General features: G+C 32.5%; 2 protein-coding genes across 2 annotated transcripts; one reads left to right on the forward strand and one right to left on the reverse strand.

Moving 5' to 3' along the window:
* Window positions 1-13,906: 13,906 nt before the first annotated feature.
* Window positions 13,907-367,296, reverse strand: LOC129964002 (netrin receptor UNC5C-like). Its single transcript, XM_056078651.1, has 16 exons — window positions 366,653-367,296; window positions 261,982-262,121; window positions 260,493-260,712; window positions 160,137-160,301; window positions 128,764-128,817; window positions 65,888-66,037; window positions 34,025-34,273; window positions 30,690-30,839; window positions 29,751-29,852; window positions 27,438-27,607; window positions 26,135-26,374; window positions 24,196-24,342; window positions 23,943-24,113; window positions 19,910-20,028; window positions 18,064-18,165; window positions 13,907-15,258 (listed from the first exon to the last, which is right to left on the reverse strand). Exons 1-16 carry the CDS (start codon window positions 366,735-366,737, stop codon window positions 15,087-15,089), a joined length of 2,436 nt encoding a protein of 811 aa, XP_055934626.1. The 5' UTR covers window positions 366,738-367,296; the 3' UTR covers window positions 13,907-15,086.
* Window positions 367,297-503,731: 136,435 nt separating this feature from the next.
* On the forward strand, window positions 503,732-505,009 carry LOC129964244 (uncharacterized). Its single transcript, XM_056078978.1, has one exon. It carries the CDS (start codon window positions 503,732-503,734, stop codon window positions 505,007-505,009), a length of 1,278 nt encoding a protein of 425 aa, XP_055934953.1.
* Window positions 505,010-542,245: the final 37,236 nt, after the last annotated feature.

A 542,245-nucleotide genomic window follows, 5' to 3' on the forward strand; every position in this document is an offset into this window, starting at 1 on the left:
ATTGAATCCAATTCTGTACTTGAAAGTGAGTCTGCCACAACATTTTTGGATCCTTGCACATGTCTGATATCAGTGAAATATTGGAATATTATATCAAGATGACGTAATTGTCTCGGAGAACATTTATCTGTATTTTGTTTAAAGGCATAAATTAATGGGTTTTGATCAGTATAAATTTGGAATTCCCTACTTTCTAATATATGTTTAAATTTTTTAATTGCCGAATAAATGGAAAAAAGTTCTCTGTCATAAATCGGCCATTTTCTTTGGCTTTTATTAAGTTTCATTGAGATCCATTAGTTCTCATTTCCCATCTGATGATTGTGATAAGATGCCACCTACAGCAACATTTGAGGCATCCACCCAAAGGCTTATTTGAGCCTTAGGAATGGGATGTTTTAAAAGAGCGGCTTCAGCAATCGCGGTTTTCGCGGCAAAAAAATCTTGTTGCACTTTTTAATTCCAATTGAGCTGTTCAAATGTTAAACGAACATTGGAATGAGTTTACTAATACGCCCCTCTAGTAATTATATTATTGTAGCAAGTATATTTGCTGCTTTTGGAAAAAACGTCGATAAAAGTTAAAATATTTCTAAAATCCTACGCAATTGCGTCAAAGTACTTGATTGGGGAAAATCTAAAATACATTTTACCTTAACAGGAAGGGGTTCTATTCCATTTTCGGAAAATTTAAAGCCTAAAAAATTTAGAGAATTTTTACCAAAAGTACATTTTTCAACATTAATACAAAGACCATATTGTTGTAATTTTGAAAACAAAATTTTGATATATTCCAAATATTCATTATGATCTTTTGAAGCAATTAATATGTCATCTACAAAGACATAAACACCAGGTCAATCCCTAGTTACCTCATCTATGAATCTCTGGAATGTAGATGATGCATTGCATAATCCAAATTGCATGCGGGTACTTTCAAATAACCCAAAGGGTGTACAGATCGCTGTTTTAGGAATATCATCAGGGTTTATAGGTATTTGATGGTAAGCTTTTATTAAATCAATATGGCTAAATACTTTTGCCCCATGCAATTCGGATGGGAAGTTGTATATACATGGAATAGGGTATTTTTATTGTTAGCAAAAATAGGATGCCCGTTTCATATTTTCTTTCCATCCGAATGCGTACACACAAACTGTTGATGATTCGAACCTCGTTCGAATCGATTTATCAAATGAAGTGAAATGATGCTTCCAATTATTTATGCAAATGTTATTCACTATATTTATAATAGCGGAAGCACTCGTACGGTAGATACTTAGATCATGCTTAGACGTAGATTCAGATTTTCTTTTGTGTTCGTAGTCTGTGTGATATTTTATAATGTATTAAATGTTTGTTTATTTGTCTCAAGAAATAAAAGTCTGTTTTTAAGAAGTCTTCTCGACCTGCAACATTTTATAAGAACCAGTCCCATGCATTTTTCACTGCTATTATTGGAACATTTTACTCTGCTGACCTTACAGACGATTGATCTTGACAAATACAGGGTTTGAACCCAAATATCGTCTGACATTTATTTTACAGTCTGAGCAGTTAAAGCACGATAATCTCCAACTGGCCTCCACTCCAACGTTCCCTTTTTGGGTACCATATGAAGCGGGGGAAAATAATTCCTTCTTGAGGGTCTTAAATGACCCAATCGGATCATATTTTGAAACTCCGCTTTTGCTATTTTTAATCTATCTGGTGCTAATCTGCGCCTCGACTGGAGGACTTATTGTTATTATAAAATGAAGAGTATTACGTTTCACTGGTTGATTAGTCTGTTAATTTAATAAGTGAGGAAAATTCGGATAATAGTGTATGATAGACAGAATCCCCGGAAACTGTTTTAACAGAATGCACTGATGCTTCTTTTACTTGACCCATTGATTGAAATTTTGTTTTTAAATCTCTTAGACATTTGTTGTGCAGATAGGGTATTAATTCATGAAAATATGAAAAAGTCTGCACCTAAAATAGGCGTAGTGATATCGGTTATGAGAAATATCCAAGAATATAGTCTTCTTAATTTAAAATCTAAGAAAACGGTTGGTGTTGTTTTTTTTTTGTCGGTAAACATTAATTGGGAACGAATTAGCTGCAAAAATTGTTTGCTGGGAAGGATTTCTTTTTTGATGTTAGCCGGAATGACAGACACGTCGGAGCCTGTGTCGACTAGAAAGGAAATATTTGATATCTGGTCTCTAATGAACAAGCGACGTGATGTCAGCGACAAAGAATACGCCGCATTTATTCATCGCTCTTTTGGTTTCTCTGAAAATTGCATGGCGAAACGCATTTTTCGAGTTTGCAGTTTTTTCCGAAACGACGGTGATACCAGCAAAAGGATGAATTTTGATTTTGACTGTTATTTCCCGTTCTGTGGTTAGATCTGTTTTTACGGAAAGGATAACGGCTACGAGAAAATTCAAGTTTTTCGACTCGGGCATTTAATTTTTCTATTTCGCGAAGTAATTTTTCTTCCATGGAATTCGAGTTGTTTTTATTAACAGCATGAATTTCCATGGAAACAAGTGTAACTTCTATCAGAAATTTCAGCTGCTTTATCTAATGTTAAGTCTGTAACGGCAGCTAAGATTGTTTGTACCGATGTTGGTAGACGCTGTAAAAATAATTCTAGCAGGAATTTTCTGGAACGTTTAATGTTTCTGCCTGACGTGTCATATTCCTCAATAATTCGGAGGGTTTCCTGCCATTTCGGAGGGTTTCCTGCCATTCTTCGCCCGAGAGTAGCTGACGAATCTCCTGTTGCGAAGATCTATTTGCGAGTTCCGTTTTTAAATGAGAGTACGGATCTTCGGTATCGGGCGTCATTAAAATATCCCGTACAACCTCAGGCGGGAAATGGGAAACAACGTAGTTATTTTTCGTCACAGATTCTGTAATAGGTTTGGGAACAGCTAATTGAAATGTGCTTTCGCATATAATAAACCAAAAAGTAGGATTCGATCTATTATAGACCGGTATTTGCACTGCACTTACCTCAGACATAATGCAAGAAATCCTTTAGTCCCAAGCAAGTAGACAACTGCGATGAATTCGCAAGGAGAAATGTTTAAGAACCGAAACTAAAAATCCGCCAAACGAAAGTAGATCCAAAAGATATGCAAACGCTTAGATGAGCATATTTTCCTGATGATCAAGAGTCCAAATGCGATTCATTCTACTCATAAGCAGTCCAAAAGACTCCACTGAAGTGGTTTGAGTAATTATTTAAGTAAATAATTCCATAATCAGAAGGTAAACACTACAACGTTTCATTCACCGCTCACTTCGTTCCATCTGTTGCCAGATGAAACTCACATTGGGGTTGTGAGATGCTACAGCATGTTAAAACTTTATTTGCACCCATGAAATCCAAGGTTTTCCACTCGATGGCGCTGTGTGCCTCTCATGGGTTTTGTTTATATTGAGTCAGTCTCTCTGTATCATGTGATGTCTAGTTATATTGCTTTCATCTTTGTGAGCTTTATTCCTGTGTAAATATGCCAGCTGCTTCTGAAATAAAATGTGGAAAATTCACTCGTTGCTTCCAAATCCTTTCTGACAGGTAAGGGCTTTTTTCATGATATATTCTCTAGCTGAAATATGAGTGCGAATTTGAATTGAAGTCTAATCATGGCACCCATCAAGACAGTCCATACTGACAGATTTTGTTATTTGTATAATCCAAAGAAGACAATTTATTTAAATTTGGCCTGAAGATTTATTTTAATCAATTGTAAATCTTTGGATCATTGGCGTGGGAAAAAGAGATATATATGCCCCTAGCGCCAAGAAGACAAAACTTCAGTGCTCTAACATATTTAAAAATATGTACAATGAAAAAAGTAGTAAATAAATAATAATAATGCCATGTAACTGGCGTCGCTTGCGCTTGAAAAATATTGTGGACGACTAGGGGTAAAAAATATATATTGGCCAGTGTGTTACTCTCGCCACTGGTTTGAATAAGTGAAATTCTAAGAATTGCGCTACATTTGAAAACAATTGTTAGAATTTTAGTATTTTTTTTATAATTTTATGTTTAAATGCACTATTATTTTTTACAAGTGAATTAAAAAAAAGAGAGAGAAATACAGGGTGTCCGTAAAAGAACCCAGGGATTTTGATGCAATTTCTTTAAATTCAATCATAAAATTAGGTTAATGTTATATATATTAAAGATTAATTTTTCAAGTATTTTAGCATTTAGTAGATTTTTTTTTCAATGTGTGCCCCATTTGTGGCACGACACACATCCAAACGGTATTCAATCTCTTCTCATCTCCTGGCCAGCATGTCTGGAATGATATTTGCTACAGAAGTGATTATCTTTTGCCTGACATGGTTTACATCCTGAATTTCTTCAGAGTAAGCAAGATTCTTGACATGTCCCCAGAGGAAAAAATCTAATGGAGTCATATCCGGGAACCGTGGTAGCCAAGAAATACGCCCTGCTCTTCCAATCCACTTGTCGCCGAATTGAGTATCCAGTGCTTCCCGTACAAGAAAATTGAAGTGAGGTGATGTTCCATCTTGCTGAAAGTAAATGGGATCCTTCTCCGCCTCAATATCAATCAACTGAGGGAAAACACACTCCTCTAAAATTTCACAGTAGACATAACCCTTTTATGGAATTCTCTACAAAAATGAAAAGACCTATTACTTGGTTATGCATAAGGCCGCACCATACATTCACTTTCGGTGAGTCATATTGATATTCCATGAGGCAGCTGTGAGCCCCAAATTCTACAACTGTGTCGGTCCACAGTTCCGCTACGTAAAAGGTGGCGTCATCAATAAAAATCACTGATGAATACACCACTTAAAAAGATCACTCATTTAAAAAAATTGTTAATAGTATCGACCATGTGTAGCATAGTAACAGCAAACTCTAATCTCTTGTTCCTGTTTGTTAGTTTGATTTCGTATACATGTAGTATCTTGAGCGCAGTTAAGCGGAGCCTTTTGTGAACCAACTTATGAACAGTTGATTTGGATATGCCCAACTGAGAATCGACAATTTTTTCGGACATGACAAACATGACTTCGCTTTTCGGACATGACTTCGTTGACATGAAGTACGGATTCTGTTGACATTCTCTTCAGACACTCTTGCCCTACCAAACGGCCTTTGTTACATCACACTTCTCGTTTCTTGAAATGCACGTAGCCATTGACGAATGCTTTTGTTAAAAGGCGCGTTACCACCATACTCGCACCGAAGTGGTAGCAGATCCGGTTTCTATAAACCAGATAACAACTCCGCGCCTTTTTGTCGTGGTGCCGCTATCGCATTGTTTGAGCCTCTGAATGAGATGCTTTGGAATCAGCCTCTGCTGCGTTACTTCAAGCTCAATGACAAGGACCTCTACTTGGTGTTGATAAAACAGTCGGAAACTGGTGTGAAATAGAATTTGATGAGATCTTTAAAATTAACTATTCTGACCAAACTCATTTCGTTAACTTGATATGATTTTTTAAAACTCCGGAGTTCTTTTATGGGCACCTTGTACGTATTGTAGTTTAAGAATTATGTATAATTAGCGGCAGCATTCTCCCTTCCACAATATATATATAATCTTAATTAATTTCTTTTTTAATCTCAAATTATCCATACTACTTTATTCTAAACACTTTTTTGTTTCCTGATCCCACTTTTTTATTTCATTATTCTTGCAAGCGCTCTTTAAAACTGATGACCACTGCAATTCTCGCTCTCTGAGCAGATAAAAATCCATAAAGCTCACGCGTTCCTTCCAAGGAAACCTAAGATTCCCTGTCCTAAATCGACATGTGGCAAAGAAATACCTAAAAGAAACTTTTAGTAAAAGCACGAAGAGAAGCATTTCTTGCACTTTGCTTTTATGTTCTGTTTGGCGTGAACAGACGCGTTCTGTCTTTGATACGCGCATGTACAAACAATATTCTCCCGTGGAAAAATAAACTAAAATTAAATTCCTAGTTTGTCTTCTTTTAAGACGCAAATCTGCAAAATTTAGTTACATATTTATAGCTTCTATATAGATACAAAAAAGAATGCACAACTTTTGATTCGTCCAACTCTTTGTGTTATAGTTTTCACATACATACGAATACACAGTCAACTCTTTAACAGATTCGGTTAAGAACGTTGCATTAATCTCGAAATTAAAAAATAAAACAATATTCTAGATTTCAGCCATTTACGTCATTGAATTATAGTGTTCAAATGCCCATAAACAGATAAGATTCCACTTGGATGGATTTAGTCTATTTTAGAAAATTTCTGTCCAAATTTTAACAGATCTTTAAATCTAAATTAAATCCTAATTAATTAATTAATTGTCAAATTTGATCTTAATTTAACACGTATTAACTTCATTCTAAAGTGTTCTCTTATTTCATGATCTAATTGCACCTTTTTTCATTGCTACACGAGCTCTGTAAAAATGCTTAAATCAAGGGATGGAATAAAGCAAAGTTCTAAAAATTCTAAAGTGTCTTCTCTTTTCGGCCACGGAACTGCTACAAAAAATTTTTTAACACACACACACACACACACACACACACACACACACACACACACACACACACACACACACACACACACACACACACACACACACACACACACACACACACACACACACACACACACACACACACATGTAGATTGTGATGAATGTGCAGATGTATTCTGTGTGCATTCATAAACAAGAAAGGAGCACATCACAATATTTGCTATAATTTTATATTCTAACAACAGCACTGTACAACAATGTACAAAACATTTATTTCTTGGTTGACATGCATGTAACAGACTGTTTTAAATGTTTACACTGAAAGGTACATAGTTTGCAGCAAAAAAGACGAACTCACGTTTGGCACAGTATCTGTAGCTAATGAGAAAATGTCTACACTTTCAGAGTGAAGTCATCAGCTTTTGCCATCGTTTCCTTTTTTTTTTTCGCTTATTATCATTCTCCAATTATTTGGAAGAAACGATTGCCAACAGATATCGGGAATTTCCATACATCTTTTTGGAAAATATCTCAATAATAATAATAATAAAAACTGAAATAAGAAATACTTTCTTGAAAATCATAAATCATTTAATATGGTCATTTTACGCATTGTTCTCATATCATTTTTGAATGATTGTCAATTAAAATAAAAAACTTTATGAAAACTGATTTTTACCTGCGATTTCGTTTTGTATGCAATATTAGTTAGTGAATAATATAATTAAAAAATTCAAATTTCAGTGAGCGAAAATTGACTTATTCTCTTTGGAATTCATATCTGATGGTGAAAGAAAATAAGAAATTTCGTCGATTTTTATTCAATTGCCGAAATTCTTAATATTTTTTAAAAATTATTTTGCATGTTCGTTATGATACTAACGTTGCTGAACAATAACCATACCCTTTTACGAAAAAAAATATTCATTACATTTATATCCTGTCGAAACTTTTGTTTCTGGAATCGAAAGAGTCATTTTTATTCTTTCATTTTTTTAGAATGCAGGCTATAAAGCATATATCTTCAGCATACACAAAAGCGTCAGCCATAGCTATAAAGACCGATTTCATTTCAAGTTCGCCTGGAAGAAATGAGATTCGCACCTACGTCAGTAGCGAAGCCAAATTTGAATTTCTTTTAGTTTCTTCAAAACAGTAAACCAGAAAATTTATTAAAATCATTTGTACGTTTACTGCATTCAAAACAAATCTACACCATTGGAACTCTTTAATATTATTTCGTAGTTTGTACTGCGGATTCTATATGTAAACAGGATTCCTTCAAAAGAATGTGCAAACGTTTCTTCCAAACATGTGAAATATAGGTACATACTTATTGAATAGATGAAGGGTCTATTTTATAGAGCTAAACATCGTCAAAAATACTCTACTTTTTGCATGAACATCTAAGGCACTGGCTGATGACGAATAATGCTTATTTGTTGGAATAATTGGATAAAAAAAATGGAAGCATTCAGAAAGCAACATCAACATACAGAAAGGGGATTGACGTGCATTTCAAACAAATGATGGTGTCAATGCAAATGTTGGTTAATTTCTAAAAAGTGGCAAAGAATTATATACAAATTTTACTAAAAGGAATATGTGATATACAAATGTGTACAGAAAACTTCATGTAAATGTTATGCAATCAATAAATCACATTTTTAAAGTAGATTCACAATTTCATTTGTTTGGTTTCTGGAGAATATAATATACGACAACTTAATTCTTTTTTTAGAGCGATAAAATGTGGCTTAGAATGTGTTTTCTAAACAATAACAACAAAAAGTAAATAAAAATTAAATTTTAAAAAGACACATAAAATTTTTATGTGTTTTTATATTTACTTTTGGTAAAAAAATTTTCTAACATTTAAATGCACGTTAATACATATAGTTAAAATAATTATTTTTTATAACATCATCCATATTTTTTTAAGAATAAAGCAATTCGTCATGTCATCAATAACGAGTCCTTTAGTAAACTGAAAGATCAACAATGGAATGAATTATTAATAATATTTCAGAATGATTATTAATGAATATGAATTATTAATATGATTTTTGAAAATGAAAGAAATCGTTAAAACGTTTATCATTTAATTATTTCACAAAATATGCACACAAATATTATTGTAAAGAGTAAAATTTCTAAACAATATTTTGGATACAAATTTTTAATATGATCCAACATTTGTAATTATCACCTGCGTATTTTACTGCTTTTTTTAGAAGTACAATATCAACGTAATCTTGAGATTTATATTCTAGAAATTTGCACATAAATAAGGTATAAAGCTATGACAAATGTAAAAAAGGAAAAAGAAGAACCTTTGGATAAGTAATATAGATTATTTTATTCGTGATTTTTTTAGATAATCAAATTATTAAAATAAGTATTAACCCTCTGCACTCGGATGGTGCCTCTCACTCACCATTCAAAACAGTGCATCATTTTGACGTTTTATTTATTTATTTTTTTTAATTTTGATTTTTAAAAAATATCTAAATAATGGTAAATAGATATAGATTAACTTTTCGGTCAAATTCAATTTAAAACTAGAATAAATAGTTTTGTCACAGCAATAAGCAAGTCCTTGTGTTAGCTGAATAATTTTGCATCGAATGACCTTTCCGAGAGCAAAAGGTTAATAATTGTATGCATTTGTATGTAATGGTAGTATTCATTTCTAATTACTATTTTAAAATTCTACCTCGAAGATCATAAAACGCAAAAGAGATATTTTGATTATATAAAACAAACACGTCGTTTTTATTCCCATTGCCAAAAAATTCATTTGACTATTGCGAAAATTATTTTCTGATTTAAAATATCACGATTCAACAGAAAGAGATGCTTTCAGTAAACAACCAAATCTTAACTTATTATAAAATTTCGAATTTTAAATCTGTTCATGCAAACGGAGTAGAGACAACAAATGAAATTTGCAATGATAACATGCATATATTTTCGAAAAAATTATAAAACAACTAAAGAAACGAATAATCTATCAGACATTAACTTAAGATAGACAATTTCCAAAAACCGATATCTTTTTATTGATTTCTAATACTTTGTTTCCGCTTAAAATACTTTAAAAAAATCTTATTTAAATTAATTGTTTTACAAAATTTAAATGTTAGCCATGTTAAATGTAATGCCAACAAAATGATCCATTCATTAGTTCATTGCGATCTTAACTCATTGCTTAAGATCTTAGTCATATAAATTAAAAAGGTGTCAACTATAAAATTACCGAGAATGAAAAGTAATTCTGTTGATATACAGAAATCTCTAAATTGCAATAAATATTCTATTTGTAATTTTTAAAATTTTTTCTTAAATACTTTCTAATATAATTATGTACAAAATGTATCATTGCTCTTTTTATTTCTATTTTTATAGATATTATATAAGAAAAACTGTTTCTAGAGATAGTACGAAATATATATGCAAAACATGCTATCATCTATAACTCTGCCTTAAAGGTTGTACTTTGACATATCAGCTAACAACGTGGACATGATTTAGTAGTCTTCATAGCAGCACACGAAGAATCAGCGCTATTCCTTTTTTTGTATTACAATTAATCCATTGGTTTCTGTCATCACATGGTTGGAGTGGTTGCAGAAAGAAAAAAAAAATTTTTTTAACAAAAATAATTCTTAATTTTGGTCAGATGATTATTTGATGGAATGAAATTATTTACCATTTCAAAAATTTTCTATTAACATATCATTAAATATCTAATAAAGAAATGCTTGAAATAAATTCTGAGAAATAGTTTTATTTTTAGATCAACCTTAAATGGCGCAGTCATTAATATTTACTTGGGTACTCATTTTTCTTTTTAGCAGTTAATTGCGAATGATTTAAAAATTATTAATGAAATTATTTACTTAAACATTTCAATCTGAATAAAAAATTAATCAAACATGTAATTAAACCTTAAATATTTTCAATTTTAAAATTTTTTTCAATATTTCAATTTTTAAATTTAAATAATGAAAAATTGTTTTTCATCGTAATAATTTATATCGATTGATGCAACTTTTGTCGGAAAAAAAATGATTCAGTGTGAGATCAAAAGTCTCGTTTCCTTTCCGACAAATGGAAATAGATATTTTTAGAATTTTCGTATTGGAAACATAGTTTATTTTAGTTTTGCGATTTTAAAAACTTTTGAAATTGAAATTTGCATTAATGCAAGAATTGTCTTGGAAATTTACCGTGAATACATTGGATACAAAAAAAAAGTTAAGTCAATAAAAAAAAAAATAGATAAATACAGTTGAAGAATTTTTAAAATTAGGAAAATATGCTTAGTTAAGAAAATTTTCCAACAAAAAGAAATCCACTTGTAAACGTAAAATTGAAATAGCAATCCTAAATATAGTGAGTAATGATAATTTCCTTCTTAACGAATGTCTCTTCTCACAATGACTAGGTTAATAAAACTCGTCATTATTCACAGCGAGTTTCGGAATATATGAACAAAAAGAGTTCTACAGAAAAGTCTTTTTGATCCACTAAACATTTTTTTTTTGTTCATTTTTTAAATAATCAGACAGTTTTTATTTTCAAATAATACATTTAAAATGGATGTATATCTTTTCAAATCGATAATCGTTCTATGAAAAATATTTGACTTTGAAAGGCTTTTCAATAAATATTAGTTAAGACATACAAAATGGAAAAAATCTGTGATTCCACTACATTGAGAAATACACGACAATTCTTACATAATTCCGCATCCAAGGGAATTTGATTTGATTCCAATTTATGTATAATTCCTACAAATATTTTGGATTATACACTTGATCTAATTCGGTAACCATAGCTATGATTGTAAATAATTTCTGACCATAATATAATTTCTTTTATCGTCGTTTTTCAATATTTAAAACATATCTTTGGAAAAATGGACAAAAAGAAAGTTTCTTTCCACCACTCCACCTTTGTATCACATACGTGAGGTTCCGAAAGCTCATAAGCGGTACACGAGAAGCGATTGCGGAGAGCATAAGCATTACAGCTTCGCGGTAAATCATTTCTGAATCATTTTTCTAACTCCATAGTTATTATATAATTTCTAGCTACAAATATATTATCGTGGAAGTTAGTTTACAAAAATATAAGACAATTGAAATTTAATTGTTATATTTTTAGATGAGATAATATCATGCTAAATTTATTTTGCAGCGACAGGTCATTTAGTTAAACGGCAGTGGTCCTGAAAAAATTTTGTCCCCTCGGTACCACCTTCCCCCCAAGACTGGTCTCAGATTAGCTTACCACTGAATCCACATTTTGCTAAGCCATGGCAGTTGTGTAGCAATGGAGTTATAATTTGTTTCAAATATAAAAAAACAAACATCTCAACTCCATTTCTTCGGGAATTTTCTATTCCTTAACACTGGTGTCAGGATGTTAATGTACATTGTGCTACTGAACTTGGGTTCCATCCGTAATGAATTGTTTTTTAATGTAAAGCATTAACTATTCCAAAATATTCCATGGTGGCAAAAAAAAAAAAAAAATCCGACGTCATTTGAAGAATTTGAACGGAAAATTCCTTTTTTACTTCAAAATCATCAAATTTTAATCTTTTTTATTAAAAATAACAAACAGATTTTTAAAAATATGAATCTATATATATATTTTTTAAATTTTAAAACATTTTCTTGTAAGAAGATTTGGGTTTCTCTTTTTTACCGCCTATGAGCATCATCTGCTAAAAATACTAATTGCTAGTTGATGAAATATGTATATAAAACGCTTCTCTTTTTTCCATAGAAAAAAAATCTCGTATCTAAAAATGCATATAGCTGGAAGTACAAGATTTCTAAGATAGAATCTATTCCCTTGTTTGTTATGCATAGAAATCCATGATTAGAGATGTTAGTCTGTTTTTACTCTCCATATTAAAAAAGAGTGATGTTATTCAGTTCAACTTATTTGCTCACTGCAAAAAGGTGAAGTTAAGGAATATTACGTATTTTTCAATGAATATTTAAAATTATTTAACGATGGGTCACCATCCTAGTTGGGTCACATTGGTTTTAGTTGCGTTCAAAATTGCAAAAATTTCAAATTTGGTGTATTCTATCGAATTCTGTAACACTAGTAAGCACATTAAAAGAACCAATTTTGATATGAATAATTTCACAAACATTTTCAGGTAATCCAATTGAACTTTCACATTACATATTACTATTTGTGAAGGCTGCTTTTTGCAATGCTTTGTTTAGAGTGCTTAAAGATTTTCAAAAAAAGATTTCCAGCAGAAATTTTTTTTGCAGTGAATGGAGTCTCAGAAGCTTTTTCTGATGTAAAGGAAGGGATCTAAAGAAAATGTGTTGAAGCTGTTTTAAGAAGAAAATTTATCATGGTTCTATTTGAAAATGCTAAGATTTGTTGCTATCTAAACAATTTGAAATAAATATGAAAATAGAACACTACAGATTACTATTAATACATTTGATTTGAAATGTTTTTAATCAGATTTCATAGAAGTGCCTCCGATTAAAATGATTTATTAAATTATTTCTATAGATATTGAAAAGTCATACTGAAAAAGCCAACATGAAAGCTTTTTTTAGATCCCATTCAGAGATGGCAACACCAAAACAATTTTGGTCTGCAGAACTTTGCAGTATTACAAGAAACAAAGAAATATCGGAAGTAAGTTCTATTAAAAAAAAAAAAACCTGATTGTCCAATTGCTAATTTTTGAGATTACATAACAAAAATACTTTTAGGAAACGTGATACTATTTTATTTCCTATGCCAATCATTTAAAATGCCTATTATTAATTCTTTACATTAATTGAATGACGAGGAAACGACAAAAGGAAGTTTTAGCTGACATATAATAAGTTCAAAAAGAAAAATATCAAAAACATCTAGAAATAAATAATTTTTGCTTAGCATTTATAAAAATATCTGCAGAAAATTGCAAAACAATCATTTCATTATTTATGCTTAAACAAGTATTTAACTATCAACATTTATCTTCAGATCATATTTACATACTAAATTTGTGGTTAAAAAAGCTAATATTTATAGAAGTTTAAAAATACATTGAACATGCTCTTTTTCATGCAAAAACAGCAAAATGTCAGAAATAGAAGAATAGTGGAAAATTCAGATCTAACGCATTTAATTAATATAAACGTGACTGATAAAGGTTAAGTTTAAATATGATAAAACCAAAAAGCAAAATATAAAAATTTCGAATGAATAAACTCTTAAATACAAGAAGAATAGACAAATAAAATAGCTTATTTTACAAATTACCTATGTACAAAACAATAAAACATGGAGAAACATAATTTAACAAAATATCATCCATAAATTTATTTCTGAAACACAGAAAGTACAACATTGTGTATTGAACTTTAAAGATTTTTAGTAATTATAATATTTCAACATGACTGCGAATTTGTGAAACAGTTTACTTGTGAATCAGAATCTGAAATACAGTGCAGAGGAAAATTTAATTTCTTCTTTATTATCAAAAATTAAATATAATTTCTTCTTTATTAAACTTTTTCACGCTGGTAGAAATAAAAAGCAAAATTTTATTTTAAATAACATTAAAACAATTTTTCTTATTTTCTTTTTATGAATCCTTTTATCACATTACATTTTATTTGCACCTATGTAATTACCAGATATATGTATATTAAGACCTCTAAGATATGCAAAATTCGATTTGCAATAACTAAACATGTTTTATAAGGTATTTCCGAAAGATTTTTTTTTGGGTGGGGAGAATGTTTTTTCGAATTCTCTAAGGAAATCTATTTATAAGACCAATACTATGTACTTGGCTGAATTTCATTTTCATCTATTTCAAATAACGAGAAAAGTATATTTAAATATGTATTGAGAAGAATTTGAAAAGCAGAAGTCGTTTGGCACATCTGAACTTGGCACCAAACTCATACAAAAGACATACTGGATTCTATGATAGCTATTAAGGCATTAGTTTTCGCGCTTTATACAAAAGTGAGCGCAATTTTCCTCTATGAAAAATTATCGATACAAGATAAAATAATAAACAAATTTCAATCTCAGTTCTGTGATTGAAGAAAACAATAACTGTGGAAATAAAGCATAAAGTACAAAAAGAATTGTCCCATAACTAACGCGTAGTGAAGAAAAATTTACAGTAGCACAAACATAAATAAAACATGTCTAGTTTGTATAAAATAAGTCAACACGCTCTCATCTGATAAGAAAAACTCTGTTCAATTTTCATTCGAAAATTTCCAAAAAGTGATATAAATATCATCCATTCTTGAAAAAAGTGAACTAACAAAAGAAAGTCACAGCTATATGTAAACTATCAATAGCTTTGCCGAACAGAACATTCATTTTGTCCAGCTGCAAGGAATCCAGAAACTTCTTCAATCTTGAAAACAGTCCGAGTTTCATGGATTTATTGATATAATCTCGATCTTCAACCACTGGAAGTCGTACTTTGTGCAACGATTCGGAAAAGCCAGATGAACATCGCAGCAGTTGGCCGCTGACAGCAGTTTCTACAAGACATTCTCAGATTAGTCACAGCCAGGAGCCAGCTTCTTTCTCCAAGACCATGGCAGCATCCTCACGACCCATCATTCGAAGGATGTTAAGCAGGTCTGTAATTGCGCTGGAATCTCGGTGCCTCGCCTCCCACAGATCTAAAATGTGCTCAGTAGGGCTGGGCTTGGTTGCAAAATAATTGATGTACCTGATGCAGATAAAGAAAGGGGATTTAGGATGATGATTTTGCTACGACCAATTAGTAAATTTTGATTCGTTTCAAAAATAATAACAGCAACTTGCTACAAATAATTTCAAGAAATGTTTTAGATAGCATTAAAGACTCGATATTTTGATTGGTGCTCCATAATAATTGTTTTATAGTTTGTAAGGAAGTCAGATTCAATTAGATGCAATTTTTTAGAAGGGAAATGCTATGCACGACGATTGTAGGCGTCAATGCCATGAAGCATTCTCTTCTCAAATATTCTATCTTTAAAAAACATATTTGAGCAAAACGGAAATACTAGATTAAAAGAGGTTTCTAAAAGTATTTTAAAAGTTTATAAATGTTTTTAATTATCTATAGCTTAATTCTCAGTTTCATGGATATTTCATAAAACTTTCAGTGAATTTTTTCAGGGAATTACCATTTATAAGTCACTCTCAATGAAAAAAATTCTATATTTATTCTCTATCTTATATTTGTTGGGAATAAATCAAAGTTTTTCTTCCAGTTTTATAGGCAGAATCTGTTGAATGAAAAATTTTCGAATCCATCTAATTCGATGCAGTTTTACAAGAGTTAATATCTAGTATGATATGCTAATAAGATGACTCTAATTAGCATATCACTGAAGAAGATGCAGTTTCTTGTTTATCGCCGCATATAGAGTGTTGGCCAAAATTGTGGACACTTTTGAAAATCGTTATGTTTTCTAAATTTGTTTGCTTATAGGAAATGTAACGTTTCACAAAATGCAAACTCTTACAGATCATTTTAAAGAGAATTTAATGCTGAATTCAATATGAAAAGTAAAATTCAAATATTTGCAATACAAAAAAAAGTTTAGTGGCAATAATTATCGAGCTACATTAGGTGCTGATGCTGCAGCTTTTATTACAGCTTCACACTGATGTTTCATTGAGCTGACGAGAGTTCTAAGCTCTTTTATTGCATGATGCCAATAAACAATTATAGTCCTAATTAATTCTTTTTTATTTGATGAATGCTTCATATGTTCAAGAGTTTTCAAATTGTGCCATAAGTTCTCAATAATTTTGAGGCCAGGACTGTTTGCTGGCCACGAAAACAATTCAATGCTTTTTGAACTAAACCACTCATTCGATATTTTTGCTGTGTGGCAAGGAGCTGAATCATGCTAACACATAAATGAAGCGTTGTTGGAAAAGAAATCACTAAAGGAAGGTGTAAATTTTGACTTTAGAATAGCGTCAATGTATTTTCTAGCATTTAATGTCCCATAGATAACATGAAGGGGACTAATACCGTCTGCTGATATGCATGACCAAATCATAACATTAATTGAGTTCTTCATAGTTGCCTGAATGCAGACAGAATGTAGCTCTTCGCTTATTCTATATCTTGTATATTTTCGCTATCACTCCCGAATAACAATATCTGTTTCATCACTCCGTAACTTGTAACCACCAATTAGTGCGTTCCCTTACCCACATCTTTTCATACGCTGCTGTAAATTGAGATAAGGATTTTTTCGTTGAATTGTACCTCTTAGTCCAACATCTAATAATCTTCTCCTGATTGTTCTTCAACTGACATAGATACCAGCATCATTCAATTGACTTCTGATGGCCGTTGATGACATTTTTCGATTTTGGAGACATAGTCTTTTTATTTTTCTGTCATCAACAGATGTGGTGTAACGTTTTAAGCCATTTCCTGTTTTATTTTTTATTGAATTTGTCTCCTGATATCGTAAACAAAACTTTTGGACTCCAAGTGTTGTCACTGAACCACCCACCTGTCTTACAATTTCAGCATAGGAAAGACCACATTCATGTAACACAATAATCTTAGTTCCCATTTTAGGTGTCCAATATATTCTTTTATTTGATGTTGCTTCTTGACTAAATATTAAAAATATTTACAAAAATTCCTACTATAAATTAAAAACAAAATTTCGAACTTGCAATTTGATTACATTAAAAAAAAACAGTCTTCCTTTTATAGAAAATAGCACACTAATGACTTGTTCCAACGGTAAGCAGGATGTCAGCGTTAACTTGCAGTTATTAATGTTTGATTGGTTCCCAGAACAAGAACAATGACTTGCCAGGAAAGTTAGAAATTATAATCACTTCATTACAGTGTTTGTTGTTCAGATTAAAGTAAGAATAACTCTTTTTGTGTTGCAAATATTTGAATTTTGCTTTTTGTGTTGAAATCAACACTTAATTTTCTTTAAAATGACATGTAAGAGTTTGCATTTTGTTAAATGTAACATATTTTTATAAGCATACAAAGTTAGAAAACATAGCGATTTTCAAAAGTGTCCACAATTTTGACCACCACTGTATACAAGATGGTAATATCGGAGTTGCCGGAAGTTGTGAGAGTGCAAAGTTGACTTGCGTCCTTCGATAAGTATATTTTTCTTTTTCTTTTCTTACATTCTGGTTACGTGATGTTAACTGCGTTTTAATAAATTTTCAAGTTATCCTGTAAACGTCTTTATGTGGATCTCTTTCTTGATAGAGAGATGCAATTTATTAATTTAGGCAATTTTATCTGAAGAATATCTAAAGTGACATCGTGTTTGCATCTGATAAAGAACAGACAAGGAATGCAAGCTAAGTTAATAGCTAAATCCGTGGCTTTCGCGGGATATTACTTTTCTCTATTCACCAGAAATTACAATGCACTTTTTTTCCTAATACCCATTAATCTACTGTTAAAGTAACGTATTTTGACAATACAAGCGTCGCTTTTAATACTTCATGGTACATAAATGGGGAAAAAGAGCCAGTATACCTATCCACTTGGAGTTCTTGAGCTAACCTTCTCCAGTCATTTCCGTTGAGATTGGGAGGATCTAGAAACGTCCTAAGCTGTTTCCTTGCCTGTTGGGTCAACCTGTAGAGTAAGAAAATTAATTGCAAACTAAGCATTTGATTTTATGATATATCGCTTATTATTACTTTTTTGGCATTTAATCTTATCCAAGTTGATGCACTAATACTCTGTCCATTCCGTAATATACGAGGAACTTTTGAAAAGTAATATACCATATGTATAGCTGGGAAGATAATATTTTGACATGCTCGTTGGCATCTATAGCTTTGAACGTGATCTGTTTGTTTTTCTTATTGTTCTTGTTTACTATTATTCTACTAAATTTAGCTAATGTAGAAAGGGTTTACAAATGACTGCGACAGTTCGTCAAATGTAAAACGTTTTTTTATTTGAAACGTTAATTGCATATTCCCAAAACAATTGTGCTTATTTTGGGGAAACATTATGAATTGACAACATGCAATGAAATAATGTCGTCAAGTCTATGGAGGCAGAACATATGTTCATGATAAATACATAAAACAGTAAATTATTTGTATTTTCTAAAGAGTTTTTCCAAAGAATTTAGTAACGATTCGAGCAAATATTAGGCTCAGCACGATAGAATTGGATGAAAAAATATCGAGGAATTTAAGACAACGGACCAGGAAATAAAATTGGCAAGTGGTTTCGAAACAGGCCACGAAATTTTTTAACTACGAGTTGTAGAAGCTTGTACCAAAACTTAATTAATGTCTGAACGACTATGTAGAAAAATAAATATTTGAAAGAGAATAATAAGTAGTGTTGTTTCGTCAAACAAAAGTGTCATTTTATCCAAATCAACGATTACAAATGGTTATAATTTACTCGTAGGCAATCCACAGAACACACTACGCAAGGATACTTGGTTTTCACTTCATCTCATGGGAAAAATCTGTGCGGTCACTACCTTTGAAGTATTCTTTATTAGCACTTTCAATCCCTTTCCAATAGCACGCAAAGCAGATAATGACGGTTTAGGGAATTTCCGAACAGGCAAGTGCCTAAAGCAGTTGGACGAGAAGGAAGCAGGTACATCTATTAAGGAATTCGTGCAGGCTTAGTACCTAAATAAATAAATTTGTTGAAAACACGTATGAATTATAAAATATTAGGATAATTATAGGACTTTATCAAGAATTATTATTCAGATTCTCATCTGTTTCATACAGTTATTATAGTACTGACAACGTAGAAAGTCTGTTTGAATGATAATATTACAAATGTAAATAAGAAGCAGTGACGATTCTAATAAATAAATAACAACATATATATCCTCGCAATAAATAATTACAAAGTTATTAAGATTCAGTTTAAAATAAAACACTCATAACTCTAAGATAAAAATGTGTTGAAATAGAATTCGCCAGTTTATTAAAAAAAAGGACCTCCTACGTAAACTGTCAAATGAAGTGCTGAAAAAAGCACTGTAAAGAAGCGCTCGAGCAGAGTCTACGGTACATTCAATGAAATGAAGTTGAATGCGCATCTATCTACGGCTGGAAACACCTTCATAGTAACTGATCTAAAATGAACTGCAATGGAAATGTTACCCGCGAGACCAAAAGAAATCACATAGGGTAATGAATATGCATCAGAATAAAACTATGAATTTCCTTCTGTATCGTGCTCAAAAATTTTCTTCCAGTCTTTCTTTATAAGAAATTTATAATATCGCATCACCAGCACATGTATTTCGAATTCTCTGTATTATTCTGAATGGAATGTCGCGAATTTTTCGAACAATCCTCTTACAAAAAGAAAGCGTAGAAATGCGTGTTACCTGAATCCTGCGATAGGCTGGTCAAGCGCGACCAACGGACTCCCGTTATCGTTGGCTGTTACCGTAGAACCCAGAGGTTGACCGCTCCAGGTGAGAGTAGGACTTGGAACATTGTTTTTCTGCAAGACAAACAACAAACATTTCTCAAGAGTTTCTTATACTGAAGAGAATATAAAATTGAGTGATATACATTATTCGACTGCCACTCGAAACTTTCACTAAAGTTATTTTTGCACGCTTCAATGTGCATGATTATATATTCTTGACGCTTTATAATTCTTCTTATCACTTCGAAACGTTTTTGAAATAATTAAATTTAAAACTGACCATTACATTCTACCGTAATTGAAATCATAGAATTTATTTATTTCGCATACTTGTTCAAAAATGGTCTCCGAAGAGAAATGGTGAAGGCATATTTTCTAATTTTTAGCGTAATGCAGCCCATATCAAAGTCATTCTAAAATATTCTCTTATTTCCTGATCTCAGTCCATTTTTTTTTACTTAATTAATTCAACTGAAGCTTCCTAAAATTGCTTTCGTCAGCGGTTCCTACTCTCCGAGTGAAGGGATTAAATACTGCTGATATAAACACATTAAACTAAAAAATCCCTGTGTTTCCTTTGCTTGTGATTGACATGCATTAGAAATCCCTATTAAAATCTAACAGCATATATTCACAGGGATAAAATTTTCATGACCTTTCCCTCATTTCGCTCTGTGCCGTGTGTGTGCTCGTCGCTTCTGTTTGTATGTAATGCGTGCCTCCCCGAGATGAAATAAAACGACGTCAAAACATCGAAAGTCTCTTCACTGTCTTCGAAATTGCCTTCTCTTCAAAAATTATGCCTCATTTTATATATTTATATATATGTTCGTAACAAAATATTTTTAAAAAATTGGCAATGTCTATACATATTTGCTGATCAATTAAAGGACAGTTTTTTAAACGGTACAAAAAGCAGTTATATGCAATAATATTTACGTATATTATTGCGGAAAAATTCCAAACTTCCGTTTAATTTTTAACTAATTTGTTAAAAATTAAAGTATTATGACGCGCGTATTTTTGATCTCCAAATTATAACTGAATTATATTTAGCTAGTCTATGTGAAACAATCTATCCAGAAGAGGGCACACAGACACGCACGCACGCACGCACACACACACACACACAAATTATGAGTAGAAGGGTCACAAGCTATTCAATAAATTACCCGTAATATTTTTTTTTACATAGATTGTTTTAAAAACGACTTTTTTTTTTTATCGTGAAGAATAAATTTATACAATTCTAGTTATACCCGTAAAGAATTCTAGTAATGCAATCAACTCTGATAATTCAGTCATACAGATTTACACTTATCCATAAGCAGGATCATTCGCACAAAACGACTTTCAATCACCGCCGGCGGCAGAATGACGTGCTAACTTGCTGAGGCTCTTGCACGGATAATGCAAAACTGCAACAACCCAATTTTCTTCAATTTAAAAACATAATCAAAAATTTGTTTCATTTTGATTATGAAATATAAATGCGTTAACATTGTAGCAGTATTCCCTATATAGCTTTGAATTGTCAAGAGAATTGAAGACAAAAATAATTGTGCGTCTGTCCAAAAAGAGAAAACTTCATATTTACGGTTTCGAATGGTACCGATTTCTGCTGTTGCGCTCACGCATTAACATAGCGCACCTTTTCAGTTGCATGGTTTGTGAAAAGTAGAAGGAAAGTGGGTGCAGCTGAAAATATAGCATTTTCTTACCTCCCAGAGACATAAAATGCAGAAGTCTTAAATGTTATTTTACTACAAAAATTTTGTTTTCCTGTGCATGATCTGAAAATTATATATAAATAAAAAAGGATGATAATTAATGAAAAATAAAATATTAATTAAAAATAATGCACTACAATTTTTTTCGAAAAGAAATATGAATATAACATTACTACATACGCATTTCTTTCATCTTATACATTTATGACTTTTTGTATTGCTTTGCTGTACTTGAATCAATGTTTATAAAAGTTAGGAATTCAAATAAAATAAAACCATTTATTTGGAAGTTTATTTTTTAATTAAATTAATAATCGCTTACTTTCCCAATTTTACCAACATTAACGAAAAATAAAAATTGATTATTTTTATTATTTACTAATTAGGAAATGAATGAATTTGGAAAGACAAAATTTAAAGTTAACATTCCTAGCAAAGAAGGATATATTATACACTGCGTAAAAAAAGTAGAAGGACAGGGTCTTTTTGCCAATTAATATCTCTTATTTTCTCCTAACTACCAGCTATTTATGCAGATTTAGTTTAATGACCCTTGTTTTCATTTTAGGCAAAAATTAAACATCTACCACTAATATTATTAAGAAAATTAGTATATATAATTTCCGATGCGTAAAAAAAAATTAGAAGGACACTTGCTAATATATTTAATTTTGTGAGTTGTTCTTTATTTAAATAGTGATTCTGTACTTTGTTTATCCTTTTCTGTCAAAAAATTCTAATTTGTTTAAAAGTTACGTTGTTTCTCCGTTCTCAGAAATGCCTAAAGGAATACCTTTGAAAGATTTGCAAAAAAGGCAAATTTCCGCATATCAAAATGATGGTAAAGGTGTCAGAGAGATTGCTCGATTGTTGCAGGTGAGCCCCAATACAGTTTCAAACTTCATCAGAAATCCTTATAAAAATGGAAATAAAAAGAAGACTGGTAGACCGAAGAAGTTAACACCACGTGATGAAAGAAAACTTGCTCGTGTGCTGAAGAAGAACAAACGAAGTGTTTCAAAGGCAAGAAATCAAGCAGGACTTAATCATGTGACGAAACAAACAGTTTTATAACTATATTAAGAGATCTAAAAAATTCATTTTCAAAAAACGGAAACATCATCCTAAGTGGAAACAAGCTCACATTGATAACCGTTTAGGGTTATCAATGTGAGCTTGTCACATTGATGGTTATCACATTGATAACCGTGATAACCTTGGTTATCACATTGATAACCGTGGGCTAAGGAGCACATGTCCTGGACTGCAGAACGGACTTCTGTGATATTTTTCGATGAAAAGAAATTTAACTTAGACGGTCCAGACGGATATCAGCACTACTGGCATTGTCTGGGGACTGAAGGCGAATACTATTCAACACGACAAATGGGAGGAGGGAGTTTAATGGTTTGGTTGGCTGTTGGATACGAAGGAAGGACAAGTCTGGTTTTCTTAAATGGTAGGCAAAAACATACAGACTACATTCAAGTGCTGAATTTCGAGCTTCTTCCTTATGCCTCTGATATGGGGGGTGAAGAGTGGAAGTTTCAGCAAGACGGAGCTTCCATTCACACCGCGACTGGAGTCAAAAATTGGTTCCTAACAAATAATGTGGATGTTTTACCATGGCTAGCCAAAAGTCCTGACCTTAATATAGTGGAAAACATCTCGGCAATGCTAGTTCGTCGAGTTTATGCTGATGGAAGGCAATTTGATTCGCAAACTCAGCTTCGAGAAGCATTGAATGACTCGTGGGACAATTTTTGTCAAAATGAAATTCAAACTCTATACAATTCACTTCCAAACAGAATATTTGAAGTTATAAAGGCCAATGGGAAGACCATTCCTAATTAAAGTCACTATTTTTTCATTCATTATAATGATGTCCTTCTACTTTTTTTACAAAGTTTCAAAAAAGAGAAATTATTTTTGTTGCCATTAATATTTTATGTTTGAACATCATAATTCAGATGTTAAAATTGTATTTTTGAAATATTTGTAAAATGTTTCTAATAAAAATTTTTAGTAAAAATAAAATATTTTTCGGTTATTGTTACAAAATCAAGTGTCCTTCTACTTTTTTTACGCAGTGTATCAACTACAATGCAATGCCACTACTTATCCGTTGCTTCTTATTCTGTCACCAGCATCATCATCCAATTGCTTAAAATGTCTTTTTACGATTATCTCTCCACATGAACGACATCCGCATTTGTTAAAGATACTATGACAATGAATGCGGAGAGGACCTCATACCTCCCTGATATCCTGGGGATTGACCTTCAGCATCTGCCTGTGAGCCTGGATTCCTCTCTGGTAGACGAGGATGTGGCAGCGAACCTTCTGCGATCGGTCCACGTTCTCCAGAGTGAAAGAGCAGTGCAGGTTGTTTTGGCGCCCGTTCCACACGTGCTGGAATGGTATCTCCTGAAATAAAAGCGAAAGAATGTAACATCCCGCTTTTTCTGCACCGACTGTTTTCCTGAAGAAACGAGTTTCCGGCGCTCACCTGATAGTTGGCCCCGGGCTTGCACCTCCATCCTTGCGCCACGTCCTCCAGACAGAGGCAGAGGTTCGCTCCTCCATCCTGGAAAGGTATGGATTTCGGACGGTCTAATAGCTTGCCACCCAGTCTCTGCTCCACCTGCATCACACCCTAATGAAAACAAATAGGATAAAATTAGATTTCAAAATATCACCAAATCCCATCACATTCGTGAAAACATTTCTTCGACTGCTTGAAGCTGCTTTCTCTCACCCAGATATGAATAATGAACAAAGAGAAATCGAGTGGTCTCCCCGACACTTTCTCGCATATCCCAGAGAACACCTTGCATGGCACTGACATACGGCAGTAGCGAAATATTAATTTTTGGAGCGAATGGAGCATTTTTACTGAATCCTTGACCAATCTTTTGACATTTAATCCCTGGCAAGTGGTTAATAGTAACCGAAAATGAAACTTGTGTTTTAGACTCATTTGATTGAAATAAAAATTTGACACAGAACTAACAAAATCAAATAGGATATATTTAAATCATTACGTTTTTTTAGTTATCGCATTTACATGGTTCTGAAAATACAGACAGAGTGATGGTCCAACTCTTGTTGGATTTGGTTCGAAATGTGACAGATTTCTGGACTGTGCGCACCGAATTTTATCCATTCGGTTCTTCTGCAGTTGTAGTTAACTTCTATTCAAACAGACGAGTGGACAGGCTTCATTTGAAGGGGGTTTGCACAAAATTTGATAGAAATTTACAAATTGGATAGAAATTTACAAATTGGATGAAAAGACAGTATACCAAATTCCATCTGTCTAGCTCAAAATGTTTTTGAGTTACCTTTCTGAGAGGCGGGCAGAGATACATTTTCTAAAAATGTGTTTTTCGAGTTCCAGGAAGTCACACCAGCAATCTTTTGGCACAGAACTTGCAGAAAAATAATATTAAATCAACATTTATTTTCCTTCAAAATATAGAAAAGAATCTATAGTGAAACAAATAAAGATTGGCTGAATACTAAACGGCGAATTCTACTAATGTGAAGTTTTTAATATTGAATTTAAAATCCATAAACTAAAGATTGGTTTCAATTTGCTTGGTTGTTTACAATTTCAAAATGTTTTAAAGATTCATTTTATAATAAAAAACTTAAACCTTTCTTAAAATTATAAAAACTTATTGGTCATCAATACAGAATTTAAAAAAAATGATAAATAAAAATATAAAAAAATGTTGTAAAACTTTCGTTCATAAAAACATTGAAAAGTATACCATACTTTTTTTTTTATGAAATATGAAGACTCTTTCATCAAGAGAGGCATTCATTGATCAAAGTGTTCTAAAAGAATGAAATACATTTATAATATAACTTTAATCTTCAGTGAATTTTCTTCTTAAACCTTACAGTTTTCAAGGCCCCACTTTCTAATGATTTTGCTGTGGGCACCATATTCAAGACAGAAAAGATTACTGTATAATTAAGAAAGTCATTTTTTAATGTTTTTATTTTTACTTTATAAAATTATTATATTTTAGAATTCATTATTTTAAAAATATTATGAAATCTCAGAATCCATTTTTTCTTATATTTACTTACAAAAGGCGTCTCTCATAAAAAAAAATCACTTGATTGCAAGATTCATTAAAAATTAATTTCTGAAACTATTAGAATATTGTACTGTCATCAAGAATTCATATCTCCTCTGAAATTTTGAACATATGAACTGAGAACAGCTGAGAAAAAGGGTGAAAAATTGTTTATAAAAACTCATCTCTACGAATATGAGTGAGGTAAAGCTAAACACAAAAGTATGTAATAACTTTTCGCTAAATGCCCTGTTTTTCGTTTATTCATAACGTAAAGGTTTACCACTGATGCTACGATAAAAACGAGCATTTCTTCCTCATGTCAATAAGTAATGCCACATATAAGAACCGAATTACCTGGAGAGCCGCTTTCGTATCTTCTACGCAGTACACTCTGATGTTATAGTCGACGGCCGAGTAGAGTGCAGGGGCAAAGGCCGCCAGAGCCAGCGATTTGACAGCCCAGCCGCCACCCTCTTCTGTCTCTCCGACCAGGGCGTACCGGCACAGGTGGTCGGTGACAACGTGACACTGCCGGCCGTCCAGCTGGCAGTAGAGGGGAGTGTTGATGGTCTCGTTGCCCAGGGTCACGACACTCTGCAATGGAAGGAGCGCGCTCTCAGAGAAGGGGTGCATAAGTTATTCAATGAGTCAGATAATAGAAAAGGAAGCTTCATAATGGATGATAAAACGTTATAGAAATGATCTCCTTTATATAAGATACGTTTTGTATAAGATACTTATTGGAAAACAGGATTTTTTTTACGGCATTCATATAATGAAGTCCGAGTTATTAAACTCATATAGCTGTCAAAATATTACGGTAGCTAGTGCAGGAGACAGTTGTCTATTTAATAAAATATCTAAGCCAGCAATAGTAGTTTTTAAATAAAATAACAATAGAGCTATCAGAAACGTGTCTATTTAATAATATTAAAAAAAAAAAAGGTTTCTTTTGAAAGTGATGACAGCAACTGAATAGCCTTTTTAGAAATTAGATTTTGTTAAAAAATATCTGGATTGTTCTCTCCTTCATTTTCTTCATTTAGGAACGTTTTGTTTATGTTCAGAGGGGAATCGAATATGCAGTTAGAACTTTTCATCTCTGAACTGCCTGGTTTAAAATTTGATAGACATATATATTTTTTGTAGAAATGGCACATTTTCTTCGTCTATTTTGTTCCACTTTTGCGTTACAATATTTAAAGATAATTCCAAATTTTGTTACCCTTTACACGCAGAAAGATGATGTTTAATCTAAACTTTGAATTCCATTTTTTTAAACTTAAAAAAAAATTTTACGTATAATTGAACAACATTGTTAGAAATCTTTGTCTCTGAAAAAAATTTAGGGATAAACAATTTCTCTTTTCAGAAGAGCATTTTTTCAATGTTAAGTTGAAATTTCGTTCAACTGGTTCACATTGGTTCAAGAAAATGAAAAAAACGCACATAAGTTTAAAAAAATTCAACAAACTTTTGAAATTTTATTTTAATTCCTAGAAAACTGGCTACCGATTATTAAGAGAAAATATGTCCATTCTGCAATATTCGCATTTTGTTCTTTCGAAAATACTACCAATAAAAATTATATTTTCTTAACTCTTTCTAGAAAAAGAATTTGATTTTTAATTATTTGCAGATCGTTTCATGCCAGTACCTTCCACTCGGGATTTTCTTCCTCCGTACCACTCTCGCTGGCCTGGACGCTGATCTTCCAGTTCCCTGAGTTGAGCAAGGCACAGTGCTGGAAGGTGATGATGGCGGACTTCTTGAGCAACACACCGAACGGACCGCACAGCACCACGGGGCTCAGGATCGTCTCTTTGTCTGGAGAAAGAGAAAAGAGTTACAGCTTCTAACGGGGAAAGCTATAGATGAAGCAAAACTTCCTGCTTTCCTCTTAAAGCATAAATGGTCGCATCTGATATTAACTGAGAGAATAATGTTTCAACTTTCACTAACCCAAAGAGATGTATTTGTCTGCATTGGATGGGATTCTCTCTCACGACTTGAAATAAGACTGATCAAAATTTGAATCATATGGCTCAGATTTTCCATTTGATGTTTATCAATAAAAAATGGATGTGAAGAAAATTAATTAGATTTAATTTTATAAAAGATAATCGATTACTTCTGCTCAACTTACACTACGCACAGGAAAGGATTTCTCAACAATAACGGATCTAGAAGAATCAACTTGAAAGAAAAGAAACAAAATATACTAGAAAAACATATTATTTGTGTTTATTTCCTATGTCTTGATTTATTTACTATCTATTAAGTGTCTTTCTTTGCATATAAAGTGATCCAGCCCATCCCCTACCCCCATGCTTAGCAATCTCTAAATAGCTTTGCATGATGCACTCGGGATACTAGAGATCCCGGATTGAAGAAAATTCCAACACTATCATTTTAAGAAACTTCTAACAAAGCGTTTTATTTTGTTACGCTGACATCAATTAGATAATATATGACCTTGACGAAGATCTTTTATTAGGCTTGGTGATTGTTATGCACATAAAATCTTCACACGAATCATGATTCATTTGATATATTTCCAACAGTATGCTGATTCAATGAGAGATATTACACTCAATAGAAATAATACTATATATAGATTGACGGAATTAGCAGGTTTAACCTGAATTAAATCATCGAAATTTCCACAAAAGTAAATATATTAAACACTCTTTGAATTATTATTTTCCGAGAGGTTGAGGTTTACATTTTTATGGCACAAGAGTCAGAAGTGGCTATGCTGCGCCAAGACACATGGTATGAATATATTACCATACGATTAAAAATTATGTTTCCTCTAGGTTAAAAACTGATAAAAACATTTTGTTAAAAGTATTTATAAAAAGGTACGAAGCCTTAAATAAAAAAAGTCTATGGCTAAAACAAATGTTTTTTTTTTTTTTTAATAAACAATGACATTTAAATAAAATGAATAAAGTTAGTAGCTCTTAAAAAGTGAAAAATATTACGGTGAGGCTTTTCTCCAACCAGTTCACGCAAATCCAATGATGATGAATGAAAGAAATGCATATGATAAAAATTAAATTTGGGACATTCCATTAAAATATGTCAAACTGTAAGAATGAACGTTACAATCCGAGCACATTGGTATCCTCTCGCCAAACAAAAGATGTTTGTGAGTTAGGCGGGTGTGACCCATTCCTAGTCTAGTTCATTTTACATCAGTCCATCGAACGGAAGCAGCAGGCCATATTCCAATTGTTTTCTCGTATCAGTAGTAAGTTTATATTCTTTTAAACGACATTTCTTTTGTATATAATAGAGAAGAAATTTTCAAATTCTAACGAATCACGCCTCTAGATATTTATTCTTCTGAAGTTATATTAAGTATACAGAATGAAAGGGCAGAGTGAATGGAAATATTTAATCACTTTACACAATGTCAATGAATTTTAGAAATAACAAAGGGATTCCGAATTAATAACTGCAATAATTACTACAAGTATACAAGATTCTGAAGATTAACAGCCAAAGATCAAATACAACACAAATCAAACAGCTCAAAGATTGAACAAAATAAAAATAATTTAATCAGTTAAAAATATTCTGCGAATGAACCGAATATGAAATGTTAAACAGCGTTACTTTAAGATGCACATTTTTAACGCAACCTTATAAATTTTGCTCGTGCTGCCATCTATTGATTAAATATTACAATTAAGGTTTAGTTCACTGAAGTAGCCAAAGTATCGCATGAAATTAATTTAAAGGGGAAGAAGTAACAAAGCACATTGGAAAGGATTTGTACGTACTAGAAAATGTGGCTGAAATAATTTAAGTCTGGTATTTGCGTTTAAAACTGATTTTTTTTTCTTTCAAGTACCTTTATTATGTTCAGTATAGTAAATTAGCTTACAATTACATTACCACATTAAATGAAAGAAATCTAGAAAAAAGATGTAAAAAGACGCTAATAGAAAAAAATTATCACCAGAAAGCCTTGGTCGATCTTTGTCTTCTCTTAAAACGGCAATATAAACTTCCACATTCGCTCCTTTCTTAATAGCGCCAGGGGGAATCGTCAGAGTTATGCCTGGAATAAAAATGAAGTCAAATTAGAATATGAAATGAATCAGAAGTCGATTAGATTACGGAATAAGAATGCAAATACGTTTGGTTAGAATGGGTAACAGTGCACTAATACGCAGAATTTTTTTTTTTTACTTTAGCAATTAACCTCATACAATGTTTCATATCTGTTTCTTGGGAAGTCTAATCTTACTGGGAAAATTGTGAAACGAAACGGAGTTTGATAAGTTTCCTTTACTTTTAAAGCTTAATTCTCGGATTATGAACTAATACAAACGATAAATAAAAGCAGAATCAAACTAAAAAGCTTCAATAATATGCAACACTTTAACATTTGACGTGCCGTTAGTGACGAAAGTGTCAGAATCAGCGAATGCTTTACTTTATAAAAGGCCACGTTAAACAGCAACCATTTTTTTAAAATTTTGAAAAAGATACGCCTGAGGAAAAAATGAATGAAAATAATTGATTAAGGCGGAAATAAAAAAAAGATAGCGAAATATATTAGATATTTTATTTTCAACAGAAGCAATGATGTACTTTTGAATCTATCTTAATATATAATGCGTGCTTTTATGGAATATTTTGGAGCATTTCAAAATGATTGCTTTCATTTTTAAAATTTATTCTTTAATGGATTTTAATTGCAATTTGTAGTTTTTTATCCTTGCTATGCCACTACACCTAATATCTAAACACACACTATCTTTTGCTGCGCAGTAATGTCCTCTTTTACAAATGCGCAACACTTTCTAAAGCTAGTCGTCTGTCAGAAATGTGACGAATGTCACAGCGAGCAAGGTTTGTTTCCATTCAATGAAAAAGGGTAAATAACACTTGCCAGATCCAGGTATGCTAATTCTGCCGCCAGTTTTAGTCACAGTTCCCCAGGCAACGCATTCGATGTCCAGATTTGGCGGAAGAGCAGCTGAAGTCACAGAATGTCGTCCGGAGGGAGTTTCGGTGTCTGATAGAGTGGAAGGGTGGGATACTGGAAAGATATTCAGAATTAATTGTTCATTTCGTAACTAAACCATTTATTGAAATAATAATTTTCATTCCTGAATTTGACGTGATCCTATTATGCTGGCCTGAAGACACATCACAAACATTGCAAGATTTCTTAATAACACTGATAAATGCATTTAATATTAATAATAATTTAAGTAAAATATTCAGATATCAATAATAAGCATATAATAAGATCATGTTATTCTGGCAACATACAGCACTGATTTTGCTAAATGAAATGCGAAGCTCTTCTTGTATTCCTGCCGAATTTGAATGGCACTTTTTCCTGTAGAAAGACACATAACAGCAATTTTATTGGTTTAACTTATTAAAGTGGCTATACAAACGGACCTGTATGGTTCGCTTTACAACTGTTGCTGGATAAGGAGCGGAAGGGTGGCGATGGAAGTTTTAACACCTTCTTCTCGTGTTTAAATAAAGAGATTTTAATTAGAGAGGAAAAACGTAAATGATGGTTGTTTCTGAACAGCTGTAGATAATATAAAAACCTATAAAACATAATGATAAACGAATTACAGCAGGAGTAAATTTAACATGTGCGATTTTGGGAAAGTATTTTTACTATTTTTTTTCATTCGAGTAAAATTTTTGAAATTTCATTTAGTTATATTAAAGTCCAGTTTTTAAAGCCACACTAGGGCTTACGGACCTCTTCATTTTGAACCGAGGTTAAATGGCGAGGACGGCACTTGAGCTGGCACCCACCTCTCCAAACTTCCACACCACGCCGGTGGGAGAACGTTTGGCACAGAAGATTTAATGTGCATTAGGCCCACTTACAAGACAGTTCTTCGGTGGAATCGGATCTCGAACCTGAAACCCTCCGATTCCGAAGCCAAGACCTTGCCACTGGCCGAAAATCCATTTAAGCAGTGTTATATAGAAGGGAATAGCTGATAAAATTTGCAAATCAATACCTGCATTATTATTATTATTTTGGAAAATTTCAGCCTTTTTGGGTAAAATACAAAATCCTCAGAAAATGCATGCAAGTTGTTTTTTTTTTTTTTTACTAGACAGAATTCAAGGGGAAAAAATTTATTCTAAAAGGAGTAGTTCTACAGTTTCAAATGGTATAACGGGCGATTTAAAAAAAAAGCGGTGAAAATGAAATTTGGAGTTAATATCCTGTCTCAATTACCAAAACTGAATTCATTTTCCTTAGACTCCTCTGCTTGCTGTTTCCGCACATTCATGTTTCTCGAGAATCAATCGACACACATTAAGACTTATTTTTTTTAAAATTTAAGGTTTATATTTAAACGTTAAAAAAATGGCGTTTAAACATCGACCCCATATCCAATAATATCAGTGGGTACAAACTCAGAAGCCAGTATTGAGCAGTCAGCTTAGCCATTGAATCCAAACAAATTACTGTTAAGTATTTTTTCCACATTTCTCCATTTTTCATAGCAATTCCATTGGACTGTTCTTTATATTTGATATTTGTATTACGCCTTGCTTGAAGATGCAACTGTGCTTGAAGTTGTCCCGACCGTTCATGTTTTTTGTGCCACTCAATTCTTTCATTTTCTTATGAAAAGATATGTATTGGGAAAGGTGGAAATTGAACAAATATGTGATAAAATAAGTAGATCACCTATTTCTTAAATAATAATAATAATAACGTAGTGACACGAGCGCATTCTTAAAGAAAACACGTATCTCAAATAAAACGCAGCACTCAGACTTGTCTTAAAATTATCCAATCAAAACCAAAGCAAAAGCATCACCATCCTTCTTCCTTCGTCACACAGGCTCTTCGAATCAAATCATATATATATATATAAAAAACAATAATCCTCAACGGCGGCGGCGAATCTCGCCAATCGTTTCCGCAGACGTCGTCAATGGCGGCCAAACATCACAATACAAAATGTCAATTTCGCAATTTTATTTTTTAAAATTCAATACAAATTCTGTCAAAGAATGTTATTCTCAAGAACATAAATACGACACTTTACTGAAAACTAAGAATTTCATGACATTTTCTGAAATCAGGAATTATATCAAATTATTTAAAAAGGGACAAAGAGAAAATTTTGAATTTTAAATAATTTTGATTTATAAATTTGGGTTAAAAAACTAGTGTATAACTCAACATTTAATTCTACAAATACCACGATGGGCATCATTTATCAATCGAAAATTTCATTTAAATACCATTCAAATCTTTAGTGCAAATTAAGATTTCTTATAAAAAGGGTCCGTTTTTCAGGAAGATTGTCTTATTTGTGTGGGTAACTGAGAAAAAGTAATTTTAAAAAAGGGTTAAGATAAACTTTAAAATTTCTTTTTTATTTCGATAGGAATAAGCCCATTCTAATAAAAAAAAGAATGCATGTGTGTTGACATTCTAAAAACTAGATCATCTGACCTATAGATACCAAATTTGGCACATATATACCTTGGAGGAAGGAAATGTACACTTCGGAGCGATCTTTTGAATTTTTATTAAAAAATAAACCATTTTTGGCGTTCTTCCGAGAAAACTTGCAAAAATATTTCTTTATTAATATTAGTGCAATATATTATTTCAAATTCAATAATTCAAATTCAAATTTAATAATATTGACAGTTTTTTTTGAATTTTGGATATTTTTTAAAAATATATTTTGCTGGATTTCCAACAAAAGATTACATTGTTGCCTTGACATTCAAACCGTTTTCATTGCTTCATCACAATTTAATTGCTTGACTTTTCAATAAAACGAAGGAAGAAGGAGTTAGTTTAATATCTTTGCAGTCTACAGAACGTATAAAATTATGAAGCTACAATACAGCGAAATTCAGAAGATGGATGAACCGAATATTTACGTTTTCACCAGTGCTATGATGTTATAGAACTGTCGTCATTAGAAAGTCATGCACACATGCACAGAATAAGTAAGACAGTTGACGGGAGATAAAAAACACGACTTTCATGTCAAAGTAATCATGGGCATAAAGTTTTATCTAAACGATTTATTTGACAACAAATATAACTAATATTCATGGTGAATCAACTGGTTGCCTGAGGCGACTAGTAAGGAGGAGGAATTTCGGAAAACTACATTTTTACATACATATATATGTCAACAAAAAGTACGAATGGTAAATAGAGAGCTACACCGCAAAATTCCATTATTTCTAAAGTTGTCGTACCTGTCGAAGCAGAAGAAACCACTGAGGGACAGGATCCAGAATGAGGAGGCTTTCCAGTTGAGCTGGGTGTCAGGGATCGTTGCTGGTGTTGCTGGTCCAGAAGGGGTGCTCTGCTCTGTGCTGGGCTGGGAGGTATAGGAAAGTGATGGGACAGCAAGGGTGTCACCAGTTTTTCACCAAATCCACCATTCATTTGAACACCGTTGCCCAGAGCGGTTTGAGTCAAGTCCGGCTGAACAGGGATCACTTCTAGAAGAAAAAGATTCATCATGATGCAAAAATTTTCTGAATCCTCGAGCAAAATTTTAATACTGAAAATAAGTATTGAATATTAAAGAATATAATGGAAATAATTCATTATTTTCAGACGTTTCTCATAAAGTGAACAGAAGAATTAAAAAAATATGAGCATTTTTTTTTTTTTTTTGAATTTCAAAATTCATTTAAGTAGGTAGCAAAATACGCTTTCCCCCATTATTTGTCTCTAGAAAACATTTGCAGGAAACTATTGCACACTTCTGGGTATCCGACCTAATGTGGCGGAAGGGCAGGGCGGATAACAAGAAAGCCAGATGAACTCATTTCTTTGCCCACTAATACCAAAAGACGGAGATTTTATACTAGTACTCACTATTGTAAAACGTATTTTCTCACTCACTCATACCAGTTTAAATAATCCATTTATCACGCAGAATGTGAACGCGGCCTCGGCCTGGTGATTTGATATTCTTGATATAATAAAAATTCACAGTTTCCAGCAAATATAGTATTTTTTTAAAAAAATATTTGCAACAGATGGATGAAGTTTCAGCTATCGGTGATGCCCAAACAAAGATTTTTGTTAATAACTTACAAATCGTAATATGTATTTAATATAAAAACACATCTCATTTATGCAAATTATTTTACGGAAACAACCAACTCACACCATTCAAAAATGAGCAAACAAAAAGAAATTTTCGGAAAGATAAATGCCACCAGACAGAAAGGTATTAGAAAATTCAAAAGCATTTTCTGCCATGGTTAGGTAATATGAATTAGAAGAATTTGGAGAAATTAGAAACCCGTAAGTCAAATTTTGGAAGACAAATATGCTGTGCACGTATTTCTGTCAATACAATTATTGCAGATAATAATAAAATTCCAATCGGAGTCATTTAAATCATGTCTTATCATGGTGAAATAATCATGATAGTGCAGTTATAAAAATAAAATGATTTCAATTACAAATGCTGAGTTAACGAAATGCTGTGTTTCCCTTTTTTTCATTATCAATTATTCCTTATATCTTTCGGAAGTCTTACAGTCAGACAGAATTTCAAATGTATAAGAATGTTGATTGATTGGTTTATAAGTTTTTTTTTCTTTAGTAATGTCATTTTTTTTAAATCTTTCCTGGCTTCTTGAACTTCTATTAGTGATCAGATAATTATCAGAATATTGCCCATAATAACGATAGGCATCAATATCGAAAATGCCACTCAAAGCAAAAGACTGAAAGGGAGACAAGCAATACATTAGTTTTGACACTATTGTTTCAAACTGGAGCATCGCTGAAATGAGAGGGAGGATTTTCCCGAAGAAAATAGGGCTTGCCTTTTAAAATGGTTCCTCTTTTTTTTTTTTTTTAATTTTGATTTACTGAGTTCTAAATTTGACACTCATCTATAATTTTAGTGTAAACATAAATTCACACACGAAAATAGTGTTTTGAGTTACGGCATTCTTCCACACTTGCATACCCAATCCAACAGACAGTCGATCAAGCGAAAGTTTACATTATAATTTGATACAAGCCTACCAATAATCGAAATAAAAGCACGGGCCGAATTTCGTTCATTAAAATGATTTTTTCTTGGAGTTATTGAGTGCATAGAAAGGCAAGCTATTATTTCAACAAGGCCTCTATGAAACTTTCTTTCTTTAACGAAAATGTTAAATCTAAAGCATTTCTTTCAAACCTTTTAGTGAATGTGTTATACCCCCTTTTTTTACATAAAAACTGTAGATTTGGGCAATGCTAAGAGTTTTATTTTCAGAGTCAAACGCATAAGTGTTTCGTAGTATTGAGCCTAAAATCGAGATAACGTAGTAAAGAAAACCCAGCTCGCATTTAGACGCTTTTTTTCGACTGATTGAAACATTAGTTTGAAACAAAACTATTTTCATTTATTTATCTAAATCATTGTGTTTTTGAGCTACCGCGTTTACATGTATGCGAATGTATAGAGCAGCACACAGTCAACTCCTTGACAGAGTTGGTTAAAAATTTATACGAGTTTATACTTTGGATGCTAAAAATTTGCACCAGATTTCATCTATCTCAATTAAATATGCTATCTTAACATTTTGTAGGTTTTTTGGATGAGTTCTACATTTTATAGTTTTCATGATGATTTTTTTTTTTTTTTTGCATTCCATAGTTATCGGATTCACTTGCATTCGAAAAAAGAAAATTCTTCGGAATGCATTTCGTTCTAGAATTAAAAAATCTGGAGTAAAAATGACACATTCAATGTCACCCGTCTAGTGCAAAGCTTTTTTTAGTGATGTTCATAGATAGAGTGAGTCATATTGGTATCATTCCAAGATGAGTTTATAAGCATTCGAGTCAAAACCTCGACTATTTACACTATTACAATACTCTTTCTTTTCATGTATTGCGCTTATGAGAGAGTAAAAAGAACATATTCTTCGTTTTCCTTTTTCGCCTTATTCACATCATTTCATTCCAAAAAGATTCTTAATATTGACAGACAACGGGTCATCGGGTCTCCAATCCTGCCATTTCATTTTCTCGGACTACCCTATCGGATGTCTCCTTGAACTGCCCCTCTCTCGACCCGAATAACTCAATTACCGAAGAGGACCCTCTACAGTTTCGCTTCCTTGTGTTTAACCAATGAATGGAAAGGGACAGTTTTCTGTTACTGTGTCAGTTCTCTACAAATTCCTGATACAGTTTTGATGGGAGGGAACTCATTTAGTGAATTGCTTCCCAGAGTGAGAAGGAGGGGGGGGGAAAGATGGTAAGTGGAACACTCTCGTATTCTGCTCTATAAAAGTTGCGGGCTGAAGGGGAAGCGTTTTTTTTATTTCTCAGGGTGTTTGTAATTTTATCTTCGAGGAAATTTATCGGTTTGTCTTAATAGAAACTAAACGAAATGGAGGGACAGTGCAAAGAAGTCCATTCCGGGGAAGTGGAAGGAAAGCATTACGGGATATGAAGTCAAATAAATTGAAAAGAACAATATATAGAGAGACCATAAAAATATAACTTTCTGTTTTACGTCTTAAAAGCTCTCGAAGTTCGGATTACTTTCAGAATATCCTTGGAAAGAGTTTATTTGTTTCAGTCACAATGAAGTAATCTGCTAGAAATAACTGTGATCTCGCTAAAAATTCCCATAAAAGAAGGAATAATCTACGTTCACGGTACTAGGAAGTTTAGTTTCATCGAAATTACAATCCATTTTGAAGCAACACAAGGCAGATTTGAGGTCGAATCTTCTAATTTTGAACCACAGCCTGAAATGAATGATCAGAAAACACTTAAACAACAAAGCACGCTTTCTACTAACTTCCGAACTACATCCGCGGGAGAATGATTTGACTCCCATCAGCACGAAATACATATTCACGTCAGGTGGTCTTTAAAACTGGTCTCGAAAATGTGGTTGTCCCACAAAGAAAAGGGGATTCTGCCCGAAATAACCGCCTCAGAATTACAAAAAAGATTGTACAATCGGGCCCAGTTTAGTGCTTTAAAACGAGATCTTAACATAAACTTGAATATAAACAGTGAGGGATATAGCGACAAAGGCTTATATAGGAGCAAAGGTATATTATAGGAGGCCTTATAGGAGCAAATAATTTGCAGTTAATGGATATCAAAATATTTGAGGGCTTGAATAACGATGCTTAGATGATGTTTGCTTGCGAGAGCTTGAGACAAAAGAAACACAAAAGAAATGTTCGGCTGTTCGATGTTGAGTTTTTTATAAAGCGCTTCTCTGTAGACTATATATTTTGAACATTTTAACAAGATGTGGGAAATGACGTTATCTTCGGTGCATTTGATGCACAAAGGGTTGTCTGAGAGATTGAAGACTTGGAGAAATAATCATTTTACAAATCAACCGTGCAATAAGTTTATCTTGAACCCTCTTCTAGTTCAATTGGTGATTGTGCCGATGTCTGAGAAATTCCCGATCAAAGCTAAATATTTGCTCCTGTGATAAGTATTTGAAACTATTTGGGTAGTGTTCTTTTTCAGATTGGAGATCATATCTTAACGTATTTAAGAGTGGTAGATATATTTAAGCAGAATATGGTTTTAGTCATGCTTTCACGAGGCTCTTCAAGCCTTAAGATACTCAGGAATATGTTCTACGTATTAGAATCTACTACAAGCATTAGGTAAAAATCTATGAAAAAAATTAATTATTTTATCTCTAATAAATGAATCATACAAGAGAACGCCACACACGGCATTGGTATACGATTTTTACGAAATATTCACTTTTGGCGTGAATTTAACAACTTCATTGAATCTATCTTGTCATCCCTGGCGAATGATATGGCGATTCATCCCTGGCATGCGTTAATGGCATCCATATACTGAATTTGTATTTTAAACAAATTTATTCTCAACAGATAGAAAAAAATTTGACAGAAAACTGCACTTGTAGTCACAAAAATTCCATACCCAATTCGATATATTTAAGCAAGTGCGTTTTTGAATGATCGCGTTTGCATGCTTCTGAAAGCATAGACCGACACGACAGACAGTCAATCCGTAGTTGGATTGGGCTCACAATTTGACAGGTGTCTATACTATAGATGTTAAATCTGTGTACTAAATTTTATCAATCTAGCTCTCTTCCTTTTATTAACGTTTTAATTTATATTCGAACAGCTGGAGAGACTCTGAACAGATTTTACTTAAAATTTGATAGAAATATGCGTAATGGGTGTAAAGCTTATATACCAAATGTCAACCATCTAGCTCAAAGCATGTTTGAGTTATCTTTGTCACAGACAGACAGACATTTTTCAGAAATGTATTTTTCGAACTCAGGGAGGTCCAAAAGCGGAGATTCGTCAAAATCTCGAGTCCGAAAATTTTGACGAGGACAGAGCTTCCTCTCTACTAGGTACACAAGAAAGTAAAAATCGAGGTATTAAAAAGGCTTATAAAATGAGTTATAGAATGTAATCAATGTATTACATTCTATAATTGATCAATATAAATTTTTAAAAGGCAAATTTGGAATTTTTTCTTTTTTATCTGAGCGAAATTTTTAGAATTCTCCTTAAGTATGTGCTATATAAAAGGAAATAACTAACAAAATTTTCTTTTTGCTGTCTGTATTACTTTTTGAAAAACTCCACTTTGTTATTAAAAAAAAAAAGTCGTCTATAATGCTTATCAGAATTTTTTTTAACAGTCAGAATTCGAGAATCGAAAGATTTTTTATTCTGAAAGTGTTATTCTTCGTTTTCAAATGGTATAATAATAACCCCTTGAACTGAGAATTTTTTTGAACTATTCGTGAAACGCCACATCGTATTTTGGGCATTTATTATTTTGTTTTTCCATACATAAAGCGGACATGGGGAATCAAAAGGAATGCAGTGTTTTGATTCATTGTTACGATTTTAAAAATACGATGAATGACTCGGATATGTTACGGTACGTAAAGAAGGACATTTCTCAAAACAAATTACAAATCATTCAATACAAAGAATAATATGATTTAACGGACTGATTCCCAAATTAGGAGATGTCGACAGAAAAAACTGAACATTCAAAGGGTTGATGAGGATGATTTGAAATTTGAAAGGAATATGCAGTGAAGTTGCTCAAAAACAAATGAACATTCAACTTATAATAAGAATATTACCTTTTGTTTAACTTTTGTAATGAAATATACAATACATTTAATTACATTATAATAGAATTTCTCCGTTCTTTATTTTAGCCCTGCAGATAAGATGAAAAGAAATCTAAGTGAGAAAGTGTTAAGAACATAAAACGATTCTGGAGAACTGAATCACAGAAGAAGAAAGAAGGAGATTTGTTTCGAGAAGGCCGTCACTTGTTACTGGGAGAGTTCATTAGAAGCGGCGCACAGCATTTAGCGGACAACTTCCCCCCGGCGAGTCCGAAGACGGGAGAATGGAATGGGATTGTCTTGTTCCTCCCAGAAGGACATGCCCTGACATTTTCAAATCTTGTCACTTCTCGTGGAGGAGGAAATACTGAATAGCTGCCTCCCTCAAATCCCATTCAAGGCGAAAGGAGAACTTCAACGTTTGCTCACACCTCTTCCTCATATCCAAAGAACAGAGGAAGTATTGTTATGGCCAGACACTCGAGTTCGAAATTTTGACGAATCGCCCCGTTACAGAATTTTCCGAGTCCGAAAAATGTGTTTATGCTATAATAATTGTCTGTGCTCTCCGTCTGCTTATATCATAAAGATAACTCGGAAATGTTTTAATGAAATTCGGTGTAGGGCCTTTTGTAAATGTCGAATTTTCCAGAAACTCTATTTAGAGGAACTCCGTCTGTTCGAATATAAGTTCATGTGATAATTATAAAACGAAGAGAGTCAAGTGGATAAAATTTGGCACCCAGATTCGACACCTCTAACGTAGTTGTCTATCCGTCGTCTGTCAGACAGAAGCACGTAAAGGCGACCATTCAATGACGCACTTACTTAAATACATCAAATCTGGCATGGAATTTCGTGACTACAAGTGCAGTTTGTGTCGGACGCGAAAAGCGCACCTTCTCTTTCCGGATACTATCATCGCCAAGCATCATACGAAGCATTTTGTAAAAATGCTAAATCCACGCTGAAGATTAATATTTCCTCATTCACTTTAAAATGTGTGTTCCAATCGGTTGAGAAAAACGTATCTGAAACGAATTCAGTTTTTTCAATAATATTAACGGGATTCATCATCGTATCATTCGCCAAGGTTGACACGCTCAATGAAGGAAAGATGCTATTTCCCGCTAAAAGTGAATACATCGTAGGTATTGTACGCCTGTGCCATGTAAGGCGTCTTCTGGTATGATACATTTATTCGAGAGTACGTGAGAAAATGTGGGGGAGACCCCTAAAGCTGGTTCTACACGATCGACTGCCTTTCTACGTGATTTGAGCTTTGCGATGCCATATGATTTATTATAAGTTGTAATTTTTTACTAAGCAGTTTCATAAAATAAAATGTTGAGGTTGGCAAACCACCTGCAAACTGAACACGAAGCGCAAACTGCATCATTCTATTGGATACTGAGATACCAAATTTAGTAAGAAATAATGAAAGGTAATCGAAATTTTAATGTTTCTTCTCAATAGCGAAGTATATTATCGCACAAAAAGCTTTTTTACATTATTTTCAAAATCACGTAAATGAGCGGTATCATCCCAGGTCGATATTTAGGAATAGAAGTTAAAATTTAAAGAATGTTTGAATCTTTTGAAACATGGAATTATTTTGCCTGTTCATTAAATTATATGTTTTCCTTGGAACAGATTCTTTTTTAAATCCTTAAAACTGCGACTCCAAGACATTTATGTCTTTTAAATGAACCGTTGCTTTGCTTTAATGACAGATTGAATATCAAAAATTCGGTCATTTTATGTGCAAGTCATACATTTCCTTATGCGGGAAGATATGAAGGCATTATTGAAGCATTGAGTCAAAGATTCCGACTGAGTTTTCACCAGGACCATAAAAACAACAACAGAAAGTTTGTATATATTATAAGAAGTATTTTTCTTAATTGAACGCTGAAAAAATATTCTATTTAAAAATTTGATACTTCGTACCAAAACAATGACAGTTTTAATATTTAAACAATCCTTTTATTCTTAAAGTATGCAGTAATCCCCCCCCCTCATTTTGATGAATGTATACGACATTTGAATGATAATCTTACGTTCGAATTTAATTTACGTTTTAATTTAGGCAAAAAAGTCAGATACAAAGTTTCTGATCTCTCTTATAATGAAGCATATCTGTGGCGGCAGATACAATAATCGTGAGCGCCTTCTACTAAGAGATCCCTGCGCATGCCTGTGAAGCATTGTGTGCCTTATATAAAGTAAGTCATAGATTATTGTGGTTTTCGTCCTCTGCTCCTTTTCAGGAACTGTTGTCAAGTTTTCTAGAATTTGAATTTTAGTTTCAACTAAATAACTAAACTGTTTAACTAAAATAATATTAAATAAATTATTTTCGTTAGCTTGTATCTTTGAGTTCATCGGCAATGATTGAAAGATAGGCTGGTACAGTCATTCAATATCAGGACTACATATCTTTATACTACAGATATGCAAATAGATTTGTAATTCTTAAAAGTACAGAAGAAAAAAAAATCCGTATTTCTAGTAGAAGGAGGAATTTATTCATGGTGTATTTTTGTAATAAGTGACTCTATAATACTTTTTATATTCATCCTCATTCGGAAGAATATCAGAATTTGTTTCAAAGATTCAAATTTTACACTTGAGTCAGTGCTTTTAAAAAAGTGATCCTTCGATAATTTTCAAAATGTTCCATCAGTCCGAAATATTGAAATGTGACTAAAAGTAGATTTTGCGGGATTACAGTAGAAAAGGTGCTTTCAACTTTGTATTGTACTGCATTCTTTTACAATTCTAAGATACTTTGTTTTCTTCTTTTTCGAATACAGAAGATATTCTATTAGGCTCATTGGAAAAGAAGGCACTACTCAAATACGAAGTCGGGTTCCAAATCAATATTCAACCGAGCAGGACTGCTTTAGTTGAGTTTTTGCAAACGATAACTAGGTATGTTGAGAATTGTTATAGGAGATGTAAAAGAATAATGTTTGTTTTTAAGAAATTCACTTGTGAAACAATACAAACGTTATTCATAGTTTTCAAAAGTAAGCCTTATTAAAATCTAAATAATAAATCAATTTTTAATAATAATTTTCATTAATTAAAAATGAATGTAAATAAAATTTTTAATCAATATTAGTACATTTCCATGACTTAGTTTCATCCATAACTGGAGACGGGAGTCAAAATGACTCCGCGTTGTTCATCAGCTGCGATTATCACGTGATACTTTTACTTTGAATACAATCATCTCCTCAGTACCTTCAAGTTGTTATTTTAGCAGTACGTTGGCAAAAGTCTAAATATTAACACGTGCTTATAACCGAGTTATTCCTTTTCAAAGTTTTTGTTGCTATTTAATGAGTTATTGACTCCATGTCTCTGAAATTTGTTTTTAATTTAAATAATACAAAAAAAGTATTCTTTAAAAATTATATTAAAATATTGCATTCTTCTTTTTTGTTTGTTAAATTCTGAAAGTTATTAACATTAGTGTCATTCCGCAATATCTACCTGAAGTAAATACTCATTAAAAGATTGTTTAGGTTTTCCTTATAACATCTTTACAAAATTTAATATTACAACATTTAACATTTTTGATATTTTTGGTGATTTCCAGATTGTATTGTGTTTCCAAAATAAATACCAATGCTGTTTACAAAAGACAAAAGTGAAAAATAACAACAGAATCATTTTGAGCCCATGTCTGTGGCCGGGCGAGGCAATTCATATCGCCAGTTACGGGTTGAATTCAATAGTCTTCTAATTTATGCATAAATACAGAGCATTTTATCTTTTAAACTCCTTTCATTAACTTATTTATTACATATCAACCCTTTTAGCTCGGTTTGCTTTGTGTGAATCATTTCTAATTCAAATATAGCGGAAAGTTAATGTTTTTAAATCAAAATATCCCCTTTTTGGCCCTTTCTCGCCATTTTAGTTTTTTTAATATTAAATACTAAAACGTTAAGGAACCGCTAATATAAGACATTTCTTTCAAATACATTTCGAAACCAAATGAAGCGAAAGAGCACAAAATTTATTTAAAGATATTTTAGGAATAAACTTTTATTTCATCATATTTTCAAGTGAAATACTTCACCAAATGCGCTTGTAACTAGGAAACTTTCTGAAAACAACTTCAACGAAAGTAACGGATGATTAGAAAACCCGAACAAAAATGAAATCAAATCTTCCAAAATTCCACAAACGCATCTCCAGATTCTTTTAGTGCGAAATCACAAAGACAGAGGCCAAAGTGCGCGTGTGTATCACAAGAGGCCGTTCCTTTTGTGCCGTTTGGCGAAGCCTCGTTACCGTCCGACACAGAAAATAAACTCACTTGAAGAATTAGCGTAGCGTTTTTAATAAATCTAATGACGGTGCATTAACTCCAGAGGAACAATTGTATTCTTACAAAAGGGGGGGGGGTGACTGAAGAATTCATGGAAAGGAATCTTTTCTCTTAGAACAGAGCAAATAAGAACGAGGAGGAATATTTTCTCTTAACCGAATAGTTCCAGAATGTTCTTAAAAGAATCCTCATTGAAAGAACGTAGGACTGTTTCTCCTACAACTGCAAAAGGGAGCTTTCTCCAAGACATTAACTTTCATTCAGCAAAATTTTTTCGTTTTTCTCTTTTAACTTTGAAAATCAATTACTTCGCGATATGATGCTTTTAAATGAAGAAGGGCTTTTTGGAAATCATTGTTACAATTCATTCTTTCGAATGAGGATTTATTTACGTTATGAGTAAAAAGTTTGTTAGCAACGTCTTTGAAATGCATTTTAATGGATAATTAATAATGCAGTGCACGAATCTGTGGAATAAGATGAGGGAGAAATGCAAAATGGAATATTAAAGAAAGGAAAAAATGGCACAATAAGAAATGCGAAATCTATGAAGATAGTTTTCTGAAGAAAACTTCATGACCAAGAGAAAAATGTAACATTTCAAAATTTACTTCAAATAATTTTGAAAAAATAAATTGTGCCTCATAAATTAATTTGTTTATACAACAACATGAATTTTAATTTTAACAAAAGAATATTAACCAAATCGAATAAAAGTTTAAGTCAAAAACACATTTTCAAACAGCTAAGCAAAAATCAAAACCATGTTTTAAATACAAATTTGCATAACAAAAGTAATGAAATACTTCGAAAGACGCTAAACGGATCTTATTCAAACATGCTGAGTATTTATAAGGAATTTCTCAAGCAAAAGCTGAAGGATAATGAATAACGAGCTTAATTTTTATTTCAAGAACTCTAAAGGATGTTATTAGACATTCACAGAAGTCAAATGTCTTGTCTTATCTCTTAAATTATCTTATATATATATATATATATATATATATATATATATATATATATATATATATATATATATATGTGGGAAAAGGCAACGACCAGCATTAATATTTGAAATATATTTATTAAGATTAAAGTACAAAGGACAAAACATTACTACATAGAACATAAATGATACATGAGCGTGAGCTGCACGTCTTGCAGTCTCACTGCCTAACTCTCGTCTGCCAATAATGGCGGGAAAGCATCACGTGATTAATGACGTGACGCAACATGGCCGGCATGGCGCCATACAGGATACGGGATCTGTCAGCGCTTCCCACATCGGCCATCATGACAGGATAGGCGCGTCACGTCATTAATCACGTGATGCTTTCCCGCCATTATTGGCAGACGAGAGTTAGGCAGTGAGACTGCAAGACGTGCAGCTCACGCTCATGTATCACTTATGTTCTATGTAGTAATGTTTTGTCCTTTGTACTTTAATCTTAATAAATATATTTCAAATATTAATGCTGGTCGTTGCCTTTTCCCACATTTTTGGGGGCTCGGCCTTTCTCGTGAATACCCCTAGCAAATCCCGGCCGAGCCCCCAAAAATGTGGGAAAAGGCAACGACCAGCATTAATATTTGAAATATATTTATTAAGATTAAAGTACAAAGGACAAAACATTACTACATAGAACATAAATGATACATGAGCGTGAGCTGCACGTCTTGCAGTCTCACTGCCTAACTCTCGTCTGCCAATAATGGCGGGAAAGCATCACGTGATTAATGACGTGACGCAACATGGCCAGCATGGCGCCATACAGGATACGGGATCTGTCAGCGCTTCCCACACACACACACACACACACATATATATATATATATATATATATATATATATATATATATATATATATATATATATATATATATATATATATATATAGCATTAACTCTTCATGCTTAACAGTTTATGGAATGCAAAAGTTTGCTATATCTTGAATACATTTTTTTATGAAGGTATGTGCCAGATTTTATGAATATTCTTTCTAATATATTATTTAGGTGGTCTGGATACAATGAAATAAGTCATTATTAAAAAAAAGCAATTAATTATGAAAGATATTAGATAACAATAAGAATGTAACATTTTAGACACTCAAAAAGTAGTTTGCCTTGCGAATTTTATCACATTTTAATAAGATGTTTAATCTTTTGCATGTAATAACATGGTTGACTTATGCATTCAATTACACACTTAAATTTTTAAACCGATAATGAAGCAAAAGTAGTCATTACCTTAAAGGGCAAAAATCGATTGAACATGTTTAAGACGTTTTTTTTTTCCGTTTGATACAAAATGGAATAAAAAATATACAAATACTATATAATATCCTATAAGGAGTTTAAATAAATCTGTATGTTAAAAAATTTCATCAAATATTTGAATTTAAAAAAAAATAGGAAATCATGAATCAAACAAAATAAAAATTTGAAAATCTCTACACGAAATACCGATTTTTGCTTATTATATTAAATATTTTCATCTAAGGTATGAGTAGGAAAATCAAAAATTCCACTTAATTAATGATACCTGAAGATACAAATTGGATTTAAGCGCTAACTATATAAACCAGGATTCTTTTAACATTGTATAAAACTATCTTTTCTGCGACAGCATCCACCAAACCTATCAGAACTCTTCAACTGATTGCAACAAAGGTAGAAGCAGCGTCTTTCTCACAGTCATAAGCAGTTTTTCGCTTAAGGTTTCAATATGATGTTCCATAACCCTATTCAGTCCTGCTACTGCCAGGCGTTAACCGACCGAAAATCTCCAAGATAGAAAAAAAAAAAGTATCCACCAGAAGCGCAAGCCGCTAATCTCGAGGTCCGCTTAAAGCCTGCAGTAGTTTCCAGGTGAAATACAGCTGGGAACCGAAAACAAGGCCTCCGTCCATTACGATCCAGGCTCTAAATTATCGTTATCTCTGGCATTATCGGGGCTTTGCGGTAACTGTTATGGCTGTACTTCGCTTCGACTTTCAGCTGCTGCGTCAATTTTATAGAGACCAAGTTTACACTTTTTTTGCCTTCTTCTTCTCCCCCTTGTCATTTCGTCAGAGGTCGTTTTCTTGCAAACCGTGACCATAAAGGTCTTAGATGCGTCATTAAGTCCCCGAGGGTATATGACCAGCCAGCGTATGGAACGCGATGGCGAGGAGTAATCGGCTTTCATTTTCTTTTGGCCAAAAAGTAGACGACGAGGTTTGTGGCCCAACATTTTCATCGCCCTTCCCCTGGGACATGAATCCTCTTAACTTGTTGGTCTCGAAATGGTCATGTCTGAAAAAGTAAAGAAACTATCGACATTGTAGAACCACTTGTAGTTTGGTATCCACCTAAAAACTGTCGCAATTTGATAAGAAGGCTCACACAATTTATAGACATATGCACACATAGTTGCATTTTTCTATATTTATATCACTTCTGCCGCTTAAATTTCCTTTTCGATCAAATAAAAATAATGATTTCGAAACTATCAGACAAGATTCCAAAATTGCATTTCCGTAGAATTCGAAAGGCTTTAATTAGACTAGCATAAAAGGTCAATACTCTAGTTAAATAAGAAAAAAATGATTGAAAATCAAAGTTAATCAAAAAAAGTTATTTTTTTCATAACCTCCGAATACAGAAAATCAAAGTGGGTTAATATTTAAAATTTGCCGTTTCTGCATTTCTAAAATTATGTCAATTAACGTCTTTTTTTTTTGTTTTTTTTTTTTTTTGTTCAAGAAATGATTTCGCAACATCCAGAATAGTTTTTGAGATCCCAGAAGTGAAAAATCAAGGGAACATATAATAAGCAATTTGCACTTAAATTTCCCCCATGTAAAATTGCAATTTAACATATACTTTTGAAGAATTTTAGTTAATAATTATTATTTACCAAAATAAGAAATCCTTTCACTATTCTATCAATACTCTCTTCTTGACAGCTAAATAATTTGCAAGCATGGGAATTCACAGACCAAGAAATAAAATTTAAAAAATGACATATTAATTAAAGTTTCACGAAAAGAAATTTAATATACTTGATAAAGAAGCAAATGAAGATGCCTTAATGAAAAGGTTTTTATTACTGGTATTAAATAAAGACTGTCAGGATTTTGTTGGTACAAAAATTGCGTTATGTAATCTCAAACAGAGAAAAAATGCGTTGATTTTCTTGTTTCAAATAAAGATGGTATTCATCCTTGATGACAAGTGTTGAGGGCTGTCAAATTTTTCAAGAGACATTTGAAATCTTGACCCTCTTTTTGCCTTGACCTATCGCAAGAGAAGGATTGATTCATACTTAAACTTTAACCTCTTTTCTTGGCAGAATGTCGAACTTGTAGTGCCAAACTAAGATTCAAAACTCATCGATATAAGCTATCAGTAGTCATTTCATTTAGAATTAAATGTGATTTTTCTAATAAAACAAACAACAAGGAAAAAAAAGAAAGAAAATTATTTTCAATGCCCCAATGAAGAACCACCCATTAAGTTATTATATCATTATCAAACATCTTCGTATTAGAAGATAATTAAGTATAATTCTTTGGAATCCATACAAATAAAGAAGACATTTCATTTCAAGACTCTTTTCAGACAAACAATCAGAGTTTTATGCTTTATTTATTCAACGGCGTAACTTTCATTATCAGTACTCACTTCACTAAGCAGCAAACCGCATCTTTAAATACTCAGATGATTTTCCAGTATTATATACAAATTTGAAATAATTTAGGTTTGTTGCATTTATGTTTCGATATGAATGAACATAAAGCTGGATTCATAATTTTAAGCTGTAATTAGATGGAAAGGTTGTCATTTGAGCTTATATCGATTCTCCGTATTTCCACAAGTCAACCGAAAGCAGTTTTATTGATTTAACATTCACTAGATCTTTAGAGAAACTGAGTTCCGAAACTCGAATTCTCTGATCGCTACCTTAATATCAGGTCGCAGATTGAATGCTAACTTTTATGACAGAAAATTTACGCAATTTGCAAATCAACAAAACAAATTTTACAACATCTAACTTGCAACTTTATAATTTTTTGTTAATTAGATAGAAACATTAAACTTATAGACAACAGTTATGATTTTTCTAGATGTCATAGTGATACATAACACATTAGTTTCAAAACAACCGCTGTCATGCAAAGTTTCATTTGATTTCAATTCAGAATTTTCTTTTCGGTTACCATTCTAGAGAATATAATTTAATGAAGAAATTTCCAAGTTCCTTCATTTTCACCAAATATTTTTCACAAAGTCGAAAACAATAGCAATCAATCCATAGTTTTAAAAAAATGATATCTAGTTATTTTTAAAAATTAAAATGCATGGAAACTGCTCTGTTATAAAACAAATTTCTAATCAAGATCTTATCTAATTATAAATTAATAATTGTAATTCAAATAATTTAAATTTTTTTTACTTGGAAAAAAAACAGTTGTTTTCCTTTACATGGCTTCACAGAAAATAATCAATTCATTCCTGTAACTACAGGAATTGTTAAGAAAGGCGGAATTCTGAGAAATATCAAGGCTGAAAAAAGGAAATACTCGAATAATTCTCACACACAAATGAATATCATCCCTAGGAGAGTTATGAAAATAACTTTACACCCAGAAAAGTGGGGAAAAATCCCAATTCCCCTAAAACAATTTGAAAGACTTAAATTTTTTTTTATTTTTTTGTTTTTGTAAGAGAAACCGCATTATTTTTCATTTCACTATTGGGAAAAGAAAAAAAAAACCCCAACTCAGTGGGCTTTTTCACCCCTCAACATTTTCATGTACCTATAAAACGCGTTTTGTGTTCAGTTTTTAAGTGTAGTGAAAAAGACCAAACATGCATTTTGGAGTTATTTTCTTTGATAAATTGCATTCAAAACTTTATGCAGATGCAGGAGAATACATCATATATCATTTATCTAATCTAATAAGTTTTTCAACAATTAAGCTAGCTCACAGACAGTCAACCCACCTCATCCAAAACCTAACAGTGATCTACGATTATGGTGATAACAAATTTCATTCAGTTGGGTTGGGTGGTTTTCTGTCACGATGCTCATGAGCAGAAAATAACTTCCAAATGGGACGCATTTAATGCAACATTTGCTGCAGATCCACACTTTGATGAGCCTATCAGTTACAAACTCAGTAGTTCATCGGATTTATCAATAACCAATTGTTTTTAAGTCATCAAGTTCAGAAACCGACAACCAACCCAAAACTCATTTTTTGGGATTCACGGAAGTTTACGACGTGGAGATTTCTCAAAGTTTAACTTTTTCAACAATTTGAATATATTTTTTTCTATATAAGAGAATGCAAATTAATAAAATATACAATTACTAATGCACTAACGAGGGGGAATTGTTGTAAAAGTTTATCATTTTTTACTTTGATACTTTGGTTAAGAATTCGTTATTTAAAACATTAGGGATCCTTGAAATAAGTTCTTTTTTTAAATTCACTGTAACGTATTATTACTAGTATAAAATCAAAATTTAATCGAATCGATCATTAAATCTTGAAAATATCAAAATAATTTCATCGATAACCCATAAATGTATAAAATTGCAAAACTCGAGCGCAAAAGGAATTGCGTGAATATGAATTTCTTAGTAAAAATTAAAAAAAAAAAAAAAAAACGCTTAAAGAGGACAAATCAGTGTAGATATGCGCAAATAAAAAAAAAATCGATACAATGTTTGTATAGCAGCCATTCGTTCTGATCGCTAAGCACTACTAAAATATACGGACCAAATTCTAATGCAGAGAAGTCCGAGGGAAATTTTTGCAAGCTCCACTTCCCTACAAGATCGGACATCTTCTATCAAACTGTCATCCACGGGAGGCATCATTTGTGGGTTGGAAACAGCAGTCCGTTCATGTCTTCGTCGGAATGAAAAGCGAACGGAAAGAGCGACTCGGCCATCAAGGGAAGGCGGAAGACGGCTTTCTAGAACACTGTCTCGTTCTCTTACAAAAGAAAATTCGATTACATTATCGTAAACCGGAGACGTTCCATTGAACATCCAGGCCGACTGATGCAGCGTGTCTTTCTTACAAAGCAGTGCAATGCCATCTTCATCCAGCAGACACTGAATGCAGGCCTGAAGAAAGATGCACGGCATCAGCATTCAGTGCACTTCAGGGGACACCGGGCATGACTCAGAGGGAAATGACTAGAGATTTATTATAAAATTATAACTGATCTAGTATTTTTCATAGGTTAAAATAATCCTTGATTGAATTGCAGATTTGGTATTTTACTTTGAAAGTGCGCAAGTGGAAATCGTCAAAAAAAAAAAAAAAAAAAAAAAAAACGGAGTGTCGTATGAATTAGCCATATAACTAATAATACGATACATTTGCCCATGACTAGCAAGTTTATTAAAGGAAAAGCATTTCTCTAGTCTTTGCCCAATTACAACACTCGTAAGAGATCCGGATATAGTTTTAATGCATTAAAAAGCAATTGATTTATTTGAGCAAATGAATATGGTTTATTATACGTGAATAGAAATTTTTTAAAACAGTAATTGTTGATAAAAACACATTCCAGCAAAATAGATATTTTTTATAGTTTGCACGTGTTATTTTTTTACAGCTCGGCAGTAACGGCAAGTACTTTTAATCAGGATTTTAAAAAACAAAAGCCATTCTTTTAAAATGAAATGACCGAGCGTTCTTAATATTTCTTCATAAATAAGTTCAAATAAATCTTTATCTCTTCAACTGTACGAAGAGCACGCCATTCTTAAAACAAAGTTTCATCTAGATAAAAGAATTTTGTTTGCGGAACTACACACTATTTTGTTAAAGTTTCAATCGACAAGAGAGAACACATTTTAATTGCGCACACACAACGGAAAAACTGATATTCGTGATGGGAAATATTTCACTCACAGATGTTCCGCTGAAATTTTATATTTATTAAAAAATAAATAACTCGAAAACTCAAAATTGCCTTCAATAATAAGAGAGAAATAAAATGAACTTTCTTACTTTACTGCAGTTAAAAAACCTTATTTTTTTCTCTTTCTGAAAAAAAAAAAAAAAAAAAAGTCGCATAGTGCATGGCCTGATTCCAATCGTGCGCTTTTTTTTTTTTTTCATTCGAACTTTTTAAAATCCAGCCTCTGAATTACGCATAGAAATGGAGCTGATTCGTCTTGCTGTCCAAATCATCGTCCCTTCGGCCCCACCCCCTTTCGGAACTTTATATACAGTGAAAGCGATATTCCTGTCCCCAGCAATTCCACAAATCGAGCAGAATCTGAATTGCAGATGAACGTCTATTTTGTTCCCCTCCATCTTACATCCTCGGAGGATGGTGAATTTCTTTCTTCAAAATTTAATTCAGTAGTCACTCTCGGAACATCCGGCGAATATATATTCTCATGTGACTTCTTTCCCAGAGTTCGAGAGGACGGCTGGAAATTAAAGTTTCGAGGAGTTCTTCCGTCCAAGCGCTAAAGGTTCAGAAATGATATGAAGGGGTTTTTTTTATATTGATAAAATTTTGATTTTCCGTGTTTGTTTCCAACTCGTTTCACGAGCATTTCATGGTGGACATGCTTGAGAACTGTTTGAAGTAATTGGCATTGAAGATAAAACAAATAAAGGGACGTTCTTGGTATGGCAGCGAGTGATCTCGTGCATGTTAGCATGACCTGGTGGAGGAACATGAAACCCTGAAAGAAAGATACAGGCTCTATATTTTGAATGCATTGAAATCTGACAACGACCCTAAGAATTCATCCAGTTAACTGCTTTCATCTATTGTCTCAGCAAATGGATGGAATGAATGATGAATCAAAGACTCGCATATTATTTGGAGGTCATACATTTTTACACCCATTCCAGAATGATTTTCGAAAAGGACGGGGCAATACTGACAATCTGCTGGCTCTTGAAAGAGACATTAGACCGTATTTCTATGATCACTTTCGGTCCAAGTCAAAGTGCTCAACACATCCGAGTGACCAGTATAACCGAAATGCCATAAAAATAATTCAATTTCGCAAGAACTAAAAAAAGCTAAGAAAAAACAAACAATAAGACGTAATTCGTATTATTCATCCATTTTAACTAGCAAATTCGATACTATGTACAAAACTTAAAACATTAATATTTCACTTTTTAAGTTTTTTTAAAAAAAGTTATTGATACTAAAAATGTTTTTGGTTATCAAACATTCGTTGGATAAATAATTCATTTGAATAGTTCACCAGATTATAGGAATGATCTTCCTGCTTTCTTCAGTCTTCTGGTAAAGTAATGGTGCACTCGTCAGCCATTTTCTCGCTCATGGAAAAATCACTTCTCCAACGCTTGCTTTAAGTCTTCATCCTTCCCACATTCCTTTGTTTACATGTATAATGTTATTATTCAGGACTACAAATTGAGTATCACTCTTATATTTCGGCATCAATATTTGGGGAATTTTCAACATACTCGCAACCTGTTTCTGATTTAGTCCGAGTCGTTGATCGTACTCTTTCGCACTTTGCTTCCATGCTGAACACGCAAAATATGCTCATTGGAATATTGACATTGTTCTTTGGTCACTGAATGGAACACTCAGAAGGTAGAGGGAGAAGACTAGTTTAGTAAAGATAACGATTGAGAGAAAATCTAGATTATTTTTAAACCTTTGATCTGACGTGTAGACGAAAGATTCTGTTGCATCCACAGCGCGATCAGTCACGATAAGTTCTGGGTTGGCAGATTCGTTGGAGTGGATGAAGGCTTGAGTGGGAACTTGGTTCGATGTTGGAGTGTAGGTAGTCTTGGACCTTTGGTCGGATGCAGACCCAATCCGGGTGGATCTTTCACAGGAGGAGAGAGGCTTCTAAGATGTGGTGTTTTTTTCCCCTCCGGAGATGCTTCCTGCCTTGGTGTGGGGAGGTGTGCAAGGCTTGGGGTATTGTCTTTATGTTTTTGACCATTGAAAGATAATGGTATGGCTCATGAGGAACTTTGATTGCGCTATTGCGATAGATGAGGGGAATTTTAGGATTGACCTTTTAATTTAATATTTATTTAAAAATTAATGAGGTCGAGAGGAGAAGGTGGATTTGAGAGTATTAGCATTAGGTAAAATTACATTTCATTAGAGAAGGATCTACAGCCGGTTTACATTTTTCTGTTCGAACATCGAAATGAATCAGTACAAGCAAAATGCTGATCATTAGAACCTGTGGATCTTGCATGTATTTAAGTGTGGGACATCCGTTTTAAGTTATTTCCATTGATCGATTAATAATGATATCGATTACAATCGATATAATTATATCTGAGATCCTTAGAGACGACAGCTGCCATATAATTATTGTACAGTGATGACAGAACTTATTGATTGCTTAGCTATACTTCAAATAGGCAAAATTGTCATGTTGGCGAAAATCGTCCAGGCTCAGGGTTTTGTCAAAATGCGATTTTGCAATATCTCTCCAAACGGAGAATAGAAAAGTTGAGAATCATTGACGATTCATCGAAGAGTCACGAGGTTCATAAGAAACAAAAACTTTCAAAATTAGTCCGGTGATGCTCTCTATCGTGACTTTGTTTTCGGATTTTTTTAGAAAATGAGCTGATAGAAGGCAGGCGGCCCTAGATAATATGTCTAGAGGCCATGAGCTTTCATGTGAATTAAAACTTTTTGAAATAGCTGCATTGGCTGGGATTGAATGAGCCAGAAACTTTCCTCCATACTCTCCATAGAAATTTAAAAGTTCTATAGCTAACATTTTAAGCACATTTTCCAAATTTTTATGTCACATATAAAAATAAAATCTAATCTGCACGAGCACGTGTGCTAGCTTTCATCAATATGTTTCCATGACGTTGACAAAAGCTCAAATGAAAAAAAAAAAAAAATCACTTAACTTTCACCGAAAACTAAACATAGAAAAGTGTTATTTTCAGCAGGTGTCTGTAGGAAACAAAATAGATATGAAACATGATCTTTTCTGAAAAAGTAGATGTAAGGAAAGAGTTTTTGTGGTTTTTAAGTGTGGTTTTGTAGTTTGTGGTTATTATTTATTCAATCATTTCGTGTTATTTTAGGCGGTCGTGGACACACACACATTCACACAGGATGTTTACTCTAATCGAGTCCAAACATCTAACTTCTACGAAGTTAGTAGTATTAGGTATATACGTCTAATTGGAAAAATGAAGTAAAAATACAATTTTATGAACTGAATAAAAAATAAATGAATACTATTGTATGCTGTTTGAATCAATAAATGTTTTAATGAATTACGGATTTTATATTTTTATACAGACTATCAGTCCTATGAATCATATTTAGTAAAAATTCTTGAAATACTAGCATATTAATAACATTAATAATTGCGACTAAAATTGAGTTAGTTATAAAAATTTAATTACAAAAAAACCCCGTCATTTAAACCACTGCATTCACCGTTTCAAAGAAAGTTGTCCATTCAGCGACCTTAGTTTTCTCAATACTGATTAGCCTAAAATTACGAAATGGTTGATTGTTCTATAATAATGATCTTCGAAATTTCAGATTTAATTGCGGAAAACAGAAGCGTTTTTTTTTTTTTTTTTTTTTTTGTTGTTGTTAATTTAAAAGTTGGAGTATCAAGAAAATTTCATTGAATCTGACTCTTTACGATCAAAGGACTATAAAAAAATAGGATAAAGATGGATATAAAAAAGAACTTTAAAACTTCATCATTTTTTCAGAAGTGCATTTATTGATTGAAAAAAACATATTATTGCCGTTATTTAAATTCTTTCGAAAGTAAAACTAAAAACTGAATCTTATGAAGAATAAGAGACATTTTTATGCATGATACTTTTTGACATTAATAAATTATATATATATATATATATATATATATATATATATATATATATAAATATTTTCTAGGGTATATAATACTTTAATGCTGAACGATTCAGTCTCCTTTATTCTTATTTTTACTTTATAGCATATGAAGTATAAGAAACTAATATCATCGTCAGGAATTTCGAACCCAACATTTTTAGAAATGTCTGTGTTTTAGACCTTCTTGAGTTCGGAAAACATACTTTTTTTCGGCCTTTTGTCTGTTTGTCTAACTCTTCGCCTGTCTCTATCTATCTGTAACAAAGATAACTCAAAAACGCTTTGAGCTAGATGGATAAAATTTTGTATACGATCTTTCCACCAAATGGGTAGATATCTTTCGAACTGTGAGCCACTCTATTGACAGGAAGTCTGTTTGCTCGGCTGTTTGAATATCATTTAACACGATTAACTAAAAAAGCGAAAAGATGCACACGGATACATTTCGTTACGCAGATTTAACATCTGTCGCGTAGATCTTTGTCACATTTGGAAATAAATAAGTCAAAAAGTGGATCATCTATTAGTGGTGCTTTCAAAAACGTATAAAGGCGATCACTAAAAAACCCAATGACAGGATTCTGAGATTTTGTGAACTCAAAATGCAGCTTTGTGCCAAATTTTTGTTTCAATCGATTGTGAAATAGATATTATCAACCGGATGTCAGGAATCCCCCCAAAAGTAGCCAAAAATCATGAAATAGATTCAGGCAAATTCCGGCCAAATGATAATAGTGCATAACTAATGTGAGCCAAAACCATGCCAAACGTCCTCTGGGTTAATACCTTTGATGTGAAAAAGTTTTGGGGTAGCCACTCCGATTGGCCCAAAAAAATATATTTGTGTTCAGCAAAAGAAGTTGAATCAGTCTCACTTCCACCGAAAGTTGAAAATTTACGGAAGAAAAGAAAGAAAATAAGATATATAGTACAATGAACAGAACGGCGTAAGGCTGCTCTAAAAAATATGAGTTATATGACTATCAGCATTTCCTTAAAAATATTTTGCTCTCAGTGTTATTAAGAGACTAAAATAGAAAAAATATCTCATTGAAAAGGAATCCCTATGAAATAGGTTGAAGGTCAAAGACGGCAAGTCAATGTTAAATTAAAATTTGATAGCTGAATGATAAGAATAAATTATTCTGGTTTCCTTTTCTTACATGTTTTACAGCCCATTGGACGATCCTATTATTATAATTTAGTTTTTTCTTTTGTCTAATTCGGATCCTATAGATAAAATGTCTAAGAAATCAAATCGTTTTTGATGAACGCTGGACCTCAATGAATGACAATTTTGTAGTGAGATTCAAAAGGAATGACTTGGATGGGTGGACGTCCAATGCCTTCACATTTCGTGATAAAATGCAAATGCATGCCTATTCAAACTAAAACAATTTGCGAATGACGGCATTTTCCTTTTGCAAAATGAGTTAGTAGTGGTGGTGATGGGGGAGGGGCTGTCAGAACGCTCCCACTTTTAGCAATCACCTTTCGCCAGTCCTCTTCACTATTTTCATAAGTGACTTACTGTTCTTGCCAGATATCATTGGGATTAAACCGTAACAATAAATTTTGTTGAATTTCGATTTCTTAGTTATCTCGTTTTTATTTTTTCGACCAGTGAAAATGATGAGGTCGTTTTCAAGAGAACTATTTTGTGGTGTTCCTCGCCCTTTTTCCCCATCACAAATGTGGACGGCCCTTCAGCCAACATCATTTTTTCCAAATGTTTATGCCAGCGTGTTCTGGCCCAATCGGAATTTTGATGGAATTGAGTTTCGAATCTGGACCTTCTGGTTTCGAAGCTGACATCTTATTACAAAGATCTGAGGCTCTAAAGTTGAATTGGTAAATAAAGGATTTTGAGATGGAAAAATAGCGGAGATATTGCTTAAAACAACTACAACAAGGGACTCCAATTCGCGGTTCCCTGTATTACAATAAATATCATTGCAATTCAGCAAACATAAAAGAATGTAACAAAATTTTGAATAAATATTTCATAGCTTACTTTTTGATGTTCTTGATTTTGTATAATCATTAATAACGGAGCATAGCATTAGCCAATGACTAACTTGGTTGCATTCATACATTATCCAATAGAACGCAGAATATTTCGGAAGTCATTTATTCCAAAATGTAAACGAAGGGGATTGAGATCCGATCAGAGATGAAGACAAATTTCAGTGAATTATTTATTTAATTATTTATTAATCTAGGTCTACAGCTAGAATTTAGAACGACGAATTTACTCTTTGTCGATCGTTAATTGTTGAATTAGAGAAGAGATGAATGAAAAACTTCTGAAATATGACCAAAATGTGTTGGCGCCATACAAGTCAGATCTTTGGACATACAGCGACTCACTCGGTACTCATATACTTAGGCGGATAGGAATGAGCACCTGGGAGCGAGTTTTTTCAAGCTTTAATTCATTAAAAATGACACTGAATTTTGGTGTTCTTTCGCGATATCTTCCAGAAATATTACTGCACAAAAATACATTTTACACCGTTTCTAAATTAAAAAAAAAAAAAAAAAAATATACACTACCTAAGATAATGTGCCGTTAACTTTGTCAAGTTACTGATAAGTGAATGTACTCAGTATGGAAAACTTAGATTTGCTTCATTCTAAAACATAAATTGTTTTTTATCTATAAAGATCTTGAAGTTAAAAAAGAGCTCTAGAAAGCCTTAAAATAGCATAACAGACATGTTTTAAAAGTGCAGAATGACCTATTTTCCACCATCGAATTTTGTGAACACGAAAATTCTGTAAAAAAAAATATTGTTCTCATTAAATTCATCAAAAGAGAAAGGCGTAAGTGTAGGCGTAGTGCAAGCTGCTGCTTTTCTCAAAACGAGTGAAATGAGTCACCCTTCATCTAAGTTCTCAACGAGGAACAATATTTAGCGAAAATATAAGTTTCTCTGCCATGTGCTCTTTTCACATTTTCAAGAAAATACGTCGAAGAAAAAAGAGAAAACTGTTGCAACAATTTTAAAATGTAAAATACAACCATTCTTGAATTCTTTGAATTTCAGCGTATTGTGGAATGCCATTCATTTTCTCACCATGCGTCATTCGAAACATTGCAGCGTCTCAACTAAGTAGAATGAAATGAGAGAAAGAGGAAAGGGATCACGATTTTTATTCATTTTCACTCACAAGAGCCGCGTGTTTATTTTATTCAGAATAGGTAATATTGATAGCCCAGAAAAAAAAGACATTTTTCTTTCGTCTGGTGGATGTCTAGACAAGAGTTCCCGAGCGTGGGGATTTTCATTACATTATGTTGAGCGAAAGTAAATGCAACCCAATATTAGTTGACTTCAAACGAGTCATCAGTTTGTAGTCATCGCCCCATTACTTTTATAAATGGAAAACATATGATAAGAAATGGGAATCACTTTTCGTATTCATGTTCACTATTCGTAGCAGATGCAGAAGTGCAGTAGTAAGTGTTCAGCATCGTTTAATATGGATAACATAATTCGTTTTTCAAAGAAATGCTTTTTTGTTTGTTCATTTCTAGGAAATGTTATTCTTAAGGGAAAGAAAATTTCTTTTTATCACATTCGAGATATTTGGTTTCATGAGGGAGAAAATCCTTCAAAATAAGAAATCAGACAATAACTTTTGCGAACTTTAATGATCTTTTTGGTAAAGCATGAATTTTCATCAACACTAACAAGAACAATTCCCAAATAACTAAGAAACATTCAACGAGAGATGTATGCAAAAGTTCTGAGAAGTTCGTGGCGAAAATTTAAAACAGGATTGAAATGAAGTATTGCCGGTATTTTCAATGAGTTACCAAAAAGCTAAAATATAAAATTCAAAGTGGTAAACAAAAGAGGTAAAAAAAAAAAAAAATGAAACATCGTTTTTCAAGTTAAAAATTCAAATGATCCATTGTTTGTATGTAGGAAACACGATAAACACCTGGTAGACATCCAAATAAGTGAAAAAAAAGTCGCTCGTATTAACAGATTTTTTTTATTTGTAATTTCTCAATGATTTCACTTTTGTCTCACTGTTTACTACCTTTAATCTAAATTCGCGAGACAGAATACGTATTTAGCCACATCCACCTGTAGCAACACCGAAAAAAATATAATGAATCATCTCAGAAAATGTCCATTTTTTCATGACTTTATTCGTATCTCATTTTTCATCTGCGTTTTTGGATGGATACACATGCTGCGTTGCTAATCAAGTAGCAATTTTCGCCACTCTTTGTCATAAAATAAAAGTCTCACATAAAGTCATAAAATGTATCATATGTCATTTAACTAGGGCAAGAACACAGACTCACATGACCAAGAAATGGCATGTCTCTGGACATCGAAGAACTCATAAAATCGTCATTAAATCTTCTATTAGGGACATTTTGTCAAATCTTTTGTATTTAGCTCTCTCCTAATGTAAAAAGCTAACACTCATTTAATATATTTTATGCATTTTTAACGTTTCACAACTTTATATGTAATATAAAATGTAATGTGTCTTTTTCATCTTTCTATTCTTTTCTATAATATGCGTTTCCTCTAGAGGGTTCTTTATCGTTGCAAGGGTCGTTGTTGGTATGGTATCGTTGCTGGTATGGTTTGTTTCTTCGGGCTAGGCGGGTTTGCTCTTCAGCGGCTCCATCCAATCCCTTGCCTGGCCCCTGGATTGGTCGGGGTTTTGCACAGTATATGCTATTTAATTTGCATGACATGGTATGTAATGCCTTTTCTTTATTTTCCCTTCAAACTGATTTATCTACAATGGCTGGTTCAGGCTGCAATTTTGGAACTGGCACAGTTTAGGAAGTCTATGAATCAACGACACCGGGGAAACAGGATACCGGAAAAGTGTTGAAACTTTTCAAAGTACCTCGGAGCACCGAAGGGAACGCGCGGAAGTTTATTCTAGCCCCTATATATCGAGTAGGTGCCCCAGGAGGACATTCCCAGAAATGAATACACGCTTCCGTTGAGCTCGGAGGCAAACCACCAACAGTCAACCGATTTCATTGTTAAACATATCGGTTTACCGTTTGTGAGAAGATAAAGCTCAAAATCTTCTTTCTTCGGCATAGGATTATCAGCCATGTTTGAATTCAATGGGCTGTTGGTGGGTGGTTTAGCTTTGTTATATTGTCTATTTATTTAGTTATATTACATTTGAAGCAACCTCTAAGGCTATTTTGAGACGGACCTCGTCATTCTGAATCGTATTCAGATGATGAGGACGGCAACTGAGCCATTTACATGTCCGTTTTTAAGCCGATTTGGATTTCGAATCTGGTATCATTTGGCCCTGAAACCGAAATCTTATCGCTATGTTATCGTGGTCTCAACTGACGGGCGGAATAAAGACTGCTAATCGTAGAACAATTATCATTATTATTAATTCAAAAAGATATAAAACCACTAGAGCGCACACAGGGCATTTGTCTTTATTTCTGAGTAACGTGTAAACGTATTTCATTAAAAAAAACGAAATGTGTTATTAAAGTAACTTCTTTGTGTGATAAAAATACACAAAAGATTTATTTGCTTGCCAAACAAAAAACAAAAAACAAAAAAACCTAATTTGACTAGTTACTATTTTTTTTAACATTACTAATATAAAAGAGTTATTTATCTTTTTAAATGTATGACAGCACACATATAACACAGAATCAGCAACTCCCCCACCCCCTTTCCAACATTTTTTTTTTTTTTTTCATTTTCAACATTCTGTGATAGATCAGCTCTCGAAAGTTCTCACCGTAAAAAACAAATCTACAAAACTGCCGAGTGAAAGGGAAGGGGGGGGATAAAATAAAAAAGACCGAAACAATAAAAGAAAGAAATGTTTTAATTTGTTTACACCGCTGACATTTCGGGCGGGTCGATTTTTCAAAAGCGGATTTAAAGAGTCACAAATAAGATCACAAAAACTTCAAAAACCAATTAAACGGAAGCGTTTCCCCTCCCAGTGGATAAGCGACTAGCGATACACAACGCAGAGCCATTCTGTTCTAAATTCCATTCATGAAAGCAGAAGAAGGGGAGAAAAAGAGCCGGGCGGAGAAAAAGAATCAACAAGAAAAACATAAAAAGTCAATTCTTCCCCTCAAATATCGGTTTTGTCCTTCGATAGATTTATCGAATTTTGGAAACCCAGTCTTTCTCTTGATAAATGTACCCTCTTATCCTTTCTCCTTTGATTTAAAAAAGAAAAACGTTACATTATACGTTGCTCCCCCCTCGCATCTCTTAAAGATGTATATATCGTCGTCGATGCACGCATGTGTATATGTAGTACTGGGTTATCTTTAAAGGGAGGAAAAGCTCATTGTTTGTCAAGTCAAACATATTTCATAATAAAATTTTTTTGGTCTTTTTTTTTTTTTTTTTTTTTTTTTGTTCCTTTCGTTCCAAATTTATTTTTCTGCAGCATGCGCCATCTCGTTGGACCTGTTGTGAGGACGGTGGAGCGATAGCAACAGCGCTCACAAAGTGGAGCAGTACTGCCGGGTGTTTGCATTTGAAGAAAGGCCCCTTCTACTGAATAATGGGGCGAAAGACTTAATCAAGGAAGGCACCTCTCAGCGAACGGAAGTTAAATATTGCTTAATAAACGGCACAATAAAAAGAGAGCAATTTTTCTTTGTCTTTTTTCACCCTCTTGAGCAATTTTTGCGCAAGAAATGGTTCGAGGAGATTCTTGCATTCAGTGGTGAAGCATTAAGATTCTCTCTTTTGAGAACGACTTTAAAAGTTAATTACATTTTTTTTTTTTTTTGATTTTCGAAGAGCTCATTTATAAAGGAAAATGAAGTGTTAATAGATGAACACATTGTTAAAATGACTTTAGAAACAAAATACATTAGCATACTTTGAATTGAACAATACAGCGTGCTTTACTTATAATAATAAATTCATTTTTAATGTAGAAAAATGAATTGATTTCCAATATTTATGAAGATTAAAGAAAAATATATTTTAAGAAATCTTATTTAGATGGGTGGTTCTTATTCAGTTTGATCGAGCCTGGCGAGAATTTTCCATCGCTCAAGGATTTATGAAAATCAGATCTTCTATCAATCAAGGAGATCTAAGTACAAATTCGATTCAGCTTCAAAACATGAGAGTAAATTGATTTGCTAGAGGGAGAACGATGTGAAATTGGCCCACTTTTGCGCTTGGAGGAAAACTTGGCTAAAAGAGTCACCATTAAAGAATGACTCATTGCTAAAGGTTCATTGGTCTACTAGCTTTAGAAAACCATTCGTTAAGAGCTCTGCCAGAGGACTATGAACTTCTTCACAAGAGTAATGATCCTCAGCCATGACATACATTATTCCATTAATCCATTGATGAACTGCACTTAAAATAGCTTACAATTTATTTTAAATTTAAATGTTTCGCTAAAATTGAATAATGAAAAACTAACTCATGAATCAAGAATCTTTCTTTCTTCAAATCCAAAATAATTCAAGTAATAAATTTTCTTAATCCATTGTTGAATTCATTTAATAACGATGAATAAGCAGATGTACAATGACGCAAAATGAATGCAGGCGCAGGGGGAAAATAATAATTATATCGTTATTAAACACCTTTATTATATTTTTTCCCTACAAGAAGAACTTATGAGGTAGTACAGAAGTCCATTGTAAGACCGCACATTCAAGTACACAAATAAAATGACGAGATTAAAATAATATTTTAACTTTTCCTACAACAGTAGAGCGTCGCTTACTCATCTTTCAACGAACTGAAGTAGAATGATGTATAAATGAAAAGATTTATTCTCGAATACACAGCAACTTTGACTTTTACAAATATAATGCTACAAATGCGAAATCATTTAAAATGATTCCTTTGAAAGAATAATATTAGTATATTCTAGTGTATATTGCAAATATTAAAGACAATCATTAAATTTCAAAACTAAACGTTTATCATATAAGTGAAAAACATTTTACATTTATGGAATAACTTGAATGCAAACAATACATTTCTTATTTTATGTGAGCAGGCCTTTATTCTTTTTACTCCAATTCTATATATAGAAAAAAATTTTTTCACAGTCGTGTGATTGTTTGTGAGTCTTAAGTGCATGGAATGAAGTTCACCGAATGGCTTTTCACTGATGTTTTGGCATAAAGAAGATAAGCTCGCAGCTTTTCGACGGAGTCTCTAAAGGATGATGGAACAACGTCTTCACATTCCCCCTCATCATTTAAATCAGCTGCACACAGTTTGTCTTGTATTCATTCATCAGTTGCCAATAATTTCGAAGTTCACACGGATTCACACTCTTAGAAAATAATACTGGTCTCCAACGATTCTAACCTGCTTGGACGTTTAGCTGAAATTTTGATTCTTTTGCGTTGTACAAACGAAATACTTATTCATTTCTTTCTTCTAATATGGCAATTTCAGAAGTATTTCATTTTTTTTTTACGTAAATCTTTCTTCAGACATAAAATATAACGAGCAAAGCACTCTTGGAACTCTTTTCTCAGAAGTGAAAATATTCTCCAACGTATTATTAGAAACTGCAAGCTTCTCTCGGAACGCAGAGTTCTTTTCTTCCTCCCTTGTTCGGATGCGGATTGCGCGTGTAAAATGGATGTGGAATGCGACAGAACCGAATTTTGCACCTTGGGTGAGGGGCGAGGCAAATTGAAATTTCTTTTTAAGTAAGGATTATTGAAAATTCAGCATTGATATTGCCTAATGAAAGAAAAAAAAAAATCAGAAGAAATACTACCCAATGAATGACTATTTAAAGTTCAAGGTGTTGATTTAACGCAAACTGTTAAACAAGGCCATTTCGTAACAATGAGTTTTCAAGTAACATGGCAAAAAAATGCCTTTTCTTTTTTCAATTCGAATCTGAGATTTATCCCATTGCAGATTCGAGTGATCGGAACATTTTCAAAATGAATCGCGTCCCCCTGAGATATTTTTGACCGTGAATACATGGATTACAAAATTCGCTTTTGTTCAAATAAGAAAATGGTTGTTTGATTATAATAATAAAATGTTTCACTGATGTTCACATAAATGTTAATGCCGAGTTGATGGAAAAAAAAATGCATTTGTAGTAAATCCTTGTAGACATTTAAAAACCTTTAAGTTAGCTTTCGCTTAAATTGTGTAAAATCAATTGCATTAAAGGAGATAGAAGATATTCGTAGCATCACCAAAAATGGGATGGATTTCTGAAGGTTATTTCAGAGATCTCTAGCTGTTTCTGACGGGGGAAATAATTAAAAAGTTGTGCACCAGCGAACTCAGAAGCACCAAATCCATAACTCTAAATAACCGATTTCTAAATGATATCATCCACGAGCATAGGATGTCTGGAATGTGTAGATCCTTCCTTCAAGTTCACAGGGACGAGTCCAATGAGAAATGACGCCTATTTAGCTCCAAGGACTCTTGGAAATATTTTTACAATCAACAGCTCAGTACTAGTAGAACATTAAACAACTGCGTTGTGTAGTAACAACAACGGAATCTCCATGAGACAGAAGTAGATTTTCTGTCGCATATAACCTAAATGAAAGTTAAAAATATTAATGAATAAATAGTAATATTAATAAAAACTATGAGGCATTCGAATATCTCAGAAGTGATTTTCAGGTTGTAAGACTGTTGTTGATTAGGTTGTAAAGACTAAGTGAACTTAAAAGGAGTGGAAAACGTAATGGCCGTTATACGATATGCACAACTTTGTCCCTACCTGTTCCCGCTCCTCTGTACATGCAGGGATCCCGCCCTTTGATGCGCCGCACCAACATCACCATCGCGATGACGACCACAATGAAGACGGCGACGGCAACGAACACACCGACGTACAGGGCAACGTCCGCTTCCGTTTCTGCTGGGGTGGCTGGAATGAGAAAAAGATAAAATTTTACAAATACGAGAAAATGGAAACTAAACTGAAACGTGAGCGCATTTTGTGAAAACGTGGTGTCCTAAATAGGGAAGGAACTCCGACAAAGAGCCAAACCAGAGACTGTTTCGACTTATTTGGGAGCCCAATAATTTTAGAAATGCTCAATTTAAAAATGAAATCTCGTTCATTTTAGGAAACTTTATATTCGAACTATCTACTTATAAGTCAAAATCGGAATCATCGCCCATTTTCAATTTAAATCCATCAAGAATTCGAATCAGTCAAAAAGTGGGACTGGCTCGACTTCATTCGACATCTAGTTCTTTGTACTGAATTTGTTTAAGCAAATAGTCGACGACGAAAATAATCAGGACGGTTAATTATTTGAATAAGCATCATTACAATATTCAGAATTTATTTAATAATTAATGAAAGATTGTCATATATGCAATTATTAATAGGAAGCTACTCATTTTGTGCTATGAATATGCTGCAATTCTTGGACTGGTCTTTTATAATTACAAATTCGATTACTCAATTTGTTCAGATATGTGCAAAACATAAAATCTATTTCATTTATTGCATTTGCAAAAATATTTTATTTTATTCATAAAGCCTTCATTCATTTGATGAAATAGATTTATAAGTGATATATATGTAAAATAAGACAGGTAAAGATTTCACTAACTCTAGTATAAAGAAGTGAAAGGAAGTTTTTGAAGAAAAAATTCAAATCTGAGCAGCCCAAAGAAACCCCAAAGAAACTGAATTAAAATGTTTCTTCTATATAAACCAACAGAAAATTTAAAGATGTTTCATAAAAATCTAGCATGATACAAGTTAATTTTTTTTTTCAGTTCCAAGAAGAAAAAAGAGAAGAGAAGGGGAGGGGGGCGGGATCAACAGCATCATTTCTTATTCTCCTCACTATAGTAAATGAAATCCGGCCAAAGAAACAAACAAATTCACTCGATTACAACAAAAGCCGGACTCCGGGAGCGTCAAAAAGCAATCATTTTCTGACGTTTTCTCGCCAGATAAGCTAGTCCGGCCACCGACAGGGGTCGCGGCGACCCAATTGGAACTGTCACTCTAGAAAATACCGCGATTGGCGGCTCTCTGGTCAGTACCTGTCTGCACTTCTATTTCTGTCCTATCATCTAGTCCGATTTTTCATTCCCCCTTTTCTACCTCCCCCCTCTAACCACCCGACATTCGCTCGCAGACACAAATAGATCCAGAAATCCGTTTCGTATTTTTGGTTCTTTTTCGAAATGCGAAGCAATGGAACGGTGGAAGTTCTTTGCCATCGGCTTTTTTTTTCTTTTTAAAGTTTCGTATAGAAGAAGGATCAGAAGGGGGGAGGGGGGAGAATTCTATCCACCAAGTCCTATGTGAAGGAGGGAAGGAAAGGAGAGTGTTTTGTTTTACACGTTTTCACCGAATCTGAAGACACGGTTCAACTAAAAGCATCCGCAGTCGACTTAGCAGAAGAAAATAGTTTCTAACTTCGAGGAGAAAATTTTGTCCCGATAGAAAAAAAAAAAAAAAAAAGAGGACTGAGGGCCATTTTTTCTTTAAAACAACCGTTTCAAATAAAACCTGAGCTGGCTCCTGTACAGCGTAGGGATATGAGAAATGCAGCATCAGATGCATTCATAGAAGCTCAAATAGGGACCTGATTTCCAATGGCGCATATCACTAGTAAGAATTTAATTACTTTTTATTTTCTCATATAGGAAGTATACAAAATACTGTCATCATTAAAAAATTTGAAGAGATCTTAAACAACCTCCACATTTCGGATTTTCCCTCATCCGAAAAATACATTTTTGGAATTATATCTGCCTGCTTGCCTATGAACAAGAGAACACAAAAACGTTTTCAGCTAGACGAATGAAGGTTGATTCTGTTTACATGAAATTTCACGATTTCTAACACATTTTTAACGAAATTCATTCAGAGGAAGTTTTCTGTCCAGTTGCTCGAATATAAAATGCTAAATGGATAAAATTTCGTACACACATTTAACATCTAAAGTGTCGAACGAAATAAGAGAAGAGGTTGATCGTCTGTCAATATGCACTTACGCATGCATATAAACGTGCTAAATAAAAAACATAGCATCTTAAATAAATAAAATTTTACCCACAGTTTCAGCATATAAAATGCAGAGACTTATTAAATTAAGAACCCTATTTCCCAAAGGGCCGACAGTCTGTGGGTCTCCGCTTTCACGTGCATACAAAAGGGCAACGCTTATAAAACGAATGACTTAAATAAATGAAATTTGGCATGTGATCTTGTGACTGCAATGGCTTGCAGTTCTACGTCCATTCTTTTTCTTCAGTCGGTCGGAAAAAAAAAGGGGGGGGGGTTATAAAAGCTATGAAAATATTAAATGGAACTAAATGCATTATGGAATTGTCTATATCATTCTAAAAAATGAGAAAAAAAGTTACATTTCTTTCTTCGCTTTACAGGAATTCCCTTTCACAGAAGCGCGTTATATGAGATTCCGCTCGTTTTGGGTCATTTTTGGAGCTAAATACTATAAGATGAAGTTGGTTCGAGGAGATTTTACGCTTCAAGCAGTAGTCCAAATTCGAGTCTTCATTTCACTGGTGTAAATAGTAGACGTCCCAAATGCGGAATTCTGATGAGGTAGCTGCCTAGCTTCCGAGAGTTGAGGAAGAGCATAGACAGGTCATTTAAGAAAGTATTAATAACCTAACTGCCAAATGAATAAGTTTGTAAAAAATATAAATGAATTCAATTATTAAATATCTGCATAATATTGACACTCTGTCCCGTATTATTAAGAAGTTGATTTTTATCTGTTTCCACAGGGTGTCTTTTATGACTGCACTTATACGTACCAAACAACTGTTTAAAACGCGTCCAAACATGGATGGCGCGCCATTTTCAGATATAATCTCTACTTCTAATTTTACTAATTATAAAGATGAATGTGTGTGCATGTCTGTGTTTATGTATGTTGGGGTTCTACAGGACAAGATTACCAAAATGGACGCAAGTATATTTTGGATGTTGGAAATGTTCACTTACGAAAATATATTTTTGAAATTTCAATTAGAATTTCGAATGATTCAATTCAGTGAAATTTTGTCATTTTACTACGATAAATCCCGAAATACAACAGCACAAAAGAAATTTTTAGGTTATCTTAGAATTCAAAAAGTTATTCTATCAATAATACATTTTATATTTTAAATTTTTAAAAATATTTTTATCGTATTTCACAACATTATATTTGATTATTGAAGTGATACTCAAATCCTTTTCATTATTACTGCCAATATTTCATCTTGACTTTTTCACCTATCGTTGATGTCTCGGTTTATTTTTCATTTTGAGTAGAATTCAACAGAAAAAAATTCTTTTAATTTAAAAAAAAATATTTAACATTTTGTTTTATTTACATTAAAAAATCAAGCATTGAAGAAATGTTTTTAAATGTGTAAAATGTTTTTAAATTTTTAAGCATTGCTGCTCTTTTCTGTGACATAATTGATACATAAGTATAAAAACTGAAAATGAGGAAAATGAAAATGACAATGTATAGAATTATAAGTTTCCTTAATACAGTATGAGTTCATTTGAAATATTTTGCCAAGGAAGCCATTCAAACAATATTACAAAAATATTTCATTACTCATTTTTAACAGCCATTCATCCCGACAGATCAATGAGTAGCCAAAATCGTCTAGTATGTAAAGAAAGGAAAAAATTCTGAAATTCAATTTTCTCCATCTTTTTTTTAAAAATAAATTTTAATAATTCCTTCAACTAAGCACGAAATCTAAAAATTTAGATTATTCACTCAAAACTGGTACATATTTTGTTCAAGGTTGCTCTCATCCAGACAATCTTTTCATTCTACATTCGGTCGCTTTAAAAAGAACTATCACACATTGAAAAAATAATGTACAGACTATGCAATCGGTAAAAGTAATCAGGTTCAAATTTGGATGTTCAAAGAAAGTTTGCTTTCATTGCTAATGAGCACAGCCTCTGACAAGACAAAAGGCTGCTTGCAAAAGGAGAATCAGTGCCATCTTCGGTGCGAACCATCGGAATTTTGAACTTGTTCTCCTCACGAGAAGCGAATCAAGAGAGAGTACGCTTCGTTGTCTTCTTACTTAATAAAAAAATATTCACCATAAAAGAACATCTTGTTTAATAAAGCACAAAAAACATTTAATGCATATTTTATTGTTATCATTATTCATTTTTCACCAGAGAAACAATTGCAATGAACAACGTTTATTTTACAAGCATCAACACTCATCTATCATTCAAGTACATGAATATACAAAGAAATGAGGTGTTTCTAATCTTATCTTTAAACACTCCCAATTTAAAATACTTATGTATAATAAATAGACTTAAAATACTGGCTTCCGATATTTTTGCAAATTATTGATTAAAGTGAGCGAAGTTTTATAATCAATACCCATAGGGACCATCACTGATCAAGGGGGAACACTTATTGATTATTTAAAAAGATATGTCTTTAAAAAAAGAAAATAGAAAACAGTTTCAAACGCATAGATGACAGTGCTTGAAAATAAAAAATTATACTCAAAAATAGCGCAAGGTCAAACATTTAAGCCTTTGACATCACAAACATAAATCCATCATTTCGATTTTAAAGAATTAAAAAAAAGGGGGGGGACGGAGGTAATATAAAAGAATTCATAACTCTTTTGAACTCTTTTATATACACCCAAAATATTTTTTTTTATCTAATCCGACAACGAAATTTGTAAATGTTGACACACGCTGGATGTGAAGTAAATCAAATCTCGAAGGAGATTATAGAGACGACTTGACATTTAAAGCCGACAAGATATGACCTTGTAATACATTACATCGAATGCACATGGAATTATGATGAAAAAAGAAAAGACTGAAGGGGAAAAAAAGAAAACAAGAACCGAGTGCAAAACAGTTCTTTATCGGATATTTATGGATAGCCGAAAGAGGAGCGAAGCATCATTGAAAAACGATAATCAGTCTTCTATTCATACCCTGTCAGCGCAATGCTAATCGGAATTTTCGGACAAAACACCCTTTAGCCGTTTGTGTGCGGAGGAAAGAAATAAATCTTGCTGGAAATCAATTAACTGGCATGGATTCGAGATGGGCATGCCTTCTGAGATAAGATAAAATGACTGGAAGGATTTACTGCAGTGGCGGTTCTCCAACCAGCCTGCCTAGGGCCGCTAAGCTGAAGGATGAGGGTGGGAACCACAAGAAAGTTACTTAAAAAAATAATTTCTTTAATTGCAAAATAAATTTGTAAAAAACACAAATTCTGTGAATGATTAAATGCTAGGAGAATATCAATACTTAATCAAAAATATTTACCCAAGTTCCTACTATAGGTTCCCATACATTCACTTAGTCATTAGAATATTTATAAACATCGAGCATCTGTTCAATAACATTATATAGAAGCATGGATGCCATTCGATCTGGAGTCTTAATAAATAAGTAAAAGAATGTATTTTTCACAAAGTTAATAAAACATAAAATAAGAATAAATTCAAATAAATACTTAACATGTAAAAATGCGCTGAACTAAATGCTTAAACAATGCGTAAAACTAAACTGTACATCTTAATAAGAAATTTGACATGGAGCTACAATTGCAGTCCCAAAATCACTTCCAAAATTTGATATATTCAAGGCACTGCGTTTTTGAGTTACCGCATTTACATACTTCTGGCAGTACAATCAGACGATGTTCAACCCTTTATTAGATATGGTTCAATATGCCAGCGTCCCAGCATAGGGGTAGCGCGTCTTCCCCGTGATCTGGGCGTCCCGGGTTCGAGTCCCGGTTTGGGCATGGTAGTTCTTCCGTTGTTCTATCAGCGAGATGGGTTGTGCAACCGACTGAGTGAGGCGTGAGTAGCAAAGTCGTACTCTTGGCCCTAGTTGGCGCTACTAAAAAAACAAAAGACGCTCCCCCACCGGCTTAAATCGCTGTCTTCGTAACAGCGGGCTTGTCCGTGGCAAGTGCCATAAGAAACAACAACAGATTTGGTTCAAAATTTGATAGATGTTAAATCTAAGGAATTTTATTCGTCTCATTTTGTAGCTATAGTGTTATATACGAACATCCGGTCAAACAGACTTCTTCTGAATATAGCTTGCACAAAATTTGATAGAAATCTACAAATTTGGTGTAAAGATTACATATAAAATTTCATTAATCTAGTTCAAAACGTTTTGAATTATGCTTGAAGAAACACGAGAATATCTTCTGAGACGGTATTCATAGTTTTAAATCGTGTTCAGATGAGGAGCATAGTACCGACAAGTATGACTCATTTCATATGGAATCAGTGTCGAATCAGAAGCCCTGCGGTCTCGAACCGAGACTGTTTCCACAATATCCGCAAGGGTGTAATAGCATAGAGAATAAAATCACCTGATGAATGATAAAAATCTGAAAGTGCTATCCTGATTTCTGAGAATACCCATTTCTCTCGCCCAGTTACAAATTTTTTTCTTTTTTCGAAGTTGTAGTGAAACCTGGTTTGAATGATTTCAATGAAATTCCATATGCGTCCACTAACCTATCACTTATCTCAACATCAGGTTGACGAGAATATAACACTTTACCCCGCTTCTATGAAAAGGCACTATAAGCTCCAGGGGGAAAGAGTTCACAGAAAATAAATGACCCTTCATTTTATGATAGTACATATTTTTATAAATGAGAAAAGAAAGCCCACAACCAGAAAAGAAGGGAAAAGAAAATTTTCTCCAATTGTTAGCAGACCATTATTTCAGCACCCAGAGCAGAGAGCAACACCTTCTTTTTAACAACCCGGTAGCACGGGCAAAAATCAATGCGTAGAAGTCAAGGCGATTGTCGAGAAGACCGCATTAACTGCTATCAAGCTCATTAGGGGGCAAGGACGGGGAGGGGAAGATATATTGTGCAACCACTTTCAGAAGAAAAGAGCCTATTTGCATAGTCTTTTGTTTGCCTGTTCCACAAGACTCGGGAGTTTTTTGTTTTTCCTTTCTTTCCTCTCGTTCATTAAGGTTAAAGAGGCCTCTGGCGCTTTATCATCGCCATCGCAGCTGCTACGCCGGAAAGACCCACGGGTGCAAACACAACTGTTTAATCACGGGATCGGTTTTGTTTTGGGGAATCATCTGCAGACAATCACGGCAAGAGAGGACACGATTTAAACAAGGTGGTAAAAAATGTCACATATCGTTCAGGAAAAGGATAGAATATTCAAACAAATATAAAGAAAAGTTCTGCATGAAATGACGATACGGAATAGTAAAACTGCAAGTTATTAAACAGTTATGATGACAATTTTGTTTAAAAGTATGTGCAAGCCATGGAAATCATAACCATGTCCAATTAATAGTCAATAAGTACGATATGTTAAAATTAATATATATGGAATTTGGTTTGAAACGGCAGTCATTGGTATTTTGTATTTATTAAATTATATTTAATATGAAAGTTGTTTAAGTTCACGAAATCTCCGAATTGTTAAATAAAGTCGTGATAGTCTAGATGGAGGTCTCAGCTACGGGATACGGAAATTCCAGGTTTGAAACGTCAACCGTTACATATGGACCTCGGAATGAGATACTGAGAATGAAACGATTTCTGGATGGCGTTGCCTTGAAACTTGGAGAGGGGATTACAGTTCAGATGTAATCTTCGTCATTTAACTGCGGTTTAAGGTCACAAAGTACGTCTCAATATTGTCTCAGTGAAATTTAGAAACGTCATTCGATACAACTGTAGAAAATCATGTAGAGTGATTTAGTACATCCATTAAAAAAATTTCTCAGAGAGATCTCAAACTTACACCTTCTTAGTGACAATAATAATCAACAATAACTTTTAAGAACAAAAGAGTGATGATGGGAATATCGTAAGCCTAACCCTATTAGGAAAACAAAATCCTTCTGTGTGGAAGGAGGGGGGGGGATACATACTATTGCTGATGGAATTATCATCAAGAAGCACACTTCTGTCGATTTCAAAAGTTGAATTTTTAAACTGAATTTCTTTTGAGTACGCTTTTTCATAGGATCCTTTAAGATAACTCAAAAAAAAAAAAAAAAAAAAAAAAATGTGATGACACATTTAATACAAGGAGGAAATTAGGTAAATAATATATTGATATCTTATAACTCATGGAAACACATTCAACGACGTAAACTAGTATTCATTTAACTAGTAAACGTCCTAAGAGAATTTTACAAATTTCAAAACATATTTTTGCTTTATCGTTAATATTTCATCTGCCTTTATCACATTAAAGTGAACTGAGGATTTTGAACTTCTCTTATTTAAATTTTCTAACCTTACAGAAAGCATCTGAAGAGACACAATTTCTCACGAAAAACAACATCAAAGACTTCAGAATCCGTCAATCATAAAAAAAATATTGGAATCATCAATCTGAAATCATCAACGAAACTGAAACCAGCGCACTCTATCATTCCCCGACGTACATTCATTCCTCATTAGAAATCCAGGAATTCCGGGGACCTCTATTTCCGGAGAATCTTTGGTTCGATAGTGCATATCGCTCGCAAACCGAGAACAGCAAAGGGGCTGTCCGCAAAAGAATTCCGCAGACGAGAGAATGGGGTGCTCGAAAAAAAATAAGAGACAAAAGCATCTCTCTCCCTCTGGCATGCATCCAAAATGATGATCTGAAAAGAGAGAGAGAAAAAAAATTCTGCTCCCCCCCACCCTTCTTCAGCCTGACACCTTCATTGGATTTGTTGGAGGATGGGGGGAGGGGGAGGGGGCTGAGCAGTATCATCGAAACAAGACGTTCGATGATGTCGAGTTTTTCCAGCACCTCCGACCATGTGTGAAGACGATAACACCGCTGAAAAGTTACGACGGACGTCGACGGAGCGAAACGGGACGACACTCTTTAGTGGGATTTATCGTTTGTCCCCCCCCCGAGCACCCTCTTCCTATTCCGACCTGGATTTAAATGACAATGCAGATGCTCGTTCATGGCTTTATTGAAGAGTCCAGCATCTCGTCGGTAATACATTGTAAGGAACGTACAATGGTGCTAAGCCTGCATTAATAGCTTCAAGTTGCTAATTAGAAAATCAACAAAATTTCAACTAAATCTGCAGAAGAATTTTAGAACCAGAGATTCTTAACTTAAGGTGACCAGATATCCAGGAATATCTGGGGTAGATCTGCTTTTTGTCATTTTGTCCTGGATTGAAAAAATGGCTTTGCATTTGCGTTAAAAGTTTTGGTTTGTTCCGAATTTTACTTATCAATAAATAGTTCATATAAATTGAATTATTTAAAAGTAATTTTGAAAAAAAAAAGTTAAGTTTTAGAAACATTCTCCTTTTCAACTTTTACTAAGAATGAATAGGGTTACATTTATTTGGTCCATTTGAAAAAATGAATCAAAGAACAATACATCATATGCCTTTATTTTTTCCCCGCTTTGAAACTGTCAAGTCATTTGAACTCGAGATTTGGACGAACTTCCATGCTTGAGATTTATCCAAATCCTAAAATGACTTGGGACTTTTTGGATTTTTAAATTTTGGGCTTGTCTCGTTCTGGCTTTGAGCTAGATATTCAAAAATTATTTCAGCTAGAAGGGTGAAATTCAGTACACAGACTTAACATTAAATTTACAGTTTTCTATTTAATTTTGAACGAATTCCATTAATAGGAAGTCCAACTATCCGAAAATAAAATAACATGCTAATTATGAATCGAAAACAGCTGGATAGATAAAATTTAACGGACTGAGTTAGGAATTAAAGTTTAAGTCCTAATCAAAATTGGAAATAAATCCCTCAAGGGTCTTGCTTGTCTGTCGGTCTGTAATTTCTCAAATATTGAACACTATCATTAAAAACCATAACAATTTAGTTTGCATTTCAGTTTCAGAAACTGTGTAAATTCAAAGCATTAGTCAAAGAATTGCATGTGTATGCATGTGTGCATGCATGTGCATACTTTCACGTGCACGTGAACACGATAACTGAAAAACGCAGAGATTTAAATAAATAAATGATATTTCTTTCTTGTGACTGCAGTTGTGAAATTTTAGTTTCAATCCATCGAAAAAAATACACACATTCGGTTTCCTGGTGTATGTGCATTAACAGCAACCCAGCAATAAATCGCCAAAGATCGCCTGCCAATAGGTTCTTTTCGCCAATGGTTAATAATTGTCAAGTATTGGCGTTCTTTACTGTATTCTAAAGCGGGCAGCTCTCACATCGAAAATAAGTAACTAAGCACTAAAGACGTTCCCAGTCTGAGAAGGTCCATCATTTTATGCGGAGGAGGGATAACACCTTTATGACGAGTTGGAGTTAAGATCTTGTGTTTTTGTCAGAAAAATAGCGTCATATTATGGAGATATCAGCATCTCTTAAAGGGTCATTTTAAGTATCACCGGGATATAAAGAGTTAAAGGGGATTATAATTACTATATATTGACATGCCTCAAGGCAAAGCAAAACCTGAAATATATATATTGTTTTTACTTTCTCATCTCGAGATTTTGAAGTATCAACCACGTTTTAGATCTCCTTGAGTTCGAAATATACATTTTTGGAATTATGTCTATCTGTCTGACTGCGACAAAGATAATTCAAAAACGTTTTGAGCTAGACGGAAGAATTTTGACATACGATTTCTCTATTCAATTTATATATTTCTATCACATTTTGAGCCAAATTCGTAGAGGGGAAATCTGTTTATTTGAATATGTGGTGAGCTAGATGGATAAAATTCAGTGCATATATTTTACATCTATAATATAGATGCTTATAAAAAGAGTCGAAACCAAACAAGATGCTGACCGTCTATCCGTCTGTACTTAGGTAAACGCGATGATTCAAAAGCGCAATGACTTAAATATATCAAATCTGATGCGCAAATTTGTGACTACAACCGTTGACGAAAAACGCATTGAGAGCAAAAACTCGATTTCGACCGCACGCCAAGGATTAATCGCCAAAAAACTCACCAACGACAGCAGGGTAATAAAGAGGCTAAATTCACGCCAAAGCGTTCTCTGGGATAATATCTCTATTAGAGGAAGTTTTGGGGAAACCACCCCCATCAGCTTAATTTATGGAGTGTTTAAGTTGCGAAATATAAACAGTTTTCAGTAATATTTATTCTATTTTAAGCATCATTAATGAAATAGTTATTTAAATACACGTTGCAATCCCTTATCTATTATGAGTGGTAGAAAACGCCGAAAGAGTTTCGTTTGATGGTCAAGCGCCCTATAGTTGTGTTGACCCTAGGCAATCATCTAAGTCGATGAATGGTAAAACGGGCCTTGGCAAACTGCATGATAATTTGAAGATCTGAAATAAAATGCCCCTCATCTAATAGGAATAAATAAAAGCGAATGACAAGTCAGAAACTTTTGATAGGACATTCAAAATAGCAAAAATGGAAGTATGAAAACATTCTCTGCGATAAAATCTGCAAATCCAGGAACAAATAGAGTGGCTTCGGTGATAAAGGAGACCTTCTGACAACAAAGCCATTCTAGTGGAACGAGGACATCGGTTGAGCGATTCGAGAATCCCCTTGCAGACGACATCTTCCTCTTCCACTTGGGGTCGTCAAAATATGGGGAGGAACTGTCACCGCGTTCTCCCAAACATCTCCTCAGAGATTCGATATTGGGGACACTTGTATCGCGAGAGAGATATTGCAGACGACTGAAGGGTAGTCGAGGTTTCGGAAACGAGGATGAGGACGATACCGCTGTGCCCGCGTCGCGTGAGGGTTGATGGCCAGGAAGCGAGTGCCTGCCTCGAGGTTTTATTGGTTGGCTTGTTCAGATTTCCACACAGAAGAAGTGAATGGAATATATATGGGGAAGAGGGCATAAATTGTTTTTCTTCGAGGGAATATTTCATTTGAAAGCTCACCAAAGGGAAATACAAATGAAAATATTGTTATTTTTAGTGCAAGATCATGAAGTATATATTTATTTTTCATATGGGGGATTCATTTTATAATTTCACGCTGCAACGAAGTGCATTAAATAGAAACAGGCTTGAAATCTTAGAAGACTAACCAGTAATTCTAGTGGCATAATGTTATAAAATATTTTTATGCGATATTGTTAATATATCGTAATAATGTTTAACAATTATGTATATTTTACAATATAATTTGAAAGCATTATAAAGTAGCTTACATTAGAGAATTAATTTACTCTATGTTTTAAATATAAGCTTTGAAGTTCTCAAAATTTATATCGAATGTAAAATATGAAATGTCTGATATTATTGATAAAAAAATTTTGAAAGAAAACAATAAATCTTTAACAGAATTTTAAACTGAAAGCTGAAAAATAATTTTACGACCTTATTTTAAAATTAACAAATACTTTGTCTCCGTCTACTGTAAGGCGATTGATTAAGTACAACAAAATTATTTTGAGATGGAGTACAACAAAATTATTTTCTACTACCCAAACAACATTTTATCTAAGCATTTTTCGAGTCCTTATTTGAGAATAATGACTCGAGAATAAAATATCAGAGCATCAGATGCAATACGAAAATTTCTGACCGCCACGATGATTTGCTCTATGATAGTTGTTGCTAACGGCAAATGCTACTATTTTACAACAGTTGGCAGTGCCTATTATGAGTTTTCTTTTTCGATAACAAGTCAATTTAGTTTCACATTTTCACACATTTTTTACTTATTTAACATTTTAAAAGAGTTTAATTTTTAAGAATTTAAATTATTTTATTTTAGTAATTTTAATTAAATATAAATATTATTTCATGCACTTATCATAGAAAAAAACTAAAATAATACAATTATTGAAAAATTAATTATAATTATTTGTTAATGATTTTCCACTTACTATTATTAATTGTAGATTATAGGAAAATAATAAACTTTAAACAAATGTAAACTGAAAATTGTTATTTTATAGGACCTACCAAGTAGTTCTGTCAGTTATAGTAAATGATAGTCAATTAAAAGAACAATAAACATTCTAATATATTAAGAATAAATAATCAATTGTATTCTAATTTATGTGATAATAATTTAAATAATTCGATGTAGACATAGATTGTTCATTGAATATTCGATCATTCATTGAATTTCTATTTTCCATCCATTTATTATTCAGCAATTAGCCTTTTTTTAATTGACCTATCTGTGGCACATACGATCCTCAACCCCATGGCGCAAGCAACTGTACAGTCAGAAATCTGCAGTTGACTGTTGACATAATTTTGAAGATTTCGAAAAGTAGTATCCAGCATCTTGATAGAATTGTCTGTGGTGGGAAAGAGTCTACTAGGTAGTTGCGGTCCATCGCACATCTACCGAAAAAGTGCGTTCCGTATAAAATATGAAAATGCAGGCAGATTCTAGCGCTGTCATGCCTCGGAAACTGAACATCGTAGTATCGTCTTTGGCATTGCTTTCGCTACATAAATTCTATTCAGAAATGGTCCGAGCTGAAAATGGTATGATCTCATTATCTAGTTAAAAAAGATGCGCTAAACTAACCAATCAAATGTGAGATCTGCAACAATGCAGAATGGTCATAGATTAATTACAAAGTACATTTTAAAACCGAATAAAAGCAGCACAGAGTAATGAAATAATTATTGTTTTGATTTAAATGCTAGAATAACCTCACAGTTTTCTGCCATTGATTTGGGCTCCTTTCGCCTGTAGAGAAAGGTCATGGCTGAGAAGGACCGCTCTTCAACACTGCTCTTCTGAAATTCTTTCATTGCGGATTTTCAAAAATGACGTGTATGCAATAAAATGGATCGATCTAATACGAAGAGCACTGAGATTTTTGGAGGAATTCAAAGTGAAAAGCCACGCAGCATTTCATGCGATATTTTATTCATATCACATTTATCCGACTGGATAATTTGTGCATCATCCGTGAGGTTCAGGTCAAAGGTACGGAAAAAATAATCATTGAATGAACCTTTCTGAATTTTACACAGTTCTTCTTTTATTCAATTACGAAATGCGCTTATTCGTTTAAGACCTACTCTATATTTCGGTAAGTTTTAACAGTATCAGATTCATTTTATATATGAAAATGGAATCCTTTCAGAAAGATGGATGTTACTTTCGTGTGTATTCAAAATCACCAGCAGTTCATTACGGTTTTTTTTTGTTTGTCATCCTTTTAAGGACGTTTACAAAAACTTTAACAGTATCCCAGCGTGTTTATAATGAACTCCGCTCTATGTTCCAATACACAAATCGCTCATTTCGAGTTAACATCATCCAGATAGAACTCTCTAGCAAGTTAACTTTTATCACAGTTTAATTACACACAGAGTCATTGCAAATTTGCTCTAATAATGAGAAATAATACAGAGTTTTCCTATATTTATGTTTTCTATTTAGAGGAGTGCGACGTATGGTTGTTTGGAGATAACATGTCTCTTATAATGAAAACAAATTAAAGCAAGGTCAGAGGAATACATTTCAGCAGCGCAGCAGAAGCGAGCGCATGAGGCGTGCTGATGCTAATTAAACTTTCACGGGGATTACTGATAGTGAGTTAAAAAAAAAAAAACTGCGGATGGCAGCCACTATCGCTGTTTCATGGGCTGGTCTAAATTATGCACCATGTTTGCAGTTGTCGTTAATGACTTGCGAAACAGCTTACTGCGGATAGGAGGAAAAGTGGATCAAATCGTATGTCTGGAATTGGCCACACATAACTTTAAATGTCTGCACGCTACCGACATTCTATCGAGAGCAAACTTGAGCACTGTACAGAGTAGGTAATCTATTTACAAATCTATATACTGCAGAATGAGTAAATATATCATGGAATGCCTATACATTCAAGTATAGATATTATAAAGAATAACAATGAAATATCAAAATATTAAGATATAAATACTTTCATACATACTTTTTACACAATACTTTTACTGAGGTATCATGCAAAAAATCCAGATGAAGACCGAATATCTAAATAACAACCAAAATAGCGATTCAAATTTACTGTTTAAAATGTCATAAAACGCCTAAATATTATACAGGATATAATGGTAATATGCTAAAAGACAATCAAGGTTTGTAAGCAGTAAAGTTCCTTGAACTACGAATGAGCGTCCGAAACAGGTCTCAAAAACATAAAACATAAACAATCGGGTGCGTTTCTGTCAGATTCATAGACGCTGGTAATCATTACTCGACCATTCCGATCCATCCTGACTAAAAAAGCTGAAGGACTAGATGCTGTGATTGCACTGCCGTAAATAAAGTTTGAGTCCTAAGGGCTATAACCTGTCAGAGTACAACCTCTCCCGTAGGAGGCACATCCCGTCATCGGTAGAAGATTATCACCGTACACCATTTCTGTACTACCAGGATGGTGAGAACCAATCACAATTTCGGAAGTTTCTCATTCCCATATCTGAGGTGCTCACTAGAGTGCGTTGATAAGGAAAAATAATTAAAAAACAATTTTAATTTGAAAAATTTCATGAAAATTTTGAATCAATAACGTAATTAAAATTCCATGAGCACACTATTTTTTAAATTATCAAAGTTATGTTTCCTATTCTACTTGATTCATGAACAAACGAAAGCGCAAAAGTCTTTAAAGTCTTAACTAGTGCTTTAAAAGTATGCAGAAAACCATATTTTTCGATATTGTTGTCTGCCATTTGTATGAAATTACCAGAAGTTTAGTTTCAATGCAAAAGCAATTACTATTTTTTTCAGCTCTATTTTTTGATATGTAAGTAAATTTCTTTCAATGATTATTTTGGAAATAATTTCATGCGGTGATGAATTAACAACACAGTGTTTAAAAAAAGTATACATTAGTACTTTTATACGCGGTAAATTAAGTCTTATATATGCGATAATCAATTGTTTACTAAAGAAATAAACAGATCATTTCTGTATTTGCAGAAGTAATCGAATAGTAAAATAGACAGCATATGAGCAAAACTTATGGATTATGAGACTGGTTAACAAAGATCGCCGCAACTTTCTCCCCAATGAGCTGTAATGGATTAGGAACTATGAACTATTTTCATTAAAATGCTTATCTTACTATTTTCATTAATATGGCAGTCAGTTCACTAGAAACTAAATTATTAAACAAAAATTTTGGCCCAACTAACTTAACTGGCTTCTAAGCAACAATACATTTCAACAATAAAATCTATTCTTTGCCATGGTTCTTTATAGCATTAACGTCAACTGAGACGGACATACATTTGAACAATCCATATATTTCTTTTCATATTATATAATTAGAAAACTGAAAATTCTATAAATTCGTCATAAAATTTTCCAATATAGAGTGGAACTTTAATGTATTTAAGACAGATAAAAAAGAAACATAATTTTTTTGTTATTTATCTATAATGTTGCGAAATGTGTTTTTTTATATGATGCTTTATTTTAAGCGGTCTAATGATGCCGAACTTTGAGCAAGCTTCAATATATAATTTAATAAACGAAATCATGCAATCTTCATTCTAAAGGGTTGAACTTTTAGATTGTTTATATCAAGTTTATAACATCCGATCCCACCAAAATTTTTTTACAGAACAAGAATTTATAATCGGTAAGTGTCTTTTGATACTCATTGCAACTTCTTAAGCAATGCGTTTGGCTTGAATCGAGTCAACTTTTGCAGATAAAAAAAAAGATAAATACATCACAGATTGCTATTAAAAGAGCGAAGTAACAGTAGTTACAAGTCTACTCCCAGCTACATAAATCTGGTATGGTGTGGAAGAGGGAGTGCCAGCTCAGATGTCGTCCTTGTCATCTGATCGCGGTTCAAAATGACTAGTTCCGTACCAAAATAGCCTAAGTGTTGCTTCAAAACGGGATGTTAATATAACTAAACTAAACTAAACCCAGCTGAATAAAAAAGATGAACTTTGAAAATGATGATATACTTTTTTAAAACTAAAAAGTAGAGAAAAGACTATGTAACTGAATAATGAATATATTTTAAAAGAAATGAATATATTTTTAAAAAGTATGGAGACATTATATAACTTCTAAACTATAAAAGCTTGGTTGTAATCAAAACTAATTATTATTATTATTATTATTATTATTATTTTGTGCGTGTGTGTTTAAAAGTCATTTTCTCATTTATGTTTGTGTTCATAATATGGCAACCACACAAGTTATACCATTCACCACCCTGTAAGTTGCTATGGGCGTAAATAAACTTTTTGGAAAATAAATTTTTTTCAGAATTTCTTTCGATAAGTGTTAAACCATTATCCCTTTTGAAAAGAATTTTAAACTTTTAAGAACGAATGCCAAAATTACAAAAATACGACACACAAATTACATATTGTAATAAAAAGGTTCGATTATTAAATTGAATGATTCTTAAAGGTGGAAAATTATTTCCATAATTATATAAAATAATTATTATTCTTATTATTACATAAATTTTAATTATTTCTATAATTATATCCGTTTTCAAATTATTATCCCGTGTCTAGTTATGAGTAGTCAGATCGATGAAAAGAATTGTAGCTATTGATAATATAATAGTACCTATAGACTGTAATGCATGAATAAAATGAAAAAAAAGAATCAGTTTTAACTTTCCCTCTATTGGTAAGATTTTAATTTTAACATTAAAATTAATATTTATTTAAAGCAATTAATAATATATTCATTTTAATTTGTTTCGCTCATAGAACAAGACTTTCCAATTTGTTGCTTTTAAGCTCCACGATTCAAGTTCAGATGGAAGTTAAACAAAACTTTCAAAACTGTTGAAAATTTCTATGCAGAAAAGAACCAAACTTCACCCAAAATTTTTCACTGTAAATATTTTATAATGCACGAAGTAGCAAATTTTGTTGATGTATAGACTGTAATTTTATCGTTACTTTTAAAGTGTCACAGAAATAAAAATAAAAATTATTATTACCGACAACCAGAAAATATGTAAATCTTTCATGTCTAAATTTAGAAACAGGGTGTTTCCATAGGAAATTTCGAAGTTTGTGCAATTTAATATATAGAGACATTCCCTTGCGAGCATCATCTTTTATCATAAGTCACTAGCTTTAAAATGGTATTTTTAGTTTTCATTTCTGATTATCGGCTGCAGAATAAAGTTGTAGACTCCTTTCACAATTTTCCCGCAATTTACTTAGCTTCTTTAAGTCAAAAAATAATAAATTACAATTAAAATTGGTAGAAAATGCTCGAGGCCAGGATTGCCTGGTTAGTAGGGCGTTGGATTCACGTCCCTTGGGTTGTGAGTTCGAACCCCGCCAACCGAAGACTCTTCGCGTGCGTGGTGGCTGGTGCACGTATAAATCTGTCGTGGTTGCACAGCCCTCCATGTCGAGAGTAATACCACTGGGGGTACTGGATCAAGGGTGATCGTTCTCTGATTCAGGTCTAAATTACGATCTGTTTAGGAATAAATGAAATGCATGAATGAAGTCCCTCCCGTAAAAAGGCTTGTGACGTGTGTGTAGCTAAGTCGTACTCTTGGGCCTAGATGGCGTTACTGAAACCTTGGCTTAAAATCACTGACTTCAAAAGCCAGTACGCTTGTCTTTGACAAGTGCTGTTAGAAACAACAGAAAATGCTCAGTGAGCATAGCATTTTCAGAGAACAAATGCATCACAATTTCAATTTGACTAAGTGTGCATAGCAGTCATTTCAAATCATGATCTACTAATTTACATTCATCATTTTTTTTTTCAATATACATCACCCTTATCAAGATTCCTTAAGTGTTTGTTGTAACAAATATGTCAGTAGGATGAAGAGAATGCATTATAATCAAATTGCTCATTACTCCTCAGTTTTTTCTTAATAATATCATCGCTCAAATCGGATGCACATCAGGAATGGAGATGGGAACTTCTGTTATGTTAGTAAGGTTCTTATAGGGTTTATGTATTAAGGCTGTGAAGTCGAGTTACCTGAACTTTTATAATGGGGCGTATTTCTTGTAGTACTATAAATGGCTGCTGATTAGCATTAGGACAACTTCTTCCTTCCCAGTGCTAATGCGAAGATGTTAAAGACAACAAACCCGAAGCCAAACGGCAGATTCATGTGCGATTAATGATGCAATGTGAAAATCTGAAAAATTATATCTCACAAAAATTTCATAGAGACATGCATTTTCAAAAAAGTAAGGAAAAACCTTTGAAATATAATTGCAGTATATGAAACCGGTCTCTAGTAGATCTCTCGTTATAGTACAATTGATAATACCTATAATACCGCTAATACCTATAATACAATTACGAAAATAAGTATTTTCATTGTGCACAATCAAAAAGTACGTGTTCAGTGCATTATTATAATTTATTTCCAAATTTTGCTCATTAGCGAATAATTTATATTATGATTAACCACATAGTACTCGGGCCACAGCATTTTTTTCGAACCTCTAATCTTCAAATTTACTATGTTCTTTTAAGTTTTAATTGGAAGCCCCAACATACTATTTTGATGTACTCATGGTTCTAAATTTTGAACCATGATCCTATGACAAATGCGATACCCGGGCGACAACTGCCTCCTTCAAATCTCCTAGCAAAGAGGGAAAATCTTTGCCCTTCAGCGGAATCGGATCTTGGCCCCACGAATCACGAGAGCCCCTTTTTGACTGTATAAAATGGAATAAGAAACTCCCAAGACTGGTGCTTGGGGCATCTATATCCCCTTGCCGTGTTCATCTGGCATTATTGCTTGGCATAATGTTTATTATAACACAGTGGCATGTTATGTAAGTGGTATAATCATCCTATGATTTTTTTTGCAATATTCTCCATCAAATTAGATGTTATCAAGATGTTAGATAATGACAAGATGTTAGACAATGATGAATTGCATGAGATTTTAGTTGAAATATGTCCATCCCTGATTTATGAAACAGATTCACCCAGTAATATAAGTATACATTTCTAGCAATGTTCTTTTCCCATCTGTGATGGGAAAAGCATTCGAACTTGCAACATTCCCATTCAGCACACTTTCACTCCGCTCATGATGTATGGGCCTTTCATTCGCAGATAGAGAGAAACAGTTGTAAACAGGCTTAAAAAGCCGAGCGGGGCGATAGGGACGCCTGTTAATAAGGGTGTCGTACGAGGCTGCGATAATTAGTGTCAATTAGCAGCCCTGACGCTGAGCGGAGGCCTCCGCCAATGATAAGCTGACAGCCGGATTAAGGATGACCGCCGTATCGAGACAAGGGTTGCTCTGGGCAGAAGCTCTAGCTTGGCGGAGATCTATTGAGCAGCTGAAACTGCTGCTGAATTCGGTTGAAATGGGTGAAAGGTGGATACATGGTAGGCTGTCTTCTTAATCTCTGGTTCATGATTTCAAGTGAGTTTGATTAGAAATATAATGGAGTCACGAAATCTTCAGAGATCTCCCTTTATCAGTATTTATAAATTAAAAGTCACAAATCATCTTGAGTAGGAGAATTTCCTTTAAATTCATTTAACGGCTACAGTTAATAAAATTTTTCATTTAGTTACAATTGATTAATATTCCATTATCACATATTATCAGCAATTTTTGTTCATGGACATCGAGTTCAAAGAAGAAAAAAAATGATTTTACTGAAATAAGTGATATAGCAACATGAAGTCTGGATGTTATAAATATCAGGCTTATAAAAATTTACAAAGAGAACGCAGTAACTCATTTATTTTTGTCAAAATTGACTTCGATTCAGTATTTAAGGTCAAATATGTACAGAAAAAATAATTTTAATCGTAAGTCACTCACTACTTTGGTAGGTCACTGAGTGAAACATTCTACATCAAGATATTTCTAACGAGTACATTTAATTAAAAAACTAAATAATTATAACTATAATAATTAATAGGAATAATTTAAATATAATATTAATAGAAATAATTATAAGATCATAAATAACAATTAAACGAAAAACATCTCAGATGTTCTTTTAGGTTCCCGCTTCAGAATGGTTCATTTTTAGACGAGCATTCCACTCTTACAATAATGAGAATCACGTTTGAAAATTCAGACTGAATGCTGGTTGATTTTAATGATTCGAATTCTCAACTGCATAATGATACTATAATCTTTAACTTCTAAGCTTGGTAATAAAAAAAAAAAATATCCATGAAATAAAAGGATTGGTTTTGTAATATTTACGTCTGGTTTTGAAGCAGCTTGAAGACTATTTTCATAAGGATTTCATATTTTTAAACAATTGTCAGATGACGAGGGCGACACATGAACTTGTATTATTATTTCTTCGCTTTTTTCACGTTCACTAATGTTTAAAATATATTCTATAAATATAAAAACATTAGTATTTCACTTATGTTAAAGAAATATTACATTTCTATTATTCAATAAAAGTGCGACAAGATACGAAACAACAATCTTTCTTTTTCGATACGATCACGGCTGTCACTTAAAATGGATGGCGTGGTGCGGAAGTTTGGAGAAGGGGTACCAGCTCAAGTGTTGCCTTCTTCCTGACCTCTGTTCATGTCCGTCCCAAAATATTGTCGTCGCTTCAAGAAGGGATGTAATAAAACGAGGTTCACCAATCCTGAGCTAACTGAAGTCGACTTAGAATTAATTCCGAATAAGGAATAAAACAATAAAGATTTTCTCAACCCGATAATGGATACTTTCAGTAAATTATGTGATAAGCCCGAGGTCAAAATGCGAGACTATTCGACTTAGAAATTGCAATATGTAACTAGTATGAGTTTTGGGGTAAGAGAAGGAGGGTTTCTTCTTCAATGATAAAGAAGAAGTTCACTAGGAAATAGTTTTTTAAAAAAAAATTTAATTAGATTTTTAAGTAAAAAAAAATCCAGCTTTTAATACTTTCTGTTAATAATCTCGAAGTATTTCATCACATAAAAACATTCTTGCTTCACTTTAGTAATCAAAAATTTAGATTTTCATTAACATCAATTTTATTTTGTACAAATTTTCTCTATTTTTAACAAATGGGAAAAAATATAACTAGTGTGCGTGTTTGTGTAACTTCCACTATAATTAAAAAGTAATTTTAATATATATATATATATATAGAAATAAATAGATGATTCAATTTCAAGACTTTAATACAAAATCTCCTTTCATTCACTAATTTTTTTTCAAATTCCTATTATATTTGAGTGCGAACAGTGTTTTCTAGGCTTGACAAAAGACGCATAAATGAGTTCATTCGTGCACATTGCAAAGAGGGGAGTAGAGCAACTCTTCTCTCCGCTCACTTAGCCAAAGCGGAGTGCAGGAGGGTTGAGATAATCCAGCTCTCCTTGTATAAAATCACGCTCACTGACCCCACATCACACGGATTAGTCATCACTTTCTCAAGTCTTCACACCCAGCGGGCAAAGCATGGCATAAATGCCCCGAAACCACTGAGGCAGTATTCCTCCACATTTCTAAGATACAGACACTCTAAGTATGTAGAGGAAGCTGTTGGCGTTACGTTGGCAACCCTCTCCGCCCTTGTTCGGGGGCCGCTCCTGTTCGGTGTCAGCCCCTAATCCAAGCGATGCGCCCCTTAATGCTCGACTGATGATGCCTCAACTTGTAATCGGCGTTATCTGGCTCGCTCGTTACGTGGCTGTGGCATAATTACCGGATTACAAGCGTCCGGGACGCCGCGAGAGGAATGGCCGGTTAAAAAGCAGAAACACGTCGCGGAAAGATATTAAAAAAAAGAGACAATCCAATGCCTACTTGCTTTGTCACATGGTTTCGGTCGATTTTAATTAAAGCTTCCATTCCTCCCTCGAGGAAAGTGTGAAAGTTGAATCAAAACCGCCATTCCTCTGAAAGGAAAACGGCTTGTGGCTATGCAGAAGATGCGCCAATATATATCGCACTTGAAGTATCCTTCGTCAGCTTCACTTAAGAATAAGAAGTTTAACAAATATTTCTAATAGGAATCAGAAGAAAAACGTAGAGAAATTATGGAGCAGTTTTACAGGATGATTTTTGTTCAAATAGCCTGGACCTGAGAAGTTTAGGAAGCTGTTGTTGTTGCCTATGGCACTTGTCATAGACAAGCCCGCTGACGAAGTCAGCGACTTTAAGCCGAGTTTTAGCGTCTCTTGTTGCAATAGCGCCATCTAGGGCCAAGAGTACGTCTTAGCTACTCATGCTTCACAGCCCTTCTCGCGGGACTCCATTCACACATTTCATTCACAGATCGCAATTTAGACCTGAATCAGAGAACGTTCACCTCTGATCTATTACCTCCAGTGTATTGTCTCGACTTGGAGGACTTTGTGGCTACGGCAGATTTATACATGTACCAGCCACCTTGTACACAGAGAGTCTTGGGCCGGCGGGATTCGAACTCCCAACCCAAGGGACGAGAATCCAACGCCCTACCAACCAGACTATCCCGACCCTGTTTAGGAAGTAAACTAAGATGCGCGCTTAGGTGTGTAACAGACTTTTCTGAGAGAAAATTTGTTTTTTATCCACAACAAGGATTTTTTTCAGCTTAAAAAATGTCTAAGGACATGAACGGCAATATAAGGTTAGCTGATTCGTTTTATAATGTGTTTAAATGATGATATGATTTTTTCTAAATCAAGAATTTAGTATCTGAGAAAGGAAAATTAAAATCCTGAGTACTACTGTTTAGTTATATGCTATATTAAAACTGTTGGTTATATTAGTTTCGAAGTATTCAATTTATTTATTAATGAGCTACATCACACCATAAATGCAAAGAGATATTAGGATCAGAATTTGTCACGGATAAAAGACATGAATATAATATTAGAGGATGTCGCCTTTCCCATAAATTCTGCTAAATATATATTAGTTTTGTTAGCAAATTCGAAAGTGATTTTTCTATCAAAAACTGGATGAGCTATAAAAAATTCTATGGCGAAGCTTAGATTCAAGATAATATATTTAATACTAACCATCTGTGGCGACCAACTAGTCACCCGGGATAAAATTTTCAATCAAATATTTTGTGGAACTTAATAACTTCTTCAAGTTTCAAATTTTGATACTGTTATAGAATCTTTACGACGTTCTGTTCGTTGCACTATGTAGTTTTCGAATTTTCGGCCAGCTCCCATGAAATTTGATCTTTAAATTAAAGCGGAAGTAATTAAACAACAAAAACATTTTTTGCTGAAATCAAACACGTTTTTTTTCTTCTTCAAAGTATGAATATAGAAAAAAGAATGTGTAAAGTACATGGTTAAAATCTAACATTAATTTTTCCATTAGATGTAAATATATTAGCTTTAGAAATGATTTGCTGAAACTTGATTAGAGCGGGCATCTTATATTATATAACTTTGTTCGCCTTAAATACTACAGAATGACAAAATTAATAATGTAGATAATTTTAAAACATCACAAACTTTTCCCTTACATCCGCACAAAGTACAGCTTTTTAGATTTCAAAGTTTTGAAATAAGAGACGGCTTAATCTTTTAATTTGAACTTTTGCCAACATTTTACAAAATGCAATTTTTTTTTCAGGGACGCCTAACGAGTTCATGTCATTTAAATTTTATTAAGATAAATCATTGAAAATATGCTTAAAATATTTTTTTAAAAATTGGCTAAATATAGAAATTTAACTTATATGTTAAGAGATTGGTATGATAGAAAAGATAAATTTTTTTGAATTTTAAGGTACTGTAAAAAATCATTTTTGTCCTTCAATATCTTCGAATGTTATGATAAAAATAGGCCAAAATTCGAATCATTTTTAATTAATTAATATTCTTATTAAAACTTCAAAAAAATTGATCCAAGGTTATCCTTTATTATAAGAAAAGATAATAAAAAAATCAGAGTATATACACCATTAATATAGCGAAGAATAGTTTTATTTGCTTTTTTAAAAGGAATGATATCCCTTTATTTTTGTTACGCTTCGATAATTTTAGAGTTCTCAATAATATTATGAGCCCCGTGTCTGAAGCAAAAAGAATGCCTTTGGGTTTCTGAGTTCATTCAGGAAAAAAAATCTGACATTACTTTATTTGCTTTAGTATTTTTCAGATATATGATAAATATGGCTGCTGTTTAGATGCCAACAAAAGTAATAAAACTCTCTGATGTTCTGACTTCAATGAACTCTGAGTACAAAATGGAGTCTGATGTTATTCAGTGCTCTGCTTATTTCAAAGCCAAGAGTTTTGGAAATATTAACTAAATGATTTTAAATATATACCCGAACACACACACACAAAATGTAACTTCCGTATTACATACATTAAACACTCTTATGTACTCTTATCTTTTGTTAGTATACTTTTATATAATTCAAAATTAATAATATACTGAAAGCAATCATAGTGAAATTCTTGACTTATGTATTAAAACTATTTCTCTAAATCACTTATTTACTAAAACACATATAAATCCATTTCATTTTAAGAAACAATATAGCCGAACAATACATTAAAAATATTTAAGTATATTTACATAAAATAATAATATGCATTTTTTATTTATAATTCAATGTAATTTTTGCAGAATTTACTTTGAAATCTCTATATATGTTTATAAACTTTAAATTACAAACCAAAATATTTTAAAAGTTTATTATAATTTTGATCAAAAAATGAGTAAAAATTTGATACAATAATTAATTAATACATCAGATGTATAAAGAAATAACACCCGAACAGTGGTTGAACCCTAAATTATTTTTTAATCATTATTTTCCATTTTTTTATACAAATATAGCAAATTTGATCTTTTATTTCATTTTTCAATAAATAAAGCACGCAGCGATCCTTCTCTACGGAGAATTAATATTTAAATTAGATTTCCTAAGCGACTAGTAATTAAATGAAGGGCAATTATTTACAGATGAAACAAAATGCAGTCATGCTGAACAACACAAACGTTAATAATAGGATCCCCCCTCCCCCAACTGTTTTCGTCACTGATAACTGCATTTACCTTCAAGTACATTAACATCTTTCTTTTAAAAAACATTCTTCTTCTTAGTTCTAAATTCCGAGAGTGCAGTATTGCAGACAATAAAACAAGATAAATCGATGTCATAAGACAGACAGACATGTTTCGACAAAGAGAGTCGCAGCAAAAAAGAAAGCGCACATATTCAGGTGCTTCTAAAAGGGTGAAAAGATGGCTAAGCCGGTCTGTTCTTTGTTTGCCAATTTGATTAAGACTTTAGAAATTTCGTTTGCTTCGTTTATTAAGTTTTCTCGCCTTTTCATGTTCTTTACTTTTCCGTCTCTTTTTCGAATGGAAAAGTCAAGAACTTCTCTTCATAGCGAACAACAGGATTTAGTGCGAAATCCATTAAGACACTTTTAGCTTAAATAGTTTCAAAAGTTATTGGAAGAATTAAGAAGCGTGTGCGTTTTTTATCAATGCATTTGTAAGGTAAAGAAGATCTCAGCACTAAGTAAGCAGTTTTTCGCAAAATATTGAATAAAATGAAAAATGGTGTATTTTAAACACGTCCGCACAATTTTTATCAATGCATTTGTTCCCATGGCGATTTTCATAAATAATTTTAGAGACAATTACTTGCGAATGTATTCTCTAATCAGATCTAAATATTGATACAATTAGTAATTATCAGTTACTTAGATAAGTTATAAATGGAAGACTTAACTTAATAAATAAGTCTTCCATTAATAACATAGAATGAAAGACTTATCAAGTTTTCCATGATTCATACAAAGATAACTCTATTAATAGTAAAAATTAACGCTCCTTAAAATGCATTCTTATTAAATTAACTACAAAACCGAAATGCAAATTTGTAAAAGAGCGTGAATCAGGTAGAAATAGTTTTAGTGGGAATTTTAATAAAAATTATATTACATTTTTGTTGTTAATTTTTAAATACTGTTTGGTAATTTTTTTCGCTTTCGTATTCATCGAGGTTTAATTTATTTATTGCATTTTCATGTTTTTACAGTTTTATTTCGACCTCTATATTTTCGATTAAAAATATTTTCCATTGTTCAATTCATTATGATAAAATCGTACTTAGATTTTTTTAAATTATTTTATTAACTTTATTCTTTAATTCTTCTTTTATTCTCGTCACTTTTTATCTATTTTATCCCTTTATTATTTCATTCTTTAATATAATGTATAATTATTATAAATATTAAGTTTTTTACTTCTTCTAAAATCCCTTACCAAATGGCGCCTCAGACTATTTAATTAATACTTCATCAAAATTAATAGATTAACTTCGAAAATATTAAAATATTATTTCGTAAACACACAACGGCACAAAGCACATAAGAAAGTAAGTGAAAAATAGATTATAAAATTACTTCATAAAAATATGAAACAAACATCGTCACATTAAATAAAAGTATTTCAAAATATTAATGATTAGCTGTCTTTGACGGTCAGCTGAATCATCAGGATTAATAGTCACTAAATTTTTCTATGAAATAGTTTATGTTGTTTAGCTTTAATGAATAACAAAATGAATCAACAAAATATTTTTAATATTCAAGTTTAAAAGGTCATATAAGTAGCCTGGTAAACATAAATGCTATTTTAATAGTTTTACGTCCTTCCAATCATTGCACTACGCATTCCCGTCATTTTCTGTCATCTTCCCTAAAATTTGAAATGAAAATGATTGAATTTCAATGAACGCCCAAAAGCTATTTTCCCTGCAACCAAATATGTTTTTCTTTTTTTAAAGTATGAGTACAGGAAAACGAACTATTCAATATTGACGTCTTATGTGTGGTAATGCAGAATATTTTCTATAATTTATACATTATATCAAAAGATAATTCCATAAATTTTTCTCCTTTAACATAAAATTCAGCATTTAGTTTTAATTTCGAAATGATAAAATATTCAAATTTATTTCGGTCAATAAATGTGCCTTTGTAAAAATTATGTCGTCAAAATATATACAATATTTTGATCCTATGAATAATATTCAGTAAGATATTCTTGGCAATTCAACTTCGAGTTCGATGTGTCTCAAGAATATTTTTATATCATAAAAAAGATGAATGTGTGTGTGTGTGTTGGCGCTCTACAGCCAGACCGTTTGACTTAAAGATACCAAATTTGACACATGCATAAGTTAGAAGTCGAAAATGGGCGATTTTTAAAAAAATTTATTAATTAAAAATTAAGCGAAATTTCGTCGTTTTTTCCCGATAACTTCCCAATATATTAATTCAATAAATCAGTTTTATTTAAGGTAAATGTGGTTTAATATATCCATTCTAATCAGGACACAACAGCTATTCTGTAAACCTATAATAACAGACATAATCTGCTAACAAAATGGTATAAATGAAGTAAATAACTATATTTAACAAAATATTCTTGAGACACTAATATTTTAAATAAAAAGAATTGCACTCTAATCAAGTAAATCAATCATTTAAATTGACAGATTTATAAAAATTTGGTTATCACTATTCTATAAAAACGCACGATTTTAGATTTTCCCATCCACTGTCTTAAAGAAAATACGCCAATGAATGCCCGGAGTTTCACCAAGGTGGATTATTAGTGTGTGAATGTGTTGGCATGATACGACGCAGACTTATCACATCTGGCCCATATATACTTTGGTGAATGGAAATGTGTATCTCAGAAAAATTTTTAAAATTTTAATTAGAATTTTAAGTAATTAAATTCTAACAAAATTCTGGCGTGTTTCCGCGCTAATTTATTATAACGCAAAACTAATTTTTTTACATCATCTTAAAGTTTGAAAAAATTATCTTTTCAATGATACCAATGTTTTAATAAATAAATTTTCTATTTTTAATGATAAAAAAAATATTGTAATCATATTTTTTAACATTTCGCAAAAAATGAAAATAAAATGTTGTCTACACGAGCATGTTATGCTTGGAAAAAATTAGCTTGTATCAGAACGTTGCCATCACGTTGACAAAAACTCAAATTGAAAGATAAAATTAACTCTTACTGCAAACTAAACTTAAGAAAGTGTAATGTTCAGCACATGCTTGTATGAAACAGAATAAAAATGAAATGTCATAGTTTCTAAAAATAAAAAGAATACTAGAAAATGTCTTCTGCGACCATTTAAAATAGCCATATCATTCATTCAGTTATTCAGTTTCATTTAAGGCATACATAGTTTATATACAGGATATCCACTCTAATCAGGTCCAAACAATTTATAAAACTGTATGAGTTGACATATATATCTAATAAAAAATGGTATAAATGAAATAAATAATAATATTGTATGTCATTTAAATCAATAAATGTTCTGATGACTTAAAATTTTTGAATTTTTACACAGATCTTCTGTTCTGTGAGTCATATTTAATGAAATACTATTAAGACAATTATACTTTTAAAAAAAGTTTCACACCTTTGCAATGAAACTTATTGAGATATGAAAATTTGAATGCCTCCATTCTATAAAAACACTCTATTTTAGACTTCTCCATCAACTGTCTTCGAAAATGCGCCAATCAGGGCCCCCAGACCGATTGTCTAAAATAATATAAGTGCTGCTTGTATTAAGTAAGATTCATAAGAGTGAAGGTCTAAGAAAAAGTCTGAAATTCTGTTATTCATCAGAGCCTTTACTCACTCAAACTACATGAAATATGATTATTCACCTTATTTAAGCCATTTTTCTTGAAATGCATATGCATATGACTAATGGTTTAGAAATGAGCTACAACATCCAGATCTGAGTGGATATATTCTCGATATAATTCAGATTTTAAAAGTCTCTTCTTGACTTATTTTCGAAGAAAATATCATATTTCATATTTATTTTATTTCACATAAACATCTGCTCAAAATTTCACTTTTGTAGGTTTCATTTGTAGTGAGAATTAACTTAACCCTTTTTTGTCAGAGAAATGGCAACACGTTGGTAAATCGTACTTTTTTAATGCAGGCACAACGTTTTTGTGCACGTTAAAATTTATTCTAAATTTGTGTGAACTTTATTATTCGAAAATGCTTTTAAAAATTGAAAATAAATTATACAGTAAAATAAAAGGTATCATGGAAAATATTAGTTTTTGAAATTTTAAATGTAAAGATCTTTTTTAAGAGATAATCATAGCAATGCGATGGAACGCAGCAGGATAAATTCAACGAAGTCACTTCGAACCACATATCTTATCATGATTTCGCGAATAAATCCTGGGCCTAAAACTTCAAAACTTATTACTTTATATCTTTATAAATTATTTATTACTTTATAGAAAAAAAAATATCTCCACGAATTAGAAATGAAGTAAAACCATCCCGATGAATTCGGAGATAGAATATGAACTGAAGTCAAAATGATATGACTGGATTCATTCTACTTGTAGCGCTAACATACAAATGTGTACACATATCCCATCTCACTTTTATCTCAAAAATTAAAGTAGAAAAATTAAATAATAATTAAAGAATTCCCGACTCTTCTAAAGTCGAATCATTTCAAGATAGGATCTGATAGTAAAGAAAAATATAAAGTTTGTTTACAAATACTACATTTAAAGGTAATTCCCACACAAGATCATCTCCAATCATTTTTTATACAATGAAAGACAATTTCTATTGAAGAGTTTTCCAGCAGCCCTCTCTCCCCTCTCGGTTAACAGACAAACGAAACATGCTAGGGAATTCGAACCAACTGTATCCCAAGTACGAAGGGCAATATCGATCCTAGGGGAGAAAAAGAGTGGATAGAATTGTACCAATCCAATTTGCATATTTATCAAGCGGCATATTACCTGTAGGACAGACCCCCAGGGAGCGATTAAAAACGGTCCACACGAACAAAAGGTTGGTTAATCACGATGCCAATCACATCATTTCTCAGATTGTCGCGTTCCACTTAGAAAAAAAGTTGAAGCTTCATTTTATTTTAGCTCTTGTAATTTCGATTTCCTTTTCGTTGTTTGACAGATTTCAGTGAAAGGTAAAGACGCTGCTACGGACATATGTTAAAAGGAATTAAGAAAATGCAAAAATATTCTTTTTTATTATTATTCGAAGAAAGAATTGAAAAATAAAAAGGAGCAATGTTTCATTTTCATTTTTTTCTGTGAATATGGATCATTATATCGATCATTTAATTTTTAAATAAATTAATAGTGTGTTTTCATAGAAAAAAATTTGATTTGTAAAGATAATTATATTAACTTATTTTTAAACAATTTTTTATAGATTAAATAAGAATTTTAATTAAGAATTTGTCTTCCTTAGAATTTTCGAATTTTTTTAAAAATAATTGGCAATAGTGTATCTAGATTTTCGGATACTTACACTACTGTGATGATTTTTTTTTTTTTTTTTTGCTCGGATTTTGTTTCATACGTTGTTTCATGAATGACCGACACTCTATTCTTGCTGATTTTTCCCCCAAATTTAAAATGACAGATACATCCTCTTAAATAATCTAATGACACAGCTCATTCATTTTCCCTACAGAATTAAGTTCAAACAGTTTCAGAACTTTTATAACAGAATAATATCGGCAGTATGGAATTTAGGCATTTTTATCTCGCGCACATATGATGCGAATGCGAAATGCGCCTCCCCTTTTCCACATTAACAAGTGTCGTCATCATTACTTTTCTTCGGAACATAACTGTTGCCCTTTAAGCAAATTCCGCTTTGAAAAAAATCACATGGCATGAGATCAGGGGAATACATAGGTTCTGTCACTGCGATGTTTCGACATATAATCTGACACCAGTTGAAACCTGTGAACCGTGCCTTATCATGATGGATCTTATCCGCAGCTTGCCGTTTCCTGAGATGGGTATTTTTGTATTGCCTATAATCATGAATTTCGTGCCCGTGCCGTACTTATTTGAAATGTATTAAACCGGTTTTGTCTGCCACAAGATGCTTGCTCTGCGAAAAATGGTGTAGTTCATCACTGTTTGGAAAATATTTAAAGAAATTCTGAAAGTAGTAATACATTGCACAGTATTATGAATAAATTTACGTTATGTCCTTTACGAAGAATCAGAAGGATAATCAGATTGTATACTTTTCAGCCTGGGGTCCTCACTGCAAATTTTCCTACTTGTGGATCCTAGAGAGGACAAAAGAGAGTGTAACCAGTATCAACAGGCAGGGGAAAAAGAGAAAAAAACCGCAATTGACTCATTTACCATTGGCTTTTCTCTTGTACGAAACAATTAATGCAAAGAGGGTTATTGGCGTCACAATAAGGATTTGCTTGGTTTTGGTTAGCTTTCGTTTATAACTATTCTTCGCTGGATCATGAGCGGAAAAAAAAAATTGCAGAACAGAAACGCAATAGCGTGATTAAAAACTTAACCACTAACATTTTTTTGAAAGATAAATAACGTATATGTTAATCGTATATGTATAATGTAATTGTGATTTCTATGGCAATGAAAAAAAAATTGAGGAATAAGTTCCACAGAAATGTACAGGATGATCTAATTAAACACGAAAGCAGTTTTCATCGAGTACAAGGAATTATTTACTTATTTTTAGGGAATTCAGTACTTATAATGAGAACCCTCTCAGAGACACTTAAAAAAGTAGGGAAGGGATCTTAATGGAAGAACCGTGTTCTGAATTCCATTCTCCTTGTTCAAGGGTTATTCAAATCCACAATCAGAATGAGGAGTTACTCGAATATTGAAATCAAGAGGACACTCGGGCAAGTGAATAAGGCATAAAAAAGATAGAGAATAAAAGGGAGAAATGTAAGTTTTTTGGAAGCAAACTAGTAATGTAGCACTTATAGGTAAATGTTTATTTCCTTCTTCATTTCAAAATTATTTTAAAAAGTAACTTCAGTTATTGCGTTTATTAAATTATCTATATTTATCACCATTGCATTTCATTGATTTATTTTTTTTAAGTGAGCATTATATCATTGAATAAATAGATTTAGTTCGATATTTTTCTAAACAAAATTCAGGTGACTAAATGTATGGTCTCTATTATTTCCAGCATTTATTTTCTATATTAAAACAAAATTGATTTGAAGAAAACAGGGAGATTCAATTCTTTAGATATATATGGATATTGTCTGTTATAAAATAAAACATCTGTTTTGAAAAGTTGGTAAAGCTTATATTAACTAACAAAAGTAACTCGTAGACGTTCATTTTAGTGATTTCTTTTTTTTTTTTTTGCATTCTTTTGATGCGAACAAAAAAATATGATACAATATATATATATAATGGGATGCTCTCGTTACATCATCTTGTTTGGAATGAATAACTGAAATCTGCGGATCTACATAGATTGCAATCGAATAGTGTATTGCATTTTATAAAAAGGGTGCTTTTACGATGTCAAGAAATGAATACCAGTTAATTAAAACACTATTTAAATGACACGCCATAAAAATATAATAACAGAAGATTTCCTTTGATGAAGATAGAAGCGAAAAAAAGAAATGAGCATAGCTTAAGATAACGCTTTTTTAAGAAAAGCAATGAAAGATTTACAAATTTTGGAAAAGAAAATTATTTTATTCTGCTTTGAAGTTAAATGGTGCCGAAAAAACATTAAAACTGTCTGTTTATAAATGGATAAAAAATAATTCAGTATTGTACTTAAGTTAAAAATAGTTTGCCTCTTGTTTTTAATGAATTTCGAATAAAATTTGATTACGATCTTTCGGCAATCATAATCATCATTTTGTCCAAGACTTTTTCCTAAATTCTACTGTTTCTATTACCCAGTTAATGTTGTAAGTTTTTAATACAGTAATCAGTATAAAATGAAGACCTATGCCCCACTACCATTTTTTCATCATGCTATAATGCTTTCGCATTGACATCACATTCATTTCATTTATCAAGTTTCATTTTAAGTCAATGAAAACAAATAAGGAAATTTTCACATCGTAAAATACAGGTCATTTCTACATCATGATAGACTACTTTTGTACCGACTCAATCAAAACAAATAAGGAAATCTTCTTAAGCGAAAATAGAAAAAATTGAAGAAGGCCATTGCAGGCATCCTATTCGACATATCTACTGCAGCAGCATTTCCATTCAAGAAAGAAAAGCGGGCATTTATACTTATTAACAGAAAGGATAAATACATAAAGGGATTTTCGAATTTCTTCAGGCTTTGTATTCAAGTTATTCATTTCTGCCTGTCGTTCATTTCATAACATGGGTCTCACCATCCGTCCCATTAGCAAAGACAAGCTTGTAGGACCCTCGCCTGAACAATGGATAAAAATGAATGAAAAATCAATTCTCAGCCTTCAATCACTTCTGCTGTATAATTTGAGCACCCCCCCCCCTCCTGCTCTCGGATTTAGGATGAGGGAGGAGAAGGGATCTGATCTGCATCAAAGAGCACGCGCAAGAGGAAGGATGACTCACAAGACAGCATTCCGCTACACCATCCTCGGTTCTCACAATACACCCTCCTTCTCCCCGCTGGTTTCTTCATTCATTTGGAAGGAAAAGGGGGTGCAGGGAGAAAAAATTGGGTTGGCGATATAAAAAAAAATGCCTCCACAAAGAAGGGTCGTTGGTGTTTTGTCAGTTTATAAAAGTTTCATCAGAATTATTGCACTTAAGGAGATTAGCATTTTTATCCCTTGAAATAAGATGCGAAGCTTTGATTGAAAGTCGAAATGAAAGCTGACGAAAGTTTAGAGCTTTCATTGGTATTATCGGAAACGCACAAAGTAAAGAAATTTAGGGATGAACAAACTATTTATTATTATTTAAAAATCCCATTACGCTTCGAAATGTGTTTTAAAAGAAATGTGAGCTTTTAAAATAAGTTTGTTTAAATTATAGCTCAAAAAATTATTTAAAAAAAACACCATTTATTTAGAGCTGTCTGGTGAAAGAAATGCTCTGGAAACAATAATTATACGTATAGGTCTATTTACAGATTACGAATTTGGGTCTTGTTGAGCTAAGTATAATGTTTTTCTATACTCAACTCAAAGAATACTAAACAGCGAAAAAGCAGGCGAGATATTCAAACACACTCTTCCTTAGTAACAGACTTCCCTTCCCCGATGCAGTGTGAATTAACTGGAGTTGAGAAGAGTAATTCAAAAATAACATTAGCACATTTATACTTACAGCTTGATTTTGAAGACTAGAAATTGTTAATCAAGAGTAGATACAGAAATTTAAAAACACACACATATGTAAAAAACACTGGGATTACGCCAAAAATCATTGTTCCTAAGTTCTGTTTTCACTAGTTTGATATCCCCATAAGAATGCATGCCTGCAATTTTCAAAATCCATTGTTTAAATTTATTACAATATAAATTCAGGATCTGATTCCATGAAATAGTGATTCATTCCCAGTATTAGAATATACACTGGAGGTTCCCAATTTATTGTGCAAAAATGAGCAATCCGTTGAAAAAATAGTATTTACAGTGTAATTATTAATTTTAGAAGAACACAATAAATATTTTTTTTTGTAATGATTTGTGATGGAAAAACTCATCTTCATTGGTATTTTGGAGCTTCTTAAGGAATTACAACAGCATCTAGATGTGTCAAAATTCCTTCACATTTTGATAATTTGTTTAATTGATATTTTTTACATGGACCACTGTTCCTCGCTGATTTTTTTCCATAACTTTGATCTTTCAAATTATGGGAGAAAAAACTATTAAATAATCGAAATACACGTCTCTCTCTAATTAGTTTTAGTTTAGTTATATTAAAGTCCCGTTTGAAGCAACACTAGGGCTATTTTGGGACGGACCTCGTCATTTTGAACCGCGGTCAGATGACGAGGATGACACCTGAGCCGGCATTCCCCTCTCTACACCACACCAGTGGGAGGACGTTTGGTCAGGACGGATTTAACGTGCAACAGACCCCCTTACACGACGGTTCTTCGGGGGAATCGGGTCTCGAATCTGAAACCCTCTGGTTCCGAAGCCGAGGCCTTACCACCAGGCCACCGCGGCCCATACGTCTCTCTCTAATTTTCACTAGTTTCAACAGTTGTAGGACTTATTTTATAACGGAAGAATCAATACAGATAAAAATTTCTATTTGGTTTCCTCTGAAGTAACCACTAGTTCTAATAATCTAAAAATTGTTATTTTATTATTGATTTAATGTGCCATACCAGCATTCAACTGCGGCAGCGAAATATTTTAACACTATTGAATAATTTCACTTTTGTAATTTTATGAATTCCTTTAATAATTTCCATATGAATAACAAAAGGCTCTAACGTCCGATTGAAAGTTTCGAATCCAACAATTCCAGCAATGTTCAATTCCTTCTAAAAGAAGTATCTCTCGCCGAGTGTAGTCGAACCCAGCTGATTACCGAACAGCTGAAGCACTCTCACGCGGAGCCACAGGGCAAAACAAAAGGAGTACAGTAAATATAAGCCTGGCAACAAAACTCTCCTAAACAAAGAACGCGGCGTGGGGCTAATAGGAAGCTAGCAATCTGACGAGGACCGGCTGGCTAATCCAATTAGGACAGCCATGGATTTTTCTGTTTTTGTTTCAGTTCCGCTGCTCTCCCCTAGGTCTCGTCCACTGGCAGGGTACGGGACTACTAGACAAATTGACGCCGCCACTCTGATGGACTGAGCTATCTGCAACCTTAAGATGCAGTGAGAAAACCATAGTGGTTTCAAACAATGTTCTGAAGGATTTCTCAAAAATTTTTCTAATTTTGTAATAAAGTAAAGCTTCTGCAACCTCAGATGATGCAATAAAAAATAACATCATTATATATAAAAATGGTTAATTTCATGCAATTATTTGATGTGTTTAATAAAACAATACAAATGCCATTTCTAATTATTTATTCTTAGTAAGCATCTGATAAATACGTGGAAATTAAAAATTTAATACGCCTAAAATGTTCGATTCACTCAAATTGTGATTTTTCTGAAACGTTGTTTGAAAACAATTGAACTAAGAATACAATAACAAATAAATGAATGGAAGCCGATGATGAAATCTTGGCATCATTCTGGAACTAGAAACTACAACAATTTACTAATTGTGAATACTTCTTTAATGATCTCAAAAAATTAATGACGATTTAGACGACACATTTTAAAACTAGAATTTGAATCCACTGGATTTCTTTAAGATTATTGCCTACCTTCGTTTTTTACAATATTGTTCACACATTCAAATATAGATTAGAAATCGTACGTTGGTGTTAGACTACGAACTGCAAGAAGCATCATTTTGAGAGAAATATTTAAATTAAAACTACATGATTTGAAGTTATACGTGTTAAAATATATCTATATAATTTGTTTTGTCATTTTAAATTCATGATTACTTTAGAAAAAGTCATGAATATAAGAAAAGAATGTAAAGAATTTGATATCACAACATGATAATATTTTAAATTTGATTCGTCTATTTTTATTTTATCGTTAACATCGTTACAGTACGAATGAATATCAATTCAGTAACTAAAACAAAGAAAAGTTGGTTGAAACGATTTTAATATTTTTAAAAATGCTTTAAAAGCAGAGAAGAAAATTGCGCAGTACTAAAATCAGGAACAATAATGTTTTTTTTAATGGGTGGTATATAAAAAAATTTTATGTTTTTAAGTGCTTCAAAGTTTAAAAATCTGATTAATGTTTTTTTAAAAACTTTTTCTTAAAGATCACTTCCAACTAAAGGAGTAAATAATATATGTGGCAAATTTGTCAGCTATAGTGTTTTGTAAAACAGTTTGAACGATCACATATTTAACCTGACGCTATTAACAACAGTTCATCACAGCCTACAAATATTATCATTGAAATGCTATCGCGGTCTCATTTTCAGAAACTGATTTTTAAAATATGTTTTTTTAACTCCATATAAAGAACTCGTTTCGTAACTTTACATGGCATTCTTTCGCTCGCCATATAAAGTTTCGTAAAGTATTCGTTTCATTTTAAATAAGAAATGAAACGATTATTTGAAAGAACCAAGCTTACCTAACACGAATAAGATTTTATTTTTGGGTTATTTTCATAGAGAAGACAACATGGATTCAAACTTAAGGAACCTTTGATATTTTGTCAGATTCATTCATCGGCCCCTTAAGGAATCTGATAAAACGTTATTAAAAGGCAAAAAGGAACGGAGGTTCATGTTTATACAAGATAAAGTTATTTCTTCCATCTGCTATCAATCTAAACGCTTGAATGCATTTCAAAGATACATTCAGTTTAAATGATCATTAATACACTAACTGGAACGAGTTTTGAACCCTCCTTTACTTCATATGTGGCCATCAGAAGGATAATCTTCAGCTGCATATAACCAGCGTTCAACACGATCTTAAAGTTAGTTCATATTCTGTTACATATAATGGTTGAAGCGGGTCACCTGATTCCATTGATTCTATTACATTTAAAAACAATACAATTATTTCTTTCACATTGTTTCGTGTAAATAACAAATCGATTTATTACAAAAGTATGTGAAGTTATTAAGATGCATTGTTTCCTAAATATGGATTTTAAAGAATTCAAATTAAATTCTGTTTCTATTTTTCCCACCCCATAGCCTATTAATATTCGAGGACCCAATGCTTTAAGGGAATAAAGTCGATATGAAATCTTTCAAGATTTTCACCATCTTCAGGCCGACTAAAATGCAGAGTATTTTTGTCTCGCATCTTTGTTTATTGATATCTTGGCAAACAAATTCTCCGGTGGGGCTCTCGAAGTTGTTGAAAACTGTTGAAAGCCCGCTTCGGGCAGAAGGTGCAAGAAGAAGGGCAGGAACACTTGGGAGCTCATCCATCAAACATAGACAATGAGAAAAAAGAAGCCGCTGACAGCCGCAACTCTTGTCTCTTTGTTGAGTGGCAGTAAAACTTCCCAAAAGAAGTATTCAAGAGATTTTACTGGTACTCTGAAAGAGTTGGACAGCTGACTGCGGTTTGCTGGGAATAAAAACCTGCATTCATTGATATTCTATGCTTTTCCAATATTCCTTTTTTTTCACTCATAAACGATTTAATAATATTGAAAAATCGTCGTTTGAAGAAGCGTTTGAATCACGGTGTCGCATAAAATTTCTAAAATAAAGATATTGGGTGGACCAGAATTTTAAACAGAATTCAGAAGTTCTGTTATTTTAGGAAAATTTTAAGTTTCCATGGATTACCTTCCTCTTCCATGCTATTAAAAGAGTATCGATTAATCACCCATTATAAGCATAAAAATATGCTGGTTTTTAATTGTCTGAAACTTGTATACTTTTTCTGAAGAAAAGCATAGACAAGTGATGAAAGAAAATTCTCTAAATTTTCCAAAGTATGAGATTTATTCATTTTATTTTATAATAGATTATATATTTGCCTCTTCCAGGAATTAAAACCGTTTCTTATATAATTTTTTAAACATAAAAACTATTTTTTTATAAATTTTTATAATAATTATCATTAACAAATCGGTTTTTCTTCATGGCTTATATAATAAAATTCTTTTACTTTCTGAAATTTTTTTTGAATAAAGTTAAATATTAATTGAAGCAGACGATTTTAAAAATCGCTAACAGATCATTTTTTCCAAAGGTTTGAAATGTTATATTAGTACTGCAAATTTTCTGCACAGATTCTGAAATATAGGAAAAGCTTAAACAACATTTTGAAATAGAATTAAGTAATTATTTTTTTTATTAATTAAAGAACCTGAAAATGAACTAAATCAGTAGGTTTTATGATATAAATTGTTACTTATTTCTGCTTTTAAAGTTTTATCTCAGAATTTTGCTCATATGCTTTGGCAACAATTTTTCATATGCTTTCCTGTTCGTCCACAATAATATATATTATTTACTCATGAAACATTTACTTTCTGAGTCTTCGTATGAATTTGAGCGGTGTAGGTATAATTAAATATTTTAAACAAACAAAAAAACGGAGTCAACAAATATACATTAACATAAATGAGTTCTTAAAAAAAATAGTAGTAGTTCAAAGTCTTAACGTTACTTAGCAAAGCAGTACATCTAAATTTCTTTCATTCAGAATTGTCTGCTCTAAATTTAAAAAAAGAATCATATCAACTGAAAACAAATTCACAAAAATAAAATTGATATTTTTGAAAAAGTAAAACTTTTGACTTTTAAATGGTATAAAAATGTATTTCTTGATATAATTTTCTCCGAAGATACTACAGAAAATAGAAAAAATTCTGGTTATTTCTGACAGTCTGAAGCTGTTGCTACTATTCAATATCTGTTTCGTTCTCACATCATCACATTCTTTACTTTTCATGTCACCGTCACAGAGCGACTGACCTCTGTTTGCTTTTAAACATGGTTAAATCACTAGCTGAGTGACATTAAAATATAATGGCATAAGATATGTATAAAAAAGACAGAATAAAGCGATAGAGAAATAACATCATTTCAACATTATCCATGAAAGGAGTATCTAAAATTTCCTTTTTTGATAATCATCTGAGTTAAATTTTCTAAATAATTAATAACAATTGAATGAAAAATGACACACAAATAAAAATGGTATCATTAAAGAAGTAAATGGGTTATGTTTGTAGAAATAATTTCTTTTGCAGTGTCTATGGAATAAAAGGTGAAATATCTACACATTTAATATCGGCAGTCGTTTTGTACCTTCAAAAATCGAAATTTCGGAAAAAATTTGAACCACTCATCAAACTTTCTTCGTCTTCATCATCCATTTTTAACGAACGAATAACCATTCGGCTTCTGTTATCCAGCGATGGTGCATTCCGATCATTACCTTTTTGCTCGCAGAATAATCCTATTTCAACTCTCCAACAGTAGCGCCCGTTGATAAAGGGCTATTTTTAAAGCGGTAATGGCGAGGAACGCCTTTTGCAAGTCGGGAACTCGGGTTCCAACGAACAAGACCTCCCGCGAAACGCGAACTATTTCTTTCCCTCCGACGCATTTCACAATTAGAGAGTGGGTGTTGTCCACGGGTGGATGAAGAAGCTATTATCTGGCACCGTTTCTGAAAGAATGTGAGCGGTGCCGCTCAAAGAAACTATGCTCAGAATGCAGAACACAAAACTGTGAGAGGATGTGGATAGTTTAGAACGAAAGCTTTCGCTGCTCCAAAACACCTCGGTGAATAGCCCTCATTCTTATGAAAAGAAGTTTGCGAATGAAAACCATTTAGAATGATAGTAACAATGACAAAAGAGTAAATTTATACACACATTATATGAAGTCAATTATGCCATCTGAAGTCAAATGCATACATTTCATGAAACACGATTTAAGAATAAAAACTTATAAAATCGATTTTTTATTTTAGTTTAGATATATTAACGTTCCGTTTTACAGCAACACTAGGGCTATTTTGGAAAGTACCTCGTCATTTTGAATCCACGGTCAGATGACGAGGACGATACCTGAGCTGGCACCCCCTGTCCAAACTTTCACAATACACCAGCTGGAGGACGTTTGGCCCTGATGGATTTAACGTGCACCAGAACGGCTTACACGATGGTTTTTCGGTGGAATCGGGTTTCGAACCTGAAACCCTCCGATTTCGAAGCCGAGACCTTATCACCAGGTCACTTCGACCCCATAAAATCGACAGCAATAGGTGTCGGTAAAAAAGATGTGTTGACAATCATTTCCGGTACGGGATTTGGTTAGATGAATGCGTCTTTTTAAAACTAGAAGAGAAGGATTTGCAATGAAATCGTAATTTGAAAAGTATGCGCGTGATGGTTTGGGAAATGGGATGCTATCTCGATACTGGACCACCATTTAAAAATAGAAGTTTGACCGTAACTAATCATGGCGTAACTTCAAAACAGAATTCTGATCTAATCTTCAAAACAGGATATAAATCTAAACTAAATCGAAACAAATTAAAATTTTATTAAATTTTAAGACCATAAAAGCGAAATCGATACTTGCTATAATATATTAATCATCCACATTGTACAATATTAGAGAAAGTAAGGTTGTCATAAAGTTGAATCATGTTCATATGATAAGAAAGACATCAGAGCCGGCATTACTATTCTAAAACCCGGACTTAGATCTTAGACCCGCGATTTATGAGAAATACTTACTTTCATTAAAATAATTAATAGGAAAGAATTTAATTCCTAGTTGTTTCAATATTAATTTTTGGTTTTGAAAATTTTACTGCTACAATTCACTTAAAAGTAAGATTATACATGAATTATATATCAAACGCTTTCATTCGCTATCATTTAAATTTTGTAACAGTACTTCATATTATTCATTTGATATAATTAGTTACAATTATGGTATTGCAAAATTTAAAATGATAATTTTAATTTCTTATAAGCAAAGTAACCAAAACAAGACAGAGAGTACTTATGTTCTAAACATTTAAAGGCCTGTTTTATAATCTCATAAATAAACAGAAAACACTTGTTTATTCGATTTTTCCCTCCTCACCCCCAAAAAATCAATTGTGTTTCTTCTAACAACAATTACAACAGCATACAATTTAATGTTTCGTTCACAAACTTGGTTTTTATCTAGAATTTTTCCAATAACATTTGCTCATAATAAGCTTTACGGTGATGCAGCTAGTATCATCGAAAATAAAACACGTGTTTTTGGCATTTTATTAAGCAAATAATGATCGATCCACAACGCGGTTTCATAAAATATCTGCAACGGAGACCAATCGAATCTTCTGTCTTGTCTTCTTTACAAATAGCAGTCAGCAATATCAGGGAATAGAGGACTGCATTCTTTCACGAAAAAATCTCCAGTCCTTTACTAGGAATATAGAGTAGCCCACCTCTCTGTTAAGGGATTCTGACTTGCAGAAAGCGATGGCCTCATTCAGAAGGATAGAGTCGCTTTATACAGCGACGCGGGCTCTTATCTCAGCAGACCTCTCTCTCTGCAGAGATAGACCCGGCGAAAGAGAAGAGAGGGGAATGAATACTCTTCGGCGATGGGGTGCATTACATTACAATGAATCCATTTCCCACAGTGTCGGGGATACTATAGACATCCCGCAATCTAGTGGCGGGTGAGTGGAGAGCGATTCCAAAACAGAGTGCTCCAGCAAGATGGGTTTGGATTTTAATTAGCAAATGGCGACGGAAAATGAGAAGTGTTATGAATACAGGAGTGATTCTGTATCTCATAGAGTTTGATTTCTTGGGAGAGGCTTAGGAATGCTTGCTTTCGTTATAAATATGCTTGTTTGGAGCATGGATGGGTTACTCAATATTAGAGAAGATTTAGAAACTCGAATTTTGAAGTTCATTACATAAATCATCCATCTGGTTAAAAAGGATTTTAGATAAAGGAACTAACAACAGTGCAGTCAGACTAATTACTTCCCAGTAAAGTATAAGTTTTTCATATATTTTCAAGCAAAAATAACTCTTTAGAATAAAAAAAATCATGTTTGAATTGATAAAAAGGAACAAGTCTCAATGAACTTAAACATTCAAGAACGTAAACCACGAAGAACTTTTTAGTGATCAAGAATCGAATCTTGCCCAATATAAAATGTTAAACACTACATAAAAACAGGAACGTAGCTATTGAAAAGGTCATTCCAAGCCCACACAAAGACTAAAGTGAAAATAAATTTAAAATACATCTCATTTTCCACCACAATAAAGTCGTAAAGTAGTCGAAGATTTATGACAGACATCCATCTGAAGTAAGATATCGTAGAAACAAGCTTATCAAGCGCCCTCCATTCAATACACGCGTTTTTATGACTGGGTAATCGAGACACAAAAGAAAGGCCGGATTGACCCAAGGGGGCATTTGGAGGACGTGTCACTGTCCCTCTATCTCTATCGTTCCAACAAATCTGAATCACAAATGAAGCTCCGTCTGTTGTCTTCTCCCACTCGGTCACAGATAACTCCGAATAGAAAGCAGCCTGGAAAAGAACACATTTACTTATCAGGAAGAGGGAGATAGAGCTGTTCTTGCGGTGCATGTCCGAATCTGTTTGTGATGTAATATAATGGTTGGTTTATGATCGTCGTAAAATATAAAGCCTCGCACAGCCCTTTTTGTTGTTCTATTTGCACACAGTTCGGATATAAAATGTGTGTGTTAATATATTCCTATGTGAAGCTATTCTTCGGTTCTCTAGAGGAAAAGTTATTTTGTATTCAACTGTTGACATGTTGCCCTTACAACTGCATTATCTAGCATCGTATTCAAAATGGAATGGTAAACTTTTTTTCTTAAAATAACAACAAGAGTTTATTTGTTATAAATATTGAATTACGTTCATGAGGTAAGCAAGACTTCACATGACAGTGACATCCATTTATTTTTATTAAATTTATCCTTAAAAAAATAATGCGTATTAAATAATTTTCGATACAAAACTTTGAGGTTTTCCATTTCATTTTTTTATTCCATAGTACATAAAATACATAAAAAGAAAGCAATCATTGTAATCATCAAGAAGTTCGAATTTGAGATTTTGATCAATCTCCTATTTTTCAGACATTTGCAATAGACAATTTAAATTTGCAATAGAGTTTGAGGAATTTGGCGTAACATTTGGATTTCACGCCAATTTTTTAGATTTCTAACACATTTTGAAGGAAATCCCTTCACAAGCAGTCTATCAGCCGGCTACAAAATGTAACGGGCTCTATTTTGTTCACACGTTTAATCTCTTAAGTGCAGAATCTCTCAAACTGAGAACCAAATTCGCGAAGAAACGGATCACCTGTTGATCTATCATCTGCGGTATGAAAATTCGGAACTCAAAAATGCAATAACTGAAAATGGATCACATTAGCATTTGAAGCGCATTCTACACGAATATTGAAATAAATCTGCCAATCGAATGACCGTCCATCTGTCTGCTCTTCCGCATGCATGTAAACGCAATGATTAAAAAACGCAACGAGTTAAATAAATGAAATCTGGCAAGAGATCTTGCAACTGAAATGACAGTTCCGTGCAACATTTTGGTCTTAATCGGATGGAAAAAAGGTATGGAAAATGCATTTTCAATTTCTTCCTGAAACGTGTGCAATAACCGCATGTGTAGCTCGTAACATTCGTATCCGAGCCTAAGGTCTACAATTTTAGTCGAAAGAGAGGAAAGAGAACGATAGCAATTTGATTGGAAAAGATGCGGGAGAGTGTTTCGGAGACTACACCAGCTGATTTTAATTATCATTTAATTCTAACTAGGGATTGCAATACCGGGCCAAAATTTCAATACCGGTATTCGGTATTTTTTAGATCTTAATACCGGGATACCGATTTTAATACCGGTATTAGAAATTTTAGAAAAAGGAAGAAAACACAGGTGTTTCTTTGTTTTATTTGCCAGTTTCATTAGAAAGGGTAAATATCACAAAAAATAATTTCTAACTTATAAATTATAACAGTATATAAAGGAAAAAAAAAAGTAAAGGTACAACTTATTTATTTAAATCACAAAAAATTGTAAATATCACTATTCAGTCTGTGGTACTAATACAAATTTTTGAAATGTGATCTTAAAAAACATAATGCATCAATTGTACTGTCATTAAGCCTGAAAAGTAATTTTGTGCAGAAATTACTAGCTGTCGAAAACGCTCTTTCGGCATCTACGCTAATTGGTGGTACTGTTAGCAATGCGCAATATACTTTTCCCAAGTAATTACCTCTAAATCCCTCATCTTCAAATAAATCGATTTCTCGTCGGAAGGTTTTGGATATAGCTGATTTCTGTATTGTATTTTGGTTCGTTAAAATTTTCTTATTTATCGCTAATTCTAATTTTTGTTCAAGAGACAATTCCTTTTCACTATCGACAGTAGTGACATCATAATCTTCGCTAATTGAACCGAATTCTTCTGAATGTGGATAGGTTTGTGGGTAAAAAATGTTAAGAAAATTTACTCTAAACTGAATCAGATTTGAATTGGTTATTTTCTTTTCTTCTTTTTCATTTTCATTTTTAAAATCATTATAATTATGTAAATACCATAAGACATTTTATATTTCGATATGCCTTTCTTCCCTGCAATTTTTCAATGTAATATATAATCTAGTGATGTGTTCTTTTCTTGTGTGATGTGTACTGTTAAGAGTAAACGGTTCCAACGTGTTTTAAAATTTAATATTAACATATATTCTGTTTTATTTTCAGTTAGTATGTATTTTAGTAATATGTCATCTTTTATAGGGGAACGTTTAAATTTCTTAACAATTTTTCGAACTTTATAAATTATAGGAAGTAATTCTTGATGGGTTAATATTTCATCCTCATTAGCAATATCTTATTCAACAATTACATTGTCATTATATTCATTGTCAATATCACTCTCACTCTTACTCTCTTCAAAGTTGGAATCCGAAGTTTCTGTATCCACAGTATTTGGATTCTTCTGTTCTTTATTATTTTTTTTTTTGGTATAATACATCTATTACTCCTAACTGAATTCCATGTGCATAGCACAATTGCTGATTTGCACCAATCAACTTTCCAACTTTTTTCATAACTGTTGCTCCATCAGTCATTATGGATACAATTTCTTCTTTCAGGGATAATCCATGTTTCGCTAATTTAGATTTAAGCAATTAATTAAGCTATTAATTAGTTAATTAATTTCACCCGTTAGGGAGACAAAAATACAAACGTATACTATTTTGCTATGCTGTTTGCCTGAATATATAGTGGAGACCATTTTACAAATTTCTAGTAAATACCGTAAAACCGGTATTTAAACTTGTGAATACCGGTATTACAAAATTGTACAAATGGATCAAAATATCGGTATTCGAAATCCCGGTATACCGGTATTGCAATCCCTAATTCTAACCCTTCATGTATTTGATAGTATCTTTTCTAAAGATATACATGGTTTTTTCCCCTTTTTTTATTATTTCTAATATTCTTGTATTTTGATAGAATCTTTTTTAAGGATAAATGTGATTTTTTTCCTATTTTCATTATTTCTATGTTGCATTTGAACACATGGACAATATAAGTTTTGGAAAATATCATATTAAATGTGAAATGGAAAGCTCTTTGCAATTGCATTTTAAACAAGTAATAATTTTGAAATTTATTACATTTTTCTATAAAAGGACACTTTTTTTTAACGGAATATAATAATAACTCAAAGAAATATATTTTATTTCTTAAAAATCGTTTCATATTTTTTTCTTTCAAAAATTTCTGGCATTTGCTTTGTATCATAAATTTTTGTAAAGAACGTGAATGTGACAAAAAGTCCGAATATTAATGCATAGAAAAGTGATCATATCCAAAAATTGAAATAATCGGAAAATGTTTATTACTTCATGTACAATCATCAACAGAAACAGTCATTTGCTCCTTCTGTTTTAAAAAAAGATAAAAAAAAAATTTCAAAGAGGATGAAAAATAAAAAGATAAATAGCAGCAGGGTATTTTTTTTAGTTACCATTTTAGATTGGAAATAACTAGTGAGAATTTTAACTTAAAAAAATACTGAAATTATTCTTTTTGATTCATCAGTTGTTTGATTTTAATAATAATAATAATAAAAAGAAGTTTGATATTGTAGAATTTCAAAGTTTTAAATTGCATGAAGTACGAAGAAAGATGCAATTCCTTTTGATTCATCAGCTGTTTGATTTTAATTAAAAAAAGAAGTTTAATTTCATAGAATTTTAAAGTTTCAAATTGACGGAAGTACGAAGGATGGGGCAATTCTTTTTTTCTTTTTTTTTTTTTAACAGCAAATGTAGCATCCCTTTGTCATTCATTCGATAGAATTTGACTACAACAAGCATCATATAACTGGCTGGATTCCGAATCCTGATAATTGCTTGTACTCAAATTATTCTTCCAATTCAATCATCGCTCGCTCACCCCGCTCACTGAATGGGAGTCCTTGCTCGCGTTAGGGCTGGGTAATTGTAGAGCATTCATCACGGCCCCTTCTCATGAGTCTGTGTCTTCCAAGTTTGTCCTTCCGGAATTCACCAGCAAGCGGAAAGACGTCCTTGAGTCACGGCCTAAGAGCTGCTCCCTCTCCCCTCCAAACTTGCTGAGTAATCCGATTGTTGGTGAATCACTGTACAAGTGGCTTCTTCTCAGAAAGGGTATCCCTGCTAAGAAGCTGCATTTACAGGGAGGGAGGTCCTCCAGTGTTAATGGGTTTTATGCGTCCGTCGCTTCAGCTGAAGTGGAAAAGGGATGAGACTTTACTTTCAAGAAGGCCGCTAAGAAAGTGTCCTAACAAGTTCTTATGCTCGGTCGGAGATCCATTAAGAGGAACACAGTGCAGGCAATTACTCACCATGTACGAGTCGGAGTACTCATGTCTCCACTTCCGATGTGAGAACGAAGGCCAAGTGCAGGGCGAGGTTGACTGTGGACCATGCTACGTCTGCGTTTATTAATACTGGACAGCGGAGTAAGCGGATTATGGCATTTGGTAAATGCAGCGTCATTTAGTGATCATCAGTAATCCATAAAACATGCATATCTTTACCAGATTCCGAAAGCAGGCAACATATTTTCATCATAACCCATAATAACGCAATCAGTCAAAAATGAAATTTAAATGAGGATAATTGTTACACGTTTAATGTTTTATTTCGAGATGATGATTCAGATTGTTCTTATTTAATGTTTTATTCAGATGTAAAAAAGTTAGATGCTATTCTTCACAAGATTACGGGATGTATTCGGTGCTAATAAGTATTTTTTTTTATTTGAAAGCAATAAAGAAAACCTCCAACGTTAGCAGATTTTTTTTTTAAATTCTTTTTATTAGAATTTTTCAGGCAAAAAGTATTCAAGTAGCATTCTAATTCACGCGTTTCCATCAGCATTAAATACCATAAAACAAAATGCTATTTAACACTGATGAAAAATGACAGAAATACAAGCCAATTTTGTTATAAAAATAAGAAGAGTTCATAGCTATGTATAGCTTTCGGATATCAATAGACTGAATACATCTTGAAAACTGGCGAGTAGGCGTGAAGCCACCAAATTTTTTGTAGGTGCCAGAGCAGAATAATTGTTGAAGACGATCCTTAAATTTTATTTTTATTTTTTATATATAGTATATTTTTATGTTTCGTGCAAAACATACATCCTTCCTCCTTCCTTTAAATCTTTAGGTTACGTAAAAATACAATAAAAAATGCACCAATAAAAAAGGATATGCGCAAAGAAACAGAAAAAACTTGCATGTGGATTTGGAGTTGTTAAATTGAAAGTAATAAATCAACATTTTTTTAAACACTTTTTAACAAAGTGCTCAGTCAAGAATCTCCTTCAATATTTGACGTTTAAAACAATCTCATTTCCATTCAAAAAATGCGAGATCAACCTCAAAATAGTTCATATGTATCTTCAAAACTTTGGATTAATCTAAAAAGAAAAATGGCTGAATTTTGCAATGGTGAAGTATTTTTAAGCGCTTAGTTGCAATACCTGAAATATTTTTGACACGAAGCAAATTAAAATCAGGTATTGATACAAGGAGATAGAGTGATACAATAACTTAAAAAAGAATGAAGATAGAACGATACCTTTTGCACAGAAGAAATAGAAATACATAGAAATAGTAATATTTTTTTGTTTTTTTACACAAAACTAGAATTTATAGGCAGTATAGTGTCCGAATTACGTAAGCTCTGCAGTTTATGCAGAGATGGTCGACCTAGAATACAATGTTCGGTATAGAAAAGACTTAACAGTGTCCAACGTGTTACCTTCTATTTTATCGAATATGCTGTAAGACAAAAATTGCACACTTTCACAGCATTTAAAAAAGCTGTAATTAGGGGGTATATTTAATAATACGAATCGCTGTACCTAATTAGATACCGAAATAAAAAAAAATCATATTAAAAGATTCCATTTACATCCTTTCTATAGAAATTGTATCTTTTTATTTTAATTTTTTCATGAATTATTACTATTTAAAGTTCTTCGTAACTTTTGAATCACTCTATAGAATACAAATTGGTAAAAGAAGCATGTTGAAACATACTAATTTCTAAATCATTTCATTCGTAAGTTGCGCAGGTAGTTGATGATTTTTTTTTAAAAAAAAAAGCCTACCTTGTTCAAATATTCTACACCACCCATTAGAAGGGCTTATGCCTTTCCTACCTTAAAAATAAAACTGGACTGAGTACCGCCAAAAATGGCAGTCCTGTAAGTTTCGAAAAGACTGCAGTCTTCTTCGGCTCATTAACTTCTTTCTCATTAAAGGAGGGGTGTCCGTCCGTCCGATAAAGTAGAAATAACGCTACCGAAGAACAAAATAAGATCTCCCCCCTTCTAATTTGTCTAATTACATCTTCATTCCCCTCTCCGGACCATCTTTCTTTTGTTCCGAGATTGGGCGCGCGAATCAATCGGAGGCTTAACTTCTCCACTTTGTTTATGGGTTTGTTTTGTAATTGCTACTGTTTGGCGCGTCGTTTGTCCTTTCGTGATTGGAGGAGACACGTGAAAAAAGTGGCAGACGAAGATAAAACTGGATCGAAGAGGAACAGGAGGAGGAGGCTCGTAAAAAAAGTTCTCAGGGTACTTCGTTACAGTTATTTGTATTTTTTTGCCTCTTGCATTCATCGATCTAAAGTTACTCGGTAGTTTGGAAAGTAGCCTGGTTTTGTACATGAATTTTCCATTATGTATTATTTGAGAGGAGATAACAGGAAAGAAACTTTTTTTTTAGTTCCTGTAAAACGAAGTTACGATTCCGACTCCAAAATGAATTTGTGAATTTAAATCCAATAAAAACTGATTCCTTGTCCTTCTGTTAGATTTTTAATGCAATAGGGTATAATAGTGCAGGATACAAAATACGATACATATAATCAGCGATATATAGTCTCATAATAACATAAATATCCAATACATGAAAAAAAAATGTTTACAAAGTATTTTGAATATAATAAAATGCTCAATATAATTGAAACCAGATTTAAGCACAGTTTCGTTGAATATTTTTAAAAATAGAAATGACATAAAATCTCCTTTTTATGATTTAGCAATGCGAGAATAATAAAATGAATAAATAAAGGCTCCTTTTCTTTTTCGCAAAACGCTGATTCTAGCAGATATCGCAATAACTGAAACATTTTGCGTTATCAAAAATTTAAAAATATAGCCTCAAATGATACGCTATTTGCTGAAAAGCACGGATCAAATTAAAATATAACTTTAGGCAACGGGCAGAATAATGCGTCGGATCAAAATCCAGCTCTTGCTGGTTGACAATACATTAAGGAAGTTGGTAAAGTTATAATTAAATAATCTAAAAGAAGAAAAAAAAAGTCATTTCTGTCGAAAGATATATAAAATTTAGCAAATAACTACCAGAAATGACTTTTTTTCTTTGACGAAAATGGGCAGTCTATGGGAAAACATTCACGAAATTTTGCGCAAGAAAGATAATCTCTACTAGTAAAAAAGTGTATGATGACGCTCGGCAAATCAGATTGTTTGACGTGCACTTCTCAAATTTCGCACATTTATACTTTGGAGGGTGAAAATGTGCAGCTCTGAGACATTTTTAAAAAAAGTTTGTTTGAATTTAAATGAACCTGATTAAAAATTTAATGAGTCTCATTAAAAATTGCCCTGAATTTTGACATTTACTATCGCACAAAAAATGAATTTTATATCGTTTCACAATTTTAAAAACTGTTTTAATGATTTCAATTTAATCGTCGTGCGAAATGTTGCTGCATTTACAACAATAGCCTAACATCAATGCTTTGAAGTTCATACTGTTTTCATTGTTTCATCAACTATCTGATCGCGTGGATTTTCTTCTATTGTTGCAAATGTAAACAAGAGGGTTTCGCTTATTATATGGGTAATTTATAAGTTCAATAAAAATACCTTAAAATTCATAAGATAAAGGAACCGCTATGAACGTTTTGAATAGTGCCCTAATGTTATGGGATTGATCTCCATTAAAAAAGTTTCATATACACAATCAGCGGAGCACATGCAAGACAATGAAAGAAGCCCATCTTGAATGTCTGGGGATGTTAAGTTATCACGGATATGAAGTTAAATATAAATGATTGATTTGAAATGAAAGATAACACATATCCTCGACAAATCAGCTGGTCGCCAAAGGCGAATAATTTTATGTATAGAAAGTGCATATAAATTAAATCTCAGTTCACTACGTCGTTCAAAATGTTCTAACTGATTTCATAAAGGACAAATAAATACAGATTAAAGCTATTACTCAGTGCATTCTTAGAAGTAATTCCTCTACAATGGAACAACGCAATGGCTCCGTGCAAACGTAAGAAGCCTCGTTCTGCCATTTTCACCGCCTTCTTCGCTCCCTTCAGAAATTGGCAATCGCCGCCTCTTCAATAAACTTCTGTCCTTACAGCGTACATAAAATCCTCCAAATATTAAGCAAATTTTATTTTCAAAATGGAACTGTATTAGCATAAGTCACGACAACAAGTGCAGAGTACAATCACCAGACAAGAAGCAGATATTTTAGTTTTCATTAAACTAAAATATCTGCTTCTTGCAGAGTATATTGCTCACACCAAGTCGGTGTCAGTTCTTTTTATTTAAAAGCACTAATATAACAACCAATCACAATAGATCCGGAAATAACAGTACTTCCGATTACAAAATGATCTAACCAATGATGTTACTCCTCTGGGACAGGCCTATTTGATTTGAATATCCATAATCAAACGGGACGTTAATATAACTAAACTGAATATCCATAAAATTCCATTATCAGTTTTAATAGATCAATAAAGCTTTAAACTAAATTAATTGGAAATATTTTTAAATGCATCATGATCTTATTATTTATCTAATTATTATCTTTATAATTCGACCTCTCACCAATCCGATTTTTTCAGCCAAGTGGATGAGAAGTGAAAACAAATTATTATATATATCCATGAGATCGGAACTGCGTAAAAGAAAATAAGCTGCTGCTAAGACTTAGTAATGTTCATGTATTATAATTGTTTATATTTTGTGTCATCAACCCATGTTTGCTAATAAACTGCATTTTTCTACAATGAACCTCAATCATTCTGATGCCTTCGTGAATTCGACAGTTCTCTCATTGGGTGTCTTGCTGACAAACTGTCAACATAGTTTGTTACTGAATACAGAAGGAGAATAATAACCACCATTTGTAATTGAGAAAAAGCATTATTCAAAGAAAGTTATAATAAATATTGTTTTTGAATGCTAATACAAATGCAACACGCTAGTTGTGTTATTCTTACACGCTGCGTTAGTTTTAGTAATCCATAGCTAACTAATGAACCGTAATACAACATTCGAAATGAGTTCCTACGAAAATTAACTTTGTCACGCAAGCTAACCTAAAACAAAGGGTTTCGTACATTGTAAATATTAAAATCTTCTATTCCCATCGTAGATCGAATTGTAAAAGCCGAAAATTGCCATAATAACAAAAGGAAACATTCTTATTTGCTCTTAATGAATTGAATTGAAACACTGCAGGAATTTAATACAGAGAATAGATTTGGTTCGCGAATGAAACTGCCATCATTTAAAATATCCTATTTGCTAAGTGATTCAAGAGAGTGTTACACGCGTAATAGAATAATATTTCACAAAAGTTTCGAATGATTATCATTTTGTGATGGCATATTTCCATATTTTCTGCAATACTTATTTACACGTTAAAGCTTTGAAAACATATCTGCACTGGCTAAATCAGACAGAGTTAATTAAATATATTTATTATGCGACTGAAAACGCACATTTTATTGCATATTAAATTATGTTCTTTGTTGATCTGATTCAGTTTGAGAACAAAATGAAATGTCACTTTGTCTGCACTTATCCATTCATTAACTTTTATTTTTAACGAAGAAATATTTACAGCGAAGATATTTTTTAAAAGAAAATATGGATCAATTATATCCAAGTGAATGTTCTTAAAATTTTACTGAAATGAAACAAAGGGTGCATATAATTTCTTTTATAAAATCTTTTGAGATGTAGAATTCATTTGTAAATAATAATAGTAATGAATTGTAATCTTCTAAGAGCACAAGTTATCAGCATTAAAGAAGGGAATAACAAGATTAAATGAAAATTAAAATGCTGTTTACATTTGTTAAAAATTTGCAAGTCATTTTACAAACTTAAGCTATAAAACAATTATAAATATGTATAATTTCACAACTGAGAGCATTGAAAATTTCAGAGCTAAAACATGAGGCAAATTTTGGTAAAACAGTGAAAGACATTGTAACAATTCTTTAAGACAATATCTAAAAGTAAATGATCGCACATGCATATAAAAAGGAGTTTATTCTTGTAATAAAAGTAAAGAAAACTTCCGAAGACAGTGTGATTTACAGATGCAATTAAATAGTGAAAGTATTTAATATTTAGACAAAAAAAAAAAGCAACTGTTACAAGTTGCGCTCATACTTACAAAAAATGATTAAAAATCAGGGAATAATTCTGCGAAAATAGAACCGGTGAGATATTTTTTTAAATTTTAAATTGTTGCAAAAATAATTTTTGTGTAAAGATATGTTATGTATGTTATTTAATATAAGTGTTTATATTGTGATAGAAACCACGGCGTGGAAACCTTACGATGTTTTGTACTGTTTAGGGAATTCACCTAATACTTTTATTAGAGTAGTTAATACTTTTAGGGGCTAAAAAATATGTGTATCAAATTTCATTCGAATCTCTTAAGATGCTTGGGTTTTTATAAGGTTCAATGAAACAAACCCAACATTCAGTTTTATACATATAGATCAAATGATCACAATAGCAGGTGCAGAAAGTGTCTTCTGCCTCTGTAATTTGTAAAATATTTAAAAATATAACATTCATGATGGAAATTATAACGGTTGTTCAATATTGCATTGATCGATTAGAAATTATATATTTATTCACTTTATATCGCACAAATAAATATAATAAATTACTAGTTACAGACACTTCTAAAGTAGAATATAATTGCGAGTCATATGAATTGCTCTGCTAAAAATACCTATCCTTTTAGAAATTAGGAAATTTCTTATAATTCGCATCCCATCTTGCTGTGAAATATAAGTTACCTTTGCTGAAAAACGTAGAGAGAGAGAGAAGAATCTAATATTTGTAATCGTTAAAATTGCGTACTCTATTTTCACTCCTTAAGAGTAAGAAAAAATTATTTATTAAAAAAATTCAATAATATATATTATTGAAATGGTGATTTTTTTTTTTAAAAATATGATGATAGAACAATTTTTATTTAATTATATTTGAACCACTCATCAAACTTTCTTCGTCTTCATCATCCATTTTTAACGAACGAATAACCATTCGGCTTCTGTTATCCAGCGAATAGTGAAAGTATTTAATATTTAGACAAAAAAAAAAAAAAAAGCAACTGTTACAAGTTGCGCTCATACTTACAAAAAATGATTAAAAATCAGGGAATAATTCTGCGAAAATAGAACCGGTGAGATATTTTTTTAAATTTTAAATTGTTGCAAAAATAATTTTTGTGTAAAGATATGTTATGTATGTTATTTAATATAAGTGTTTATATTGTGATAGAAACCACGGCGTGGAAACCTTACGATGTTTTGTACTGTTTAGGGAATTCACCTAATACTTTTATTAGAGTAGTTAATACTTTTAGGGGCTAAAAAATATGTGTATCAAATTTCATTCGAATCTCTTAAGATGCTTGGGTTTTTATAAGGTTCAATGAAACAAACGATACATTCAGTTTTATACATATAGATCAAATGATCACAATAGCAGGTGCAGAAAGTGTCTTCTGCCTCTGTAATTTGTAAAATATTTAAAAATATAACATTCATGATGGAAATTATAACGGTTGTTCAATATTGCATTGATCGATTAGAAATTATATATTTATTCACTTTATATCGCACAAATAAATATAATAAATTACTAGTTACAGACACTTCTAAAGTAGAATATAATTGCGAGTCATATGAATTGCTCTGCTAAAAATACCTATCCTTTTAGAAATTAGGAAATTTCTTATAATTCGCATCCCATCTTGCTGTGAAATATAAGTTACCTTTGCTGAAAAACGTAGAGAGAGAGAGAAGAATCTAATATTTGTAATCGTTAAAATTGCGTACTCTATTTTCACTCCTTAAGAGTAAGAAAAAATTATTTATTAAAAAAATTCAATAATATATATTATTGAAATGGTGATTTTTTTTTAAAAAAATATGATGATAGAACAATTTTTATTTAATTATATTTGAACCACTCATCAAACTTTCTTCGTCTTCATCATCCATTTTTAACGAACGAATAACCATTTGGCTTCTGTTATCCAGCGAATAGTGAAAGTATTTAATATTTAGACAAAAAAAAAAAAAGCAACTGTTACAAGTTGCGCTCATACTTACAAAAAATGATTAAAAATCAGGGAATAATTCTGCGAAAATAGAACCGGTGAGATATTTTTTTAAATTTTAAATTGTTGCAAAAATAATTTTTGTGTAAAGATATGTTATGTATGTTATTTAATATAAGTGTTTATATTGTGATAGAAACCACGGCGTGGAAACCTTACGATGTTTTGTACTGTTTAGGGAATTCACCTAATACTTTTATTAGAGTAGTTAATACTTTTAGGGGCTAAAAAATATGTGTATCAAATTTCATTCGAATCTCTTAAGATGCTTGGGTTTTTATAAGGTTCAATGAAACAAACGATACATTCAGTTTTATACATATAGATCAAATGATCACAATAGCAGGTGCAGAAAGTGTCTTCTGCCTCTGTAATTTGTAAAATATTTAAAAATATAACATTCATGATGGAAATTATAACGGTTGTTCAATATTGCATTGATCGATTAGAAATTATATATTTATTCACTTTATATCGCACAAATAAATATAATAAATTACTAGTTACAGACACTTCTAAAGTAGAATATAATTGCGAGTCATATGAATAGCTCTGCTAAAAATACCTATCCTTTTAGAAATTAGGAAATTTCTTATAATTCGCATCCCATCTTGCTGTGAAATATAAGTTACCTTTGCTGAAAAACGTAGAGAGAGAGAGAAGAATCTAATATTTGTAATCGTTAAAATTGCGTACTCTATTTTCACTCCTTAAGAGTAAGAAAAAATTATTTATTAAAAAAATTCAATAATATATATTATTGAAATGGTGATTTTTTTTTTTAAAAATATGATGATAGAACAATTTTTATTTAATTATATTTACAGAAGTTATCATTAAGACAAGCAGAATTAATTTTAACTCATTAAAACTCATTCAAGTTTCAAAAAATTGCTTTGAGGTGCAAATTACCTCCATAGAAAATATATTTGTGTCAAATCTGATAAAATGAAGCTAAATAGTTTGACCTGTAATACGTTAATAGACAAACAGACCACAGATAAATATATCTCCACTTTTAATATTAGTAAAGATTACTGCATATTTATATTGATGACGGACGGCTTTTTCATCTAAAAGACATTGCAATGAGAAATAACTAAATGTTTCTTTAAAAAAATTTAAATATTTTCAAACGTTATTAATGATATTTTCTTAAACTTTCAGGGAAAATGTTAGATGTATTCATTCCTTAAACCACATTAAATGGACTTGAATGAATAATTCGAATAATTATATGAATTAAATGTTGAACTGTGAAGATAGTGTTTAAGCCCCTCCCCCCCCACCCAATAGAATCACATATAATGTACATTTCTGTTTATCAGCCATTATGTCTTAACACTTAATTACATGTTTTTGTTGATAATAGCCATTATAATTTCTACATTATTATAAATAATTGAATCAATCCGTTGAATAATTAAAATGTACTGATCGGTTGCTAGGCCATATTATTCAAAATTGTTTTATAAAGAATTATTTACGTTCAATTATGTCTTTGTGAGAGGTAATGAAAAGGTGAATACGAGGACTGCATTTTTAAAAAAGATGGAGGAGCTGTTATTTACACTGGGCGCTATTTATGAATGCATTCATTGCATTATGCGGATGCCAATACAAGGGGAGAATAAAAGAGCTTTATCCAATAATTTCAGATAAATGGTCCCAGGTATTTAAGTACAAATCTTACTCCTAAGGAGATGGGACAGCTCAAACATGACGAAGAAAAGTTCTCAGGTAAGTAAGATGACTCTCGCTTTCTTAGAAGGTACATCAACCATATTGTAATTGTGCTAATCACATCTCTGATTATGGGTCATGTGGAGGGTGAGACGGTGATGGTTGCTTTAACTGATCACAATACCTGTGTTCATACCGCCTCTATCAGGAAACGTAAGCCTAGCTTGGTTGATGTTTTCTTTATTGTTTGAGGGTAAAAAAAAAAAAAAAAAAAAAAACCCTCGGGCAAAGTTATTGCATCATAGAATAGAAATAAAAATAATTTCTTTCTAATTTGTGTTCATTTCTTTTTGTCTATCACTTCAACTATGCAATATCTTATGATATATCTCTTAGTTTACATGTCGTTTTTTGGCTTTATTACAATGTCAAGCAAAAGATCCGCTGTTTCAGAGTTGTTTAAAGGAAGGAAAATGACAGTGCGAAATCGTTCGCTTGCTGAATGTGCCTCGCGAAACATTGTCGTTTCAAAGAGTTGGCAATGATGGTCGACGTCGAGGATTGGATTGGATTGGATTGTGTAGTTTAGTGGCGCAAAAGCCAAACTTGGCCATACTGCGCCAGACATACGGTTAATATATAAAGACCGGGTTTTTATGTAAAATTATATAAAAGTAGAAACTGATGGATAAAATTACATGGCAAGGTCTTAACATAACGTCGAGGAAGTGAACTAAAACGTGAACACTTTCAATAATCGTAAGCCATCAAAAACTGACTTTAACGAAATCCGAAGATTTCCATGAGAAATATCGCTCATGGAATGAGAATAAGAGACTGATCAGTGCGGCGGCTGGTCAAAGCGGAGCTTGGACTAAAGCCTTACAAGTTCCAAAAAGTATAGCTTCTCATCGAAGAAAACAAACTCTTGCGGGTCCAAAGATGCCGGCAACTTTTGAGACGGGCCGTAAGTCAGTGCTGGGAGAGTTTCCTTTTCACTAATGAGAAGGTATTTACCGTCCAACAAGCTCATAACTCCTAGAACTACAGGATTTAGTCTGTAGATGCTCCAAATATCTCGGTAATTGTTGAACATCACCAAACATCCAAAGTCGGCCATTGTCTGAGGCGGAATTTGAGCAAACGGAAAAACACCTCTGTTTTTTTTTTTTTTTTTTTTTTTTTTTTTGGGAATAAGGACATTGAAATAAATTGAAAAGAATAACAGCGGGACATTCTAGAAGCTGTTGCACTTCTATGGTCCCAAAAGACTTTGGCAATGTAAACTGGGCGTTTCAATAAGACTCCGCACCAGCTTACAAGGCCAAAAAGACACAAGAATGGTGCAAGGTGCATTTTCAAAACGCGATATCATCTGGAGAGAGGGCACAATACTTATCGAATCTCAATCCCGTGGCTTACAGTGTATGGTCCATTTTAGAGTTAAGGGCTTGAACTAAACCACACAGAAGTTTAGACTCCTTAAAGCAATCGCTTCGGCGGGAATGGAATAGATTAAAGGTAGAAGACTTGCGATCCATTGCAGAAAATTTCAATAAGCGTTTGCGCCTTTGCATCGGTGCCAAAGGTGGTCACTTTGAAACCAATTAAATTTATTTATTAATAAAAATCTAATCATATAATTATTTGTTATATTTTATTAATTTATTTTTAATAAATTTATATTAAAAATTATTTGTCCGGGTTTTTCTACCGCAACCAGTATTATTTATACATCTAAGAGACAGAGTTTGCAGCTTTTCCACAATTTTTCAGGGTTCTCGTAATGTTGGAGATGTATAAAATTAAACTTCATTCCTCGGCACACAAATGGAATGCTAGCACTCAAAATGAAACATCAGCGAGAAAACTTGTGAAGTGGAAGGCTGGATATTCATTTCTTCCAAATATTCATAATTTCCGTCTTGAAATTTTGATTATCAGTAAGGCAAAGCGAGTGTGTGTATGTGTGTGGGGGGGGAGGGGGTTCGCTTACTCATTTATCGATGTATTTTGGGTAATACCCAATGATTAGCCTAAAAGGAGGGCGAAAAATTGAAATGCCATTTACTGCAACTGCTATGGCATAGAGTTAAGCCATCATGAATGCCTAGTTTAGTAACGGAAAAATACAGTCTGTATTTTCATAAAACTAATGAAATTTCCGTCGCGAATATTAGAAAAGTATCATTACAAATGGAGACAGTTCGTGTTGCATTGAATTGGATCGACTGGGAAACACTCACAAATGCATAAAAGAAACTGTCTTATTGATGAAATATTTACAAGGTGACGAAGAGTGGCATTGAACTGTTTTGAAAATTAAACTTTGTGTACTTCTGATTTTATAATACTGTGTGCTCTCCCTTGTATGAGGTTACTGCTAGACAATATAAAACTTCGTCTTGCCCAACTGATTCATTTTCACTTTGGGGAAAATTTAATACTAAGGATTAATTATTGAACGATTCATTATTCAGTAGAAGGAGATCTTAAATCATCAGTGTGAAAACTGCTTGAAAATCATATTCACTCACTTTATGTATTTCTATGCAGAGGAATTCTTAATTCAATAAAACTCAAGACTTTAAAGTTGGCATGATAGATGCAATACAAATAGCTAAATCATGTTTAAACGCAGACTAACCTATACTTCTCGTATTAACTTCCGCATATTTTTTATCCCCACTATTTAATTGCCATAAGCCCAAGGATCAGCAGAATTGCCATTAGCAAGTTACTTCGATTTGTATACAATCCCGGAATCAGGCAAAAGCCATGAAGGTGCTTTCGCCAGGACAAGAGCATAATTTACATTTTACAAGAGTTCCACTTCCCTCGCGTTTGGACGAACCCGGAGTGGGTGGTTCCAAAAAGAGTACAGAAATCCGGAGAAGGACTAATTAGTTTGGGGTTTTGTGAAAGGTATGCTTGCCGTATCCGAGGCTCTGACAAAATGAGGTACCTGTCTTTGGGAGAGAGAATTCGCGAAACCAGGGCCGAGGTCTTTCTTCGAGCGCTGACAGCTTTAATTGAAAGCGACTCCGGACGCCTTCCGACGTCAATAATGACGCTGAATATTGATGTTCTCAAACGTCGTTCGCATTAAGTTGGGAAGCTTTCTCAGCACCGACGACATGCTTAACGCGGGTCGTTAACTATTGTTTCTTTCTGGGATGGCTGCTGGAATCGATACGGAGCATTGGCGAATGGAATGAGCTGAAATAATCGTATCGAAAAATCAACTCCGAAAGAGTCATTTGAATATGGTCTTAAATACTAAATGTATAAAGAATAGGAAGAATGAGCGAAAAAGAGATGATGGATAGAAAGCTAACGGAACTTAAATCGGATTTTCGATTTTTTCGTTTATTTATTTTTCGTTTTAATTAAGTTCTTATTTGTAATACTTTGATTTAAAATTCTTCTTCGTTTTTGTTTTCTTTTAATGGATTAAAAAAATCATCATTAAATCACAGCCATTGAAATGGGGACGCGCTATTGTACTGATCACTCCACAAACACAAGACGAGATTACAAAATAATTTGTGCATCGAATAATAACGAATAACAAGATTAAAAATACGATAATGTGACTCATGTATGATATACTTTACGCCAACCCATATCAGTGATACTCATAACTGGAGGGTTTTTCCATTAGATAAATATGGTTTCGAATAAACCTTTTTTTTTTTTTTTTTTTTTTTTGAGTTCAGGAGAGATTTTTTCGGATGCAGCAAAGGTCACTAATCAAAGCGAAATTCCAAACCTTTGACGTTGAAGTACAAGCAACGAAATCGGGCATTCAAAGAATATTTTGGCAAGAAGAAATTTAGAAGATATTTAGAGTTCCTATATCGCCAAATAACTAGGAAAAATTTTATTTTGATAAAAAGATATCCATGAATTTTCTCATATTTCACAATTATAATTTAACTCGTGAAATACAGATTTATTTAAACTCTTTATTAGACGATAAATTCTAGTTGAGAAATTTATTGTTATTTCAATACTTATCAGCTATGCCATTGCTTAGTTACTCTCAAGTTATTTTTTTGCTTCAAATTAATTTCTAAATTGATAATTCTAGAATACAATGCAAGAGTCAGACTTGTCATTGGACGCGAAAGGATTAACTACTATCGGAATACTTCTTATGCTTCATTTTAAGAAAACTTCTTTGCTTCGTTGAAAAAGTAAATAATTCATTTATAAAGTAACAATTTCAATTGAAATAAATTATATTTATATTTACAAATGGAGTATTTAGATTCTTTTGAAAAAACTTAGCGACACTCTTTTATTTCCATCATTGCTATTATGGCACTCAAGGAGAATAAATATGTAGAACATTGTTTTCAAGGAAATACTATTTATAAAATTAATGTAAAGTATTAAGTTGAATTGAATAATAGGAAACATGTGAGAGGAGAGAGCATTCAGAAAGTAAAAAAATTCCAAACTTTTCTTATTTTTGTACTATCAACAGAAAGGAGAACACATTTGGGACAGCCTTTTTTTATAAGGTTCCCAAATTTCAGGTAAAGGACATTCAGGATTACTTTTAGGGTACACAGAAAATGTTTTTTTAACGATTTCTTGATAAAATCCTGGATGTTTCAGATGAAATTTATAGATTTAAAAAAATATGTTCAGAAAAAAATATGTTACCTTCCTCATCGGCTTCCGTTCCATAAGACAGCGCAGGTTCTTTCTCTCTGCCCACTGAAAAGAATTCAACACAGCATTACTCACAATATTCGATCAAAATTATTTTATTAGATAAAGTAATTCATAAAAATTGTTTTAGTACGCTTTGGGCGTAAGTGTTCATTGATAGATGTTCTCAGTAACTTTTAAGTTTTCCAACTTTTGTGCTAATATGTGACAATCAAGGATTTTAGAGAATATGCCCTTTGGTTTTTATATTGGTTGTTATATAATGTAAATATTTCTGATCATTTTAAAACCAACATGTTAGCGCAAAATTTTTCATTAAATAAAATATCTCTGAACCGTGAAATTGAAACTTGACATTGCACGATATTCATCTCCCGATTGACTTAAAAATAGGACCCATTATGATTGCCAATTCTATTGTACTTTTACTTTAAAAAAAAAGAGAAATTTTTTTCACCCCATTTAAAAAATACTTAGACATAGAAAAAAGAAAGCAATTATTGAATGTGGAAACAAAGTGATTTGAAGTTACTGCAGGAGGATAATGACTCAAATTTGAAATTTCCACGAACACTTACTCAAACATTTCTTTCAAAAAGTTGCGCTTATAACTAATATTATAATACCTAATTAACAGGAAAATTCTATTTTCTCCGATATTATGTTAATTCGGATACTACTGATCAATTTCATATCCAAAAGAAATCCTATAATGAGAAGCATGTCATAAGAAGGTTATGTTTTGTTGCTGCATATGGCACTTGGCATAGACAAGCCCGCTGACTAAGTCAGCGACTTTAAGCCGAGTTTTAGCGTCTCTTGTTTCAGTAGCACCATCTAGGCCCAAGAGTACGTCTTAGCTATTCGTGCGCCACAGCCCTTTTCACGGGCGGACTTCATTCACGCATCCACAGATCGCAATTTAGAACTGAATCAGAGAACGAACACCTCTGCTCCGGCACCCTCCAGTGGCATTGTTCAAACTTGGAGGAATTTGTGGCTACGACAGATTTATACGTGCACCAGCCATCATGTACACGGAGAGTCTTCGGCCGGCGGGGTTCGAAATTATAACCCAAGGGATGTGAATCTAACACCCTGCCAACCACGCAATCAAGGCCTAGGTTATGTTTTACTTTATACAAATAATCATGTAATTTTTTTGTATATATTTAGAAGCAATAACATATCAAACAAAAGCAAAGAACTTCTCTATCTTGGAACGTTCACAGTTTAACCAAAGACCCAATGAATATATTTTCCAGACTATGATTACAAATTATGAGTGAGGTTACCACTCACAGTTAAGAACTTTTGAATCTATGATGGCAAATCTATGGCTACAGCAAGATTGCGAAAAAGCTAATTCTAAACTATCGAAATTAAATGGGTTAAATACGTGGGGTAATCGGAAAGTAGGTATTATTTCATTGTACCGCCGCTGTAATGCTGCGGTATTCATTCCGCGCATGTGCACTAGTCTTCCTTGTTTATTGGCTCACAAATGACGCAATTTTAGTCGCTCTACGTTGTGTTTTTAGTTAGCTGTACACATTTAAAATGATTAAAACAATTACCGATTACTGCTGTAATTCGATTTTTGAGCACAAGAAATGTGAAACCAACTGAAATCTATCGATATTAAATCAATATAAGTTATCTTTATAAGTTAAAGATATTTATGGTGAAGACACGATGAGTGATGGAATGGTGAGGAAGTGGTGTAGAATGTTTAATGAAGGCCGAACAAATGTCCACGATGAAACCCGCTGTGGCCGGCCTTCTGTTGTCCACGATGATCTGGTAAGGAATGTTGATGAAAGAATCCGTGTGAATAGATGTTTCACAATAACGACGCTTTCCGATGAATTTCCCCAAATTTCACGTATTGTTTTGTACGAAATTGTTACAGACCGCTTAGATTATCACTAGGTGTGTGGGGGTGCGAAGTTTTTTGAAGAAGGTATAGGAAAGCTGGCAACCCGCTACGACAAGCGTCTAAACATTGGCGGAAACTATGTAGTAAAATAGCTTAAGGTATGCTCTTTCAAGTAAAAATTAAATTGGCTAGAAAAAAAATTACTAGTTTTTTTTAACGGTACTTACTTTCCGAATACACCTCGTAACATGACTGAATATGTTATTTTCGAATAAGTTCAGGTCATAACCTTCATTCAATCATGCGCATTTGCATGATGCGCTAGTCAATGGTTTTTCTCCTCCATTTTCGTTCCACTGACAAAAAAATTCATCTTCCAACATTCCCGAGACAAACAACACCTGTTATCGAAATACGCGGAAGGGGAAGGAAATATCTATTTAATTACGATTAAAAAAAGCTTGGTGATGGCAAGGTGCGGGAGTTTCTTTTCATAATCTCTAAAGATGAATTTTCGAATACAGCAGCAGAATGTAGGCGGGTTCTTACTAAAATTCACGATGTATTAACATCTATTAAATAGATGGCTTGTTTTGACAGTCGCTTGAAACTTGGGGGCTTGAAACTTAATGGGTTTTGACAGAGAGAAGAACTGTCAGAGAGGATAATAAATATCATGAACCAGTTTGCTATTTATGATATAGAAAAACGTAAATATATCAAGAACATGAGTCAATATTTACTATGGACTTTTCATACGATTAGTTAAGAAATTTTGCGACAAATAAACCATAACTGCTATGGCAGAAATAAAGGAAGGAAAAAAAAATTTTTAAGTAAAATTCGTTCCAGTAACCAGTGCAGAAGATTCAGTTCTTTTGCACTCATGTCCATAAATTAAGAATAATTCAGAGTCTCACGGAAATCGAACTCTAAAATACATATATCTCCTGTAAAATGATTACACACATCTTCGAAAATCATATGCAAATTGCAGGAAGCCACTAGATGACACCGATAGTACATCACAATGACGGGAGTGTCAGAGAGTGATGTATAAGGAATACAGGCAAGAAGTAAAATTGTTCGCAAGCGCTTTATAAACCTTTCAGTGCAATAACCGCATAGTTATGATACAAAGGATGCATTTGCACTGGTATGACAGTTACAAGGCAGACCGTATACAGACACTTAGGGCAGATTAGTCTAAATGCTCGTAGGCCTGTCAGATGTGTTCCACTTACTGCAACTCACTATTGACAGCTGTTAGTCTGGAGTAGAGAGCATGCATTGTCGTGAGGGTGGGCTTGTGTGATGTTTTCCGACGAGTCCAGGTTTAGCTTCCAGTCTGATTCTCGCTGGACTTTCATATGGAGAACACAAGGTACCCATTACTACTGAGAGAACATCATTGAACGACACTGTTACGGTGGTGCAAAATTGCTCGTTTGGGGAAGAATTATTCTGGGTTCCAGAACTGACCTGCATGTTCAAATTGGAACCATGACAGGCCAAACCTATCGGGATGTCATTCTGAAACAACATGTACTTTTGTTTCGGGGCACCATGGGCTCAGAATTCGTGTTTATAGATGACAATGCCCGTCCTCACCGTGCAAACATCTTAAACGAATGCCTTCGATTGTAGGATATCACCCGTATGGACTGGCCAGCATTCTCACCGGACCTGAATCCAGTAGAGCATGTGTGGGACATGCTTGGCCGGCGAGTTGCAGCCCATCAACCGTCTCTTACATGTCTACCGGAACTTCGGAGAGCATTGCTTGATGAGTGGTGTAATATTCCCCAAGATCAGATCGATAATTTAATACTCAGCATGCCTAAGCGTTGTACGGACTGCATTGCATCGTCTGGGAGACATACTATGTATTAACCATCATACCAACCATGTAATATTTATTTTAGTAAATAGAGGGTTTTTTTTTTTAAATTTGCTCTAGGGGGGAAAAAATCGCAATTTTTATTAATGATATCAAACATATAGCATCTTTTTTGCTCTTTACCTTTTGTTTAATAAATAGGCTTTACAAATAAGTCACATTTGCTTTGCTTCTGATTCTTTCTTTTCTTGAACTTGCATTATCCTTAATTTATGGACGAGTGTATATTTCATATCATTATTTTAGCAATATGTGTAAAAACAATTTAGGAACAAGTATTTTAATATAATTAAACAAGGTTTCAAAGTGTTGTTAATAGTACACGTCATTATTTAGAAAGAAAAGTAATTAAATTTTTTCATGAATGATTTAAGTGAGTTGTGTTAAACCTAGTAATAATAATTCTATAACTTTTAGCTCTTACGCGTGAATAAATTTCATTTATTCAGACACAGAATTAAAATCTGATAAAACGATATTCATTAGATTAACATTCAGTTAAATTTTTTGCAATAAAAAATAAGCATCCTGACTTCAAGGATATGAATGAAAATTAGTGAAATCGTATACAAATTAAATTTCTTTATATTTATTATTAATTAGTACCGAACTTTTTAAATTTCTCTCTTGTATGTGAAAATTGAGACTTTGTCCAATAGAAAAAAAAATCTCAAAGAGTTTTAAAACCTTGTGATAAACCATCACGTTATATCTGGCACCGACATTTGAAAAACTTAAAAAAAAAAATAGTTCACTGCAGTGAGCCTTCATTTCAACGGTAAAATTGCAAAATCATCAAACTGTTTATAAAAGTTGGGGCTCATTTTACAAATTTAAATAAGTTGGAATATTGAAAGCAGCTTGAAAATGTAGTTCAAATTATATATGGGAGATAAAATTTCGTATTTTTGCAATTTTTATTATGAAACAAAATTGGAATTCAGCATTAAATCAGAAATGGAAATAATTAATACAATATTTAATGATTACAACCCAAGTACTGACTACAGATACAGCGAAGGAAGCTATTCAACCGAATCAAATGGCAGCACACAATTCTGTTTAATTAGCTCTGCCAGTTTCGGTCTTCCTCTTTATCCTAAGTTGAAGGTATTTTGTCCAACAAATACACATTACAAATGGCACAATTCCCTTGCATGTCAACATTTCCGCATTAAAATGCTCACATTCAACTAATACCATTCTCATCTGTAACTGAAACGGAGGTTTTGGACAAGAGGGAATATCAATTGAATCGCCCTGCGCGAGACAGCGTCCACCAGTGCCAGGATTAAATCTCCAGAAAAGACCAGAGGGCAAATTCTGTGATAAGATTTTAGGGAAGGGGTTCTTCCCGTGATTGGGGGGGAATGGGTGTCCCCACCTACTCAGTCGATATCCCGGACTGACAGAGACATTAACCCCGATGTCAAAGGGGGGAATGAGAAAGATTGAGGCCGCTGGCTGTTGGAAACGTGACCCGAAGTCACCAGATTTCAGGTTAGGAGCAGATGCTTCGGGAAGAATGTCGAGACCATCCTTTTTCTGATGGGAGGATTAAATATTTTTGATGATATTCAATGGAAAAAGAAAAAGCTTGGAGGCAAGAATCTAAAAAAGAAATTAAATAGAAAGGGCATACTTATTAAAAGCAGTTAGACATCTTTTACATCTTTTGAAACATTAAATTGTCAGTTAGAAATAGCAGAATTATAGTCTGACTGAAAAGCGATAAAAGAATATTTCGGCTAAGGACGCTTCTATTGAAACCTGCGCCAATTATTGTCATGAAGAAGTTACTGCATTCTACTAAAGTCGACAAATTTTCGTTTGTTTCAATCATTTAATTTGTATTTTGAAGTCCCACTTCCTATTAAAAACAAAAGATAGAGCGTTTTTGCTTCCTTTGTTATTTCCTATATTAAATGCATTTCATCACATTTTGGTTTTGAGAATTTTCTAGATTTCTTAACTTATAAAAATAGACTGCTCCATTGACCGTCTCAAAGAAAATAAGTTAATTGGCTCCTGGAATTTCCCCAAGGCTGATTAGCCTAGAATTATGAAACTGTTGATTGTTTTTAAAAAACGATATTTAAATCTTCGTAGCTTGATTGACTGCAGAAAATAAAAACGCCTTTTTATGTTTTATTTATTTATTTAAAAGTTGAGAGAGTCGAGAATATTTCACTGAATATAATTCCTTAGGACCAAAGGACTCTATGAAATTTAGACTTCAAAATTTTTCAGACATGCATTTATTGACCGAAAAGAAAAAAAATATATATTATTTACACCATTTAAATGCTTTTTAAAGGAAAACTGAATTTTATGATGAATCAGTTAATCTTTTATTGAATAATTCTTGAAATACGGCAGAAATTATAAATGAGTGCACATGACTACATTGCTGAATAATTCTTAGTACTCATATTTTACAAAATATGTTTAGTTTCTGTAAAAAAGCTTTAATTTAATTTTAATAAATCCTTTTTTTCGCTTCCATTAAAAATTCAAATTTTAGAGACGTTGACAGAGAATTAGAGAGACACAATGAACAGAAAGCCTTCTTAGTTATGTGATCATCAGTGTTTGAAGATTGAAAATATTTTGATGAAAAACTCTTTTCAGAAACCAAATACTACAGAGGCATTGACTTGAACATTTTACCGGGAATTAACCTCGAAATATCAGCTGTCGGTACCCAATACAACAGGCAAATGATTAACATTTATCAAGAATAACTTTCGGAATCGGAAGAGTGATCATTTAAAAAGGTAATATAGGCATTTTTCTAAGCATTCGAGGGCGTTTTCAAATGAGTAATAACTTTTACTCACCAAAAGATGAATCAGGCATCTATGAATTTACTTTGAATCATGTTTCTTTCTTGGAAAAAAAATAGGAAACGGAAAAATTAATAGTTAAGAGAAAAACCAGCGCAATGCAGAATTAAACTATGTCAACTTCCAAAAGCATCGACAAAAAAAGACAGCTTTAAAAAGGAGACGGTAAATTAACTTTTGAAAGATCCCAGCTATATAAAATCAATTTTATTTCAAATTCATCCATTTTTCTCGGTTACGCATGCTCAAACTTTTCACAGCGGGGATCCTACTGTAACGATATTCCGACCCCTTTGAAAAGGGGGACTACAATGAAAAGAATATTCGAAGGGGCGATTGTCAAATGAATTTTAAATTGAATTCTATTCACGGAGAAAGACCCTTTTGTAAAGCAAGGACACCCTTGGAGAGAAGTCAAGGACCGCAGGGGGACTGAGTAGTTCTAAGACAGAAAAGATTTAAGTAGACATCAGGATTATTTGGGAATTAAATCAATGGTTCCGTTTTTAGCTGTCTAAGAGATGAAAAAATTTTAAAGGAGATTATCATCTCTGATCCGAAATCCATAGTAGGATGATGTTAAGTAAGAAACGTTATTTAATTTATTGTTCGTGGTTTTATAATTCCATTTCGCCTTCCTTCCAAAATCATTCACAAATTCTAAAAATTATATAAAATAAGAGAAAATACAGAGATTCCCAGTAAATTTGAAATCACAGAACTTAAATAAGTATTGGTATTCAATCTTTGTTCAGTATTACACTGTCAATTGTGTCACTAATTGTAATATAAATTCTACTTTTAGAGAGTAAATTCTAAAAAAGGATTAAAATTAAGGATAATAATGCATAAAATTGGCATCACTATAACATTAACTTAAGTTTTGTAGTTATCACTTTTACTTGTACATGAACAGCCGGATAGACAGACTTACGCTGAATAAGTTTTATTCAAAATTTGAAAGTTATCTACACATCTGGCGTGTGCTGAATTTGATTCGTCTGGCAAAAAAGCGATTTTGAGTTATCGTGTTCACAGACAAAATGTTTTTTTTTTCGGACTTGGACTAGCCATATATATATATTTAGGATTCTGTAAATGATTAAAAAGGAATTGTTTAAACTTTTCTGTAGAGAAAGCTACTTGGCTCATTTTACCCAGACATCCTATGTGGTTTCTATTTCTGAAAGAAAAAGAAATGAAGTTTCTATTTCGGTTTTAGAGAAAGAAATGGCACTACTGAAAAACTATTTATATGATTTTTAATATTCTGCAGCGATTATTAATGCGCATCAACAAAGGAGAAGTATTTTGACAAGCCAAATTTTTTTCTCACAGTCTCATAAATTAACTACAAATGAGATAATATGACTAAAACAAAGATTTTTGCAATAAGTTTATTGCATTCACATGTGGAACACATGATCATCACAGATACGGCTCTATATATACTCCCTCTCTTTAGCCTTTATATATACGAATTCGATACCTAACATATTCCATTTAAAAACGTAAATCGAAGTAAGGATGCACGTTCCGAAATTTTGCCTTTTTAGACAGCAGAGATAACTTTATTATGCCTAGAGCCAAAACTCACAAAACTTTGGATATAAGATTGTTTTGTTTTGTTTTGTTTAATCATATTTACGTGCCGTTTTTAAAGCAACGCTAGGGCTATTTCGGGAAGATCCTCTTCATTTTGAACAGCGGTCAGATGACGAGGGCGACACCTGAGCTAGAACCACCTCTCCAAACTTCCACGTCACACCAGCGGACGTTTAGCCTCGACGGATTTAACGTGCACCAGACTCACTTACACGACGGTTCTTCGGTGGAATCGCACCTGAAACCCTCCGGTTCTGAAGCCGAGACCTTCCAACAGGCCACCGCTGCCCATTTGGATGTAAGAAAGTGACGCCCAAGATGTTGAATGTGATGCCCAAGATGAAAATGGCTTGCTACCACTCTGTCATCCCAAAATTTTTGACAAAATAATGCTTGAACAGCAAATGCGATGTGCACAGCACACACAGTACCTGCCAAAGCTATCGTAAGCTTGGATAGTATCGTAAGCTATACTGTCCAAGCGATGAGCGTCAAAGCAAAAGGGTTTCGCACTTCATTATCATGAGAATAAGGGAGATATATCTCAAACGGATAAAACATAGGGGCATTTCGCATAACTCTTCACATTGTCGCATATGGCATGATCAATGCCCATGCTATCGCACTACTGCTACTATGAGCACTTGCTGCTCCCTGCTCCACTATTGTATTTGCTTATTCTTCTACTTCCCTATTTGGAATGATTTGTGGTCTTGTTCGGGTTAACACCAAATAGTATGGTTTATTCAAAATCCAAGAAAAATTTTCGAAAATTCGTAATTGTCAGAGAGCCACTAACTTGTCAAAATGCTTTAGGAGCAGCAGAAACATTGCTAATTTGTGGATAAAGCACTTAATGGGAAACCCGATTTCGTAAAGTCAATTTCAGAACAGAATACGCGTTTGATGAAAAAATGCAAGAGAATATTGAGCTTGCTATAAAATAATTAAACTGCCAGCATCAAGTATCATTTCTTTCTCTCATGCCAAAATATGAATTAATTTATTAGATTTATTATTAATTTTTCTACTCTCAAAAATGGCAAACTTAATTTGCATGAAATAATAAGCAAGCATCTTTCCCTAAAGAGAGGTTTAAACACTTCCTGTGTCATTTGAATCATCTCGTATATATAATACACAATTTCGATGATAATTCTGAAATGTGCATTAAGTAACAAGGACATTTTAAGGTCAAACTACGGATTAATAATAAATTAAATAACATAAAATGATATTAGTTTATTTATTTTCAATTATTTCAAGTCTAACTTTTCGAATGAAAAAGAAACACAAGAAATACCAGGAAATTCTAGAGTGTCATTTTATTAAATTCTAATATAAAATTTACAGAAGGTAGAAAAGGATTCCATATGATTTCGAAATTCTTTTTCTTTACGCGGGATAAAAATAATTACATATTTACCTATTGCATATGCACAAATTTTAAAAGGCAAAAATATCATTGGTTCGAAATTAAAATAGAAGAAGAGCAAAAATAATACATCAAAAATTATTTCATGGCCGAAGAATTCACAGAAGAAAAAAGAAAATCCAAGAATAGCAATCGATTACTGAAAACTATTTGATATATAGAAAAAAATATCCAAATCTAATTTGTAATTTCATTTGGATGGTAGAACGGAGCAGAATAGCTTTCTAAGAGTACGAGCCATATTCAAATATTTTGATATTTTCACATCATTTTATTTTATTTATTCCTCTTCATTCTGACTGGGTTCGAGCAAGATGCGTTTTCAACTGAATTCCTGAATATATACTCGAATAAAACCCCGGAACAATTGTACAAGATGTCGTTATCTTAGTTTTTGAACTTGAATATTTATTTATTTTTGATGCGTCCAAAGGGATGTTGGGAAAAAAAAATATATATAAAATGAAATACGAATGATGACGAATCGAGGCGACTTTCAGCCAAAAAAGATTATTTCCGCTCAAAATTGCAATCTGAAGAATATTGAATGGAGAAATAGGAATCTTCATGGAATTTTACCATAGATAAATTTAGGTGGCTTTTGGAGTGTAGAAGAAGATTAAATGAGGACGTTACATAAAATATATTTACATAACATTTCTGATATTTACAAAAATTTAATAGCTTACAATACATCTATATAAAGTAGCTTTGATTCTACTTTAAAATTTATTGCAAACATGTAGTTTGTATGTTATATCTATAAACGAAGATGAAATATTTCCATATGTGTTTAGTAATGTAATCACGCATGTACGAAGTTTTATAAACTATTCATTGAAGCTTTCTTTCTTTCCTTCTCATTTTTAAGATTTTAGCAAGTAATTTTTGGTTAATTTAGTTACCAAACTCTTTTCATATTGTATATACATTATTAACTTGTTGATCTAACTTGAATCGGATAGTGCTATTTTCATCACCCCAAGCTACAAGTAGCATTGGTATTGTTATAGCCGTTTCTCAAACGCATCTTGAATCAAAAGTTTCAGAATGCGTTGACAATTTGTTTAGATAATTCTGAATGAATCTGCACCTCTCATGGTGAACATACAAGAATGGGAAGTCTCTATTTCGTGAATTTCGCATACAATTTAATGCATTCCTAAAACATGTTTCGAATTATATAGTAGTAACACCAGGCCTTGCCATATTTCTGAATAATTAATGCCTCGAATACTTCGTCCTGACAACATTGTTATCTAATCCTTGGAATATTCCTGCATAACAGAACTTTTCTAAATTCTAAGAATTGGTATAACCATCATGGCATTCCTGGACGACAAAAAGAGTAAAGTCTTCCGCTATCTCCATCAAGTATATCATTTGTAAAGACGGTACACTTGTCATTATATCAGAAAATTGTGGTCATTTCTGAGCGATTATAAAATTTCACGCGGAAATGTTTCACGAACAAAGAGGGTCGCATTAATAAGATAGGCGCAGTTTACAATAGTTGGAGTTGATAACAATGGATAGTGAACATTAAATGCATTTCCTTTTCACGAAAAGAGAGAAGTGAGCCTAAGAAAATTTCTTTTTACAATTTTCCTTCCTTCCTTTTCAACTCAGGTTTAATTTAGTTTGAAGCAATGCGAGGACTATTTTGGGACAAACACCGCAATTTTCAACCGTGGTAAGATGACACCTGCAAACATGCATGGCATACCAACAGGATTTCAATATCGGGAATGTGTCAAGTCCGGCACTTCACGCAATCTTGCATATTTCAGAAATTAAACATTTGTATATTCAGTTTTATTAAGCAAACAGCAGCGATGGTGGACAATGCATATTGCAACAGACGTCACGGTCTTAGAATTATTTCTGATTCTTAAAAATTAGTTCTCTGATATCCTCTCCACATACCTGATCTTCGAATTTTTATAATTGGCTTTATTATCGAATATTTTTTAATGGCTGGCTTTGATGACAGCAGATATTCTTTTCGGCACAGACTCTACAGGTCGTTGTGGAGGAATATTAGCTTACTGTATCACAATGACAGTTCCCTCAGATAGGATGGTAATGTTTCAGAGTTGTGAACCTCACATACAGAGAGTACCATCAGCAAGATGAAGAATAAATCTTTACTGCCAAACTTCCCTCATGAAATGTCTAACTTCAGATTCATTAATAAATGCTTTTTTTATAGAGAAATCAAAGTACAGGAGTTAACCTTACTCCACACCGTCTACATGCCACTATGTATTAAAACCAGTTATTTGTAAGATCCGTCCTGTATACAGAAAAGTTATGATTTGTGGCATTCTAAGTTGTGTTTCGCTAACTGCTGCGTTAGAATTCTTCTGTTGTTGTATTCAGTAAGTGTCTATTACCTGGCTCCTCTTCCGTTATCACCCATTTCTATCCAATATTTCGTTTTTTTCATTCTTTGAAGACACAAGTAATGTTGCGCGAGAAAAACCAAACAGATAAATCGTTTGAGAAAGAAATAGGACCGGTCCCCCGAGGAGCAACTATGCCATGTCATGCCGGTCCCATGGCGGTCATGCCATGTTTCAATTCATTCAAATGTCTTGTTTTCCAATAAACAGAAAAATTAAAACGTTTTATTGGCATATCTTATTAGAGGAAACAATGGAATAGCAAATCCGGTGAAGAAGTTTATCAAGTTCGTAAAATATTGATTAGTCTAAGCACAGCATTATATCTTATATTTAGAAATAATGCATTATTTCTATAATATAAAGTTGTAATCAAGTTTACATTGCAAATAAAAACAGCATTACGGATATATTTCACATATAATCGTATAAACAAAGGGGATTTTACGATTGATTTTTATATTTTTTAAAAATAAATTTAATAATAAAATGTATTACAATCTTGAAACCCATTCGACAGAGATTTTTTGATGAGGATCCTCATTTTAAAGCCCAATGAAACATATTTTCGAAATTATATCTCATCATCTAAGAAACCTTACATCATTATAAATAAATAAAAAAAAAATGCTATCTACAATAATAAAAATTGTTATGTAGGTATTAAACCAAAATTTTTCTTACATTTTGGATCAAATCATTTAGTTAAGAAAACATTCTGCCTATTTGTGCGCATTTTAATAGTATCACTCAGAATAAAGGTATGCTAGATAAATACCAGACTAAAGTCAGTTACCCCACCCATCACACTTTGATTACTCCGATCCGCCCTGAGGCACACGGATGAATATAAAAGACAGGACCACCGCGACACTACTGGTGGGATCGGAAATGGAATCCTAAAGGCCATCATCGGCCAGGTGCCATCCTTCCTGTGGAAAGCAAGTTCCATCATTGATAAGGGTAGTCGACCCTACATCATACCATTTCTGCACCTGCCAGGATGGCAAGAACCAACCACAATACGGGAATCTTCTCGTCCTCAAATCTGAGGCGCCCCCTCCCCCTCCACGGAGAGATTTCCAGGCGAACATAAATGCGCTTGCATTAAAAAGAATTTAAAACGAAGTATATCGAAAGGTTTGTGTGATGGGTCGGAGACATGCCGTAAAAATGAACGAACAGGAACGAGTATATGACGCCAAATGAAATGATACCACTGAACCAGGAAGATGTAGTTACTTTGTTTTCGTCGCTATGTTCGTGCTATCTTTCCCCTTTAATTTTGTAAAAATTATTTTAGGAATACAATAATTAGAGTCATTTTAATTGGAATGTACCGGCAATGGATATGTTGTGGGTGAAAAGATGAAAATCGCTACCAAATGAGTAGACGGGTAATCCAATTCAATATAAGTAAATACGCGGCGGGGGAGGGAGGGTATTTCATTTCTCCCTAACTCTCTTACTATTAAAAATATAAAGATAATTCAAGAAGCATTAGGTAACATTATCACTCTATCATTGCGAACTAACTGCCTTTAAATTGAAAATGTTCCGGTCACTCAAATGACGGACGAGAAAAGATCGGTGTGACTAAATGTGAATTTAGCTGTTTTTTAATTGTTCTACGATATATTTCCATGGGAATTTCACATTCTCATATCTCCAACGCTTATAAGGAGAAGCGGTGGACTCGTGGTAAGGTCTCGGCTTCGGAACCGGAGGGCTGCAGGTCCGAGACCCGATTCCACCGAAGGAGCGTCGCATAAGAGGGTCTGGTGCAAGCTAAATCCGTCAGGGCCAAACGTTCTGCCGTTGGTGTGATATGGGAGGCTGGAGAGGTGGGTGTCAACTCAGGTGTCGTCCTCATCATCTGACTGTGGTTCAAAATGACCAGGTCCGTTCCAAAATAGCCTTAGGGTTGTTTTACAATGGGATGTTAATATAATAAACCATACCAACCCTTATGAAATTAGAGGAGAAAATGGCATGTAAGAGTTTTTTTTTTTATATCTCCGGACAAAAGGATCTATTTTCGTTTTCCTTTTTTTTATATAATATCTTTGAAAAACTCTGTAGAGTTTTTCTACAGATACACTAAACACAAAACAGGAAAATTTCTTCCAGTACCTTACCTTATTCATAACGAGTTATAAAATTAAATAGAAGTATCTCAAATGATCTTGCGATGTTAGTAATAAATAAGTAAATAGCAAGAGCGCACAGGCTCCGCCAATCTTGGCGACAGAGGCGAACGTGGTGTTCCCTAATGGGAAGAAGCATCTATTTAAAAAAAAAATGGAATCAACTGCACCAAAACCTAAGAAGCCTACCAAAAGAATAATTTCGTTTTCGTTACTTCTTTCGATAGACACGAAAAGCAGTTTCAAAAGAAATATGAAAACGTTAACAAAAATATTTAGGGATGGAAAATTACGTTTCCTTTATACATTTCTGGGAAAGTAAATACTTTCCGATACCCGGTTAGAAATGGCTGAAAAAAAATGCAGAAAATTCGTCTGTGTGCAGATAGCAGCTTTTGAAGCAAAAGAAAAAGTAAAAAAAAAAAAAAAAATGTTTTTTCAATATGTATTACAAAATAGTTTGGTTTAAATAGTGCTACTTTTTGAAAGGAATTTTTTACCGGAGTCTCATGTGACGGAAGATTCTTTCTTTAACAAGATGCGTCTGAGGTAAAAAAAAGAGAAGGATTTTTTTTTTTTTTTTTTTTGGTTTTTAGTGGAGATTCGAACGCCTAAATAAAATAAACGGAACGTCCAGGAAAATGTTTGAAGATGGCAAAGGAATTTCCTGCATTTTGTGAAATAAACTCTCTTAAGGTATCTAGCATATATCTAAGTACATAAAAAAATATCACCTATTGAAGATACTCCCAATGGAGAGAAACATAAAATTATGTACCTAGAAATACGTGCTATAAAATCAGGAAGAGGGAAAACTTGTTTATTTGATAGCGAATGCACACAATGCACTCAGGATTGCGAATGCACGCAGAATTCAATACGAAAATTTAGTAAATTCATATATAAGAGTTTGATATAAAATCTTGGATAGAAACAATAACCAGTTATTGCTATTTTCATAACAGAAATATTTCAGCCAAAAATAAAAAAAAATTGCAAAATTTTTTGGTTCTTCTTTATTTTTTGGTTTGGTTCTTCTTTATTTTTAGCATTTTCATTTCCAGTAATTAAAAACAGGGTTAGCAAGAAATGAGTTACCCCCTTCAGAGGGCTCTAAAATGCTTTCTATTGATCCAAATGAGATAAAATTTGAACTACAGATTATTGAGATGATGCGTTTTACATTTATTAAATAAAAAATAGTACAAAAATTCGACTTTAGGTGACATTGTTATACTCATAATACCATTTAATATGTTTTATAATTGTTAAATAAAGTAAAATTAAAATTGCTCAATATGTCCTCCTTTATTTTCAACAATATGCTCTAATCGGAGAACCATATTTTCTATAGATGACCGGAGTGAGTCTGCCGGAATATTAAGAATATGGCGCCGAATGTGGTCCTTCAGCTCTGGTAGAGATGATGGCCTTTGACTGTAGATATTGTCCTTCAAATAACCCCAAAACCAAAAGTCGCAAGGGGTGATGTCCGGCGAGCGAGGAGGCCATGCTATTGGAAAATGACGTCTGATAACTCATGCTTCTGTGAAATGCTGTATTGACAATAGCTTTACACGATGATAAATATGATATATTCATGCACCATGCTGCATGAAAATGATGTCTTGAAAGCATCCATGCTGTAGAAGAGTTGGTATTAAAAAATCCTTCAGCATATCATGGTACCGTTGTCCGGTGACGGAACAGGTTTGGTTCCAGTCGAATTTATCTCTTCAAAGAAATACGGTCCAATGATAAAAGTAGCTGTAAAACCCCACCATCTGTTCACTTTTTCAGGATACAAGGGTTGTTCCTGGATAACGTGAAGGTTTTCCTCTGCCCAAATTTGTCAGTTGTGAGTGTTAACTTGCCCATCTAGGCAAAAGTGGACCTCATCACTCCACAGAATGTTCCGCAGCCAAGTTGTGTCAACCACCATTCGAATAAAGAACTGAAGTGCAAACGTTTTACAGACCTTTTAATCCCTGCCCTGCAACAGGTGCACAGACTTGATATTGTATGGATGAAAATACAAAATCTGCCGTACGATTTTTCGTACAATTGAATATACAGAACACGGGAAACAACTGGCAAACTCACACTATTATGCGGCGACTGGCTGCTGGCTTCAACGAGCACGGTAACAACATTTTCGACTCTTGAAGACGGGTTTTTTTTCCCGTCCTCTACCTGGAAGAATGCCAAGTTGCCCAGTTTTTCAAATTTCTGCATCATTTTGCGTAGGGCGCCTGGAGACATGGAACTCTTCGTATCTGCTTCATACGACGAAATTCCTTTAGAGCTTCAACGGAGTTTTGTTGGTTCTGGGAGAACAATTTCACCAGTAGTGCTTTCTCTTGCATCATAGGCATGTCGAACAGAGAAGAAACTAATGCTTGTGCAGAATCCGCCTTCTTTTTATCCAAAGAAAAATGGTAATAGAAATGCGCTGTAATGCAAATTATGTTTCACATTTTCAATATATGCGAATAAATGCCATTTGTGTTACAGCGCCATCTATTGGTGAATTTTTATACTAACTTTTTTTTAATTAATAAATGTAAAGCACAGCATCTGACTAAACTGCAGTTTAAATTTTATCTAATTTGGACCAATATAACGTATTTTTGAGCCCTCTGAAGTGGGTAACTTATTTCTTGCTAACCTTGTGCTTGAACTGATTGATTCAACTATTAATCTAACCACTTAATTAGATACTCCAATATATTTGGAATATTTATTATAATTTCAATTCATATAAGAATATTCAACCCACATAAAGACACGAAACTCAACGTGTTCAAGATTTTTTCTCTTTAATCAAATGTTAATCTGAACGATAGTCTAAATTTAAATATAATAAATTCCGTAATTCCATGTACGAGGCAGATAAGTCATAGTATGTAAAGGGGATAAACGAATTTTATATAGTTATCGTCATTGAATTACCGAAGCAATAAATGCTAAATAAAAATGCGTTCTTTTTTTATTTTTTAAACTGAGTGAATGGCTTTTCTCCCATATTCCCTAAGAAAGGTTTTATCCAGCCTCCCTTTGCAAGAAGTTGTGGGATTCTCGCAAGATTTTGATAACAAGAACGCTCCTATTTTTATTTTCAATGCATCACAAGCTACACTTTTGTGTTTCGTAGTATAGTAAAGAAAGCTGCAAATGCATTTTAACGATTTTTCTTCTATCGTTTGAAACCAAAACTTGACACAGAACTACAGCTTTACTAATAATATGTATTTACATGCACGTTACACGCTAGCAACTGTTTCATTTATTTACATGCATGCGAAAGCACAAACCAATAAATAATCAACCCACTGATGGATTTGGTCCCAAATTTCAAATGGATTAATGCATAAGTTACTAAACCTGTGTGCCCAATTTTACCTTTTTAGCTTCTTACATTTAACAGTTATCGTGAAATCTGATATCGATCTTCACATTTTGTATAAAGACTATATACCAAATTTCATTCGTTCAGCTCAAAGCATTTTTGAGTATATCCCGTTTTGTAACATAAAAATTTCAAAAAATGTGTTTATAGGACTCTGAAATGAAGAAATTCTAGCAATTACACGAATTCGATTTTTTTTTTACGGTGACAATATTTTTTCTTTGTATCCTTCGTATAAGGGAAGTAAAATAATGCAGTCACCCATTTTATTTATTTAGTGATAGAGCTCCTTTTACATGACATTAAACAAAAATTTAAATGCTGAATTTCAAAAAAATTATTACTGTTATTATTAATTAGTTCTTTGACTATCAGTAAACTTGTTTGAATTTTAAAATTTAACATATATTTGCCTAACTAAACTCAACATTTGAACTTAGTTTCTAATTTTGAACTTGATTTGTTTTAGTTTAGTTATATTTACGTCCCGTTTAAAGCAACACTAGGATTATTTTGGGATGGACCTCGTCATTTTGAACCGCTGTCCAATGACCAGGACGACACCTGAGCTGGCATCCCCCTCACCACACCACACCACACCAGCGGGAGGACGTTTGGTCATTAACGTGCAACAGACTCCCTTACACGACGGTTTTTCGCTAGAAAATTTTGAACTTGAAATCCTGAAACTGATATTTGATTTCCGTTTGCACAACTATGTCCAAATAATTTTCCTCAAAAATTTTCCAAATGATCAATCATAGAATCAGATTTACTAGCTTGATATTTAGGTTCGTTTGAAATTTTGGTGCCCTAAGGTTTTAAAAAGGCAATAGCAAAACTTTTGTAAATGCTATTTTCAATTAAAATCAGACAAAATTCTTAATTTACGATTCTTTTCCGACTGCTTAATTATGAAGGCTTATTATTCAGAAATGCAAGCTTTGCACTTAATATTTTGTTAGAATAGAATAATGCGATTGTAAGCCAATTCTCTGTTACTTTCAACACAAACTAGAATCTCACTCCCAGGAAAACGCAATTATAGATTTTTCGACCTACAAGAACAAGACATTGTTTTTGAATCATGAATGACTCGAAGGTCAAAAGGTTCCTAAAAGGTGCAGACCAATCCCCTCCTCTCAGTTCCGAACACCAACACGAAGATAGAAAGTCCCCTTTGTCTTAAACCAGAAAACTGTGAATTTCGGGACTCTGAAGAAGCTTTGTTTTCCACCGGATGCGCATAAACAGAATAACACGGATAAGAAAAGCAAACCCTCAATTTTCCCGCTGACAAATCGCACGTTTGACAAGCCATTCCCTCACGAAAATCACTCTCCCCGATCATTCCATCCCCTCGTCCTTTGTTGGGGGGGGGGAGAAGTGACGATGACTATCATCCATAGGACGTTGTTCTTCACAATATCTTTTCCTCTTTTATTTTTTTGCAGGCAGGCGTAGCTATGGAATGCACATCCAATATCCGACGTCACGGATCTATACTTACTGCCATCCCTCCAATACCCGAACGTTCCCGCTTGTCAACGTCAGTCGGTTGGATAACACGACAAATACTCGCAATAACTGTCCCGCAGACACCATTTCTGTATTGTTTGCTTTCCTTTCTTTGTCTACCCCTTCTTTTTCTTTACCCCGGAGGCCTCCTTCTCTTCCAGCTTTAACAGCAGATGAAGACGGTTATTTTGGACTTGACGATTCATTTTCCCTGCCTTTACATAATTCTACGGCGTGCATGTGACCGCTGCCTTTGCATTGACATTGTTTTGTCAATGGGAACAAGCATTTGTTAGCGATTGAACAGATGATAGTGAAGATCAGCGTATTATCTGACTGAACAGCTCCAGTTAGATGGCATAAACTATCTTTAATAAAAATGAGACATAACGAATGACTCGCTATTATATAAACGGTCAGTGAATTGAGAGCTGAAAAAAATTATTCAGACATCTCAGAGTGCCAAAATAATTTCCATTTTTGATAGTTCCTCCGTTAAATAGAAATCTAGGATATTCTCACAATTTGTTTATTGATATATATATATACGTTACATAGAAGAATTTTAAGATTGATGATTTATGAATACTAACTAGGTATTAAAAGTTCGAAATTAGATTCCGTAGAACTTTTCTTTTAAACTTATAAAAATGGATGAATGAAAATGTACGATTATAAATGTTGCCATATTTCATACATAAAGCTGATGCAATCACTTAAAAGTGAACTAAATTTTTAAAAAGTGATTATGTAATTATGCATTCTTTTTACAAATTTAACAAAATTTCATTCTGTTCAACATTATTATATGCCCACTTGAATTTTATAGTGCAAGAAGTGTGTTTGCATTGCGCACATTACACGCACAACGGTCACCGTTTTGACGGAAACTCCCAGTCCGATGTCTTATTTTCTTAGAATACTGTTGATTTCCATTAAGTGTGATCTTATCCTATAGACAGTATCAATGATAAAATGGCCCGAATTATCCGTGAAACTCCAGACTTTTGGCTCCTTGTCCCAGATGGATCTTTTCCGTTTTTACATTTAGAACGCTCCAAAATGAAGTTTAGAAAATCTGTTTACGTTATATAAAACCAGTTGGTTCAAATCTCATAGACATCCAAAATATTCTCATGGCTGTATTTCGATTTAAAAGATCTGAATTTCGATTCCATCCACGATTTATTTCATGTTTTCTGGACTACTTTACATCTGAAACTAGGGAAAGAAACCTTATATCGGAGAGTTATATAAATGAGAAAGCTCGTAGCATTTATATAATTTGAAAATGATTCAGAACTTAGTAAAAAATAAAGTCAGTCAGTAATAACTCTAACTGAAAAATGTAAGCAATCTGTAATTAAATACATCTAAATTGAGTAGAAGAATACAATTTTTCTGTATTTAAAAATAAATAAAAATTTATAGGAAAGTTGATTTTCAACATTAAATATCAAGATATTCCATGAAATTTAATTATACACTTAAAGCAAAATGAATTAAATTTTTGCCGTCTAAATTTTCTCTCCTGGTGCTTTGGTCGTTAGAGTTCCTTATGTATTTCCAACAGTTCCAAACAAAGGATTGATTCACACAGAATAGGCTTGTTAAAAGCAATTTAGAGAAAGATTATATTAAGCAGATATAGAAAAAAAATCACAAATTTAAATCATTAAAAAAGTCTTAATTCTTTACTATACGAATGCAATTTCAAACATATTACTAAAATTTTTGATTAAAAAAAGAAAAAAATATATCATCTTTCATTCATAAAATGAACATAGTAAAAGATGAGATATCAATTGTCAACTATTAGTTGAAAAAATTGGGAAGAAATTTTTTTTTTTTTTTTTGGATTTAATATTTTATTATCTTTAACTAAATTCAAGAAAAAAAAAGTTACGGTAATAAGAAATAATTAAATTCATAGTAAATAATAAAGTTTTTGTTTAGTTACACATAAAATTGATTTTTCCCTTTTATCAAAATGCACTTAGCCAAGAGTAAATATCAATAAAAAATGAACGAAGACTGACAAATTCTTTTTTTTTAATACAAAAGTTTATTCACAAGTTTATGGAGGAAATATTCAATAAAAATTTTTAATAAACATCTTTGTCGAGTCAGTTACTTTTATAAATTAATTGATATTTCAAAATAGAATTCCTTAATTAAAATAAATGCTTATTTTTCTGAAAATTAAAACTATTTTCAGCAAAGCAAGTGTAGCATAATTTTAAGAAATGCCAAAAACTTGGATCTAATCGAAAAAAGAAAGAAGGAAAAAAAAGTCCCAGAGGAATGTTTTTGGTGCAATCATCTTATCACGTGAAACGGGAACCTCATTAAAGAAACAACAAATTTTCAATTTAAATATTTTAAGCATACAAAAATCTTAAACGAATGAAGCAACAGTTTAGTTTACGTTTGCAAGGATTTAAATGGGTACTTTATTCAATTTGAAATCGTTTACCGTATTGTGCATATACAGGGTGTTGCCGAATTCGACCGACAAACTCAGAGAGGTGATAGTAAGCATCAAGAGGATAAAGAATCACCATACAACATGGGGTCCCAAACGACGTTTAGGGGGTGAAAATCTCAAAAATATATGGAGTCGGAGAACTGTAGAAAACTGTAAAAAATTAATAAATGGTATTTTAAATATGATTCTTTTTTTTTATGTGAAAGCACATTTCTAAAGGCTATTTTTCATGTAAGTAACATGCCGATTTGATGAATCAAGGCGTCATAAATTATAGAAAACGAAAAAGTAGTTTAGAACCCTTATCTTCAAAAATATTTAAACTTTAAGAAAAATAAAAGCTTGAAAATATGAAGAATTTTATACTCTTCAATTTGATATAAGTCTGTAGTGTAAAAACTGAGGAAGGTTTTAAAACATTCAAGAAAAACTAAAATGTTTGCCGGTAAACATCGCTGCAACATCGGCACCGATGTTTACAGAAGGTATTGCAAAATTCTACCGAAAAATTCTGAGGAGTGATAATAGGCAAAAAGGCAATAAGAATTTCCAAAGAAATAAATATAAAGTCGCAAACGATGGTGAAAATTTATTTGGTGGAACACAGATACAGCACACATACATACATTTTAATATAAGAAAGACTGTAGTATGAGAGGAGACGATGGGAAACTTTTATAAAAATTACTCAATGTTGCGGCCGCGAAGGTCACTACACAACCGACACCGACGTTTAAAGGACCGCCGGACGCGCTCAAACATATCAAGTGTTCTTGCGATTTCTCCAGCAGCGACGATGATCCGTGCTACGAGACCTTCCACTGTATCCAAAGGTGTCTGATAAGCAAGAGATTTCATGTCACCCAGAAGAAGAAATCCAAGGGATTAAGGTCCGGGGAAGTGATGGCCAATCAACAGGTCTGAGATAAAATCTGAGAATAAAATTCTTACAGGAAAGAGTGCATCTTCCTGTGTGGCACCAAGCATGCCGAATACCCAATTCAACTGCAACTGATCGCGTGCTTGTCAATGGGGTATCGGCAAAACTCGGTTTTATGTTTCAGGTGTGCGCACACTGCGTTCATACGCTGCATTTGACCTCGTTATTTTGAAGGATCCTGTCTCCAGCAACCGTCGATCAATATTTGCAAAGGTGCTGTGATGCGGACAACGCCTACTTGGATATTGCTCTTGGTATATTCTTTGTGCTAGGCGTCCATCACCATCCACTCGGCCATAAATAAAATGCATATCCGCATATTCGTCATTCGTGAAACTTGACATGTTGTTTATGAATGAAACTTATCGACTATCAATTCTGAACTACTCTTTAATAAATACAAGCTACTTTTATACTCATCGAACCATAAATTCTGCAATTCTAGCTGCTTTTATATTCCTCGAAAGCATGGCAAATTTAAATACGAGAAAACTTTTTCTTCTCGACTACCTTGTTACAAATCCTCGCATTTATGGGGTCATTCTCTTCGCCAGGATAATTGTTTCTTCTAATGTCTGTTTTTGCGAGTTTCACAGAATAAACGTCTCCTGCGACCCTATGTTTTATGATAATTTTTCATCTCCTTAATGCCAACTATCACTTCTCTAAATTTACCTTTCGAATTTAGCAACACCCTCTGTAAACAACGGTGCTGATGTTGCAGCGATGTTTCCCGGAAAACATTTTAGTTTTTCTTGAATATTTTAAAACCTCCTCCGTTTTCTCACTACAGACTTATATCAAATTAAAGAGTATAAAATACTTCATATTTTCAAACTTTTATTTTTCTTAAAGTTTAAATATTTTTGAAGATAAGGGGTCTAAACTACCTTTTCGTTTTCAATAATTTACAACCCCCTGGTTCATCAAATCGGCGTGTTTCTTACATGAAAAATAGCCTTTAAGAATGTGCTTTCACTTAAAAAAAATCATATTTGAAACACCATTTGTTATTTTTGTATTAATTTTTTACAGTTTCCAACAATTCTCCGACTCCCTATATTTTTGCGATTTTCACCCCCTAAACGTCGTTTGGGACCCCATGTTGTATGGTGAATCTTTATCCTCTTGATGCCTACTATCACCCCTCTGAGTATGTCGGTCGAATTCGGCAACACCCTGTATATATATATATATATATGATAATCTTAGAAAAACGAAAGTAAAATTATGACTGTGTGACCAGCAAAAAACTGAAATTTATCTCTATAAAATAATCTATTAATGAGTATCAAAAATAAATGACAAAAATCATGTTTTCCCGGTTCTATATTTCTTGTTTAAGAAATTTTTCTGAATATAATTAAAATACATTTGTGTCAAGGAAAATTTTCAAAAAAACAAACATTAAGATGCATATTTTAATTATTGAAATGATGATGGGAAATTATTCAATTATAAACTGAAGTGCTTTTCAAGTGCTTGCTGTTTTTCTTCTTTTGAAGAAAAAAAGAATGCAAGCCTCACTTCATTTATAGAGTATTAATCCTATTTCATTTTATCGGCATGTCCAATACATGAATAATTTATGATGGAACAAATTACTTTTTTTTTTCCAAAATCCAGCACGAATTCTACGCTACTCTTTAAAAAGCATCCTTCGATAGTCAAATGCCAGTTAAGTTTCTCAAAAACAAAAAGAGAAAAAGCTCGAATTAACAAAGCGACAGTCAATAAATCTCTACTTTCGAATACGTTTCCGCGGGAGTAACTGGCATCATTTTTACTTACACATGATTCATTGCCTCTATTGGAAAAGACTGATATGATATCCATCAGTCACGGTTACTTTCTTCTAAAAATCTTTTCCCTGTGAGGGAAGAATAAAATCGCTAAATAAATAATGCGCCAAAAAACTTCCCCAGAGCTGGAAGAAACTTTTCCCGACCTCGTATTTTTCTATTTCGTACTCACTTTAGAATCTACATTTCATATATTTTCTTACTTTTTCCGAGAGAAGAGGAAAAAAAAAAAAAAAATGTTTTTGATATTTCATAACCTCTTTTACCAAAAACTTTCTTCTCCGAAGTCATTCAGACGGAAAAGAAATAGGGGGGAAAAATGACTGTTGGGGACTAATGGGGATAAGGCGTTTCGTTACGTGGCCGGGCGGAAATGACGCGCGCCCGCCAAAGGAAGTCGGCAGTTGTTCTCAATAGATACGGACTCGGGCAAACACTAAGTTGGTCCACCGACGCCATTTTGGACAAAAAGTTCTCTAGAAACTTTGCAGTTTCAGCTTATTTTTATCCAATGACATAATTTAAATTTATTTCATGACGGCTCAAAAGTACTGGACCAAAGTAACAATCTTCAATCTGTGGAATGCACACCACAGGATTTACACTTAACACTAGGTTTGCGGGACATGCCATTCTGACGCATTTCGATTTAGGAAAATTACAAAAGAAAATTACAAAAACCGTTCGCATTTTTATTTTATTCACTTTTATCCGTTGTGCGAGGTAAATATATATTGAAGTCTATTTTCTTCAAAGTTTAGAATTATTGAAATTCTCTATGCGGTATACACATCTCAACGAATGTGCGTCCATTTGACGCGGTCGTAAAATAAATAAAATTTTTAGTAAATTAGTTTTACCCATGCAAATATTACAACAATAATACATAGGAATTCGATTTTGTAAAAGAAACAGGAGCATTAACACCTGTAAAGAATGTGAAAAAATGGTTTGCGGAAAAACAAATTTGAGTATTGGGGTAAAAGATGAATGCAGAATATTGAAGTAATGTACTAAAATATTATTGAATAATAAAAAATTTTCCATAAATATATATTTCATATTTTCATTTCTTTTTACTTTTGGTGTTTCATTATATTGCTTTCATTCAAATTTATTTCTGATGCGTTCATAAACTAGTGTTGTTTTCCCGTAAAAACACTGAATCGTTAGTAGATTATTTTCCTATTAACCCCAAAAATAATAGCATTTTTTTTCCTTTTAAAAATGTATGGTTCGTACATTAAAATTATTCTCTCGCATACGGAATATACAATGAGGAAAATAATGTAATCGGAAAACAACTTTTGATGAATTTCGTGATTGACATTTAAATCCTTCCAGACCCGAAAAAAAAACCCTTTTGGAGTCATGTTTGTCTGTATATGTTCATGCATAAAATGCAAAAAATTAGATACATAAAATTTGGAACGAGTCCTTATAATTAAACTTGCAAATTCTTATCAAATTTTGTGGCACGAAATGAAATTTGGAATTGATTCAGGATTGATTCGAAGAATGAGTGAATAAGAATGTGCTAGTCTTGAGTTGTTTGCGAATCAAATCATTTCATAAAATGTCAACTCAATAGAGGTTCGATTATAATCATTTTGAAAGGAAGCTATTTTTTTAATGTACAGAGAACAAATACTAAAAATGGTTGTACATGGGACTCGCAAAATAAGAAATATAATAACGAACATAAATGTAATAATGAAAATATTTTATTTAAAGAAACACCGTGAAAGGAGAAATGAATTAGAAACAAAGCAAAATATTTTCATTTAAAACCAGGCAAATGAAATTCCATAAATGTGTTGTTATTATAATTGTAAATGCTTCCCTGTAGGAGATTATTTATGAAAATTATTTACTACCTATTTCAAATGATATAAACCAGGAAAAATATTAGATTTTTCTTTTCTTTTTCTTTTTGACTCCCCTTGCATGTATATCATTTCGATTATACATTTTTATGGTTATGTATATCGCATATCATCTATCCGGACGATCTCGACCTAAGAAGGGCCACATTTCGGTATTGAAATATTCTCATTTAGAAACTGAATTTATAAGAAACACTTCACCCACTCTCAGCTGTTAGCAGACTCTGCTTCTTGTTACTCCATTTTGGCAATGGCTGACTCATTCCGTAAAAGCTGCTTTCTAACTGGGGTCGTACTCATACAGAAAAAATCAATAAAACTTCTGACCCATGCTTTTGCAAAAAAATAAATAAATAAAAATAAAAAATAAATAAATATTATTATTATTATTGTGGTTATTTTCATATATGGTATAATTACTTCTGTAATATTTTATATCATTAGAGTATCATTGACAATTATGTAATCAAAAGAAAAATGAGAGAAGAATTTTGAAATTTCTGATTTAGATTTTTACCATCGCACCAATGATATAACAGACTACCCTAGTTATGACATGGATAGCAATGAATGCCGATTTTTATTAATCACACACATTCTGTTTTGGTAAAATTCTAATAAGAATACTTCAACTGAAATCCATACAAATCACGATGCATTTATACATGATACATTTACATAATTTATTACTAATCGGATGGATTCCTGCGTCAAATTTAGAAGATTATTCTCATTTTATCAAGACATGAAGACTCCAAGCCGTTGACGTAGGTCACATCTAAAGAAACACAGAGAAAACAATGAAGATAAAATGTTTGATTTGATTATTGGATTCACAACGAGGGTCGCAGAATGTAAGTGTGAAGCGGCAATTCAGGACTCTAAGCAGACAGCGAAAAGGATCTTTAGAAAAAAGTCCTTCTCATTGCTAGCTTATCATTCTTACCGCGATTCGAATTCAAATGAATTGAAATCGAATAGAGAAATGCGTTCATGAATCATGCTGATTTACCTTTCATAAACTTTTCTATCTCATTCAGAATGAGACCAGTTATTTGATTATATAAAAGGAATAATATGCACTATAACATCACAGAAATCTAAGATTTTGATAAAGGCACCTTGGTTAATATAACTTAATAGCTTGATCATGTTTTGAATTTGTTAGGCTAAAAGAAATGCAACTCGAAATCGAAATGTTATTACTTTTATTGTCCGTCATCAAGATAATAATATCTGGTGAAAATGTATACATCCCATTCATATTTATGATATTTTTCAGAGGGTGTATTAAGAATATACACATTTCGTAAATGAAATATAAAGCTATTCTAATACTTCAGCGTTGATTTTTTTAAAATGAGACCATTGAATTTTCGAGACCAGAAGAGAAACCATAGAATCAATTATTTTTCGGGACGAGTTCAATGTGATTCGGTAGTTCATAAATATCGGAATACAGAATTACTTTTCTAAATATTTTTTATTTATCTACTATAAAGGCACTTAAAAGAATCCTAAAGATATTAAATTGTGTTCCATTATATACCATGAATGAACCTTCTCAATCAAATGGATAATCACTATTTATGAATGGAAATATAACGTAACATTTCAAATGCACAGAAACTGAATTTAGTAGAAAGCTATTGTAATCTGAAATTCTTTACAAATTATTTTACAATTTCTATAATAAACCAAAGTGAGATGGACCTAAGATAAAAATGAATTTGCGTAGACTTAAATACACAGCGTATTATGAAATGATAAAATCATTAATAGTACGCAGAGAGTCTAAAAACTTTTGCTGCTAAATTAAATTTATTTAATTACTAAATGAATTTCTTTTTACAAGCAGTATCATTGAATAGACTGGATAGATAAATAATTAAAAATATTTAAAGTAAAAAGAATCATCAATATGGATAGTTACATTTTACATTGAAATGATAAGGAAAAATGGAAGAAGAGTCCACAGTATAAATATAATAGTTTAAAAATAATCATGCAGCATATTAATGGCAAATCATAAAGATTATTCAAGTGCAATAAAAGACAGCAATTGTCATGAACACTACTCTAAAATTTTTTTTTATCTTACATGTATTAATAATGACGGTTTCTTTAATACATTTAGATTTTTAAAAAATTTAAAGTAAAAAGTGACAAATTTAAAGTAAAAAGTGTTTTTTTTTGTCAAATGATTTGGGTTTTTTTTAGTTATTTTTTTATGTTCTGAAATGCGTAAATGCGTAATATTATATTTAGCTCACTTGCGGCCTGTTGTTTTCTCTTCAGAGTCTTAAAGAGAAAAAGAATACTGTTATTCCAAAGAGTTCTAAATAAGCAATTCATATCATGTTTCACCGCATGCGTACATTTGAAGTTTCCGTGGATGGAATTGAAATTTATTATATTTCTTTAAAAATAATATCTTAGTGATAAAATGAAAAAAAAAAAAAAACACCACCAATAATACTGTCATAGCTTCTGATTAGATATCTTCTATATGTAAAAAAAAAGAGAAATTTTAGACCAAAGATGGCAACCCGAGTTCTTTTTGTAACATGTCATAAAAGAACATCCAGGAATCGTCGTAAGGAATAATGAAACTTCCCCCTCCCCCTTGGACCCTTAATGGCCCTTCTCCACATCGGAAACGAGGCACTGAGCGAGAGGAGAGGGCCCTCTTATAATCGCGCCGAATTCGGAACTATAAAAATCCTTTCCACTCAATTAAATTTGATCGCGCGGGCCCTGCTCCCGTATATAACTCACTGCAACGCTCCAGAACACTAGGAGTGGGCTGAAACGAAACTCCACAGCGGTCTTTCCATAACAAAATAACAATGATAAAAAATATATATATATATAAGAGAGACTGGAACTTAGTGGCAGAGTAGTTATTTCAAAAGAAAATTACTCTCCAGATGTAATTTTTCAAAATATAATTCTACAATAGTATCATGTCGAAATAATAGGTCTCCTTATACCTTTTTTATAGTTCAGTTTATTAAAATCCAGAGGATGGTGTCACGTACGGGATTGAAATCTTCCGAGTAATGATAGTTGTAATGAGATGATGGGGACCAGCTCGGTGCTTTTGACTGCAGAGAGAAGGCGAAATAGGGATTCCATTTTGATGGCTGCTCCGTCACACTTCGAAGCTCGGAGAACGATTGGCTGCAATTTCGTTCTTGCGAAGGAAAAAGTAAATCGTCATCATGCAGAATAATTTGGGAACAATGATAATTACTGAATGAAATAGAGAGAGCTTTCGAATAGTTTACCGAACGAGAATTTACTCTGTTATATTTCATTCCTCCATACATTTCGAAGGAAGATCCACCGCTATTTTCGGGAAGATTATGGTGAAAGGTTTTGCTTTGGATCAGTATTAATGGGCCGTGTTATTCATAAGATTTATCTAATGACATTAAAAAAATGAATTCTGTCTCTCAATTTATAATTATAGTTCAGGAGTAACTTTCAACTCTATTGACAGAAAAAAAAAGTACATTCTCTTAATCTCGTAAGCACTAAAAATGTCCAGTGTAAAAGAACTGGACTTGAAATAATTCAAAAATTCCAAAAACTATATCAAAACAGTTATTTTAAAGATACAATCATTCAGCTTGCGCGAGATAGTCCTTTACAACAATCAAAATAGATGGACAACTTCTTAATTATGATAACACAGTTGCGTACATACATACATACAGTACTTGAACGTAAACAGTGTGGGATATAGCGACAAAGACTGCTATTCCCAGGATGCCAAGAGGTTACAGTTAGTAGATATCAAAATATTTGAAAGCTTGAATAAAGATCCATCGATGATGTTTGCTTGCGAGAGGTACTTAAATAATCTCGGACTTTATTTATAATAAAAATGAACGTTTATGTTGCCTTCCTACAGGTTAAACTGCCTGATCTAGAGCTACCAGACTTGACACATACATACTTTGGAAAGTGATGTGCACATCGAAGATTTTTTTTTTGATAATGAAATTAATTAAAAGAAGAGATTTTTCATAATGAAATTAATTAAAAAGAAAAGTGAAATTTCAGTGTTTTTTGACGATAACTTAATTTTATAGCTTAAATTTTTTTACATCATTTGAAATTTCAAAAAAAATAAATATTTTCAATGATATATATTATATTTCCATATATATTTTTTTTATTTTAATCAATTTAAAAATATTTTAAGCATATTTTTCAAAAATATATTTTATCGGCACCAGCAGGCACAGAAAAAATGAGCTTTTCTCAAAGTGTTAACAACACTTCGATAAAAATTCAAATTAAAAGAATGAATGAACTCCCACTACAAAACAAATCTAGAAAACTATCATTTTCAGCACATTTCCGTATGAAATGAAATAAATAAGAAATCTAGGAATAATGATGATCAAAGTTTAATTTAACCTCAAAAGAGGAATGTTTCATTTGAGTAACTCTGATTAGAAAATTCAACAATGCTTGCATTCAAGTTTTTCTCCACTAATAAATTGTTGCAGCGATTGACCTTCTCAGCTTATTTCATTGAAATGAATATGAATGGAATGGACGACGAATTGCCCGTCGCTTGATCGTCAGTGAAAATACGTTGCGCAGAAACCAGTGGTATTTCTGATACACCTGAAAATGACTCTTTGAAAATTGCCAAACAGAGAGAAAGACAGCAATGTAACCATTATTGTTTGAGTGCATATCCCATTTTTTCAGTTTTCTAATGGGTGCTCATTTAGAATATAGTGAGTCTGGAACCACCTTATTCATTTCGATCGGAATTTGATATAAAATAATTCAACGGTATAAAATTTAGTATCAATATTTTAAGAATTTAACGATCAATAATCGATTCATTCCCATATGAAAGGTCCTATCTTGTAGGAAAAAAATTTGGGACAGAAAATGCTTCTCCGCGTAATGCAATGGCTTCTGTCTAATACGTTTCCTAAATTTAGACAGCAGGTACGTTTATAAATATTCGTCTCGAGCACAATAAAAAATGAACAATTAAATATAGGATTCAACTTTGTCGATTGTTGACTTACATCATAACAAAAATAATAAACGTATCAAAATGCTCTCTTACATTTGCATAGACCACCCGTGCAATTGGATGTGGAAACGTCTTTGCCGGGGCAGTACCGCCCCCCATTTGAGGGAGTGGGATTGGTGCACGAGCGTCGGCGGTGATGTCTGCAATCCGGACCACAACTTGACCAAGATGACCACGAAGTCCATCGTCCATCCACAGCTGTAAAAAATAACTTCAGATGATTACTCGTAGGAAAAGCTACCAAAAATGTACTAGGAAATTTAAAAATGAAATGTATTTAATAAATGAATTAAAAAGAAATTAACTGTTAGTTTATTTAGATATTTTGTTTTATATAAAGGACTGTAGTGAAATAAAAACATGACACAACAATTATTTTATTATAATTAACCTAGTTCACTTCGTTAGTTTCGTAATGAATAATGACACTGCATCTTAATAAAACCCTTATTATTCGAAATGACTTTTCTTTAAAATAAATTTAAAATTATTTTTTTATGAAACAATTTTAAATTTAATCCCCTTTTTAACGTTTTAAATATTTTAAATTTAAATTTTAAGTGCTTTTTTTAAAAGCCCAGAATTAATTATAAACGGCGATAACAAATAATTCTAAAGTATTTGAAAAAAAAAAATGGCTAAAATATTCGGTTTTTCGGAAAATAGAATTCATCTCGGAGAATGCGTTGTGTTAAAGAGAAAGTTAACTCATTTTAGCTCCAGAAATCTCTTCCGCTTCTACTGACGACAACTCATCTCTTCAACTCGCAGGTGAGACGGGCAAGCCATTACCGCGTTTCAGCCCCTTTGACAAAACAGGTGATTTTCCCAAGTTGATTCCTCCCCACCAGCCGATTCCTTCCTGCAAGTAACGAGGACTTTCTTGGAAAGAAACTTTCATTTAGAGGAAAAGTTATTTTTGCGAGCGAATTTTTGGAAAAATACATTTATGATGTTAAAGTACTTAAACTGAAGAGCATATTCTTCGTGGAATCCCGATTTTAATTTGGTTCTAACACACGAAATAAATAGGAATGACTTCCTCTAATTCCAAATAAAGGCATAAATATTTGATTTTAATTTATATGAAAAAAATCATTTGGTTTTCTGAAGTATGTCACATAAGAATAATACCATAACTTGCTGTCAAAAATGTTATTTGCGGAAAGCGATTATTGCATCAGTTTATAAATAAAAAAATCATTTTATTGATGCCAATTTAATTATCGAGTTGCATTTTTGCTTCTAAAAACATTTTTAAAAAATCTTTATTTAATTACAGTTAATTTTACAGTTTATTTAATTACTTTATTTAATAACACGCACAAATGAACGTTCTTAACTCTGGACGCTAGTAGCAATGCGCATATTAAGCGTAGAAGCGCGCGCTTTAAGTGCGTGGTGAGGTTAAAAGCTTTAATCCTCATGTCGCCTGAAATTGCTTAGTCCATTAGCAACCAAACAGGAGAAAACTGCGCCGGATATATTGTCGCAAATTAATCTTTGAAGCAAAATACATACTTAATCACCGCTATACTATTACTTCCTAAAAATCCTTTCGTGGAATTAGTTTTCATTTTTGGATCTAAATTTGCTTACTAAAAATATTGTTGAGAGGAAGAATCTAGTCCTACAGATTGGAAAAGATGAACTTTTTATACAAGAATCTTGTTTACTAATGGTTCGAACTTTCTTTTTTTTTTTTCAACTAAGCCAAAAAGAACTTTCCCTTCAATCCTTGGATGGTGGTCAGAGAAAAAAAATATATCTTCCCGTACTCCTAATGGCAAAATTATGGCTATGTGCTGCAAGATGAAGCAATAAAGATGTAATCAACACTAGCACTCTCGGAGATTAGATGTTGGATCAAGCAAGAATATCTAAGCGCTAATTTTAGGTGCAGAACAAAACAAGAAAAGAGAGAGAGACATCTGGCCGTGACACTTCCGGAATGAAACAAAAGTATTAGGCTAACAACAACTTCCCAGGAAAAGAATATTTTATTTTGAGATTTAAAGCTCAGTGTGTGGATTCATGAACCCAATATCCTATCACAGAAGATATTCGTTAGCAGAAAAGATATTCGTTATTCGAATTGTTCCTAAAATGATCAACCATATACAAAAGATTTTCTTGCTTCTCTCTCACATTTTTATATTACGAATATCTAGATTTTCTTGTTTCTCTCTCCCATTTTTTATACTAATACAATGTAGAAAATTTTGAGTTTATCTTCATGCCATCATAAAAAGAATTGAGTATGCATTTGAAATCTCTTCCCATTGGCCAAATGGGGCCAAAAATCCATATAATTCTGCAATTTTATTATTAAGACTATAAGAAACAATTCATTAACTGTTCGCAATATTTATTATGTTTTTGATGAACAGCATTCATACATACACAAACAGACGAACACTGAAATACTGCATTCTTTCGAAGATTTAAACTAAATTAGATACAGACCAACAATTTCATACACACACACACACCAGAGATACCAGAAAATAAAAAATGGCGATATAAATAATCAAATAGACTGAACAAACGGATCATAAATGCAATCGCTGAAAAAATTTATTATTTTTACTTTTAATATCGCTTTCAAAGTCATCTGAAATAATGATTAGAAAAGAAAAAAAAGTACTTCTTTTTTAGAATGAATCACTAAAAGTCTCTATTTCACACGGGCAAATAACTCCATTTGTTCTGTTTCCACAAAACTAAAGCTCATCACCGAAATAAAATTCCTTGCATTACAAATGAGAAGACAAGAGAGAAATGGTTGAAAACTTATACTCCGAAAACTAAAAGGCTGTTCAAAAAAGAAAGAGAGAGGAAAAGAAAGATGGCGAAAAGAGAGAGCCTCTACAAGTGTAAAAGTTCTTATTTAATGAAGCGGTAATCAAAAAGTGGGAGGCAACCGCACACTTTGATGGATTAGCCATCAGGGAGACATCGGAATGGAATCTGGCGCTCAGGAAGAATGAAGGAGAAATGAACGGAAGAAGAAGACGCGAATGAAGCAGTTGCAAAGATGGAGAGAAAGTGACTGGAAGTCGGAAATCTTCACTTTCCCGAGAAAAAAAAAAGAGAGAGAAAAAAAAACGATATCCGATTCAATATGATTATCTACTTAAAACTGTTAGGCTAAAAAATGTCTTTTAAGTTTTTCTTTCTAGTTTTAGATAAAAACATTATAGTCAAGTCCCCTTTTCACTGATTATAATTTTTTTTAAAGTATCCAAAACTTCAATACTAATGCTATTATTAATGAGAAATGTGAGTTGCTATCCTATAAATACATTACAAACTTTGCTTTCTATCACAAACTCGGTTTTTCTTATCACAAATAAAACTAAATTTCTAAAAGAAAGCCATTTTAAAAGTGTGTCGTCATTCTGGATGAAGGTTTTTTAAAAATGAAATCACAACTTACTAACGTATAATACTAACTGTTTAACCGTAAAACCGTTTTTTTTCTTGAAAGTTTGAAATAAGCATAGCTTAAGCTTATATTTTCAAATCACCGTTCCATGACAATGATGGAGAAGGATTCACTTATGATTGTAGAAAATACCCATGAAAACAATTCAAGTCAGCTCAGAGAGTAAATGCACATGTTTAGAGGAAGCAAAGATTGTGTAACTGAAAAATAAACACATATCTTTTATGAGGTGATAAGAACATCACCTAATTATAATTTCGCATGAAACGTCTACGGTCATGAAAGAAGAATGCAGATTTCAACAGAATTGAAGCTGATGTCTTTGAAGTAACTGGATGCCCTGTCAGCTATTCGGGATTCCGGCCCATAGCTCAAGAATCCATCGACAACATGAAGATTGACTGAACATTTGGCCATTGAAATCAAACGAAATCCTCATTACAATAGATAAAAAAAATGAATATTAAGAATGAAAGTTCGTAGATTCATTCCAATAGGTTCAAATCATCATGAATGACGCTTATTTCAATCAACGCTCCCATTTAAAAGAAACAAAAGAATAGAAAATCAGGAACAAAAAAAAAATGACTCTAAAGTATTCATTAATGACCCTTTCGTTAATGTATGTGTTAGAACGAAAACATTTGTTCTCTACTGATTCACTTAATTGCTCCCTTCCACCCGGCCTACTTCCAATGCAATTTGTCCAAACTCCAAATCATTTGTGATTACATCCTCTTAAGAAGACATGAAACGAAATTTCTGTATTTATGACAGGCGTATGAGTGCCGTAAAAACCGCTTAAACTACTGTTTTTTCACCAATTAATTTTTTTTATGAGAGCGCTAATGACTGTTACCTAATGAGAAAAGCAAGGTCCCATAAATGGTTTACTCACTTAATTTATTACTTATCTTGAAGGGAGTATAATAAAGTTTTTCGTTGAATGAGGTGCTCGAATGTGTGTTAAAACTGGCTGGAGTCCATCAGGATAAAACTCGAAATGATTCTCTGAGTAATCTATTATCGACATACAAATGTGTTAAGAGGTTATTTAAAATTTGATAATAATTTATTTCTTATCGCGGAATAATACATGTTCACATGATACGCGTCAAATCCTCAGAGCCAGTTTAATGTTGATATCCACTGAGCATTCTATAGCAGAAAAATGAAGGTACAACAACAACGGGGAGGAATGCAGCAATATGTTGTGGAGAGTTAAGAGACCCTATGTGAATGTGTGTTTGTGACTTCCAAGTAAAATAACTCCCTATTGAGAAAGAGTTCGATACTATTAAAAAATTATATTAAAATGTCACTAGTCCATCAAGAGAGGTCATTTTTTTCAATTACAGAAGTTAACTACCTAGTTTCCTTATATATCGAAGAATTATATAATTCGTTGTCTTGGTATTATCATTCAAATTATTATTTAAACCATATATAACTTACACCGCGATAAAATAGTAGAAGGATATTAGATGTCCTTAGGAATCTTTCATTTTCACCGAAATTATTTTTGTAAGTAACATTTTACAAACCATTTAACAAAAAAAAAAAAAAAAAAAATCAGTATCTTTACCATGATATTTAAAAATAAAATATTAAAGAACAAAAGAAATAGTTTCTTCCATTTGAAATTCGGCAAAAAAGACAATAATACAATGAATGAAATACAGACGATATGAGTGAAAACTTCCATTATCTGTTATGACCTGGGATATTATATTTGGCGATGAATCATACAAAGATTGGAATTTTGTTCAGCCAAAATTGTTCCATGAGCTTTTTAATGTTTCTCAATCTTATTAATAGATTCAAATTCTTTTCCACTAGCTTATATTCGACACACCAACATGGCCCAGATATTTTCTACTATATTAAGATCGGGGATTTTTAGCTGACCATGGTAAAAACATTACATTATTTGCAACGAACTCATTTTTAATTGTATTGGCTGTGAGAATGGTGGTTACATCTAATTGAAACAGTAACTCTTATCCTCCAAATTCGGAGCCATGAGAAAGAAGATCAGAATTCAGTACTTCACAACAGTCTGTATACTTTTGTCCACTATTGAGAAGGACCAGACTTGTTCCATGTACGACCGCTAACCGGGCCATTAAACTTCCTCTCCATTTGTCGATCTAAATGGAACCTTCCTTTATCCTTCGGACAATGCCAGAATATTGATGACCGTCCATTGCTTCTCATCTGAAAATATCACAGAAATCCATTTCATGACATATGTTCCTTAACCCAAGATTGTCTGATTCCATTTTCGAAGGATGTGTCTGCTTTTTGATAATGAATTTTTTTGAATATTTGTCGTGAACTATTTGCTTTAACATATGAGTAAGTCCTGTTTGGTTTCGAGCCTTGGCAACATTTCCACTCCTTGTGAGAAATTTCTTTTCTCTCATTATGAGATGTCAACGGTTTAGACTTGCCAGTTTTCTTTCTGGATCCATTTTATCTGGATTTCTGATGAAGTTAGAAAATGTATTGGGACTGACTTGCAGAATACTATCAATCACTCTAACATATTTATTATGACTTTTATATGCAAAAAATTTAGCCTCTTTGAAATTTATTTAAAGGTAATTCTCTAGCCATTGTGATATATATATATATATATATATATATATATATATATATATATATATATATATATAATGCAATTTTTAACGAAATAAACTTTTCTTGACCAAATCAGATAAAGAAAAGGCTATAGTCATTCTTTTGCTTGAGCAATCAATAGAATAAATTTTTTTTATCATATCTACTTTTTTTTATACAGTGGAAATCATATATATTAGTTTTTATTAATTAGCATCAAGATAGAAACTTTATTTTTAGATGAAATAAAAGAAAAGATAGTTAAATAAAATCTGTATAAGAATCTGATAGTCAGGATAAAAATATAAAACACAGTTTACATAAAATGATTGTCCTTCTACATTTTTGATAAGTGTATATTCTTACATCAAACTGCTGATTATAGACATCAGAAATGAATACCTTATTTGAACTGCTAAGAGAAAAATATTGAAAAAAGAGTTTGCATTTAAATTATTATGTAAGGACACTTTAATTTCCTTAACTAAGTGCTTGTGCCGACTAAGATTTGTGTCGTATCAGATACGGTTCAAAACCCCACGGGCAAAACACGACAGTAAAGGACAGAAAGACCAAAGGGGATACCACGGACCTTCAGGCAGCATGAAGTCAAATTGGAACTGGGGGGGGGGGCGAGATAAGGGGTGAAATAGAAGAAAGTGGTGTGAATGCCTGTGCGAGCGATTAAGGAAAATTCAATTTGAGTTTCCGTTCTCCTTCTGAAATCGAATCCCCGCGGCAGAATCCCGAGCAATTTGGACCGTTAAACCGTTACCGATCGAATCACAGGTTCTGTCTTTGGGCATAAAACGAGATGGTTCAGATCAAAAGAACCGTTGAAGAATATGCTGGACTGCGAATGCTCAGCAGTTTAAAGATTTAACAAGAGGCCTTCTTTGAAAGTGAAACGAAAACTCTCAAAATTGTATATCTATATTTTCATTAAGCGTTTGTTTAAATACACATTGATTGGAGTTAAATGATTACAGTATACACTAGAAGAATAACTATTTGGTATAGAAATGGCAATCTCGGTAATAAATATTTCAGAATAAGAAGAATGATCTATCCTAAAAGAAGAAAAGAAATAAACTGTAAAAATTAATTTTTTTAAAAACTTTAAAACTCATTTTACTACTCATGCATCAATAAAATTAGCATTTAAATTTTCAAACTATTTTAAAACTGAAAATTGCATTCCCCTACCGCTTTTTAGTGGTGACAAATGTATACCACGGCTATGATTGGAAAAACACTCCATTAGTTCATTATATGATATTTTTGTGCCACCAGTTCCCCTTATCCGGAACGTACACTACTAATACATAACATCCCGAGTTCTGTTCTTCCCATGACTCTGAATGAATCATGAACTCTCTGAATGAATGAGTTCTTTTCATTCTAACTCATAGATATAATTTTCAAGTGAAAAATGTAACCAAGTATTCAATAATTTTAAAACCATAAATACCGAAAAGCACTTAGAATGGTATTTGTTTAACAATTTTTGCTGCGAGTAAAAAATTAATTTTTTTACGCAGGTGCTTACCATATTAATGATGAAATGTGTCAGTAACGTAGAACATTTTTATAAAAATGGACGTTTATTTATAAGTGCGTTGCCACTTCTACAAGCAAAATATTAAATATATTTAACAGTGGGAAAGTAGTCAACGCTGTAACAAAAAATAATTTCATAATTACATGGAAATTAAAATACGACAACCAAATAGACATTTTTCCGTTTAAGATGACACAAATAAATAAATAAATTTTGTTTTGAAATAATGATTATCTGAAAACATAAACTTAACGAAATCAATCATCGGGTGTAATCCCTCCTCCCCCCCCGAAACTTTCTCGCATACTTTCGAATAAATGTGCTGGCGTATTATTAATCGTATGCCATCGGTAAACGTTAGTTACAGAAGAGTTTATTAGCGCTGATTGTTTTCGCGATTAATAGCTATAATGCACTTAATACAAAAGTACACTAAGATCGAATGCGTATTTTGGGCACTTATTTATTAAAATCCAAATCTGACAAAGGATAACAATTGTCATAAAAAAAAGTTTTTAAAAAATCTCATATATTTGCGTTTTCACACTTGTTAAAAAAACGACAGACCAACAGATGGTGAATCCCTTGACGAATTTAGTTCGAAATTCGATAGCGATCTACATTTTTGTTTGTGTACCAAATTTTATCCAACCAGCTAGCTCTCTTTGTTTTTTTAAAAATTTCTAGCTGGTACCCGGCGCGCTGCTGCCACAGAAGAAATAATTTTGGAAATATCGTTTGAAATTTGAAATAGCTGTCTTGTTTCAATAGGAATGATAGAAAGAATGATATTTATTTTCTTGTCGACAATGAATATATTTAGTGAAGTGATATGAATATATCAAGTGCAAGCAATCCATTGGCAAAGTTTTTTTCGTCATCGGATGAATTGTACAACAGTGCATAAAATACGAACAAATAAAAATTCGTTTTTCTATATGGTCACTCATAATCCAAATTCCAGACAGATTTCCTTTGAATACATTTCATGCCAAATTGAATAGAAATCGGTTCAAGAGGAATACAAAAAATGTCATCCTTCTAATTCAGAGTTTTCTTTTTGTCATTATTATTTTTTGGAGTTTATCACGTGCACATCATTCCAAAAATATTTTTTTCAGACTCAAAAATGTTGAAACATTCGCCAAAGATCTTTCATTTGTATTGTTTTGACATCCTTCTTTGTGTAGTACGTAAAAGAGAAAGTAAAAAGAAACTGGGACAAATAGCTCGGGTGATCTGCAAGGCTTTTAAAGGAGATTTTGTGAGCGCCAATCGAGAATATTTAGATGCAAAATGTAGAGACAACATTTCCGACGTTAAATGTGCACTCTTATGTCTACGAGAGGTAAAGATTATATTTTTTCGAGAGAACCACAGCTCAGTTTTTTTTCCCTCTCCTGAAAAAACGCAGAAAAGAAAACCAGAACTTTTAAGAAAATCGAAAAATGTGAAGCCTCAGATATTAGAAAAAAAAAAAAAAAACTCAGAGAGTAAACAGTGATTAACTGCTAGTATGTCAACACAATGCGTTCGGCGCTCTGCGCGCTCCCAGGGCCCGCACATTTTTTGAACATTCTAAAAGCATGCTTGACAAGCAATAGGATGCATATACGCACATTTTTTAATATGCATTTGGTATTATATTTACATAAAGTATTCTTAAATATTACTATGCATTTTATACATCTATTTATTATATGATTTTTTACATTTTAACTCTTATTTATTTCACAGACTTGAATAATGCTTTAGAGTGTGATATTTGGTAAAGCATATTCCCTTGTGCAATGGTGTTCGGCACGATTTGCAGCAGTTTCTTGTTTTAAAACATTAAAGAGCGCTCACAAGTTTTCTCGTGTTGCGTGTCCCGTCTGTTATTGCTTCATAAATATTAAAGTTATGATGATTTTAGTACATACAAGTTTGCCCAAAAACGTGCTGTTTCAGGCGTATGTCTTACTGATTTCTTTGCGGTCCTTCATGTGTTAAATATTTGCCTCTGGTTATGCATTGATTTAGTCGAAGAAACATGAACGCGAGATATCTCGTTCGGCCTACTTAAAACGAGAAAACGATTATTGCGTACCGATACGCAATGAGTTAAAATATATGTTGATTACTGATTTTCTGGCAATACTAAATTATGTTGTAAGCTTTCTTAACAAATTTGTAAGCTATGTAGAAAAAATATTAATGGAACGCATTCTATAAATTTACTGCTTAGTTATCGTAATAAAATCAATCAATATTGTAATCAGAAAAAAAAAATCCATCACCAAATAAATTAACAAACTGGCAATATGAGACAGTTTTGATGCCTCTAATGCTAAGAGATTTCGTAAGCATCACGCATATTCTGAAGAATAATGACTCGAATGTATTTTATTCATTTACGACAAAAATTGTTTCTTGGACTCAATGAGATATTTGAAGTAGATCGAAAACGGCGGGACTGATAAGGTATATCAAAAGTACTCAAACGAAATTAAAAAAAGAAACTACCGGTTTCTGAACGTTTCTCATAGATGAGCAGTTTTAACGGCGAGACCTGATTGTGTAGAAAATAATCGAAATAAGTTTCTGAAGACAGAAACCGTTTTATGCCTGCGCCAACACAGAAAAGGTTAATATAAAATACACTTCGGTCCACTCGCTCTGAAAAAGATATGGTTCGGCAGCGGCTTCATTTCGGAAAGTTGGACCGCTGAAAACTTTCATTTCACGATAATTACAACGAAGCAAAATGAGAAAAAAAAACGAAAGAAAGTGAACCTCTGATCACGTACAGAACAAAAACCATTTCTACCGCAACTTTGTCACGCACGAAGTGAAGCCCAAATTACAGAGAAGGAAAAGCGCCATTTTGAAACAGAAAAGGCACAAAAGAGGGGGGGGGGGGAGAGAAAAGGAGATGGAAAATAAATACTTTCAGTACTGTTTTGTTCCGATTCTTGTCGGTTTTTAGACTGTCTTCATCTCGATTTACGGGACTGTCGGATGCTGATTGGAATCAAACAATTATTTTCATTTGTTTTTCACGGAATATTTATTTTTATTTTGCCGAATATCAAATGAATAAAAAAAAAGTATTGTGCTTGTCAAAAAAGTTCAATTCTGGGATTTTGATTTCGATATTTTAGACCTCAATAAATAGAACTCGGAACAATTTTGTCACTGTATCTGTAATCCGTCATGTAGACGAACATGGTCATTTAAAAATGCAAGGAAGTATAAAGAAGAAATTTGCTATGTGGTATTCGCACTAAAATTGCATACGTGTTTCGAATTTTGGATCAATTCCATCTATTTAAAGTAGCGGTTTTCCAAAAACACATTTCCGATTTTTTTTCTCACTATGATATGAAATTACTTACAGACATTTTCCATACATTTTTATTAATAAAATTACTTGTCTGCATGTTGCCACAAGCCATGATATTAATTCATTTATTCTTGTGCAAGATGTCGTGCCCGAAGTTAAAAATAAAACTTAAAAATGATCGAAGTCGGTGGAAAAATAATACAGCAATCGATATGGCATTGTTGAAAATATAGTCTTATAAATTTTGAAGGTGCGATTTTTTTTCCTCGTTTTGGAAAATATTTCTTGAAATTACTGACGATCAACACAAAAATCAAAGAAAAATAAATAAAATGTGAAATTATCGTGTCATTTTGAAACTCTGGTACGTTTGTCACTGAAATGAAACCGGTTACAACGAAACTATAAGGACTGTTTGAGTAATACGCAACGGAAATCATTTTCCCCATAAATTGAAAGAGATATTATTATGCAGCAAAAGTAGAAAGTCGAAGAAAAAACATTTCCGACTTTTTTAAAAGGTAAAATGAAATATCTAAAAAAATTCTCGGATATTATTTCAGACAAAAAAAAAGGGCCCGATTAAATTGTTTATTATCTTGTTACTGAAGATTACTTCCTAGAGTTTGCCATCAATGCTCGTTTCGAATTTCTCTTCAAATGGGAAAAATAGTTTATTATAATTGGAAGCGTCGATTTTTTTTATCCGTTGTCAACCAAGCAAATACTTTAAAGATTAAATGACACATCTGACAAACATGAAGTTTCTCAGATGTTTTGTCCAAAACACAAAAACAACCTCTGTTCATTAAACCATTAATCAATGGCTATTCGCGTCATTTTCTGACCCGTTTCGTCAAGCGTTTCAAATTTCTCTTCGTAGAGCAATTAGATGGTCATAATTAGAGTTTTATTTATTTGAAATATGAGAATTCTACAAAAATATTATTTGTCAAAAACTTATTTTTTGGGCGTGTTTTCAAGAAAATAGGCCACATAAATGACACGATATTTATATTTTAAGAAACACGCTAAAATATATTATTTTGCTTATTCTGCCTGGACATGCACGTAGTTTCAGTATACAAAAAGGACACTACAAGCACACTTTAAACTTAAGAATATTATTTATTTTCCATGTTCTTTCTAAATCTGTATCAAAAAGTTTTGTTTTCTTAAAAACATGTCATTCATTAGGTACTAAACAGTTTGCTTAAAGATTCAACATGATTTTATGTTTAACCATATATTAGAAATGATCAGTTTTTTAAATGACAATACTTTTAAGATGGCATATTATTTGTCACACAAAAATTATTCGTTGGAAATAAAAGGCAGGTAGGTACGAACTATTAATGAAAATAATTTCTACAAATTAGATTCGTCTGAAAATTTCCGATGACAAGGATTCGCCCCCGAGTACCCGGAGTATCTTTATCCGGAGCACAGCTTCCACCAAACCCGAGCACACGGAGTATCTTTGAAGAAATCCTAACTTGAACTCACGATCTTTTGATGAGTGAAGATGGATTCTAGACGTTCGCTGTTCCATTTTGCTAATTTATGGAGTTGAATACTATGTTACGTGTTGCTACTCGATTTATAAATGCGGAGATGAAATTATACAATTTATGCAATAAATAAAGAACTTTATTATAGTCAATTGTAAGTATTTAAAATGAAGGTATTCGGACTTCCCAGATATTCATTGTTTGTCTCAGAAGTGTCCAAACTTCAATTTGATGAACACACATTCCTAAATTTTACTTATTGGTAAATAACTCTTATTGAGATAGCATAAAATAGATTTAATTGTTAAGAAATTACATACAAAAAATTAAGTTTAAATTCCTTAGTCTGGCTATCCGTATGACGAGGTATTCCACATCAGTGATGGTTCTAATTTTAGATTCGATTCCTAATGGAACAGCATTCCTGATTTGAAATAAAAATCCAATTTTCTTTTTCTTTTGTTTTTTGTCAATAAATAAGTGTTTAACATTCGAAATGTTCCGACGATTCCAGAATTCCTGCTATTGCTGAAAAGCTACTATAGGACTACAGAAGGATTATTGCTATCTTTGAGTCGTGACGAATGTATTTTAGAATTAATACGAAACCAAGATTTGAAGGACTCTTAAATACAGTTTAAAACTGGAATCCATTTTCCCATAAACTTACATCTACCAGTAATAATTGAACTAGAAAAATTGTCACGATACCCCTGGCTCTTCTCTAGAACCTTTCGTCTATCGCAATAAAGTCAGTTGTTTCACTTCACTTCTTTTTAAATATTGCATCTTCCCAAGCGAAAGAATGTTGGCAGCGGTAGGAGCGGAGGGAGCCGGGGACTGTAATGACCGATTGGTGAGGCGTGCTCTACCCGTCAATCCATCTAATAAATAATGGGAAGAAGAGGTTTAAAAAATGATTATGGCTTTTTTCCTTCGCGGACGTCTCTTTCAGAGGACGGGGATCCCCCTCGAGAGAAGGCTTCCACGGTTAAAGACGCTGCCTTATCAAAATTTGGCTCGCAGAAGAGGTTCAAATCTTTTGGCAGGAGGATATTAATGACAGCTGGCCAAGACAGTGTTTCCCAAGAAGTATGTAATTTGCCGCTTGAGAAGGGTGATGGAATTTTTCAACGCTAATATGACGTATTTTTCAGTTTCTGTTTCTTTTTACGGTATGAAAAAAATCGTGATACTAAATATAATGATATAAATGAAACTAATAGGTCATTAGATTTGCAGTCCATCCTTAAACAAGAAACAATGAAAAAAAAAAAAAACAAGAGATCAAATTTCAATTTGAGTTTCACATGGGTGATGTCAAAAAAAAAAAAAAAAAAAAAACGAAGCATTTAGTAGACTCGACTTTTTTTAACAAACAGCATTTTATCCCGAAAAATTTTTTTGTAATGACCATCAGTTTAAATAAAATAAGCATTTGATGTTTTTATAGCTTTCATTACACTGCTATATCATTAACGGTTCGTAAATAATATAATGATTTATTAGTGTGTTTTTTTTAAATCGACAATGTTATTATCAAGGAAACATTAATTTTACGAATATGGTTTTTGTAGTCTTTATATTTTCCCAATATTGGTTTTCTTAACGATAAAGAGACAAACGATTCATATATTTTTTTTCCGGCAGAGGTACCAAGACTTTTTTTTAAGGCGGCTTTTATTTTCGCAATTTTTTTAACTGTCTTGAAAGTATTTGCCAGACAGCTCAATTTAGAATCTTGGGCGAGTGAATGAAATTAGTAAAGCAATCTAGGTAAATGGAAATAGGCCCATTTCTCGACAGCATGATTTCTCTTACTAAACTCATGAATCTCCCATGTACTTTCCTTGCAAGAAAGACGTTATAATTATGAAAATCCAGAAACAAATCAATTTCTTAGTGATAGGATTCACGTTTGATGTCCATCATTTTGCACGCGTGTCTCGGACTTTTATCAAACGATTGTTTCAATATCTTAACAAAGTTCTCACGTTACGCATTTGTTTTCTGTTATCTTTCCGATGACTGAATTCTATTCCTTATTGGGACGTCGCAATGAAATCAAATGACAGAGAAGACTGATTTTTAAAATATTCATGGATACATGGCATACATCATTATAACAAATTGTAACACACCACTACCAAAGTGATAGCTAATATTTTCTTCCCCACGAATGATCACTACGGCCGATCGTGAACTAGTCAAACATTGCTAGAACAATATGCCGGTCCATAATGCCACAGTTGTGAATTTTTATCAGATTAAGAGCATTGTTGGCTTTAACATATTAATAGATTAAATATCATTCATAAAGTGCGAGATGCAAAGCGCCCTAAAAGGCAGATTGCTAAATTTGGAGCTACCAAATTTAGCTCGCGGTAACTATTTGGGTAGTAGGTGTTCACTAAAAAAGGGCATTTCAGAAGCCATTTCAAACCAAGACCGCAATGTTTTCTCTTATTTCAATCATTTTAGAAAACATTATAAGCATATTTTATAAATACAATTTATTGTTTTTATTACTGGAGTTGTATGTTCAAGCATTGAGACGATATAAAGTGGATTTTTTTTTCTTGTTATCCTTCATATAATTGAAAATAAATTTTAAAAATAAAATAAAGACTGACAAATCAAACTTAAAAGATTACTATGCTGCGATGTATCGAAGTAAAAACATTTGAATGTCGTTCACATTTTTATAACTCGGAATTGCACAATTTAATAAATAATATCGTAAAAATAAGCGTTTTTTTAGAAAATGTTTCGATATGAATCACATACTGATTACATGTGAATATTTAAAAATCTTATCTACATATGTATTGGTAATTTCAGTAAAAAAAACATGAATGCACATATATTTAACGTGTTATTCGAAACAATCTGCTATATCACAGTATTCATTTTACAGTTTATCTATCATTACTTATATTTTTACCATGGCGAAATCGGGTCCGAGATGGCGCTATATGACATTGTCAGCATGAGAGCAGAGAGAAAAAGGCTGTAATGGTTAGTTATAAAAATGCTTTTTTTTTCAGGGAAGACATTTATATACTTAAACCGATAAGCAAAAATATCATATATGAATACATAAGTAAAAAAAGCGACTTTACCAGAGTTATTCATGCTGTTCTGATTGCGATCCTGCCCTGCCCACACTTCGAAGTTGAAGTTGAATATATTTATTCTAACAGCTAGTTATAATTTTTTTTGTAGGTAACATTTCGTTTTTTCAGGAAAGTCATCTATATAGATAAACTTAAACTTTATATAAATATAAAATTTGGCCCATTTCCGAAATACACGAAATATATAAAAATCGTTTAAAGATATAAGATAAGTCTTGATGAGAGATCCATTAAGAAAGATGAAATGTCTGTTTTATTAACATCGTATAAAAGAAAGGACAACTTTTATTTTTGTTTGTGCACTTTTCATCTTGTTGAATTGCGCTAGAATTGGTGACAGATATGTTTTTAATTGGCATTTCATATGGAACATACTTGATAGATAAATTGATTATAACTTCAATCAACTAAATTACTAAGTTACAGTTCTAGGAATAAGGCTGATGATAACCATCTGTACCCGAGTAAAAATTTACCAGTTACAAAATAATTCCTCATAAAATAGAAATTTCTTTTAAAAAATTCTTGAATAAGATTCGGTAGCAAAAGTTATGAAACTATTTTGAAAAACCATACAGGACGCCCCTTTTAAATAATAATAATAATAAAAGAACCGAATACATTTTACCATCTTTCGCTCATTGTACACATTCCTATAAGTCTAAGCACACAAGCCATTCTACAATGTGTACATTTAAAAGCGGCCGAATATTAAATCTTCTGTTTCCGGCAAGATAAAAAAAAAAAAAAATAGGGAAGGAAATGGGAGGAAACAAGAGGCACGTTAGCGGTAAACACACAAACACTTCAGACGCGAGAACCCGAAAACAAATGAGAATCCAAAGTCCCCGCCGCCAACATCCCTAGGGAAAGGGCAGCGAAATATGGACAGTAGACAACCCTCAATCTAATCGATGTATCCATCAGATTGAATAAGAGAACAAAAGATCGTCTGTTCCCAAGCCGCATGGCATCAAGGCAAGGAATTCCAAAAGAAAACAAGCGGCCTGGTTGACCTCAAGGTTGGGATGACCACATATTCCAGAGGGAGTGGAGAAAAAGAATGAGCCTCTCTCTAGATGTGATGTTACGGAGGAAAAAGGGACTTCGGCTATCCGTAAATGAAGAAAAAATATCGGGCAACATTTTACTTGAAGCAAAATTTACACAAAAAATAAAAGAGAATATTTTTAACGTGTGAAGCATTGGAATAGGCGACGGAGAATACTGTTCTGATACTTTTAATCTAAATTAACTTTTGATTTTAATTTGACACTTATAATAATGAAGTAACTTTTCATTATTTCGGTTAATCACTTAAATTAGAATAATAGAGCTTCAAAATGTTCTGTAATATACAAAAATTTATTTAATATACTCATGTATGACATTCTATTAAAGATATACATTGCTTTTTCAATCCTTATAAGAAAACTTGAGACTCTTCAACAGGTGGGTTTTGTATTTTAATTTAATCTCTACTTCGATTTAGTTGAGATTTAAGTATAAAACTGTCATTCGATAAATGGGGCAGATTATTTTATGCACTTATTATTTAATGACGATCCTTCATTGTTAAATGGGAGTAATAAAGAATATTTTTTTTTCATTCTGAATATGCCTTATGAATGATTGAAATGGATTATCAATTATTGTACAGAATCTTTCAGCTAGAATTTTTAAATGGAAAATATATTCATTTCTTCTGAAGACCAAAACATTTCTTAAAGGTAATAAATAATAATCGTGTGTCTGAAATATCAAAATATCCTATTAAAATGGTTATTCTGATGGAGGAGCATTTACTCCCTTCTTAAGTCACTGCGGATAAAATTTGAATTCCTTTTCGATTTTCCATTAAGATGAGCAATCCTGTCTTCCCTAATTAAAAGCAAACGACTCATACAAGGGCATGGTAAAAATGGACAAACAACATGATAAGAGAACACAATAAATTGTTGGAAGATGTAACTAAATCCTTGAGGTTAACTCAAAGCATTTGACAGATTTATCCAGCAAACTACAAGCATCAATATGTAAAAGGAAAAAGTTTTTGTAAATAAATGTGCAAGCATGCAATATTCGTCGAGTGAATTACGTATAGGGTAGGAAAATAGTTAGCACTGTGTTTTTTTTTAAACAATATTTGTGCATCCTGGTTAGGAATGATTCTTAATGCTTCTAAGCAATAAAGAACGCTGAGCAAATGGCATCAAATATATCTTGAACACAGAGAGTTACATCAAAAAATTCCATCAGATCGATGAGAGATGAAAAAGTCCTTTGAATTTAGTGCTGAAAGGAGAAGAACATTTTGCAGCCCGACAATCTGTATGTCCCATACACACGAGTATGATACATTCGACTATTCCATCTTGTCCCATTCTAGATTCGCAGTGCCATAGAATTTAATATATTTTACTCCTTTCACGGAACACTCTTCTGCTTTTCGCCGGAACGGCAAGAGCACGATTCGAATATCATAGCGAAAAGCAATAAATCGGGTTGGAATCTTTTTTAATTCCTTGGCGGGAAGGATCCTCACAGAATGACTTTTTATCTTCAGTCCGTCTGTCCGCCCACCCCCCATGCATGTCTTCCCCCTGCTTTTCCTATTTGCTCTTCCGTGATGGATGGCCGAGGAGGGGGTCTTCCAAGAAATCGAACGATTGCTGAAAGGAACTATCGATCGCAATTGGGAAATTTCGTAAAGCTCCATGCTCAATAAGTCACCCCGAATGCATTCTATTCTAATGTAGAACGTTCGAAGCTTTCTCCATTTCGCGCTGTCATTCGCTTAGCTTCAGACCAATTTTCTGGTTCTGTTCCATTGATTTTTATGCCCGGGATATAACGTGCGGTTAAGAAATTGATTCAATAAATAAAACGGTCCCCGAGAATGCAGATAATGATGATGATGGCCCCCGGCGGAAGTCGGGCCGAGATTAATAGTTTTCGGCTTCTTCGCTCCTTTTCCATTACGGAATTCCTCCAGTGTGCATAATATTTCAACACCAACAACGATATTTGTTTCTTACAAGTATCGATTCGAATGGGATGCCACTTTTTATTATTTATTTATAGGCAAGATTATAAATAACAAAAACAAATTATCCCAGAGAATCCACTTTTCAAGCATTTAAATCCGTCATTTTTAAATTTAGACCCCCAAACTGTAAGCAGAACAATGTAATAAATAAGGAGAGATTTTGTCACCTGCTTTTGACGGATTCTTCAGTATTGATGATAAAAAGAAGAAGAAGAAAAAAAAAAATTACGGAAACTATTTGAAGATATTTCATTCATTCTGAAACATATCAGATTTTAAGTCTTTCTTTCTTTTTTTCTTTTTTGCATGAATCGTAGGCGTTTTTTAGTTGTTACACACGTACAGTGCTTAGTTATAATAGTGTCGCCATCAAATTCGATGAAATAATTCCCACACTATTTACTAAAAGCTACAAACGGAATACAGTGTGAAGGAACCATTTTTTTCAGTGCTGAGAAAGATATGTTACAATTTTTCTTATAAAGCTGTTTACAAACTCTATTAGTTCAACACTAAAATTCAATTATGAACGTCCATTCATACAGATTAATATTTGCAAAAGAATAATTAGGATAAAACTGAAAAATTTACTTATCTAAATAAAATCAAAGTAATAACTTAAATTTTAACACCAATGGTCAAAAATACGGGTTTGCAGAAATTCGATTACAAATATTGTTTCAAATGTTGACTTATTTTTGTTCCGTTACTTTTATCAAACACACATAAATAAAGCATGAATCCAAAATTCGTTGCATAGATAAACGGTTCCTCATTTTAGAAGATTTGAAATACTCCCAATGAGCTTACATTTTCAAAAATAGTTAATCTTCACCTAAAGATTTGGATATTTAAGGGATATCTATATCTTGAATTCTTAAAAGCTACTGGCATTTTTACTTGCATATAGCACATTTTTTAAAATTATGTTTGTGTTGAACCTTCATTTTTTTTTGTACATAATATCATTGTATCAAATTTTTATGCATCATAGTTTTAAATTTTAAGATGCCAAAATCATTTTTTACATCATACGCACGCATTTTCAACTTTACACATCTCTGCTTATAATTTAATGAATGTGCATTTTTTAAACATATTTTATATTTTTTATCATTTAATTGGCGCAGTATAGCCAAATATGGCTCTTGCGCCAATGAACCACACAAAACCAAACCACCAAACCAAAATTAATTGCATGCAGCCAGACGGTTCTTATTTTCCCTTTAGAAGATTTGAAGGAACTTAAATTTTCAAAATTATTTAATCCTCATCCAAGGATATTTAAGGGATATTTAACTTTCATTATTTTTCTTATCTAACTATAAAAAAATTATTGATCCAATGCAAAGTTTATCTCTTAAAAATTATAAGATTTTTGAATTCGTTGATGAGATAAATCTTAATATCTTGATTAATATCTGCAATGTATTATTACTGTAAATTTTTAAAAGTTATTACTTTTATTTACTTAGGGTGATTACTTTGAATTCTTTTTTTCAAATGTTCGAATGCTTTATAAATTCCACGTGGATTACGATATTTAAGGTAAAGAGAACGATTTCTAAAATTTTTTTTCATATACTTTCATTTCAATTCATGTGACAGTAAAAATTAAATTTCGATGTTGCTTTTTACTTTCTTCCGAATTTGTTCTGAATTTTGAAATTTTCTGAGCTTGTGATATCTCGTTGACAATATACATTCGGAGCTTCATTATCAAGTAATGGAGTCATTTAAATAAAGTTTTATTGCATAAAAAGGGGGCCACGTGGTAGTAAATTTAGGAGGTAAAAAATATATTCCATAATATTAATTTAAAAAATATAAATTAAAAACTAAATAGTAGAAACCATTTGAATAAAAAATTATTTTGAAAGAAAAAAAAAAGAAATAACAGCAATTTTTATCCATTTTGATGGAATTTTATTTATTTACTTATTTTTACTTTCTCGCGTACGAAGTAGAGAAAAAGCACTGTCATCGTCAAAAAATTCGAACTCGAGATTTTGACGAATCTCCACGTTTTCGACCTCCCCGAGTTCAAAAACCACATTTTTTTGGAAAACTTCTGTCTGTCAGTGACAAAGATAGCTCAAAAACGCCTTGATCTAAATATTAGAAATTTGGTATAAGGTCTTACTACCAAATCTGTAGATTTTTATTGAAATTTGAACAAAATGCCTTCAGAGGAAGTCTGTCTGTCCGCAAATCGAATGTCAATTCATTCGATTGATAGAAATCAAAGAAAGCTAGATGAATACCAGTAAATATCCAGATTTAATATCAATATGGCAAATATCTCTCAAATTTGAACCAAATCCAATGAGGGGTTGACTATCTGTTAGTCTGCAGATGCCGAAGCATGTAAACGCGATGACTTAAATATATGAAATTTAGTATGTGATTTGAGAATACAGTTGTAGTTTTGTGTTGAATTTCAGTTTCAATCGGATGCGAAAAGCGCAAATTCTCTCTACAACACAAATTCTCTTTTCGGATACTGTTAATCGCATGCCACTGGTTACTAATAACAACAAAAATGTATTTTTAAAACAGTTTCGTTAAATTAATCTTTAAGTGCCATAATTTACTTAAAATATGTATAGCCAGTGATATGTAGCATGTGAGGTATAAAATAACAAAAGAGAAACATTAAGATATGAAAATGAGGAAAAAATAATTAGAATAAATAAATTATCAAAACCGAAAGAAGAAAAAGAGACATTTTTTTTAATGCAAGAAAAAACAACATTTTGAAGAGTGAAGACATCGAAATAAATAACATTACATTAATAATAATAAACTCTTTCTCTTTCTTGTCTTTCACTATTTTTTAAAAAAAAGAGAGAGAGATTCTATCCATGCCAATATAAATCGTTGTTTTAAGAATGAATAGGTAAGTTATACAAAGGAAATCCTGATATTGCTCATCTACATTGTAAAAATATTTAGAAAAGATAAATTCTGGATTTCATTAGAACTTTACAAAGAAATTCAAATATTATATGCTAGGAAGTAATTTTAGTTATACAAATTGTATTTAAAAATTAAGTTCTATAATAGTTTAGCAGTATTAAAGAAATATTTTAAACTTTAAATACAAAAAAATCACAGAACAGGGCAAATCAAGCCTATACGGAAATGTGATTTCTAAATATCCAGATATAGAACTGTAAAATCCCAACCTCGAAATATTTAATTATACTATACGATTAAGGACAATTATACTACAAAGGATATGATACATCTAATTATATCTTTTAAGATCCTTTATCTCTACTTCAGTCACAACATGAAACACTAAAAATATTTGCTAATATATACTACTTTTCAAAATTGAATTTTCAACTAAAATACCGTTCTTGAAATCGACGATTGTCTATAAAGATGAAAGCCAAACATTTAAAGAATGAAGTCAATCTCAGCAGGGTCTGCGTATAAAGAAAAGTGTCATCCAATTTAACTCTATCCCTAGACTTTCCTCTAAAGGAAACATCTTCTACTTAGCCATTTTACTTCACTCGGTAGCAAAGAGATACGATATTTCATTCATCTTCCAATTTAAAAATGTACAATGACAACTAGTAATCTTAGTCAATTGTTTCATTATTAAAATCTCTTAGAAAAGAAATGCCCTTTTAGGATCCAAATAGCAAGTAAGAAATGCATCTTTCTCTAGACGAACATTACGTTAAAATGAATTTTCTTATTGAAAAAATTGCAATAATTTTGATAGAAATATAAGAGAAGAATCGTAAATTTAATTATTTATATGAGTCTGACCTAAACGTATGCTTAAAGAATCTTACTAACAAATATGCTGAACAAATAAATAACTTGAGTTTTCTCACTAAACTCTCCAATGTATCTATTTATTTCTTCCCTATGGAATTTTGTATCCAGCATTTTATTTTTTTGGATGTATATTTTTCGACTTGTGACTCAAATAATTGGTTATTGTATGCCCTATTGTTTTTCATTTTTTAAATGAATAATTTTTATTTTTAAAAAATCTTTGCAAATTTAGCTAAATGATCAAGCGCCGATAAACATACGCGAAAGTAATCACAGTACTGGGTCATATTTTTATTTAGTAGCAAAAACAAATAAAATGATTATCACGCGCAACTTTAAATCCACTGGCAAATTACGTAGACAAATATTAGCTTTAGAGGTGTTTTATTTGTATCGCAAAGTCATAGACTGATTCTCTGACCCACCCGAAGGCACGAGGAAAAACCTGAATGACCGGATCACCGCGACAGCGGTGGGAGCTGCGGTTGAATCCTGGGTTGTGGCGGGAATTGTGGTAGAATCCTAAGTGCTATCATTGGCCACGGTACAACCTTTCCCTAAGGAAACACGTCCACCTTTTCTTATACCTACAGGGGTGGCGAGAACCAACTACCATGCCGGAAGCTTCTCATCCTCAATTACGAGGAGCCCCCGGGGGATATTTGTATCGCAAAGAAATAATTATATGCTACAATTTAAAATCAAATGTTAATATGTAATGTAAAATATCCAACTATTATTGAATTCAATAATTCGCTAAACGATGCATTTCATTGCAATAAAAAAGGAGATTTCATGTTACTGCAGATGAAACAGGTTTTTGGGGGAAAAAAACACCTCCTGATCATGTACGCAGAAACTTGATTCGTATTCTCAACAATATTATTAACAAATTGAAAAAGAACTCAGCTGTTAAAAAATAAAAAAAATAATAAAAAGGCGCGAAAAAATGACATGATTGCTGTATCTTCAAAACAAACAGCAATTTGCATCAGAGGCATGCTAAGACAACTGTGAAGGAAGGCAAGGCGCACTGCCTCCTAGTATTCCTCGCTATTTGACGCGCTTTACCTTATAATTAAATTGAATGTCGCTTGTACCCAAGAGAATCGCGTTCCCCTCTTCCAGTAATGCAGAACTTAGCACTCCCCACCGAAATGCGATCGCTGTGTATCTTTTCCCTCCCCCGCAATGAGGAGGGTTCGCGTCCATCAGCCTCTTTGTACTCCTAGGATCGAATGATGGATGGAAGGACAGTGGTCATTAAACTTCCTCTCGTCCATCGCCAAAGCTAAGACCAGTTGGAGATTCGAAAGTGCCGGCGGGAGAATCTGTATGATTTGTACTACAAAAGAGCAGCCATCAATCTTTCGGCGGGAAATATTGAGAGAACATGCATAGATGTGGAGAGAGAAGAATACGGTTTAATATCTATCACCACAAGTTGAAGTGTTCTAAATACAATGAAGTAAAACTTACTGGATACTTTTACTGATCATTTAATACACTGCTGCCTAGATAATTTAGATAATATGAGCTGGTACCAGGTTTAGTTTCTCGAATTTCAATTCTCTGAACAGTATCATTTCACAGTTATGAATAGAGATAATAAATGAGTAGAGATAGCCTATTAATTAAATGTGGGAACTGGGAAGTCGGAGAAATTTATGCATACACAAAAGAAAATGCAGAGTTATAGAACTTAAAGAAAAAGTCACTTACAAACTACAGAGTGCTCACAAAAGGCTCTCTTATTTTAAATTTAAATAAATTGATAGTAGAGATTAATAGAAAAAATGAAACCAGTGGTATGTTTATTTCTAAAATAGTTGAAATCGGATGCAGAAACATTCAAAATTGGATACAAAGGATTCTAAAAAGTGGCGCGGCACCTTTATTCGCAATAAAATCATAGAATTCGAGGGAAAAAGAAGGCTCTAAATGATCCTTTGCAATTACATTTGTTTTAAATTGGTTCGTAAAATAATATCTTGAGACCAACAATTAATAACTCAATGTGATTTCAATTTACTCAATTAAGTTATAAAATACTAAGAATCAGATAAATGGAGCAATATAAGATCAATGTGACATTTCGAATTATCATAGATTTTTATAAAAATGAACTGTGTGTGTGCGCGCGCGTGTGCGTGTGTATACAAGGTATTGCCGAATTCGACCGACAGATTCAGAGGGGTGATAGTAGGCATCAAGAGGATAAAGAATCACCACACAACATGAGTTGCCAAACGACGTTCAGTAGGTGAAAATCGAAAAAATATGGGGTATCAGAGAACTGTTGGAAACTGTAAAAAATTAATTCAAAAATAACAAATCGTGTTTAAACTATTAATTTTTTTTAAAGCGAAAGCACATTTTTAAAAGTTTTGTTTCAAGTTGCGGATTTGATGTTCTAGAGGGTCATACATTACCGAAAACGAAAAAGTAGTTTAGAACCCTTATTTGCAAAAATATTATAACTAGAAGAAACATAAAAGCTTGAAAATGTAAGGAATTTTATATTCTATAATTTGATAAAAGCGTGTAGTGTGAGAGCTGGGGTGTTTTAAAGGTATTCAAGAAAAACTAAAATGGGAACCAGAACACATCGCTGCAACGTCAGTAACGATGTTCGCAGAGAGCGTTGTCAAATTCTAAAGATAAATTCAGTGCAAGGATAATAAGCATTAAATATATGAAAAATTACCAGAAAACATAGGGTCGTAGGTAACGTTTATTAAGTGAAAATCACAAATCGAGTGGAGTTCGCACGCTGGATGCTTGATGGCCACACAGGAAGATGCACATTTTTCTGCTAGTGTTTTATTCTCAGATGAAGCTTGTTTCACGAGAGAATGTGTGTTCAACACGCATAATGCGAATATTTGGAAATTCGAAAATCCCCACATCACTATCTCGTCGAACATACAACATATGATTCTGCCCATATTAACATCTGGGCAGAGTCATCTATTTGGACCGTATCTTCTGCCCGAACGCCCCAGCGACACAAAGTACCTTGCTGTCTTCCAGCACGTTCCTCCGGATTTACTGCAAGGAACACCAACAATTGTACGAAGAACATTTGGTTAACGCATGATGGAGCACTAGCATGTTTTAGTTATTTTTGTGAAATCTGACTTGTTGCTTGCGAATGAAGTTTAACGATCATCAATGCTGCAATGTTCGTTAATGAATACTTGCTCGCTGCTTTTAGTTTTCTTAAATGCATGAAAAATTTACATACGAGAAGGCTTCTTCTCGATTACCTTGTTCCTAATCCTCGCATTCATAGTGCCATTTTCTTAGCCAGACTCATTGTCATTTCGACGTCTGCTTTTGCGATTTTCACTGAATAAACGTTACCTGCGACCCTATGTTTTCTGCTAATTTTTCATCTACTTAATGCCTATTATCCTTGCTCTGAATTTGTCTATCGAATTTGACAACGCTCTCTGCGAACATCGGTACTGATGTTGCAGCGATGTGTTCTGGTTCCCATTTTAGTTTTTCTTCAATACCTTTAAAACACCCCAGCTCTCACACTACACGCTTTTATCAAATTATAAAATATAAAATTCCTTACATTTTCAAGCTTTTATTTTTCTTCAAGTTAAAATATTTTTGCAAATATGGGTTCTTAACTACTTTTTCGTTTTCAGTAATTTATGACCCTCTAAAACATCAAATCCGCATGTTTCACAACTTGAAACAAAACTTTTAAGAAAGTGCTTTCACTTGAAAAAAAATTAATAGTTGAAACATCATTTGTTATTTTTTTATTAATTTTTTACAGTTTCAAACAGTTCTCGGACTCTGTATATATTTTTGCGATTTTCATCTACTAAACGTCGTTTAGGACCCCATGTTATCTGATGATTCTTTATCCTCTTGATGCGTACAATCGGTCGAATTCGACAACACCCTGTATATATTCCTATGGAACTCATTTCTGTTAATTCAGTGTTTGAAGCGATCGATGCCAGTGAAGAAAATGAGTCAAACTAAAACGAAGATTTTTTTTCTTTCTGGAAGTTTATATTCTTCGTTTCAGATAGCTTATTACATTTATTAGTTTGTTTAAAGACAAAAAATTCCTTAAATAACTACACTCATGTCCAAAATTAAGGTTAAAAACATAAAATATGCGAAAAATGAAAATCTATTCACTGTGTTTATACAAAATTTGGCACAGAGGTATGTGCCAAATTGGAAGAAAGAATTACAATGGAAAAGATTTTAATTAGGAATTACGAAACAGGGTATATCAAAAAGTGTTACATTATGAATCAGAGATAAAGTATTTATCTCGGGGAAAACCTGTCTAGTATGGAGTGTGATCATCGTGCACTGTTATACAGGCTTCACAACGAGCTTTCATGCTGTTTATGAGAGTGTTAATAAATGCTTGGGGCAACAAAGACCATTCTTCCAAAAGCGCGGCTTTTAACTCTTGAAGGGTATTAGGAAGGGGGTTACGCTGTGCAATGGCTCTTCCGAGACCATCCCAAACATGTTCAATAGGATTAAGATCCGGAGACCTCGAGGGCCAGTTCATACGTCGAATATCCTCTTCTTCAAGAAAATCATCAAAGATCTGGGCTCTGGGTGGACACGTATTATCGTTCATAAACATGAAGTCAGGGCCAAAAGCACCCAGGAACAACATCACATAAGCTTCAAGGATATCATTCCTATAATGATGTGCATTGACAGTACCCACATCGAAGACGTGTGGTGGTGTACGACTTCCCAACATTATACCACCCCAGACAAGGATTCCTCTGAGACCAAATCTGTCGATTTCTTTTACGTAGGAGAGATGATAGCGAGCTCCTCGATCTCTCCAGATGGAGATTCGACGAATGTCACTCACTCTGTATGGTAAATCTCGACTCATCAATGAAAAGAACACGCCCCCATTCTTGCAGTGCCCAAGACTGATGTGTTCGGCACCACAACAACCGGGTTTTTCTGTTGGATACAGTCAAAGGGACGCACTCAACTGGTCGCCGGGCATAAAGGGCCCTCTCTGCTAGACGTCTGTATACTGTTTGTCTGCAAATTCTTATTCCAGACGCAGCAGCAAGGTCACGAACACGTTGAGGATCCTATGTCAGCCTATGCTGTCGTGCGCTATATGCCAAATAGCGGTCCTGTGCAGGCTTCGTTGCTCTGTGACGGCGGCCTAGGCCGACCTTCCTGGTTAAAGTACCACTTGTTAGGAATTGATTCCACAACCTGGATACCACTTTCGGTGCCACTTGCACCCATTGAGCCACCACCGCTTGAGACGGCCCAGTTTCAAGCCTGCCAACGGCTCTCCATCTCAAGGAATCGTTTAAACGATTATGAGAACTCATTCTCACTGGAAACATGATAAATTTTTTGTTTTAATGCAATATTGCAGGCGTAAATAACACATGCCTAATGATGCCCAAATACCCAATTTCAGTAGTTCCTCAAAAACTAATGCTAAACAATATTTTTTTCCCACAACAAAGGTTAATATCATGTTACCGGTCCTTCACAATATATAAAATATTATTTGTGTAAATTTTACTGGTAGCCATTTAGAATTAATTTGAAAAACATTTTCGTGACTTTCATTTTGGACATGAGTGTATAACAAGCAATCAAATTATTAAAAGAATAAAAGAGATTAAAAACAAATGCACTTAACAATAAATACATTCATACGTTTAATAATGTTTTAATATAATATTTAAAAGTTACAAATACAAACGTTTCATCTGCAAATTGTGGCATGCATGATGAAAAAGTTTTCAAAATACTCTGAAAGTAGAGCTACCACATTTGGAAAGTAATTATTCTTGGGTAGTGGATACTTACTGAGTAAAAATTTTAAACTAGATTTTAAATTAAAAATGAATCGAAATTTTAATATTTTTTTCTCAATAACTTTGGAGCATATTATTACACAAAAATTATTCTTTCAACATAACCAATTTTATTTCAACACAATCTTTTTCCGATTTTAATAAATTTTAAATCTTTTAAACAATACTCTTATACTTCCTTTTGAAAATTTTAAAAATAATACGAAGATGACTTAAACCTGTAAAATTTTCATACTATATATTTCGGAGTGGAGAATCTAACTTCCTGTAGCTTTTATATAAAAGGAATTAAATCGTAAAAAAAAATATCTTACTAAAACTTTTAATGGTTATTTTTCTATTTTGCAAACACCCTTTTCCTTGTCTTCGGGAAATTTTACTTTCAATTTATAGAAAAAACAAAGATACGTTTCAAGGATTATTTGTTAACTTCCACGCTCATCTAAAATGGTTCGCCCGAATGACAGAGAAAGAAGTAAAAGGAGGCCTTCTTTTTGATCAAAAATAATAAAAATGGCAGATGTTTAAGATCTGAGTTGGATTTTCGAAAATTTCGTAGAATAAATAAAACAGAAAAAGCACGAAGGAAGCAGCATCAAAAGGAGCACGTCTCTCCTTTCATCCTTGTAGACGAAGAGATTTAGTCTATGAATAGACTAAGAAAGGACTAGTTCGCCGCCGTCTTATCGCACAGGCGTCTATCAGAAATGACGCGAGGATTTAGCGACGCTGTGCCTACACTAAATTGAGAAATATATTTTCCGCCGTCTCGCAGAAAACCATATCGGATTCTAAACGTCAAATTCGTTCGGGTTTTTTTAACTTAGTTTTTCACCAGTTAGATAACAAAATTCTAGCTCAGCAGTTGTCTGTTTCGTTCATAATATAATGAGTAAAGAAGCGCTCTAAGTAAAACGATTTGTCAATTTGAGATATAAAAAAGTTCATTCTGTCTCCACAATAGCATTATCAGTAGGCATCGATTAGTAAGAATTTTCTCACTGCTAAGAAATGTTTCATTTCCTGAAATAAAGAAAGATCGTGCGTATGCGACTCGCATTTTTACCATCCACGAGGCCATTTAAATAGTGAAAACAACAACTGAAAAAAGCAAAATAGATGCATTGAAATTAGAAATTTCAAAACGATCGAGATCTCAATGAAAGTACCGATCATGGAGCAATGGAGGCTCTGAAGATCGGCCAGCAACAAATGTCTAGTGGGTATCAAATATATCTTCGAAGATCTCTCGCGTTAAAAAGTAGAGAGAAGAGTGTCTCATCCTATAACCAAGATTTAGAACGATGACATCAGTTCCAAAATAAGCCTCATCTACTTTAAAAAGTAACGTTCATAATGACAGAATTAAATTTCATTTCATTCAATCGTGATGACATCAATGCGCATGAAAAACACGCTTGGACGTTTCATTCAACTTTCATTAAACTATACGTTGCCTTATACTGTGCCTTTTGTGATGCTATCGAGCCGCGGTGGCTTGGAAGTAAGGTCTCGGCTTCGAAACCGGAAGGTTTCAGATTGGAGGCCTGATTCCACCGAAGAACCGTTGTGTAAGCGGGTCTGGTGAACGCTGAATCCGTCAGAGCCAAACGTCCTTCCGCTGGTTGGTGTGGGAATTTGGAGAAGGGGTACCAGCTCAGGTGACGTCTTCGTCATTTGACCGCTGTTCAAAATGACGAGGCCCGTTCCAAAATAGCCCTATAGAGTTGTTTTAAAACTGGACATTAATATAATTAACTAACTTTGTGATTCCACCTTCCTTTCCCGAAGCAAGATGTGCAGTGAATTTCAAAATGAATTTGGCCTGGAGCGTTTGAGATATATCACACGAATAAAAAGCAATTCTACGAAATATATTTTTTTACAGATCTACGCTTCTTCATTCTGCTAATTGTCTTGATGTTACGTCAGATTTCCATGTAAAAGATCTTAATTGAAATTTTTGTCATAAGTATTTGTAAGAAAATCAAATTTTAATTGCGCTATTACCCATTCTTCTAATCAGAATTCCAGTTACCAAAGCAAGTGCTTTTTCTTTTTCTTTTCTCTTTTTTTTTCGCTTCTCTTTGTGCTTAAAAGCGGTTTATTTATTTATTTTGAAAAGAAAACTTCTTTTTCCAGTAACAGATAGATCGCCTGTTGCAGCAGCCCTGCAGCTCTCGCAAGCTGATAAACTCTTCAGGTGACGAGTCGAGAAGAGATAACTCAGCGTTGAAGAAAATGAATGCGTTCTTATGAACGAAAAACAAGAGTCAGCTATGACAGATGGAGATAACCCTAATGAATCGTTTTCGTCCTTCCTCGACAAAGATGTACATTGTCGGAGCCCCAAAGAGGCGATTCATCAAAGTGTATTCAAAACAGAGCCATCCATTTGCAATCAATGGAGCATTTCTTTTTCAATGACGCGTTTTCTAATGTTACATCAACTTGCTAACGCTACGAAGTTAATAAAATGACATAAGCCTGCTTCTCTCAAAATAATGAATCGACTCCAGAAGAAAAAAAAAAAAACTTTCAATAATAATGTTCATATGAACATGTGGGGAAAAATATGTAAGTAAATCTTTTATAAAATTACCCATTTTTTAAAACTTTAAACGAGGTTTAGTTTAGTTATATTAACGCCCTGACTTAAAGCAAGACTAGGGCCATTTTGGAACGGACCTCGTAAATTTGAACAACGGTCAGATGACGAGGACGACACCTGAAATACAAGGTTTCCCGAATAAGTCAGAATATTCGATTATATTAGTGTCATTCGTCATGCAATTCTGATAAAAAAAATTTCAGTTTATCGAAAATTTATAAGCTCAGAAGATATCGGGATTATATCAATCAGTTTTCTCAAATATTCATATTTTTAATTCGAATCCAGACCAGTGCGTCCATATTCATATAATATATACACATCCCACCGAGTACTCATTTGGCAGTTGATATTCTCTGTAAAATCAAACTGCACAACGTTTTTAAGAGCAAGAATATTTCTTCCTTCTTATGAAATACCTACCGTACTTGTAACTACAAGTAATAAAAAGATTAGGAAAACACTTCACTTGCAGTTTCCTGGCCTTTAGAATTTCAACATAATCTACATTGAGAGGTATAACATTCGGAACACCTTGCTCTGTAGTATTAATCACGATGAAATTTCATCTGACTTTAATGACAAATGATATTCTTAAATGAAGGCTCTCTATCGATTGTTAAAATCGTTGAAGAAGAATATTAGACAATGTTAACAAAATAGACACTTTCAATTCCTTCAAATTAGGTGGCGTCGTTACGGAACTATGAAAAATCTTTCCTGTTCATCCCAAAATGCTCCACACAAGAACCCGCCATTCATTCGATGAGGTGCAAATTGGGATTGTTAGATCAGGAAAGATTTTTTCACTCATCAAATGCTTAATATCGTGACGTTATATATATGTTTTAAATTTCACAAGAACAGCCTTTAAAAAAAAAATTCGGCAGGAAATGAAAGGATGTTGCATTGATCCTAATTTATTAAAAGCAATTCATTCAAAATCCTCTTGTAGAGACCACGGGTATGATTTATGATGATTCTTTAATTGCATTATATCTTATTCTAACAGTACAGAAAATGAGTGGCAATCACCTGGCACATCTGTCTTTTAGAAATAATTTCTACTCACTCTTTCGATTCTTGCTCGAAGTCTTTTACTCAACTGACGTTCTTTGCAGACTATGACATGAAAAATCAAAAATGCTTAATCATTTAAGTGGTAACTGGAACCGGTCTTTTGACTCCTACAATCAAACCGTGCTCAAATATCTTGTTTTACTTCATGAAGGGGCAAACTGCTAACTCTACAGGTGCTTCTGATTAGAAGAATAAAATGTAAGCCTTGAATTCGATTTAAAATATCCCGTGAGAAAAGTTGAAATTTAGATGAATGACGTTTTTAATATTTCAGTCATTTCGGTGTTATTATAATCTGGCAATAGTTCGGTACTCAGATTTTCTCTAGAGAAGCCACTGTCATTATTGTGATAGATACTTCATTTCATGCTATCTCAGTATTTAATAAGAAGCTTCATTCTTTAATATAAAGTACTTAAGTATTTGAAAGCATCTCGGATGAAGATTCACAAAGGTTTCGTCAAAAATTCTGAAAGACTTAACTATCATAATTAAATACAACAAAAATTCGCGTTTTATTTATTAATTTTTTTAAATATCTAAACGTCAATTACCAAGAAAGCTTCTCATCTCGCCAATAATTTCGGCTCGATTGGCAGTTTTTAAGCGTATGTGCACCGCCAAATATGAATGCATAAAAAAAGTACGAGTTTTCACATACATTCAGGAGCGAAAATCAATTTTCTTTACAAAGAAGTTCCGCCAAACTGACATGTCTTCTCATCGGAAGTGACAAAGGGTTGGCGCTTTTCACCGCACATGACAATGAAAAAAGGGTTTCTGAAGCCTGACGAAGACCCAAACTGCTTTAAATTTTCTTCAGCCATTTCATATTTTAAGAAACAGGCTGTTTATTATTTATAGAAAAGATGAAAGAAAGGAAAAAAAAAAAAAAAAGGAATAAGCCTTTTATGCATCAAGTTCCACGAGGATAAATATTTAAAATGGTGAAAAGATGTGTTATCTTTATTTTGCTTCAGAAATTTTTTGAGAAAATTTTCGGAAACAGGCGCCGTGCATTTTCGATTTGTGTTTTGTTTGCTTTACGAGGCATACAAAGTAAGAACTTTAAGTTGTTTATATTAACTTCCTTATCACATGTAGTGGATCCCAAAAATGCTTAAGCAATTTAAAAAAATTTCAGAGCTTCGTTATATTTCCTTTTATAATAGGCATCCCGATAAACATTTAAAGGGAGGGGATAGAAAAAAAATAATACATTTGCTCATATAAATCTTTGTAAATTTTAAATAAAATTCTAAAAATTCTCTCTTTTTTTTTTCTAAAAATAAAGTTTTTTTTTTTTTTTTTACTTGTAAGTACTAATAATATAATTAACAATTTTCTAGAATTTCTTAATCATTTTCATTTCTTAATTAGTACTAAACTGTGAACACTATGTTAAAATGATATGCGAATCAGAAATTCGGAAATAAATTTTTAATTCCTCGAAATTTATTTATAATCATATAGAATAAAATGGACGTTTAAAATGTGGGAACAAAATACTTTCATGAAAGAGAAACCATTTAATGAATAGCAATGCGACAAGAAGATTCAAATACACTTATAGCATGACTATGCTTTGATTCTTATTCACTTTTTTGTCTGAAAATATTTTAAAAAAATTTAATATAAGCATATTTTTATTAAAACATGTTTATGTATTTTAAAACGGCAGTATTCTCCAACTGTAAATCAATTAAAAATTCAATTTTCAACATCTAGTTTAATGAGGATTAAAATCTTTTAAAATAAATATGTATAGAGTTATTATAAGATGTGAATTTATGATATGTTTAGAATGCAATTATTCATTTCCACGATATGTGTTGGTTGCTCATTGTATTTAACTCCTTTGTATAAGTAAAAAAGAACAAACAGTACTTTGTCCCATCAATGAATTTCTACCAAAATATGATACATGCATATTATTTTTTTCTGAGCGGGTCAAGATCACATACTTCATTTCATTCCGCTTTTTAGATACCACGTGCATACGGAAAAATGCGCATCATTTCTAAAATAACTTTTGTTTCTCGAATTCATAAAATTTTAAAACTTAAAAGATTCATCAAAATGATCACCGATTTCTGTCTTTATATATTTTATGTCCTGTTATAATTTTTTTTTCATTTATAACAGGAACTAACGACATGATGCTAAGAGATTCAATAACCCTCCCTTAAAATACAGAATGCCATTACAAAGAATATTGATTATGAATAGCTTTCAATGACAGCAATTGCTTTAAAATTCATTGTGATCTCATTTGGGACAGTTTCAATGAATGTAATGGTGCATCGCGTAGATATCTGCATTCTATCATTATGAGAGGCCATATGTAATAGAGACATTTAATTCTTATTTGTTAAGCGCAAAAAGAATTCTGGGCGGTTCTTCGGTCGAAAGTTGCATTTTTAAAAAATTTAATCAACCCTACTTTTTTTAAACATTTAATTAAAATATTCCTCTTGCAAATAAAGTCATCTTATTTCGCCCACCTGTCTAAAGCGCCTTTGCCGCTTACCCTCGGTGATAATACATGAATTATGCATAGCGGTGGGCGATATATATATATTAACTTTTTTAAAAAGACGCCAGATCGCTGAGCATATCTCTATGCATATTCGGGAAGATAAGCATCTTTTGTTAAGAAAAGGAGATGAGGGATTTTCCCTAGAGAAGAAAGAAAAAAACACTCACACCATACAAACCTATTATTTTATTCTCGACTCCACAACAAAGCGAGTCAAAAATATACGGCTTTAAAATCAACTCTACCCTCAACAGCGCAGTGCCACCCTTCCAAGTTGAGTTCTCGCCATTCTTTTTGAAAAGAACTCGCGAAAAGGCGAAACAGCAGTCTAAAACACATTAAAATTGCATAACCTTATTTCGGTCTCAGATAAGGCCCGGTTCGTCGTTATGACGGTGGCAAAAACAAAAGGATTGTTTTGTTTACGTTTCATTAAAGAAACGGTTCGGTTTTGCAACGAAGGAATGTAATTATTTTCTTTCTCCTAATCCCTTTAAATATTTCCTTCGACTTTGACTGCGTTGCCATCGACTGCGAACTGAGAAAATGGATTTCGTTTTCTGCGTTGGTGGTAGAAATGCAAAAACAAAGGAGTTGCTTTCATGGATTTCTTTCTCAGAAAACACGAGGAAACAACGCTCGAAGCTCACTCCGTGGCATTTTTAGATAATAATTTATTCAGATATTTCACTTTGTTTTCTGAGGCATTATAACGCGATAGTTTCTTATAACTGATGACACATTGGACGCTCGAAATAAAAAAAAAGTAAATGGAGGCGAATAAAACAACAATAATTCGAGATATATTGATGTTCAAAGAAAAGGAAGCCATTTTTTCAAACAATAAATATCCTTTCGTCATATTCATTACGTTCATTATATTGCAAGTATAGCATTCTTTGTAAGTTATTTTCATTCATGATCATTGATTCAAGATTCTGTTTGTCTTGGTCTCTCCCTTGACCGCCCGCCTATCCGAAAGTGCGCAAGACCTTGAAGGTCACCGGGGAGAAAACCAATGTTTATTTATTTATCGAAAGGCTTACAGTCATCGCCAGAATGTGGGCGGTAAATAAGGTTTATTTCGCTAAAATAAAATACAGAATTCCCCAGAAGAGATTTTATTCAAAATTTGATAGAAGTTTGTAAATTTGGTATAAAGGCCAAATTTCAACCATCTCATTCAAAGCGTCTTTTTAATTATCTTTGTCACAGACAGATTGACATTTTCCAAGAATGTGTTTTTCGAACTCAGGGAGGTCTAAAACGTGGAGATTCGTCAAAATCTCCGGTTCGAATTCTTTTGACGAGGACAGTGCTTTTTCTACACTGCATCCACGAGAAAGTAAAAATAAATAAATAAAATGCCATCAAAATGAATCAAAATTGCTTTTTTTTTCTTTTATGATTTCTATTTTTATTTTGTTTCGAAATAATATTTTATGAATGGATAGAATGGGTCAACACGTCAAGGAATCGTGTTTGGGTTGAATTCAATCGAACTTATTTAATGAAATCCATTAAATCAACCAGTTTTGGATTCGACCGATGAAAGTGAAATCAAGACAGACTCTTTTAGCTAAACGTTTTCTATTTCCTTTAGTGCAAGAATTTAAACGACAGTCAAATGAATTCTGATTTGAAGCAAAGTTTGATTTTATAGATCCGAGCTTCTTTATTAATTTGCTCTCCTCGTGTCAGTTGGCCATGGAGGCCTGGTAGTAAGATTTCGGCTTTGGAACCTTATTACGATTAGATCCGATTCCACCGAAGAACCGTTGTGTAAGAGGGTCTGGTGCACGTTAAATCCGTTGGGGCCAAACGTCCTCCCGCTGGTGTGGTGCGGAAGTTTGGAGAACGAGGGTGTCCGCTCAGGTGCCGTCCTCATCATCTGAACGCGGTTCAAAATGACACGTTCCGTCCCAAAATAACCCTAGCTGCTTTAAAACGGGACGTTAATACAACTAAGCTAAACTCTTCATATAGTTTCACAAACGAAGATAAATCTAACTAAGCGATACTAAATCTCGAGCACATGACTGCAGCAGATTTAGAAGCTTTTCAAAAAAGGGGACAAAGTGAATCAGAAAGAGATAATAAACCGAATAATCAAGATGGTTTGGATCCTGAAGAAGAAAAAGAAAACGAGAAAGGCACACGTTTTTATAGGCATTAGGCAGCTATTTTTAATGGCCATCGCAAATGTCTGAAGAGCCCGAAATAGAAAATGAGAAAAGGCAAAATGAATTTCTTTCGATGGATGTTCAAAGCAAATGAAATTCTTTCCTCAGAAAAAAAAGAGACAGAGACTTCTCCAAAATTGCTAAAAAAAAAGTGGGTTGTTTGCAAAAAATAAAACGGAGATTAGATGGAAAATAAATAAATGCTTCCGTTACAGTTACATGATACAAAGATAGTTTTCTCAGACTTTTCTTCTCGTTTTAGTATCATTCTTTCTTCCTCCCTTTGAATATGGGGATGCTAGCGAACATTTTAAGGGGAGACATTCCAATTGGAAACTGTGATGCTATTTTTAATTGTTTACTTCTTTGTTCTAAATTTCATTCGTTTCTCTTCTAAGGATACTGTGATTTTATGAGTTCCAAAAAAATATATATATATATGAAATAAAAAGTTGAATACAGAATAAAATTTCTAGTAGTTTAGAAGAAATGTTTTGCGAACAAACCTATCAAATTAAAAATTTAATTTACAATCTTCCGAATTTGCTGACAAAACCATTTCCGAATGTACCTATAGAATTCATCTAAGATTTTCAATTTCACAAAAATCTCTGGATCGAGTCTTGTCATTTTGTTTCATAGTCATTTGCATCAAGAATGATATCATTCAATTTGAAAATTTGAATTTATTCTAAGAAAGTAATTGTTTATTCACTCTCTTAGATTTATACCTTGTTCAATACTGCAATTGCTTGTATATAACAGTCTAGTTCATTTTAATGAAACTTTTTAATTCGATATTCTGTTTATATTACCTCATTTTTAGGAACAAAGTTGATGAATCTGAAAGAAATATTACTTTAAAGTTTTCTTCCCTATCACCTTGCAAATAACGCTCAGAATCCGGACCTTCTCAGATATCATTTTAAAAGATAAAATAATTCTTTAGAAATTTATATTGAAATCCCGAATGAATGATATCCATTCAGTAGCAAAAATAAAATGGCATATGCGAAAGAGTATATGTCATTTTATATAATAATAAGATACATTACATACCTTTTATATAAGCGCATTTACTTATATAATGAACTTAAACATAAAAGAAACCAAACAATGTCTTCCAGAAATAAGAATTTTAATTTTGAAAAATCCAAAAATGTGTCATTGAATACTTAGAAAACAAATAAAGTTAAAAAACCGCTTAAAATAAAAATATTCAGACCTCTACGAAATCTAGATTCCATTGTCATGCTATATAACATTAAATAATTATTTCATTCCTGAAAGTACCAATAAAAATATTTAAAAATGCATAGGTATTTTCTTAATAGGATAGCTTCATTTCACCAGATACAAAACCATTTGATTTCAAAATGATTCATTTAACAAATTCTACATAAAGTAAAATAAAAAAAAAAGCAAAAGGAGACGATTTGTTTGTTTTTTTTAGTTTAGTTTAGTAACATTAGCGACTCGTTTTAAAGCAACCCAAGGGCTATTTTGTGACGGACTTCGTCATTTTGAACCACGGTCAGATGTCGAGGATGACATCTGAGATGGCACCCCTCTCTCAAAACTTCCACACCACACCAGCGGCAGGACGTTTGACCCCGACGTGCACCGGACCCGCTTACACGACAATGCTTCGGTGGAATCAAGTCTGGAACCTGCAACCCTCCGATCCGAAGCCGAGATCTCACTACCAGGCCACCGCGACCCAGGAAACGATCAGATAAAATCGAATGGAATTAAGATTCTGGTGAATAATCAGTGAATTAAATAAATGAAACATTTTATTGAGACTCTAAAATGAATCATCATTTAGATATGAAATAGAAAGCGATTTTGCATATGGAAAGTTGTTATTCAATTCATAAAATAGATCCATTTATATATTGAACTTGATTCTATTAACATAATCTTGCTGTCAATTATTTATAAAATGTTAAATTAAAATCAATATATCGCAGTAATGGCATTACTCTATCTACTCTTTTGGATAATAGATGACGATACCTGATTAGATACACATCTCATAGTGCACTGCGATTGTTATTATAAGGAGATGAGACGCTGCTCTGTCAGATGTTTTGTCTTTCGTGTTTGCGATTGTTTTGTGTGAAATGTGATTACTAAAGAAATGTAACTGAGAACATTTGTCCGCTTGCTTCCACTGCACGGAGCGTAATAATCTTCATTCCACCACAATATAAAATTATTTTTTCTAATTTTGAGAGTATAAAAAGCAATTAAAATAAAGATACAAACAAAGGATAAATAAATAAAGGATATACCATTTGTTCCATTGAAATCCTTTTACACACGTTGATTCAATAAGGTACATTTCACGACGCCATGATCAAATAATGAAAAACGTTTCAGAAAGATAGCTGCCAGAACTCACGGGTCGATATTTCCTTCCTTTCAGAAGTGAAAGATTGCTCAACTTTACGAAAAAGGTATAACATAATATTAAAAATAAAGAAACCATTTCTTTGGTTAATACTTCACTCAAACTACAGTGCCATAAAAATATTTCGAAAAAGAAAAAAAAAAATGAAAAGGAGAAAAAAAGTAGCAAAAGAACACATGCATTTTTTTTCTAAAATAAAACATATAAACAGAATTAAAAAAAAAAGGTAAAATGAATGTTTTTCTTCATAAGAAAAAATACCGAAATTATTATTATTATTATTTATTTTTTTTGCGAGTACTTTCCTGTTAAACCTATCGCGGTTAGAAGTCCGAAGAAGTGGATGAAGTTTTTAATGAAAGTATTCGGAAAAGAAACCAATGACATCATAAAAATGAGGGAAAAAAACCTCGCATTTATGACCGAGAGAAACAGGATAAAAAAAAAATGACGCAACTATCAATGACCAATTACGCGAGCCAACATTTCAACCGAGTTGCTTGAAACGCACTTCCTAACCCAAGAGTAGGAGAGAACTACATCTATATAAATATAAATTGGGAGAGTAATTGCAAAAAAAATTGTGAGTGAATGAATCTAGGATGGAAAGAAGCTTTAGATTGAATGTTATTTTTATGTCGGAAGTAATTTTATACCCTCCTAAAATTCGAAGCCGGTAAACAACCGTTTTAAAAAAGAAATTCCACGGCATATAAAAAGCACACTGCAAGAAATAAGGGAAGCTTCAACGCTAAACTCGGGAAAAATTCCATCTATTAATTTGTTTTTTTAAGACTTACATAGCTTGATGGGTAAATTTTTTAGTTTTCCTTTTTCAATTTGGATGCTAAATATAAATTTCTTATTACTTTTATAGAAAGTTAGCTCATAAGATTTAATAACAAACTACTTTATATGCATTTTGAATATGTGGTAAGATATTGCGACTTTTAACAGAATTGTGATGGAACACATGTGTTAACTGAGGTGTCAATGGCGAAAAAAAAATCGTTCAAAATCTTTTACAGCCTAGAATTACTAAATTTGGTATGAAATTACTTGGTTACTTTTGTTGAAATAAAATTGAAATTTTTAGAGTCATGTTTTATTTTATAAAATTTTTAAATACATTTTAAGCATATTTTAATATATCAATATTTTTTATTGTTTTAGTTATTTTACTTTTACTCCTTCATATTACAATACATTAAATATATATTTTTCACGCGCACTATTTCGCTGATGCATCATTAAGAATAAATCTTAAAAATAGTTTCAAAGATGAATCAAGCAATCATATGATCGTGCCACAATGTTTCGGACAAGAGATTCGAACTTCATTCGAAAAGATTTTTTGACTGATGCAACGCATTTGTAAGATGACAATAATTGGTTTTAAATTTTAAAACATGAGTTAACTATCTATATAATTTAACTATGTCATAAACGAATGTGAGGAAGACAGTTATTCAAAAAATTGATTGGATATAGCTTTATTTTTTCTTATAAAGAAAAATCACAGTCCTGTATTTTCTATCTTAAAATACATACTTCGAAGTAGACAGTTTGAGAAAATTTACATCTTTAAAAATAAAACAAAAATATATGTTTTTTTCAGAGTTGTTTTTTTCAACACCTATTTATTTGTTTTTAAGTACCCTAAAATTATGAACACAATTTAATACGCGAGTAAAATTTTATGAAAAGAACTGAATTTAAACTATCTTTTTATTAATATATTAAAATTTTAATTTTTTTTTTAATATGGAGGCATCGTCAAACTATGAAGGGCTCACAAAATACTTGAAGTCATGAAGAAACTTAATTAAATTTTTAAATTTTAAATTAATGTTTCGAAAATTTTTATCTTATGATAATCAATGAGATTCTATTCGGCTTCTCTCATCTCTTTTGTGATTTTGCTTTGACTTTTATATTTTTGGTGAAACAGCTATTTTAAATTTTTAATATATTTCCTAATTTTTTACTATAAATATTATGAAATCTCGCGGCCAGTTCATTCCCAATTCACTATCACTTCTCATACGCAGTAAGACTTCCATTGCAATACGTTGATTAACTGACTATTAAGTCCTAAAAATATATTATCGAGAACACATGTGTATAACCCACGCTTAGTAAATCGATCAGAAAGCAATCAAAATTTGATTACGAAATGGTATTTTTACAAACATAAAAGAAGGATATTTAAACTTGCAAAAAGCTGACAGCATTGTATTTTAACAGGGGAATAACGGACTCATTGTAACAAGGTTAGGCAGTAACAAGCCTGTTTTGCATGTTTTCAAAGCATGCACTAACTTGCTTTGAAAAATAAAGCAATAACATGCTTTAAAAGTACAGGGACATTTAAAAGCTGTTTAATATGCATGTTTTTAAAACTTTTCATCAAAATTTTTACCAAGCATGATTTTAATAAAAGGCATCATTATGTCAATGCATTCAGTGCCCATTCGAAGCGAGTCATCAGAGGTTGAGAACATATGCTCCATTTTAGCTAAAAAGTAGATGGAGGGAGGGGGATGATTTCACAAATTTTGATTTAAGATAAGCTAGTTTATTCCGTTTAAAAATGTTTATCACTTACATATATCCTTTATGTGTTAAATTTTAAAAAAAACGTTTTAATTTCTTTTGTGCTGCTCACATTATCCTTTAATAATTTATTAAGAATGTCGCAGACCTAGCTATAACCTAGTTGTCAACTATTACAATTCGTAAGATGTATCTAGATTTGACATTGATTTGTGTAGTTAGGAATTTTTGTTTTCAATATTGCTAATCAAAGTTCGGATCCCTCACTAAGGTTTCACAGCGGAAAGAGACAAACAGATTTTCATGTTGAGCGTTTTGCCCTCACTTGCTGCGATTTACGCAAAAACTCTGACGATATACTGCATGGTATAATATTACCAACCCGCGTTGAAGCAACATTCAAAGTCATCTGGTAACAAATCACGTCATTTTGAACAGCAGCAGACAGATCAACAGGATAGATCTGAGCGCCACTCTTTCTCTAAACTTTATTGCAAGATCAGTGAAAGGGCATTTGGTTCTGATGGATTTAGCAAACATTACATTCAATGACACGGCTGTTCTCCGATGGAGTCAGGTTTCGAACCACGAATACTCAAATCCAAAAATTGAAACATTACCACTAAGCCACCGTGGTTCGCAAATTTGATGAAGGATGATAAATTCAATGCTTAACACATTGCGTACGATGTTCTGCGCGCTCAACGCGCTCCCAGGGCCCTCACATTTTTGAACGTTCAAGAAGCATGCTCGGCAAGCAGTAGGATGCATATATGCACATTTTTAATTTGCATTTGGTATTAGATTTATATAAAAGTTCTTAAATATTACTATGTATTTTATACATATATTTATTATATAAGATTTTTTACATTTTGACTATTATTTATTTCACAGACTTGAATAATGCTTTAAAGTGTGATATCTGGTAAAGCACATTTCTTTGTGCAATGGTGTTCGACACGATTTGCAGCAGTTTCTTATTTTAAGACATTAAGGTCCGGTCACACATTTCCTCGTGTTGCGTGTCCCGTCTGTTATTGCTTCATGAATAACAAAGTTATGATGATTTTAGTACATACAAGTTTGCCCAAAAACGTGCTGTCCCAGGAATATGTCTTATAGATTTCTTTGCGGTCGTTAATGCGTTAAATATTTGCCTCTGGATGGTTATGCACCTTTGACAACAATTCTGATGGAAACTCAATGCTATTGAATGGTCTGTTCATAGGTTAAATCATTTTATATTTATTTTACAGAAAACCACTTGATAGCACTTATTATCACAACGGCACATAAATATAACTATCCAGTGTCTAATGAATACGAAATTTGTATATAGAAAAGAATTATAAATGTTATTGTTGCAACTTATCCCATGTACGGGGCAAATTTTCTCAGATGACAAGTGTTGAAAGAAAAATTTCTGGTACTAAACCCAACAAAATTGTTTTAGGCCTTTTTACACATATTATGAACGAACGATCAAGATAAATAATAATGATCATCAAGAAATGGCATATTCCTTTAAAAATATAAATAGTTTTTCAAAAATGGTTGAAACTAGCCCCTAGCTTATTTATTTGATTCAAGCAAACTTCAGTTTCAGTTTTTAAATACGAGAACCTCGTTTCTTTACTATTGGCTTCAAAATTTCTTTTCAGAAATGTAAATATTTACTAAAATAATGCTTTCATTTTCCTAAATACAAGCAAAAGATTTAAAACTAAACGGGGAAGTGAAACGACTCAAAGAAACTTAGCTTTCACATCGCCAACAGAAATGAAAACCTTCGAATCTCGAGGTAAGCAAGAAGTAAAAAAGATAATACCCTCACTTTTAAAGTTATAAAAGAAAAGAAAATATAAATCCCTATTAGGTCTTTGCAAAGCAATTTTAACGATTTGTACGAACAATAACAACAAAAACAGCGATAATAAAAGAGAGCTTAAATTGTCTTTTGATTCGGTTTGAAGGAAGGGGTACAAAATGAAGCAATATTTAAAAGCGAGAGTCTGCAGATTAAACAAATTGTTGTCGAAAGAGATAAAAGTATCACATTTCTAAGGACGCAAACAGAGTCATTTATAAAGACATTTTATTTATGGAGCGTGAAACATAATAGCCTCATAAAATAAAGGAACTCCATTAACTTGTGCTGCCATTCCATAAAGCGACGCTATTATAATGTTGATCGTTAAAAATCAGACCATTGAGATGCTTTTTTTTTCTCTCTCTTTATATCAACTCATTGAAAGGTGTGGAAATCGACACCTCATCCGAACGTGAATTAAGAAATAATGACGAGAATTATTAATTAATGCAACCGTGGTTTCGTTCCGACGTCCATTCATGAATGTGTATAAACCAAATAGAGAGATTGAAATCTCCCTTTTATAATGACGGATATGCAATTAGTAATGAAGATTTTAATTACTTTTCAATGTCTGCATCATGTTGGAAATCAAAGCAATTTTACAAAATATTTATTTTAGCTTTAGCATATTATTTATTTTCTATTGTCAAAACTCGTAACGGGGAAATCCTAGCACTAGCTTTTAATTGCTTTTTTTGTTAGTGTTTCGTGTTGAATCAACATCATTTTAACTTTAACCTTCGAAAATGAAAATACATTCATTTATAATATTTATGTAACTTTATGATCTAAGTTTTACATTTTAGCATTTCCAATTCCCCCTCAGTTTAAAAAAAAATGTGTAATATTAGAGATGCGTTATGTGCCCCCCAACCTCCATGTGTCATATCAATAATGTGAGAGCTGTTTCTTCCGCACTACGAAATCAGAATATGCATTGAATATTTTTGAAAATTTAATTCAGATTTATATTTCATACAGCATTTATATTTCATACAGCAGAATAAAGTGAGATCATACCTACATGTTGTTGTTTTTTAATATTGTAAATATTGTAGGTAATGGTGAAGCTTTTCGTTCTTAATCATGACGCTAATTGGTAGAAACTTCAGAAACAGTCGGCTTCCACACCAGCGTTTCCCTTTTATTATGATTACCTTTTAGTTCTTAAGAACAATATTAAGAATCGTTGAGCTCATTCATTCCTAAATTTTCTATCACTGAAAAATAATTAAATGCAATTATTATCCAAAAATGTTCAGTGCTATGTTTTTTATTAAGTTTAAAAAAAGGACGATTATTATTTTAATGTTGTTTATTTGCAGCAGTTTTGAAAACTGTGAAGACGACTATTTTATGCACGGTTTGGTTTATTTTCTCATTTTTTGAAAGTCAAGGACTGTTTTTTTTTTTTTTTTCCCCAGCTTTTCTTTCCAGCTCAGAGTCTAAAACGGGATCTCGTAAAATTCTCTAAAATTTAGCTAAAGACCATTTTAAGAACGGCTACAGTGCAAGCTCATAATAAGGCTTGAAAGCGAGCCAGCAAAAGTTTAATTTTAAGGCTGTAATAAAAGCATAGAAATTCAGCTCAGACTAACTTAAATTTATTTCATAATAAATATTTATATAATTTATCTTATGTTTCCAAATTATTATTTTTATATTTAATGTTTTGTAAAGGAAAATTATTTAAAAACCTATATTTATAGCTCTTCAAAGTGGGCATGCCCCATTTATTAGCATTTTCTTATAATATTTTTTTTTTGTCAAATACATTCATTCAATCGCCAAAAGTAATTATTTTAATTAATATTATGTACCAAATAAATTATTTTCAATAATTTCAGAGTAAGTTACAATTAATGATTTGTTTATATTGGCAAAGGATAATGTTTTAGAATAACTAAATTCATTCTTTTAGTTGCAAACTGCCAACTATGAATGACAACAGAGAGACAATTTACTCTTTAAAATCGTCTGCTTATGTATTTAGTTCCGTTAGTGTACTGCGAACATTTCATTTGGAAAATCTAACAAAGAAATCAAGCCATTATATAAATTATACGGCGATGAAGTATTCTAAATTCTATGATTACGATCCATTTCCTTTCACCGGCTGACATTAGAGTAGAGTTGTGAAATGAATAGTGTTGCTGCTTGTCTTACAACTCGAGTCATTTAATATCGGAGCATCCGAATACAAATATCTTATTTAATTACAAATTACCACTCGAGGAAGAATCAAGTTATTCCCGCGTCACGCGGAAGGGTAGCCCGCTCTCCATCACCGTTTGCCGCGCTGGCCTTGGAATTATACACTTGCTAATGAGGGTCTTGGTAATATTTAATGAATTCCGAACTGAAATTGTCAGGATCCCGTTAGAAAAGCGAAAGAGGACGAATAATTATTCATGTCGTGTATATTAATTACAGCGTTGATCTCCGGCGGCATAAACGGTAAAAATTATTCAGAGAAATGATCGCGCGGGAATTAATAACATGTTACGAAAGCGAATGGAACTAGGAGAAATGACATTCTTTGGATACAGAATTTTACAATTCTAAATTTTTTGTGTATGTTTCCTGTCTACACACTTCATAGACAGGCGAGACATGAAGAATCAGGCCATTTTTACTTCCTTATATACCAAGTATAGAGAACATATTGCAATCGTCAAAAATTCGAATTCTAGATTTTACAAACTTCATAGACAGGCGATACATGAAGAATCGGGCCATTTTTACTTCCTTATATACCAAGTATAGAGAACATATTGCAATCGTCGAAAATTTGAATTCTAGATTTTACTAACTTCATAGACAGGCGATACATGAAGAATCGGGCCATTTTTACTTCCTTATATACCAAGTATAGAGAACATATTGCAATCGTCGAAAATTTGAATTCTAGATTTTGCAAACTTCATAGACAGGCGATACATGAAGAATCAGGCCATTTTTACTTGCTCATATGCGAAGTATAGAGAAAATGTTGCAATCATCAAAAAATTCAGATTTTGTTGTTTCTCCACGTTTTAGACCTCCTTGATTTCGAAAAAAATACTTTTAGAATTAAGCCTGTTTGCGACAGAAATAACTAAAAAAACGCTTTGGGCTAGATGGATGAAATTTGGCATATGGTTTGTAAACCAGTTATAGATTTCTTTCAAACTTTGGGCAAACGCAATTTGTCTGTCCGGCAGTTCAATTAACTACAAAGCGAAGATAATTATATAGATGAAATTCAACACAAAATTTTAATGTCTAAAGCGTAAAGATACCTATCGAATTTCGAGCTAGACCCGAAAAGGAGTTGAAAATCGGTAGTCTGTATTTTCAGAAACATATAAACGTAATAACTCAAAAGCCTTTCAATCTATCAAATTTGGTATGTAATTTTGTCACTACAAATGTAGTTTTTTTTTTTTTTTTTTTTTTTTTTTTGTCAAATTTTTGTTTTTGTGGGATGGGAAAAACCGCGCCTAAAACACAAATTCGATTTTCGGATATTTTTAATCACACCCAGGAATTAAACGCAATACACTCGCCAAGCACCGCCAGGTAGATTCAGTAAAAAGGCTGAATTCACGCCAAAGGTTAATATTTCGTGAAAATTGTTCGCCAATGCCAAAGAAGACGTTCTCTGGGATAACACCTTTATCGCAGAGTGTGCGGGAACCTTTTGGAGAGACCACTCCAGCTGGTTGTAGCAAAGAAAGCATCGGGGGGCTCTGTGTCAATGAACCAATTAGAAAGAAAATGGTACTCCAGAAAATTCAAATTTATACATGTAGGTGGAATCTGCAGGATTTGGACATTGTCGTGCTAAAATTTATGAGCGTATTTCCCTGGATATCCGAAGTAACATACAGATGAGATTGGCTGTTCTCTCACTGAACGGCGCCATTTATTTTAAGACAATGTGCCAGATCTCTAAAATAAAATTTTATTAAAATAGTTAGAAATAACTAAAGGATTCGTGATATCTGGCAACATCTCGAATGATACCTACAGTGGAATAAATCACGATTTCAAAAATAGTAAAAACTGAATCGACAATGAAAATCGAGAGGATCCTGAAGTTATTTGAATTCAACGCGCGTTTAAAAGAATTTTTAAAAAATGGACATTCTACCAGAAACAGACTTGGTCCCTTGAATGGCTCAAAACTTCAGTTACATCAACCAAGCTGCAGGAGTTCACAGATAGTTCTAAAAATCCATCTTGGCTTTATTCAAGCGTTAAAACTGTTCAAAACTGAGTTGAGGAGGCTTAACATTTAGCACGGCCTCCTTTTGGACTGGAGGTGTTGGGAATAAAGACACACAGAGAAATTTGTCTCCTTAATTGCGGAGTTGATTCCCACACCGTTAACTGCCTCCATTATCTGGAGATGTTAACGTCGCGGCGACCTCCGCGGTCGCATATACATAACGCTCGCCTGGCGTAAACAAAACGCTCAGGCGAGTTAACGCGTCAAAGCGTGAAAGCGGCGGCCATTCAGCGCGCGGTGTAATGGATTCTCGGCGATAACGACTCATTTAAGACGCTTGATAAATGGGATTTCGCATGCGAACAAGCGTCGTTTAGCAGCAAGATTGTTTCTGCAGTTATCGGGATTCCACGACTTGGAGCGAATATTTCGAGGCGGGTGAAAAAACAAAGCCCCCATCCATTATCTTTTCTAACCCGCTAATGGCTTGTTAAAATGGTTTTATCATAAATGAAAAGGCTTAAGATTCTTTGTAAAGAGATTCTGGCGTTCATGACGATGAGATTACGTTTAGGAGTTATTGAAATAAAGGAAGGATGAAGTGATAGTATGGGTTTTTGGCGCAATACTGCATAGCATAGTATGCAGAAATAGTACATAGCAATCTATTTTCACTAGTCAGCTTTTCGTTCATCGATCCGTTTATGAAATACATCCCACAGGCTGAACATTCTTAGGCTGTCATCTCAACCCTTTTGATTTCAGAGCAAATAACAAATGCTTATGTGCAGTTCTATCTTCAGAAATTTGCCAGCGGCATTGAGCAAGTGAATAGGCAAAATACTCAGATTATAAATGGTTTGACCAGAGAGACTGATGTTAAACACAGCCAAAAACGGAAACTCACTTCTGTAAATCAGTACACACTACAATCAATCATTTTATCTCCCCCCCCAGTGCAGTTTTAATTATTCTTATTGTATTTCTAATCTATTTCGCAGACGTCCCAACAAAAAAAAAATCTGGATACAAACATCTATAATGATCTTCTTTCCAAAATTCAAGTCAATTAACAGTTTCACAAATAATTTAATTCATGATCGTCCATTAAATAAAGCAAATCCCCAACAAGCACGACAAATGCCCCCCCCCCCCTCCAGGTCGCAAGCCAAAAGCTCACAATCCTTCCTTGAAAACAAATTGCCTTCGCCTTGTAATTGAATTGAGTAACTATAAACCGAGGGATATACCAACAGCGGGCTCGCATTCAAATATCCCATTAACAACGGAGGGGCACTAAATTGCTGGGAATATCGGAACTGGCGCATGTTAATGAACCTGCATCTCACTCAACACGTCCGGCACAATGTTTTACAGATGGCGCCCGTGCTTAAGAGCGTTTCGGGACATGTCGGAGCGTGTCGCTATTAATCGGAACGAATTTCCAGCGTCCGACTTCACAAATCATGGACTCGCGAATCGTCGTCTTCGAGGAAGCGGTCGTGAGTTAACTTGTCAACGCAGGCCGAAATGGAAGCGAGGCGACGCAAGGTGGAAATGAATGATTTTAAATGAATTTAATGAAATGTGTCAAAATGTAATGGGTTCAATCAGAAAGTATGCATTTGTAACGACGATATGCAGAGATTTTGCATTGTCTAGCTGTAATTACAATTCGATAAAGTTAATAAGCAGAGAGGAGAAGCAAAAATGGCATCTAAGAGATAACCATTTTTTTAATTCGAATTTTCGATGCCAGCAACTAAACTAAACAGAATTCTTTTTTTGTTCGCTCTTGAACGCACCGTAATAATCATTTATGTATTTATTGACAGAATTTTATTCTAAACTTTCGTATTGTTAAAAAAATGATTTTTTCACACAAAAAATTTATTTTGAAAATAAAAATTTAAATACCATGTTTTGATGCAGATGAAATAGTTATTTCTTGATAATTTAATAGTAAATGGTAATAAATTATAGTGATTAATTATTCTACGGGGACACAGAATAGTAATTGCATTGTTATTTATTTAAAAGCTATTTTGATGCATATGACACTGCTGATTACCCTTAGAAAACGAATAAGATAATATTTCTATTTTTGCATTAATTGTTATTTAAATTTATATAAAAAAGTAAAGGGCACAAGACATATTTAAATGTTTGCAAATGATCTTTGTATGAATACCACTTTGATTTCAATAATTATTGCTTTTTGATTTCGTAATTAATTTAAATCCCGAGTTAGACACGTTATTATATGCAACAAGGTTATTTTTTAAAAAAGTTTTCTTTACAATATCATAATTTTTTTTAAATAAAATTTTCAAAAAAAAAAAAAAAAAAAAAAGGAAGAAACATAAGCAGATAAAAATATTAAAACAATTTGCAAAATTTTTCTTAATATTGAAAATTAGTTTGAGCAGAAAAAAACAGGTAGACTCTGAAAAAGAAACACACACACACATATATATTTTATGAACAAAATGATTTTCTTCCAAAACACGAAATCTAAGTAAGAGAAAGGAAATTCCAAATAAGATTATCTAATCTGGTGTGAGCACTTGAGGGGCCAACTCTAGATGGAAATCTCAAAGGATGCATATTAGATCAGTTCGGGGATAGAGGGTCTGGATGATACCTGTCAAGGTTAAATGGATGGGGGATAGAGGTTTACACTCAGATACCACCCAATTAGTGAAAAAGACCGAACAGTAAGGGGAGAAAGGCAAACAATAAATCGAGGAAAGTGAATAATCGTGGAAGTGAGGGAAATCGGTCCAGTAAAAGCACACGTATATATTTTTAATTCCCTTATTTTAGGAATGGAAAACTAAGTGAAATACAAAAAAATATCTTTTTCCTTTTGGTAATGTTTTATATCGAAAAGAAGTTTTTCTTTTGATTGCGTAAATTTATATATTGTTCAAAATTAAACACAAAATCGTAATGCCAAACATTCATGCAGAAAGTGCAATTTATTTAAAAGAACATTGCTATAATTAATTGCTAGACCACAGAGATCTTTATGAACAACAAAACGCAAAATAATTTCCTTTGTTATAAGTTGTTCCGAAAGATTCGTTTAGAAACTTTAAGGGTAGTTCAGACATGCAGCATCAAATCATTTTTACAATAGAACATGGAATCGGGAATTCAGAAAAATAGAGGTAACACAAGGGATTCTTTGTCAATAGATTAAGTGAAAGCAAACAATACACCAGATAAATGCACAACACAGAATTAATGGAATGCTCATTGCAGTTGCATGTCAGTTTTATGCATAACACGTCGTGTTGCAGCAAGTCAGAAAAATTATAGCAAGTAGGAAGCAATATCAACAACTATCCTTCAGAGTACTTTAAAGAATGTTCGAGAAACTTGCCATCTGAAATGATAAACGCTTCGAATATTGTTATTCGGGCGACTGGGATGTGCTTTTGCAAATCTGTATTTCATTACATCTGTTTTATGCATTCAGTCAGGTGTATAGGCTTCTTTCACTTATTTCACAGATAAAAAGTCTTCTACAGCACCATCCGCCCAACACTTGCAAAAATGACATGTATCTGTCTTTATGTGGCTTTCCCTTCAAGTTTGTAATCGACATTTTCATGCATTCGAAATTTTCATACAAAAGTGGGACAAAAAAAAAAAGCAAGGCAATAAATATCCTCAATATATTTTATGTTTATGTACATATTAATTTTGAAACCATTTGGTTCCCTTTCTTCGTATATAAGCTCCCATATTCGGATAAACATCCATCTGTTGGGCTTTTCTTTCACAAAAAAGTTCTCTTTTGAGCTCTAAACGAGAAAGGCATTATCAGTTTCAGTTAACCTTTAGACTAGGTTCTAAACGCTCGATAATTGGCATGCATTGATTATTTCATGTGCATTTCATAAAGTTTATAAAATAACTTTCTTCGTTTTGAGGCACCTGCAAATAAAACTAATGAATAGATTTTTTTTTTTTTTTTTTTAAATTTCTTGTGCAAACTGTGGAAGGCCCGGAGAGAAGAATTCCACAAATAAATAAATTGTGCCGATGCCATATACTATTAACAAAGGTAAGATCAGCACACTGAAAATGTGACCTGCGTGCTGATTAATGAAAGAATATCAACTGCGGATTTCATATTGCAAGTCATTCATTTCTGAATTTTTCATTGCAAGTGGATGCAATTCTACATTTTGGGAAGCAAAGGCAATAAACGTGAACGCATGAAGAATGGATCATTTTGCATGTATCCGCTATTCTTAATGACTTCATTGTTTTCAAAGTCGAAATTTCTCTTTCCAGTAAATTTTGTTCTTTCTATTTATTTCTTTTCGATCTTTTTTCAGATTTTTCATTCTTTCTTATTTTATTTTCTTATACTTTCGACAGCCAGTGCATGAAATTATTTCATTCCGTTCATTTACTTTAGCTGCATTTGCCTTCAAACAGGGAAAGTTATTTTAAGGTAAAAAAGGTATTGAAGGTTTCCATTCAACTTTCATATACAAAGCATCGAAAGTAAATCGCAGAACCTTTTATTTTTCCTTTATTTCACTAAAACTTTATGAAAGGCGTATGAAATAATGGAAGCACGCAAGTTATTGAATGATTAGCTTTTAATCTAATTTCTTTTTAAGCTCCTCTTTTTTTCTCTCATTTCATGGCTACTGCAGCACGATACTATTCACGTTTGGAATCAAGAAAGAACTTTTTGGCGAAAGAAAAACGTAACAGAAATACGCAGATGTTCATCTGGACATGAAAGATCATTCCTGTTGAAAATATGTCAATTGATTTCAAAATTAATATGTACACAAATATACAATACATTTACTATATTTATTTATTACCAAGCTGTAGGCATTTCTTTTATTATAAATAATTACGACGTCATTAAAAATACTTCTTGCCAAAGAAATATTAAACATTTACAAAACATTTTGTAAACACAAAAGCTGAATAAAAATTTTAAAGAATGAAACAGATGAAGTAGGTATTTGACTACCGGTTCCTTGCTAAATGAAATTAAAACGTTTCAGGTCATGGCAACAGTCGACGAGGAAATTCGAGCTGTATGAGGAAACTTTTCAGAGAGTTGACTTTTCAGAGAGTATGTCAAACTGAATAAAGAATTAAAAAAAACACTTCCGCGGAATTTTTAAATATTTAAATTGATTCAAACACTTATTATAAATAATGTATAATTAAATAATTCAGTTTAAAACATTCAGACTGAAACGTTTGAAGGCTTTCATTTCCGAACTCTTATGGTTAGATCTCAGCACATGTTACGAGATGCCATTCGCGTCGAATGACAGTTGTAATTGCACGAGATTTAATACTTAAATGTGCATTGTCTATTTTTGAGATGTGACAACGCATGTTTCTCCTTTCTGCAAAATATGAAATGGAGTCTAAGTTCAATGGACCAGAACATCCGTTCATCTTTATATACTTAAAATAATAGTTAACCAATCGCCCGGGCACAATCACCAGTCCGATTTTACCAGTGTTTTTTCCCGATATGAAAGCTCATGACCTTTAGAATTTTGTTACTAAGAGTCACCTGCCTTCTCCGCTCTTCATATTCGAGAGAAACTAGAAACACTCTCTACAAGGAGATAGATTCCCTAGTCACAACCTTTGCATCTTTTTAGAAAATTTTTATTTCATATAAAATCTTCTGATTCTCAGATACCATATAAAAAATCGCTGCCCTCTTTCTTCCATTTTCGAGAGAAATCGGAGATACTCTATTTTACTGCACATTTTCGATTTCAAAAATTATTTTATATGAATGCTCATAATCTTTAAACACGTCTTCAGAAGCAGTCTACCTATTTATTTTGAGAGGTATTGTAAAACTAAACTTTGATAGAGCCGTTAACAGACAATTACTCCCTTTTGAAATATAGCAAACCAATAGGAAAGCTTTTTAACTATTGTATTATAGTTATTATATAATAATGCTTTTGCTTATTTGTATTTACATTGTTGTATGTATAATTTTATTATTTATATTTGTTGTGATAAGATGTAGTTCATCGGAATGGAATGGTTTGGCTCATCTGCTTAATACTGGCTGTTTTCGAGGACCTTATTAATGTAATCACGTCCACCGTTATGGATGAAATACATCTAATGAATATTAAAGAAAGTACTATTTTAATTAATGTTTGCTTAGCAATGATAGAGCATCCTGGATAGTTAGCTATGGCTGTAAGGTGACGAAATTCATTCGCGAAAAGCGTTCAGTTGTTATTGTGTGCTTTTTTTTCAATATTTTTTGAAAATAGAGGCGGAGGCGGCATACGATCCTTGATGAAGTATCTAAATGTTGGCACGCTGTTTCTAGTTAGGGAATTGGATCATTATTTTCATATAAAACTTGATTAGTGAACAGCGGTTGCCGAAAGTCGCTGATATATCATATAAAGATAAAATAAATTAAGTTCATCGCGTCGCCTTTCACTGATCATTTCTTGGTATGTAAAATACCCAACAGAATCAGAATAACAAAGAGGCGCTATATTTCTAACATTATTTGCTTATTAAAATTATTTATTTCGCATTTTATAATGTAACGATGAAAACTTCATTCGCACATTTAAACCATTTCGCAGTCACCACTTCTCTTCATCAAAAGATGACGAATCAAAAAATCGGCCATTTTTCGAAATTTAATGAATTAGATTACCAGCTATGATGTTTACCCCGCTTAAAAAACTCATTAATGAACCGGCACACATTCTTAAAATGCTGAAAAATCGAATGCGCCATTTCCATCCCGACAGAGTCACAAACCAAAAGCAGTTGAACGAAGTGTTGCGACATCGAAGCAGCGCACGCCTTAATGTATTCCAATCGGAATTATTAAAACGCTTCCCTTACAAGAACTCTAAACATGGACGCAATCCAATCTCTCCGAATCCATTATTCAGGCGGAGGAGGAAGCCTGAATATGCAAGAGTAGCGGGGAATCTAAAATTAGCGGCGAGCCCGGATAGAACCAGGTGTGCGCTATCGATCCGAGGATGCAACAGGTGAGGCATGTTATCTTCCGGAGCACGACAAGATGGTGGCAGCTGGAGCGATCTTTTATAAAATGCGCGAAAGCCATGCGAAGTATGTGAAGAGGAGGTAATGGACTCCAAGGGGGAATGGCACTGTTTTCTTGTTCACTTCTTGAAGGTTCGCATTCTTATGCTGTCTGATGAAACGATGCATTATACTTGGGGAATAAAGGGTCGTCTCCGCAGAACATTCGAATGTTTGTGGACTCCACGGCAATTTTGAATGACTTCCAATGTTTATATATGATTTAAACCCTCCACTCTATGAATTTATCTAGCTTCTTAATGAGATGATATTTCCGTTTGAAATATTTATCGTTTATTTCAGCCCATGTAAGAAAGGAAAAAGATATATGCGATTTTTACGGTGTTCAAGTGACTTTTGAATTTTAATGTATACGATGTAGTACACAATAAAATGTGAATTCTCATTTGATATATATAATATTTATATCACAATGTGTATAAAATCCTTACTTTCTCATCACAAATAATTAGAAAATACTGATTTTACATACATTATACTTAATTTATAATGGTATAATGTGTATAAACTACATCGCCACGCAGCTTAATGACATAGTTAATCTAGATAGTTATCAACAAAACCATATTAATAATTATCCAGATTAAATGCAGACATATAAAGACGAATGTCAGTATTTTTATATACCTTATCAACATCAGTGTGTAGCATATGTTATAATCTTACGGTATTTTATAAGTATATCCATGGATGGTAAATTATAAGCATTATGGATATCGAATCGCTATGTAATCATATACTGATCATATCGCTATTACGTTTATAAAGTTGTAGAAAAACATTCATAGGATTCGAATAAACTGCAGCACAGATGCAGTTTCGTAAAAGATGAAAATCATTTCATATCGATCACGTATGCGCAAAATCTGTAAACGATTTTTTTTTTTTTTTTTTTGCCAAAGTGTATCTCATCAACATAAAAATATTGAAGTATCAACGTCAGTAATAATAACAATAAATTTTGATTTAATATTAATTGTTTAAAAAGAAAAAAAACATGAATCACCGATATATTGAATGAAAGTCTATCAAAATTCGAATTCATTAACTGCATGGAAATTTACGATCATTTAAGCGACATAAGTTCGATTTCAAAAACTTTACGCAGGAAAAATTTTGGAAGCTCTGAGGAAAAAAAACTGATTCTGAAAAGAAATTAAGATGTTAGACAAAGCTAGAGTCGGCGTTATTATTAACATTTTACATCTGCATTTATTTGCGTTAAAATTCTTTTCAGCAAACTTAGAGAATGGCTGTCAAATAATTAATAAAAGCCAATGTTCAACATTTTTAAATGAATATTTGTTTACTTTATTCACCCCGATTTCAGTTTTGTATTTAAAAAAACAATTATTTTACAAATGAAAATATAGAAATTTTTCTTATTAAACTACATTGTAAATGGAAGTAAAATATCTACTCACAAAAATAAAGGTGATTTTTTTGTATATATTTTTAATGAACTTATATCTACTCACAAAAATAAAGGTGATTTTTTTGTATATATTTTTAATGAACTTAATAACATTTCATTTTTTAACACATTTTTGAAAGAACTAATTAATAGTATTTCCCAAATATATATATATATATATATATATATATATATATATATATATATATATTCAACTCATATTTAGTCAAGCAAACAAATCCTAAACAAACAGATCTATTTTGGTGAGCGAAAACAATCAAATTTTAATGCCACAGTGATCAGATCATATATGCCTAACGTTGAAACATCTCACATTTAAGAAAGTAACACGTCATCGAATCCTCTTTTTATTTTCAGCTTGTTCTTCTACTGCCAATAACAGGTCAAAGACAATGTCACAATATTGTTGAAATTTCCAGATAAAGATTTCTAGAGTGTGTCAATCCGCTCATTTTCCTTCAAGCTTATTGTGTTTATAACCAGCGAGTTAGAGCCAAGGACATCTAATGCCAATGTCTCTCATTCAAAATAAACGGAAGCTCAACTCAAACAAAGGATTTTTAAAATGGGGGGGGGGAGCAAAACGATCACGAATTCCCGAAGCGGCAGTCTAAGAAAGAGTCGCGTAAATAAAATAATAATTCTTATTCTGTTTTTTTTTATTTTTTTTTTACATAAATTGCAAAGAGACACAGAAATAATACCACAGCCTTGGAACTTTAATGTTTTATTACGTCATGGAAAAATGGCATTATTTTACTTTTTACATCACAATGAAAAATAAATTATTCGATCTCTAGTAGGTCATCAGCTTCAAACTTATTTAATAAATTTGATTCACTTCGCACCCATCTGTTACATGGAAAACTTCTAAAATATGCAAATGTGACTTCATTTCATTAAGATATCGTAATGTTAAGAGCACTACGAGATCTACTTGAGAAGCAGATTTCGCAATTTTGAACGAAATCTGTGCGACTTGCAACGTTTACGCCACAGAGGGTCAGATCAAGCGAATCTTCAACGGGATGATCTGGTCTTGAAGCTGAGATTTTCAGATCTTCCGGGGTCATAAAAGTAAATATATTAGAAACGCTGCAGTTCGCATATCGAAATAAGCCACTTTCTCTACTTGTTTTGCAAACAAAATTTTAAACAAATTATACAATTTTCTACACAAATCCAAATAGCTTAAAGTATGCAACATTTTCTTCAACATACTTAATAAATATAAAATATTTATTATATTCTTGTTTTTATTTCTTTTGAAAATCAGCGAAAGTGCCCTCCCCGTTACATGGTTTGTGATAAACTGCCATCTAATGAATGGAATTGACTCGGCCTTTGGGTCCTCTTTGTCTTGCAGATTAGGAATATAAATTAACAATAATCAAATACCAAATTTCTTTACATCTCGTTTATTGTACTTTTGAGATATCATATTCGCAGAAGACAAACAGATATCAACTCAAAAAATTTTATTTGCGGATACAGAAAGGTCTGTTATATGAAGACCTTTCTGCAGTATACATTTTTTTATGCCCATAATATCATTTCCCTATATATTTCGTATGAAAGAAAATAAAAAGAGATATTAGAATTTCACTTCTCATCTGAAATGTACTTCGAATTCTAATGTCTTAATTAAATGTTCTAAAAAAGATTACCATTCAATAAGTGGGAAAAATTTTTTTTTGCTAACTAGATGAACAGGACCAAAAAGCAGATGGAAAAATGAACTTAAAAACGAAAAGAAAAAAAAAGAAGAAGAAAGGAGAAGAAGGCAAAGCATTAAAAAAGGGACAAGGTAACTTTATAATCATTATAAGAAAACATGGTGCTGGCAAATTTTCATTAAAAGTATTACACGTACCAATTATTAAAAAGACGAGGAGGATTAAAAAAAAAAGGAAAGAAATTCCCGTAAAAAAGTCTATAAAAATTTCAACCATTTCTTTTTAATTATGGCACCCACCACAGAAGTATAATAAGGAGGAGAAACGGAAATTTGCATTTTTCTTTATTAAATGGTATAAAAGTATTTCAACTTCCGATCGATGTAGTCTAACCGGAGAAAATTTATTCTTCTCAATAAAAAAGGAAGGTCTGCCGGATAAATGCCGGACTATTATCCAGCGGTCGGGTTTTCTCGGGAGAAAATCCATAAAATGCGGCTCTTTAATAGGTAATTGAATTTGGGAACATTCCGGAGTAATTGAAAATGCATTCACCCTTTAATAAGCTCCCCGTTCATTCCATTTTCGGGTCGTTGGAGCTCTCGTCTAATTAAATCGCAACAAGACCGGCCTTCAAAATAAACGTTTATTTATACCGTAACGAGAAAAGGGGGCCGCTGGCTGCTTTTTTTTTTTTTTTTTTTTTTTTTTTTAATGCATCGAAAGGCTTTCTTGGGAATATGCACGGTCATTGTCAAAATATCGCATATATGGAATAAAAAGACTAGAATTGCAGTTCCCTGATGCTTAGCAACTCGGAACAACAGGCCTTGGATACAAGCAGAAAAACAACAGAGATTTGCCATTAAAATTATTGCACTTGTTACTTTAAAATGGTTTAATTAGCTCTGGAAGAGTCTCGAACATAAAGTATCAGACTTTTCAGAAAAAACTTTTTCTCTTTTGGCTCTTTGTACTTGATTTGTTTATTTTTGATGAAGCATCAGTATCCGCCTTTTATCTTAAAATTAATTACATATATTGATTTTTTAATTAACTTATGGGGAAATTCCCTTCGCAACTTTGTCTTTCTTAACTAAACAGTCACCAACATTTAGTGAAATCACTGTATCCAAGCTGTAATTCTAGATCAAGTATAAGTTTGTAACTTCTTAGCCAAACTCTAGAAATAATTTTAATGGTGCATTGTAATTAGCTATAAAATGTTCCAAATTTTTCAGTTCCATTTTCCGACTTCTTTCCATTTAGTACTTGCCAGCTCATATCGACTTGGACCTTAAAACCCACCTACAACTCTTGTTCTGATATAATGTCTGTTTAAATTCTAGAGCAAAATATAACAACAAAAATATGTAATTATTATATGCGATTACAGACTCAATTGTGTATGGGGGGAAGTAAAAAACCAACAGAGCTAAAATTAAAAATATAAAACCATTTAATAAATAAAATAAATATAGAATGACATTTAAAAATAACTCATAATAATGTAAAAATCATAATACACATATGAATCAAAAAATAATGACACGATATTACGCATTTTTATACTGTTTGAGAACATGCATCTCTATCTATGCCTAGATAAATTTAGGCTTCAAGCAATCATTACCTTTTGATTTTGCGCATAGACTACAGATCACTTACTGTTGGTTTAATATGAATGCGATAAAGACATGACTGCCTCCAAATGGATACTATTTAAAATCTTTCTGCGGATGAAAAGGTGGCAAGCGCCATTTTTCCGATGTTCAGCCATCAAAGATGCATTGATTTAGCAATAAATAGAACTTGCATGTTTCAACAGAAATTCAAAGTTCAACTAATTCAGAATAGTTAATATCAGCAATTTAAGGAAATGAAGCATTAAGCTATTTTGTGGCTGTGGAATCTTTAACTTCCGAGGATAGAATCTAAGGAATAGTACTACGTCTAGAATGGATTCATTAAAAAAAAGTCCATAAAATATATTGGAATATGAGGGAAAATTAATTATTGTTGTATAGACAGTATGGATTCGTCTGCTTTCTCGATTGCAAAATACAATGCAGAGGAAAACCATGAGTTAAGCAAATAGGGATCTCAAATGGAAACAATAGGAAAATTTTATATAAATAGCCACATGATGGTTTTATGCAATTTATTTATCAACGGTGAAACACTTATTCTGATTTTAATTTGAGACCTCCTTATCCAATGCCAGCAGTTCGTCGGCAATATGAAGCTCATTTCATATTCATTTAAAAATAAAAATAATAAATTTCACAATAGCATAACATAAAACAAATCGTTTAGAATTTCCATACTGAAGAAGCTTCCTGAACATCGTTCTTACTGTTTACTCTAGATTTTCTTTCCAAAATGACATTTATTTTTTAAATATTTAAAATTAAAGCAAGTTTTTTATATCTATGAACATTTTCAAGAGTAATTTCACAGGAAAGGAAACACTTGTTAAAAGATAATGACATTCTCTCTTTTTTTAATACTCAGCCGTTAAAGAAGTAAATAAAAATAAAGTTATGCAAAGATAAAAATTTCGATTTGTAAGATTTTCACGGTTGTATCCGAGCCTCAATAAATGCGAAAAAAAAAACCCACTTATATAAATATGAGATAGTACTTGTTTTGGAAATATGCTTGTGATCTGCCCACCCGTCTGCAGTGAACGGCCATTCAAGAAACGCACATGACAAAAATTGTAAATAGTTGCCAAATTTTGTACAGAATTCAGTTAGTTCTACTTAGAGCATCTGAATGAAGAAACTCGGAAATTCACAAACGTGATGACTAAAATTTAGTATATATGTGGTGTCCTGTCTTTCATTCATTCATTCAAATCTGATTATCCATTATCTAGATATCATTATATATATATATCTATATATGATGATATCTCTAAATCTAATTTAAATTCTAATTAATTTGCAAATTTTTATCTTTATTCAACTCATATTAACTTCATTGTAAAGTACTCTTATTTCCTGATCCAGTTCCACCTCTTTTGTTTCATGAATGCTACATGAGCTCTGTAAAACTGCTTTCATGAGCACTTTCACACTCTCTAAGTGGAGGGATAAAAATCTCTCAGTGTTAGCAAATTCTTTTAGAAGATATCTGGATTTCCCTCATCTAAATCGACACGTGTAAAGAAATCCCTATCACAATCTCATAGTATGAAACAACCGGGAAAAATATTTGTCTTTTTCCGCTCTTCTGCTCTTGCATCTCTTGTGAACGGACATCAGTTTCAATGTCGCATCTTTCTTGTACATAAATTATGCCTCCTAGGACGTAATGAAGCGATATTTTTAATAATTTTCAATAATATATATATATATATATATATATATATATATATATATATATATATATATATATATATATATATATATTAATAATATATATATATACAGAAAGAGAGTTTAATTTTTGCAGCAGCTTTTTAGTAAGACAAAATTATTTTTATGTTCATGAAGAGTAACTCTTGAAGAAGCACCAAACATATTATCATCGAGTAATATAGAATTTTCATTAGGGTAAAGATCTACATAGTTTTCTACGTTTCTATCACCAGTATTGTTGATTTGTATGAAATTTCGAGAAAAATCCATCAAAAGCGACCTATGTATTTGTGCCATGTGAACACAAAAATTAAACTATTTAGATAAAGAAGTGCTGTATGTGGTGTTGTTCCAAAAACTGCTATTAACTGCAAATTGGTATCAAATTTTGGAAGCTATTCATCGGAAGAAAGAGGTCAAAAGTGAAGAATCATTTTATTTTAATAGATTCAAATATACAAAAATCGACATACTCTGAAAATTTTCATGCTAAAAGTAGAAGTAAAAACATCCCCGCTACCCCCCCCCCTAGAGTTACATTGTAAGGCTTCTTGCAATAAAATTTGAAAGAATAACATACTTTTTATTTGTTTAGCATAATAACCTTTCCATCCAATAAACCATACCTTTTAAAATGTCATTAAAAAAACACACTTTATTTTGACAAAGCAATTTCATACCTGATGCAAACAAGCTTACGCTAATACTCACTGAAAACAAAGATTTAAATAATATAAAAATGAACTCGCATTTCACCCAACAAATTTTCGTCGCACCGATCGAATAAACAACGAAAGATAATCCATAAATGCACGCGCGTTTTTGACGGAGAAAAAAAGGGATTAATCTTTTCATGTCCAGAACAGCCAAATGGAAAGGAGATACTCTCAAATCCGTAGGTAATCCTCTTACTCACATCGGAGTATGTATATATTCATTTAAAGCTCGGTACACAAGCGCTCGCAGCTTAATACTTGTTAATGCCGGACATATTTTTTAACCTTTTTCTGTTAAACTCGTTTGTAACCAATGAAAAAAAAAAAAAGAAATTGGACTTTTTTTTCGTACAGCATTTATTTGGAATGAAATAAAACCGTCTGACCTGGGACAGCTCTTATAAATATTCATTTCCAAAGAACGTTTATAAAATATCTACTTCAAAATTTTCTTAAAATGTAATGTTCATGGTATCAAAACTAAAGGAGAAGTTTATTTTTAACGTTTTGAAGTAAGCGGTATTCTCTTTAAATTCTATAACTTTTATCTAACTTAATAGCGCAGATTTTAAGAAATAACAGCGTTCATTGGAGTGATGTTAAAACCAGAAGGCAAATGTTTTGTCCTATGGTTTTAAGCGAAACTGTTGAAGCTAGACACTATGCCAGTTTTATTTTGTAACATTGTTTTATCTAGAAGATGAAGGGCAGTAAAAAGAGACAACGATGAATGACCTGTATAGAGGTCATGGACTTTCAAATGAAATAAAAATTGGCGAAACTGGTAAAGATAGAGAATTCCATCACGGCTTTTACCCCCGTAGAGGATACTTAGCGAAAAGCACTGTTTTTAAAATTCTCTCGCAAAAGTGGATGGTGCAGATAGGCGATAACTGATGACATACCTGGAAGTCATAGGTTTTCATGAAGAATAAAAATAGGCAAAATAAGAACAGTGATTAGGACTCAGTAAATGGTTCTTTGGTTTTAACAGTTAGTTTAGTGCATAGTTCTGGAAAATAAATTTACACTTCTTTAAATGCTTACTTCGAAATAACAATAAAATAATCTGCAAAACAATTTTTAATTTACAATTTTGTATATTCCGAGTCAATCATCTGTGCATAGATACTTTTAGCCGTCTTTTTACACGCCCCTCCATTAAAAAATGTTTATAATATTTATAGAAGATAATTATACAAGTTTTGTCATGCGTTCTTAATAATCGCGTTCACAGACGTTGAAGAAACGGACAGTTAAAATATGGAACGAATTGGTTCAAAATTTCGCCAATAGGCCCAAGGACGAAAGTTTATCTCTCCATCCCATTGTGTTGTTGTTCTCTCATACTTATAAGAACGCAGACATCCCGTAAACAGATTTCGTCCAAAATAGAATGAATGACTTTAGTTTTATAAATGCGGATTTTTTTTTTCTGAATCAATGAGTCTCTAAAAACGTGGAGTTTCATCAATAACGAATTTTTTAATGAATACATAATTCCTCAACGTAAAAGCGACAGAGAGCAAAAATGCTTTAACATGAGTGATTCTCCCAAGAATAAGTTCTTTCTCCAGAAAATAAAGTCATCTTCAAGTTTTATTTTAAAATCTTGCATTTGAAGAGATAAGACACATTATAATATTTTTCAGGTCTATTCTCCTAGATCACTAAAATTTAAAATTTGCTCTGTTTTACAATAAAAATGAAAGCAGCGACATTTGAGGGATGAACATTCTGTCATCACAAGAAATTTGTACTCTTACTTCATTTTGTCCTTTTGTTTCCAAGTGTTGAAAAATAATTCGAACGAAGAATTTAAAATATAAGTAAAGGAACTTTTAGAATCATTGTGGCTACTACAAAAATAAATTTTTCGCTCTCGAGTGCAAGATGAATGGTTCGCGTTTTTAATCGACTGTCTGAGGACAAATAACTTGGTTTTTTTTCCCGACGCAATTCTAACGTTCTACAATTCAACATTGTTTCCATAACGATGATAAAATAAAGAACGGAATTTTAACCGGTACATTTTCCTCTCCAACGCCTCCTCAAAGAAACATTTCTCGCTGATTCTATTGTTTCTCTCACACCGCGCATTGTTTTGTCCCCGTTATAATATTCATTCACTTTCATATGAATGCACTCTTTCGGCTACCAAGGAGAGTTTTATTCGTTTTTTCCTCCACTTCTTTCCCTTTCATTCGAGCACTTTTCCCATTTCTTTTCATCGGGGCAGCACTCGAGGTCGGCAGTTTATTTACTTCTTCAGAGTCATCTGGATGTGAAGGCACACACAAATGCACCCCTCCAAAGAAGACGGCATTAGGAGAGGGGGCAGAAGGGGTTGGCGGGGTTAAGATGTGCCGCCAAAAGACGCCAACGCAATTTCACTTACGAAAAAGTGAAATATTTCCGCAATCACTCGTTTTATTTAATGTCTTCTCGGTCAGAAGAAGATAAGCCCTCGCGCTTTGAATGATGGGTAGGCCAACTGCTCAGAAATCTGCTAAGAGCAGCTTAAACAGAGAAATCGGTTGAGGAAAAAGAGTTCTCTCATTTATATACTTGAGAGATTGAATTATGGTACTGCAGCTGAAAAAAAAGGAAAACAAAAGAGTACTTATTCTTAGAATAACAATGCCGCGGAATGAGTTATTTTATTATAATTTAAAAGTGTGAAAATATATAAATCATTTTAGAAGCCCATAAAATCGTATATGTTTTTCCCAATTTCCAATAAAAATGGAAGACATTTGCAGAGTAAATTGCACTAATACAGTTACCGGATCGTTCAGTAACAAAAATAATCAAAAATTGTCCCAAATGATTCACTTACTCGTGAACGATGTGTACATAGGAATGTTATTATAATCAATAGAAAAAATTCGAAACACGGAATGATTTTGACTTTTCTCCACGGTATAGAATTCCTTGAAACCAAAAAAAAAAAAAAAAAATTGTGGGAGAGGGGGGGGGGATTTCTATGTTTGTTTATCTATTTATCTACAAGTAAATTTACAAAAACGCAATGAGTTAACTGTCTGCAAATTGACATGAGATCTTTACATTAAAATGGATGATTTCTGTCGAATTTCGGAAAATAATCCTCAAGGAATAGAATGATTTTTCTTAAGCTTAGTTACCTCCAATGCAATAAGAAAATAAATAAACGATTCAAAGTTAAAGCATTTATATAGTATATAATCTCTAAAAAAACTCTAAAATTCAGAATAATATAATAATATATATCATTACATATTTTATGTATAATGATATTTTAAAACTTAATTTAAATCCTAATTAATTTCCTAAATTTTATCTGTTATTATTTATAAATTTTATCTTTTAATTTTTATTTATTTAAAATTATTTAATCCATATAACTTAATTCTAAAATGTTCTATTTCTTGATTCAATTCCACCTTTTTTTATTTAATTAATGCTACACGAGCTTTGTAAAACTGCCTTCATCTGCACTTTCACACACTCCAAGTGAAGGGTTAAAAATCTGCCAAGGTAAGTGAATTCTTTTAAAAGATACCCATATTCCCCTTGCCTAAATCGACAAGTGTAAAGAAATCCCTATCAGAATCTCACAGTGTATAATCATCGGGATAAATATTTCTGTCTCTTCTGCTCTTGTATCGCATGTGAACGGACGTCAGCTCGCCGTTACTTTCTTGTACATAAATTATGCCTCCCGGGATGGTATAAAAGCGAAGTTTACAAATTCAAAGCGTCTTCGCTATCTTCGGATATAAGAGATAATTCATTATAAAAAAAGTAATTTGAAAAATTTGTTACATTTTAATGGATATTAATTAGAAATATTAAACAGATGAAATTATTTTGGCAATATTTTGTAAACATTATGCTAACATTAAAACATTTTAAACATTAAGTGCTTTTCTACTTCTCGAATGTTTTGAGAAGTGGACAAATACTAATTACTTAGAATCGGTCACTAACATCTTTAAAAATAGAAAATCGACATAAAAAAAGGATTTTAAAAAGTAAAAGCATTTCTTTCTTACAGAAGATCCATTCATTAATCAGTTTCTATATGTAAAGATTTTTGTATTAGTTTTTTTACTCGATGCAATCTTGTCGTATTAAAATGAACCGATAGCCGTTTTCAGCAACTTTTAAAACAACAATATTCTAAACAAAACATATAACAATATTCTAAACAAAACATATAACAATATTCTAAACAAAACATATAACAATATTCTAAATTAACCAGAAACAATATTCTAAATTAACTACTTATCTTAATCAATGAAATACCAATACATTTAACATACCACAATTAATGTTGCGCGCTCGCCTGTGTAAAATCAAACAAATGAATTCTAATGGACTGATAAGCATTATTTAAATGTTCTCCCTACGAGGTTGACATCCTCTTGCATCAACACTGATTGAGGATTCAAACCAATAGACAGCTATCCGATTTCTCGAATACAGAACCAGGAAGAAGAAATCAGCATATTCAAACTATTTCTTCGTTGTTCTTCGAAAGAAAATGACCCGAAAACGTCAAAGAAATTGACAGCGGATGGCCGAGGCGCCTGCATGGCGGAAAGGGCGATTCTTTTTCAGTACCCAAAAGAGCTAAATGAGCTCTGGGAATGGTCTGCTACAGGCTAATTGCCAGTTCGGGTCTGCATCTCTGCCGATTACCCATCCGATAGTGCTCTACGGCTTTTTTATGTAAATGAAAACATCCTGATGGTCTTTCTCGTTCCTTCGACGATTCTTTAAATGACTCGGTGTTTGGATCCCCGACAATTTATCCTGGCTGTTTTTTACAGGCCCATCCTATTCTAATGGACATGAGAGAGTGATAAGATAATTCAAGTCCAAAAAATGAGAATAAATGGGGTTACGAATTCAATAAGGTTTCTTCGCTTCCTTCCGTTTAAAAGGAAGAATTTAACAGCTGCAAGAGTGAAAGTTAAGACATATATCACGCCTTTATCATCTTTAAAAAAATGAAAACTGCTAGAATCTACATCTGAGATTTTTGAAACATACTGATGTAAATAGTGCGTCTATATATATATGAGAGCACGCGTGCGTGCGTGCGCGCAAATATCGTTGCGACTGAATGAATAATACATGACAAAATGCCTTATATCAAATACATTGTTGATTGGAAAACTGTAGAAGATGAGAAATAGAAAAGATTTTTAAATGCACTATCTTCACTATCTTATTCTAACAGTTTATTATCAGAAATGTGAAACTTTTGTTTAATACTATTTCTGCTTTCAAAGACTCATTTCCAGCCAAAAAAATTTTCAAGTATATATATATACTTTAAATTTGAACAATGTAACGTGGTATGAAAACAGATATTCCTCTAAAGCAGAAAATTATAATAACGATAGACTACTTCCTAAAATTAAAAAGATTAAAATTATATTTCAAAACAAAAGTCCCACGGCAGTAAGATTAATTATATTAACGTCCCGTTTTAAAGTATACTAGGGCTGTTTTGGGATGGACTTCGTCATTTTAAACCGCGGGCAGATGACGAGGGTGGCACGCTCCTCCCCAAATTCTGCACCACAACAGCGAACGATGTTTGGTCAGGACGGATTTAACATGCACCAGACCCGCTTACATGACGGTTGTTCGGAGGAATCGAGTCTCAAATTTGAAACCTCCCGGTTCCGAAGCTTGGACCTTACCACCAGGCCACCACGTTGGAAGCAAATAAATGAGTAGGTTTTCCAACATTAAAACATCACAAACACAGAACAAAATTCAACTTTTTGAGGCATTTCCTGGAAAGTCAACATTGAAGCTGACATATCTTTGAAAACATTGTAATTAAAAAAACAGTTCAAATGTTAATTTTTAAAAGATATTTTTATAAGCAGTTAGCAAGAAAAAATTGTGTTTCTTTTTTACATTCATTATTATTACATTAAAATTAATGTAAAATACAACACAATAATAAATTTTCAGTTCTTATTAACAGTTGGGTAAATCAGTCATGGACTTCATTGCAAAATGGAAAAAAAAATCAGTTTTAAAGATTTTTTTTTTAATTACGAACATTGTAGCAAGATAATGTTTTAGAATTGATTCATTCATACTTTATTTTTAAACTTTACGTTTAGCTATACAGTAGCGATAATGCACACACACAAAAAGTATTGTCGTCACAACGCTGGTGAGTATAACACTAACTAAAATAATGTAAAGTTTTGTTGTAAAATACAATTAAAAAAAATACTTTTTTTAAAATATGCATTAAAGTTGAAAAAAAGAAATGTGGGGAAATAAAATTTCTATCATTGGAAAGTGTTTTCCTTTAAATTATAATACAAAAGGAAAATAGATCTTTTTATTTATATTCTAAAGTTATTAAGGGGGAAAAATGTTAAATTTTATTTTATTTTTATTTTTCGGTGCGATCGATTATTTAAGAAAAACTACAAGCCATTTTGATAGTTGTAGGTCCAACGAGTGTGTTTCATCAATTTATTTTCATCAAATAAGTCGAATTTATAAATAGCAAAATAGTCTTTAGACAATATGTTATTAAAAATAAACCATTATTTCCCATTTCAAACAATCAGCAATACATTTTGTTGTAATACCAAATTTGAATTCAACATCTTTAAAATTTCCAATAAATTTAACATTTTAATATGCCAAAAAATGATAATTTTCAAAAATTTGGAATGCACCATAAATTACGGGAATGGCAACCAAAGTCTAAAGACTACAAAAACAACTAAGTCTTAACGAAATATAAATGTGTATACCTTAATATTTCAAAGGAAACTGAAACATTAAACGCGATGATATTCAAAATAAGAGTTTCGTCAGGAATAATGTAACGAGTTTGCTGATTTTATTACGAAAATTCGAACCCCTGGAAAATAGTTTTTCATTCTACAGAAGGAGAAAATCTTTTAATGGACGGATTAAATTTAATTTCTAACGGAGCAGTTTTCTGTACTTAACTCTTCCAGGTAGCTGCATCTTTGTTTCATGCCCATATCAATAAAGATTATAAACAAAATTCTATTCAAATGAAATATTTATTTTATAGTGCTTAATTCTCTTTGTAATGACTGAAACGTACGAAGGCGAAGAACATTTTCCAAATTAAACTGCATTTTTTCATTGGAATCGAATATCCAATTTTAAAATATAATAAATAGCTTATAGAAAAGGAAAAAGATTATAAATATTAAAAGCATTTTCTTAATTAAATTCATCCTTTTTAAACCGACTCGTTTATTTTATGAATCATTACCAGTATACAACATTGTGTGCCGAAAGATTAAAAAATAATGAATGCATTAAAATTCATATTTATATGCAGGAAACGAATAGAAGAAGGATCTATGAATAATATATGAAATGTAAGTTCATAGCGAAAGTTATTTACATCAATATTCTGACTTTTGGAATTCGAGTTTATGGAAACAGCTTAATAAATAGTTCGAACGCATTCAGGACCTACGCGCATTGAAAGGAAAAATAAATGAATGCTTTAAATAATTTATTTCGCAACATAAACGAGTTTTATTTTTTATTTGACTGCAAAAGAATTTATTCAATTCGAAATATACGATTGTTTCAAGACTACTACATAATATAATTTTCAGAAACTTGTTTTCTATTCAGTTTCTAAAATAGTTAACAACAGCAGAAAAGAATTTTAAAGAAATCATTAGTTTATTTAAAATAGCTTTATCAAACACTCCTATTCTTAATTACAGCAAGGAGTTTGAATTTATTTTTTTCTCAGTTCAAATACTACTTACTTTTATTCGATAGCTTTTTCAACAATTGGAAAAAAAATCAACAAAGGCAAGCAAAGCAAATGCAATCGAAAACTGTAACGTAATATGTTCTTAATATATCCAATTCCATCCCGAACAAAAGATTTATGCTATCACATAAAAAGGAAACATCTCAATCTAATTCAATCCGCTCTCGAAAACTTTAAATTATTCTCTTTCAAACAGAAAACATCTCATTTCGCGCTAATTCTCCCCAAAATTCCCATTCAATATCTCTTTATTCAAATGCAATCTCTTTTCCAGCAGACTGAACTGAGGAGTGGATAGATTTCTTGCCAGAGTAAATTCTCCAGTTTGGATGGATGTCTAAGTCTGTGGAAAGAATTGAACGAGTTGTATCCAATTTAACGTGGCTTTCGTCGCACCAGCCACTTTGTGAGGAATCTTTCCCCTATTTTATTTATGGGGCTCCAGGGCTCTCTTTGAGCGGTAACGGAAGCGAAAATTTAACAACCGTTCTTCGCGGTCCGCTGACTTCCACATCCTCCAGGGACACAAGAAGTTAGGATGGTGTGACACGTTCCTGATTTTACGCCAGCCCCACAAGCAGCGGCTTCTATCGGATGACAAGGTTCCGTTCAAGGAATCTTTGGAGACCGCTGAGAGAACTGGGTTTATTCTTAAACTGTACCATTTTGACAGATTGTGTTGTTTAAAATGAAAAGCGAGTGATGATCCTCCGGGAGTTATAGACCGTACGAGTAGAATCCTGTATTTATTTAAGCATGTATTTAGGCTAGGCCTTCCTTATAGACAATGACATGAAGGGAAAAAATTGAACAGAATACAGAAGGTTTGGTTTTTGTGCTGTAAAAATTATTTTTCGCCACGCAACGCCAAACACAATATTTGAGAAATTTTATTCCATTTATTGTAGAAAACAAAATATTTGAGAAAATTTACAGAACCTATGCCAAATCAAATTCAAATATTCTTGTAATTTCTAATATCTTATGAAAACAAGAAGAAAAAAATACATCCTACCCATAAATTGCTACCTCCAAACCAGTTTCGTCTGTATATATATATCGAAATTGAAGCCTTCCGCTAATGTAAGTGTACAAACATAGAAACAAGCTTCAAGTTTCGTTTCGATGCGTATAATCGCCTGTGGGAATTTCCTCGAGCACAAGGGACCGTGGTTCTTCATTATAATATTGTAACGCATTTGTAATGTTGCTTCCCAGCGCAGTTACTTCCGTTACAAGGAAGACAGTTTTACACATAACTGATGGATGCTGAACGGATGAAGGATCAATGACCTCTTAGCTGCGTGGACATTTGGAAACATGGCAAGGCATTTGACGACTTTGGTGACAGAAAGGAAGTTACCAGAATTAACAGGAAATTTGAAAGGGACCAATAGGACGCGAAGTATGTCAATCCTTCTAGAATTTCTGTGCCTTGCCTCGAAAACTATATAAAAAAAAACTGGGAGACCGAACTGGAATCGATCAGACACTTGAACGAGTTGAGGATCGAATCCTGTGCAGTCAAGTATTGAGGTAGCATCGAATCATGCGTCGAGTAGTCAGTTGTATAATCCGGTCGGTTGGGCGTATTGTGCTGTTATCACGTTTGGGCGCATTGTGCTGTTACGGTTGTTTACTACTGATTAGTTACTTGCATACTGTTGTTTATTGCAAGTGATGTTCTTCTTATGTCTTGGTTGTGTTTTTGTCGTCTGTGTGTTCGTGCCTCAGTGTTGAAAAATGTCGTTCTTTGTTTGCTTATCGGTACAATTATTTTTGAATAATACTGCATTATATTTAATGAAGTAAATTTAACAGCATTCAAAGAAAAATTTTAATCTATAAATTAATTAGTCATATCGGTCGAGTATTGCATATCAAACTGAATTTCAAAATCCGCTGTCTTTTTTTATACGTAATGCTATAAAATTCGGTTTCAATTTTCTTCCTCTCACTTTCATTAAGCTAGAAGAAATATTAAATATTTCTAATTAAATGAAGAGCAATAATAAATCGTAAATACATATTGTCAGGTAAAAAACAAAAAGGTATTTACTTTTGAATAATTTCATAAAAAATAATGATCTTTTAAGTTTGAAAAATGTTTATTTCGAAACAATATTATTTCGATTTATTTTTCGCTCAGTCATAATATTAAGACAAACAAAATACTGGTAAAAATAAGAGATTTTTTACATAAAATTTAATATTAACTTAACTATATGAAAAACAATTCTTACTTGCCTTCAACCAGCGTAAAGTTACCATCCTCGAAGCTTGCCCAATACAGAGCAATTTGTGCTTAGCTTCGCAGAAAATTTGGTAGAGAAAAATCATAAGCCAAATTTCCTTTATCTAGTTAATTATGATTTTAAAGTTATCAAGTTAATTATGGATTTCCTCCTAAGTTTGATGAAAATGAATGCTTTTAATATAAAGACAGCCTGCAAACTATCATTTAATCCTCATAATTCGTTGTATTTTCGAGCTATCATATATCGAAAAGACTAATTCATGAAAACCCTATGATTTTTTGACGATAGCAATATTTTTTTTTGCTTGCAAAGTTCATCTGCTTTATTTTGCTTGAGTATTTCCTCGAACACAAGAAAAAAATTATCTAATTTTGTGTCACCACAACTATATTCGTGGTTTTAAGTTAAATTCCTTATAATTGCCAGCGAGGAAAAACTTTGACACTTCATTTCAAGCATCAACTTAAAACTGTCGAGCAAAAGAGGGCGTGCGTAAGTGAGTCATCGGCCAATTAATGTCTGGACCCCTTTAAACGGAAATGAGTATTTCCTAATATTAGCTACTTCCGCTACGTCATCCATTAAAAATTCAAAGTGTCGTTCATTTGAATGGGAGGAGAGACTGCGTTCAATGAAAACAATCAACTTCAAATGATGCGATTACATATCAATTATTTTAAAATGAAAATGAATCATTTCATGAAATACAGTTACATAAAATATACAAAAAAAAAATTAGATTAAGATATAATTAATACTGTTTATTTTTCACATTAACAGAATATAGCAGTCGCTTAATTTATAGGCGCGATATTGTAGATAGTTGAAGTAGCAGAATCAAAGAAGTTTGAAACGAGTACCCTAATCGCACGTTATTCTTTTTGACAAAGAGAATCTATTTTTCAGCTAACTGTGACTTGTGTCTCATAAATAAATTTTCAAAAAATTACAAAATCCAAAATTAAAATCTAAGAAGTCAATTAATATATATTTATGGTGTAAAATGCAACCATCGTAAGTGCAGTTAACTGATATACATATAATCTCTATGTAAAAATTTACAAATAAATAAAAGAAAAATTTTATTTAATTCCATAAAAAATAATATATATATATATATATATATATTTCGAATTTATTTTATAGTTGATATTTGTATAAAAAATAAAGAGCTTACTTATTAAACAAAATATTCCGTTAAAGAAACAGAAAAAAAGAAATTTAAATTCAGACGATTATAATTACGATCAAATTGCGTTCAACAAATACCTCGCCTAGCGAGCGATTCCCACAACGAGCAAAACAAAATATAAAAAAGTCACTGTCTTAGCCTGTATCCATCTGTGTTGAGCGCTTGTTCAAAGAGTTTTTACATCTACATGGAAAGGTTTTGGCCGCGCAACTCCGAGGGATTTCAGCGTATTGCCTGAGCAGCCTTAGTCAATGAGGTTTTGCCTCAGGCCAAGATTTTGAGACTAAAGATGGGTAACATTGACATCGATGAACAGGTGGTAGAACATAGCCAGAACTACCGAAGAACTTGTGGAGCTACATTCTCTATCACAATAAAAAGCTGCGGATGACAACTGGCTAAGGGAGGACTCACCATAACAGCAACCTTGCGGTGAATTAAGGAAAATGCCGAAACATGAGAAATTATTGCATTGTACACGGAGAACACTACTTTAATAAGGCGGTAGATATGCGTGTTAGGAATTCATGTAACGATATTGCTGTGAATCATTTTTGAACATTAACAAATATTTCGCATCTTGAACAAGATTAGGAAAAGAGTTAAGCAAGGTTTCATTGAGAAAAATATTACTAACGGTGCTCTATCTCAAAACATAAGACATTAGCTTTCGAATAAAAATTTTCTTTTTATTCGAACAGAAAAAAACAAAATCAATTGGTACTGCCTAAATTGTTTACGCAAAATAAAATCTGTTCAGAAAGGGGAAAAAAGTCAAATGGCAACTAATTAAATAAAATATCTACAAAAAGTGTATAAAAATGTCGGTGGTCTGTTGCATTTCCTAATTACGACTAATTTTTTTATTAAATTAATTTTTAAACTACCGTTTTAAAATTACTTCCTAAGAGTTAAAATTTAAAAAAAAAACGTTATCCTTAGTTTGAACATTGATAAAATGCATCACCAACATCAGGAATAAAATTCTTCAAAAAATTAAAAATGTTTTTTTTTTTTCCCAAAATTTTTTCTGAATAAATTGTTTGCTCTCAGGGCAAGGATATTACAATATAATTAAACATCTGAAAAGGTTTAAATATTTCTGAAAATCTGAAAAGGTTTAGATATTGCTGTCATAAATAACTGCATACAAATACTGATGTTTAATTATACTAACGTTCGGTTTTAAAACCACTCATTAGTGCTATTTTCGGACGGACCTCGTCATTATGAACCACGGTCAGATGACGAGGACGACACCTGTGCTGTCTCCCTTCTCTCCAAACTTCCACACCACACCAGTAGGAGGACGTTTGGCCCCGACAGGTTTAACGTGCACCAGACCCGCTTACACGACAGTTCTTCGGAGAAATTGGGTCTCCAACCTGAAACTTTCCGGCTCCGACCACCACGGCACCAGAATATTGATGTATAAAATATTTTAAGAAATTTTCAGGCATTTTTCATTTACTATTATTCATATTATCCTCTGTTATTATTTTTATTCATGACCATTTAAGGTCTGACGAAATATTAATTCTTACTGGAATTTCAATTCGATATACTACATCATAAGCCTAAAGAAAAAAATTCGCAAAATTACGTATTGCAGTCCAGTAATGTAGGAACAGATTACAAGCTACTCTTGACGAAACGTAAATCATAAAGAATAATTGATGTAAAAGTAAATTCTAGAAACAATATCTTATTTCTTTTTCAAACACTGATGAGTGTAATAAAAAAATCCGGGAAACATTTTAAGTGATCAGAAAAGTTACTAAGTTGGAAAGTATTCATATTCATATTTTTGTCTTTTTTGTTTCATTTTTATATTTTTATGAGAATTTTAAAATTATTTACGCAGTTGTAAATTTAAAAATCTGCTTGAATTTTTAAAACATTTAAACTAACTAACCTTAAAATAACGTTACAATTTTGCTTCATTTTGAGCATTTAAAAGCATGAATAAATTCAAAATCTAAGAAATTTCTTTATTCATTTAACGAATCAAAAATAATTTTATAGTTTATCTTCACCCGCTTTAAACTTAAAATAACAATAAATTAAAAATCACACTGTAGTTTTGAAACGAAAACATACTAAAAAAGAAAGTTCTGTTTGAATTTAGTAGTCTGAAATTATTTAATTTTAACTGATGATGATCAAATACAAACAAAATGTCTAGAACTGGTTCATTTCTTTAAACCTTTTATTCGAAAAATATTTTTAGTTCACATTAAACAACAATCCAAAAATAGAAAAAAATGCTACAGACTCCGAGGCAGATCGTGAATCTAAAATTTTTAAGCATGTTTAGGCACAAAATCTGGAGGGGGAAAAAAATGAACAATGGAAAATGAAAATAAACTAACTAAGAGAAGCGAGATAGGGGTCTTCCCATCTTATCAATTAAATGGCGAGAAGTTTTTCTTCCCAAAAGAAAATTTTACCTCTTTTTTTTTAGCATTTCCTTGGGATTTATCCTTTTTTTTTTCTTGTGCGTGTTTTGTTTTGTTGGTTTGCCGCAGAAGTAATGGCCGCCTGAGGCTCGTGTTCCAGACACGGACAAGAATCTCGTTAAAGGAAAACCTCTCACTTTCCTCGCGGCTGCCACAAAAGAAAAGAAAAAGAAAAAATAATAATAGTGGTCTACCCCAGATTTTTTCCTCTCTTTCAGTTGGAAAAAGAAGACGACACACTGGGACCGTTTTTTATTTACCTTTCTCCTTCTCCGCTTCAGCGTTGTTTGTAAAGAATTCCGAAGTGTTGCGACAATCTGAAAAGTTTTTAATGGTGCGGAGAGGGTGTTGCTTCCAATTATAGCTGGCGACAAACCTCAAAATTCCGGCTCTCTATTGAGACACGATTCTTCATTTTCAAGCACGATCCTTTTTTTTCTTTTCTTTTTTTTTCTCTAATTTCAGTGTGTAAGGGAATGTTCTGAAAGTTAGTTTTTGTAAATTAATTAATTTATAAAAAGGGTTTAAGATTCAAAAATTTCATTCATAAAATAGCAAAAAGAAGAAGAGAAAAAGTCTTTGTATTAAAGAAGAATTTAACTTTTTCAAAAATATTTTCCACAGTATTTTTTAAAACATTTGTATAACGGAGTTTATTATTATAGAGTAAAACAATATAAATATCATTAAAACTATCCGAATTTTAAAAAAAATGTTTAAAATCTGTTGAATAGCTATTCACTAAAATCTCGTTTTCATTTAACTTATATAAACTTATTACTAATAACTTTACAATATCTTTTTCACTTAACTCTTATTTATTTATATTTCACATTTACATTTCATTCTTTGGAAGGCTTTTTAATGAATGGAACGTGTTGAAATTTTCTTTATCAAAAAGAACTCGAAGAAGTTAAAGATTTGATTTATGACAGACAAAAAAAAATTTCATGGTCTTTTTTTTAATGAAGTATTTTGCAACTGAAAGGATATCTGTGTTAATTCCATTATTTTTTAAACTTCTTGTCATTTCGTTTTTTAAACTGAAATTGCATTTTATAATTTGTATCTGAAGGAACATTCATTTTTATTGGGAGGAGGGTAGTTAAAAAATTTTCTAGCAAAATTGTGCAAATCATTTTCAATGATTTTTTTTTTTTTTTTACGAATTATTTTAGAGATCACAGTATCACATTCATTCTCGACGTTCTAGTGAAAATTTTAATCAAGTTGGAAGTTGAATCCTTCTTCTTAATATGGCATGCTTTCAATTTTCATAGTTGTAATTTAATTTTAATAATAAAAGTTTGTTTTAAACTTTTATTATTACTAGCTTATTATTACTATTACTACTACTTTTATTATTACTACTAGCAAAATGATCATTTTAGAAAATGATTTCTAAACTGTGCGCATTTGTTTTTAAACACGTACTTTTCTTTTTATAATAAATCAAAAGACATCCTTTTATAAATGAATGCTGTAAAAAATTTTATTATATTCATTTATTTTTTATTATTAATAATTATTAATACATACATTATATTTCGTTTGTTTTAATTGCTATTACTTTATACTTTGCTTTACTTATTTTTCAGTTATTTTCCCAATAAATATGACAATTCCAAAATCTGAGATATCACTCATTCAGTAAATATAAAAGTTCCTATCGTAGCTTATGAGCATTTCTAAATCCATTGCAGTAAAATTACTTTTACAAATGACTTAAAATAATTCATGTTACACAAAAGCTAAGCACCGTTTTAAAAATATATAATAGAATGCCATATTTGCAATTTAAAAATCAAATTTAGACTCTCGACTATTATTAATTAGATTTTGAAATAATTGAAATCAAAATGCCAAGCAAGAACTTTATTTTATATTGTTGATAAGAATTATAAAAAATCAATAAGATGCAGGTTATTATATTAAATATAATATCAATAATCCATTATTTTAAGTGTTCGTGGTAGTTGCTTTCTTTCCTTTCTGAAAATAACAGTTTAAACCCATGATATTATCATTTAAACAAAATCAATTTAAAAAAAAAAAATAGAAATCGCAAGTACAAATGTCTAACACCTTCTTTTCCAATCAGAGAGTTTGTCTATCACTTGAAGTGTGACGCAGATAGTTCAAATGCTGCAAGTGAAAAATCGAAGGTGAATGAAAGATTTGAAAAATAGAAGCTAAATTGATTTTAAAATAGTAGTTTTATTTCACTTATATTTAAATGTTATATTGCTTCATATATTTACTCCATACTTGAAAAAAATACTTGAGGCAAATCAATTTCATTTAATTCAATTTTTTCATTAGCTATACAAGAAGAATGTCACGTCTAACATTAAAGTCATGAATAGATGAAAATGATTTCTCTACCTTCCTCACCACACCTACACTAAGAACACTCACAGACGATGCATTTCGAATCAGCGTTGAGGCTAAGAATTTTTTCCCATGATTCAAAGCCATTTTCTGATTTTATACATTATTTGACTCAAAGTGGAGGGGAATCGAAAACGGAGTGTAAGTGTTTTCGTTTCAAAACGGTTGCATTACTTAGATTCCACGCTCCCAAGTTCATAAATATAAATTCTAAATGTCAAAATAGCCCTTTAAAAAATATTTTAAACTATCTAAACAACCTTAGAGAGCAATGAATGCCTATTAATAGTCTACAGGTATAAAGAGCAATAAGGCTGAACTGGAGCCTTCTGTAACGAATAGGATCCGTAACAAAAAGTTCGATGCATTGATTATGTTCTAAATCAGAAGTTATTAAAAAGCTCGCAAACCGATATTTCGAATTGCTCAAATGGAAATTTTCTCTCAAGCAAAATAGGAATGTGAGTGAACCCTTTAACTATACATTTATTTGAAACGCTTTTTGTGTTTTAAGAGCATTTAATTTTTTGAACATGTGAAAGCAGTAGCTTTTACGTAAGAATTCATTTATTTTTTATTATTCAGAATATATACTGCTGCATGATATTGAGAAACTAATTCGAATTACAAAAAAAGGAAACAAATTCAAAGAAATATGGAATGATCTGATATGTCAAATGCATCCAAAAAGATTCCTATTCCATGAACAGAAGGAAGCAATCCAACACTTCAATTGGATATTTCTAAAATTCAATCTGAATCGATACTAAAGTCGCTTTGACCAATAGAAGACACAATACTTCGTCTTTTTCATGAGAACTTGACTCACAGTTTTAGTTAGATACATTAGACCAAGTGGTAAATAACAGATTCCATGCCGAACAATAATAATAATAATAAAAAGATAAGTGCAGTTTTTTCATCCACTATCATAAACGAATATTTTTTGGCAGCCAAAAACTAATTAAGAATGGAAAAAAGTTAAAAAGCCGTTTTGAGAGAGCAGTACATTATACTTCGTACGAACCACTATTCAAAAAGAATCCTGGGATTGAACAAAGCTTACGAATGTGCAATGGATCGCACGAGACTCTGTTGCACTTTCAATGCAAATCAATCCACTTTTCTCCCCATTGCGATGACCCTCTACACGGAAAATCCGTCAATTTACTCCATTTAGTTGAAACAGGCCTGCAACCGCAGTCATCGGGGCGACAATAAGCCACTCCACCTCAGCCCCGGCAGGGACTTTTCAAAGCCCCTATGGTTACTCTAGTATTGTTCTACGGGGGCTCACAAAAGGCAAACAAGATTCACTAAAGACACCCCGGAAGAGAAAGGTGCACTCCTTTTGAATTGCTCCACCGGGGCTGCTTTTGTGTGTGTGAATTCCAATGCACGCGGGAGGAAGGAAGGAGAAGCGAAGTGAAATGATGGCTGCCGATGTCAGGAGATGGATTGCTCTGGATTGTGTTCCAGGAGTTCGAAGTGGATATTAATCTCGAGTCCCCTTCGCTTGGGCGGGGCGGCCCGTCAACCGCAGAACTCTTGTGGACTTTGGATTGGCGACAACTTTGGCGATGGAATCTCGAACAAATTTGATTTTCGTACATCCAAAATAGAGTGAATAATTTGTGACTGAAGTTGGAAAAAAAGCAGATTTGGAAAAAGTTTAAATGCGATAATCTTATAAAGAACATATTTTTGAAAGGATATTTTAACAAGCTGGATAGTAAGGTCAAGTGGCTATGAAAAAGGGAGCTAAGTGTTTGGTTTGCACAATGTATGCATAAAAAAAGCGAGAAAAGAATTTTTCTCATAAATTTTGAGGGCTTTTCCACCTTTTTTTGCATAGCAGCAGAACCTTATTTAAATGACCCATAAATCAAGTTACAACAATCACAATTCAAATCCTCGCGAAAACACACCCAGGTTTCACTAATACAGAATTTCTTTGCCAAACCTTTGTTATGAAAAATCGTAAGAATTTCTTTTGAATACAGCTGCTATAAGTGAAAAACTGCAATGGGTGAGAAGCTTCACAAGACAGAAGAACCGACTTCAAGTCTGCCGAACGGCTAACGGCACACTTATCAAAATAAACATAAAATACTGTCCTTTTCTGAATGTTTGATTGCAAAATTTATGAACATATATGCTTTTTATTTTCATAGAGCGATTTTTTGCTTTCTTTTTCGATGATCCAATATTTTTATGTCTGTCTTTCCCGTTGTTTTTGGTTGTTCGTCCCATAATCGAAGGAGATATTTCTTTCCTCTTGCTCTTTCTCGCATGACTTTTCGAAATGAAATAGTTCGCCCCAGCTTTAGACCGTCCAGTTTAAGAGCTCAATAGTCATTTCGTACAAGTAACTCATTTATTTTGTATTAAAAAAATGAATTACGTAGACAACAGAATAAACAAATTTTGCTGTTTAAAATGAAAATGGTCATTTATCATACTTCTCTTTAATATGTTGAAAATATAAAAAAGAAGCAAAAATATGACTAGAAAAATATAAACAGCAATCAGTATTGAACAACAATAGGACTGAATACGTTTTATGAATATGAATGGGAAAACGTTGTTTCTATGACGTTTTCACATATTAACACATAATGGCCTGTTTTGTATTTAACTTCTCTCTCTTAACAGCAAAGAGAATCTAGTTTGCGCTTGGTTTTGAAAGATTGGATTCAAGATATGAGATGAATTCACGATTCCGATGTTAAGACTCTATATCGGATTTCATTTATTCTTGCTCCTATTTTCGGGTTATCTTTTCACATGCACAAAAATTGGCAAATAAACAAACGGGCAATAGATTTAGCCCAAACTTATATTTTACAAATCTATTAATAAAAGCTTATGCCGAATTTCATTTATCTAGTACTTTACGCTTTTGACTTGAAGTGTCAGGAACAGACAAATTTTTCGTAAAATTTACGAAAAATCTTCATCATCCAAATTTGATAGAAATCTGGTCTGCATTTAAAGATCACAGGTGACATTTCATTCTTTTTTTGAATTCACAATCGGTTTGCGATAGATATAATTCTAAAATGGGTTTAGGATTCTAAAACGCGGCAATTCATCAAAATCTTGATGTGGAATCTTTTGGCGATGACAGTATTTGTCCTAAGAATACTTTTTATACAAGAGATTAAAAAGAATGAATGGCATCATTGTAAATCAAACGTACTTTTATCTAAACCAAATTAAATATTAAATTAAATGGGAAAAAAAGAATAAATAGGGTCTGAAGACTTTTTCTAGGGTCACTCTCAGACAGAGATTCAAACTAGGGATTTTTTCTGGTCTGACCTTCGTCCAAAATATTGATCCCTCTTGACCCGAAAATTCCAAGAAATGGAGGTTTTGGTGATAAGGATTAGCAATTAAATACAATGTATCTTTTAATAGTTTCGGTTCAGGAAATATTTATTTTTAATTGAATTTCCTAATGATTGTTTTTTTTTTTTGGATGATAGTTTCTTATTTCTGCATTCTGCTTTTCCATTCATTGCAAAGTTTAAACATAATTTCAAAATGTTCTCTTTTGGATTTTAACGGAGGATTCTAGGTTGTTGAGGTTAAAGAGGATTCTTCTTTCAGGTACTTATCAAATAAAACTACGCAAAAGAACTCATTCTTATCTCCAAAACCTCAATTTCTCGGGATTTTCGGGTCACGAGGGATCAATATTTTGGACGAAAGTCAGACCCTTCACAGAAAAAAATCCTTGATTTGAACCTCTACCGGAGAGTGACCTTTGAAAATGTCTTCAGGTCGGATTCATCCTTTTTACCATTTAATTTAATATTTATTTCTGATTTGGTTAAATTTATTTGTGTTTTAGTTGTAGCAGTATTAACACTCACTAAATGTATTTTTTAACAGTTTCTGTTCAGGAAATATTTATTTTTAATAGCATTTTATAATTTTTCTTTTTTTGGTTGACAGTTTTATCTTTTCATTTAAATTAACCTCCAAGCACTCTAAGAATAAATTTTCCCAAACAAGAAATATAACAAAATTCGTTAAATTAAAAACATGGGATTCCTAAATTTTAAAAAAGCAACAAATAAAACATTTTATGCCCTTAAATGAGGAAATATTCAAAAGTTTTTCAAGAAAAAACAGAAGGTGACATAAGTCTGACCGTCCGCGATCGCCAAATTATCCGCCAAAGATTCTAGGTAACGGTGGTGCCGCGACTGACTGCAAGAAGAACAAAAACTGCCAAAAAAGAACAAGAGCCGGTCCATTTGTTTGGCTAATCGGGCGAGCGTTGTCTGATCAATAAACCGCTGCAGTTGTCACTCCATTATCTCCATTTACATATTCTGCGCCCCTCTCAGGATAAAAAACAAATAAATATTCCGAAGCTTTATTTATAGAGGAGCAAAGTTTCATCGAAGCCTCTTCTCCTTTATCGGCGGCCCGCTATCTTTTTCTCCCACTTTCAACAAAGACAAGTGTTTCTCGTCGAGTAGGCAATAAAAGGGGGATGTCGCCGCCAAATAAAAGAAATCTTTTTTGTTCTTATTTTAAAAGAGGCAGACTCTTTCTCTTCTTCCTCCACCTCATAACTTAAGATCCTTACTTTCCGGCCGATTTCACACGCCCCGGCGAGGGCTTTTACCATGCGAAAGCACGTATAAGGCGGAAAAATCATAACTGAATAGTTTTCAACGTAAGAATAGAAGTCCCGTTCTCGGATTGTATAAATATTTATAATAAAATAAGTAGTTTTTCCAAGGTGAACCTAAAAACTTTTTTTAAAAGACGGGTAGTAAAAAATTCTTCGTGGGTAAAGAGAAGAAGAAAAAAATAAATAAATAAAATGGTGAAATAAAAAAAGATGCATATGCTTCCAACACCTTTGTTTAGACACGGCAATGCGCGACTTTAAAGTTTTGGCCTTCAGCTTACGACATTGCTGGACAATAAAGAAGCATACACATACATATACAATTTAAAACCATATTTACATCATTCATGAGAGTCAAATTTGTGGGAAATACAAGAATATTTTACATGACGATACTGTATGAAAAATGTATTATGATGAATTTTAATTTATGAACAAATGTCAGGTAAGAGTTACCATCGCTTATAAAATTTCATTAAATATGAAAGTTTCCTACTTCAGTTTCCCTCCACTACGTAAATATGACTTCCGTCATTATATACCACTCACACTAATTGCCATCATAAATATCTTGTGTAAGTGTTGTGGGACGAAAATTTTAAACAGGGTTGATACGAAGACTGTAGACAAAATCTTCGCAATTTAAGTCGTCTTGCCAGATGGCAAATATATTCTTTGTTGCTTCATTGTTAAAATATCTTGAAAACCATTTTAGAATTTGCTAGCTGTAAAGAGACCAAAAGACACAACACCAGAAAATAATTAACTGTATTGCTCGGTAAAGGCATAAAGAAATGCCAGATTTGTTCCAGAGGAATCAGTACCTATTCAACCATTTTTTGATTCAATGCATTTTATCTCTATCAAACATAAAAAGATATTTCTCGATATCTGCCACCCGAATTTAAAAAAAAAAATATGATGGTAGTATGCATCTATTATTTTGTCAATTATGAATTTGAATGTAGAAGTTTTCAATGTTAATTTACATTACTGGTGCTTAAATCTGTCGCTCAATGCACCGTTCCTTCATTTCCAACATCTTTATTTATTTATAATGTAGTGATATATATCTACCCTCCCACCTAATACTCGGGCCGCGGTGGCCTTGTGGTAAGGTCTCGGCTTCGGAAGTGGAGGGTTTCAGGTTCGAGACCCGATTCCACCGAACAACCATCGTGTAAGCGGGTCTGGTGCACGTTAAACCCGTCGGGCCAAACGTCCTCCCTCTGGTGTTGCATGGAAGTTTGGAGAGGGCTGCCTCGTCATCTGACCTTCGATTCAAAATTACGAGTCCATCCCAAAATAGCTCTAGCGGTTTTTTTTTAAACTGGACGTTAATATAACTAAACTACCCCCATATTCTGCTCATTTTTGCATATCTTTTTGTTTTATTTAACTGGAGATAGCAGCAAATCTGTAAGTAAAATAGGTTATAAAGACATACATATAAAAGCACAAAATATTATAATCCAATTAAACCTGCCGTATTCAATAAATAGAAAGTATAAGATTTAACGTGGGCACAGGTTCAATAAATGGTTGAAATTTTCACATTCAGATGTTTTAAGTTATTTAAATCCTCGATGAATAAGATGTATCAGGTTTAAACGAAACATTACACTTCTTTATCGACTACCTGAGGGCAAATGAAATCGGTCATATCTATTTCAAAAGGGTCGCCGGTATGAAAGCTCCATACTCAACTGCGGAAGTGAAATATACACCACAAGTTTAAAAAATAAGATTCTTGTATCATTCATCGAAAGGAAGACCACCCAGGGAAACTAGATAACCCTAAAAGACATGATATCTATTCCACTGGAAGACCTGATAACTACATCCGGTAAATAAAGGAAAAGTTGGCCGGCCGGTTCTTGTTTTTACAGAGTTGAAATTTCACGCGACATTCTAACTCTTAAGCTATCATGAATGCACTAAACATAAAGCTTTCTGTTTTAAGCCTAAATATACAAAGAAATAAACCAAGAGAAACGCAAATAACGTTGAGGAAGTTAAGGAAACAAACGTAAGTGATTATGAAATCGCACATTATGCGGAAGACCTTCAAAATAATAATACTAATAGAAAAAAGAAACAGAAAACAGTGACATCTGATGTTTTTGTAGCAAATGCATATTATCATTCAAATTTAAAACAAATCACACCTGTTTTTATATTCAAGGGTATAAGTATTATTATCAGATGAGTTATTATGCATTCTTTTACATGGAAATGCAAGCAATTTTCTTTAAAGCATGACATTCTGATACCGTGGGTACCATGCGAAAATGACATCAACTTTCCTACAATAGGGCTTCGCAATACGTTGCAAATGAAGTCTTCTTCAAGACACTTAAACACCTAATCTATAGCAAGATTTCGATATATCGCAGAAAGAATGCGTCATGCAAGCAATGAATAAAAATAATTTTTGCTAGATAGTAAAATAATGTAAATTGTAATCACTCATTCGATATGAACTGTAATCAACGATCCCAGACTGCAGATACGATGTTCTCTCTCCGTGCAGAGTTGGTAAGAAACCGATACGTTACTTTCAATTATTTTATAATTTGAAATAAAATTTGTCTGAATTTGATGCAACCCCAATAAGTAATTGCTATTCTTATTGGGCTATTTGTTGAACTTAAATCTATTTCAACAGAACTACTTATCTATTACTACCCGCACTGAGTTAACACAAAATTAAAATCTCCTACTGTTTCACTACACGCTGTAAATTATTCATGACTCAATTTCTATAATTTTTAATTTCCTCTGGTAATAAATAGCAGAATTAAAATCATATTGCGCTTCATTTGCGCAAGGGAAGGGCGATTTGGCAGATCCAAATGGATTCCATCCCGGAGAGACAGTCGCCATCCAATTATCCAGCCGAAGAAAACCATCTCTATTTCGAGCCATCATCGATTAAAAGGCCATCTATCAAAACCGCAACTGGTCATCATCGATCGTCATCGTTTTAATTCCATTACGCACCGACACAAACTTTTCGGTGTGCTTGCTGCACGTCTCTTTTTATTCTTTTCGCGCGGGGTGTGGTAGAAGAGTCCAAAAGATGATCCGCCAGAATCCTTTGAGACCATATCGATCACACTTATCGTGATGAGCGAATTTTTTAGATTCTCCTTATGACCTTCCCGGCTTCTTTTCCGTTTTTGAAGATGATTATTTCTTCTTCTTCTCGCTCCTCTTGGGGGAAGGACTTAAGGAAAAGTGAAGATTATGACGAGGTTATGTCGAAAGAAATATATTTTCAACCCCCTTCGCGTTTAATGAAATTGCTTTTTCTCTGCGGCACCGCATGCAAGAGGAGAAGTTTTTTCCTGTGTTTAAGGACGAAACTTGGAAAATATCTTTCGCAGAATACATTTGAGGAATGCAGTTCGCTCAAATATTAAGACAGACTGATGCATTTTGAAAATATTTTAAAATGAAAAAAAATATATATATACCATTTTTTCAGATTAAAATAAATTTTGAATTATTATTTTTTATTTTATAAAATAAATAACTTTTGGCAAACTGTGAAACAAATTTTGTGAAAATGGTAGTCATTATTATTGGAACGATGGGCACATTCTTCATTAAAAACACATTCGATTTTCTATAATTAAGATAAAGACTTTTAATTTTTAGACAAGCAGAGTAAAATATTTAAGGGGACTCTATTAGACACTTTGGACAATTATTCAGTCAAGGATTTGACATTTTTTATGCATATGTATTACAATCGAAATAAGTCAAATTTCTTTTTAAAAAAAGTTTAAAATAAAAAATATTATTTTAAAAAAATTAAAAAATATATAATTTTTAAAAATGTCAAAATAATCCAAGCAATTTAATTTTTAATTTTTTAAATTATGTTTTTCTTACACCCAATGTAAATTTATTTGGAACAAAAGTACGTATAATTGTGTAAATCCAATTAAAAGCTAATTTTTTAGAAATATTTTTACGCACACTTTATGAATTTTCATAGGGATTTTATGTTTTTCTGAACTAAAATTGACTTTTTACGAGCTAAAGGAAAAGCTCCAAAACATACACCATTTTGCATACCACATTATCTTTTAATGTTTGACCGCAATCTTTATTATCAATTGTATTAAATTTCTTCAAAAATTAAGACACTTGGAACATTTCAAAGATATTTAAATCTAATTACGATATTATTTTGAGAAAAGTCATTAAGAAGTACTTTCTTCCCCTCTTAACCCTTTAAATATTATTTTATTGAACAATAAATTTTATAACACTATTTTAATTGAATATAAACATATATTTTGATGATGAAACAATAAAAAAAGAATTGCACTTTTTCGTCCATTTTTGAGTATTTGAAAGTTCAGGCTCACTATCATAGAATCGCACATTTTAAACCTATAAGAAATGTATCCTTTCTTGGAATATGATGCTTTTTATTATTAACTGAACCATCTGCTTTTGCATGCATGTTTCTGCTCTTAATTTGAGCTGGAAAATATTTGATGGTAGCCGTGACAGCAACATAGTCTGGGTACAAGTAAATGATGAAGCAATAATTTAAAAAATGAAACTGGATGCAATAACTTAATTCATCTGGAATAAATGGATTTAAAAAAATATTTTTAAGCCATTAATTTTATTTTAAATTTATCTGCAAACAAATAATAGAATAAAAATAATTATAATAATAAAATAATTCATTATTAAAATAACTTAATGTTAAATAATACGAACCGGGAAGAAGTACAAATAGTTTGGGTCTGGCTATATTAACGTTGCGATTGAAAGCAACATAAAGGATAATTTTGGATGGACCTCAAAAGGATCATAACATGCGAATAGTAATATATAGTATTCTCATATATTACTATATAATAATAATATATACATAATTAATATATAGTATTCTCAATATTATATACAGTTTTAGTTAGATTAATGACACGCTCAGCGACATCATTTTGGAAAATATAATATATAAAAATGGATTTTTGTTTGTTCGTATTTTATGCTTTGCTGCACAGTTCATCCGATGCGATAAACCTTTGCCAATTTATTGATTAGACTTGCGCGAAAGTCATAGACATAATATAATCATTAGCATTTATTTTGAACACAGTAAAATTTACAAACAAATCGTTTCTACCAACATTTGGCAACATTCGAGGCAACTATTTTTAACGGAAAGTCGAATGGAGAATATATGCTCATTCCACACATTCCCATTATTCCCACCGATATGCCCTTTAATTTCAAATGACTGCAGTTCCCCATTCGACTTGCATTCTCGACGACCATCAACAAGGCGCAAGATCAATCACTCCAAGTGTGCTGATTGAACCTAGAAAATCCATGTTTGCCACATGGCCAGTTGTATGTTAGATGCTAACGAGTGGGACAGCCAAGAAATTTGCTGTTGCTGAAGACGGGAAAACAAAAAAATATTGTCTACCCTAAAGCACTTGAATAATAAAGTAAAAAAAAAAAATAGAATAACTATTAGTTATACTTCCCTTTTATATATCATTCAGTTTCATTGAACGTATTCATTGTCGACAAGAAAATAAATATCATTCTTCAAAGAGAATAAATATCATATTTAGTAGATAAAAAAAGCTCAAATAATGTCATTAAAACATTTAAAAGGAACAAGTTAAATTTTTAAAGTTGATTTGGAAAAATGTTCGGATATAATTTTTCACCTCATTCTTTTATATAAATAATTATTTTATTAGTTGACAATATTAAAGCATAAAATGGGAAATTTAATAAATTATTCAGATAACATTTTTACAATGTTTATTCAAACAGTTAAAGAGCACTTATATGCGAATGCCAAATTCAGTTTAAAGACTCTTTCAAATAATTGGAGCATTATTATAAGAATAAATGCAAAATATAAATACTTTTGCAACTGATGGTGTCAGAAATTTACAAAAAGTGGACAGATTAAGCATAATACAATTATTTAGGCCCAAATTGTTACGAAAATCTTTTAAATGTATGCTTTTCGTTGTGAATGTATCTTGTTCCAGATCTCGAAACTCTGTGAAACGACAGTCGGGAATATGTGAATGAAACAATAGCAATGTTGCCACGAACAAAACTTCTCCCAGATAATAAAACGAATTTATACTTCCCCGCCTCTTCCAAACAGGAAAGAAGCTATTCGAAATCTCAGCCACTTCAATGCAACTCACGACGAAACAGATTCACAGTAAAGAAAAGAAAGAAACAATAAAGAGACGCACTTTAAACGAAACGAAAAAGTCCTCTCGGAAATACTATTGAGTGTGACAGTCCACGGGCACTCGTCTTCTGAGAGCTGGAAATCAATGAAAGAATACTTAGGAAAATGGAGGGGAATTTGAGCAGACAAAACTAATAGTGAGCTAGAGAGTAAAAGAACGGTTTGAAACTCCAGATGTCAAATTAAACTGGAGCAGAAAGCGATCGGCAGCCCCTGCATTGCTGATTCCCGGTGGAATTGATAGTTTGTTGTTTTCCAATCAAGTTTTAAGAAATCGTTTTAAATAATGCTTATTTAATTATTAATAGATATTAATCCTTCTTTGGAAGATGCAACTAGCACTAAAAATATGTGGCCATTCCGAACGTGTCCTTAAAAACACATTACAAAGAAATGATTTATTGAATCCATAATAAAACAAAAATTTAGTAATTGCGCACAAATAAATGTTCCTTACTTTTTGTATCATCGAATTTCCTCTTTCATTACAGCATTCATCCATCTTTATTTTAGTTAGTTTCAAACTGCCGAAATTCCTATAAAATTCAGTTATTTGTTGCAGTTTTATTATTATTTGCATTAAGTGCTTGCATGCATTTTGGCCATTTTTTTTAACTTTAAAAAGGCATTTATTGAGAAAAATAGGTACAATATATATCAACAAAATATTTCCCAACATTTTCTACAACTTTTTCCCATTTTCATACAGTAAGTCGCAATGGATTGTCTTTGAATTTTTTTGGTTCTCCAGGCCGTGTTTTGTCGTTGGCATCGACATCACCACTCTCAAATCGTTGAAACCAAAACCGACAATTGAGATATGACGTAGCAACATTCGGAGACGTAAGTTTCCAAAAGTGTCTGATGGGTTCCAGCAGCAAATTTCTTCAAATCAAACAAAAAAAGCAATGAATGTCGAAAATGTCGTTTATATAGATATTTCGCATGCTTGCCAATAGATGTCTCTTTTTAAAATACATGCAAGCACCTAATAAATATTTGTTATATTTTGTATTATTATTTTTTTCATTTATTATATTTTTATATACTTTACTACAATTCCTCTATCTCTATTAAATTTTAGGCATTCCAAAATTTTCTTGGTTTTATACCAGAATATTCATATTTGTGGCAATATTGTAAACTTTATTATTAATTTTTCAATTCTTTCACCTCATTATAAATTCATTCTGCGGGAGAGTTCTCATCACAGAGAGTTAATCAATGCCACGAGAATAAAAAGATGAGCTGTGGGTGCTCAATTAATGAATATTAATACCCAAAATAATTCAAATGATAACGCATTTTTATTAAAAATTTAGTAATAATTGTATTTAATTTAGTAACATAAATCATATATAAAAAATTTTCCATAATATTGTTTCATTAATAATATTCTATAACACAAAACTATAATCTTATAATTATAATCTATAATCTCACAAAGGAGAATTAAAGATGCTTTGGCAAGAAAATATTTTTTATACAAACAAGTAAACCATATCTGCGTCAACCTTTTAAAAACGCATCTGCTGCCAAAGAAGCATACATAATAATAAATCAATACTGGTAAAAGCAGGTCAACCTTCTAAAAACGCATCTGCTTTCAAAGAAGCATACATAATAATAACTCAATACTGGTAAAAGCAGGTAAAAAAATAGATGCGATTAAAAGATGATGATGAAAATTACCATTTATGCTTTATTCCTTGCCTATGCGATTTCGAGCTTCAAAATCCCCTAAGCAAAACAACATCATGTTCTCGCATGATAATATATTTTTCAAATTGAAATTCAATTGAAAATTCATTTTCTTTTATAAAACGGATTATTTTGAAATTTTTTTACTTAAAAAAAAACAATTCTGGAAACATTCCTAATGTAGCATTCAAACTGTTTTGTCTGTTGTTATGCTTTAATATCAAGAAGAAAAAAAACTATGCTAAATTTGTTCATAAAATATCAATGTATACTCTTTTAATTTTTTTTTATAAATCCAATTATTATATAAATTTTGTGTATAATATGTATGTATGAGTGCGCGCGAGGGTGCGTGAGTGTATGTATTCTCTCCCGCTCAGAATATGTTTCTATTTTTCTATTTCTTTCGCAAAAATAGATTATTGAGAAAATTCTTCCATTAACGAAATAAAAACATCCTGGAAACGTTCCCAAAGCCCGCCAAATCCGAAGATAAAATACCAGAAAATTGAAAAGCGTCAGTATTGACTTAAAGAATAAATAATGGTAGCCAACAATAATCATAATCTTTGTTTCTTTTTTATCTGTATTTGTCTGATGAATATCTGTGTAACAACAAATCGAAACACTGTGCGGGGCCTTATCAGCTGCAGCGCAGACCCTCCACAAATTCCAAAAATGGCAACGGATTAAATGGCGATGTTCGGTCATTATCGCTACACGCTCAAAAGTACCCGGCAAACAGAATCCCCGATTGCGATGGGTCGTCTTAATCTTTTAATGGAGGAAGTAAAAGACGATATTTTTTAGTTGTCTGTTTTTGAAGCGAAAGTTATAATTTGATATTAATCTAACAGAAGAAACATATTTCAAGCTTTGTTGGGACAGATAATTAAAGCTTATGGAACTCAAATACAAGTTTGTAAAAAAGTGAAATCAAACTAGTTTTCGACAATTATAACAAATAATGTGATGCTGACGATCATGTTATTTCTGCATTCAACTCAGGAATACAAAGAAAAGACATTAAGTTTTTCTTTTTGTCATAAAAAAATATATATAACAGTTTAGATAATATATTTAGACCATTAAGAATACAAACAAAAAAAACTAAATCTTTTTAAAACGATTAAAATAGAATAAGAAAATTAGAAATAAAAGAAAACGGTTTTCTTTATAAAGCGGATATTAAAATTGATTCATTTCAGTTTGAGGTTTAAGAGGAACAGTTTTAATGGAATTTATGATTGAAAAAAATATATTTTCTGATTTTCTCAATTCATTACATAATATACTCATTTCTGCATTTTTTCTAACTATATTTTGCCTCACGTCCTTTTTATTGTTGGAAGATGCTCACTAGTTCCCCATTGGTTCAAGAACTACAGGTTTTGATAGAAAAGCACTCTGACCATATAAATTATATGGAAGAATCGTCTTAAAATATTTGATATGGATTCCATTATATGATAAGCAAATTACGACGTCGCATTCTATACCTAAATACGTGCTGCAATGTCAAGTACTTTTCTTAGCACCAGAGGAGCCATGTAAACTAAAAATAAATTGAAACATTGAATTTAACATATATAAAATAATAGTGAATTGTTTTTTCGCGACAGTTATTCTTGTAACAATACTAAAATTATTAATGGTATATTTATTCTTTTTTCTCGCCTTTCTTTTTCCTTTCAGATATAAGTTGCATTTCAACTAATCCATTTTAGTATTAATCGATTTTCCTTTATTTTTCATTTTAAAATACAGAGACAATTTTTCGTTTATCGAATTGAAATGAAGCGCAACATTATCAAAAGCACAGAAGTTGAGTGCAATTCAGTTAAAAATAAGTACAATCCTGCAATCAGCAACCAACTCTCATTTCATTACTCAAATTGTACTCGGCTCCAAAATTAAAACCAATTGTAATTATTCTATTGCGCAAAAAACATTTTTTAGTATGATAACTAATTTTGAGAATTCAATTTAATGATTTTGCACCGTTGTGTTTTGAAAAAAATAGCTATATTTCAAAATATGACCTTTGAAGTGGGTTCCTTACTACAAATAAGAGTCTAGTTGCAAATCTGAAACTACAAAGAAAAACATTTTGCTTCAACAAAATATCAGGAAGACAAAGTTGCTACTTTACCTGTTACTAGACATTTTTCAAAACTATTTAACAACTATTTAAAATAAATTCTAAATATTTTGCATAAAATGTAATGTTAAGTAATTACATAAAATTTAATTCACTAGGAAATTTTAATCTTTTAACTTTTAAAATCAAATCCCTGCTATCAAAATTGTAAATAAAAATTACGGCACTTCAATTAAAGGTACAAAATTAAAATAAAAAAATAAACCTTCAAAAATTTCTTTCACCAAATGTTTGGTGCTAAGTAAATTATTTTTTATTTGAATAAATTATTTTTCTTGAAAGCAGCAAGAACGAGAAATCTTCCGAACTTAACAAACTGCAATGTACGCAACAGATGGAAGAACTCTTTCACTTTCCATCTCGAGTGCTTTCAATATTCCGATGAGCAATATCCAGATACAGTTAAATGCATTTAACTGCTAAATTAGTTTCGGCCATTCATTTTTAAAAACTCAATTCAAAATGTCTCCCGTTCGAGCAGAGCGGAAATAAAAGAGAATGAGATGCCATTTAATTTTAGAATAATCATAGCGATGATATCTGGCAACTATTTCGTATATCGATTTTTTCCCGCTCTTTTCCATTTTACAAATGATCTTTTTCCTATAATAAGTCATTTCTTTTTCGCATTCCATTGACGTTTCGAAAAAGATTTCTTTTCTCGTTTGCTCTCTCATTTTCGCGCCCTTTTCCGCTTTCAAGTGATACGAGGAGAAGGAAAGAAAGCAGAATATGGAGATGTTCCGAACGTTTAACTGAAAGAAATCGAACATTAAAAAATAAAAGGAAAAGAAGAAAAGAATTTTTAATTTATTTTAATGTATTTTTCAGAGACAAAACAAAAAAAAAATATAACAAAAGGCTCAGAACAAATATCGTTCGACCGCTTTACCACAAAGAACGTTTCCATCGTTCGTTATAATGGCTTTTTCCTTACAGTAAAAGAACCATTTTGTGGCTCTGAAAGAAAGGGGGTATATTAATTCGGCCACTTGTCCACTTTATCCATTATCCACTTTATACAGATTTTTGAGAGAGTCATTAAAAAGACAGTTACACGTCCAAAAAAATTTCTGTAGCAAAGCAAAAAGATTTTAGTAAAACTCCCATAAAGCGACTTATTTTTATTGCATTCGAATCTAAATTATTTTTTCCTCTCTCAACGAAAGACCGCTGGTGGGTTGGACACAAAACATTGTTCGCAATTAATGGATTTAAATGAGCAGAATAATGAGCTTTTCGGTTCAAGCCTTTTTTTTTTTTTTCTTTCATTAATTGCATTTCTTCTTTTTTCCCCCTTTGAGTATCGTGGGAATTTGTTACTGCATTGGCCACTTGTTCAGACAAAAGATCAAAATGGGGAAAGAAATCCGCTAGCTGAGATGCAGCTGGGGGAATGAATGTTTTTGTTGTTTTGTCTCAGTTATTCATTCCGTTTCGCTCAAAACGTGCATTTCTCTTACATCAAGTCGGCGAAATGGAATAGTTTCAAAAAAGTGATCGCTTTAGGAAGTAAAATAAACAGAAGATCCAAAGAAATTCAAGCCAAAAGTAAAAATAAAAGCAGCAATGGCCCGATAAATTTCCGAAATGAATATAATTTTTTCCCCCTTTTTATCCTGTTCTTGAATGATTTTTATTCATTTCCAAACGTGGTCGGTATTAGAAGATATCATATTAATTAAATGAAAATATTCCAATGCTCATTTAGAAATACCATACCAAAATTTGTAACTATAATTATTTTCTTGAAGAAACTGTTTTAAATGAGCATATACGAAATTCAAATATAATTTTCAAACTTCTATTTATTTGAGGTTTTTGATTTCTTTCTTCTTTTTAGAACTATCTTAATTAATGTAACATATTTAATGCTTGTTTAGTTTTTTTGTTTTTTTTTGGAGGGCCGGGGCAACATTCTTTTGATTCAAATTATTTTTCACTTTTTAAATCATAATCTGTGTTGAAAAGTTATCAAACAATCAGAGCTTTGTTGAAATCCAAATTTTTCTCGATCCACGGCTCATCAATCAATTCAAGGGAAAAAAAAATGTTTTTTCAGATGCCCATCCAATTATTTTTCAGCCTTTTCACAACAACAAAACCTCCATTGATGAAATATCAAAAACAGATCTCCAGCACTCGCGAGTTGAAAAAGTCATTCAACTTTATAAGGTTAAGAAGCAGCTGACAAACAACCCGGGAAACGAACACCTAATAAATCAGTGATTTATCTATTGGGCGATGATGTCCCTCATATTAACGAAATTGATAAGACGAAAAAATGAAATTTTTAGGCCATTCCCTTCAGGGCCATCGTTATAAAACACGCTGCGATCAGAGATAACTCATCCGAGATAAGATCTAACCTCTTGCCACTGAAGCGGATTTAATGAACTTTCTCTTCAGTTTGATAGACATTTTAAATAAGGTGGTTTGAAAGGGAAAAAAAATTCCTAATGTCACTGTCAGGAAAAAATGGCTTCTTGCAAAGATGGTACCAATTTTCTAAAGCTGGGTTCGATATCTCTACATATAATTAGATTGAAGAAGTATCAAGCAACCGTTTAAACGTGGAAGCATTTTAATTATTAAAGTTGCAAGGAATGGGTCATTGAAAGTGTTAAAGCATTAGATAATTAACAGACAAAACAAGTTTCATAAGATACGAAGGGACCGTATAAGGACCTAATTTATATAAATAAGGGTTACGCTTGCTTTCTACCTGTTGATATCTGCTGGTTTTTAGAAGATTCTTTTTGAAGTTTTTAAACTATTGAAATGTATTTACAAACTCCTTAGGATTGTTAAATACAATTCAATTAAATAATCTGTAAGTTTACATATAGTTTCTTCTAAGGTATCATTCCTTTTTTTTTTAAGTGATATAATTATTTTCCAAGTGCCATTAGTTTACATTTATTTGTCATAGAAAGACCCGAAACAGACGTTTTATCTAAAATTACATTTTTTTTTCGATTTAAACAGTAGTTGTTAAGAAAACTAATACTGATGGGTCAATTTTGCATAATTATATTTACATGTTAGAACGCGTTTTTTAAAATTTATTGGAAAAGCCAAAAGAGAATACTAAATGTTCTTACATTACTATTGTGATTAAGGGAATTTCATTCTTAAAAAAAGAATACAAGATTCCCTGAATAATTTATGCTCTTAATGATGAAGTAGTGATGAGATCGTCTTCAAATTCTTCTTGGTCAATCAAGACATGAGAACCAAACTAAAAGCAATTTCACAATTATGCACACTTTATTTGTCAGTGTTTTTAAATTTATTTAATTCAACCGTAGATTATATTTTCATAATAAGAATTCGTAGATTAATTTTTATAACTTATAACACCTTTATCAATAACTCAAGATTTTTTTACAGCAAACAAGATGATAATTAAAAATAAAGGATGAACTCTCAATTATGCAATGGTTGAATTTGTGTTTTCCGATCTCCTTTCAAGTGATAATTTTTTAAATATTCCTGTTATATTCGTTTAATTTATTATTAGCACCTCATCTTGATTACTGCAGTGTGCGAGCAAAACATACGCATCCAGTTTACAAGAAGAACATAGCGAAAAAGAAGAAAACCACTATCATAATTTCAAGGGTGTTAATTTAGTTTAGTTATCTTAACGTCAAGTTTTTAAGCAACACTAGGGCTATTTTGGGACGGACCAAGTAATTTTCAACTGCCTTCAGATGAAGAGGACGATACCTGAGCTGCCACCCATTCTCCGAGCTTACACACCACACCACCGGGAGGACATTTGGCACCGACGGATTCAACGTGCACCAAAATTCATTTGCACAGCGGTGTTCTTCGGTGGAATCGGGTCTCGAACCTGAAGCCCTCCGGTTCCGAAGCCGAGACCTTGCAACCAGGCCACCGCTGTCCTCTAATTTCAAGGGGGGACCCAAGACGAGTGCATTATTGAGGTTGTGTGACTTTTGCGTACAGTACACTTTGCGTACCAGTCATAAAACTGTCAATTGATAGTCTCGTTTACAATGCGGTTGTGTTACTGATAAGAGTCAGATCTAGAAGAGGTTGCAACATTTAAACGTTATCTAAACGTGTCATATTTGGCAAGAATTAGCATGATGTTTGACACAATTTCGAATACTTAACGACACGTTCATTAATACAATTTCATGCGTTTTAATACTATATGAATAATTTTCACTTTGCTTTTTATGAAAAATGGATTGCTTTTCAATGTATTTATTCAAAAATGTATGATAAAAATCATTGAGGAATGATATTTCTTCTCATATAAATAGTGTATCCACTTTGAAATAATAATAATTTCTTCTAGATTTTAGATATAAATGCATTTCTTTACATAAATATAACGTTTTGCATTAAACGAAAGAGTATGCGTTTCATTAGTTTTTGCTTTATTTCTTCTTGATTCGTTTATTTAATTCAATAATTTCGAACATTAAAATATATGTTATTTAAATATAGGCACTTAAAAAAAGTTGTTTCTTAAATTTAAAGCACAATTAAATGAGGTTAGTGGTATTGGAATGATTTGTAAGGAGGGAAAAGTTGGAAAAGCAATTCTTGAAATGCCTTAAGTAGTAAGAAAAGCTTCCAACTACGGATGTTAAATTTCCATACTATATCAGTTTAAAAAAAAAAAACAGTTTCCGGAGTAGAATGCCATTACAAATTTAAATTTTTTAGTTTATCATCGTAGATTTAATTTAAATGTTGCTACATTTTTTTTAAATCTGTATTCTGATAAATTATTTGTTCATTATATGACTTTGCATTTTGTATATGAAATGTTGTAAGTATACGGATCATAAAATAAGCAGCTTACTAAATCAGAAGTATATTTATATTTTGCTAACTGATCATTTGTATCTACGAAAAATTTTAGGAGATATTAGCTGAATTCAAACTTAATTTTCTTCTAGTTGCACTATTTATTAAACCATAATCCAAATCTACTGTTAAAAAATAAAATAGATAAAAATGATTTTTACTTTAATATATGTTCTGCAGTAACTTTAATTTTTTTGAAGATCGTTCTTATATGTACAATAAATCATTAAAAATAGGGTTGAATGAAGTTCTGGTAAAACACTCTTCAACAATATACATCTACACCTATATTTAAATGTTTACTGATTAGCTATGCGGTTTTTCCATATTTTAATCAATGTAATTATTTCTAATTTCAGAAGAATTCATGGCCGTTTTAAACCTTCCAGGGGCCCTGAGATAATGCAAATCTCGAAACCCCTTTTACCCTCCAAATTTTTTATTGATTTTAATTTAATTTTTATTCAGCAATTTTAAGTAGTAAATTTTAGTGTAATAGTGTTTAGTGTAATTTAAGTAGTGAATAAAAAATTGATTTAAATGAAAAGTAATAAATGTAAATTCAGATAGGAAAATATCAAAGTTTCATTCGTTACTTGTTTCGCCTTAGAAACCAGCAACTATACATAAAATGTGCAGGAGATAGGCTTACAAAATAATTACGCACTCATTCCTCTGAACAACGAATTTATTGAATGGTTTAACCGTTTCATGTACAAATGGCTTAATCAAACCTATTCTGTCATTCAATAGAATAAGATGTTGAATGATTTATATCACATGAAGCTCTGAAAAGCAAAATGTTGACGTTACGCCATTCATTACAAAAGCCCGCTGAAATAAATCACCCTCATCCTTGAAAAATGCTAAAAATACCACGGCTCAAATTATTTTTTTTACGTCGCCTTGCATCTCATATACCTCTCACAGCGGTTTACCTTAATAACCAACTAATTCCAATGTTTTTGCACCATTCCTCAAATGGATGTCTGCTTAAAATAAACTACGGATCTAACAAAAGAGATACGGGGAAAATCCTGGAGATTTTTAAGAGCAGAGATGGCTGACTAGGCGAAAAAGCAAACGGGAAGGTGTTTATCGAATGAAGCAGTGAAAAATAGGGGCGTCGACAGTTTTGAACAGATTTTACTTTCTCTGCTTACTGTAGGTTTCGCAACTATTGGCGAAAATGTTGGCGAGAGGGATGTCACTATCATTACAGTTTTCGCCGCAAGAAATAGGATTTTTTTTTTTTTTTTTTTTTTTTTGAAAAAGTTGAAGCATCAGCGATTAATAAATCCTCCAAAATGACAACAGGGATTCAAGATTGAAAGGGTTTTATTTTCTGCTAGACCAAATGCTTTTCATGGCCATGCCAGAAATCTTCTAGAAGATGATTTATTTTAATCGAACAAGCGGTATTATTTAAATCAAAACAAAACTTTAAAAAAAAGTTAAAGAAATGTTCTTCTCGATTTTTTCAATATTTATAAAATAAGGTTTCTGAAATGAAGAGATTTTCGAACTATTCCAGATGAGTCCAAGGCACTCTATGTAGAATATGAAGTATGAAAAAACATTGAAATTGCAATTTACTGCTAGCTTAAGATAGACCGCAATGATATGATGTATGTAATAAAAGAATTTGTTTTAAAGTAGATTTTTCGAACTTTAATTTTTTTTGTTTTGTTTCATGAAATGTTTTAAAAGTTTATTAATTTCTCCAAAACTGTAGTCATTAAAGTAAAATAAAATATACCTCCTACTTATTCGTTTTCATTTTTAGCGGATAGAGTAATCGAAATATTATAATAGAGACTGCGAACTTCATCTCCCAATTCTTGTACTCTAGTTCTAATCTAGTTGATACACACTTGTGCCAGACATGCACAGACCAGATCCCTATCAAGCAAATGAAACAGAAAGAGTCGATTTCAGTAAGATTTCAACTTCTGCCATATTTCGAAAAGAAATAATTTTAGTCGATCGTGTTATCAATTAACTTCGTGGATATGTAAGTAGTAATCGATGCAGTCACCTAAATATTTATTCGTTCATAAAGTAAATTTATTAGTAAAATATTTTTTCAGCATAAATTCTTTTACTTACATCACATCCAACCTTCTTTACTTTTGGAAAAATCTATTAAAGTTAATATCTTTTGATGCTGCATCTGGAGAAGCTATGAGTAATTGGACTCTGTATGTAAATAGTGCGACTGATGAAGCTTCGGTCTGTTTAGTTGTCAAGCGAGAATTAAGGCACGGCATTGATTCGAATCACAGAATAAGTTCAAAACAAGAGCACCGATACTATTTTCAAATAAAGGTATATTGATATTTAAAAGAAGGTAAAATTCTGGGTGGTAATTAACGAAACAGATGATGTAGTGTCTTTTCTCAATGTTTTTTAGCAAATAACAGACACGATTTAAAAATCTACAGCAAAGACATGGGAAAGAAATCAACCTCATTTCGGAAAAAAGACGAAAGCAACTATGACTCCCCGAAGTAGAGCTTGCTGACTCTCGTAATCAAACGTTATACTCACAGGCGAGAGTGATGATGGCTTTTCGACTTCTGATGCGGCCCGTCGAAGACCAAGCAAAGCAATAGCAGCTGTACACATCTCCCGCGAGGATCTTTTCAACATCCCCTCGAGTGACGTCTACAGAAACCTCCACCTGGCGCACTCCAGTCATGGGATTCACATACTGTTGCACACTGTGCTGGCGATTTTCTGCTAAACGACCATTGCACTCAAAATACACCTGGAAGGCAATCAAAATGAAAATTAGATTCTAAGAGTTAATCAAAATCTTATGAAGGAAAAATTTTCAAAAAAAAAATCAATAGAAAAACCATTATCAATTTTCACATCTATAATTATTCTTACGAACAAACGCAGTATAAATGGATAATTTTGAAAAACTTTCCTTATATATCAATAATTAAAAGAGGATTTATAAAATAAATTTTAGATAAAAAAAATTTTTGGTTTGAATTAAACAACATATAAGGGAATAATAAAAACTGAAATATTTTTTAATCGAACAAAAATACTGAGTTTATGCTGATAATAAAAGTCCACTAAGATAATGCAAATTATTTTTATAAATTTTCATTGATAATATTAAATATGCATTCGAAAAAACAAACAGTTTTATATTTTCAATATATTTTAATCATGTTTTTTTATTACTACACTTAGAGAACATAAATTTCAAATGAATTCACAAGCTTATTTATATATTCATTAAAAAGAAAACTGCTTATATTCAATATTTTATAAAATATTTCGAGATTAGAATGTCTCAATCGCAGAAATGGTTTCTTTTACTGCAGTCAATCCTTTTCTACTGATGATCTGTAAGAAAAATTAACAATATCGAGAAAAAAACTTCCAAAGAATTGTTGAACTAGAGATCAACAGTTTGGCACCATTAAAATATTTCTAAAAGTGAATGAATTTTTTTTTTTTTTTGAAAGCAGTAAATCACGACAAAAATATAATGTTACAAATCTGTAATGTTGCTCCCCAGCACGGTTAGTTCTATCACTGGAAAGATCGTTTTAAGAATAGCTGATCGGATGCCGGATCAGTGATCCCCGGGTTTAGTGACACACTTGGCGACAAAATAGAAAATACTGGAATCCTCCAGAATTTTGGCGATAGAACGAAGAGGAATAAAGTTATGCTTGATTGTTCGGAAACCTTCCATGCCGTATCTCTGGAAATATAAAAGGTCGTGCGACCGAGCTGAAGGCAGTGTTTTGAGTCCAACTCTGGTTAACAGTTGAAAGAACTCTTATCATTGTTGTGTTGCTTGCGAGAAGAGCTGCTGTGTATTGCTTATGCGCGTCTCGGCTTTGTATGTTTTGCCTGCGAATCTGTGACTTCGTGTTGCTGATTGTGCGTCTCCATACACCCACTGCAAGCGAATCCGTTAACTTTACGGACTTAGTGGAGGAAGCCCCGTAACAATATGGAAACTCTGCAATAAATAGAAGTCATATTAGACTGAATGACGAAGTCTTACTTGAAGAGCATGCCTGGCTTTGCAGGATAATGTTGCCGGCTTGTTTCGGATAACATAAGAATCTTGAGGTTCTTCCAGAAAGACAGGGGTGGTGGAAGGTTCGGGGTCTTCTGTGGGTAAAGGGTCCAAGAGAAAACCTCCTATAAACGTGAAAATAATGATTAAGATTTCATCGACATATTTACAAATATTTTTAAATAGCACTACATATTATAACATTAATCTACAGTATGTAACATTATCTATATACTGTGACAGTAATCTTTAATTAATTACATTTTTAACGTATTATTGGGGTAACGTATAACATATATATTGGGGTGAAAAATAACGTATAATTTTTTTTTAATATGCCAACAAGTACTTAACGTGACTTTAGAAGACCGATAGTTTAATAAATTCGTTAAAATCTCATATAAGGCATGTTTTTTTACACTCCATTTTGCTGAATGACAGAAACTCAACTTCGTACTGTAAAAAAGGAAAATGAAAAAAAAAAAAAAAAATCAAGAGTAAGTTCCACTTTATTTTCTTGTACATATATATATATATATATATATATATATATATATATATATATATACAAGAGAAATATTATAATAATCATCAAAAGTTTCAGCCTTTATCATATTTCGGAATGATATCTTTATCACCATGAATATGCCAACACATTAACACGAAATAAAAAAGGTAGATAGATGAAATCTCGCAAGGAGTAATATTGATCCAAAGTTGTTTTTTTTAATAATAGATTTACTTTACCACGAAAATAAATAAAAATAATCCAAATTTACAACTTTTACACGCTCGCTTTCATTAACAATATGAGAACACATTTTGACCAATTATAATTATTTTTTTCTGATAGCATATAACGAATATCCTTAGAAAAAATATTATATTCTTTTATTTATGTGTAATTTGTTGCTACTATAAAAATGATAGTTTAAGAAAATTAACTATCATGACTATTAACTACATTTCATGAAAGTAAATTGGTTACGAAGTTAACATAATTAAACAAATAGTTTTCTAAATTTTAAACGGTATAAAAATATTATATCCTTCAGAAAAAAAGTTGTTGATGTTATCGCCACATTAATTTTACATTAAAGAAATTAAGCACTAAAAATTACAAAATGAAATAACAACAACGACAATTTGTCAATGAAAATTGTTATTTTAATGACATTATGTTATTATGAGATCTTCTTTTTAAATACTTACTAGCTGACCCGGCAAACGTTGTTCTGCCATATAAATTATTTCTAGTGAATAATTTGGTTGCTAATTAAAAAATAACGAATGTATTGCAAGTGTGTGGGGATGAGATCTATGACAGAAAAAGGGATGGATCGCTGTAGACGATGATCGCCGATATAAAAAAAAACCCACCAACCATTCATTTTCCCAATACAATGTATTTCATTAACGTAACAAACATATACATTATTTGATTTCTTAAAAGTTAAACGTAAAGTGAAAAAAAAAACAATATATTTTTTATCCTAAAATATAAAAATGAAATTCGAAGAGTAATTGAGTGCACGATACTTTTTGTTAGCCCGTCTTTAGCCAACACAAATAAGCTCGATGGTTTTCCCACGTGAGAACATGCCACGTATAATTGTCCGTGTGAAAAACATAGTGTGCCCAAATCTAAGCCGCAAACAGACATCGTTTGGCCTTGCGACTTATTGATTGTCATTGCGAATGCCAATCTAATAGAAAATTGAACGCGTTTGAATTCAACTGGCACGTCTGTGAGAATCATTGGAATTCGTGGCAGCAAAACATTTTCGGCTTGGAATTTGCCATTCAAAACGGTGGCTTCGATTACGTTTTTCATCAATTTTTTAATGACCAATCGCATGCCATTGCACAGCTGTGGTGGGTTCAAATTCCAAAGTAAAATAAACGGAGATCCAACTTTCAGTCGTAGAAGGTGTGGTGACATGCCTGGCAAATCCAGTGACTTCAAAAACTTTATTCGATAATTTACAGCTTCGTTAGCATCGCAAACTGTATCGATCGATTTGTATGATACCAAATCGCCTGGCAACGACTGCTGTATCTTGAAGTTTAAATCGTCGATGTCCACATTTTTTGCTGCCAAAATGACTCGTTCTGCCAGCAACGCATGATTTATGTATTGTGTGCGTACATCGGGAAATATGCGATCAATGAAAGCATTTTGCAAATCAACGATAGTGCAGAAATGAGTGGGCAATTTTATGCATCCAGTATTTTCACAGACAGCAACTTTTCCATCTCCGATATCTAACAATTGGTCCGAGGATGTGTCAGCAGATGGATCTTGTAGCATTTGGACGCGCATATTAATTTTTTTTTATCTAGCCTTTTTTCAAGACTACGCCACAATGGTGATGATTTCAAGCAACCGTTGATCTCATCTGCGTACATTGAACGTGGAATGACGGAAAGTGTTTGTCTGAAATCATCTGAAAGGAGTAGCAGAGTGCCGCCAAATAGTTTGTTGTTTTTTTTTAATATCTTTGAGTGTTCTGTTCAACGCCTCGAGGTAATGTTTGTGTGCCACAGTGCCTTCATCCCAGATGATAATTTTGCATTTTTCAGTACCGTGGCGATGGACGATTGCTTTTTTTATGTTGCACACTGCGTTATACTGCGGGTTATTTTGAATATTCAGCAGCAGCTTAAATGATGAATGAGCTGTTCTGCCTCCATATAATAAAGTTGCTGCAATGCCAGATGATGCAAAGGCCAATGCGATGCCATTATTAGATCGTATTTCGGCGAGAATTAGCGAAATGAAAAATGTTTTTCCAATTTCACCTGGTGCATCCAAAAAAAAAAAAAAAAAAAAAGAGTGAGTGAGAGAGAGAGAATACACCTTGTCCCGCCGAAACTGTCAGCATAATGTTTATGCGCCAGTAGTGGGAGATTGCGAGTAACAATCGCTGCCATTTCTGCAGTATCGTACTGCCATTTACGATTCATTTCGGTGTCCATTAAATCAGATGCACTTCGATTTGGCGAACTCATACCGAAATGACTGAATGGTAAATTGGCAATGACAACCCAAAGATCCTCGATAGCAATCAGTGTACATAGCGTCGCTGAATGTAATCGTTAGATCGTTCACCTTGTACGAATTCGATGCAATATATCGTCAGTGATTGAATCTTTGTGCTTATTCCACAACGTATATATTGGAATGACAATGGGCCGGTGACATTAATCATAAACAGTCGCAGATAGAAGCACTCAATCTGCCTTGGACTGACTGCGTATATTCGGCCCAAAGTGTTTGATTTGAATAGATCGGGGCACGCATCAATTAGTGTGCCTTTCTTGTGGGATTTCCTTTATTTTTTTTTTTTTTGATTCCATGTGAAATAGTGTGGTACTACGTAATAGAGTAGTGTTCTTTCAAAGGCACCGAAAATATCCGCAAGATTACACAATTCGAAAAATTCGGCGAGTGTAGTTTTTGATGGATTTATGGCACGCTCAATTGCTATCTCTTGTTGAAAAATACACGCTGGCCGTTTTCAAGATGGATGGCTAAATGTATAACTGCTGGTTCCCGCTCATGAATTGGGAAACCAAAGATACGCCAGACAGCTTCATTGGAGCTGATGTACCAGCCAATTTAGAGACACCCTAATTACCCAGCGTTATGAAATATACTTTACAACCTATTCTCGTATCTACCAAATAGACAAAAAATTTCATAAAAATCGGTCGAGTCGTTTCGGTGGAGTATGAACACAAACACCGTGACACGGGATTTTTATATATTAGATTAGAAATATAAGCTGGATGCAAAAATTATTTCTAACCACCAATTAGAGATGCTATAAATTTGTAAAAGAGTGCAACAAAATTGAAGAGGAAACCCTTCCATTTCTCGTTTCTGTTCATTTCATTTTTGAATATGTTTCCGAAAAGTAGAGCTGACTGGTACTTGCATGTCTCAATTTAAGAACTACTAATACAGTTGAAAATCATTTATACTCCATTAAAAGAATTATCAGATAAAAGTGAATCATAAAGTAAAAGTAATTCAGAATCCAATAAAAATTAAATATTATATTTGTGTAAGAGTTGTAAATTGATTCAGTCAGCAAAATAATTATATCAATTTACATAGTTTATACATCCGTTTTAAAGCAACATTATAGCTATTTTGGGATGGACCTCGTACTTTTGAACCGCGTTCAGATGACGAGGAGGACATCTTACAATGACATTTTTACGTCAGACAATGGATCTTCGGTAGAATCGGGTCTCGAACCTGAAATACTGCTGTTTCGAAGCTGAGACCTTACCACCAAGCCACCGCGGGCCTTTGCATACAAGATATGAACATTACAAACCGCCACACACTTATGACCCAGCTGTATCAGAAATAATAGAAAAATAAAGAGAAGAGATTTCAAGTTAATATGAATAGAAAAAAAATTATTGAAATATTTAAAGAAAAGAATGTTTAACAGGGCAGAGTGAATTAACCTGAGGATGATGTTTTTTTTTTCACTTTCGTTCATTTTTCTTTCAGATCTCTTTATTCACATCTGCTTTGGCTATCGATAAAAGTTTTTTTTTTCAATATAATAGTTTTTCATGTACTTTTAAATTTATTAATACATGAAATATTTTGTTGGAGAGACTGAAACGGATGTTGTTCGACACGAATGTATCAAGACCAAAAAATAAAAGGTAAACCATTGCCTGGAGACACTCTGTCTTCATCAGCGCTTTAAAATTGAGGCTCCAACCCACCGAACCGACTCACGAATGTTTCAACCCGAGCAGCGCGGAGTCAAATCTATTTACAGGGGGAACAGCAACACCCTGTGACACTAAGAACAGGAAAAGCTTAAAAAGAAATGGAAAGAAATCCGACCCCAGGTGCATTCAGCTACTTAAACAAAGCTCCCGTATTACGAGAAAGCGCAATTTCCCGCCTGGTTAAACTTCACGCTCTGATAATTTTCACTCTCTCCTTTTGAGTCGCTGGTATTTCAAGCAAAGCTGCAGCGGCGAAAGCGAAAAGCCGCATCAGCGGACTTAAAGTGTCGAAAGAACCACAATAAAGCAAATCGACGGAAAGAAATTTCAACTGCAAGTTTGGAAACAACTAAAAATGGCAAACAAAGTTTTAATATACACAACAGAAGAATATTCGATCTAAGTTTTGTTTGTTTAGCTCACCAATTTAACAGTATAGTTATTATTAGTGCGATGGGTTTAATGAAATGACTGCCAACACTGCCGTAACTTTTTTTTTCCTTTACATACTGGTTTTATTATAAATTATTAATATAGATGCAAATAGATTTTGGCATTGCGAAGTTGCTAAAATGATGCATTGTAATATTTCAGCTATCAGTTAAGCCTTCGCAATTTGCATAGTATTAAATTGTAACAAAGGTAAATATCACTAACTTAAGATACAGGAACGAAGTGCAATTATTGATGTAGTCATTATGGGGACATTTTGAGATTTAGCGATAAATTTGCCGAATGCGAAAATAACGCGGTGCTAGAGCAATGCATCAAGTTTATAAAGCCTATGTATAGACATTTCCTACCAAGAACTGGTTCACTTTGAACAGAAAACCTGATCCACGCCAAATAAGCTCAACTCGTATGGATCTACAGGGTGAGTTTGGCGCTCATCACCAAAATTGATGATAGCCGAATATGCTCGTAAGCTGGGATCATTTGGGGAAGAAAAAAAAAGGCAACTCCTCAGACCTTTTTCGAGCCCATCATGAGCTCGAATTCCAATACAATGCTGTGACTAAAATGCACACTAGCAAGTCCGCTGCAATCTTACCACGTTAGTGTCGATCATAATTCACTTACTCTCACGTATAAATTTTTAGTGCTACCTCCGTAATTTATTTATTTACCTATCATTTATTAACCCAGCGAATGCTGCAGATCTAGAGATATTTAAGATTCAAAATGATTCAAAGAAGAATGATTCAGATTTCTTCTATAAATCCCTGCATCTCTGAGAAAATCTATTGTTTAATTGCTAGCATTTTTATGTATTTCATAAAAATGCTAGTAATAAGTAAAAAAAATCTTTCTTAAAAAATCTTTTTTCAATTTGTACATTGTATGAAAAGCTAAATACAATAAAATAGATTTTTTTTATGCATTGTTTCAAGGTCCGACAAATCCACTTTACACTAGATACTGCTTTTCTATAGGCCAGGCCCTGTTTGGCGATTTTTTAAACGAAACCGTATGGCCTAAAGGAAATACTTAAAAGCTATAAAGAAAGGAAGCTTTTGAAATATTCTTTTCCCCTACATGTACATTTGGGTCTAAGTTCTGCCAGTTTTCTAAATAGGTTTGTAGTAAAATTTTATTTTTTTTAAATTACGTTTTAACTTAAAATAATAATTATTGACTTTGTAGTGCATATGATAATATAGCACAATCCGATTTTATTAATTATAAATTTCATTTAATGAACTACTGTGAAGAAGTTAGCTTAAAATGCAAGATAATCCATAACTGTTCACAACAAATTCCATTCCTTCAAAAAGGCGCTGCATTCCATCATCTGGTAGCGCCACCCACCAAACACCACAGCAACCCCTGGTGTGTACAAAGAGACATCCGAAATCGCGGAACGGTGTTTAACTCGTTGACTTTCCACCAGCCTTTATTGAGGACAAAAGAGAAGGGCAAACAGAAACCCCGAAAGGATTAAGTCATGCGACGAGCGAACAGTTTTCTTTGAACATTTCGCCTATTTAATAACGTCTCTGAAACGCAGCGCCGGGTTGGACTTCGCAAGACCATTATTTTGAACCCACACAATGCGGAGTTTCCCTTGATGGTAAAGAAATTTTTAAAAGGCAAAATAAGGCGATTCAAACTATATACACCCCTTTAATGATAACTGACCATTGCTTGTGATATAACCTTACTTTCTCAAATAGTATTCAGCAAAACGTCGATATTTATACTATTAATTATTTTATTCACTCACAGCAGCTGCCCAATCAAAAGATTTTCTTCATGTTACTTCTTCACTTGAATGCAGTTCCGTATCGTGTGTTTCAAAGATTTTCCAATTTCATTTTGCAGCTCCCAGTTACTGTTCGTTACTACCACTTTTCGATTATTGTACTTCGCTGAAGGATGATACGCAGAAAGAGGTGAAGTTATTATGCCTAATTCTGCTAATAATCCTAATTCCTCCTATTGTAAAATATAAACTAAAAACTCTATTGCTAAATATAAGTATCTCCTCCTTTCATTTTACTTCTTATTTTTTATTTTTATTTATTTATTTACTCACTTTTATTATTTACTCATTATTTATTGACTAAAGGAAAACTTCATGACTCGCGCACAAAAGCGTGGAAGGTTTTCGAATCCGAAAATGAACAGCACTTCATAGTTTTAACCTTCCTTAATCTAACGTATCTAGCCGCGTCTGTGAATGAAGCACTCATAATAAAGAAGATCTGTCGATCAAATAACTGAAACATCCAGCCTGGGAGTTTGATTCAGTTCTAATACATGTGTGCCAGTAAAAGTTCCGAAACGCGCTCGAATTTCACTCGGAAATAAACAGCCAAATTCTCTATTAAGTCGCAAAAAGGTAGACCTATTTTGAATTGCGCAGATTAGCAGCAAAGCCAGAGGGTATAACGCATAACGCAGTACGTTTAAAGAATTAATATTACTGCTTCAAAGTAAGCATCCTCCGATAAGATTTTGTTCATCTACTACACCATGATTTGTTATACTTGAATGTAAATATATGTGTACTGAACAGCAGAAACTATAATATTCCTATTCTTAATTATGGTAAAAGTATGAAGATAAAAGAACAATGGCCAGAAGAGGGTTAAGTTTCATGAATGTACATTTTAGAACTTGGGAAGCCTAAAAATTACAAAAAATGAACGTACTGTAGATGCCAAGACCACCCAAAATGCACGACTTTTTCAATCTGCCTTTGATTCTATGATGCAATGATTTTAAGCAAGTAGGTAAAATAAAACGTCTTTTATACCATCTTTTCAAAAATGAATACATTATTACGTATGTCCTCTAGCAAACTTTAGTATTTTTTGAATTTCATCATGTGACGATATCATTACAGTTTCGATGATGATCCCTCCCCCGATCGAAAGAGTGATGACGTATCGTTCGTTTTCAACTCTAAGCACTTTACCATCTTCAAAAGTTGATACTCGCGGTTGTAAAATACTCTCGCATATCTTCAGAATCACATAACTAGATATAATATTCGTATCTTTAACGAAGTCCTTCGGTTTGAATTTTTCAAATAAATTATAAAAATCTACTCAAATAATAAATTTTCCGTAATGGCGTTTGTAGATGAGTTTTATCTTTTTTAATTAATATTCACTGCTTTCAGCGACAAGCTGTTCTCCGATCAAATAATATTAATTTAATAATATCAACTAAATTTAGTGAGCAAACAGAAGGAAAGTGTTATTTCAAATCATACGTATAATAAGCATAAAGCATTCTGATTGGTAGCTTTACATGTAAAGTGGCAATGTTGAAGCTAAGGGCAAAACGAAGTTTTTATCTCATAACTAACTAGCGCGTTGCTGCCGCAGAAGAAAGAATTTTGGAAATATCGTTTGAAATTTAATATTACTGCCACGTTTCATTAGGAATGATAGAAAGAATATTAATTTTCTTATCGACAATGAATACATTCATTGAAAGATATATTAAGGAGAAGTATAAATAATATTTATTTTATTTTTTTACTTTATTATTCAAGTGCTTTAAGGTAGACAATATTTTTTTTTTCGTTTTTTTGTTTTCCGTCTTCATCAAAAACAAATAAATTTCTTGGCTGCCCGACTTGTAAGCAACCAGCATACAATTGGCCATGTGGCAAACATGGATTTTCTAGGTTCAATCCGCACACTTGAAGTGGTTGATCTTGCGCCTTGCTCAGGGTCATCGAGAATGCAAGTCGAATGGGGAACTGCAGTGGTTTGAAATCAAATGGCATGGCGGTGGGAATAAGTGGAGTGAACACATCTTCTCCAATCGACATTCCGTTTAGAATAGTTGCTTCACTTCACCGCAAATTGGGATTTTTTTTTTTTTTTTAATTCAGATGCGCGAGATCAGGTAGCTTATAAAAGTTGTCTTTCGATTCTTGCGCATGTTGATCTGGAGACTCTGAAGCATGTGAATCTGCAATTCGTAAACAATATGCTTTATTGCTCGCTTCTCCTTCCTCGTTTGTTTGTTTGTTTTAGAAGCTCGAACTAGCTCATTTCTACATGCTGCGCTGATAGATATATAAATAAAATAACGAACGTTTGAGAACACAACTTTTGTCGAAGTAATTAATACGATATATGTTTGTATAACCGAAATATCGTTTGTCGATTCGCTGAATAAACAGAAAAATGACTGTTTGCACTGGAAAATTTCCATTATATATAAAACTTACCTTGATGAGCATCGATAATAATAATTCTATTTTGTATGTGTGAGATAAACTCCGAATAATATGAGCGGTTTTCCGCAGACAAAATATTGTGTACGCTGAATAACAATATCCTGTGAAGATGACTATTCATTAGTGAGAAGAAAGAAAAAAAATAGCGCTTGCACTAAATATTTTCGTTTTTATTTCACTCACCTTGATTGGTATCAATCATAATAATTTTAATTTGTTTGATAAATTCGATTAACTCCGAATGACATGTGCCGTTTGCAGTTTACTGTTCGTCTTTTGTCAAGTGTCAGTTTTAAAATATAACCTTCGCGCAAGTGCACGCAATGAGTTGACCAAATTTCATTGCAAACGGTTGAATGGTACGGAAGCACATAAGGTACGAACAAACTAAAATTCATTTTGGTATATTAGATATCTTGCAAAATCAGAGGGTGAATAGACCTGATGACCATTGCTAAAGTATCTTAATGTCATGCGATTTCAAACAAATAAAAATTAAGGAAATCGGTGCAGGGGTTGGAAATTACGGAATGGGGTATTTTTCCTTATAATTTTAAATATATAGAGTGTATAAAAAAATGGAACAAAAAATTATTTCTATGGCAATTAATTTCTTCCTTGCAATTAGACATACACCTCTCATTGCAAAGTTTCACCTAATAAGATGTTCAAATCTTTGAAAACACTTTGGCTTCGGTACAGGCACAGAAAAAAAAATGACAAAAAAATTAAATGTCTATAGCCGCCTACATAGAAATGTTATCAGAGCGTAAAATGCTTTTTTTAATTCATTTATAAAGACACAAATTTCATATTTCTTCTGTAAAATTCATTGAGATGTGAAAAGGCAAATTTATGCATTAAATTATTGGATGATATTCTATTGCATAAGACAGCTTTTCTATACTGAATAAATTAGCATTTCTGCAATACGTACTTTCATTTGTGATCAGTCCCTCTAAATTTAAAAATAATTATATTTTTTGCAGATTTTGTAGAAAGAAAAGCGGAATTGTGTGTGCATGTGTGTGTGTGTGAATGAATGTAAAAGAAAATTGTTACTAATAACCATTTTTACGCCGTGAGAGGTGTATAATTTTTTAAAAAAACTTTTTACTAAATCTCTGCAAAACCCAAAGTGCTTTCATACTATTAGCACGCTTATTTGAAAAAAAAAATTGAAATCATATGCCTAGGAACAAAATGTAAAGAGGAAAAAAAAATTTGTTCCACTTTTGGGGAAATTCCTATATAGATGGCAACAATAATTTAAGTTTTTTTTTTTTTTTTTTTTTTTTGGCAGCAACAGATTTTTCCACATGACTTCCTACTTTTGTAACTTTATTGTAATTTTAAAAAATACGCAGAGTGTTCTCTGAAATTTCAGTGTAGATCATTTTTTACATAAGGGTCATTTTCATAAAATAATTCTACTCTTTACACTTGTTAAATGCTTTTTTTAAACGAAGGAGAAAACGATCACAAAATTTGAGATTTACATTAGTTTACTCATCGGAAAATGGCCCGATTTGCTTGAAATTATTAACACCGTGATCTAACTACCAGTTAATAATCTGTCTTGCATAAATAGGTTTATCGCAAACGAAATGAAATCAAATTTACCAAATATATATTTAAAAAAAATGTTGACACTTGCTAATAAATCGTAACCACTAAATATAAGAATTTGGCTTCAACCACATTTATATCAATTGGTGGCCATCCTTTTAAAAAAAAAAACCAAACCACAATTCTCTCTTGTTAAATTCATCCGAATCTCATCTTCAATAAAGATCTTTCTACTAATAAAATTTCACGACTCGCCGTTCGACTTAAGCTACTTAATTGAGTTCCACCAAGTAACACCCAAGAGTTCAATTCCACTAATGAAATATCTTTATTATTAAGCGTCATTAATGACTTCTAATGTCCGTATTCTCTGCCATTAATTACTTCGTTATGCTACAGTCGAGCCATTTCTTGGATTTATTGTCTCAACTTATTTCATCCACTCGGTTTATGACAGTGAATTGATTGGCCAATTGATTAGGAGTTTTATGACACCGAAATGAGATTTATGTTCTTTAGGTTCGCAAGGAGCGATTGTTGTTTTGATTAGTGGCATTTAATTAAAGATAAAATGAATGAATTCTCTTGGGGTTGCGAGGAATAAATGAATTCAGATTCGACAAGAATGAGATTAGGATCGTACTTAGAATGTGGTGACTAATTAATATTCATTAGTTTTGCGTTTGTTGTGCGCTTCTGTTTGTGCGCGCGTCGTTCAATGTGAGCGCGCAATGGAATCATTTCCTAGAATTAATTAAATAATCCCGAAAATGGTTAATGTTCTTCGTGAACTGAGGCTTTAAAGATATTTAATCAAAAGCATTTCAATTATATTTTATTGATTACTATATAAAATTCTTAATAAAAATTTCCAAAAGAATATTTTCGTATTTTAAAAAAATGTTAAAACTTTATAAATATTTATTAAAAATATCGAAGACAAAATCATAAAAGCATGAAGCTCTGGTAGAAATATTAAAATCATAACGGCATTTATAACATCATTTTTTAATTAATGTTTGATGATTTTGTTTCTTAGAATTTTAAATTGTCCGGTGATTCTTTATCGAAATGTTCCAAATTTTTCATTAAAAATATTTTCTACTTTTTACTATACTTTTTAACGGAGTTTTGAGCTTATATTTAAAATTTTTATTTATAATTATTTTAACTTTTTTTAAATATAATTTATTATACTGTATTATTATAATGGTTATGGAATAATGTATCAATGTCTTCTTATATTTATTACCATACGTCATTTTTGTAGAACAAAAATGTAACTAAAAGTAATCGATTCATTGATTCAATAAGTTTTTATATAACCTAGAATGTATTTTATCATTTTTATTCAATACATACGAGAACCACTGACGATATGATAAAAAGTATTTGATAGAATTTAACAAGGGGACGCCTTCGAAAAATTCGGATCGTTTCAAAACCACTGTCAAACTGCCAAATCCTGGTCGTTCAATTTATTTTTATTGCAATTTTGTAATCGATATATACCACAAAAAAATATGAAAAGCATAAGATTGTTTAAAATAAGAATATCAAAAAAGAGTCGATCTATAAAAGAATGATTTATGAAACAACACACATTGTAATAATAAATAAGATTTGAAAACGAATCTCAGTTACAAATCTTAGTTATAGCCAAAATTCACCATACAGCGAGATTATTAATGTAACATATAAAAGGAATCTTTTAAAATATATATCATTATTATTATTATTCCAATTGTGCGGTCTTAAAATTATTGCGCTTAGATGAACGAAAATTTTTAACAAATTTCCGGTTTAATTAAATCAACATCTATGAATGAGATATCAAACACAATTCCTAAAGAAGACAAATACTATTGGTTGCCTAGAGACCGATGACTTTTTTCTTACCCCTTTCCAGTAAGAAAAGAAAACAATTTTGAGATAAAGTACTCCTGACTTATAATAGCTCATTATGAAATAGTTCTGCGCTCCATGGAATTCTCTATCGGTTCGCACGTACCATCTGAAATAAAATGATCGTTACCGTTCCTTAAAAATATGTTACCGAATGACAAACGGTTTCGAATGCGATAGCACTTTTATACTATTTTATTAAGAATTTTCCATTCAATTTTGATATAATCTTTTAGAATTTGATTTGAAAATCATGAGAAATTTCCCGTTTTTCCTTTCATTGATGGGTTTTATCCCTAAATTCTTTTAAAAATGAAGTAATTTCTCTGCAGCTGAGTGCATGTATGTAACGTGAACAAATGGCACAATTTAAAAAATATAACTGCTATCCTCACTAACACCGTTCCACTTGAACTGTACGTCTATGCTATTACGTTCAAACAGCTTCAGAACTTTTTGAACGAAAAGAATTGCGACTTTTCTGTTCTGAACAATTAATCAGATCCTATTCCATATAGAGCCTCCTGATTATAAGTATTCAAAAATTCTCCTCCTCGGAAGGTCAAGCTATGCATTTTACATCAGGATAAAATAGCGATTGACTTATCCCTTCTTCTTTCAGATCACCTGTCAAAACATTACATTTCTGTACTTCCATGATCAGTTTATTTCCTTGATTTCGCCAGGACCACGGTAGCCTGGTGGTGAGGTCTCGGCTTGAGAACCGGAAGGTTTCGGATTCGAGACCCGATTCCGCTGAAAAACCGTCGTGTAAGCGGGTCAGGTGCAAGTTAAATCCTTCGGGCTCCCACTAGTGTGATGTGAAAGTTTGAAGAGGGGATGCCAGCTCATGTGTCGTCCTCATCATCTGACCACGGCTGTCATTTACGTAGCCCGTCCCAAAATAGCCTTAGTATTGATGTAAAATGGGACGTTAATATAATTAAAGCTTTAAAAAAAAACCTTGATCTCGCCTCGTTCACTTTTTCCTACTACGAAAAATTTGCTTCCCAAGGCAACGATTCTTAAAGTGCGAAAAAGTACCAAAAAAAAGGCTTAGGAAAATGCGTCAGGAAAAGGACTTCCAATCCACATTTAATTCTTTGTATGTATGGCAAAAATGCATAGGTGTACAGAGCAGTTATTTCGAAGAAAACTCACACACAAAATAAAACAGGATATAACTGTTTTCATTCTTATATAAAATATAAGTTTCAGAATTTTTTTTGGATGCAATATTATAATTTCTAGACAATGTAAGAGTTTACTATTAAAGGTAGTCTAGAATCTTGAAATAAAGTTTTATCTCGGAATCTTAATTATTAGCATCAAGATAAGCGAGATAAAATAACAAAGCGAAACAGCTATCTGAAGATTTATAAGACAATAGTTTTCTTTTTTCATTATGTAGATTAAAACTATCTTCATTATGAAAATGTAAGTAAACCCTTAGGGGTGGAAAAAACACGACTTAGTGCTTAAATGACATGCGCAGTTAATCAGCTTGATGAGCAGCGATGTTGGGGAAATTGATCCAATTGCAGTCACTCTATAAATTGCTTAAAAATTTAACAATAACAGAAAATATTTAATACCGCATATCTTAACTTGAAAATAAATACCATTGTCATACATTTTTTAATGCTTTATAACAAGTTTTAAATAATCATTTGCATATCTCGATTAAAATTTCTCAGATTGAAGCGCGTTTTTCAGAGCAAAGATTGATAACTTTTGGTTGTTTTAGAATAAAGCACTAGAAAAATGAAAGGCAGCAGTGTTTCAAACGCGCATGTTAAAGAAGATTAACTCGGTGCTCGCAGATGTCTTAAATTATGCAAATTAACTAACTTTCTAAACATTATTTAACGCGTGTCCTGACAACACATGTTATTCCAATCTAACGATTCCGGTGCTACAATTTAATTCTAGAGCTAAATGCTTCCAAAAACAACTCAACTTGACGGCATACCAGCATTCTTAGAGAAGAGGGTCTTGAGGGAAAATAGCCCCGAGGGAGCTCCATCAAAGCTTTACTTAATTAAAACGAACTTTTAAACCAAGGAAAAGGATTTAAAACGACCAGAACGAAAAGCGGTAAAAAATTCCTGGTGGAAATCTTTTCATGTTACCATGGGGTGGAAAGGGGTCGGCGGTTGGTAATGGGATTATCGGAAGACGACACGTGTCCCGTCTAATCGTAACCGCCGAGATACTTCAAAAGTTTCGACAGCGATGAACCAGTGCAAAGGGGTGGACATGCGGAGGGTGTTTCTTAATTACGACACTTTTTATTGCATTCTCTGCAAGTTTCACAAGGGGAAAGGTGAAAAGGTTCGGGCGAGGAAACTCGGGATTTTGAGTTAAACGCTCATCATGCTTTTTTTTTCAAAGAAAAGTAATTTATTAGTGTTACGGGGTTTTTTTGTTTTGTTTATTTTTCGTTGTCTTAAAATTTTATTCTAGCTGGAGAAAAATTTTTGGTTGCTTTTTTTTTCAGGAAAAATTATTAAAGAATTATAGAGGTTAAATGGGAGGCAGCTTGTGAGTTGCAATGAATTAATATTTTAATTGTTTTATGTCGGAATTTGCTTTCTTTGAGAACTTTTTTTTCTAATGGGGTGATAGTCTGTTAAATATTTTATGTATTAAAAAATCGCATGCCATTCATGTTAAAATGTGTTTAAAGTAATTCTGTGACAGTTTAATATTGATTATGTTGTAGTCAAAAATAGACTCACCTCCCCTGCCCCTCTCGAATACTCAGCGAAAACGTTTAAGCAAATAAATACAATAAGACCCGTTTTTGATTGTTTTTTAACGTATCCTCATTAGGCAATATTTACAGAAGACTAAGATTTAAAAATCAATTTTCTAAACTGTTTTAAGGATTGCTGCTTAGCTTTAAAATCTGATTTTACTTTGCCTCCAGCTCTTAGCTGTTTCATAGGGTGATGCAAGTTAGAGTCAATGGCAACACAATCGACAGCGGGAGAAAATCTAGAATTACTTTAAGTTACATAATAATGAATATGATCTTAATATATTTAAAAGTAAGCTAATGGCTTTACCGGAATTTAGATTAAATTATCCAATAATCCTCATAGTGCATGATAAAACCATTTATAAAAAATGTTTTTTTTAATTCTTCCTTTATTAATCATTGTTTTAACGAAGCTCCTTTGCTATTTCTAAAGCCTTTGTAACTTGTGCTCTTTAACTTATCAGCGAAAATATTTCAATGACACCAGAGTGAATAGCCAATGAAATTGAAAAACGAATCAGTCTTAGTTTTGATTCCATATTCGAGCAAGCATCGATCAAAAATTAATAGAAATTGCAGAATTAATAGAAAATGAAAAATTTGTTAATTCTTCGAACAGTTTGCAGCTCATTAAATCAACTGAAATCCTTGTTGAGTACGTTATATAAGATAGAAAATTTTACGAGGCACATGTGACAGTGATTCAGATTCTTTTCGATCTAGCAAATCCAGGCAATGTCCAAAAGTCAAGGGCTCACATTAGAGGGAGGTATGGTATCTTCTAGATTTAAAGCACCTCAGATAAATCTTAATCAAGTACAATGCATGTAAGTAGATAGACTTTGTGGAAGACATTTAAGACTCATTTGATTTGATCTAGGCTAGAAAACGAGAAATTATAATAACTACCTGGTCAACCGTAATGAGTCACCAGTTGCTAAAGCAAAATTGATGTACCAGTTTCTGAATACAGCTGCCGCTGCATAAACCAAGGAACAGAAACCACCGACTTCTCTTTATAATTCATCCACTTTTCAGACGATAAGTGGACGATTCATGTCCTTCAATTAATGATAACTTTGCTGGGATTATTAAAAGAGCAACAAAATAAAGATCAGTAAATGAAGTAATCAAATCCAGAAGGAAATTTAGTTTAGAGTTTTTAGTTTCAAGATGGAAATTAATAAGTTTAAAAAGTTTTCAAATATATGCTGAGTATTTACAATGCATTACAATTCTTCTAAATCCAATTATCATAAGCAAACCATCGCCAAACTTGGCATCTTTTTCACGGTGACTTGTGAAATCGAAAACCGACTGCTGACTCCGATCAATAGCATCGAGAAGGATAGGAGGGCCGGGACAAATAAGACCTTCGGGACACTTTTAAACTTATCGTATACTTTTAATTAAGTGCATTTATTTCCTAAGTCCTCTTCGCCGAGGCACTAAAACTGAAAATGAGTGGAAATCGTCAAAGGGATTATTTTAACGGCTCATTGTGGGAATAAATGCACCGAGGCGACCTTTTACGATTGGCACAGTTCATTCATTTAACGAGCCATTTAGAAGAGACTCGAGACTATTATATTGAGACGATGAGAGGTCAGAAATTATGTAAAACTGGGTCCTTTCGATGAAAGTCGTTAAAATGTTGGGCATCATTTATTAAATTTCCTCAATCGTACTCAGTCCATTTTGATTCATTTGATATTTTATTTATTACATTAATAATTGAGTTTTGTTAGTTTTTCATATGGAAGCTAAGATATCGGATTTGGGAAAAAATTTCGTATTGCTGAGCCTAAAACAGATGATGAGAACGATAACTGGGATGGCGTATGCATCTTCAAATTCGACATAAGTGTGAGGACATTTGATTCACGCAACTATAATGCCCATCATAACCATTTTACACGGCGGTTTTTCGAGAAAATTCAGATTTTACACCAGGGATCAGATCTTGTAAAGTAACATGATTACTTTTGTACAACTCAATTTCCAAGTTCTGAAAGTACTGTTAGTGAGGTAATCAGCGCATCTCGAAATTGCAAATACGGCAGGAGTCGGTTGTCTTTTAGACGAATGTTTTTCTACATTTAAACTCTATATCATACAATTAATGTTTCATGTGCTCATTGAATATTTAAATTTTGAAGTTTAAATATGTAATGAAATCAATACAACAAAAAATGGAAAGATAAAAATCACTTGTACTCGCTTAAGTGAATAAAATAACACGCACTCGTTTAATATTGAATGAAATAACAGCAAATCTCACAAATTGGATGTACAATCTTATATAAGAAGGCTAAATACACTTGTAGGTCAAGGTGTTAAATGAATTGAGACAGAGATTTTTATTTTACTGATATGCAGTTTTAAATCACATTATATTCCAAAATGAAATTTAATGCAGACATAAAAAAAGAATACTCAGAAATCAGATTCTACCTTATGAAGCAAATATAATGTTACTATAATTGTTCTTACCAGCAGTTTGTTGGAAGACACATAAGTAACACTAATAAAAAAAAATGAAGAAAAAACTTGAACGTTTGAACTCTTAACTTGTCAAAGAAGAAAATATGGAAGGAAAAAATTAATAAAACTATCCATTCTTGTCAATGTTTTACTTCAAGGCAAGACATATTCATGTCAGAAGCATTCAGTCCATTGGGTATGAGCGACATCCACTCTGCATGAAGCACGTCTTCCTCCCCCTCCCCCAAGTCTTTGGAAATCAAAAACGAATTCCTGTCGTCAGAAGATAAAACCGAGCATTCAACCTCACTGGCAGAGAAAAGGGCAACCAGCTGTTTCTTTTGACACATGGTAGAGAAGAGAAGAAGTGACAAGGGGCGGCTAAAAAAAGGGACAAACTTGTTGCCGTCTACTAGTTTGAGAGGCGATGTTTTTCCGGCTGAGGTGAGATATGTCCGTGCCGTGACGGGCCACATTCATTTTGCTCAGCAATTGCTGATGCTGCTGGAAGGACATCCCTTGAAATGGGATATTGTTTCGGAATCGACTGTCTTTTTCTCTCTTTCTCTCTCTCTTTTTCTTTTCTTTTTTTTTTTTTTTTTTGCCTGGAAACAGCACGTGCGCTGGGAAATAATGATATTTCTATACATAAAAATGAACGAGAGAAGCTGTTTGTCTTTCCGATCTGGAGGCCGATTCGTTCAAGAACTTTTGACGTTCGCTTGTGCGAAGGAAACACTTTTGTTTATGCCTATGCAGTTAACTTTTTTGAATAAATTTCTCGATTCACGAAGGAGAAAATTTTTATACACTCATTTGAATCATGCATGAATACCGTTTCTAAACTCTTTCAAGGGTATAATTCCATGGCATTGACAGATAAAGTTTTTTAAAGTTATATCATGATAAATTGGTGAAGTCAATGTTAAAACTTCAAAAGTTCGCTGATTTGCCATTTAATTTATGAAATAAGGGGTAGTAAATATACTTACCAGAGATCGTTCAGGGAAAACTGAAAGCAGTAAGCATACTTACCATTGAGCATTAAAGGTAAAAATATCAGCAAATATTTATTTCCAAGTATACTTAGCACTCACTTTTAGGCGATTTAAACCAACTTTATATAGTTTTTTTTAGTTACAAGTCGTGGAATTCAAATTCAGTCATGTCTTACATTAAAGTCTGAAGCTCATTTTGCATTTATTAGACAGGTTGGGATGATTGCTGCACAGCATAAAAATAAATTTGATGCCATTCTATTAACATCTTGGCCACGTTTTACTTTAAAAAATGAACTAAAATGTCGTCACTGCAGTATTCAAATTCTCAACACATCAAAAATGAAGTTAAAATATGCATAAAATCATTAACAGAAAGATTCCGAATTTAAAAAAAATTGTTCATTTTTAAAAATGAATGTTGAATTTAAATGAAATAAATTCAATAACAAACAATGATAATTAAATATAAACATATCTTAGACATAAAGAACACAACACAGTGGGGTTTCATGTCTGAAAAACTTTGCAGGAGTTAGAATTTACTGACAAATGTTGGAATTTAATGCCATACGAAATCATCGCGCACGAGCAGTGGTGAACATATTTACCACTTTTGAATTTAAATTATTTTAATAATAGACTTAATGCATTTTAGAGCTATTAAGGTAGCTCCATCGAATTTTAATCATCTGATGACTCGATTTATTATTTTACAATACCTCAGTCCTGAGGCCTCATAAAAAAGAAACTTTTACAGGTGGTAAGAATATATACCAGAGAAATGTAAAGGGTTAATAAAGATCATTATTTGAGAAATATTCTGATGGATGATCAAATTAAATTCCCGTGATTTTTAATTAGAATTTTTTGATTATTAAATGAAAATCAAAATAAGAAGCAAAAAAAAAATCAATTTTAATAAACGTTTTTATTTTTCATCCAGCAAAGAAAATAGAACTATGCGAGAACTTACGAGTCAGAAAGAAAAGACTTCGAAACCCTATTTCAAAAAATAATAATAATAAATCCATATCCGTATTTTTAGGAGAAATATTTGTATAAATATTATTCATCTAACTCTCACCGATATCATCTAGCTAAAATGCAGCAGAGCGAATGTCAATGGGCGTTAAAGATTCCTCATAATATAAATACATAGGGTAGCATCATTTAGAACAAAAATAAAAACATAAAATAAAATGAATGGATCGATTGAGTTGCGTGATTTCATTTTATGAAAACTTTTTTGGGAGCCGAGATGATTAAATAGGATTAGATGTAAGCAGGCGTTCAGTAATAGCCGGAACATTGTAATTCTATAATATGGTACATTTACAAGTTTTAGACTTCGGATAAAATTCATTAATAGATCAAACCTTCCAACCTGACGAGCGCTATGATACATAAAAAGTAGTGAAAATGGCATTAGCAATAACGACACAACTGGTTCGGTTAATAACTAACGAATCGAAATGTTAGTTACGAGTGGAAAGCACAAAGTATGACAATTTTTTCTTTATATGACTTCTAAATGCATCTTAAAGAAAGAGTCGATTTCAATTTATTCATTCCGTCATTTACTGGCTAGCTTTTTGAAACCAAGACACAAACTTCCTGCGTCATTCCTACCAACCAGCAACAGACATTATTCCCAACTGATGTCTGCATTTCCTTGCCTCTAAGCGTAACCGACTGCAATATCGGAACGAAGAACATAGACAAGCCCGCTGACGAAGGCAGCGATTTTAAGCAAATTTTTAGCGTCTCTTGTTTCAGTAGCGCCATCTAAGGCCAAGGGTATGTCTTAGCTACTCTTACGTCACAGCTCTTTTCACGGGGTGAACTTCATTCATACATTTCATTCACTCATCCCCATATTGTAATTTAGACCTGAATCAGAGAACGATCCCCTCTGACCCAGTGGTATTGTCTCGACTTGGAGGACTTTGTGGCTACAACAGATTTATGCGTACATCAGCCGCCATGTACTTCGGAGACTCACAGGTGAAGATATGCAAACATAACATCCTACAAACCAGGCTATTCTGACCTTCAAAGAACGTTGCCTTTCACATTGTAAAAGTAATTTAATACAAATTATTTATGTTGTATTTCTATAATACATATTTCAATCGGACCATTACTTGTAAAAAAATTTATTTCCAAGAAATTTATATTATACATTTATTTATAATTTCTTGGAAATAAATTTTTATAATAAATTATATATAATTAATAACATGTTTAGAAACAAGAGATAGAACCATTCATTCAACGCATTCATTTGATCATCAGGGCGTGAAAACAATGCAGACAACAAAAAGGAATTTCTGCAAATAATATCGAACCATGAAGTGAAAACATAGCGTTTCAACCTCATTGCTATAACAGACCCATGTGAATTTTAAATCAATTCAAATACAATACGGAGATGATATAAGAAGAAATGAAAAGAAAACTGTGCATCACTCTAAGAGGGGGAAAAAAAGCAATCATAAGGACACATGAGTTGGACATATAAATTTAATTGGATATTTTTGCTTTAGGTTGTATATTTCTTTTGTACGTGTGTGTCGTCGCCAACCTATTCTATTTCTGCTGCAAAAGTCCATTTTTCTTAAGTAAATGACAAAACTACTCCGATGGATCATTTATTCACACTATCCTTCCTCCCAGAACATGAAAATACTCTTTAAATGAATATCATTGCAATGAATCATCTAAAACTGTAAGCACAAAGAATAGTTAAATAAAAGTCGCAAAAATTATTTATAATGAAACATTTTAGAAAAGAGTTTCATTCCGTTTACAACTTTAAAAAGTTTCATCTTAACATATAATTATGTGATTTTACGCCAGCCTATAAAAAAAATCTCTTTATTTACTTTCTTATGAACAAAATAAAACAACATACTAAAAATACGGACTTAAAAGATTTTCACATAGCAAAAGAATGGCTTCAATACTTCGTTATTTCATTTTAAAGAGCAAAAACAGTTTATAAGAGATTATTCGCAGACTCTTGACTCAATCTGAAATTATTTTGCAACACTCAACTATTTTTGGAAATAGAATTTAACAAATGGGCGGAATATGATCAGCCAGTGAAGCCCAGCCGATGTGAGAGGTGTGTCAGAGAGTTCTTGAACTCAAGGTTCTTAACCTACGGGCAGAACAAGTGATGAGAGAGTCATAGCATGGCAGTGAGGTTACTTACTAAGTAGTGGTGCTTAGAAAAGTAAAAGTATGACATAGGAAATGAATCCTTATATTTAGGGAAATGATCACTTATATTTCGGGAAAAAATATGAAAAAAGACAGAGTTTGCATGGATTCTTTTCGGCAAATTCGGTAAAGAGTTATCTTGACATTAAAAATGATGATATAGGTGCCCAACTTTACAGTCATATATTGTAGAGATAAATAAGTAAGGAAAACGTAAAAGGATATTTTCAGCATGAAATGAAATAGAATATCTTGTTGAAAAAAGGATGGAATTTCGTAGTGTCAACGAACCAAATAAAAAATTCTACATGCAAGAATGCAAAGAGATTCTAGTAAGAGCATTCCTGAAAACGCGATAAAGCAGATTCAACAAGTGCGGAGATAAATGAAGTGCGAAACGTTTGTCACTCGCCTTTGAACGCGACGGAAGATGGGCAGTAAAGCGTCTTATAGATAGCTCGACACGACAGAAAAAAGATGAATGATCAGAGTAAGAATGGTTATCGAGACAGCGCAGAAGGATGGAAAGATGTCATTCATTGCATTCTTGTTACACGGGGGGGGGGGGGGGGGAGAATACCACGTTTTTTTTTTTTTTTTTTTTTTTTAGATGAATTCTTGGAGTGGTCTCAAAATGAAACACTGACTATCAAAACATTTTTTTGCGAGTAAAAAGGGGAAAAAAATTATGATGAAACTAATTAAAAATGAATATGAATTTAATAGCGATTTTTCCACTCACTAAAAACGGTATTTAATAATCTATGATTTTTCTATCAAAGCGAATAAAAAAATGAACAGAAATGGAATATTTTTGAAACATTTTTTCCAGTTTTTAAAAGATTATTTGTCTTTGAAGAATTTTAAATCTACGCTGAACAGAAGTAACAGTCTATGAATTTGTTAAAGTAGAATAAGAAAAGAAAGGAAAAACATCCTTTTTTAAAAGACAATTTCTCCTTCAAGTATTTTATATCTACAGAGATCCAAAAAAAAAAGTCTAAATGGGATTTGAATTCTAAATAATTTAATCTTTTACATTTTTTTAAAGATTATTTCTGTTTTAGGAACTTTACATCTACGCACGGTAGGGTAAATAGCCTACATATCAATAAAATTAAAAAAAAAAAAAATGTAAACGTTTTACGCTCTGTGTCGAACGTCGCCAACGTCAGGAAGTTGGCCTAAAAGGTGCTAAACGGTAATCCGGCACTAAGCAAACAGGAAGAAGCGATATTATCCCGCGCTCTATATCATCCCGCCAAATGAGAGGGAAAAAAAAAGATGCACGAAAAAGGAGGGTGTAAAAGGATGTTTCTAATTATAAAGACCGATGGTGAAAGTGTGGAAAGCTTCGGGTTTCCCTACTTGCTACATTTCCATCGTGATCACTTACATGTCATGATTTGCAGAGAAAAATAACCGAACGGAAATGATGTTTGTCATCTTTTTTTTTCTGTTTTAATATCATTTTTTTCAACACTCATATTCTAGATAACAAGAACAAAATCTTCCACAGAGCGCTCTCCCATCAGACCATCGTGTTTTGGTTTCATAACACAATGAAGAACATTGAATATGCATTGTGAAATGTCTCCTTGATAACCGAGTGAATTCAAAATTCGAAACGCACCAACAACTTTAGATTTGTTGGCGTGTTTCGAGTTTTGAAATAATACGTTTTATTAATCTTAAAATAACTTTTTTTTATAAAGAATGCACGCTATGAATTCATTTTTATTATGCTCACAGACGGACAGGACTCATTCCTGAACTCATTTTCTATCTCTTTTGATTCCATGAAACAAAATTTTCTTGTCAAGCAAGCTGCTTTATCTCAACTACTTTTCTTATACACTTCTTTTTATATTTGTTATACACTTAGGCTATTTGTTTTAAAAGGCAATACTCCTCTACACACTCTTTCATAAATAAAGCATAAGTATTTTTTTAACTAAGGCTGGAACCTTAAATAAAATCGCAGAGAGTAGTGCTGTAGCTATAAGTTTTACAGTACGCCTTTTTTCTTGTAGAATTTTTCAATTTTTATGAGCGAAAATAAGTAAGAAAGCCACATCGTCTAAAAACATTTGATCAAATCCTCATTTATTTTACTTTAAAATAACTGACATTATACAAGGTGGCCATAAAATAACTTACCTTGCTTGGCGGCATCTTCAGCTAAAACGAATGAACGAATAAAACTTTAATTTATCCTCTCAATTATTCATCAATATTAAGGTTCCCTGGACGCCATGCAACATTTTCAATATTCTGCCCTTCTCTATGTACAACCTACTGCATTCGGTGTATGACGTTCTCCACTGCTGCGTGTGTGCTGCGTGATCTGTTTCAAGACATGCAGGCTTGCTTAAGAGCACCTACGGCATTACACTGTCTAGTGTAGAACAGTTTTACCAATAAAGAAAGCTGCGGTAAGGGAGAGTCCATATAAAGCGAACATCAACAGTCAAGAACACATCAATAGTCAAGAATGAACTACTAACATGTCGTTTGCTCTTCTCTTTTTACAAGGAATCCATGGCGCTACTGTCACACACTCACTTGGAATGTTACATAATCCATCCAGATATGCGAATTTTCTCGTCCGTACATGGCAGCATCGGCAATATTTCTCCTATCGGCAAATTAGGTATTAATTTTTTTGCAGAATTCGTCTTCCCATGCTTTCCTCGGTCTGTATATGAAATGTAGTTTCATTTCGCTTATTCGTTTTAGCCGAAGACGCCGACAAACAGGGAAAGTTAGTTTATGTCCACCCTGTATTTATCATTAATCATCCCTTTATTCTCAACTCATTTTTTTGATTGTGACATTCACAAAATTTTCAGAAAGAAAGGAAATCGCTAAAATTTTGACAACTCTTGTATAAGGGTTGGAAATTTAATATAGCCGTATAGTCACAGTCAGTACCACTTGCATTAGTTTCAAACTTTTATAATCTTTCAATGCTGTCATCAGCAATGCATCCATCTTGTTTCCAGCGATGTAAAGAAATAAAATGCTCGAAATAGTACCATTTTTTAGGTGGTTTAAAGAGAGCAGTCTATAGATTTAAGGAATTCTTGGGATGTTCCGGAGCAAATTCTAAAATTATATCTTATCATAAGCACAGGGGCTTAATGCGCTGGTTAAAGCAATTCCCAACCAGTGCAAGAAAAGTGCAGTTACAGAGATTCTTAAAACGATAGACCGCTCCACTGAACTCACCATTAGAAATGACACGGCTTCAAATATTCGTTGACTTCTATCACGGGATGTAATACCGATAATGGCATAGAAAGACAATAGATGTCAGAAGTAATACTTATATCGTTGTATGGGTGCTACTATTATATTTCTGACCCTCGTATGAATACTCGAGCAATTTGAGATAATTTGGTACAGAGGACCGTAAACATTCTCCGGAAACTCATTTGTGATATTCAGTCAGAAAATACTAACTTCCTTCAAAGCTTCAGCTAATGAATTTAACTTTCATTAATTGAATAAAATATTTCAAGCTACAATGCAAGATAAAAAAAAAGAAATATAAATTACAAAATATATTATCAATTCAGAATAACAATTCCACAGTGGGGATTGCTTATAATGAACATTTTCGGCTCAAGCCAATCATCAACACATTAAAATGCTATAAAATATTTTAAATATTATGGTTCTATAAATATATAAGGATAGCAGATGAAACAGATCACTCACCAACAATCGCGTTATTCATTAGTTTTAATAAGAAGCATATAAATAGATAAAATGTTGAAATAAAATTCATATGACACCAGTACCTCACTTCCCGCCACTGAGTAGCGCCTTTGACGGAGGAAACGAGAGTTGCTGTCAGTTGACGTCAAGACGTGGCGATGTGAAGACGAACTGTTACAACGTGTTGTTTAAAAGACGTTTTATGTTAGCTGTGTGAACTTGATTATCATAGTCTCATCCGGTAAGTTTTTCATCTTCAACTTGATCATCATAATTTGTGCATCGCCATTAACCTAACTATATTGTCACTCATTAAATTCTCAAATGTCAACTAATTTGAACTGGTTATTGCTTGGCCATCACTCCCACATATATATTTAATTTTTGATACTTTCTTAAAAAGTTATCCAGAATTAATAATACGAATAAAGTTACTGAATTATCAAGCATTCGTTGAATAAATATTTCTTAAGAATAGTGTATAACAAATGATGACACAAGTATTAGTTTTTAGTTTTAGTTATATATTAACGTCCCGTTTTAAAGCTACACTTGGGCTATTTTGGGACGGACCTCGTAATTTTATACCACTGTCAGATGACGAAGATGCTCCTGAGCTGGCACCCCCCCCCCCTTCCAGACCACACCACACCACACCAACCACAAGTATTGGTTCGAAGGGCTCACGGAGTTTCATGGACTAATGGTAGTGTCTCTTTTGGGTCTTCATCGTCAATGTCCGCATGTGTGCCGTTATCTCTTCGATTCATTAGTGCATGAGAAATAGTTCATTCTGGAATTTTTTTTTTAACCTATTTTTCAATTTATGTTAACGTTGAAGCACAGTTTCATAATATTCTACGAAAAGATCTGCTGACTTTTCAATGGTCTCCTCTTGATTGGCCCTAAAAAAAAAACTCCCCCCCGAATAGCTTGACATAGAATTTAAGTTCAATTATACTAACGTCCCGTTTTAAAGCAACGCTAGCGCTATTTTGAAAAGGACCTCGCAATTTTGAACCGGGATCAGATGACGAGGACATCTGACAGCGGATGTCTACACCACATCAGTAGGAGGACTTTTGGCCCTGATGGGTTTAACGTTCACCAGGCCCATTTATAAGATGGTTTTTCGTTGAATCTGGTATCGAACCTGAAACCCTCCGGTTTCGCAGCCAAGACCTTACCACCAGGCCATTGCGGCCCACTTAATATCGAAAATTATCACTATAAGTGAAATGCTACGGAAGTTAGACTTGGCGGATTGCCTTTGTATTTAGATATGGTAAATGAGTTCTACGCTATCTTAATCAGATTAACCGATTGGTCGTTACATCTGTGACCACTACAAGAAGCGATTTCTGTATTAAAGTTGCGAAAATTATTTCTCCTTGTCCTTCCTTTTCTCGTTTCACAAAAATGTGACAGAAGTTCCGAGAGGAAATCTGAAACAATCATTGTGCTCACGCTTTTCGATGCATTGAGAAAAAAGTCTTACAAGAGGGAGGGGGGGGGGGTAATTTTATGAAATTGCAGTGCAAGGCGTGATTTAATATTTAGGAAAGCTCCATAAAGAACCTGCTAATTCGCAACACTGCGTTTTTTTACAGAAGTTCGACATCTTACAGTCCCAGGTCAAAGTGCAGAAAGAAATAAAAAAATAAACTGCGAAAACAATTAACCGTAACCATTCAACAAACAGGCTTTGCAGTCTTATGTCACAAGGTCACTTCTCTGGGACGCGTGCGCCCATCGAGTGTTCGAACGTGGGTGGTAGAATAAAACGGGTATCAAGTGTCACACGCAAACACCTGTAATAGAAGTGCTAACCTCCCAATATTTCTACTGCACCTGAAAGGTTAAGTTGTATCCACCCACAGCACCTAGGACACATATGTTGCCTTTTACAGCAATAAGAAAAGAATTATTTACCCACATAGTGGAAAATTATAGTCTGAAATATTAATTCTTTTGAATCTTTCCTGAAGTAATATAACTACTTCGAAGAACGCAAATGAAAAATTGTATTTTTCGAACGACTCTATCTTTTGTATCTTTTTCAGTGACGCCCCACTGTATTATTTAATGACAAGTGGTTAGGAATTGTAACAACACAAATTGAAAAAAGTGTATTGAATTGAGTGAACTCTAAGAAACATGATGTTCTTTTGATTTTCAACAAAGGTTGTGTAAATCTTTGTGGATGAATATGAGAAATAGACAGAAAAATTACTTTATTTTGAATTTAATGTTTTAATAAAAATTACCTAATAAAAGCGATGTTTAATTAAAATTCATTAACCAAAAACGTTCTTTCTTCGAATGAAATATGCAGTTCGGAAATAAAAGTATTATGAAATTAGACAAAATTAATTGATAAAGCAAAGGAAAAAAAATGGCGAAAAGGCGAATTTGAATTCAGAGTTTGTAGTTTGCAGGTGTCATAATAACTGCATTAAGTAGAATTTAAAGAAAAGAAAGAAAACAATTTTTCGTTCAATTATTTTATAGATTTTTTTTTATTTACTTTGTTTTTATTTTGAATAGCTTGATAACATCACGTCATTTTTTTTTTTTTTTTTTTTTTTTTAATTTCGCCAGTAGAACAAGCCGAAGAATATGAGCCGAATTTCACAATTCTGCAACAGCATTGTGGGAATGGGTGACAGTTAAAACTCAATGCATCCATTTCAACAGTAAAAACTCAAAACTCAACTCTTTAATACATATAAATACTAAAAATATTCAAATATTTCATTGTTTTACTACATTTAATGTTATTTTGTCTCGCATAAAAGTATCGTCTGCAATAAAATAAGGCATTTCATATTTCTAATCTATATACTTATAATAAAGCTCAATGTGTGTGTTGGCGCTCTACAGGCCAGACCGTTTGAACTACAGCTACCAAATTTGGTACATGTATACCTTGGAGGTTGGGAATGTGCACCTGGGGTTCCTTTTTTCGAATTTTTAATTAGAATTTTAATTATTAATTAAAAACTAACTTTCCCGCCAAAAAAATCTTCCATTTTCCCCACCGCCAAATGAGAAAGGCTTTAATTTTTTTTTTCTCCCAACAGTAATGAGGCTAGGGTTAACATTTTTGGGCGGATTATTTCAATCGATTCTGTTTATTTTCTTAATGTTTGATGCATTTAAAATTAAACATTGTTAATGAATCGATCTTTCAGATTCATTCTGAAGTACTTTTGAATTAAAATAAAACAGAATAAAGGAAATTAAAAATTTCTAATCCGCATAGCGTTACCCCAACTGGCGTAGAAAAAAATCACGTATTTGCGTTACGTAACTGGGGAAGAAAATTCACGCATGCGCATTCTGTTCTGATTGTTGCCATGACAACCGTTATCAATGGATGATTTAAATTATTTTTGAGTTAGTCGCATGCTTTTGTAAGTAAATTGTATTTATGTCAGTTATATATTTTTTGTATATGCTTATAGTTTTAAGTACATCGTTTTTTAAGTAGTTTTTTTAAAACCTGTTTTCAACCGTTTATTTTAAACGATTCGTTTTATTTTCGTAGTGTTTGATGCATTTAAAATGAAACATTGTTAATTAATCGATCTGTTCATGATGAATCTGAGAAAATTTTGTTGACAAATTCTTGAGATATTACATAAATTAAAAAAGATATTCTTTAGTGCCCATAAAGTTTAAACGCTAAGTGACTATATTTTCAGTAATCAGATTATAAAAAAAAATGCTTTGTTTCAGTAAAAAATATTATTATATTAATTGAAGATTAATTCTTTCCACTTTAATTTAAAGCATAAATTCTACGGGTGCTAACAGAAAATGAGAGATACATATTACGTTATGACTGAAGGCCTTTATAATATTATGAATGAATTATATGACAATCAAAATTTGAAGTTTTAAAATATTTTGACAAAGAAGCTATTAAAGTAGAAATTGTATAAAATATTTAATTATTAAAATTTTAACGAACATTAAGATTGGTGAACCGGCTGGTCGCCAAAGGCGGCTAGTATTGAATATATTGTAATAAATTAATTAAATATATTAATATCTACCTACATATTGAATATGTATATCCTTATATCGTTTGTTTCAAAACAATAATATATGCAATTTACTGCTAGTTGTAGCAAATGAATGCTTAGTAAGAATAATTAATGCATTATTTTTTTTTAATTACACGAATTTTAAATTCCTGTTTCTAGAGTTTGCATTAGTGGGATTTTAGTATTTGTAAGATCACAAAATGCGGTTTTTCGTTTTATCTTCTACAATTGGGTCTTGACTACACAAAAGGGCAAAAATCTAAAGCAGCCGTAAGTCACTGATTTGTGGATCACGACAGCCATCCATTTAAGACTTTCTATCAGATGGGACGAGAAAAAGCACATTAAAGTTATATCATTTTTTTTAATTGATATAAACCCTTTTTTTTTTTTTTTTACTCATAAAATAAGAGTTTACATCAGTAATTTTTTAAAGCATTATTTTGAATTAATAAAATAAAATTCTTAGGGCGTTAAAATCTGTTCCCAGATTTTGCTATACATAGAAGTTAGCAAACCTATTAAGTGCTGATGTACTTTTATCAGCGACACCTATTAATAAAAATGCGAAGTGTCTATATAAACGACAATGGTTTTGGGTTTTAACAATTTAATATTTATCATTTTAAAAGTTTTCCATTTAGTATTATTGAGAATCAGTGCATAAAGACCCCAATCATGGAATGCTCTAAATGGCATTTTCGACATGCATTGCTTTTCTTGTTTGATTTGAAGAAATCTGCTGTCGAAGCCCATCAGACACTTTTAGAAACTTATAGTGACGCTGCCCCGTCATATCCCAATGGTCGGTTTTGGTTTTTAAGAGCGGTGATTTCGATGTTAATGACAAAGAACGGTCTGGAAGACCAAAAAAATTCGAAGACAATCCATTGCGGCTTGCTGGACAAAAATGGGAAAAAATTTTCGAAAATAATGGAAAATATTTTGATTGATATATATTGCAAGAATTTCTCAATAAATGTCTTAGTGAAGAAATGATCAAAATACATACAAGCACCTAATATTTTATGAATATGTATTAATTTCTTATTAAATGTTATTAGATTTTATGAGCAGACAGGCTGGTGTTACCTTTAGTGTCAAATGATAAGACGTCCTAATACTTTAAATATTCATTTGCATCCCTTTTTTAACGCCGCCATCCATATTTATAAATTGCCAAGCTGAAATTCAGAGCATTAAACTGCCTACTTTAATCTAAAATCCAAAAATTTAAAAAACCTCCCTATCTTCAACTACAGTATCCATTTTTGAGTGATACATACCAAAGAGTTCGGAAAAATCATCTATTTTCTGACTAGCTAAAAAAAAGCTAATAACAATGAAATAATTGATAATGTAATGTAGTTGTTTACTTGCCTTTAAGATATTTCTTACCATCTCTACAAATTCCAAAATATTTAGAAGATTAATTCTCGAAGACGATTTCTTAAAAATGCAAGCGTCCAGAAGATAAACTTGTAATTAACTTCGTTATCATTCTTTCACGGATGGCAGCCAGGAAAATTTTTAATTTCTTTTTCCTCTCCTTTATTATTTTTTTTTTCTTTCATCATACGTCGGCGCAAATAATAACCAAGGCAACGCGTAAGTTAATGATAATATGCATTTTCAAAGCTTTCCCCAGGAAAATCTGCATCAATAATAACATAATTTTGTTTTAATTTTTATTGGAAATTAATTTTAAAATTCTTGAAAAAATGATAACGGTACAATCTGCGATTACTTTATCAAATATGGAGAAATTCAAACACTGTACTCTCATTGGTTTCAGCAGCTAACGGGTGGGATGGGGAGACTCTAGTATGAGGAAGAGGAGTTTAATGACAAGTAAGCGAGTTCTCTCTTTCTTTGGTTGCAAAATAAACAGTGCTGGACCTTTAGGATTCGGTGAAAGCTAGACAAATACAAAAGGGTCTTATCGCATAAAGTAAATGCCACTGAGATCACGGGGTTGTAAGCGGTACATAAAATGTATTCACGGCAACCAAACATTCAGATGCGCACTATGAATGAGCGTCAGCCTCTTTAAAGAAACAATCATTTCTCTGCCTTAACACCTCTGTTTAACTTTATTTCATACTAGTGAAGATGGAATTATATAATCCATTTTGCTCTCCCTTCTTGCCGCCCTGAGTTTTAAAATTCTCCATAGCCGAGCATTCTTGTTGACATCACATTATGTTAACATTTAACATCTTCAGAATTTAAGTATCGGTTAATCGATTCATTTCATGAAATTCTTATCATATATATACCGGTTTCGAATTTGAGGAGAAATTTCAAGAGTCAAAAGTATTTCTAATAATTATAAATTTAAAATTAAGAAATAGAAACTAATTAAAATAAAAATAATTACTTTTTAGAATTCTAATAAAAGAGTGCTTTTAGAAACTGTATTTATTAAATTTATTATTCATTGGATTTTGAGAAAATTCATCTATGAAAATAATTGAGATCTAAATTTTTAACATGTGAAAAAAAGAGGTTTTTTTTAAAGCAAAATACTATTGGAATGTTTACAAACGGCAAGATAGATTGAGAAGGATTTTTTAATATTAATTTTAAACAATGCCAAAAAATGGAAGAACAGCAGCCAACAGATTTCCCAAAAGATTAAATACTGCTTAATGCCAATATATGTAAAGAAAGCATTTAATTATAACCAAAGTAACTAATAATATTCATGTGAAATCATTTAATGAAAATCAATGATGAAAATTACATATTTATGTCATTTATTTTATCATTTACAATATATTTATTAAATAAGGGCACAGAAGTATCTAAATACACGTCATTTCTTTATATAACAGGATAATAGATCTAAAAAATAGGGTTTTAAAAGACTAAATAATCACCACAAAATTCTGCAATTCATTGATTCTCAATCAAAAAAAAAAAAAAAAAATACGGCGACGTACAAATTCACAAAAGTAAAAGAGAGACAATTATTTGTGCATCATGAATGTAAGAATAATAAGTACTAAATACCTAAATAAACTAACACCCCAATAGCAGAGAATGCATTTGATACAGATCATTCTTAATGAACACTCCGTTCACCAGAGAATCTGCCAGATATGCACACATTCTGTATTTATTAGCCATTTGAAACGCATTACAAACTATAAAATAATTATTTACATTTTCATTAAGAACATATTTTATAGATATAATAAAAAAATATCAATACATAATTTTAGAAATAATTTTATATTTGCAAGATACTTTGCATCCATTTAAGGTTTGAAAATTATTACAACCCAATGTTAAATCTTTCAGCACAGATCACACAGTCTAAAATATGCTCAATAATTTTAAAACAAGATGGGATTATTTATCGGATCAAATCCTTTGGATACAGAAGAAAAAAAAAAAAACTGATTGCGCACCATCTCATCGTTCCACAGCCATCCACGCAACATAAAACGGCAAGCACCCACCACCACCACCACCACCACTGCTCCCTCCTGACTGTAGGAGTTATTTCTAACCACTTTTCTCCATGAAATCCACCGATTAGCCTGCATCGCGATTGGTTCATCCCATTAGGTCATCCTTATGAATAAATAAACGAACAACGTGCGGAGGGGGGGGGGGTCAGAAATCACATTGATGGATGAACTACACTTCACTGCGTCACGCCACCCCGGAATGGGTGTCGGCCTTGCAAGAACTGTGCCTTCTATGGTGGGAAAAAAGGAGATAGATCATAACCGTAAATATTAATTAAAGAAAAGAATATCCAGACGTTAACTAAAGGCGAAACGTAAAAATAATCCTCAACCGTAGTATTTCCCGACAAGCTCTGTTTGGTTCAATAGCAGCTATGCGAACTGACATAAATATTTCCGTCATCCGATCTCATCGCAGTGTTTTTTGACGCTTCCCAGAAATAAGCATGGCTTTGTGTCAGAAGTAACAGCATGCATGTCACTGAATCCGGCATTTCTTGTCTTTCCCAATGATATGGCTACACGAATATCAGAGAAACATTGCCATTCTACTGCTATGCACAGAGTCCATTTCATTTCGAAATCCATACTGCATTCCACCGGAAGAGCAGCGGAGAACTAGCGGCAGCGGTCTTCCCACAACTTCCTCGCATATCTCTAATGACGGTATTATCCCAGAGAACGCCTGGGCAACAGTTGTTCCGAAATTTTAAACTTTGGCGTGAATTTAGCATTTTCATTGAATCTGTCGCGTGATCCTAAGCGAGTTTTTCTGGCGATTCTAGCACACGGTAAATAATATTCGAACAAATAAATGTGTGCTTTAGAAGCATTGAATCCAATCAATGGAAACAAAAATTTGACACAAAACTGCACTTGCAGCAAGTCAGATTTTATACATTTAAGACCGTAGTTTGAGTTGCCCACGTTCGCATGTTTCCGAAAGTATAGATCAGACAGATGGACAAACCCTTGCTGCATTTACCTCAAGGTGTGATACTGTTTACGCTATAGATATTAAATCCGTGTGCCGAATTTTTTTCTACCTGGCTCTTTCCGTTTTGAAGTCATCCCATTCACTTGTTATTGAATAGCCGAATAGACAACCTTCCTCTGTGAGGATTGCGCTCAAGATTTGATAGAAATCTGCAAATTGTGTATCGGTGCAAAGATGGTATACCGAATTTCACCCGTCTATTAAAGCATTTTTGTGTTATCGTTGTCCCAGATAGATAGAACGAATAGACAGACAGACATTTCGCAAAATTGTGTTTTCGAATTCAAGGAGGTCTAAAATGCGGAAATGCGTCAAAATCTCCATTTCGACTTTTTTTGACGATGACTATTCCTTCTCTCTATTTTGTATACCAGAAAATAAAAACGACCCAATGAAGTATTATTATATATCCTACGCGATTATGTTCATTGTACCACTATAGCCTCACTCCATTCGATTCCACTGAGATTTGTCTTTTAAGGGAAATGAATGGATGGGAGTGCCCCCCCCCAGATATTCTCCTATACCTCAAAAATATACAGTGTTTTGAGTTTAATCTTCTAGTAGATTAAGCGAATTCTTTGCAGACATCTTCTCTTTAACCAATTGATTCCAAAATGACACTCGTGTCCTGACTTTTTCATGTCAGGATCACTTACCGAATTTTATTTCTCCAGCTAAATGCCTTTCTAAATAATACGCCACTCATAAAAGGATCGGCAGGAAGTCCCCAGCAGACAGAATCCGGAATTTTTCAAATTTTTACAGAGACCCACCATCATCGGGAAATATTCATATTCCAGATTTGAACAATCTATAGTATGTTATGCTTATATGTTGACAAATAGACGAGAAAATTTTCATTGATAGATTTATATCAAAATTTGATGCAGATATACAATTTTGTTGTAAGTATAGCATATTTACTAAAAAACAATAGTTAATTGTTAGCAATAGTTTGTTTTTCGTCTATCGGACAAAGAGACATGCATCATTTCGAAGTTCATTTATTTGTAAAACCAGGATTCATCAAAATCGCGTTATCAAGCTTTTTGACGAAAGCGCATATTGGAAAGAAGAGAGAAAAATAATTAAAGCAGAATGGAATTCTGTTCCAAGATCAAAAAATTGCCGTGTTTTAATTCCACTGAAGTGGATAACATTTGAACTTTTCCCAACACTATTTTGATGCTTTAAAAATGACTGATCAAAATACGGTCTCCCAAAACTTTTCCACGATCTTGTGCAAGAATATCTGGAAGGGCGTATTCATCATCAAAAAAAGATCAGCAATGAAAAAAAAAAGGGACGGAGAGATTTGATCCCGAAATAGAAAAGAATGTAAGTAAATAAAACTTAGCGAGAGGTCTTGGGAGGGTCAAGGCTGATTTGGACCGAACATCCGCTTCTATTATTTGCAAGAGATGGCGCTGTCGAAGGCTGGACTTGGAAGTGTCACTGCAAACGAGAATGAATTGAGGAAAAGACGGAGAGGTGGGGGGGGGAGCTCATGTTCTCTTTTCAGTTTTGTCGTGGAACGTTAAAATCCAAGCTGTAAATCAGACGTAATCCCGTTCTAAAGAGGACGAATAATTCAGACGGACGCGATGTAATGAGCAGCGACGGAGCTGGGAATTAATTCCCAAGCATGCACCCCATGTCGAAAAAAATTACCGTAACGAGTAGGATCAGGGGCAAAATCTCCTCATCATGGGTTGAAAAAAAAAGCGTTAACTCAAAAAGCAAGAGATTTGGTGTCCGAGTACAAAGAACAAGTGCAAAGTAGGGATGAAAAGTTCCAAAAGCGATGAATTGGTGCATAACTTATTTTCTACTCAATTTTCAAAACTATAAATAAATAAATAAATATTAATTGCAAAAGCATAAAAAATAAATAGTTAGGATTGTTTTATATATAAGCAAGGTTTTCGCATCTTAAGCTGCATTGAAGCTATTGATTCTTGCAACGAGAACCCAGAAAAAATCTCTGAAATCTCTGAAAAACCCAGCTATCAAAGATACGTTATGAGCCCTGCATTTTTTTTTTTTTCAAAAGAAAAATTCCTTGGCTCAGTTCAGATTTAAAATAATAATTTCGGCAATATACATATATTTTTCTTTGTTTATATCATATATATATAATGTATAACACATATTTTTGAGCAGTTTCATGGCCGAAGAGAGAGAAGACACTTTTGAATTTTAAACTTCACTTTATTGCATACCGGGAGTCATAATTTATATACAAGAAGCGAGGACGAACTGATGTCCGTTCACAAGCATTACAAGAGAAGAGGAAGACGAAAAGAATGCGAAATATTTATCCCGATGATTATATACTGTGCGTTTCTGATAGGTATTTCTTTACACGTGTCAATTTAGGTAAGTGGAAAATAGGTGTACTTTAAAATAATTTGCGGAGCTTGAAAAATTTTTACCCCTTTACTTGGAGTGTGGGAATGGATGATTTCAATAGTTTTACAGACCTCGTGTTGAATTAATGAAATATAAAAGGTGGATCAGAAAATAAGAGAACATTTTAGAATTGAGTTAATATGGGTTAAATTAACCTTTTAATTGTGTATGACGAAATATTTCAATGCCAAACGAAATGAATGGAAGTTAATTACCCAGTTAACAGATTGATTAGGATTTCATTTGGATTGAGAGATATCATTATACACATACACAAACTTCATATATAATATCTAAACTAAGAGAAATATTTAAATAAATTCAATTGGAAAGATGCCTTAAATAGCGGAAAGAATTTTACTTCGTGTTTGAGTCAATAGATGTCTTTCTGAAAAAGTTACGAATTCTAACTGTTTATATGGCGCTACAGTCATATTAAATAAACAAATGTAGACATTCTAAAATATACTATTAAAAGAAATCAAATCGTTTTATCTCTAAAACTGACCGAGTTAAAATTATTTGGATAGTATATAAAATTTTATAAAACAATTTAATAGATAGTAAAACCCTGGATAACTTCAATTTCTTTTAAAATATTTGATAACTGGGTCAGTTTTTAGTCGCAGAAGAATTCTTTTTTAAATATCACAGTGTCAAAAATATTTTACTAAATAAAATTGAAAAGATCAGAGAATCATATAAAAAGACAGTAGAAAAAAATAAAATGATAAATATAAAAGAAATTTTTTCAAAATGTAGTTAGTTATTGACTCAAACAATATAAAATATATGTACTTCTTTCATTGGTTAATGAATTTTTCGATCTGGAACAATAATCTTAATCAATTTAAACATTAGTTATTTGACCAAGATAACAGTGTATACAAAGAATATATTTAAAAAAATATCATTATTTGCTATAAAAGCATATATTATTTACTATATTATTTGCAAAAGCATATTTCTTACTCAACAAAAAGTCTTAACAACAGCAGCACGAATCTGCTAGTTTGTCTATTAGATTTTTCCAAATTTAACAAATTCTACAAAATTCTTATTACATATATGTAGATATAAATTATTTATAATGTAAATGTTCACCAAAAAAATTTAATAAAATGAAAGCAATATAATTATAAATTATTCAAGTTGTAATTGTACTGAATTGCGAATGAGGAATATTATACATGGGGAGATTATACGCAGATTAGATTTAACTTGAACATCGAATCTTTTATAGTGTTCTCAAAACAAGGGAGTTTCCCTACTTTTTTACGGCATGTTTGTATATCAGACATTATTTGCAAATTATCTAAAAAAGAAAATGGAATAACCTCTATATAAATAAAAACCAATGAATGTTGAATAAAGAGTTTAACAATTAGATGATAGAGAAAATACCAGTTTTATAAGCAATTCTCTTGCCACCTTCATTTCGATAATTGATTTGCTTGTTTGTCACTCAAAAAGTAGTACTTCAAACTAAAGGGGATTTTTTTTCCGTATTGATGTTAATATTTCATTCTTTCAGATAAAATATTGAAGAATATGTTCTATGACATTTCATCATGTTGTATTATACAATTATGATGTAAAAATTTTGTTATTTTATGCAGAGTTTTAAAACTTGACCGTTTTTAACTTTCAAATCATTTTAATATCTTTTTACAGTCATTATTAATACTAAATTTTAAGCGTTTTAAGTGTACTTCCAATTTTGCCAAAGAGACAGACATTCTTAATCGCATTATGCATTTCAAGAATATGTTAAATTTTTTAGCAGATAGTTAAGCATTCTGAACAAATACAGTTCTTACGCCAAGCTATCACACCAAAAAAACTTGACTTTCTTGACCGCTAGATCAAACAATCTGTCCATCTTAGAGCAAGCATTTCGAACGATTTTTAGATCACGAATGTTGCCTAACACTTCATACAATTTTCAGATAGTATACGGTCTATAAATATTATATTAAAACATAAACAATAATTACTATTGTTATTGAAAAATAATTATTATCTATGATTAAAGTAATTATTAGAATTTTCTTTTCATGAAATCAGATAGGAATGAAGACAGAACCAAGCCAATAGACAAGAGGCCGGATTAAAACAATTGCACTTGTTTAATCATTTTCGGAAACAATAACCAAGAAGATGATAATAATAATAATAAAGCTTATTTTTACTAATAATAAAGACGAGTGTGTTTCGGCGCTCTTCAGGTCAATCTATTTGACCGGCAGCTACCTAATTTGTCATATATATAACTTGGAGGGTGGGAAGATGCATCTTAGTGCAATTTCCTTGAAATCTTAGTGAGAATCTTAATTTAAAAAGTAAACTGAATTTTGGCGTTTGACCTCGATAACTTCGGAAAATATTAACTTTCTAATCATACCAATTTAATAGTCATGCAAATTTTTCCTGATTTTAGGCAATTTTTAAAAAAATGTATTTTTGTGTAACTTTTAACAGTAGATTACATTGTTGTCCTGAAATTCAAGATCAAATACTTAACGGCCCAATTTTCTTCTATTGTTGCATAGGATTCTGTATATTATCCATATAGTTTGAAAAATGAATAAAAAAAGTGAAGTTATTATACGATGAAATTTAGAAGATGAGTGAAATAGATATTTGCGTTTTTAATAGAAATTTGTACAAATATTATTATGCCCAGTAACTACATTGTCTAAACAATTTTTAGCTTATTTTAAAACTATATTGCTATAATTCTACTGATAATAATATTAATTAATTACAAAATGACTTTATATAGATTTGGTAATATTTCAGATTACATTCGAAAAAAGAATTTACATCAAAAGGCTAAAAATTCATCTTATCAATTAACTGGAATAAAAAAAATAGTACGTCTATAACCATTTGCCAGTACGTTTGCATTAGTAACCATTTGCCAGTACGTTTGCATTAGTAACCATTTACCTAATATTATTTTGAATTAAAAATAATTCTAAGTTTGATTTATGGGGAAGACAAAAAAAAAATCAAAACGGGCAAAATATTAGAATGTTCTTTTTTAAATAAAACCAAACCACGGATTTTTTTTTCTTTTGTAATGCTAAATTTGTTAAGACTTTTCTTTCTAAAAAAATCACCAATACATATTTTTTTCAAAAAAAAATCGGCTGTGATAATGTATTCATTTGAAAACATACAATAGATCGAAATTTTAAACCAACATTCAATGCTGTATTTATTTATTTATTTCATTCATTTATTATTTTTATTTATTCTATTAACTATTATTAATATGATGAAATTTTGTCCAATTTTTTAATTTATAAGTACAAACAAAATACTGCAAATTCTATATGGAAAAAACGTTTTGGATTTCTATCAGCAACTACTCATTACAGCTAAGAATAATTTAATACTGAAAGAATATGTGTATTATTTTCATTAAGTCATAATAATGGAATGTCCCAAAATAATATTTAGCAAGTAATGCATTCAGTTTAAAGTGGAAATAAGATTTAACTTAATGACTTCATAAATATTGTATTTAATGTGAGAATAGTGTCAAAACGCCAGAAAATACATGAATTTTAATACATTAAAATGCATAATAAATGACAAAAAGTAGGAATTTTCTTAAGAAAATAAGCGATGCCAAAACAGATCTCATTTAATTCTTTTTCGTCGCTCCGATTTATTTTTCTTCCCATGAGAAAGAAAAAAAAAATATTTACCGTTAAATGTTTTTACATGGCAATAATAATTTTTTTCAGTGTTTTCACTTACCTAATGATTTAACGCTCGTCATCCAAAACTAGAGGGAGAAAAAAACTCGAAGGAAGTCAGAAAAAAAAACTCGAAATTTCTGCAAAAAATTTACAAAAACACGAACTTTTTAACAAAAAAGAACTGCTATCTCCATTAATACTGATGCCACAAAAGTGAAAAGAATAGAGCCTTATCAGCCAACGTTAATGTGCCACTTACAGCTTTCCAAAATAAGGCCACAAAAAGGCCTTATCGGTAGCAAATTTAGAAATTCATTCGCCCGACTCACTAAAGATTTTTTTTACCTCCTTTTTTTCACACATCCTCTGCGAACTGCGGGAAGAATAAAAAAAAACGATTTTCATGAATGCTATTTAGAAAACGAAGAGGTGGCGATAAAAAAAAAATATATTCGAATGAGAATTGCAGACGGTGAAAATGGCAACGCCTCTGGTGGGGAGTAAAAATTAAATTTATATACGTTAGTGCGATTAACCCATTTGTTTTCATCGTTATTATTTCAAGATACTTAAGTTAATGAGCCATTTAAAGTTTGGGGAAATTTAAACTTTTTTTTTTCCGTGCCTTCATTAAGAGATGTGTATCGGGTAAGATTTTTACGAAACGCATTAAAAAAAACTCTTTAAAAAGGAGCAAAATTGTTATCTGGTGCAATACTCTGATCGACAAAGGCAGAAATAAGTAATAATTTGTTTCATGTTCTGTGGTTTCAAGAAGTATATGATTCAGTATAAAATAACAAATATAGCCCTATAACTTGTTTTTAGTAAATGCAAAAGGTAAATAGATATTTATTAAATTCTTTTAAATATTTGTTAGTTCGATTATCAATGATTCATATTTCTTTTGCCACTATTAGTCATTAAAAAAAAAAGTATTTTCATAATGTAAAAGTTTATAACAATGCATGTACAACCAATTAAAAGGAAACGAAAAAAGTTCCTGCAATAAAATATTTTTGTGGGCATTTAAAAAAATCAAATTCAGTAAGAATAAGGTACATATTAAACATCTAAGATGCCTTTCCACAACCATTTCATTTTATAAGCTATTTTACTGAAGCAGACACAAATAACACGTTTAACTGAAACTGCCTATAAAAGTGATGTATCAGTAAAAAAAAAAAAATACATACAAAATTTAAGGTAGACAGACATCGATAAATGAACACAGGAAAATTAAGGTAGATGTAAACAATTCTTGCATTTTATTTTTATATAAAAAAAAACCCAGTAAGTCAGAATAAGGCGTTTCGTAAGAAAAAATAATTGAATTAAAACAAAAAATATATTGCTTACAGTATAATTATATCTTATATCAATTAAATGTACAATGAGTGTAATGTATTAATGTAATGTAATGTTATTAATAGCCTCTAAAAGTTACACGACTGCAACTGTAGAATAGAACCCAAAGGTTGACACGCTTAAAAAAGGTATATAAAAAATGAACTGTCAGCGGCGAGATTCTGTTTATCGACCAGCTTTATGCAATAAGTATGATTTTAGAAGTTATGTTGCTGCTGCAAACTGTCTACCGTTGTATGATTCATTTCAACCGTTGTCATCGTAAAACTACCATGTAATTCACAAACAAAAGAAAGTGAAAATGTTTTTAATAAAGTTTATTATAAAGAATTAAAAATTATATAAGATTGAGTCGCACATTATGCATTTGCCATTCTAAGAAGAACATATGATGGAACAGTTTATTTTAATTAAACTCCAATCTTGTGGGTCTAAATTGTTTGTGAGAAATGAATATTCCCCTTTTTCTTCGCTCTTTTTATTATAGCGGCATGCACACAATAAGAATAATGAATATTCTCTGTTACTAGATATGACTGAAAAAAATGTTCTTTGCAAATTTTCGAACAAAAATAAACATTTCATATCTCGAGAACATGAGGTATAACTTAGTCATAAACCAAAAATGAGTGGTTTTTAAGACAGAAAAAAAAATCAATTCTCATATGAACTCATTTTATCCCTCATTCCCTGAATCATCATGAAAAAAATCCTCAGAAGCAAGTGAAATTGTACTAATCTTTCTTACGAGCGTCTTCAATTGTTCAAATCGCAATTTTCAAATACGTTTTCGACCAAGAATCCGCATATTTAATTCATTATGAGAATCACCCCCGACTCACCTCCGGGGATGCGGGGAACCTGCAGATGGGCATCCCCTATCCTCAGTGGGTCCATTAAATGAGAACAACCTGAAATCATGCGGGCTGTGAATAATCGCGCATACCACCTGCGAACTTTACACGTCCATTAATGACAGCTAGTTCACCTACTGGGTGTTTTTCTGGCTGACCCACCCTCAGCTATGAATGGGATTCGAGTCCATCGCCACCCTTCCACACAATGGAGGGTGAAACAGGAAAAAAATCCTTCAGCAACAGAAGAGTTCTTTGTTTCGTTACGTAAATGCAGAAATATAGATTATTATCCATTTAAGAATTGAAAACACAATTATATGCAACAGAAAATGAAATGGGCTATAAAGATTAAAACATATAGGTATAAATTTTAAGCATGGTGGATTTTTTTTCCCCAAAAAATGGGCAGATGTCAGTAAAAAGCAATTCTTCCTTGAAAATTCTTACATGTACAATGAATTTTTGATGAATGCGGTGTTTCGTCACAAGCATATTAAAAGCACGACAAATTCCTTAAAATCCGCAAAAATATAAACAAAACAATGTAATCCGCAAACTTATAAACAAAAAATAAATAATGAGGAAAATTTTAAATTGAAAAATAACGTATAATTTAAGCAAGCCAAAAAACTGTTGCAATTAAAGGAAGAAAATGAAACAAATGTCATTTGAAGGTTTTTATAACTGCTTAATAAAAAGTATGGTATTCGCAAATGAAATATTAGATTACTCACTTATTTCCACAACATTAAAACCGATTAACATAATTTCTGCAATAATCCACAAAACACTATACGAAAACACATTACACTATCTTTTTAAGGAGCAAACTGTACCAAACACGTTCTACATGCTCCAAATGATTATAATCTAAAGACATACACAAGCGAAATAAGTCGCATATTGATAATTTTAATAACTAAATTTTAATGATCTGCTAAAATTTTAAATAGTTTAATTTATTCAAATATTCTATTTACGCAATTAATTAATAATTTGGGCCCTTAAAAAGTAAAAATAAATTCAGTTTGTATTTGTTACATAAAATTAATTCAACACTCTTCAGAAGTTTCGTAGATGCTATCACAGTCACGTTGTAAACACATTAAAATTAATTGTTTGTTTTTCACAGTGAAAACGAAAAATTTCACGAAATAAAGTAAGATTTCTTGGAAATGATCATGAAATTCAAATGACATCTTAAATATTCGCCCTTACATACTAGTCGGAGTCATCCAAAATGCAAAGAAAATAACGTATCCGATATCAGTCTCGTAGGGCGATCGGTGCCTCCATCTACGGAAGGACAGTCACGAGGTTCTTTATCTGATGGAGTTACAACACGGGATGACGATTTCATTGCTCACTGTAGGTGTCTTTCACTACAATTATATCTCAAAATTTAGCCTCATAATAATGGACCACATGATTTTCCAAATCCCAAAACCAACCCAGGTACCTCCAGTCGTTTCCAGTTCCTTCGTTATTCGAAGATTCGTTCGACTTGCCAGCCAAATGTAGTAGTACTAGCAGTAAGTAAATGTTCTGACTGTTGACCACCCAAAAGGGGAGCAATGTACCATGCTCCAAGTTTAGTTTGGTTCAGTTATATCATCGTCCCGTTTTTAAAGCAACACTAGGGCTATTTTCGGACGGATCTCGTAATTTTGAAGAATTGACGAATCTCGGTCAATTGATGAGGACGATACCTGAGATGGTACCCCTCTCTCCAAACTTCCACACCACGCCAGCGGTAGGACGTTTGGCCCCGATGGATTTAACGTGTACCAGATCCGCTTACACGACGGTTCTTCAGTGGATTCGGGTTTCACACTTGAAACCCTCCGGTTCCGACGCCGATACCTTACCACCAGGCCACCGTTGCTCTGTACCATGTACCAAAGAATTTTTCTAAGGCGAAAAACCCATACGTTCTTTGACACAAGACTGATTTAGCTTATATGGTCTTTATGTATTCGATTTCCCCCACATTTCATCGGCTTTTTGCGTTTTAAGCACACAAAAAACTATTGAATTCCATTCTCCGACCTTCCAAATTCGTCTACACAATTTTCTGCTCATTTTCGGTCACAACGATTTTTTTAAATTATTTTTATTCATTTATTTATTTATTTATTTTCGTTGCAGAAGGCTCCAAATTCTTAAAAATCACGAGGTTGATTGAAGTATGGGAAAAAAAAATGCTCGTTTTAAAGGAAATGGCTGCATTAGATTATTCTAATCATTGCACTCACGGAGATTCTCAGACATAAAATTAGAAAATTATAATCGCAACTTCTGAATGATGACAATTATTAAAAATTACATTTTAATTGCATGATAATTTATAAATTAATATAAAAACATCCAAAATGTTGAATTAAATATTAAACAAAAAATGTGGGCACAAACTAATTTTTTTTTTAATTTGTAGACAATGACTGAAGCAATTTCTTTTGAGGAAATAGATGGCGCAGCTTCCTAAAAAACGTTTCATCGCAATATACGTTGAGCTTTTCAATACCTATAAAGAAATGTTCTCTTCTTCCTTCATTTTCGATTGAAAAATTTTACAGTTCATACGCCATTTTTAAAAATTCCCTTCTATAAAATTACATATCGCATTCTCTTCTTCACTACCGCTGCTTTGGCTATTCAAAAGTATTAGGACACCACCCAATTTTCATTTGGTACTATTCGATTCATTCATTGACGTTATCACCTTTTATATTTTGAAAATCCATGGCCACCCCAGCTGTTTTTGCAATTTGTATGCTTTCTTTGATCTCGCTTAGAATCAATGGAAACGTTTTAAAACTGTTTACAACTTCAGCAGATATTCTGCAGTGCGCAGCATAAGAATGATATATTAAATGCCATTCCTATGCGGTTGGATATATTAAACGGTAACAGTTAAGATCAGTTCAAAATCGTATTCGGCTAATTTATACTTGTAAGAGTTTATAGAAAATATATATTTAAACTATCGAATACTTTAACCATTGTGGCAACAAATGGACCACTGACAACACAGATGAAACACATTTTTAATTTTGAAGAGTTGTGGCTACTTTGGTTTAAGACTAATACAACACTATTGACATTAAGCCCACCGAGCTATATTAACCATTTAGTTAACCCATTCGAGACACTGCATTTTTTGGCAACCAATCCCAAAATCCGAAATTTTGTATTGATTAATAATTGCAATTCAATACCACTGCACTTTACCGATGTTTTGGTTCAAAATTTCTTAGCATGCACAGTGTACGATCCCACTCGAATGGCTTAATAGTGAACAGATATGCACCAGAAAGTTTGTATAACTGTATATTATTGTTGACTTGATTATTTTGCTAAAGAAAAGACGTCTTTTGTTTTGGGAATCAATAGATAAAAAAAAATGTGCGTGAGTGAGTGTGTGCATGTACGGGCAATTGAATAATCTTTTATTAAATCTCTGTAACGAGCGAGAAAGAAGAATATTTAGCATAGGTGACAGCCAGCCTGTGTTCAGTTTTGAAGCTTGACGAGGTTAACACAGAATGCCAGCAAACCGGTGAAAGTCTATTAGAAATCCGGACTTGATGGATGGCAGCCATGTGCGAAACATCTCCGGGCTGGAAAATGATTCGGTTATGTCTTAATTGGAAATTATTCACCTACCGGTTGGATCTTAGCATATTGCTTATTCAGCGTATATTACTTATTTCTTGGCGCCGTAAGAAATCTGCAGAAAAATGCCCAGCGGAGGAAAAAATAAATAATTAAATTCCAGTAACTCTAAACACTAAGCAGAGGTAGCCCAAAGAAAACTTTGCAAACTAGACTGCCTATGGAAGAAAACGTGACTACCATAGAAAATCGGGTGAGACAGAGTAAGTAGGTAAACCTCAGTTCATTACGAAAATAAGAAGGCACTCCTGGAAAATTAAATATCAAAAGCAAGAAATTATATCCAGAAAATTATATACCTTATAATAAACTCAAAATGCGAAGACTACGGAGTTATCGGCCAAATATTCATTAATACATTAACCATCAAATTCTTGTAAATCTTTCCAATTACGAAACAAAGTCTTGAAAATTGAATTTCGGAAGTTATGTAGTTAATTAACAACCAAAAGTTGAATTGAAGATTTATAATTAATCATTCATGGAAAATTTGAAATTTCAAAAGAAAAAAAAATACAGACTTTAAAAAATTTTCATTTTTTCGCTCTTTTTAATTCGAATTTAAAGGACGAGAAAAAGAATTAAAGAACAGAAAAAGAAGAAGAAAAAAAAAAACATTACTTTAAAAACTCCTGCTGAGTCGAGCAGTTTTTTCCCCATTTTTTTAGATTTAATTGCTGTTAATTTAACTATTTCCTATTTATGTTGTCCTATAATTAGTATCAAAAATTACGATATCAGTCATTTTCTATAGTTTTACTTTCCAAAATAAGGAAAATTTTCAATTCGAATGCATGAAAGCCAGACGGAGATTTTGTCTTATCACAGAAAATATTTACATTAGTTAGGTTGCGGTTATAGTTCAACATAACTTCAAATTCATCACTAAGACCAGAAATTTCTGTCTGATTGCTAAAAGAAACAATAAAATAAGAGATTTAAATAAAAGTTCTCTTTATTTACCATTTCTGTTGCATATAAATGTAAATAAAATATAATTCTTGTCATTATTTAAAGCATTTTTTTTCCTAATTGGAATTACGTGCCAATCTCTAGCAGTTTAGAAATTAACAATTGGACCCTAATAAGAGCGGACACCCTGTGTATGCTGTGTATCCTCTATATTTAGTATTACGCATTTTATTGAGAATTTGAAATAAGTGTTGTTGAAATAAGTGTGTATAAGTGTATAAGTTTGAAATAAGTGTGTAATAAGATGTTGAAACCAGACCCCGGCCGGTTGCAGAATATTTATAACCAATGACACTTCAATATCAACTTCTTATCGGCGATTTCTATCTTTTCATTAACCCCGTAGTTGTCAGAATAGCTTCAACCCATTTTCGAAAGCGTTAAACACATAAAAAAAATAAAAGTACAAAAATGATTCATTGAAGAGCTATAATGAGTTTCTTATATAGATTGTGCAGATAAAAAAAAAATTATGTTTTTATCCTTTATTAGCTTGCCACTCGTCTTTAATGGCGTCTTCTTAAATCTAAATGCAAACTCAAGTTTATTTCTTTCCATGATATCCAGTATCTGGCACGGTTTAAAATGAAAGGTGGAATCATTTTAAAACTTAAATATTTAATAATGATAAATAAAGGCATTAAAAGATGCACGTTTAAAAGGCTTGAAATGTTTAACTAAAAAAAAAGAATTAAAAAGAACACTGCAAAAGAAAACAATGATGGGCGCAAGTAGTTTTAGATTAGAAGTTCCGTTATTTATAACGGACGTCTCTGCAGTTGTTTTAAGCTTATTTTTGTACACACTTTGATAACTTTCCCTCTGAAAAATACGCAATTATCATCTCTCATCGCTTGATGACAAAATACTCGAGTTGATGCGGTGTAGAAATATCCTTTGTGTCATTTCAAAAAGGAATATTAAATCTAATTAGACTAAACTTGAAATAAACAAATATTTAATAAAAAAATACAGTATAATGAAGAGGTTCGTGCCATGCATGATGACTTTCATACAAGTGAGTCTTCCATAAAGGTTGGACACATTCGTCTCTATTGATTAAGCATTCCTAAATCTCGGCGGGCGAGGCGTTAAGTGAAAATGGCATTTTCTGATGTGGATTTCGGACGCAGAAGGACAGTTCGAAGTACTGATGAGAGAGGTAAGAGAATATAAAGTACCCAGGAAAAAGAGACAATTCAAAAGTAATTAAAAAAAGTTAGAAAGAAACTATTCGAAAAAGAAAAAAAAAGAAACTGTGAATCAGAGACATTTCTTTCTAGAATATTTATTTCTTTATTATCATATTTAGTCTTTCAGAATTATTCACAGAATGGGACAGAAACTAAGAAAAGCTGCTTCTATTTCTACTGATATTTTGTGAGTAAAAGCCCGTTGAAATCAGCATAATTATTCGAGGAATGTGGAACATACATGCTTTATGATATTTACGTAATCAGATGACTTCCCTTAAGATAAATTACGCAAAAAAATCATAATTGTGAACATCAGAGACTGATAGCAATATTATTATATATTAAGATGTCGCCATTTCCTTTCCTTAAGGAGGTCAGAACTTTAGTATAAGAAATGATTTCCATAACACAATATAAATGCAAAACGCAAGAGGGCACCATGCAGTAAATACCACTATCCTGCACTTAAAAAAAAAGATTTTGAAGTTCTTTATTTTTATCATCATGGTATGTCGCGATAAATGACCAATCGCCTGCAACTGAGATGATGCCCATTTACCAGATATTCTTTCAATTATCTGACAGGAGTTCAGGATTGAATAAGAGAGATCTTATTCAATCCCGACTGAATAAGAGAGATACTGCTGCAATATACAGCTGGAAAATTGAGAATCAATGTCAGATGCAACTAACTGTTAACACCCGATCAGGAAGAATTCGGCGACGAGTGTCGCTTTGCACCACCGATTAAGTCCTTTTGAAGAGTGCGGAGTTATGAAGGAAGTAATTCAGCCAAATAAATAAAGAGAGCCTCTGCCGTGAACATGGACCAATATTTTACTAAAAGATCGATTCTTGCTGCTATCCCCTCTCTTCAAACCCTGGCCAGCTCAATGAGGGCAACTTTTCATTCAATTAAAGCAGGCGAGGGGTTGCCGCTTTCGATCGGCCCCTTGGCGAGCTAACGCCAGAAAGAAAGCACGGGAAAGAAAGAATTACGATTTAAATAGCCAACACAAAATTTGGCAGTTGTTTCATCGCACTTGAGTCTCCCCTAGGATTTTTGGAATATGGCAACTACGAACCATCTTAAAAGTAATAAGGTGAAATCAAAGAATCAATTCCCCGATCCCAGCCACTGATATCCGAGTTCAAAATTTTTTTTTCGTATGAAAGCTCAAGGTATTTCGATACGCCACCAATGATCGCTTGCCTACCACTGCTCTCGAGTTTCGAAAGATATTACAAATAATGTTAACGTAAATGTTAGAGTCTCATGTATCGTAGTCATGGTAATAACCTCATTTAAATTGTAGGCAATGATAATCAATTAGCATGCTTATTATCCAAACTAAAATTGTTTAGTTGTGATAAAATATAATTCATTGAAGTTAGTTGATATATTAATACCGTTATTATGATCGGTGGACCACATAAAGAGTATATTAAATTCCAAGGCTGTAACTCCGCTATTCCGAAGCCGATCCCAAACCGAAACAAACTATACAAAGCAAGGGTGGGTACTAAGTCGATCGCTATCTAACCGGTGGACCACCAAGACATTTTGGAGTGACCACCTTTACTAAGACGCACATACTAAAAAAAAAAAAAAAAAAAAAAAAAAAATTATGGAACAACGACGGCTATTATTATTATGTTTGTAGTTATGTAGTAAGTACATATTCCGTATTTATTATTAAGTTGTAATAAATATTGTAGACCATTTTTCAGCTAACCACATATCCACTGGGTGGACCACAACACCACAAAAAAATTAAAAGAGCTCGTACCCTGGAAAAGTCTGCCCACCCCTAATATAGAATGTATAGATATATTTTTACACTTGCAACAACAGACTTTTCTTTTCACATATGTCTTAGTTTTTGAGATAAAATTAAACTCCTAGATTTGCAGGTCACAGCCATTCCACAAAATTTCTAGATTGTGGAAATATCGGTATTCAAATCCAAGGCAGCTTTTTATTTGTTAAATAACTATCCATTTATTTTAATATTATGAAGAATTTTTACCTTGTTTTAAAATTAAATGATATTGAAAGTGACATTGAAAACTAGTTACGATTAGTTTAATAGCAACCGATCGGTTGCTGTTAAAAGATTATCAGTTTGAAAGTGACATTGAAAACTAGTTACGATTGATAATCTTTTAATAGCAACCGATCGGTTGCTGTTAAAAGATTATCAGTTATGCACTTACTATCAATTATCCACAATTACTTTCCAAACGGGAGAGAATGTGTCATTAGTCAAGTTGCTAGAATTATGGAAATGAATAAAAGATATTTTATTTGTATTTTACTCTACAGCAAAAAAATTTCTGTAAAAAAAAAAAAAAAATTCTGTAAAAAAAAAAGAAAAAAAAAAAGTCTTCAACAATTGTTTAGAAATGCAAATTTCATTTAGATTTTGCAGCTCTTTCTAAACAGGAATATTAAAATAAGAAGATTTTATAGTATAAAACAAATGGGCAAATAACAGGCATAAACAAGCTAAATATTATCCTCAATGTTGTATCAAAATGTTAAACATTTTGTAGAACATTCTTATTGATGTATAACTCTTTAAAAGATACATTACATCGTTTCTTTACTTTTGCATATTGTCACAACATGTTAAATATAATAGAGGTTCCGACTGTTTCAGTAAAATAAGTTTTGCTGCTTTACTTGCAGTATCTTATTTACTTTTTTACAGCTTAATTATGATCATATACCAATAAGTACTTCAAAACAACCTATACATTATAATTATCATTTATGGTTTAGCAATTGCTCATTTTTGTGGGATTGTTTTTAGTTTAAATTATTTATGATTTGTATGTACTCTACATGCAGAAAAACACAATCTTAGAAACAATGTATATTAATACGTCTTTCGAAGTACTAACATAAAACGGCGCTTAATTAAATAATTTTGAATTTTACAAATTTAATGCAGCTAATGCAATTGTATTTGTAAATAATAATTAACAATTGTTTTTTTTTTCAGGATAGTATTGCTAGTATTTTACTATATAAATTTGAAAAAACAAAAGTTAAATTGTAAAATGAAACATTTAAAAGTAAGATATTTTCACTTTTATTGCACTTCTTGGTGTAAATTATACACGCAGCTAGGTGTTTTATTTCAATAAAAAATCTTTACCAATTGTTTGATGCCTGCGAGAACTAAACACAGCATTATGAATCGCATTATGCTCGTTGAATGATTTTTCTTTCTGTATTTTGGCAAACAAAACAAAATTTCTCTGAAATCCGATGCGTCTTTAAAGGATGTTGAAATAATTTCTTCCCATTCCTCATCATCGATGAAATCAGCTCCACAAAATTATGAATTATATCCACGACATGAATTCATTAATATTAAACATAGAATCGAATGTCCCAATGATTGTTTGTTTGAACCCGATATAATTCCCAAATTCTTGATAGAGCTAAACTAAATTTGGCAGACATCTTCATTAGCACCTAAAAAAAATTAACCGCCCTTCTGAAAAATGTTACACCCCATGAAAGGGAGTGAAATCGGGATAGAATGATTTTACGTTTTACTACTATAACATCCGAATATACCATCGCAAACGATTATTATTACATTAATTTAAAACTTAAAAAATTCGTTTTTCAAATGACATGAATTTTATTTCTGTACAGCTATTTTTTTTAAATCTTCATCCATTTTTATCAAAATTAATTTAAATACAATTTGTAACAATACCTTCTTTTTATTATGTCTATATTTAATATATATTAATTACTATTCAAATGACTATTGAGGTCACTAAAACATTTTAAAGGCTTGAATATAAGAAATCAAAAACTCTGCGATGTAAAATAATAGATATTTTGATATTTGCTTATACCAAATAAACATAGATAGAGCCGTGGATGCAGCAGCTAACATTTATGAATAATTCTAAAATCATATGACCAATATCGAAGTTCCTTGAATGTGATCTGCGAAATGAAGCTCATTTACGTGAATTCTGTTCGATTAAAAATGAACTTTATCTTTACTGCGATTAGGAAAGACTCGAGACAATAGTGAAAGAAATAAACGGTGCTTCGCTGCACTTTAAAACATTAAAATTCAAACTACTTCAACACAATTGATAAAATCTTATTTCATTCCATTTCAATCACAAGCAATTCATTTAAAAAAAATTTATGATTATATAATTCAATCCAGCTTAAATTCCTTTTTTATTATAAAAGAGTATTAAAAAAATCATCATTCGTACACTTAGAATCAAGATAAAATACGATTACAAAAATAACTCATTCAAGTCAAGAGACTAGTCGATTTATCGCCAATTATGGTAAACATTCCTAAATAGCCTAGAGATCGTTTTGAAAGCTTTCCAAACAAACGCAAGGTTTATCCCTATTATATAAAGGGGGAAAGAAGAAGTGTGGGGGGGAACGAATATATCGACGCTCGTTTGCAGCTACCGCGGACGACATCATTGATTTCAAAATTTTCGTTTGCTCCTTCCTTCTTCCCCACCCTTTCGAACAAACTCATCTCTTGCGCTTGACATACCCCTACTCATGCTCGAACATGCCGTCCCTTCATGATAGAGGGTTTTATCCCGTAATCGTCAGCTCGAACACAGCCCTCGTCCCCCCCCCCTTCTCAAATCGTCTGCAGCAGGCAGTGAGAAACGGGATAATCCAGCTAAGCGTGCACTAATCGGCGGGATTGAGTTTGGAATAAAGGCAGCAAAGATCGATGAGAACAATCGAGAAAATCGTTTGCAGTTATCCAATTAGTAAAGAAGAGTTAATTGCATCAACGGAAAAAAAAACTAGTGATCTCGTCCTTTTGAAACATAAGCTTGCATCTTCAAATATTAAACAGATTTTTTAAAAATATATGTCACATCCCCAGTGACTGGCAATATATTCGACATTAATATTTGTATCATAAAGTGCTGCATTAATATTAAAGTATTTGTATTATTAATAACTGCTTTAGCATCCTTTAAAAAAAAATTTAAGCCGAAAATAATGCATCTTGTGAGTAAAATTCAAATCTATATTACTGATCATGGTTTGCAAATGAATGATTCAAAATAAAATTTCTCAGTATTTAAATAATTGGGAAAAATAGCTTCAAATAATCGAATTAGAATCAATAAAATAAAATCAATGTTTTAAAAGTAAAAAGTGATACATTTTGCTCATACCCATTTCCATTTGACAAAACTAATGAACATAACAAAAGTTTTCAAAATGTAAAGAGTACAACAAGGAAGATAGATTTCATTTGTATTCTATTACTCGGCAGCTGAAAATTATGAAAATCATCAGTCTCCATGCCCAGTCACTAGCCAGAATATTATCAAATCTAACTTTTACATTTTCAGGGAAATTAAATAATATTACAAAAAGAATATCGCTCGGCTATTCTCAAAAATTTTGAATCGTACCTAATACGTTCGATAACAAAACGATCATCTAGGCTAATAGGAAATTAAAAAGCAGTTTTCAAATCATTCGATCGAAGCAGCTGCTAATTAGATTCCTAGCTGTGCAAGTGCAAGTGCAGCTGAATTTTCCCTGAGGTAATGGAACAGTTCGTTGTTTCATTTCGTTACATTTGCCCCGTTTCGAAAGTTCCATTAAGGAGAAAATGGCTTTCCGAAATTTCCAGCTTAATCCAATTTTATAGTCACTCCGATCCAAATTAATCTGTTATGAAAAAAGTCCGACTCGGAAGCCTTTATATATATATATATATATCAAAGTGCAGAGATAAATCGGAACTCATATTTAAATTGGAGGAAGAATTTATCCAAGAATTAATTCTTTATATTACAGCGAAAAAACATTTTCCGTTTCTCATTCAAAAAACAAACGTTTGAAATTTTAAGCTCACATACTGAGTGATTAGTTATAAAGTATTCCAGTTTAGAAAGAGGATAGTTAGGAATAAACTGCAAATCGCTAAACAGATCAAATATCGACAGTATGGATTCCAGAACTCGGGGGGGGGGAGATAATCCTCTCTTAAAAAAATAAAAAGAGTTATTTGATAAAAATTGACATTTTATCCGCCTTAGACTTCTTTCCCTTACATTATTTCACTGTGCATTCACTTACTGTGTAGTTGGATTTAGTTTAGTTATATTAACGTCCCGCTTTAAAGCAATACTAAGGCTATTTTGACGCGAAACTCATCATTTTGAACTGCGGTCAGATGACAAGGACGACACATGAATTGGCACTCCCATCACCAAGCTTCAACACTACATCAGAGGGAGCCTGGATGGATTTAACGTGCAACAGATCTGCTTAAACACCATTCCGACGGCCTGTTGCTTTTACGGGTAGGGTCGTAAATCTGCCATCTGACCCATTGCAGGATCTCTCTCACCTGTAGACCTCGATCGGGAGCTACTGTTCGTTTCAGTATTCTGAGACGACCCCTTTCCAACGATTCTATATCATCAAGGGGAGAGACGCGGAAGGATGAGAGCATTTAAGGAATTCTTCGCCATTCTGTGATCTTGATTTTCGCTCTATTAGATACTTTTTTGTTTAATTGTTTTTCCACATATATATGTGAATATCGTATCGTTTCTGACCGTCCTATTTTAATTCAGGCTGCAAGTAATCCGAGTTTATTTTATTGTTAAATGTAAATACCATCTTCTTTCATCTTTCTTCTTACCCTATTCTGACGAATTAAACCCATCCTAACGCATGCGCAAAAGGGTTTTAGAACCCGTTGTCAAACAAGACTCGCAAATTATCGGTAAAATGAGCGGGCATCAAAGAACCCCAGAAAACTACAAGTGAGCGGAAAGGGGGGGGGGATATGTCGGTTTCAAGACGAGCACGGTTGTCGGAACGGGTTCTTCGGTGAAATCGGATCTCGAACCTGAATTCCTCCGGTTCCGAAGCCGAAACCCTACCTCCAGACTCCCGCGACCCTGCTGTATAATTAGAAGTTAATGATAATGATCATATCACAAGTAACAGCACAAACCACTGGTCACACCACAACCACAATTGAATTAATACACGATGGCAATTGTATTATGCTTCTATCATGGGTTGAATGAATTTTTGGAAAAATCTGTTCGAAGGGAAGAAGTCGATATTCGCTTTCCAATGAACAAGATTGTGTGTTCTTATGACCACGGTTAAAAAGCTGAAACGGATTTAACAAACGATTCCTTTTTCTGCCATTTAAGTGGAGCGACGGGGAAAAAATCTTCATAAGTCCATCTTTCGACACAAATAAACATTTCATGAATGCAAAATAAATTCATATTTCAAAAATGACACAAATATAAACTATAATGTGTTTTTTCTCATTATAAAAACATCATAACAGCTTCAGTCAATCTTTTAATCCTTTATTTACCGAATTATACCATCCATTTTTCAAATTTATTCTTGAACCATTAGTTAAGTTATCGTACGGAATAAATCCAAGGAAGAAGAAAAAACTTCTTTAATTAATGGAAAAAACTTAATTTAATTAATAATTAAAAATTTTGATGTTCTTTTTAGTTGATATCTAGTGCTTTCCATTGAAAATATTCTCTTCGCGTTTTTTTAAAATACTGTTAGAAAAAATAATCATCTTACTTATCAGCCAGATTTAAACGGTACTTTAAAATACCGTCGGTAAATAAAGGCTAAATAAGCCCGCATAAGTATTTGTCAACATCTGCTAACTGGGGAAGAATTATTAATAGATAAGAAACAATTTTCCAATAGATAGGACGAATTAAATTTGAAAATGCAGGAAGAATTCATTGCCTCAGTAATGAGCAGATACACTAACATTAAAAAAAGAAATCAAGACCGAGTTCTGAATAGGTTTTATGCAGCCGTCTATGAACATTAGATTTGAAGTCTTCCAACTCACTAAGGGTTTGTTAAAAACGAATAGGGAACCTTGCCCTCGATTGAAACACATCACCCCCTCTCCCATTCGGTTGTCATCGTTATTTTTAATACTTGCTCGCATACAATAGCTTGATTCTGGGTTCATTTTTAACGACCTTCACTCTCAGCTTTCCCTGAAGCAAGTGGAAATATGATTTTAAACTTTTTCCGCATAGTTCCCAAGACGCATTTTAATCTGCGATATTCAATACACCCTCAGTCAAAAAATGTGCAACTTCGGCCGACAATATTTCGTCATTTTGATCTGAAGATGTCTGACCTGGCACGGGGAGTGAACTCCTTCTGGAGAAAGCTTCCTGTTTCTTAAAAACAGATCGACCCACCCTCCAAACCCCCTCTCCGGCACACACAAATCCCCGCTCCGGGGGTTTGTTATCTCTTTGAGAAATACGAACCTAGCCGAGAAGGAAGCGGGGCCTTCCATGTTATTTTCGAACATCCCTCCTGAATATCTCCTGTTTCTTAACAGTGAATGAGTTCTCGCCTTGTTCGAAAAGTGGGAAGTAAGCTACTTTCAATCAAAATACGAAAATCTTCGCCCGTTGAAGTCTAGAACGTCTTGTGTTGGTTTTTGATAACAGTAATCTCTCTCTCTCTCTCTCTTTCGTTTTTTTTTTTTTTTTTTTTTTTTGCCTCCTATTTATTCCATGTTTTTATTTTGATTTCTTCCAAAGCAGCAGGTGCAATTAAATTATCGGAAGCCATTTTACATTCGCGGAGCATCGGAAATAATTCAATAATAAAGCCATTGGAACATAAAAAAAAATTGCGATGGCTGTCAGCGAGGGAAGAGGTGGTTTAAATGGGCTGAGTATGAAATTGATTTAGAAACCGCGAAGATTAAAAGAATACGATGCAGAAAAACAAAAGAAATATCAACGTGTATAAACTAATTTTTTGCGATTTCGAAATGAAATATCAATTTCAAGAGAGATACGGATTGTAAGATGAAACTTTATAACAGATGTAAATGCGTAATTCGTGGTTCGAAAAATGTTACAGTTCAGTTTGATTCTTACTGTTTGTTCTCCAACTGCATTAGGAAGCTAACTTACGATTTATTCTTTATAGCAGAGCCTCTGAAAGTATGGATTCCATCCGAGATACGAAATCGATGACATCAAGCTTTGCGTCGGTTTTCATTATTAATAATCAAAGGTAACTAACTGAGAAGTAAGTTTGATTAAGACATGCCACAAAGATATATAAAAAAAACTATCATTTATGGATTATCATTTATCAGTGTGGAGCAGTAACTATTTCCGATTATTGCTTCACTTAATATCGACTTTCCTACACAAGTGCATTTCGTAAATCTCTTCGATTTGAAGCCCAAATGATGAGGGAGTACTTTTTTAGGACCTCAAACACGTCACAAGCGGAATAACTTTTAAAAACCCTTGTTATTTTAAGAATGCGAACATACATTATTTAATCAAATAAATTGAAGTTTGATTTCAAAAATAAACCAGCAGCGAAAAAAAAAAGAGTTTTATAATAAAACAGATAATAAAGCAACGAGAAGAGGTAAAATCGCACATTTGTAAGAAGAGAATTTACAATTATATCGCAACAAAAGCAGCTTTGAGTTTTCGGATTAATTTCCGATCACTATTATAAAGAAACACATGAAATACTGGATTTTTACTTCATGAATACCATTCCCATTTTGGCCGAAGAAATAAAAAGAACATATGTTTTTCAAAAAAATTATTACTATTTAAAAATTTTTAAAAATAAGCAAATGATATTTTGACAGGGCAAATTTAAAGAATATCAATTTTTTCAAATATTTTTGAGCGAAGATCACAAAAAAAATCTGATTTAAAAAATATGTCTGAAATTTTCTTTGATATCAATGTTTTCTATCAGCCCTCCTCTTGCGATCATGACCTACAATAAAAAACTAATTCCTTATGTTATTATTTTAAAATCTTCATATAGCATCAGTTTAAACAAACTTTGTGCAACTTTTAATTATTAATTTATAAAAAATAGGCTTCTCTACAGATGCTAATTATTCATATTTGAAATGCTATGTGCTCATATAAATTTAAATTTTTAAACAGATACAAAATAGAGAAATTAGACAACAACTTTTCGAACAGGATAACGGTTAACTCTCCTCCACTATGACCAGATTGATTTTAAATTATTTATATTTACTTAAAGATAGAAAAGAAAATGAGTTAAGGTAACTTACAAACTTCTTTCGACTCATAAAACTTCGTTTTCTACTATCAGTAATCCCAACACGTTTGCAACTATATTTAAGTTTAACGTTCGATATCTGGGCAAGTAACATAAGTTATTCTTTCTTCTTTCTTGAAACAGTCAAGAGAACAAATAAAAAATAAAATAAAAGAAGGCTGCGTGTCTTAATTACCTCCTTAAAAAACGAGACAGATTCTTCTCTCTCTCTTCTCTCTTTTTTTTCTTCTGAAACTGCGAGGAGTAATTTACAAATCTGTAAAACTGAATAGAAGCGGGAGGACAGAGAAAAAAAATATTTAAAAAAAAAAAGCCAGAAGCCATTGAGTTAATGATTCCGTCGACTAGCGTGCAGGTCCACATGCTGTGCAAACGGTCGGTTCGATAATATTGCCAGAAGTGCTATTCGATCTAGTTACATGAAAATGTATAGCTCTCAGAACCTGACTCATTATTTACGAAAAAGGTCAATAAAAAGTGGTAGTCGCCGCTAATTATAATTGATGTTTAGAGTTTAACTCCTTTTTCTTTTAATAAGAACGCTTGAAGAGTTGAGTTTTTTTAAGTTTCAATCTTGTATGCGAGCAACGCTACAGTGATGCTGTACAGAAGTCGAAATGCTATGACAGATTGACAAATAGTCTATTTGATATTTCTCAGAGAAAATAAATAAAATTGCATTTTCTCATTTTTAACCCTTTCAATACCAGTTCTTTTCTTTTCCAAAATCAAGATAATTTAATGGGATAATCAAGATAATCTGATGGGTCAAATAAAGCATAAATAGCTATATTTTGCTAAAATAAAAACCAAAATTAACTATAAGTGCAATTTTTGAGGTGGGTCATATGTGTCCCAGTGGTCTTTTTAAATTGGACACATGTGTCCTATTGGGGTTGAGTTGGCCATATAAAATACAGTGAATAGTTGAGTCTCTAATTTTTATAATATTTTAAAACAATTTTATTGCAGGAAAACTCTTACCAATTACATATCCAACACTATTCATGACATTCCTATGTATGATACATTGCAAAGCAGATTTTGCAGAGTGTAACTTGACTCATGACACATACAGTTTTCGTTCGGGTTTCTTTATTACTAAGATGTAGTTAAAAATTGCAGTAACATATGAATGAAATCACAGAAAACCACTGGGACATGCACTTCAATAAATTCGTTCCATCAATTTATCCCTTTGGGTGATTTAAAAATACCAGTGGGACATATATGTCCCAGTGGGGCCCAAAGGGTTAAAATCCAATCAGCATTACTTTCTGTCCTTAGTGCATTCGCTTGCACTCATTATTTATTGGTAGTCTGACGTACAGGATAAATAATTTTTAGATAAATCAGTTTTCTATTCAGATTATAAATATATTAAAAGTATTTTAATTTATTTAAACACTTTAATGCTATCGCATTCTTAACAATCATTTGCCCACAGCATTTCAGTATCTAACCCCTTGCATTTGGCACCTATTCAAAACAATATATTATTTTGACGTTTCATTGATTTATTTTTTAAAATTGATTATTACAAATGTCTACAAAATGTTGAATAGATATAATTTTTTAGAAGAATTCAGCTAGAACAGTTATTTTTCGGAACAATAGACAAGTCCTTGAATTAGGTGAATAATTATGCATCGTATTCCTTTTCTGAGTGCAAAGAATTGAAACATAAATTTCCAAATAAGTTTTAAACATATAATTTCTATTTTTTTTTCACATTTCTTTCTTGTTCTAATGAGTTCTATAAAATAAATAAAATGAAATAGGCACATTTTGTTTTGCTTATCGATACTTTTTCAAATGATAACATTTTTTTTTTTTTTTAATACAGAACATTTTAGACATAAGAGAAAAGAGGGTCACTAAACCTAAATATCGGAATTAATTAATCCGAATTAAAAATCGGATTTAATCCTATTTATTTCATCCATGAATTTTGTTTGCTTAACCATTCATGTTAAATGTAACGCGAGCCAATACATGATCATATTCGGAGAAATTGTGATTCTGAAAATTCTACAGAACTAATCCAAGAATTATTGATGCATTTACGAATTCGGGGAAAAACATTCATTCACATTTTGTCCACAGAATCAATACTATACCAATCAAGATATTAACATAACGATGTCATTTAACTTGCTGCCTTACAAAGTTTATAGATTATTATTGGTCAAGCAACCAATATAGTGTCATTGTTGGAGCTCCATGGAGCTAATCCTGGAACATTTCGACATATCTACTAAGTTCACAACATTCAGAGGAAAATCATTCTTGAACATTCTACATCCTTCATTCAAAAACTCTCTGCTTGGATGTTAAGCCTATTTAAACAAGCTGATTTCTCGAATAAAAGATATATTTCATATTCGTTCTCCAACCAAGAAAGCTGATTTGGAATTTCTCATTTATTCCCAAGAATATTGCATTTCAAGAGGTGTATTCTTTCCATCTTTCAGATATGAGAAACTGATTTGTACGCGGTCCTTTCCTCTGACAAAATCCAATCAAATAGGATCTTACGCAACGATGCATTTGTGCACGCTTTTGATTAAAATCCATTTCCTATTATTTAGATGCTGCAGAGATGATATCTTCAGTCGTCCAGCGTTGATTACTAAGCACATCAATCCGAACGAATGCAACCGAAATTAATTTTTATAAAGTCCATCGAAAGTAAGAATACTTCGATAATATGTATTCATCTCGTTGGAATTAATTGTCATCTTCAATACATGGTGATGGACTTAGGCCTGAAATAAAAAGAGGAATGGCAAGAAGTATTTGGGGATGTATTTTGGTGATATTCGAACGGGAAACAAATTAACTTCTTTTCCATCTTTTATTTATTGATAGTTTTTTTAATTAAACTGATATATGAATGCGGCAATATTTAAATATGGAAAGCAAATATTCGTGATTTGAAATAATAATTAATATTATTCAAAGGGGGAAAAAGACCCTAAAATATCAGTATTTTGATACGGAATTTTTTTCTTTTATTTCGTTTTGTTTTTATAAAACTTTTGCATGCTTAAAGGACATCTTAAAGTTATTAAAAATCACTAGAAACTTCATTCAGCATTTTCTAACCTTTTTTTAAATCGCAGTAAAGTTCAAATTGCATGTCCGTATGCTTACTATGCAACGTACAAGTTATTTACTCTTTTTGTGGCCGAATAGCCAATTTATAAAATGTCAAAGAGTAACACTTAGTTCCAGTTGGGAAAATGTTTAAAACGATAGGAATAATTATATAGAATGAGTTTTTAAAAAAACTATGGAGATAAATAAGCCCCTAGCTATCGTACTGCTTAAAGAAACTGGATGAAATTCTGGTTTAAAGTATTTCGAAATATGTTCTCAAGAATCATATAAGAAACAAAATTTAACAATTACAGTTACAGTAATAGAGTTCTGTAAATTTCGAATAGCAACACTTTTTTTTTTTAATTGAAATGTGATTTCATAGTGAAAAACCATAAATGGCGTTGAGACAATGCTTGTAACGCGAAAACTGACGGATTTAAACACACTTCTGATTCACAAATTTCCTTGTAACTTGTTTCACAAACTTACATGGCAAGAGGAATCTGTTGAATCTGAGGTCAGATGGTATCGCTTAAATCAAAAGCAATTTGCAGATTAAGTGTGCACTGAATTTCAAGTATCCTCACAGCTAGAAATCCATTGAGGTGAGATCTTTGGTGCTTGGCCCCCACGAAAATGTGAAATGGAGGGAGACAAGTTTGTCATCAAACCGTAGTGTTGAGAAACATTTGACAGGAGATCTCACATGTGCAGAACACGGCAGATAAGACTATTTCGATTTTACAATTCGATAATTAAGTAACTAGTCAGAAATTTTAGATGGCGAGCACGAGTTATTGTCGAAAGTCTACAAACATAAGGGTATTAGTAGACTTTCGACAGTAACTTCTACAAAAAAGTAAGAACCGAGGATAAAGGTGCTACAGCAGCACATGTAGTTTTTCTCTATGTAACAGAAGTCAAACCACTTCAAGGGAATTATTGCCTCTGCACTTCACTGCAAGTGCATTCTTCTAAAACATGACCAGTTAACGAGGACCAGTTAACGATGAAAGCGTGCTGCCCTTCCACAGAATGAATAAGAGCCCAGCTGCTATCATCGTCATACTGGATGCAAAATCTAGACACGCTGGATGACACACGTGGAGAACACAGCGCATAGACGAATCGCAGAATTTGGCTAATGCAGAACTCGTGAAACATCATGTGCATTTGCAAGATGAACTTGGCTTATAATCTCATACTATAAGCTTCTAAGTCAGAACGGAAGATCATCTAGAAAATCGATCATATGTGAAGCCAGTTTCTTTAAATTTCCATATCAAATTCCATATATCTTTCATAGTACGCAGACTTCAGCCTCTGAGGTAGTTTGTCCATTCAAATAATAAATCTTTACAACTTCAACGCATTGTTTCCCTATATGCAGTATTTTCTACTGAATTTAAGAAAGCAAGATATGTATATGCATTTCCGAATACTTTTTCTTTCATCTAATTCGATTATGTCAATCATAATGGAATTTTACGCCGGACCAGAAAATATGTGTACCTTGATGTGGGTATTTTGGTACGGTAAAACTGAAGACACATTGAACAGCAATGGGGCATCATTAGAAAAGAAATTCGTATTCTGGTGATTCTTCTTCTTCTTAGTTCCCCAAGTGCTAGTGATTTTCATGCTACAGGTACAGTTCCAACGCTAATTACGGTTTTTCGCAGAGGAGAACATATTAAAAAAATAAAATAGGTGTTACCATTTCAAATTTTCGAAATTTTATCATTGTAATCATGATTTAAACAGTTTCTTTTCATAATTCTTGAAAAATACTTTAAACCAAAATGTAATATAATTTATGTGAATAGTGTGATAGCTGGAGGGTGGCTCATATCGGGATAGTTTTTTAAAAAAATAATTTTTCTGTATTTTATGTTGTTTGAGTTCATAAATATACTTCTTAAAAATTTACAAAATCTAACTTTCTTTAAGTCTCCGGACACATCAATCATATTAAATAAAATATTCTTGATATTTTTTTTAAAAAATTCTTTTGTGACTGAAATGATCGAATTACGAAACGCTGAAAATCACAATTTTAGAAAAACTTTATAGATGAATTCGAGATCTCGATAGAGATTATAAGTGATTGTTTATATATTGAAATAATCCTTTGTTGTATTAATTTTTCAAATTGTTTCTTAATGTAAAATATACACCTTCATGTAGGCTAAACGGTTATAACTCGATCAATTTTAATTCTAGAACAGGGGCACCTTTTATTTATTTATTTATTTATTATTATTATTATCTGCCTTAGGAAATCAAAAGTTTTTTCGTGACTATGATAGGCAGTGTAAAGGGATCGTTAAAAAGTCAGAAGTCGTAGAATTCGTAACTTTTTCAGAAATACATCAATGATTCAAACAGCGTAAGTCATAGCTGACTACTCTGACCGGTAAGAAGGTACACGGAAAAATCTGAATGACAAGACCACCGCAACAGCATTGGCAGGAACTACGGTTGAATCTCAAGAGTCATCACCGGCCGAGGGGGGCCTCCTTCCGTAGGAGGCACGTCCCATCATCGGTAGGGTGTACCTACCCCATACCATCTGTGTACCCATCAGAGCAGGATCAAGTGAGAATCAATCCTCATTCTGGAAATTTCACATCCTATTGTTTGAATAGCCCTCCTCCCCGAGAAATCAAACAATATGAAATTCCTTGTAATTTAAAGAATCTTTCCAAATGGAATTATAAATATATTTCTATTAGTTCAGAAATTATCCATTAGTCCACAGTCAGAATGGATATCGTATATAATTCGATAAATTATTAAATTTTTGAAATATTCTAATTTTTTAAGAGATTTTCTAATATAGATCTTACCGAAAGATAGATTACTTATAGATCTAAATAGTCTTGCTGATTTCAGGACTTAAACATATTTCTGGCATTTATCGAAATTCAATGTTATTTTCTTTAGGGGGGGGGACTATGGTTACAAATATTCGTTTCAGAGCGAATTAACGAAAAAGAAAGCGAAATGTGCCTCGTGTTATTTATTATGAAAGTATATTCCCAACAACCGGAAGATTAAAAACAATTTGAACGAGATCCGCTTGCAGCTTATGAGTAAATATGTAAAATTTAGTATCATTTGCAAAATTTTGAAAGAACAGTCAAGAACCTTCTGTAAAGGAAAATACACTACGCCTTCAAACGATCTACGCTACAATCTACAAAAGATCTCTTTAAATCCATCTCCTGAGATATGTCATCGTCATTTTTTTAGCATAATCTTTCGTTAAAAAAAGTAATCATAAATTCGTAATATATTAGTGCAAACATTCTTTAGAAAATTAAAGAAAGACTCCCTGAAAGTTGCAGTGAAATAAAATAGTCAAATCGTTCAATTATTTAATAGCCACGCTTTTGAAAATGATAATCATAGCTTTATGATATTACGTAACCATCCGACCATGAAATGACACAATTTCATTCATGAACAAAATACATAATATAGTGTTCCCCTTTCAAATATTATTTGACAATAATTCTAAAACAATCGTTTTTCTTCACAAAGTTTGTACAATTCTAAAAATTGTTTTATAACTCCGTTCATAAATGAAATTATCAACTCGTCTTAAATTGCGAAGTATTTTAATAACTTTTCCCTTTTAGTAACTTATTACTCGAATCGTAAACGAAACGTTGTGCAGTTTCAGAGGAAAAAATGTAAAAAAATAAATCACAGTTTTGAGCGTGCAGTTGACCGAAGCCCACGTACGTGATTCGATTGTCCGCAGACAATGGGCCGCCGCACGGGCCCACCCCTTAATTGTCATCGACCCTCGAACGCGTGAATCAGAGGTCCACACCCATTCAATCCTTTGGTCCCCAACGGATATCCGAGGGGTGAGCCCCCAATTTTTTATTATTATTGTCTTTTCTACAAATGCATCGCAGTGTGCTTTTGTGCGATACCTAATGAACGATTCCGGAAGAAAATTGTTCCTCATTGTTTTTAGAGGGGATTTTCTGCAGTGATATTGTTATGACGCATGCATTAGATAACGTTGCTAGCAAATGCATGTGTAGGAATTCCCATAGTCATTTATAAATCTTTGACATTTATCATTTGATAACTCATCATTTTTTTTAAATATATATATATATATATATATATATATTTGCAGTGTAACAGAGAATAATTCATCTGTGCATTTTTGGAATGAATCCCTCATTAAATCGATTGATAATCATTTTTAAAATAAAAGGCATGAACATCATATAATTGTTTTGCTTAGTTTAATTGCATTCATTTTCGCTTTTGAATGCACATAAAGGTCATCTTTCAAGGCAAAATAATTATAAACTTCATAACTTTAAAATACAGTTATATAGCGAGACCACCATGATATAAATACATTTACGTTTATGTCATTTTGAATAGAAATCAGTCATTTTTATCATATCATTAACCGTATTATAACGAGATTTATAATTATTTTGCTTTGCATTTGAGTCCGTTAAACTGCATCTATTTAATTAAAATGGCTTGACAGAGACATTCACTTTTTTTTTTTCTAATTTGTAACATGCTAATTGAGATGTCACTATAAAATTTAAAATATATAGTATTTAAATATATTAAATACTATAGTCCTGTAGTCCATCCTACAGTGTGGGTCTACTAAATACTGCATTTCTACAGTGTATTCCAGTAGTGTATTTGAAAACAGCATATGTTCATAGATCGGCCAAAGGAAACACAAACTTTCTCAAGAAAGGAAAATAATAATAACATCTGAAATGATTCATTTTACAAAAATACTTGGTAAAATCTAGCTAATTAATAATTAATTAGAGTTCTGAATGAAATATTTTATTGAATCGCCATTTTAAACCGTCATTGAATAAGAATCGTTCAATTTGTATTAAAAGATAAACTGTCTCATTAAAGTCGTATTGATGCAAAACGCAAAGACTCATAAAAATGAGGCAGAAAATTCATCGAGCATACTAAGCAGCAATTAAAATGTTTTCTTGTAACTTTTTAATTAGTTTGCATTAGTTAATCTACAGCACTTCCTCTTTTCAAAAATGTTCCTTTTTGAATTATTATCTTGAAGAGCAGACGTTTTTGCCTCGCTTTGATAGAGCGGTCATTTATGCCAAGTTTTCTTTTGAATGTCATTTATTTTCGTTATTATTGCATTTTTGACATCATAATTATTTTTATCGTTTGCATTTTTAGATTGCCACATATTTACTATTAAATAATGATGGCGAATGCGCTTTTTTTTTTTCTCCCCTTCAGTCTTTTCATGTTTTTCTTCTTTTCATTCCACATCGCAGAATCCGCTCTAATTAATGGATTTTTTTTTTCTTTTTTTTCCTCACCATTCAGAAATGTTTATAAAAATCTTATGGGAAATTAACACTCATTTACCCTTTTAATGCATTTTCTCATCTAGTTCTTTTTGTCGTAATTTTCATAAACTTCAAGGTGAATATTTTAATTAACGATGTTAATTAGATTTCTTTCAGTTAGCTCTGTTTGTGTTTTAAATTTAATAAACGTCATTCTGCGGAGAAACAAATAGGCGTAGCGAAATCAGTTTAAACTTTGCATTACTTATGACTCTTCAAAGCTTTAAAGCATAGATAAATATATTCATGCTTTTGTATGTCAGATATAACGAAAAGAATTTTTATTTTAAATATTTTTATCTATCCAACTTTCTTTTGAAAGAGAATAAGAGATCTAACAGTAGTACAAAGTATCTTATATTGGATCGGAGGGTGCATGCAGAAGTATTAGAGCATTCTTGTTCGAATCATTATTTAAAGGAAAAAAACACAATGAGATCATTCTCCCCTCCACTTTTTTGCAACTAGTTACCACAATATAATGTTTTTGTTTTAGTAGTAGAGTGAAAAGCATACATTTTGTAATTTTTTTCTTCACCCAAGTGGATATAAAATTTGGTCTAGAGCTACAATTTTTAGGACAAAACCATACAATCCATCAATCTTGTTTAGCCAGCGTACTGTGCTTTTGAAAGATCGTGTTCGTATAAACAAACACATAGATGAACAGCCAAAGACGATTTTAATACAAAATTTCATACGATTGTAAATTTCGAATGCTAAAATCATATGCCAATATACTATTCGTATAGATCATTATTTTTTATTAATTAATGTGTTAACATGTGCAATCAGATTTCCAAGCCAATTTCGTACAAAAGCTGATACATGTAAGTAATTTTAAAAATTACTAAATTTCATTTGTCTTTGTTGCATTGTCTTCATTTATCTTATTCACAGACAGATATAAAACAAAACTGTTTCAAATATGGAGTTCTATCTGAATTTCGGGGCAATATTTTTTGACGGTTACGAGGCCTCGTATACTTTATATGAGTGAACGTAAGAACTGGTAATTTAAAATAAAGTAAAACTCAATAGTACGTGTTTCTAAAAACAGTGGGAATGGACCCTCCAAAATCTTCTTGCGTATTTTCTTACAAAGTTGTGAACTCCCCCTCCCCCTGCTCCAAAGAAAATGTGGATCTAGATAAAATTGCCGAGTAGAATTGGCAAATAATAGAAAATACTGATTTTTGGTGAATTTAGAATTTTTATTGAATATTTCTGTGATCCTTGGCAATATTTCTAACAATGAATCCCCAGTATTTAGTAATAGGAATCCGAATATCCAACTTGTGTTTTAGAGCTACTGCTTCTTCCCGATTAAAACAGAATGAAAATTATAGTCTCAAAATCACGTAAAAAAATTTCGTATATTTAAGTGGTTGTAGTTAAAAGTTTGTGAAAGTGCAGTCTGACAGAAAATCAACTCCAAGACGGATTTGGTTCCAAATTTGACAGATATCTACACTTTATACATTGAATCTGTGCACCAAATATTATTCATCTGGATTTTTGTTCTGTAGTTATCATGTTAACTTATATTCGAACAGCCGGACAGACAGACTTTCTCTGAATGCATTTTCCTCAAAATTTAACAGAAATACATAAATTTGGTACATATAAGAGTAAATATCAAATTTCATTCGTCTTGCTCAAATCTTTCTAGACTATTTTTGTCACAGACAGACATAACGGCAAAAATGTATCTTTAGAACTAAGATCTAAAAACGTGAAGATTCGTCAAAATCTTAGAGTTCGAATTTTTGGGCGATTATATTTTCTGTATACTTCATGCATGAGAAAGTCAAAACGCAAAAATGCACGATCCAATAGGGAAAAAAAAGGAAGAAAGGAATTCAGATGTTCAAATTTAGATGTTTATAATAATATTTAGTGTTTAAAGAACGTTTACATCCCTTTCAGTTCGTAATCAACTGTCAGGAAGAAGAGTCCCGAAATTTGCTTATATCAGGGATTGTTCTTCTTAAACGTTCTTTTTTGCATCATTCATTTTCTCTTGTTCAGATAGATACACTACTAGCATTGAGTGCTTTTGGAACAATTATTTTGTTTCTGTGGTGCTCTGAGAAGGGGTATTTTTTATTCTGACTACAAGGATATACAAAAAGTTAAAACAAGCCCTTGGAACACCCATTTTCAAATTTCAGATTCCTTAAAAAAAAAAAGAGAGAAAAGAAGAGCTATCTTAACCATCTTAATACGAGATAATACTTTTAAGTAGTAAATTATCTATAAAATGTATGATGTGGAAACAGTTTAATAAAAAGGAAATAAACTAGTATACTATAAAAAGATAATAAATGGATATTATAGAACTAGTTCTGTAAAAAAGATAACGACAAGATAGATAGATGAATAGACTTTCGGTAAATTGGGAGATATATAATTCGTTACACGTGGGAATCAATTCTCGTAGGAATCAAACCAGATTTTAAAACGCAAACATGATGACGCTACAATGCTTCAGACCAGCAAATGGAAATTATTTATTTGTTTGTTTGAAAGATATGTTGAGGAATGTAGAGCAACAAAAGCCGTTATTCCAAATTACTTTTTAATTCGCTGCTTCAATTGATTCAAACAAAAAGTTGTTGCCATTATCTGCAGTAGAAAATGAAACTGTTTTATTACTGACTCCAGCGCATTTTCTGTGCATTTTTAATCCGATCATAGAAAAGCATTTTCAATCAATATTATCAGACAAAAACAAAAAGAAGAAACCACATTCATATGATACATGTGGCATTTCTTTTTTGTACAAAAGCAGCTTAATCCATCTCATCACGATAAATAGATAACGTGACAAGTGATAATGTGAAATCAAAATAATAATGTAACAAATTTAAGGATATTTGCTTGTTCTTAACGCAACAGAGAATTGTCACCATTTTCTTAATCCGAGAGATATATCAAGAAGTAATTTCACGTGAAGCTATTTTAAAACATCATCGAATTGAATCGAATATATTAGAGAAGCAATGGGGAAAATGATGCATGATGATTAAGGCAAAGAATTCAAAAAAGTGTTCCTACATTAAAAAACGCATCGATGAATTATGGCTGGAAAATGTATTCGTTTTTATTATGTATCTGAAAAACCTGTTTGAAAAAGGAGAAATAAAGTGATTCAACAATCACACATTTCTACAATTACTCCAATTATGATGAAATACATCTTATCGCACAAAAAATTACTGTTTTAAAGTACAAAAGAATAACGTATAAAAGAATTATACTTTATTTATAACAGACAGAGCACTCTGATTGATCAGCTACGTTTACAAAGTGGCAAAATTTAATGGCGACGAAAATTGACAAACTCGGTCTAATTCCTGACTTTCAGTATCTGTCTTTAATTTCGCAAATTTATAGATGGTGAAGGCTCCTAGTACTTCTGAAAGCTGGTTTAAAAACTGATTGCGTGTGATTGACATAAAGTGTTAAGCATTATAAATTACACATTCCACTGTCAATTCTAAGCGGGTCTTGTTCTTAGCTTAGGGTAGGATAACCCTATTTAAGACTGGAATCTTGAATTCAAGTAACTCTGTTACAGAAAATGCAGACGTCACAGATATTTATGCATTAAATAAGAAGAAAGAAACAGAAAAAACCTTTTAAAAAAACTGAAAATAAAAACTTTTTCGCATAATTTCGTAGAATTGGGTTTCGTTATAACATATGCAAAGTACGCTGTAGTTGTTTACAGTAATAGAAAGGTTGCGCTTTTTTTCACAAGATGTAAAATTCCCACGGATTACCACTTTGGATATTCTATTTCGTAAAAACCAAGGCAGGATTTGTTCGTACTACGCAACCTGCACAAAGCAGGCGGAAATAATGAAAGAAAAGAAAATAAGCCGACTCCGAAGAAAATGGAAAAGAAAAAAGTCCGGTCCATTTCAAGACAGAAAAACAATATCCTATAGAATGGGATATATTCCCATTTCCTTTCCCTTTTTTTTATTTTTTTCGTTTTACTATCATCTAACCCCGTCTGGAACACCGAAGTTCATTTCTCGAAGCTTTACGAAACGTCGGCGAAACAAAGAGGAATAGGACGACGGTTTGGATGGAATATTCGAACGTCGCGGCCGATCAAAAACGAGCGTAAAAATTTATCGTCCGAAATAAACAACGTTAAGCGGCAGAACGTTAAAAAGAAATAACACTACGCTAAAAAAAGCCCTTTTTTCCATCCCTGCCAAGGGGATTATGGTATGTTAGAGGTTGAATGCATATATACAAGCAACGTGTATCGTATATTCTTTTACATTTTTGTACTACGTTTTTTTTATTATTATTGTTGTTGTTGAGCGCGTTAAAACTCATGCATCCCAGCAGCAGTCTATTTGCTTTTTTTATTCGGCAGCAGCGCGTTAAGACTTTTGTTTTGGTATTCTCGCTGCGTACCATTTTCAGTTTTGGCATACTTTGCTTCGAAGCTTTGTTTCGGAATTCCGCACTATAAAATTCCTTCCTGTAGAAGAATGTTATTATAGCTGCATTTCTAAATAACTGTGCGCAGAGGAGGTTCGATGCGTTTTGAAAGTTTGCATATGCAAACTTATTTTATATCTCACGTTGATATAGGCAAATTGAAAGAGAAAAAAAAAACATTTGGACCTTTGATCTGAATATCGTAGCAAGCTAATATTTTAAGCTTGATTCATCTGTCAAAATTTTAAAAATATTTCTCTGAATTATAAAAACGAGAGGCAGAGCCTGACGGAGATGTTTTGTGACCCTAGGCCATGCATATCATGAGTCTCTTGTTTCAATAAACTGATAAACTCGTTTGACATTTCAAAACATTTTTATCATGCCAATTATATATTTTCGGTTCACTTTTTTATATAGCTAACTTCACAAAAAAGCATTTGTTTTCATTTATTTGTCATCACTCCGGACTGCTCGATATCCACATTTGTACTTACTCTTGATGCATCATCTGGTGTTTATAAATATTCTAATAATTAAGGAGCGCGTTGAAATAAATATGACCCATTGCACACGATAAAATGTAAATATTAATCTAATATCTCATCATTGAAAGGAGCTGTGTTTTCATAAACTTATTTATTTATCAATTAGAAAAAATAAAGTTTTTTAACCCCTTGACATACGAATTTACTTAACTTTCTAATTAGATGACATCCTATTTGGAACAATTATTATTATTTAAATTTTTTTTATAATAATTTAAGCGCCTTTGGATAACGATACGTTTTTAAGTGATTTTTTGCATTTTAAATGACTTAATACATTCACTAAACTGAAAATTCGATGAGCGAATCAGACTCGTTCGAAGAGAATAATCGACCCGTTTGTAGCCTTAGACAGCAGTACATTCCGACTTGTCGGAACTCCACAACTGACTATAACGTACGCTCATTTACACACACACACACACACACACACACACACACACACACACACATAAACACAAGGCATTTAATGTGCTCTTGGTTTCCCATTCAAAGCGTGTGACTTGACCAAACCAATGAAAAGTTTTGTTATAAAATGTAATTCAAAATGCATTTTTTTTTGTTTGAAATTGGAGAAGAACTGTAAGGACAAATTTGATATCAAAGAAAAGTTATTTTATTATTTAACTTTAAAATGGTTCCGAAATGCTTTGATACAATAATACACTTAAAAATTGAAAAGCCCTAAAATTCCATTCATTTTTTTATTAAAAATCTAATAAAGAAGGTAATAAAGAGTTTCTCATTGAACCATTATTACCCAAGATCACTGTGATAAATTTAGAAACTCTAAACGAAATGATTTGCTATTCGGAGAGCTTTGAACGAGTCACGTCAAGCCACTGATAGATAATATCAAATTCATAAACCAAATTAAAAAATTAGCCAAATAACCAAAATAACCCTTAGCCATAAACGAAGTTAGAAAAATTAGACTTTGTACATTTCACAATCCTTTGATAAACAAAGACATAACTTTATAAAAACTAGTCATTTATATAGTCAATTTAATGATCCTATTCAAAAATTAACATTTTGTATCAAAATGATAACCATGCCTATAAATTAAATGGTTACAATGGAATGTTCAGAAACTTTACCTTCAATGAAATGACACGAATACCAGTTGCTGCTAATAAATGCTATTAAAAAATAAAAATAAAGGAAATCACAGATGACATCATAGTTGTGCAAAGAAATAATCGAGACGTTAGCAATTTTTCGACTTGTACAAATTCCTGCTCGTGCTACCGCGCAGTTAGAATGAACCCTTTTCAGAAATGTGATCCAAGTATGGGGAGAGATCAGGGAAACGGCAACTTCTGTTTATTTTAGATCAGTTCTCCCCCATCTTCAAACCCGCAAATTCCTACAGAAATAATACCCACCCGAATAATATTTCTAAGTAAAACCAAGAACGCAAGTGAATAATCATTTTGAAACACCGGTCATACGATCCCTACAAGAGCTTCTCGCATACAGATATTCGCGCTTAAGATTCTTTTAAAGCACTTTGTACAATCAGACTTGTTCCATAGTTCCAAGAATGGAATTTCATCATCCTTTTTTTCCTCCTACTTTCTAATCTTCCACAAGATTATATTTTGTATATTTGCGTGCTTTCGATAACTTTCGGAATTTAATGACGAATTATTCATTCATTTTTTTTCATTGCGAATTGCAGAAACGATTGATATTAACAGTGAAATAAGACAGAAAATAATTATTGGAACTTTGTTTAACAAACTAGTGGATTCATAAAAGCTTGCTTTTTAACACTTTTTCAAATAGACTGCATGCTTATCAATAAAACTGTTACAGATGTTAAGTTCTAAATGAATGCTTTGTTGCAGACATGCAGTAAATTTTCCGATTTATAGATATTTCGAAACATAACTGAAATTTTGATTTAATTAGTAAGGGTTATAATGCGAATCCCTCCGAACACCGTCGCCGAGTTAGTTTAGTTTAGTTATATTATCGACCCGTTTTAAAGTAACACTAGGGCTATTTTGGGACGGATCTCGTCATTTAGAACAGCGGTCAGATGCCGAGGATGACGCCTGAGCTGGCTCCCCTCTTTCCAAACTTCCACACCACACCAGCGGGAGGACGTTTGGCCCCCGACGTATTTAACGTACACCAGACCCCCTTACACAATGGTTCTATGGTGGAATCGGGTCCCGAACCGAAGACCTCCGGTTCCGAGACCTTACCACCAGGCCGCCATTATAAATAGAATACGATTTTTTTAATTTAAAAAAGTATATTAGATTTTAAAAAGTATATTTAATTTATATTTAATTTAAAAAAGTATATTAGATTTTAAAAAGTATATTTAATTTTAAAAAGTATATTTTCAGTATATTAGAAATTTCAATATATTTTTCATCAAAAAGCTGAAGCACAAAGTAAAAAAAAAAAAAAAATCGTTACCGTTTCATGCCTAGGAAACAATTAATACCTACAGAAATCATATAGAAAAAGGATTATATAACAAGAGGACAGGAAGTATCATAAAAAGAAAAAAACCCTATTCATCATGTAAAAATTAAATACATTATAAAATTTATTTCAATTCTAATTTAGTTAAAGTATTTCTAGATTGCACCTCACGCTTTTACAATCTCTGTTTTGACATCTAGAATTTATAGCTATGTTATTACAAAGTTATTAGAGTTATTGTTTTATTATTAATTATTAAAAAGTTATTTATCGTGGCTGCTTTCTGGTTTTTAGTCTGTATTTTTTATGAACTCATTCTGCTTTTGAAAAAAAAACGTAAAACTCCCCTAAGTTTCATTCAGGAATCGAACGTGGTTATACTACCGCTGCAGCATTTAATGCAAATCGCTAAAATAGATCCATCGCCTTTGTCTACTCGTATATACAAATTATATACTATTTCACGATATAGAAAATTGCCTCTGATTAATATTCCAGATTTCAAAGAATAAAAATTATAATTAATAATTGTAAAGAAGTGAGTAAATAAATAAATTTTCTTTTCTCCATATTGCAGAAATATTTCAGAGGATAGGGGAGAATGTGTCAGCTATGCACGATTGTTGGCAGCAACGGTTACGAGAAGTTACTGTATACATAAGATTGGATTCAGTCACCATGACACTATGCTGAGAGGGAAGATCACGGTATTCACATTATAGCTGAAGCACACCGTATTGCATATGAACAGAAAATTCGATTTTCTGTTGGCAGCGAACGGTAACAAATCGAACAATTAGGGGTATTCCTAAATTCATCATCAGTTGCAAATTCAATGTTGTCATTCGTGGGAGGAATGGAGATGTATTGAGCTCTCAATAAAAACCGTTTCTGTGATAGTGCAGTGATGCCCCTACGTTGGTTTGAATTTCGATAAGAGCGCTCGAAACCAAGATATCTTTTCGGCGTAGAGACACCGGACCTACATCAGGCCTGAAGTGCCAATTTCCGATGGCAATAGAAAAACTCTCTTCATTATTCCAGGAATTATGATGGCAAGTCTGCAGGTCACTGGACCCACTGTGATGCCATTTTTCTCACAATTCAGTGGGGCGTTCTTCAACTGCATGCCGCTGATCTTCATAAAGCTGCAGTAACACAACGAGCTTTGCAGGGTGTCAGCAAGTTAGATCAGCCTTTCACCAAATCTTTCGTCCATCCAGCATGCACGAGAAATTATTGGACGGCAAATCCGCAACCAGACAGAACCGTTGCTGACGACCCAATGCCTCAGCCTTTTCATGTATTCAAAATTGTGGCAGTTACAGCCACAGTTAATGTGCCACTATTTCACATATGAAATTACTTTTTCCACGCATACTTGGCCTTGAAACTTAAAATTATTTTACTTCGACAAATTTTTAGACACTATTCCATTCTGCTCGGCGCGCGCGCGCGTGTGTGTGTGTGTGTTACAATTCCACTAGTATATCGTTCTAACTTACATTAAGAGAACGACGTTTAAAATCTTTCTATTCTTATCCTTTATCGATTTTTTTTAGTTTTTAATGTTTTACATGTTATGGTTTCATATACTATGGAAAATAAAAATTCATATTTCCCAGTTTATTTCCTAGATGACGTCTCTTTGAAATCAATTTTTAACTCAATTAATATATTAACTGATAGTTAAAAGCTGTAGAAGTATTAAAATACTCCACTGTAACCGGGACCAATAGAGAATAAGTTAAGTAAAAGCATTTAATTTAATAAAACAAACTTTCTTAAAAGGTTGTTGAGTGTGCGGGGAATTACGGGGAAAGCAAATATTACTTTTTCTCTTTTCAATAATTGCGAATTCAACAAAGAGGGTTTCGTGAAAAGATGGAAAGCCGAAATAGCTTAAGGTATCAGGAATGCTCCTGAACAAGAATGAACAAAAGCATCGAATAAAACTGGGTATTTTAAAACTTGCTATTATTTTCAATCTAAATTATTGTATTCATGAAATATATAAATATGCTATCCAAATTCACAACCCAAGGGATGCGAATCCAACATTCTATCAACCAGGCTATCCGGTACCATAGAAATAGGGATTATTGTTTTAATAAACTTATACCACAACAATAAATAAGTTATCCGCATGAGATAAGACTTTTTTTTTTTTTAATAACACGCAGAGAAAATCAGCTTCCAACATTTAAATCCACACATGTTGCAACAAAACTGAATAATCCCATAACTCACAAACCTATTTGAACTCCTAATCAAATAACGTATAACCATCTATATAGTTTAATTATATTAACGTACCATTTTAAAGCAACACTAAAGCTATTCTGGAACGGACCTCGTAATTTTGAACCACGGGCAGATGACGAGGACGGCACCTGAGCAGGCCTCCCTCCACCCCACCCCCCACTCTAAACTTCCACACCACAACAGCGGGGGACATTTGGTTCGATGGATTTCACGTGCAAAATACCCGTTTACACGAAAGTTTTTCAGTGGAATCGGTTCTCGAGCCTGAAACCCTCCGGTTCGGAAGCCGAGTCTTACCACTCGGCCCACTTCCATGTATATAAAAATGCAAAAGGAACCTGAGATACCTAATCGTGACTCTATATCTCCTACTCACTTTTTTAAATCTTTTTTTTTTTTTTAGCTTTAAAAGATTTTTTTTAAAAAAAATCTGTTAACTCGATATACAAGTCAAAAACGATATTGCAAGAGAAGAGAGTAAGCATTCGCATGTCCCTTTAAAATTAAAATTTCAAAATTTTCTTTAAAAGGTAATGAAATAATTATTATATATCAATGATTGCAATAATATTATAAATCAAAAATTGAAAACAACATTTTTGGCGCAGCTCCTGATATTTTTTATACGAAACACAAGCTCCATAACTGTTTTGGTATATAAAAAAACAAATAAAAATTTACGATGACAGCACAGTTATATCCTCACCTAACCACAACAATAATCGACGTAAGTACGATCAACAGGAAATTCTAACGTGGGTGGCACAAAGAAAGACGCGAAAATCCCACGCAGCAAATAGCAAACCAAAAAGAGCAACAAGGCACAATGCATAGGACAAGAACGCGTGGGAATGAAAAAGTATCCCTAAACAAACACAAGTGACAGAACAGCATCGCCAGGTACGCGCCAAGGGGAGCACTCCAACCCCACGAATGGTGTCCCCCTAAGGCCAGAAAACAGTCGAATAATAGTTGTCACCTTCTCCCACATGTGGGGGAGAAAGACTTTTCAATGGGACGTCAAATTGAAATGAATGGGCAAATGCTCCGGGAAATGTTTTACAACGGATTAAACGAATCTGATTTTTAAAGGAACAAATGATGTCACTCGCTTCTTTCATTTCCGCTTCTTCAGCGAATGGGAATGAAGTTTTGGGGAAACTTTTTGAAAGGGATGACTCAGAAGATGTCTTGGAGGAGGATTATTCCGTCAAGATCAGCTTACAGACCATCCTCTTCGGGCGCTGAATGAAGCTTGGGAGCTCTGAATGGAAACTTTGTTGAGGCAGCAAAGGAAGGTACTGTGATGTCAAATGCGTTGACAATTTGCATCGTTTATCATTCACAGCCGCAGTTTGCTTTTTTTCACGAGTGTGACTCGTCTGAATAGCAAACGGGATGCAGCAAATTGGGACAACTCCTTTAGGATTTTTTCCCTTCGATATTGAGCGGATCAGCACTCACTTTTCTAACGTCAACGTGGATTAACACCTTTACTACTGTAATGCTGCTGCATTTGAATAAATGTAAGTAAATAAACACAGAGTTCAATACAGTCTTAACTTTGGGGGGGGGGGTATTTAAGAATCTTTATAAAGAAAATGTTTGGTATAGCAGAAGATAATATTTAAACATTTACGGAAAAAGAATAAACTTATTTTTTGAACCATTATAATACATAGGGCTAAAGGATTACTGCTCGAATGTAATTTAAATCATCCGAATGTTTCAGGAAAGAGACTAAGGTGACCAACTGATGCTGTAATTCGTTCCAGTTATGTCTCCTATTCCTAAGCTAAAAACATATTAATGACAGATTCTCTAATGCAGCAGAATCCAACCTTTAATATCCTTTATATTCTTTGTAGCTTTTTTATTTCTCTATTGTTGTGAACCCTCCAACCATCCCTTCGCTGAAAAAATTTATTAATAATAATAGTTGAAGATTTGGGTTATCTTAAGAGATAAACGACTCGAATGAACTCAATAACATTTGTAGGATTTACTTTTGTCTTTATATTTCCTCTCATTTGTTATAATAGTAATAATTTCACGTCCTAACAAATGAAAATAACATTGAAATGATTTCGATTTAACGCATGGTAAATACTTTTACAGAATCATTCAATGGCAATCACTGCTTAAACAAAAGACAGTTTCAGTGCCTTGTTTCTTGGAATTAAATTTTAACTCCAATGGATGAGATATATAATCTCAAGTTTGCAGCTAGACAAACTTAACTGCGACATTTTTTATTAATAAATACATAAAACAGCATTTTTTTTTCATTGATTCAGAATTCGTGAAAGGTATCAAATGCTTTAAACTCAGAATTGCGGATATTTTTCATTTATTTCTGCCCAATATACTTTAAGATTTGCCTCATCTACACTCTAAGTTTTATTCATTTGGGAAAGCAAAATTCATCAGCTTCCATTCCCCCGTTTCAATCCTCTACGTTATGCGTCTTTCTCGTCATCTTAGGGAATGTGTATCATATGTTGTGAACATCTGTTCCAATATAAAATTAAACCACTGATTGCCTTACACTAATGAGTGACAACTAGGATGCAACTAGATATATAGTCACTCAAAAAAATAGTAAGACTCAATGTAAGTTCACAATATTTTATCACAGTATATAAATTAAGCATTCAAATAAAACAAAACATTGAAGTACAGTACACTCCCGATTATCCGCGGAATTGGGTGGCGCGGTCGCCGCGGATAACAAAAATCGCGGATAATCCGAAAAAAGCTAAAAACGGGTATAGCAAAAAAGAAAACAGTCATTCCAACTACGAAAAATTGTTTTAAATAAAATAAAACGTAAAATAAACAGCAGAAAATGTTTAACTAACGCTTAATATTTTAGTATATCATTCAAAACTAATCTAAAATGCATTTTGTTAATGAAAACAGAAAAGTGCTTTGTATTTACGAGAGGCGTCAAGGATACACAATTAATACATATGTACTGTTATAATACTGTAATGTATTATGTAATTACAAAAGCATAACTGTAAAACTGCACCTTTTTGAAAAAATCAGTCAAAAAAAAAAAAAAACCTTTGTGCGGCAGGCGCGGATAACCCGCCCGCGGATAATCGGGAGTCTATGTATATCATATATTAATGAATACAAATCATAGTCACTCAAACATTCATATATTAATGAAATTATGATTACAGTCTAAAATAAATCAAGTAGGAAAAATCTGCTAAAAAATATTGTGACAATGTCCCATTAATTAGGAAAGAAAAATGCGAACTTGATAGTTAATGTCTTGTTGGGCAACAGTTGCACATTATGACCTCTCGCAGTCGATTTGATAAATTTTGCGCAAAATGATCTTTCGATTTTGATACACTCTTCAACCATATGTTTTCTTATCTCCTGCTTGCGAGAAATATTGCGCTCAGAGATTTTGCTGCTGTTGTTATAAACAATCCCATACTTTTTCAAAGGGATAAATATCAGGGGAAGGGTTTCAATCGTAGCAAGGCAATGGAAGAGAACACACGTGTGAAAATATCAGCAGTGTGTTTTGGGTCGTCATTCTAGTGTCATTAAAAATGACTTGAGATTCTCAAGTACCCTGCACTCTACAATCCATTTCGCTTCAGAATGTTTATACTTTCGTCAACTAGAATGTGATTTTCTCAAAATACTGTTGGCTGTTTATGAACTGTTAATGCTTTTTGTTTGTTTTGCTGATGCAGGGTTTTGTACTAGGAACTCTGCCATGATACTTAGGATTTTTTTTTTTTTTTTAACATTTATCACAGTTTCGAGTTCTACAGATTTCCAGGGTCTACCTTTGCATTTCAGACTCTATTCCCATTGCCGTAATTCTTGGATTAATACGAACCTTCCACCTTTCTTCGCGTTCACTAAATGTTGCGTAATAAATAAATCGTTATAGTATTATAAAATATGAAACTCTTTATGGATCCTCGCCAAAAAAATATTATAAACTTTCATTAAAATTTTTCCTTCAATATGCTTCAATTTATTATAGACTCGTCTATTTTATAATAAAAAACAGCAAAAGTTATATTTGCAACACAAGAGCGGACATCACCTCATTAACAAAAGTAATAAACTTATTTTCGTTAAGAATGAAATACTTGGAAATAACAAAAAGACATTTTCAAATGATTCTGTTATTTAACGTCTTTGCAACGGCACGGATATTACAATGGGAAGGCATCATTAAAGACAAATATAGCACCAATGGAAGTGGAATGGAATTGCAAATGATTAAATGGAAAAGAATTGATTAAATGGAAAGGAATTGCAAAGTTAACTGGACAGGGCTGAATCTCAATAAGTTAAATTATATTCCTTTAAAAAAATGAATGATATTTTATTTTAATGAAGGAAGAGAAGAGAAGAGATATCATTAAAATTGCAATGAACGAAGAATCATATTGAATTCAACAGTAGAAAAATGCTAAGACATTTGCGATCGCTTTATAACATGATATCAGATATAAGTTTAGATCAATAAACCATGTTTTGAATTGCTAACACAACATCTTTATGTTTTACAAAAGATGATACATTAACCTAGAAAAAAAAATCTAAGGCAAAAAATCCTCACCAATGACAACCGATAGTAAAAATGTTTTATATTAGCAGTCCTTAAAATCCTTTGTTTCTTCAATCAATTACAAATACGTGAAAAGTAAAAAAAAATCAAGCTACATTTTAGCGTTTTCTGCCAGCATTACTTCCAAAAATATTTTCCAGAAAATTAATTTTCATACCATTTTAAATAGAAATTAAAATTTCTTTTTAATGATTCATTTAATTACTTAGAAATTATTCCTGAATTTCAGCGACATGTTTTTTGCATTATTTTCAAAAACTGGTTTCATTGTCACAATAGAATTTAACCTGTTTCAAATATTAAATCGGTGATTTTCTGAGTTGTTAACGGTTAAAGTAGAAAGATTCTGCTAAATATCGACGCATTTCATACAAGGAACAAGAAAGTGAAAAATACATTACCAAGAAAGTCAACGCATTTTTCTCAAAGAAGAACCTAAAAATATTTAATGGTGCTATTATGTCATGAAATGACTCCATTAGGGTGACTCCACGGTACATAACTAGAACGGGTGTAATAAAAAAACATTTTTAATGTATATCATAACTTGATATTTAAAAATGTCGAGAGAGCATCAAGTTATGAGAAAAATGTTGTAATAAAGTAATCCAATATTCCCTCTGAACAAAAGGGTTGGCAATGGCAATACACTTAAGATGATCAGAATATATCTTCGAGAAACTGAATTATTTAACAAATTCCAATTAGAACACTACATGGTTTTTAGTAAAATGTTCTACCATTCCCCGTGGCTCTTTCTACAGCAGTTCGAAGATGCGTAGAAACGCCTCAGTTAAGCTACGTCGATATTAACAACTTTCTCTGCAAAATCAAATTTCGTTCTCATCGACCATTTCCTCCAAGCTGTCTATAGAAACGCAGAAGAAAAAGGTTCCCTCCGGTTTTGACTCCAAGCAAGTAAGCAGGCGCGAATTTTAAAACCACGAAACTTTTTTCATTCAAAAGTCACCCAGAAACTCCTCACGGTTGGAATGATGCAACGAACGTTTTCTAAAGAAATACATTAAAAAAATTTCTTTCGCAAAACCGCATTCCTTTAAACTTTTTTAAAATCATTACATAATTTTAAGGGATTATTCAATTTCTTTTACATAACTTGATGATCATGATTTTTTCATGCACCATAAATTAATAATATCCTTAAATTTAAAGTGATAATGAAGAAAAAAATATTTTTTGCATAAATGAATTGTGACAGTATTCACCAGCAACCTGCTTTTGATTAACCACATTACAAAAATGGGAATATCATAGCCTAGCTCATGATCCTAATAGACCAATGAATATCCATGCTTTTAACAAACATATGGAAATACTCAGAGATGTAAAGAGCAAGTCTGAGAAGTTAGATGAGACCCTCGGTACAGCGGCATAGAGGAAGAAAACGATTTTGAAGAGCGATAAGATATTCAATAGATGACAAATAGCAATGACAGCAGGAATCTATGTCTAAAATGCACGCCGGTCTGCACTGTGAGCAGCAAATGACCTGCACAACAGCTTATAATGTAGTTCGAGAGCAACAAAATAGCTATCTTCAGGAAGAAGACAGCTAATCTTAGTAGATCCTTCAGGTAATCTTACTGACTTACTCGCAGCGGAGTGCGCTTTCACAGAAAGAACCTTCCCCTTAGAACTCAAAAGAGCAGCTCTAGAGGTACTCAGAAGAGTGTCTACTGAAAGCGAGGGGGAGGAGAGAAGTAAGGAGTCTCCCCCCTGTTTCTGAAAGGCAAGGTTAAAGGGCCCCACCGCTGGAAATATGAAGTGAGTGAGAGCGGCCACAACAAAGGTTCTTCCCGGGCGCACAGTGAAAGAGGAGGACCCGGGAAAAAAGAAAACGATGAAGTGGGGGAAAAAAATGGAGAGAGGCGGGACGGGGACCCTCAGGGCATTGCTATGTTAGCATTCCCCTTTACCTGCTCCGACATATATAAAGGTACCAGCGCTTTCAGGTTAGTTAGGAAAATGTCCATCTATTTCAAAATTCAATCACTATCAGTTCTCAATATTAAAACTAGTTATGTAGATGGATCATTGTCTCTCGGTATTCCACTTCTACTTTTACCTTCCAAAAACCCACTGGGAGTCATCTCCACAAAACTTTCTTTCATAATGGCGAATTTGTGTTTTAGATGCTTTTTTTATTTCAACCGATTGAAGCCAAAACACGGAACTACCATCGCAGTCATAAAATAATATACCAACTTGTATATATTGAAGTCATCCCGTTTTTTAATGATCGCGTTTACTTGCTTCTGAAAGTACAGGACGACAGACATTCAACGTCTTGTTGGATTTGGCTCAACATTGGATACGAGCTTACAATAAAGATGTTCAATCTGTGTTACACATTTTATACATCTACCTCTTTCTTTGTTTTGTAATTATCATACTAAGTTATTTTTGAACAGCCATGCAGGCAAGCTTCCTCTGAATTTATTTTGCTCAAAATGTGAAAACAGATTCTTTTACAAATTCGGTAAAAGACCACATATCAAATTTTATCCATCTAGCTCAAAGCGTTTCTGAGTTATCTTTGTCACAGTGAGTCAAAATGTGTTTCTCAAATTCAAGGAGGTCTAAAACTTAGAGATTCGTCAAAATCTCGAGTTCGAATTTTTTGACGATGACAATACTTTCTGCATGTTTCGTATACTAGAAAGTAAAAAAAATCCGATGCAATAATGTAAAATATTTCTTTTGTAAAAGTAACCCCTAAAATATTAATTTTTTCAAGATGTCTAGTATAAATTCTTGGCGATTCTAGGCTCCCTGATACAATAAATATTAAATTATAAAACATTCGAATATTCTTTTCATTTCTGAAGCACTGTCTTTATAAAAAGAAAGAACTTTTGATTTAAAAAAAAAAAAAAAAAAAAAAAAAGGCCTGCATCCCTCAAAGAGACATGAAAGTTATCGGAACATCAACACGTTTCTGGAAAGTTAAGATTTTCATAAGCAGCAGAAATCAGCAAGGGTCTGTTCAATGTTCACTGAATGTTAACTCTTCTAATGTATGCAATGTGCCATTAAACGGAATACACAAAGAGAAGAGAAAACAAAAGGAAAGTATTCAACGAACCAGTTAATATTAATTTAAAGAGGAAAATAATTGCGAGCCATTTAGGATGTGTAGAACGGAACGCGAGATAATATGCCTCGTAAATGTGCTTCACTGTGAAGATGAAGCTTTCACGGTCCCAAACATGTTCCAAGAAAATGTCCTTAGCACAGAACTCTTAAGAAATGACAAACATAAATGACAAAAACACTAGTTGTCTATTATTCAAGGTATCTTAAGCAAGCTTCCCATTTTCGATGAGCAAAATAAAAAGTCAAATTTTGTTTCATATACTACATTTTATACATTATTTCGTACATTAATGGCTACTTTCATTTGCAGATTTACTTTTAAAACCCTGCCATTCGATGCACAAATGTTCTCTGTTACGAACGTGGTTTAATTCTTTAAAAAAATAATTTATAAACGGTGTGGTGAAATTTTTATTTCTGAAATGGCTCGCAAGAAGAACCCATTGGCAATGTAACAGAAATATGACGAAGAAAGGCTTATTATTCATTTGGTATAATGAAAAGTTTCAATTTAAGGAGCATTTTATGTTTATTAAAATATTGAATGAATAAAATGGCACTTGGAAAATCTTTTACCAAAATGAAATTAAATAAAATTTCTGAAACGTCTACAAGAAACGATGACAATTCGCTCAAATATCAGTAGCCAGATATCTGTTGGAGCACAAATCATTTATAAAGTGCATGCTCTTTGATCCTACACACACAATCACAGTTCAGTCAGAAAATCTTGCCGTGATCCAAAAGTGTGAAAATAAATAAGAAACTGAAGCATTTAGGACCTTTTCACTGAATGGTAATTCAATTGTGTCCACTGTGGACTATTTCAAAAATCCCGAAAACTAATAAGTATAAAAATTCAACATAGTTTCAGGTTAATAATGTAACGCATATCTTCATCGGCCTAGTTCAAATTATATTCAAAAATTAAAAATTAATATATATATATATATATATAAATATATATATATATATATATATATATATATATATAATATTTTCAGAAAGTCTTATACTTTTTTTTCTTTGAAAGGACGTGTATTTTAACACCTGGTAATTGACGGATTTATTTTTTCTTCATTAAACAAATAAAAAAAATCTATTATTATGATATAAGTTATTTTAATATAAACTACGACTTTTGACTTTTATATATTATTTTTCAGCTTGAAATATTTTATTAGCATATACTGATTAAGAATTGCTAGTAGAAAAGAGAATGGCCCATGAAGATTTTGGTAAACTGTCCAGCTATTCAATAATCTATCCCTCTCAATAAGGTTTTGCGAAAGATTTTTTTCACTCCGACACTTCACACGAATAACTGTTTAAATGTGAAGGAATAATACTTCACAGTCTCCACAGTATCTGGTATATTATATTTAAAGACATTCTATACTCTGCCTTAATATCCTTCCAATTCATCTTCAAATGATATTTCTGTAAAACAGAATTTGTCAAATATAATGTGTCTATATTATTTCGAATCCAAAAATTCCGGATTTTAACAGAATTTAAAATCGGGAGTTCCGAATGTATCAGGATCGCAATCCCTTCAGCCATTCCGTTTAGGTTTGTTATTTATTCCTCTTGAACTCTTTATTGACCAAATTATTTTGCCATCCATTTTTTAACTTTATTTTTGCACCAGTAGTTAAGTTTCTTGCAGATTCATTTCAGGGAATTCGATTTTTTTTTAATTCATCGAAATATCTTAATTTAGTTAATAATTAAATATTTTTAATTTCTATTTTTAGCTTATATTAACTACTTGCTATCTCCGTTACATTCTCCATGTTATTTTGAATACCATAAAAAAATAGTCCTATTACAACGATACAAATCAGATTTAAAAGGTACTTTTAAATACGTCAGTAAATAAAGAGTTAATGAAATGTAATGAGTCAAAGCAATTCCCCAACATGGATTAAGAATTAAAAAGTAAAAGAGTCTTCTTGCTCTACAGGAACAGGCTTAGAAGCCCTGCGATCATAAAATATATTCAAATATTAGCTCTTTTCTGTGTGACCGAATTCCCGCCCATCTACCGGATAGACTCCTGACATGCGGAGGGTTTCAGCCCCATTTTGGGAGCCTATTTGTGCCCTTAACCTATGCCCCCTCTTCGGGAACCGCAAGAAATGAGCGGGGCACGCAGCTGGTTTATCTCTTTTTAAAAACACTGCGAGCAGCGGCATGTCCCGACCATTACCGAGCCAGTTGACGATTGTCTTCGCACTCGCGGCAAAGGACGCGGGCACGTTGAGCCGAACTTCATTCCGAGATGTGTTGAAGCTTTCGGGGAGTGATAGATTGCCTTTATAATTGCGTGCTTCGACTGAGGGCAAGAGGAAGAATGCTAAACCAGAGGCACTGGGTGGAGAAGGATTTGCGCCTGGCACTGTATGAGGAAATGCTCTCTCTCTTTTCTTTCATACCATATTAAGCAGCGGTGAAGGCAATTCTAGAAAATTTTTCAAACCTTCACAGCATGTTTGTCCATTTTGGTGATTTAATACGCGTTTGAAAGTTTAAACAACGGCAGCTTTAACACATATTCCGGCCGCGAAATGAAATGGCAGCCCCCCCCCTCCATTTTTTAAAAAAACATAAAAGTTTGTGAGCAATAATACTCAAGCAAATCATGTTGAGTCAAAACTTTTCAACAAAATGGGCTCCATAGATTTTGACTTTCTTTCTTTCTTGAGAACATGAATACTTTATTTTTAACTCTGTGACAGTGAAAACTTTTATGGCGTAAATGAGAAAGATCGGAATTATTTTCTCAATACCATAAATGAGTAGCAAGTGAAAAGAATGAAGAAGTCCTGGCTTAATACTTTCGTTACAACAAACGAGATAACTCATTTGCCAGAAAAATTCGTTTATCAAAGGTTCATAACGATAATAAGCTGATATAATGACACTAATATTATTGTTTGTACGTTTTATCAAAGTAGGTCATTGGTAGCTAATAATTTTGGAGGTGGAGGTAGTTTGCATGCGATATAAAAAGGCAAAATTTTAAAAAAAAAGCATGAGAAAGATACTAATAAAATATATTTTTCTTTCAAATTTTTATTTTACAGTAAATAAAAATTATTAATTAAAATCATAGTTAGCCACCATTTTTCAGCTATGAATAAATAATTATGAAATACATTATATGATTAATAAAAAGTGGCGATAAATATTTAATTTTATAAGATAACAATAGGTAGCATAAGTTGTTAAAAATTGTACCGACAGTTTATTTGAATAGAAGCAAGTACAATGGCATTTGAAAAAAGAAATAAAATTAAAACATTTACCGTTTATAAACAAACAATATGCTGGCAAATCCCTTTTCTTTAACATGCCAAACGATTCTCTTACATGAATTCCTTTAATCCGCATAGTGAATCCAGTCCAAATCAGAGTCTTTTTATATACGTATAATTCGAATTTTAATTTAAAAATTATTTTTGTAAGTATGTCGGTATTCGCATATTTTACAATAATATTTTTCTATATTTCCCATTTAAAAACATTGTTTTTTAAAAAAAAATATTAGCATTCCATTATCTTATAGAATACATGTCTTTAAACCAATCTTTCCAAATAGCATTAAAAAATCAATTCGTTTCAGTGAATACAAGCATTTTTTTATTTCAATTACCAAATAAATCCTAATTTGTTACATTAAATAAACATAAAAGGTTTTGCATCAAACAATGCTAAACTTTGCAACTGAAAATACAAAAGGAGAAAACGATTAATCCAGGAAATGTTATTCCCAGAGCGAAAATCAGAAAAACAAAGCCTGAATTCAGCAAGACTCTTCAGAAGCTAATACCAGATCAGAATTCAGAGTGCAAGTGCACAATGAACTGGCAGAATAAAATGAAAACAAAGCGAGAGAGAGGTTGATACGTACAAGACTAATAAAGAACAGAACAGAAACAGCAATGGAACGTTAAAAGGAAATACTTTCATTAAAAGTACGCTGTTTGCCTTCGGAAAACATGGAATGTTGACTGCCGTACTGACATTGGAAAATTCGGGAAAACGAAGCAGCATCAAATAGGGATGGAATCAAAGAAACTCAATATATATATCCCACCATGTTTGTTTTGCCAGTCTTTTAAGAGCAGGTCGCGCCGCCGACTGCGGACGGCTTTCCGAAATGCATTGTTCGCAAATTTCAATTTCGTCCTTCGTTAAAATAATAATACAACAGCCGAGTTCCGCCTTCAATCCGAAACACGAATGTTTACACTACAGATTTTAAATAAGCACTCCCTCTATGTCATCATCAAACTACCATCAGCGTTTTCGCTCTACTTTAAATGCAGAGCAGGACGTCCCGGCCAGAAAAAGTATATTTACTTTTTTTTTTCATTCCCTCCCTTTCTGTTGGTTCTGGAAGAAGATTATCGAAAATGCGTTGCGTTAGGCCGTTCTTGCCGAGGCATTTGCGTTGTATTAAGATGCGAAGGCGGTTAAATTATTTTAGAATTTGCGGTGAGTTTAAAGCGATACCGAAGGAAAGAAAAAAGAAACTTTTGTTGATGCGGACAGGTATTCTTGGCGATTTTGTAAGTGTATGCATATTGCTAGGGCTCTTGTTTTTGCTGCCAACTCGGTTTACCGGATATTCAAACTTCCATCAAGCACTGAATTTTTAAACGCGACATTTTGCAGCGAAGTGTGTTGATTCAGGGAATTGTCTTCGCGATTCTGGAATTTTATAAATCTATTAGATTTGTACTAAATAAACAGAAAACTTATTCGCAATGCATATTATTTATCAATTTAAGAATTTGGGTTAACATGAAATTTGATGAATTTTTAGGATTATCTAACCAAAAATTAATGAAAGAATAGAATAATCATATTTCTGCCCCCTTTCGCTTCGAAACTTAATATTTCTTATTGATTGTTATTTTATTTCCCTGTATTTTAAAAAACAAATACTGAAAGAGTGAAATAGTAAAATATTTCATTGCATTTCCAACTTCAAGAGAATAAATTTGAGCATCTTGCCAGTAAAAAAAATTATACAAATTTTGTACATATTTTAAAATACTCAGACGCAAATAATTGTTGACAAGAAATAAGACAAAAATGCTATTGATTTCGAAATCAGTAGCCTAAAGAAGAAGAAAAAAAAAAAAGAAAGAAAGAAAGAAACAAGACTATACTGATCTGCATCCAAATAAGAAAACGCGATAAAAAATCCCTAAGGACAGTGTTTTGAAATATACATAATTCTTTTATTTCAATATGCTCAAGTAATATAGGTCTTGTAAATTAAAGCTTTCAATTGGATTAGCCTGAAAATATCCGAGAAAAAAAAATGAGAACCTAAACCCTTTTACTCGAAACTGCAAAGCCCAATGACAGTTGCCTGCTTGGTCTTTTGATTCGGCCCTGGATTACGGTGGTTAATTCACATCTTATTTACTCTTAATTAGGATCATAAATGTTTACAAAAAAGACATGGATGGCACAAGTTTATTTTATGTATAACACTAAGAAAACAATTGAAACCAAAGCAAAAATAAGATAACCCCTTCGTGAGCAATATTTCGATTACTTTCTTAATTAGATAAACACATCAATTAACAAAACTTCAGATATTTACATTCGCAACTAAATCAAAGCCGCACTTCGCTTGAACAGCAAGTCATTTCGAAGACATGTTTTTTACTTACATACAATGTTTAATATAAGAAATGATGAGGATACACCTCACTTTTCACTAATCAATATTTTTCAGGTCAAATAATTAAGTACATAGAATATTTTATTTCAAATAATTAATGAATCATTTCATTCTTGAGAAAAATCCTTAAAAATAAAGTCATATGAAGCATTTAAATTAAATATTTCCAGATCTAAGCTTAAAAGAATTGAAAATACACTATAGGAAAGATTTGCTTTAAATAAATAAAATAATATTTTGTTGTAGACCCATGAGCATTTATTATTGTTTCCAGATATTGTGGCACAGACTCAATTCATTTTTAAGTCAACATTTTCATTTTCAGCAACATGGATGCACGTGGATGGGAGGAATATGTAGTTGCTGCTTATGGTGATAAAGACATCCCATTTTAACATTATGTGCTACATATTTGGGATCATTCTTCAACTAAAATACATTTTATTATTATTATTATGCCTCAATGACTCTTCCCCTGGGGGCACCTCAGATAGGGGACGAGAAGCTTCCGCTGTGATGACTGATTCTCGCTGCCCTGGTGGGTTCAAAAATCATATGGGATGGCTAGCCCGTACAGACGATGGGATGTGCCTCCTACGGAAGGGGTCATACTGTGGCCATAGTTCCCGCCTATGCAGTCGCGGTATCCAGTCATTCAGAATTTTTTTGTGTGCTTTACGGCGGACAGGTGCAGTCGATTGTGAATACGCCTAAATGAATAACACTTTCCTTTCAATTATTCTGTCGTATATGTAGATGCATCATGTTAATATCATCAAAGAAAAGGAGATTCCCTTGCGGCAATTTATTTCGAAACCACTTTGCACGTTTCATCATTGGAATTTTCTTAGGACTTTTAGCACAAAGAGCAGTTTCTCCAACCCATGAGATGATCAAATAATATAAACTCTTTGTATTCCAGAGATGACTCTCGGTCATCCATTATTTGCTGCGGCAACTTCAGTGAAAATTCCTCGTGTGTCAAAGCTTCATCCACGGCGATAGAAGTAATGATGACCGTCAATAGCCTCCTTTCCAAAGTTTTCAGTCTTAAATTGGTACAATTCTAACATCCTTCTTTGATTTTGAAAATTTATGAAATGGATTTTTCTTCTCGTTCATCTACCATTATAGCAAGATTTATCACGGCATTTCGTACGCTTTGGGCACAAACAAGCCTACGAATGTTTCTGCACCAAGTTTAGTGCTACTTATTTTGCCGATTCCCCATTTCCCCCTTTCTTTTTTCTCTCTTTGCAACTATGCTCAGAATTTCTTTTCTTTCTCTTTTATTTTCAACCCATTTCAATCTTTCGTTCTTTCTAAGTAAGTTTTATCATTAATATTGGTTCGCTCCGAGATTTCATGGTACCTCCTAAAATACGTCATTAAAGTATAACAAAGAAGCTGCTGCGAGGAAGAAACAGAAGTTATCCTCCAGAATGGCACGAATTTATATTTGAAATTTGACATTTCAAGAAAATATTAGATGCCAAGTATGAATACCCTTTTTCATTTGCATTTTTTTTTATCGTAAAAATTATGTTTCTGTAATATAAAGGATATTTTTTATTGTTTGCAGTTCTGTCTTTCTACAATACGAATATAAAAAAAAAAAATCTTTTTAAGTTTAGAACATTTTTTTTAAAAATTAACATTTAAATAAATCTTAAAATCTGCCAGTAAAGGAATTTCTCTGTCAGTTTGAAACTTTGGTTATATTAATCCCGAAGATTAATATAACCGTGCGGAAATATAAGAAAGGTTTAAAGGACATTTTGGGAGATAATTAATTAGTGACATTTTCATTAATAAAAAAACTTGAAAATAAGCTAAATCAATCATTTTCCTTGTATAAATTAATAATAATCGTCTCTGCTTCTTATGTTTTCTCTTAGAATATTGTTCATATGCTCAGGCAACAGTTCTCCGTATATGTTCTTGTTATTTAACGAGCCTTCATTAGAATTTGAGTGGTGGACTTATGGTTTCTTTGGTCATTTTAAATCACTACTCTAAAACAAGCAAAAACATTATCAGGAGATATATATCAACATAAAAAGTGGCATTTTAAAAAATAGGGGCACAGCAGTTTAAAGCTTTTATATTTTTTAACAAAGAAGTACCTACAGTCTAATTATTTTCTTATTTCAAAATCATCTGTCTGATACTTTTCAAAGACTTCGTTACTTGTTGTCTTATTTTGTGCTACTTTTTGTCACCTCCGTTTGGGTGATTGATTATTGATTTGCTTTTAGATATTATTAAATTTCTATTTTGAAGCAAATGAAAATCTGGTTAAAAATGTAATGTATTGAAATAAAAATACAATTAAGAAATGAGTAGTAGAATTCAAAATTAACATCCATTTTAATGCTTTCATTTTTTTTTAATTGATAGCAACTGAAAGAAATGTTGAAAGTGAAAATAATATCATTGAAACGAGAAAAATTTTGAATTTTATGGGAATATTAAAATATTTATTGTAAGATTATATTTTCCAAAATTAATGTAGGAAAACGGCAAAATTTGGTGCGTTAAATGAATCGAATACTAAATTTACTTTTGCACTTTCAATAGTTGACAATAATTTTTCTCGTGCGCTAATTTTGATAAAAAGTAATCTCATCTTGAGATAGATGCGTGTATGCATAGATACAGACTTTTGTACATATAAAAGTAGTTGTAATTAAAAGCCGCTTTACATGCGTTATTCTCAATTTTTTGAATTTAAAATTCGCGTAATGACAAAATGAAAACGCTTTTTAATCCAATTTTTTTATTTTGGTATATTTAGAAAGTAAAATTCCAGCATTTCTAAGCAAAATTATAAAATTGCACATGCAAATTTTATATTTAAATTTTCTAAATAAAGGTATGTTTTTTTTTAAAAAAAAAAAGAAAGAAAGAAGTGTATTCTTAATTTTTAGAACCACTGTGGGTTTAAACAAAAATAAATATCAAGAATAAGATGTCATCTAATTAAGAGTTTAAATGAATGCAGAGTTAACGAGAAACAATGATCAAACTTTTTATCGAATCATATCTTACATAAAGAATAAAAGCTTTTTCATTCATAGAGTTTAAACATGTTTTAAGTCTCCCTTCACAACGCCAACAATTCACAATGATATTGAAAAAAAAATAACTTCAATATAGAACGCATTTTGATTATTGTTCTTGTTTTACCACATATATATAAGGAAAAATCCTATCTTACTTAAGTAATTTAAAGAATAGTATGCTTGATACTGCTTCTAAACCATAAAATAAACTTTCATGTTAAGAACAGAGCTCTGACCTTACAGCTCTGACTGGGTGCCCGTATCAATTACAATTTTTTATTAAGCTCTCATGAACAAAGAATAGACACATGCCCTCCTACAACACAAAACATATCTGTCCTTATATTAAATTATTTGATTCATTTTTAATCCAGATAAAGTAGTGCTAGGATGGCTTTGTACCTGCGTCACCTGAAGATTCCAGATTCAAAATTTGATTTCACCAGAGATCTGACATAGATTTTTGCACGTTGAGGAGGATTAAATGTCGCCCCACCAGTGTACAGGAAATGCTTGGACAGAGATGTCGACTAAAATGTCATCCTTCTCATCTAATCACGATTCAAAATGATGTGGTCCCTACGTAGCCTTCGTGCTGCTTCGAGAGAGAGAGACTTATTTGGCGTGCACCGTTATCACAAATACGCTTATTTAAGATAAGGTGCGCCAAGCAAAGCCTTCGTCTCTTCCCGGACGCATAATATCATCTCTCTGTCTGCTCCGCAATTTTTTCAATTGTGTCGATATCGCTGAAAACTTAGATATATTTCCTTATATATATTTAAAGCATAGCAAGCATTTGTATCACCCCTTTATCCTTACAGTCTCATTGCAAAGAAGGCTCTACGTTACAGACTCCTTGGTCTTGTTTACGTAGAAATAAGGCGTAACAAAATAGTGCACATTACTGTTTATCTAGCCAGAAGGAAGTCAAAACAAAGAACTAGCTGTCTCATCGAAAATATATCACATTTCCATTAAAACAAACCTGACCAACCTTATTCCCAGAGATCCCCACCAGAAAGTTTACAGTGCAGAAGAAGCCGAAAATCAAGTCCCCCCCCCTCTCATCGAAAACAAAAATCCTCCCCCTTCCAAGGAGGAAATCCAGAAGCCGAACGAACTCGAGGGAATCGATCAACAGCGCCGAAAACAGAAGAGATTTTGTTTCTTGGCTGAAAGAGAGTGAAACTTTGTTCTTCGTTTGTCTGGCGTAAGCGATAACGGTTCCGAACAGCGAGAAAGGTGAGCAAACAGGCTTTAAACGGGGCGCGCGTAATTATGATTAATTATGGACAGCACGGATTTGGCGCGAATGGATGGCTTGGCGACTAGTGAAGCCAAATCCTCCAAGCTGCAGAAATGGGAATGATTTTCCACGTTGTGTCACTCATAAATTATTACGGATGGGACCTTTTGGTAAATATAGATTTAAACAAAGGTTGGAATATAATATTCTTAGGGAGCGGCGTGTTTAAAGGGATTGTTGCGTGCCGCCCCGGAGTGAGAAAGTAAAAGTCACACCATCGAGTCGTTTGTGGGGATTTCCTATTTTAAGTCTTACTAATATCGGCAGCAGGTTCGTGAATATGCAAAAGTTTATTCGAGGCATGAAGGTGCGTTTTCGGAAGGAAGGTAAATTTTGCGAAGAAATTAATCACATGAATGGTATTTTAATATCATTGCTGTTTCAGATTTAATAAGCTTATGTAAGCACATTTCAACTGGAACTTGTCTTCAAAGCGAGGCCCTACAAATATATAAAGTAACCACCATGGTATGCCTTTAAAATGTTTTGAATGGATGCCTGATCCGCGCGTCATAATATATAATTTTTAATATCTTAATTTGTAATTAAATCAAAGCAGCAATAAGTTCAAAAGGTAAAAACCGCTTGGATTCGCTTAATTACCTTAAATATTCTTATATTAATGAAGATAACAATAAATGTACCTAATAGAATGTGTCATCTAATGAAGAATTTAAATAAATTCGTTTGTCGAGTTTAAATTGTTAATCGCAAATTCTGGTAGGATCTCTTATTTATTTTTTCTTCAGTAAACGCTGCGATTTTTATTTTCTTTCCTGTCTCAAATTCCTCAATATTTATAAACGAATTATTAGTTTTGAAAAATCATCGTAACTGTAATGATTCTGTAGTGATCGTAGCGCCATCTTTTATTCATGTCATTCTAAAGTGCTACCTATCTACTTTCCCTAATACAATCTATGTATATACTTCTCCCGGGGAATCCCCGTTCTGTGTATACGTGCGCTAAGCAGCGATGTTCCGATAGTTGTTAGTGTAATAAAGAGTTTATTTTTCTAATAGCGATGAAATGCTTTACACTACACTCTACATGAACATCACCACAAATGGTGACCCGGATAAGAAATCACACATCTCTTTTGATTTAATTTGATTAATATTATCTTACTAAGTTTCGTTTTGAAACGAAAGCGCACTTCATGATGGAGGAAATCTCAGCGGTGAAGATGCCTAACTTCATTCCGTCCGACCCTTCCCTCTGGTTTACGATGGTGGAGTCAACATTTGAATTGGCTATTCCAAAGCCAATTACAGCTTCTCGCACTAAATTCAACTACTGCGTGAGCACCTTACCTCCAGAAATCGCAATAACTGTGCGCGATATCATTCTTTCGCCAGATGCAACTGACCCTTACAGCCAACTTAAATCTGAGATAATTTCCCGATGCGGAGAATCAAAATCTCAGGAAATTCGTAAGTTATTGGCTGGAGAGCAGTTGCATGATAGAAAGCCGTCCGAGCTGTTAAGAATTATGCAAAGACGTGCCGAAAGTCACAATATTGCCGATTCTCTCTTACTGGAATTATTTCTTCAGCAACTACCATCTAATGTGCAATCGATTCTTGCCTCAGTACAACCTTTGACACCTCAAAAAGCCTCTGAAATAGCCGACAAAATACTGGATATAACACCAAACCAGGTAAGTGCTGTTTCAAATGCAAATGCTACAGCTGATTCTGAACTGTTATCAGAAATTAAAATGTTGCGTAAAGAAATTGCACAGATGCGTCGCCATTCCAGAAGTCATTCACGGAATCGCCAACCTCGTTTTCGACGGAAAAGCCCTGCCAGTAATGATGATATCTGTTGGTATCATCGGAAGTACGACTCCAAAGCGCAAAAATGCATTCCGCCTTGCAATTATCAGCCAAACCACAACGGCAAGGAGTAGCGGCGACATACGCCTCGCCCAGTAGTTCTCGTCGCCTTTTTGTTCGCGATAGAAAATCAAATGTAAATTTTCTTGTTGACACTGGCAGTGATTGTAGTTTGATTCCTGCGACTAGAAATGATAAACTGTGTATTCCGATTCAAAAATTCTTTGCAGCAAATGGTTCCATCATAAATGTTTATAAACAAAAGTTATTATCTTTAGATTTAGGTTTAAGAAAACAATTTGTTTATCCTTTTTATGTTTGTGATATTAAAACTGCAATTATTGGTGCAGATTTTTTACATCATTTTAATTTGCAACCTAATTTAAGAAATCGTCGTTTAAATGATATGTATACACATATAAATGCTCATGCTATTCTTAATAATACTGATGTTCATTCTGTAAAATCTGTATTTTGTAATGATGATTTTTCAAAGTTAGTGAATGATTTTCTTAATATTGTTAAAGCTCCATGTGCAAACCAAACTGTAAAACATTCTGTTATGCATCATATTGAAACTTTTGGTTTCTAAAGTGCTACCTATCTACTTTCCCTAATACAATCTATGTATATACTTCTCCCGGGGAATCCCCGTTCTGTGTATACGTGCGCTAAGCAGCGATGTTCCGATAGTTGTTAGTGTAATAAAGAGTTTATTTTTCTAATAGCGATGAAATGCTTTACACTACACTCTACATGAACATCACCACAATTCCATTCATTTTCCCGAGTTTCAATTAAGTTCCCGCTTTTTATTCACAAATTATTATATCGCTTTCTTATTAATTTTATAACTTGATCATGTTTAAAAACATTTAAAGGAAAGGGATTTATTTATTTATTAATTTTATTTAGTTATTTTTTAACAAAAAATGAGTCGCGAGCGAAAAAAAAATCCTGATTTAGAATAAAATATTCAAAAATATAAAGGCATAAACTATGGAATTCTAATAACAATGAATATTTTTTTCAAAACCAGTGGAAACATTAACATCGAAATTTTACTGGATATTTACGAATAAAAATATTATCTTTCCTCCTCGCATATTAATTCTGAATCTTGGACAAGGCCATGAGCGTTACAGTCGCCCAGATTATTATTTTCAAAGCATATAAATGTGTTTATCTTTTCTAATACAGAAAAGACAAACGCTTTTTTTGTCCACCGATTGATTTTAAGTTGTCGCATTTACACGATTGCGAATGTACAGAACGACAAACGATCCATTCTGAGTTTTTTAAAAATTTAATTTTATCTTAATCTTTATTTAATCTTCCGAATTTAATACAGTTCTACACTTTAGATTCTTAAGCCGAATTTTGCTTATCTGACGATTTCCATTTTGTAGACAACTTGCTTATTTGTATTCGGATAGGCAGACAGATTTCTTTAAAATGGATTTCTAATTTCAATGAAATGAATGAAATGACATAAATCCAAAATTATGTTTTTTCGGACAAGTATAAACTGTCTCAAAATCTCGAAGTAAAATACAATTTTTTTTTTTTTATTTGTAGACTTCATTTATGAGGAAATAAAATAATAATTTGCAATTATAGTAGAGAATCGAAACACGACGCTTTCACGACTGAAATGAAAATATTAAACTATAAATTCAAAAATCAAGAGAAGCTTCTTACTCCAAATAAATACAAGCTGAATATTTTCCTTCTAACTTTCTGTCCTCTTCGGCAAAAAATATAGATAGCTGATTTCTGTTTGTGAATAGAGAATTTAATATCGCTCGTTCAACAATTCGGAAACAATTTGAGACTTGTAGAAATAAAAGTTATTCATTACTACTGTTATTACAGAAGAGAGAAAAAACATTAAAGGAAACATTTTCAGCATATCATTTATCTATACTTATGTAAAGCTCAAAGTGTGTGTGTGTGTGTGTTGGCGCTCTACAGGCCAGATCGTTTGACCTACAGTTACCAAATTTGGTACATGTATACCTTGGAGGTCGGGAATGTGCACCTGGGGTCCCCTTTTTTGAATTTTTAATTAGAATTTTAATTATCAATTAAAAACTAACTTTCCCGCCAAAAAATGCTTTCATTTTCCCCACCACCAAATGAGTAAGGCTTCAGGTTTTTTTTTCCACTCTAATCAGGCTAGGATTAACATTTTTCAGCCGATTATTTCAAACGATTCTGTTTATTTTCTTAATATTTGATGCACCTAAAATGAAACATTGTTAATTAATCGATCTTTCAGATTCATTCTAATGTACTTTTGAATTAAAATAAATCAGAATAAAGTAAATTAAAAGTTTCTAATCCGCATAGTGTTACCCCAAATGGCGTAGAAAAGATCACGCATTTGCGTTACCATAACTGGCGTTGAAAATTCACGCATGCGCATTGAGTTCTGATTGTTGACAACTATTTTCAACGGATGCGGACTTGATTTAAATTATTTTTAGGTTAGTTTTATACTTTTGTAATTAAATTGTATTTATGTTAGTCATATTTTTTTTTTTTTTTGTATATGCTTATAGTTTTAAGTAAATCTTTTTTTTTTAACCTGTTTTCGACCGATTATTTTAAAGGATTCTGTTTATTTGCTTAGTGTTTGATGCATTTAAAATCAAACATTGTTAATTAATCGATTTGATCATGATGAACTGAGAAAAATTTGATTACAAATTCTTGAGATATTACATACATTAAGAAATATATTCTTTAGTGCCCATAAGGTTTAAATACTCAGTGACTCTGTTTTCAGTAATCATATTATTAAAAAAATGCTTTGTTTCAGTAAAAAATATTATTATATTAATTGCAGATTAATCCTTTCCACTTTAATTTAAAACATAAATTCTGCGGGAGCTAACAGAAAATTAGAGAGATACATATTACGTTATGACTGAAGGCCTTTATAATATAATGAGTGAATTATATGACAATCAAAATTTGAAGTTTTAAAATATTTTAATGAAAATGCTATTAAAGTAGGAATTACATAAAATATTTAATTATTAAAATTTTAACGAACATTAAGATTGGTGAACCGGCTGGTCGCCAAAGGCGGCTAGTAATAATATAAAACAATAATTTGAAAAACTTCAGAGCACGTTAAAACGAATTTATAACCTACATGTTTCAAATTAGATCACCAGACAAAAAAAAACTGATTCATGCTTTTTCTATTAAGAGAAACCCCTCAACATCTAAATAAAAATGGAGAAAAATGTTTAAAAAAACACCTTTTTTTTTGTGCTTAAAAAAATACTATGTCAGTTATAAATATCCGGTATACATGCTTATACAACACACTTTTTTTTTTCTTTTATGCTGCACAGATGTCTTTTGTTTATCGTTTTTCGATGGAGATCAGAGCAATTAAATAAAGCAGAAGCATAGCTGACACATTCAAAGCAGCTGCGAATAGAAAACAAGTTGGATATGTCTATCAAGATATTTTCGACAAAAACACCTGGACTGTTTTATCAGTATACTATTTACTTGTATTTCTGTAGTAGGTAATTGGCCTAAATTTAAAACCTCCATTCCGCAATAATGTGGAGGAGTGGGGAAAAAGGGAAAAAACTTACTTTAATGTTAAATGAGGAAATAAGAATTCAAAGGCAGAATTGAATCCACTCTCTTTATTAGTAATCACGGTGACTCGGTCATTAACGCTACAGACTTTAAAAATATTTTCGCTTTTAATCTTATTTACTTACTTTACCGCACTGAGAAATGGATGCTCAACGGAAATGAAAAATAAATGAAATAAAATAAAAAGGACTATAATATTAAATGGGGGGGGAGAAGAAAGTGAACATTTAAGCGAAGAATAGGATAGGGCAGCACATTAAAAATCATCAAAATCTGTTGAATATCCATTTCTAACTAACCCATAATATTTTAGACTAAAAGTAAGGCTTTATTTCCTTCGCACTAACTGAGCTGAGCATTCGCAACTGATATTTGGAGTTCGGCCATTTTTTTTTTTTTTACTTTTTCCCTACACAAGTTTTGCGTTCGATTTCGTTCATTTTCATTATATCTCCTGCTCTCGTTTTTTTTTTTTTTTTTTTTTTTTTAATTTCGGTTCCACTTTCAAGTCATCTATCGGGAAACGTATAATTTTATGTTGGAAAACCAGAAATAACTTCTTATATCATAGGTTATTCAATAAACTTCAAATTCAATAAACGTTGAAAAAAATTTGGATTTTGCGTAGGATTCCTTTTTAAAATTATATTTCTACTGTATTCCTTTTGCTTCTAAACAGATACAAAATCTACATAATTAAAATTTCATAAATTTAACTCTTATTCACATGCAACGAATTCTGCATCTGATACAAATAGAAAAGATGCGACAAAAAAAAAAAAGAATACTAATTCTCGATCATCGTTAAACACATCGTCCGATGTTTATGATACAGCATTGAGTGTTCTGCGGTACGGGCCCTGAACCAATTAAATCGGTCTGCAAATAGATATTTCTAACTAGATTTCTTTTAAAAAGTTCTTGGCAGATACAATTTATTTGCACGCCTGCAATTCTGTTTAGTCACATTTGTTTGAATAAAATGATACATTTTTAACCGACATAAGTATTGCATCAATGATTTCTGTATTTGAAAAAGATACAGGAACTCAGTGTCAGATTTCGTCGAGGCAGACGACTAGGGTCGATGACTAAGGGGCCTGGATTAACCTTTTATCCTCAGATGTCTCCTCTCAGGCACCATTTAAGATGATGCATCATTTTGACGCTTTTTAATTCGATTGTTTAAAAAATAACTGTAGAATGTAAGAAGTTGTTGATTACTTTATCAGGAGAAATGAACTTAAAACAATTGTATATTTTTTTAAATTTTTGAAAGCAGTAAACAAGTCATTGTATTTGGTGAATAATTATGCATCGAATTACTTTTACGAGTGCAAATGCTATTAAATGCTTAAAAAAATGCTAATAGCCTAATTGTCAAATGAATACATTTGTTAAAAAAATTCTATGAACTATAAAATAGAATAATATTAACACTTTATCAAATACAATTAGTCAGGTTCCAATCTCATTATATTATGTTGATTATTATAGCATTTAGAAGCAAAGAACATTTGCTTAAATATTATTTTGCACAAGAGCGAATGCCACGCAATCCTGATTCATAATAAATAAATAGAAAATAAGACATGCATTGTACTAAATAGTAATTAAATAAAAATAATTTAAAATGAATCAACATACTGATTCAGTTTAAAATGTAATGAAATATGAAATTAAATCGACTCGTTCATTCATAACAGTAAATCTATCACTTGATGAATTAAGAAGTATATACTCAGCATTTGACGTACTAATACTTTCTGGTGAAATTCTGATGAATTCTAAGAAAACTTTTCTGGGTGCTCATTTTTAGACAAGCAATTTTTTTCAGTGATTATTAAAGTGCAAATATAATTGAAAAAATAGCAAAAAGGAAGAAAAAAAACTATTCTGAATAAATGACCGGCAGAAAATAATATCTGATTACTGATCCCCAACATTTCATGTAATTTCCTACAAGGATGTTAACATTTTTATCCAATTAAAAAATGACTCAACAAATTTGAACGAAGTAAAACAGGTTTCTTCGCCATTTTCGTGCACATATTGCAAAGTTTAGTGAAGTAATGTCTTTGAAATCTCGAATAAAGTTGTTTCGCAAATTTGGTGAAGCATCTATTTCAATTTTCAATACAGTTACCACAGTTTCATTACTTTTCGTGAGGAAGACTTCTCATCAACTTGATAGTATCCGCACTCCTGGTTCTCATCCACAGATCACTAAGCTGCAATCTTCACTACGGTTTAATTACTTTTTTGAGCGACAAACAGTTTCTCTTCTAAATCTCCTGGTAACCGGGCTTCTGTTTCTCGTCCACGAATCACCAGGTTGCCGCTGGCTGACTTCCACGAACAAAACTCGACTAAAATCTCTTATTAATCACTCACTGCTGCGAGGAGATTTATTTCCTACTTTGGCTGATAACGTTATCGACAGGACAAACAACAGCGTTCGAGATTCGTGAACACAGAGGTGATATCTAGGCACGGAAAAGTCAACAAATTGCAACTGGGGGTTGTTCCTCGCAGTGGGAGGAAGGTGGGCAGGAATCAGCAAACACGTATCTCAGAAGATAATGGAAAATAAAACGCTGCACCCCACACACACCTACCGAGCTCGCCATCCACTAGATTTTGTGTGTTCTGGCACCCCGCTATCTCCAGACATTGAAGATAGGTTCGTGTCGGATAATATTTTCGATTCACGGTAGCAAAACACGAAACCGTAATTCAAAGTGATTGCCTTCGATAAAGAATTCTCGATCAAAGCGTTTTGGAATTTCTTTTGTGTGAACTATCTGTTACATCGGTTCTATAGGTGACCGCATTCACTTACTGATATATTTACAATGAATAGTCTTTTGAAGCATTGCGATAGAATTTTTATCTAGAAAGAATGTATTAACTGTAACTTTAACCAAAAAAAAGAAGACAGAATAAAATAAGAGGATCTCTGCGTCAGATTACTGACCTTAGAGTAAAGGTTCTTCTGTAATCGCAACTACAGATTGAGAATAAATAAGCGTCCTTAAACGCATTGCTTTAATTGTCAGTATATATAAGACAAATTTAAAATGTGAGCATAAATTAATATACGACCTGTTTTCGATCATTATATTATATATATATATATATATATATATATATATATATATATATATACAAAACAGTATTTTGCGACTAGAACGCAGACCATGAGAGTCAAATTGAAATAAAAATATTCACGAAAAGCTGCCTACTAATTTTAAATAATTCCACAAAATACTGAATAAAAACATCTTATAATAATGCATGCCTTTATTTCGAAAATAGTTTACAAAATGGATGATTCCTAAAATGCTTTTTTAATATCCATGGATTCTAGATTAATTTATTCATTTTGAATAAAGTTACTATTTTCCTAAGTCCTTTTTTTTCTCTCTCTCTTATTATTAAAAATAATTCACTTTGAATAATAGGTTAACAATACAGTAATAGGGAAAAAATAAAAATTGCTGGTATCTTTATCACTTTAATGCCTAGCATTTAGTAACTAAAAAACATTATAGAGATGGATCTAAATTTCAATAAATACCAGAATACGTAATTATTCATTTTACATTGATTATTTAATATTATATTTGCTATGATTGAATTTTTCTGCAATTAAATTAATTATTAATAAAATTAAGAGCTGAAATGTTTTAAAAAACTATTTTAAAATATAAAAACATTGTGTATTTCTTATGTATTTCGTCTGGAATTTCTTTCTGTTAATGTTACAACTACATAAAAAGATTTTCACAGTCTCGTAATAACGAATTATTAGAGAATTTTCAAGTCAATTCCCAAACAGTTCGTTTTTGCATTAATAATAATAAAAACAAAATAATCTCAACATTTTTTATTTACTTTTTATGATTACACCTCATTAAAGGACAATTTTTGACAATTGTAACTCTATCTAAGTAAATTAAGCTAAGTTAAAAGAAAATTGTTGAAATAATTTTGCTCTTAATTTAAGAATAGTGATTGCTCATAAAATAGAGATCCTATTACACGAACATTTATCATTTTCAATAATACCTCATTTCTTAAATTTAAAAATATATACAGAAATATTTTTTAAAAAAAAAATTTATAACTCACCATCTTGACCAGCTGATACAACTGTCAGAACAAGGACCATAACAAATCCAGAGGGAAGAAATAAAGCATTTTTAACTGGATACATTTTCACTGGAAATTCAAATATATTACCAAACCAAAATGGACGAAAAAGATTAATTTTTTGGTAAAATAAGAAATTCAGCTGTCATTGTACGACTTCACGATGTCCAGCAACGGGAAGAGATTAGTCACACAAATCCCACAACTCATACGTGAGAAGTTATTGCCACAATTTCTAAATCATTTTTTGATTGCGTTCTCGCGTGCACACTGCAGCAATTCAGATCTAAATCATCATGAAACTTCAAACAGGACGTGTGTCTGTTTCATCGACAGGTATATATATCACATACTTCGACAATGAATTAGGAAATCACGGCTGCCGATGAATAAGTCATGTCAATGTTTTCAAAAACCAGTGCTGACAAACAATTGGGCAGCATATAAATGCAAAAGCTACTTTGCACAGAAAAAGTATTTTTCTTTATTTTCTACGGCAGCAGGCACGAAAAGTGAGAGCAAAATCCAAATGCTGATTTAAATTCTTTTGAGTTTTGACGGATTATGACACCCACATGGCCATCAAACCGAAGAGACTGCGACAGCGATCCCACTCCGACAGTTCCTCGGCATCATTTGAGGGGGACACGTGGTGAGTTGCTTTGATTCGGACAGGGTTGTCTTTCCCTTCCAAGCGAGGTTGAAATATCGCCAGTTGGCGCCTGAATCGCAGATGAAAGGCTTGGCAGGAAAGTCAATCTTACGCTTGTTTTTGAAACTTGGCTCATTTCCGATATCAATAAAATCAACTTTTAGATAAATAAAAAAAAAAGGAATCGTATGCTCCTAAATTAATTTTTTTGTTTGTTTGTAATACAGGAAATTTCATCAGGAATTGATTCCATTATAAATTTCATTACGAAAAGAGTTTTATAAGGAATTCTCTATTGATAAGTTAAACTGCAGGAAATTGATATTATATAGTTTGTTTTTGAGATATTTTTAGCCTATTTTGGCTGTTTAAAGTCATATTTTCTCAGGTTTTTTGTGTATTAATACACATTTATTCGGGACAAAAATGTTATAATGTTATTATTTTAAGGATCTCCAAAATTAACTTAGGTGAACTAAATTCTTTCACCTTTGAAAAAAGGATTTACATCATTGTGACTTTAACCCTTCAATCTTTCTACTTTATATAAAAAATTTCTGTTTTCAGGGGGGTGGAGAAAAGTTTTTTAAAAAAAAGACATAATTTTTATAGACATAAAGACATAATCTCTCTTCGCAAATGAATAAGGTAAAAGAGAGTGTATCGTGAAAAATCAGGCTGAATTATATGGAAGTGAATGACTCATTAGGAGTAACCGAATTAAAATGTTAATAAACGAATAAATAATCAATTAGTCAAATTATAATGAAACAAAGTTAATAAAATCTTTGAAATTTGTTCATTTAAATTGCTGGGGAAAAAAATTAAAAATCTTTCGAATTCTTTTACATTAGGGTTATTTTGTTCCCCAGAACATAAATTTAATGTTAATCACCGAAATATTTAATGTTATTCTTTTAAGAATTTTTAATACTATTTAGAAAAGTAATTTAGAAGAATTGATAATTTCATATCATTTTATGATATTTAATATGTAAAACTTACTAAAAAAAGTAGTATCAAATATTATAATAGATATTATTATTCATTTTCCTGCATTATAAACACACAAAAAATTACATTCTTTTAACTGAATTGCTAAAAGATGACAAATTTTATAAAACAATTTTCTCTCTTACGTTTTCAAAACTTATTTTGCTTTTCTTAGGGACATTTTGGTATATTATGTTGAATGAAAAAAAAATCCTTCAAATATATACATTTAAACAATTTTTCACCAAAAATAAAATGCAAAATTATATGTGCCAAAATATATCCATATTTGGAAAAAAAAATTCTTTTGAACGTGGGATTGTTTGGTTAATTTGTCACTCTTTTCACTTTTTAAGAAATTCTTCAGTTTTATCGCTCATAATATAATTCTTACAGGAAAAGGCTTTTTTAGTCTTTATTTATAAAAAATCCCAGTTTTAAAAATTATTTGTGTTATCATATCAAATTCGTATTGATTTTATATGCAAAAATTAAACGCAAAATTAATATGGTAATTGTCTTGAAGTTTTAATTTGCATATTCTAGATTTCCCAGATTTCGAAAGAAATATTTTTGGGATTTATGTCTAATTCGTGAGCATGTAGGTGTAATAATTTCGAGACAAAACGATTCGAAAGGCAGTATTTTTGTTTCTGGTCTTCATACCAAAATTGCAGAACTGCATAAAATTTCAAACCAAATCTGTCAAAGTGAAAGAATAATTTTTCTAACCACATTCTCAGTTTTCTTTAACAAACTACCAAATGACACGAAAAAGGATCATATTCCCAAAAATTTTTTTAATGAGAACTACCGCATATTTAAAACAAGATTATATGCAATGTAATTTTTCAAGTTAACGTTCATAGAATTAAAAATAGCTTTTAATTTTAAAAGGCAGTGAAAAAGAACCATCACAATATCAAACTAGCACTATTGGATATGTAATATTGCTGAATTTAAAAATGCTTTATTTTTTAAACAACAACTTGCGATGCGGAAACTGGAAAACATAACTTATAAAGAATGAAAAATTTAGTAACGAATCATCATTCAGAAAGTAATTTCTGAGCCTCTTAAAGGAAATATACTAGAGTCAATCAAGAACTTTGGATGTATTCGAATTCAAACGTCTGGATTCGGATATGGTACTCAATACGAATGTCTAGGCACACCCAATTTTCTTCATAATATAAATCAACTGAATTCCTGACTCAACTTGTTGTGGAAGCGTACCAGAAAGTTGAGGAGAGAGCATTCCTCCGGGTTTTTCTAGAAGGAGTACGAATCTCTGTTCCTTTATTATTAAGAGGTGGAATCAAAGTAACAAAATTATTAATTAATAAAATTTAAGATTCTTATCCTCATTATTAATTAATTCTTATTTTGATTTTAAATTATTCAGAATTTAATATAAGTTAATTGATCCATTTGATTTGATTTTTATTTTTTAACTGGGATATCAACTGATGATAAATTAAAGAACCGATTGATTTCGGAACATTTATAATAATAAAATATAAACATAAGACGAAAAAGTAACGGAATAACTAAAATAAAAATCATCTGCATTTTACCACATTAATAAAACAGATTTAAATATATTTAATAAAATAATTTTAAATATTTGTTATTCATTCAATATTATTTTTCTATTTTAAAATATTATAAAACACATCCTATAATTAAAGCACTTAAAATGAAAGATTAGATTAGAATAAAGACCAGCAGATATATTAAATAATTGTGAATAGTGAAGATAATCGTATAAATTATTTTATGTAAGATACATGCATCCCAAAGAATGAACAACAGTTCACTAAATTCATTTGGAAAAGCAAACTGTAAATAAATTTGACCTTTCATCATGTCGATGGAGACATTTATTTTCCGTTAATGTACTTTTTCCCGATTTGTTACTTTTTCTACTTCAAGATTTGTTTTTGAAGTCTAGGGCAAGGAACTTTCTTGTTGCGAAATTTTCAATGTCTGCGTTTTATTTGTAGTTTCTCTTTTTAAAAGGCATGTTCGCAGGATAAACATGGGAAATTCTCAACTTAGATCTAAAGGAATCGATGTATACAATATTTTCGTGAAGTGATAAATAGTTGCTAAGACCTTTGTTTAATTAAAGTAACACTAGTATGTCATAACTTCATCGAGTCATTGAACTGGAGGCGGAAAATCAACTTTAAAGAACTGAGTCTTAATATGACTGCGACGTACACACTCCCTGTCAGAATATGTTCGCTGCTTGTCTTTTCAATTAAGTGCCTTTTTCCCTTATGAACATGAGTAAGGCACTTCTCAGCAAGTGACAGATATTCTCCAATCACAGTTGTTGTAATATTCTATCCTGTACACAGGTGTATAACAAGTTGGGATATTCTTTTGTATGTAGTCGACGTGGCTACTCTGCCAATAATATAAATCCTGTCAATATTCTAATCTGCCCTTACATAAAAATACACATATTTGAATATCCTAAACATTTACCCATTGTATTGATCCGTTCGTTAAAAACTCTCATTTTCTCTCTCTCATGCAAAGACCAATGTGAAAAAATATATACATGTTGAATTGCATCACTGCCCGATATTGTGTTGATATACAGTGACCGATCATTTTAGCAAATATCGCCCTAAAGAATTAAACGGTGTCCTTATTTTTATGATAATGCATTTCTATTATTTTCATGCATGCTGTAAAAACTCACTGCTAATCATTTTTTCAACTTTAGATATGCTTATGAAATAATCATGAGTATCCCCCCCCCCCAATTTTCTTATATACTTCCACGTTATGAAGCAGGATTTGTTATTATAGTTGTTGCTTTTTGTCATGTAATAAGCAGAATACATTTACTTTTCCTCGATACCTCTTCTCATTGACCCAATAAGTTTTTAAAATGTTGAAGATTTAAAAGCTTTATAATAGATTTCATTCGTCTAGCGAGTGGCAGTTTTGAATCATTATGATCCTACGATCCCATGCACACGAGCAAACAGGCAGATTTTTTTTATTTATTTATTGATTGATTGATTTCGTCAAACATTTAAAGTTGCTCTTCAGTTTGTAAAGATCTCATGCTCATTTTATACATTTCGTTTTGATGTAAATGGTTCCAATACTAAAAAGGATGGCCAGATTTAGACATTTTGTGGTCAAAGGTAGTACCTAAAATTTTCCGGCCATGGGGGTGCAAGCAACATTTTTCTCTCATTGACCTTAAAAGTATTATACAATAATTAATTTACTATTTAAAGCAAGGTGATTAAGTATTTAAGTACACACTTAATTATAATAAAACTATCTACAATTATTAACTATTTATACGGTGTTAAAATATGCGATGAAATATAGAATAATAATAGAAAAATGTAAAATCAACAACATACCTCAAATGAAATGAACCTCACTGACATATTGGAAACAGAATGCCTTATTAAAAAGGATTCAGTTCATTTTATATGATTAGAAGCAAGTGCAAATGAATATGAAACTTGACGACAGAACGATGCATGGCACCCATCGAATGAATAAAGCGAATGCGAAGCGAAATCCATTTGGTTTGGTCATCGAAATATAAATTATCGTGACTGGGTCCGAAACGAGGAGATTCGTCAGCATCTCGAAGTCGATTCGGAATTGGCCTTTCTATGTTTCAGATGAAAAAAGTAAAATAAAATCAATAAAATGAAGCAGATAACAAAACAAAAAAAATCTAAATAAATGGCCCATTGGGTTTATTCTGTGTGATTCGAAAAGTGGCTTGCAAACTCGGCTATTGTAGTTGGTAAGTCAGGTATAAAAAAATGTTTTTTTTTTCATAGTATCTGCGTCATGTTTCTCACTATCGTATCTATCATGATGCTGCATATGACTTGTTATTCATACAATTAAGTTTCTGTATGATTGTTAATACATATTCCAGGGAATATGTGTTGCGCCATTTATCTGATCTTTTTCTTCTATTTAATAAGCTGCATACTTATAAAAGTGAAGAGGCCACTTTCCAAGAGGTTTCCACGTTCTATCAAAGAAATGTTTTCGGTACTTTTGACTTCTCTTTAAAAATGTTAAGGGATCTTTTTGCACACTTTTATACCGTTACTCATCTCCAGTACGCCATCATCTCCAGCTATTTATGTGTTTATAAGTAAATGAGAGATCATAGATCCTCTTGCAATGAATGACGATAAAAAGAAAGTCTATAAACCAAAGAAACCACATAAAAAAAAGGAACGATAGGAGCCTTTTTTTGACATATCCGTTTTAACTTTATCTTTACATCACTTTCCTGGTCATTATAGTCATGTTCACATACATCCGACTTCTAACTCTAGTATTATTTGTCACACTTTTATAAAAAATGAAACAGAAATCAAAATACGATGTGTTTTTTTTATAGTATCTCTGATCTGGCTATAGTGAAAAATATCGAATTTTGGCAGGAATAAGTTAAAGTAGAAAGGGTCTGTATCCATTTCTTCCATTGAATGTTCGAGGTTATAACTCATTTGTGATGACGTTCCTTTTTTAAAAACAAGAGTCAACATTTCTTTCCAAATGAGCATAAATATTCGTTTCATTCCTTTTACAAATGGTTGTACCCGTTGGGAATGTTGAATAATATGAATAAAAAAGAATCCCATACAGCTGTTCGTGTTGTTTCTCAAGTCTTTCTTCACCTGCCACCGTTCATTTTTCTTTTCTCTTCTTTTTTAATTCCTCTCTCCTAAAAGAAATCCGCCTCGATCTATTCTATCTTCGAAAGGTAATGTGACAGTTACAAATAGAAATCGATTCCAGGAACTCTCGAAGATATTGAAATGTTGGAGATGATTCACCTCAGAGAGATGACTCGCTTGATTTACGATACTCGAGGGGTATAAATGGGGAGACATTCCGGTCGAAGATTAATTACTGATCAAAATAACGAACACCTCTTACTGCGATCGTGGCTTCTGAACGCTTACAAGGCAATTCGTTTAGCGGATGTGTATTTTGATGAAGCTGTTAGGCCTTTGCGATCGATTCATCATCTACAGGTAGCCATTTGGATGCTTCACGAGAACGCCCACCCTCAGCAACGCCCAGAAGAATTTCCTTATAAACAATTGGATGATTCATCGATATGCATTTGAGAAATAGATTCAAAAATCTTCATGATATACCATCCACACTGGTGAGAGAGTATTGAGTATATCCATTGAAGAAGCAGCACGAAATTTTAAAATTTACATAATGTAAGTGGACGGCCCCGAACTGTGTGAAAACAAACGTTGTAATACAAAAGAAAGTATTGACAGAATTTTGTAAAACTTGGGTAAAAATATATTTAGAATTAGAAATAATAATTAAGACATGTTTTTTTTTACTTTTTCATACTCGAAATGTATCGAGCGAAAGTATTATTATTGTCAAAAATTCCATTTTAAGATTTTAATTCATCTCTACGTCTTACATTTCCTTGTGTCGTCGTCTTATCCCCCAACCATTTTTTTAAAAATATATTTGCTTTTGATTACTTGCTTTATTATTACATCATTCATTAGTCAAGAGTTATTATTGTATTACTTATGTTCGGATACGAAATACGGAAAGGTGAAGTATTGCAATCGTTAAAAAATTTTATCTCTAGATTTTGATGAATCTTTGCGATTCAGTTCTTCTTGAAATAATAATTAAAAAAAACTCATGTTTGGGAATATATCTACCAATGGATTTATCTCTCTGCATGTGTGCACCGAAGTTATAGATCCCTCAAATGTTGGAACCATTCCATCGAATAGCCGGAGTGATTTTTATTTTGTGTATGAGGGCAGAACAGTTCAAAAATGCAGCAAATATAAATTATTTTCAGAATATTACCCAACAATAAATATTTTACGTTGTGGCACTCATTGTTAATAAGAATGTTTATAGAATACTAGTGAAATTGATTTAATTTTATATACACTAAAAATTAACCTCTTCAAAAATTCATTACAATGTTCAAATTTTATAACACTTAGATTTTATTTGAAACCTGTCTCCTATCTGTTTCTTTATATCAGAGCTATGAATTATACTATTTGTAGCAACATCATAGAGCGAAAACGATTTTCATGCTGCAAGAAAATGAAGACGTAACCACACAAATGAGAGCTATTCTTATGACCGGAGGAAGAGCTCTTCCCCCCATTTTCTCATACAAAATATAGATTTTTTTTTCAGTTTATGAAGAAAATGTGGATTGCATTTTATATTTTTTCCAAACCAAATTTCATACGGATCTGTCATTTTGGTGTTAAAGACGAATATCAAATGCATTTTGATTCCTTTTGGAGTCATCCTATTCACATATGTTCAAATAAACAAAATGACAAACAGTTGATCTTCTAACGGATTTAATTTAAAATTTAATCCCTCGTGCCTTTCATAATGATGAGTGCACCCAGAAAATATCACGAAAACATTCCCCAGACCATAATGCTCCCTCTTCCAGCTTGAACCCTCCCATCAATTGTTGCAAGGTGTTTGCTTTCAGACGTTTCACGCTGTATACGCCAACGTCCATCTGTCCGATGGAACATAAAACGTGATTCATCGGAAAAAGCAACCTGTCTCCACTCAGTAGAAGTCCATTTGTGGCACTAGCGTGCAAATTCCAGCTGGACCATCTTTGTGGAGACACTGTTGGTAGCCCCTTGGTTCATCTGGGAGGTCAGTTGCTCAACGATTGCACGTCTATTCGCCCGAACGCATTTCTGCAGCCGTCGTTCACCTCTTCCGTCTACGGCCCGCGGTGCACCACATTTGTCATTATGCTGATTTCGGATAATGCCATATTTCCATGCACGATATACTTTTATCATGGCTGCCCGCGAACAGTTTATAAAATTAGCCGCTTCGGAAATGCTTCCACCCTTGGCCAGAAAGCCAATGATCATGCCCTTTTGGACGTCTGATAAATCTCTCCATTTCCGAAATGTTTTCCGAATGCTTCCAACACACTTTATATACCCACCAAATTTAAAAATAGCACGTGCCTTCTGCGATTGGTTATTTAAGGTTGACGTCAAAAATAGGCGGTGGTCACATTAATATGACTAGACTGTGTAGTTTTTATGGCAAGAAAAAGGTATAAGTATTGTTGAAAGAGACAATGTTGTAAGTAAACAATCCACAAATAATATGTGAAATTAAGATGGACCCAATACTACGTTTACGAAAGACAAAACTCATGTAGGCTCAACCACAGTTGACGACTATCTAATTTAACTTCTTTTCACAACAAATACTCAAAGAATTATCACTCGTGAAAATAGTTAAAATGTCGAATTCGATATTTTATGAATAATGAATGCGACTTGCCTCGATAATTCAGTATTTTACAAATTAAGCGATCAATTTTAAATGAACCATAATTTCCAATTTTTAAACGCTTTTGGTATTCAAGTACGACGAAAAGGACGCACGCTTGGAAAGAATGAAAGTAAGTAAATATGAATAAAGAGTGCTTGAACTGCTTAGAAATTGAACGAACCTCTGTCAACCACCTCAAGACCCATATTTATTCCAAAAAATTCATGCTGTGTTGCTGGCAATATTGGAAGAGTATTGTCTTCTTTGAGATGCTATTGCTTAGCTAAACAATTAGTTCAAATAAATAAGCCGACAATTTGAAGCAAGCCATGCTGCTTTAAAAAAGTACAAATGATGCCCTTTATCAGAAGTTCCTGATTCGTAAATTTGGCCAAATCAAAGTATTAGAAAAGGCATGAAATAAAATGACGCGGTTTCTATCCGACGCATCCACTAAATGCATGTCAAATGAAAAAGACATGCGTCTGAAAAATAAATGTTTCCTGCATCTTTATGTGAGAAACTGACTCCAAAATTAAAACAAAATATATTCATTGATTAAAATGGTGTATCCTTCACGCTTCCTTCTTATTTCCGGAAGTCATTGAACTTTCGAAACCGCACAACTTGACAAATATTTCCCGCAATCTGCACTTTTTCCAAAACCCCTAATTTCATATCTTGCTCACAGATTCGTGAACTTTAATTAAGATTAATTATCTTCTTCTTTGGAGTCTTCTCCAATCGCACATGTTCCGTCTGAATCTCCAATTTTAATAAGCATCCAAATTTTCCCCCAATGTGAAAAAAAGATTATTCCTTAACAATACAGTCAATACGACTTCCGTATTCTGTTCTGTAGGGTGCTCAACCCCTATAAACCCACCCCTACCACACACACATCCTCCTCCACCCTTCAAAAGCGATAAGCAGCCAAATCTGAAACCATATATTTCGAAACAGAAAATTATAGCGCGCGAGTGTGCTGGTATGCCGACTAACATAGGAGGGGGCTCATCCTCTGTGCTCCTGTCAAACTCCGTCCCCTCCCATTCGCCGAAACTTCCTTCAGATGTCTCGACCTCCCCTTCTTTACCTTCCCCTCAATTTTTTTTACCCTACTGACTCTCCCCCTCCCCGTTGAAAAGAACAAGCAAACCATGGGATAGTTTCCCCAAAAATGGAGGAATGGGAAGAAAGATTATAGATAACTATACGTTTAGAATTAACTTCCCCGAAGAAGAGGAGACGCAGACCAAACGATTTAAAGAGAATCGTTTGAAAAGGGGAGGGTGAAAGAGATGATTTTTATTGGACAGTGGCTGAAATTTATCGCATCTTCATCTTGTTTTCCACCAGGGTTCCTGAATTCTGCAGTTCTACAGAGTTTTCGATTTTCTTAGATCTTGGTTTACATTGTAGAGATACGCACAGTGGGAGTCTAAAAACAGTTTCATTGGTTCTTACATGCTGTTTTCGTTTGCTGTACCCCACACGGTACACGACAGTGACTGCAGACAGAATGGCAAATGACATCATTTGATCCAGATATAAATAAATCACATTTGCGATATAAAGTCTTTACCAAAAATAGCACCGTAAAAAAAAATGCCAAATTCTGAAATACCAATGACAATCATTCAGCACAGCTTTATTTTATTGTAAGAATCATAATAGATATTTCTGTATTCAGATCTTTTATTATAGATATTTCTGTGAAAATGTTGGTTTGTTTGAAAAATATAAGATCATTTTGTATTCTATTGATCTCGCCCCGGGTGGCATAAACTGGTTGGGTGGTGGGGACTGAGCTGATGCTTTTGGTCTCCACCCTGAAAGAATGTCGTTCATTTCAAATGATCAGTCATTAGCTTTAAAATATTATCTAAATACTTTCAGATATTTTAACTATACTTTGTTAAAAGTTGTCTTCACAATTGTTAGATTATTTCGTTTTTATAAATAATTTAATTTATTTATTTGAATAATTTTGATGCATTCATCAGCTTTTAAGCCATATTTTTAAAAAGTTTCATACATAATTATTTAAATTTAACTTCGATTTCTCCCTTTATAACATTATTTTTTGGTGTGGGGAAATACGAGGATTACAGACGTTTTATTTATTTATTTATTCAAAAAAGAGGAGAAAGCACTGCTTTGGTATTTGCCCTTGCTTTATTTTATATAGATGCGCTTCTGGGTCAATGGTGGTTTCTTCTTACAAAATGGGTTGCAAGGAGTTTCATTTCGAGGGAAATAACTGTTGTATATCTCTTGAAATTAAAAGATAAGTTTAAAGAATTTTCATAAAATATGGAAATGATTTCTAGATAAATCTGTTTTGGCGATTTCATTAAAATAAGGAATACCGATGGAAGTGACATATCTTTGAGAATAAAATTTTCCGTCGAAGAGAATCTCTCCCGTTCAAAACCGTCTGATTATAAGAACTCAACGTAGCTGATATTATTCCTTAACAAAAAGCACTTTTCAATAATTGTGATACTACGTTTACTTCACCAATACTTTCAGAAATTTTGCGCAACGTTGTCGGCAACAGCTCTTTTTTTAAATGGTTCCTTTTTTTATGTCGTTTCTTAATTCGTTCTTTCATATCATTTATTTTCTTAATAATAACTTAATTTTGTCTTTCATTTTAATAATCAGGAGATTCACAAACATCCGTCTCTTAAACAGCCTTTCCGTGAATCAAATAATGATCACTCACTTTTTTTTCGTCGGTAATTTCTTTATCTTCTTCATCAGTTGATTATTCAGTTAATTTTTTTTATCTTTTCATTTCATATTTACATCTCAAAAATGTATTGCATTTGAGCTGTAAATATGAAATGAAAAAACTGTAAAATTATTAGCGAAATATCAAACACGGCCCCGCACAGGAGTTAAAACTATTAATAATGATAATGATGTCAAATGTCATTTGGACAATTTTTTCCTCATGAAATACCAGAAATTTTATGTAAGTGGGATTATGGCGCTTTTCGATGACAAAAACAAACAAGAACAAATGATATATTTTATTGCATAAAAAAAACATGTCTCCTATTTTCATTAAGAAATTCCCAATTCCATAGTTGCCATCAAGCTAAAAAGTAGTTCATACGACTGACAATTTACAGATTTCTTATGCAAAATTCTTGAAGTTCCGTTCACACGGAAATTTGTTTTTAAAATTAAATTCAAATGTTCAATTAGTTGTTAATTTTTCAGCATCAAGAAAAGCTGGAATCTGGCGAACAAGGACAAGTCTTTCATAGTTCGTGTTATATTGATGTTTTTCTTTCTGTACTGTTATCAGTGAGCCATCTATATTTTGAGCCTTAATGGTTTATTAAAGAAAAACCTGTATTTCCCTTACATATATGTATGATCATCCAAGTCTATTGCATTCTCCGTTTTAAATAAATTTTTCTTCTATTATTTTAAACAACTAACAAAAATGAAAGCTTATTCATTTTTCTATAAACGAAGAAATCGATAAACGAAGCCTTTCGGCAAGGTCAGCCATATGGGGGGGATGGGGGGGGGGTCGGCGGATGCTATGCACCGGGGCCCCGGGACTGAGGGTGCCCCAATATGATCAAGAACTAAAATAATATTCTGAACAATAATCGCGGAATAGAAAGAAAAGAGGAAGGAATTTAACTGGAAAAATGGACGGGTTTGGAAATATACGAAGTCTAGTGCAAATGTGAAACGTATTATAAACCTAAAGTAAGTAGATTTATGGTCCTTTACATCATCTGCTAGGTTAGATTGCATTTAGTATTTTGAAAATTCATACCATAAAATGTTTAATATTGTTAGATCGAATCAAGTCCATGGCAAGAAAATATCCCTTTGGGTATCAAAAAAGAAGACGAACAGAAAAGAAAGAGGAAAATATGAGAAAAATTAAATGTCAAGAATTCACAAGTAAATCTATTTTCTCGTCTACGAAATAATTCTGGCAATGAAATTGCTTCGATTTCACGAGTTACAATTCAAGCTTCAACTGGAAACGAATGTTCCTCACAAACTACACAATCTTGGAATGGAAATGTAGAAAATGTGAAATTCGTTTGCTAAACTTTACACTAATTATTTGAAAAATTTTGTAAAATGTTGTAACAACCTAATGAAAACCTAATTCTAAAAATTGGTTTGCTACGAATTTAATTTCGAATAAAAGGGATGCAAATAACTCACAGGATATACTGTAATACATTCTAAATAATAATTATAATGAATTATTTCTCAATGCATTAACTATGTTAAAACTTTTCTTTACATTACCAGTTACTACAAAGAGTGCTGAGCGCTCTTTCAACAAATTAAGAATAGTAAATAATTGTCTTTGATCAAGCATGTGTACAGAACACTTAAATCCCGCTTGCTATATTAAACATAAAAAAAGAAATCGAAAAATTTTCCTGAAATAATTAATAGCAAAAGCAAAATCCTGCATTAAATAAACATGTAATAGTAATATATATTCGTGTTTGTATTTTTTTTTTTTACTTTACACAAAATTTAGGGCCCCAAATGGTTTCTTGCCCCCATGTCCCTATTGAGAGAAGGTCGGCTCTGCCTTTGGGACAATTTTTGAGCATCTGAAGAATTGTTAACTGTGCTGTTCATTGTGAAGAGAATGAAAAACAGAGAATGAAACTAAAACTATTTCCATATTTCCATATTCTTCCGGATCTCACGTCACAACGTGGTAAAATATTTTTAGTTTGCTCCTGAGAGACCACATTCAAGCTTTCTTAACTCATCCTATTAAACTCTATAAAAAAATGACAGCCATAAATGCTTCCTTCTTTAAAACGAATTTCCTTTCTCGAGATCACACTTAACCGAAGAATTAAAGTGGTAATTTCTTTTCCGGATGCTAACGATTCCCTCTCAGACCGACGTATTTACTCCAGTTGCACACGTCACCAACCTTGAGGGGATGGCTGGGGCACGTATGAGTTATAAGAAAACGGTGCAGCTCATTTGCCTCCAGTCCGCAATAAATCCTGCTCATTAGTTCTCCCGAAGCTGTGGGATATCACTTGTTTTCTTACCCCCCCCCCCCTCTTCCCGAAGATCGTGATAAATAAAATTCCCCTCACTCATTTCAAGAACGATCTCGGAGTCGTACACGCTAAATTTGTACCAGGCAGCAGCTTATTTGCTTCGGAATAAAGATACAGTGAAGTGTATCTTTCCGGTGAGGATTCTTTATAACTTCCACCATTAATCAGTTGAGTACAGAAGATTGCAGGGGGCCTGATCGTACGCAGTTTTTAATGTCCTAACCGACTAATGAATATCTTTCATTATTTGGAAAGGTATGAGTGAGGATAAGTACTCTTGAGGATACTGATTTTATAATAGAGGATTGAGTGAATCCAATGACTGATTTAATTGCTTTTGAAGTAAAGCAAATCGGTGAATCTGGGTTGTTGTTTCTTCCAACTGTACCATATGATAACGTTCCCATCAGTTAAGTACTATTTTGAATAAGGGAAAGGAGAGTAGTGCAATGGCCAGAGAGAGGTGCTCTGAATTTCGATTGTGTAAAAGAGAATATAAAAGTAATAGATATGCGCACATAATAAACAAAAATTTAATTCGATTCATTGTGTGATTCAATTTGATTTTGAAAGCAATGGGACTCAGTTTATAGGAACTGAAGCAGCTCTGGACTTTTTTCATTGTATAAACTTAATCACTACTTGATATCATTTCGCATGTAACACCTAAATCTATCAATTATATTATGCAGCTTTGCATGAAACGCTTTCAGTCTTCAAGTGAAACTGAAATAAAAATGTGGAATTGTATCTTTCGTAACTTTTTTCTTTCCCAACAAGAGGACAACTTGTATAATAGGAGAAAAAACACTGGATAAGTAAACGAGTTCTTGTTTGACAGGAAGGTCCAGTACCTCGAATATGATGGACCATATCTCCACCGGGAGGAGCTGGTGTTTAGGTACATGAGCTTTGTTTCGTTTGTATTCTTAGTACCCACATAACAAAGCAGCCAGCCATTCAGATACATCGCATGGTTCAAGTGATTGGAAGGGTAGTGTTGTGTTGACTTTCTCCTGGATGATATTTCAAGTATGGGGATGGGAAGTAGTCTGACATGGTATACCAGCTAAAGTTTTCCCAGTCTATATAACAATGGTAGTGAAATTCATTGCTAATGTCGGAACGTATCTTCTTCGGTGATATTTTTGAGACAGGGACAGGTGATGGTCACTTTGTAAATGACTTCAATACCCATACTACTATTTGCGACGACTTTATCTTTCATATACACCATACTGGTTAGGTAGATAGGGGTAATCATTTATTGCATTAATCTGTTTGCTTACAAGTGGTAAAAAGACTGCAGCTGTTTTGTTTTGTTTTGTTTTGTTTTTTTCCTTTACATATAGGTTTATAGAAATGCTGTAACATTTGATCATCAGCATCTCATCCCACTCTTGAAAAACAACTTCGTTGCTCATTTGCGTCGCAACCTATTTGATGGCTCGCTTATTTGACAATATGGAAAGTAAGAATATCAGGCCTAATGGCGGTAAAAAAGAATTACAGATTGCACCTTTGGATGTTCAGTCCTCGCTTTGGAAAAAGGTAATCCAAGCTTCTGTCTCATAATTAAAATTTCCCTTAATTTGATTGGTAGTTTCCATCTATTCCCTTGTCTATAAAGAGATATCAAAGAAAATATTTCATTTTGTGTTTCGATTCTATCCTGGTTCAAGGATTTGAGGATCCTGATCTGCACAGGTTTTTCAGCTTAATAACAAAAGCAAAAAAGGAATTCTCTTTCACTCTCAATTGCAATCCATATAGGGACAGAAAGAGAACCTTCTTATCTCGTATTCCTGTTAACGGAGTCGAATCTTTTTCAACAGCCTTTTTCTCCGATGTTTACGAGCTCCGGACTTCGGCATCGCACCAGGCAAAAGAGGCAGGAAACACGCTTCAACAAGAGCTCTTTTGTTTTCGACACGCAAGCTGCGGGATAACGAGTCTGGTTTATTAGGAACTCGCGGCCATTGTCGGGGAGGCCCGTATCAAGTGCATCGTTGAAATCGGGCCTACGTATGAGGTCCACGGACCACTGCCGTTTAACGACCGTTCAATGAGGGTCGCCCTTAAACAACAAGGCAGAATTTAGAGGGATAAAAATAATGGCAAAAAGGAAAGAATGATAATAAAAAGAAAACGCTTTAATCGCAGGCGGCTGCGTTTCTTGCTCGTTTTTTATGAGCAACGCTTTTTTATTATTATCTCCGCGAAAAGAAAGTTAATGAGGGGGTTTGTCATTTTAGTATCATATCTTTGAATAAATACGAGAGGAGTTAAGCGTTTCAAATTTGCTAAAGACGGCATTTTTCCCCTCTGTAATACTTTTTACAAAGAAAATATTTTTTAACCGTTTATAGAAACCAATTAAAAGACTGCGTACTCAGAATCCAAATACTTAGACTAATACTAAATTCAGTCTTTTTTTAAAAAAATAAATAAATAACGGAAAATGCATATTAAGGTTCCGACTAAGTTGTAAAGATGCTTTTTCCAGAATATTTTTTTTTCTTTGATGTGTAAATGAATTCCAACTTCGTAGATTCTAAAACAGACTTTGTTTTTATTATATGTAAGAAAGAACTATAGATTGAGTAGTTTCAATAATACACAAGAAATAAAAATGAAATCGAAAACTGTGCTATTTTAAACCGAAAATGGGCAATTTATTTTATATTTACCCTACAATTCTCTATCATTATATTTCATATGTTTATATTCACTCTCTACCTACTCAGTCGTAGTTTGCTAATTTTTGGTATTTATGTTAAAAATGAGAAAAAACTACATTTGTTTCCAGTGCAAATGAGATAATTTAGAAGTAGAATATCTAAACGCCTTTTCTGAAGAATGAATATTTCACAGTGATTGATTCACGGAAAACATGATATCTCAAAATCAATTCAATTAAATTTCATGAAATTTGGTATGCATGTATCCTAAACCTTTGGAGATGTGACAGACCGCGGATTTAAGATAGTTTCATTTAAACATATTTTACAGACACTCTAAGTTCAAAACATTGACACATTTTGACAAAAAAATCATTAACGGAAACTTCAAATGCTTACAAAACTTTTATTTATTACAATAATTTTTTTTTCTTGTGGTTTGTTGCATTTTATGTAGTTCGAGCCATTTATAGGCGGAATAAAAATTAAATATTTTTATTATTTTTTAACTTATTCTGTCTTTTTCTAACACTGAACATTTTGCTAAATCTTCATTAAATATGCAGCTTTATTCAAAAACTAAAAGCAATGAGGGTTTTTTTTTTTCTATTTAATAGTGATTTTCAAGTTTTAGCTATTTGGTACAATAAAAAAATTGTAAGTATTTTTTTTTAAATTCGTCTCCGAACCTAGTCGAATACCTTAAGATAAGTTGTATTCTATTTCAAAAATTCTTAAAAGAATTAGGAATTTTGTTGGAATGCTTAATTTATAAAGCAAAGCTTGATTGTATTTTTTATTTATTTATTTATACTTTGTTTAACTTCGATAGGCGAATTGTTCTCCGAATAACAGATTGAAAGTTATTATTTTTTTCTAGTCAGATACTTAAATATAACAACACTTTTAATGAATAACAGTTTGAAAGATCAAGATCAGAAATGACACCTAATAATTATTTTTAAAAAAATTATTAAATCATTCAACATTATTCGTATCAAAAGAAATTTTTTCTTGAAAAGTTTCTCCCACAGAACGTGTTGGAGTAGCTAAAAATCCAAAAGTATATACGGGCCGGTATACTTATATTAGCCGGTATATCCGCCGGTGGCCTGGTGGTAAGGTCTCGGTGTTAGAACCGGAGGGGTTTCAGGTTCGAGACACGATTCCACCGAAGAACTGTCATGTAAGCGGGTCTGGTGCACGTTAAATCCATCGAGCGCAAACCTCCTCACGATGGTGTGATGTGGAAGCTTGGAGCGGAGGGGTGCCAGCTCAGGTGTCTTCCTGGTCATTTGACCGCGGTTCAAAATCACAAAGTCTGTCCCAAAATAACCTTAGTGTTGCCTTAAAACGGGACGTTAATGTAACTAAACTAAACTAAACCATAAATATATTTGCGCGGTTTTCCGGATGGGATTTTTTCATTTGTTGCTAAGATGCTGGCAGCTAATAGAGAATTCGATACTATTTTTTCCAGTTGAAATGAGTATTCTCGATGCTTTAATTTACTAGTAATTTGGTCTTGCCGATTAGATATTCCTTATCAGCATTAGTTAAAATTACTTTACAATTTACAATAGTCAATATAATATATAACTGTCATATTTCATTTGCTCCTTTCTTTATGAGTGACTTCATAGAAAGATGAGATTTAAGTTATCTGATCGGCATTAGAAATTTATCTGTGACATTTCGGCAGGCAAAATTTTCCCTAACTCCAAGAATTAGTTTAATTTTCTCTAACTTTTGATTGCTCAAAATCGAATGTATTTATTCTATCATAATTAGTAATTTGTACATAAAGCGTGTACTCTTCGCCGGAGGGGCAACTAGAGTATGAGGATGAGATATTACGATGTTACGTATGATGTCAAAGGTATTCTGTTTCTTTGGCAGCAAAAATCGACTCTGTTGTTAGTTAGCAGTGTTATCCACGACAGTTAGACAAATCTTTTTTTGTGAGGATTTGACACATAATATTATGTTCACAACAGGGGTTTAGTTTGCAACGTTCGCAACATTATTAAATATGAAAATGGATCACGTTGGCTCATGTATAGCTTTGAATGAAGAGGAATGCTTTCTTCCATTTAGCTCTCCTATTCAATAGGATTTGAGGAGTGCGTATAGATTTGAATGACATTATTAATGATTATAAATGTAAAGTAGTTGTCAGTTTTAATTGTTAATCTATATACTTTTTTTTATTCTTATTGTGTTAATTACTTATATTGTTACTTTTGTAAATATTTATTTAACTAAATCGACATAGATTTTTTAGATTACTTCATTTATTATTTTTAATAATATAGTGTGTCCTGCAAATGTTTTCTAAAAGACATTTTCTGAAGTACAAAGCAAAGAGGATGAGGAATAACATTTTAAGGCAATTGAAATATCATCCGATGAAGAAATTATTCAACGAATAAAAAAAAACATATTGTCTACTTTTCCAATTTTCGATTCCGAAACTTGAATGGAAAATGCATATGCGCTACATTGCTTCGTAGCCAAATGTTTAACTTAACTGGATTGAAATTTCTACCTTCATCCAGCTACTTGATGGATGAAATTGCTACCTGGTAACAGGAGAATGAATGTTCAAAAGTGTCATTCCTTCAGCTTATTATTTTTTAAGAGGTTACGACCTTAAAGAGCGATACAATAAATTTAAAAGAATACAGACATAGGCATTTTTCGGTAGCGGAGGAAAGTGGACTGATTCATGACATGATACATTTAGAGTAGGCACTCCACTCCGAAAATATTTGAGTATTAATATTCCGAAAGTTACTTTATCTCCGTCAGGACAAATATTTCAATCGGAATTTCATTGGGTCTTTCCCAATTCAAATAATTTTTGAGAAGCATGATTTAAAAAAAAAAAAAAAAAAAAAAACCGACTCTTTTTTTTTTTTTTTTTTTTTCGCGTGAATGAATGAAATTAAGAAAGTGTGTGTTTGGTACAGGTATGTAGGCCACCTTAATTAACTGATGTTGTTAGATAAATCAACTAATTAAACAATTCGAAAAAAGGTCAAATCAAATGAGCACAATATCCGCAATAACCCAGTAACAACACATGAAAACATATTACATTATTATGATTAGGCAGCACTTACCAGAAGTTAACAGATCAGCAGGTTTGACGAAATAAATATTGCTTATTGATGCACTTGCAAATCTTGGGTACATCAAATGAATACAAGTTTCTAATTTACACAGAATGAAAAAAATATTTTTTACAAATTAATGAAAAAAGTAGAATTTTATTTTTAAATCTTATGATAATATAATAAGGGTTGAAGAATAGACATACCATCTTCTTGTTGATGGATTTATCCGAAATTTGACACACATCTGCAATCTTGATGGTAAGACAATTTACCAAATTATGTCTATCTCAGGTGGAAAAAAATTTGCTCTTCTTGGTAGACATGAGAATAAAATTCAAATGAGAATCTTTGAAATTTTGCTGTTGTTAAATTTCTAGACAGTAAAAATGGATGTTCGCTGTCATAAATTTCATTACCAAAAAGAAGAAGAAGAAATCAGCGGAAAATACGACACTTTTTTCCCAACCATGCTGTAATTCAGATTATTTCCGTCCTCTGCAGTCGGCATTCTAGCTGCGTCAACCCCATCGAGATCTCTTTCCGCACCTCCATTCATTTCCACCGAATCCAAAGACAACTCCATTTTTTGTCATTAATCCATCTTCCACTTCGCGGATGACGAAGGGAATAATAAATGAGCGGGGGGCAGCCCTGGCATGCTGTCTATTTATTTTCCCAGCGCATTTCCTTGAAAAAGACAAATAATTCTCGTCTCTTTTCTTTAATTCCGGTGACATGAGACGAACGAGGGGCAGACGGACAGGTGGGAGGCGTTGCCTTGTTGACTTTGTTAACGATGTCTCTTAAATCGTGGAAGCCTGCTACCGTTACTGCTGATTTTTCAGTAAAAAATGGAATGGCTGCACGTTCGTCTCTCTCTCTGCCCTTTATTTATTACCATCTTTTTTTTACACTATGTTTAGCTGAGGAAAAGTTAATTCGGTTTTTGCTTGGTATTAAGCGTGTGCTATATAACTGATTTGCTTATGGATAGCTATGCAAGTGACAGCTTGATGAAAGTAGTATCCATCATAAATAAGAGTTGGACCTCTTCCTGGCCTACTTGTTATGTTACTAGTGAAATATTTTTTCATTAAATGTTAAATTTTTTTATTTCTGCATATCAGTGATAATTATATGACTACTCTATCGTCTTTACGGACGTCTTACGGAACTGCTCATGTAGGATGTGGTATAATCTTTTCTGAAAATATTTTAAATATACGATTAGGCTACACGTACTCCATTTTAACAGCCGATTTGACGGCAATTTTATTTGCACCAAAGAAAATTTCCACTTTTTAGGAACAAAAATTTTGCATTTATGCCGATAGTATGAGGGCTCTTGAAACTCTTGGCCACCATCATAATATAATGCATCCATTACCTCCTCATAGTTTATGTCTTCTGCGAACTCTGCAATCTAAAAGTTTTGACATAATATTTTGCTGGCTACCTGGAAATGAGAAAGCAGATGTTGCAGCTAAGGCAGCCTCTTTATATCTACAATTACCACTCCCCAATCCTGATATGAAGAAGCATCTTTCTCATCATATTCATTCATTATGGCAAGAATATGGGGTATCAGAACATTTGCGCTCGGTAAATCATTCCCTACCCCTGTTGCATCGTAAGTTTACTGGGATTTGGACCTTTGGCAAGAAAACTTGGCGCGGGTGACGGTTTTTAGTTTTCCATAGCTGCATTTCCGGTCGGGCTAATTGGTAATAATGGAATGGCGATAATTTTTGTAAAAATTTTATTTGATCTTTCATTTATGAGATCTTGTACATACATTTATCTTATTCATATATCTTGCAATAAATGATAATTAATTCTATTATTAATAGAAAAGTAAGACTGTCTTTATTAGAAAAATAAATAGCGGAATTAAATGCATTTAAAAAGAAGTAAGATATAAGAGAATCTATAGCTGTTTTATTTACTAATATTTGAACAATCTCATATTTCTGAATGAATTTTCTTCAAAATCGCTATTATCTTTACTCATAAAAGGGAAAAAATGTATGTGTATGTATATATATTACAATAGTTCACTTAGAAATTTTATGTTTTTTAATCTCAATAGTACTCATGTTTTATGTCATAAAGTAAAATTGTCTTAACATTTATTGAAATTAGATTCGTAATGGAAAAGAAATTTTAGTAAAAAAAAAATGTACATAAGTGGATTAATTTGAACATAGGATTCTGCCAATTATCTGCCAGTTTTATATTATAGATTTCAAGAATTCTTTTGCCTTTTTCTTTCAATACATTAGTTTGGAAAAACCTACTTTTGTTTATTTCAACTCTCTTTTTTGTTAAATATTCTTTTCAAAAATATTTTAAATCATGTAAATTCTATTTACAAAATCAATTCTGCTTTTATGCAAAGAAATGTCTTATATCTGATAAATAATTATGTTTTACAAAAAAAAAAAAAAAAAAGAAAATAGATGCCTAAAGAGAACATTTTCACATACGAAATTTGATTACTATATCTTGGATAGAATAGGATATCTAATACACAGGGAATTGAATTTTTAGGCTACGACAAGACATAAGTTTTGACTTCAAATTCAGGTTTTAGTGATACAATTATATCAATTAACAACAACAACAAAAAATCTAATGTAATTGGCCAATAAATAGAATGATTAGTGCGTTCCACATCATTTTATAGATTTTGTTTCCTTAGTAATTATATTTATTGGTTAAGAAAAAAAAATTAGTTTGATATTGCTTACTTTAATAGGAATATTTTCAAAATAGAAGAAATAAGGGAAGTTTGTCATATTTGAATCACCAAAATAGTTTTTAATGAAATCTGACAGAAAAATAATTTCAATAAAGGAAAAACAGTAAATTTTTTGTAGTTTATTTACTTTTAAAAATGTAATAAACACTCTGAGAAATACGCTTTAATGTAGAAAAAAATATAGCCTATTAAAATCGTTTCATCGGATCAATTAAAGAAAATGATTCCACAAATTACGTCACTCATTTTTTTAAGCTCAATAATGGAAAATAGGTTTTGATTTTCAAGCTCATATCAGCATATAAAATCTGAACTCAAGTTTGATATTTTATGAACGATATCATTTCGTTTTTTATTCGTTTGTTCCTCAAGATATAAAAGAATACAGCCTTATTTTTTCTATTGATTGGTGGCTTTTTATATTAATTATTATCTTTTTGCTTTAGACTTTTCAATTTCAATTAATGATAATGTTTATAACTGCTTTCTGAGAGCTACGATAGACCTCTTCAAATTCAGGCAATAATTTTAATTCCAATTTAAGCCCTTTTTGGAGGACCTCCCCCCCCCCAAAAAAAAGAATAACCTAACCTTATCTTTAAAGTATTTGAATAAAATTATACTATAATATGTACTAAACTGTGGTCAATAAAATTTACTCTCAAAGGATATAACATGCTTAATTTCAAGCGGTTGAAATTCTATCTTTCCTTTGATAAAACATAACATTTATTAACTTTCATTACATTTTTTAAAAAAAAAAGAGAATGATATTCTATTAATTAAAATGCTTAAATATTGGTTCCAAATTAACACCTTCAACACCTATGCAGAATTACATTAACTAAATAATGCTTGAGCATATGTGATTGAGTTCATGTGACATGAGGACTGGCTTTTTGAGTTAGTCAGCAAAGATTTATCAAATATCTATTGATAAAGTTAATTCATTTCTTAGTTCAGATATAGTGCCAATAAAAATTGACTGAATCTATCGTTACCATACAATATACTTTTGTAGAAAATGAGACCAACTCAAGGACTTCTAAAAACGGCAGTTGTAACATATGGACAGAAAACTGCGAGTGATGATGAATTTCTTGCACGAAAAATTGTCTTCACTTCTCCAAACGTGAAATTTTTTCAAATTAATGTTTCTATCTAGGTTAAAGCAACATTCGTCTCTCCAAATAATATTTTTCAGAAAAAAAAGTTTTAATTTTGCATTGCAACAAAAACAATGCTTTTCTTGCTGAGTATTCCAGTAAGTCTCTGCGATGGTTTAAATGTTCAGTTCCCCAAGTTTCTCTTCCCTTCATTATAAAGACGATAGTGCAACTGCCGAAGAGTGAAAATGAACAACGTTATTATTATCAAATTTTTTTAAAGCCATAATGACTTGATGATGTACTAATTTCATTCCGAAATAAACGCTTTCTTCCACATTTGTGGCCAGTCCTTCGAAATTTAAAACTAAGCATATACCTACAAATGTTCTAGATAGAAATGTGAAATTTTGTATAGATGAAAATAAGAATCAATATATACTAATTCACTCTTGAAATTATGATGGATATAAAAAAATTTAATTTCTGCAATTTTTGTACAATTGCCTATCTTGTTTAATGAAATTTTGTAATTCGAAGTATGTTTAGATGCAGTATTTAAAAAGAAAAAAAGGGACTTTCGAAACCATGCTTACATAGTTGTGAAATTAGTTTTATATTAAGGCCTAATATTTAAATATTTACCTCTATAATTTCAATTTTGATTACGATAAATGTCCAATCTATATAAATTTATACTTTTGACAAGAAATTCAGGTGCGAGAAAAACAAAAGAACGAATAAAATATAAAGTAATATATTTTATTTTTAGCTTTCTTTCGTGCATAGATTTAAGACAAATTGAAAATTAGTAATATATCATTGGCAGCGCTTTTAAGAAAATAGGCAGAAATTTGCTACTACATTACTTGCGAATAAAATTTAAGCTCATGATACTGTATTTGAGAATTAAGCGTTTTAATGTAGCACGTTTAGATGTTGCATTTAAATTAATTATCAGCATTTTCTTATTGAAAATGTTTTTTTTTTCTCCTGAGAATTAACCAGCAGCTGTTTTTAAAATTATTAATATGATTCCTATCATTCATTTTAGCCAGCCAAAAAACTCATTTTTTTGCAAAAAAAAAAAAAAAAAAAACCTTATTTGAACAGCTTTAACGTAAAAAATACATTAGCTCATTTCAAGTATCAGCTTGTGGAATGTATATACATAAAAGCATACATACATATAGAAAGAATTAAACATTATTGATATCCATTTAAATTTGAATTTAAAGCCCTTTCTATGTATTTTTTTCATTTTGTTAAATAAAGTTAAAACGCAAGAGATATAAAGATTAAATTTGTATTATGCACATCAGAATTATAATTTTTATAAATGTCTTCCGTGTGGGAAAATTATAAACGTATTCCTTTTAATAAATACATTTTTAAAGCAAATTTCTCACACTTTATATTTATTATATTCAACTCTCGTTTGAAACGTGGTAAGGTCATCAGCATTTTTCTCAAGGAAGTTTCGTTTCGTTATCAGAAACAAGGAGTATCTTTCTCATTCATAGTGAGTTGATTACCATTTGGCGTACATTGTAAAATCGCCAAATCTTACATGCAAAGATAAAGTTTATAATGTGGTATTCTTGACACTTGAGCTGAAAGGGGGAAATTTATCGAGCGCAAGTACCATAGAACCGAATATGGGACCTTCAAGTGTCTAATAAATTGCACTTCTTTAAATCACACATTCCACTGTGGCCAGTTGTCCCGGTGACGTCAAACTGACTCGACTCCGCATCGGGCACACCCCTTTCACCTATAAACCTCTTTTGTTTGGTGAACGCTGTCCAACTTGTACATCATGTCAGGTCGATTTTACCGTCATCCATATTTTAACGGAATGCCCTGTTTCTAATAGCATCGGTTGCGTTATTTCGGAGCTATATACTTAAACATCCATGACTTGGTAAAAGAAAATACCCTCCCGAACTTTTTAAAAAAAGAGGGTTTTTACATCTTAACTAATTTTATTATTTTTACATGTAATTTTTAATTATACTGTTTGATATTTCTATTGTTTCTACATGTAATTGAAAATCTTTTTACTGTTCTTTCTCATTTTTACCCTTTGTTTGGAGCAGTACGGCCAAACCTGGCTCTTGTGGTATAAACCTCAAACTCAAATGCAGAAAAAGTATGCGGATAAGGAAATGAGGATGGCAGCATTAAATTGGCAATGCTCTCAATATAGAAACGGCCAAATTTTGATTTAAAAAAAATCGCAGATACAACATCTATGATTTAATAAATTTAACGCATTCTCATTTGTTGGTGTTTGGATTGTAATCATCTACTTCCTTTTGGGAAATCCTCGGTCATTTCTTAAAAAAATGTGAAACAGACCAATGGATGTAAAAAGATATTCTTTTATCAAAATAGATGGTATAAATCATATACATTAACGAATTATCCAGAAAAATAGCCTTTTATATTTTAAAATAAAACAGAACACTGGGAAAATCTCATTCTTTTCAATTAAATTCTAAAGTTTAGGCCTTTTGCACAGATTCAACAATGTAGTGCAAGCATTTAAAATATAATTCAAACAACTAAAACGAAAGTATTTAGACGTTTTAAAAACCAAAAACCGCATAGAATATAGGTGTTTTTTTTTTAATATTTTTTTTTGTGCACTGTAGTTTTAAGGCATAACATTTTTTAGTACTGTTGTATTGATTAATGTGTAAATTTTTAGTCCTTTTAGAATTCGATACTCGAAAAATCAACTTTGTCCCTTCTCCCTATTACATATTTTGAAAATCTTATTTATATTTCCTATAGATTTTTATAAATACTTCTGCTGATTTCATTTGATAAAAAATTATTTTCATTTGAAAAAAAATTTACGAGGTCTTTTGATTTTTAACAATTTAAGTTAAAGAGTCAAAATCAATTCATCATCAAGAGTCACCAATTAAATATTTTTTATTTGCATATTTTTTTCACGATTGTACAAGGAAATTCACTCTAGCAAACAAAGCAAACAGAGTTTAAACTTGGAATTGCAAACTTGGAAGGATAATTAAAGCAATCCTTGAGGATGCAGATCCATGTTAGGAAGCAGAGGGGAGAAAAGGAACAAAAATTCATTGCCGTAGAATTGATTGTTGTCATAATGATCATAGTATTCTGATTTCAATTCATTGAATCATAAATTTGATAAATTTTCATAGAATTTAAACATTTTACAAATTTACATATTTATTTGACAAAAGGCGGATAAAAATTTTTTAAATCAATCTGCCTACGTCCTCCTTCAGCCTGATGGCACTTGGCAGCTGTCCAGACAGAAGTGCGCCCCTGAATTCTTGCCATTTTTCCTACAACTTTATTCAAATATGCTTCACATGTCCCCTGTTTGTTAGACAGGCTTACAAGAGAGTCCCGTGAAGGTCATTTCGATAACAAGCTCTTTGACAACAAAAAAAGCTGACATTCGCTGTTCTGATTATACATTCTTCGACAGGTTCGAACCCTCCGCTCAGACATAACAGCGTAAGATCACGAGGCAAACTGCGGCTTTGACTGATGTGTGACCCAAATTCACTTTAAATAATCTCTTCTCTCAAAAAGAAGAAACAGGCTCTAATAGCTCTCTCCAGAACCTAATACGCTCTCTGGCACTAATTGCCTCCAATAGATGGGATTTTGTTTCTTGATGGCGATGAAGCAGCGTGATAATGAATATCCCATCCCTCAAAGGAACTCTCCAACCCTTTCGCTATTTATTTACGTCGCAGGATCCGGTGACCTCTTCCAGAAAGTATCCTGAGGAGGAGATTTCAGCTAATGATATTTCAAAAATCTCCTCTCTCTTCTCTACATTTGTGGACGCGGGATTCATTAGTCTAATAGAGTCAGGCGCACAAGAAAAGGGAGGGTCCGCCTTCCCCCGCTCGCCCGAAATGAAAATGAAACATCCTCCACTTTAATTGAGATACCTTTGAAGGTTGGCTGCCGCTCATTAGTCTTGTGCATATCATGGAATCTCTGACGGTACGTCACTAAATTGAAGAGCTGCTTGATAAACATAACGATCTTTAGAAAACTTTCGGTTTGAAATTGGAAATGGAATTTCACTTGTTGATTTCCAAGGCACAGTTGAGCCAGAGAAACGCATCATTCATCTCGCCTGCTTTTAGCAGCAATCAGGTAGAGGAATGCTCTTCTCATTATGAGTAAAGAACAGCTTAGCCAAAAGATAAACAAATGGTTTCTGATGAGGTGGGAAAATTCCTAAATGATATCTAAGCTAATTCGTATCACTTCCTACTTAGAAGATTAAACTTTGTTCCGCTAATGAAAATATGATGTGAAGTTTGTCTTAAGGCTTATTTAGAAATTTCCTTTGCTGATTGGAAGACAATAGGAATGAAACCAAACGCAATAGTCTACCGGTACTAATTCAAGTTCAAATTGTTTGCTTGTGTGAGTTTTAAATTCAGAGAGTCCTGTCTGAAATTTCAAAGTAAATGACAAAATGACAAATGAAATGACAAAAGTAATGATTTATTATAAGCTCTTTTATTGAAAATATCAGAAAAAAGGTTGAAAATCGGTTACCAAAAATAAATAGTTTTTTTTTTTTTTCATGTCATAGAATAAGATCTATGAAAATAATGAGGGAATTCTTCACATTCTACGAATATTTTTAATTGTCGAAAGCAAATAATAGTTATATACTTAATTTTTGATAAATATCATTTTCAATATAATAGGAATTCAAATTACTTTTAAAAAAGTATGAATAACAGCATGCATTAGATGATGCAATAAGTGTTTTAGCATGTATTATAGCTAAAGATATTCGCCATGTAATCAAACTTTCCAAACAGAAACATCATGCATCACTTTCCTTTTTATATCTTTATGTCAATTGCAAAGATCTCCGCTGCTGACATTAAGAGTTACGTTTTACTCAAATGCATCAAGTTAATTTTAAATATTCTGAAGTGCACAAATTCTGAATGATGATTGTCTGTATGAATTAAAGCGAAAAATCACAAAACATGCTAAAAAGGAACTAAACATGTTTAATATGAAAATATGATAGATGTAATATTACGCTCTGTATGCTACGCTCCAAACAAACGATATTTTTAAGCTGTTAAAAAATATTTACTCCATAATATTTCTAAAATATAATATTCGATTTACCTGATACAAATGGCTGATGACGTAAGTATTCATAATTGTCGAAGTCCAAGTAAAATATGAAATTAGAGATTACGCATGTTAAAACAACCGAAAAAAAAAGTCATTAACCGGATCTTATGCTCTAATTTATCACAAATGCCATGTGATGTATTATCAATGTTTGAAGACCAATCCATTCCTTGGCAACTTTTTTTTCTCTTTCGCATAAAATGATGGTGCGCTTTCGCGGAGTTATGGCTCCTAAATTGAGGATCCAATTTATCTCGAAATTTACCAGATTCATTGGCTCATATTGCCCCGAAAACCTATAAATTACTCCGTGCTTGTATTTTATGGCCGAGAAGAGTGGACTCTTCTACCCTTGATTACCCCCGTTGTTTAATGGGTGACCCACTCCCTTTTACAACCTCTACCCCCCACTAGTGTCTACAGTTTGCTTGATGGAACAGACGGGGCTACCAAGAGGAGGAATTCATCTCACTTTTCTAAAAAGTTTAACCGGAGGTTTTAATCATTCTGATAAGTACAGAATTTGTCATTTCATATTCATTTTCCCTCTGATGGGACAAAATAAACATTGCTCCACAAAAGCGTTTTTCTGCTTTTAATATAGATAGAATACTTATTTAACGGATGATATCGTTCGAAAGTTTGGTGTCCCCAACTAAGAATCTTAAATAGTGTAGATTTGGAATAGAAAACTGTCATGCAGCACCCTTTATTCATCAGTAAAGCAATATTTTTATCATGTCAACGATGAAAATGTTGATGAAAATAAAATCTGATGATTAAAAAAAATGTATCCCCTAAACATCTTTGTAATAATTTCCAAAAATGAATTAATTTCAAAAATCAGATTGTCCTCAGGGAGACTTACTGTATCGGTTTGGCTATCACTGATCTATTTGTAGATAGGCAATAGAGTGAAATTAAATGTCGCAGTTTTTTTTATTTTTTTTATTTATTTATTTAACCCTCCCCTACCTGCTTAAAATGTTGTGCGGCAGAATGATGTATAATAAACATAAGTGTGTGTGTCCGTTAACGTTAAATTGTGTATAGCTTTATGGCTTTTAATTCTGCAGGCTGTAGATTTCATAATGAAATGAGCGCAGTGCATTTTATTGAACTTCAATTAACTCCTTGATACATGATTTTATTTACCTTTTTAATTAGATGTCATATCTTCTTTAGGACATGTATTATTATTTCAATTCCTAGATTAATATGAGAGCATATGCGATACTGCAGCGTTTTTAAGTTATTTTTGCGTTTTAAACACTTAATACTTTCACTTAAAAGCAAATTTAAAATTAAAAATTCAGCGATTCGATGAGCGAATCACACTCGGGTTAACTCTATCATCAATGATTGTTGATGTTCTTATTTTCTTCATTATCTCGGATTTTAATAGTCATTAAAATTTATTCCTTTATGCTTAATATTTCTGAGCTAAATTTTTCAACTTAAAATTGCAGGTAGCTATTTATCATACTTATGGTCGCAATACTTGCCTATAGAAACAAAAATAATAACTAACTCATTTTCAAAATGAAATTAATACTGTGTTTCAAAATATTATTTTTACTGTGAAACTGAATAGACTTATAGACGGAAAGTTGGTTGGTGTAAATCAGCAATTCTGCTTTGCTCATGCAATTCAATTAGGAGTAATAGATGTATTATACCAAAAAAAAAAAAAAAAAATAGAGCAGAAGAATCCAAATACTGTGGATATATAAACTTCGGATTCCAACTTTGAAGAGAGTAAGAGTGAGAATGATATTGACAATGAAGATAATGGCAATGAAATTGCTGAAGAAGATATTGCTAATGAGGATGAAATATTAACCCATCAGGAATTGCTTTCTATAATTTATAAAGTTCGAAAAATTGTTAAGATATTTAAACGTTCCCCTATAAAAAATGATATAATACTAAAATATATACTAACTGAAAATAAAACAGAATATATGTTAATATTAGATTCTAAAACACGTTGGAACAGTTTGCTCCTAATGATGGAACAATTTTTGAAACTGAGAAATCCAATCCAAAAAGCAATAATCGACTTAAACCTGTAAATTAATTTTTCAGATAGTGAATTCGATTTAATATCCAGAGCTATATCAGCTCTACTTCCGATAAAACTGACCACTGAGGCATTACGTGGGTGAGATTCTAATTTATTAACAGCTAATGCAACAATAAATTTCATGTTGCAGTCACTGAAAGAACAGCCCTCATCACTATCTGAAGAATGATATATTACATTGAAAAATCGCACGGAATCCATTTCAAATCTGATTAAGTTTAGAGTAAATTTTCTTAAAATTTTTAATCCACAAACCTATCCACATTCAGAAGAATTCGGCTCAGTTATCGAAGATTATGATGACACTAATGTCGATAGTGAAAAGGAATTGTCTCTTGAACAAAAATTAGAATTAGCGATAAATAAAAAAAAATTCAACGAACCAAAATACAATACAGAAATCAGAAATATCCAAATCCATCCCACGAGAAATCTATTTATTTGAAGATGAGGGATTTAGAAGTAAATACTTGGAAAAAATATATCGCGCATTGCTAACAGTACCGCCAACTAGCGTAGATGCTGAAAGAGCGTTTTCGACAGCTGATAATTTTTACACAAAATTACTTTTCAGGCTTAATGACAGTACAATTGATGCATTATGTTTTATAAGATCACTTTTCAAAAATTTGTAACAGTACCACAGACTGAATAGCGATATTTACATTTTTTTTTTGTATGTGTGTGTGCGTGATTTAAATAAATAAGATGTTCCTTTACTTTTTTCTGATTCTTTATATACTGTTATAATTTATAAGTTACAAATTATTTTTTGTGATATTTACACTCTCTAATAAAACTGGCAAATAATGCAAAGAAACACCTGTGTTTTCTTCCTTTTTCTAAAATTTCTAATACCAGTATTAAAACCGGTATCATGGTATTAAGATCTAAAAAATACCGGTATTGAAATTTTGGTCCGATATTGCAATCCCTACACACGAGATTATTAGGGGCCGCGGTGACCAGATCTCGGCTTCGGAATCGGAGGATTTCAATTTCAAGACCTGATTTCACCGATGAACCGTCGTGTAAGCGGGCATGGTACCCCGAAATCCGTCGGGGCCAAACGTCCTCTCGTTCATGTGGTGTGGAAGCTTACCGCATCAAAAGTACGAGGTCCTTCCCAAAATAGCCCTTACAGTAGTTTTAAACGGAACGTTAATACAACAAAGCTAAACCAAGCTAAATAAGGCGAGATTTGAATGAGACGTTTTAAGTATCATTCAACAAAGCATAGTTTGGAATTCTGTGAATCGTGAATTATCGTGTTCACAGATTCGTGAACACGATAATTCCCAGATGCATCTGAAAGTTCATCTTAATATTGTAATAATATTATACGTAAGAAAATGCACATATTAATTGTCCACCTGTAATTTTTTATAATAATTTAAATATTTGTTTGTTATGGAAAACATTACTTGTTAACTATCGTGAATTAATATTAGCATTAATTAATATTAGCATAATATTAATAAAATAACTTACTAGCAAATATTGTAATCCATTAATAAAATACTTAATAGATAAGTAGCATAATAATGTTATTAAAGTCTATAGATTTGGAATCTGATTTCCTGACTATTGTGTTTGTATTAGTTATAATAATTTCCTATGGGGGAATCAATTCATTTAAAGACAGTTTTGAGTTTGTGATTCATTCCGAAAATAATTTGTCTTGTTTTTTTTTTTTTTTTTTGTTTTTTTTTTTTCCCCATTGGCGAATAGTTGGCGATGAGAGAAGGCAACCCTGCCAGCGAGGAGTGGCGAGAGATATCGTGTGTGTTGTATTTGGCGGCCGGATCTCTCATCACTAACCCTTAATGAAGCTTCTACGGGAAGGTCAGAAAGCCGACATAAATCCCGAACCCCAGCCGTATTTTTTGCCTTTCTTTTTTCCTGCACTTTTTGCCTTTTCTCTTCCTTCTAGCTCACAAGTTTCTGACACAAACGCTGTCTGCTCATTCTCTGTTCTGTTCTTTTTTCCCCCCGCGCCAACAAACGATTTCTGTTCGGAATTCTAAATGGCAACATTTGTATACTAACGTTTCTCTTATGTCCGATGACCTTTCCGAGAAAAGTGTATACAACAGAGCACGAAATGATGCGAGTAATGCTTAAAACGAGCAGTGGGAAAAAATCTGAATAAAAGAAAAAAGGTTAGAAAGGCCAAATGATCCATCTTTCCTCGGCACTCCGAGATGACAGAGCCGGAAAGGAACACAGTATGCAAATGGTTTAGAACAAACATAGATGAATCACTTGTTGCATGTAAGAAGTATGTTGCATGTAAAAACAATATTTTCTCCATTCAATTAATAAATCACTTGTCAAAAATTATGTTTCATTCCGGGAGCTTTTTGGTTTTTACTTACTTGAAAATACATAAATTAAATAAAAGAAAAATTTAGCGGGCAGAGAGCCATTGCAGAATTTTTTAATATTCTGTTCATAGTTCTTATTTATCTAATGTCTCCAGTGAATTAATAAATCAACACAAGTAAATGCCTGACCGTTGTTTTTAAACTAAATTGTTTTTCTAAAATGAGGAATGGAAATATTATAAATAATTTTTGTGTGTGTGTGTGTGTGTGTGAGTACAATCTTTCTCAAACTCTACGAATGATAAAAGTCGAATGTGAGTCTGTTGGCTTTCTGCAAATAGACTGTTTAACTTAGAACTTCCAAATTTGGTACAAATATACTACAAAATTTAAAAACTGTCTTTTTAATTATACTACTTTAGTTACCAGGCAATTTTTTTTGTATTTATTATAATTTTAAATAAAACTTTTACAATTGCAGTGAAATTTTTTTTCATCTCTGTCAAATATTTATTCGTGGAACTTTCTAATATTACTAAGAAATTAAGAAAGAATATTCTATTTATTATTTTACAAAAGAGTAAATAAGTAAAATTATTTAACAAATTACTATATGAAAGAAACATGTTATTTTTAATGGTATTTATTTATTTGTCGAATTATATTAAAAAGCAAGAAATATATAGAGACATGATTTAAATTTGAATTTACAAGCACATAAATATTCTACATTTTGTGCTGCATGATGGATGTATTTTCTTTTTCATTAAAAACACATTTTACACAAATTGAAAAATAAAGATTAATAGCAAAACAACTAAGACCCGAAAAAGTGATCAATCGATAATGCAGATACATTCTCCTCAGACTTCCATCCACAGAAGCGATGTTCTCAACTCAGACTACTGCGAAATTTTCACTTTACAAAAACAAATTGAATGTGATGCGAATTTTTATCCAACACACACCATTCTCGGCTGTTTACACGAAAACTTCAAACTGGTCTTTAAAGAATCGTTAGATTTATTCTGACTTCATCAACTGCAATTCATTCATTTTCCTTTGAATATTTTCTTTTCTCGATTCTCTTAGAGATTTTAGTTTTTGTAAAGACTTGAGCATTAATTAAAAAAAAATAAAGCTTGGTTTTTCCAATAAATTATTGAATTTTCCTTGCTAAATGAACTAAAAGATTTCACAACCATCATGTATCAAGTAACATAAAAATTATATATATATTGAGCAGTTTCACTGGATGCGTCTTACTAGATTGATGTAAAAGAATTCTACTGTCCTATTGAACGTCGATTAGCTGGTTGGTCGGAATATCGGTTGTGTCTCATTTCAATGAAATCTTTTAAGTGTAACTTGAACTTAGAGATACTCTCACAAAGTAATTTTAAATCTCAAATTATTGTGATCAAATGTGATTTCATAGAAATTGTCGTTATCAAACGTTAGAGTCGTGATATATCAATAGCTTTAAAGGTAATAGATGAACTTTTTTAATGAAGTTAAATTCTATGACATCGTAATACCGTTAAAAACGCATAACTGTCTGCATAATTTAGCTTTTAATTGCATGTTTCCTTTCGTGGTACTGTAACTTCATTTTCTTATTCCTCATATAAATTACACGAATATTAAACAGAATTTTTCCTCTCTATTTTTTAACAACAAAAGAAAATCACAAGATTCAATATTTGATGAAACAATGAAAACTTTAAATTATAATGCAACGATTAAATCTATTATTGAAATGTATGTAAAAATAACATTTTTAATAATGCCAAAATTCAGAAGAAAACAGGCAGGACATTTAAACTGGTATTATTAAAAATTACGTAAAAATTAGTTTTGTGCCATATTTTCGAAAAATATCTCGGAATAGCGCCAGAATCTCCTTCTATTTTTAATTAATAAAAATTCTGAATAAAATTTAAAGAAAAAAATGCATCGAATATAACTTTTTTAGTCTTTGAAGCGTATCTACAATAAATTTAGTAGGTTAAAAAAACATAAGATCGAGCTTAAAAAGCTATAATATAAGCTCACTTTTTCTTTATAAGTTATAATATTGTTGCTTACAAAAAGTTGCTGTAAAAATATTTAGCGAACAAACTTCGTAAGTACTTAACAATGAAGCAAAAATTGTTTTAAATACTCGCTATCTATATCAAGAATAAAGATTAATGTCTGCTTTTATGTAAGAATCCCAGACGGTCTACAGGACCGCAAGATACCAAATTTGGCACAAATAATCATGGGGGAATGGAAATGTGCATCCACAGAGCGATTTTTTTTACAAAAATTTAATAAATTAAAAATAAATGAATTTTAGCGTTTTTCCGCTATTTAATTTTAAAATTAAAAAAATTGTGTTGGTGGTGATATCAGTTTAATGGATGCACAATTTTTTTTTCTTAATGTTCGTGATTTTTTTGGGAAATATTTTTTCTTCATAATTTTTAAAAATTGATTTCATTATTGCACCGAAACTCAAACAATTTTCCTGGTTCAATAAAATATTTATCTCGTGATTCGAAAAATATATTGTTATAAATATTCTTTCGATATTCAATCGTTGAAAGCAGTTTAGCAACTTTTCTGTATAGAAATGAGATTACTATTTTTTGAAATTGTATACTTTACAATTACGGAGTCTAACAAATTGAATTTCAGATACTGAATAGGAAGTTTGATACATTTCAAACATATTAACTAATCAAAACATGATATTAAGTCATTTTGTAAATAGCGAAATATCTTGATCCAGACCGATCAAATAAGGGAATAACGTCACAAAACAATTCTTTTATTGACAGTCTTATATATGTACAAAAAAAAACTTGTTCATCTAAGTTAATATTATTTACAAATATAAAATAACAGTTCAACCCCGAAATAGTTTCTCTATGAAATCGGAGAATAAATCACACACACACACACACACACACACACACACACACACACACACACACACACACACACACACACACACACACACACACACACACACACACACACACACAAAAAAAAAAAAAAAAAAAAAAAAAAAAAAAAAAAAAACGCTACAAGCTGTTAGCTCTCAACGGCTATTCCAAGGGCCGCTCCAGAAATCCAACAATCTTTATCGGTTGGATCCTAACACAGAACCCCGAATCATACGCAGTTTCTCCAAAAATCAGGAACAACTTCCCTGGACACCGACGTCTCTCCGAATTCCAATTCGAAGCCTCTCACTGCTCTTCTCTCTCTAAAAACAAACAAAAATACCGCATTTTATTTACATTAGATACGCGCCTACGATTTTCTAGTTGGTGACCTTGAGTTCCCTATCACCCAATCGCTGCTCAGCAATACTTCCTCAATGGTCTCCAGTCGATCGTGAGTATTTGTTAAGGATCCGTTTTTGTAGCTAACCCCTCTAGAACACATGTTAATCATAATCCATTCACAGCTAATACCGGCTGAAGTCTACCTGGTTTCGACACTTAGTGACAAAGGTTGCTGGCGATTGTTTCTTGATGTCTTGCGGAATCTCTTCATAAGGGAAAAAAGTTTAGCATCTGGATATTTTGACGTTCTTCTCCCTTGAAGATACGATGGCTCTATGTGAAACGATGGAACACACATATGTGTCCCCTGCCCTAGATACAACAAATGTCCAGACACAATGACTCTACCAGTGAAAAAGATTCACATCTGGCGGTCCGTATGCACTTAACTATGTGTGGGAAAACGGCTGACGTTACATTTGGTCGGAGTGCCAACTACTATGTGAGGAAAAAAGAGAAACGTTACAACAGTGAAATATTTGAATGTTGAAATGATAATTCACATATAAAAGTGTCAGAACCTCCATCTCCACACACTTTCCTCTTCGTCCCGTCAAATTGATTACACTCGTCCTAAAATGAATATCTAATAAAATTTGCAATAAATGATCTGCAACGTTCATCGTCTTTTACATGTAATAATTAATAAAAATCGATCCCTCCTTAAAATGTTCATCTGAATAACATTTTAGAAAGTTATTTAAGTATTTTATTTTTATCGAAGAGTAACCTCTAACAAAAGAAAACCTTCAATAAACAATAAAATATGTTTCTAACAATGCTAAAACAAGCTAAATTAGAACTCATAAACATCCACTGAGAATAATAGAAAAAGAATAAGAAAGGCGGCGTGAAAGAAAAAAAAGAAGGCAAACTTTGGGTGAGAGTGAAAAAGAAAAATTATGAGAGCTTCATTTGAAATCCCTTCTGATTGCAGTTCCAGAATACTAAATTCAAAGGGGAAACGAAAAAGTTACTTTTTTTCCTCAAATCAATCCATTAGTTGCATGTGCAGTGGGCTTTCATGGTTTGCACGATGAATCTTCCCAACAACAAAAGCAGAAAAATCACTTGCTTGTTAGTTAATTTATAACCTTTCTTTTTAATTATTTTATTGCTTTTTTCTATTTTTATTAATTATTGGCTCTCAAAGGAACATAATAAGCAAATAGCATCGAAATCTTATACTGGAAACATAAGAAAACTGAATGAAAAAAGAAAAAAATTAAACAAATTCAGCTCTGCACCCCGAAATGACGAGCCATGGCGGAATGCTTTTAGTTTAGTTACATGACCGTCCCGTTTTAAAGGGACATTAGGATCATTTTGGGACGGACCTCGTCATTTTGAACTGCGGTCAGATGACGAGGACGACACCTGAGTTGGCACCCCATCTACAAACTTCCGTACCATACCAACGGTGGGGTGGTTGTTCCCGACGGATTTGATGTACACCATACCCGCTTACACAACGGTTCTTCGATGGAATCAGGTATCGAAACTGAAACTATTCCGTTCCGAAGCCGAGACCTTACAACTAGGCCACCGAGGCCCTTCGACTCACGGAGAGGAAAATTTATCCTAAAATTCCCTTTTTAAAACAAAAATATTTTCTAACGTGAAAGTGTTTGAAAATATCCTGGTTTGAAAATTATAGAAATTAAATGAATTTTATAGCAAATTTGAAATGAGTTCATTTTCATTATAAACAATTATGTGGAGTATTATAAACAATTAATACTCCACTTCTAAAATTAATTTCTAGACTTCGGGATCAAGACAATATATTTTTGATTTTTTCCCCTATTTAAGATAAAACTGGGAATGCAACTAAGAGGATTACTCTTCAGCTGGCGAATCAAAATCAGAAGACTCAGTCAGATGTAAGCTGAGGTTCGATTAGCAGCCAAGATAAATATCCCCGGGTCACATGTCGTGGAAGTCTTCTAATTTTGCCGCCGGAGGAAGCCGTTCAAAGTGCGAGTTGCGGAAACCCCGGTAATAGATGCAAGGCGTCAATCAAGACACGGTGGTTGGGGATTACTGCGCGAATTTTTGAGGTTTCTCATCATGGGGGATCTTTTAAAAAGTCTGTAATCGATAGCATTTGTTCGGCAGTCAAGCATGCACAAGTTTGTACTTATTTTCATCAGTCATTAGAATATTTGGTAGATGCTTTGACTGTTATGCAATTTTATACAATATTTCTTAAACAGATATATTTAATGAAAAGTACTTCTCCACACCTCGTGTAACACCATGAAAATTAACCATGAAACCAAATTTTTCTATTTCTTTATTTTAAGAAGTATCTTTAAACTCTAAAAAGGTTATCTGTAAGCTGTTGAAAATATATTGACAATATTGTGAAAAATCATATTTTCAGAAAGTGTCAGATGCTTTGACATGTTGTGTACATTTAAAAGCATGTTTTAATTATTTGGATATTGATTGTTATTGCTTTCACACTTATGATGTTTACTTTACATTCTTTTTCTTTTATAAAGCAGAACGTTCATAAATGTGTAATCAATCGCAAAATGTTTCATCTTCCTTTGTTCTTTTATTTTAATTATTCATTTCTCTTTCGTTTCTCTGTTTGTAAATTCGTTCGTCCGTTCTTCCACATTACTTAGGACAAGTTGCATGATCAATGCTCACCAGAATATTATGTAATGAGTATGAATTCAATGAGACGGGGAACAGAAGCGTGAATAATCACTTGTTAAATTGACATAAGCATTTTTTTTAGATCGCAGCAGTGTTCGGATGGAAAGGCAAAAATATTGCATGGCTCCGGAAACTCATTTGATCGGTGCAAGAAACAAAACATTCTAGAATGAACTGAAGGGAAGAGTTGCCAAACTACCGAGACGTGTTGCTTGCTTACTTAAAAGGATGCAAAAATCATATTTAAACTATTGGCTGAAAAGCCAGAAGTACGAAAAGTAAAAGCAGCTCAGCACGAAGCAAGTTCCTCCACTTTTCCGTACCGACAAAAACACGTTTGTACTTTTAACCATTTTCGACAGAAAAGAAACTAAATATGACGATTAGACTGCATCTGTGAAAAGAAATTGCTTTCTGAAGCATTATTTCGTCTGCTTCTGTTTAATGCTCGTCATTTTGAATCAAAACACTTAACATCATTAGAATTGGGTTGAGATGCAGCAACGAGTCCCCATTCTATTCAGTCACCAGGCATGTGGTTCATTCAATAATCTAATGAGCGATACATTTTCTTAACCTCTTAATTGTTTAATATTTCGCATCACTTAATTGGATGACACCCTCCGCTTCTTAGACTGAATTACATATCCATAGAATACTTCAGATTTTGCGGATTGTATGTAATTTTTGTATCGAAGTATGACAGCTTTGATTGATTTAATTTATAAAATGAAGACGCAGTCATTCGATAGCCATATGAAATACGACGTTTGCGTGGTTAAAATAATTAATTATTTTTATTTTCAGCTTAGAATTATGTTTTACTTTTTATTATTTCTTTAATTATAAATTTCTTTCTTGGTATTATTTCAATTGAAATTGTTCTTAACTACATATGCATTAAAGGACATATGAAAAGAAAGAAAAAAACTTGGATTCGCTAAACTTGATCTTAGAATGATAACCACATAAGATAATCCCCCCGTATTACCATGGCATCAAGGAACCTGAATGACCCATCCGCTGCAAATACTGAATTCGAGTTCTTTGGCTGATGCATAACAGCCTCCATTACCGGTGCAATCACTCTTCAGATTTCTTGTTATCCAGTGAACACCTCCATTACTGCACCCTCTGGGAAAGTGAGAACTCACATTTTTCACCGACGATTTCTTATTTATCCGATTCCTCATCCCTACTTCGAGGTGCTTCAAGAAGGATCATCTTAAAACGATAAAGGACCTTAATTTGAATCTGCTTTCTTTCAACATTAAATATTTCAAAAATATCAAGTATATTTTGAAAAACTATAACTGTTCAGTGACTTTCCAGTGAAGTGTAGTCAACGTTTAAAAAGCGATTCTGTCTCAAATCATGAAAGAAAGAAAAAAATTAGATTAATCATATCTATGAACAATATCACTAACTTACAGTAATTTCATATTCTGACATAACTAGCCAACCATTTACATTCAATGAATCTATCGAAACTTCTTATTTATTCTGCAATGTTCCCACTCAAATCGTGACTAAATGGCTAAATTTTAAACCTTTAAAGGAAAGCAAATAGTTCCAACAGAAAGATTGTTTTAAATAACTTAAAGAATTATATTTTATATTGTTTCACTCAATAATAATGCTGGGGAAAAATCACTATATTAGCCCTACATTATTAGTTATATTTAGTAAAATCTTCTTGGCATTTAAACAATGAAAGAAAATCCATTCTGAGCTAAAATGACTCAGTTATGAATTTTCGAATTTCATTACTTTGGACCAATCATTGGCGTTTTCTAGGAAACGGAATTTGTTGATCGAGTGATCTTCCTTGAGGCAGCCGTTGAAAATACCTAAAATAATCTTATTCTCTAAGTTGATCGTAGAAGAGTCATTCTTTTAAAGAATATTAATGTGTCAAGTATGTTTAATTAAACTGATTAACAAGACCGGAGGATTGCAAAAAAATTCAGATTTCATAATTTTTTTTCAAAAGTATGTTTATTGACTAAAGCAACTTAAATTATAATTGTTTACAAAATTTAAAACACTTTTCTTAATGAAACTACATGCTTGTTTTTAAAAGTTTCGAAATCAGTTTTGCGGCTATGATTAGAGTTGACAACTTCTATATAGTAAGAATTTTTGCAGGATGGTTGTTGAAATTCAATTTTCAAAAAAAGTTTCTTGATCACTCTCTAATTTAAATCTTTTTTAATTTTAAATCCAAGTATGCAGTTTGTTATATTCCAACTGTATTAAGTAACCAGTTACACGTTCTTTCTAGTTTTGATAACAGCAGATAAACGGTGCAACATCTCTATTAAAGCAGATGAGTTTATATCGAGCAACATAAAAAGGAATTAAACCTGCGGGAGAAGTGCAACATCGGCACCGATGTTTACAGAAGGTATTGGAAAATTCTACCGAAAAATTCTGAGGAGTGATAGTAGGCATCAAAGCGATAAGAATTTCCAAAGAAATATAAAGTCGCAAGCGGCGGTGAAAATTTATTTGGTGGAATACAGATACAGCGTCCATTTACAGCACATACATTTTATCATAAGAAAGGAGACGATGAGAAACTTTTATAAAAATTGCTCAATGTTGCGGCTGCGAAAGTCATTACACAACCGACACCGACGTTTAAAGGATCGCCGGACGCTCTCAAACATACCTGGTGTGCTTGCGATTTCTCCAACAACGACTACGATCCGTGTTATAAGATCTTCCACTGTATCCAAAGGTGTCTGATAAACAAAAGATTTCTTGTGGCCCCAGAAGAAGAAATACAAGGGATTGAGGTCCGGGGAACGTGTAGGCCAATCAACAAGTCCCTCATGTCCAATCCACGCACCGAATTCGAAAAATGCGCTGGTGCACCATCATGCATTAACCATATATTCTGACGTGCAATGGCCGGTATTCCCTGCAGGAAATCCGGTAGGAAGTGCTGCAAGAAAACACTTTGGTACTTTGTGCCACCGAGGCGTTCGGACATAAGATACGGTCCCAACAGATGATCTCCGAAAATTCCTGCCCAGATGTTAATACTAAATTTGTGTTGGACGTTCCACGAGATAATGATATGAGGATTTTCGGATGTTCATTGTGCGTATTGAAGACGCCTTCTATAGTAAAGTAGGCTTCATTTGAGAATAAAATTCTTGCAAGAAAGCGCATCTTCCTGTGTGGCCCCAAGAATACAGTGGGCGAATTCCATCCTATATGAGAAATTGTCATCACATAGGAGTTGGACTTTCTGCAAGTGCAAGGGCACGTTTTCAGCACGCATGACTTTCCATACCATTTCGTGCCGAATACCCAATTCAGCTACAACTGATAGCGTGCTTGTCGATGGGGTATCGACAAAGCGCTGCAAAACTCGGTTTTCTGCTTAAGGTGTGCGCACACTGCGTTCTTGCCCTGCATTTGGCCTCGTTATTTTGAAGGATGCTGTCTCTCGCAACGCCTACTTGGATATTGCACTTGGTGTATTCTTTGTGCTGGGCGTCCATAACCATCCGCTCGGTCGTAAATTAAATGTATATTCGCAAATTCGTCATTCGTGAAATCTGATATGTTATTTGCGGATGAAACTTATCGACTATCAATTCTGCACTGCTCTTTAATGAATACAAGCTGCTTTTGTAGTCCTCGAACCATCAATTCTGCAATGTTCGCTGCTTTTATATTCCTCGAACATATGGAAAATTTACATACGAAAAAGCTTCGTCTTTTCGACTATTTTGTTCCAAATCCTCGCATTCATTGGGCCATTCTCTTCGCCTGAATCATTGTCTCTTCAATGTCTGTTTTTGTGATTTCCACAGAATAAACACCTCCTGCGACCCTATGTTTTATGATAATTTTTAATCTCCTTAATGCCTACTGTCATTTCTCTAAATTTGCCTTTCAAATTTGGCAACACCCACTGTAAACAACGGTGCTGATGTTGCAGCGATGTTTCCTGCCAAACATTTTAGTTTCTCTTGAATATCTTACAGCCTCCTCAGTTTTCACACTACAGACTTATATCAAATTAAAGAGTATAAAATTTCTTATATTTTCAAGCTATTATTTTCCTTAAAGTTTTAATATTTTTGAAGATAAGGGTTCTAAACTACTTTTTCGTTTTCAATAATTTACGACCCCCTGGTTCATCAAATCGGCATGTTACTTACATGAAAAACAGCCTTTAAGCATGTGCTTTCACTTAAAAAAATTCATAGTTAAAACACCATTTGTTATTTTTTATTGATTTTTTAGTTTCCAACAGTTCTTCGACTTCCTATAATTTTGCGATTTTCACTCCCTTAACGTCATTTGGGACCCCATGTTGTATGGTGATTCTTTATCCTCCTGATGCCTGCTATCACCCCTCTGAATGTGTCGGTCGAATTCGGCAACACCCTGTATATAAAATTTATGTACCGAATTTTATTCAACAAGCTCTCTTCGTTGTATAGTTATCGTATTAACTTCTGTTCGAACAAAAGTCCTCTGAGTGGAGTTTGCTCAAAAATGAATAGAAATTTACAAATTTGGTTTAAAAACCGCATATGAAATGTCGCCCATTTAACTCAAAGTGTTTTTGAGGTGACAGACAGACAGGAAGACATAATTCCAAAAATGTGTTTGTTTATAGAACTCAAGGAGCTCCGAAACGTAGAGATTTGTCAAAATCCCGAATTCAAATTTTTTTGACGATTACAATTTTTCTACATTTCGTAAAAGAGAAAATAAGAACCATTTACTTAAAAAGGCAAAGGAAATCAAATCAAGACAGCGAATTTGAATCTGGGGTGGAAAGGTGAAAAGAGAAATTCATTTGGTTAAGTTCCTCACTGGATCAGTCTAAATTCTAGCTCGGATTTCACCAAGTTCAAAGAGATGCAATGTTGCCTTTTTGCTTTACGTGTCACATTTTTTGCTGTCACGTGTGCGCATTTTGATGCTTTCTATGGCTGTTTGATGTGCAGTCCCGGCCTTTTCCCCTTCTTGTTGATTCATTTTTTTCCCTCTCTCTTCTCTGCATTTATTATTTTCATTTACATCAATCAGCAAACTCTCTGAGTGGAAAAGTTAAACAGTATTAAAAACAAAAATATTAGTTACAAAAGGGATTATAGGGAGTCTGCAGCCCTCATGAACGATCAACCAATGCATATATGGATACATTATAACTTATTGAAACTAAAAAATACCTTAGAATATTTGAGGATTAAAGAATTCGAAATTCAAAAATATTGCATTCAATGAAAATATCAATATTATATGATTCATCATGGTATTTCTTAAATCAATTCAATCCTATGAAGATTTTTTGTAATCAATGTCGCATGGTTTTAAGCATTTACGTTTGTATTAACAAAGCCATGTACATAGATAGCTTTTATCAGGGAATATAATAATTTTCGGTTTCATTTAACGGCCTGTGCATAAAACCGATTCATTTTCTATTATGTTGAGCATAAAGGCTTCGCTTCTCTGTGCCTGGCGAATTATTGCAATTTAATTCATGTTATAGACATATATGACAATAATCCAATCATGTAATATCGAATATCCGCCACTGCCACGCGTCGCTGACACCAACGCTGATGCCAAATATTTGCTGTTTTCATATACATACCATTACGCACGGAAGCAGGCACTGCAGGAATTCGGCCAAAGCGTAATGACATGCGCATGTATTTAATTGCGAAGAAACGCACCCCAGTCGTATTTTCCTTATTGCAGTTTAGTCGGCACCGGAGAGCGAGTGCATGAATACTAATGCGCATATGTTTCAGTAATTGTATTATAGAGCAATAGATAATCCATCCTGATTTGAAGTGCGCTGTCTACGCTTGATCCCGGCTTCAAAGGATATGAGGGATCCCTGGCGGAGGTAGGGAGCAGTCAGTAGGAATAATCGAACCCATAATACCACTCAAACGCGATTGTTTGACAGGGGATTGCGAGCGATCGCAGGACACTCAAACGTCACTGGGATGCGTGCTCGAATTGCAGAAAGCACCTGCCGTACAGATGGAGGAGGAAGTTCATTTATGCTGGAGGTTTTAAATGATAGGATCTCGCTTTTGGTTTCAAATAAAGATCTGAACATTCAGAGTTTCTACAACCTGGTTCACACAAGCCTAAGAGGTTTTCAAATGGATTTGCTTATTTTCGATTTTAACTGCTTTGTAAAGAAAAAAAAAGGAGGGGGTGCTTATTTTTCTTCAAAACTTGGAAGCTATGCTAGTTAGGGGATTAAATTTAGGTTTTGGGACAGAAAGGGTCATGTTTTTAAACCTCCACGAAAAGCATGCCACGTATTTAAGTCAGACGCGCGTTAAATCTGAATCTGAGTCCTAATGTCTGTAAATCAAGACTTTTTATATCATTTTTTTAAAGAAAATCTCTTGACAGATACTCGGCTTTTTTGACCAAAGGGTCGCAACTTCGATACCCAATTCAACGAAAGATCTAGCGTGTAATGGGCTTAGGGCACTGTAAATCTGTCAAGGGCAAAATCCTCTCGCTGGTATAGTACTAAAGTCTGAAAAGGGGTTACAACTGAGGTCTTGTCATCGGATCATGATTCACAATTACAAGGTTTGTTCTAAAATTAAATTTCAGAATATTTCAGAACGGAGATTTATGTATCTTAACTATTATATCTCTTGGTCTTTCTTATATTGCTTTACATAAATATAAGGAGTGATTGAAAAGTTTTTGCCAGATGTTATACATCTAAACGTTCTCGAATAGAATCAATAAAAATATTCTAAAAATATTTAAAACTACTATTTTTATTGACTATGGTAACATTTTTGTTTAATAATGCCGGTGCTTTCTGCAGATAATTTTGCGCCTAAACTATTTAAGAAAAACAATTTTTATATCACTTCCGAATCAGTTCAAGAATTTGTCAATCATGGATGAATGTCAAATGTAACTCATCATTTTTCATTTAAAATCAAAAAGCAGCACCTTTTGATTTTAAATGAATTTCCATGATAATTAGCGATAAATCCGACATCATCGTTTTTAATTAATAAGAAAATTGTATCAATAGCACATTACCTTAATAAATGGTAACATTAAGGACACAAAATGACTGGTATTTTAAATGCTAAATAATAGGAGAATGACTGCTTCATGTGGAACTTCACAGAACAAATATTTTGCAGTTTGATATTTTATTATATGAAACTGAAAAATCTGATTGTTTAGTAATTGAAACAATTTAACTCTAGAGAAAAGCATAATAGAATAGTTCTCTGGAATATTTCTAATGGATTATCAAACAAAGTTCAGTAATAATTATCAAACAAAGGCACAGTAATACCCTCAACATTCTGCTTCACCGTTTAATTTGCAGTCGCAATTCCTACGTACAGAAAACAAAGTATTCTCTGCTAGAGTCGGAAAATCGAATTGGTTCTTTTTTAGACTCAGAAATAGCAAACTGATTAGAATAATTCATCTGACTTGGAATCAGTTTCTAACTTTTATCCTTCAAGTGGAAAGTGTTAAATTTAACTTCTGCTTCCGTTCGTAATAAAATAAGATCATTTGTTGAAACTGCAGAATTCGTTGACTGCCTGGGGAGGGGAGGGGGTTAAAAAATGGCTCCCAAACTTCGACAGCAGATTTCATTTTCCCAGCGGAATGCTTGAATCTGCAACGTCCGTTTGAGAGGACGATACCAGATAATGAAATAAAGGGTGAAAGGGAAAAAAAAGCACTGCCAATGCCATTAAGCACATGTCGCTCGATGGCCTTTTAATGCGGACGCCATTACTCCACCTAACGACCAAACCTCTAACTTCAGATCGTAAGCCACAGTGGTATGAGTCCTAACACAAAAAGAAGGTTTGTTCTGCAGTACCGAAACTAGAATTTGCCATGTTACCATTGTTTGTACTGTTGGAATTTCACAGAAATTCCACCTTCTTAAACTAACTTAACTCACCATTTTCATCTAATTTAACTAGCCGCCTATACTTCCTTCCAAAATATTTTGCAGTCTTGTTTATGAACAAAATAATTTTCCTCATCTCCAAAATAAATATAATAAAAAACCAAAACAGGAAAAAAATGTTCTAATAATCAAGAACTGAACGAAATTTAGTAAGCTGTTTATTTTACTTTTAAAGATTTAATGATAATTTAAAGCCAAGATGGTTTTTGAAATTATTTTTGCCAATTTATGTCTAAGAATCCAACTGAAACACTTTCCCTTGCCATCTTCACAGCTTCGCCAGTGGTCAATATTCATAGTTTTAAAAATTCTATTTAAATTACTTATTATATAAAGCCAAAACTTATTCCCAAAAGAGTATGCATTCACGTTAAAGTGATATTACGTTTTAGTAATGAATATTGAATCTAATAACTATTGTATAAAAGTTTATACGATATGAACCGCAGTAGAATTTCAACAATGTTTTCGAGTATTTCGTTATTCATTTTTAAATGTTTGTCCTGAAGTTGGCTCTGCCACAGTCCCAAGTGAGATCGTGAATATGTTCGCGTTTCCAGCTTCATCTACAGTTTAAGTAAAAATGAGCAGGTCATCTTAACTTTTAAGCCTTTTAATACAATTTTTGAAATGAAAAAATTAAATTAAACTTATTTTATTTATCATTCATTATCATTTTCATCTTTTTGATCAAGAAGTTTTATTTGTTTATTTGTGGGAAAATGGAGAGAAGAAATAATTTAAGAAGGCTTATCGTAAAATACAACTCATCGGGTTATTTAATAATCATTATAGCAAAATTTCAGGAGTCAATAAATGCAATATAAACAATTTTTAGGAACTCACTTTTAATGAGTGAGCTAAAAAAGTAATTTTTTTTATTTAAATTGTTTTTGAATTATTTATTTCAGTTGATAGTTACAATTTATAATTCATTAAGCAGATATTATAAAATCTTAAAATTGATTCTTTCCCAAATTCAATGTATGAGGGCGCCACTAGCTTGGAACCAAACTTTTATGAAATCAATCCATTAACTGGTACTGTAAACATTAAAACAGGTGATATGAAAGTTAGTGTCATTATCAAAAATAAATAAGTGCTCCACATTTCAAAACTCTAACAAATTAGGAACTAAGTGTAAAATGCATAACAAAATCCTCTATTCACTAACACGAAACAGTGAAGTGAAGCAAAAATGTCTAATGAACTTGTTTCTTCTGAGAGATGTAGTTGAAGAAGTCGGATGGCCACTATTTGGAATGATAATATAAAGGTATTGCTATCAATAAATACATCCTTCTGGATGATTTTGCTATCTTCATCGAATCCTTTTAACCTGATAGGATGAACTCCTTTTGCGTCATTATTTCTTCAAAAAAATCTATTCTTAGCTAATGATAAAAAAGAAAATATCCTCTAAAAATATGAATTCCTTTCATTAGAGATGTAACCTGAAACTATTAATAATTACTTTATCTGAAATACAAAGGGAATGAACAAACGAATTTTAAAAGTAAAAGCATTTCTTTTTTCTTTTTTTTTTTCAAATTTTTTACACAGGCAATAACGTTTTTAAGAATATTTTGTATGCAAGAAATGCCAGCTCCATAAGAGTAAAGATAACAGAATAAAGATGACAATGGAGTGAATATTTTATTCTGATATTGAAACGAAATGTTCAAACATGAATGATTTCGAAGCTCTGGGTCTTGGCCGTCAAGTTTATTTAAATAACTGACCGCCGTGAATATTGACATGAATGCTGAAATCAGTTACAAAACAATAACAACCAGTCCATATACCAACTCATATTATAGGTGATATCGAGATATGACCAGCTCAATCAAATCTTCTTATATATCCGATAATGACTCACCCCTATAGTTAAGATGCTCCCTCCCCTGAAGAGAAAAAAGAAATATCCATGTGTGAATCCTTAACCAAATGTTAAACACAAAAAAATAATATCTATATTTACATTTGTCGGGAATTAAGAGGATTTCGAATGATTTTTCCTCTAATTTTAAATACAAATAAATATTTTGTAGCTAAGCTATATAAAAGATGCTCGCGCTTTTGATTACAGAAGAAATGCATGTTTGTTTTACAACCTAACTTTTAGCTTCGTTGGAAAAAAGACATTTAAGTAACTAAATGGGCTTTTATAACATGTTTCATCGGGGAGCGGGACATTTGTTAATGAAACGAAAAGAAAAAAAAAATTAAATCACGAATCATGTTTGTGATTATTTTATAAAATGTTAATAGATAATATAGGTAAAATTGAATGAAAATTTTTACAGACAAGAAATAAATCTTGAGGTTGCGGTCTTTAAATATTAGCACTTCACGGAGAACCGCTATGAAATCATTGGATCACATGTATACTATTGGTTTAAAACGCATGTCAATCGATTTTTAATCAAGACAACGGTACAATTATTGCGATTATCAAACAAAATTGTCATCTCAACAAAGATCTGTCTCTGTAGTTTGAATAAAAAATTGAATTACATGTGTTTTAAGCCTATAAAATGCATACAACCCAATGCCGCATGGGAAATACAGAAATCTAACAGACACATTAAAAAATGTGTCAATTTAAAATTGTTTGTAAAAATGCAACGTAAGTCCTAGATGGAGTTATGAAAATTCACTTTTTGTCCTTTCTGAAATGATGATCAATTTGGATACTTAATATTGTCAAATAAAAAAAAAGTTTTTTTTTTTTTTTTTTTGAAAAGATGTATAATTGAGATGCATTATTTTATGCTTTAGATGTTCGAATACAATCTGGTATTATTCTTATTAAAATATAGGAAAAGAGATTTATTGTACAAAGCACTTTTTTTTTTTTTGAAAAAAATAACAATTCTCTTCTACAAACATGTTAGAAAATCTTTACTGTTAACACAACCTTTTGATCATTGAGTTTCCATCTCTGAACACTTTCTCTTTTGAGGATGTTTTATGCAAGAAGAGTTCATAAAATGTTTGATATGCTGATGAAATCCAGATATTTATAATATCAAATTATAAAGACAATGAATCATTTCATTTTCATTTGTAAAAGAAGTAAGTACTACATGCGCTATTTCGATGCACATTTGACGAGTGGATAAATCATTTTAGAGATTACCTTTCTTCTCCACAATGATTTATCCATGTATCGATAATATTTTTAACATTTAAATCTGTAATTAAATCAAATAATAATCATTCGGAAACAAAAAAAAATCACTTGAGTAACTCGTGTCCTTTTCGTTATGTGAATTAAAATAAAGTAAATTTCCAAAATAAAATTGTGATCTAATTAGGAGATCAAATACGCATGTATGTAACATATTAATACTTTTTTTTTAATATTTAGATTTTTTTTAGTCACAGTAAAGCTCTATTCTAAAATGCTTGAGGGCTTTTTTGGATCAAACCTCGTCATTTTGAACAGAGATGATGATGATACTTTAGACAATATTTCCTTGCCAAATTTCCATGCCATATTAGTAAGAGAATCATTGATTCTAAATGGTTTTAATATGCTTCAGGCCCGAATACATAGTTTCATTTCGGTAGAATAGTGTATCGAACCAGAGGCCCTTTTTTGGGGAAACCTTTTCATGAAATCACTACGAAGAAAACTGAATAACTGACTGTCTATTGCTTAATAACTGTGAACCGTGTATTGCTTAAAACATTCTATTCAGATTCACCAAATTGTATTAATAAATAAATAAAGAAAGAAAGAAAAGAAAAAAGGTAATTGTTCAATGTTTCCTTGGTATCCATCTTTTTATGCAGATGCCTGCTCTGGCTAGTTTTGGATTCGAAGTCAGAGTAAGCAATACTTCAGAATTCTTAACATGTTTTAATTATCATTTGTAGAAGAATGCTTAGAAAGTAAGATTGCCCTCCAATGAATTTCAAAATCTAAATCACTATTAACTTTGAAATTGATAAGAATATCGAATGCAATAATCCAAAATATTGATTCGATTTCCTTGATTTAAATCTGAACTTTCCCGAGAACCGCCAGCCAGTCGTTCTTTCGAGACTCACGCCACTCTGCCAGTGGAGCGCACCCGATATCTCTTCCATCCAAATAGGGTCTTTTATCGTTGCCATTCCCTCATTAGTTCCTTTTGTACCCAGAATCGAAACCGAGTGCCTCCCCCCGTCGTTCTTTCTTTTAACGAGAATAAGAAATTCTATTAGGGATCGAGCAGTGAGCCGTTATTCAACAGAACCATCGTTTTCAAGGGTCAATAGTTATTGTATCCGCATTTCGGGTATTAACTGCGTCATTCTCATTCTCCAGATGGTCAACTGATTAGTAATAAATAGAGCAGTTAGTTATTCGTAGGGACAGAAAATTATTTCAGAATAAAATTGCTCGCCTTTTTATATGCTTTTATTCCTTTTAATATTTTAAATTCTGGTGCGTATTTGAATACTTCAAATACGCACCAGATAAAATCTGAAAAAAAAGAAAAGAAAAAACCCACCAAACGATACATTTTTAATTTATATCATAAAATTTTATTCTTAGTATTTCATTGCAAGTAAAATAATTTCAAACGATCATTTCATTCTTCAAGTTTCAAATACGTTTAAAATACAGACAATCATTTTTTATTTCCTACCGTTGATACGATCATCTGGAATTTAAAAAAAATTAAAAGCCTTTCAATAATATATTTTAATTTTTGAAATAAAATTGTATGTGTATTATTTTTCATAGCATTTGCTGCCTTCATTTTTTTTTTTAAATTTTAGATTAAATACTGAAGTATGCGATAACAATAAAGTCTTGATCTGTGAATGCTTTCATTTGTAATATTTTTTTTTCAAAAGAATGAAAGGGGTTTGAAAATACAAGCCTAGATGATAAGGAAACGACCCTTGCCCTCCAGATGGCTGAAATAATTTTATTTCTCTTGAATTATTAAGATTTTATAAGTGTCGAGGGAGCAACCGATATACTGCTATCAAACATTTCTTCTTCCTATTTATTATTATTATTATTTTGAAACTGATCTTGCAAATTATAAACCTAATACATAAATAATGTAATTCTATATTATCGAAAATTTGATAAGTATCTTCAGTTCGATATGTATCGAAAATTTGATAAGTGACGGAAGTTCGGTTAAGATCTATCGAGTACTCAAACTCGTTTTGAAAGGAGTTGGAATTTCTAAGATCCCTGTAGGCTATTGTTTTAAGAGGTGTTGATTTCTTTTCCCTTACCCATTCTTGTGCCCTTTAAAGCAGAGAGGAAGAGATTCCCATTCACTTCAGGGCATTCATATAAAGTTTCATTTCATGTATGTTGTTACTATTTATTCAAGACTCCATGTTAGGACAAGTGCATAACATATGCCATGTGTGTAGAAAGCATTTTATGGCTGACGATTAAGCTTCGGCATTGAATTTTGTCGTGCATTCAGAAAGGCCGATACTACTCTTTCTTAAATGTATTTTTACAGGGATATCTGAAAGACTTCAAAGGTGGGTGCATTTTTTACTCCAGATTATTTGAGATCACATAGAGCTCCATACTTATATTAAATTTTTAACTTCAATACGTAACCGAAAATTTCAGTTTTGCTCTGCTGCTTTTATATTTTTTTATATCTGGAACAAATAATTTGAAAGTAGTCTTTTACATTTATTTTGAACAAAGCATTTTTTTTTTATCTCGTGAAGCAATGACTCTTCATATCTCGACTCCATTTAGATGTTAGTAGTATATACACTCATGTCCAAAATTAAGGTCACAAAAGTGTTTTTCAAAGTAACTGGACTCCGGATCACAATCCTATTGAAAATGTTTGGGATGGTCTCGGAAGTGCCATTGCACAGCGTACCCCCCCCCCTCTCCTAATACCCTCCAAGAGTTAAAAGCCGCGCTTTTGGAAGGATGGGCTTTGTTGCTCCAAGAATTTATTGACACCCTCATAAACAGTATGAAAGCTCGTTGTGAAACCTGTATAGCAGTGCACGGTGATCACATTCTATATTAGACAGGCTTTTCCCGAGATAAATGCTTCATCTCCGATTCATAATGTAGCACTTTTTTGATATACCCTGTTTCTTAATTCCCAATTAAAATCTTTTCCATGTTGTTTTGTGTCTATGTTCTTTCTTCTATTGTAGTGTACCTCTATGCCAAATTTCGTGGCAACATAGTAAATAGTTTTTCATTTTTCGCAGATTTTATGTTTGTGACCTTAATTTTGGACATGAGTGTATTATCTTACAGTAAGAAATAATATTTGTATTCTTTATTTTAAAAAGTTGCATTTTAATTCCACGTTTATTTAATAAAAATATTTATATATCAAGTTGAGGCTCCGTATACTTGGCTGCCTACAGAGATTTTAAAAAAAAGGCCCATTTTGTTTGTAAAAATGCGTTAAAAAATTATTATTGGAGTTTTAGAAAATCATTAGATCAAAAATTTAAAAAACAACAACAATATTTTTATTTACAACGTATAGACATAAGTAAATTTTTCAAATGCATTATAATATTTAGATTTATAAAAACTTGTATACAAAGAATGAAACAAAAAAGCTTGGAAAATGATGGCAACGTTCAAATGAAACATATTTGCTCTGGATTTTAAATGTATGAAAATAAAAGATACGTCATTTTTTTATTATATTTATGTATAAATTTGTTGATGGCATCATTCAGTTAGAGAACATAAAACAGCTTATTCCAAAATGTCATTCTTGAAGCAAGTATTTTTTTATATGAGAATATAACCGTATTTATAGAAATATGAACAAAAATGAAGTACGTTGGGGAAAAACAATGAAGAGCAACAAGAATAAACACTAACTGGAAACCAAAACGAAATAGAAAATGAATTGTGAACATCAATTTATTGAATCACAGCTATCAAAAAATCAAATTTTCAAAAATATCGAGGGTGTTTTTTTTCTTGAAAAATTGAAAATCGGTACAGCCTTATATCGAAATCTCCTGTATTTGAGCAGCCAGATCGACAGATTTCCTCTGTATAGATTTCATTTATAATTTGATAAAAAAATCTACAAATCCAGTCGTAAAGTGCATATGCCAAATTTCATTCGTTTGGCTCAAAGCCACAGATATGTACAGACAGTTGACAATTCCTTTATACTTCGTATACAAGAAAGTAGAAGTGATACAGATAGAAATCGGACAGCCTATACCTGACAATAGAATTCATTGCAATGACTATTTTATATTACTATACTACTATTAACTCTATGTTTAAAATAACAAGGAAAACCAATGAACTAAGTGTACAGCCCCAACCTCTGCACTGATTTCATCCCTTTTTGCTTCATGTGAATGCCCATAAATAAATAAACAGGTTAAAAAGAATCGCCTGCCTAACCCACACCTCTTGCATTTTTAAGAGAAATTAAAAACGTTACTTCATTATATTCTCTTTGGGAAAACCCGCGACCGAGTTTTCCAGCCTCAAACATTGAAACATTTAAAATAATTAGAATCCTTTCGCTAGTAATATATTTTTAATAAAAAGACTGCTTTCTTGTAAAATATTATAATATATAAAATCCGATTTTTGTCTAAACTCTATATCATATGTTTTAAATCAAAATTAGAATGCCAATGAAGCCAAACGAATTTTAAAATCTACTTTCTCCATAAATGATGGACATTTTTTTTATTACTACTACAAGCTGTGTTCGAAAATCTAAAGTACAAGAAGTATTGTTTTCGTTTGAGTGATTGATTTAAGCTTCATCTTAAGCGTGACTCCATCGCTACTTCAAAATCAATAATAGCACTGCCAAAAGACGCATCGAAATGAAAGGAAATTTTAAAAAAAATAATAGAAAATAGCTCAAAATGTAAAATTTTTCTTACTTTCTAATTACATTAATATTAAAAAAAAACTTTTATACTTTGAATTGTTGATAGTATTTTATTCTCATTCTTATCTAATGCGGCTTAAAATGTGGCTGAATTCAAAAGAGTTGTTTCGGAAGAGATATGAAACATGCCTGCATATAAATCGGACAGCAATAGTAAACGTGCAATAGTAAAATGCAAAGCAAAACGCGGCAATGGGCGCATGAATCGCCCTTCCGGGAATGAAATCGGTTTACACAGCAAAAAGAATTCTAGCATTTTCTGTTAATAATATTGAATACTGAAGTGAAAAAAGTCACTATCTCCACTCTAAATGCTGTGGTAGACCATCGAAAACAAAAGATGGATAAAGCGATACAAAAGTGAGATACAATTAAAAAGATTGTTTTAATAAAGGTGCATAATAGACCAAGGTAAATTAAATTTGGGAATATACTGGAGATAAAAAAATAAATAAGTAAAAAATATACTATATAAATTAAAAATTAAAAAGTACAGCACGAAGGACATACATATATAGCTACAATGATTTTTTATGTATATTAAAATGAATACTTCAATGATTCATGTTCTCCTATGCATGTCCGCCGGTCACTACTTTCCATTTTCGACAGAGATAGAAACAAAAACATATTTCACTGTAAATTCTATATGGGGTAAAACCTTAACGGAATTCCCTCCCAATAACCACGGCAACAATAGCGAAACATTTTGTTCCATATGAATGCTCATCACCCCTAAATACATCGTCAGTGGTCGTCTCTTCTCTACGACTTCATTTCGAGTAATACTCTAAAAGGAAATTTTAATAGAGCCTGGGCGACAGCAACTGGTCTAATAGCCTGTCACCAACTAGACGATTTGATAATTTTGAACTGTAGCTAATCAATCAAATGCCCATATCGTTACTGTGCAAATATAATTTCTGTTTCTACTAATAATAAAGGTGAATGTGTGTGTGTCTGTCTTTGTGTGTATGTGTGTAACTGCGCTCTATAGGTTAGACTGTTTGACTCAGAGTTACCAAACTTATAATGTATCATTTGGGATGTTGGAATACGGATCTTGCAGCTATATACTTTTTAAAATTCTGATTAGAATTTTTATTCATTAAAAATCAAGCAAAATTTCGAAATTCTTCTTCGATATATAATCTTTTTATATATTCTTTGATATATAAAAATATGTCAACACAAAAATAACATTTAAATCATCTTGAAATAAAAAAAAAAAAATTTCAATCATAAAGCTTTTTTGCTGCATCATTTTTTTAATATTTTTTTAATCCATTTTTAAATAATACTTATACTTTAAGCATATTTTATAACAATATAAATATGCTTGTTGATGCAAAACACAAATCGTTTTTAATTTTTGTTACTAATATTTCATCCTGTTTTTTTTTTTTCTTTGTTGATAATTAAGATATAAAATTTTGACTTATTTTTCTATGTTAAGTTCCAGTTTAAGCATTTTTTTTATAAAATTTTTTTTGCAATCACAATTTAAGTTTAACTTCAGAACCAAGCAATGATAAAATTGTTTTTAAATGCATCTATTTTTAAACACTGAAGCCTGTTATAAGTGTCTGCAACAGGAAAAAACGTCTCAAGTTTGCAAAGAACCCTACAAGCAAGCCTCTATCTTTTTGGGAATCTGTCCTTTTCAGTGATGAATCAACATTTTTTCATTTTCAAAACAAACTATTTAGTTTCAAAAATGAAACTTTTATTAACAGCCAAAGCTGCGAACAGAAACTTTTTTTACCCACTGTCCATTTCTTAGAGATAAAACACTCTTCCGACAAAAGCGCATCGATGAGTGGCGTGAAATAAAGCAATCAAACTTGAAACATATTTTACAGTTGACGGAAAATGAACCATCATTTAAAGATTTCTCACAGTTTGAGTTACAAAGATACCGCTGCATTGAAGTACCTCTAAGTGAATGAAAAAGTAGAATTTTCTGGAAGATCTTTGTTTCAGACAAAAGCAGAGGGCACACGCACTCTTTAATTTATTGGCAAAATCCCGAGCAACTGCAAAGATAATAATAAAGTAATCATACTCGAAAAAAAATCATAAGTCAATAGAAGTAAAAAAACGAAGAAGACGAAAGAAAAAGATGAAAGGTGCTTTGCCATGAAATGGAGTTCAGGCTCAGGGACGACCGACTCAAAATTCGATTACAGAGAAGTTCCCGCCTCCACTTGCCCCCTGACTTCATTACTGAGAACTCTGGAACTTGTTGAATAGCCCTGGACACCGACTCTCCCGAAACTGTTAAGTGTAGTTAGAGAGTGGGAAATGAGATTTTATTTATTTGCCTTTCATTCCGCCTTTTTTCTTCTTCTTCGTTTACTTATTATACAAAGACCAAGGATGACACGTCGCCATTCAAAAAAGAAGGGGAATCGATTTATTCTGAAAGACGCTCTTGTTTTTCTTGTTACAGGTAATAATATCAAAGATTAAAAAGAAAGTACATACTAGTTAATAATATTATTTCATTCTCAAATCATTTAGAAAAAAAAATGGTTCATAATGGCTTTCATATGAACTTTCTCGACATATAAAAATAATAGTAGTTTGAACTAATAACTGAATTGAATAATTAAAATGACTGTATATAATTCTTTATCTGTTTTTTTATAATAAGTCTTTTAAAATATTAAATTTAGTTGAAGACTGGATTCAGTTTTGCTTACTTTCTTTCTATGGATTTGTTTTCCATAAATATTTAACATTTACAGTTTAAAATGGATTGTTTAGCTATACTTCAAAGTGGTCTAGTTGTTGAGGACTTTATTTTGTAATATCTCTGAAAATGTGAGGAATGAAGTAGATAACCGCATATCTAGGAATCATGAACAATCATATGAAATACAAATTTTTGTTAACGGAACTATGTTTATGGCTGAGGGACTCTGGCAAAAATTTCCCTGCAGAGAATGTTAATAGTATTTTTTTTTTATTTCTATTGGAAACTGCTTTTTATTCAGATTGTTACTTTCACCGATTATTTCGATCATTCAACTATGGAGAGGTAAGGGAAAATTAAAATATTATTATACAAGAATAGGATTTTAGGATAACACAGCAAATACTTGGCCGCTTTTATTTCCGCAAACGGTTGATCATTTGTCAGTCTGTGCATTCTTATGGATATAAATGCAGTGACTTAAATCAATAAAATTCGGTATGTTATCTTGTGACTGCAACTGTAGTTTCGTGTCAAATGTTGGTAACAATCGGTCGGTAAAAAAGGGTCCAAAAATACTCATTCCCTAGATATATTTAGTAAAGATGCTAGATTCATGTCAAAGATCCATATTTCGTAACTACCGTTCACCAGCTGTATGCAGCCTTACTCAAAGTCCATAATTTTTTGCAGATGAAGGGATATAGATATTTATTGGAGAATATGTATATTATGCCATACTACTTTGTCGCAAAATTTTAGCCTTTGTGAGTAGCATGTTTCTTGTTATACATCAATAAATGTAATCATAAATTATACTTTCTTATTTGGGGAGAACGTATTGAATTAAAAATAAAGTCACCCAAACCCCCAAGTCTTAGATATCAACATGAATATGTTTCAACTTCGATTCGTCTGCCTTGGCTTCCATTCGATTGATTGCATCTTCTTAATTTAACACAATACAATTTACAGAAGGAGGACTATTTTTAAAAATATCATCATGTTAGAAAGTTTTATTGACTTTATCTTTTACTTTATTTTATTATTTCTAACAAATTTTACAAATTTATATGAAAATAATGAAAAATGTAAGATTTATTTAACATGAAAAGATTAAGTCTGGAGATCGGCAGGAAAAGTAAACAGTTTTTGAATTAAATGTCTTATTGTGAAAGCAGATTCCAGAATTAAACAGAATGCTGAATATTTCATCAGCCCTGGTAAAAATTTATTACATCGACTTACATATAATAAATTTTGTTAAAAAAATGATTAAAATATATATATATATATATATATATATATATATATATATATATATATATATATATATATATATATATATATATATATATATATATATATATATATATATATATATATAAATGATATTGCCATCAATGTAAAGTAAATTAATTTAATGTTAATGTACGTAAAATTGATTCTGTCAATAAAACGTTTAACTTTCGATTAATTTTTAATTCATTAAATATCAAATGAAAATTATGAAAATCCTTTCTTACGGAACACCAACTAACCAAGAAATAATGACGCACCAAATTTGGTAAGTCTAAGTCCAACGGTCTATCCTGTACATCCTCTTGAACTATTATTATTTTTTTTTTCATCGTGCGCTTGCTGGAAGAACGCCAAGCTCATAGTGCTGAATTCCTTTGAAATATCAATAAAGGGCCAACATATGAATCCTCTGGACGATTTAAGTTCATTAACCAATTATTCACTGAGTCACCAATATCAGCATGATTTCAAAACAGAAGCACTCAATTGGTTGATGTTTTTTAAGATTAGTTAAATTTCCCTTAAGTAACAACAGCGAGACTCTCTTGTTTGAAATGTGAATTTTGAAGGTTTCTTTAGTTTAATTATTTTAACGTCCCGTTTTAAAGCAACACTAGAGCTATTTTGGGACGTACTTCATAATTCAGCGGTCAGATGACGAGGACGACACCTGAGTTGACACCGCCTCCCCAAACTTCCATACCACACCAGTGAGAGGACATTAGGTCCCGACCGGACACCAGACCCGATTACATGACATTATACGACCCGATTACACGGTTCTTCGGTGGAATCGGGTCTCGAATCTGAAACCCTCCGGCTCCGAACCCGAGACTTTACCACCAGGCCACCGTGGCCCACTGAATTTTGTAGGATAATTAAATATGTTTTGAGAACGATTGCAATAACAAATATTAAATAATTGGGTCATCATTGCTTATTGGGAAAGGGACACTTTTATCCAAATGAAATTTTGAAATTTGATCAAAGTTTCCTGCTTTCCTCTATCAAACCTTATTACGCACTGTCGTTTGAGTTGCCATCAAATACATAAAATTGTGTACATTTGAAATAATGCTTAATCGTACAAAAAAAAAAAAAAAAAAAAAAAAAAAAAAAATTTGGCAAATCAGAAATTGAAATGAGTTGCCTTTGTGCCTAGGTTTAATAAAATACATATAATCCACATACAAGAGCAATGAAGCATTGAAATATCTAGAACGAGAAAGGAACAAACGTTCTATCAAAATCAAATATTTAAAACAAACGTACTATCAAAAATCTTTATAAATATTGTTTGTATTCTATAAAAAATTTTCCGTATCGTTTGGCAATAATTCGTCTACTTTGAATCCTCTTTCTATCTTCAGTATTAATGGTAAGCACTTCCTCAAACTAAAACGATAGTAGAAGACAGTAGGGAACGATAGAAAAAAATCTTTTCTCTGCAACTGCGTATGAGCATAGATGGAAATTGTTCCTGATCAGAACTCAATTCGTTCGAGTTGTTACTTTCCCCATTGCGCAGTGACAAAATTTCAGGTGTCGTCCTCGTCATCTGACCGCTGTTCAGAATTATGAATTCCGTCCCAAAATAGCCCAAGTGCTGCTTTAAAAATGACAGGACGTTAATATAACTAAACTAAACGAAGCAACAAAATTTTCACTTCGCAAAAAATAGAATAGGGAACTGAATTTTATAGCTCGGTGTTTCCTTCCGTTTTATTAGAAGATCGGAAATGTTTAACATCAAATTATTTTCGAATATTGGAAGATATAGAAATGAAATGGAATCAGTTAGAAATCAAAGAATGAAGTGAATTGAAAACTAATTTTCAAGTTCTGGAATTATTTCTCAGCAAATAAGGTTGTTCTAAAATATTTAGTGCAAAAGTAGTTTGAAATTCTAAAGCAATAATAATATCTTCTATTGTAAGGTATTTATGAGGAAACGAAAATGTGACCCCCCCCCCACCACCACCATTTCTGTTCCCTTTGACTTGGATATTCAAATATATGAATTAGATCGAGATTTTCATTCTACCTACAGCCTATTCCACGCCTAAACAAAATTATTCTAATTATCTTGTTCACAAGATAAAATGACTGAAAGGTTATTATGTGTATATATATATATATATATATATATATATATATATATATATACTAGCTGACCCAACAAACATTGTTCTGCCATGTAAACTATTTCTAGTGAATATTTTGGTTGTTAATTAAAAGATAACGGATGTATTGTAAGTGTGTGGGGATGGGATCTATGACAGGAATGGAGCGCTGTAGACGATGATCGCCGATAAAAACAAAAAGATACCAATCATTCATTTTCTCAATACAATGTATTTTATTAACGTAACGAACATATACATTGTTTGATTTCTTAAAAGTTAAACGTAAAGGGAAAAAAGTAATATATTTTTTGTCCTAAAGTATAAAAATGAAATAAAGAAAATCAATATTCATTTCGAAGAGCAATTGAGTGTATGATATTTTTTGTCAGTCCGTCTTTAGCCAACACAAATAAGCTCGATGGTTTGCCTACGCGAGATCATGCCACGTATAATTGTCCGTGTGGAAAACATGGTGTGCCCATATCTAAACCGCACACAGACATCGTTTGACCTTGAGACTTATTGATTGCCATTGCGAATGCCAATCTAAGAGAAAATTGAACGCGTTTGAATTCAACTGGCATGTCTGTGGGAATCCTTGGAATTCGCGGCAGCAAAACATTTTTGGCTCGAAATTTGCCATTCAAAATGGTGGCTTCGATACCGTTTCTCATCCATTTTTTAATAACCAATCGTGCCATTGCACAGCTGTAGTGGGTTCAAATTCCGAAGTAAAATAACTGGAGATCCAACTTTCAGTCGTGGAAGGTGTGGTGACATGCCTGGAAAGTCCAGTGAGTTCACAAATTCTGTTGGATAATTTACAGCTTCGTTAGCATCGCAAACTGTATCGATAGATTTGTATGATACCAAATCGCCTGGCAACGATTGCTGTATCTTGAAGTTTAAATCGTCGAAGTCCACATTTTTTGCTGCCAAAATGGCTCTTTCTGCCAGCCATGCATGATTTATGTATTGTGTGCTTACATCGAGAAATACTCGGTCAATGAGAGCAGTTTGCGAATCAAAGAGAGTGCAGAAATTTAGTGGGCAATTTTATGCCTCCAGTATTTTCATAGACAGCAACTTTTCCATCACCGATATCTAACAATTGGTCCGAGAATGTGTCAGCAGATGGATCTTGTAGCATTTGGACGCGCATGTTTATTTTTAGCAGGACTTTTTCAACATTACGCCACAGTAGTGAGGATTTCAAGCAAGCGTACATTGAACGTGGAATGACGGGAAGTGTTTGTCTGAAATCAACTGAAAGGAGTAACAGAGTGCCGCCAAATAGTTTGTTGTTGTTTTTTATATCTTTGAGTGTTCTGTTCAACGTCTCGAGAGAATGTTTGTGTGCCATAGTGTATTCATCCCAGATGATAATTTTGCATTTTTTCAGTACCGTGGCCATGGAACATTGCTTTTTTTTATGTTGCACATTGCGTCTGAGTTGTTTTGAATATTCCGCAGCAGCTTAAATGCAGAATGAGCTGTTCTGCCTCCATATAATAAAGTTGCTGCAATGCAAAATGATGCAACGGCCAATGCGATGCCATTATTATTTCGTATTTCGGCGAGAATTAGCGAAATGAGAAATGATTTGCCAGTTCCAGCTGGTGCATCCAAAATAAAGAAATCCACCTTGCCCCACCGAAACTGCCAGCATAATGAGGTCGTAAATAATTTTTTGTTTATGCCTCAGTAGTGAGACATTGCGAGTAACAATCGCTGCCATTTCTGCAGTATCGTACTGCAGTTCATGATTCATTTCGGTGTCTATTAAATCAGATGCACTTCGATTTGGCGAACTCATACCGAAATGACTGAGTGGTAAATTGGCCATGAAAACGCAAATATCCTCGATAGCAATCAGTGCTCCATTGTACATAGCGTTTGATGAATGTAATCGTTAGATCGTTGCACCGTGTACGAATTCGATGCAATATATCGTCAGTCACTGACTCTTTGTGCTTATACCACAACGTGTCTGCTCGTCCCGGGAACACCCTAATTACCTGGCGTTATGAAGTATACTTTACGACCTATTCTCATACCTACCAAATAGACATAAAAAATTTCATAAAAATCGGTCTAGCCGTTTCGGAGAAATACGAATACAAACACCGTGACACGAGATTTTTATATATTAGATATATATATTTAAAGAAAAATGTAGAACTGATCAATCTGAATGAAACTAAGATATAAGAATGAAAATGCAATATGAAAAAGTTACGAGAAGATTTTAAATTATCAATAGAAAAAAAATAATAGGATTTATCTTCTTAGATATTGGGCGAAAGTGTGTTGGCCAGCTGTTTACGGTGCTCCAATTTACTACTGAGAGTGTTGCCTGGGGAATCATAGACTGACTGCTCCGACCCGTCCGAAGGCACACGGAAAAACTTGAATGACCGACCAGCCGCAACAGCAACACTGGTGGGAACTGTGGCTGAGTCTTAAGGGCCATCACCGACCACGGTACAACCTTTCCCTAAGAAAGTACGTCCCGTCATTGCTGGGAGGTAGTCACCCCACTCTTTCGTATACCCACAAGAGTGGGGAGAACCAACCACCATGCCGGAAGCTTCTCATCATCCATTACGATGAGTCCCATCCCGTGGAACGGGGAAGATAGGTAAAGCTGTTGATTTTCTTTTAAAGATTAAGGCAGCGACAAGAAGTAAGCCGAAAATTATATTTAAAATAAAATGATACAAATTTTGGACAATATGTGCATAAAGAATGAAATAAAATAAGTAACTTTTTATATAAAAGGTGAAAATAAGAATTTTCATATAAAAGGTGGCTGAAAAAAAAATTCAAAATAAAAGTGTTAAAATTTTCTTATACCTTGTTCTATCTTATAGAATGTAGCATTTCATGTGCAACGATTTTCCCATCACCCAATTTATGGACAGAATACCAACATAAAAATATATATTAATATAAAACTCTAATATAAATAAAAATCAAATTCTTAATATTATTATGCTATAGATTCGGAAAACTTGTTCAGGAAAGTCCGAATACGAAGATGGCAAATAGCAATATTCATCATAAATACATATTTACTTATACATCATCCCGATAAGATTACATGAATTAATAAGGTGCCATATATCTTCCTGACAGCTAATTGATATTCTTTCCCAGAATGTTAAGAACTTACATGCTAATTTGATTTTATCATCCCAGAAGTACGCTTGGCTTTGTGCCATGCATTTCAGCTTCGGTAAAGAAAATAATAATTCTGAAAATATAAGATATTATTTCATTGGAATGAAATATTATTCCAGAAAAGAGGAATAATGTTTTAAGGGTTTATTTCTTTTCTGAGTAGATCATGGTTAGGGTAGTTTTCAGCTATTATCTGGCATAGAAGATTTACTCAAGCTCGCTTTTTCCTAAACAGAAATCTGTAAAATATTTAACTTTATAAACTTTTAGTTATTTTAAATATAGATTTTGATTTTAATGTTTTTTTCTCTATATATCTGAGGGGAAAAGAAAATGTTTCTCAGATACTTAGCATGAAGTAAATTAGTACTCCATTATAACAATTGTGATAAAAATAATATTTTTTTAATCCTTTAGATTTCATTAGGAATAAATGCAATTTAAACGTATGGATTGAAAATAATTGATAATATATAAATTTGATACATTTCGTATTGAATTTTAACACATTATGTACAGGTCACGAGATTTCTCGTTTTTAGCAGGCCGAACGTTTTGGTCGGGTCACGAAGCATCTCGTTTTCATGTTTTTTCAGCTAAATCGATGTATAACCAACTAAAGGTACATAGTAAACACATTAAGGACCGCAAAGAAATCTGTAAGACCTACGCCTGAGACAACACGTTTTTGGACAAACTTATACGTTCTAAAATCGGAATAACTTTGTTATTTATAAAGCAATAACAGACGGGACACGCAACACGAGTAAACTCGTGAGTGGTCCGTAACAGATCGGACGCGAAACACGAGAATATTGGTGAGCGGTTCTTAATTTCTTAAAACAAGATACTGCTGCAAATCGTGCTAAACACTATTGCACAAGGGAATATGCTTTACAAATATCACATTCTAAAGCATTATTCAAGTCTGTAAAATAAATAATAGTTAAAATGTAAAAAATCTTATATAATAAATACATATATAAAATATATAGTAATATTTAAGAATACTTTATGTAAATATAATACCAAATGCTAATTAAAAATGTGTATGCATGCATCCTATTGCTTGTCAAGCATGCGTTCAAAAACGGGGGGGGGGGGGGTTTAGAACCCGTTGAGCACTCGTACGCAATGTACGGTGCTCTGACAAAACTGTGTGTGTTTAACAGTTCACCTGCTTCATGAGGAAGAATTTTTTCCATGAATTTCTAGTATATTAATATAATAGAGCACATTTTAGATCTATGTTAAAATGAAGAAAATTGGACCTCCTTTCTACTGATCGCGTCCAAAATTTCACACAGATTTGGAAAAGGACTATATTTACAAGAAAAAAAAGATTAAATGCTATATTTCATTGGTTAAATCATTGCCTTTTCAAGTTTCACGGACTGGCAAATCTGCAAACAAAGAGAAGACCATTTCTTTTACTGAATGCGTCTAAAATCTGGAGCAGAACTATAAATCTAGCTATAAATTTATACACTTTCTTACATTTATCTAATATTTTTTAATTATTGAGCTCACATGGATATGGACGATGACCATAGAGATTTCCTGCAAAAGAGTTAGTTGGTGAGAAGGACCGAATTTCATGCATGTAGCACGAAACATTTCTGGACTGGACAAACATAACTCCATAAAATGTCTTGGGGTCACAAAGAAATCTAAAACTCAAAAATTCATTAAAATATCAAGGTTGAGTTTTCACTATTGCAATGCTTTTTCTTTATGCACATCATGCAAGACATAATAAAAATGCAGACAATGTAAAAAATTTTCAAGAATATTTTATCTTGTACAAACCAGTTTAAAGTACTGAGTGATTCCAATAAATGAATGCGTATTCGCTTACTTAAGAAAAAAAAACTTACAAGAAGAATGACAATCTCGGTGATATAGTACTCCAGATTTTAATAAAAATAAATAAGCCTTTAAGTCATCTCTTTGATTAGTGCACTAAAGAGAGAAAATGATTTTTCATTTATCAAAATTATAGACATCCAAACAAAACCATAGAAGGTAAAAGGACTGATACAAATACTTCAATAAAATCAAAATTTTAACCACATCTCTTAAAGAGAATATATACGTGTGCGCGTTGGTGCTTCATAAATTGACTTAGGTTTGACTTAGAACTGCCAAATTTGGTGCACATATACTTTGGAAGTCTAGGAGCGATAAAAAAATTTTTTAGTTTTAATTAATTTAAAAATTAAGTCTGATTTTGGCATTTTTTCGCAATAACTTCCAAAAATATTATCGCTCAAAAATTATTTTTACACTGCTTTGAAATTTAAGATATTACTTTTTTAATGACTCTAATTTATTTTTCGTATAATTTTTGTTCTCAAATTTAACAATTTTTAAAATGAGTCGTTTGACTCATTTTTTCAACGATATGTTACTGTGAAATACAAACCATTTTCATTGCTTCATCAGATCTTTAGTCACATAATTTTCATCCAATGTTTAAAAAAAGGAATCAAGTTAATATTGGTGTAGTTTACAAGACAAATAAAAAAACTCAAGTTTATAGTACCACGAAAGTGGAATGTAGATTAAACATGCAGCTATAATTCAATAGCATTATACTCCATTAGGGAGTTGAATTTAGACGATATATAGAATAAGTGTTAGGCTATTAAAATAACACGATTATAATGTGCGTTACAAATGGATGCTTAAAGCTACTTTCTGAAGGAAGCATGAACATCAAAGCTATGAATAAAAGATTTAATAGAAATGAAACACATTCAGTTCCAGATGAACTACTGATCGTTAAAATTGGCTAATTTATAATGCAATTTTATATATGTTTGGGTAATCTCTTTGCGTGATATTCGTTAAAGTATAATTTCTTCATAATAAATCTTCAACGTTTCGTGTTTTTACGATTTTTCTTGTATATTCATGTTTTTAGTTAAATTAAATATATATATATATATATATATATATATATATATATATACCCACATTTCAGCACATCAAAGATGCGCGTTTTTAAAAACTTTTTATTTTTGTGTTTAATATATAATAATCTTTCAATAATGTAATCAAATTTAAATTTAAATAATTGACTGAATTAAGTCCAGAAAGTGTTAATATATATATATATTTTGCCATAAAGGACGTACAACTGTGTAAATATAGTCGTACATTTTAGGTAATGAATGAAAAGTCTTTTACAAAATTCCAATGGACGTAAAAATGAGTAAAAAAAGTTACAAAATTTAATAATCGAAAAAAATTTCAAAAACTATTAAGCAAATAGTTCACATTGTAATCATAGTCCAAATGAAAATATCATATTCGTTCATTACGAATCGGAAGCAGAATGAGCTCTTGTTATTAACAGCCAAACGAACCATTTCCATAAGCATACAAATGTAAACGAATGCGTGTCGAGTAAAGAATTTAAGTAAAAAATAATTTTCCTAAAATGTCTTTGTATTTCTTTTTTGGACAGATTTCTGGATCGCTGTCATCTCTTCGTAAAATCTCGACTTCATGATTAAAGCACAGCAAATACGAGTCCAAGAAAGATAGGTCAGGTGCCTTTCAATCGGTCTCGGGTCAAATGCTTTTCGCTCATTTGGTACACACATTCGCCACCTAGGATGCTAGCCTTTTCAACTGAAAGAGATTCAAAATTATAGGATTCTTCCCCCAATATTTATCGCGTCATTTCAAAACGGGGCGTTGATATAATTAACTGAACTGTTTATTTCTTTTCGCTGCTTGTATCGTTTATTCTCTCAAATTCTGAAAATCATACCAATGAGGCATAAAATTCTTATACCCATAGGGTTTGTTTCCCGTTGTCATTTCATTCAGGATAATTTGATTTTAAGTGCTTTGTTAGTTCGGAAGAAAAACTTTATTGTCTTGAGTACCTAAAAATGCATGTAAGAAATTTCGCTGTTTTTTTGTTTTTTTTTTCATTTGCTTCATGCTAATATTTTTTTAATAAGTACTAGAACATTTTAACTATGGTTTATAAGAATGAATTAAAAGACATTTTTTCATTCCTAAAGCGCTCTTTTTTCTCATTGTTTAAATTGCTAAAGTGAGACTCCAATGAAAAAATGTTGGCTTGTGCTACTTACTACTGAATAAGTCCAGGAATCAAAATGAATAAAATTATTCCTATGAAAATGTTCCACCACACTTACTGAATTTTTTATAATCTATACTAGTAACATTATGTTAAATGATTGAGCATGCAACTTAGCATAAGGAATGATGCATGTCTCCTATTTTGAAGTTAGCTCAACTGTCATTATCAAATCAGATGACTGCCGAATTAAGAAAAGATTAGAGGAGGTTCATTAAAAAAGTATATTCAAAAATCTATTCATATTGCTGAAAATACTCAAAACTACGCTATTTGTAATAAATATAACAAACTGTTATTCAAAACTCAAGCAGTAACATATAATTTATATCTTTCCAAACGGCTGACTTCGGCATGCTTTTTTTTTTAATAATTCCCACTTATTCTTCTGAAAGGCACCAGAATTTCATGGTTGCCAAACTGACAAAGCACAGGATTACAGCGAGACCAGTGCACAAAAATTCAATAATAAATTTTTTTAAAGTAATCAGAGATGGACAGCAGAAAAATACAAAAAGAACATGTTGGTATATGTTAGTCGTGAGAAAAAAAATGATAACGAGAAAAATAAGATAAAAGGCACAATGACACAATAAATTATGCATTTGATTATTAAAACAGGATAACGGAAATATTTTTTTACCATCAAATATAGCTAAAAAACTTTCTTTATATGAAAAGCAATATTTTTAAACTTTAATACAATAAAGAATTTTGCTAAGGAATAAGAATCCAAAAGGAAATCCTGTGACTGTCTAAAAATGAAGATTAGAAACAAAATTCTAAAAAAATTACTTAAATTATTAGACTGTTTTGAAAAACCGTTTAACTAGGATTATTTAGTTAGGCTTTCATTTTCATTTATAGCAAGTAATACGAGGGTAATTTTTAAACAATCCTTGTCAACAGAAGACGAACATTATGCTTGAGCAGTGTCCCCTGTCCTAAGTTTTGCACCACATCCGCGGGGGAGACTTTTGACGTCTGATTTCAAATACTTCGGTTCGATATATATGGTGATTTTTTTAAAAAAATATTATTTAATATGATTTCAAAACTATGAGGGTCAACTCCCAAAGCTAGAACTTTGCCAAAAAAACACCGTCGAGAAGAGAAAAGAATTATTTTTCAAGTACAAAACAAATCGTCATAAAATTGACAGTCTGAAGATAATGAAGACACTAAATCTTATGTCTAATGTGGCATGCATATCTTAAGCAGGAGCACAATGCATTTAAATAGAATTTTTTAAGAACTGAATGCTTATTTATTATTCATACATAATTCTAAATGAAGGGAAGAATATTTGTATTTTGCCTTTTCTTTTTTTATTTAAATTTTTGTGAAGCCAGATACCTCACTTCCTGCCATTGAACAGCGTCTCTGGCGAAGGAAACGAGTGTTAATCGCCTAGACGTGGCGATGTGATACAAACTATTACTTCGTGTTGTTTGAAAGACGGACTTTTATGTTAACTCTGAACCTGATTATCGTAGTCTAATCCTGTAAAGTTGTCATCTTCAATTTGTTCATCATAATTTGTGAATCATCATTAACATTGTCAGTCATTAAATTCTCAAATATCAACTAACACGAATTTATTATTGCTTGGCTATCACCACCAAATTATTTTAAAATTGTGGTATTAAAATTTAAATAAGCTTTTATTGCTAAAAACAGAATATTGCTTCCATTAGTAAAATAATCAGATGAGAAAAATAATCAACATTCATTTTACTTTCTTGGAAGTTCTTTATCATATTAACAATCGTCTCAGTATCACAAATAAACCGCCTGAAACCGATAAAAGGCTCAAAAATGAATAAGTAAAAAAATTTTAATTCATTCAATTCAATTTTTATTTATTTTTATCATTATTTATTCTGTTTTTGCCATAAGTTGATATTAAGGTTGAGTATTTTATATTATCTAAAATGATTTAAGATTTCTGTTCAAGAAGACAGTTAACAGGAAGTGCAAACAGAGTTTAAAACCCAAGAAATAGCATAAAAAACAATTAATTCTTTTAATTGAAAAAAAAAATAAGTGAAAGAAATCAAAAGAAACGAGGTTTTATTCTTTTTTTTTTCCCCATCAGCATGATGATACGTAGTCTTATTCTTACACTTGACATTAATTGCGCAGGCGCAAAGAATTTAGTGCCTCTTTCATCTCCTTTTTGCTTTCTTTTCGTCCAGTTAAGAGCACGAAATAAGACATGAATAAATGAAATACGCACCGAAACTTAATTTTCCATCGCTAATAAGATGTGATAAATTTCAATTAACATCCGCGTTTGGAATTAAGCCAGTGCGTAATTTGAATGTCAGATAAGCATTTTTGGAATAACTTTTGATATGTCGCTTGATTACCGGAAGTGGAGATTTTAATGCAATTTGAATGGAAACTTGACTAGTTCTTAAAACCTTGGCTTTACGCCTTGACATAAAAACATCGCAATTCTTCAAATATAAATACTGTTTATCTTTAAGATAGACGGAAAGAAGAATTATTTTATGTATCTGTCATGCATGTAATTGTTTATTCTGCAGATGATATTGGATACTGAATCGTCAATATCATCTACAGGTGATATTGGCCGCTTCAGGTTCCAAATTTCACACAATTAGTTTCAGTTTAATTGGAACTTAAACAAAACAAAACATCTTCTTGGTACGTTAATAAGAAAACTGTTTTTAAAAATTGTCTTTTTATAAAAACTATTTAAGCAATAAAAGAGATCAACTAAAAGGGCAATATTTTCCGGGTGAAAATCACTTTTTTCTAAGAATTCATTTCTTTTATTCTTTGCATCAAATCATTTTTATATTCTTCAGATCATTACTATCTTCCAAGTAACGAGTACAGTATACTCCTGAATATCTGGTTCGCGACTATCCTGCCTCTGTTACTATCCGCCTAGTTTTCTTTCATCGTAATTAAATGAGGAAGGCAAGGTGTTGCATTGGCAATATTGTTTATGTTTCCTGCCTTTAAGTTAGACATTACAGAATTTATGTTAAAATGCGAAAAGTTTATATCCTTTAACTTACTTTTTCTCTAATAAATTCTTGAAGCGTGCAGTGCAGTATATAAACATATATAAAATACCAGTACAGAACCGTCTATTCGACATGTTACCGTTAACTGCTTTTATCATTCACCGGGTCGCGGCCGCGTTCACATTCTACGTGGCTTGAGATAAATGGAGGTCTTAGTACTCAATAAGAAGTGAGAAAATACGTATATGTATTATAACAGTGAGCTTTGGTATAAAAACTTTGTCTTCTGATATTGGAGGGCAAAGAAATGAGTCCATGGAACTCCGGCCTATCCAGCTTTTTGGTTTTCCGGCCTACCCTTCAGCCACATTAGACCGGATACACGGAACTTTACTGTAGTTGAGAAGTTAAAGAGCTAATTTACATAAGTGAATAATAAAGGAATAAAAAGTTATAGAAAACATGCAAGAATTCTTACAAAATAACTTTCACTATGTACTAAAAGACTCTCAACTGGTGGTAAATCTTTAGCTTTAGAAGTGAGAGCTTCCAGCTTCTAAATTCTGTTACACATAGTATCCGGCATATAAATGGACCTGGTGAAAGTTAAAACTGATTAGAGAAACAAAACAAGCGATTTCTGATTGGTGTGCATTAGAAATGTAAAGATGAAATTGTCTGTACAGAATCTCCCTCGTCGTCTGATCAGAGTTAAAAATGAGGAGATATGTCTCAAAATAACATTTAAGCTGCTTCGATTCGGAACCGTAATATGACTGACGGGCAACATAACCTTAAATGCATATTGTTGCCAACTGTCTGCATCCAATACCACTTAATTTTATTCAAAATCCCGTTGATAACCATAGACAATAAATCATGTATGAAAAAAAGAAGTCGGCATTACTTTTGGTAGGTAAGTTATATCATTTTTTTTTTTTTTTTTTTTTTTTTTTACATTTGATTGTGGTGGGTGATCAAGTTTAGCCTGTTACCTCAAGAAATAATTTCTAATGTCAAGTTCCCTATAAAGGAGTGATTTATCTAATCTAATTGTTAAAAAATGATTCATTTTAAATTTTTGTTCTCATCTGCTGTCAAGTAAGCTATCAATGTTTGATGTTGTATTTGAAAATTATCAGATATACAAGCTAGATTTTTGAGAAATTCTAGTGTTGCTAAATGTCTACATAGAACTTTTTTCAAAATAAATATACCATATTATTACCTTGATTTTTTTGAATTTAATGCTTAACTTAGGACTATTTTCGTATAACAAGCGATTTTTTTAAAATTCAAAACAAATAATCGTGCATTTAAGGGTTCATTTCCCTTGATAACAACTGATACGCGTAAATTGATAATTATTTAAAATTTGACGAATCCAGTCCTTAAGTCTCGCATAAATATTAAAACTGCATAATCATAGCATAAACAATCGTAATAGAAGTCTTTAAAAAAATTTCTCGATGAAATGAACTCTAATGCAAATCTTTCAGGGTTTAGAAGCCGTGGGTGACCGACAATATCTGGAAGGGTTCCGACTAGTGAAGGAAGACATCTGCAGTTATTCAAAAAACATATTTCATGGACTCGAAAACAAATAGCCAAAGACAGGAAATTGGTGTACATCTCCGGGACACCCGATGAGATGCAATATTTTTCCAAATGAGTTGAAATAATCAATCATCAAATGCCTCTTAATTTCATTATAAGAGGCGGCCAGCGTAACAAGAGCTCAAGAAAACTGCTCTTTATTTTTGTTCGCCTAATTGGGAGAGTCATTAAAAAAGACGTACAATAAATATAAACCCGCCCTCGTCATTAAAGCGTCCCATAAGAAACACATACTCACCTTCATGAATTTGCAGCGATAATCGTATATTAGAAACGTGACGGCTGAATATATCCCTTTATTATGAGCGCCGCATCCCTTTATTTATGGCGCTGTTCCGAGGATGGAGGAGGGCCCATAAAACAGCCGGGAAAGAAGTGGATTCGGTTAAATTTGACAAAATGAAAGTCATGTGTATGTAAATATACTCGGACGGGGCCGGAGCCGTTCATTTTGAGCCATTTCCTAGAACATAAACGCATTAAGGGAGAAGTTTTTGACCCTAGAAAAAAAATGACAATCCTTGTCTTTTTTTAATGGTAAAGACTGGACATTTTGTTTCATGGTTTATTCGGTCACAAAATGCAGTAATATCATTTATCAGTAATCCTCTTCTGAGAACGTGATATTTATTGCTTGTCGTTCAAAGCTTGATATTTGTAATCTTTCTAGTAGAAATATGTGTTTCGGATTCATTTTGGAAGTATCCAATAAAAATTTTTTTTTAATACTTCATTTGCGATTGTTATTTTTAGCTGAACTATTATATACAGAAATTGCAAATTTTTATCACAAAGTTTTTACTTTTAATCTTTTTGTGAGCATTATCTGTAAAAAAGTTAAACGATAATACTTACTGGCAGAGTTTTGACAAAGAATGGAGTGAAATGTCACGGGAGAAATGCATCAAATGCGCTGGGACATTGTAATTTTGAAATCCATTGGGCAATTCATATTTGGAGGTTAAAGAATACAATGCAGTACACGGCAAGACAATATGAGATATTAAGTTATATAATACTTTTATCATGTAACTTTGAAATGTAATAAAATATTCTATTATATCATAAAGTGTTTCTCCAATGAAATGCTTTTACTTGTACGCAAATATTATGTTTATAAAGAAAGAATTTTGCAATTGATTTTTCACAGTAGAATATTTTCAGAACTCTTATATTATTTTTAACTAAAAATCTGCTTCGTAGAGATCGCTTCATCTAGAAATTAATTTGAGAAATATTCATTTTTAGATTCCATAATATTTGTAATCATAACTGAATAAACATATTAAAAATTTAAAAAAATAATAATCTAATATATAAAAATGAATTTTTGTCAGTTCGTATTTTATGCGCTGACTTACCAGTCATCGCATGGCGATACATCTTTGCCAACTTATTGCTTATTATTAAATTGCAACTTATTGCTTTAAACCTAGAAAATTCGTATTTTTCACATGGCCAGTTGTATGTTGGATGCTCACGATTCGAAAAGTCACGAAATTTATTTGTTTTTGCCGAAGACGGAAATACAAAAAATCTTATCTATCCTAAAGTATACTTAAATAATAATGTCAAAAAATTAGAATAAATATTATTCATAGTTCACCTTCATATATCATTCAGTTTCAATGAATGTATTCCTTGTCGGTAAGAAAATAAATATCATTCTTTCTATCATTCCTAATTAAACACGATGGCTATTTCAAATTTCAAGCAATATTTCCAAAATGACTTCTTCTGCTACAACAACACCCGGGTACCAGCTAGTAATAATAATAAGCTTTATAGCATGCTTTTATAAGTGTAAAATGAAATGGGAAATAATTTCTTAATCGAGAAACTGAGCAATATTTTAAAGAAATTGTTTAACTTTTCGTCGTAATCATAAGAAATATATTCTTGGATATTCACTGAAAGTTGAGCAACATTATAAATTTGATTAAATTCCAATTTACTTAGAGTGTTTATCAAAATTCACGCTTTTACGATTTTGTTTTCGTATCGATATTTTTACTCAAAAATGAATTAATTAAGGAATTAAGAATATTAGGAAAAAAGAATCATTTAGAAATTTATTCTTAAAAAAAGGAAATCATTAATACGAAAGAGAATTTTTATTATTTAGTGGAATATTAAATATATAGATTGTGCACAAATTAAAACAATTATTCTTAGAAATGCAGAATATGGATACAAGATAAAAAAAAATGGACGATGAAATTGTGTACTAACATTTAAAATATAAATGTTTACTTTGAGAAAGCCGTCTGATTTTATATGATGGATTGCTTGTGGTATTACTATCGCGTCTAGTTCAAGGATTTGGATTTGGTTTTCGTACCTATTTTAAATCTGCAATGCATATCTTAAAAAAAAATAAGGACCAGATCTAGAAAATAATAAATATAATTTTTTAGAAAAGACTCTTTCATCTTAAATTGTATTTTTATCGAAATTCCGGAATTCAAAAATAATAAAAATCGTTAAAAGTACAGAAGAAAAAAATATAAGAGAAGAATAAAAAGCCTTCTTAAAAAACAAAAAGTTGATAATAATTCATTGTATAAAAATTAAAACGCGTTATAAATGTGATTAAAATTGTTATTTACCATCAGCATTTATTCCTGTCCCTCATGGTTTTACGAATTTTGTTTTGACCTCCAAATTTTTGATAAAAATATGTTTTACTTTTTCATACACTGATAAAAGAGTCTTTTAATATATTTATTATCTCTATCTTCTTTCGATAAAAGATTGCTGTAATATTTTGAGTATATATCAGCCATTTTTGCTAATTAATTTCTGAGTTTGAGCCATCGGGAAATAATATTCTGATGCGCTTTCATAACTGGGATAAAATGATAGTCAAAGAATTTTTGAACTGCTTTCTGAATATTTAGCCTATGAAAGAATCAAATTTGTGGTATTTGAAGTCAAATTTGTGGTATTTTTGAAGTTCATGTATTTTTATTTCTATTATTTCTTTAAATATATGCTAAACAGAATCTGAAATAATTAATGAATGAGATGGCTATGGCTCCGTAGTGATAATACCCCGCAATAAGTATGGATATGGCTTATATAATGCCTCTAAATTTTTAAGTTGCGATGTAACATTTAATATTATTTGAAACAACTTAAGCTAAATAAATACACATCTTAAAATTAATTCGAACATTTACTTAAATTTTCATTTTTCCTTTGTTTTGTGTAAGGAATCTAATCATCAATTTCTAGTGTGCTGAGGGAGATGATGTTAAAAAGTATTTCTAGAAATCTTCCATTTCATTTGGCTACTGTTAAAAAAAACTGTCCTATTGGATCATTCTAATAATCACAACGCCTCGGGTATTCTTTAATTCTCACATATTTTAATTTTTGTTTTTATTTTCGTCTAGACATAGTAATAATAAACAAGTAAGATAGGGTTTAAAAATAAATACACTTGCTAAAATCGCCAATTTCAACATAGCAAAATTTCTGTAAATTTTCGGCTTATTCAGAATATTTAATCATTCGACCCGAAGCCAAACCAGCTTACAACAGGTTTACTTTTTAAAAATGCAGTGTAATAATAAATGTCATAAAGTTGAAATATGTAAATTCGCTAAATTGATTCCTTTAAAAATGGTGACTTTTTTAAAAATTCAGTCACTTAAGGCGATCAAAATTTCTGAACTTAAATCCTGGAAGCTGTCTAGGCGAAAGACAAAGTTAGAAAGAAGTTCAGAGGAATAAAACCAGGGAAATTAAAAATTCAGAAACGATGAAAAAATTATTTAATAAAACCAAAGAAATTGTAAAAAAATAAAGACTCAGAAATAACATATTTTGCTTATATAGTTTTCCTTTCATCCGCATTGAACTATTAGATCGACATTATCCGGCATATAGCATAAAATTAGGGAATTTTTCAGAGACAATTTCTTTTTAAACCATACTTCATTTTTGAAGTACGATTTATTGTTGGGAAAAAAACCGTAATACTCTCGGACTAATTCAAATTTTGAAAACTTTTTCAACAAGTACAATTTAGGAATTAATTTTATACTGTTACAAATCTGTAATGTTGCTTCCCAGCACGGTTAATTCAATCACTGGAAAGACCGTTTTACGACCGGTTAGCTCTGTTGGATGCTGATAGGATGTCAAATCAGTGATCTCAGGGCTTGGCGACAAAATAGATAATGCAAAAATCTTCAAGAATTTTGGCGATAGAACTAATAGAAGCTGAGATATACTTGATTTTTCCAGAACCTTCTCTGCCCTGCTCCGGGAACTATCAAAGTTCAGTAATCCAAGCCGAAGACAATCGTGTATAGAACCGTCGAGTGATTTAGAGTCGCATAGCCAGCCAACGGCGGAATACTTGGATCAGTCCGGTGAAGCGCAAACGTTGTGGGGAGCTCAAGCGATTGCTGAATTGAGCTGTGTGTCGAATCCTGGAATTTATTATAGAAGCAGCATCGAGTAGTGCGTGGAGTAACTAGTCGTGTTGTAGTGAGTCGATAATTGGATACAGCTAAAGCGAGGAGACAGTGGAGAATTGCAGACGTCTGGAAAGACCGTAGAGAGTAGCTACGTAGATTCCCTCCTGCTTAATTCTGTCCTCTTTGTGTGCTGTGATTGTTGTTAGCTACTTATTACTGCTTGTGGGCTTCTTTTTGTACTAAGTGTGCTGCTGTTTGTTACTTGTGCACGTATCGGCTGTATATTTGTAGTATGTGTATTCGTGTCAATAAAAGTCATCGTTTGTTCCTGAGGACTTTTAATTGTGTTTTATCATAAACTAACTACAAGCGAACATGTTGACTTTACGGACTTAGTGGAGGAAGTTCCGTAACAATACTTAAGAAAAAATAATTTCCTGGTGCTCAAAGGAAACTATCAAACTTAAATCTAGTAAAGAGTTATATTTATAGAATTGCATTTCACATTTTCTGCTTTCAAACAACGTGTGTCTTGGTCAACTTTCTTTCATCTTCTGATAAAAGCTTCATACTTACATTGATATTATTTAGAGAGCATTACATTATTTTTTTTTCAAATAATTTCCTTATTAGCTTAAATTGTCTTACAATCATGCGCACAGCCGCAGTTCGGTCAATGGAATAATTTTTGTCGCCTTTTCAATGAGGCTTGATTGTCATTATTTCCTAGCTGAATACGGATGTCCCTTGTTTTTCATTCGCCCTCTCAAAATCACGTGACCAACAAAAGCCATTATTCGCTTAACACATTTTTTTCCAGGCGAAATACTTGTTTAAAACTACTCGAAAGCTTTGACTTTCTTTCTGAACTCTCTGACGTTCTGTCGTCTTGATAATAAAAACAAAAATAGATTTTATTTAATTATATTTTAAAATATATTACCCGAAATCACTCTTCATCGATTTTGTAATAGTTTTATTCATTTCAGAATAAACAAATAATGCACATATTTTAAAATTAAAATCAAGATAATTTTTCGCAAAATTCCTTTTATTTTCTTATAAATAAAATAAAAATATTGTATTTAAGTAAGGAATTTTTATGAATCCAAGGAAACGTTTCAAGCTACTCTGAATCCAAAAAACTTTATTTCCTCTGTGCATCCATCTTCCGATTTGTCTTTTCATGAACATGGTCATTCAAAATAATAATAATAATAAAGAGTTAAAAATATATCTTACAAATGGGAAGAATTAGTTTAATTTGACTTGATGATTTTTATATGAAACTGAAGATTTCTATAAAATTTTGTACGAAGTCCAATCAATAATTTTTTTTTTTCATCTTTCAGCTCATATGCATAAGAACAGGATAATTAAAAGGCACCTAAATAAATGGGATTTTGCATATGCTTCTTACGCAGGAATTGAAAATCTGAATTCAATTCTGACCAAGCCCGTTAATAGATTCGCGCGCCCGAGGGAGCTCTCACTCGGACTCGCAACAATGAGATGAGTGAAATTTTATGCACCAAAATTGCAGATCCACATTAAATTTTAGATACCCCAAGGCTACCGAAAGGGGTTCAATATGTTTACACTCTTCTCCTTGTTGTACTGCAACACTCATTACAATTTCGTGTGCAAGTCGAATGAAGAGCACTCCCGTTGGTTATCAGGAACATTTACTATTTTGCAAAGGAAAAAAATTTGCATTCAGCTCGATAACCATTATAAGTTTTGAGATCCACTTCCGAACTTCCAAAACCAAATATTTTTATTGATTATATATATATATATATATAGCAGCTGTTACATTACTCGACTACCTTATCTTTTGATACAACAGATGGCGGTACCTTATTAACATCAAGGTATATTTCCCCTGATCCTTCTTGGGGATTATTATTAGATGGTATTCTAAGTTGGTGCCTTGTTTTTTGTGTGTGTGACTTAGAAAATGATTAAATAACTGAACAGTTCCTAAAACTCGTCTATTATTTTTATCTACCTCATAATGAAGTTATAAAGAGTCTTGTCCTTCTACAATATATATTTATAAACAGCCTTTAAGTCGCATGTATAGGTTCAAGTTAAAATAACAAAATATTTTGTTACGATTTAACTTCAACTGAATTGAATTCAATATCTCGGATATTAAAAAATATATATTTAAAAGTAGTTTTAGGCAAAAGGATGAGAAAAAAATTTGCACTGATTTGTAATGTAAAAATATAAGTCCTAAGAATAATGTTTTGAAATGTAAATAATATTTGAATGTGTTCAAATACGTGAAAAATAAACCTAAGGACAATGCTCTGAAATTTAAACATTTCAATACATTTGTACAATACAATACATACGAAAATTGGAATTTCGTACTTTATTGTACATACAATAAAGTACGAAATTCTGAAGCCTTCATCCTCCCTGAAGTGGCGAGGTCCTAAGTAATTGCCTACTTTGATCATTTGATTATCTGGACTAGTGTGACTTACAGTTGATCGATTTGCCAATTTAAGGGATGGGTCACGGAGTTCTTGAACTCGAAGTTCTTAAACTCCGGTCATAACAGATGATATGAGTATTGACATGGCATTGGCATTACTTAGCAAGCAGTTGTACAAAATGAAAAATGACATCAAGTAGTAAAATATATGTTAATAATATTTCGAGTCCATCTGGCAGAAATCTGTCGGGTACTTTAGGTGTATTCAAGTTTAAAAATTAACATTTTATCAGTATTATTCTCATGGCTCTCATTTTACTTCAATCATCACTTAAATGATAGCTTAAAAATTTCCTGATGTTTTCTTTCTTTTCGTTGTACTAAAAATAATATCGCAAATTCGAAATAATATGAGTCAAAATTGAAGAATCAATTGCAATCTCAGTTATATATTAGCATATTAAATATCTAGACAATTTTGTTTTTATTTTTCATGTATATGTGGCCTTACATTCACATTTCATTATATTATAATGAGAGAAAATCTATTTATCTGACTCTTTGAAATTTGTTCACCGCAAATTTGTGAATGCAGTTGTTTCAGGTATAGGCGACTAGAAAGAAATAGAAAGAAAGTTTTCCTGCAAAACTGCGATCCAATATGGAAAGCTAATAGCCCGCAACGGAGGATTCTGAAGAATGAAATGACAGTTGAAATTGATGTGATTAATATATATATATATATTCCTAAATTATGTTAAAAAATTTCAACAATTTAGACAGAGAAATATATTCTTTTTTTCTAATTTAAAAAAAAAAGCAAAATTTTAGCGAATATTTTCTTTAAAGAAAGAGTATGAGATAATCTTCAAAACATCTTTAAAAAAGAAGACTTGTCTTCTTTACCTTAAAAAAATGAATGGACATTTAAAATGAAAACTTTATGTTTTCAAGATATTGTTACTTTTGTGTTAAAATTTCGAACACCAATTTTGCCAGGACATTTTACTGACGCAAAGCACTCGAACTATTCAGCTACATCCGCTATCGAACTAATACAAGTTCTCTATGGTTATAAAATGCCATATGTCGCTAGTCATTCTAGTTATTACATCAAAATCCGTATTTTTTGCTGTGTGTTCTATTCGACATTCGACATTTTCCTATTCAACAATATCAAGATAGATCTCATTATTAAGTCATTCCCAATTTGAAAACTCTGCTCAATTAAAAACATATGGCACTCCGCTAAATTTCTATTTGCGGCACTGGAGTATGTAAAATGAATAACTTCCTTTGCCTAGAGTACCAAGTTCAGCAATATTATCACAAAGACATATCATGATGTATGTCACCATGAGTGTTTCATTCCGCAAAAGTTCCCAAATTAAAATTGTAATGTTTCATCCTCATTCAAAAAAAAGGAAAATAATTTAGAAAACGGCACGTGATAGCCTACACAACAATGAATGGAATAGTCCAGTTGTCTCGTAATGAACACGCGATATTGAGATATTGTGCATTCGAAAAGGAAGTTGACAAAAAAAAAATCGTTACCCATAGGAAAGAGTTCCAAGAAGTTTCTAGAGAGCAATTTGGATATCTATTGAAAGTTAAAACCAATTATATACTTTTTCAGAATCTTCTCATAATTCTTACAAAAATTCATTTTTTAAATTTATAATACAAAGTGTATTAATATCATATCAATAAAGTATAGATGATTTTGATTTCAATAAAATATCAACTTACGTTCACTAAATTGCGAAGAGACGAAATTGTATTTTTTCCATACAAAAATCCATTCATCTGGATTAGCCCTATTTTTTAATCTCAACAAGAATTTTAATCCTATCATAAATGCTTAAAACATTTTTTATGTATATCTCGCGCCTCCTGTCACATCCATTGGTAACATGAATAACATTAACATCTAAATCTGCTTTGTCACTTACATCATCACGTGTTTTTTTTTTTTTTTTTTTTTTTTTAATTTTTCTCCTTCGTTAAATCTTTATTAACATCAAATCAAGATCACTCTTTCCCATTTTTCAGCAGCAGATTACTTTTACGGAATGATTCCTTCATTTTGAAAGACGAGTGTCGGGGAAAATTACCGGGCCCGGCCCTGCGGAGATCTCCCTAGATCCTCTGAGATTTAGACTGATTGACGGCTGCGAAATGCGGCGTCAGTTTTAATTTCGAGAGCATTTCTCCCTATCTTCACACTCTAATGCTCGGAGGAGGGGATGCAAGCAAGAAAAGCCCACCACTTGCCATTGAAAACAAGACCTTTCCATCCATTTTCTAAAGCACTTAAAGGGGAGAAAACAAAAGCGCAATCGGATGCATTTGCTATTAAAACGCAGAAGCTAAACGCCTTTTCATTTTAATCAGCTTTATTTTGACAGCTTTCTTTTTTATTTCCGTTTTTTTTTCAACACGATTTTTCAATAAAGAATTCTATTTACCAGCGTTTAGAAAAGGGCTTTATTTTAAATTTTCTAAATTACTTACGTTATGAGATGGCTGCCATCTTCTTTATAATCTTATTACATTTCTTTATTTCCTTATAGATTAAAAAAAATTTGATTAAAAAATATTATTCCCATTTGATTTTTATTCACTTGCACTCTTCCCAAAAGCCAAAATTTGAGAGCAATGAATGTCAACAATTTAAAGTTTTATGTAAATTCCCCGCAGTGGAAAAAGTGGCCCACTTTTTCAAATGAAAGAATACGCAATCGTCGTTTGAGTCACAAACACGCTTGGAAGAAATCCAAATACATTGCATTTTCTGCCTTTTAGCACAGAAACGAACGCGAGGCATTTGCCCCGGAAGCTTTCCATTCCTTTAAGGAGCACTAATGGTTGATAATTCAATTTTACCTCTATTCCGAATAAATTCGATTTTAACAACTGCTCCGCTGCACGAGAGTCTGATTAATGGGGTTTTCTTTGGATTGCATCATTTTTTGCCTCTCAGCGTAGAATAAAGCGATCCGTCAGGGAAAGAGTAATGAATTTCCTGGAAAATAGAGAGAGATTCGGAGAAACAGAAGACGATTTTTAACCTGAGCAGTAGAAATCGTCTGCTATACAGCATTTTGAGATGGAAGTTTCTTTAAAAATACACTAGAGCATGTTTTCGTAAATTTTTGTTCCTTATATATTAAATTAAAACAAATAGAGTCAATTCATTGATACATTATTTATATAAATACAACCACTTAGAATGTATCTTATTTAAATAATTTATCACGTAAAAATTAATTTAATTGGAGAATCAATAATTGGGTTTTTGTTCTCAAATTTCTCAAATCCAATTTTTTTTTGTGAGAAAAGTTCCTGTCGATTCTAAAATAATAATAAAAAAATATGTAAAGTAATTTAGAATAAGAACAAAAATTGTTATATCAATGAAAGTTATTTTATTTAATATTGTGCGAATTTATAGGAGCTTGTTCGTCTTGAAAGCAAGAGAGAGGTTTATTGAGGCTGAATTGGATGGATTTATATCAATAGTTATCATTGAAATACATATTTATTACTGGATCAGAGAAACAAATTTTCTTATTAAGGTAGTTTCAAAAACAATATATTATATATATTTGTAAAAACACGTGAATATTATTATGATCAAAGTATTTAAGTTCATTTACAATCTCTATTAATAACAAATGGCAATAAAAAAAGAATTGTTTCATTTGGTGGTTGGAATTTCTTAATTGATTTTAACTATATTTTAAGTGTGCTGGTTTTAAATGTGAAACAATTTTTCTTTATTGCCTTCACTTTTTGAGAATTGTAGTGACTAAATTATTTAATAATCAAAATTTTAACGAGTTAAATATTTTTTGAAAAAAAAAGAATAATTTGAAAAAAAAATGGGTAAGAATATAAGTACAGTGGCTTAAACAATAGATAGTACACCTTACTTTTACTTGATAAATCCGACTTTCAATATAAATAACAAATTACCGGGAAGTGCAAACATGTTTTAATTTTTACACATGAAAAATGGTTTATAGAGTAAAAATGAAGAAAAATCAACGAAAAACTTCTAAATTGAAAAGTTTCAAAATCATTTTAAATAAACATACGCAGAATTTTGCCTAAAAAAATTGAGAATACACCAATTAAATTCTTGTAATATCTCGCATAGAAAGAACGTGTCAGTATTTAGTTGCATGTCTTTTGGTTTTTATAATGGCCTCTAAACGTCGTGATACCGATTCAACCCATTTTTTGGGGTATCTGAAGATATTTTACCCCATTCTTCTTGCACTACTTGTTTTAAATGGGTTTTGTTTTCTAATTTTGTATTTTTCGACCACTGCTTCGAGTGTGGCCCACAGATATTCAATGGTATTGATTTCGGGGTACTGTGGTGGTGCATGTAACTGCTGCTTACAAAAAAAAAGACACCATATTTACGTGCATTCTGTTTGGGGTCTTTGTCCTACTGGAAAATGAAATTTCCATCTAAACTCAAATTTTTAGCATTTTCCGTTAGATTGCTGCGAAGTATAATCCAAGTAAACCATATCGTTTATAATGCCATCTATATAAATCAAATTTCCTTAAAAAGCCATGAAACTTCAAATCATGATGGAGTCACCATCATGTTGAACTGTAGGACGTAAAATTGTTTGGATCCAAAGCAGTATTAGGCTTTCTCCATACAGTACGATGGCTGTCACTGACAAAAATGTTGAGTTTCCTTTCATTACTTAATATAGCTTTCTTCCAAAGGTTATTGGTCTTCAATTGATTTTTTGCAAACTTCAAATACTTTTTCTGAATTTGCATGCTGATGAACGGATTCTTTCTAACAATGCGACTTTTATATCCATCTTGTCTAATGGTATTTCGCACAGTTTCAGCACTTACACTTCTGCTTATGATTTGAAAAGTTTCTGCAACAAGTTGGATGAACCATATGATCGCAGCAATCTAAAGGAAAATGTTAAAAATTTGTATGCAGATGGAAATTCCATTTTCCAGCAGGACAATGGCCCAAACAGAATGTACGTAACGTCAAAATATGGTGTCTTTTTCATTGCAAATGGCAATTACACACACCACCACAGTACCCCGACATCAATGCCATTGAATATTCGTGGGCCATATTCGAAAAAGTGGTTCAAAAACACATAATTAGAAACAAAACCCGTTTAAAACAAGTGTTGCAAGAAGAATGGGGTAAAATATCTTCAGATACCAACAAAAATGGGTCGAATCGGTACCATGACTTTCAGAGGCCAAAAGACATGCAACTTAATAGTGACACTTAGTTTCTATGCGTGTTATTGCAAAAATTTCATTGGTATATTCTCAACTTTTTGAGACAAAATTCTGCGTATGTTTATTTAAAATGCTTCTGAAACTTTTTAATTTAGAAGTTTTTCATTAATTTTTATTTTTATTTTTACTCTTAATTAAACCATTTGTTATGTGTAAAAATAAAAACATGTTTACATTTCCTGGTAATGTGTTATTTATATTGAAAGTCGGATTTATCAAGTAAAAGTAAGGTGTACTCTCAGTTTTTTGAGCCACTGTATATGTTCTCACTTAAACATCCTGTAATGAATATAAAACAATATCATATCATAGCTTTGGTCAGGGACAAGATTAAATTTGCGAATATTCATTGAGTAATAGACATAAAAAAGATTAACTGTCCCTTTGGTCAACAACAAGGAGATCGCAAGAAATACTCTTGCTGCTTGTGCATATGTGGTAGCAGAACCAAATAATCCTTTGGATAAGAAAAGAGCTCTATCGGAAAAGGTGGAGTTAATAGCGAAAGAGATGTCATTCGTGAACCCTTAATTCAACAAAGCAGAGCCATCTTGTCCCCGTTGCATATAAATATAGAGCTAATGAAGCATCTTCATGATCAGATGCTTTGCATGCATAAAGCAAAAAAAAAAAAAAAAAAAAAAATCTGGAATAAACGGAAAAAATTTTAAACCTGGAATTTCTTATGATCAGCAGCGGATTCTCTGAATAACGCATGCGCAAAAGGTGGAGGGTTTTACAATCCATTGTCATACAGTATTTTATCACTTCTCTTGATTGTACGATACAACTTTGTATTCACAGTCTAATTAATTTCGTCCGTTAGGGAGACATAAAAACAAAAACGTATACTATTTTGCTTTGTTGACGATCCCTGAACAATTTAAACAATTACAAGACAATTTTAAAAATTTCTAGTAAATACCGAAAAATCAGTATTTAAACTTGTGAATACCGGTATGTAAATGTAAAAAGGCTCAATTACCAAAATGTAAAATGGCTCAAAATACCGGTATTCGGTATTCCGGTATACCGGTATAGCAATCCCTAGTTGTCACTGATTGTAAAACCTCTTCCACGAAGAATGAATTTCTACTGCTTCAAAAGGGATACTTTCGAAGATATATGTATCTCGATTAAAGAAAGATTCGGTTTTACCTAAGATATGCCAAAATGTAAAATTTTCGATGTTGCCCTTTCGTTGTGGATATTCGTGTAAATTCGTGGAGCTCGTGGGCTGGCATCCATGGATGTCAGTTACTGTGTTGAAATATTCTGTATGCGATCAGTTTTAGAATGGAGAGTTCTGAATTTAAAGTATTTTATTAAAAGAGGGAAACATTAATTTTTTAACCTTAAACCTCTTGCTATTAATTTCCAATGAAGCACATGAATTTTCACACAAATTTCCGTCTCTCTCTCTCTATATATATATATACAGTAGGCAAAATGATTATTTGTACACCACTTTTTTTTAAAGTTTTAGAAACATATAAGCAGCTATTTTATTCATTGCGAAGTGTGAACGTGAGTTTGTTGTTTATTTCTAAGTAAACGAAAAAAAAATATTTTGAAACAATTGAAAATAAAATCTAAATCTTACAAACTTGGAAAATTTCTTGCAAAAAGTATATTTGTACACCTATATCTCCGGTAAGTATTATTACCATTTCATGTAATTTTTCACATTATAGTTAATTTTTTGGATAGTTTGTATTTTTTAAACATTGAAGGTTATCTTTTTTAACAGTGAAGGTCACTCGCAGAGAAAAGTTGAGAAATGGCCACGAAATCAAAAGAAGTCTCTTTAGACATGAGAACTCATATTGTTAACCTTAATAAAAGTGGAAAATCTTATCGCGAAATTCAAAAAAATGGTTAAGGTACCCTTTACAACTATTGGTTACATCGTAAGAAAATATAAAAATACTGGACGCGTTGAAAATAAACGCAGGCCAGGTGGCCCGAGAAATTAACTTCAAGAAATACACGAAGTATTGTTAAAGCAGCTATTAGAAAAGCACAAATTTCTGCTCAGAAAATTGCAGATGACCTTCTCGCATCTTCTAACATTAGAGTGACCACTCAAACAATAAGAAATGTGTTACATAGTGCTGGTTTAAAAGGCAAAACTCCGAGAAAAAAAACCAATGATCTCTGAAGTAAATAGAAAGAAGCGTCTAGATTTTGCTATGAAATACAAAGACAAACCGATGGACTTCTGGAAAAAGGTTATTTTTTCAGATGAGATTAAGTTTGAAATTTTTTCACCCCCTAGTATCCGAAAAATCTGGCGAAAAAAATAAAACAGCCTTTGATAGTAAAAATGCACTTCAGACCCTGAAACATGGTGCTGGAAATGTGATGGTTTGGGGCTGCGTAGCTCATGGAGGTGTTGGAAAATTACACTTTATTGACACAAAAATGTCAGCTTTAGGTTACATTGATGTGTTGCGGCATAACTTATTAGACAGTGCTAGAAAATTGGGTATCGGTGCCACTTTCTTATTCCAACAAGATAAGGATCCAAAACAAACTGCGATAGTTACTAAAACATGGTTGCTTTATAATGCGCTAAGAAGCCTTGAAACTCCACCACAATCCCCGGATATAAATCCAGTTGAAAATTTGTGGATGCTATTGGATGCTCAAGTCCAAAAAAAAATATTACAAGTAAAAATAGTTTGAAAGACGCGCTCATGGAAGCTTGGGAAGAAATAGATCAAGAAACCACCAAAAAGTTAATAGAATCAATGCCAAGACGTTTTGAAGCAATTGTAAAAGCCAATGGAATGCATACAAAGTATTAAATTTCTATAAAATAATTATAATTATGTTTAAAATTGGTCACTAAGTAAGTGTACAAATACTCTTTTTGTATAGTTTTTATAAAGTTTTATTCATTAATCAACTAAAGTTTATGTGATTGTTTTTTGTTGATATTTTATTGTTATTTTACCTCACTAGAATATATTTCTGCAATTTTAACTTAGTTACCTTATTTTATTTTGCTATAATATTCCAAAATTGAAGTGTACAAATAAACATTTTGTCAACTGTATATGTATATATATATAGGGTGTTGCCGATTTCGACCGACAAACTCAGAGGGGTGATAGTAGACATCAAGAGGATAAAGATTCACCATACAACATGGGGTCCCAAACGACGTTTAGGGAGTGAAAATCGCAAAAATATAGGAAGTCGGAGAACTGTTGGAAGCTGTAAAAAATTTATAAAAAAAAAAGTAACAAATATTGTTTCAAATATGAATTTTTTTTTTAGTTAAAGCAAATTCTTAAAGGCTGTTTTTCATGTAAGTAACATGCCGATTTGATGAACCAGAGGGTCGTAAATTATTAAAAACGAAAAAGTAGTTTAGAACCCTTATCTTCAAAAATATTTAAACTTTTAGAAAAAAAAAGCTTGGAAATGTGAAGTATTTTATACTCTTTAATTTGATATAAGTCTATAGTGTGAAAACTGAGGAGGTTTTAAGATATTCAAGAAAAACTAAAACGTTTACCGGGAAACATCGCTGCAACATCGGCACCGATGTTTACAGAAGGTATTGCAAATTCTACCGAAAAAGTCTGAGGAGTGATAGTAGGCAAAAAGGCGATAAGAATTTCCAAAGAAATAAGTATAATGTCGCAAACGATGGTGAAAATTAATTTGGTGGAACACAGATACAGCATACATACAGATATTATCGAGCAACATAAAAAGGAATTAAACCTGCGGGAGAAGTGCAACATCGGCACCGATGTTTCCAGAAGGTATTGGAAAATTCTACCGAAAAATTCTGAGGAGTGATAGTAGGCATCAAGGCGATAAGAATTTCCAAAGAAATATAAAGTCGCAAGCGGCGGTGAAAATTTATTTGGTGGAATACAGATACAGCGTCCATTTACAGCACATACATTTTATCATAAGAAAGGAGACGATGAGAAACTTTTATAAAAATTACTCAATGTTTTGGCCACGAAGGTAATTATACAACCGACACCGACGTTTAAAGGACCGCCGGACGCGCTCAAACATACCAAGTGTTCTTGCGATTTCTCCAGCAGCGACGACGATCCGTTCTACGTGATCTTCCACTGTATCCAAAGGTGTCGGATAAACAAGAGATTTCATGTGGCCCAGAAGAAATCCAAGGGATTGAGGTCCGGGGAACATGGTGGCCAATCAACAGGTCTGAGATAAAACCTGTGAATAAAATTCTTGCAGGAAAGAGTGCATCTTCCTGTGCGACACCAAGCATCCAGCTTGACGAATACCCAATTCAGCTGCAATTGATCGCGAGATTGTCGATGGGGTATCGGTAAAGCGCTGCAAAACTCGGTTTTCTCTTTCAGGTGTGCGTTCTTACCCTGCATTTGGCCTCGTTATTTTGAAGGATCCTGTCTCCAAAAACTATCGATCAATATTTGCAAAGGTGTTGTGGTGTGGATAACGCCTACTTGGATATTGCTCTTGGTATATTCTTTGTGCTAGGCGTTCATTGTCATCCGCTCGACCGTAAAGTAAATGCATATCCGCATATTCGTTATTCGTGAAATCTGACATGTTGTTTACGAATGAAACTTATCGACTATCAATTCTGCACTGCTCTTTAATGAATACAAGCTGCTTTTATACTCATCGAACCATCAATTCTGCAATGCTCGCTGCTTTTATATTCCTTGAAAGCATGAAAAATTTGCATACGAGAAAGCTTCTTCTTCTCAACTACATTGTCCCAAATCCTCGCATTCATAGGGTCATTCTCTTCGCCAGGCTAATTGTCTCTTCGATGCCTGTTTTTGCGAGTTTCACAGAATAGATGTCTCCTGCCACCCTATGTTTTATAATAATTTTTCATCTCCTTAATGCCTACTATCACTTTTCTAAATTTACCTTTCGAATTTAGCAACACCCTCTGTAAACATCGGTGCCGATGTTGCAGCAATGTTTCCCAGCAAACATTTTAGTTTTTCTTGAATATCTTAAAACCTCCTCAGTTTTCCCACTACACACTTATATCAAATTAAAGAGTATGAAATTCTTCATATTTCCAAGCTTTTATTTTTCTTAAAATTTAAATATTTTTGAAGAAAAGGGTTCTAAACTACTTTTTCGTTTTTAATAATTTACGACCCCCTGGTTCATCAAATCGGCATGTTGCTTACATGAAAAACAGCCTTTAAAAATGTGCTTTCACTTAAAAAAATCATATTTAAAACACCATTTGTTATTTTTTTGTTAAATTTTTACAGTTTCCAACAGTTCTCCGACTTCCTATATTTTTGCGATTTTCATCCCCTAATCGACGTTTGGCACCCCATGTTGTATGGTGATTCTTTATCCTCCTGATGCTTACTATCACCCCTCTGAGTTTGTCGGTCGAATTCGGTAACACCCTGTATATATATATTCATTCCAAGTTTTTCCTAGCTCTCTTACGTCTGATAAAATATTTAAATTATACAAGATTATACAGGAAACCTAACTACCCGCATGCTCACTAAATTGTTCAAATCTCGCAAGCATCGACTTGATTGTAGAGGGTTTAGAAAGTCTATTTAAAAGTATATTCAGATGTTCTAAAGGTTTACTTTCCTTTTTATTGTATTCCAACCGGCAACCTATATTAGGTGCTCTCAAATTTATGACTAGGAATTGCACCTTTACTAAGGAAATCTTTTGATTGTAAACTGAATTAATCACACTTTTACCGAGCTAAAAGTGTGAAACGAAATAGTTTATTCATATATGAATACAAGAACGTAATCAATTGTTTGAAATTCCAGAAAGAAGTATTAAAAGTTATTTTATTTCTAAGTGTGGTCCACTCGTGATTCACCATTCCCTGTCCTAATGGAGTCAATTCAAATAGCATCGTTAATGTTAGATATCATATATCTTGGGACACTTTGCATTGTTCTGTTCTGTGACATCACGTCTATTTTTCTCTCTTGAAATGAAGATAGATTTATATCGAGATAAAATTGTATTTCATCAAAAATATCTTCTTGGATATTAAACTGGAAGAAAAGGTATCATAATATTGTAAGATACTAACTGCTGCCATCACAATCATTAAATTTAGAGACAATGTAATACCTTACAGTGACTCACAAATCTGCATAATTAGAAAACTTTCATCCATTTCGTATGCAAATCTCTCATGAAACAGCATCCTTCCACTAACTCCGCCTTAAAACCACCCTTCCACCTGTCTATCTCTTCCTGCTGACAGCATTCGTGTCATCCGTTATCTATAAATTTTATAAAAGCCAAGAAAAGCGATAAGCCGATGGTTTCGGCAAACCCAACGATCGGCCTGCCATCTTGATGTAATGAAAAGAAAGCTGAAGGAGGGGGAGGACCGCTATCGGGTAAAATCGCAGACAGCGTTATATTCTATCCTTTTAATTACCCTTTCGTCGCGTGGGAGGGGGAATATCTTTTTATTATTTTTTTCCGCCATCTTCCACTACCACTTCCTCCTTTTCTCGCCTTCATTCATCTTCGAAGGGAGATCTGGCATCTTTATCGTTTCGTTTTCACGCTGGATAACCCTCTCTCATTCATAACTGTGGTGGGTGTGGTTAAAATGAGGCACAGAGAAAAAGAATTTCCCGCATTTTTTTTAATGCACGAACCCTTATGGACATTAATTGGATTTTTTTTAAAAATGGAAGAAGAGAATGGTTTGTCCTGTTCGTTGGTCTGTCAGTCTGTCTTCTTCCTCCGAGTGTGCCAACTCGCCAAACTTAATGAAAGGTTATGAAACTTGTGATATTTTACTCTTGGGTGCTTAAACCGAGTGGGAATCAATCTTTCTGGTTGTGGAATGAGCACTTGGGAATGATTTATTAGTTGGCTTCTGTGCGGGACAGACAAACACTTCAAGAATTGTCCATTATCTTTGGCGCTGTATCATAGTTTTGAACCAGTAAATAAATAAAAAATGAATTCTTCTGTAGTAATCAAAGTTTTTCAACAGTTACGAAGAAAAAGATTTATCTCTTTGAAAATTCAGTTATAAGTAGGCACCTTCAATGTATTAAGATACCCACGTATGCTGACCATCCATTTTTGAATGAAAAGTCACATTTTGTTTTAATTCTTCCTCTGAAAATGTATTCTTTTATATTCTCAATACCGCTTGTATTTTAAGTCTACGATAATTAAAGAAGTTAATGAAGTTAAAAGCGTTTGAATAGAACTTAAAAATAGAAATGGAACTATAAGCAATACTATAAGTAAGCAGTTTTCATTGTTTTTTATTTCAGTTATTTAAAATTGTTGTATTTTGGTTTTCTTTACCATATGCTAGATATCATTTTGAGATATTTTTAGTACTATTTTTCTTGTAAATATAGGTCATTCTGAATTGCTAAAATATATTGATTTTCCGCTGGTGCTCTAATTTTGGAAAATAAATGCACTTACGACTAATATTTATTAACAAAGATATCTCCAGATTAGTTAACATGCTTTTTCAAGTAAAAAGGTTGAAGAAATATATAAATCTGCAGATCCATAGCATATTATAATAAATATCATTAGAAGAGATAAAAAAATAAATTTCCAAAAATGAAAATTTTAAAAAATGTCTTGCGCTCGAGAAAAGATGAAAGAACCTGCCAGTCTAAGAAAGTTTTGAAGAAAATTTCTTTTTCCATCTCATTAAAAATTAAAACAAAAACTTTAAAATCATTTTTCTCAAAATGTCATTTTTACAAAAACGTTTTATTTTTCAAACACGATTATTAAAATAATATTAAAAATATCTGCCTGAAATCCGAGATGCATTTTGCTTCTAATACAGGAGTACAAATCAAAATACAAAAAGAATGAAGAGCCATTGTAAAATTATGCAGTTTTTAAGCTTTGAAAGAAGCTTAAAACTTCAAAGAAAAAAAATTAATTTTACCTCAAAACTTTTGTACTTATCAAGAATTTTGAGTTATTTCCAAACTTTTACTTCAGTTCCTAACTATGATTGCATGTATGAAAGGATATATCATTCGAATCATTTATTTTCATTTGAGATTGTTTGAAAAAAGATCAAATTTGTTGTAAAAAATCAAAGATTTTTCCAAATATTTAAAGATTATTCAAATGATAAAATATTTTTGTATGATATAGCTCATTTTTGCATAAATGTCATTTGTTAATGGAAAATTATTGCTTCGATTACCATTATTTAAAAAAAAACCTCCGAATGTGCTGGGATATCTTAATTGAAGCTCAAGTAACAAATAAAATTTTGAATGTATTTTTTAAGAGTTATGATAAGTAAAACTAAAGCAAATACATTTTAAATCTGCTCAACTTTCATACAATTGTCTAATTACCTAACTTAACTATCTACATTTAAGATAGAATGTTAAAAATATTGTCTTTTAAATAGTTTATTGAGTGTTATTATTCCGGTTTTTTTTAACACACGAAAGAAATCAAGACGTCGTCTGCTTAAACAGTATTTAAAAATTCAATTCGCGTATTGTTTTACCAATATCTTTTGCAAAATCCATGAAATAATATTTAAAATTTTGTTTACTTTCTACTCCTTTCGCTTCATTTATTTTTTTCCAACAGCGTACGGTGATGTTCCTAAGCCCACTTGAATTAGCATATGTAGCCAACTGCAAGGAGTCATGCTGTTGTTGTTGCTTATCCTCAAAAGATCTGACATGTGTCAGATCAGTTCCAGTAAGTTGTTGACGGCCAAAAAAATCTATAATAATAAAAGGATCGGGTGTCTCCTCTAGAAAGTTCTATTCAACCCAGAATGAGATTCGATGAAGCTGGAGGGTCACAGCATTCTTTACAAGTGGTATGGATTTTTCTAAAGATACTTAAGATGGTCACTTTTTAGTCTAGCCAGAGTAGTCTGGAAGCCACCGTCACATTTGATTTCCAGCAGAGTGCCAGGAGATGTTCCCGTGTACCACTGGTACGCAGGTGGAATACGCCATATTAAATTGAGTTTTGATCTTTTATTGGAGTATAGTTCTTGATAAGTAAGCGAAGAGACGAGTGGCCGTTTCGTTCTCACTACCCTCTTTGGCCAATCTATCAGCGACCTCATTACCTCTGTTTACGTGTGATGGGATCCATTGGAAGTGAACATCGTGGTTTTGACAGATCTTCCTCAATTTTGTTGAGGAGTCATGATAAAGGACAGATGTGATAAGCTGTACTGTTGAAAGACATGTGATATAATAAATAGATCTATAATAAAAATCTGACACCTTCCATATGTAGAGGAATAGATTATCCTCTTAGAGAAAATTGGACAAATTTAGGAATTGCTTGGAGAACACTTTCCATAGCCAGCTCAAAAACAGATATTAATTCTAATGAAGCGAGAATCATTCTACCATTTTTGAACTGCTGAATGCTGTGAATGCTGGTTAAAAGAAAACCCAGAGATAGAACCTGTAACCTTTTCCGGCTCAGGTTTTTATTTTTAGTTTTGTAATGTGTTATAAATTATATAATACAATGATTATCTAATTGAATACATAATTTTAAAATTTTTCCACCTTACATTGACACAACAAATGCAAAACTTCATGAAATTATGAATAAGAATATTTATCTGACACTTTTTTTTTTTTTGTAAGATACATTAAAAAAAAAAAAAAAAAAGAGGAAACATTTTTCTCATATTCCTCTAAAGTTCTGAAGCAATCGATCCAGTCAAAAGTGGTCACGGTGTGCCTAAAAATTACATCAAATTACTTATGCAAATCGGAAGCGCCAGGCCGGTAAGTTACCATCAGATTCCTGTTTCAGTGTATAAAAAAGATAAACCGAACCATTCATCGCACAGCAAGGTGGATCAATGCCGGGTTTGCTCTGCAGAGATTATTTGCTCTCTTTATTAGACGAAATTGTTATTGCTGCGTTCCTGGTCCGAAATTATCATTTTGAGCTTATTTTATTGCACGCCGAGGGCACACGCCACTCCACTCTCGCATCCCCCAACCATAAATATAATGGCGTCCGGACTTTTCAGCTTTATGTATACACGCTTCATTCACCGTTTACATTGGCCCTAACTTTTAATGCTCCTGGCGAGTATTTTTAGGGGTGAATGCTAACGTGTTTACTTTGCCGGTGTCTTCCACGCCAGACTTTCTGGAGGCGACGTCGTTAAATTTTCATGGCAAATGGCTCTCTCGAATAACCTTGTTGGTTGGAATGGCAGCTGTATATCTCAGTCTCTGGCACGGTTTGGTTACCTGTTGAATGCGTGCTGCAATACTTACAGTATTTTCATATTTTTTTTAAAAATTATAACAAAAAAGCAATTTTCTGGTATTAAGTAATTTGTAGCTTCGAAATTTTATGTTGCTTTGTTTCGATAAAAGAAGGATTTTTACCTAACTGAATTGTTAATAATTAAATTACTTAGAAGATTCATTTGGACTGATTTGGTTTGTAAGATTATACTTTTTTTCACAGGCAATGAAAATGTATTAACATTGGATGTTTCCCTTATGCCTAATAGATGATACAAGTGAATACAATGCACCATGTCACTAAACCATTAGAATTAAACCGAATTTTTCTCGCGAAGGAAAATTCGTAGGATCTGATTATTCTCTCTCTCTCTCTCTCTCTCTCTCTCTCTCTGTATATATATATATATGTGTGTGTGTGGGTGGGTGTGGGTGTGTGGGTGCGTGTGTGTGTGTGTGTGTGTGTGTGTGTGTGTGTGTGTGTGTGTGTGTGTGTGTGTGTGAAACATATATTTTTGAAGCAGTTTCGTGACAGAAGAAACTTTGAATTTTTAAATTTCGCTTTTATTCCATCCCAGGAGGCATAATTTATATACAAGCAAGAAGCGACGAGGTACGTCAATCTACAGCAGAAAAGCGAAAAGAGACAGAAATATTTTATTCGGTGATTATATACTATGAGATTCTTATAAGGATTTCTTTACACGTGTCGATTTAGGATAGGGGAACTGAGGTATCTTTTAAAAGAATTTGTTTAGCTTGACAGCTTTTTTATCCCTTCACTCGGAGTGTGGGAGTCACTGATTTAAGCATTTTTAGAGCTCGTGTAGCATTAATTAAATAAAAAAGGCTGTAGTTAGATAAGTAAATAAGAGAACATTTTAGAAGGAAGCTAATAAAGGTTAAATTAAGATAAAATTAGAAAATTTATTAGGATTTAATTTAGATTTAGATATATATGCATACAGTATATCTAATGGCCAGATTGAATAGTGATAAGGGAAAATCAAACACTGAATTTTTAACTACAGAAAAAGCAGAAATCATACTTTCAAATAATATGAAAGAAAAAGAAGAAACATTGGTAGATAGGGAAGGCTCTCCAATTTCTTTATTAATATTTTTGCCATCAGAGGAGATACGAAATTGTTCATAATCTGAAACTACTTTTACTTCGTGTTCTAAAATTTAAACTAGTTTTACTTTTCAGTACACGAAATAAACAATAAAAAAAATGCTGGAGTCGTCAAAAATTCGAACTAGATTTTGAATAACCTATTCCTCACAGAATTTCCATCATTTTATCCTTCATGTGCATAAACACTATAAATATCAAAAAATAAATGCATATAACAGCCTGAGAGAGATTTAGCGTATAGATTTTTTAATAGAACTAGGCATCGTCTTCCAAACAGATTCATTACCAGCACCTTTGTGCTCCACACTGCTTTCTCCAATATAGTTAACAATATAATAACACCAATTATTACGTTAAAAACAAGTACTTAGGTTGGAGAATGATAGCAACGTTATTGGCGATAAAGATACAAAAGAAAGATGAATGAATTTGGAATGTTTTTTACGCCAAAATAGCTGGTATTTATTAAATTCTGGACCCAATTGATCAAAGACCAGATTCCAGAATATATAATCGATTCTTGCCGCTATGCTTAGAAGTTAAACACAAAACGTTCCATATTCTCTAAACATCCCGTATGGTGACACGAGAAAGTCACAGGATCCTTTCCTTTCCCCCTCATCGCACTGAAAATAGAAATGCGAAGCTTCCTGTGGAAATGCCACGAAATTTAGAATCCTTGTCAAATAAATGACACTGTTTTCAAGATTCCATATTGCAGCATGTTAGAGATTCTCTATAGAATTAATATGCTCTTCCCCAGATCACTTCTCAAACATATTTCCCGAAAGATTATGTAATGAAAACTAATGAAAACTCAAGACCTATCCATTTCATCAAACAGATGAGTCATTCTAAGTGCTGAAATACATTCTGTTTCAAAAACATTGGAATAAAACTGGCCGAAAAAAAAATGATCAGATTTGCTCTAATTCTTTAGACATTTGGAAAGGAGTTTTTTGGTATAAGCTATTCCGATCTTTGAATCTCTTCTTGCTCAGGTAAGCTTCTCAAATCTTGCCACAAACTTATCACAAATTTTCTAGAGTTCCAGCAGAGGAGATAATTCCACTATTAAAGTATTACAACACACGACAGACAGGCGACTTTTCAGCACAGCACATAGAACAAATGCTCTATGTAAATTCAACATTCATGCTGATTTTAGATTCATACATAAAATTGGAATTAGGATTCTAAGCATACAGGCTAAACAATCAAAAGTATTCGGAGATTTCGGATTGACACATTTTTCCGAAGGACTGAATGAACAGTGTTTGAGCTTCAAACACTCTAAATATATATAAGAACTCACATTTTACGTCAAAGTTCCGTGATGTGGGGGGGGGGGGGGGAGGAGCATTTAAAAGTTCGACTAGAAATTGGTGAAGAAGAAATAGATTTTAACTCACCCAGTTACACAAAAAGCAAACAATGATTTGAAAGTTTCAGTGATAACTTAATTTGCTCTGGACAATACTAACAAGAGTTTCCGAAAAAATAATATATAAAAGTTTTCATAGAAATAAAGAGATTATCCAAGTTTTTGAAATGTTTTTGATCCGGCTTCAGATCCAAATCTAAACAGGCTAATCAAACTCCTCATCACCTGTGGAATGAATTGAAATTTCAAATTGAACCTTGGCCATAACGCCCCTCATCATTGACGGAGCTGTTTAGTTTCTTTTACAAAAATGAGGTGCAATTCCTGTCGAAACATTCCAAATAAGCCTTCTTCATAGAGTTGCAACCGTTTCAGAAAAAATGTGCCATCACCTCATATTATTATTTGATACATGAAAGGTAAGCTAAATATAAAGGTGCCTGAATACATTGCACATCAAATTACATAACGCTAGAAGTTTAATGTTTGCGCAAGTAGTAATAAATAAGATAATGATTTTTTTTATAAAAGATTCATGGTATCTTGCAATTTATTATGTAAATTTTGAAGTAGAAAAAAGTATTTAGTATTAGTAATGGATATATAATTTTTTTCTAAAACTCAGGATAACTATTAAAAATTCAATTTCAAAGAATATCAAATTGTACAAATCCCTTTGTCTTAAGCTTCTCTTAGAAAGAAACTGAATTTCAACTCCCTGCAATGTAGCTATCGTTCTGAAACTCAATTGTGTTCTGCTTGCTATAAATTAATTAATAATCTTGAATTTTTTATGCAAGCTGCTGCATGTATCTTGATTTCAAATTATGGAAGCAAAAAGATGCCGTAGGTAAAATTTATTTATTAAAAATATCCAAATTTTCTTTATCATTCTCTTTAGATTTTAACATATTGTTTTAATAACATTTTGTCACATAATAATTAAATTTTGCATGATCTCATCGAAGCGCCTGAATATTTTAATCAAAAAATTTGTGAAAAAATGTTAGATTTTTTCTAAATAAAAGCTTTTACATGCTTCCGATTTTATGTCTTATTTTTCCGGTAATGTTTCTTATAGTCCGGGGCAAATTGTTGTCATTGTTCAAGGTTTCAAATCATGATTTGCTTTCTGTGAAATGAAGCGAGCACAAATCATTTTCTTCTTCAACAATTTATGGTCGATCCCTTAGATGCTCCCGTAATCGAACATTTACAGTAAACTATAATTTCGTATATACTTTTTCAATGATTGACGTTCTAAGATGGATCGTTCAGCCTTTCTGGAGAAATTTGGTAACATTCATAAATTCGAAAGTATCCGAATACTTCTGATCACACAGAGCATATTCCATTGCACAACGCTCAATACATAAGATTTTCTCTTAGCACATCTACTGTTATCAGCTTTAACTGGTATATTATGCTTCTCTTCGATTTTTTGTTATCTTCGAATAGCTTACCCTTTTAGCATTCGATTCAACTCTGGATTCTATCTCTTTCGCAGACTGTCATTGTCTTTGATCTCCATTTCTTTCAGCATTTGTCCTTTTCTTTCCGTCTAAAATTCTTTACACAAGTGGAAAATTTGCCAAAGGAAACTTGTTTCTTTGGCACGAAAATTCCATTCGAAATCACGCTTTCCCTTGTATGTAGGAGAATTGATAGATTAGAAATTCAATGACAGTTACTCATTTCATCTCATAAAATTGTTAAATTTAAAAATCTTTAAAAATTAACAAAATCGAAATTGTTTTCGAAAGAAAATCCGCGAAGCAAAACATATAAAGACAAAAATAAATGCAAAATCTAATTAATTAAATACATTGTCTCATATCCGAATAATTAGAGACCACGGCGATAAGGTCTGAACCGGAACCTGAAACCGGAGGGTTTCAGGTTCGACACCCGATTCCACCGAAGAACCGTCGTGTAAACGGGTCTGGCGCCCGCTAAATCCGCCGGGGTCAAACGTCCTCCAGCTGGTGTGGTGTGGAAACTTGGAGAGGGGAGGTTCCAGCTCAGATGTCGTCCTTGTCGTCTGACCACTATTCCAAATTACGAGGTCCGTCCCAAAATAGCCCTAGCGTTGTTTTAAAACTGGACGTTACCATAACTAAACCAAAGTCAGGATAATTCGTATGGAAATAAAGTTTCATCTTGCACGAAGTGAATAACTAATGTAAAATATTTTACAAGGTATTTGCAGAAGAAAACTGGTTCGTCAAAATTAAAAAAAAAAAAAGATTCAAAATCAGGAAAGTTACTCTCATCTTAAAATTATGGTTATTAAGAAACGTTTTTGAACTTTGCATTATTATAAAAATTACACACCTCCGATGAGAACAAGTGGAAATTTTGCTCAAATATCCAAAAATGCCGCATCAAATAAACGAAACACTACTGCATACTGTGAAATAATTTGTATAGCATTAGCACCCACTCTTCTCGCACGTCAATTAGTCAAATTTAGTCCCAATTCTTGAAACGGTATGCATGTGCATATCAATGCTCAAAAAGGATATACTTGCAATCTTTTAAAATAAAGAGAGGTGTGAGACATTTTTATAATCACTACATTTTTAATGTTTTTCTGAAACGTTTAAATTTAAATATCTGCTATTTTTTAATTTTACCGATCATTTTACATAAATAAAAAGTTTTATTTATTTGCCTTAAAGTATAATTTATCTTTATTACTGTTATAAGCTACTAATAATATGATGCCTTGTAAAAGATGTGAGATTCTTTAAAAAAACATTCACGGAGTTAAATGTTTGTACCCATATAAGGATAATACTAGTGACATTTTGTGATTTCTAACTAAATTTAGTGTAAGAAGACATGCTTTTGCAGATAAATGTACATAAATGTACATTAAAATTAAATAAAAATATCAGTTGGTTCTTAATTAAGTCTAAATATTTATTGAGAATAAAGATTAATATTTTTTTATTGTAAATAGCTTTTAAATACAAGCTAAAACGATTATAGGACTTATTTCCACAATTTAGAATAATATATAATTTAAAATCCAGACTTTTTTCTTTCCAGGTTTAATAGTTTCATTTTAAAAATTGTTCATGCTATTACGGTATAAAAAATAGAAGCAGCTGGCAACCAATTTAATTTGATTCATGCGCAATTCCTTATCTACGGTGCCTGCCCGAGACGAGAATAGTCAGTAACTCGTCTCTACAAACTTTCGTCCCTCTATGAAAAGGAGAATGTGTCGGATTTTATGTACATCAAACCGACGCATATAATCGATCTTTAATGAAAGCAGGTCTGGAACCTGCAGCTTGAAGGCCTGATGCGACCAAGTTTCAGTAATCAGTCACATTTACAAAAGAAAGATCCAAATATTCACATACAGTCATGTTACTTCTTTTACTATACCGTTTCTTCGTACTTTTGTCATTTATTTATTTTATTTTTCATTATTTTTATTGAAGAAATAAATTAATTCTCGTAGAAGGAAAAAATTTCCTCCTCAATCATTTTTTTTAATCATGTTTTAGAGATTACTAAAAAGTATTTTTGCAAACGAGAATTTCTTTACAAAATGAGCTAGCTGAGAGCACAAAAATTTCAAAGAAAGCAAGGAAGTGCTTAATATCTATTAAACGCTGTTTAATTCCATCTTAAAAACAGCTAATACTCACGGGAGGAAATGAAGATCAAAGAAAATCTCGCCTTTCATAAAAAAAATAATAAAATGTTGGTATTAAAAAAAGAAAGAAAAAAGCAAGAGGTTTTCAAAGATGTATGGGCAAATAGATTTGACTCGTTCTACTGGGAAAGCATACAGGATTGCTTCAGGTTGTTAATGCTTTCGAAACGGATGCCAAAAATAAAAGGAAATAATAATCTAATTCGTTTTAAACTTCATCAGTGAGATTCGTGCTTTGGAAGATGACATTTTTTTGCACTGTTTCAAGGGTCAGTGCTCAATTTCTGCTTTTATTTCTGAGACAGTTGCCTGATGACGTGTGAGACACGTCGTTGACGATTCTGTGACAAAAGCATCTCGACGTGCGTGGCACGTCTTTTCGCCGCAAGTGCTCAAAATCAGTTTCGTGAAACTTCTTCATGGTTTGTAGCGAGTTTTTTTTATTGCATCAATGGATTCAAAACTGTGGCGAACCAAAAATGGGCTGCTTCAATCGTAGGGGAAAAAGTCACGCACTGTTATATACGGTGAATGCAGAAGTTGTGAAGCCCATATTATTTGAATTTTTTTTGTCAAAATTCCTTGAATAATGAAATGCCTGGAAAAACTCATAAATTATATCCCCACAATTTAGGTCAATTTTAATGTATTCGATGCACAAATTTTTACATTAATATTTCTAATTGTTAAATGACAATCACAAGACAACATTTCGCTGATCTAATAAGTAAATGGATGATCCACCAGAGCGTGATTCATCTGTGACGGTATTTACTTTCTTTAAACTTTTTATACTGTTCAAATATTCTTTATTTAATAAACAATTATCTTTAAAGATTTCCTGCAAAAGTTTTTATATCAACATAAATTTTGTAGCGAAAAATGGTTTTTTTTTTTTTTTTGTATCAAAAATTGTATAGAGAGAGCAAGTTTTCATGCATTTTCTTTGCTTAATGGCATTCGCCATTTTTAAAAATCAATAAAATTAAAATTCTTCGTATCTTAGTAAAAACATATTTATTTTCAGACGATAATAGGAAACCTAATATGGATGCTAAATAAATCAATCAGCCATCAAATACAGATAATTATGCAAGTTCTGAAAACGTTTAATAAAATTTTTAAGACAATTTCTAGTATAAATATATTTTAAAAGACGCATCCTCGATACATTTTGACCAGAATAGTAAAAATCACTATAAACTTACGAAATGTTATATTTTCCAAGTACTTACTCAAAAATGATTTCGAAAACAGATGCTGAAACTTTTAATTGAAATTTTAAATAGCAAATGTCTGTAATTACATTTCAAATCCATTACCAGAAAATGTGTTGTGATGGAATTCATGAGAGATGTCTTTATTGGATTTTAAAATGGCAGCGAAATCAATTATTATCAGAAATTTAAGATCATCTTTAATATGCAATAGACCTTTAAATGAATATGAATTACGCTTTTTGAAAGGCAAAATGATTTGTCAGTGAAATAATTTTATTTAAATGCTGTGTTAATAAGCATTTACGCTTATAAACTAATTATTTATCGTAAAAAGCAATTCTCATTAACTGCAAAAGACATGCTAATTTAATTTTTTTTTCTTTTTGTTTTGTCTGAAATTCGGACATATTTGTAAAAAACTTTAAGGAGAACTTTCGCAATTATTGTAATCGATATCGGCTGAACGTATTGCTGTATTTAATTGGCGTTTAAATCATGATAAAAATCTATTTAATTGCTAACAACATTTCACTAATGCCTTTTAGATTACTCTTCAGTGATAAGTTATGAATGAAAATAATAATTATCCTCGATAATTTCTACTAGTAATTTTCGAAAATCAAAATAATTCGAGATCCAAGTCGAATGTACAGGGGACTCGATGGTCTTTTCCTTTAAATACGATTATGAATTAGTTATTAATGCTTATTGCATAGGAAAAATTGAAAACATGTGCATAGCGTATCTTTAATATTTTAATTTCAGAATTTTTCAATTAGTGTTCATACAGATTCCGTCTTTTCTGTTTCCTTTAGTTCAAGTCTTAAATAGTTTGTAATTAAGTGAAACGCCGTTCGAGGGCAGCCAGCATTTTACTCGAAATTTTTCCAGAACAAAAGAAATAATCTATGCTTTTTACATCGAATTTGATCAAATATGCATTATTTTTAAAGAAAACTAATGCTGTATTAATGGAAAAATGGCTCTATCTTTAGCATTGAAAGCCGATTCATTCTTATCATAAAAGACAAAAACGAGATTTAAATTTAAAATCTTTTAATTTCATTAAATATTTGATAACTTGGTTTAACAGTGTTGTCTACAATTTCAAATTTTAAAGAAGGATTAGCGGATTGATATATTATAATTAAGAACTCTTTCGGGGCATCAAAGAATTCCTATAGCCAAAGAAGATGTACATCTTCTTTGGCTATAGGAAATAGGCTATAGGCTATAGTAACGTACGTACGTTACTTAAATGATATAGAGGGGGTGCTCAAAATACAGTGTACAAATTGCTATGGGAAGTGCAAGCGCGAAAAAAAAATCAGATGTAGAAGTGGCAAGCCAATAATGAGTAGAAATTCCTTATTTGGATATACAGTCGGAACCCTTTTAACAAATTCTTCAGGGTCGAAATTTTTTTCGTTAAATATGGGATTTTTCATCATATCGGAATCCAAAACAAAAAAAATTATAAATTTCTGTACTTACCTAATTAAAGAATTCCTAATAGACAACTATGCAAAAATATCCATAATTAGATATTGAACATTTTTTTATTCAACAGCTAGATATACAAGAAAGAATTACGCACTTGTCAATTTTAAATTTTAAATTCTGTACTGAATAATATTTGAGAATTTCCTTGATTCCTGACTCGAAAAAGTTCTTTTTCAGCTTTATAGACAGAAGAAAATAACGTGTCGTTTCCAGCTTGCTATATTAGGTATATTACCAAACCATGTAAAGCATAAAAAAAGTAACAGTTTTAATAGAATTTTCATTATAAATTTCTGCATCAGAAATTATTCACTCCGATAAATCAGCAATTTCATCAACATCAGTTGCATAAGCAGACAATCCGTCATCACATGTGACATAATTGTTAAAGTCTGTTCCAAGAATGACTTCTTTCCAAATGGCTTCTTCTGAGGCATCAAATGGGAAGATGCACCACCATTTTCCATTTGCGGTTCTGGAAATCATACTTTCTGAAAGCATTTTTCAATTGTATTTTTAGAAATTTGGTCCCAAGAATGTTTCTCAAAATAGAGAGAATCCAAAACATTGATTTTCCGCATTTTCATTCAAGGATTCTATAATTTTTTTCATAAGACTCTTCCTATAATTAACTTTTTACAAAACGAATGTTACCAAAGCCTAGTGGTTACTTACACTTTTCGGTGGGAAATACGACTTTGACGTTTTTTTAAATGGCAAATTAAAAGATGTAGGGGCATTGATGAATAAACAAAAAAAATCTCCTTTGTTTCTCCATAGACTTATCTAAAAACGATAAAAAAAAATCGTAAATGTGGAAGAAGTCAGCCATAATTTACTGCTACATTGCCGGTAAGGTTTTTCCTTTTTTAAAACATCCCGAGTTTACACGTTTTCCTATCACAAATGGCTTCAACTTGTTCAGTTTCATTATCATTAACTGCAAATAAAGCAGTAATCCTCAACTTTCTTTTTTCCCCCGCCTAAACATTCTTCATTTCTATAGCAAAGCGTTTGGTCAAGTTGTAAGTCATAAAACAACCCTGTTCCATTTGCTTTATAAATGTTCCATAATGAATATCCTTCAATTAGAATAAACAACTTTTCTTTCCATTCTTTTACCACATTTTCAGTTATATTCGCCTTCTCTCTGCACACTTCCTTTTGGGCTGAGTGGTAACTTTTCTTAAAAGGGTCGATCCAATCATTGAATACAAATAAGTCTTTCACGTTATGCTTTTCGGCAAGTTGACGGCCTTTTTCTTTGATAAGAGGCCTTGTAACGGCTATTTTCTAGGCAAGAAAACTGCTGGACCATTCTACCAGGTCAGATTCAAGAACAAAATGAAGAGTAGCTTTCAATTTCTTATTTTTGATTATTTTTCACCACATTCTGTAGTATTCTGTGTCATTTTTTCACCATATTCTTCCATTTCTCCTCGTTGTTTAATGATTGAATCTAATATTGAAGTGGAGATTTCAAAACTTTCTATTAAAGCGTTTTGGTCAAATTCGCATAAAATGTTAAACTTTTCTCTGAACAAAAAACGTAAACAATACTTTAAAAATCAAACGTTCTTCAAAATGGAGTGTCCGATATACCCCATTTCTCTGTGACGTGGAATGTGGAGATGTAATAAAGGAAATTCCTATCTTACCCAAGTGAAATGCACGTGATATACTCATCTCTAAGGACTTATTTATTATTCATTTACTCCGGTCAAGATGGATACGATAGTCATTTAAAAGGCAAAAATTTTCATCGTCAAAAAAAGTTTTTTTGGCAATCATAATTCTTTCTCTATACTTCATATTCAAGAAAGTAAGAAGACAGAGTAAAATGTAAATGGATTAAGGTGTTTATGTCTGTTCGGACTAAAAGCATGTAGATCGCATAAGCTTATCGCCTCAATTACTGACTGAGCTTCTTTGGCAAATATAGCAAAAACAAACGTATTCACTGAGTAGTCTCGTTTCCATTGCCCCAAATGCGTAACAGGGCATGATTCTCGCCAAGCCAACATGACGTCTAGCTGTAACGATCAACCTCAACCGCTAATTCCGAACGAGACGTTTATTGTATTTTTATGTCTTAATAGCAGCCACGATAACCAATCCGCAGGGCAACGTGGCCCGAATCTTGGCGCAATCTTCCCACTGCCCTAATCACAGTCATCACCGTCTGGGAACGATCCCTGTGATGGACGTCATCAATAACTAGCTTGGCTAATCGCGAGCGGGGGATCCCAGAGATTATGGAGAAAAATGGATTTCCGTTATAGAATTGTATACGTCCGCTCGGTTGTCCAGTCCCATCATCTAGCATCGAACGAGGCAGAGGGTCGGGGGTAAGGAGGATGGACAACTATGTCCTCCGGAATGTGCCTTTCTATGCTTCATTGTAAATCCTCCCCCCCCCCTCCTCCCTCAATCCTGTCGGATAAATTGAATACAAATATTTCTGTAAAGATGCGCGGTTGTTTCGCGGTCGGATGCTTAAGGATTTTTGTCTATACTTAAATCTGAAAGCGATTTTTCTTCTGTTTTTTTTTATTCTCATGTGAGAACATGATGTTGTTTCGGTTAAGGGGTTTAGAAGCTCGAAATCGCGTAGGCAATGAATAAAGTATAAATGGCAATTTTCATCATCATCTTTTAATTGCATATATTTTTTTACCTGCTTTTACTAGTATTGCATTATTATTATGTATCCTTCTTTGAAAGCAGATGCGTTTTTAAAAAGTTGACTTGCTTTTACCAGTATTGCTTTATTATTGCTTATGCTTCTTTGACAGCAAATGCGTTTTTAAAAGGTTGACGTGGAACTATGACATCATAGCTGTTTTTTCATCTCAAAATCCGTCGAGCTCCAAAACTTTGTTTGCCAGCTAGAAATATTGAAAATAAAAGTTTTAAAAAACTATCATTATATATATAGAGAGAGAGACTAGTTAATAACTTAAACTAATTAAGACAAATAATGACTTAAAAATAATAATGTTCTCACATGATAACTTAAAATTTGCAATCATAGATTTCATTTTAATTAATAAAAATATGGCAAAATTTGTGATATGACGAAACAAAATATTTGGTATAAGCTAATGTAAATTATTTAGTTGTTGGTGCTTAGATTAAACTTAGATCGATGAAGAATTGGTATATCTGTCAAACTAGTTGAAGCTCAAAGTATAAAAATAAATCTTTGTGAAGAACTAACAGAATTTTCCGAAATTCATCAGCATCTGAATTATTTCACAAAGCAAATACCAATTCGTTTCATTTTGAATGAAAAGTGTAACTGATTACAGGCGACGCAGTGGAAGAAATACTTTTCACTCTAAGGTCACTTAACGTGTTTTTTGAATGCAGAATTCCATCTTAAAATATTGCACGGATAAGCAACTCGACTGTTACGAACAATTCAAATCTTATGAGCGAGCTCTTTCGCCACCGATCTTAAAATTTACGTTTTGGTCATATAAATAAATTTTTTCTGAACAAGGCTTATTTTATTATTGTCCACGAATCTAGAAATTTGTACAAGGCAATATAAACTGTTGAAACATTTCCATAAGTCTACAATCCATATCTGAAACCATCCATAACGCGATTTTCCAGTCAGAATTTCACGAATTTGCAATCTATTCACTTTTTCTTCAGGGCTAATAGCTGAAAAAAATTACAGAAATCAACTAAATATTGCCAAAAAAAAAAAAAAATTCTGGCAATCGTTTATTTAAAAAATTAAAAAATTACAGGAAGGTGTTTTTTCTTTAATGGAATCAAAGTAAGTAGTCCCTCCATAATAGCTATGTTATTCTAACAAAAAAAAATCGCAGACTAGTGAATTTGTAGATTTCAGGATATTATTTTAAAAAGTATCTTACAGTGAATAGTTTTTTGTTAAAAAAACTAATTACATTTGTAATTACTTAGAGAACTAATTACACAAATAGTATACCGGACTGCTTTGAATGCAGTAATTAATTTTAAAACCATGCAGTATTTGAATTTTTTCGAATTTTTTTTTCAGAAAAATTGCTTTATTCAAAAGTTGCACGGTGGAATATTTGCTTCCAACAGTATTAATAAATACTGCAAAATAAGAGATCATGTGTGGAAAAAACATCAGCAAAAAAATTGAGAAATTTCAGTTTTTCAACTTTTAAAAACTGAAATTCCTTTCGATGATCAAAAAGATCTCCAAATAAAATGAAAAAAGAAATTATTTGTAAAAAAAAAAAAAAAAAAGTAATCGCTATCTTATTTACAAAAATAATGAAATGTTTTTACAATATAAAATATATGTGTAGTTAATTTTCATTCAAAAATTTGATATCAGAAAAGAATCTCAGTTTTATTATGAAAGAGTCTTTTGACGATTATTAAAGGAAAATATACCACAGCCAAGAAAAGATGTGCTCATTTTTCATAATAAACCTCTCGAATATTAAAATGCAACCTTTCCAATGAAAAACTGGCCTTGTAAAAAGGTTCAATATCTTACAACGTAACTTAATTACGCTGCAAGAGTTCCTTAGACTCAAACATTCCTACACATTGGAATAAGTGAGAAACCTAAAACATTTCGTTCAAATATCACGATCTCCAAACATAAAATGTCGTCCTTCATAGCTACACTTTTTTTTCCAATAATTTTCGAGATTATAAATAACACGCAAAATTCTCTTTGAAGGATGAACCTATTTTATTGTGTAAAAGAATTATTAAAGTTATATTTCTAGTTTTTCTTCAACTAAGGCATTTTGAGTAATAGGAACACAGGGGCATTGAAACTGTGTGAATGATGATGAGTACAGAAAATGTCATCTCCTTAAAAGTATTTCCCAAATAATCATTTGAGCAAAGTAGATAACGACTTAGGAAGGGTTACCAGCTTTTTTTTTTTTTTTGCATTATTTTCTGGGTTTTTTAACTTTACGCATTCATTTAATTAATAAGAATTGTATATTCAATAGCTTTAAATTAAAATCAAGAATCGTTTAAATTTTAGAACATTATGCTTAATATTTTTTATTCGTTTTTTTCAAATTGACTTGAAACTCAATACTAGAATATTTCGGGGCGTTTGGTTGAGAAACTCATAAATCGACAACCATGGCAAACATTATATTAGTGTATTTAATTTATGGCAAAAAAAGTGTTTATTTTCTTTTAATATTTCTAAAACTTAATTTCAAATTTAAATTTAAATTGTTTTGTTTCTAGATATTGAAAATAACTCTCTTGAAGATGACCTGCAATGAAATCTTTTGTTATTTAAATTCGTCTTAATATTTGTTTCTTAAAAATTGCTTACATAGAGATAAATATAAAATTGACGAAGCATTGTTTGGCTTTTGAAATTAAGAAGAGAAACCATGGAATTGTTCATTCCCTCAAGTCATTTTGCAGCTTGATTCAGCCTGAGAAGAAGGATGGTTTGTCTTATATCCATTTGAATAAGCATACTGTAGAATATAACGACTGTGTCTGCACGATGTACTGCGAAGGCAGCTGCATCTCTCGGGAACAAAGAAAGGATGAAAGGTTAAAAAATGTCTGATGTATGGAAATGGAGTTGAAATAAAGCAAGTTTCCATAAATTAACCTTAACATCATAGAAAAAAAATCATGCATTTGACAGCACTGGGAGAAGCCCAAGGATTCGAGTTTCAGTTATCATACACTAACGAGATCCATGAAAGATCTCATTTTCCACTTAAAGAAAAATCCAGTAAAACTAATGAATGTTTTCAGAGCGCCCTGTAGGTGGTAACGAAGAGCCGCTGCACGTGATTGACGTGTTTTCGGGAGAGGGGAGGATTCTTTTTTAATGGGCTCCAAAAGACAGGGCGGACCGGGGAACATGTTCGTTGTTTCACCATTCTCACAGCTGTGCCGATCGGAGGTCACGTCACCTTAGCTCGAAAAGATAGCTCGTGTTTTCAACTCTCTTTTTCCGTATACGGCGATTTTTCGCTTGGCACAGTAAGACGTAAACGCAGATTTGAAATTGCTTTAAGAGCTGGAACATCTTGAATATTTATAAATTTTCCTCTGAAGATATGTAATTCTGTTTTGTATTGTAGGAACATCATTCATAAACTGAGAACATTTCGTCTGGTTTTCTTTCCTGGAGATTTCTCTCAGATTTATGATGTTCCTAAACGAAGTATTAATAGTAACTAATAATTATGTAGTCCTTCCTCGGTACTACAATATATATACTTTACAATATTTTTCGTTAGAGTAAAAAATTCTCAATACTGTATAATGTAACACAATATTGAGCATCATATTTGCTACTTGGGTTGTGTATAAACAAAAAAAAAAAAAAAAAAAAAAAAAAAAAAAACGAAGTATAAAAATGAGAAAATAATGCGAATGTAATAAATTTGTAAAAAGTTTGCCTCACCTTCAGAGTTAAGCTATATTAATTAAGTATAATGCTATATAAATATAAAGCTATATTAATTAGTTCATTTGCCCATTTCCAGTAAAGTGCAAACATTTTTTTACACCAAACCAACGAAGAGCTAAGTGTATATTTCTTTTAGATGGTGTAAAACATCGCTATACCTTCTTGTCTACACAAAATATATAATTATCGTGTTTAATATTGCAAAATAGTCAAGGACTAGAATGAATGAGATTATTAATATATATATTTGTGTGTGTGTGTGTGTGTGTGTGTGTGTGTGTGTGTGTGTGTGTGTGTGTGTGTGTGTGTGTGTGTGTGTGTGTGTGTGTGTGTGTGTGTGTGTAATACATGAATTAAGAATTAATTTTTGAAATTATTCTTTAAAAGAAAGTTTCAACTTCAGAAAAAGAGCAAGCTGACAAAATTTTTGGAGGAAAAATAATCTTGTAGTCGCTTTTGCTACCGAACAGTTACAGAGATGATAAGTGCAACAAGTTGTTACATCTAAGCCATCATCAGCGGAAATGCTACTCTTTTAGTTAATCTACGGTTTTAGCATCGCTTTACAATAAATTCTGACAACATTGATGGGCAATGAATGATTCAAATCGGTTAAATGTGCGGATTCTATCATTATGTTTCTAATTCCAAAAGACAAAAAAATGATGATCGAGCGATTTTTTTTTTTTTTTTTTTGGGTCCAACAACCATTCCAATTTAAGTTCATTGAGTGAAATTTCTGTTTATTACATAAAAATAGTTTTAATTAATTCAGAAAAACAGTATTGGCTGAAAAATCATATACAGAAACAAAGCTAAAGCATAATATATTTTATCAAATTTCTGCTAATATTGGTCTCTACTATCAACCAAAAATGCATCTAAAAATGAAATGTTTCACCAGACAGTGGTACTCGGCTAATATAAAAAAAATTTCTCTGGGATTGAACCATTATCACTAGTAGTTTGATGGGGGAGGGTTATTATATTATGAAATAGGCAATAACATTTTTTTCCAAAAATCTCTAATATATTATTTAAAAAAAAAAAATCAAATTAAAAATAAATAAAAGATCTTTATTTTATAAATTGCTAGAAATTAAATAAAAGTAGTTTTAAAACGTTAGTAATATTTTTTACTATTGTGGTTTTGCAACATGATCGAAAAATAGCTGTACATACGAAATCGACACATTTAATCATAATAAAAGTAATGAGCTGCCTTTTCATTTAGTTAAGGACATAATAATCCTTTTTTGAGTATTCTAAATCATAAACTAAAAATCTACAAACATTTGCTGGGCTCGAAGTTAATTGTTATATTAAGTCTTGAGTATTGAAAGCATTTACAGTAAATTATCATTTTGCTGTCAATAATTTTTTTAATGAGTAAAATCCGCCATGTGTTGATTTCTTAACGAACTCAAAGAACGATAACAGTTTTAAGAATATAAATAAGAATTCAAATTCAGTAGAATTAATCCGCATATGTTTTTCTCCTTCTGGTAAGAATTCCCGATTTATAATCATTTGCACTGTGTATGATTATAAATGGATTTCATTCAGAAAAAGGAAGTAGATATTTTGCTACAAAATTGAATATTTTCATTTAAGTCAGTTTTAAAATTTCGTTCTTTATATTTCGCTGAATTTTTCGCTCTTGAGGAAAGTTTTCAATATTTCTGCCACTAAGCATAATTCATTTATGATAATAAATGTAACAGTTACGTCACTTATTTCTTTTCTATTATAAGGATATGTTGTCAAAAGCCTTTTTCAATAATTCTGTTGGAATTGAATCCAAATAAAAAATATCTCATTTCGAAGGAAGAATCAATGAAGCATAATGCGAAAGCTAATAAAAATAAGCTTTTTTTCCTAAATTGCTGGATTAGCAAGCACTTTTGGGCATAAAAGACCACAACGAAACAAAAAAACGCAACCGCATAAATATCCGAAGGCCAAGGAAGACTGTCTTCTGTAACTCAGCTTCAAAAAAGATGCCACCCATTCAGAAGCTATCGAACAGTGAAACAGAGGAGCCAGGAAAAAGTAACATTTCAAACTCAGCAGCCTTCGAATGTTTCTAATCAGTCGATTATTTTAAACGACTCCTGGAGGGAACAAAGCGATCTCCATTGTCTCTTCTGAGCTGCAATGTAACGACCACGCGTTCCCGTTACAGTTGGCGATAAAAGGGCTCTTTTTCCACTACATTACTCCGGATCTATCGGTCTTCGAACACTCGCTTCCTTTTATGAACGGGTATTGTTTTATCGGATTTCGGCTTCGCCTTTGAAAAGGAAAGGTGATTTTTAATCCGGATTTCCGTTAAGGATTGAGATAGTTAACGGAATGTATCGGAGATTCCGTTTGGGACGACGCTAATAGAGGAAACGAATTACAGATCTCGAGAAAAAGTAATTCTCTTTTTTTCTTCCTCTTGCACTAAACGTATTAATTAATTAATTTACGTTAATCAGGTTTCCGCTCGCGATGGGAGGATTTTCAATTCTGAAATCAAATGTTTGAAGTCAAAAGAAAAATGTGCATTCTTTTTTTTTGGGGGGGGGGGGGAGGGAGGGTATTTTTGCATGTTGGAATTAATTTGTGAAAAATAATTGACAAATTCATTATCTTTGATTAGTAGCATAATTGCTGGAAAGCGTTAACAGTTCCTGTCATTTATTGTGCAAAAAGTGAAGGAAGATGTTCACTGAATTTTAAATCATTTATTAGGGGAAAGAATGAAATTGTTTTAGAAATGAGATGGATAATATGAGTGTAAGGGAAATTATACGTTAGATCTATAAATTAAAACATTTAATATATGATAAAAATCTTTTATTTTTGGATGCCCGCTTAAAAAAATTTACTCATTATATTAGAAATTTCCATCTACATTAGTAATTATTTAAATAAACAAAAAGTCATCTCACATCTCCATATCCGTAACCATTCTGGTCATTGAACGGTTTGATGGGCACTTTACGGGAGTTTTATTAAAGATCAAAATATTTACAGTAGAAAAAAACAAAAAAATAACTATGTACAGAATTTACAAATAAATAAGAAATGATAATGAAATGAAACCATTCACAAAGATTTCAACTTTGCAATATTATAGAAAAATTATTTGGAATAATAATAAGCAGAAAGATAAAATGTATGAAAAAAATACATGAATTCTGTGTTCACTCGTTATCATGACATAGTAGATGAGGATACAGTTATAAATATCAAATGAAAGATAATTTGGTTAATAGTAACAAAGAAAATCTCTGTTTGAAAGATATTTTTATTGTTGTTGCTGTTGTTTCTGACCGAAACCAAAGATCTCTAAAATGTCCAAAAACAATAGCGAATCCCTTGAAATCTCAAAAAAATTAATATCTAAACATTTAAGAATATGATGGGGGGAGGCTTGATGTGCCTTGCACCAAGGACATTCAGCAAAGATCCTCCGTCCGTGTTGGAAGGTGAGGGATTTGGTGTGTCCACTCAAAAAACGAGAACGAGCAGTTTGCTGTTTTCTAGAGATATTCAGACGGTGACACCAACCAGGACTCTTACCAAAGTACCAAGGGTGAGCAGGTGGGACTCTCCAAAGTGCACTCGACTCCATCTTTATATTATGATATATCTTTATTTTACTTTTTATATTTCTTTATATTATATTTATATCATGAAAGATATTTTTGGATTCTCTAAATACAGGGTGATCATAAAAAGACCTCACCTCTATACAAGCTCTTAAAAGCCTTAACAATCGATCAATGCAAATGAATTTTTAAATGTAAGTATTTAAAAATTATGATTAGAATGACACCATACAACTTGATGATTAGAATCACACCTTAATGATTAGAATTATTAATCTAATCATTATTTTAATCCATAATTATACATCAATGCTTAGAATTACACCATATAACTTGAAAAAAATTCAAACGACCATCCCTCTTTTTGTGCTTTCGTGATCAATCAGCGATGTAAAGAACATTGATAGCAGTGGATCCTTGCTCATTATAGTGCGACATGAAATCATGAGAACAGGGTGGGGTTGAAAAAGGAATAAGGAACATGGAAACAACACAAAATCAAAACGTTTTAATTGATTTTACAAAAGTCCAAACTTTTGAAGCAAGTGACAGAGGACGAACCATGGCAAAAGTAACTAGCCATCTTCCAGTCAAACCCATTTTGTGTATTTATTTTCTAACTAACAATCCGTACTTGATTCAAGAAGTCTCGGGAAGGGTGGATTCCCTCTAATAAGTAAGCAACAGCTTCAAAAGATGTTATTTATTTATTTATTTTAACGGTTGATCTGTACTCAGAAAATAGATTTAGAGAATTACGAGCTGTCGCTTACTCTCAATCATTAAACATGATTAGTTGGTTAGTATTTCGTGATTTATGGCGCAAAACCCAACATCGATTGCACCACGAAGAAAGCTGACAAATCATGACAAGAAATCTGATTCTAGAATTTATTTTAATATTAAAGTGTCCATAATCAAATTTTACTCATACCACGATTTAACAAGCTTAGGTCATTTCTCATATAGCAGGAATTTCTTCAATATGCTTAATAGATTTTGTCAAATAATGCCAACTTCTCTTAGTTCGGTTTCACCATATTATGGACAGATTTAAGCAAAAAAAGAAAATTTGACACTGGCAATTTTTTTTACGAAAGATTTATAAATTAGTTCCAAAGGGTACGTTCGAAGAACATATAGAAGTTATCAAATAACAAGCAAGTAATAGCAATTTTATCTTTTATAATTAATTCGCGTGCAAAACTACGAAGAGTTTCGCCCAAATTTTCTCTACATAATATATTTCATTTTATTTTGTTTAACTTCCAGTCTCAATAAATTCTGAACGCCAAATAATGAATGCGATATTATAATCTTAATTGCTTTTTTCTGTTTATTATACATATTTATTAAAACTATTTAGGTCCATTGGTGAATGATTTCTTAGTTATAATAATAGATACCGATAATTTTCCCCTCAAAAAAAGTATATGCACAAAACTTTTTCTGCTATAAGGAAGGCTGCAGTACGGATGGTTCGTAATCGAATGACTACATGGGGTAATGCGAAAGCTGGATATCTGATCAGACTGTTTCCTGAGAAAAAGAAAAGAAAAAAAATCGTCCGGGTCTTCCAAACGTTTAGGGATCGGCAAAGGCAAGGCTCGATTTCCTCTGCCAGGAAACGGGAGCAAACAACTTCCGTGCACTTTCTGGGTTCACCCCTCATCTTCTGAATTCCCCATTATCGCTTATCTTATCTTACCCATAAAGCCCTTTGCTCCGCTACGGATATTGGACTCGCAAAGCCGCTTTCAAGAATGGGGGGCTCTCTTCGGCTGCAACTAAAAAACAGCTAAAAGAATCTTTTGTTCTTTTTATATATGTTGGTATTCAGTTATAATCACAAACCTGTAAAATGTTTTGAACTGTAAGTGTAGTAAACAGTTTTTTACATTCTTTTAAGCAGCATAGCCTGTTTTCATCCTATGTTTCAATGACAGTTCCAATGAATATTTTTACTGTCATCTAAAATATAAGCAGAATAATAATACACTATCTATCAATAAATATTTGGACACCCATGCAAACGAAGATATCTGCGGTCCAGATCTTTGTCACGTATTCTGTACTTAAATATCGTGTAGGAGAATAGGCATTAGTCGCATGAAAGATGTCACGTAATTCAGAGCTGTCTGACTTCGAGAAAGGCTTAATTGTCGGATATCATAGAGATAGCCAATCCTTAAGGAAAATATCTAGTAAATTAAGCATTCCAAAATCGACAGTGGCTTTAGTAATTAAGAAGTGAAAGGTGAGTGGTAATGTGCTTCGACCCGGGAGACCCACGAAACTAAGAGATAGAGATTGACGATTGCTGTCCAGAGAAATTCGGAAAAATCGCACCAAACCAAAAGTCCACATACACCAGGAGTTCCAAAAAGTATCCTGACCTGTTGTTTCGATAAATACCATCTTCAAGGAAACGCATTTGCTTGGTTTCCATAGCTGTGCTGCCACCCATAAACCTTTGATTACAAAATCAACCACGCTGCTCGGTTGAGGTTGGTACATGGCACGTCGAATTTGGACAGTAGACAAATTGAAACATGTTCTCTGGATTGGTGAATTAAAGTTCAATCTCTACCAGTCGGATGGCATGGATAACGCCTTTTTCCCAGAATGCATTATGTCTACAATTATGTTTGGCGGAGGTGGAATTATCACCTGAGGATGTTTCTCGTGGTGTGGAATGAGATGTTTGGTCTCAATTCATGGTACGCTCAACTCCGAATCCTACTTGACTTTCTAAACAACAATGGGCTACCGTCGCTGTGGCAATTTTACGGGTTGGATCATTGTTATTTCCAGAATGATAATGCTACTTGTCATGTTGCGAGGTCCCCCGTGGATTGGTATGATGACAATGGGATAAACTGACTGGAATAGCCTGTCCAGAATCCAGACTTGAATCCTATAGAAAACATCTGGGACAAATTGGATCGCCGAATTAGAGGTGCAGCAACAGTCCAAAATCTATGACGGAACTTGCATGTTTTCTCCAAGCCGTGTGGAAGAAAATACCAGTGTCCATCAGCCAAGCACTTGTAGAAAGTATGCCCCGGAGGATTAAGGCTATAACTGCATCAGACAGAGGCTCCACCAATTATGGATTATGAATAAATTGTGTTTATCTCTTTTTATCGCAGATATCCAATTACCTATTGGTAGATGGTGTATTTTAAACTTAAAATATAATTGAGCAAAAAAATGAAAAGCTGTATTTTACTATCGAATTTGAGAAGAGTAATTTGTCTCCGTTGTGAGATGTCAAATATTGTTGTGATTTCTTGAGAGATATATTATTTATAAATTCTATTATTATTTCGTTAACTTTAACTTTTTTTACCAATTTCACTTTAATTTTTTCAATGAATATAAGACTGCCGCTTATTCTTTCCCATGTAAAATTCCCCCTCAGGGGCTCACCTACTATAGGTGAGTACGGGTGTCCCAATCCCGAGGTACCCAGGGATCTATACTCCCTTTATGTTTATACTCCTCTTCGCCTTCTGCTTTCTGCCTTTTTTTTCTTTCCCTCGACGGCAAGCGAGGGGGCTCTCCATGAGAAGCTGTCGCCGCTCTGTTTGCTTCTTGCTTCTCATGGACAGCCAAAACCCCACGTGTTTGCCGTGCGTGGCGACCCATTTGAAAGACGGGTGGTGTACTGTGGTCCCCTGTGCATCAATCGGCTGGTCGCTAACCACCTAAGTGGTTAGTTTGCTAGGGATCAAGCGAAGGGGTTACTCCTTGGGCTTGGCGTTAAGGGTGGTCACTGTCCCCGGGGGTAACTCCGAGCGTATAGGTACCGGCTAGCACCAAGGTAAGCGCCGAGGCTGGGAATGGTCAGAGCCGGTGGCTGCCTTCCCTTGTTGGGCTCCGTGGTGGGCGGTGCCGTCGGGCCTGAATTTGTACCAATGTCGTATGGGCAAACGCAAAGCTGCTCCCTTCAGTGGGCAACAAAATGTTTCTACCTCTCCAACAGTTCCTGATTTTCCAACCTTTTTCATTATCAAAAGATCATCTGCTACTAATGATACATTTCATTCAGTCTCTCCGTTTCTTGTTGAAAGATGTATAACTGGCAATATTGGTGAGGTTAAAAGTACTAAAAAACTTCGATCTGGCGATTTGCTGGTCGAAGTACAATCTCGTAAACAATCTGTACAAATTATGAAATTAAAATCATTCGAAAATATACCAGTTGTTGTTTCTCCACATTCTTCACTGAATTCCTCCAAAGGGGTCATTTCCTGTGGGGAGCTATTCAATGAACCGATAGATGCAATAACTAAAGAGTTGAAAGGACAAGGGGTTAGCCATGTACGGCGTATATCGATACGGAGAGATGGCCAGCTCCTAAATACCAAACATCTGGTTCTTACTTTTAGTTTCAACAAATTACCCGAGTACATTAAGGCGGGGTACATGCGCCTGTTGGTTCGACCATATATACCGAATCCGCTTCGTTGTTTTAAGTGCCAACGGTTCGGACATTCAAGAACTTCTTGCCGAGGGACATTAACTTGCGCCCGCTGTGCAGAAGTAGGTCACGATAGTTCGGAATGCACATCTAGGGAGAAAAGCTTTAATTGTCAAGGCACACATACTTCCTTTTCTCGAAACTGTCCAGCATGGCAGTTAGAAAAGGAAATAATTAGTACAAAAATTAAAAAACAAATTTCTTACTCCGAAGCTCGTAAACTTGTAAAATCACAAACTCCTGTATCTGGAACCAGCTACTCATCTATGATGAAAAAACCACCTGCAACTGATCGTATTCAAAACAAAAGAAACAATATACTTACTGATAATAGTCCCGAGTCCGCTATTGTAACGTCATTGCCAGTAGATCTCAATAGTAAAAATGTTAACCAGCCAACTGGTCATGAACATGAAACGCTTCATGTTCCATCTAATGAAATGTCACAGGACCTGAATAAATTTAAAACTGTCACTTATAAGAAAAAATATAAAAAAGACCACAAGCAAAATTCTGAAAATATATCGTATTCTAAATTCTGGAAGACTTCACCTCGACAAGTCTCCCAACCTATGCCAGACTCAAATTTGAGCTCTTCGATTAATTCTAAATCAGCAGATAAAATGGATGAAGCCAAGCCTGAGCTTGAATTCATGACCACAAATAAACCCAAACCAAACACTGACAGCGAAATAGAATCGGATAATGCAATAGAATACAACCCTCATGAAACAATTGACGAAACACCACTTGCTGCGGAACATTCTACCGATTCCACCACAGTTGATAAAACTGTTTTTAAACAAAGACCCCAAGAATGTCAAGTTAAATGGATTAATCTTAAAAATTTTTACAGTGAAACTTCAAGTACCCCTATACATAGAAAATACTTGAAGAAACACCGAATCAAAAGATTGCAATGATTTTTTCTTTTCACTTCGTTTTGTAATTTATTGTACCTTTTTTTTATCTTATGGAAGATGCATTTTCACCTTTTTTTAAATTTCATCGATATTTTAATCTTTTAACATTTTTGGAAAAAATTTCTTTACGGGATGTAATTGGCATATTTATAAACGCTGACACTATTCATTATTGGATGTATTTCTTTTTATCACGAGAAATTATAAATTTAAACTGATTGAATTATACGTGACATTTTTAAAACCATTTGTTTGGCGCAGTATAGCCATATTTGGCTCTTGCGCCATAAAATCTCAAAATACCATACCATACCCATGTAAAATTCTGTACTTTATCGCAACAAGCGAAACTAATCAGATGCTAGCATTGAAATACACCAGATTTTTTTAAAAATCAATTTTGCCAATTATTTTCACGAAGATATTTTGATTCGCTCGATTTTTTTTCCTCAAAATGAGAGACGCTTTAAAAGAATGAATTTAAATGCTGCAATAGCCACTTAATACATGTAACTGAATATGTCATCAAGCACCCAATGCTTATCTTTTGTTATGCTATGAGACCATTTTTCTATTATAAGTTGGGTAAAGGATTCTAAAATTAAATTAGCACCACTCATTTGTGTCATAACACGTGAAAAGAATTATCCATTGAACATTATGAGGTGAATCTTGTTAAAGTGTGTAATTTAAGAGATGTGGTAGTAGCAAAAATGTGCTTATAATTTTTATTATAAAAACTATCCATTCGTGTCGTCCGTTTTTACGATAGTTAAGAGGAAAATGAATACGTTAAGCAGGATTTTTTTTTTTTTTTTTAAGTTTCCTCTTAACATATTCAGCTGTGTAATTATGGGGAAGGCCGAGTGTGTGTCCAGGAGAAATGTTGACGTTCCAAAATTATCCTATAAACATTAAAAACTATTCTCCTCCAAAATTGGGGATGTTGAAATGAATCTTAAGTTAATAGTATCTAAAGCTCTTTTCATTACAAAGACTCCTATAAAAGCCGTAAAACTTGTTTAAAATACCTTTTCTCTATTAAAAAATATTCAATAGAATAAATAGTATGGTTCTATTTCTTTATGTGAGAAATAATGCAATTCACTCGTCATTTGTCCATTTTATATCACCCAAAAGAAATCACGAAAGAAATTTAAAGGCATTCATTAACATTCACCGCAAACATCAAATTCTCGGAATGAATTCATCTGCAAAAAACGGCGAGTGTTTATTAATTTCTTTCTTCGTTTGTTTGAAATTAAATACTTTATTCTATATTTATTGATACACATTTGCGGAGAGTTTTAAAATGTGAATAGAACTGGCAATGTCATATTTTTATCTTCTGGGTTAAAGTGACTTCCCTTTCAAAATATTTATAGATCAATAACTTTGTAACAAATAAAAAGGCACACATTTTTATAATTTTTTTTAATTGAAGGAAATAACCTTAGTAATATTTATGGATGGGATACATATTTGACTACAATCACAACCGTATTCTGTGCTAATATATTTCAAGACTCAAGTAGTACAATTCAGTGAATCGAAAGGACGCAATTTTGGTGTTTTGCCCTCTTATATCGATGCGCGTGCGATCCTATTTGTAAAGTTTATGATACAAAAAACAAAATTAGAATTCATTTTTAATTATTAATCAATCTACTATTAAAAATCTCTCCGTTTACTTAAGCTTCGTTCCTAAGAATATATTTTAAGTACAAATACGAAATCGATTAAGATTCATAAAAATCGTACTTTCTGCCCTTCTTTCGGTTGAAGCGGGATTACAGTTCTGCATCGGCATCCAAGATAATGGGAACCGCAGGATCCTGCCACTGAAACCGCAGCCCATTGAGGCGGAGAGGAAAAACAATAAACTGATGCCACTAATGGAGGAGTTAATTGAGTCCGTGTTTGTTCGGGTGACCGCTGCAGCTGCCAGGGTTTCCGATGACACCCCGGCTCTTCCCTAACAAAGGAACAGCTTCGCGCCACTTCATAATAGGATCTCAGAGCGCCAATAATTTTGTCATTTTATGTAGCTCAAGGCAATGGAAGAATGAAGGCTCACTCATTTAAAACAACCTCAACTGGCTCATTCCATAAAGATGACGAAACGTTTAGAAAATTGTGGTAAGAAATATAAGAGTTTCTTTCCCCTGAAATGAAGTGTTCATTAGTTTGGAATTAAATTTTCAAGAAAAAATGAACTAAATAAGTAACATCACGGATATGATATGAATGAAAGTGACATTCAAACAGAGGGAGTGGTCTCCTCAAAACTTTCTCACATACTCTCTCATAAAAGTGTCATTCCAGAGAATGCTTTGCACGGTATGGACGTTAGTAGTCACAAAATATTAATATTTGGCATGAATTTAGCATTTTGCGGTCCTTGGCGATGTTTTGGCAATTTATCCATGGTGTGCGGTTAATAATATCCAAAAATCTAATTTGCATTTCAGAAGTGTTTTTTTTTTCAACCGGTTGAAACAAAAATTTGATCCAGAACTATATTGAAATCACAAAATTGCATATCGAATTTGATTATTGCGTTTCTAAAAGTACACACCACAGTCGGTCAACCTCTTATCGGATTTGGCTTAAAACTGAATAGGTATCTAAACTATGGGTGTTAAATATGTGTGCCGAATTTTATCCCATCTAGCTCTTTTCGTTTTGTATTTATTATGTTAGCTTATATTCAAACAGACAGACCTCCTCAAAGCGGATTTTGTTCAAAATTTGGTGTAAAGACCGTATACCAAATTTCATCCGTCTAACTCAAACCATTCTTGAGTCGCACATTGACAGACAGAATGCCAAAAACGCATTTTTCGAACTCAAGGAGATCTCCAAATGTTCGATTTCGAATTTTTTGACGATTGCACAACTTTCTCTATACTTCGTATACCAGAAAGTAAAAATGTGCAAATGAATATTTAAGCGCCCAATTCTGAAAGCCCAATTCTGAACTTCTTCCTGAAAACACCAATCCTTCTGTCAAGCATGGAGGTAGTTCACTTCTTGTATGGGGCTGTATATCTGCAAAAGGAGTGGGAAATTTAGTTTTCATTGATAGAATCATGGACAAAATTAAATATTTGGATATGTTGAAGAACAATTTAAAACAAAGTGCCCAGAATTTCGGTTTAGGGTCAAGTTTTCTGTTTCAACAAAATAATGACCCGAAACATACAGCTAAAATAGTTAAGTTATGATCGTTGTATAATTGTAAAATGCAATTACACACCCCTCCTCAATCTCCAGATATCAATGTGATTGAAAATTTGTGGGCACAATTTGGAAAATCAGTTCAAAAACACGATATTAGGGGCAAGGAACATTTAAAAAGAGTATTACAAGAAGAATGATCGAAAATATCCGGCGAAACAACTCAATGCCACACCGTTTACAAACTGTTCTAAATGCAAAAAGATATGCAACAAAATATTGATTTATCTTTTTCTCTTTTTGTTGACAGATTTTTCTAGATGTATACTCAATTTTGTGACTTTGGAATTTGTAACTTTGAAATAAAAATTACTGTAATAAAAATATTATTGATTCCTCCGTTTTGTTTTTTAGCCTAATACTTTTGTTAATGTATATTTTGTCGTTCTTATAAATATTAGCCATAAATAGGAATGTTAAGATCGAAAAAAATAAAATTAAAGAAGAAAGAGTATAGTGTATACTCAATTTTGGGAGCCACTGTATAATAATGTTTCAGAGTTAGGTGGAAGACCCACTTCTACATCCCAGTTTTCCATGGTGTGGTATGGATGGATGTTTGAAGGCGAGTTCAGATGTCAGCTTCATCATCCAACCACATTTCAAAAGGACGGTGGTTAGGTGTTGACTACTGGAGGGTTCTATGTTCGATTCGACAACAGATGAGAGTGGTGAAGCTAGAAGAGGGGGATGCCAGATCATGTGTTGTGTATTTGTTATGCGACAGTTATTCAAAATCCTCAAATTTGTTTCAAACAGCATCAAAATCAGATTGCAAGCGAATGAAACGAATTTTGTAAAGCAATGTAATTCCTCATCTGAAATTCGAACACGTTATCATAAATAAAAATTAAATACAAGCAATAGTTGGATATTACCTAAACAACGAGATCAAACAGTTGGAAGGTCTTGTTTCAGCAACGTAAAAATCGTATTGATTCCATAATGTTCGAATGGCGAATGCTGTTAGAGTAGCATTTTCAGCTGAGTAAACAATTGTTTCATTGAAAAATATTTAGATCACAGATTTAGCATTATGTATTAATAGTGATTAAAAAATGACCTGCGATATTATAAAAGAGAAATAAAAATTCGTCCGTAGTTAAAAGGTTCAAATTCAAAGAGTAGAAAACTTCTGTAATCTAATGTTCCTCTATAAATGATATTTATGTAATATAATTTCACTCTATTTAAGAATAAAAAAAGTAAATATCAGAAGATAAATAGTTCAAAACAATTTAAGTTAAAAAAAACTTTGTGGATTAGAAATTTCCTAAAGAAAATTTTGGTCTTCAATGACAGATATTTTTAGATTCAGATCACAATCAAAGGCATAATCTATAATCAGATATAAATAAATCGACAGAATTTATAAAACTATTTATTCTTCGAAAAAAACAAATTTTCCAGACAGTTGTTTTCTGACTCGACAAATGCCTGCTGTGGCATGTCAAGCTTGCTGTACAAATCTTTGTCCGCATCGTTCAAATGAATGCAAAAGCATTTAATTAACTTTATACAAATTAATTTCTAGAATTAAAAGTGCTGAATGAATTCACGAGGTCGCATGACAAACAAAATCATTCGTTATCTTCTCATCTAACTACATGTAGTCTTACAGTGTGATGTGTGAGGTTACAATCTTCTTTTTCTTGAAAAATACGCAATGGATTTCAAAATTAAATTATACTTGCTGATTATCAATGGTAATTATGATAATTCATGATGACGTGCATTTGATGATTAACAAATGAGCATAAATTTCTCCATTGTTATTATATTGCTTGTTAAGGTAATGATATCATTATTGTTATTACTTTACCAATGAAAATTACATGTGTGTTGTCATTCTCGTCTTCTTCTCCCTGCTAAAATAATATTCTTCTCTTTCTGTTCATTCAATGGCAAATAATATTCTCTTTGCAGAATTTTAACTAATAAGAAATATATTTTCTAAATTCAATTATCTGGAAATTATTTCATAACTTGGAAAAGAAATATCGAGTGTTTATCATTTCTATGCTGATTAAACGGGAATCAATCGTCTTGCTTATCAAACAGCAGAGAATTAGAAATATTTTCATTTTTCTTTTATTGTTGAGAAAGAACGTGAGATTTGAATGTGCTTAAAAAATGTTTCCGTTCGGAACAAGTATTTCATGAATCAATATTTTTCTTAACTCACAGAAAAGCTTAAAGAAGGATCTATCAATACTGCACACAAATCACTATTTCTTTCATAAAATATTTAACCCCTTGTCAAAATTAAAAATGATTGTGGCATTATTACATGCGCATAATTTTTTTTCACTGCCCGTCTCAATTTGCAGTGATTGGCACATGGAATATCAGCACGAAGAATCTCGTTTCAGCTCGCAAATTAGTTTTGCTTTTGTCGCCAACCGCAGTGTAATTGTCGCAGATGTCGGTGCGTAAAAATCAGTTTTAAGTAGAGCGTAATCGAAATTCTTTCGTGTTTTCCGCTCTAGAGGGAAAGCCGGATAATTAAAATGTCGGTCGGAACGTACGCCATCTGTCGCTGACGGAGAAAAGGAATATTCGCTCGTTAATCAAATTCCAATTGGTCCGGAAAAGCAAAACGAATGAAATGTCACTTTTGATTATTTCATACTTTGATCCATTCAGCGGTTAAGCCCATTGCTGCACTTTTCTGGCATTTTGAAAAGAAAATGTTCTACTTAACATATTTTGAATCTAGATCCAGGACAAGTAGCTGCAAATTTTTGGAAAGGAATCTAAAGAAGAGAGAAAGAAATTCTAGCAATTCGCTGTTTCTTAATAGTATTTAATATAAATAGTTAATGATCGCAATAATAATGAATATATTATTAATGCAATCAAAATTTTTTAATGAAACATTAATGAAATACTTTGATATCAAAAATTTTTTTTAAGTAATTCATTTTTACAAACTAATTCGCAATAAGTTTTAAAATATCACCTATGGCAGGTAATTAAGTATATTGAAAGGAAGAATCTCATGCATGCGGCTTTCGAATGATATTTTGTAAATTAGGAGTAAAAACATTATTTCATAGGAACTTTTTAAATATTAATGCATTTTGATTCAAAATCCGCATATTTCATTAAGAAAATAAAATAACTAATATTATTAAACAAATTTAAGATGACAAAGTTTAATTTCACATAGCTTTCACGTCCGGATTTAAAGATTTAAAATAGTGCACTTTGACTTCCTCTTAGTTAAAATTATTAATAGCTTATAACTGTCAGCTTTTATTTCTTTAATGATGAGGGCAGAGTAGTTAAAGAAATACTGACAATCAATCCAAAAACGGTTACTTTTGATGATTTATTTAAATAATTTTGACTTCATTAAGTTCACTGCTTACAAAAAGCTTTAGAAGTGTCAAGCAAGTTCTTGTTCTTGTAAAATAGAGAAAATCGGCTTCCCTTCAAGGAGATTTTCCGAATAATTAAACAGCAAAAACCTTTCGAGGCCCCGGTGGTCTGATGGTAAGATCTCGGCTTCTGAACTGGAGGGTTTAAGGTTCGCGACCCGATTCCGCCAAAGAACCATCTTGTAAGTGAATCTGGTGCACGCTAAATCCGTCGGAGCCAAACACCCTCCCGCTGGAGTAGTGTGGTGTGAAAGCTTTTAGAAGGGGTGCTAGCCCAGGTGTCATCCTCATCATTTGACCGCGGTTCGAAATTGTCAAGCCCATACAGCAATAGCTCTAATGTTGCCTTTAAAAAAGGGGATGTTAAAATAACTAAATTGAACCATGATATAGGGAAGAAATCCGAAGAGACCTCCCAAACTACGGTACTACCCCATTATTATTATTTTGCAAATTATTGGCTAAGCTTTATGAAGCTCTAAAATTTATTAAAAAATTCCATAATACGTTATTTTAAAATTTCATTAAAAAATTTTAAAATTCTTTGAGTACCTCTAAATATTAACTTTTTGTTGTTATTATTATTATTATAAATATTTTTCCAAGAAAAAACCCGTATATTACTTTGTAATTCCATTAAAAAATTAATTTTCTTGGAGTATTTTTATGCATACATATAAAATTTCCATTGTATGGTTTTCTGAGGTTTCTTTCTTTAACCTTTTCTATAAATGTGATATTTTAACTACCTAAAATTTTTGAAACGTGAATTCATATACAGATTTATTCTAATGAATAACTGGAATGCTTATATAAATTTTATATAATAACCTCGAAAGCTAAGACGCTGATTTAAATATGAAAAACGTCGTTCTGAGAAAATACCATTATATATATTCAATTCTGAATCAATTATCTATTCATACATATTTAATGAGATTTAACAATACATGTATTAATGCTATTTTATTAGCATGCAAGCCTATATTGCATATATTTTGGCGGTGCAATGCCAAAATAAAAATTTATTTTAGCTTATTTTTTATTTTTTCAAATTATGTCATCCCCTTAAAATTCTTAATCGTGTCATTAACAATTCTGCTTTTCTTTAACGTAAATGGAACAAATAATGTTCATAAAATAGTGATTTTGCTATTTTTTCCTATTTGCTGAGTGATACGATATTATTCAGGATCCAATTTTACAACTTAGCTGCGAATCAATATATCATCAGATTTATCGTAATTTAAAGAAGAGACATTTTGTCCGTCATTTTTTTTTTCTATTTGAAGTTCTTATCGTTGCGCAACAACTTCGCAAAAAAAAAAAAAAAAAAAAAAAAATTGAATAACACAATATTATCTAAATAAAGATATTCTTTGGCAATCTGCTTTGAAGCAAGTTTCGTCCAAAAAAAATCATTCTAGACTTTTTTTGAAAACTTTTTTCTTTGACCCTTCGATTCCCCAGTCCCTTTCTTATAGCATTTTTATTTGTATGAGACTTGTAAGGTATTTAGTATTTTTTTTTTCAACTTTATAGGCAATACAGACTTGGGCGGCATTGCAAGTTGAGATCAAGTTTTGATTGAGCCGGCAGCATAAATGAAATTTAAAAAATAGAGCAAAAAAGTTATTGAAGAATTACAAAATGAAAACTGATGCTGTAAGATTGAGAAAAAACTCTCAGAAACGTCAATCGAAACTCTTATGCATTCCTAATCATTCATTCTGGAACTCACTTTCTTTCTTTTTTTTTTTTTTTTTTTGCCATATTTTATATTCTTCTCAAGATTAAATTTTGTTTTTGATTGAAATACTCTTTGTAATGTAATTCATTTTTATCATATTTTCAAAAGTTCATATATCACAAAGTTCATTCGTCCTTTAAATGCTTTATCATGTACTTCAGCATAAAAGCGTTTCATTTATACAGATTCATGAAGAGTTTAATGATCATTTTTCCAGTCATTCATCGATTTTTAATGCTTGAGGCTTAAGTGATTGACTTATTTGTTGAATTGGATTTTTTCGCGTAGTGGAAGTTGGGTAAATCATAGCTGACTACTCCGACTTGCCTGAAAGTACACGGAAAAATCTAAATAGCCACTGCAGCATTGATAAGAACTAAGATTGCGTTCTAAAGTCTATAACAAGCCACGATACAACCACTTTCATAAGAGAACATCCCGTCACCTGCCAGGACGATGAGAACCAACCACCATTCAGGAAGCTTCTCATTCCCATATCTGAAGTGCAACCCAGGGGGGGGGGAGGATTTGGGTAAATGGAGAAACTTAGAAAATTTTAAAGCAACCACTACATTTTTACCTACACTTACCTGATTTCAATGCGATATTTATTTTGTATTAACGATGACAAAATGCTACAAACTTTGAAATTCACAATAAGATTCATACAATTAAACACAACATAAAATAGGTTTCTCTTTTGATACTATTGATACATTATTTTCATCTGTATCACTAATACTATAAGTTTATCTATATTTAGTTAATCTATTTTAAGTTTATCTAGTTAAATTTATCTATATTGGTGTCTTTCCTTAAAAATAATCACGATTTTACACACAAAAAAAAATCTATTTTTTTTAACTAACTATTAAAGTTTAGGTAGATGGCGCCAAGCAGTCCAAGCACAGCCTAGACAACCGAGGTAAATATCTGAGCTTCAGAAAAAAAATCTTATAACTTTGAACGAGCAATTCTTGTATGTACATAAATTCGTTTATTTCGTGTATTTCGGAAGCGGCTCTAACATTTTTTTTATAACTATTAGGGTCTTTTTCGACCTTCTCTCATGCTGACAATGTCATATAGAGCCATCTCGGACCCGATTTCGTCATGGTAAAACTGAGTGCAAGTTCCAAAATATAAGTAATGATAGATAAACTGCAAAATGAGTACTATTATATTGCAGACTGTTTGGAATAACACGTTAAACTAAGGGCATTCATGATTTTTTTTTAATTTAAATTATTAGTTTATATGTAGGTAAGATTATATGTAATATTCATATGTAATCAGTATGTGATTTGTATCTAAATATGTCTTTAAAAAAAACACGATTTTACAAAAAACAAATAATAATAATACTAAAACTGTCGAGCTAAACTTGGTTTTTGTGGTACTTCATCTAAAATGACACTATTTTCTACATTTTACAGAGATGTGAAATTTGAATATATAAAATTAAAATATTTTACTTGATTACTAAAATTCCATTGAATGTACACATTGATACTGAATAGGAAAATGATTTGAGGATCGTACAAATATTTCTGATTCTTATCTATGTTGTTCAAAATTTTAGAAATTTGAGAGCTCCTGATATAAAGCTAAGGTTCGTAATAGAAGCAGAAATTTTGACAGCATTTTAAAGAGATTGTTATTGATTTCACCTATCAAAATCTATTGGTAAAGATTTCACTACTATGCCAATATCTGGTTAACTTAATTTCTTAATAAATATCTAAGCTTTACCAGTGATACTTCATGTTTGTGTACTTATATGAATTTCTTGACAATCTTTTAGAATATACAAATTTAGTTTTTGCATATTATTATTTCGATATTTCTTGTTGAATTCTCACGTTTCTTTACATTTGTACAGTTTAACATTGATTGTGGCACAAAATGAATCACGTGCTATGAAGAATCGCAAATAAAACGATCAATAAAAATAAAAAAATTCGCGTCAAAAGTTAAGCGAAATTAGCCAAAATGGAACAGAAACTGAATATTCCACAAGCATGTTTAAGTGTTAAAAGGAAAAAGAAAAGGGGAGGGAGGAGGGGAACAGTCTTTGATTTTTCTGATCTTGCTAAATGGGTTTATAAATTTAAGGGAAATTCATAAAATATTTGGCACCAACATTCTTTTCAAGACGTATATACAAATATAAAAGAATCTCAAGAATATCACTTTTCATAAAGTTTCCCAAAAACTTGAATAACGATATTTCCTTTTTTTTCCCCCAAAAAAATAAAAATAGTAAAACTGAATTTTGCTTGTATCAAATAAAATAATTTAATGCGAGTTGATCCAAAAGAATAACAAATCGGGCTGAACAAGAATTTAAAGAAAGCCTCTTTCAAAACATGTTCAATTACTTATTTCAAGAATAACCAACATGCTTTTGCCTGCATCGTTACATCCACGCAGAGGAGGTACTTTTTTTTTACAAGTTGCAACAAACATCAACACTTTAAGATAAAAAAAAAAAGAAGAAGAAGAAGAGGAAAAAGGGAAGAAAAGAAAGATGGAAGTTGGAGGGAAAATAAAGCTCGGAGTTTCAAACGGAACGTAGAAAAGATTCTTAGCAACACAGGATTGTCATTTTATTTTTGTTGGAAGAATTCTGAAACAAAAAATATCATTGCAAAAAGCAGACGTGCGTTAGGCGTTAAACGTTGCTATTTCTTTTGGCGTAGTAAACCCGATTTGGCCTTTTATCGCCAAGCCAAAAGACATTGCAAACAAACCATACATTTTGAAACTCCTTCAATACAAATTTAATAATTTTTTGCTTTTTGTATGCGAAATATAGAAAAAATATTGTAATCATCAAAAAATGTGAACACCAAATTTTGACGAATCTCCGCGTTTCAAATCTCCATGAATTTGAAAGAAAAAAAACATTTTTGACTTGCGCCTAATTGTGAACACGATAACTCAAAAAAGCTTTGAGATAGACGAATGAAATTTTGTATATAGATTTAAGATCAAAGTTGCAGACTTCTGTTAAATATTTACCAAAATCTATTCCGAGGAAGTCTGTCTGTCTATCTGTTTTTGTACAAGTAAACTCGATAAATGCAAAAAATAAAGAGCTAGATATATAAAATTTGGTTCACAGGTTTATTTATGTAAATTTTTATCAAATTTTGAACTAAATCTGTCAAAAGGTTGATTGTATGTCAGTCTGTACTTTCGTAGTCATGAAAACGCAAGACCTCATAAACGCAATGTCTTTAATCAATGAAATTCGGTATGTAATCTTGTGACTACAACCGTAACGTTGTGTCTAATTTCGGTTTCAATCTTTCAGAAAAAGAAGTCCAAATTACAGATTTGCGCGGCAGATTTAGTGAGACTGAAACCAAAGATCTGTATTTCGTAACTATTTTTCACCAATACCACGCTAGGATTCACTGTTTAATCCAAGGTTCCACAATTTTATTCGGGGAAGAGGGGATGGACAAGATCTTTATTGGACAGTTTGCGAGGAAGTTTCGAGGACATTATTCAAACAAGTTTAATCGATTTGATTATTATTAAAAACAAGTCCAGCTCCCGTGCAAAGAAAATTTCATGCTCCGCTCATCAATGTGTACTCAAATATTCAAAAAAATTCGAAAAAAGCACAAATTTAAATTTTCTTTCCTTCTCATACTCGAAGTATACAGAGAGAAAATACTATAATCTTCAATATATTCATCTTGAGATTTTGCTCAATATTCATGCTTTAGAATATATTCATGCCACCTTGTGCTCGCAAATATTACATTTGAAATTAAGCCAGTCTATCTGTCTTTGAGCTTAATGACGCAAAAAAAAGCATTGGAATATAAAAATTGAAGTATAGTCTTAAAGCCATATACTTTCTATTAAATTTCGACTATATATGTCCACAAGAAATCCATGTGCAAGCACCACGATCAATAAAAAAAAAGAAATGATTCTAGATAGACGAGATTTGGTAATTTGATTTAACTCTTAGAAATGTAGGTCTCTGTCAAAGGTTGAACCTGTCTGTCAAAGAACTATCTGTCTTATAGGTATAAATCGAAAACATCACAAGCTATAGACAGATGAATTTTAGATTATTTTCTTTTATATCGAAACTGTTGATCTATATGTAATCTTGAATTCGATCAAAAGGGTATTTTGATTATTGTTGTTGTTGAGTTATTGTGATCGAATCCGGGATTCGATCGCAATAACTCAAAACCATAACAAGCAAAATGAATATTATTATGGTAGAAAATCTTGACAACGAAACTGGGGATCTGCATCACATTTTCTATCCGATTGTTCAACGGGAAGAGGTCCAAAAGCAGAATTTTTTTCACCGTATTATGAAAACAAAGTAATATACGAGAATATGCGAATAATATACAAGAAAGTCGAGGGAGGGATTTAACTAACAAAACAGATTTTAAATTACACAGAAAGGAACCTATCAATATTCGGAAGTAGAAGGGATAATTTAACTAACAAAACAGTATTTAAATTACGCGAAAAAGAGAAACATCAATATTCGGAAGTCGAGGCGAAAATTTAGTTAGTACAACAGTATCTAAATGACACAAAAGAGGAAATATCAATGTGTTTTATATATTGATTTTAAAACCAATCATTTATTAACCTACATCATTTTAACAGTAGTTGTGAAATGCATATTTCAAAATTGTTTAACATAATTTAAAATTTATTATATTAATTAATTTTTGTGCTATTATTTTTGAGAATGCTTGAATTAATGTATCAATATCGAAATCAGATGAAGTTTTTGTTCATTCTATATTTTTGTTAGGCACATCTGTACTTTTTTTTTTTTGTTATATTTATGACGGCGTGAACTTATTATCAAATTTTATTTTAAAACAATCTATTTGCCAATTTGAGTGGCGGCTAACTTGAACTCAAAGATTTTTTCCGTCTCATATCTAACAGTGCTGTGATAGATTGGTAACAATTGCTGTTATATAATGAGCATTTCAAACAAAAGAGGGAATGATGTGTGGACAGAAAATCATCAGTATTTATGCCCATTTGATCTCACAATTTTATATATGGGTAGTTGCTAGGTTCAGTTGGTTATTTTACATCTGTTTTGTTCCCCACCTCAAGCTGTTTTCCCTGTTAATTCTTATTTATCTAGAGATGTCTTCATTTCGGAGCCAAATTGGATACGTAAACCATATCAAATTTGTTCCCTTCCTACTGCTTCTTAAATAAGCAATTATATTCGAAATCTATTGATAAAAAAGTAAACTTTATGCATGTCACTTTAGAAACCACAACAAGACGATGAACAAGATTTATCAAACTCCGATCGAAACTCTATCCTCTCTAACTTTCGCCAGAAACTCTGAACGTGGTTGGGAGGGCCTCGGCCGACAGAAATCACAGAAAGTGGACTGGAAGAGATTTGGTGAATACCAGAAAACGTGAGAGGTCAGAGCAGCGGCTTCCCTCATCGCCTGCGATGTTCCAGAAACCACGGAAAAGAGGCCCGATGTTTGCAAGTGCTCCCCTCTTCCGGAAAGAGGGCTTTTAGAAAATTCACCCTGAAGGTCTCTCAGAAAAATCAGCTTCGAAACATTTCACACAAACTGTGGACTACTCAACAAAAGTGACTTTTCGAGCGGTCAGTCACGTTGAGGCACTCAGTTGGCTCGCATTATTCTGAACTCACGTTCGGAGATGATGCCGAGTCGTTTATCAAGGCGAGCAACAAAATGGTCTTGTTCTGCTTAAATGTTGCACGGCGTTTGCGGTCTCCCGTGAAAAGACAGCTGCTAAACAACAGCTGCTTTCGATGAAAGCATGTGTTATATGAAGCACTTGCTTTTATGGATTTAAATTTTTTCGACTTATTATTTGAATAGTCTTTTTTATTTTGAATTAAACGATAAAAAAAGTGAAGATGGGGAAGAAATTTAATTGGTCACAACCGTTACTTTCAAAAACAACATAAACTAGTATTTCCGGAAATTTATATTTTTTATTGTAGAAATAGATTGAGATAACATGGAAATTTTACTCTCATATAGAAAACCTCTCTATCAAATGAATGTAGCCTTATGTATTTCCCCTTATTTCACTGAGATATCATCAATATATTAAATTTGATCAGTTAGAACAGGTGTAGAAATTACGTCAATCACGATCGACCGGTGGAATCCCAAGACATTTTGGGATAACCGCCTTTACTAAGACGCGCATACTAAACGAAACCAAATGTTACGTTCATGTGTTACCCATTTGGCAAAGTTGGTGTGGAAGAAATAATTGGAAATATAAATTATATATTCTCTTTATCTCTTGAGGAAAATAAAGTTGTTTTTGTTTTTTTTCCTCGAAAAGACAAAATTTTAAAAGCACGTTGTTCAGAACTTAAGAATAACTGCTGGAATCAAATGCATGAAATAAAGTATCTTAATTTTTTAAAAAAAGTTGATATCATTAAACATTTTCTTTGCCTCTAACTAATTGAATGGATCTGCCTTTTTTCAACGGTGAATATAATTAGACAATATATCGTTCCCTTCTCACAGACGATCACTTAGAATCTAGTGAAAGATGAGCAGTAAATAGTTATATACAGAGATATTCTATATTGGCTGACAGTATGCAGACTAAGTCTTCTACTAACTATAACTACGAGAAGTAACTTTCAATGAAAATTATTTTTTTAATGTATTTGGAATTGTTTGATAATAAATGCATCATTTTACATTATTATATTTGTGGCTATTATTATTATGTTTGTAGTTATGTAGAAAAATGCATATTCCGTATTTTTTATTAAGCTGAAATAAAAATTGTAGAACTTTTTTTAGTTCACCACAACTACGCCACTGGGGGGACCTTAACCTTAACACCTCTGCATGCCCCTGCGACTATAATTTTTACGATTATTTAAACAGTTGGGTGGACATGGAGAGTGAGAGTAGATCCAGACCCCAGTGCCACTTTATTTAAATCAAATACTTGGTTACAGAAGAACAAAAGTATTTACAATATGTACAAAAAATGTTCCTATTGATATACAGATAGGTTACATTGCTGGTTACGGTTGCGGTCCCGCCACTGAGGGACCGCAACGTCTTGGGAAAAAAAAAGTAATAAAAGTACTACCTTGGAAAAGTATTAAAAGTAGTAGCCATACCCTGGAAAAGTCTGCCCACCCATGAGTTAGAATATCCTCTGGAAGTTCGAAATGTTTTCTGTAGTCATCATTCAAGCGTTATAAATACAGCACAGAAAATGATGTGCGATGAAAAGGATACATCTGCTAATTATTTAAGAAATTTGTAACTAACAGAGATTATGAAATCTTCTTTGCACTTTTGTCTTACGTTACATAGGAGAAAAAGTCGGCCACAAAAAAAATACGTTTGTTTTTGCTAATTAAATTAAAATTAAGATCAGTATCATCAATAAGGTGGAGCAAATGTCCCTAGTGCCATTGCTGGGAAGATAAAATTGTGAAATAATTTTGTTTCATTTAGTAAAAAATACTTTTTTTTTTTTTTTTGCTTTTATTTCCCAGAACTAAAAAACTTCTTTAAAGCAAAAATGAAGTTTTTCTCCCATTTTGATAACTCCATATATTCAATTATCTCGATTCATTCCCAAATTCAAATCACTATTTAAGTTCCATAAATATTGTTTCAAATATAGACAAGCGATTCATTCGAAAATACTTTTTTGATGAATTAGCAAAGGCAAATATATCTGCGTAGTACTAAAGAATCATTATTTGATAAACTGTTGCCTGCGTGATATTGAATTTCATATAAATAAGCTCCGAAAATCATATTTCCATTCACCAGTTGTTCTCACCAATCCATTAGTGTATTCAAATGCTACGAGCTTATTCAGGATGGTTATGAAGTAAACTGAATGAGAGTAACTTTCATTAATAATAATGAAGCCAACTATAGAAATTCTAGGCAATTTTTTTTTATGTATAGTGGATTTAGTTTAATTATATTATATTTCCAATTTAAAGCAACACTAGGGCTATTTTGGGACGTACCTCGAAATTTTGAATCGCAGTCAGATGATGAGGACGACACCTAAGCTGACACCCCTCTCTCCAAGCTTCCACACCCCTCAGGGGCTCACCTACTATAGGTGAGTACGGGTGTCCCAATCCCGAGGTACCCAGGGATCTATACTCCCTTTCAGTTCGCTCTCCCCTACGCCTTCTGCTTTTTGCTGTGTCTTTCCTTCCCTCGACGGCAAGCGAGGGAGCTCTCCATGAGAAGCTGTCGCCGCTCTGTTTGCTTCTTGCTTCTCATGGATAGCCAAAACCCCACGTGTTGGCCGTGCGTGGCAACCCACTAGAAAGATGGGTGGTGCACTGTGGTCCCCTGTGCATCAATCGGCTGGTAGCTGGTCACCTGAGTGGCTAGTCTGCTAGGGATCAAGCGAAGGGGTTACTCCTTGGGCTTGGCGTTAAGGGTGGTCACTGTCCCCGGGGGTAACTCCGAGCGTATAGGTAACCGATTAGCACTATGGTAAGTGCCGAGGCTAGACGTCTAGAGCCGGTGGCTGCCATCCCTTGTTGGGCTCCGTGGTGGGCGGTGCCGTCGGACCCGAATCTTCTTTAATATCGCATGGGCTCTTCCAAGAAATCTCCCTTCAGTGGGCATCGCACAGTCCAATCTTTTGTAAAAAATAATTCATATCATGATTCTTTCTTTGTCATCAAGCGTGTTTCTGAGTTAAATGAAACTTTTAATTCTGTATCTCCTTTTCTTGTACAGAAGGCGTTTGCAGCAACAATAGGGGACGTCACTTCAATCCGTAAAATGCGTTCGGGTGACTTGCTTGTTGAAGTAAATTCTAAAAAGCAAGCCCAACAAATAATGAAATTGAAAGCTTTGGCTGATATCCGAATTACTGTAAGTCCGCACTTATCTTTAAATTATTCTAAAGGTGTTATAACTTGTGGGGAATTGTTTAATGTTCTCCTTGAAGAAATAGCAAAAGAATTAAAACCCCAAGGAGTGACCAATGTACAACAAATCTCAATCCGGCGGAACGAACAAATACTTCCCACCAAACATTACATACTAACTTTCCATAGCCGAAATATACCAGAATTTATATATGCCGGCTACATAAAATTACCTGTTAGACATTTTATTCCAAACCCATTACGGTGTTTTCATTGCCAGCGTTTTGGTCACTCGAAAGCCAACTGCCGCGGGACACTCACTTGCGCCCGCTGTGCTGAGAAAGGCCACGATAGTCAGCAGTGTAGCGCACCCGAAAAATGCGCAAACTGCGATAGCAGTCATGCATCATTCTCTCGAACTTGTGAACGTTGGCAACTGGAAAAACGGATAATAACAACTAAAGTAATAGAAAACATATCCTATCCAGAAGCCAGGCGAAAGGTTTTGTCCCAAACACCTAAACCTGGTATAAGTTATGCAGCTGTTGTACAAAAACCATTCTGTGAAAACTGTTCATGCTCTAACTGTACAAAAAGCAATCTAAAAACAAAACCGAACCCTAAAATTTCAGATTCTGAATCAGAAAATTCTACAATAAGTATTCCTGAAACTAATGAAATTGAAACGCACAAAATAAAATCCAAATCCTACAAATCCCTGAAGCTAAAGCTTTCAAAACGTGGCCTGTCTGCAAAGGATTTAAATACAAAATTTAAAAAGTCAAATTTGCGTTCATCTGTCGCACTGGGACTCGCAAACCAAGGTGTCGTCCATAAGGACTTAACGTCCATTTTTGGTGGAGCATCCAAGAGTTCCGAATTAATCTCGCTTCATCCATCTGAGGGGGAGGATGAAGAACTGAAAATGAGTTGCGATGCCTCGCAACCTCCACCCATTGTCCCTAATTCTTTACCAGCAACAAGAATTTCTTAATGGGTACCTTACTTTCTTGGAATTGTCGCGGCATTCGGTCCAAACTAAATGACATCAAGACACTTTTAAACAAATTTCATCCTGTCTGCATAAGTGTTCAAGAAACTTTCTTGGCAGAAAACATTCCTATAAAATTACGTGGCTACAACTGTATACGAAAAGATGCAGACACAGGATCTCGCAATTCCGGGGGTGTCTGTATCTTTACTTCAAATCTCTATCCAAGTTCGCCTCTCAAATTACAAACTTCCCTACAGGCTGTGGCTGTACAAGTTCATGTACGGAAATTAGTCACAGTCTGTTGTATTTACTTACCGCCACCTGATGCCATCTGTCAGCAAGATCTGGACAACTTAGTGGACCAGCTTCCTTCGCTTTTTATATTGCAAGGTGACTTCAACGGACATAGTACTTTGTGGGGTTCGGGTACTACAAACTGTCGTGGGCGGCAGATTGAGGAGTTTATTTCTAACAACTGTCTCTGCCTGCTCAATAACGACGAATTGACGTACTTCCACGAACCCACACGTACCTTCCACAGTCTTGACTTGGCCATATGTTCTCCTGAGCTTCTGCCGTTGCTAACCTTTGCCGTTAGCAACGATTTATATAATAGCGATCACTTTCCTATAATCGTCTCCCATGCTGATAGCGGTGATGTGACTATTTGTCCTCCTCGTTTCCTGTTCCAGCGGGCGGACTGGACTGCTTTTTCGCAACTGGCAGATATCACAGAGACAATGGTCAATACATCAGACATCTCGGAAGCAGTAGTACATGTCGTTAACACCATAATGAACGCCGCTAACAACACAATACCAAAATCATCCCCACGTCGACGAAAGTTTCGAAGACCGTGGTGGAATGAAGCCTGCCGTGACAGTCTCAAGCAACAGAAAAAATTGTGGAACAAGTTCAGAAGGTACCCGACAACAGAAAATCTTGTTGCTTTTAAAAGAGCCAAAGCACTAGCTCGACGCATTCGTCGTCAAAGTCAGAGGAATTCATGGATATCATTCGTTTCTTCTATAACATCCTATACTTCTAGTAAAACCTTGTGGAAAAAGGTAAAGGCTGCTAGTGGGATTTATAGTGAATCATCACTTCCTATTTTAAATACTGGAAATATGATGCATTCTGCCCCTTTAGAAGTAGCCAATATTCTTGGCCAAGCATTTGCACAAGTGACCGCAATGGATTCTTATAGTCCTAACTTTCTGAGAATTAAGAATCCCGCGGAACGGTTGCCCTTGCATTTTAATGACAGAAATACCTATTCTTATAACTGTGAGTTTAGGATGTTTGAACTAGAAACAGCATTATCTCAAGCCCGTGATACCAGTCCAGGATCAGATGGGATTACTTATAGTATGATCCGGCATTTGAATGCTACTTCCCTTTCCAACCTGTTGCTGTTATTTAACAGAATTTGGAATGAGCAGAAGTACCCTTCACAATGGCGAGACGCTATTGTGATACCTATCTTAAAACCTGGAAAAGAATCTTCCAATCCTCTGAACTACAGACCGATTGCTTTAACGAGTTGCCTTTGCAAAACATTTGAGCGAATGGTCAATGCTCGGCTTATATACGAATTGGAGAAACAAGGATGGATTCCCCCGTTGCAAAGTGGTTTCCGTAGAGGTCGCTCTACCTTTGACAACCTCATTTTACTGGAAACCCAGATCCGCAACGCATTTGTTAAGAGGAACCACCTTGTCTCCATATTTTTCGATATAGAAAAAGCCTATGACCGTGCTTGGCGCTTTGGCATACTTTCAACACTTTATAACTTTGGTTTTAGGGGAAATCTTCCCATATTTTTAAAGAACTTTTTATCTCATCGAACATTTCGCGTTCGTTTAGGCAACTTTTATTCAAATCATTTTATTCAAGCTGAGGGAGTTTCCCAAGGAAGTGTCCTCAGTGTCACGCTTTTCATCATCCATCTTAGTCAGATTTTAACAATTTTACCTTCATCTGTACATGCCAGTCTATATGTTGACGATCTGCAGATCTCGTGCCAAGGTAGTGATATTAATATAGTAGAAAAACATTTGCAAACCGCCGTGGATAAATTGGTAGGCTGGTGTGATAACAATGGACACACTCTCTCTCCGGATAAGAGCCAATGTGTTCATTTTTGCAGAAAAAGAAAACTTCATCTCGATCCGAATATTAAAATTCGGAACATTCAAATCCCTGTGGTGAATGAAGTACGGTTTTTGGGAGTGATTCTCGATCGGAAGCTCACCTTCCTTCCGCATATTTTATATTTACGGAAGAAGTGTGAGAAAACCTTAAATATATTGAAGGTACTCTCCAGAACATCTTGGGGTGCCGATCGAACCTCCCTACTCCGTATTTACCAAGCAGTCATCCTCTCCCGTATTGATTACGGCTGTATGGTATATGGCTCTGCATGCCCTACGGTTTTGAGGAAATTAGACACCATCCACCATACCGCTCTAAGAATCTGCTCCGGAGCTTTCCGTACTTCTCCAGTAGAGAGCTTGTACATTATCTGTCATCAGCTACCTCTTCATTTAAGGAGGAAGAAACTGTCTATTTTATACTATTTCCGTTCACAATCTGTACCGAATCATCCCGTTGTTGGTATAACATCGCCAATTAGTCTTCGTAGACTACATGATGCCCGTCCCTCTCACATTGTTCCATTCAATGAAAGAGTCAAATTACTCCTACGTGACATGGAGCTATTAAATATTACCATAGAAACTTTTGATTTCTTTAGTTTTTCGCCCTGGGATTTTCCATGCTTTTCCTTTCTGAATCCCTTTACAGGCTTTGATAAATCTTCGACTGATGCCTTTATTTTCCAACAACTTTTCGATTTTCATCGCTGTCTGTACTCTTCGTTCTCGCCAATTTATACAGATGGCTCAAAAATGGATGAACATGTCGGTTGTGGGATCGTTTTACCATCTGATACTCTGAGCTATCGTCTGCACAAAACTTGCTCCATATTTACAGCTGAGTTAATTGCGATTTTCTGTGCTGTTCAGAAAATCTCGCTCTCAACGCAGCGTAAATTCATAATCTGTACTGACAGTATGAGTGCCCTGAAAACACTCTCTCATTATCATAATGGGATTCATCCAGTTGCTGTTCGAATTTTATTGACTTTGCGACTCCTACACAATAGAGGTTTCAATGTCATGTTTTGTTGGGTTCCGGGTCACGTGGGCATCTCAGGGAATGAGATGGCAGACTGTGCTGCTAAGCAGGCAAGCACTCTTTTGACGCATGAACTTCCTTACTGCGATGCGAGAAAATCCGTAGTCAACTACATTTATTCCATTTGGCAGGAGGCATGGGATCTGCAGATCCACAACAAATTGAACTCCATCAAACCAAAAATTGGCTATTGGCCGGTCCTTCCAATTCGAGAGGTCGATGTCAAGTTGACTCGCCTTCGTATAGGGCATTCTCGCTTTACACACCGTCATCTCCTTTTCGGTGAGAGAGCACCTATTTGTCCAGCATGTAACACTGATTTTAATGTGAAGCATATTTTGGTCGAATGTCCATCATTTAATTCTCATCGCCAGAACTTCTTCCATTCATCTTCTGTCAATATGATTGACTTGGTGGGTGAGAAACACCACCCAAATATTTTTAACTTTTTAAAGGCAGTTCAGTTTTTTATTTGCATTTAATACTTTTTGACATTAATAATTATTTTTTACTATGCAACACCTAATTCCCTTTTCAAAATCATTATTCATATTGTAATTCTAAAATTTTACATTGAGAGTAGTAAGAGAGTAGTGTAAAAAGTTTTATCATTATTTAGCATTTTTATTCTTCTAATAAGTCTATTTTAATATGGCCTGATGTCAAACCATATGCTTGGCGCAGTATGGCCAAAAATGGCTCTTGCGCCATAAAACCAAACCAAGCTTCCACACCAAATTAGTGGGAAGACGTTTGGCGACCGCTGGATTAAATGAGCCCAAGACTCGCTTCCGTGGCGGTTCGAACCTCAAACTCTTCGGTTCTGAAACCGACACCTTACTGCCAGACCACCGCAAACATTTTATTAGATGGAAGAAACGCGGAGAGAGTAATAGTTATTATTGGATCTTTTTGCTTCTTTTCCAAGGCTGGTATAATTTATTTCATTGTAAATTCGAATCAGAACAAGACTTGACAAATTTTTTTAGGCGGAGTTTCATAATATTAGAATTGCGTTTGAAATCTAATTCTATGCTGAAATTCAGATTAGAGATTTTATTCTATGCTGAATTTCAGATCGAGATTTTACAAATTAATTCAGTCTGAGAAGTTCTTACAGCTATTTATCATTTTGTTACTTCGCAGTATTTGTCATCGAATAATTGACCAAACAATTGCCATATGAATTCTCCCTTATATTTTTTAATGAAATTTATTAACCCATTGTCCTCATTTTATTTCGAAGTAGAATTTCAGAATTTTTAAAAAAATATTTAGTTAATTTTTTTTTTAAAGTAAACATATTAATCTGTATTCTGTTTTCTGTCTTTTAATGATTGTGACTTCAATTGCTGTCCTTTTGTAAGATTTAAATCGATTAAAATTAAGTTTCCGAATATTTGAAGTACATTTTCTTTTTAAAAAAAACTCATCTCAAAATCTCTTTTAAAAGCTTACCTTGGTTAAAATATCAATTAAAATTTTATTTTGCCAACCAATGGCTGTTTTGAAACAAAAATATGCGTTATTTTTTTAAACATTCCTTTGAATTAAATTTCCACATCTTCAATTTCAAATGTAACTATTTTTAGAAATAAAATCAAAGCTAACTTTCATGCTTTATTAAAAAAGATTTTCTCAACCTCGGTTTGCCACATGTATCACATTATTTAAATTTATAATTTTAAATAAAAGTCATTGTGGATATATATAATTTTAAAACTAAACAAATATTCAATTAATTAGAAATGGACTGAACACAGTTTTTCTGGACACAGTTTTTCTGCATTAAATAGTAAATAAACTTAGAGAAACTTAAGAAACAAAAACGATTCATTATCAGGAAAAATGACTCATTTAGTATATTTTTAAGTTTTTATTAATAAAATTGAACTATTTAATTAATTGATTCTCAAAATAATTCGTTGAATCTTTTTTGTGCATCAGCATTTGTGAACAAAATTTGTATTATTAATATGACCAATATTTAAAACTATTAGAGAAAAATCCGCTATGGAACGCTTTTAAAATCATTTACTATTGATATTTTACTCTTCGATACTATTGATATTTTAGTTTCAATTAAAAAGCATCCCGGATAACAGAAGCAGCAGATGCTGCAAGGATTATAAAACTTTATAGAAATGCAGTTTTAATAAAAGAATTATACATAATAGTGCTTTGATCCTCACAGCGCCAAGGCGGAAAGTTAAAAATCTCTTTGAATAATTAAGACGTATTGACAAGCTGTTAGGCCATATTTGTTAAAAAAAATTATTTCGGCTTAACTTCAATTTCCTATCCAAATTTAATATTTTTTGGGGGGATGGGAGGGTGAAAGATATGAAATTATAGTTAAAAAATTGGATGAGCCGTTTATACACTATTATTGGATTCATTGGTATGTAAGGATCATTTATGGAATCTATCTATCTATATCTACTTATAAAGAGAGAGAAATATCCAAAAAATAAACATCGTGAAAAATTCATATTTTGCCGAAATGTTTCTATGGTACCTTGAATGTCCTACGCTTTCCAATAATAAGAGTCGTAATTTTTCGAAATTTTGAAAACTGAATTTATGTTTGCAGATAAAGGAAGACTAATAATAACTGAAATAGATTGTTCAGATGAAATTTTAGAGCAATAAATTGAAAAATACATGATTCAACATATAGACCTGAAACGTTCCAGAAAAACTTTAATTTCTTTAGTAAATTATGCAATCGTAAACGAATAAATCTGTTAATGTTTAGAGAGAAGAAATATTTTTATTTAAAATTTTATCCATTAGACATTAAACGAAAATTTTATCATAGAATTCGATAATATAAAATCCATGTTCACTTGATATTCAAAGCAGAAGAAGAAAACTTCTTTCTCTTGCCTTATTTCTGGTCCTTGCATTCTTTAGTTTGAAAATAGTTCCGTTTCGTTCTGTTATTGTTGGCGGTTTCATTAAGTTTAATAATATGAATGCCTAAGATTTATTTATTTTTTAGCCTTACTTAGATGTAAGTACTTTTTGGAAATCAGTCTATATTAATAAATTGTAAAAAAAAATTTCCATAAAAAATTCCGATAGAAACAGAACAAAAACGTTGTTTAGAATGATAGTTTAGTTTAGTTATTAACGTCCCATTTTAAAGCAACACTAGGGCTATTTGGGGACGGACCTCGTAGTTCTGAACCGCGGTCAGATGACGAAGACGACACCTGATCTGATACCCTCTCTCTCCAAACTTCCACACCACACCAGCGGTAGGACGTTTGACCTCGACGGATTTAGCGCACACCAGGCCCGCATACACAGCGGTTCTTCGGTGGTATCGAATCTCGAATCTGAATCCCTCCAGTTCCGAAGCCGAGATCTTACCACCAGGCCATCGCGGCCCTTCGTTTTCAAAGAGAAGGCTGGTATTTTCAAGCACATTCTTCCATCTGAAGTACAAATGAGTCAATTTTTAGAACAAAATCGTTCTGAATGACTGATGCATTTTATTATAAATGCTGTTTAACAATTTTATCGAAAAGGAGTTGCATGCAGTAACAGGAGTATAAAAATATTCAAAGAATTCGTGTAAGCCGCTTTGCATCGTATAGAAGTTGCCAGAAATGCTCCTTCCGCTATTGCAATACATTCATAAAAATCCCGTCCTGTCATATATCCCCATACAATGTGACATGGTAAGTCCGAACTTTGTATTTCGGAAAGAGGACTGAAGGAAGAAGGGTAGTTATCTCTCAGGTTTTTTCACAGAGCCTTTTTTTGCCTGATCCCAGATTATTTTGCAAAATGGGGCGTCGTAAAATATAAACAGGGAGATTTGGACCTCACCGTGAATAGGGGAGAAGATGTAAACCGAGCCGTCAACACGGAGGAAAAAAAGAGGAGCGGAATAAAAATGACCTCGTTACATATTCGGAAATGGACAAAAGATGCGACGATGAGAAAATAGAAGAACCGGGATGACGCCATGCATTCTTCCTTCCCACCAACCGAATGCTGTTTTGAGAACTATAAAACCGCTTCTCGCTTCTCTCCTGGCAGACAGAGCCAGGAACTACTAAAAACATAAAATCTAACTGGACATCGTTCCTCTTTCATTTATCAAGGGAGTCCTGTTTTTATCTTTTGAGATCACTCTTGGGATTCTTTTTTTTTTTTTTTGAAATATCAATAAGTTTTGCATACAGCCTTGTGAAGGATGGATCTGTTCTACTAAAGCATTATGCATGTTCATATTTATGGCGGATGCACTCGAAAGAGAAAAGTAATATGCATCATAAAATTTATTGACATATAAAGGAAAGCGTATAGAAATGGGTTTTTTAAAAGGTATGTATCATAGTTAAGTTGCTGAATGAAAATTCCTCTCAATGGATGGCTACTAATAGAAGTCCTCGAATCAACAAAGCAGCCTAGAATGATAAAAGAGGCTATGCAATATCAATCTTTGAGTTGGAAAAAGTTATCAAGATAGGAGGCATATTCGGAAAGTAAGTTCCATTTCATTGTGCCGCCGCCGCAACGCTGCGCTGGGCTTTCTGCTTATGCGCACTTATCTTCCTTGTTCCCTACTGACGCCATTTTAGTTGCTCTACGTTGTATTTTCAGTTTGCTGCACACATTTAAAATGTGTAAGACAATTATGATCCCGCCGACTGTGAGATTCGTGCTGCAATTCGATTTTTGAACGCAAGGAATGTGAAACCGGCTGAAATCTATTGTCAAGTTAAAGATGTTTACTGCGGAGACACGATGACTGATAGAATGGTTTGAAAGTGGATTAGAATGTTTAATGAAAGTCGAACAAATGTTCATGGTGAGGCTTGGAGTGGTCGGCCTTCTGTTGTGATCTGGTAAGGAAAGTGGATGAAAAAATGATGAGTGAAAAACGATGATCTGGTCAGGAAAGTGGATGAAAAAATCCATGAGAATAGACGTTTCGCACTGACGAACGCTTTCAAACGAATTTCCGCTCACTTCACATACTGTTTTGTACGAAATAGTTACAGATCGCTTAGGTTATCATAAAGTATGTTCCCGATGGGTTCCAAAAATGTGGCGGGAAGTTTCTATGAAGAAGGTACAGAAAAGCTGGTAACCCGCTACGACAAGTGTCTGAACATTGGCGGAAACTATGCAGAAAAATAGTTTAAGCTATTCTCTTTCATGTAAAAATAAAATTCGCTTGATTTTTTTTTTTTTTAAACGGTACTTATTTTTCGAATACGCTTCGTATTTCTCCCGCATTTATCAAAACTTTTTGTCCCCTGGAAAAATGATTTCATTTACGAAAAACTATGAAATTGTATGAGCCTATACATCATCCATTTCATTTATGCGCAAAAATGTTTCTTTTTCTTGTTGGTATGGTATGGAAATTAGAAGAGAAGATTGCCAGCTCGAATGATATCTTCATCATCCATCATCAATCAAAATTATGAAGTTCAAACAAGAATTTCGAACTCTTATGGCTTTGAAAAGGGACGAGCTGATCTAATCCAAAAATAAGTTGGAGCAGTGGTGATTTGTAGGTTGAAGAATGGTTTTGGTATCATATGGAAATGATTTCGGAATTTAAGTTCATTAAGCATTTATTATGCATACAGGATTGGTAGGCCCGCAAATATGAAAATTCTTAAAAAGGCAATAGGATTATTTGCCTCCCTCATCGTCTGACTGAGGTGCAAATCACGAGATTTTTTTTTTTTCAAATAGTGTATTATACTCTAAATAAAACATTTAAAAGAAATTGGATCCTCCAGTTCAAAATAACTTAACATGATAACGTTTTAAGTATCATTTGCCTATCTTAATTTCAAAAATTTGTTCTTAAATTTATAGCAATTATTACACACGAAAAGATGTATTTATATCATTGCAATGTGTATGAGTATAAATCTGGCAACTAAAGTAATGAAAATTATAGTAAAATATACTTAGTAATATTTTTAAAAGTTTAGTAAATTAAAAAAAAAATTGCACTGAAATAAAATCGATTTTATTTTTTAATGAAATTAATTTTATTTTAGTTAAATTTTTAAATTTTAAAATGGTACAAAAGGTTTTTCCACAATAATAAAGTCCTAAATTATGAAGAAAAAGCGTTGGAATTTTTAAATTTTTAATTAAAAATCTAATTATAGTTTTGAAAAGTCCTTTTTTTAATGAAAACCTTCAACCAAAGAAATCAATACGTGCTAAATTTGTCGCTCTGAATTCGACGGTAAATCCTATAGAGCGTTTTGAACGATTTTTAGTATGCCATATCATTCACATGGCAAGACAAAATTTACTGAAAACATTGCTATTCATTTACTGAGTTTATAAACATCATCAAGTTAATTAAACGATACGACTTTTTTTTTTGAAAAAAAAAATACATTTTCTGACAATAATCTTATATTTGGGAGGAGTTTCATAAGTAATTCTGCAAAACTATTAAGAATTTTAAAGCGAAGATATTTATTCATCTGGCATAAAACACGCAGTTAATTTTTACAATTTTCCATTTTTTTTTAATTAAAATAAATTTATCTTTTTTTTTTTTCCAAAACCATTTAAGAGATTGAATAACAAAGATAATAAAAAGAAATTCATTTTTTAAAAGATTTAAATTACAGAAATATTTATATCTTCTGACAGAAACCGTTCTTTAAAACATTTTTATTATCTTGTCCAATTTGAAATATTTTAGGCGAAATTATAATTTTTTTAAGCGAATGAACTTATGCTGACAAAATACTCGTTACTCTCATGTCAGTCTTTACCAAACTGTTTGCCTTTAACCCGTATTAAAAAAGAAGTGATAATAAACAGATCTGACATATTTTCAATAAAGAATATTACTCACCAACTCCCGTAAGACAATTGGATCGCATTCACCACTATAATAAATGAAGACAATGTCAGAGGAGGCGCGAAAATTAAACTTTTTTTTCTATTAACAGAGTAGACTTAAAAAGAGCAGAGTATTGTGCCTCTGATTACTTCTGTCTGTGCTGGCAACTAGCAACAAAATTTGAAATTTTTTTGTATTTATTACATAGGCTCACCAATAATTATCTCATTTAACTTTTAGCGGTTTTAAACTTGCTTTGATGAATAAAAGTATTTATCTTATTTCAAAATTAAAAAGTAAATATTACAAACATTACCTTTCGCCTCATAGCAAGCGTTTGATACAATTGATAGAAATGATACTAGCGTATGTAAGTTACAGACACGCTAATAATTTTATTTTGTGTGAACTTTTTTCTTTTCCCAACAAAAAAAAAGTGTTATAGTTGCTTAAATGTATAACTGTACATACTGACCTTTGACTGGTCAGCGATACATTATTTTTTATTCTAAGGAAAATAGGGATACTTCATCGAAGAAAATGGTAATGGTTTGAAGAAAATGATAATCTGCATATTACATCGCTATTTGACTTTTGGTCATTCGGCCTATCGGAAGATATTTCCATTTCAATCTTAAAAATCTGTTTATTGAAGAATACATAAATTTGCTTTGATTAGGTCATTTTTTTCTTTCCGTTTCTATGTGAATTGGAAATTGACTCTTGAATAAAATATTCATGAAAATATTTCTCAGTTTTAATCATAATTCAGTGTATAATTTGATGCATGATATTGTGTAACATCTTGATTCTAAGTGGTTTAATCTTTAGATTACTTTTCGTCTATGATTCTTTTCTTAAGAAATGACGTTCCGACTTTCATTTCAATGAAAAACTGTAGTATAAGACTATATTCTAAAAAAGAAAAATGCACCTATATTAAAATTCTTTTTTGCCTTTACCTGTTTTTGACTCACTTTACAAAAGAATATAGTTAGTTTATTACTTCCCCACAAAAATGGACTTAACGACCCGTTGCTGGATATTCTTCCTTTACCACTTAAAATATTCATTCGATATCATTACGGCAACCCTACAATTGAGTTCCATCCAGAGGGAAGTCGAACTGACCATTCTGTGCGTGGCAACGCAGGCCATTTCGACCCCGGGTTTAAAAGATCTGCCCTTTAATGTTCTTCTCTTAAGTAACTTCCAACGAAATTAAGAGTTCAACTGAAACGACGGACGCTCGTAAAACCCAGATTTATGCGATAAGAGTTTGAGCCGACATAAATGCGCCCTGCATCCTTGGGTCGTGCCGCCCCACTTTAAGATCAGCACTCTGCCATGAATATGGTTTGCTTTGGAGTACCCTTGCAGAGGACAGGATTTATTTATTTAGTTGTTGTTCTGGACAAGACAATTTTCCACTCTTACCGGAATACGGTAGTAAATAAATAATAGATTAAATAGTCCTTTTTTTTTATTCATTTCTTTTTTCGGTTAAGAAGTATGATTTTCATTCACTCCGAAAATGGAAACATTTAAGGTAATTTGAATTATTAAAATCTGTTCATACTCTTCCATATAATTTAAATTGTAAATCTTCGATTTGGTTGTTAGTGTTGGGAAGCAATCACAGGGACTTCAATTCTCAGCTCTAAATATACTCAAGGCTGCTGAAGAGTATAAATTTAAAAAAGTAGAAATAAAGATTTTTCATTGACATAAACAAGGAAAGTTTTAAAAAATATATCTTGCCACCTAATTAATTGACCATCTACTGTAAATCATAGACTGACAACTCCGATCCGCTCGAAGGCACACGGAAAAACCGGACCGCTGTGACAGCAACACTGGCGGGAACTGTGGTTGAGTTCTAAGGGCCATCATCAGCCACGGTACAACCCTTCCCTAAGGAAGTACGTCCCATCATTGATGGGAGGTAGCCACTCCCACCCTTTCATATACCCTCAAGGGTGACGGGAACCAACTACAATACCGGAAGCTTCTCATCCTCATTTACGATTTCCCCCCCCCACACACACACACCGAGGGACACCATCTTCAGCAAAAGATGCTTAAGCCACTCATTCTGCCTACGTTAAAGAGACAGTTTAAAATACTGAGTGGATTCTAAAAAATCACATTGAATAAGCCCCAAAGAACAGTTTGTGGTTATTTGAAAACTTTCGTGCATATTACAATGATAATAAAAGATTGCCCCAAATATTCTTGTATGAAAAATAAAGAAAGGATTCCAGCTTGATAAAACAAGAAAAAAAGCTTACGGAAAGACTAGAATGTTGTTGTGAACATCTTTGTAAATCACCAAACAGCGAAAGGTTGTGTTGACTAATTACAGGTAAGAAAAAAATATCGATGATAATGTTCCATTTAGAAATGCTATACATTATAATGTTATTAGAATGCTTATTATTATATATCGATGATAATGTTCCATTTTTTCTACTCTGCTATATGAAAGACAAATCCGTATGCATCTGGATTCCGATTATTTTTATTTGTTGATTCTATTACTGTGAATTTTAAGTAAATGCGTTGTAAATTTATTAATAAGCTAAACCATCATTTCAAAGAAGATTTAATGATGCAAAAAAAATAGAATTCAGGCTTGTTATCTTGAATATTTAAATCTTAGAAAATTATCATTCATTGAATTATTATTGAAAGTTTAACAAAATGACTCACAACATCGGAAAATTTAAATTGTAAAGTGAGTTTACCTTTATGAGTGATTGCCTATAATTATATATCCATTTTTCAATGACTGGCGCTTTATCTCTTCATTAAAATTCATTTTGTTTTCCTTTTATGATACTGTTTTCAAGACACTTTATTGTGATTTTAATAGAGTGCCTTATAAATGCTCTGTTTCAACAGCAATCGAACCAAAGAAAATTTAATAATCCTAAAGATATCTTCCAGCCGTGGATGCAAATCCCTACAATTATTCATAAGATTTTTGTTATCCAAGTACACTGTAATTAAAAATAATTCCTCAACAGGCGACTGCAGTTAACCTAAAATCTTATTATTTAATGATTTTAGCCTTTATTATTTAATGAAGATTTTCTACACTTTTTCCCATTTTTGTTGTTGCTATTGTTACTTTTTCGCTCATGTCACGGGATTTTCTGACATTTTGATCCTATCGAACCGATCAATACGTTTACATATTGACTGGCACATATTTCTGAATGTCGAGGTGAATCGTCTGACTCATATGTGTCCGAAATAAGATAAACGTTTCGAAAGAGTTAAGAGAACTTCATATTATGTTAAGCGTGGAAAATAACGTGCCATTGACTGGAGTGCTGGAAAATAACGAATGCCATTGACTTGTATTTATTAGCAAAAAAGGCTTTTTCTCATATTCACAGCACTTTTTTTTGGTTTCTTTGATAACAGTATTTTGGTTTTATAATGAACTAACCCTCAGCTCCACCTGTATCTATTAGGGCCTGCATGCATTTTAATCAGTGGCATCTATTGGTAAGCATGCAAAGTATTTATATACACGACAATGGTTTTGGGTTTTACTAACTTACTATTACTTTATCGTTATCATTTTGAAAGTTTCCCATTTAGTATTATTAAATTATTCAGTGTATAAAGACCCCAATCATGGAACGCTCCAAATTGTATTTTCTACATTCATTGCTTTTTTTTTTTTTTTCTTCGTTTGTTTGATTTGAAGAAATCTGCTGCCGAAGCCCATCAGACACTTTTGGAAACTTACGGTGATGCTGCTCCGTCATATCTCAATTGTCGGTTTTGGTTGAAAAACTTTGTGATTTTGATGTCAATGACAAAAAACGGCCTGAAGGACCAAAAAAATTCGAAAACAATTATTTGCAAGACTTATTGGACAAAAATGCGAAAAGTTGTAGAAAATGATGGAAAATATTTTGATTGATATATAATATAACAATTTTTCTCAATAAATGTCTTTTTAAAGTAAAACAAATGATGAAAATACATACAAGCACCTATATTTGCTCTGCATGTATGAAAGAAAATGCGAAACTCATGTATTATGAACGTTACTTAATGTGATTGCGGTTAATGTTACCATTCTCTATATATTATCAATATATATGTATATATACATAGTATTCGGGGTCTTATTTTTACAAGAGACAACATGAAAATTTTACATGAAATAAGTTCCTTTGTCATAAGGAAATAGTTTGTCTTTGTAAGTGATATGAAAATCAGGTCAGCATACAAAAAGAAATGAAACAACAAATTCACATTTGTTTCTGTAAATGAACGTAAATATACAGAAACATTTTTAATAAATTAAAATCTTTAATGTTTGTAAGAGCCTTTTCTCTTAATGACATTACTCTCCCATTCAAAAATCTTATTGGTTTCCAAAATAGGTCGGTTGCTGCTTCAGTGTTTTAAGAATAGAAGTTTTTATAAATCAAGCAGATGTTAAATTCAATTATTTAGAATAGTTTTTCGATTAAAAGTCGGATAAAACGAACAGTGATATATTATCTCTTTTTCGGAACCTTTAGAAAATATTGCAGAATGCGAAGTTTCAGAGCAATGCATCTCCGACACATTCCATTCACTCCCACAATTTAGTCCCGCTGTGCAATCAGACAATATCCAGAAGTCATCCCTCCCTCAGAATTACGCAGCCGATGCTCCGTGCCTCACGCAGTTTTAAAACATTTTTCGAAATGAGACCGGAGGGCTTTTTCACGGAAGCCAATATTTTAAGGGACTGTCTGTGAGCTCTCTAAATGAGAAGGGGGGAGGGGGGCTGGGAAGAGAAGACTTCAATGGGGAGGGGATGGAAAATCGACGTCACGTGACGCGAATGAATTTCGTTGATGATTCGGAAGAAAGATTGACGATTTTCAGCACTAAAGGCCAAATTCAAAAAAAAAAAAAAAAAAAATGTCATTTGTTTCCCTTGAAGTCGAGGATATTATCTCATAAATCTTAAAAACTAAAAGCAAAACGTTCCTCATATATAGTAGCAAAGAAATAAATAAACAAATATCCTGTCTTTGTGCACATATTTCAATGGTTTAAAATAACGAGTTTTTTGCATAACATTTTCAAATCTTCAGAATATTTAAAATTATACAATTTGTTGTAGAAACTGGGCAATATCTATAGCAACTTTAGAAGTAAGATCAAATGTGGAGCATAGACAGACCATTAAATCTGTGTTCTTATCAAAAGAACTTATAAGCTGTAAATGAATGAAAAAAAAAGGGTAAAATATATGTTTAAGCAAAAGGGAAATACATATAAACACCAATTACAAATATGTTTATTCAAATCATGGGCGACTTGCATTCAATATTTAGGAAAAGTAACAATTTAAATTTCTGTTATATAACAAAAAGGAAATATTAGATGTCTCAAAATGTATAGAATATATGAAATTTCGACAAAATTTTCTCATTATAGTGTTCTTAATATCTTATAATCTATCCATATTTTGAGGATGGCACACGTTCTTCTATCAACATAATTAAGGTTGTAATATTTCTGGTTGAATGGCTGTCTTGAAAACATTCATTGAATAAAATCGCTCTCCATTCTCATGCGCCTTACGAGACCTAAAGGCCCACCCGTTGTCAGTTGGCTTTAGACAAGGACTCATAGATGGCCACTCAAAAACACTAACATTTTTCGAGTTTAAATAATTTTTCATAACATTGGAGGTATTGGTGCGTTCATTATCAGCCCGATATTCCAAATTTCATTCTCTCTGTGTTTTCTGCAAAAGTCCTAAGAAAATTTTCAGGTATTTATAAGTGTTTAATGAAATTTTGTCGGTTATCTAAACAGACAAACCCCACTTGACCGTGGAAACCTAAAATCGTCCATACCATTACAGATACATTATCAATTTATCTACTGGAAAAGCTCCTGTGCTCTTTTTGTAAATAAAGTCAACGTTTTATATTTGCGTCAACTTTATTGAGGTACCATGTATTCCATCACTGAAAAGGACACCCAACCATTTATCACCACATAACACATGATTATAAGTCCATTGTGAAAATTTGGAAGTGGTAATTTGTGAGTTATTTTTACATGAATCATATAACAAGATTCTATAATGCGTCTTCGAACAGTGTTCTTGGACATTTGCAACTAGGAAACGAGTCATTTCGCGAAATGGCATTTTTTGACTTGAGGTCATTTTTTGCATCTGTCTATCATTGCGTCTATCATCCGTGGACTTCCTGTAAGTTACGAGTCCTTCCTTGCGAGTTTTAATATACCATAAATCGTTCTCTTAGAACGAGTAAAAAGTTTCAACACTTCCTTGCCAGGTTTAACGAGCAATTTCAAATTCAGAATTTTACTCATTTCTTCATTAGAGGGTTGCAAAGCTTTAAGCATCTTGACACACAGAGCAAAATGACAACTGTACTTTTCGTACAACGCATTTATCAACTCCTAATTGATAATATGATTGCCTTTACCATATTTGTGTAAAATTGCACCAGTTTCTAAACTTTTCTGACAATTTATTTCTGCTTATGCTACGATTTAAAAATTGGCATTATATATGAGGAAAGAATTTCTGTTTTTTCAATATAATAGACAAAACTTATCTATACAATAAGTTGCATTGAAATTTATTATCCACAGCAAAAAATATAGGCAAAATGAAATGCGAATGGAATTAATGTACTCTTAGTCATTTTTTAATTAAACATTTCATAAGTAGCGTACTATATATTAAAATAACAACGAACTTCAAAATTTGCTATGGTAACACACATTTTTTCATCGAATTTCAAAATTACATGAAAAAGTCTTCTCAGAAATCAAATTTCATTAGTTTAAGTCTATTCGTTTCGAAATTATGGGTAAACAAAATTTTAGCCGATGTCCTGGCCTAGGGGTAGCTCGTCTTCCCCGTGATCTAGGCGTTCCGGGTTCGAGTCCTGGTTTGGGCATGGTTGTTCTCTTCCTTATGCCCTCCCTGTGAGGTGCGTGAATGAGCCCCCCTATAAAAAGGGGTTGTGCAAGCGAGTGTGAGGGTGCTATCTTCACTTGAACTAGAAGTCAGACTTCTGTCCTCGGGTGTTCAGTTGTCTTTACCCTCAGAAGCCACTGCGCAAAATTTGGCTAAAATAGTCGCACGACAAACAAAAAAAAAATGACTTTCTAATGTTAAAATAAAATTTTTGACTTTTAGTCATATCTTAAAAGAATAATGTAATTACAGATATAAACAATATTTGTGGTGAAAATACAGTGTTCTACATATTTTGCACACATATTTATCACTAAAAAGTATTTAATATGCAAAAAATTCAAAATTAAATTTAAATTTTTTAAAATGATAACATGTTTAAATTTGGGCATAAATCGAAAGACTAGGTCATTTTATGGAGGCTTGTAAAATTTCAGTTCAATTCTATGAATAATTTTTATCTTATATTAAATTTCCTGAGTTACCTCAAAAACCAGTCACATTTTTTCACGATAAGGAGAGGATTCAAAATATCGACAGTTGCCAATCAAATTCTACAAATCATGCATTTCTTTAATAAAATATTCCATGCTGTTATAATGTAAGAATACATAAAAATAAAAAAGTTTCATCAGCAGCAAAATATATAAAATCAAACTTTTTACACATTTTTACTATATATATTTTTTTAAACATTTGCTTTTATAATTGCTGCATTATTTCATTTTTATAGATAACTAGCCGCTTTCGGCGACCAGCCGGCTCGCCAATCTTAATACACGTTAAAATTTTAATAGTTAAATATTTTATAGAACTCCCATTTTAATTGCTTCTTCATTAAAATATTTTAAAACTTCAAATTTTAATAGTCATATAATTCACTCATAATATTATAAAGGCCTTCAGCCATAACGTAATATGTATCTCTCTAATTTTCTGTTAGCTCCCGCAGAATTTATGGTTTAAAATAAAGTGGAAATGATTAAACTGCAATAAATATAATAATTTTTTTTTTTTTTTTTTTTTTTACTGAAACGAAGCATTTTTTTTAAATATGAGTACTGAAAAAAGAATCTCTGAGTATTTAAATCTTATGGGCACTAAAGAATATTTTTCTTAATTTATATAATATCTCAGTTAATTTATATAATATCAAGTTTTCAATAAAGTTTTCTCAGATTCATCATGAACAGATCGATTAATTAACAATGCTTGGTTTTAAATGCATCTAACACTAAAAAAATAAACAGAATCGTTTGAAATAATCTGTCGAAAACATATTACGCCTTCAAAACCAAGTCCGTATCCGTTGTCAACAATCAGAACACAATGCACATGCGGAAATTTTCAACGCCAATTATGGTAATGCAAATGCGTGAATTTTTCTACGCTATTTGGGGTAACGCTATGAAGATTAGAATTTTTTTTTATTTCCTTTATTCTGTTTTATTTTAATTCAAAAGTACTTCAGAATGAATCTGAAAGATCGATTAATTAACAATTTTTAATTTTAAATGCATCAAACATTAAGAAAATAAACAGAATCGTTTGAAATAATCGGCCGAAAAATGTTAAGCCTAGCCTCATTACTGTTGGGGGAAAAAACTGAAGCCTTACTCATTTGGCGGTGGGGGAAATGAAAAGATTTTTTTTGGCGGGAAAGTTAGTTTTTAATTAATAATTAAAAATTCAAAAAAAGGAACCCCAGGTGCACATTCCCGACCTCCAAGGTATACATGTACCAAATTTGGTAGCTTTAGGTCAAACGGTCTGGCCTGTAGAGTGCCAACACACACACACACACACACACACATTGAGCTTTATATAAGTATAGATTTAAGTAATGAATTTGAATAATTTTGATGCATTCATCAGCTGCTGAATCATATTATTCAAAAATGGTTCACATATAATTATTTAGGTTTCACTACATCTCCCTATCATAATATTTTGGGGGAAGGGGGAGCCATATGAGGAATGCGAATTTTTTTTTAAGGGGCCGGGCGCTACTTTTTAATTTTTTTTAATTTTTTTTTTTTTTTTTTTTTGACGACATTTTACATAAGTTCCTTTAGAAAACTATTGATTCAAGATTCAAACCATTGTTTCTATGTAAACAATTCTATTCTGTTACGATTATTACAAACATGATAAAACGAGCACCACGAATCAGACAAACCTAGAATAAAACTGAGTATGTGGACTTCCAATTTCAGAGCCTTTACTCTTGATCATTAAATAATATGATTTTTTTCGCTCAACTTCTTTAGAATACGAACGAATTCACTTAGTACAAGACTGATTCATGAGTTGTGCGATATTAAAATGCAGTGGGAATAAAGAGAAAATAGGCCAGTGGTCAGCCATGAAGCCCTCTTCATATAAATACTGCAGCATTCGTGTGAAGAGGGATATGAAATCTTGACTGAGCTTCTGAAAGAAATAAAAATGCGAGTATTCGTGGCTAGGGCTGTTCCGATTGAACGAAAAAAATCGGTTTTTCAATGACAGTTTTTTGAAAAATATCGATCTATCGAAATCATGATCATGAAAATGGTTCACGATATCGCGATACAATAAATCAATTCACAATTTGCTTTTTTGATTTCGTTATGGTTATCGGTGAGTGTTTATTTGTGTTGCTCTTTTATTCTTTTTCACCTCCATACATAATTTTTGTTAATATTTCTATAGATACGGTCATATTCTAATATATAAAAATACTTATTTTAAACGCAATGTTATAAACTATAACATGCAGACATTACTTTGGCATTGACAGATTTTTAACAAATGTTATTTTCTAATTATTTTTATTCGAAAGGAAACAAATATTTTTATTATATAAATTGAAACCTCCTCTTATTGGAGTCGTTCTGATCAGTCACTATGTCAAGAGATGCTATTTATAACTTATAAACTCTATAAGTAAATAATGATATCACGATACATCGAAAAATATCTATATGTGTTGGACGATATATCGCGATGGTAAAGTTCGGTCATCTCTTAGCCCTATTCGTGGCATGTCTAGGCCTGAATGAATGTGAAGGTAACAGACAAATATTTGCGATTTTATTTATTCGGTTTAGTAAAAGTGCAGGAAACTTCTTGTTTTTCTCTTTTGTACTTCCTGGAAGTACACATTGTCTTATGTGTAAAAAGCTCCTTCATCGAGCAAGTTGACAACCTGGTTTAGTCCTGCACTTTTACTGTTTGTGACTGACCTTGCTTCAATTGCTGTTGAAAAAACTGCCCTGTATCCCGATCCCGAGACCTCTGTGGAGAGGATTTATTTCTCCCCTCTCTCTCATAAGGCCATGTTTAAAACCAAGTACATGGGTGAGGTAATAAGCGACTGATTCGCATTTGCAGTGATAAAAGATAGGATATTAAAATTGCAATTTCCGCCCACTTTGCTGAAATACGGTATTAATTTCAAAGCAAATGGTACGAAAAATCGGCAATAGTAATAAATTTAATTTAGGATGCAATGTTTTTTCTTAATATTCCAAAGAATTCCTAATTTCCTCTATTTACTTAAGGCGCAGGACATAAATATCTTGCAGAAGATCAATAACAAAGAAATGACTCAGATCACGTTCAAAACAAGATACAAACGTTCTCTAGACAAAAGTTTTAAGAGCGACAACGGCGAACATAAGGTTTTACTAATAAAATAAATAATGATACGTTCTCAAATGGAAAAAAAAATATTGCTTTTATATAGGGAAAACAAATGATGCTAATTTTGTATGCGAAGGAGGGTGGGGGAGTTATGCCTAGAAAATTTGAATTCTCTTTATAACGAATATTGATTCAGTTGACACTATAACTGGATAGATAATATTTTGAAATAACACTTAAAAATGTATTCATTTTAGTTTTGGCATGGAAATTTTGTGTTACATCTGTATATGTAGCTGTTGATTTGAAACAGAACAATATAGGTAAATGGTGATATTTATACAAGCCTTATTTTTTAAAAGAAATGTCTCAAGCATACAATGCTGAAGGCTAACCAATCTTATTTTAAAAATGAATGAATCTTCATTCAGAACCGTATAGTCAACATATGAAACAAGAGCATCTGATTTCGGAATTAAATTGTCTGATGCATTACGTGAGCAAATATTGATTTTTTAAAAAAAGTGAATAATTAAAATTTCTAGGGGCTGAAACTAGCTTATCCATTTTAAATTTCGCCCATTTAATAGAAGATCAGATGTCAATTTCATATAAAAAATAAGTAATTGCATCCAGCTTAATTCCGCAATTTTCCTAAATCACCATCCTCTTCCCCCAGACGTTTCATAATTCTCCATTTCTATTTTAGACCAAGCACGTATGTGCCTTACCGAAGATCAACAACAACACAGAAATGACTCAGCTCCCGACAGAAAGAAAAGAACAGCTGCTTCTGTACGAAGTAACAAAGACAACAGAAAAAAGAAAAGAAAGAAAAAATGGCCACTTGGCATTCGGAATGTTTACCCCTACTCTATCATCCAGTCCTCGCATCTCGTAATCAAATTCTGAACCTTTTACCGTAATTGTGCCATTTGGTCACCCCCCGTCGCTCCACTCATTAACTCTAAGCAAAGAACGACTTTCTTTTGGAGATTTTTTTGATCTTATTTCTTTCCAAGAACGTGTAAGAGCAACGGGAAAGTCATCTCACGGTCATTTGCTCTCCGATTAAAAGAAAAGAACGCTGATTCGATGTTAAATACTCGGATTCTGCTGCTGGGGGAAGGAAAGTTTTTCCACATACTCTCTTCGGAGTGAGGCGGAGGGAAGTTGGAAGCGAAGCAGATCTAAGTTTAGTGATCTCAGTCGCCACTCAGGATGGCATTTCGCTTGAAAGTTGAGCGGAGACATTCCTCCCACTGTCGATTAAAGAAAAATTGAAGGTTTTTTGTTGTTAGGTGAAGAGATATTAGCTTTTGATATATACTGATTTGATCTATGATTGCTGCTTTGCAAAAAATAAATAAATAATCAACTACAACAATATTGCCCATTATTAGCAGACAGAATTTGAAGTTTTAAGTTAATATCGATTTTTAACCTGATATCTAAAATTGAAGCCATAAAAAAGAAGAAAGATTATTTGAATTATTTTGTGCATTATATTACTTTTAAGCATTATTTTGAATGCATAAAAACTGATTCAAAATAACATAATCCTTCGATAATGATAAAGTCTCGGCTTTGAAGCCAGAGTCTCCCGAATTCAAGACCTAATACTACTACAAATGCACAATATGAGAGGGAGTGGAAGACAAACACTATTCAGTTGATCAACAGTTTTGGAAAAAAGGTTTTGGATCAGACGTCATCTGATCACAATTCGAAATTGAGACGCCCTTAATATTACCCTTGCATAGATTCAAAAAGTGGAAATTAATCTAACTAAACTGAATTTTTAAATTTTGCATTGCTGACCTTTGTGAACACCATAAAAGAAGCTTACAGTAGAGCAAATATCTTCTGAATAGCTCGCTCGTATATTTAATTAATTAAAATTTCTTCAAAAATATTAGTTATGAAACCATTTTATTTAAAATGCTTCATTAATAAGTCCTAAAAAATTTTGATATTAAATTTCACTATAATTATGTCTAGTAAATGTCGCACAGATTAGTTAACTTTCCTGCATATATATATATATATATATATATATATATATATATATATATATATATATATATATATATATATATATATGGAATAATCAATTGAAAAAAAAATAGGAAAATTTCAAATTTCTTTTCATTCGAACATGGATTAAATATCTGCTCTCTGTTTAAAAATATATCGATAAATCTTTGCTCCTGGATATTCACTATTTCCCTGTTAGCAAGCCGGACTCCTGACAGATGGTATATGTCCAAAAACGGAAGAGTAACTTTCGATTTTATTCCTAATCCAGAAATAAAAATAAGAAGATACTATCCACTGGTAATCCAAATTATATCAGGACATGGGAGATTTCCTGCATATTTCCAAAGATTTGGTAGGATGGAGGAAAATAAATGCATTTGTGGAGGAATCGGCGCTGTTTACCACTATTTAAAGGGGTGCATTGAAATCTCAGAGTTAAGAAAAAATCTGAAAATTATAAATAATGACTTAAGTACAGTACTGAGGGTACCCGGTAATCTTAAAACTCTGAAGGACATGATGTCAAAAATTGTCAATTTTTTACAGACTATTTGAGAGTTTGTAGATAAGGAAGAAGGACGGTAATTGACCACTTTGTGGCCAATTACCTCGAAGAGAATGCCAATTTGACAAATCGGTCAATGCATGGATGGACAATGCTTAAGATAGCAGTCGGCCACAACAAATCCTGTCGATTGTAAAGAATTTGACTCGAGAATTTCCAGGGGGTGGATGGCGGCACTCTATTGGTGTAGATCAGGAGTGATGACATCACGCCGGAGTTCGTTGATCAGACGGAGAATTTTTTCGGCGGGAGTCAGCGTGGTGCTGTGCGTGATGCCGTGTTGTGTACGGTAGTGTTGAAAGTAAAAGGCCTTGATGCCTTGTGATGGTGTTCTATCTTGTGGATCAAGATAATGGTCTTGGGAATGGATTTTCAAATATTGTAATGTATGAATTTCCTGTTGTTTATATGTTGTGAATGTTTTTTATGTTATGTGTTTTATGTTGTGTGCGTGTATTGTCCGACTGTGATGTTATAAATAAACAAATTTAAAAGACAAATTTAGCCTATTCACTCGGCTGTATTTTCATGACATCACACGATATTGCTACGTTCAGTGGCGGCGGGATGGTCGACTGTACGAAAGAAGAAGAAGATGAAGCAAATCGGACTCCATTTCTCCAGAATTTTGAAGGAAAGAAGATTTCTCCTCCATTTCCTCCTCTAATTTTATAAGGGTTGATGATGAAAGAAAGTGGAATAGAATGCGTTGAGAGTTTTGAAGCAAAGTGTCACAAATTTATGCTGAAATAGGGTCGAAGTTATGAACTGGGGATCACTTTTCAGCCCTTAACAACAAGAAATTGAGATTATTGGAAAATTTTCAATACAAAAATTTTTCATTACGAGGAAGTGATAATTAATCTGATTGGAATTTTCTATCTTCAACCGTAAGCAGAATATGACGAAATAAAACTGTTGGGATGAAGCGAGCGGACTATTTTTCTCGCGTAGGAATATCTGTGTGACTACGCTTCTGGCGCTTCGTTCCTGCACCGTTCCTCCCACGAAAAAGATGTTGCGTGCGTAATTGTTAATACCTGTGTTTTTCATTTCGTTTTCTGTGTCTAATAAATGTGCTGTCTTCAAGAACCATGCTGAGATTATTGAAAAGTAACAACAAATTGGTAGCAGAGCGTGGTTCTGGTTCGTGGTAAATGTTTCGTTAAAATTTCTAAGTGAACTGTGTGACTGAAACGAAACTGTCAAAAACGAAATTTCCAGCATGGATAAATTAAATGTCCCTGAGCTGAATGGAACTAATTATTTTATTTGGGCATTGAAAACACAGGCAGCGCTGAGTTTGAAAAGATTGGACTCTGTTATATCCGTGGTGAAACCAGATAATCTAAGTGAAAAAGATGCAGCAGAATGGAACCAGAAAAATTCTGACGCCGTTGCTTACATTAAGTTATCATTGTCAGATGAACAGGCCCTACAGTTCGCAGCAGAGGAAAATGCAAAAATTCTTTGGGATAAAATAAAGTCAACATTTACGGGTCAAGCAGAAGACCGCAAAATGGATGCTGGCAATGAATTGAAAAATCTCCAAATGAAAAATAATGAATCGGCAAATGATTATGTTGCCAGAGCAAGAGGAATTGCTACAAAATGTCATTCTTTAGGACTGGATGTCACACCTAGGGAGCTCGTTTTTTATACAGTGCGCGGACTAAAAGGAAAATTCTCTAAAGTGCGAGAAATTCTAAAAACCCAACGTGACAAGTCAATGGACGAAATATTAGAAATTTTACGTGAAGAAGAAAATACCTGTTATTCGCCGACGAGTACTCGCGCTGAAGGAATCAGTGCGGAAGTATTTTATTCTAGAAAAAACAAAAGTTCTGGTGTAAGGCTCTGTTACATCTGCAGACGCCCAAATCATATCGCCAAGGACTGTTTTTACAGGAATAAAAATGCTAGTAGAAGTGCTCCATGTAATGAAAATAATCAAAGGAGAAATGCACAACATCGTGCCAATCAATCAACAAAACGACGAAGTGTTAGTGATGTCTTTACTACTTCTCATCAAGAAGAAAGCCTAAGTGATAAAATATGGTTGCTGGACAGTGGAGCTTCTTGTCATATGGCCAAAGACGGTATGTTGTTTGAAAAAATAATCCCTGAAACAAGTGATATTTATTTAGCTGGTAAAGACTCTAAAATTTTGTGCGAGGGAATCGGAACAGTTAAAACAAAAACTGTAAGTAATAATCCTAGAAATTTAACAATTACTAATGTTAGCTATGTTCCTGAACTAAGATATAATTTATTGTCAGTAACTTGTTTGATGGATAAGGGTTGTAAAATTAAATCGAATAATAATTGTATGTTGATTTTTGATAAAGATAATAATTTAGTTACTAAAGCTTTTAAAAATAACAATAGATTAGAATTATATTTGGATCCATTGTATAATTCAGAGTGTAATTTTTCTAAACAATACACTAGTAATTATGAGATGTGGCATTACATATTATGCCATTTAAATCCTAAATATATGCTTAAAATGAAAGATTATATTGATATTAATGATATAAATGATTTTAGATGTGAAACTTGTGACATAAGTAAGATAACCAGAAAAACTCATCCTAATATTGATGTAAATCAAAGTTCCGAAATTCTTGAGTTGATTCATGCTGATCTGTGTGGTCCTATTTAACCTGAATCATTTGGTGGCGCAAAATATTTCATGATATTGGTGGATGATTTTTCTGGCATGTATTTTACTTATTTCTTAAAAAATAAAAATGAAGTGCTTAATATAATTTCGCAATTTAAAGCAAAATATGAAAATTTAACCGATAAAAGAATTAAAAAATTAAGAACTGACAATGGCTTAGAATTTGTAAATAAACAACTTGATACTTATCTTGCTAATTCAGGAATATTTCATGAAAAAACTATTCCATATAATAGTGAAAGTAATGGTAAAGCTGAAAGGGCGAACCGCATTCTGTTAGAAAGGGCTAGATCTTTGTTATATGAAAGTGAGCTTCCATTAAAATTTTGGGCCGGAGCCATTAATTGTAGCACCCAAGTGTCTAATGTAACCTCACGTAAAGGAAAAGAAAAAATGTCTCTTGAAATTTGGACAGGTAGAAAACCGAAATTGAATTATCTTAAGAAATTCAGCTGTGTGGCTTATTTTCACGTTCCGAAAGTAATGAGAAATAAATTTGAAGTTCCAGGAAAACGTGGTATAATGCTAGAATACGCTAGAGAAAGAAAGGGTTATCGAATTTATGACATCAAAAGCCGAAAAATAATAGAAGAGAGATCAGTTAAATTCAATGAATCTTTAAAAGGTAATACTTATTTGGGGAAAACGAAAGCAGAAACTTGGGATATTAATTCACTGCTTGAAACTTCACCAGCGGCATGCGAGATAAATCAAAAAACAAAAAGTGAAATATCTAGTTTAGAAATTCCTGACGAATCGGCAGAGGATGAGAATAGTGATTCATCAATTCCATACCATAGTAGAACTTCGCGTCAGACAGACGCCTCTATAGGGGATGAAAACGAAACACCAGATGTTGAATCAAGTAGTAATAATATCGTAAATCAGATTACAGTCGGACATTCGGAAAGGCTCCAATCTAAACAAATGTCAGCTAATGTAGTTTATAACATTCCTCCAAATACATACTTAGAGGCAAAAAATAGTGCCGATTGGAAGAACTGGGAAAGAGCAATGAAAAATGAATTGGATTCTTTAAATAAACACGAAGTTTGGGAAATAGTAAATAAGACTGCAAAAACAAAATTAATAAAAAGTAAATGGTTATACACTTTAAAACAAAATAACTCTGGGGAAACAAAATATAAAGTGAGACTTGTAGCAGAAGGTTTTAATCAAATAAAAAATAAAGATTTTTCCGAGTCGTATTCACCCGTTGTGAACATCGAATCTTTCAGAATATTAATGGCACTTGCATCTAAATTAAATTTATTTTTTAAGTGCTTTGATGTTAAAACTGCATATTTATATAGTGATATTGAAGAAATTGTTTATATGTTACCTCTACCTGGTTATGAAAAATTAATTGGAGATGAAAAAGTTTGTAAATTGCAAAAGAGTATCTATGGCTTACCACAATCTGTTAGAAACTGGTATATGACTATAAAGGGTGAATTAGAAAAATTAGGATTAATGCAACTGGCCTCTGACAATTGTGTATTCATTAAAACTGTTGGTAAAAATATTTTTATATTATGTATGTATGTAGATGATTTAGCAATTTTTTCTAATAATGATGAAATGTATCAAGAGATTGTAAATAGCATCAAAAGCATATTTGAATTACAAGAGAACAAAACCGGTAAATTTTTAGGCATAGAAATTGTTAAACATGAAAATGGTATTAGTCTGTGTCAATCTGAAACTATTGAATCATTATTGTTTAAACATAATCTAGAAAAATGTAAAAGTGTTAAAACTCCAATTGTAAAAGGAGAAGATAAGAGTTTCCCTTCCACAAATGAACCCGTTGACATCACGATGTATCAAGAATTAATTGGTGAACTTTTATATTTAGCAAATAGAACGCGGCCTGATTTATCATTTGTAACAACATATTTGTCACAATTTAATCATAAACCAGAAAAAAAGCACTATAATTTGGCTAAAAGAGTACTAAGATATTTAATGGGTTCAAAAGATAAAAAATTGTTTTATGACAGTAAGTTTGGTTTTCTTAATGCAAGTTCTGATGCTAGTTAAGGGAATGCAGAAAATGACAAATCATTTTCTGGTGGTGTAATTAAATTGGGTAATTCATTAATTTCATGGAAATGTCATAAACAAAAAAGTGTCAGTCTGTCAACATGTGAAGCTGAGTTATTTGCTATTTCTGAAATATGTAAAGACATTAGTTGGACTGTAAACTTATTAACTGAGTTAAACTGTAAACAATTTATAAATAATGCTGTAACCTTAAACTCAGATAGTCAAGCAGCAATTCAGTGGATTAAGTGCACCAGGTCTTCAAATAAATCAAGACATATGAATTTACGTTTTCATTTTGTGAAAGATTTGTTGAAAGATAATGTAATTAAATTAAAATATGTTCAAACAGAATGTTTAATTGCAGATTTTCTTACAAAAGCTGTAAGTGAAGAAAAGCTAAAGTATTCTGTGAAAAATATTTCGTTAATTTCTTAATTTTTGTATGTACATATAATTTTTTGTATTGTTGTGTGTATTTAATTTTTATATGTATTATAAATGCTCGAAAAATGTCACTCGCAGGAGGGGTGTGTTGGGATGAAGCGAGCGGACTATTTTTCTCACGTAGGAATATCTGTGTGACTACGCTTCTGGCGCTTCGTTCCGGCACCATTCCTCCCGCGAACAAGATGCTGTGTGCGTAATTGCCAATACCTGTGTTCTTTTTATTTCGTTTTCTGTGTCTAATAAATGTGCTGTCTTCAAGAACCATGCTGAGATTATTGAAAAGTAACAACAAAAACGTTATCACTCTCAAGAAGGAAGGAAGGCCCATCAACGGAACTCGACCGAAATATTCACACCCCCCCCCAAAAAAAAAAAACACATGTCTCCAGTTCGAATAAAATCAAAATTATACTAATTGTCGTTTCTATCGAAATGTTTATTCACCCTACAACATATCACTCGCCAGTTCGAATCCAACCAAAATTACTCTAATCATCATTTTACCAAATGTCTTTTCTTTGTTTCTTGTTTTGTTGTTCTTGGTGCTAAACTTTCTCAAATGACAAAAATAAAGAAAATCGAATATGCGATTTGAAAAAAAAAAGTTTCTTCCGATTGATGGATATGATGCAAAATTTGTTAAATATTTACATTTATATTCATAAGATCATACCAAAATTCCCACATGTAATAAGTACGATTTTTTAGTTGACGCATTCATAACATAATTCCGAAAATCGTTTTTCGGGGCAAGAAGTTTATAAAATATCAAATTTTATTAAAATCTCGAGTATTATAACTAATATTCAGGAAAGTTTATTATTATTATTATTTTTTTTCTTTTTGTGATTCCTGTCTTATAAATCGTTTGCTAGAATACAGTTTTAAATAATGTTTCAAAGAATTTAACAAAATCCATAAATATATTACACTAAATTCATCGCCTCACTTTTATTTTGTATCATTGAAATTTAAATGCGAAAAAAAAACTAAATATAAATTAAAATATAAATGCGACTAAAACTGAAAATTGAGCATTTTGGATAAGGTCCACGAATGTTTAGATTTTTATTTTCAATCTCCCACACGAGTATTGCGTGCTTCGAAGAACAGCAAGAAAAGCGATTGTGTATTTTGGACACTTTTTTGTAACGATGATTTCAATCGAAATTTGTCGTAGAACTACAATTTAGATTGCAAAATCGCGGACTCAAAGGAGTCGAGTCTTTGCGATTCTGAGTTATCGCTTTGACATGCATGCGAATGTAGATTAATCTGTTGATGAGTTTTGGTCAGTATTAGATGCGGAGCTACACTTTAGATGCTCAATTTGTGCTTTTATTCATCTAACCCTTTATATTTTATAATAGATGTGTGTATATATACAAATTTCCTTTTTAATTGATAGAAATCTGCAAATTTGGTGTAAAGGCCTTATACCAAATTTCATATATTTAGTTCAAAGCGTTTTCGAGTTATCTTGTTCATAGATAGAGAAAATGAGACAGGCAAACAGACGTCATTTTAAACATGTGTCTTTCGGACTCAGAGATCTAACACGTGATGATAAGTCAAACATTCTCGAGTTCTCCTGTTAGAATTGTTTGATGAATACAGTGCTATCCTCTTTGTATATTTCTTGTACTAGAAAGTAAAAAAGAAGGTTAAAAGCTACGTCGAGTTCCAGGCATGAGTTTTGAAAAATGATGGATTTGAAGAGTAGTACGATTCCACGATTCACGCATTAGCGCTTGTCAATCCAAACTCAAAAACTGTTTAGCAGTACAGCTTCATCAAGAATAACTTCCACCTATGAAATCCCAGAAGCTTCATACGTTATTAATGTTAGAAAAAGGAGGAGGCGAAAACCAATTTGGACAAGCAATAAATAAATAGCACGTAAAAGACGGTGAGAATGGAGTTGGAAACACCATAAGTGCGATGTTGACAAGTGATTGACACTCATTTTTGCTTTTGGCAAAGTTTCTGATAACCTCATCTTACACCTTTAAATCACGAGTTGGAAATGCCGAGCTTTTTAGGATGTTTTTAAAAGCATGAGATTTAGATTATGTTGCCCTTTGCAATGTTGTGAATTAATATATTATACTGAAAATATTACTCTGATTTTAATTTTAAAATGTTTAAAAGTTTTAATTAAAACTGAAGAATGTAATAACCCAATTCAAAAGAATATATTTTTAAAAAATTATCAAAGTTTCTTTTATTAAATTGGAGTCCACAGGATGAAATAAAATTTAATCAGATTATTGATTCAGAATTCTTTTTATTTTAAGTTGAATATATTGAGTAGAAGATTTAATTAGGACAAGTTTGCAAAAATGCTTTTGAGATGCGTTATTTAAAGAAAATATACTTCAAAAATTTTGAAACTTATTTTCAGACGAATTAAATTTAAGAAAATAATTCAACAATCGCTGAAAAATATTTTTAAAAAATAAGAAGAGAATAATTCTTTTGAATGAGAATAAGAGAGAAGATGAGATAAATTCGTAATCGAATTCCCCGACATTATCGTAGAGAATTTCCTTTATATTATGTCATGAATTCTTGGCATGGACAATGAAGTCTATAAGTACAATTTTGAATTCTGATTTTTATTTCAATGAAGAAACAATACCTAAATTTTTAAAAGTGATCTTTACAAACTGAAAAGTATTTAAACTTACCATGAGACTCCTCAAATGATTCACAAACATTTGTAGGGATCAGTTCTCCAAGATTTGTGGCATTTTGACCTTATTCCAAATTTCAATCTGTGTGTTTTCCCATAAACAAAAGTGCATAATTTTGGATCATTCTCTACATTTATATTTAAACTCAGTTTCTAAAATGGTTTTCACATGTTATTTGTCTTGGTATTCCCGTCTTTCATGGCAAAGCTGAAAGATATCGTTAACAGTCATGTCCACATTGACTGGGTTTTCTGGAATAAATGCCTTCACATCATTCTTAAAGAGACCACAGCCAGCATTCCATGTTTCATGTAAAATTACATTTACTTATTTTTAGGTAACAATTCTTGTAAATGATTTCAAATATACTATTACGCATTTCTTTTTAGTTGGGGGAAAATACATTTTTGCTGATTGCTTACACACACCACATATTTTACATAGTCTGAATTGTTTTTCGTTATTTACAAATGTCACAATTTCCATGGTACCTTTACCAGCAGTTGGTAAAGACATTTCATTAGCTACGGTTATGCTATAGGGAAATTCGAATTTTTTAAAAACAGCAAAATGACTACTATTGTTAGTCGCATGTTTTGAGGCTCCATTGTCAATGAATCGGTCATTTGAGCTTGTTTCAGCTGAATGTTATGTCCTGATCTAAAGTTTAAAGTATCAAATTAGAAGATTCGTGATTTCTTCTTCTTTCATGGAGTTGGAAACATCCGGTTGGGGTGGTTTCCCATCAGCAATACACTTGCTGTACTTTACAACCTAATGTCCTCTCTGAAGACAGTAATTACATCTGCTATTGCTTTATTTCCTTGTTCTTTGCTTAGGGTCCGGATTCACAACAATGCTGCTTGATTGCTAGGATCCTTCTTCAGTTCTCTTTCATGGATACAGAACTGTTTAGTCAGTTCATCTAAAACTCTTTTTTATTCGTTTAAAATCCATTTGGACTTGAAGGGGCGATAGCTTCCTTGGAGAGTTTCTAAGATTTTGCCTGACATCTCTGGAAGTCTCACCCTCTTACTTTCTAATCCTTCATTTAGCTCGTATCAAAGCCTTTAAATTCCAACCTGCATCTCGTACAGCAGGGAAACAACATGTACCTATAATAAAATGACTATGATGAATTTATTCAGACAGGTTACAGTCCCGTAGCGACGAATTAAAGAAGTTACAAAAAATAAGAGATCGTCCGAAAAGTCTATTTAGAAAAATGTATACTATACCATAATAAGAAGAGAGATAAAAGTTTCATGGAATTATCTGTAAAATTGACAAAGATGTTTGCAATTAAAATTATTAACTTTGTGTGACTCGAAAAAAAAGTTAACCTAAAATTGAATAATGTATACTCTGATATTCCCCATCTAAGTAAGTTTTTCAAATTTTTGTATATTATTTTTATTAACTTTCTTAGTTGTTTAAATTTCACTTCACCGTTGCTTAACTCAAAAAAAGTAAAACTGTAATACTACCGGAAAATACATTCTTCATTTTGGGGATGAACCCTTTTTTCAAGTTACGGAAAGTTCGTAAATGTAATCTCAAATATCTCCTCCAATATTACAGATTAACTCCATGAAACCTTTTTTCTCTGTTTTTATTATAATATAGCGTAAATATTTCTAATTGGACTTTTTGGCCGATATCCCTTATTTTTTGAGTTATTTTTTGTAACTTCTTTATTTCGCGGCTAGAGGTACTGTACTCTGTCTCAATAAATTTGGCATAGTTAATTTTCTATAGATGCACATTATTTCCTTGCCTACACGCGACGCCGGTTTAAATTTAAAGGGCTTGAAATGACTTTACCGATTGCCATGTATAATATATTCTTTTCGCATGAAAAGAATGACATCGAAATATTTTTTAATATCTGATTAAGAGGAATAAATAATGACAGATTTTCGAGAATTTCCTTAATAGACGATCGGAACCGAAATCGGTTATGCGCTTAAAATAAATCGTGAAATTCGGATAATAAAATGATCCATTTTTGTATAAACTAAATATATTTTTCTAAAACTGTTCGTTGTTATTCATTTGCCGCAATTATTCCTCTTACAATGTACAAATTCGTGGTTTTCAAATGGATACTTATCTCTTCATCATTATTTGTTTCTATTCTTTTTTTAACCCAAACTGGATGTTGCAGAAACATTTCTAAATCTCCAAATAAATTTCATGAAAACAAACAATCGGGAGAACTTCAGAATCAAGCGAAATCTTTTAGAAAAGCCATCCGCATGTAAAAGAGCGAAAAACCGAGGCGCACTTACTCCTCCTTCCCAGCAACCCCGGCGGAATTCTGATCAAGTGACCATCCAAGCAGCAGTCGGTAATAATTGGATGAGGATGCCGTCGCCGATTTTAAGAAGATTGAGATCGAGGACAATTTAATTTTCCACATTTATACCTTCCGACGGATTGCAGATTTAACAAAGAGCGAATTTCCGCCTTTTAAAATATTCAGGCGCCTCTCCTTAATCATTTATTTAAATCTCATCGCCCCGGAGTTGAAAGAGAGGCCGCCCCGGGTTTTAATCACACGATTATACGGGGTTTAATTCCGAGCTCAGTTTTATGGTGGGTCGTCCGGCACGAGATATCAAATCGTGGAGAGGGGGGGGGGGAGAGAAGTGCAATGATGTACTTAATACATGTGACGTTGAGCTCGATTTAGTTTGCGGATTAAGTATATTTTAAGTTATTACGTTATCTTCTAACGAGAAAGCTGAAGGGCGAAATCTAAACCTCAGCAAAGTAGGGTTTGTCCAGAATAGGCCTTTTACAAATAAATAAATGTAGGAAGTAATATTAACTGTAAACTTGTTTCAAGGATAATAATTCATTAAAGTGCTTGGTTCATTTCGATTATAAGAGATGGCGACGCCAATGATGTCAAATCAGATCTAGCTGAATTTTGACATCCAATGAGAGGAATTTGCGCCCTTATGACGTCAAGGCGCTTAGAAGGCTCATAAAAGAAAAACACTCGATTCTTGCGTCTGAAATGGACATATGAGGTCTGACGCTGCATACATGCTCCGTTTTAAAAGAAGAAAAAAACGGAAGCAAACCTTTTTTAGGCCTTGACCATGTTTGGCATCCACATCTCACAGGTGAACCATGCTCTTTATTCAAATTGTCTTATCCCATTTCAGTAAATAATCTAATATTGTAAATATTGAAATGTTTAATTTATGTAATCTTAATAAATTGTTTGTTTAATTCGGTTTATTATTATTCCTTTCTCAAAATTCACTTTACCCCTAGACATCGTCCTACATAAATTAAATTAAGTAAAAGCGTTGAATTGAAAAACACCTTGAAGATTGAAATGCACTCATTTAAGCAATGGCTTTATTCCTTAATATCAAAAACTAAAAGTTAGTAGATGCGTAAAAACCTGAGTGATTGAACCTTACAGTTCAATAGAATTGCACTTTCTACCGCAAATATATATAAATATAAAAGCAATTTATGTTAGTAAACTGACTATCCAAGACAGGCTTCTAAGTTTGCAATGGTCGTTGAAAAATGCTTAAACGCCCCTTTCATCATTCAGGATTCGCGAATCAAAAAACTGCTTTGCATTTTATTCTAAAAGTATTATTCTATGGTTTCAGTTGGTATCATAATGTTCATTTAAAAAAAAAAGTAGTAAAATTAAATTTTGATTTTAACATTTTGTCTCACTTCCTACCCCTGAATTCATTTTCCAATGGCCGTTATGCTCACGAACATTACTTTTTGATGTTTTTCGAAAATCAATTGTTACAAAGTAAGTTTTTTTTTAAATAAATTTTTTTCAAGAAAATTAATAATTATTAACAATAAATAGTAATTCTTTTAACATAGTTTATAAAAAATACTTACAGACATTTCACAACAACGCTCCCCCCTCCCCAACAATGCCGAATTTTTTTCAAAAGAAATGCAGACATTGACCTAAAACTCTTAGTTAATTTCTTCTATTAATTCTATTACATAAAAAAAAAATCGCTCGGGGGAAAAAAATGGAAACAAAATATTTTTCCAAATTTGCACTGTTAAAAAGATCTAATTAAACTATCATTAGTTCTATATATCATTTTTTAGACTTTTTTAATACCTAGAACTTTTTTATTTAACATTTTCCTCTCACGTAAGAACTTTTTATTAAAATGCGAAAACAAGTTTGAAAGTTCAATTCACCCTCACTCAGCAGCAAATTCGGGTGGAAACTTAGAGGCCTGCATCAACTGCTTAAGCAGACAAAATTGCTGTTATGTATTTTTTGCTATATTTTGCAAATGGTCTACATTAAGAACAATTTTTTAAGGAGCAGAATTTTGAGCGACGAAATTGAATGATAATTAAAATCAAGCTTATTCCACATGCTTGCTCAATGAATTGAGAATTTCAAACAGTGCACAGGAATACGTTCAAAGACAGTTCCTTGGCCGCAAGTGTGATAGTAAGAGCAGTTATGAAGGCCAAACTCAGTCATAGGCTGGAAGAATAATCGTCCCAGAAATATGGAGTGCTGTTCTAACCTCCTCTCTTCTATTTTTGAGTTATGGAATAAAGGATAGGACGGAAGGAATATTCTTAAAAGTTTCTTGATATTTTGATAAATATTTTATATACTAGGTTGGGGAAAAAGAAATCCATTATTTTTACATGAACTTCAAGTCTTTATTTAACACGTTTAGAATTACTAATTTTGGTCAAATACGCACCGTTTTGTTTTATAATTTCTTGCCATTTTAAAAATAGCTTCATAATCCCTCTCTCATAGAAATCTTCTTCCCTATTAGCAAAAAACTCAAGTAATCGATTTTCACTACCTTCTCTTGATACCAATTTCTTATTTACTAAGAAGTTTTGCAATGCAAAGAAAACATGGTAATACATGGTCCAGTCACATTAATGTGACCACTGGTTAAAATCCAAAATAACCACCTTCGCAGAGCGGACAGCTGCGGGACGTGCAGGAAGAGAGTCAATTAGGTTCCTGAAGGTGTTCACTGGGATATTGAGCCATGCCAACTCCAATGCCATAGCCAGGTGCACTAGGTTACGTGGGTGAGGATCCATGGTGCGAACAACCCAATCGAGCTGGTTCCATAGATTCTCAATTAGGTTCATGTCTGGGAAATTCGCTTGCCAAGCGAGTACGGTAAACTCATCCTGGTGCTCCTCGAGCCATTCACGTACACTGCAAGCTTTATGGCACGTCGAATTGTCCTGCTGGTAGATGCCATCATCCTGAGGAAAAACAATTCCTATGTAGGGGTGAACATGGTCCGCAATGATAGATGCATACTTGTCTTGATCCCTCGTGCCTTCCATAATGATGAGTGCACCCAGAAAATACCACGAAAACATTCCCCAGATCATAATGCTCCTTCTTCCAGTTTAGACCCTTCCGGCAATTGTTGTAGGGTGTTTACTTTCAGTCGTTTCACGTTGTATACGCCAACGTCTAGCCCAATGGAGCATAAAACGTGATTCATCAGAAAAAGCCACCTATCACTACTCAGTGGAAGTCTAAGTCTAGTTGCGGTACTGGCATGCAAATTCCAGCCTTCGTCGTAGATAAACAGCAGTCAGCATAGGTGCATTAATCAGGGGTCTGCTACGGAAGCCCATACGCAGCAACGTTCGCTGAACCGTTGTTGTGGAGACACTGTTGGTAGCCTCTCAGTTCGTCTGGGCGATCAGTTGCTCAACGGTTACACGTCTATTCGCCCGAACGCATCACCCTAGCCCTCATTCACTCTGCCATCTACGGTCCATGGTGCACCTCATTTGTCACGTAGCTGATTTTGGATAGTGGCATTCTGCCATGCATGATATACTTTTACCAAGGCGGCCCGTGAACAATTTACAAAATTAGTAGTTTCGAAAATGCTCCCGCTCTTGGCCCGAAAACCAATGATTATGCCCTTTTGGATGTCGGATAAATCGCTCCGTTTCTGCATGACTGCAAGAATTGAAATGTTTTCCGAATGTCTACAATACACTTTATATATCCACCAAATTTATTGATAACACGTGCCTTCCGCGATTGGTTATTTAACTTTGAAGTCA

The sequence above is a fragment of the Argiope bruennichi genome, chromosome 3, assembly GCF_947563725.1.
Source record: "Argiope bruennichi chromosome 3, qqArgBrue1.1, whole genome shotgun sequence".
Lineage (NCBI taxonomy): Eukaryota > Metazoa > Arthropoda > Arachnida > Araneae > Araneidae > Argiope > Argiope bruennichi.

Coding starts and splice junctions, on each gene's coding strand:
- LOC129964244 (XM_056078978.1), top strand. CDS start 503,732: ATGGGCTCTTCCAAGAAATCTCCCTTCAGTGGGCATCGCACAGTCCAA.
- LOC129964002 (XM_056078651.1), bottom strand. CDS start 366,737: ATGTATCCAGTTAAAAATGCTTTATTTCTTCCCTCTGGATTTGTTATG. Junction 20,029..23,942: donor ATCCCCAGGATATCAGGGAG/GTATGAGGTCCT, acceptor TTTGTCTTGCAG/AAAAACAATGTTCCAAGTCC. Junction 18,166..19,909: donor CAGCCTATCGCAGGATTCAG/GTAACACGCATT, acceptor CTTACTCTACAG/GTTGACCCAACAGGCAAGGA.